The 412,454-nt window shown below is 49.5% G+C and overlaps 2 protein-coding genes and 6 long non-coding RNA genes across 41 annotated transcripts, besides 75 other annotated features; 5 read left to right on the top strand and 3 right to left on the bottom strand.

The window, feature by feature from the left end:
* Positions 4,815–5,002: a silencer, noted in NCBI's record as "fragment chr11:45072318-45072505 (GRCh37/hg19 assembly coordinates)". NCBI's record gives its function as "represses an EF-1alpha promoter that drives an FKBP-Casp9 reporter gene in an ReSE screen in HepG2 liver carcinoma cells {active_cell/tissue: HepG2}" and the evidence as "EXISTENCE:reporter gene assay evidence [ECO:0000049][PMID:32094911]".
* Positions 5,892–6,391: an enhancer, noted in NCBI's record as "H3K4me1 hESC enhancer chr11:45070929-45071428 (GRCh37/hg19 assembly coordinates)". NCBI's record gives its function as "activates a minimal SCP1, AML or CMV promoter by ChIP-STARR-seq in naive H9 embryonic stem cells {active_cell/tissue: H9 hESC(naive)}" and the evidence as "EXISTENCE:reporter gene assay evidence [ECO:0000049][PMID:30033119]".
* On the bottom strand, positions 11,716–47,694 carry LOC105376650 (uncharacterized). The gene is made up of 3 exons (XR_931237.3): positions 47,215–47,694; positions 14,023–14,232; positions 11,716–12,074 (listed from the first exon to the last, which is right to left on the bottom strand). It is a non-coding gene; the product is annotated as an uncharacterized LOC105376650 (long non-coding RNA).
* Positions 13,936–14,437: an enhancer, noted in NCBI's record as "H3K4me1 hESC enhancer chr11:45062883-45063384 (GRCh37/hg19 assembly coordinates)". NCBI's record gives its function as "activates a minimal SCP1, AML or CMV promoter by ChIP-STARR-seq in naive H9 embryonic stem cells {active_cell/tissue: H9 hESC(naive)}" and the evidence as "EXISTENCE:reporter gene assay evidence [ECO:0000049][PMID:30033119]".
* Positions 65,250–66,139: an enhancer, noted in NCBI's record as "H3K4me1 hESC enhancer chr11:45011181-45012070 (GRCh37/hg19 assembly coordinates)". NCBI's record gives its function as "activates a minimal SCP1, AML or CMV promoter by ChIP-STARR-seq in naive H9 embryonic stem cells {active_cell/tissue: H9 hESC(naive)}" and the evidence as "EXISTENCE:reporter gene assay evidence [ECO:0000049][PMID:30033119]".
* On the bottom strand, positions 77,741–81,867 carry LINC02685 (long intergenic non-protein coding RNA 2685). Its single transcript, NR_026681.1, has 4 exons — positions 81,362–81,867; positions 80,876–80,973; positions 78,367–78,460; positions 77,741–78,281 (listed from the first exon to the last, which is right to left on the bottom strand). It is a non-coding gene; the product is annotated as a long intergenic non-protein coding RNA 2685 (long non-coding RNA).
* Positions 78,462–79,419: an enhancer, noted in NCBI's record as "H3K4me1 hESC enhancer chr11:44997901-44998858 (GRCh37/hg19 assembly coordinates)". NCBI's record gives its function as "activates a minimal SCP1, AML or CMV promoter by ChIP-STARR-seq in naive H9 embryonic stem cells {active_cell/tissue: H9 hESC(naive)}" and the evidence as "EXISTENCE:reporter gene assay evidence [ECO:0000049][PMID:30033119]".
* Positions 80,648–81,293: an enhancer, noted in NCBI's record as "H3K27ac-H3K4me1 hESC enhancer chr11:44996027-44996672 (GRCh37/hg19 assembly coordinates)". NCBI's record gives its function as "activates a minimal SCP1, AML or CMV promoter by ChIP-STARR-seq in primed H9 embryonic stem cells {active_cell/tissue: H9 hESC(primed)}" and the evidence as "EXISTENCE:reporter gene assay evidence [ECO:0000049][PMID:30033119]".
* On the top strand, positions 81,369–83,000 carry LOC105376649 (uncharacterized). Its single transcript, XR_931236.3, has 2 exons — positions 81,369–82,197; positions 82,417–83,000. It is a non-coding gene; the product is annotated as an uncharacterized LOC105376649 (long non-coding RNA).
* Positions 90,332–91,003: an enhancer, noted in NCBI's record as "H3K4me1 hESC enhancer chr11:44986317-44986988 (GRCh37/hg19 assembly coordinates)". NCBI's record gives its function as "activates a minimal SCP1, AML or CMV promoter by ChIP-STARR-seq in naive H9 embryonic stem cells {active_cell/tissue: H9 hESC(naive)}" and the evidence as "EXISTENCE:reporter gene assay evidence [ECO:0000049][PMID:30033119]".
* Positions 91,004–91,676: an enhancer, noted in NCBI's record as "H3K27ac-H3K4me1 hESC enhancer chr11:44985644-44986316 (GRCh37/hg19 assembly coordinates)". NCBI's record gives its function as "activates a minimal SCP1, AML or CMV promoter by ChIP-STARR-seq in primed H9 embryonic stem cells {active_cell/tissue: H9 hESC(primed)}" and the evidence as "EXISTENCE:reporter gene assay evidence [ECO:0000049][PMID:30033119]".
* Positions 104,463–123,421, top strand: TP53I11 (tumor protein p53 inducible protein 11). Of its 26 annotated transcripts, NM_001258320.2 has the most exons (10): positions 105,609–105,796; positions 114,692–114,766; positions 115,022–115,255; positions 116,579–116,655; positions 117,403–117,562; positions 118,156–118,214; positions 118,417–118,465; positions 118,870–118,966; positions 120,107–120,208; positions 120,752–123,421. In NM_001258320.2, the coding sequence occupies exons 5-10, from the start codon at positions 117,434–117,436 to the stop codon at positions 120,883–120,885; spliced, it is 570 nt and encodes a 189-aa protein (NP_001245249.1). In that variant the 5' UTR covers positions 105,609–105,796; positions 114,692–114,766; positions 115,022–115,255; positions 116,579–116,655; positions 117,403–117,433; the 3' UTR covers positions 120,886–123,421.
* Positions 104,697–104,956: a silencer, noted in NCBI's record as "silent region_3282". NCBI's record gives its function as "represses an Ori minimal core promoter by ATAC-STARR-seq in GM12878 lymphoblastoid cells {active_cell/tissue: GM12878}" and the evidence as "EXISTENCE:reporter gene assay evidence [ECO:0000049][PMID:35858748]".
* Positions 104,987–105,116: a silencer, noted in NCBI's record as "silent region_3281". NCBI's record gives its function as "represses an Ori minimal core promoter by ATAC-STARR-seq in GM12878 lymphoblastoid cells {active_cell/tissue: GM12878}" and the evidence as "EXISTENCE:reporter gene assay evidence [ECO:0000049][PMID:35858748]".
* Positions 109,994–110,597: an enhancer, noted in NCBI's record as "H3K4me1 hESC enhancer chr11:44966723-44967326 (GRCh37/hg19 assembly coordinates)". NCBI's record gives its function as "activates a minimal SCP1, AML or CMV promoter by ChIP-STARR-seq in naive H9 embryonic stem cells {active_cell/tissue: H9 hESC(naive)}" and the evidence as "EXISTENCE:reporter gene assay evidence [ECO:0000049][PMID:30033119]".
* Positions 111,807–112,455: an enhancer, noted in NCBI's record as "H3K4me1 hESC enhancer chr11:44964865-44965513 (GRCh37/hg19 assembly coordinates)". NCBI's record gives its function as "activates a minimal SCP1, AML or CMV promoter by ChIP-STARR-seq in primed H9 embryonic stem cells {active_cell/tissue: H9 hESC(primed)}" and the evidence as "EXISTENCE:reporter gene assay evidence [ECO:0000049][PMID:30033119]".
* Positions 116,562–117,275: an enhancer, noted in NCBI's record as "H3K4me1 hESC enhancer chr11:44960045-44960758 (GRCh37/hg19 assembly coordinates)". NCBI's record gives its function as "activates a minimal SCP1, AML or CMV promoter by ChIP-STARR-seq in naive H9 embryonic stem cells {active_cell/tissue: H9 hESC(naive)}" and the evidence as "EXISTENCE:reporter gene assay evidence [ECO:0000049][PMID:30033119]".
* Positions 118,846–119,446: an enhancer, noted in NCBI's record as "H3K4me1 hESC enhancer chr11:44957874-44958474 (GRCh37/hg19 assembly coordinates)". NCBI's record gives its function as "activates a minimal SCP1, AML or CMV promoter by ChIP-STARR-seq in naive H9 embryonic stem cells {active_cell/tissue: H9 hESC(naive)}" and the evidence as "EXISTENCE:reporter gene assay evidence [ECO:0000049][PMID:30033119]".
* Positions 118,992–119,081: a silencer, noted in NCBI's record as "silent region_3280". NCBI's record gives its function as "represses an Ori minimal core promoter by ATAC-STARR-seq in GM12878 lymphoblastoid cells {active_cell/tissue: GM12878}" and the evidence as "EXISTENCE:reporter gene assay evidence [ECO:0000049][PMID:35858748]".
* TSPAN18 (tetraspanin 18) lies at positions 123,346–329,459 on the bottom strand. 8 transcript variants are annotated; one of them, XM_047427846.1, is made up of 13 exons: positions 328,482–328,807; positions 291,257–291,343; positions 195,300–195,441; positions 179,528–179,587; positions 179,186–179,320; positions 157,941–158,017; positions 149,290–149,362; positions 145,870–146,064; positions 137,723–137,797; positions 136,457–136,555; positions 135,770–135,952; positions 129,012–129,095; positions 123,346–126,638 (listed from the first exon to the last, which is right to left on the bottom strand). In XM_047427846.1, exons 6-13 carry the CDS (start codon positions 157,958–157,960, stop codon positions 126,591–126,593), a joined length of 777 nt encoding a protein of 258 aa, XP_047283802.1. In that variant the 5' UTR covers positions 157,961–158,017; positions 179,186–179,320; positions 179,528–179,587; positions 195,300–195,441; positions 291,257–291,343; positions 328,482–328,807; the 3' UTR covers positions 123,346–126,590. The 8 variants fall into 8 exon arrangements, with proteins under 8 accessions (XP_047283802.1, XP_047283805.1, XP_047283803.1 ...); XM_047427849.1 differs by lacking the exon at positions 179,528–179,587; XM_047427847.1 differs by lacking the exons at positions 179,186–179,320; positions 179,528–179,587; positions 328,482–328,807 and adding an exon at positions 329,280–329,459 and having other exon boundaries at positions 195,291–195,441.
* Positions 124,470–125,078: an enhancer, noted in NCBI's record as "H3K27ac-H3K4me1 hESC enhancer chr11:44952242-44952850 (GRCh37/hg19 assembly coordinates)". NCBI's record gives its function as "activates a minimal SCP1, AML or CMV promoter by ChIP-STARR-seq in naive H9 embryonic stem cells {active_cell/tissue: H9 hESC(naive)}" and the evidence as "EXISTENCE:reporter gene assay evidence [ECO:0000049][PMID:30033119]".
* Positions 132,470–132,971: an enhancer, noted in NCBI's record as "H3K4me1 hESC enhancer chr11:44944349-44944850 (GRCh37/hg19 assembly coordinates)". NCBI's record gives its function as "activates a minimal SCP1, AML or CMV promoter by ChIP-STARR-seq in primed H9 embryonic stem cells {active_cell/tissue: H9 hESC(primed)}" and the evidence as "EXISTENCE:reporter gene assay evidence [ECO:0000049][PMID:30033119]".
* Positions 140,094–140,193: an enhancer, noted in NCBI's record as "active region_4664". NCBI's record gives its function as "activates an Ori minimal core promoter by ATAC-STARR-seq in GM12878 lymphoblastoid cells {active_cell/tissue: GM12878}" and the evidence as "EXISTENCE:reporter gene assay evidence [ECO:0000049][PMID:35858748]".
* Positions 143,906–144,762: an enhancer, noted in NCBI's record as "H3K4me1 hESC enhancer chr11:44932558-44933414 (GRCh37/hg19 assembly coordinates)". NCBI's record gives its function as "activates a minimal SCP1, AML or CMV promoter by ChIP-STARR-seq in naive H9 embryonic stem cells {active_cell/tissue: H9 hESC(naive)}" and the evidence as "EXISTENCE:reporter gene assay evidence [ECO:0000049][PMID:30033119]".
* LOC124902664 (uncharacterized) lies at positions 151,930–154,631 on the top strand. The gene is made up of 3 exons (XR_007062659.1): positions 151,930–151,989; positions 152,110–152,413; positions 154,451–154,631. It is a non-coding gene; the product is annotated as an uncharacterized LOC124902664 (long non-coding RNA).
* Positions 162,024–162,595: an enhancer, noted in NCBI's record as "H3K4me1 hESC enhancer chr11:44914725-44915296 (GRCh37/hg19 assembly coordinates)". NCBI's record gives its function as "activates a minimal SCP1, AML or CMV promoter by ChIP-STARR-seq in primed H9 embryonic stem cells {active_cell/tissue: H9 hESC(primed)}" and the evidence as "EXISTENCE:reporter gene assay evidence [ECO:0000049][PMID:30033119]".
* Positions 169,203–169,703: an enhancer, noted in NCBI's record as "H3K4me1 hESC enhancer chr11:44907617-44908117 (GRCh37/hg19 assembly coordinates)". NCBI's record gives its function as "activates a minimal SCP1, AML or CMV promoter by ChIP-STARR-seq in naive H9 embryonic stem cells {active_cell/tissue: H9 hESC(naive)}" and the evidence as "EXISTENCE:reporter gene assay evidence [ECO:0000049][PMID:30033119]".
* Positions 169,704–170,204: an enhancer, noted in NCBI's record as "H3K4me1 hESC enhancer chr11:44907116-44907616 (GRCh37/hg19 assembly coordinates)". NCBI's record gives its function as "activates a minimal SCP1, AML or CMV promoter by ChIP-STARR-seq in naive H9 embryonic stem cells {active_cell/tissue: H9 hESC(naive)}" and the evidence as "EXISTENCE:reporter gene assay evidence [ECO:0000049][PMID:30033119]".
* Positions 192,866–192,915: an enhancer, noted in NCBI's record as "active region_4663". NCBI's record gives its function as "activates an Ori minimal core promoter by ATAC-STARR-seq in GM12878 lymphoblastoid cells {active_cell/tissue: GM12878}" and the evidence as "EXISTENCE:reporter gene assay evidence [ECO:0000049][PMID:35858748]".
* Positions 193,016–193,643: an enhancer, noted in NCBI's record as "NANOG-H3K27ac-H3K4me1 hESC enhancer chr11:44883677-44884304 (GRCh37/hg19 assembly coordinates)". NCBI's record gives its function as "activates a minimal SCP1, AML or CMV promoter by ChIP-STARR-seq in primed H9 embryonic stem cells {active_cell/tissue: H9 hESC(primed)}" and the evidence as "EXISTENCE:reporter gene assay evidence [ECO:0000049][PMID:30033119]".
* Positions 193,644–194,271: an enhancer, noted in NCBI's record as "NANOG-H3K27ac-H3K4me1 hESC enhancer chr11:44883049-44883676 (GRCh37/hg19 assembly coordinates)". NCBI's record gives its function as "activates a minimal SCP1, AML or CMV promoter by ChIP-STARR-seq in primed H9 embryonic stem cells {active_cell/tissue: H9 hESC(primed)}" and the evidence as "EXISTENCE:reporter gene assay evidence [ECO:0000049][PMID:30033119]".
* Positions 197,920–198,698: an enhancer, noted in NCBI's record as "H3K27ac-H3K4me1 hESC enhancer chr11:44878622-44879400 (GRCh37/hg19 assembly coordinates)". NCBI's record gives its function as "activates a minimal SCP1, AML or CMV promoter by ChIP-STARR-seq in naive H9 embryonic stem cells {active_cell/tissue: H9 hESC(naive)}" and the evidence as "EXISTENCE:reporter gene assay evidence [ECO:0000049][PMID:30033119]".
* Positions 202,726–202,895: an enhancer, noted in NCBI's record as "experimental_21450 CRE fragment used in MPRA reporter constructs". NCBI's record gives its function as "activates a minimal promoter by MPRAs in K562 erythroleukemia cells, with activity observed for the non-introgressed 11:44874510 or rs17784515 variant allele {active_cell/tissue: K562}" and the evidence as "EXISTENCE:reporter gene assay evidence [ECO:0000049][PMID:34662402]".
* Position 202,810: a transcriptional cis regulatory region, noted in NCBI's record as "Neanderthal adaptively introgressed variant 11:44874510 (GRCh37/hg19 assembly coordinates) or rs17784515 in the experimental_21450 CRE". NCBI's record gives its function as "modulates activity of the experimental_21450 enhancer by MPRAs in K562 erythroleukemia cells {active_cell/tissue: K562}" and the evidence as "EXISTENCE:reporter gene assay evidence [ECO:0000049][PMID:34662402]".
* Positions 205,550–206,143: an enhancer, noted in NCBI's record as "H3K4me1 hESC enhancer chr11:44871177-44871770 (GRCh37/hg19 assembly coordinates)". NCBI's record gives its function as "activates a minimal SCP1, AML or CMV promoter by ChIP-STARR-seq in naive H9 embryonic stem cells {active_cell/tissue: H9 hESC(naive)}" and the evidence as "EXISTENCE:reporter gene assay evidence [ECO:0000049][PMID:30033119]".
* Positions 206,144–206,739: an enhancer, noted in NCBI's record as "H3K4me1 hESC enhancer chr11:44870581-44871176 (GRCh37/hg19 assembly coordinates)". NCBI's record gives its function as "activates a minimal SCP1, AML or CMV promoter by ChIP-STARR-seq in naive H9 embryonic stem cells {active_cell/tissue: H9 hESC(naive)}" and the evidence as "EXISTENCE:reporter gene assay evidence [ECO:0000049][PMID:30033119]".
* Positions 207,334–207,929: an enhancer, noted in NCBI's record as "H3K27ac-H3K4me1 hESC enhancer chr11:44869391-44869986 (GRCh37/hg19 assembly coordinates)". NCBI's record gives its function as "activates a minimal SCP1, AML or CMV promoter by ChIP-STARR-seq in naive H9 embryonic stem cells {active_cell/tissue: H9 hESC(naive)}" and the evidence as "EXISTENCE:reporter gene assay evidence [ECO:0000049][PMID:30033119]".
* Positions 209,737–209,906: an enhancer, noted in NCBI's record as "experimental_21442 CRE fragment used in MPRA reporter constructs". NCBI's record gives its function as "activates a minimal promoter by MPRAs in K562 erythroleukemia cells, with activity observed for both the introgressed and non-introgressed 11:44867499 variant alleles {active_cell/tissue: K562}" and the evidence as "EXISTENCE:reporter gene assay evidence [ECO:0000049][PMID:34662402]".
* Positions 210,250–210,419: an enhancer, noted in NCBI's record as "experimental_21441 CRE fragment used in MPRA reporter constructs". NCBI's record gives its function as "activates a minimal promoter by MPRAs in K562 erythroleukemia cells, with activity observed for the non-introgressed 11:44866986 variant allele {active_cell/tissue: K562}" and the evidence as "EXISTENCE:reporter gene assay evidence [ECO:0000049][PMID:34662402]".
* Positions 219,121–219,290: an enhancer, noted in NCBI's record as "experimental_21440 CRE fragment used in MPRA reporter constructs". NCBI's record gives its function as "activates a minimal promoter by MPRAs in K562 erythroleukemia cells, with activity observed for both the introgressed and non-introgressed 11:44858115 variant alleles {active_cell/tissue: K562}" and the evidence as "EXISTENCE:reporter gene assay evidence [ECO:0000049][PMID:34662402]".
* Positions 223,545–223,714: an enhancer, noted in NCBI's record as "experimental_21436 CRE fragment used in MPRA reporter constructs". NCBI's record gives its function as "activates a minimal promoter by MPRAs in K562 erythroleukemia cells, with activity observed for both the introgressed and non-introgressed 11:44853691 or rs4755899 variant alleles {active_cell/tissue: K562}" and the evidence as "EXISTENCE:reporter gene assay evidence [ECO:0000049][PMID:34662402]".
* Position 223,629: a transcriptional cis regulatory region, noted in NCBI's record as "Neanderthal adaptively introgressed variant 11:44853691 (GRCh37/hg19 assembly coordinates) or rs4755899 in the experimental_21436 CRE". NCBI's record gives its function as "modulates activity of the experimental_21436 enhancer by MPRAs in K562 erythroleukemia cells {active_cell/tissue: K562}" and the evidence as "EXISTENCE:reporter gene assay evidence [ECO:0000049][PMID:34662402]".
* Positions 230,514–231,379: an enhancer, noted in NCBI's record as "OCT4-NANOG-H3K27ac-H3K4me1 hESC enhancer chr11:44845941-44846806 (GRCh37/hg19 assembly coordinates)". NCBI's record gives its function as "activates a minimal SCP1, AML or CMV promoter by ChIP-STARR-seq in naive H9 embryonic stem cells {active_cell/tissue: H9 hESC(naive)}" and the evidence as "EXISTENCE:reporter gene assay evidence [ECO:0000049][PMID:30033119]".
* Positions 231,380–232,244: an enhancer, noted in NCBI's record as "OCT4-NANOG-H3K27ac-H3K4me1 hESC enhancer chr11:44845076-44845940 (GRCh37/hg19 assembly coordinates)". NCBI's record gives its function as "activates a minimal SCP1, AML or CMV promoter by ChIP-STARR-seq in naive and primed H9 embryonic stem cells {active_cell/tissue: H9 hESC(naive and primed)}" and the evidence as "EXISTENCE:reporter gene assay evidence [ECO:0000049][PMID:30033119]".
* Positions 231,477–231,771: a silencer, noted in NCBI's record as "tiled region #8132; K562 Repressive non-DNase unmatched - State 22:ReprW". NCBI's record gives its function as "represses a minimal TATA promoter and a strong SV40 promoter by Sharpr-MPRA in K562 cells {active_cell/tissue: K562}" and the evidence as "EXISTENCE:reporter gene assay evidence [ECO:0000049][PMID:27701403]".
* Positions 232,245–233,110: an enhancer, noted in NCBI's record as "H3K27ac-H3K4me1 hESC enhancer chr11:44844210-44845075 (GRCh37/hg19 assembly coordinates)". NCBI's record gives its function as "activates a minimal SCP1, AML or CMV promoter by ChIP-STARR-seq in naive H9 embryonic stem cells {active_cell/tissue: H9 hESC(naive)}" and the evidence as "EXISTENCE:reporter gene assay evidence [ECO:0000049][PMID:30033119]".
* Positions 236,552–236,721: an enhancer, noted in NCBI's record as "experimental_21423 CRE fragment used in MPRA reporter constructs". NCBI's record gives its function as "activates a minimal promoter by MPRAs in K562 erythroleukemia cells, with activity observed for the introgressed 11:44840684 or rs56318887 variant allele {active_cell/tissue: K562}" and the evidence as "EXISTENCE:reporter gene assay evidence [ECO:0000049][PMID:34662402]".
* Position 236,636: a transcriptional cis regulatory region, noted in NCBI's record as "Neanderthal adaptively introgressed variant 11:44840684 (GRCh37/hg19 assembly coordinates) or rs56318887 in the experimental_21423 CRE". NCBI's record gives its function as "modulates activity of the experimental_21423 enhancer by MPRAs in K562 erythroleukemia cells {active_cell/tissue: K562}" and the evidence as "EXISTENCE:reporter gene assay evidence [ECO:0000049][PMID:34662402]".
* Positions 257,186–257,864: an enhancer, noted in NCBI's record as "OCT4-NANOG-H3K27ac hESC enhancer chr11:44819455-44820133 (GRCh37/hg19 assembly coordinates)". NCBI's record gives its function as "activates a minimal SCP1, AML or CMV promoter by ChIP-STARR-seq in naive and primed H9 embryonic stem cells {active_cell/tissue: H9 hESC(naive and primed)}" and the evidence as "EXISTENCE:reporter gene assay evidence [ECO:0000049][PMID:30033119]".
* Positions 259,551–260,467: an enhancer, noted in NCBI's record as "H3K27ac-H3K4me1 hESC enhancer chr11:44816852-44817768 (GRCh37/hg19 assembly coordinates)". NCBI's record gives its function as "activates a minimal SCP1, AML or CMV promoter by ChIP-STARR-seq in primed H9 embryonic stem cells {active_cell/tissue: H9 hESC(primed)}" and the evidence as "EXISTENCE:reporter gene assay evidence [ECO:0000049][PMID:30033119]".
* Positions 269,159–269,758: an enhancer, noted in NCBI's record as "H3K27ac-H3K4me1 hESC enhancer chr11:44807561-44808160 (GRCh37/hg19 assembly coordinates)". NCBI's record gives its function as "activates a minimal SCP1, AML or CMV promoter by ChIP-STARR-seq in naive and primed H9 embryonic stem cells {active_cell/tissue: H9 hESC(naive and primed)}" and the evidence as "EXISTENCE:reporter gene assay evidence [ECO:0000049][PMID:30033119]".
* Positions 269,759–270,360: an enhancer, noted in NCBI's record as "NANOG-H3K27ac-H3K4me1 hESC enhancer chr11:44806959-44807560 (GRCh37/hg19 assembly coordinates)". NCBI's record gives its function as "activates a minimal SCP1, AML or CMV promoter by ChIP-STARR-seq in naive H9 embryonic stem cells {active_cell/tissue: H9 hESC(naive)}" and the evidence as "EXISTENCE:reporter gene assay evidence [ECO:0000049][PMID:30033119]".
* Positions 275,201–275,370: an enhancer, noted in NCBI's record as "experimental_21411 CRE fragment used in MPRA reporter constructs". NCBI's record gives its function as "activates a minimal promoter by MPRAs in K562 erythroleukemia cells, with activity observed for both the introgressed and non-introgressed 11:44802034 variant alleles {active_cell/tissue: K562}" and the evidence as "EXISTENCE:reporter gene assay evidence [ECO:0000049][PMID:34662402]".
* Positions 277,891–278,390: an enhancer, noted in NCBI's record as "H3K4me1 hESC enhancer chr11:44798929-44799428 (GRCh37/hg19 assembly coordinates)". NCBI's record gives its function as "activates a minimal SCP1, AML or CMV promoter by ChIP-STARR-seq in primed H9 embryonic stem cells {active_cell/tissue: H9 hESC(primed)}" and the evidence as "EXISTENCE:reporter gene assay evidence [ECO:0000049][PMID:30033119]".
* Positions 278,391–278,892: an enhancer, noted in NCBI's record as "H3K4me1 hESC enhancer chr11:44798427-44798928 (GRCh37/hg19 assembly coordinates)". NCBI's record gives its function as "activates a minimal SCP1, AML or CMV promoter by ChIP-STARR-seq in primed H9 embryonic stem cells {active_cell/tissue: H9 hESC(primed)}" and the evidence as "EXISTENCE:reporter gene assay evidence [ECO:0000049][PMID:30033119]".
* Positions 280,857–281,631: an enhancer, noted in NCBI's record as "H3K27ac-H3K4me1 hESC enhancer chr11:44795688-44796462 (GRCh37/hg19 assembly coordinates)". NCBI's record gives its function as "activates a minimal SCP1, AML or CMV promoter by ChIP-STARR-seq in naive H9 embryonic stem cells {active_cell/tissue: H9 hESC(naive)}" and the evidence as "EXISTENCE:reporter gene assay evidence [ECO:0000049][PMID:30033119]".
* Positions 289,008–289,508: an enhancer, noted in NCBI's record as "H3K4me1 hESC enhancer chr11:44787811-44788311 (GRCh37/hg19 assembly coordinates)". NCBI's record gives its function as "activates a minimal SCP1, AML or CMV promoter by ChIP-STARR-seq in primed H9 embryonic stem cells {active_cell/tissue: H9 hESC(primed)}" and the evidence as "EXISTENCE:reporter gene assay evidence [ECO:0000049][PMID:30033119]".
* Positions 301,260–302,066: an enhancer, noted in NCBI's record as "OCT4-NANOG-H3K27ac-H3K4me1 hESC enhancer chr11:44775253-44776059 (GRCh37/hg19 assembly coordinates)". NCBI's record gives its function as "activates a minimal SCP1, AML or CMV promoter by ChIP-STARR-seq in primed H9 embryonic stem cells {active_cell/tissue: H9 hESC(primed)}" and the evidence as "EXISTENCE:reporter gene assay evidence [ECO:0000049][PMID:30033119]".
* Positions 302,067–302,875: an enhancer, noted in NCBI's record as "OCT4-NANOG-H3K27ac-H3K4me1 hESC enhancer chr11:44774444-44775252 (GRCh37/hg19 assembly coordinates)". NCBI's record gives its function as "activates a minimal SCP1, AML or CMV promoter by ChIP-STARR-seq in naive H9 embryonic stem cells {active_cell/tissue: H9 hESC(naive)}" and the evidence as "EXISTENCE:reporter gene assay evidence [ECO:0000049][PMID:30033119]".
* Positions 305,889–306,390: an enhancer, noted in NCBI's record as "H3K4me1 hESC enhancer chr11:44770929-44771430 (GRCh37/hg19 assembly coordinates)". NCBI's record gives its function as "activates a minimal SCP1, AML or CMV promoter by ChIP-STARR-seq in naive H9 embryonic stem cells {active_cell/tissue: H9 hESC(naive)}" and the evidence as "EXISTENCE:reporter gene assay evidence [ECO:0000049][PMID:30033119]".
* Positions 312,291–312,986: an enhancer, noted in NCBI's record as "H3K27ac-H3K4me1 hESC enhancer chr11:44764333-44765028 (GRCh37/hg19 assembly coordinates)". NCBI's record gives its function as "activates a minimal SCP1, AML or CMV promoter by ChIP-STARR-seq in naive H9 embryonic stem cells {active_cell/tissue: H9 hESC(naive)}" and the evidence as "EXISTENCE:reporter gene assay evidence [ECO:0000049][PMID:30033119]".
* Positions 312,987–313,682: an enhancer, noted in NCBI's record as "H3K27ac-H3K4me1 hESC enhancer chr11:44763637-44764332 (GRCh37/hg19 assembly coordinates)". NCBI's record gives its function as "activates a minimal SCP1, AML or CMV promoter by ChIP-STARR-seq in naive H9 embryonic stem cells {active_cell/tissue: H9 hESC(naive)}" and the evidence as "EXISTENCE:reporter gene assay evidence [ECO:0000049][PMID:30033119]".
* On the top strand, positions 319,077–336,377 carry TSPAN18-AS1 (TSPAN18 antisense RNA 1). Its single transcript, NR_189298.1, has 3 exons — positions 319,077–319,364; positions 319,480–319,594; positions 336,153–336,377. It is a non-coding gene; the product is annotated as a TSPAN18 antisense RNA 1 (long non-coding RNA).
* Positions 326,302–326,802: an enhancer, noted in NCBI's record as "NANOG-H3K27ac hESC enhancer chr11:44750517-44751017 (GRCh37/hg19 assembly coordinates)". NCBI's record gives its function as "activates a minimal SCP1, AML or CMV promoter by ChIP-STARR-seq in naive H9 embryonic stem cells {active_cell/tissue: H9 hESC(naive)}" and the evidence as "EXISTENCE:reporter gene assay evidence [ECO:0000049][PMID:30033119]".
* Positions 326,803–327,305: an enhancer, noted in NCBI's record as "NANOG-H3K27ac hESC enhancer chr11:44750014-44750516 (GRCh37/hg19 assembly coordinates)". NCBI's record gives its function as "activates a minimal SCP1, AML or CMV promoter by ChIP-STARR-seq in naive H9 embryonic stem cells {active_cell/tissue: H9 hESC(naive)}" and the evidence as "EXISTENCE:reporter gene assay evidence [ECO:0000049][PMID:30033119]".
* Positions 327,675–327,844: a silencer, noted in NCBI's record as "silent region_3279". NCBI's record gives its function as "represses an Ori minimal core promoter by ATAC-STARR-seq in GM12878 lymphoblastoid cells {active_cell/tissue: GM12878}" and the evidence as "EXISTENCE:reporter gene assay evidence [ECO:0000049][PMID:35858748]".
* Positions 328,557–329,418: an enhancer, noted in NCBI's record as "H3K27ac-H3K4me1 hESC enhancer chr11:44747901-44748762 (GRCh37/hg19 assembly coordinates)". NCBI's record gives its function as "activates a minimal SCP1, AML or CMV promoter by ChIP-STARR-seq in naive H9 embryonic stem cells {active_cell/tissue: H9 hESC(naive)}" and the evidence as "EXISTENCE:reporter gene assay evidence [ECO:0000049][PMID:30033119]".
* Positions 328,681–328,830: a silencer, noted in NCBI's record as "silent region_3278". NCBI's record gives its function as "represses an Ori minimal core promoter by ATAC-STARR-seq in GM12878 lymphoblastoid cells {active_cell/tissue: GM12878}" and the evidence as "EXISTENCE:reporter gene assay evidence [ECO:0000049][PMID:35858748]".
* Positions 329,021–329,190: an enhancer, noted in NCBI's record as "active region_4662". NCBI's record gives its function as "activates an Ori minimal core promoter by ATAC-STARR-seq in GM12878 lymphoblastoid cells {active_cell/tissue: GM12878}" and the evidence as "EXISTENCE:reporter gene assay evidence [ECO:0000049][PMID:35858748]".
* Positions 329,419–330,279: an enhancer, noted in NCBI's record as "H3K27ac-H3K4me1 hESC enhancer chr11:44747040-44747900 (GRCh37/hg19 assembly coordinates)". NCBI's record gives its function as "activates a minimal SCP1, AML or CMV promoter by ChIP-STARR-seq in naive H9 embryonic stem cells {active_cell/tissue: H9 hESC(naive)}" and the evidence as "EXISTENCE:reporter gene assay evidence [ECO:0000049][PMID:30033119]".
* Positions 343,176–343,470: a silencer, noted in NCBI's record as "tiled region #8672; K562 Repressive non-DNase unmatched - State 21:Repr". NCBI's record gives its function as "represses a minimal TATA promoter and a strong SV40 promoter by Sharpr-MPRA in K562 cells {active_cell/tissue: K562}" and the evidence as "EXISTENCE:reporter gene assay evidence [ECO:0000049][PMID:27701403]".
* Positions 346,219–347,418: an enhancer, noted in NCBI's record as "P300/CBP strongly-dependent group 1 enhancer chr11:44729901-44731100 (GRCh37/hg19 assembly coordinates)". NCBI's record gives its function as "activates an origin of replication core promoter dependent on BRD2, BRD4, P300/CBP, MED14 and CDK7 cofactors, with strong dependence on P300/CBP, by STARR-seq in HCT116 cells {active_cell/tissue: HCT116}" and the evidence as "EXISTENCE:reporter gene assay evidence [ECO:0000049][PMID:35650434]".
* Positions 346,276–346,570: a silencer, noted in NCBI's record as "tiled region #3015; K562 Repressive non-DNase unmatched - State 22:ReprW". NCBI's record gives its function as "represses a minimal TATA promoter and a strong SV40 promoter by Sharpr-MPRA in K562 cells {active_cell/tissue: K562}" and the evidence as "EXISTENCE:reporter gene assay evidence [ECO:0000049][PMID:27701403]".
* Positions 346,276–346,570: an enhancer, noted in NCBI's record as "tiled region #3015; HepG2 Activating DNase matched - State 8:EnhW". NCBI's record gives its function as "activates a minimal TATA promoter and a strong SV40 promoter by Sharpr-MPRA in HepG2 cells {active_cell/tissue: HepG2}" and the evidence as "EXISTENCE:reporter gene assay evidence [ECO:0000049][PMID:27701403]".
* LINC02704 (long intergenic non-protein coding RNA 2704) lies at positions 354,410–366,466 on the top strand. 2 transcript variants are annotated; one of them, XR_931234.3, is made up of 3 exons: positions 354,410–354,512; positions 359,456–359,548; positions 366,269–366,466. It is a non-coding gene; the product is annotated as a long intergenic non-protein coding RNA 2704 (long non-coding RNA). The 2 variants fall into 2 exon arrangements; XR_007062658.1 differs by lacking the exons at positions 354,410–354,512; positions 359,456–359,548 and adding an exon at positions 360,556–360,914.
* Positions 363,139–363,639: an enhancer, noted in NCBI's record as "H3K4me1 hESC enhancer chr11:44713680-44714180 (GRCh37/hg19 assembly coordinates)". NCBI's record gives its function as "activates a minimal SCP1, AML or CMV promoter by ChIP-STARR-seq in primed H9 embryonic stem cells {active_cell/tissue: H9 hESC(primed)}" and the evidence as "EXISTENCE:reporter gene assay evidence [ECO:0000049][PMID:30033119]".
* Positions 366,262–366,795: an enhancer, noted in NCBI's record as "OCT4-NANOG hESC enhancer chr11:44710524-44711057 (GRCh37/hg19 assembly coordinates)". NCBI's record gives its function as "activates a minimal SCP1, AML or CMV promoter by ChIP-STARR-seq in naive H9 embryonic stem cells {active_cell/tissue: H9 hESC(naive)}" and the evidence as "EXISTENCE:reporter gene assay evidence [ECO:0000049][PMID:30033119]".
* Positions 382,696–383,474: an enhancer, noted in NCBI's record as "H3K27ac-H3K4me1 hESC enhancer chr11:44693845-44694623 (GRCh37/hg19 assembly coordinates)". NCBI's record gives its function as "activates a minimal SCP1, AML or CMV promoter by ChIP-STARR-seq in naive H9 embryonic stem cells {active_cell/tissue: H9 hESC(naive)}" and the evidence as "EXISTENCE:reporter gene assay evidence [ECO:0000049][PMID:30033119]".
* Positions 383,475–384,254: an enhancer, noted in NCBI's record as "OCT4-NANOG-H3K27ac-H3K4me1 hESC enhancer chr11:44693065-44693844 (GRCh37/hg19 assembly coordinates)". NCBI's record gives its function as "activates a minimal SCP1, AML or CMV promoter by ChIP-STARR-seq in primed H9 embryonic stem cells {active_cell/tissue: H9 hESC(primed)}" and the evidence as "EXISTENCE:reporter gene assay evidence [ECO:0000049][PMID:30033119]".
* Positions 384,255–385,034: an enhancer, noted in NCBI's record as "OCT4-NANOG-H3K27ac-H3K4me1 hESC enhancer chr11:44692285-44693064 (GRCh37/hg19 assembly coordinates)". NCBI's record gives its function as "activates a minimal SCP1, AML or CMV promoter by ChIP-STARR-seq in primed H9 embryonic stem cells {active_cell/tissue: H9 hESC(primed)}" and the evidence as "EXISTENCE:reporter gene assay evidence [ECO:0000049][PMID:30033119]".
* Positions 391,079–391,596: an enhancer, noted in NCBI's record as "NANOG-H3K27ac hESC enhancer chr11:44685723-44686240 (GRCh37/hg19 assembly coordinates)". NCBI's record gives its function as "activates a minimal SCP1, AML or CMV promoter by ChIP-STARR-seq in naive H9 embryonic stem cells {active_cell/tissue: H9 hESC(naive)}" and the evidence as "EXISTENCE:reporter gene assay evidence [ECO:0000049][PMID:30033119]".
* Positions 400,406–401,021: an enhancer, noted in NCBI's record as "H3K4me1 hESC enhancer chr11:44676298-44676913 (GRCh37/hg19 assembly coordinates)". NCBI's record gives its function as "activates a minimal SCP1, AML or CMV promoter by ChIP-STARR-seq in naive H9 embryonic stem cells {active_cell/tissue: H9 hESC(naive)}" and the evidence as "EXISTENCE:reporter gene assay evidence [ECO:0000049][PMID:30033119]".
* Positions 401,639–402,254: an enhancer, noted in NCBI's record as "H3K4me1 hESC enhancer chr11:44675065-44675680 (GRCh37/hg19 assembly coordinates)". NCBI's record gives its function as "activates a minimal SCP1, AML or CMV promoter by ChIP-STARR-seq in naive and primed H9 embryonic stem cells {active_cell/tissue: H9 hESC(naive and primed)}" and the evidence as "EXISTENCE:reporter gene assay evidence [ECO:0000049][PMID:30033119]".

Below are 412,454 nucleotides of genomic sequence, written 5' to 3'. Positions count from 1 at the left end.
TTCTTTATAGCTGTGTGAGAACAGACTAATACAGGGTCTTAGAGGAGAGGGGTGGCCCACCTGTCAGTGGGGAGAGGGAGTTGGTCCAGGTGGGTCTGATTGGCTCTGGCCATGCTCTGTGACCTTGAGCCAGGCCTTGGGTCTCTGAGCCCTGCTTTCTCCATCTGTGAAAAAGGAAATGATGACAATGGCAGCAGTGACAATCACATAACTGCCGACTTCTACCATGTGGCATCCACGTGCCCCAGGCTGAGCGCCTTATCTGAGCTCTATCATTTAAGCCAAAACCCTACGAGGCAGCTTGTCCATGCTCACTGATGGTTCTTTACCAGCTATTGAGCACTCCCTGTGTTCTTGGTGTGATGATTAAAAGAAACAACACGCACAATCCCTGCACTCATGGAGCTGACATTCTAGGGTGGAAACCAGCAATAAAAGCAATAACTATGCATCACAGAGGGAGATCCAGCTAGGCAGGGGTCTACTGAGTGTCGAGGTTGGGGTGGAATTTGCAGTCGGGAGGCAGTGAGACTGGAGCCCAGGTCTGGAGGAAGATGGCAGGCCGGGGAGCTGTGTGACACGGAGTGAAGTGCCCAGTGGAGGGACAGCCCCTGCAGAGCCTGTAAGGTGGGGTGTGCCCTCCAGGGGTGTTTGAAGAGCAGCCAGGGGATCAGTGTGACGATAGGGAGGGAACAGAGTGAGCGAGCGGGAGAGAAACAGAGGATGAGTCAGAGGTCCCAGGAGGTGAGCATGGAGGGCCCTGTGGATCAGGGCAGGGACCTGCGCATTTGCCTTGAGTGCAATGGAGCACCTTGGGGTAGTGAGGAGGTCCTTGGGACAGAAAAGCTACAAGCAGGGAGGCTCTGGAAGGAGGAGGGGAGGAAAAGAGAGATGTCAGCAGATTAGGGACACATTCTGATGTGAAATGCCCATTAGAATGGAATAGAATGGATTTTTTTTTTTTTTTTTTTTTTTTTTTTTTTTGAGATAAAGTCTTGCTCTGTTACCCGGGCTGGAGTGCAGTGGCACAATCTCAGCTCACTGCAACTTCCGCCTCCCAGGTTCAAGCGATTCTCCTGCCTCAGCCTCCTGAGTAGCTGGGATTACAGGTGTGTGCCACCACCCCCGGCTAATTTTTTTTTGTATTTTTAGTACAGTCGGGGTTTCACCATGTTGGTCAGGCTGGTCTCGAACTCCTGACCTCATGATCCGCCCAACTCGGCCTCCCAAAGTGCAGATGTCTACTATGCTGAGGGACAGGAGGGGACATCAGAGGAAGAAAGTTGCCAAGAGTCACTCCAGGTGTTGGACTGAGCGGCTGAAAGTGGGGGCTATTTCTTTCCATTTGTTGAGATGGGAAACACCGAGATGATGGCTGTGGAGGCATTGGATGTTAGGTGCCCATTAGTCATGGAAGTGGAGATCTCAGTAGGCTTGTAGGTCAGAGGGAAGGTCTGGGCTCGTATCCTCCCATGCATAAGCTGTATTTGCATTTGTGATCCCCGGGGATGTGAGTGCAGACAGCAGAGAAGCCCACGGAGCCCTGGGACCTCGGCGTTAGAAGCCAGCAGGTGAGGTGGAATCAACAGAGGATGGGGTGATCTGTCAGCCAGCAGGCCAGAGGAAAACCAGGAATGTAGAGTCCCCATGACAGGAGTAGGCGGGGGCTGCAGGGGCAACCAACTGGTGATCAGAGCCAGGGAGATGAAGCCGGCGAAATGACAGTGGATTTAGCAACATGGACCACTGGTGACCCTGACGAGAGTGTTTTTGTGGAATCGTGGGGACAAAATCCTCCTGAAGTAGGTTCGAGAGGGAACAGGAGGCGAGGAAATGGAGGCCGCCTGCTTCCCAGATGCCACCTGGCAACTCTTCAAGGAATTTTCCTATAAAGGGCACAGGGAAAGATCGGTGTGTCAGGGGAGCTGACCTGAGGAAGGTTTTCTGGTTATTCCCCAGTTTTAAGATGGGCACAATTAGAACAGGTTTGTATGCTGTGGAGGGTGATCCAGGATGGAGGAAGAATTCAATGCAGGAGGAAGAATTCAATGCAGGAGGGAGAGAGGAAAAAACCCTGGAGTGGGTGTGAGGGGCTGGCATGTAAGGCTCAAATGAAGGGCTGTCCTTGAGTAGGCTACAGAAGAAGAGACTGAGGCCAGAGAGGTGAAGTGCCCAAGGTCCCACAGGTAACCAGGGCAGAACGGGGATTGAATCCAAAACTCTGACACCAGAGTGCAATTCTGTCCCCCCTGAGATGCTAAGGCCTTGCCTCCCTGCTCAGGGATGGGCCCTGAGGCTAAGCCAGGATGTCAGCAAAGGCCCCTGGGGCTCCTCAGGATGGGGGCAAGGTGTGGCTCAGAGGGCAGGGTCACTGTGGCTGTGGCAGCTGGGAGTGGGGCCCGATCCCTCACACCTGGCATAGCCCTCCCCTCTGCTACGCAGTCTCCCTTCAGCCTGCTGACATCAGCACAGGCTAAGAGAATCCCAGAATTCCAAGCTGGTGGGGCCCCAAGGGTCCCCAGTCTCCAGAAAGAAAATGCCCAGTAGGATGTTGGATTGTGTCCACCCAGCAATCTCTAACTGGGCATTTGAGTTTGTGTGGCGAGTCCCACCTGGGTCATATTGGGACACAGAAGTGAGCCAGACATGGCCCTGCTCTCAAGTTTCCTTCAGGCTCTTGATTGAAGAAAGGAGGGCACAGCATCCCAGCCTTGGGTTAGGAGTAAGGCCCACTGAGCGTCTCCTGCAAAGACAACCAGTGTGATTCAGTGGGACACGTATGGGACTGCCCAGGCTCCCCGCCTGAGGGAGAAGTCATAGGTGCATTGTAGTTTGTGTATCTATGATATGCATCTGGCATATATTTGTGGATGAACTTGCATTTATGTTGTTTGAACACACATATGTGTACTTATATCTGGTGTATTAGTCCTGCTTGCTGCACTAATACTGAAGAACAAACAGCAAAATTGCAATGGCCCACAGGAACAGATATTTACTTTTCTCACTTCTGGGTCTCACTTCTGGGGCTCAGCTGATTTCTGCTTGGTTCATTCAGGTGTGGCTCTGGGATGGGGCTGTGTTCAGAGCCATGTTTTCCTTCTTTTAGTTGGACTCGTTGCTGCTGCTCCTGGGGGTATGCTCTTCTCAGGGCAGATGGCAGAAGCACACGAGGCCAAGCCAAATTATGTAAGCACATTTAAAACCTCACAGGGTGTTTGCTGCATTCCACTGGCCCAAGCAAGGCCCACAGCCAGGCCCAACATGGCAAAGGGTGTGGACTTGTAATTCTATGACAGGGAGGCAGTGGAGAGCTGGCGACAATAATCCGACCTTCCATGGCAGGGGGTGGTGTGTCCGTCGATAATGGGGGGTGAAATGGGTAGAGGTCATGGTAGCAGGCACTTCCTAGCCTGGTCATCTTTCTCACTGACAGCAAGAATGCCATGTCCTCCCAACCCGGGTAACTCCCGAAAGCCACCAGCTTCACTTCCTAACCTGGTGGGGGAGTGATGCATTGAGTCTAATTCTGAGCATTTTTGAAGGAGGAAGAGGGTATTCCGGATGGAATCTCACAGGTAGACGGTGTCTTCAGTGCCTGCATCTGACAGACCAAACACTGACTACAGGCCCAGGGTAGTTGGTAGTGAGTCTCCCTCCCCTCCTCTCCCTGCCCTCCACGGTGTCCAGATCTGGGCCTGCTCCATCCATGCAGCTGCCCAAGAGGTGCTGGGATGAATCCAGAGAGGCAGCCCTATCTCAAAGGAGTGCTTCTGAGAAGCCAGTCTCCGGGCCCAAAACATCCGTCCTCCCTGGCATTCCTGCAAGCAGCTCTCCTCAACTGGCACTAAGTGTTTAATTTCCTTTCCCTGCAGTATTGACACCTTGCAGATCCTAGGGGGAAGTTGCAACATTGCCTTGAAACTGGGGGCTCAGCCAAGAGTTTCTGGATTGGCACTTTTCTTGCCCACCCCCCTGTCCTGCCATTCCTCTGATGAACATTTCCTTGGCATTTGGGAGGAGAGCTGGCGAGGGCTATGATGGCTCCCAGCACGCTCCTGGCTCAGAAGAGGCATACTCTGCAGATGGGAGAAGAATTGGAATCAAGAATGCCCTCTTGCTGCAGGGACACCCTATCTCCCATGGCACACCAAAGAATCCTTCTCTTTCTTTTTGTCCCTGTGGACAATTGTTTGAGAATCCTTCCCTCTCTTGTCGTCCCTGTGGACAATTGTTTGAATGGGAAGCAGCGCAGATGATGGGCCTCAACATGACCTTGCCCTCTCGTTGGCAGGAGTATGGCCCTCCCAACCGAGATGCCCTCCTCTTCATCTCTGGCCCACTCCAGGCTATAGAGAGCTGGCCATGATGCCTATACTAATGGCTAATTTTTACCATAGAGATAAATTCTAGCCTCAGTTTAGGGATCACGTGGAAGACATACAATGGAATATTATTTAGCCTTAAAGAGGAAGGAAAGTGAAACACGCTATGACATGGATAAACCTTCGTGACATTATGTTAGGTGAAATAAGTGAGTCACAAATGGACAAATACTGTATGATTCTACCTATGTGAGGTTCCTAGAGTGTTCAAATTCATAGAGACAGAAAGTGGAATGGTGGCTGCCAGGGGCTGGGACTTGGGGGAATGAGGAGTCATTGTTTCATGGGTACAAAATTTTAGTTTTGCAAGATAAAGAGTTCTGGAGCTGGGCGGTGGTGATGGTTGCATAGCAGTGTGAATGTAGTTCATGCTACTAAGCTGTACGCTTAAACATGGTTAAGACAGTAAATTTTACATTAAGTGTATTTTATTCTGATTTTTTAAAAAAGAAAGGGAAGCTCAGAGGAGTTATTTGCCCAAGGTCACACAGCTCCTGGGAAGTTGAGCTTGCATTTGAACCCAAGCAGGGTGACTCCAGAGTTTACACTCTTAAGCCCTCCACTTTTCACGTTGGTCACTGCAGTAAAAGGTGGGAGAAAGACCCTGGCAGGCAAATGAGGCCAGAGGCCAGCATGACATGGCAGGCTAGAGATGGAACTCTGCAGGCCTGATCCAGGCTCTTACCTTCGACATGAAGCATGTCTCTCAGCCTCCCTGGGTCAACGGTGCACCAGCGGGATAGAGATTGTAGAGATACTACCTCAAGGAGCAGGTGTGAAGATGAAAGGAGAACATACTTGTTAAGCTCCTGGCACAGTGCTGGGCTCAATGAAGAGAGGGTTAAATACTCACAAACATGGTGCAGCCTCAGCTCCATTGCCCCGCGCCCCATAACAAAGGTCCACTCAGTCAGCTCTGGGAGCGTCAAAGAGGAAACATCTTGAATGCAGCATCTTGGGATGTGCCTTGAAGTAGGTGACATTTGAGTGAAGGGTAGAGTAGCGTTTTAACAAGAGACTGTGAGACTGGGATGGTATTCCTGGGAGAGGTTACAGCCCGAGTAACAATCTGGAGGGGGTGGTGTTCAATCTGTTCTGAGAACCTGCAACTAGGCTCATATGGCGTGAGTGTAGGACTAAAAATAATCAAGTTTTTTTTGGTGGGGGGGTGAAAATTACAGAAATTCAGCTGAAAGGGGATTTTTTGCTCGTGTTTTCAGAAGAGTCCAAGAGATGAGCTTCAGGTGCAGCTGGATCCAGGTGCTCAAACTATGTCATTTCGATTTCTTCTTTCTTGTTTCATTTTTCTTGTTCTGCTTTCTTTGGCACTGGCTTTTTTCTGAGATAGAGCCTAGCCACATCTTAGGGGTTCCCTGCTCCCTGCTTCAGTCTCAATTGGGAAAAAATATTGATTTCCCAGTCATTCCAACCACAGTCTCAGTGCTGACACTGGTTGACCCAGCTTCTATGCCAAGCCATCCCTGAGTCAGGCCCTGCACTCAGGGCTGTACTCCAGGCTGAGGCTTGGGCCCACCTGTGAATCTGAGGGGTGGGGTCGGCCCTGCCTGGGCTACATGGGCCAAGAGTGGAGGCAGGGTATTTCCTCAAAGCCAAATCAGGATGACGTTTCCAGAAGGAAGGAAATAAATGTTAAGCAGACAAAAACACCAGATGTCCTCTACAGGTAGCAAGAGCTAAGGCTGCAAGAGAAATCAGAAGCCCTGCTCTAATTCACACCACCGCAGCCCCCGCTCCCAGCTTCTCCCACCTCCCAGCCTCCCCCTCCTTTTCTACAAGATGTACTCATTCCCACCTCCTTGGTTTCTCTTGCACACGCTCCCAACCTCCCTGGATGCTGGGCATAATCTGGTCCTCATCAGAGGTGCTAGAAATACCTTCTGTCAACACAGCATCTGCCAGCTGCCGCCCCCCACCCAGCCACAGCTACATCATTTGAGTTAGTGGGAACTGGCGGACTGGCGGCTGGAGGTGCGTGTGTCTCAGGCTGACTGGCTCCTCCCTGCCTCCACCTCCTGTCTGTGAGATCCTTGGCCATCTGGGGGAGCATGCGACTTTCCTGCCCAAACTGACCTTAATCAGGTTTGCGTGCACGAGCCCAGAAGACGCTCACTGGCTCCGCTGATATGCCAGAGCCAAATATAGGACAGGCCCAGCCCCACCCCCTTAATTCTGTAATTTGTTCGAAATCAGATGATAACGCTAGCCTGGGGAGACATAATTTGTGATAAGCCAGTCCTCCTGGGTTTCGTCCAAGATGACATCAACGTAGAGTAGCGTGCCTGTGGATCAGGCTCCTTCCCTGTGCTCATCATCTTCCCTTTTTAGTCCCTACTCCTGGTCCCAATGGCCATCTGCCACTGCTGCCTCTCTCCCTTTCCCCCAGTCCCTGACAAACTGACACGATGTGGAGGAAATGTGCTATTTACTCATTCATTCACCCTACCGCTAACCACTGAGCTCGTGCTAAGTGCAGACACTGCGCGAGCAGCTGAGGACAGAAGATGGACAGGCCCTGGCTGCCTATGGCTGTCCAGAGATTGTAGCCTCCCGGGGCAGGGGAGACCAATGTCCCTCTCAAAAGAATATGCAGTTTTCAGGGACAAGACTCACAGTAGGCAGAGCTGGGGGGGTGAGGGTCAGCATTACTTAGGGGAGTAGTAGGGCCTCAGAGGGCGGTCGAGGGCTGCCCACAGTGAACAATGGCGGGGGTGCAGAGCTGGGATGTCAGCTCTTGGCCTCCCTCACGAGCTCTGTCCCCTTGACCGTGGCCATGGGCTCCTGTCCTGCCTGGAGACAGAAGGCCAGGTCAGTGGTTTGGTAAGGATCCTGTTCTCTGGGGAAGATGTGAGGCAACCACATGGGTGCTTCAGACCTTCCTTATCTGCCTCCTCCCATTTCCTGGAATAGTTCCTGTTCATTCACACAATAAAAATGGCCAGAGTACTTGCTAACGCTGGGTCTGGGCCCAGGCACAGGGTAGCATGGGAAGCCAAAGATGTGTGGACCAAAACCAGAGGGTTTCACAGGTAAACAGAATGGTGTCTGTATGCAGCCAAAGGAAGGTTCAGGGCTGTAAGATACACTAAGAACAAGGGAACTCGTCTAGGAGGTCAAGAAGGTGAGGACTGAAGTGAGTTCTATCTGGCAGGAAAGTTAGAATTAAGTAGGGGAGACAGTGAAAGAAATGTGCTTTGGCTGGGCGTGGTGGCTTGCGCCTGTCATCCCAGCACTTTGGGAAGCTGAGGCAGGCAGATCACGAGGTCAGGACATCAAGACCATCCTGGCTAACACGGTGAAACCCGTCTTTACTAAAAATACAAAAAATTAGCCGGCATGGTGGCAGGCACCTGTAGTCCCAGCTACTCGGGAGGCTGAGGCAGGAGAATGGTGTGAACCCGGGAGGCAGAGCTTGCAGTGAACTGAGATGGCACCACTGCACTCCAGCCTGGGCAACAGAGTGAGACTCCATCTCAAAATAAAAAAAAAAAAAAAGAAAGAAAAAAGAAGAAAAAAGAAATGCGCTCCAGGCCAGAGGCATGACAAGGGTAAAGTTCTGGAGGCAGGAACATGGGGGTTGGAATAGGGGTGGTGCCAGGCGTGGTGGCTCACGCCTGTAATCCAAACACTTTGGGAGGCCAAGGTGGGTGGATCACCTGAGGTCAGGAGTTCGAGACCAGCCTGACCAACATGGAGAAAGCCCATCTCTACTAAAAATACAAAATTAGCTGGGCGTGGTGGCGTATGCCTGTAATCTCAGCTACTCAGGAGACTGAGGCAGGAGAATTGCTTGAACCTGGGAGGCAGAGGTTGCAATGAGCCAAGATCGCTCCATTGCACTTCAGCCTGGGCAACAAGAGCAAAACTCCATCTAAAAAAAAAAAAAAAGGAATGGGGGTGGTGTGATACTGGGCAAAGGTGGGAAATGGGTGGGTCTGACCTTGGCCCTTGAACCCCATTGGGGAGCAACAGGGGGCCACTTTGAGGGGTCCGGTTGGTCTCAGGCCTGGCCCAGGGTGCCCTGGTTATGAAGGCCACACTGTCAACCAAGCTCTAGGCCTGCATACAGGATGCCCAGTTATGGATAAACAATGAATACTTTTTGAGTTTCATATAAACAATAAATTTTTCGGTAGAAGTATGTCTTGGCTTCTCCACACTTATGCTAAAAAATTATTTGCTATTTATCTGAGATCCAAATTTAACTGGGCATCCTGTTTTCTGTTTGTCTGTTGTTTTTGCTAAATCTAGCAACCCTAGATGGAGAGATGTAGGATGTCCTGCCCCTCCTTGGGACTGTCCTCGTCCCCTCTTGGTAATCAGATGTGTCCGGGCTGATTAACTAGACCACAGCCTGTTCTCTCTGGCCCTTGCCACTGCCACCTGCCCGAGCCGCCAAAACCTGCCTCTCCTTCCCCCAGTGCCCTCACCCTGCTCCCTAGGACTCCCACCGAGATAGCCATTGGGAGGAGGAGGAGGAGGCAGGACAGACAGACAGCCTCCCAAAGTCATAGTTGGGAGTGGGGTGAGAATCAGGACCTGCCAGTTGTGTGGCCCAAATAAGCTCCCCCCCGTCCCACCTCTGAGCCTTTGGTCAGGCTGTTCCCTCTGCCTGGCGCTTCCTTCTCACCTTGCCTGCTCGTCCAAGGCCCAGTTTGTCACGAGCTCAGAAAAGTATTTTCTGACCTTCCTATCTTTCACAGCACCCGGAGACTTTGATGACAATAATATCATAAGCTACCATTTGCTAAGCACCGGCTATGTGCAGGGCACTTCATACACTGGTCTATTGACATTTCACATCTCCTGGGGGTGGGGGGTGGGCTTCCTTCTCTTCATTGTGCAGATGAGGAAACTGAGGCTTAGAGAAGGTGAATAAAAGATGCAGATTCACGCTGTGAAGCATCGGAACCGCGCCCGTCCTCACTCCCAGGAGATCGGGGCAACGCTGAGCTCAGCAAGGTGGACTGTCCACGTCAACAGCATTTTCAGACCACAGAGACTCCCTAGGTCCCCCTCCTTACCTTTCTCTTTCCAAATATAAACCACTCCTGCTCACACTTCCTGCCAATCGGCAGGAAACAAGTTTCCTGTTTCCTTTTACAATTCCCAGCTAGACTCTTCTTTGACCCCTGTTGCCTGAGGCTGGCCTAGCAGAAATCTGTAAAGAGTTCTTGATTTAAAAAGTAATCACTTGGTCGTCTCCTGGGCTTTAGTCTGTTTTTTGTCTGTTGTCATCTTGAGCAATATCCTGTGACTCACGCACCCCGTGGATCTCCGTCCACCCCCACTGGCTCGTGGAGGCAGCACAGACACCTATGCCTTCACCTGCAGTCTCAGCCCATGCCAGCTGCGACCTGGAGCACCACATCCCGGATTCTCCAGGGTAAATTGGCTGATTGGTTTTAATCAGTTCCCTGCTGCCAACAAGCCACCAGGGAGCAGAGTGGACAGGAGTGGAGGAGGGAAGTTATTCAGTGGGCAGGAACTCACTGTGTGTGGCTGGCTGAACACTTACCGTCTCTGGGTTCTAGTTCCCTCATTCATGTAAAAGGAAAAAAGAGAACGTAATTCTATAATAATAGAGTCACTCATTCTCCAGTCTTTTTTGAGCACCTACTTTGTGTGCTAGGGCACCGGGTGCGGTGGCTCATGCCTGTAATCCCAGCACTTTAGGAGACCAAGGCGGGCAGATCACCTGAGGTCAGGAGTTTGAGACCAGCCTGACCAACAGGGTGAAACCCATCTCTACTAAAAATACAAAAATTAGCTGGGCGTGGTGGTGGGCGCCTGTAATCCCAGCTACTTGGAAGGCTGAGGCGGGAGAATCACTTGAACCCGGGAGGCAGAGGTTGCAGTGAGCCGAGATCACGCCACTGCACTCCTGCCTGGGCAACAGAGTGAGACTCTGCCTCAATAAAAATAAAAAAGAAAAGAAAAGGAAATATGTTAGGCCCTAGACATATCTATGAACAAAAGGGATAAGAGTCATCCTCATAGCGCTAATATTCTTTTGGGGGAGACTGAGACTATAGAATTTCACTATCCTCTGTGGAAACCACTAGCCACACGGGGCAATGGAAATTCAAAGTATTTAAAATGAAACAAAACTAAAAATTCAGTTCCTCTGATACAATGGCTGCATTTCAAGTGCTCAACAGCCATATGTGGTCAGTGGCTATTGTATTGAGTAGCGTGGGTTGTGGAACATGTCTATCCTTATAGGAAGTTCCATCAGATAGACTTGCTGGAGACTAAAGTATAATATGACACCACGCAAGGGTAAGTGCTGCAAGGACAAGAGAAGAAGGGCAGGGAGTAGACAGTGGGTGGGGTGATGTTTTTTGTTTGTTTTTGGAAAGAATGGTTGGGAAGGAAATATTTGAGCAGAGACGATAGCAGTGAAGGAGTGGTCCTTTTAGAAAACCAGGGGAAGACTGTTCCAGGCAGAGGAAACAGCAGGTACAAAGGCCGTGAGGTTGGTGGGCTGAAGAAGGGAATCCAGTGTGGCTAGAGTGGATTGACCTGGGGAAATGTGACAAAAATGAGACCTGACCCGTTTGGGGCTGTATAATTTGGGGCCCTGCTCAGCATGGTAAGTTCTCAGGTGTAAAGGGAAGGTAGGTTGCAGGCTTGTAAGTTTCAAGCTGCAGAGTGACCCGCTCTGATTTACTTGTGAAAAGATCAGCCGATTGCTGGGCAGAGTGAGGGGTCAAGAGGGGAAGCAGGTGGCCAGTTAGGAGGCTGGTAATTCCGATGATTATCACCGGGGCAGGAGCACTGGATGTGATCAAAAGTAGTGAGATTCTGGAAATGTTTCAAGAGAAGAGCCAGCAGTCTTGCTGACAGATTAGATTTGAGGTGTCAGAAAGGAGAGCAAAATCAAGGATTTCTGGGCTGGGTACCAGTTCACAATGGGACCACTGAGACACACGCACAGCCTAGAAGTATGGGGGAAGTTGATGCCCGGTGGGAACCTTCCCCGTGGGGCGTTCTTAGCCTGGGGGAGATGGAACCTGTGATAAACGCTCCCTCTTTCTTCTTTGGATGAGTCCTTCTGGCAGTCCCATGGGATGGACTGACTCTGTTCAGAGCTCATCACCATCGCCAGCCTGCGACTCCTGGCACACGCTCCTAGTCCCTGCAACACGCTCTCACAGCTAAGCCTCTGTTGTTGGCTCTGCTTTCTGGAGACCCAGGCTAAGATACACCCATTATTTCCCTGCATCCATCATGGGATGTCCACTCCGCACAAAGCTAGAATCTAGGACAGAGGTTATACACCAAGCAGACACGCAGGGCACACAGTTAGTGCTCTATAAGTGTGGCTGTCATCATTATTGAGTCTTTCCACAACCCAGTGATCTAAGTGTTATCATCCAATTACACCGATGGAAACTGAGGTTCAGAGAGGTTAAGTGACTTGCTGAGGTCACACAGCAGGTCAGAAGTAAAACCCATACTTGAACATGTCTATTCTAGTCCAGAGTTCTTGGGACCAAGGGACTCATCTTAGTCAGTTCTGGCTGTCATAATAAAATACCATAGACTAGGTGGCTTAAACAACAGGAATTCTCATATTTCTAAAGTCTGGAAGTCCATGATCAAGGTTCTGGCAGATTTGGTTCCTGGTAAGAGCTCTCTTCCTGATTGTAGACAGCCATCTTCTCACTATGACCTCACATGGGAGGGGGAGAGAGAGAGAGAGAGAGAGAGTTAGTTAGTTCCAGCATCTCTTCCTCTGGTCTTACAAGGACACCAATTCCATCGTGGGGGCCCCACCCTTATTAACTCATCAAACTTAAGTACTTCCCAAAGGCCCCGTCTCCAAATATCATCACATTGGGGGTTAGAGCTTCACATAGGATGTTTGGGAAGACACAGACATGGAGTCCACAACAGGACTGTTTCCTGGTGCTCAGGGGCTGGGCTGCAGCCTTAAACCTCTCTTCCAGCTCAAGGGAGGGCTGAGCATCTCTTGAGCTCCCAGCCTGTGGATTGATTGGCTTTGATTATTTTCTGGAAGGATACTATGCAGGGGGAGTAAAGGAGCATTTTTGGGGGCCTTGGAGTGCAGATCAGCACTCACTCCCCCACACCTTGCCTCCCTTTCCCCTGGATCTGTTCACCCTTTGCCAGCAGGACACAGACCCACCCTTGGTATTAGCTTTGGCTGAGAGGCAAAGTCTGGGCTGCTGGGATGAAAGAAGGGATCTGTCTATAATGGTGTTTCCCAAGCTGCATCCCAAGGTAAACTCATGCCCTCTGAGTCCCATTAGGGCTAAACAAAGAGCAGGCTCTGTAATTAAATGTGCCTGGAAAATGTGAGGTTACATAAAATCGGAAGGCCTTTTTACCCTGGAATTTCTCAGAACCTTGAATATGCCAATCTGTGCTGTGACTGTCCTGAGGGAGTGTGGGGCATGCGGTATTTCCCAAACAGATTTACTCAAGGAACCCTCTTTGCTGAGGACAACTTTTTGGATCTGCAGAACTTGATTTGGGCACAGCTGCTGTAGTGTTTGGCACATTCTCCCCTTTTCCAGATGGACTAGATTGCCTCAGCCAGATGGGGGCTTCCCTGAGGCTGGCTGCTCCTGCCTGGGAAGTCTCTGTTCCCTCTCTTGCTTGCTCTGGGGAGACAGCATGAGTCACTCATCTTGGGCATTGGGTGCCAGCTCTGGGTGAAGGGCGGGGTGTGTTCAACAGGATGCCACTAGCAGCCTCCTTGGTTCCAGCCCTCTGGCATAGAAGCAAACGTTACCTTTAAGGGTAGACCCAATAGGAGATGAAGGTTCTTTCGACATGTGTTGGTTATTAGAGCAATGCTGGTTATTAAAAACTGAGATTCTTTTATACCAGTTGGTTAAAAGCTGCTCCCCCAAGCCCCTGAGTATTTTTACCACCACAGCTGTTCCAACCACCCCAGCCCTCTCCTGAGATCCTTCTCACAATCCAGCAACCAAGGGATTAATGCTTGCCACAACCAGGGCCCTTCAGGACCCTGCTTCAGGCCTCCAGAAGGCCTGGGTGTGTTCTAGCTGGTCATAGCCCTGCCATACCAGGTGAGGAATAATTTGAATATCATCCTTGGTGTCAACTATGAGTGCCCATCAGATGCTCTAGTGTCAGAGGATGAGAGCAGATGAAGAACATGGGGGCAGTGGTGTGCTAGAGGAGAAAGGGCTCAGACCTGGGATTGAGACCTCTTAACCTCTTTGTCTGCCACATTCTAGCTGTGTGCCCTGGAGGGGTTGAGCAGTGTTTTCCTTCCCTGAGTCTCAGTGTTCTCCTCTGCAGGATAGGATGCTATTCCTGCCCTTGGGAGGGTGTTATGAGGGTAAAGGAGCCCTGTAGCCAGCACAGAGCCTGGGCCACAAATAACGTGAATTCTTTTTTCCTTCCCCAGCCTGCCCAGGGCCAGATGCTGGTGGCGGCAGGTGCCTGAAGTGATGCTTCTCTTGCGTGTCCCTCACCCACAGCAGCCTTCTCATTAAGGGAGCTGTTCCGCATCCACATCTAATTACCCTCTAACTGCCTGCACCCCACTGAGCTCCGCCTGCTTTCTGCCTCCTGCCTGGGCAGGAGATGATGTCTAATTGGAAGCCGCTCTGCTAACCTGGCAGGACTCCACTCCTGATGGGGGAGGCAGTCTTGGGGGAGGCTGGCCCCAGCTGGCACCTGTGGGCGACTTCCAGCAGAGGGGCAGGGACAGCAAAGGCAATGGAGGCAGTTTCCAGAATCTCCAGGCTTTGGCTGAGTTACTGGCCCATGAAGGCAGAACCACAGTGAGCTGATGGTGTTGGAAGCTCTGCATTGACTTATTTTTCTGTAAAAGCAATTTAGAGTAGTGATTAGGGGTGCATGCTTGGAGCCCAACAGACCTGGTTTGAGCCTTTGCTCTCTGCTTACCAGCTGGAACCTCTCAAAGCCTCTATGATCCCCAGTTTTCTCATCTGAATGGGAATGCTATCATGGAAAGGAAATGAAAAAAGGACACAAAGGGTTTAGCATGGAGCCCAGCCTACAGCAAGCCTTTGGCCATTGGAGGCTACATTAAGCTGCAAACCCCAGGTTCCACCTCACCTTTCAGGGGAAAAGGCCCCACTGAGGACCCTTTTACATATAATATCTCATTTAATGTCCACACAACCCCATGCAGTAATTTGCTTTTTTCACAGAAAAGGAAACGGATTTAGAGAATAAAGTGACGTATCCAAGATCATCCCAATGGGAAGAAGTCTCATCCCATTGTTCCTTCTGCACCCACTCTTGGCTTTCATTCATAAACATTGATTGGGTGCCTATGATGTTCCTCACTCGATTCCAGCAAGACTAGACTCCAGAATTTTTTGCTACAGCCCGTTGTTTGGCAAGCCAGGGACCTTCACATCAGTGACACACACTGTACCTTCATTTCCCATCCCCTTTTCCCTGCATGCCTCTACTAGGGAGGTGAGAAAGCTACTCACTCAGCTTCCCAGTATATTTACAGCCAGCAACAGTCCATGATATGCACCTGACAATTTGGTAGGGGGAGTTGGAGCGAGCAGTAGGTGGAGGGGGATTGGTCTTTCAAACAAAGCTTTGAATTCCTGGTAAAGGAATCAAACTCCACGACTCCACAGATCATCTTCTACTCTCTTCCTTCCTTAAATACTCTGCCCTGACACAACCATGCCATAAAGAAATCTGGGCTGAAAGACCACGTGGAGATAGAAGGGCCCAGCATCACAGCTACTCAGTCCACAGCTGATCTTCCAGCAGAATGCAGGTAAGACCAGCAGAAGAACTGCCCGACCAGCAGAAGAACTGCCTGATCAACTACAGAATCAGGAAAATAATACATTATTGTCACTTACACTACCAAGATTTGGCAAGACTTGCTATGCGGCAAAATCTAATGAAAACAACTGTCTGCTTCGACATGCTAGCAGCCCACAGTGGATAAGCTGCAGGCCTGGCTTGTGACCCTAATGAGAGGGGAGCCTTGGGGACCTGTGGCTGCTGAAAAGAAGAATCCTGGCACACACTGAACACTCCTTCTGGTCTAATGTAAAAGGGAGAGAGACAAACACTAATTCTGGGTTTTCCATCTGGAACCAAAAAAAAATTTTTAAATAGGGCAATTTTGTAGCTTTTTGCTTGTATCCAGCCCTCTGAGACTGCTGAGACCAAATTCAGAAAATAACCATACACCTTGCCAAACTGCAGCAGCTGAATTTTTGCCATTCTTGGTTTCTATGATTGAAATTAATTCATTTAGTAAGAAAGACTGGCAGAGAGGAGGAAAATTGGGCATTAGAGGCAGAGAAAAGGCTTTGAGCAAAAGCTCAGAGATGTGGTATCAATGAAGCTTGCACTCAGATGTAAGTAAACAAGTACTAGGTTAACCAGTCACTTGTGCCAATGGGTTCCTAAACTTCAATGTGCATTAGAATCACCTGGAGGATTTGTTAAACCTCAGATAGCTCAGAGTTTGTGATGATGCACATCTGACGGGGGCTCATGAATTTGCTTTTCTGATGAGTCTCTACGTGATGCTGGTGATGTTCAAATTAGTCCCAGACTTTCAGAACCACTGGCCTGAAATTTAGGCCCTAAATCAATAAGGTGTTATTTCCTCATCTTGCAGTAGGTGATTGGGGTTATAGTTCAGGCCTCAACAATGCCATCAGAAGTCCAGAATTCCAGTCTGTCTTCTTGGAGATCCTTGTTTTTCATCTTATGCTTGAAGTCTCTTGGTCACAAGATGGCTGCTGGAGCTCCAGATCTCATGTCTGTTTCAAAAGAGCAAACTCAGTAGTCAAATGTCTCCTGGCATTTAGCCTGTAAAACTCACACAATCTCACTTCTGCCACATTCTATTAGTGAAAGCAATCCAAAGACCACCTTAGATTTGAGGGGATGGAATAGATTCTACATTGCAAAGGGGTAAACATGTGGGATTGGATTGCAGCCATTACAAGTCCTACCACATCTGCCTTCTGGCCACAAATTATTCATGTTCTTTCCACAGGAAATTATGTGTATCCTGTCTCCAAGCCCCCATAAATCTTACCCTACTTATAGCATCAGGATCATTATCCAAAGTCTCATGGTCTAGATCAGGTTTGGATGTCAGTGGGGCTCCTCTCCATCCAACATTTGTGAAATAAAAAGGCAAGTTGTTTGAACCTGCAGACACCCAACATACAATGGCAAGACATTATGGACACAATCCATAACAAGGAAGGACCATTAGGCATGTAAAAATCTCTGGTCCCTAGCAATTTTGAAATCTATCCAGGCACATCTTGTCAAGTCCACCTCCTCTGGGGATAGGAGACGCTCCTTGATTAGGGCCTAGCTTGGCTTCCTGGTGGTGGTCTCCAGTTCATTGTTCTTTTTAGCTCTTGCCTCCATTCTTTGAGCTCCTGCCTCTGCTCTCTGAGATTCTCCTATTCCATATGAATTTTTTTGCAACTAAATAGCTTTCATGGTCAGCTTTCTGCTTGTAAATTCAGAGGCCCAGAGTACTCTTTTCATTTGAAACTGTCTTAGTCCCTTTTAGTCCGAACTAGTGATACTCTTGTTAATACAATTCCCTCAAACATTGTGGGTTTTCTATGAATCTTACTGGGGGCATTCAGTGCTCCCAAAGCCACATAATTCTCTTTGAGACAGGTTTTTTTTTCCACTTTGGGCATGTCCAGCTGCTGTAGCTCAATACTCTTAAGGTTCTTAGAAGCCCTTTTGTACAGCTGTGAGGCACTGCTGGGCATCACTTGAAATCATTTTGAGGTCTTAACAAAGGGTTTTTACAGCCTTGATTCTGTCTTAACCCTAAGGTTGTTTTCACTCAGAATATTTTTCCAAGAAAGGTTAAGGGATAAAGAACAGTTTTATTTTTCAACTCCGCATATTCTGTTCTTCTGTTACCTCTAAATTTTTCTTACCAACTAAATAGTTTTGGTTCATCTCTCTTCCTGTGCCTTATCATACAACCCTAAAAGGAGCCAATTAGCTCTTTCCAGGCTCTGCTTGGAAATCTCCTTAGCCAGATCCATAAGTCCATTTGGCACATTTTCTATTTCCCAAGTTTCTTTGGTGACAGCCTTGCCAACGGTTCTGCCATGACATAACATGAGTCCCCTTTCTTCAACCTCCAATGGCAATATGCTTACAGTCCACCTACTCCAGCCTCCATGGATGGTTTCCCCAGTTCCCTTAGCCTCCACCCAATGTCTGGGTTCCAGGGCCAATGTACATCGTTCAGCTTTGCTTTATGGAAGCAGCCTACTTCCAGGTACCAATTTTTATTAACTGTTATCAATGGCAGTATAAAACCTACCCCAAAACTTGGTTTAAAACAATAATCTAGCACTTCTCATGTTGTCTGGGTGGTTCCTCTGCTGTTTCTGCTGGGCTCACTTAAATATGGCTGCATGCAGCTGGAGGACTGGCAGTTGGTGCTGGCTATTGGCTGGGGTGCCTGGGTTCTCCTCCATGTGGTCTGTCATCCTCCAGGCTAACCTGGGCTTGCTTACATGAGTAGGCTCAGGGTAGCATGCCCAGAGGGCAAAGGCAGAAACTGAATGGCCTCTTGAGGCCTGGGCTCTGAAATTCACACAACATCACTTCTGCCAGATTCTATTGCCACTGGCTAGCTTAGGTTTAAGGGGATAGAGAAAGAACTCCACCCCTGGCTGGGAGACTCAGCACAATCATGTTACAAAGAAGAGGCTGTACTGAGATGGGAGGAATTTATGGCCATTTAATCTACCACAATCCTCATTGCCTCTCTATTTTCTTTGATCCCATAGTCAGCTCATATTTCCTCCAAGAGCTTATTATTTGCAAGTCTATTCAAATTTCCTGTTAGTCAGAGATTGTTTCATTGCAAATAATAGAAGCCCTGCAAAATAGCTCAATTCAGGTTGGGGAGGGTACAAATATCACGGAAATAAAATGGGGATCTCATGAAACCTGGAATGGGGAGGGACCAAGAAAGTATCTTTCTGTCATTTGTTTCCTCTCTCTCTCCTTCTTCAGTATAGTCTTCTATGCTGCTGCTTTTTGTGTGTGTGTGTCTCTGTTCCATTCTTCTCTGAAAATCTACTTACTCTGCATCCTTGTGGCTTCTTTCCTCCTATAATTTTGGTCCAAGACATGCAAGCAAAAGTCTGCTGGTCTGTTGGGAGAGGGAGCATAAAAAAATATGCTTGCCAACATTGACCTACTGTGGGGTCCAAAGCCCCAATTCCACAGACACAGACCCAGAACCACCACCCATTAACCAGAGTCTTCATATTCCTTAGTTCATATTTTTAGTGAAAGAAAAGTAGGTCTCTGGCCCCACAGTGGACTGGCTTCTCCTGGATTAGCCATTCACCCCTGGTCCAATCAGCTACGGATGTCAGGGAAGGCATCACGTGATACAAAACGGCTTCTCCGATGTGCCCCTCCAGCTGGGCTGTGGGTGTGAAGCTCTCCAGGGACAGCTGGAATTCCCTCAGGGTTCATCCTGGCATGCTGGGGCCCCGAGTATGTCTCCTGGAGACCAAGGTAAGGGGCCCTCAAGGAGACAGTCTTGCTGATCAGTCCGTCAACCCTCCCTCTGATGACATTTTTCTTCAGGCTGCCTCAAAACTGTCTGTTTTGCTCCTAGAAGGGCGAGCCATTCTCTGTTCTTGGTGGTGATGTGATCTTCATCCAGCATGGGGAAGGGGCTTGCATCCTGGTTCTGCCTTTTGCAAGCTTCATGATCGTCCGTTCGTCTTTCCAAGCTTCCATTTCTTCATCTGCAGGATGGAGATGGGATCCCTGCCTCACATGTCGTGGCAGGGCCAAAGATAGCAAATGTCAACAGCCTAATCTGGCACTGCAAATACTAAAAGATAATGGCTAGAATAACAACAACAACAATAATAATAATTAGCAATATATACTTACATGTGTTACAGTAGTTGTTGCCCCTTGGCCTGTGAATTTTGAGGGGATAAGGAGTGGGGTCTCTTCATGCTTGGGGACCTGATTAGTGGTATTAAGGTGTGGTGTGACTCAATCAATGACACCTTGAGCCTCCTTGATGCAGGGAATAGACGGCAGGCCTCTGAGGACCCAACAACTCCCAGCGCGCCAGCTCTCACACCAGCCATGGCCTGGCAGGAGGAAGGGAAGTGTCTGCAGTAGGCATAGCTCTGTCTCTGACATGGGGCTCCCCCAAAGCTGCTCACCCTAGGGCCCAGCACCCTAGGATAAGCCATGGGATGCCCTGGCTAAATTCTGGAGATGGATAGCTCCTTGGTGGATTTTGCAGACCCCTTTGCTCTTTGTCAGCCTTCTGGGGCTGCAGCCTGCTCAGAGCACTGTGTTGGACTGGAGTCAGGACTGGGTAAGTACGTAAAATTTAAATTTGTAAGTTCAGTTCCCAGGTAGTAGCCCTGACTGAAGCTCCAGGATCTTCTGTGTGTATATGAAGGGTCTACAGGGCATGGGAGGCTGAGCCCCTTGCTTGCTGGCTTTAGAGTTTGGGTGACCGAGATGGCGGCTGTTGGCCACCCTACTTCTAAAGCCTAAATGATTGTCATCATGCCCTTTGTTCTAAGACCTAGTGAAGTTCAAAGCCTTCTTCTATATTTTTCCTAACTTCCTGCAGGGGATGGCGGGGAGGTAAGGGGAAATACTCACTTCTCAGAGTCTTTCTTCCTCCTGGTCCCCAGTTTCCTGTAGCAGCTATCTCTGAACTGTGCCTCACTGACCCTGACATGAAATCTGCTTGGTTTCCGGAATAGCAGCAACAACAAGAATTCACATAAAGCATTCGTGAAATTAACATCTTTTACGAAAAATTGTTTGGAAAGCCTGGGGCTGGGCCTCATCTCAGAATGCACAGCCATATATCTTTCCCTGGGTATTTCTTACATTTGCTAGCAGTGTAGAATAGTGGTTATAGGCACAGACTTGGAGCCAGAGTGTCTGGGTTCAAATCCCAGTTTTGCTCCTGCTTAGTAATTTTGTGATCCTGAGCAAATCCCCTTGCCATTTGGTGCTTCTATAAAATGGGGATACTAAGATGTCCTAATTGGTTGTTCTGAAGCTAAGACAAATTTTAAAAGTTAATATTTGTAATCTGCTTACAACCATGCCTAGCTCATAGGAAGCGCTACGTAAGTGAGTGACAAATGTGACTCCAGTTATGCTCCTCAATTTCTCTTGAACGCTGGGGCTTATGAAGAGATTCACCTCACTAGATGGCTGTGAGGATGAAATGGCATGTGTCATGAACATTTGCTTTTGGCTTTCAAGGGGTGGTACACATCATCAGATATCCAACTCCCATCACATTTGGGGAGCAATTCTCAGTTGCCTCTAGTGTGGGTGGGTCCCGTACCCTTTCCTTCCACGGAAGTCAGTGAGGGGTCCTGAAGTCTTTCCTCTCCACCCCCTGGCAGTTGGTACCTGGGCCTGTGACGTTGACTCCACCTGCAGAACGCTGCCCTTCTGGATCTTGTGCAAAGATGCAGGAACAGACGGGAAATCCTTCCCAGTGGCAGCAGTGGTGACATACCCCAGCCAGCCTGTCCATTAGTATGATGGGGCTGGGGTCCTGCCCTGTGGCTAGTTTGACTCCTACCAGTTTTCTAAGCCTGATTCCTCACTCTTGCCAACAATTATCTAGGCTGCCCAATCTCATCGGTGGCAGAGACTTGTGGATCCTCCCAAGAGCCATCTTCCTGCTTATGTAGTAATAGATTATTTAGCTGGGCCAATGACTGCTTAGATTACAATGGCTTTTCCAGGTTCCCTTGTTCCAAGTGTGGCCATTGACTGTGCTGTGGACAGCAGGTGTGAGCAGAAGAGAGGTGGGCACCTTCCAGGTGGTGCCTTCCAAGGAAGGAGCATTCCTTCCCCCTTGCTTTCTCCCTTCCCTCCTGGCTAGAATGTGGATATGGAGTAAGGCTTCCTGGACCACATCCTGAGGGCAATACCTAGGGTTAGGGGATCCACAAACCAGGGCCTGAAAACTTCTTGAAGCAGAACCACTGCTATGATTTCAATGGTTATACCCCTCCAAAATTCATGTTGAAACTTAATCCCCAATGCAATAGTATTAAGAGATGGGGCCTTTAGGAGGCAATTGGCCATGAGGGCTCTACCCTTACAAATGGGATTCATGCTCCTAGAAAGGGCTCAAGGGGTTCTGTTCACCCCTTCACCCCCTTTTGCCCTTCTGCCATGTGAGAATGCTTCAACAAGGCTCCATCTATGAAGCCCTCACCAGACACTGAATCTGCCAGCATCTTGATCTTGGACTTCCCAGCCTCTACAACTGTGAGTAATAAATTTCACAGCTCACCCAATCTGAGCTATTTTGTTATGGTATCCTGAACCAACTAAGACAACTACCATAACATTTTGGCTACTTACTGAGAAAGAAAGAAATCTCTGTCTAATTTAAGCCACTGTTATTTCTGGGCTCTCTCTTCTTTGCATAGCCATGTGCCTTATATTATATCTAACTCATATACCTTCTAATAGATTTCCTCCACTGCTTCAGCTAGCCACAGATGGTTCCTTTGCCTTTCTTTTTTGTTATTTTCTGTTCTTTTATTTTCCTTTTCTCCCTCTCTCTTTTTCCTTTCTGTTCTTTTTTTGTAATCCAGCACCTTGATTGCTGCAATACATTAAAGCACAAAGTACACATCTTCCTTAGTGCAAAGCAACGTATCAATAAATATGAAGTATTCTTCATCAAGCTGCAAAGTCTTCCCCCTCACAGGCAGCATCCTCCCTTGCCCCAAAGCTTTGGCTCCAGACTCATGAGTTCTTACCTTCCTCCCTAAGACTCCTCACAATATTTTTGTCCAAATTATGTTACAGTTCCTCTGAGGCCTGATGCCAGCTGTTAAGTTAATAAAAGTTTCTCCACTCTGATATGTTTGTTTTGTTTTGCCTGGGAACCTGGTGTCCAGCATTTCTGTTCCTTTGATCTCCGAATGGAAAACAAATTCCCAGGAACCCAAGCCCATGGCCCACGGAGAGAGGCATGCAGAGTAGAGCTCAGCAGCCCCTGAGCTGCAGCATCAGGTGGCGTATCAGAGAATGCTGGATCTGGATGGGCCCTAAGAGGCCAGGTGGGGAAAGTGAGGCTGTTGCTGGATGTCACATGGCCAGCCAGAGGCCACACCAGGAGTCTTGCTTCCTGGTCAACAATTCTGCTGCTGAACCAGATAGTCTTCTGGGTTGTCCCTGTGCATGTGTGTGAGAGACACAGAAGAATCAGATGTGGCTCCCTCCCTCCAGGAACTCACAGGCCCAGAGAGGAGCTGAGGCATGCTCCCTAAAGTCAATAGCATGTGATAGAAAGTGATGGTGACAAAGAGGGCTTGGGCACTCAGGCGGAGGGGGTGCTACTGGTCTCAGAGGGAGCACAGGAAGACCTCCTGGAGGAGGGGGCATTTAGTTGATCTGGAAGGATAAGGGGGTTAGGATGTGTGATTCAGGAAGAGGCAACTGTTCATGCCACAAATGTTTATTGTGCTTCCACATGTCAGGTGGATGCACATGACAGAGGTGGCCCCATCCTCAAGAGCTCATAGTCTAGCAAGAGAGACAGTGAGTGAACAACTGATCACACAACTCAATCACCAATTACAATTGCAATGGATGCTGTAACAAAGAGGGTCAGAAGGCTGTGAGACCATCTAACAGACCCTGACCCTTTGGGATATGGGAAGATTCTCTGGGGAGCTGTCATTTCATCTGAAGACCGGAGGATGAGTGGGAGGCATTGCATCCAGGATAGGTGGCTCTCAGGGAGTCACTGCCAGCAGAGGCACAGTGTGTGGGAGGCCCCCAAGGCCAGAGGAGTGTGGGGTGCCCAAAGCACAATGAATGAAGGCAAGAGTGGAGAAAAGGTCCCAGAAATGTAGGAAGAGGCCACCACATATTCTCAACAAAGGTGTGAAGCTGACATGCAAGTTCAAATGAACTATAGCAAAAGGGGGTGTGGCCAAGCCTGCCAGTTGCCCCAACTCTCAGTTCCCCTTTTTTACCTGATCTCAGATTTCCACTTTTTCTGCTGAGAATGTAGCCACTCAGAATAAAGATTACATTTCCTGGCCTTTCTTGCAGCTAGGTATAGCCATGTGTCTAAGCTGTGAACATAGGAGTACAAACAAAAATGACATGTGCAACTTTCAAGATGTAGTTTTACATACAGTGGAAGTACTCTTCTTTCTCATGGCTGGAATGCAGACATAATGGTTGGAGCTCAAGCAGCCACAGTGAACCATGAGTTAGGAGGCTGATATTAAGGGTAGTGAAGCAGCTAGATGGAAGGAGCCTGGGTCCTTGATGGTCGTGGGCCTTCTATGCCCACCCGGGACATGTCTCTGAATTTTAAGTTTCTTGATATGGACCAAAGGCAAACAAACAAAAACTTCTCTCTTATGTAAGCTGCTTAAAGCTGAATGTGATCTAAAGTGGTCATATGGATTTGTAGGATGATGCTGGGGTATTTCATACAGTCAGGAGGAATGAAGGTACTGGAGAATCTTCAGGGAGAACTCACTATGGAACGATGGAACTCATGATGATTCTAGGACATTCTATAAAGAGGCAACTAAGAAAAAGGACATCACAGGAGCCAGGAAAATGGACCACAACAATTATCAGCTCTAGGAAAAACAAAAAGTCCAAGAAAGTGAGCATCAGTAGCAAATGACTTGGTTCTACTGTTAGTAATATTTATTTGGTCACAATTATAAAACATTGACTATGAATTTAATTTAAAAAATGGAGATTTAATTCTGTTGGGAGGGGACAGCAGCAGGGAAAAGCTACCCTTAGCCCTTATAGCACCTGTGGGCAACTAGAGACACAGGCCCTCAAGAAGTTTTGCTGCCATTGAAAGGAAAATTATCTAGATCATATATGAATCTATGGTGTTTACAAGGTGAACCGATGTATCCCAAGATTACATGGTGATCCTGGGACAGGGGGTGTTCATGATCAAAAGTCCTTATCCAGTGTAAGTCAAGAGGTGGAGTCTAAAACCGATGAAACAAGAAATAATACAAGACAGATATTTTAAAGTATGGAAGTAAATACCTAAAAAAGTAGCTAAAAGAGTTGAAAGTAGTCACTTCTGAGAGCAGAGATGAGAGAAGGGTAGGAAGGAACAAGAGCTTGCTTTTTTTTTTTTTAAGCATTATTTGATCTTTCAAAACCATACTTTGAAAATATAAAATTCAGGAAAAACCTGACTTGGATGTGGTCTCTCCCTCCTTTGAATCTCCAAATCGCACAGTTTTTCTGTGATAGCACACGGGCTTTGTAGTTAGACTGGGGTTGGTTTGCAGCTGGAGCCATCACTTCTTAGTTGTTTCCTAGGGAAATGAGTGACTGTCTGAGCCTCAGTTTTCTCGTCTATGTAATGGGTATCTTCTTCATGCATTGCTGTGAAGAATCAGTGCAGGTAAAGTGCCTGGCACGCATCTAGCTCATGGTCCTGTAGGTAGCGTTTGTTGTCGTTGCTTTTTGTGTTATCAGGTTGGTGCAAAAGTAATTGCAGTTGTCACCATTAAAAGTACTTTTAATGCCATTACTTTAAATGGCAAAAAGTAATGCCATTACTTTTAATGGCAACAACTGCAATTACTCTTGCACCAACCTAATATTTGTCCTGGATGAGTCATACCCAAATTCACCTTATCCCCCTTCCAAAGTTGTTCTTAAATTTGAGCATGTATCAGACTCACCTAGAGGGCTTGTTGAAGGACAGGTTGCCGGCCCCCACACCCAGAGTTCCTGATTCAGTAAGTCTGGGGTGTGGGGCAGAGATCCAGCATTTCCAACAAGGTCCCAGGTAACGATGAAGGTAATGTTGCTGGTCCTGGGACCTCACTTTGAGAACCACTGTTTGGCTACATCAGCTGCTCTGTGGATGGACAGTTGATCTTGGGACACAGACACGAGAGAAGATAACTCTAAGAGCTCTGGCCCGGCTTCTTAGAGATTCAGGCTGCCCCTTTGGGGAAGGTTTTGCAAAATAAGTAGTACTTGAGCTGAGCCTTGCAGGACCAGGAGAAATTTGCCACGGTGGCTAGACCAAGAACATCCCAGCAGAGGGAACAGGTGGTGCCCAGGCAAGGTGGTAGGAGAAAATATGGCACATTTGAGGCACAGTGATCTTCCCTAACCTCTAAGGCATCTGTGGGGTGCACGTGAGTGAAGGGGTCACTCGGCAGCTTGCAGATTGTGTGTGCACTTTTGGAGATCTCTTTGAAGGGCTGGAGTGATGAACAATACGCCTAGTAGTGTGCATGGGGCTTAGCTCCCGGGAGAGGAAGCCAGAGCCTTGAAATGAAAAAGCTGCCATCACACCTTCCAGACGGGATGTCTTTGATGACTTGTTGCAGATTTCAGTGATATTACATAGATAAGGAGAACATTACAGAGACTCATAAGAAAATCTTTAATCCTAGTACTGCCCATTCAGGGGATACATTTTCACATCTTCCTGGGAGATGTAGCTTGGAGGCTCAAATGCTGGCATTTCCCCGATGTGCTTTGTGGGGGCAGCAAGGCGGACCATATCAAATGAGGTCTGGGCCTGAAAACACATCACAACTTCACCCAAGGACCCAGCCTTCTTCTTTGGAATTGTCATCTCTCCCCAGCCACACAAGCCCCTTCTCTTTTCCCATCTCTGTCATGCCCGTTGCCTGGCTGTTTCCTGCTCTGCTGTAAATCTGACCCTAGTGAGCATAGCTACTCGCCTGCAAGAGCAATTATGCGTTAATGGAAGACAGCGGTGACGCACGTAGGCAGTCTCTAGGCATTTAAAGGTCCTCTTGCTGAGCTCGAGATCCCAAGGGGCTGCTGAGCCCTGAACCTCTCTGGGGAAACTGCAGCCTGGTGGCCTCCAAATGTCACCACCTTCATCCGCGTTGCATGTCAGTTCAGCACCTACTGTATATAAGTCTCCAGGCTGGTTGCTGAAGGGGTGACATCCTGGCTGTCCATGATCTCCCAGCTGTCCAGTGACCTCCCTTACCAAATGCCTACTCTGCACCTCCCTGTGCCAGGGCCTGCCTGTGCAATCATGTTCTGGGTTTGTCCTCTAATTTTCCATCCGAGGTAGGCACTATTATACCCATTCATAGGGGAGAAAAGTGAGCTTCACGCAGTTCAATAAGCAAGGCAGCTGAGAGGGAGAGTATGGTGCAGGAACTGAGAGCACAGACTCTGGAACCAGCCTGCGTGAGTTCAGATCTTAGCTCTGCATGATTAGCTGTGCAGCTTTGGGGTGAGTTGCTTAATTCTCTGTGTGCCTATTACTTGTCACTAAAATAAAGAGGAAGAGTATACGGTTTCTTTGAGGGTCAAGCCAATATATGTAAAATACCTAGAACAGTGGCTGCCACACAAGGGCTATATACAATGCCACTTATTCTACTGTGAAATTAATTCATGGGCAGCAAGTGAGTAGATCCATGCTCTAGTGCCAACCTTCCATCTGCTCCATTCCCCCTGAGGCTGGTTCCCAAAAGGTGGAGAAATGAGGACGTGAGAGATCATGAAGTTGTCCCTTCCCTGTGTCCTGTACTCTATGCTTTAGAGCAACTCTGCACATCCTCCTGGGAGATGTAGCTTTACAGCAGAGCAGGAAACAGCCAGGCAATGGGCGTGATAGAGATGGGAAAAGAGAAGGGGCTTGGGAGGCTGGGGAGAGATGATGCTTCCCAAGAGGAAGGCTGGGTCCTTGGGTGAAGTTGTGATGTGTTTTCAGGCCCAGACCTCATTTGATATGGTCTGCCTTGCTGCCAAGCTGTCCAATCCACAGTCCGCGGGCCACATGCAACCCAGGAAGGCTTTGAATATGGCCCAACACAAATTCCTATGCTTTAGAGCAAGCTTGTCCAATCCACAGCCCGCGGGCCACATGCCTCCCAGGACGGTTTTGAATATGGCCCAACACGAATTCCTGAACCTTCCTTTCTTAAAACATTAAGATTTTTTTTTTTGTAATTTTTTTTTCAGCTCATCAGCTATTGTTAGTATTCATATATTTTATGTATGGCCCAAGACAATTCTTTTTCTTACAGTGTAGCCCAGGGAAGCCAAAAGATTGGACACCCCTGCTTTAGAGTCGGCCTGACCTGGGTTTGAATCCTGGCTGTGTGACCTTGGTCATGTCTCCTGACTCTCTGAGCCATGGTTCCCCATCTTTAAAATGTCGTGTCATGGAGTGGTTGTGAGATTTAATAAAACAACTGCAGCCAAGTGTTGGGATTAAGAGGCAGACTCCAGAGCCATGGTGCTTGGGTTAAATTCCCAGTTCTACAGTTTCCCAGCTGTGTGACTTTGGGTACTTTACTTCTCTGACTTACAGCCTCAGTTTCCTGGTCTGTAAAATGGGTGTGATAATAGTTCCCATATCACAGAGCTATTAGGGAGAGAGCACTGAAGGGAGGGGATTGCAAAATTCGGCCTTTTCTCTTGCTGACCAAAAAGTGTCTGGACCAAGATGTCTTAGTCCTGACTGCACATTCAAACCACATAGGGTTTTTTAAAATAATGGCAGCATGCACGACCCACATCCCAGAGATTCTTAATTAGCCTACACAATGCCCTGGCACCGTTATTTTTAAAAGCTCCCCTGGTGATTCTAACAAGCAGCCAGGGCTGAAAACCACTGAATTAAGAAAAAACTGAGGGGCGCACCTGGAGGAGAGATTTTAACTAGGTGGGTCAGGGCGGGCTTCCTAAGGAGGTGCCATTTGAGCTGAGACCTGAATGATGAGAGGAACAGGCAAAGACCTGGAAGGAAGGGAGGGTTTCAGACAGAAAACAGGGCAGGTGCAAAGGCCCTGAGGCAGGCATGAGCTTGGCGTATTGGAAGAAGAGCAGGAAGTCCAGGGTGGCTGAGAGGTGAATGTGTGAGAGAGAATGGCCAAGAACCAAGCCCAGGGTGGCAAGAAGGGGAAACTGAGTCCCATTCTGGCCAGAGGGATGGAGTTAAGCCCTTGGAATAGGCAGAGAACAGCCGAGGGCATCCATCACTCATGTCCACAGCTAACTTAGGTCCCTCAAATGTCCTCCAGTCAGAGAACTGGGAACTTTGGGAGGGTCTCTGCTGATCCAGGCCTCAAGCTTCAGGGAGGGTTTCATTCTAGCCATCTTCATAAGCAGGCCATTGGCCCAAGAGGCATCCTTTGGGAGAACAAGATGCAGAATCATTTCAGGGCCCAGAGAGGGAGGAGAGGGAGACAGGCTGGGCCGTGTGCCCCCTGGGGCTCATCACAAAGGCCACTCGGGCTGGCGGCCACCCTGGCAGCGAGGGGCAGCAGGGCTGCCAGGAAAATGCCAGCCTCCTGTGAAGGCTTAATTAGCCTGCTCCTGCCGCTGCCGGGTAATAGCTTGGTAGGGTGCAGGTGTTTCTATTTTTCAGCACAATTATCTGGGAAGTGAGGGCAGAAACATCAATGGATATGTCCTCAGCTTTGTGTGTGTGTGACTTGTGTAGAATGACATGTTTGAATGTCACATCCTCATAAGAGACAGTGTCCTGTTGGATGGCGTGTGTCTGTGTCTCTGTCCTACTCACATAACAGCATGTATGTCTGAATCTCTCATAACCATGTAGAACCATGTAAGGTTGTGTTTGTGGGTCTATGTGTGTGGACACAGGTATGCCCAGCTGGCGAGTACAACCTGGCTCTCAAAACACCAGCCTTCCAGAGCAGGCCAGCTCTGCCTTTTGCTTCTGTTTCTTCAGCTGTCGAATGGGGCTGCAGACCCGGTCCTGGGGCCACACAGCATCTTTCCACTGTGTTGCTGCTGTGACTGGTGGTGGGGTCTCCTGAGGAACACGTCTCAGGCCAGCTCCTTTGTCTAGAACAGTGGACTGGCTGCTCCCCAACTCCCCACCACCAGCGTAAGCTCTTCCTCTTGCATGAGCCCAGCTGCATCCTGGACCTGGGCTGACGTGGGCTGGAACTTTGAGGCCTGGCCTAGGGCCATCTGGGCCTGGTGTGCTGTGCGTGTGCAGAGGGTCCGCGACAGGAAGAGCTTCCATTCCCCGTGCTGTGCGTCCTCCCCGACAGCTGGGGCTCAGGGTGAGATGCAGAGGAAGAGGAAGTGAGTCCCCAGCCCAGATCAGGGCAGGACCAGAGGATGAGAGACCTCTGGGAGTCTCTCAGGTTACCAACAGGAAGCAGTGATAAGTTTCCATGGAAACATTACACAGGTTATGCCTGAAGCCCTCGCTTATCAGCTATTTGTCCAGCATGAACCGAGCACTTGCTCTGGATCAGGCCTTGAATCTGAGCTACTGTCAATAACAGCAGCAATAATAACAAAGCAGCCTCCACCTACTTAGGCCACAGCATCAGCTCCTCCAGCCTGCCCCCCGCCTCCTGCCATGTGGCAGCCCCGCTGGCCTCCCCTGGGTTCCTCAGTCTCTGCCACTTCTGTCCCTCCACAGGGCCTTTGCATATGCTGGCTCCTCTTCCTAGAGCACCTTTTCTCCTGCTTTTCTTGTGGCTGCCTACTGCTCATTAACCACCTCTTGGTTTAGATGTCACCTCCCCACAGAGGCCTTCCCTAGACCCATCCCCTGAACCATGTCATGCCTTAGTCCCATGGGCTCAGACTTTCTGTCCCATAGGCTTCAGAGCATGTGTAACCATCTGCCATCATCTTGTTTTTCAAGTGTTTATTCTGTCTTCCCTTTCTGGACTATAACCCCTGTGAGGGCAGAGCTCTCATCTGTCTTGTTCAGCCTCCTAATTCCAGGATCAGCATCAGCATGAAGTATGTGCTCAGTAAATATTTATTGGCAGATTAACAAATTTAACGAGTACTAGTTATGTGCCAGGCACTGACTAGTATCTCATTTCAAACTCGCAACCCATAAGCCAAAGGTGTGTGCATCTTACTGATGAAAGAAAATATAAGTTCAGAGAGGTTAAGAAACCTGTCTAAGGTCACACAGCGTGTAAGTAGGAAAATCAAGATTTGTATCCAAATCTTTCTGATGCAGCTGCATGCTCTTAATATTCTGCTCTGCTGTGATCAGGAGACAGGAAGAAGAATAAGAAAGTCTGGCCAAAGAGACAAATGGACACACAGACAGCTGCCTCAATTATATATTGGGGCAAAACAAGCCACCCCAGAACTGAGTGGCTTAAAACAACCATCACTGACTGCTCATGGCTCTAAGGTTTGGCTATGTGGGCAAGGTTCCGCTGGGATGAATCCTCTTTGTGTGGTGTTGGCTGGACCAGTTTTAAGGAAGAGGCAAGGTCAGCTAGGGGCTGGCTGGTCCCAGATGGCCTCACTCACAAGTCTAGCAATGGGGATGGGGCTGCCAATCAGGTGCCTCAGTTTACCTCCAGGTGGCTTCTCCAGGGAGTTAGCTTGGGCTTCCTTATGTGGCAGCTAGATTCCAAGACAGCAAGAGTGGGAGCTGTGAGACCTCTTGTAGAGGTCAAGAGGTGACAGGGACTCTTGCCCTCAATGTGAAATGCTACAAAGGATTTCATTGTTCATCCACCACAGAACCTCCATTTGACCATAATTTTTCCACGTGCAAAATATATTCACCTCCTCCCAAAACTTCCCCCAAATTCTCCCTCCATTATGGCACTGGACTCCATGATCTTGTGAGGTGAACTTGGGAGACAGATCCTCTTCTTCAAATCCCTCTCCTGTACTGCAGACTCCCATGGAGGATAACCAGAGACAGCCTTGGTTTCCAATTTTTGGATATTATGCGTGTCACCCTGTACAGCAGACCAAGGCCAGCCACTCCCCTGCAGAGGCTCAGCACTTTGCAGATGCGCTGCTGCCGTTCCTCCTCCCAGACTCTTTGGGAAACCAGAGGAGGAGCTTTCTTTCCTCATTTTATAGACGTGGGAACTTAAGAACCAGAGAGGTTTAATGACTTCCAGAATTCACTGGAAGATTCCCATAGAGCTGGGAATAGGGGCATGGGTGCTGAAGTCTTAGTCCAGGTTGCTACTTCAAATGTGGGTAGTGCCAAGAATTGCTGAAGTCAATCCAGAGCCTTGGTCCCAGGGGAAACTTGAAGTAAAGTGATAGACATTCAATCATTCATATAATCCTTCTATCACAAACTATTTATTAAGAACAATTGAGCACCTACCATGTACAAGGCATGGTACCAGGCACTAGAGACATGATCATGAACAAAGCAGAGGGTCCCTGTTTGCTAAGAACTTACAGTCTGGTGGGGCAGACACACATTAAACATATAACTGCAAGAATAAATATGGGATTTGAAGAAAAAGTATATGATTTTATAGTTGTTACAAACAAGGGCCCAAATTCAGCCTGACGGGAGCTTCCCTTGGGAAGTATCATTTAAGCTGAGGCTTAACAAATAAGTAGGAGTTTACAAGATGTAAACTAGTGGAGGGAATAATGTAGGCAGATGGAACAGCAAGTGTGAAGACTTTGAGGCTGGAGTGTGCTTGGCATATTCAAGAAACAGCACAGCAGCCAAAGTGACCCCTCTAGGCCATGGTGAGGAGGCTGGACTTTCTCCTGGTTATGATGGCAAGCGTGTGAATAGAGGGGTGGCACGATGGGTCTGTGTTTTCAAAAAGCTCATTCTCCTGATACCGTGGAGAGTAGATTGAAAGAGGGTCTGAAGTGGACACTGGGGCTGACTGATGGCAGGTAACTCACGTATCATGTCATTTAATCACCCATGCCATCAGGCCTGTTTTATAAACTTGGAAAGCAGGCCTCAGAAACTGAGTGACACAGTTCACTCAGCCATTTTCTTAGGTCCCAGTGTCTAAATGGTGACAAGAAGCCACTGCCCTCCCCCTTCCCTTGAACCTCACTGGGCTGGAGGAGCTCCAGCCCTGGCTCCTGGTTTGCGGTCCTGGCACACAAGCACCAGCTTGCCCTTGCAGACCCAAATGGTTGCCCACTGACCCCCCAGGCCTTCCTCCTTGGCCCTATGTTCTATCCACCATGCTATAATCTACAGTCACCCAGCCTCATACACTCCACCAACAGGAAGTGATCCAGAGGTGCCCCCTACGCTCTTCCTTCATAGGCATATCATGATCAGCTTCATGCCAGATACGGCTGCTTCTTTTAAGTGTCCTGTAAGCTCCATGAAGTGAGCGGCCACATCTGTGTTGTTCCTCGTTGTAACTGAGCACCAGATACATAGGGAGCATTCCAGGATGCTGAATAAAGGAATGCTTCCCCAAACGCTTGAGGGTTTGAAGATGTCAAAATGTGCAAACCAGAGCTGCCTTTCTTAAATCCAGCCCCCAAGTTGTTCAGGTGAGGACATAGAGGTTCAGAGAGGGCAAGGACTCACCCTTTGTCACACAGCAAGTGGGCAGCACAACACGGGCTAGATCCCTAGTCCAGTGCCCCTGCCTGGGCCCCTGTAGCCTCACAGGAATCAGGACCCCATGGGGCAGCTAGCCATGGGTGTCTAAGGAGTGGTGCCTGAGGCCCCTGAAGCTCTTTGGGCGTCTGGGAAGAAGAGGTGTAGGCTCATTATCCCAGTGCCCTAAGCGTGGTCAGAGACTATCTTTGAGCTAACCACTAAGACTGGCCTTTTCCACTCACATTCCAGGAGTCAGGACGCTGAAATCCACACCTCATTACTCACACCCTGCAGCCCGCATGGAGGAACTGGCTCAGGGCCCTTGATGGGACAGTATGGCACCTTCAGTGGGCAACACACATTCTCAAGGTACTCAACATACCTCGACAGCTGACCTCTCACCTGTAACATCAGGCTCATGGTGTCTCCTGTCTCTGTCTACAGTTACCTCCCCCACTGGAATGCCACTTCTTAAAGGCATGGGGCTGTGTTGCTTACTGCTGCAACTTCTGCTTCTAGAACACTGCCTGTGCATAGTAGGTGCTCAGTAAATATCTGCGAATCCCCAACTGCACACCATGGGATAGTGGCAAAGACTGGAAAGGGTTTGGTTTGGGTGGAGCCATACTCTGAACCCTTCCCAACACGGTTCCTATCCTGGCTTCCCCCCTCGCCAGCTGTGTGATCCCAGGCAAGCTGCTCAATACCTCTGGGCCACTGTTCTTCACGTGTAGATTGGCAATGTGCTGGAGTATTTTCCAATCTTCACACGGAACATCCATATTCAGGAGAAGAAAATGAGGCTCAGGAAGTGTGAGGTTCTTGCCTGAGGCCATGCAGTTTGAAGTAATTTGGGATCAGGTTGTCCTAATGTTTAAATGCAGATCAGCCTGACTCCACATCTTCAAGTTCTCTCTGGGCCTCCTTCCCACTGTTTGCTCATCTGTCCCACGAGGCTGTGGATGAAATTTCTAGGCTGGCGCCGCTCAGCTTCTTGGCCCTGGCCCACCTCCCTCCTGCCCTGCCCCCTGATGGAGGCCACCGCCCACAGCTGCAGAGCCCCGCAAGCTTCCCCTGAGAATGTGAGCAGAATGGGATGGCCAGACGCCACCCGACCGCATGATTAAGGCTCATTTTCCCCAGGCAGTGACTGGCAGGTGTTTATTTCCTTTTAAAAGGACACTGTCAGCAGCATGCTTATGGTTTAATTTTTGTTTTCTCCTCCACAGCTCTGCACAAAACTGCTGGAGAGGAATAGCTCAGCCTCTGCGCACTGCCCTCTCTAGGAGTTAGCAATGTTGGCCTTCAGCTGAGGCTTGGAGACAGACAGTTTCTTCAATTAACCCCGTCTGACCGTGTCTAGATGTACCTGGGAGGCCAGAGGCACCTGGGCCCACCACCCAGGACCTGGGCAGACGTGGCCAGCAAAGCCCTTTACTCTGTTAGGTGTGGCTTTAGGCACAGCACATTCTCCTATTGTAGTTATGCTTGTTGTGTTATTTACATAGCCTTTTAATTCAAAATCATTTAAGACTCACACAAAGTTGCAAAAATAGTTTGGAGAATTCCTACGCACCCTTTGTCAAAATCAGGAAATTGACATTGGTGCAATGTTATTAACTCAGAAACAGACCTTATTCACATTTACCAGTTTTTCATATACTTTAATTGTATTGTTTTTAATTATCCAGTTTTACCAGTTACCCAAGTGTGCCTAGTTTAGAGAGTCATCTGGTTTAGGAGGCTGGTTCATTCAAGCTGCTCTCTCCAGCCCTTCCCCCCCTCCACTTCCTCTTCTCCAGAAATAACAACTTTCAATGCCCTCAGCTGACCACTCTGCCATTTGGCTTCTATTGCTACAAAACATGCTTGCAATGCTATGTATATTTTTCAGTTTTAGGCATTATCCATTGCCTCTTTGGTATAGGAGATGCAGTTTTAAATCTCTGTCCTCCCCTACCCCTTAACCCTAAACTTCCATCCCTCCCATCCTCCCTAAATAGATGTGCCATCATTTTGATGAGATTGGTATTCAATGTTACGACTGTTATGATTTCTTCATGTGTTTACTCTTCTGTGTATGATCACTAATTTTTCTAACCTCAAACTCTTTGCCAGTTGTCCAAACCTTTTTCAGTATTTTCATTCACATCAAGATATCAATTTGATATCTTGAAGTCTCTCCTGGAAACTTCTGGCATTCCCAAACTGGCGTCCTGGGCCCTCCCTTCCCTGTCACTCAAACTTCACTTCGAGCTGGACTCTCCCATTATGGGGAAGCACATCCTCTAGTAGTTTCCTGTGAATGGGTGGGTGGGAGGCAAATTTCTCGAGACCTTGCATATCTAAGGATATTTTTATATTTTGGCTTCACATAGAACTCTAGGTTAGGAATACATTTCCTTCCAAATTTTAAGGACATTGCTCCACTGTCTTCTTGCTTCCAGGATTACTGTTGAGACGTTTAAAGCTGTTCTGATTTGTAGAAAGTTTGTAGACTTTCTCTATCCTACCAATGTCCTGAAATTTCCCTTGACCTGCCCTGATGGAAATCTGGACGTGTGGCTTATCTGCTGTGCTAGGTAAGCACTTGTGGGGTCTTTTCAATCTCGAGATTCATGTCTTTTACTTTTAGGAAGTTTTCTTCTCTTATTTTATTGACATTTCCTCCCTACCATGTTCCCTCTGTTTCTAGAATGCCTATGATTTGAGTAGTAGATTATTAGAGCTCTTGCACTAGTCCTCCAATTTTCCTGTCATTTGTCTCCTGGTTTCAGTGATTTATTGCACTGTATATTCTTGAGAGATTTCCTCAACTTTGGCTCTCAAACCTCCTACTGAATTTGTTATTTCTGCTCTTGTGTTTTTGTTCTCCAAGACCTCTTCTTGTGCTTCATGTTCCTTTTTTATGGCATTATGTTCTTTTTTCATGAATGCCTTATCTGCTGTTGTCTCTCTTTGGATAGAGGGGTTTGTTATTATTATGGTTATATGATGATGACTTTTCTCCTTGTGTAGTGTCTCTCTTCCATTCATGATCTGTGTGAATGAAAATGCTGAAAAATGTTTGGACAATTGGCAAAGAGTTTGAGGTTAGAAAAATTAGTGATCATACACAGAAGAGTAAACACATGATCTGTTTAGATCTCTACATTCACATTAGAGACTTTCAGGGATGCCTGGAGGTCCTTAGTGTTTGCTCTTGATACAGAACCAGGCCCAAGAGTGGGTGGGAGGGTTGAGCCTTTAGGGGAAATACTGGATGTTGGTATTGTTAGGTCTGTCTTCTTGAACTGTCAACTCCCCAGAGGGGACTTCTGTTCTCCTGTTTGGAGTTCAGAAGTCTGGCTGCCAGTATTCTGGCACAGAGCAGGCTGCAGTCTCAGCCTCTGAATGACCCATTGACACACTCCCCTTGTTGTCAGTGTGGTGCCGCATCCTCCCTTGTGCCTGGAGCTTTCCAATGCAGAGATTCCCTTCTTTATGGTCGCCAGACAATAAACTCAGAGTCCTCTGTTGGGTGGGATGGCACAGTCACCTTGCAGCGTGGAGCTGGGAAGGGGATCAGGGGATATCTAACTGCTTCTTCAACACCTTTTTCCGACTGCCCTTTCCTCTCCCAGGACATCCCCCTGCCGCCTGTCCCCACCACCTAGGAGCTCTGGGGGATGTGCCCATTTCTTCCTTTATTATGTTCCTAGGATAGGCTGAGGTTGGGTCCCCAAGGACAAGAAGTGGCTCCTCAGAGTTAATCAAGCCAGAGAGGAAGCCCCCGAATAGCAATAGGCTCCTTAAGTCTCATCCTTCCACGTGTCCCCAGGCCTCAGGGGCACTGCAAGATCATCAACTGTGGGATTCCACTTTGCTGTCCTGAGTCTCTATTCCCCTCATTTGGCCAAGAGGAGTGACAATGCCTACTCTCTCCACTTAATGGGTGATATGGCATCAATCCTGGTAACAGAAAGCTGTTGACCTGGAATGAGCCCATCAGACAAATGAGGGTACAAAATAATATTTGTGTTGGACGTAAATACTTACATAAAATCAGGTCTTTGCCACACCTGAGCATTGCCATTCTCAGTCTGTGTAATATAATTTACACAAATGTGATTTTAAAACAGTTTAGCATAATTTAAACCTCAGTTAGATGATCTAATTATCTGGAGCCATGGCTTGATGTGTCCTAACTGAATCCCCCTCATTTAGTGAATGCTCCACCCACCGGACCCTGATTTCCCCAGATGACTCCAGAGCAGACTAATAGTTATACAACATATATCTCCATTTTTTCTTAAAGGTCTTTTCACGTACATGGGTGGTTCTTAAACTGCCATGCATCAGGGTCAGGGGGAGGGCTTCTTACAACACAGGGGATCACATTTCAACATGAGATATAGAGGTTGTCTGCTCTAAATTTCATGTTGAAATGTGATTCCCAATGTTGGATGTGGGGCCTGGTGGGAGGTGTTAGGGTCATGGGAGTGGATCCCTCGTGGCTTGGTGCTGTCCTGGAGATAGTGAGCGAGTACTCGTGAGGTCTGTTTAAAAGTGGGCGGTACCTCCTCTGCTGCCCTTGCTCCGGCTCTCACCAAGTGATATGCCTGCTTCCGCTTCACCTTCTGCCATGACTAAAAGTTGCCTGCTGCCATGTTTGTACAGCCTGCAGAACAGTAAGCCAATCAAACCTCTTTTTATTTATTTATTTTACTTTAAGTTCTGGGATACTTGTGCAGAATGTGCAGGTTTGTTACATAGGTACACATGTGCCATGGTGGTTTGCTACACCTATCAACCTGTCATCTAGGTTTTAAGCCCCGCATGCATTAGGTATTTGTCCTAATGCTCTCCCTCCCCTTGCCCCCTACCTCCTGACAGGCCCCCACGTGTGATGTTCCCCTCCCTGTGTCCATGTGTTCTCATTGTTCAACTCCCACTTATGAGGGAGACACATGCACACGTATGTTTATTGCAGCACTATTTACAATACCAAAGACTTGGAACCAACCCAAATCCCCATCAATGATAGACTGAATAAAGGCAGGGGATGCTTCCAAGATGGCCAAATAGGAATAGCTCCGGTCTGTAGCTCCCAATAAGATCGATGCAGAAGACAGGTGATTTCTGCATTTCCAACTGAGGTACCTGGTTCATGTCATTGGGACTGGTTGGACAGTGGGTACAGCCCAAGGAGGGCAAGCTGAAGCAGGGCGGGGCATCACCTCACCTGGGAAGTGCAAGGGGTCGGGGGATTTTCCTTTCCTAGCCAAGGGAAGCCGTGACAGACTGTACCTGGAGGAATGATACACTCCTGACCAAATACTGCACTTTTCCCATGGTCTTACCAACCAGCAGACTAGGAGATCCCTTCCCATGCCTGGCTCAGCGGGTCCCAAGCCCAAGGAGCCTTGCTCACTGCTAGTGCAGCAGTCTGAGATCAACCTGCAACGCTTCAGATTGACAGGGAGGGGGCGTCTGCCATTGCTGAGGCTGGAGTAGGGGGTTTTATGCTCCTAAAGTGGCCAGGAAACTTGAACTGGGCAGAGCCCAGTGCAGCTCAGCAAGGCCTTTGCCCTCTAGGTTCCACCTCTGTGGGCAGGGCATACCTGAACAAAAGGCAGACAGCCTCTGCAGACTTAAACGTCCCCGTCTGACAGCTCTGAAGAGACCAGTGGTTCTCCCAGCATGGTGTTCGAGCTCTGAGAATGGACAGACTGCCTCCTCAAGCAGGTCCCTGACCCCCATGTAGCCTGACTGGGAGACACTTCCCAGTAGGGGCTGACAGACATACAGGCAGGTGCCCCTCTGGGATGAAGCTTCCAGAGGGAGGATCAGACAGCAATATTTGCTGTTCTGCAGCCTCCACTGGTGATACCCAGGCAAACAGGGTCTGGAGTGGGCCTCCAGCAAACTCCAACAGACCTGCAGCTGAGGGGCCTGACTGCTATAAGGAAAACTAACAAACAGAAAGGAATAGCATCAACATCAACAAAAAGGACATCCACACCAAAACCCCATCTGTAGACCACCAACATCAAACCGAAAGTAGATAAAATCACAAAAATGGGGAGAAACCAGAGCAGAAAATCAGAAAATTCCAAAAAACAGAGAACCTCTTCTCCTCCAAAGGACCACAGCTCCTCACCAGCAAGGGAACAAAACTGGATGGAGAATGAGTTTGACAAGTTGATAGAAGTAAGCTTCAGAAGGTCAGTAATAACAAACTTCCAAGCTAAAGGAGCATGTTCTAACCTATCGCAAGAAAGCTAAAAACCTTAAAAAAAAAAAAAGGTTAGACGCATGGCTAACTAGAATAAACAGTGTAGAGAAGACCTTAAATGACCTGATGGAGCTGAAAACCACAGCACGAGAACTTCGTGACTCATGCACAAGTTTCAATAGCTGATTCAATCAAGTGGAAGAAAGGATATCAGTGATTGAAGATCAGATTAATGGAATAAACTGTGAAGAGAAGATTAAAGAAAAAAAGAGCCAAAAGAAATGAACAAAGCCTCCAAGAAATATGGGACTTTGTGAAAAGAACAAATCTACGTTTGATTGGTGGACCTGAAAGTGACGGGGAGAATGGAACCAAGTTGGAAAACACTCTGCAGGATATTATCCAGGAGAACTTCCCCAACCTAGCAAGGCAGGCAGGCCAACATTCAAATTCAGGCAATACAGAGAGCACCACAAAGATACTCCTTGAGGAGAGCAACCCCAAGACACATAATTGTCAGATTCCCCAAGGTTGAAATGAAGGAAAAAATGTTAAGGACGGCCAGAGAGAAAGGTCGGGTTACCCACAAGAGGGAGCCCATCAGACTAACAGCAGATTTCTCGGCAGAAACCCTACAAGCCAGTAGAGAGTGGGGGCCGATATTCAACATTCTTAAAGAAAAGAATTTTCAACCCAGAATTTCATATCCAGCCAAACTAAGCTTCATAAGCAAAGGAGAAATAAAATCCTTTACAGATAAGCAAATGCTGAGCGATTTTGTCACCACCAGGCCTACCTTACAAGAGCTCCTGAAGGAAGCACTAAACATGGAAGGGAGCAACTGGTACCAGCCACTGCAAAAACATGCCAAGTTGTAAAGACCATCGATGTTATGAAGAAACTACATCAATTAATGGGCAAAATAACCAACTAACATCATAATGACAGGATCAAATTCAAACATAACAATATTAACCTTAAATGTAAATGGCTTAAATGCCCCAATTAAAAGACAAAGACTGACAAATTGAATAAAGAGTCAAGACCCATCGGTGTGCTGTATTCAGGAGACCCATTTCACGTGCAAAGACACACATAGGCTCAAAATAAAGGGATGGAGGAAGATGTATCAAGAAAATGGAAAGCAAAAAAAAGCAGGGGTTGCAATTCTAGTCTCTGATAAAACAGACTTTAAACCAACAAAGATCAAAGGAAACAAGGCCATTACATAATGGTAAAGGGATCAATTCAACAATAAGAGCTATTCTAAATATATATGCACCCAATACAGGAGCACCCTAGATTCATAAAGCAAGTCCTTAGAGACCTACAAAGAGACTTAAACTCCCACACAATAATAGTGGGAGACTTTAACTCCCCACTGTCAATATTAGACAGATCAACAAGACAAGGTTAACAAGGCTATCCAGGACTTGAACTCAGCTCTGGACCAAGCAGACCTAATAGACATCTACAGAACTCTCCACCACAATTCAACAGATTATACATTCTTCTCAGCACCACATTGCACTTATTCTAAAATTGACCACATAATTGGAAGTAAAACACTCCTCAGCAGATGCAAAAGAACAGAAATCACAACAAACTGTCTCTCAGACCACAGTGCAATCAAATTAGAACTCAGGATTAAGTAACTCACTCAAAACCACACAACTACATGGAAACTGAACAACCTGCTCTTGAATGACTACTGGGTAAATAACGAAATGAAGGCAGAAATAAAGATGTTCTTTGAAACCTATGAGAATAAAGACACAATGTACCAGAATCTCTGGGACACATTTAAAACAGTGTGTAGAGGGAAATTTATAGCACTAAATGCCCACAAGAGAAAGCAGGAAAGATCTAAAATCGACACCCTAATATCACAATTAAAATAACTAGACAAGCAAGAGCAAACAAATTCAAAAGCTAGCAGAAGGCAAGAAATAACTAAGATCACAGCAGAACTGAAGGAGATAGAGACACAAAAAACCCTTCAAAAAATCAATGAATCCAGTAGCTGGATTTTTAAAAGATCAACAAAATAGATAGACTGCTAGCAAGATTAATAAAGAAGAAAAGAGAGAAGACTCAAATAGATGCAATAAAAAATGATAAAGGGGATATCACCACCGATCCCACAGAAATACAAACTGCCATCAGAGAATACTATAAACACCTCTACACAAATAAACTAGAAAATCTAGAAGAAATGGATACATTCCTGGACACATACACCCTCCCAAGACTAAACCAGGAAGAAGTTGAATCTCTGACTAGACCAAAAACAGGCTCTGAAATTGAGGCAATAATTAATAGCTTACCAACCAAAAAAAGTCCAAGACCAGACTGATTCACAGCCAAATTCTACCAGGGGTACAAAGAGGAGCTGGTACCATTCCTTCCGAAACTATTCCAATCAATAGAAAAAGAGGGAATCCTTCCTAACTCATTTTATGAGGCCAGCATCATCCTGATACAAAAGCCTGGCAGAGACACAACAAAAAATGAGAATTTTAGGCCAATATCCCTGATGAACATCGATGCAAAAATCCTCAGTAAAATACTGGCAAACTGAATCCAGCAGCACATCAAAAAGCTTACCCACCATGATCAAGTCAGCTTCATCCCTGGAATGCAAGGCTGGTTCAACATATGCAAATCAATAAACAACCCATCACATAAACAGAACCAATGACAAAAACCACATGATTATCTCAATAGATGCAGAAAAAGCCTTCAACAAAATTCAACAGCCCTTCATGCTAAAAACTCTCAATTAACTAGGTACTGATGGAACGTATCTCAAAATAATAAGAGCTATTTATGAAACCCACAGCCAATATCACACTGAATGGGCAAAAACTGGAAGCATTCCCTTAGAAAACCGGCACAAGACAAGGATGCCCTCTCTCACCACTCCTATTCAACATAGTGTTGGAAGTTCTGGCCAGGGAAATCAGGCGAGAGAAAGAAATAAAGGGTATTCAATTAGGAAAAGAGGAAGTCAAATTGTTTCTGTTTGCAGATGACATGATTGTATATTTAGAAAACCCCATTGTCTCAGCCCAAAATCTCCTTAAGCTGATAAGCAACTTCAGCAAAGTCTCAGGATACAAAATCAATGTGCAAAAATCACAGGCATTCCTATACACCAATAACAGACAAACAGAGAGCCAAATCATGAGTGAACTCCCATTCACAACTGCTTCAAAGAGAATAAAATACCAGGAATCCAACTTACAAGGGATATGAAGGACCTCTTCAAGGAGAACTACAAACCACTGCTCAACGAAATAAGAGAGGACACAAACAAATGGAAGAACATTCCATGCTCATGGATAGGAAAAATCAATATTGTGAAAATGGCCATACTGCCCAAGGTAATTTATAGATTCAATACCATCCCCATCAAGCTACCAATGACTTTCTTCACAGAATTGGAAAAAAATACTTTAAAGTTCATATGGAACCAAAAGAGAGCCCGCATTGCCAAGACAATCCTAAGCCAAAAGAACAAAGCTGGAGGCATCAGGCTACCTGACTTCAAACTACACTACAAGGCTACAGTAACCAAAACAGCATGGTACTGGTACCAAAACAGAGATATAGACCAATGGAACAGAACAGAGCCCTCAGAAATAACACCTCACATCTACAACCATCTGATCTTTGACAAACCTGACAAAAACAAGAAAAGGGGAAAGTATTCCCTGTTTAGCAAATGGTGCTGGGAAAGCTGGCTAGCCCTATGGAGAAAGATGAAACTGGATCCCTTCCTTAGACTTATACAAAAATTAACTCAAGATGGATTAAAGACTTAAATGTAAGACTGAAAACCATAAAAATCCTAGAAGAAAACCTAGGCAATACCATTCAGAACATAGGCATGGGCAAGGACTTCATGTCTAAAACACCAAAAGCAATGGCAACAAAAGCCAAAATAGACAAATGGGATCTAATTAAACCAAAGAGCTTCTACACAGCAAAAGAAACTATCATCAGAGTGAAGAGGCAACATACAGAATGGGGGAAAATCTTTGCAATCTACCCATCTGACAAAGAGCTAATATACAGAATCTACAAAGAACTCAAACAAATTTACAAGAAAAAAACAACCACATCAAAAAGTGGGCAGAGGATATGAACAGACACTTCTCAGAAGAAGACATTTATGCAGCCAACAGACATATGAAAAAATGCTCATCATCACAGGTCATCAGAGAAATGCAAATCAAAACTACAATGAGATACCATCTCACACCAGTTAGAATGGCTATCATTAAAAAGTCAGGAAACAACAAATGCTGGAGAGGATGTGGAGAAATAGGAACACTTTTATGCTGTTGGTGGAAGTGTAAATTAGTTCAACCATTGTGGAAGACAGTGTGGCGATTCCTCAGGGATCTAGAACTGGAAATACCATTTGACCCAGCCATCCCATTACTGGGTATATACCCAAAGGATTATAAATCATGCTACTATAAAGACACATGCACACGTATGTTTATTGTGGCACTATTCACAATAGCAAAGTCTTGGAACCAACCCAAATTTCCATCAATGATAGACTAGATTAAGAAACTGCAGCACATATACACCATGGAATACTATGCAGCCATAAAAAGGGATGAGTTCATGTCCTTTGCAGGGGCATGGATGAAGCTGGAAACCATCATTCTCAGCAAACTATCACAAGGACAGAAAACAAAACACCACATGTTCTCACTCATAGGTGGGCATTGAACAATGAGAACACATGGACACAGGGTGGGGAACATCACACACCGGGGCCTGTCAAGGAGTGGTAGGCTGGGGGAGGGATAACATTAGGAGAAATACCTAATGTAAATGACGAGTTGATGGGTGCAGCAAACCAACATGGCCCATGTATATCTATGTAACAAACCTGCATGTTCTGCACATGTACCCTAGAACTTAAAGTATAATTTAAAAAATTTTTTTAAGTAAAAAAAGAAAATGTGGCACATATATACCATGGAATACTATGCAGCCATAAAAAAGAATGGGTTCATGTCCTTTGCAGGGATATGGATGAAACTGGAAGCCATCGTTCTAAGCAAACTAACACAAGAACAGAAAACATCTTTTCTTTATAAATATCCAACATCAGGTATTTATTTATAGCAACACACGAATGGCCTAATACAATGGGAATCTTAAAGGATGCAATGAAATCAAACCTCAAAGATTGTCATCTGCAAATATAGAACACATTAGCTGTCACCAAAGCACCCCCCCCCCATACTATGCCAGATGTTATCAATCAACCAGGATACTTTCCCACTGAGCCTCAAGGCTCTGCTCCAGCAGAATTTCTCACATTGACATTACTGACTTTTGGACAGGAGAGTTCTTGGTTGTAGGGGGCCTGTCCAGTGCACTGTTTTAGGGGAATTAGCAGCTTAGCAGCATCCCTGGCAATTATCTGCTAGATTCCATTATCCCACCCCACCTCAATCCTGACATCAAAAATCTTTCCAGAAATTATCAAATATCCCCATGTAGGGCAAAATTGTGCTTGTTGGAAAACCACTGACGCGGACTCAGCTTCAGCATCTTTTCAACACAGCTCTCCAACAGCCTCTGCCAGCCATCATTGGACCATAAAATAAAACCTATTTGGCCAACAAAGCTGGGCTACCTCAGTCAGGTTCAGAGCTTAGTAGGTCAACAATGTAATTTGGCAATTCTATGGCTCAACCTGAGAGCCTTCTATGTGAGGATGACAACAGCCCCAACCTACTATTTCCTGGGGATAAAAAAAGAGTGAGCTCTGCTCAATGAAATTAAAGAGGATACAAACAAATGGAAGAACATTCCATGCTCATGGGTAGGAAGAATCAATATCGTGAAAATGGCCATACTGCCCAAGGTAATTTATAGATTCGATGCCATCCCCATCAAGCTACCAATGACTTTCTTCACAGAATTGGAAAAAACTACTTTAAAGTTCATATGGAACCAAAAAAGAGCCCACATTGCCAAGACAATCCTAAGCCAAAAGAACAAAGCTGGAGGCATCAGGCTACCTGACTTCAAACTATACTACAAGGCTACAGTAATCAAAATAGCATGGTACTGGTGCCAAAACAGAGATGTAGACAAATGGAACAGAACAGAGCCCTCAGAAATAATGCCGCATATCTACAACTATCTGATCTTTGACAAACCTGACAAAAACAAGCAATGGGGAAAGGATTCCCTATTTAATAAATGGTGCTGGGAAAACTGGCTAGCCATATGTAGAAAGCTGAAAGTGGATCCCTTCCTTACACCTTATACAAAAATTAATTCAAGATGGATTAAAGACTTACATGTTAGACCTAAAACCATAAAAACCCTAGAAGAAAACCTAGGCAATGCCATTCAGGACATAGGCATGGGCAAGGACTTCATGTCTAAAACACCAAAAGCAATGGCAACAAAAGCCAAAATTGACAAATGGGATCTAATTAAAGTAAAAAGCTTCTGCACAGCAAAAGAAACCACCATCAGAGTGAACAGGCAACCTACAGAATGGGAGAAAATTTTTGCAATCTACTCATCTGACAAAGGGCTAATATCCAGAATCTACAATGAACTCAAACAAATTTAAAAAACAAACAACCCCATCAACAAGTGGGCAAAGGATATGAACAGACACTTCTCAAAAGAAGACATTTATGCACCCAAAAAACACATGAAAAAATGCTCATCATCACTGGCCATCAGAGAAATGCAAATCAAAACCACAATGAGATACCATCTCACACCAGTTAGAATGGTGATCATTAAAAAGTCAGGAAACAACAGGTGCTGGAGAGGATGTGGAGAAATAGGAACACTTTTACACTGTTGGTGGGACTGTAAACTAGTTCAACCATTGTGGAAGTCAGTGTGGCAATTCCTCAGAGATCTAGAATTAGAAATACCATTTGACCCAGTCATCCCATTACTGGGTGTATACCCAAAGGATTATAAATCATGCTGCTATAAAGACACATGCACACGTATGTTTATTGTGGCACTATTCAAAATAGCAAAGACTTGGAACCAACCCAAGTGTCCAACAATGATAGACTGGATTAAGAAAATGTGGCACATATACACCATGGAATACTATGCAGCCATAAAAAATGATGAGTTCATGTCCTTTGTAGAGACATGGATGAAGCTGGAAACCATCATTCTCAGCAAACTATCGCAGGGACAAAAACCCAAACACTGCGTGTTCTCACTCATAGGTGGGAATTGAACAATGAGAGCACATGGACACAGGAAGGGGAACATCACATACTGGGGACTGTTGTGGGGTGGAGGGAGGGGGGAGGGATAGCATTAGGAGATATACTTAATGCTAAATGATGAGTTAATGGGTGCAGCATACCAACATGGCACATGTATACATATGTAACAAACCTGCATGTTGTGCACATGTATCCTAAAACTTAAAGTATAATAATAATAATAGTAAAAATTTTAAATTTCCTTTTAAAAATAAAGAAAAAAACCACCTTAAAAAAAAAAGAGTGGGCTGGTTTTGGGGGCTCCAGCTTTCCTATGTTGTCTCATGCCAACAGCTGGGGATGTGGTCCCCCCATGGGACTCCCAGAACCACCTAAATGTACCAAGGAGGGCAGCTGTTCTTTGCTGTATCTGCAGAGTGCAGACAGATGATGTGCTGAGGACCAGATGTGACCAGGGTCTTCCTCCAAACCTGTATCTCTGTACAGTGCCTGGCCCCAAGCAGGGAAGTGAAAAAGCCTAGGGTGCTTGTCAAAGTATGGCCCTAGATACTGCATCTGAATCACCTGGAGTGCATATCAACATGCAGGTTCCTGAACCCCACCCTAGATCCTCTGAATCAGCATCTTTGGAGGCTAAAATCTGAAATATGTCTTGCTAACAAGCTCACTGGGTGAGAAAAGTAATACAACAGTTAAAACATATAGACTTTGATTCAAATCCTGATCCTTCTGCTGGTAATATATAATCCAAATAGCTTAATAAGAATGCTATTTTTTATTGAGTGTTTATTATGTGCCAAGCACTGTGCTAAACCAGACCATGCATTTGCCCAGTTAATCAACTACTTTATGTGGGAGGTTATATTTTTAATACCCATGTTTTAGATGGAAAACTAAGGTTCAGGGTGGTTAAGCACACTGCTCAAGACTGTACAACATGAAGTAAGTAAAGCTGGGATTTGAACTGACCTGTTTGCTGCAGCACACTTCACAATTATACTGGAGTCTAAGAGCTGACTGCAGGTTCTACCGGTGCTGGATGATCAACACCCAGTAGTTTTCTTTGCCCTCACAGGGAGGAGATCAGAGGGATGACATGGCAGGGACCTTCACTCCCTGGGGCTTGGTTTTAGTAGCAGATCAGAGTCCCTGAAGACGTAGCCTGAGGGTGAATGAACTTCAGGCACTGTCCTGAGCCTCTCAGTCTCCAGCACGTAGTGGAGATGCCACTGGGTCATCTTGGAGCCAGAAACCCAGTAAGCTTCAGGGAACATGAGGCCATTCTAGAACTTTGAGATTTCCCCTTTCTATCCCATTGTCTAATTCCCCAGAGCCACTAGCTGTCAAACCAGAGAAGGAGGAGGTAGCTGGAACAAAGACACAAAAGCAGGCTCGATGTATGTGACAGAAGATTCTGAAATCCCTTCAGATATTAGGTTCTTCTGCCAAGGCAAGTTGAGAGAGAGAGAGAGAGAGAGTGTGTGTGTGTGTGTGTGTGTGTTGTGGGGTGAAGATTCATTCCATCATTCGATAAATATTTGTTGAGAACTATCTATCCGCTGTGTTCCTGGTTGCTAACTCATAGGCAGGATATTTTTTACATAATGTCATTTATTAAATGCTTTTTATATGTCTGGAACTTCAAGTAAATTAAACATAAATTTTTGTTTTTATAGCACCATGGGTAAAAGTCAAGATTCTAGAATTGGGTGATAGTTTAAATCCTGACACTGCTCATTGCTAGTAATGTGACCTTGGGTGAAGTACTTAGTTTTTCTTAATTTCAGTTTCCTTACCTGCAAAATGGTCATTTTGCCAGAAAATATTCTCAGAGAACCATGTGCTTCTGCATAATAGCATTAATCTTCATTGCAGTTTTATTTTTTGTGTGCTTATCTTATTAATGACTGTATTCACTAATAATAATAGCTAACAATTATAGAAATGTCTACTTCTGTTTAAGATGTAGAGAAGTGTAAAAGGCCTTTGTTCCTGTGGTAACAACAAGAAAAACTCATACAAAATAAAAGTCAGACTTTTTACGGTGCTAGAGAAGAGCTGTAGGATCAAAGAAGCCTCAATGAACTGAATTCCAGAAACAAGAGCTATGGCAGCTCCGCAACTAAAGAGATGCCATTCTGCGTGGGTGGACAAAGGCACATCAACCATAGACGGAGAGACTTTGCAAGGACAAGGAAAAATTATTCCAGCTTGGACCAGAGTATGGGATGGCAGATCAAACGGGTCTGGAAGAGTCCCGAATGCAAAGAGAAGTCACTCAGGCCAGCAAGATGGATAATCTTAGATGCAAGAATGGATCATTCGGTTCAGCAATTTAGCAGCCCCACCGGTCCTGCTTATCTTTTTCTAGAAGGCAGTGGTGGTGGAAAGATACATGAGCAGGGAAAACTTGCATGGTCTCATGCATTCTCGCTGTGATTGGGTTGCAGGACCCTGAAGTAGTTGAATTAAAGTGTGAACCAAAAATAACTGAAACTGCAGCCAATCACCTCTACTCCAAACACTAACAAGATTGGAAAGACAGAGGATGCTGGTGGTTGGCTAACCACAGGTAACTCAATGTAATTAAGCTGTTTCTCATCACCAGCTCAATTACACTCTGAGAAATCTGAGTGATCAGCTTCTCAATCTAACCACCAGACAGCAGAAACGGTTTAGGTGTTCTAAAAAACAAAACTAAAAATAAAAATTACTCTCCAAACTCAATTGTTACTTTATGCACACTCTCAAGAATATAATATAATTAAACACTAGACAAGAGAAGCAATGGGAAAAATGTGACCCACAATCAAGACAATACACAAGTAATAGAAGCAGACATGTCCCAATTAGAATTAGAAAAAAAACTTTAAATATATATGAATAGATTAAGATATTTATGGGAAATAGAATGGATGAAAAGGTGGGATATTTCAGACTATCAGTGAAAGTTCTAAAAAATAAAATGGCAATTCTGGAGGTGAAAATTAAAGTATAACTGAAAATTTATTGGATAAACAGTAGAAAGGGAATCAGTAAACTTAAAGATCGGTCAAGATAAATTGAAACTGAAACATGGAGGGAAAAAAGATTTTAAAAAAATGAACAAAGCACCAACCTGTGGTGTACCATCAGGTAGTATACAGATGTAGAACTGGATCCGATAAGGAAAGGAGAACACAGTATAAACACAAAAAACATCACGATGAGGTATGTTACAGTAACATTGATACAAACCAAGGATAAATAGAAATAACCTAAAAGTGTTCCCGCAAACATGCATTACATATAGGAACAGAATAATAAGAATGAAGGCTAACTTTTTACTGGAAATAGTGCAAGTCAACAAACAATGGAAAATGTCTTCAAAGTGCTGGAAGAATCCAAAGCTGCCAACCACGAATTCTACATCCAGTGAACTATCCCTCGAAAATAAAAGTAAAATCAAGATATTTTCAAGCTGGGCACAGTGGTTCATGCCTGTGATCCCAGCACTTTGGGAGGCCGTGGTGGGCAGATCACTTGAGGCCAGGAGTTCAAGACCACCCACCCTGGGTAACATGGAGAAACCCCGTCTCTACTAAAAATACAAATATTAGCCAGGTGTGGTGGTGAGTGCCTGTAATCCCAGTGGCTTGGGAGGCTGAGGCCTGAGAATTGCTTGAACCCTGGAGGTAGAGGTTGCAGTGAGCTGAAGCCATGTCACTGCAGTCCAGTCTGGGCGACAGAATGAGACCCTGTCTCGAGAAAAAAAAGGAAAGAAAGAAAGAGAAAGAAAGAAAAAGAAAGAAAGAAAGAAAGAAGGAAGAAAGAAAGAAAGAAAGAAAGAAAGAAAGAAAGAAAGAAAGAAAGAAAGAAAGAAAAGAAAAGAAAAGAAAAGAAAGAAAGAAAAGAAAAGAAAAGAAAAAGATATTTTTGGATAAAACCAGAATTTATTGCTAGCAGATTCAGATAATAAGATGTTCAGGCTGAAGCGAAATTGTATAGATAGAAACTCAGATCTACAAGAAGGAATAAAGAGCACCATCAAAGCTAAGTATATATTTTTAAATATAAAAGATTATTTTTTCCTCTTTACTCTAAAAAGCAATTGATCATACACTGCAGGTGCGAATGTAACATGTTCTAGTCATTTTGAAAAACAGTTTAGCAGTTTCTTAAAGAGTTAAACACACATTTGTAATATAACCCAGCAATTTCACTCCTAAGGGCATTTACTCAAGAGAGATAAATCATATGTACACACAAAGATTTTTACAGGACTTTCATAACAGCATTATGCATAATGTCCAAAATGTGAAAACAACACAAATGCCCATCAACTGGTGAATTAATAAACAAAATGTAATACATCCATACAGTGGAATACCACCCAGCAATAAAAAGGAGCAGGCTAATAACACAAGCTACAATATGATGCACCTCAAAAACGTTATGCTAAATTTAAAAAGCCAAATGTGAAAGACTACTTTACATGAGCTGTTCAGAAAAGACAAACTATAGGCACATAAAATATAGCAGTGGTTGCCCAAGGCTGGGAGAGAGGACAATGACAAGTTATTGAAAATTGGCACAAGGTATCTTTTCGGGATGATAGAAATTTTCTAAAATTGTATTGTGGCAATGGTTGTACAACACCATCAATTTACTGAAAATCATTGAATTGTACACTTATACGGTGGCTGGATTTTATGCTATGTAAAGTGGACCTCAATGAAGGTGATAAAAACAGACTGTTAAAAGCAAAAATAATATAATGATATGTTTTAGGTTTTATGTCACATATACAGGTGAAATATTGGACAAAAAATTGACAAATATTTGACAATTCTCAGGCCTCAGCCTCCCAAGTTGCTGGGATTACAGGCACTCACCACCACACCTGGCTAACTTTTCAATCCAAGGATTGAAAGAGGGTAAAATGGAAGTAGAGTGTTTTAAAATTATTACATTATATGTGAAGGTATAATATTAATTCAAAGTAGAATTTGGTAATTACAGATGTATATTTTAGTTCCTAGAGACACTTCTAAAATAAACAGAGCAAAAATACATAGCTTAAAGGCCAATAATTCAAAAGAAGTAATTCAAAAGAAGGCGGGAAAAGATAAAACAAAGAGCAGATTATTACAAGTAGAAGACAAATATTAAGATGATAGACTTATGCCCAACTTATCAGAAATTACAATTATATTAAATAGTGCTCAACACCCCAGTTAAAAGCAGTGGTTGTCAGAATGTGCAAAAAAAGCAAGACGCGTGATGCGCTGTCCACAGGAAACCTATTTTAAATACAAACATAGATCAGTTAAAAATAAAAGGCTATAAAATTATGAAGTATGCAAACATTAAGCATTAGAAAGCTGGTGTGGCTATATTAAGACCTGACAAAGTAGAATATGAGGCAAGAAATATTAAGCAGGGTGTTTTTAAATGATGAAATTGTCAATTATTAAAAAGATATAATACTCTTGGCCAGGCACGGTGGCTCATGCCTGTAATCCCGTAATCCCAGCAAATCACCTGAGGGCAGGAGCTCAAGACAAGCCTGGCCAACATGGTGAAACCCCGTCTCTACTAAAAATACAAAAATTGTAGCCGAGCGTGGTGGCATGTGCCTGTAATCCCAGCTACTTGGGAGGCTGAGGCACAAGAATGGCTTGAACCTGGGAGGCAGAAGTTGCAGTGAACCGAGATCATGCAACTGCACTCCAGCCTGGGAGACAAAGCGAGACTCTGCCTTAAAAAAATAAATAAATAAGAAGATATAATACTCATAAATGTGTAGATGCTTAGTAACAGAGCTTCAAAATATGTGAACTACAGGAAGAAATAGGGAAAATCATAATTATTGTTGAAAATTTAACACTCCTTCCTCAGCCGTTGAGAGACAAAATACCAGTAAGTTTATAGAAGACTTGAGGAACACAATTACTCAATTTAAGCCAATTGACATTTGTAAAATGCTACACTCTAGAACTGCAAAATACACGTTTTTATTTTCAAGTACACGTGGAACAGTCAGCAAGACAGACTAAGAGCTGGGCCAAAAAATAAGTCTCAAGAAATTTCAAAGCACTATAGTTGAACATTGCTCATAAAGTTGAACATCTACTTACCTTATGACCAATAATTGTTTTAGGTATCCAAGAGAAATGGAAACATGCCCACAGTGAGACAGACATACACAAGAATGTTTATAGCCACATTATTCCCAATTACCCAGAAGTGTGCACAATCCAAATATCCATCAACAAGAAAATGGATAAACAAACTGCGGCATATCTACATGATGGAACAGCACTCGGCAATAACAAGGGATAAACTACTGATACACACAACAAAATGGATAAACTGCAACAACACTAGGCTGAGCAAAAGAAGCCAGACACAAAAGATTGTGTACTGTTTGATTCATTTAAATGAATCTCATGAATAGGCAACACTTAGCTAGAGTGACAGACATTAGAATGGTGCAGTAGTTGCCTGTTGGGGAGGGGAGATGGCAGGAATTGACTGGGAAGGGGTATAAAGGATCCATCTGAAGCGATAAGAATGTTCTAGGTCCTGCTTGGGGTTTGGATTATCTAGTTGGAGATTATATGTATATACCCATACATATATACATACATATAGATTTTTTTTTTTTTGAGACAGAGTTTTGCTCTTGTTGCCCAGGCTGGAGTGCCATGGCATGACCCTGGCTCACTGCAACCTCCGCCTCCCAGGTTCAAGTGATTCTCCTGCCTCAGCCTCCCGAGTAGCTGGGATTACAGGCGGCTGCCACCACATCTGGATAATTTTTTGTATTTTTGATTGAGACATGGTTTCACCATGTTGGCCAGGCTGTCTCGAACTCCTAACCTCAGGTGATCCACCTGCCTTGGCCTCCCAAAATGCTGGGATTACAGGCATGAGCCACCGCACCTAGCCTAGAATTTATACATATATATATATTTACATATACCTCACCTGTCAAAACTCTTCTTACTATATATTTAAGATTTGTATACAATTCTTACTTTATATAATATATGCAATTAAGTGTAAATTTACTGTATGTAAAATGTACATTAATTTTCAAAGAAGAAATATAAAAATAAAACCACTGAGCATTATTAGTGCCAGGCACAGATCCAAAGAGTTAACGTGCATTAACTCATGAAAGCTTTACAAATCTTACAAATGGGGAAACTGATGCACCCCAAGGTTGTGTAACTTGTTTAAGGTCACACAACTCACTCACTCCAATCGACAAGATTTGTGTCTGGCATGCTCACCATTGGATCCCAGTGCTCAAATAACAGTGAAGTGTAGCTTTTGAGATGAACATCTCTGTGAGGCAAGAATCATCCACTCTGTTGTCCAAAAGGAACTGAGGCTCAGAGAGGCTAAGTGACTTCTAGAAAGTGGTAGAGTCAGGATTTGAACTTAAGACCAGCTTCTCAAGCTTCTGGCATTCAGTCACTTATCTGCCTGCTCTTGAGAGAAGGTATGAGCCATGCACAGTCCCTCACACACCGCTGGGTAAGTTGGACTTTTTCCACTGCCCCTTTGGGAGAAGTTCAAATGCTCTGTCCAGAACCTGGTCTGTGTCATCACCACCTCAACCCAGGCAGCCATAGATACCCTGTGGGGTAAGGGTGAGTGATTTCAGTGAATATGGCTAATTTTAGGGCTAGAAAGTTTAGAATTTCCCAATTTCTCACCAATATACTCCTTAGACAAATCTTTCTAAGCACCAACCAAGAGACGGGGCTGGGGATACAGCAATGAACAAAGTAATGGAACTTACGCCCCAGTGTGATGAGGCAGGTGATAAACAAGGGAACAATGAATGTCATCTAATTTCCAATGACGTAATAAAAAATAAGTTATGGAAAGAGAAAGTGGTAGAGAGAGCATTCGGCCTGGTATTTTAGTCCATTTTTCTATTTTAGTCCATTTTCACACTGCTATAAAGATACTACCAGAGACTGGGTAATTTATAAAGGAAAGAGGTTTAATTGACTCACAGTTCCACATGGCTGGGGAGGCCTCAGGAAACTTAACGATCATGGTGGAAGGCAAAGGAGAAGCAAGTACCTTCTTTACAAGGTGGAAGGAGAGAGAGTGAGAGAGAAAGAGAGAAAGAGAATGTGTGCACAGGGGAAACTGCCATGTTTAAATCATCAGATCTCGTGAGAACTCCCTCACTGTCATGAGAACAGCATGGGGGAAATCACCCCCATGATCCAATCACCTCCCACCAGGTCCCTCCCTTGACACATGGGGATTATAATTCAAAATGAGCTTTGGGTGGGGACACAGAGCCAAGACATATCACATGCTTCTCTCAGGAGGTGACAATTGATGGGGTGACCTGCAGGAGGTCAGGGAGTGAGCTGAGCCATGGGGAGATCTGGGAGGCGGTACCGCAGAAGCTGCGGGCACCACTCAGGGAAAGTGTGTGAGACAGGGTGGGGACAGGAGGTGCACACCATGCCCAGCTGGCTGGATGTGTTACTCCTGCAGAAATCGTCCTGGCCAAGTTCACTCAAGGTCTTCAAGACAATGAGGGATAAAGGAAGATGCCACTTCTGGCCAGACCAAAATTAGGTCACAACCTAGGAAGGACTAGGGCCAGGCTTTCTGCAAGGGGAGCAGAGAAACATCCTTCCCTGGTGGCCCTGAACACCTCTGGATAAGAACAGCCCCGGTCTCCCCACTCATGCCCAAGTATGGGGCACTTGGAAAACTCATTCAGACGTGGAGCAGGCATGAAGGTCCCATGCATTCTAGGCACTAGGTCAAGGATCGTGTTCATGACCTCGATAACTCCCCACAGTAATCCGAAGGTAGAAAGTGCTGATCCATTTTCTAGCTGAAAAAAGTGAAATTAAGCTCATTGCTGGAAGGTGACAGAAAAGGAGCTGAAGCCTAAATCTATGTAGAAACCCAGGCTTTTCTCTTCCATGATGCTAAGAAGGCTGAGAGCTTTAGATGCAATGACCTTGGCTGCAAGGTTAGAAGGCCAGAATATCTAAGCCTGCGGTAAAAGTTGCCTCGGTGGATGGATGGGTGGGTGGATGGATGGATGGACAGATGGATAGATGGATAGATGGATGGGTGGCTGGCTGGCTGGCTGGCTGGATAGGTAGTTGGGTGGTTGTGTGGATGAATGGATGGATAATGACAGACATGAATAGGAAAGCAGCTCATTTTCTGTAACCTATATGTATGTTTTCAAGAAACTCATTTCCTTTTTCTGAAATTCAGGGTCTCCATCTAGAAAATTGGAGGGTTGGACTTGAATTTCAAACCATCAGATCTTGTGAGAACTCCCTCATTGTCATGAGAACAGCATGGGGGAAGCTGCCCCCATGAGCCATTCACCTCCCACCCAGATCTCTCCCTCCACACATGGGGATTACAATTCAAGATTAGATTTGGGTGGGGTCACGGAGCCAAACCATATCACATGGCTTCTTTCAATTGATGGGGTGACCTGCAGGAGGTCAGGGAGTGAGCTGAGCCAAGGGGAGATTGTTTTTGTACTATTGTTTTAGTAGTAAAATCCTTTCTTCAAATGCTATCTTATGGGAAAGTTGAGTATGATAAAAGAGGACTTTGTTCTGGATAGGGTCAGGGAAGGAGGTGGGCAGAGTACTAGAAGCTCTGCCCCTGGGCATCATCCAGTGAACTCCCCAAAACCAAGGAAAGCCTTGAACAGAGGTGATCCAAAACACCCCAGTTTCAGAAACGGGGGCAAACATGTTGAAGAGGGGTGGCAGAGAAATGGGGATCTTAGCCCAACTCCTAGCCTTTCCTGCCCACATCATATATCACTGCCTAGGCCAGGCATGTTGGCTCATGTCTGTAATCCTAGCATTTTGGGAGGCTGGAGTGGGAGGATCACTTGAGGCCAGGAGTTCGAGACCAGCCTGGGCAACACAGGTGAGACCCCATCTCTACAAAAAATTAAAAAAAAAATAGCTGGGTGTGGTGGTGCATGTCTATAGTCCTAACTACTCAGGAGACTGAGGTGGAAGGATCACTTAAGCCCAGGAGGTCGAGGTTACAGTGAGCTATGATCACGCCTGGGCAACAGAGCAAGACTCTGTCTCTAAACAAACCAAAAAAAAAAAAAAACCCCAAGAATTTCTGCCTAGTGGTTTAGCAAGGGTGCACTTAGTTAATAGTGGTAGCCCAGGGGACACAGTGATGTCTGCTTTTAGCTCCGCTGAGGATGTCCAGATGGGGAGCTGGGCATTGTCTGCAACCCTGCCACATTGCTCACTCTACCCAGAAAGCTGCAGAGAGGAGTGAGTAACTCTGGCCAACCTCTGCTACCTACTGTGCCCTATTTGTGGACCAGACCACAGGTGGGAGCTGGTCAAAGTGGTCAACCTCACCTATTGGGTGATGAGCTTCTTTGGGATCCCCCAGGAAAGAGGACTACACCAGGGTGGATATTCATTTGGTTTTCCTGAGGATGCAAAGCCTCAGTCAGGGTGGGGAATGCTGAGGGCCACTGTTGCTCGTTGGGGGAGGGGTGCGCGGGGGAGGAAGGGACATCATTTTGTGAGCTGGCCTGGGCCTGGTGCCAGGAGACAGCACTCCTGTTGGGGGCCAGTCCCAGAATATTGGAGAAGGGGCCCACATAGTCAGGAATCTCATGGAACTCTTGGGAGACGGATGTCCTTGTTTCTCTGTTGTAGAATATTCTGTTTGAAGTATAGAGCTGAGCGCTTAGGGACATGGAGGCAGGGAGCCTTGGAGTCGGGGGGAGGGTCCAACTCTGCCTTCACTGATCAAGTGACCTCCATTCAGCAAGTTACCTGTCTCCTCTGAGCCTTAGGGTACAGAGGGGCATGTCTGGGAGTGTCTGGCCTGTGTACACCCTGTTTCCTTAGGATGGAGTCCCAACTGTGCTTAGCACAGCTGAAAGAGCCCCCTGAGCTGCCTCAGTTTACCTCCAGCCTCACCTGGCATCACTCTTCCTCTGTCTCTCCCTAGGGCTTTTGCACATGTGGTTTTATCTGAAACATCCTTCTCCCTTTCCTCTCTGTCTCTTCGTGTGTGTATTCTTCAAGGAAATACTAGCTGCTGTAACAAAACTCCAAACATCCACAGCTTAAGATAATAGAAGTTTATTGATTGTTCTCAGAGCAGTACAAAGTGGGTGTTTGGAAAGAAACAGCAACTCCTCCCCTCTGCCATGCTGTTTTATACACCAGCCCTGTCTGGGGGACTGAGCCCTCACAGTAGGGAGAAGTCAAGGCCTCGCCTAAGGAGTGAGATCATTTCTGGGGCTAGTGATCAAGGCAAGTACATGGCTCCCAGACCAGGAACTGGGAGGCAGGAGCAGAGGCCGTAGGAGCTCTCTTATCTTGCTCAAGATATGAAATACTTAGGAGGCAGTGAGTGCCCAGATGGCAACTCTGTACTGAGAGCAGCCCAGCACTAGCACACAGTAAGTCTAAGAGTGGGGCTGCAGGCTCCCAAAGGGCAGATTGGAAGGGACGGGATCCAGGGCAGAGCTTACTCCATGGGGGCCAGGCTCTACCTTGCAGTGGACAGAGAGTGTGTCTTTCACTGTTGTCTTCCTGAAGGGTTTGATCTCTTTGGATATCCAGTGAGTCTCAGCTATGTCCGAGGAAGAATTTGTGTTCACCCTCGTGCCACAGCCTTAAAGAGGAACAGCAGCTGTTAGTGATAGGAATCAAAATGGGAACAATAATAAAAATAACCACAATCACAATAGTGGCTCAGATACATGGAGCAGGTGCTGTGCACCAGACCGCACTATTTTAAGCTCTTCACCGGATTAACTCCTTTAATTCATGCAAGTACCCTGTGAGGCAGGCGCTATTTCTACCCCCATTTTACAGCTGAGGAAATGGAAGCAGAAAGATTCAGCAAGTTGTCCAAGGCCACCCAGCTAGGAAGTGGCTGGGCTGGGAATTTGCCCCAAACAGCCCCATCACCAAGGGATGGGGGGTAACATAGGCCTGTCTGAGCATCTGGTCTACCACCCGTTGTCCACTAGGAGGAATTCCTCCCATGATAGCCTTGGAAGTTCCAGGGTACGTTTTACTTGTGGAAATGATTTTCTTTTCAGAGATCTGCCTTGCCTCCCTCTTTTTTTATTGTTGAGGTATAATTTATATGTAATAAAATGCACAGATCTTAAAATACAGCCCAATAACTTTTAACAAATGTTCACACTGGCATGACCAACACTCCAAGATAGAGATAGAGAACACTTTTCCATCACTCCCATGCTGCCTACCAATCAATTCCCACCACTAAAAGCTACCACTGTTTCACATTGCCCATTCTTGAACTTGACATAAACAGGATTGCACAGAGCACCTGCTTCCCTCTTTTGCCCCCTCCCTCCTCTCCCCTCTGTCTCAGGCCAGTGTCTCCCTAGTCTCAGCACCTTGGTTCACACTGAGCTGTTAGGGATTGCGTGCACAGATGGCGTGAACCTGCCCCATGCTCCCCATCCCATTCCCAGAGTCCACAGCAGGCATCACTCATTAGTGAAGGTGCTCGTTACCACTGGGCCCATATGTGGCTTCAGACTTCTTAACACTATGAATTGTGGACCAGAGAACCCCTGTCAGTTGACTACAATTGGGATGGGAGTTGAAATTCATTTGCCATCTCAGAATTAAAGTACATATCTATTGCCTCGTGGGATCTGCATTTAAAAACATTTTTATTTTGAAATAAAGACTTGCAAGAAGTTGCAACATTAGCATAGAGAGCTCCCATGTACCCTGCATCCAGCTATATCTTGCACAGCCATAGTATAGTCTCAAAATCAGGAAAATGACATTGGTACAATACTGTCAACTAAACTACAGACCTTATTTGGATTTCACCATTTTTAAAAACATATTTATTAATTTGTCTTCATAACTCTATGAGGGAGGTAATTACATAATCATCACTGCCATTTTACATTTAAGTTTCCATTCTAAGGTTCTTTTTTTTTTTTTTCTTTTTTTTGAGATGGAGTCTTGCTCTGTTGCCCAGGCTGGAGTGCAGTGGCACGATCTCAGCTCACTGCAACCTCCACCTCCTGGGTTCATGTGATTCTTCTGCCTCAGCCTCCCGAGTAGCTGGGACCACAGGGGCCTGCCACCACGCCTGGCTAATTTTTGTAATTTTAGTAGAGATGGGGTTTCACCCTATTGGCCAGGTTGGTCTCGACCTCCTGACCTCATGATCCACCCACCTCAGCCTCCCAAAGTCCTGGGATTACAGGCATGAGCCACCATGCCCAGCTGGATTTCACCATATTTTACATGCTCATTTGGAGAGAGAATATATATTTCTGTGAAGTGTAAGGATGGGCATAAGCAAAGAAACTTCCTTATGCTACCCTCCTCTTCCCCCGATAAATGAGTCTTTCATTGATCTAAGTGCCTCTCCCTCCATCAGTACCATGACGTCTTAATTAATGCAGTTATATAATTATAAAACTGTATTTTAATAGGAGTCCAAGACTTAAGCCAAAAGGAAGAAGCCATGGTAGCAAATTTTTGTGAAACCTGGATTCTATGCTTGACTCTGTGTGACCTTGAACAAGTCACTTCACAATTTTCAGTCTTAACTTTTTTATTAGTAAAGTGAGGATAATAATAATCTTTACGTTGCATAACTGAAAGAAGGATTCCAGGAAATTATAAATAGGAATACTCTTTGACCTATAAAGTGCTATCAAGGTGTTAGGGTTGGTATTTTTGAAGGGGCTCAATGAACAACTCCTCTCTTCCCTAAATTCTGAACCAATTAAGAAATAAGACAAAACTGTTACTATTATTACTGATAAAACTGATAATCGTATTGGAAAATTACCCATCAGATGTAATGTTCACTATTTGGGTAATGGGTACCCTAAAAGCTCAATCCCCACCAATATACAATATACCCATATAACAAATATGTGCATGTACCCCCTGAATCTAAAATAAAATGAAATTTTTTAAAAAAACTGATAATAGAACATGCAGCTTATTCTTTTGAGAACACAGGCTTCCTTATGCTGGACTCTGGAATGAGGTAGAGATCCCCAGCTGGGGGCTCTGGGCACTATCCTGCCCTGGGATGGCTTGGGCTAAGTTCTCAGCAACCGAGATAGAGACATGGATCTCTGAGACAGTAATTGGTGATGGCATTGGCAAGGTTTGTTGATGAATTTGATGTGGATGCTGAAGGAAAGGGAGGAAACTCTAGGAAAATATCAATGTTTGCAGCCTAAGGAATTTGGGAGATGATAGTGTCATTTACAAAGAAGGAAAAAATGGGAGTTTGAACTGGTTACTGGTAAGGGAAAAAAATCACAGAGTGATAGCCCACGACTTCTTTGATAGGCCCCAGATGGGCATTGACTCCAATCAGATGGATGCTTAGCCCTGGTCAGCGTCGAAGTCCTGTCTCCATGATATCCAGAAACTTGTGCCTACAGTGTCTATGACCAGGGATGAATGTCAGCTAGAGGGTGGGGCCATGGGAGCACCATCAGTGCCCTCTGAAAGGTCAACCGTCACATGGACTCCACTCTGCCCAGGCCCACGTGGCCCCCTGCCCTCAACCTTCTCAATGCTAGGGCACCTCCAGGACTTACACTGCACCCTAGTGGGCCTGGGGACACAAATAGGACACTGGTCTTTCCCTTCAGGAAAAGACAGCCTGGTGGGAGAAGCTCACCCGCCCTGCAGTTACCTCCTCTCCTAAGAGGCTAAGTGGCTCAAACCTGGGCTTCATGACTCCTCATCTAGTGGTCTTCCTACTCCATCTGCCTCCCCTTCAGAACAATCCCTCTCTTCCCGCACAGCCCATTCTCTAGGGGCTGCCGTCTCTCCCATCGGAGGGGACGGTTGTGATGACAGCCCCAACAGCGACCTGCATGTGGTGCCCACTGTGCTCACAGGACACTGAGCATTTCACTGTGCTCTCTGCTTATTTCCTTGCAAACTGTCCCAAGGTCACCCCAGGGAGCTTTACCCCAGATCACATACAGATTGTGTTTGGGAAAATATTGTTCTCTCCCAGCTGGGAGCCCAGTGCGTGCCAGAAGGCTTAGGGTAGGTGGGGAGGGGAGTGGAAGGGAACTCCCCACTCTGTACTGAACTCAGCCCTGTGGGATAGGGAGTGCATCGTAGGCATGGAAGGACCCATGGAAAAAATACAGTGCAGAACAGCGGCCCTTCCCCTACAGGATAAAGTTTGGACAGCTCTTGCTTGTCTAATCCTGGCTTCAGCAAGTCTGGCCTGTGAGGATGGCCAGGAGGCTGGTCTTCTGAACCACGATCAGAAAGAACAACCACAGTGAACCCACAGAACCACCTGGAAGGTGAGCTGAGGGCAGAGGAAATGAATCCAAGTTCAATACGCAGATGTTCCACCTCCCATCTGCTCAGAGCTTGCCCAGCAAGGACTCAAATTGGGAAATTGTGCCAAGATTTTATCAACCAATAACTGAAAAAATGCAACTGGCTTTTCCTTGGCCCATAAGCCAATTAACAATTTACTTATTTATTATTGTTTTTAGTGAATAAAATAATCATCTGTTGAGAGTTTACCACAGGCACCATGCTAAGTGCCACTTATACTCCGGCTCGTTTAATTCCCTCATCAACTCCAGTACTGTTATAATATCCATTTCGCTGAACAGAACCTAGAGAAGTTACATAGGTTACTTGAGGTCTCACTGCTAGGAGCCGGGGAGGTAAGAATTGAACCAGACCCCTGCAAAACAGGGTTTACACTCTACCGAGCTGAGGCTCCACCATGCCCCACAGGAAGGTCGCATCACTGAATGTCTACGAATAATCCATTGAGTCCTAAGAGCAGGAATTCTCATGCAAAACCCACACAGTTTTAATGACTGTCATTTCATCCTATGTTTTGGTTAGCAAGTTAGGTAAGATCTCTTTATCACTATTTCATTATTATTCTTGTCCCAAATTGTCTTCGCTATTCTTAAGCAAGGACTCTTCCAAATAAACTTCATGCTCCCACTGCTATTTTCCCTGGAATTACGTTATATGTATTAATTCTGTTAGGGAGAATTGACATCTTTACAATTGGGACTTCCTTTCTAGAAACTGAATGTGTCTCTATTTATTCACATATTCTTTCCCCCCTCCTGGAATGAAGTGTTAAAGATTTCTCCTTATAGCACTTGCAACACTTCTTGTTAAGTATATTTCCTAGACTTTTTCAGCTTGTTGCTGCTATTATGAGCGAGATCTTTTTTTAAATAACATCTTGAAATTAAAAATAGTAACTAAATGGGAAAACAATTAATTTTTACCTAGTTCTTCTATCCAGTTATTTTACCAAACTTTCTTACTAGAGCCGCTCATGTTTCCCCAGCAGAGTTTGAATTTTTCAAGGTAGAAAATCGTACCATCAGCAAATTGTTATTATTTTTGCCTGCCTTTTCAATGTTGATCATTCCTATCTGTGTTTTCTCATCCTTGTCACCACCTGGAGTGATGCTTTCATGTGCTGAGGCTGGGTCATGTCATGGTGAGATAAGAGCCTGATACTATTGTAGGTATCTTTTGCATTTCATATTTTGCTAAGTGCTTTCTCATTCCCCATCTCATTTGATCTTTGCAATAGTCACTTAATCAATCAAAAACTGTGTGCTGAACGGCATGACACGTGTGTTTCTAGTCCTCAGGAAATGTGCAGACCAGTGTGAACACAGGAAGTAAACAAGTGCACAATTAATTTGACAAACACAAGCAAACAACACACAGACCAGCAAAAGTGTAAATTACCACCAACCCTATTTTACAGATGAGAAATCAAGGCCCCAGATGGGGAAGTGACATCCACAAGGTCCTGTAACAAGTAGGTGCCAAGGCTGAGGTGCAAACCCTTCTTCGCATCTTGAGGCTGGGGACAGCCTCCTGGCTTGCCCCTACCTGTGAACATGCTTCTTCCTGGCCCCAGAGGGCCAGCTGTCTCCCAAAACAGTGCCAGTTTCCTTGGCAGTGCCCATTCCAGCTGGCTGAGGGCCGAAGATAGATCTCTCTGGCTTTCCTTGACAGCCAGCCAGGGAAGAGAACATTACCATTGGCAGGGCCTCCGTGGAGATCTGCAGCACAGGCTAAAGACCTTGAACCCCACAGCTGTTGCCACTCAGTAGGCACCGCTTGCCTTTGGGTTTGCTGTGTTGCTGGGTCCCACTTTCCTTGAGAAATAAGCTCTGGCCACAGGATGTGACCTAATTCTGGGTCATGTGGCTTAAGGCCCAGCTGAGAACCAAGGCCAATGCCAGACCTTCTAAAGTGGGAATGAGTATGGCCTTTGGAAATGAGGTCACATTTGTCTGTAGATGCCCAGTGGCTCCCATGGTGGCTTGGAATATGGTGGTTGGGGCTAGAGATTTCTATGGCTCTCACTTTCTATGGTTCTCACAAAACCAATCCTAAAGCTCCCAGCCTTGAGCCCTCTTTGACCTGGTCCAGCCATATTTCCTCCATTAGCGGCCTTTGTGTTCAAGGCCAAATGGTGGTATTCCCTACCATTTGGAGGCTCCCTCCAAGCTTGGTGTCAGGCAGACAGATATTCCAGTTTGGGAAACTGCTGGACCTCTCTGAGCCTCATTTTCTCTGTTTGCAAAATGAGAATGCTAATCTACCTGTCTCAGTGAATCATAGGGTCAGAGGATAAAAGAATCACAGTGGCTGATATTCACATAGTACTTGCTAGATGCCAAGTACTGTTTGAAAGGCTTTACAAATACCTAATCCTCACATCAACCCCATTAGGCTGGTGTTCTTATTTCCCATCTGTGAAGAGGGAACCAAGGTACAGGGAAGTGAAGGAACAGGCACAAGGACCTAATCAGTAGTCAAGATGGGACTGGGACTGTGTGGAGGGCAGCCTGGCTCCAGGTCCCTGCTTTTATTTCTTTTCTTTCTTTCTTTTTTTTTTTTTTCACTTGAGACAGAGTCTCACTCTGTCATCCAGGCTGGAGTGTAGTGGCATAATCTCCCATCTCGGCTCACTGCAATCTCCACCTCCCGGGTTCAAGGGATTCTCCTGCCTCAGCCTCCCGAGTAGCTGGGATTGCAGGTGCCCACCAACACGCCCGGCTAATTTTTGTATTTTTAGTAGAGACGGGGTTTTGCCTTGTTGGCTAGGCTGATCTTAAACTCCCGACCTTAAGTGATCTGCCCACCTCGACTTCCCAAAGTGTTGGGAGACTTACAGATGTGAGCCACCATGCCTGTGCCCCTGCTCTTAATCATTGTGTGATAAGTGTGTGTGTGTGTGTTGTGTGACAGCCATGTGTGTGTGTGTGTGCATTGTGTGCCTGTGTGAGACAGAGAGAGAAAGCTCACAGCACTGTGCCGGGCACCAAGTGGTCCAATCACTCAGGGGACATCAAGTTTCCATAAATCTTATCTCTGTCCCTCCCTGACTTGGCACCTTCTGCGTTGTTTTATCAATTTTGTATTCCTAACTTAATCTCCCTATGGTGTGGGGCCTGGGTTTCATCTGCATCTGAATCTCTGGTGCCTGACCCTGAGGCCCAGCCATCCCTCCGGCCCTCAGCATTTCCTCTACATCTGTCTTCAGTGCACCCATCTTGCCAGCTTGCACCATGTCTGTGTCTGAGTCCCTCGCTTGTTTGGGGGTGGCAGCTCAGTGCCCCTCCCAGGCTGTAAGCGCTCTTCCTCTGATTGTGAAGTGCTGGCCTCTCCTCTTCCCTCAGGCCTCAGTTCCAGTGTCACCAGCTCAGAGAGGCTTCCCCTGACCATTCTTCCTAAAACAGCACAGACCACCCCCAGTGCCTGACTCCTCGTGGCTCTGTTTTATCCCTTCATAGAACACGTTGCCCTCTGAGATGATCTCATATATTTGTTTCTGCCTCCCACACAGGTATGTAAGCCCCAGAAGTAACGGGTCCTTGTCCATGCGGTGGTTTAGAGTCAGCTTTGTAAGCTGTAGTGGGCTCACAAATTGCCTGGGATTTTGCTAAAATGTGAATTCTAATTGAATTCCAATTGAGAGGACCAGGGTGGGGCCTGGGAGTCTGCATTTCCGACCAGCACTGGGTGCTGCAGCTCCCCACTCTCTGAGCAGTGAGGCCCCAGCCCTATGAGTCTCAGCCCTACTGGATCCGAAGCACAGGGGGTGGGCCCCGCAGCTGGGGTTTTAACAGACAAATCCTATGAGACCTCTGATCTAGAGCAGTGTTGAGGGCCTCAACCCCCAGAGCCAGGGCTGCCTCAGTGCCAATCCTGAGGCCACTTCACTCCTCTGTGCCACTGTTTCTCTGGCCGTACAATAACGGGGATGATAACCGCCTTCCCCATGGGATCGCTGTGAGGACTGAGCGAGTTAACACATGCCAGCTGTCTACCGCTGCCCTGGCAATTTGTCCAATGAGCGATTAGGATGCCAGCCAGACGCTGTCAACAGGAGGTGATGGGAGTCAGAACCGAAGGTTGTGCCAGGCTGGGCGTCTTCCTGGCTGACGAGAAGCCATGTTTGCACCGACTCCCATACTCCAGCAAGATGACAGTGTTGACCTCAGCACCAGGCTGCTGCCGAGGCAACTGCAGTCAGCTTCACAGCCTTTGCTGAAGGCTGGGCCTCGCAGGAAAGGAGAGGCCCGGGGTTGCCGGCGTTGACCTCTCACCTGGGTCTGCTGCTCCAGGGATGCGGGCTTGAGGGTTACCTGGGAACCAAAGGAGGGCAAGAGCCTGGGTACAGGCACTTCCCCTTCCTGTGTATCATGCTCTTTCCTAGAAGAACTCACTGGGTGCACAGGTCAGCCTGTGAGCTGGGCCTTATCCCATTTTACAGATGAGAAAACCAAGGCTCCGGAGAGCTCCTGGAAGGATCTATCAGCAAAGCTACCTGTCCTTGGATGATGGGAGAAGTGAGGAGGGCTGGTCCTGACCTGGAAAGGAAGTTCAAGACCCCTGCCCTAGAGGTCATCATCCTTCATGCATTGATCTGAGGCTGAGGGAGGTCCCCTAAACAAACTCAGGGTCCCAAAGCTGACTGGTTACTTAGCACTGGGCCTCTGACCTGGGGTCCTGACAATTGGTTGCTGATAAGAATCAGTGCCATGCCCAGTCAGGCAGAAGGTGAGCCAGGTACTAACAGGAGGGTGGCAGGAGAGAGGGCTTTACTGGACACATTGCCTCTGACGATCTCATCCCTGCACCTCCCAGTTCAACCGCAGTGCTCAGAACCCATGCTCCACTCTACTCCTTTACCATCTTCTCATCAGAGTCTTAGCAGCCCTCGGGAAGGTCTGGGAAAAACGAGCCCATGGGGGGAGCCCACTCACAAGCCCACTCCTAGATTGCTTCTCCCCTGGATTTGCACAGGCTGCCCTCACTACCAAGGCTAATAAGCTAATGGCACACAGTGTGCGGGGGGTGGGGAGAGATGGCTACTGTTGATGGAGCCCCTGTGAGAGGCACCAGGCTCAGGGAAATCTGGAAGCATAATCATAACTCACTGTGGGCAAGTTCTTGCTGTTTACAGGGAGCTCCTCCTCCTGCTTCCATTTAATCCTCACTACCTTCCTATAAGTGAGTACTACCATCTCCATTTTGCAGGTGAGGCTCAGAGAGCTGGAGCATTTGCCTAAGGTCACATAGCCAGGAAGCAAAGTTGCCTCTGTAGCTTCTGTCCTTTGCTTGAGATCCCTGCTGCTTAGAGAAGTAGAAATGGGTCTCTGTCTTTAAAGTTGTGGCTGGCTGGCTGGGAAGCTGGAATTTGTATCTAGAATCTGCTTCCTTCCTTCTTTTCCCCTTCCCTTCCTTTCCCTTCCCTTCCCTTCCCTTCCCTTCCCTCCTTCCTTCTTTTTTTCTTCCTTCTTTTCTTATCCATCGTCCATCCATCCATCCAACAAACATGTGCCAGGCATTCTGCTAAAGAACCCTGAGAAAGGCAGTAAAAAGCAGACATAATCCAGCCTCCGTGGAACTTATGGTCTGTGGAGGGGGCAGAAAGAGACAGCCGTGACTCAAATAATGACACGAATAAATAAAAATGGCCACAGTGACAAGTGCTCTCTCAGTGAAAGTGTGTCTGGGACTCAGGTCAGAGAGGGCCCCCTTCCCTGCCAAGCTGAAGTCTGAAGGGTGCATGGGACACAACAGGTGAAGAGAATGGGGAGCTATACCCATGAGGGTGTGGCTGTGCAGAGATGGGGCCACCCATGCCAGCTCTGGGGTCAGGCTGGGACTCAAATCTTGGGGTTGCTGCTGACCAGTTAGGCAACTTTGATAAGCCCATCAAGCTTTTAGCCTCCATTTCCCAAAAACCAGGCTTATAAGAATACCTACTTTATAGGAATGTCATGAAGATTTAATGGGATGAAGTGAGTAAGTCTCAGCGTGGCACCTGGCCCCAGGTAAATACTCTGATCAACATGTGGCCCCTTAGTAAGCGTGGTCAATGAATAAACAAACCCATAAAAGCACTTCGCAGGAAGGTCTGACTGTGGTACAAACTGAGGGTGTGTGTGGAAAGTTCTCTTAGATCACCTAGCAGTGGTTCAACCTCGGCTGCATGTAAAGGCGCCCTCCAAGGTTGGAGATCTGGATACACAGAAAAGACCAAGAAGGGCGCTCCAGACTTGGGGAAGAGGCTGAACCCATTTTTGGAGATTGGGGTGGAGTATGGCATTTGGGAAGCGAGGCATGATGAAGACTGAACTGTGTGGGAAGGTGGCTTCCACAGCAGGCGGCTCCGACACAGGCAGCCAGGGGCAGGGGCTCAGGCGGTTTGAGGGCCGTGAGAGGCCTTTGGTCTGGTTGGACTGGAAACAACCCTGCAGGCGGGTGGGTTTGGAAACTCTCTCATCTGCAGGGCTGCCTCGGTGGAAGGAGCAGGATGGCAGGGGTGTCATCTTCCATGCCAATTCCCAGTGATTGGAGCAGCTCCTAGAGTGCCGTGTTGAGAAGACTCAGGTTGCATCTGAGTGTGATTAGCAACGGGAGCCAAGCGTTTGCAGGCCCAGGGAGTAGCACAATTGCCAGGTACTTCCCATCCTGGCTGGGTGGAGTTGGAGAGGACAGCTAGGGTGGGGAGTAGGGATTTGCTATTGGCTAAATATGTTTGTGTCCCCCCAGATTCCAATGTTGAAGCCCTCGTCCCTAATGCTATGATATTTGGGGGTGGAACCTTTGGGAGGTGATTAGGTCATGAGGGTAGAGTCTCCAGGAATGGGACTAGTGCTGTTATAAGAAAGACAGAAAAGACAGAGAGAGAGAGAGAGAGAGAGAGAGGAAGAGAGAGATCATCCACCCTGTAAGGAGAGGCAGGAAGCAACAATTTGCAAACCAGGAAGAGGGCCCTCACCCAGATGCCAAATCACTGGCATCTTGATCTTGGCCTTCCGAGCCTCCTGAACTGGGAGCAACAAAAGTCTTGTGTTTAAGCCACTCAGTTGGTAGCATTTTGTTATGGAAACCTGAACTAAGCCAGAATCGCTCTTTACTTTGGTGGTGCTTTTCCTTCAAGAAAGAGGACCTTCCCCACACTGCAGCAATTATAAAGCCAGCCATTTCGATAGCAAAGTAGGGTGAGGACAGCTAATGAAGGTATTGGATATTTCAAAATAGTTAGAAGAGAGGACTTGAAATATTCCCAATACATAGAAGTGATAAACACTCGAGATAATGGATACCCCAAATTCCCTGACTTGATCATTACACACTCTATGCCTGTAACAAAATATCACATGCACCCCATAAATATGTACAAATATTATGTAGCAGTTAAAAAAATGTTAAATGAAAGGAAAATAAATACACCCACCAGAAGAAGAGAGCTAGGTCTGTACTGGATAAGGTACAAGGCAGGAAAAAGTATAATTAGAAAAAATAAAGGGGTTGGCAAAGAGATTCCTAAGATGTCTTCTAGTTCTGATATTTGGTGGCGAGGAATTCCCCTAAATGCCTTTGAAAGGGCATGAGATTCCTGTCACTGGAGACATTCAAGGAAAAAAAGCTAGCAGAGCAGTGAACTGGACTGCACAGGGCCCATGTCTTAAAAAACAGCTAGGTGAGAGGACCTCTTGGGGTTCACAGTGCAATGATTCTGCAATTCGGCCAGCAGCTGCCCAGGAGGCTGAGAAATGACTTGCTTCTGAAGCAGGTGCAAGGACCGTGAGGGCTGGGTCTGTGCCTCAGAGGCCCAGAGATCAGAAATTAGGACCCAGAGGCATGAGTGTAGGAATTTTTACTGGACATCAAGTTCACCTGCCTGTCCCAGACAGATAACCTGATAACGACCAAAGTGCCTCTCCTGTTTTCCTTGCTGTACACCAGCTTTTACCTTGGAGTTATTTGGGGCCTGGGATGGTCTCCCTGGAGCCTCTCTTTTGAATGAGAGACTTGTAGATGTATGTCTTCTCTATCCTCTACTGTTCTGACAAACACATCCAGGAACAGCCAGTGCCTTCTGACCAGGGACAGAGGGCAGGAAAGGAAGTGCCATGCTTGGGTTCTGATGGGGTCGTGGTGACCTTCTAGGGTGCTTCTGTTCCACTATGCATTCAGGGAGGCCAGGACCACAGGATAGGCATGGCTGCTCAATGCTGTGTGCATGCTTTGAACCACGGGCTCAGCCCTCCAGCCCCAAGTTCTCCCTGCACTGCATGGAGCAGCGGTGGAGCGGCAGCCTGTGTGCATGGATATAGAGCCATCTCAAGACAGATGCCGCTACCTGCAGGAAAAGGCAAGGGGCCATGCAAAGCTGCTGTTCTCCCATTTGCGTTAAATGTAAATTTCAAATACATGTATGTTTTTACACAGATTATCTCTGGAAGGACATTCCAACAAAAATACCTGTGGTGGATACTCCCTGGGAGCGAGACTAAATTTTCATTCCATTACTTTGTGTATCTTTTGAATTTTGTGCCGTATGCACAAATTAACTTTTCAAAATTAGATCATTTTTAGAGCTCTACTCTGCAGTCAGACTCTGTGGGTTCACATGAATGGCCTTAGCCTCTCTGTACCTCAGTTTCCTCATCTATAAAAAAATAAAGGTGTGTTAGGAGAATGCATGAGGCTGGGCATGGCAGCTTATGCCTGTAATCCCAGCACTGTGGGAGACTGAGGCGGGCGGATCGCCCAAGGTCAGGAGTTCCAGACCAGCCTGACCAACATGGCAAAACCCCATCTCTACCAAAAATACAAAAATTAGCCGGGCATGGTGGTACCCTCCTGTAATCCTAGCTACTCTGGAGGCTGAAGAAGGAGAATTGCTTGAACGCATGGAAGGGGCCCTCAGTTCTTCCCAAGGAACGGGGAGGGCACCAAGGACAATAAGAGAGGGTGTGCTGCGGACTTGATGGATGGGAGAGCATTTGGCAAGGGGAGGGATGCATGTCAGGCGGAGGGCAAAGCTTGGGCAAAGGCTCAGAGTCAGTAAATGGCTGGCGGGGGAAGGGAAAGCTGGGGAGCACACCCATCCTCACACATACACGAGGCACACTGAGCCTTCATCCTTACCTCACCCAGGGTTCAAGAGACAGCCATCCATTAGCACCAATTATACTGAAGCAAATACAAGGACATCAGCACGTCAATAGATGAAACAACGAGGAGATGCTCAAAAACCAACGTCATCTTGTCTGCGAAGTTGCCCCTGACCAATCTATGTAAAATCACAGCATCCCCCTCCTCCAATGCCCTACCCTCCGCCTCTTACCATCCTCTGACCCACTCAATAATTTAGTTGGCCAGGCATGGTGGCTCATGCCTTTAATCCCAGCACTTTGGGAGGCTGAGCTGTGAGGATCACTTGAGCCCGCAAGTTCCAGACTAGCCTGAGCAACATAGTGAAACCTCATCACTATAAATAACTTTTCAAAAATTAGCTAGGTGTGGTGGCCCATGCCTGTAGTCCTAGCTATTTGGGAGGCCAAGGAAGGAGAATCACTTGAGCCTGGGAGATTCAGGCTACAGTGAGCTGTGATCAGGCCACTACACTCCAGCCTGGGCAACATAGTCTCCAAACAAAATGTAGTTATTTGTTTATTGTCTGTTTCAGGTCACCAAAATGAACATCTCATGAGGGTTGGAGTTTTGTCCATTTTATTCTCTGATTTATCCCCAGTACCTAGAACTGTGCTAGAGTTTTAGCATCTATGATAGATGCTAAAATAAGAGTGATCACCATTTATTGGGTAATTACCATGTGGTCATCATTCCTCATGTGTACTTTAATTTTCACAATGCCACCCTACAAGATGGGCATTTAAATTCCCATTTTGTGGAAGAGGAAACTGAGGGTTGAGAGTTATCAATTCAAATGCTGTTCCTTGGGTTCAGCTAAACCTTGAAAAGCACCTGGGTGTGTTTTTGAGTTCTCAGAAGCAAGAAGTGAAATGTTCATGCCCCTGAACAGCTGGGCTGCACTCGCCCCACCCAACTTGACCCTGGGCCTGTGTCCTTCGGGGTTGGGGTGCGGGTGGTTCTCACTTTCATGAGGGCTCCTTCCCTTGCTATCGGCTTCTCCTTTAACAGTGACGAGCAGCAGCCTGCCGGGTTGTGACTCAGGTCCTGGAGCCAGAGGGTTGGATGCCACCTCTTACTATGGACTGTGGGACATAAGTCCCACCTTCCCCACCAGCAACATGGGCGATGAGAGATAAATAAAATAATTGACACCATTTCTGACACATATCAGTAGTTGTATGACTCAGGTCCTGGCAGGAAATACAAAACACATTTGAGGCTTTAACTGAAGATAATTTAATTAAGAAGGTATTTACAGAAGTGCAGCGTATTAATATCCCAGTCCTGCTGTAAAAAATTACCCCAAATTTAGTGGCTTAAAACAACACAAACTTATTTCCTTACAGTTCTGGAAGTCACAAGTCCCAAATGCTAACATCAAGGTGTCAGCAGGGCTGGTTCCTTCTGGAGGCCCCGGGGAGAATTCATCGCTTGCCTCTCCTGGCTTACCTTGGTTCCTGGCCACATAACTGCCACCTCTGCTTCCATCATCAGATCACCTTGGCCCTCCTGCCTCCCTCTTATGAGGACCCTAATTACATCATCAGCCCCCCACTCCTTGGGTAATTCAGTATAATCTCTCCATCTAAAGATCAGTCAGTTAATCACATCTTTTTAAATCTTTTTTTTTTTTTTTTTTTTGAGATGGAGTCTTGCTCTGTCACCCAGGCTGGAGTGCAGTGGCATGATGTCAGCTCACTGCAACCTCCGCCTCCCAGGTTCAAGCGATTCTCCTGCCTCAGCCTCCCAAGTAGCTGGGATTACAGGCGCCCACCCCCACACCCAGCTAATTTTTGTATTTTTTAGTAGAGCCGAGGTTTTGTCATGTTGGCCAGGCTGGTCTCAAAACTCCTGACCTCAAGTGATCCGCCTGCCTCAGCCTCCCATACTTCTGGGATTACAGGTGTGAGCCACTGCACCCGGCTAATTTAATCACATCTGCAAAGTCTCATTTGCTATATAAGGTGGCAGGTTCGCAGATCCCAGGGATTAGGACATGGACAACTTGAGGGCCATGACTGCCTATCACACATGAGAAGGGATGGAGAGGCAGTGGGGGCTTAGCATCACTGGGAAGCTGTGCCCAACCCTAGGCCTGAAAGGGCAAGGATCCGGGAGGAATAAACACCAGTCTCTCCTGCCGGGGCCTTCCATTGGCTGCAGCCATCAGAGGCCAGAAGGCAGAGAGCCCATGGTCCACAGATGCAACTGGGACCTGGAGCAGAGAAAGGAAGGGATGGAGTGGGGAGAGACCGAAAATCAGCAGCACAAGACTTGAGTTGTCTTAGCTCGGACCATTGCTGTGTTGTGGCCTGGGTCTTCTGAAGGGGGTTCAGGGCATGGGGTGGCCTGCCTCTGTCTCGGCCTCCCGCTCCAGGACTAGCAGACCCCTCTCACACCATCCCAGGCAACTGGATGAACAGTCTATTCTCAAGCCAAGCTGCCAGGATTTGGGGCAAAAGAGCTGCTGCGGAAATTCAAAGCAAAACAGCCAGAAGTCTCTTCAAAGTGCACTTCCTTAACAAAGGACTTAGAAGAGGTAGGAAGAAAAAGGCTCTGGACGGCAGGTAGCCAGCTCAGCAGCACCATGACAACCCTGAGAATGGTGAGCTATGTGGGGACTGGCTCTCTGATCTTCCCCAGACCCCCTCGCTGGCCCTTAGACAAACAGGAGGGATGGGGAGCCCAGAACTGAGAATTGAGAGACTGGGGTCCAGTCCTAGCTCTGCCATTGACTCTCTGTGTAACCTTGGGCAAGATATAATCATTCTCTCTGCACCTCAGCTTCCAGGTCGGTGAAATGGGGATAATGTTACAAAGTGACATGGTCAGGTTCTCCAGAAGCAGGGAGCCTTATGCAAGTAATTTATTGTTTGCAGGGGGTGTCTGGGGTGAAACCTATAGGGGTAAAAGAAACAAGAAAGTAAGGGAAGAAGCCAGGCAAAGATGTGGGTCCAGTTGAAGTCTAGTCTCAGCCCCATCCCACAGGGAGCTCTGGAGTAGAGCTGTCCCCTTGAGACAAAGGCAGGGCTGTGTATCCATCTTGGGGGAGGCTGAGGTCCCTGTCCTTTCCCTGCTATGGTTGACTGTGTAGTGGCCCACAAAGGCGTCCACATCCTCATCCCCAGAACCTGTGAATATGTTACCTAACATGGTAGAATGGGCCTTTGCAGCTGTGATTCAGCTAAGGGTCTTCAGATGGGGAGGGTATCCTGTGCTATCAGAACAGGCCCAGTGTTATCACAAGGGGAAGGCCAGAAGATCCAGCAGGAGAGGTAATGCTGCAAGTGAAGGCTGGAGGGATGTGAGGAAGGGGCCCCAAGCCAAGGAATGCAGGCAGCTCCTAGAAACTGAAAAAGGCACGGAAACAGATTCTCCCGAGGCCTTCAGAAAGAGCTCACCCCTGCTGCCATCCTGATTTTTGACCTCTGACCTCCAGAACCATTAAGAGAATGCAATCCATGAATATCAGCTTAATCCACTGAGGGGAGTGGTCATTTGTTTCAGCAGCAACAGAAAACCGATACACCTGCCAAGGCTGAGTGGCCACACGATTTGACCCAGGCCCAAGGGTCCTTGTCCCAGCTCTGTGGGTGCCAGCAGTTACTGACCCTGTTTAATGAGCATCTGCTCTGTGTCAGGCACAGGCGACAGCATCTGTGCTGCACCCAAATCCCCTTGGATGCTGCTTACCAACTCTGAGTGCCCCGCCCCACCCCTGGCTTCTGTGTGCTTTGGCGTCTGATGGCCTTCAGGCTGCTGGAGCCACTTTGACCCTGAGTGCAGAGAACTGGAAGCCAGGGTGGGACGCTTGGCCAGTGGCAGAGGGCCTTGCTTTGAGTCTGACCAACACAGAGGCGTGATCTACATTGTGGGCACCCCTCCCCAGCCTCCTGCATGTACCCTGGCTGGGTGCCTCCCTCGCCCTCACCAGCTCCCCCAGGAGCACACCCTTGATGCATCCCTTGTACAGGAATCCTCATCTCAGACTTTACTCCTGGGGTCTGGCCAGAGCAGCACTGTACCCGGGGCCCTTTCTATCTGGTCCTCACAGTTCCTCCCCGAGGCGGGGAGGGTGACTATTCTTATCTGACAGGAAACTGAGGCTCTGATCAGCTCACAGACCGCAAAGGTTAAGCCAGAATCGGAACCCAGACCCTGGAGAGGATGCTTTTCCTTCCTGAACTTGGATTCTGCAGCCTTCCACACAGCCCCTTCCCCTGGACTCCTCCTGCAGCCCTGGGGAACGGGAATCGTCCTGGTCTGCATTTCCTGCAGCAGGAAGTGGCTGGGTGCAGTGACTTGGGCTCTGGAGGAGAAGGGTCTTTTTGGGACCCCGCCCATCTCACCCCCAGGCCTGGGGGGGATTACTGGGGCCTGAAATGTGGGTGCTGTAGCTGTGGCTCCCTGAGGGAATGAGGATCCCTGAAAACTCCACAGGCTTCATGCTGATTCTTCGATCAAATCTTGGCAAATGACTTATCCCTCCTTTCCCCGCCCCCTGTTTTCTCCTCTGTAACCTGGGGATCATAATCTCCACCTCATATAGCTGTGGCCAGAATGGAGGGAATAACATATGGGAGCGTGATTAGCACGGAGCCTGGCACAATGAGAGCGCTCCTTCCCTGCTCAGTTAATCCCTCCGAGCCTCAGTTTCTTCGTCCATAAAGTGGGGAGAATATCTACCGGGCAGTCATATCTGGAGAAGCTGTAGTTGGCAGGGGTCAGGGGGTCAGGAGTCCTGATCCTGGCTGACCTCTGACTAGCCACTTAACCTCTCTGTGGTCTGTTCCGCCCTCTGATTTGTGAGAGCCACGTGAGTGAGTGCCGTGACGTGCTCAGAATGTGCCCAGCACCTAGCAAATGCCATTGTTGTTGTGTGTGAAGGCCTGGCTATGCGCCCGGCATGCAGCAACGGCTCAGTAAACAATGGCTGTTTATTCGTCAGCATTTCCTGGCCCCTGTAATGAGGAAGCTCACCTCCACCTTCTCACTCAGCCCTGTGTCTTCCATTCCCAAACTCCCAGGGCCCTGTGCTCAGGCTGACTGGCTGCAGTTGCTGTTGTAAGGAGCACGTACCCTCCACGTCCCTCCACCTTTTCATGCCTCCAGCTCTCACCCCAAACATGCCTCTTCCACTCTTCTCTCCCAACTGGGGCCCCCATCCTGTACCTGCTCTTGTTCCACAGCTGCCATCAGCTACTTGGTGATGACTCACACTAGAACTGGGCTGATGCTGCGCAGGTGTGTTCTCCTTCCCCGAGCTCCTTAAGGCACCGGCCCGGCCGTCGTTGAGTGATGGCCAAACCCTGGCACCCCACAGGGGCGCTACCTGTCTCCTCTCCCCAAAGAAGAGTCTGACTTGGCAGCCCCTTCCAGGTGGACAACAAGTTCCCCGTGACGTCCCACAAATGCCTCTCCTGCTCTCCTGGGGTCCCTTTGTGTAGAAGCAGCCGCTCTGTATGTTCGTGTTGGTGCATCCTCACCCAGAGGGGAAAAGCAGCCCGAGTAGCTCAGCCTGATGCCTGTCGGACCGAAAGCAGCAGCCATGGGAGATTTTACCTTTCTTTTTCTGGACCACACAGGCCTGCACTGCAAGGCTCCTTTTGTTTTCTTTCCTAGGGCTCAGGATGGACAAGGTAGCCCAGAGCTGGACCAACTGCCAAGAGGAGTCCCTTCTGCCCTCTGCCCTCTCAACAATAAGACTGGCTCCGCCTCCCTCCCACTGGGCAGTCCCCATTGCTCCAACTGCCTCCTCTGTTGCACCCAGGAACTCATCTGGGCTCCAGCCTGAGGGAGTCAGGCCCATCTCATTCTCCAGGCAGGACTGAAACTGGGCAGGCAAGAATTTGGGTCTGACCCCAGGCTGCCTGCCTTGTTAAATAAGACCAACCTAGAAAACAAACAAAGAGTGAAAACCTCCAAACCCACCTGCTTGGAGCTCAGCCAGTTCAAACAATATTGATGAGTCCTGGCACTGGGCTAGGCCTGAGGCTCAGGGAGGAAGCCACACATTGCCTACCCCTGAGACAATCACAGTCTAGTGGGAAAGACAGACCAGTGGGTTCCAGTACCCAGTGAGGTCCAAGGCACTGCCAAGGATACCAAAGTCCAGGGGACACAGGCCGAGTCCTGCTGGAGATTTTCAAGCCCTCTGCTAAGAGGAGCACACCACACAGCCCATCTCCCTTCCCCTGCATGAACTCCAGCTCACATTTTCTTCTCTAGCTCCTCCTCTGACAGGCAAGCCTTTCTCTTTCTTTCCCTCTCTTCCTCCTTGAAGCAGCTCCCAGCCTCACTTGCTTCAATCTCTCTGCTCGATCTTGCACACCCTACACACACATGCATGCACACTCACACACTTTCTCACACACATACACATACTCTCTCACACACACATTCTCTCTCACATACACACACACTCTCACACACACTCACATACACACACACTGTCACACACACACATTCTCTCTCTCACTTACACACTCACACACTCTCTCACACACATTTTCTCACACACATTCTCACACACACAGTCACACACACATTCTCTCATTCATACCCACAGTCACACACACATTCTCCCTCACATACACACACACTGTCTCTGTCTCACACACACTCACACACACACATTCTCTCTCACATACACACACACTGTCTCTGTCTCACACACTCTCACACGCACACATTCTCTCACATACACACACACTCTCATACACACACACACATTCTCTCTCACATACACACACACTCTCCCCACCCCCAAACATACCCTCTTTCCTCCTCACTCCACATAATATGGAGCGATTTAGTATCACCTTTTCTCACTTAAATGTCCCCTTGGCATGCTCCCCCCACTCTCTGCCATCCCCACTGCCCCCTCTGCCGCCATCAGCCTCCTCCCTACAACCAAGAGACTCAGCTAAGTGTTGTCTCTGAAGGGAATTCCGATGACCACAGTTTTCTCAACCTCATTTCAAATTTTAAAAAGCCTGGCTTTATTAAGGGCTAAACTGCTCAGGAATTTTTAAGCACCAACATAAGACTTTAAAGACATTTCCTGCTAATGAGATTAAGTGAGATAACGTATGTGGCACGTGGCCTTCCTGCACTTCCTGCATGCCTGAGATTGCGCTCTGAGGCTGTTGCTTCAGACCGAGCCTCAGATGGCCAGAGGGTCTCCTTCACTTTGGAAGGAAAGTTTGCAAAGCCTTGCAGTGTGGTGCGACGCTGGCAGCACTGGAGAGAGTGCCAGGAAGGAGTCCTGCAGAAACCTTCGGGCCGGAGTGTGTAAGGGGTGTGTGGGTGCATATGTGTGTGTGCATGTGTGTGATCTGGAGGTGAGGAAAACGAGATGTGTAGGGAGAACTCCAACCACACACTGCCTGGCTCATCCCTCCCTTAGGGTCTCACTCAGCTGCTGTCTCTGGCTGCTACCACCATGCTGGCCTCAGGAGGTCACTGTGATCATCACAGTCCCTTCTGCTTTGGGCTGAACCCTTTTCCCTTAGTTCCCTGCAATAGAATGGAGGTTGGTTGTCATTTCCAAGAGAATTTTGCAGGAAGAACATGATGAAAACCTGATTATATTTATACTCACCTTTGCACTATAGTTATTTCTTAAAGCTCAGTTTCCAGCTCCCAGAGATCCCGTGGAAGTGGCAAAGACATCTACAAGCCTCTGATTCTCTACCCTAAGATAACCACAAAGACACAAGTGTCCACCTGGGCATTCGTCTGGGTGCGCTCTACTGACCAAGGGTCAGCCGCGGTGCCTGGGCATTGAGCAGAGAGGGGAAGGGAACCTCCATATCCTGAACACCTTCTGCCCTGTGCTGGACTGCGATAGGAACTTTATATTCCCATCCGCTAACTCACTCATGCCCCATAACAACCTCATGACACATGGTCCAGCAAGGTCAAGCTGCTTGCCTAAGGTCACAGAGTTGGAAATAAGAACCCCATTCATGGAATGTACTATTGATAAATGCAAGGATTTACAAGGGCTCAAGCTCAATCTAGGCAAGAAGCATGGGGCTTTGGTGGTGACCCAGAGCCTAGCTCTGTGGCAGCTCAGCCCGGCCATGCTTCCTTCTCAGCTGGAGCAGGAATTTTGGTTGCTAGGATCCTGGCGAGCCTCAGCCGGCTACTCCTTTCTCTCCCTCCTCCACCAGCCACTGAGTCCTTGTGCCCCGACCCAGCCCCAGCCGGGGTCTGTGGGTGGGGCAGCACTCCCTTCTGGTTCTTAGTTGCCATGGACCTTACCCTCTGGCAGGACTCCTGCTGTCCTCTCCTGCAGGGTGGATGGCAAAATGGGACCAGCACAGCTCCTGATACAATGAACCCTGGGCTCTAATCCCAGCCCTGCCATGTATAAGCTGTGTGACCTCAAGTATGTGAACTCATCTCTCTGTGCCTGTTTACTCCCTAACATGCAACTAACAGTAGTACTCTACCCTAAGAGCTGTTGTGAGGCTTTCCTCACCTTTTTAAAAGAAAAGAAAAGAAAAAAAAAGAAACACTATATAGCATTTACTTCGTGCCAGACATGACTTTAAGCACTTTATCCCTAATTTCTTCCTCATGACAACCTTATAAGGGAGGAATTGTTGCTATCTTATTTTACAGATAAGGACTCCAAGGCACAGAAAGATTAAATAACTTGCTCAAGGTCACACAGCTAGTAAGAGGCAGAGGCAGGATTCAAACCCAGGCAGGCTGGCTCCAGAGTTCAGGCGCTTAACTTCCTACTTTATAGTGAAATGATAAGTGTGAAGCATTTTAGCATAAAACTCAACAAGGAGAAAATGCTTGGTCAATGGTAGCTATAGTTGCCATGTGACCTCGGCAGGCCATTTTACTTTTTTTTTTTTTTTTTCCGGGCTGAGTCTCCCTGTCCTCTGTAGCCCAGGCTGGAGTGCAGTGGCGCGATCTTGGCTCACTGCAACCCCCGCCCCCCGGGTCCCCATTCAAGCAATTCTCCTGCCTCAGCCTCCCAAGTAGCTGGGATTACAAGGCATGTGCCACCATGCCCAGCTAATTTTTGTACTTTTAGTAGAGACGGGGTTTCACCATGTTGGCCAGGCTGGTCTTAAACTCCTGACCTCGTGATCTACCCACCTTGGCCTCCCAAAATGCTTGGATTACAGGCATGAACCACCGCGCCCGGCAGGTCATTTTACTTCTGTCTCAATTTTTTCATCCCTAAAATGGGACTAGTGATCACTCTGTGCTGGGCTTGGGGTGAGAGTTCATTAGAATAATGGGTGTGAAATGTCTGACACAGATCCTAACACAGAGCAGGGCATAGGCTCTTGGTGGCTCTCCTTTCTAGAAGAGACCTACAGAACGGGGTCGGGACTGGTGGTACCTAGACACATCCACTGAGTCAGCAAAAGCAAGGTGTAAGAACACCACCAGCCTTGAGGGGCCTGGGCAGAGCAACACATGTGTGGTGAGGGCAGCCAGAGATGCAGAGCATGGATGCAGGGCCTCTGACGTGGGAGGTGGCATCTGGGGTCCAGATGCAGGATTGGGAAGAAAGGGGTGAACACTTACGGGGCCATCTAATCCTCACAATGACCCTGAGAAAACAAGAGTCTCAGAGAGGGGACGTGACTTGCCCAAGGCCACGTCTCTAGAAAGGGGTGGCAATGAGGTTTGCCTCCCAGACGCCTCTGTGTTTCCTGTCTCCCTACACTGCCCATCAGCAGGATGAAGGGCCCAGCTATGAGGTCAAGCTGTAGGTTGGGAGTAACTGTTTCTTAAGAAAGTCCAGGCGGGACGCGGTGGCTCACGCCTGTAATCCCAGCACTTTTGGAGGCCGAGGCGGGCAGATCACTTGAGGTCAGGAGTTTGACACCAGCCTGGCCAACATGGTGAAACCCCATCTCTACTAAAAATACAAAATTAGCATGGTGTGGTGGTGGGCGCCTGTAATCCTAGCTACTCGGGAGGCTGAGGCAGGAGAATAGCTCGAACCTGGGAGACGGAGATTGCAGGGAGCCGAGATTGCACCACTGCACTCCAGCCTGGGTGACAAGAGTGAAACTCTGTCTCAAAAAACAAAAAACAAATGAAAAAATTAGCCAGATATAGTGGACACGCACCTGTAGTCTTAGCAACTAGGGAGGCTGAGGCAGGAGAATCACTTGAACCTGGGAGGCGGAGCTTGCAATGAGCCGAGATTGTGCAATTGCACTCCAGCCTGGGCAACAGAGCAAGACTCTGTCTCAAAAAAATAAAAGTCCAGCAAAAGAAAGGCGACAGTCCCTCCTGCAAAAGTGTCCCAACTAGGCAGGTAGTACAGTGGGGCCTCGAGCCGGGGAATGCAGAAGGGCTTGGCTGAGGACAGCAGCAGGCGGGCAGGCAGGCAGGGGTGAACCGGAGGCACGGGTGGCTGGAGGCTGCCTGGAGTCTGGCTCAGCCCTGGGGAAGGGGGTGGTCAGTGCCTCGCCAGAGCATGGAGGGAGGATACCCTGCGATCCAGAGAAGGGCATAGGGTGCTTCCCCCCACCTCTGCCAATCCCCCCAGAAGATTTTCCCCATACACAGTAAAAGGAAAGGCTCTCAAAGCAACCCACTGGGGGACTCACAGCAGGGGTGACAAGAGCGCTTTCTAGGGCAGTTGTGTGCTGTCTTCAGAGGCAGGAAGCCACTTCCTGTGGTCTCAATGGTGCCCTGTGAAAAACCAGGCCCTGGCCCAGCAGCCAAGAGGGCCGGGATAGGTTCACCCAGACCCATTGTCCTATGAGCAGATTTGTTTTTTCCAGAGCAACTCTTCACAGCTTCTCCCCTTCCCTTGGTGACAATGACAGCCAGCAATGGCTAGACAGCCTACTCCCAGCCTGGCCTGAGTCCGGTGGCCCCAGCGTGAGATCACCACAGTGAGGTCTGACCTCAGCATCGCCATGGGGATGCTCGGATGCCACGCTGCCTGTAAAGCACCTTTTTCCCCCAGGAGAGTGGGAGGGGACCATGGCTGATGCTGACTATGTATGATGTGGCCTGCTCCTGGCTGCTGGGGCTGTTTGTCCCCAAACATATGTTGTCAGATCTCAGCTGAATGGGGTGGGCCAGGGGGACTCACTCAGGACCTATGGGCTCTATTGCGTGTCTATGTGTTTGGGGTGTGGCGAGAGGTGTTTATTAGACCTCACGGGGAGCCTCATTTTCTTGCCTCCCTGGGCTCGCCTGGGCTGCTGTTCACTGTGCTCCTAATGGGCCTCGGACTGACATTCACAGCAACCTGGTCTCCATAGCAACCAGCTGTGACATCACAAGGAACCCACGGACCCTGTAGCTGGAGCAGAGGAAGCTTGAATGCCTGTTTGGGGAAGAAAGCCTTTGCTGCCCATCCTTAGGCCTCTCCTGTGATAGGGGAAGAGGACATAGAAACGCTGAGAGAGCCAGGGCCTCCGCTTCTCTGGAGGTTTGAGCGGGATCTACTCAAAATCCTTCCCTCCCTTTCTTTGTCCCCTTTCTCCTCATCCCTCAAAAAATATGTATCTTAGTTTCCTCAACTGTAAAATGGGGATATTAGAAGCCCCTCTTAATTGAGTATTTATTATGTGCCAGGCACTATTACAAGCATCTTGCATGAATTTTCTCATTTACTTCATAACAACCCTATAAAGTACTTTCTTCTTAGTATTCCCCCTTCTGTAAGTGGAAGGAAAGGAAGCACAGCAGAAGGATTGGAATCAAGACAGCCTGGCTCCAGAGCCTGTTTTCATAACTACGAGAGAATGCACCAGATTCCTTCTGAACGCCGCCTGCCGCGTGCACGGCTACAACTCTATTTCCAGCCATGCTGTGGCAAGCAGTTCCGGGCGGGCTTCAGCTCCCTTTGCACCACCAGCACCTCGCCTCCTGTCAGCATGAGGCAGTTTTCATTTTCTGCCCAGGGGCTTCCGCAGCGCCCCAACACAAGGTTGGCAGAAGCGGGCTCAGCCGGAGGACTTGTGGAGGGAAGTTGCTTCCACTGAGCCAGCCTCAATCTGGGGTGCACAGGCGCCACCAGGTGAATGCTTCTGCCAGGCCGTCATCTGACCCATAAGGTCCCTCTGTGCACTGCTTGGAAGGTCCTGGCAGGGCTGAGCCCCAGCCACCCACGGCAGTGACCTAATAATGCACCGTTATCTTGGCTCTTCTGCTCTCTCTTGTTTCCCACTCCTGTTCGTCCCTCATTTCTGGTCCCTAGAATGACTTCCAAAATAAACTCCCTGTACACAAGCCTTGGCATCGGGTTCTACTTTGGGGGGATCTTAAGCTAAGAGAGTCGCAGCCCTGAGAACGCCACTACAGGAGGGCATTCTGGAGCTGGGTCACTTGGTGATGTGCAATGAGGGCCCTGTTGTCGTGGGACGTGTGATGGTGGCCACCCTGGTATTACGGTGATTAAGACTGTCCCTGTGCTGGGCTGGGAAGAGGTACAGGTGTTGGTGGGGTGGGGGATCAGATGAAAGCACTAGCATCTAAACAATCCAGGGGCGATGGGCCTTACAGGGATGGTGAGGCTGGCTGGCGGCTAACTGCTCTGGAAGCCTTAAAGGAAGAAAACAGCAGGCTCAGGTTGATCCACTGTTAACTCAGGCCATGCAGTGAAGAACAAAATCCCCATAGTGCTGTTGTAAGACACTCTCTCCTTCTGCAGCCAAAGGGTATCCTGTACTGAATATCAGGCTCGGCATGGAATTGGGGGCAGGAGGGTCACAGGGTTGTGAAGGAGAAGGAGGGCATAGCTTGGCCAGATCTCAGCCAAAGCCAAGAACCCTGCTGGGCAGAGAGTGGGATGCTGAGACCTCAGGTGGGGATAATTGGGCAGATGATTCTGAGAATCTTGGGGGCCCAGACTCCCCTGGAACTTTGAGCACTGAACCCCCATAACTCAGCAAAGCACTCCTTGGCCAGTTGGGCCAGGCCAAGGCTGGGCTTCCTCTAGGGAAAGCTACCATGTCCCCCCATCCCCACCCCATCTCCTGCTTGGCTCAGTCCCCCACTGAGAAACCCCAGTCAGTAATGGGTATTGTCCAAGCAGAATACGAAGTCCCGCGCTTAATTCACATCCAGTGAGATTGGGATTAATTCAGTCTTGAGCAGAAATACAACTTGGGCAACTGGAGAGTAGACCTGGGCTTGGGTTCAGCTAGACCTGGGGACTCCTCCCATTCAGGGCCCAGGCAGAATGCCACCGTGTTGATTTCATGACTTGTTGGGATGCTTAAGGAAGTTCATGGATCCAAAATGCAGTATCGGTGACTGAACAGGTATTTACTGTACACCAGGCACTGTTCAATACAAGACAACAGCTGTAAAACAGCTCTTGTCTGTTTTCGAAGCACTCACATGAGGTAGTGAAGATAAAAGCATCTAAACAGACCATGCTACCAGTAGTAAAGCTGCTTTTGAGATGTGACTAAGTGCCTGGCTTTGTGCTGAACTCGCCGATACACAGTATCATAATATTCTTAAAATGACCCTACAAGGGAGAGATTTTCACCCCCATTTTACCAACGAGAATGGGCAATAGAGCTGGGATTTGAACCCAGCCTTATCTCGCTCTTCCCTCTGCACACAGCCTGCTTATCTTGAGAGAGCGTGACAGCCTCAGCGGAATGGTGTCCAAGACGCAGGGAAGAGAAAGATAGATCCGGCCTGGTGGGACGGTCCAGCAAGGCTTCCCAGAGGGGTGATAAGGCAATTTGTGTATTTCAAAAGCTGAATAAATGTGAACCACGTTGGGTTATGATTAAGCACCTACAGTGAGGGCTCCATCTTGGGATCAAGTTTTTAGAAATTGTTCTAATCAAAGCAAGCACAAGCTCCAGCCACTGCATAATACTTAAAGGTGGCTCCCCAGGTCACAGAGCCCACTTCTTCCCCCAGAACCTTGAGAGACCACCGCTGCTGTGCTCAGCCCTTTCTCTCTCTCAGCCTTTCTGACAAATGAGCCCTGTGGGGTGGGGGGTTTCTCATCAGGGTGTTTTCTTGGACTGGAGGGAGGTAGGGCTGTACTGATTGGACTCTGGAATTTTGAATCAGAGGAAGTCACTCAAGCTGGGTTCAGCAAAAAAGGAGGACTTATTTATGAGGCCCAGGGGTGTCTTCGGCAGGAAGGGCCAGGTCTGAGGAGACTAAAGCATGGACTAAAGCACTTTCCTTCCACTCTGGTCACCTTTACTTGCTATTCCAAGTTAACTCAATTCAACAGATGCTAGGCTTTCACACTGCAGCCAACCTTTAGGTGGGTAAGAGGGCAGGCACCAGGTTCCAGTGCACCTCACTTCCGGCCGCACCCCCGGAACCCAGCATGCTACAGAGCAGTATGGCTACCTCCAGCATCCGTTGAATTGAATTGACTTGGAATAGCAAGTGAAGGTGACCAGAGTGGGAGGAAAGTGCTTAATGTTGCAATTTAAGAAGACGAAGTCCTCCCAGAGGTGTTGCATGTGTGTCTATACATGCGGTTTCTCTCTGGGTAGACCTTTACAAGCCAGTAATGTCGACAAGGGTCACTCTTCCTCATTTCCGGATGAAGAAACCAAATTGCCCAAGCAATTTGGTTTGAAGCAGGTTGCCCAAGGTCACACAGCAAGAGGAGGCTCCGGCTCAGTATTCCTTACTGCACATTCAGAAATCCCAAGAGAAGGGGGTTTGCATCACACCTAGAGATAGGTTTCTAGGTTCTAAAATAAACCATACAATGTTAAGACACTATTTACAGATAGAAGGAAATGCTTTGGAGCCACAGGGGCCTGGGTTTTGAATTCTGCCTTTGTCATTTCCTAGGCGAACTTGGGCAAGCTATTTATCCTGTCTGTAAGGACAATGTAGCTTCAGAGTATTATTGGGATTGGAGGAGTCAGTCAATGCATTTTACCACTGCAGCGAGTAAATGCTCAATCAATGTATGCTCAATCAATGTTAACTATTGTTTATTACAGTCGTAAGTCACCTAACCTCTGAGCCTTAGTATTCTTGGCTACAAAATTGGGGTAATGATACTTCCTGAACAAAGCTGTTGGGAATGAGACAACATGAGATAAAATGAGATAACATGCCCAAGTCCTATCCTGGCACCTGGCTCCCCACATGTTCACTCCTTCCCCCTGCGATGCTCCCTCCTGTCAAATTTACGCTTCTAGCATAAATGACACGCCGGTCTAAGAAAAGCACCACTTGTGAACTTGAACGCTTATAGGCGTGAGCTGAGGAAGCATACAGCGATTTCCCTCTCCCACCTGGTGAGAGAGCCTCCACGGGCTCTAGGGTAAAATGGTCGAGTGCTGTGTGGGTGTTCTTGGTGCTGGAAGGATCCTGCTCTACTCAGTTCCAGGATTCTCTATGGGGCCTGGAGGTGGATTCTCCAGGGGGCCGGTTAGCTACCAGACAAAGGCAGCCAGACCTGGCTGTCAATCTGGGCGGGACAGTTGGGGCACTTCTACAGGGAGATGCTTTCGGCTGGGTTGACCAGAGGTAGAGCAGAATGTGCTGGGATGCAGGGCACGGACAACTTCTGAAGACTGAGCCAGACTTGAGCCTCCTTCCCTCCGTCTTTTTTAAACAAACCACATTTTTTGTTTGTTTGTTTGAGACAGAGTCTCGCTCTGTCACCCAGGCTGGAGTGCAGTGGTGCGATCTCAGCTCACTGGAACCTCCGACTCCTGGGTTCAAGCAATCTTCCTGCCACAGCCTCCTGAGTAGCTGGGATTACAGGTGCCTGCCACCATGCCCAGCTAAATTATTATTATTATTGAGACAGAGTCTTGCTCCGTCACTCAGGCTGGAGTGCTGTGGCACGATCTTGGCTCACTGCAACCTCTGCCTCCCGGGTTCAAGTAATTCTCCTGCCTCAGCCTCCCAAGTAGCTGGGATTACAGCCACGCGCCACCAGGCCCAGCTAATTTTTTTATTTTTATTTTATTTTTATTATTTTTTTATTTTTAGTAGAGATGGGGTTTTGCCCTGTTGGCCAGCCTGGTCTCAAACTCCTGAGCTCAGGCAATTCGCCTGCCTCGGCCTCCAAAAGTGCTGGAATTACAGGTGTCAGCCACTGCACTGGGCCAATTTTTGTATTTTTAGTAGAGACAGGGTTTCATCATGTTGGCCAGGCTGGTCTTGAACTCCTGACCTCAGGTGATCCACCCACTGGTCTTGAACTCTTGGTCTCAAGCAGTTCTCCCATTTCACCCTCCCAAAACGCTGGCACTATAGGAATGAGCCACTATGTCTGGCCATTAAACAAGCCACAAATTAATGAGCACTTATTATGTTCCAGGCACTGTGCCAAGCAGTTTACATGGATTCCAGCCACTACCATCTGCGTAGCCAGCCTTAGGCAAATGCTTAATGTCTCTGAGCCTCAGTCTCCTCACTTGTGAAATGGGCTTCGGGATGGTGTCTACCTCATAGGGCTGTTATGAAAATTAAATGAGCTAATGCATTAGCAGTCATACTAAATGCTAGCTAAATTTTGGTATTATATATAGATATTCATCCATTTAAGCTTCACAACAATCTCCACTTTTTTAAATAAGAAAATAAAAATTTAGAGAGGTTAAATCAGTGGTTCCTAGGTGCTGACCTGACCACATGCAAATGCACATGGAGAGCATGTGAGAAACCAGGGTCTCTGCAGAGGATGATTCCCTGAGTGAGCCTGGCACAGGCCCCAGTAATGCAGGTTTGTCATGCCTGCAGCATCCCAGGTGATTTGGAAGTGGGAAGCCCTGCTGAGTTAGGTGTTTTGGCAAAGGCCCCCCTGCCGGTAGGGACAGAGGTAGGATTTGAATGTTGAGGCAGGACCCTAAATCACCATTATTTACTACGAAGAGCATGCCCCTGGTGGGCCTGCCCTGACCTGCTCTCTGCCACTCCCTAGGGCTGGAGGATTCTGGCCTGGCTCACTCTCTGAGGAGAAGGGCTGGGTGGAGCTCTCTTGAGCAGGGTCACTCAAGCAACCATTTGCAGGCCACCCTGTCCCCATCATGGGTTCCTTTTCCAAAAGCCACCTGAGCCGAGACAGTGGGTACTCATCAGCCCTTGTGGATTGTGGAATGCCTCACCAATGGTCAGAAGCACGTCTCCCCTGGTGGCTCCCCACAGTCGTCCTCCCAGGGCCCATCTCCACCCTCTGGTGCCACTGGGCATGCGGAGAGCCTCTGGCAAGCTGCAGGAGCTGCCAAAGCATTTGGTTATTTTGCTCATTTTATTAATAAATGTGCACCTATGCCAACCACATGGCGACTGCCGCCTAGGAACAAGAGTCGGAACATGCTCTGGGGAGATTTCTGGCTGGATTTTGGTGACAAAGGAAACAGACAGGGATCTATGGGGAGAAGGGAGTCAGGCAGCTGACAGACATTTGCGGGCTTGCAAGGACCTCTGCAGTTTGTGAAGGCCTTTTTGGGAAAAGGAGAGTTGGGTGGAACTGTATGGAAGGGGCTTGGGGCCCTGACCCTTCAGCCAGAGGGACTGTAAACCGCATGGAGCTTGGACACATAGCTTGGCCTGACTGCAGGCAGCTGGACACATCTTTCTCCCAGGGTCTGTTGGCTCGTGGGTTCCTGGTGAGGGCGGAGCTGATGGCAACAGTGCCGTACCTGCAAAGGACTTTGAAAACCCCAAAGCAAAGAGAAAGACCTTCCACCAGAGGGGCTGCTGGCCCAATGCCACGCTCCATGGAGGGAGTTGGCCATCACATGTGCGGTGCTGGGTCTGGGGGCTGTACACACAAAGCTGGCATTATTGGCACCTTTCCGGGATGCTGTACAGAGAAATACCCAGGAGTGACGTGACCCATAAGGACAGGTTGGATGAGTGGGCCTTTGTGTAGAAGAAGCCAGCAGGCAAACCTCATAGGGAGCAAGCCCCAGGCCTCCAGGGCTCCAGACCCCTGTGCAGGCACCAGAATGGACTCCTCCTCCAGCCAGGAAGTGTGTTCTATTCTATTACTGGCCAGAGAATAAATAATCTGAAAGCCTCGCCAGGATCTGCCGTTTACCCTTTAAGGGAATGAACTTCTGTTCATTTGTAAAGGGGGGAAAAAAAAGCCTTCCCAGATGAAAGTCTGGGCTGAGGGAAGAGTGAGCTAGGCAGATGGCATGGATGCCAGCAGGAAGCCCTTACAGCCAGCAGGCCGGGCCCAGGGGCCCTGGCATCCCGCTGGACAGTCAGTGCCTCCCACAGCAGCCCCGGTCCTGGGCTCCTCAAATCTTAGCTCGGGCCTCTCTACTTAGTTTGCTCATGCCCTTAAAACAGCAAAAAATGTCAATCACACATACTCAATCTAGTAATTCATTTATAAATAATAATCATGCATGACTATACCAACATGAACATTGTCAAACATGCACAAAAATACAAATTTAAAAAATAAAACCAAGATAAAATATTTTAAAATTCCTTAATTACTATGGATGATTTCTTTTTTACCACTATTACCTTTATTAACAAAGCAAAAATATACAGTATAGCTAGGTTCATTAGTAATAATAGTGGATATAAATTCTTATTTCAAATTGTCTTCTCATTCATAGTATAAATCTGGGGGCCACCTTCTTGTGGGATCCAACTGGATTGTCACCGTTTTTCCTTCCTCTGTTGGCCAGAGTGGCACCATCAGGAGTGACGTGTCCACGCCACGCCATGCTTTTGATCATCCAACATTTGAGTTAGGTTCAGCATTTTTCACTTTTTTCTTTGTTCCTCCTTTGTCTGGCTTCTTTCTAAGTCATGTATCCATTTGATAAATCTATGAATCTGCATAACTGGTCTCAAATGAGTAGAAAAATTCTTCTAAATGCCAACAGCGAGAGTGAGGGCAGAGTGGCTGGCCTTTCTGTGTGGTCCAGCTCCCATTCTTTCCTCTAGTGACATTTCATATAAAGACCTAATATGGACATCAGCGTCAATCTATAAATACTAGTAATGCTGAATTCTTTTCTCTTTTTTGGATGAAATAGAAATAGAAATAAAAAAATTAATATTCCTTTCTCCTTAAATAAGTCCCTTAAACACCTCCTGCAGTGCCTGCGTGCCCCCGACTTTGGAGACCCTTGTGTCTCTAGAACTCCTCACTGTCCCTCTCCCTTCCAATCCAATCCAACTGCAAACAGAAACCAGCATTAGCTTAGGAAATTGTGAACCTGACCAAATCACTGCCCTTCACTTGCTCCCCATGGCTCATGATAGGTCTTGGGGAAAAGTAAAACTTCTTACCAGCTCTGGCCCCCGCCGCTCCTTCAGCATCACTCGTGGCCCCCCATATGACACATGGCAGGTTCCCTTTCTCATCCTTCAGGTCCCAGCTCCAAGGTCACCCTTCAGAGAAGCTTGGATCGGCCCCTCATCTAAAGAATATTACTCTCCCCCCAGTGACTGTCTCAGGGCTTCCTTTATAACTTTTAAAGTGCCCATCACATGTTGTCACTATGTAAATCTGCTCATGGACTCTGACTACTGTCTCCCCAACTAGGCAATGTGCTTGGAGTTCATCAGAGAGGATCCATGTCTGCTGTTTTCATTGCTATATGCCCAGAGACCAGCATGGTCCCGGGATATTGTAGGTGCTCAATAAATGCATGAATAATGAGATGAACGAATCAGGTCTGAGAGGATCTACAAATGTTTCCTTGGACTGGGCTTGTCACAGCTGGAAGCTGCTAGTTATGGGGAAACTCCCACCTCCCTGGCCTCAGCCCTCCCCAGCCTCCCTCCTCATACCAGGGAGCTGGAAGCCCAGCTTCAAGGAACTCAGAGAAAGCCTGAAGTAGTTTTCCAGGAGTGGAAGAGGCTATTGAGAAAGTGGTGTCCACTTTCTGCCTAGAGGGCTGAGAACTTGGAGTGTCAGGAGGGCCAGGGTCATTCCTAAAGACACCCAGCAAGTCAGGGCACGAGCACTGCCCGGAACGCAGGTGAAGGGCAGAGTCAGGGACACTCTTGGCTAAGTGGACTGAGGAATCTTGAGACATGAGTGGTTGTTGCGATTGGTGGATTCTGTCCCTGGGCTGGGCCTCTGAGAGGGCAGGGGCTGAGGCCCAACTTCTCCCCTTTGGCTACCAAACCTTGTGCAAGACCTCCCCATAGCCTGGCCAGGGAGGCACAGAGGCAGCTCAAAGTCTTTTCCCAGGCAAGAGGCCTAGTAAATGTTGGATCAGTGATTCACACCTGGGTCTCTCCCCAAAAGGGGACGCCCTTGCTCTCCCCCTCCCACATTCCCCTCAAAGCTTCTCCCTTGAGGCCCTTTTGGTTCAGGCCCAGCAGCTGTGAGGCCCTTTGCAGAGCTGATCACCCCGCGATTATCTCCAAAGCTGAGGAGCAGGTGTCTGCAGGCGTGGCTCAGCTCCTACCTCTGAAAGAAAAGGAAATCCGACCCTCTGGGAAACCTTGGAGAGAAAGCAGAAAAAATATCCCCTTTCAAGAGAAGAACTGAAAGGGACCCTTGTTTTACCAGATTCCTTGACAGCCTCTCTGGAGTGAAGCTCTTTTTAATATATTTTTAAAGAAAAATGAAGCTCAGGAGAATGGCTGGGGGAAGCAGCTGTGCGGAACATTTCTAATAGTCTTTCCGTTTGACTCTCAGGTACTGATTCTCTATCATGAAGGCATTGGCCTCAACAATCCCAAGTGGACGGTGCAGGGGTCTCGCATTCTGGTTGCTTAGGTTCGGAAGATGGGTTGGAAGACTTCCTGCAGGAGGTGGGGACTTGCATTGAGGTTTGAAGACTCTGCAGCAGCTAAAGTGGGAGAGCATTTCAGGCCAGAGGAAGAGGGTGGTAGAGACACAGAGGTGGGGAGGCCTGGCCAGGCCTCAGGAGAGGGAGGCAGAGTGGAGGGGAGGGAGGAGGGAAAGGAGGACTGTCAGGAGGGAAGCTGGAGGAGGGACAGGAGGAGCCTCAAATAGGGCATCAGGATGTCTAGGTTCCACTCCCGGCTCTGCCACTGACTTGCGGCGTGATGTGGAGCGAGGGATCTGTGCCTTCCCAGGCCTCAGTTTTCCCATCAGAAAAACTGGTGGGAGGCCAGGTGCTGTGGCTCATGCCTGTAATCCCAGGATTTTGGGAGGCCGAGGCAGGCAGATCATCTGAAGTCAGGAGTTTGAGACCAGCTTAGCCAACATGGTGAAACCCCGTCTCTACTAAAAATATAAAAATTAGCCAGGAGTGGTGGTGGGCACCTGTAATCCCAGCTACTCAGGAGGCTGAGGAAGGAGAATCGCTTGAACCCAGGAGGCGGAGGTTGCAGTGAGCCGAGATCACACCACTACCACACTCCAGCCTGGGCGTCAGAATGAGACTCCATCTCAAAAAAAAAAAAAAAAAGAAAAGAAAAGAAAAAGAGGTTGGGAGTGAGTGATGCCTAGGCTTTCCTTGGGCCTAAAGCTCTGCCGGCCCCTGCCCTCCCACACCAGGTATCCCCACTTCCCTTCTGGCTCCAGTGGAGGCTGCAGGTGCCAGGCAGCTTCCCAGCCTTCCCCCAGCAGCCTGCTGTGGGGACCTGCTAATCCCCCTTAAACTCACTTCTTCCTGGCTGCTGTCACCAAGGGTGCCTTTTGAGGGCTTTCTCACTCAGGAAGAGAGATCTCTGTGACTTATCCAGCGGGAGGGGGGAGGCCCGGCCTATGTCGCCCCCTCACCCACCAGCACCAGCGGCCCTCAGGCCATCTGTTCTTCAGGCTGGGGCCCAACAGAGAGGCCATTCAGTACTGGGCGGTCTGTGTCTGCCCCCCTTCCCCAGCCCAGGCCTGAGCAGATGGCCCACCTGAGTCTCCGGAGCCTTGGGGCCCAGCAGGAAGCTGGGGCGGTGGGGTCCACCCTCCTCTTAGAGAAGTTGTCAGCACCAGACTTCAAGTCCTGGCCCTGCCTCACAGGGCCTCTGTCCTGGGTTGCCCTCTCCACCTCCCACTGGCCAGCCAGCCCCAGCCCAGGCCATTCAGAGAGGTACCACGAAGGCTGCACCTGCAGATGCCACCCAGGTCAGTCCCCTGATTTCATGCAGGAGGCATCAGCCATTTGCCAGAGGTGGCAGCCCATTGGAGGAACCCGAATCTCTGGCTCCTGGTGAGTTCTCTCTGTGATGAGCATCAGATCACTTGAGTAGGGGAGAGAGGAGTGGCTACAAATGCAGATCTCTCAGCTCAAACCCCATGGATTTGGACCCCGGAGGTCTGGAGAGGGGCCTGTGAATCTGCATTTGTAATAAACTTTACAACTGAGTCCCTGAAGTTCTCCTGGGCACTCCCATCCGGCTGTCTCTGTTCATTTCTAGCCTGAATGACAATTAAAGGTCAGTGACATAGGTGGAGCAATAGTAACTATACCCATTTAATAGGTGAGGAAATCAAGGCCCCAAAATGCATACAGTTTCATAAAGTAAATTTGATGCTGTAAATTCATACCAGAGCTAGGCACGGTACCCAGTACTTCAGGCTCCTTAGTTAATGGCTTTTGGACACCAGTCCCCTGGGGAGATCAGGGATGGCCCTTAAACATGCCCCTCCATTCTGCCCCTGCACAGCTACAATATTTAAAGGCCCTAAGTCCTGAAAAGACTATGGTGTCTCCCCTCATCCCCAATGAATTCTAAACAAAAATAACACTAAACTGTAACTGTAAGGAAATCCCATGATGACAACAGTACTTTAATACATTTTTGTAAATAAAATTGTTTAAAAACATTTTTCCTTATCTTATGGGTGGCCCTGCTTCTGTGGTGCCCAATGCAATATCCTGGCTTCCTAGGAGATAGCTCCTTGTCTGCAATGCTCATTCCAGTGTGGAGTCTGGGTGAGGGGCAGGTTGGTCCCTCCCACCCCTGGACATTGTTCCACCTCCTTTAATCCCACCTGGTTTCCTCCCCGTGGAACTGGAATGCACTCACCAGGAGAGCCTAGCATTTCAAAGATGTGCCCTGGCAAGGCAGGCTCTTATTGATGGGGATTTTAAATGTATGCCTCCTGTCTCCTTGACAATCTGGCTTCCATTCCTGTGGGAGCTTCTTCCAGGGAAAGCCCAGGCTCCCTCCCCTCTAGGGAAGGGGCCCCTTTCCAACCCTCCTTAGAGAGGACAGAGACTAGAGGGAAGGGCAGCCCACCCACGGGTGCAGGCCAGAAGCCCCTCTCTCTGCTTAGACCCCTCCATGTTAGATCATGTTGGAGAATAGAGAAGCCAGGAGGGGCTGCAGGGCCAAGAAAGCCCTGCTATGTGTCCCTGAATAAGCCATTGAACCTCTGTGAACTTTACTAAGATATAACAGGACCTATATTCTAATCCTACCTTATAGGATTATTCCAAGAATGAAAGACAATGGTGCACATGCGCATAAGGCATTAGCACAGCGCTGGGCTCACGGTGAGCATTCCACACACTGTACTTACTGTTCCTATGAGCTAGGCTGGTATCATAAGAAAGAGCACTGGAGGCCAGGTGCGGTGGCTGACGCCTGTAATCCCAGCACTTTGGGAGGCCGAGGCGGGCAGATCAGGAGGTCAGGAGTTTGAGACCAGCCTGGCCAACATGGTGAAACCCCGTCTCTACTAAAAATACAAAAATTAGCTGGGTGTGGTGGTGGGCACCTGTAATCCCAGCTACTCGAGAGGCTGAGGCAGGAGAATCACTTGAACCCAGGAGGCAGAGACTGCAGTGAGCTGAGATCATGCCACTGCACTCCAGCCTGGGCAGCAGAGCAAGATTCCGTCTAAAAAAAGAAAGAAAGAAAGAAAGAGCACTGGAGCAGGAGTCAAGGCACCTGCTTTCTAATGTGGGCTCTGCCACTAATTTGGGCTCTGCCACTAATGACTTTGAGCAGTTCCTGAAGCCCTTCAGGCCTCAGTTTCTTCATCTGTAAAATGAGAGCATAGGGCAAGATGAGGTGTCTAGTCTCTTCCAGAGCTGACTTTCCATCACTCCATCACTTCCCATAGCTCTCATTCACCCATTCATCCTTCCCAGCTCAGTTAAACACCACAATCTCTAGAAACCTTTCCCAGAGACCCTCGAAGCTGTGAGTCTCTCAGCACCTGCCAGGCACCACATTTCTCCCATGGGTCCTGTGGTAGAAGAATGTGTCCCGTGGTGATTCCCAAGCCAACTGTGTGGACCACCTTAACCTCTGATTCCCAGCCCCAGGGAAAATCAGGAGATTAACAATCAGTTCCTTTGGGCTGATAATATTCCTTCCATTTTACAGATGGAGACACTGAGGTCCTGGATATTTAAAAAAACAAAAACAAAAACCCATATGACACTCTCAGGGAGCCTGGGAGTCCCAGAGCTTCAGTCCGATTTTCTGCAGTGACTCAGGGCTTAGACAATCATTACAGCAGCGATTACTCCTTAAATTGGTTATTTTTCACTGTTGAAGCTGTTGTGTGGGCCTTTTTTTTTTTTTTTTTTTTTCAGTTTGGATTCACCAGGCTGGGGGAGGGAGAGATTGAATGTGAGGCAAAGCAGAAGGAAGAGAAAGAAAAAGGGGAGGCGGGAAAGCCGGGCAGCAGAGAAAGGCCCAGGAGTCTTTGGGATTTCTCACCATGGGGTGGGGGAGGGGGAGGCTGCCCCGGACCCCTGGGGAGGCAGGAGAGAGGGAAGTAGGAGTGGGGGCAGGGAGACGACAGCAGGTGGTGGGGCATAGTTCCGAGGTTAGCTGCAGCCATGGGCAGTTCTAATCAGCTTCTTAGACTCCTGGGATCAGTGCCTGGGCTAAGGGTGCTGTGTGTGAGGTTGGGGGTGGGACCTTACCACCTCCACTCTCACAGTCTACCCCCAACCATCTCCCCTCCACCTTTTCTCTTCCCACACTGTTCAGATACCTGCCGTGTGCTTGGCACTGTGCTAGGCACAAAGGCATAGCAGGAAACGAGATACAGCCCTGCCCTTGAGTAGCTCACAGCCAGCCCTGGGAACCTGGAACCCAGCCGTCAAATTCACTACAGGGATTGGAGGGAGCTACTGGGGTCAGCTTGCGGGGGTCTATGGGGACCGAGGGATGTGGCCCAACTTCGGCATGAGGCTTGGGGGATGGGCGAATGGGGGAGAGTGGGTAGGGAAAAGCTGCCAGAGGAAACTTTGTTTGTTTTTTGTTTTTTGAGATGGAGTCTCGCTCTGTCGCCCAGACTGGAGTGCAATGGCAAGATCTTGGCTCACTGCAACCTCTGCCTCCCAGGTTCAAGTGATTCTCTCATCTCTGCCTCTCCAGTAGTTGGGACTACAGGCATGTGCCACCATGCCTGGCTAATTTTTGTATTTTTAGTATAGATGGGGTTTCACCATGTTGGTCAGGCTGGTCCAACTCCTGACCTCAAGTGATCCACCCGCCTTGGCCTCCCAAAGTGCTGGGATTACAGGCATGAGCCACCGCGCCTGGCCCGGAAACATTTTAGCTGAGATAAGAGAAGCATGGTGAAGAGCTGGCAGATGAAGACTGGGGTGTGATGGGTAAGAAAGGTCAAGCCGAAGGAACAGCAGGGACAAAGGCAAGGTCCTAACCCGGGACAGAGCCCGGAACAAGAGGGGAGCTAGGAGTAGCAACTGCTCAGATGTCTGTCTCTTGCACTAGATTATGAGCTTCTCTGATTCATAACTGGGGTTGCATTCATCACTCGTTTTGTGGATGTATCTATGTCTGTACGCATGCATTCATTCCTTCATTTGTTTTAGCTGGAATAATCTAAAGCTTATTATGAATCTTGCAGGATGAAGCTGTAGATCTATGATGGCCTGTCCCCTTAGGCTGCCAAGTCCTGCTGCACAGGCTGTGCACTGCACCACTCCATCTGCCATAGGTGTAGCACCCTGCAGCCTTGCTCTACATGGTCATTGATAAGTAGTAATTATTCTCTCCCTCTCTGCATATATAATCCCCATTTTCTGTTGTGTACACTGAGAGAAGGGAGGAGTCCTGCTCGAGTTCTCATGGCCTGGGGGAGACCCACAGGAACTCTCCCTATCTCAGTATCCCCACTGACACTTACTTTCTCAGTAGGCCTAGATAGTTGATCTGAGAGCTTCCGGGTCAGATGCCCTTCCTCACTCCAGGACCATGGAACTGCCAGGCAGAGTGGGCTTCTGTTTACTGCCTTGGGCTGAAAACACATATCAGCGATTGGCAAAACACAGGGAAGTTGCAGCTCAACCTGTTAGACTGGCAAATGTATGCTATGCCCTTCTCTTACTGTAAGGATATAAAACAATCACTTATTTATACTCAGGAACCAGAACACTTGGGTCCTCCTGCCTCCCCCTGCTCAGCCCCACCCTGAACAGAGGGGCTCCCAGAATGCCCTGGGGCCTGTGGCAATGGGGGAGAGAATGGAAGGGGAAAAGGAGAGCTGCCCTGGGACCTTTACGGTGGAGGGCAGAAACATTATTAAGTACCTGCTGCATGCTGACCCTTAACTGTTTTTCTTCTAATTATCAAAATAGTCCTGTGAAAGGGAGTCAGAAACCCAGGGGACAGAAGGAGCACGGTTTGAATCCAGGCTGTGTCTCTTATCAGCTGGAGACTTGGGAGAGTTGCTTATCTTTTTTTTTTTTTTTTTTTGAGAGTTACTTATCTATAAAATGGAGATAATAACAGCAACTACCTCCACAGGGCCAGTGTGCAGAGTTCACGAAGCCACCCACTGCAGGTGCTTGGCACAGTGCCCAGCATATAGTAAGTGTTCAGTAAACACTAACTAGCATCATGAGATTCGGGGTTGCTGTGAGCCCTGTTGTACAATGGAGAAACAGAGGCCCAGGGAGGCTACAGAAGTTGCCAGAGGCCACACACTTAGGAGTTGGCATAGCCAGAGGTGAGTGTGTGGAGTTTTGAAGGGAAGGTCTGAAGACTGTCACTAAGCATTAAATCCGCCTGAGGCTTCAAACCTTCACTTTAAATTCACCCAGTGCTGTGTGCCCAGCCTTGCACTGAGGGGTGAGATGGAGTGGCTGAGTGAAGAAGATGTGTTAGGCTCCTTGGAGCCACCATCCCAGAGCACGTGGCCTGATGGGGACAGACAGAAGATAGTAGTTCCCATGAAGCAGTGTGGCAGATGCTGTCACCAGCTGCTCCCAGAGCTGGAAGAGGTAGCCTCCAAGGCTTCCTAGGATGTGTGGGGGGTGTGAGTGGGGGTCGGGGAGGGCTGGGAAGGACTTCTCAGAGATGCCTGGTAGAGGGCTCAGCGTTTGCAAAGGCCAGGAGGGTTGAAGTACCACAGCATCTGGAGAAACTGTGGCAAAAACCGATCCGTGGTGGTTATAAAGACCCCTTGTGGCATCCAAGGGAAAAAAATGTGGGCTTCGAAGCTGACAAATTTGGGGATTCAAAACCCTGGTACATGAAGCCAGCCCTTTCTGGGCTTCAGTTCTCCATTTTAAAAATGGACTACCTCACAGAGGTTGCCCACAGAAGTCGCGCAAAAAGTTGGTCATTTCTCTCTCTCCCCCATCCCAGGGTGAGAGTGGGGCAAGGATGGGCGGTGGTGAGTGGCGGAGGGGAGGCCCTGGGTCAGCCCTGGGGTCCTCTGGGTCTGCAGATCTGCCTCCGGGGTCAATTCTCCCGGGTGGGCGGAGGTCTGCGCCCTGCCAAACCGGTGTTAACCCGCCCCTTGACCGCTGACCGGTGCGTGGGAGGAGGAGAGCACCAGGTGAAGGGCTGATGACTCTCCAGCAAGTGTTCCCTCCATCCGCCGCCGGCTCGGATCCCCAGAGACCCGGATCGCAGCTTCCCTGCTGGCCGAGCCCCCAGCACCCGCGGCGCGCCCCAGCCCTCTGCTCCTCCTCGGAGCAATTACATAACGACGCCTCTGGTGGGTGGCGGAGAGGCCTTCTTTGTTATTGCGATCCGCCTCGGCAGCGGCCCCGCTGTATTAATAAACCGATCACTCAAAACGCCAGCCTGGGCTTTATGTATGTAGATTTGGGTTGGGGCGCCTCCGAGGGAATTATCCACGCTGCCCGCTCCTCACCCAGGAGGGAAGGAGGTGGAATCCCTTCCCTCCCCTCCCCTCTGGTCTTTCACCCTGCCCTTCAGCTCAGAGTCCCTCGCCCACCCACCTTGCTCAGCAGCCCGGTCCCAGGAGGGCAAACAAGAATATTCCAGAATCAAAAAGTGTGGGTTCCAGGCCCATCTTCACTTCCCTGATGGGTGATAGCTGGCAAATGGAAACTCATTAGCCTTACCTGTAAAATGAGCCGAATAATAGCAAAGTGCCCATTTAAATTAGATAATCTAGGAATCTGCTTTGCAAATTCTAAAGCAATGGTTCTCAATCTTTGGCTTGTATCAGAATCACGTGGGGGGCTGTTGGACGACAGATTGTTGCCCCTGTGACTTCCTTTCCCAGAGTTTCAGTTGTCTGAGGTGGAAATGAGAATTTGTGTTTCTAACATTTTCCTGCCCCCAAGTAGGCTTTGAGACTCATACACTCTAAAGAGATTTATAAACTAGAATCTATTTGTCAGATGTTCCTGTCGGTCCGCAGGTGACTTACTGTCCCCAAACTGTATGGCTTCACTGGGGTGGGGGTGGTCCAGGAGTGGCAGGCCTTACAAGGGATCAGCAATGCCTGCCCTGGCCAGCGGCAGCACCAGAACCACCTGAGCTCTGGGCCAGACTGCCAGGGTTCCAGTCCCACCTCCCTGCTTTCTAGGGTGTGATCTTGGGTAAGTTATGTAACTCAGTGGGCCTCCGTTTTGCCATCTATAAAATGGGACTAGTAATGGTACCAACTTCGTGAGATTTGTTAGGATTAATGACATGTAAGATTCTAGACCAGCGTCTGGTACATAGTACGGGCTCAGAATGCTATTTTTTGAAATAATGATAAAGCCCCTGGGGTTTTATCATTGGACAGGAGGCAAGTGAAGCGGTGGCCATTGGCCTAGCCGGCTGCCCAGGGTCCAAGACTATGATCCCACAGCCCAGAGTGGCTGCTCTGGGCACTCACTGTGAAGAGGTCCTGGGGGTCGCCCAAGATGAGGGTCCAAAATCTGCTACTCACTTCCCTGCATAGCAATTCTTTTCTTGGCCAGGGCTCAGCACTCTGAAAATCTGGACCCAGCCTGAGGTTCTTAAGTCAGCTATGCTGACAAGGGGTACTCCATACTCCATCTGCCCTGAGTTTTGGAAGCCGTCCCTTCAGTACCAGCACAGAGCAACAGTGTCCCAGGCCTGCGATACAAGGTCCACAGACATCTCCCCGACTCTCCCAGCTGGTGGAGGGTGGATTTCTTGCAGATGGCCACATGCACACAGCTCACCGCCATTTCCACATGTCCATTCATTAATTGAGTCAATGAACATTCATTGAGAACTGACTGTGAGCTCCGGACTCACATGTACTATCTCACTTAACCCCCCAGGTACCCTATGCATCATCATGATTTTCTTCTTTCCATTTGGCAGATGAACACGCTGAGGCTCAGAGACACTGAGTTACTTGCCTAAGGCCACAGAGCCGGTTAGAAGAGGACTAGGACCTTGAACCTAAATCCAGGATGGTTCTAGTGGCTAAATCCCACTCTCATACTGCCTCCTTGAGCCCTCCCCCACAGGAAGCAGGAAAGGGCTGGCCATGGTCTTCTGGTCCCCTAGCTGTCATACACTTTCTTTGGGGAGATCTGAGCCTCATTTCTTCCACCCCCATCCTGATCAGTTCTCTCTCCCACAGATAAGAAACTGCTTGACATTTCCTGGTCCTGGTGTAGCAACAGAGGTGGTGGGGATGAGTCACTGGAGGGAAGCAGCTGGCAGTTGTGTGGGGTCGGGGAAGGAGGGCTGGTCAGTGCTCACTCTGGAGGGGTGGGGGCAGGAAGCACTGGGGAGGCCTGCCTGGGAGTTCCTGAGCTCCCAGCTGCTCCTTCCAGTCCCCAAAGCTATGTGTAACAGAGTTCTCCTCACCAGGCAGGTTCACAGAGAACGAAGCTCTGGAGGAAATGAGAGGAAACCAGGAAGGGGAACCAGAAGCAGTTGTGAAAGCCCAGCTCTCTGCCTCAGTCCTTGTGTTGTGGGATGGCGGCTCCTTCTCTCTGGGTTTTGTGCCAGCTTCAATGAACCCTGGCTAGACAACTCTCACCCCAGAGCTCCCTGTTCCAGTTGAGAATGCACCAGCACTCCTGAGGCCCTCTCCCTCCGCTCCTCCCAGGCTGCCGCATAATAACACCAGTGGCACTGATTGATAACTGTCGATGTGCCTGCCCCATGTTAAGGGCTTCACGTGCAGCCTCTCTGCTAAACCTCCAATAACTCCCACCAGGTAGGCCCTGTTATTATCACCATTTTACAGATGAGCAAACTGAGGCCTAGAGAAGTGAAATCACTGGCCCATGGTCCCATAACCAGGACTTGAACCCAGATCTGTCAGGTCCAAAATCCCTGGGCTCAACCACAACAGGTCTCTGACAACATCATGTTCCTCCACACGTGCCCATCAGTGCTGAAACCTTTCCCCTGGCCCCAACCCCAAAGACTAGGCCCAACCCCCGCTCCGCAGGCCTCTCTCCTGCAGTCCCAGGTGATAACAGTAGTCTCACTCCAAGCATCTTTGAAATCCAATTACATCCCCATTCTTCCTCGTCCATAGTGGTTTCTGGCTGCAGACACTGGCAATCCCTGTGCCCACCACACCTTCCTGCAGGGGCACAAACACAGACACACAGGCGCACTCTTAAGTGCTCACTCACACCTGGCCACCAAGGAGGTGTTGCTGCCCCTGCTTGTGGAGGGCGACCAGGGCAGATGGAGCCCCTGCTGCTCCCAGGTTCCTGTGGGAGTCTGGAGGAGTGACCCTCCCACCCCTGCAACAGCCGCTGGCTGCTTCCTGGCTCCATCCCCAACCCCACTCCCATCCCCACCCCCCTGGGGCCTTGAGAGGAACACTTCACCAAGGTAAGAATCACAATAATAATGTCAATAATAGGAATCAGCATTTCCAGTTTGCAAACCTTTTTCATCGAATCACCTCACTTGACTCTCACAAGTTCTATGAGGCAGATATTTTTATATCCGTGCAGGCGAGGGTCGTATAGCTACTTAGGAGCAGAGCCAAGGTCCTAGCCGACTTATCTCACTCTCACCTAGAATAATGATGACTCCTCATTGTTACCGTGCACCAAGCATCTATTCTTGCCTGTCGTTAGGGGCACACTTAATGAATGTCAATGTTACTCCTCACAGCAGCCCAGTGAGGTGAGTTTTTTTTTTATGCCCAGTGTAAAGATCAGGTAACTCAGAAGAGTTGAGGGCAGAATGGCTGCCTAAGGGATGTTTCTGAACTGGACACATCACTTTAGAAAAGTATATAGGGGCCGGGCGCGGTGGCTCACGCCTGTAATCCCCGCACTTTGGGAGGCCGAGGCGGGCGGATCATGAGGTCAGGAGATCGAGACTATCCTGACTAACATGGTGAAACCCCGACTCTACTAAAAATACAAAAAATTAGCCGGGTGTGGTCGTGGGTGCCTGTAGTCCCAGCTACTCGGGAGGCTGAGGCAGGAGAATGGCATGGACCCAGGAGGCGGAGCTTGCAGTGAGCCGAGATCACGCCACTGCACTCCAGCCTGGGCGACAGAACGAGACTCCATCTCAAAATAAATAAATAAGTAAATAAATAAATGAAAAGTATATAGGGAGGAAGACAATAAGAGCCTCTAATGGGTGCTTTCTGGAGAGCGGATGCAGGGGGTTATGGATAGAGCCAGCTGCTTCTCCCCTGGTCCCCCTCCAAGCACTTTGCCTGTTATCTTGAGCGGTTACTGTTGCTGCTGTTGACTATCTGTGCAGTCATCTACAAGGGGGCTGTGAACTCTCCAAGGACAGGGACACTGTCCTGTTCACCCCTGGGGCCCCAGCACATAGCACCTTGCCTGGCATAAGGGTGAGGCACTGTCAGGATGGCCTCGTTCACAAAGGATGGTGGGGCAGCCTTGGCCCAGCCTGAGCTCCCAGCCTCCCCAGCTTCCCCGTTGATAAGGAGACTGAGAGAATACAGACACCCAGAGGGCAAAGGTTATCCACTCCAAATACCACTTAAGGTGGGAATTCTTCCTCTGCTGTCCTCATCAACCCTTCCCTGGATTCTGCTTGCATGCTGCTAGTGACAGGGCACTCATTCATGACAACTAAGGCAGCCTCTTCCATGTTGGAAAACTTGGAGTGATTGTGACAAAGGCCTCCCACTGATGTATGATCAGGCTGGCTGGGATTACAAGCACAGACCCTGCTGCTAGTCTTTAGGGTTACACCAAGCAGAGCACTGGCAGGTGTCCCCAAGTCTGGGAGGACATTGCACATGAATGACGCTGGGGGCCCTCCCTTCAGCAATCCAGAGCCCTGAGTGCCAGAAAGGCAGAAGAGGGAGTGACAAATGAATTCATCAACCCAGCTTGGCCCAGCTCTGTAAAGGCAGTGAGGTGAGACTGAGTTGTTGCAGAAATTACTATAGAGCCTTGAGTCAGATGGCTCCACCCAACACACCTTAAAAATAATCCTCATCTAGAGTCACATACTTTGATTGATTGATTGATTCATTCATTATTGGCTATCACTGTCTAGGTGTTTGGCTGGGGGCAGTGTCAGTGGCACTGGGGCATCAGAGTTTATCTACCTTAGTAATCAGGACAGTTTATATTCACTGAGCACTTACTATGAACCAAGGACTGTTCTGTTTACTTCCTTGCCAAGGGCACAGACTCTCCTGCCCAATCCCAGCTCTGGTGAGGACAGTGGGAGCCTGCATGGCACAGAGTCCATGCACAGTAAACATGAGCAGCTCCTATTAACTCTAAATCTCTACAGCAACCATAGCCGGTTCTTACTATTGGTTGCTCTAGGTGACTTACTTTGTCCAAGGCCACACAGGCACTAAAAGGCAGAGTCAGGATTTGAACCTAGGTGATCTGGTTCCAGAGCCTGCTCTATTAACCGTTAAGGAACTGGTGCAGACAGAACCGAGACCTGGAGTCAGAATGCCCACCTAGCTAGATGCCTGAGGCAGCCACTCACCTCTTTCTGTCTTATTTACTTGTGAAATGGAGCATGTCATCAGCCTTGCCTTCCTTTTCCCGCAGCCCCCCACCCCGGTTCCTGGCCCACTGTGACCATCAGATCAGATGAAAGAGATCCAGGCATTTCTCTAAGGAGAGCACAGGGTGGTGGGGGTTGGGGTGGGAGAGAGCACATTATTTTCCCACCATAAGGGGTTGAAGGAGCCCAGAATTTGGGGGTGGGGCCTTGTCTGTAGGAGCCTGGTTCTCTCAGGTTGACACGCCACCAGAGAGCCTCCATGACCCCCAACCCTCATCCTCACCCCAGCCCCCCATAGGATGTGTAGAGACAAAAGGTTTGACAACTGTAGCGCCAACAAGCGTCCTAGAGCCCCAGATAAGATCCTAGCCTCCTGACAGCGCAACTGACAGCAGCATCTCTGAGGCTGGATTTTAGGGTGGAGTATGAAGAAGGTGGCCGTAGTGACAGTGGGGTCATGTTATTTGGCCAAGTCACACCAAGCAGGGAGAGAGAAGGGTGGGCCTAGGCTGGAAGCCTGAAGGCTGAGTGAACTCAAACTTTAACGACCATGGCCTGTAAAATGGGACTAAGCACAGCGCCCTTATGGGTTGCTGTGAAAATCAAATGAGTTAATACTTGTAACTCCTTTAGCATATGGTGTCTGGCATCAGAGAGTGCGCAGCAAACGGTGACTATTGTCGTGACTGTGTTATTACACACTTGGGTATCACCGCCAGCCAAAGCAGTCCCTTCCATTTCAGGCACCGGCCTGGGCCCGGGAGACACCGCAAGGCTATTTAAGATGGTGTGGTTTGCCCATCTACGTTGATCGTCCCAAGAAAGGGGCACCGTCTGCAGAACTTGCCAGGAAAGTCATCCTGGGCGGCGCGGGCCACGCCAGGGTCTCCCCGCGCGGCTTCCTCCCCCGGCGCCTTCTCTCGGGCGCGCGTGCGCCCCCTGCAGGCGGCCCCCGGGAGAGCCTCGCGGGGGAGCCGGGAGCCTGGTTTCCCCGCCAACCCCCATCCCGCCCGCCCCGGCGGCCACCCTGGGGGCGAGGCAGCCCGGCGCGTGGGAGGGGACGGCGCGCCATTGGCTTGTGCGCGGAACCGAGAGGAGGGACCAGCGCGGGCCGCCAGACTCGGTAAGCCCCGGCCGCGCAGGGCGCCGCGCGCAGTCCAGCCGGCCCGGCCCTGCCCTGCCCTGCCCTGTCCTGCCCTGCCCTGCCCTGCCCTGCCCTGCACTGCCCGGCCCGGCACGGGCGGCGCGATGTGAGGCGTCCGAGCCCGGAGCCTCCGCCTGGCATCAGCTCCACGTAGCCCAGCGCCGGCACGCGCGAGGCCCGTAAGTTCTGCTCCCCGCCGCCGCTTCCGAGCCGCGGACTTTCCCCTCCCGCCGCCCGCCGCCTGCGCAGCGCAACCCAGCGGGGCTCCTGCGGCCGACGGGACCGCAGAGGGGCGGCCGGGACCCCGCGCGCGCTAACCGGGCGCCCCGGGACATCTCGGCACCCGCTGAGCCCGCTGGGACCCCAGGGGGTCGCCTCCCCAGCTCCCCAAGGCGCCGTCCCGCAGCCCCTTCCGTCTCCCCTGCGCGCTCTCCCCTCGCCGCCCCTCCCTCTGACTCGGTTTCCCCTCTCCCCCGGCTCCGCGGTCGCCCTCCTCCTGGACTGCTTATTTCGTCCTCGGCCACTGCCTCTCGGGCTCGAGCTTTCTGCTTCAGAGCAGGAGAGAAACGGAGCGAAAGCAGTTTCTGTCTCCCCGGGGTCTGACTCGGTCCCCCGCGCTCGGTTCTCTGTCCCCTCCCCCTCCCGCCATTGTTCCCGGCAGGAGGAGTGCGCGGCGCAAACTTGCGAGTTCCCCCAGTCTTTGCCCCCGCAGGGCCGCGGACGGAGGTGGTGGCGGAGTTCCCGCTGCCCACAAGTCTGGCCCGACCTTCTGGGGTGGGGGCCTGGGGGCAGGGGCCCTGGGCCGGAGAACCCGGGGCCGCCTAACGGCTCGGAGCTCACCGCCGGGGGACACCGGCGCTGAGGCCTGGGTCTCAGAAAGTGGGTGAGTGTCTGGAGCGGGGACATCAGGGACAGATTGCAGGGGGAGGGGCGAGGCTGAGAGAGTCCCCCGTCCCCAGGCTGGAAAGGGGCGGGCAGAAACCCAGGCCGCGCCTTAGCCCAGTTAGGGGGTGGGTAGGGGACGCACAGGTGGAGACGCCCCCCACTCTCCCCAAAGTCGCGCGATCTGCAGGAAGGGTACAGTGTGGGGCCACTGGCCGGGCGCTGGGTGGGTTAGGGCCCCTGCCGTGGGCAGAACACTCGCACCTACCCGGGGGAGGCTGTGTGGAGGAAGGGCCAGAACGCCGCGCCCACCCCGGCGCGCCCCGCTGGGCGGGGCGGGGCGGGGCGCTCGCCTTGGGTCCCCTCGCTCTACCTTCCTTCGCCCTGACCCAGTCTCGGGCTTCCGCCTCTTCCTGGAGCCCGGGGGGAGTGGGTTTCTCCGCCGGAGAGATGGAGGCTGGGGCAAGAGCAGCGCGGAGGCCAAGAACCCCCAGGCTCCTCCAAAGCCCAGAGCGGCTGGCCAAGGCCCCCTCACCGCCCCACTACCCTGCACTTCCTGATTGGTTTCTTTCAAACAAACTTCTTGACGGGGCGGGCCTGCGGGGAGAAGTCACCGGGGCTGCCCACCCCAACTATGTGGTCCCTTGGACCTCCACCCCTGACGGCCTGTGGAGAGGGGACCAGGATCTGCGGCCCGCAGATCCCAGGGACGCGGGGGTCGTTTTGTTGCAGAGCCAGGAGGGGGCACTGTCCGCTCCTTAGCCTCAGCCCCAGACTTCGAGAAAGGAGAGAAAAGATTTTTCTTGTTGGGTTGTTAGGAAATAAGACTATTCTCCAGGCTTCTGTTGTCCCATCTGTAAAATGGGTCGTCTTGTTCCTGAGGCCCCCTCTGTCCCCACCATCCCAGGAGGCCCCTGCCATGGCCGCTTCTTTCCCAGTCACATGTCGTCAACTTCCTCCGTGCTTCCAAATTTGGAGTGGAGGGCTAAGGCCGAAAGCCCCTTCACCCATGTCCAGCTGTCATGACCTGCCAGTTCTAGGACTGCGACCTATTTTCTGCACAGCTCTGCCTCCAGGCCCCTTGTGGCTTCTCCAGCTCACACCCAGCCTCCCAATTTCTTTTGATAGCCCCACCTCTGTGGGAAGAAGGGCCTGCCCCTCTTGGGGTATGGGGGAGGAGGGGGCTGGATTTAACAGGAATGCCCCATAGTCACACAGTTTGGGGCTGTTCTTTACTTTTGCTTATTGAACAAAATGTTTGTGAGCATTACACCAAAAATGGCTTATGGAGCAAAGTGCCAGGGACAGTTTCAGGCACTGGGGAGACAGCTGTGGACAAAATAAAAATTTTTGTCCTCATGGAGCTGATGCTTAAAAGCAGGGGGCAGGGGGAGGCAATTCCCTAATAAAAACAATAAGCAAATTATATAGTGTACTGAGAGGTGAAGGGGAAAAGTTGTGTTGGGGGTATTGAGGCCAGGGACCGGGTTGTCATTTTAAATAGGGTGTCAGGGAGGTCTCCCTGAGGAGGTAACTTTTGAGCTACAGCCTTGAGGGAGATGAGGGAGTGAGCTGTGTAGACAGCTAGAGCACAGCCCATGCAAAGGCCCTGAGGCTGGAATGTGCCTACCCTGCAGCTAGCAGGGAGTGAGGGGCTGAGGAAGAGTGAGTGACTGAGAAGGGATGAATTCCTCCCCTTTCACAGGTGAGGGAAGTGAGGCTCAGAGACAGTATGTCAGTCACCCCAGGACACACAGGCCAGGAGAGGCAGCTGCAGGGCGGGGTGCCTGATGTTCTGACTCCTGGTCCACGATACCTCCCCGGCACCCTGTGTCTCACTGTTTATCCTGCTACACTGGCTGGACCCCTCCCAGGGCCAGCGCAGCATCGTCCTCCTGCCCCAAAGTGACCCTTGCTCTCTCTCATCCCACTTCCTTCCTATGACCAGTCCCTTCTGAGCACCCAACTCTGACCTGGCACATGATCCCTAGAAGGGGACCTGCTCTGAGGCAGATTTGGTCAAGGGGGCAACTGAGGCAAGGAAGTAGAGTCTTCTAGTCTAAAAATAATGAGCAGCATTATTATTGAACATTAACTACAAAACAGGCGCTGTTCTGGATTTTTTTGGTGCATCTTCTCACTGGTGAGAGGTTGGTGTCATTATTACACCCCATTTAACAGATGAGGAAACTGAGGCCCAGGGAGGCAGAGTCACTGGCCCAAAGGCATACAGCTCATCAGTGGTAGAGCCAGGATGGAGCACAAGCCTTTTAAGTCATGAGCTAGTCCTTTAACCACTAAGCCAGCACCCCAGGATTGGGGAGACACTCAGTCCTGGACTATGGTTGTGGCCCATCTTATCCTGCGAAAAGGGCAGGGACCCTTCCACCTGCCTCCCCCAACTCACCCAGAAGACAAATCACCGCTTGCTTTTGAAGAAACGGGCTCAAAATGTGGAGCATCCCTTCGAGGAAGCTCCTGTCCTTTCCTCTCCCTTCCTCTCCCACCCTCTTCTCCCCTCTAAGTTCCTGAACAGCCACGGGGTGGGGGAGGGGCATGGGGAGAGTGGGGTGCAGGTCGGAGAGGGAGGTGCCTGCTGCATTCTCACCAGACCCCTAGCCCGATAGGATCTGGAAGTCAGGCTGTCCTGATGACGACACCAGCTGCCCTTGAGGGCCCTGACATGGTCACTGGGCCAAGGGGCAGGCTGGCCTATTCTCAGAGTCGAAAAGGACAGGAATTCTTCATGTTCTGCCCATGTGAATGACCGTCGAGACAGGAAAAACCTCCCAGTGACTTCTGAGCGGTGATGGAGGCCATCAGAGGGCCTGATCCCCTTGCCCACAGCAGCAGCTTCAGACCCCCGGGGGAGGAGCCCAGGAATGCCTCCTTCTTGCCACCTGCTCTGCCCTGACCTCTCGCCCTCTTCAGCACAGTAAGGAATGTTCATATTTGTCCCTAAAGCTTTGGAAATGTTTCTGATGAAAGGTTGGGCTTTCCTCTGCCTTTCTGGAAATTGGGCCCCTTCAAAAAGAAAGAGTAGGAAGATAGGACCTGTGTGCCAGTCCAGGCTGAGGGGTGGCGGGTCTTGGGGATGAGGCAGCTTGAGCTGGGGCCCAGCAGGGACCTGGAGTGTGGCCGCTGTGAGGCAGGGCTGGGAGGGGCCCTAGAGACCACATTCTCATTTTCTTAGACAAAGAAACTGAGCCCCAAAGACAGGGCCTGGCTTACCAGTGATGGCAGAATCTGCCTGTGACCTCAGCTGTCCTGTCTCCGAGCCCAGTGACTCAGGACACACTGCCACCTTCCAGCTCCAGGACAAACCTTCCACTACCAGATCTCAGGGCACATGTTCCTGGAGGTTCTTGGAAATGGGGCGTGGAACCTTTCTCAACTGCAGAGCTGTGTCATGGAGACGGGGGTTGCCACTGCCACGGGACTCGCATCCTGCGCCTGCCTCTCCCGGCCAGTTCCGCTCTGTCCTCACTCTTTGCAGCAGCCTGGACACTGAGCCCAGTGGTGATGCTGAGATGATGAGGAAGACGGATGCTGCAGCTCCGCCCTCCACTGGCTCAGGATCTGCTTGAGAGACAAGACTGACTAAGGCAGCCCCAGCCTTTGGAATAATGATGCTCTCGAGGGATGGCCTGATAGCAAGCCAGCTGGAGCCAGCCAAGGCCCATCCACCGGGTAGCCTCGCCTCAGCTTCCTCCTTAGCTGTGGGCCTCCGATGAAACCTGCACCCCAGAGGCCGCTGTGAGGATGTCAGTAGTGCAGCCGCTTTCATAAAGCCTCTTTTGTGTCCCATGACTTCTAGATTATCTCTCTAGCCCCCGGACAGCCTTGTGACTCAGGGACCACCGCCCCATTTACGGTGGAAGGAAGGGAGGCTCCTTCAAAGAGGAGTTTGTCTGCCCAAAGGCACGAGCCTAGTAGTGCAGAGCCAAGATCTGAACACAAGTCCCTTAGTCCCTAAGCCTCTCCAGTACAGCCATTGACAAGTGGATTCACTGCCTGATGGCCCAGGCAATAGATTCTGGGCTAGGGGATCTCTAGACTCCATCCTGCCCAAGGGGCCGACGGCAGCCCTGGGAGGGACCGCAGCTGGAGCGGATGACGCAAGCTCTGGACCTTCTATTCCGTCCCGCCCTCCAGGGAGCAGAGATTCTTTCTCCTGCCTCCCCTTCTCTCTGGCCGGGGGCCTGAGGCTCTGGCTCTCACTGCCAGCACCCCGCCCCCCAACTCTGTGTTGCCCTGTCCCAGACCCCATTTCCAGCTATTTTGTACTAAAGCGATAACAGAACAATGGGTCTCCCTGCATCCCTCCCCAAGTCCTGCTGGAGTCGCAGGGCCTTAACCCAAGGGAGGCTGGACCCCAGAGAGGAGTCCAGATGCTGGCGACCACCAGGGACTTTCCGGGGGAGTTGCCATGGGGAAGATGGGTTAGAGCTCAGTTCACGTCCACCAAACGCCCCCCCACCCCCACCACCGCACACATTGCACACACACATCAGCTTCTCTTAGGATGTCCAGTTAAAGAACAGTTACCTTGGCTTGAATTCCAGCTCTGCCACTTACCTCAAGGGACACTCGAATAAGTCACATGAGCCTTCGTTTTCTCATGTGTAAGATGGGGGTGATAATATGGCCATTCTCATAGGGTTGTGGTGGGGATAGCAGGGGATTCATGGTCTTGAAGTACTTGCCCCGCTCCTCCCAGCCCCGGGGTAGGTGGCCCTGGGGGCAGTCTTCCTTATGAGGGGTGGAGGAACAGGTGTGCTGCCTGCCCCTATCACAGAAGCTCTTGTTTGGAAAGGCAGTGGCTCCTTGGCTGAGGTGTGCAGCAGCAGTGACTCCCCCTTGACTCACAGGGAGGCTTGGCCACTGATGGATGTTCTGGGCCCCTTCCTCTTCCCTCCCTCATCTTCCCCACTCCCCCAGCCAGTCAGGTTTCCTAAGCCAGCCCTCACGGGCATAGTCTTCATGCTGGGGACAGCTCGGCAGTCCATCTGTTTCTATAGAAACCAGGCTTCCTGGGAAAGAGACAGGGGGTTGGGGAAGTCCTCCAGGATCTGCATGGGAATGACGCCTCAGTCCCATCTGATCTGGCCAGGGCAGAGCCTGGGCAGCCACCTTATTCATGTTATTAATTGCTGTCCTTTACAGAGTACACACCAGAGGCCAGGCTCCTCAGCTGCACTTTCTTATCATCACACATCACAAACCTGTGGGCTTTGTACAGAAGTAGTAGTCTGGTTTCACAGATGAGGACATAGAGGCTCAGAGAGGTTAAGTAACTTTCCTGAGGTCACAGAGCAATAAAGAGGAGCAGGGATTTGAGCCCAAGTTTTCCCAATCGTTACAAATATGCTTACCACCTCCCTGTCTGTCATCCTCTTCTGACTCTTGTATCCCCAAAAAGCCCCTCTCTTCCTGGCTGGTTTAGTCTTGGGGACTTTGCTTGTTCCCGCCTCGCCCCTGGGAAGCATGTGGAGGTGCTCTTCCCTGGCCTCAGATTCCACAGCAGATGGGGAGGTGGGAGGGACTGCAGGGAGTCAGATCTTGGCTGAAGAGGGCCTCTTAGCTCCTCCCGACTCATTCATTCAATCACAAATGCCTGTTGAACTCCTCCTGTGCCCGGAGTTGTCCCAGGCTCAGAGAACAAGACCCAAAGAAATCCTTGCCCTGGGGCACTCCCCTGCGAGTGATGCCACAGCTTTCTGAGGAGGTGGGGCAATGTCAGAGGCCAGTGTTCTCATCCAGTCCTCTAACCTTCACGGCTGTCCAGACCCCCCACTGCCAGGTCCTCTGCCAAGAGCATTTGCACCCCATCTCCTGGAGTCTTCAGCACCCCATGAGTAAGGCAAGTAAGGCGCTGTGGTGTGATCCCCATTGTATTGAGGGCTGAGACTGCTCGCTTAAGGCCACCTGACCAACAGAGAGTGGCCACTTTTGAACCCAGTTCTGCCTAATTGGAAAGCCCTTTCCTGCCCTATGCCACCAGCTTCCATGTGGCCTGGGGCACAGCCTCCCCTCAGCCCGCCACGTCTAACCTGTGGGCTTCTGAGTGTGCTGGTTGGGCTTAGCCTGACAGCTGCTCATTCCACCTGTGTTGACAAAGTGCCTGCTGTGCACCCCAGCCTCACGGGGAGATACACGGAGGAGCACAGTACAAGCCATACCTTCAGACTGGTTGGTCTTGGGGAGTCAAACTGCCGTGAAATGACCAGGAGTAGAGGCTATAAGTGGCCAGTGGCTGCAGACACTGAGACCCGTGAGAGTCCAGAGGAGGATGAGGACCCAGTGCCCTGGGAGGGCCCTGGGAAGAGGGGCTGTGTGCAAGATAGCCTGGAGGAACAAGGAGCATGGTGGGGGGACAGAGTGTCCCAGGGACCTTCTCACTTGTGTAAAGGGTCAGCAATGAGAACCACTGTTGAAAGGTTTGCTGGCTGATCGGGAATGTGGGCGAGAGCAGCTGGCAGGGCAGAAGGGAAAGGTTCAGGATCCCAGGCCTGGGCCCTAGGAGCCATGTCCTCCCTTCTTGCCAGACAGGTGATGTGGGTGGAGGAGTGGCTGTCCTTGCTGCCCCTGCCCCCAGCCTCCTGCAGCCTGGCTCCTGGGGGAAACCCCCGGGGGCCCTTCAGAAGGCAGTGGGGCAGAGCAGGAAGCTTCACAGCACTGATGGCAGGCTTTTTCCACTGTGCACGGCTGAGTGGAGAAAGGGAAGTGGAAGGAGGGCCAGACTCCTCCCTGGGCAGGGCACTTTCCCCATGGGTGCCCACGTGCACTCCTTCTTTCTCTCTCCACCAGCACGTCTGCGAGGTGAGCGTTCTCACTACCCCCATTTCACAAGAGGGGAAACTGAGGCTAGGAGAGGTGTAGTGACTTGCACAAAGCCATGCAGCTGGCAAGAGGGCAGAGCCAAGACTCAAACCCAGGTCCCCTGCCCCCAAAGCCGGGGTTTGGCCATAGTGCACGGTGGAGTCTTCTGTCCTCACTTAGGCCTGAAATAAACACCTGGAGTGGCCCTGAAGGGGAGGAAAGGTCAAGGGGAGACCTCAGGGGTGTGTGCAGCTTGCCTCGCCAGTGGGGCAGGTGAGGGGCTGCTGGGTGGATCTGATCATTGCAGGGCCCAGTCCTGGGGGTGAAGTAGGGGTGGAGCGCCGTTCTCAGAGCAGTTATCTGTGCTGGAAGGTGGGTGTGGGGCCCTCCTCCCTGGAGGTCAAGATTCCATTTTCTCTGTGGGGCCACATGGGCCCTTTGTGAGTGATGCCCTCCCTGCTAGGGTGGGCTTGGGAGGTGGGCACAGTGGTTCCCACCAGCTCAGATGTCTGATGGCAGTGCCCGTGGATGAAGATTGTCCCACCCATGAGTAATTCTGTCCAGGACACTGTAGTGCCCACTCTTCCCAGCCCCAGCAGGTGGGCACTGACACGTCCCACAGCCGTTGATTTGCAGCAGCTGTTGTTGACTCCGTCCTGGGATGCAGAGGGGAATGCTCTGTGTGTGTATGTGTGTGTGTGTGTGTGTGTGTGTGTGTGTGTATGGTGTGTGTGTGTGGTGTGTGTGTGGTGTTTGTGGTTTGTGTGGTGTGTGTGTATGGTTGTGTGTGGTGTGTTGTGGGGGTGTGTGTGTGTGGTGTCTATGGTGTGTAATGTGTGGTGTGGGTGTGGTGTGTGGTATGTGGTGTGTGTGATGTGTGTGGTGGGTGTGTGTAGTGTGTGGGTGTGTGTGGTGTGTGGTAGGTGTGTGGTGGGTGTGTGTGCGTGGTGGGTATGTGTGGTGTGTGTGTGTTTTGTGTGTGCATTGTGTATGGTGGGTGTGTGTGATGTATGTGTGGTGGGTTTGTGTGGCGTGTGTGTGCACGTATTGTGTGGTGTGTGTAGTTTGTATGGTGTGTGTGTGGTATGTGTGTGGTGTGTGTGGTGTGTATGTGTGTGGTGTGTGGTGTGTGTGTGGCGTGAGTATGGTGTGTATATGTGGTGTGTGTGTGTGTGTACTGTGTGTGCAGTGTGCGTGTGTGTGCATGTGTTGGTGGAGAGGGGTCAGCAGGCAGAGGAAAGCAATGCATCCAATGCCTGGAAGCTTCTGCCCCTCGGAGGTGGGCCGTGGACACAGCCTGGGCCTGGTGGGCAGTGGCTGAGCGCCAGCCTTGTGCCCGGGGACTGAGATCTGGGGCTTTGCCCAGTGGGGCGGAGAAGTTAAGAAGTGTTAGTTAGATCCATTTCCTACTCCTCCATGGCCTCCATCCTGGTGCCACTGCCACATGGGAGGCCTGGGGAGGGTGGCAGTGTCTGTGTCTGATAATTGCCTGTCTTCACTGGGGACTTGCTGTGGGCCAGGCACTTCCCCATGGCTTCATGGAGATTACAGCTTTTATTCTCACAGTATCTCTATAAGATAGGACACCTTATTTTCCCAACTACACCTGGGAAGACTGAGGCACGTAGAGGTTAAGTGACTGACCTGCCCACGGGCACACAGCCAGGCAGTGATGGATCTGGGATTCAAATCCAGGGAGCGTCCTCAGCAGTTAAGCACTTACCCATTAGGCCTTCTGGCTTGAGCAGTGAGCTGGCTCTTTCTAAAGCACTGTCTGTCCATTATTTTGTTTCTCCTGAGACCAGCTGTAGGGGAAAAGTGAGGTTGGCTGTTTTCGTTTCACAGATGAGGACCCCGGAGCTCAGAGAGGAAAAGTAACTTGCTCTAATCAGTGGCTAGCAGATCAGCGCCCCCTCCCCCGGCCAAGGCTGGGAGCTCTTTCAGGATAGGGGGCCTGTCCCACCACCCATGTACCTTGCTCACAGTAGACCTCACTAAGTGCGGATTCCTCAGGCAAATGTGCAGGTGTTTTGCTGAGTGCTCTGAGCTTTTCTTTTTGCCCCGGGCTCCCTAGGAAGTGGGAATGATGGCTCCATTTCACAGATGAGGAAACCGAGACTCAGAGCACAAGGCCACACAGCAGGAAGAGGTAAGGCAGGACTGAGGGAGGCAGCACGTCTGGCCTGGGAGAGGGGTTAACCAGCCAGGAGGAGCTCGTAGAAGGGCTGAAATAAAGACCGACCTTACCGAGTGTTGGTGAGGATGTGGAGGAACTGGAACACTACTGCATTGCCAGGGACACGCAGTGGCATGGCTGCTCTGGGAAACAGTTTGATGCTTTCTCTGAAAGTCCAACAGGGATGTACCACACAGCTCAGCAATTCCACCCCTGGCATTTACATAGAGAAATGAAAACTTACGGTCCCACAGAAACGCGGGTTTGTAGCAGCTCTATTCATAATCATCAACAACTGGAAACAACCCACATGGCCTTCAGTGACCGAATGGATAAACAAGCTGTTACACGTACCCCAGGGAATACTGCTCTCCAATAAAAAGGAGCGGACTCTTGATACACACAGTGACTTGGAGGAATCTCAAAGGCATTCTGCTCAATGACAGGAGCCAGCCTCAAAAGGTTCTACGCTTTATCATTCCACTTACATGGCATATTTGAAAACACAAAAGCCATAGTGTCAGAGAATAGATCAGTGGTTGCCAGGGTGGAGGTGTGAGGGGAGGGAGTGGCCAGCGCCAGGGAGTTTTTGGGGTGATGGAACTGCTCGTTGTCTTGATCTGGAGCTGGTGGCTACAAAAATCTATACGTGTGCTAACATTCAAATAACTGCACAACTGAAGCCCGTCAATTTTGCTGTATGTATTAAAAGATAAAAGGCCATGGGGAGGCTGGAAGAGGAAGGGCGTGGGCCAGGCAACATCCTTGGCTGAGGAACAGGTGAAGGACCCGGTTCTCACCAGTGGCTTAGTGACTTTCAGGGCAGCCTCGCCTGGCCACGGGAGGGACGTGGCTAATTGTAGCTTCTATCTGGGTTCACCAGAAGGCAGTGGCTAGCAGCTGAGGTGTCAGGACGGCGTCCTGGGCCCTCCAGGAGCCGGGTGATGAAAGGTTAGGCCCTGGCTTCCCTGGCAGGGTAGGGTTGGCCTCCTGTCCTGATGGCTGGCACACACCGAAGCATTAACCGGGAGTCTCTTGTGTGCCGGGTGTGGGACTGCCGTCACAGTTACCACCCGCCGCTGTCTCCTTTCACCATGGGGCCTGTGTGTGGGGAGGAGAAAGGCGTATCCACTCCTTTTTGTGGATGAGGAACTAAAGCCAGGGGGCGTAGGAGGGTAGTTTGGCCTGGAAATGACATCACACTCACTAAAGACCGCCAATAGCAACTTTTGCAGTTTTTTTTCCCAATGCGACATGGTATACTGCCTCCCTAGTTGATCCGGTCTACAGCCACATTATTCACAGACCCCACAGTTTGAAACTGTGTTCTGATATTTGTTCGGGTGCTTTATTTTAAGACACCAGGAGGCTCAAAAATGGGAGGTGACCCGGGGACATCCCCGCACTCTGCCTCTGGCAGCCCTGGCTGGGGCAGGAGGGTGAGATTTGCCTGGGGCCACAGGGCACTGAGACAGCAGGGTCCCCTGCTAGAGGGCCCAGTGGCTTCTGACCCTGTCTGTAGATGGGGATGGCTTTTCTGCCTTGCCAGAGGGTGGGTGCAAGTGGGAATGAGATTCTGGAAGTGGTCCGAGGTAGGAAGTGGCACGACCGTTATTCACCTTGGTTGGCATTGAAACCCCGGGAGCTTGGTTTCCTCATTTGCAGCGTGGCCGTCAATAGCGCCCATCTTGCAGGGCAGCTGTGATTAGAGAAGCCAGGGCCACCCCGGAGCCAGCCTCTGAGGCTTCACCTCACCCCGTTTACACTGCTGTCTCCTCTGCATAGATTTGGCTGACTGAGGACGCGACAGGTACTCAGCTTCTTTCTGCATCTCAGTTGCCCAGCACAGGGGCTGGCACGCAGTAGGTGCTCCCAACCTGGTCCAAGATGTTGCTGGCGGTGGGGGAGTGGGGGGCTGGGGAGGATCATGGGCAGACCTGGGGTGCCGGGAGGGGCTGGTGGGGGGCTGATGGCCGGGAGGGCAAGGCCTGAGCAGGGAATCTAGACCACCTTAGTGTCCCCGTCAACACCCCTGGCAGCCTTCTCTGGCTCTGCTGGGTATGAGGGCACCCCCTCCCCTTCTTTGGTCTTGGCAGGTTTGAAGGGGGGTGGCAGGGAGACGGGAGAGGGGCTCACCGGCTTGCAGGATTGGGCAGAAGTTTGGTGGGGGCCCAAACCCCAGAACTCAGAAGCCCCTGCCCCAGGCTTGGACAGACCCTCCCCTTTTCTAAACCTCATTTGCCCCATGAATCCAGGCTCCTTTCCTCCCCATCCCCCCAGGAAGCTTGGATGTGGCCGCCATCCAGACCCAAATGCCCTCTCCTGGGCCCTATGCCTCCAGGGCTGGCTCTAAGGCACCATGCAACCTGTCAGATGGGGTGTGCTGTGTCCACCTACAGCAGACCAGCTCCCAGAGCCTCAGGGGCCTGGAGAGCATTTCCTCAACCCATTTGACAAGGAAGCCAGCTGTACTCCCCCTACTGCCCTGGGCTCGTGGGGAGGCCTCAGCAGGCCTGGTGTGGGGTGTGGCCTTCCGCTAGTCAGGCCCCTTCCCCTAGGGTCTGGAAGCTGGGTAGGAACTGTGGCCTGAGGCCGGTGTCTCCCCTCAGCCCTTCTGCAGAGGCCGGGCTGGAGGAGAAGATGGCGGCCAAGCAGCCCCCGCCTCTGATGAAGAAGCACAGCCAGACGGACCTCGTGAGCCGCCTGAAGACCCGCAAGATCCTCGGCGTGGGCGGGGAGGATGACGACGGGGAGGTGCATCGCTCCAAGGTGGGGTGCAGAGCAGGGGCCTCCGGCACCCACTGGGGAGGCCAGGCTGACCCACCATTAGGGGAGAAGGTTAGCCCAGGCCCAGGTAGCCGCAGGAGTTCTAGGACTTAGCTGATTTTCCTAGAAATGTAACAGCAATGCCAGGGGAATAACGAGATCATTAGAATTAAGTGCCTATTACGTGCCCGGTTTTCCAGCAGTTGCTTTTTAAATCTTCTTGTTGGCACTAGAAGATGCAGATACTGTAAAATCATTCACCCATTTTATAGATGAGGAAACAAAGGCTCAGAGAGGTTAGGCAACTTGCCCAAGGCCACACCGGTAAGTGGCAGGACCAGGCTTCAAGTCTGCATTTGGCAGAGCCCTGAGCTTTCATACGTCACCATCATATTTTCAGCTTCTTTTAAATCCTAGTGTCAAGGGGAAGCAGGAGAGGGGGTGGCCTCATGTGACCCTCCCCACCTGGGGGAACCTTTGGCCAAGCTGAGGTGCCCAGGCTGGTCCCTGGGTGTGCAGGGCTCTGGGAGGATGAGCGAGTGGGGGCGCTGAGAGCTGCCCTCACCCTGGTTGCCTCTGACCCCCTCTGTCCACAGATCAGCCAGGTCTTAGGCAATGAAATCAAGTTTACCATTCGGGAGCCTTTGGGGCTCAGGTGAGCATTTACCTGACTTTTTGGGGGAGGGGAAGGCCTGCGGCGGTGGGGCAGAATGCATAAGACCTCACCTCATTTGGCCTGGTCCCTGGATTTTATTTTGTCTCATTACCTTCCCCAAAGCTGCCATCCCTGGGGATCTGGGCTGGAGAGGGGAGGGTCCCCTGGGGCAGGGCTGTGATCTTCTTTCCACGCCTCCCAGGGTCTGGCAGTTCGTCTCTGCTGTGCTCTTCTCCGGCATTGCCATCATGGTGAGCCCCCACCCCCAGCCCCTGAGATCTGGCCCCGTGTGGCTCCCTCAGCCCTTCTCTGGCTCACCAGAGGTGCCTCCTCCATCCTGGCCCCTCGTGCAGGGGCCCATCTGTCAGGCTCTGGGGCTGCCTCCGAGAACCTGACTCCTACACTGCCACGCCTGTGCCTTCTCCAGGAGCACACTAGATCCCATGGTTTGTGGCCTGACTCCTTCTCCCAGGAACCCTGGAGTTTTCTGTCCTGGCATGGGGGCGGGTGGGGACAATTGGGTCCAGACCCTGGACTGCCCCCAAGGATGCTGATCCTGCTCCTGGCGGGGAAGGAAGACGTCTGTGGGAAGCATCAGCTGTCACCCCCCACCCTCTCCCAAGCGGGACCTCTGAGCCCCTCTCGCTGCCCGCAGGCGCTTGCCTTCCCTGACCAGCTCTATGATGCGGTCTTTGATGGAGCCCAGGTGACCAGCAAGACCCCCATCCGCCTCTACGGCGGTGCCCTCCTCAGTGAGTACTGCTGGGGCGGGCCCTGGGGGAGGCGACGGGCAGCTGGGAGACCCAGCGGGGCTGAGGAGAGCACGGGGGTCCGTGCCCGGGCACCCCTTCCTTTCTTCGGCCAGATGCTGCGCCCACACCCCGGCCTCTGATGAAGCTCTCTGCTGGGGATGTGCTGCCATCTTGTGGCCATTGGTGGAATACACCCAGTGGGTTGGAGCTTGCAGTCGCCACCATCTGCAAGGAGCGCTCATAAGTGTGTGCACTGCCTCTGGGCGTTGTGGTACAGAGATGGAGGAAGCCCAGGCCCAGCCTCTAGGAATTCACAGCCTAGAGGAGAGGCAGATCAATTCAGTGTCTGCAAAACCCCTCGCACCCCCCCTATTTTATCCCCAGAGCCACTTCTGTTTGAACCACTTCTGTTTCCTCTCTAACCTGAGATGCACACGTTAGGATTTGGAATTACAATTTTTAAAGCTCAGCATAGGTAATATGCCTCTATTTCTACGAAATATTCTATGGCTCCCTATTGCCTACAGAATAAAGGCTGAGCTCCTCTGGAGTTAGGGTTGCTGGAATAAAATAAATGCACACCCAGTGGCATGTCTGGTACCAGCAGACACTGGGTGGGCGGGGCCTGCTAGAGGCCAAGTCAGTGGTCTTCTGCTAAAAAGTATGGTTCATCCCCCTCCCCCAGGGGACTTCCTTAAAGCGAGTCCTTACCGGGCTCAGGTTTTCTGTCTGGGAGTCCGTGTAAAAGAAAACCCAATCATAGGACCAGGTAACCCATTAACTCATGAACTCCATGAACACAGCATCCTCCTGACAGAACCGGACATGGGCAGGGGCCAGGGGCTCAGTCCTCCCCCTTTATAAAGAGATCGAGTCTCAATGCGGGGAAGTGACTCGCCCAGTGTCACATAGGGCCTTGGAATGACAGGAGCAGGCTGAAGCAGCAGCATTGAGTCTGGAGGGGACAGGATCGGGGACAGACAGCTTTGATTTGAGAAATGTGAATAGGGGCGGAGGCGTGGAGTCCAGGACCCCAGCTGTCTTGCAGCAGTGGCCAGAGGAAGCAGGAGCAGTCCTCCTGCCCTGCTGGGAGGGAGTCAGCTGTCCCACCCCCAGCCCCCTTTTCATCCCCCGCCCCAGGCATCTCCCTGATCATGTGGAACGCTCTCTACACGGCTGAGAAGGTCATCATTCGATGGACCCTGCTCACCGAAGCTTGCTATTTCGGGGTCCAGTTCTTGGGTGAGTCCTGAGGTGGGCAGTGAGGGAGGCTGATGGGCCGCTTCGCCCCTGACCTGCCTGCTCTAGCCACCTGGGTGTGTGGGAAGTGATGAAAACCTGTCTGTGGGGGGCTAGGGAGGGGATAGAGGGATAAGGACTCACCTGGCTGTGTTTACTTGTGTGCCTGCACACCTGTGCACACATGCCTAACACACGTGCCTGTAGCTTCCCAAATCCACACACTTGTATCTATGGCCTTGCACACACATGTACCTGCGGCCCCCCCACACCCACTGCCCACTGTACCCAGCACGTGTGTAATAACACGCATTCAATTTTGCCCACCTGCTGTGCCCCAGTTCCTGCCACATGGGAGACATCAGAGCAGAAACATCTGTGGGGTTGGCAGGGGCAGGGGGCAGGTCCTGTGCTTCCCACCTGGGAGGATCCTGGGCTCAGAGCAAAGTCAGGGAGACGGCCACACCAGCGCTCCGGGCTAGGGGGGCAGCGCTGGGACACATCCCCTCCTCTGACCCTGTGGCCTTGCTGGACTCTCTCCCACAGTGGTCACTGCCACGCTAGCTGAGACGGGCCTCATGTCCCTGGGGATCCTGCTGCTCCTGGTCAGCCGCCTCCTTTTTGTCGTCATCAGCATTTACTACTATTACCAAGTCGGCCGAAGACCCAAGAAGGCCTAGTTGCCCGCTGGGCCTGGGGCCCTGCCCATGCCTGGGCCAGAGTGGCGCTGGGGCCTCGGCTTCCCTTTGGCTCCTGGAAGGCAGGAGGGTCCCCTGCCCTGCCCCAGTCCTGCCCCAGGGAGGCAGGGGGTGGGGGGCCTTCCTTTCCTCCTGGGCACCCCGTGTGCTGTGATCTCCTGGGCTTTCAGGCTTGACATGCTGGTCTGGGGAGAGACAGGGCCTCTGCTGCCCTGTTCTTCACCCTCACAGTGATACCTCCTTTCCTTGGGTCTCTTGGCCTCCAGACCCCCTCAATAGACACTGACTAAAGTCAGGCTGGAGTCATGAGGGTAGTGGGCTAAGTCGAGGGTCCAGCCTCTTCTGCCAGGAAGCCCTTCTTGCTTTTGAGAGAGGCTGTGACCACCCCCCATCCTTCTCCCTACACTCCCAGCCAACCTAGTGCCCAAGCAGCTAAACTTGGCTTCCTTCTAATCCTGGAAAACCCTGTACCCCTCCTCCTCAATCTGGCCCTCTCCACATGCACACCCTGAAAACACACACAGACACACAACACACACACATACACACCCCTGAACACACACACAGACACACATACACCCATGATGTGAGCAAACACACACACGTGCGCCTTCATAGCCCAGCCAAGGGCATGCAGGCAGGGTGTGCTGCCTGAGATGGCACCTCCCTTTCAGCCATTCTTCAAGAATGGGCCACACACAGCTAGAAGTCCTCTCCCAGCTAGAAGTCCTGTCCCCACTCTCCTGGCCTGACAAGATGAGCTCTCCTGGGACCTTGCTCTAGGGCACTCTGCCTCTACCCTAGGACACTGGAATGCCCTGGGAGCCCCCTCCCTGCAACCAGCCTGAGTTCAGCCCCACGGACAAAGGGACACACAGCCCCCAATGGAGACCATTGTAAGTGGTGGGGCTGGGAGAGGAGGAACAGAAGGAAAGCCATAGCGCTCTCTTGCCCCTTGGCATGTACCCCAAGGCCTGATGGCCACTGGGCTCAGCCTGTCCCCCACTCCTGCCTGCTTCCCGGTGAGCTGCCCCCCACACGTGCAGCCCGGGCTGCCTCCAGGGTCTGGCTGAGTGGGATCAGGTGGCCCTCCAACTCAGCACAGGAAATAAGTAGAAACATTTCAGCAGGCCACCTCCCCTCATCTTCCCCGCCCTGTCCAGCGCCCTGGCAAAGGCTGACAACTGGCTGTCTTGGGGCCGAACAGCCCCTGCCCTGCCTCTGAGGGCCCACCAGCCTGTGCTGCATACCCACCGCCCAGCTTCTCCCTGAGGGCCCACCAGCCTGTGCTGCATACCCACCGCCCAGCTTCTCCCTGAGGGCCCACCAGCCTGTGCTGTACACCCCGTTAGTCCCTGATCCCAACCTTCTCCCTCCTGCCAGCACACCGATGCACACACCGGAAGTGGCGAGCCCAAGCCCTGGGGACAGGTGTAGGGAGAAAAGCAGCCCCAGGCCTCAGACTCGCTTCCCATCCTGGCATAGAGTGGGGGATGGCTGGAGGGTGTCTATAGGTACAGCCCGCTCTGGCTGCTGCCAGGTGGGCCCCTGCCAGGGGTCCTCACCCCTGTCCACCCTGTGCCTGGCTGTCCCTGCACCCAGATACAGCAACATGGCCTGTACCCAGCAGAGTGGTGGCACCACCATGGTTACAGCGGATGCCCCGAGACTCTGCTTGGTAAACGTGGCAGAGCAGAATGGGAGGCTGGACCCTGAGGAAGGGCCCCTCTCCTGGCATCTGTCTCTTGCTACCTAAGCCTGTGCCTCTCCCTAAAGAGCTGCCTCCCTGCTGCCGAGCCCTGGTCTGGCCACGAGCCACCACTGCCTCCCGCTGCTGCCCACAGGTGGTGCCGCCAATGGGCAGTGCCCTCAGGCCGAAGCCTCAATCCCCCATCTGAGCCAGGCCTAATCCTCTAATAGTGATGGTTGGTTTGTCCTCCCATAACTGCAGGTGGATTCCACCTGGGGAATGAGGCTGCGTGTCGGGCGTCTGCTGGCCCTGAGACATCCAGTCTTCCACACTCAACTGTGGGATGGGAGGGTGGCGTGGCCTTACCCCATGAGGCTGTCCAGGCTCTGGCACACAGCTGTGCTCACAAAATACTGGGTGGCTTGGTTAGAGCTAATTGTAGTGGAGCCTGCAGGTGAGGGTGAGGGAGGGGGCTGCAGGTCAGGTAAGATCTGGAAGACAGACGTACAGCTTGGAGGGCAGGGGGACTCTAAGGCAAGGAGATTTACAGTTGGGAAGGAGGCAGTGGCAGAGGGGTGAGGGACAGGGGCCCTTAAGTCCAGCGAGGAAAGCTCGGTGTGGGCCCGCTCTACGCTCCGTTTGGGGTGACCTGGAACGCCTCTTCTCCCAGCTCCCTCCAGCCATCAGCAGCCTCTTGTCAAGCTTCTGCCTCGCCCCAGTCTATCCCCAACCCCAAATCAAGACCACCTTTCTTCACGGTCACTATTTATTCTTTGTTCCTTTTTCTTTTTGTAAGAAACATTCACAAAAACCAGTGCAAAACCATCAGTGTGGGCGTCCTGTTTTATATTACAAAACTTCCTCTGGATATATCATATAAAAGGGGGGTCTCACAGGAGAGAAACGTGATAAATTAGCTCTGCAATCTACGGCAAGGAACATAGTTTTTAAAATAGACTTTCAACATATGACCCATGGGGGAAGGAGGAGGGGGCTTCTGGGGAGACGGCGGGTGCTGGGGCCTCGGCTGGTTTGGGAAATCCTGTCCGGGCCCCTTAAGCATGGATAGAGACATAGACAAGGGAGGCTGTGGACAGGCCTGAGCACCAAGGCCAGAAATTAACAGGGACCCTGGGGAGGGGCCCTCACCCCCAGCCCATAAAGAGCTATTCCCTTTCTCTAAGAGGCAGTAGCTTCAGAGCAGGAAAGTGGCTTTCGATACAGGCAGGGTTTGTGATGAGCGGTGTAGTCTTCTTGTTCCTTGCCCTGTTAGTGGGGTCCGAGGAAGTCTCTGTTATGGGCTGTTGTATTTCGGGGTGAAAAGAAACAAAGAGGTATCCCTGCCCACCCCTCCCCCACAACCCCAGCCACCACCAGAACCTGCTGTGGGTTGTATCTGGACCAAGCCAGCTAAACCCTGTTTCTCCCTGTGCTCTGGAGGGAGGCTCAAGCCTGATTTGGGCTGAGCTTTCTTTGCCTTGCCTCCAAGGAATGGCCTCAGGCAGTCTTGCAAATAGCTACCAGCCTGAGCGAATGCCAACAGGAGCAGAAACTGCCTGTCTTCCCTTTCCAGCCTAAGAGGGTGGCCAGTGGCTGGCTGGCGAGCTGAATCAGGGCTGATTGAGGGTTCCTTGGCACATTTGTAGAAAGCTGCTGAGGGGCAGTCTTGTGTCTGCCCTTGAACCCACCTTAGCCAGATTTCCCTTCATGACCAGCCCTTTCTCTTGGGTCCTCCCTCTGACTTCTGTGGGCCCCAGAAGCCTGGGATGCCCCTGGATTAGAGCCATAAAGCTGTGCAATTTGCCTCAGTCCTGCCCAGCATGGGTTTTTTGTTTTTTGTTTTTGTTTTTGTGTGTCATCCTCAGACCAGCCATTTGCCTCTTCCAAAAAGCTGGGGCTAAGCATGTGGGTGGTTCAAGAGGGGCAGCCCCCAGGCCCCAGGCTGGGCCGCGGTACCAGTGGCAGGTCCCCCTGGGTCTCAGGAGCTTAGCTTCTACGGACCTCAGGTGTCATTTATGGGGTTGCCAGAGCAAGCTGTTAAAGGGCGAATTTGGTAACACTGAGCTCAGAGACCTGGTGGGAGGGCAAGGACTGGCGGGCACAGCAGGAGGAGATTAGAGGAGGGTCCACCTGAATCTTTGCAGCAGGCACAGAGCTTCTGGCTGCATCTCAGAAGGGGGCAGACGCACAGGCCAGGGAACACGGGGCTCTAGGCTGTGGCTCCGAGTGTCCCTGGTGACTGGAAAGCCTGAGGGGAGGCTGGAAGCTGATACAGGATGCCGGTGGCTTGTGAGACAGAATGAGCTCTTTCTTCCTGAAGAGGGACAGAGGGGAGAGAAGAGAGCAGACATCACACTGCTCCTTCCATCCCTGCCCGTGGCAGACATCACTAATCAAACTTACGGTGCCTGGCAGACATCACTCATCAGGATTGCACTGCCGTCTCCCACTGAGCCCAGACCAAACCTCAGATCCCCAGCACAGCCTCCAGCAGCCACCCCTGATCTATCAGGGTAGGAGCATCTTGCAATCCAGTTGCCAACACTCGTCTAGAGTTTGAGAACTGAATACTTGTGGGTGTGCATCTGCGAGTCTCCCTGCCCAAGCCTGGAGGGAATACTAAGAAATGTGCGGACAGTGAAGAGACAGGAAACCTTGTTGCAGCAGAAATGGCCTCGATGCCTTCGGGATTCTTTAGCCTGGAGAGAAGAGGGCTCAGGGGAGTCAATGTGTGACCTCAACACTCCAGGAAGGAGAGTGGGCAAGTGGGATGCCATGGACAGAGCCACAGAAAAACAGAAACCTCTTCTGTGTATTAAGCTGATGCTAAAGTCAGAGCAGTCCAAAGGCAGGAGGCTGCCTTGGGAGGTAGTAAGCTCTCTGTCCCTGGAGGTATGCAAGAGGGTGGAGAAGTCTTGGCAAGGATGTTGAAGAAGATATCCAAGCCTCAGTTCTGGGTGTGGAGAGGGAGACCCAGATGATCTTGGGGATTTCTTCCACTCTTGGAGCTGGGGAGTTGGGGAAGGACAGGGAAGGGGGTGGCATGTGGGAGAGGCGGGCAGTGTGGACAAGGGAATGTGATGTGCACCTCTGTGTGTTCCTGGGGACTCAGAGAGAGGTGTGGGGAGGTAGGAGCGAGGGCGCGGTGGGAAGTCATGGAATGGTGTTTTCTTAGCTGTAGAGCAGGGAGGAGGCAGTTCCTGGCTGACTTGCCCTCTCTTGTCTGGGGGAACCGGGATGCTGAGGCCAGGGGTGCATGTGGGCAGCAGAGCTGACAGAGTCCTGGATGCAGTGACAGCAGCCTGGAGACAACTCAGCTTCTTTTCAGAACTGTCACGCCTGTGCTGTGTGTCTGTGGATGGTCACTGTCCTCTCTGGGCCTTTGAGATTATTTGGTCCAACAGATGGGGAAAGCAAGGATCCTACCAGCTGGGCCATTCTTGGATGCCGTGTTAGCAGCTCACTCTTGGCCCCGGCCTGAAGGGGGGAACAGTCCATCCTCCAGTGGACCAGGGATTGCGCTGTGGGTTCCGAGTCCTCAAAGACATGGCAGCTGAATCTCCGTGCAGCCCCTGGGCTTTGATGACTTCTCTGAGATTTGCTTTTGCCTCCTTGTTGCCTAAATCCTCACTTTCTTGGCATCAGGTCCTGGTGCAGTGAGGAGAGAGGGCCCAGGGTCTGGCTGGACCAAAGAGGGCGCTGGGCCTGGTGTTCCTTTGGTCTCTAGAGCAGCCTGCATCCTGGGCCAGTTGCTGGGGTCTCTGGAGAACCCACGGCACCTGCCCTGAGTCCAGGCGAGGATACATCAGTCCATATTTTTGTCTTCATTTTGTTTTGTTAAAAAAATAGCTCTATTCCCCTGGCCCTTCTCCTGGCCATCTCTGATGGCCTCATCTTCTCCCCTGGGGCCAAGAGGACAGCGGGGAGGGGCACGGGAGGACACTGGGTGCTGGGCAGTGGTGGGTGGGGCGAGTCTTCAGGCTTCAGGCCATACCCTCTACTGGATGCCCCGGAAGAGGCACATGGCAAAGATCATGGCGAAAAGCTGCAAAAAAAGAAAAAGAGCAGGAACTGGCTTATCAGGCTGGGCCCTTTGTGGGCTGCCTGGCCCACTCCAGGGGAAGGGGAGTGAATGCCTGTCACTCTTAGCACACTCCTCCCCTAAGGATTCCTGACATTCCCCTGGGGCCAGCCCTTCTCACCAGCCCCTACCTGGCTTCCTTTATGTGGTGGAGTCATGGACCAGGAAGACTTTAGAAACGAGTGTTGGGTTCAAATCCAGCTCCCTGACATAGCAGGGTTGTCCTTAGGCAAAGCACTTCCCTACACTGGGCCTGAGTATGTATCCAGAGCTTGCCATGTGCCAGGCACAGTTTTTTTTTTCTTTTTTGAGACAGAGTCTCACTCTGTTGCCCAGGCTGGAGTGCAGTGGCACGATCTCAGCTCACTGCAACCTCTGCCTCCCAGGTTCAAGCAATTCTCCTGCCTCAGCCTCCTGAGTAGCTGGGACTACAGGCATGCGTCACCACGCCCAGCTGATTTTTATATTTTTAGTAGAGACAGGGTTTCACCATGTTGGCCAGGATGGTCTCCATCTCTTGACCTCGTGATCTGCCTGCCTCGGCCTCCCAAAGTGCTAGGATTTACAGGCGTGAGCCACAGCGCCCAGCCAAGGAACAGTTTTAAGTGCTTTATTGGGAGGTATGTAACCTACCTGAGGTCACAGAGCCACCAGCAGGGGAGCTTGGGTTTCAGTCCCAGGCATTGTGACCCCAGAGCCCATGCTTACAACCCCTGCAGGCTCGCCTCCAGCTCACAGGAAGGTGGTGAGATTTAAGTGTAATGCAATTACCTAATGATGTAATGTGCCTCTTATCTAGAAGTTGCTCAGTAAAAGGTTACCAGGACTGCTATGAATAGGCAGGCAGCTGCAGCCCTTCCCGGAGTTATGAGCTCCATCCCTGAACACCTGTCTGAGGGCCTGGGGTGGTGGGGCAGGGAGACCCTAGCTCAGGGACTCTGACCAGATTTGCTGATGTTCTCACGGCCAGAGCTCATTGCAAGTAGCTGAGGGAACAGTCCCTAGACCACAGGTCATGGCCAAATCACCAGGAGGCTCACTGGGGTGGGGAGGGGCTACCGGGACGGGGCCATGTAAAGGTCTCCGTCTTGAGCAGGATTCTGCCTCCCATGGGGCTGGCCAGCCAGGCTCATGGGCTGGGCTGGGAGTGAGGCAGCAGATCAAGTATATGAATGCTGCTTCCTGAGCCCCAGTAGCATGCTGTCCCCGTCATCTGTAATCCCTCTGTGCCCTGGGAGCAGGGTGATCAGCCCATTTTGCAGATGAAGAAACTGTGACTTAGACATCCTGCATTTGGAGAGAGGCAGAGCTGGGAGCCGGACTCTAGGGCCCATGCTATTCCTTCATGGGACACGTCCCTGAGATTTCCCTGGGCTTGCTGCGGATTTATCTTGTTCATTGTTGCCCTCCATGAGGGGACTTGTTCAACTATAACAGTGCTGGCGAAGAATAGGGCTCAGTGTGTGCTTGTTGAATACATGAATGAATAATCAATGACCCCTCCCTCTCCGCCATCTGCAGTAGCCTCCACGAAACTGCACTCCGTGGCGCTGCAGGCACAGTGGGAAACCAGGCAAGGCGAAGTTCATGGTGCCAGGTGCCCAGGCTGCTGGAGGGGGAAGCTGAGGATTGGGCTGCCTGACTTCCTTCCCCCGCAGGCCGAGGACTGACTGAGGCCCCAGAGTGCCCCTTCCTGGGTTTGGTCAGATGTGGGCAACGCTCTGTCCAGCCCCCAGGAGCAGCAAGTCGGAGATCCCAGATGATGGAGATCCCAGAGGACAGAAACGGGAGGCGGCCGCTCCTCCCTTTGGCTGAGGCGCCACCTAGTGGTGATTGCAAACGGTCTGCAGGAGCTTACCTTTCAAGGGGACTCTGGGGCCCTCAGATAAAGGAGGCTAAGGCCACCGTTGTGGATGAATAAGGCCCTGTAGGCCCTGAACACCCCACAGAGAAAAGGCCTGATCTCAAACCACGGGCTGCAGCCTGTCCTTCAAGGCAGCCGTGCTGATGCCTCTGCAAGCGTGAAATCTCTCTGGACCATGGAGCTGGGGCGGAGGTGGGGATGAGGATGGAAGAGTGAGAGGGAGTGGGGATGACACTCAGGGCCTGCCCATCCCCATTTCTGGGACACTGGCTCCCATGTTTCATCTCCAGAGTTCAAGAATGACTCTCAGGCAGCACAGACACAGCCGGGCTTACCACCCCATAGCACCCACAGTGGGGGCCCCTTGGGTCCCAGGTGAAGGAAATGAAGAGGAAAGGAGGCTGGGGGGATCTGCCTAGGCTCCACGTGAGGCTTCATCCTGGGGAGCGGCAGAAGTGGGGGCCTTTACTTACCTCGATGGCCAGTACCCCGATGGCAAGGGCTCCGGCCAAGTAGACGTAGGTCTCGAAGGTGTTGAGGATCACCGTGTAACAGCCCTGGGAGGGAGGGATGAGAGGTCAAGCTATGGCCAGGGTTGAGAGTCCTGGAGTCAGAGTCCAGCATGTGGACTAGGGTTCATGGCAGGTGTCCCCAGAGCTCTCACCCTATCACACGGCTGCTGAGACAGGACAGTGGGGAGGGGGTGCAGGGCAGGAGACCCAGAAACAGCGACTTGGCAGCATTGCACCAAAGACCCTCTTTGCCACCCGGCCCCTAAGGTGGGACAGAGAACTGACAGCGTGCAGGCCATGTCTAATGTTGCAACTACAGTGATTGGAATATTGGGAAATTTCCCATAAATATTTGGACTTCCTGCTGCTCTGGAGAAATCAGAAGAACCAGCAAGGGGAGCTATTCCTTTTCACATCAGCAGCTGCTGCCTTCGGGTGCCAACAGGTGGTCCCTGGGGATCCACAGCACTCCACCCCTCTCCCCCGCACAATTCCCTATTGTTTCACACCCACTCGCTCTACTGTTCCTCGTGACCTGCCTGGCTGCAGAAGGTGTTTTGGTTTTCGGCCACTTCCCCAAGGAAACACAGCCCAGCCTTCAAATCCCTGCTCGCATGCCACCTCCTTCGGGCAGCTTTCTGAACCAGCCCAGTCCACAGGCCCTGGACTTAATTCCCATGATCTTACTGCTTTCTTAAGCAATCCTAGAGATACATAAACTGAGACAGAGACAGAGATCGAGATCGAGATCGAGATAGATAGATAGAGATAGGAAAAAGCAAGCTAGTGCCAAGCCAGGAGCTGCCAGTCCATGGCTGCTGCCCCCTCTGACCCCAAGCACCTCACACCTCTGTCATTTTCATGTTCATAACTCTCCCCTCCCCCATGCTGACCACAGAGACTGATGCATGGTACTTGCTTTGAATGACACGTATTTTCAAAGTGGGAGAACTTTCCTTCCTTTATAGGAGCCTGCATATTCTTTGGGCCCAGGCTGAGAACCTGCAAGGGAACAAATCCCCAGATGGGGGTGGAGAGATCATGCCCAGCCCTTTTTGGGTGACGGTTGCTATTTCTGGGCTCTGTTGAGACCGGGGATTCTTGGGTGCTGACATGCTCACTTCTCTTGTCCATCGTGCAGAAGCCCAGCCCCTTTGGCCAAAAGTAGGACTGAGGCTGCACCCAGGCAGGTGGACAGCAGGGCCTGATCTGGGACTAGTGGCCAGGTGGTGTCCTAGTACCTGCCTGGAGGCTGACCAGGAGCTGGGCAGGGAAGTCCCCCAGAAGCCCTCCCTGGAGCCCCATGGAGCAAACAGGACATACCCAGATAGAAACAGACCCCACCGGCACGACGATCTGGGTCCATGATACTCTCAGGACTGAGTGTGCATGGGAATAATCGGGGAAGTGGTTGGCAATGCAGATGCCAAGACCTCGCCCCACAACACTGGATCAGTGGGTCTGGTGTGGAGCCCAGGTATCAGCATTATAGGACGATACCCAAGGTAATTTCTAGTGATCAGGCTGTGGCCAGGCTTTGAAAGACCTCAAGCCCAGAGATGACAAGGAGAAAAGGTCTTAATTGAACCTTCAGGCCTTGTCTCTGCTGTGGCACTGGGAGCCCAGTTAAGGGCTGTATGACTGGGATGGAGCCCTAAGGGCAACCCAGGGGTTCCTACCCCAGGCCAGGCCAGGCCAGGACATCAGTGTGGCTGGGGGTCCGTTCAGGGCTGGCCCTCCATTCAGTGAGGCCCAGGGTCCATCCTGGATCTGCCAGCAGACCCATGTTGGAGCCCCAAATCCTTTGTTAAGCGAGTTTTTTAAAAATTATACTTTAAGTTCTAGGGTACATGTGCACAACGTGCAGGTTTGTTACATATGTATCCATGTGCCATGTTGGTGTGCTGCACCCATTAACTCGTCATTTACATTAGGTATATCTCCTAATGCTATCCCTCCCCCCTCCCATGTGAAGCGATTTTGAAGCATTAGAACCCTAAAATGCAGAACTATAACAGCAGAAAAACTAACCTGCTCTGCGAGCAAGGAAAGAGAGGTGAGTTGTATAGTTTTGGGATCAGCCCTGGCAGGGGATGCCTCGGCCCTCCCATCATCCCCTCAGTGTTCCACGTGCCTGCCAGCCACAGGGACATAATCCCACCTCCTGCAGCCCCAACACACACACTGGGTTTGTGAACTCTTTGAGGGGTTTCCCGGACAGGGAACAGCAATGGCCCAGGAGAGTGGTATCTGGCAATGGTCCTTAGGGCCTGGTTGCCTAGGGTCCCAGCCAGCGCTGCCACTGGCTTGCTGTGCGACCTTGGGCTATTTACTTCCTCTCCCTATGCCTCAGTTGCCCCATCTGTACAATGGGGCCATGTAGATTACCTCATGGGATTGCTGTGAGGATAAAATGAGATACTGAAGGTAAGGCACTAGGAAGAGTGTTGGCAAGTAGCAAGCTCTCAATCTCAATGCCTGTTAGGATTACCAAGGATTACCGTCCGTCTCTCTGTGCCGCTCTCTTAGCATATCCTGAGTGGTGGAAAGTGTCTGAGCATAGAGTTGGGTGTCACTGCAATATAATCACACACACACACACACACACACACACACACACAACCCCAGAAGGGGACAGGAGAAGCAGCACATCTCTTCCAGAGCATGAAATTGACTTTGACATGCCTCACCCGGGGAAACTGGCAAGAAGCCGGGGACCTTGTCCAGCAGAGGGAAGCTGAGCCCTGCTGTGTGGCACCTGGGCCTTGACAGCTCATCTTCCCCTATCAGGCTTTGGCACCAAAGACCCTTCAGGCCCCTGGACTCAACCAAGCAGCCCAGGTTGCCCAATGGAAGCTTCCCAGGAACAGAGACACCCCTGGGGAGGTTGGGGCATGGACAGGATGCCACCACCCACTCTGAATGAGTGTCTGCTCTCTTGATAACTTTGCTAGGGCCTCGTGGGCTCTTTCTCACTTGATCTCATTACAGCCCTCGGGGAGGAGGGGTCTTACCTGCATTTTACCCACAAGAAAAGGGAGGGAGGAGCAGTGGCTAACTTGTTTAAGATCACACACGAGGAAGGGAAGCCAGGATTTACACTGAGGATTCCAAATTCCCGGTCTTTCCTCTGTGCTTAAGGGAAAGGGGGCTGGCATGAGCGGCTGGGTTCTCCCTCCTATGGGCCAGGCCCTGGCTGTAGCCCAGAGCTTACATCTACACACCTGGAGATTGCTTCACCACCACCCACCATCTCCACCCCGTGACGGTTTCCCCTGTCACCACCCGGTGAGACACATGGCGGGGAGCCTCTCCCCAGCCTGCCACCACAGACTATGAGTCTTCTAACCATGTGGGCTGTTGCCAGTGCCATCCTCCCTCTCTGCTGGGTGGGCACATCCCCCACCCCCTGCTGCCACCCACAGTCACCACCCACCTAATCTGATGAGGGGCAGCCAGGCCTGGTTGCCACCACAATGGGTCACCCACACGCAATGCTTCCCACACGTACATCTCCAGCACCGACCCCTCCAGCTCCACCCCATACACCCAGCTGCCCACTGGACACCTCTGCTCAGCTGTTCCAAAGGCTTCTTTTTTTCTTTTTTTTGAGATGGAGTCTCACTGTGCTGCCCAGGCTGAAGCACAGTGGCATGACCTCAGCTCACCGCAACCTCCGCCTCCCGGGTTCAAGTGATTCTCCTGCCTCAGCCTCCCAAGTAGCTGGGATTATAGGCACATGCCACCACGCCAGGCTAATTTTTGTATTTTTAGTAGAGACGGGGTTTCTCCGTGTTGGCTGGGCTGGTCTCGAACTCCTGACATCAGGTGATCCGCCCGCCTCGGCCTCCCAAAGTGTTGGGATTACAGGCGTGAGCCAACGTGCCTGGCCTCCAAAGGTTTCTTAGACGCAACATGCCCCAGACTGAATGCAAGATCGTCCCCAAACCAGAAGCCAGTCACTCAGCACCTCCTCCTGCCCCTCCTCCAATGAGGACCCATCACGAAGGCTGGTAGATTTTGCCTCCTGAACATTTCTCAGATCCACACACCTCTCTGTCTTTACCGCCATCACCCTGGTCTTACCTGCTGTCCTTTCTCACTGGCACCAGTATAAAAGCCCCCTGTCTACCCAGGTCCACCACCAATGTGGACCAGGGGGCCACAGAGCAACTAGGATGTCCCTGTGGCCACGCCATGCATCCCTGCACACCTCACCCCCACCCCAACCCCCACAGTGAACTCAACTCTTCCCAGATCCTTGCCATGGGCCTGCCAGCAAAGTCAGAAATGTATCCTAGGGCCGGACATGGTGGTTCATGCCTGTAATCCCAGCACTTGGGGAGGCCAAGAGGGTGGATCATTTGAGGTCAGGAGTTTGAGACCAGCCTGGACAACATGGTGAAATGCCGGTCTCTACCAAAAAATACAAAAATTAGCTGGGTATGGTGGCATGTGCCTGTAGTCCCAGCTACTTGAGAGGTTGAGGTGGGAGAAACACTTGAACCCTGGAGGTGGAGGTTGCAGTGAGCCAGGATTGTGCCATTGCACTCCAGCCTGAGCGACAGAGCGAGACTCAGTCTCAAAAAAAAAAAAAAAAATGCATCCTGGGCTTTAAGCAAGAGGGCTTTGGAGGAAAAGACAAATAGAGACAGTTCCACAGCAGCAGATTTTTAACGGGACGAAATGCCTAGGAGGGACATGAATGTCTCAGCAAAGAAACCCCAGGAGCCAGTCTCAGACCCTCAGGAACAACAGAGTCACTGGAAAGAATGAATGTGGCTGTGCAGGGACCTCTCTGATGAGCTCTGATTTTGAAGACATGCCCAGGAGAGGAAAGGAGACATCCTAACGGAGGATGAGTCCAGAAATGGGAAGCACATCTGATGCGGGGAATGCGGCCCATGGGAAGCCTCCTGAAAACTTACAAGTAGCATTAAAAGGTTCTAAGTTTGGCTGTTGGCAACGGGCATCTCAAACAACAGCTCCTTCACCAAGTTACAAATTCACTGGTCTTTCACATAAACCCCACGCTATGGTGGCCGCTGTATGCCATGGAACTGTACGTGGCCCAGGCTCCTTCTCTCTGGATGCTCTGCCATCCTAGGGGCCACCTCCCTCTGCCAAGTCCTAGCCAGAGAAAAAAGGAGGGGTGGGCACAGCACTTTCTCTTAAGGATGTGACTCAAGTTGCACAAATCACCTCTGCTCACCTCCCGTTAGCCAGAACTCGGTTACATGGTCTAGCTGCAAGGCAGGCTGGGAAGTGCAGCCTCTAGCTGGTGGTCATGGGGTGTGATAACCATTCCCTTCCCAAGAGAGTAGGGGTGAATGGATCGTGGGGGGCAGCCAGCAGCCTCTGCCAACATATGGAATCTGAGGTCCAGCGAGGGTGTCTTGGCGAAGGCAACACAGCAGTTAACAGCCCACCCCTGCCTGCCATGGAAGCCTGAAACTCCCCTCCCCGCCCTGCAGCTGCTCCCCACGGCAGGTCTCTCTGCCCCACGTCCACAGTGGCCTCAACTCAGGGCCCTCATTTCTCTATTGAGCCTCTTTCCCCCAATGCAGGAAGGCAGGGTGATGAGGGACAGAGAGAACGTGGCCCTCAGGGCCTCAGGAATCCATGGGGATGTGCCAGGGCCAGAGGGGCTGAGTTCCTGGGGCAGAGCTGAGGCTGGAAAGGGCCCGCCAGAGCCCCAGGACCCAGGCCTCTGCTCACTGTCACCTCCTCTGGGACTTTGCAAGTTCTGCCTTGAGCCCCCACCCAAGGCCCATTCTAGCCCCTCATCTGGTTTTATTTCTTCGCAGCAATCATGACCATGTGAAATGATTACTTCTCATTAGTTTGCTGCTTGTTCATCTTGCGCGTCCTCTAATGAGATCGTGAGCCTCGCAGGAACAGGGGCCTTGTCTCCTGTCCCCTGCTGTGTCTCTTGCATCTGGAACTCTCCATGAGACCCTCGTTAAAGTCCTACTCAAGCAAGGGGGCTGGGGCCCAGGCTTAGATCACCCTCGTCCTCTCCCTCCCTCTCCTCCTGCCTAGCCTGGTCACACACCCACACTGGCAGAGTGGGGGCTGGTCAGTGGGAAGAAGGGGATTAAGAGCAAGGGCATTGTGAACTCATAAGGGTGTGTGGGCAGGAGGCACACAAAGCCAGGCGCTTGTCTTCCCTAGAAATGGCACGTGCAGGAAGGGAAAGGGTTTCTTCCAAGGCTGCGAGGAAGTCCTCAGGTTGCAAGAGAACCTGAAGTCTAGGAGCTTCTCTGACCTTGGAGAGTCAGGTCAAGGAGACCTTGCTCCCTTAGGGTGCCCCACATGGCAAATAAGAGCTTCCTCCAAAATACAGTGCATGGCTAAGAAGGGCCCCCCACTGTGCAATTCTGGTTCTGTCCCCCTCCCTCCCTTTGGACCTGCATTATCAGAAACTCAGGAAACATCGGGAAACTCCTACTCACCCCTTAGCCCCAGCCTGAATGCCCACTCCAGCGGCAGACCATCTGCCACTGTCATCCTTCCCCATTTTGGTTGGATCTCAGGGGCTTGGACAGAGAGCCTCCATCAGCCCCTGCTCAGGTGCAGGCATCCCATATCATGGCCAACACTTCCCTGGGATTCCTGGGGTAGCTTCAGACCCTCTGGGGTGATAGCGCCTCCCACCCAGCTCTGGCCACCCAAATCCCGATAGACCCACTCCCCTGTCTGGAGAGCAGGGCCAGTACCTGCTTGTTTAGGAATAGGCTCCTTCCCAGGAGGCACTCCTCCCGGCTCAGCAGGACCCCGTCCCGACTTTGGGGTTCCCTCCGGCAGCAGGCCTCCGGCACCTCTTCACTATCCAGGGTCAGGAGTCGAAACACAGATGCAAACTTAAAGTCTTCAGGCCCGTTGACCCCGCAGCAACCAAACTAGGGGGAGATCCCAGAGAAGGTTCTGGTGGGCAGGAGGAGGACACAGGGGCGGGGACAGAGAAGGACATACAGCCTCTGCAAAGGAGTGGCATCAGAAGACTGGGTGTGGGCGGGCTCCACCTGTCACCACTGTGTGACCATGGGAAAGCCACTCAGCTTCTCTGGGCCTTCAGTGTCCTCATCTCTATAACAGAGGTGGCAGTAACAATTCCTACCTCACCAGGCGCTTAGCCATCCATAAACAGTTGCTGTGGTTATTATCATCATCATAATGACCATTGCTTGGGGACCCAAGACAGGGAGAGCAAACAGGTTTCATCCCGAGTAGGGACTGTGATCAAGTGGCATGGCTGCCTGGAATGCTGCGTGGATGGTGATTCCAAGGCCAGGTCTGTGATCAATGGGAGAGTGCCTGGATTGATTACTGATGCCTGGCGTGGGCATGTGAACACTGGGCATCGTGGCTCTGAATGTTCATAGCATCTCTGGGGCGTCACTCACTGTGATCATGACCGAGTTCCAGGTGGCAGAGAAGACGTCTGTGTCGTTATTGCCCTGGTAGTGCTTGGTGAGCTCCTTGGTGAAGAATTCTCGGGTGAGCTGGGGGCAGAGGGAGAAGATGGGCTTAGGCCTGGCAGTTGGGTGCAGCCCCCACCCTCCATCGTCTCTCCATCCACCTGCTTGGGAGTTGGGGGAATGAGAGCTAGGGGCTCTGCATCCTGGTGCCAGGTCCCCTGGGATTCTCCTAAACCACCAACTTGGGGCAGTCTTCTTATCCCCAGTGGAGAAAGGAAGTCCATACACATGCACATCTCGGTGGAGCCGAGGTCAGGGCACGCTGAGGACCTCACTCCACCTGCAGCTCTGCCCAGAGGGAGGGCTTATCTGGGTGGGGAGTTTGCACCTCACCCCACCCCTTCCACCTGAGCTGTTCCCCAGACAGAGCCAAGCAGATGCCCTGGGTCCCAGGGCCTGAAGAAGCTACAGGACCGGGCAGGAAGTCTTTGTACATCAGTTTCCAGAGGAGTCCTCCACAGTTTCTCCTACTCCCAAAATATTCTCCTTCCCTCCTGCTGCAGTCAAAGGCTAGGGCCCTGGGTGGTGCCCAGCAGAGGAGACCATCTGGGCACCATTGTCTGCTCACAGGCTGTGGTGGCCTCCTCCTCTGCTCCGTGCTGGCTACCCTCCCCGCCCGCCTCCTCTACCCCAGGGCCATTTTGTGTCTCCTGCCCCATTGCCCCTCCTCCCCTCCCATCTTTCTCCAACCCCCCGCCCCAGTCTCCCTTTGGCTATGGTGCCTGGCTCTGGTCAACTCAGGGGAGGCAGCTGGCACTCCAGCTGCCTGTGGCCTCTGGAACTTGGTGGCTTGTGGGGCCAAGGTACCCAGGAGGATACCAGCCAGGGCCTCCTCCGAGAGCAGTCTGCCCTGTGCTCCTACATTCCAGCCTCTCCGACTATTCTGACTGTCTCACTATCACTGGGCCGTTACTAGGCAAGGTTTGGAAGGGATGTTTCCAGAATAAGGTATGGGGTTGTACCAGATGCTTTGGGAGCAGAGAAAAGCCCTTGCAGGAACAGGCTTACTGGGGTCTCTCCCTGGTCTGCGGGGCCTTGCCAGGCGGGTGGGGCCATGACTTGGGCTGGAAGTGCCAGATGAGAGGCTGCCCACTCTCTGAGACCCTTCAAGGAGGGGAGGAGCCAGACCTGAATGGCCACCAACCCCTTGCTGATAGCAGGAGGCAGGAAAGCTTGGGGCCTGATACGTACATTTTCCCTGAAGATGAAGGCCAGGATGGCTGCTGAGAGCTCTGCCAGGAAGATGATCAGGATGAACAGGAAGAACTGCAGGGAGAGGAACAGCCTTGTGAGCCCAGAGGGCAGGCAGGGGATGGGGCGGCCACTGGCCAATGCATCCGTCCATCTGTCACACCAGTGACGCAGTATACTCATTTTGTAAGATTAAGGCACTCCACTGCTATCAGACATTTTTCATAACAAACACACCAGTGATTCCTCCTTGGAGTCAACAGGATTGAGATCAAAATATGAAAAGAATAAACAAATATATACCTTCCATGCAAATGGTACCCTTAGAGAGGCCCCTCGTACAGTGTGCAACCTGAACAACCCTACTCAGCCACCCTGGAAGGAGATCGCTGATGAAACCCGTTTGAGCCCACTCTGGGTAAATTTCCTTCTGGGTAGGTTGTACGGGCTGCGAGAATCCTGAGTGCCTTGGGGATCCCCAGCTGGATTTCCCCACCCTGCCAGCCCCAGGGCCACCTCTCCCTGCCCCACTGCCTCTGGTTCCCATGGGAAGTGGGGAGGTCACATAGACCTTCAGCCAAAACCCAAGGAATAAGATTGGAGGGAAGGTGGTATGACTACCAAATCTCAAAACCCATGGGCCAGGAGTTTGGTATCTAACACAGTCTTCTGCTCCACTCACTGAATTTGATGTTCCCTGAATGAACCACAGTGCCTCTCATTTCGGGGACCTCACAGGCTCTGTTACCTCTGCCAGGAAGGCACTGCCCTTCCTTGCCCACCAGTTCCTCATTTCTCCAGATCAGGTGAAGCCTCAGCCCCTCTCCTGGTGAGAAGCCTTTCCTGACTTCCCTAAGCAGGGAGAACCCTCCCTCTCCTGGGCTCCCCCGCACCACAGTGCCTAACAGAGGTGCCCGCACGGCCTTAGCACAGGGGCTGTCACTCAGCGCGCTGCCTGCTTGGATGCCTGGGTCAGCACAGGTGTTGGTGCAGGACTCTTACATGGATGAATGAGCCGGGGTGGAGCACTCGCCATGAAGGCCCTGTGATCTGCCACATCACCGGCCCTGGTCATTGTGTGGTTTCCTTTGGGCTGAGAGCTGTCAGCAGAAGAAACTGGCTTTGCCTTCATTACTCAGCATAGCTGGTGCCCTTGACAAAGTCCGTTGTCACCCTATCTGGAAACCACCAGCAGAGGACTTTATCTCTGGCACACACAGAGACTGGTTCTTCCATGCCCTCCCAGGCACCCAGGCAGCAGCCAGACCTGCTCTCTGGGGTCCCAGTCGTTAGGACCGCCTGCCTGCCTGCCTGCCCCCGATGTGCCAGGCTGGAAGGAGGCAAAGGGTGTTGGGCTTCAAGTCAGGACACCTCAGGGCCCACCTTGTCTGTCCTCGTGTGTCATGGGACAACCACTCATACAAACCCCTTCCAGCCTCAGTTTTCTTGCCAGAAAAATGGGGATGTGGAGACCCACTTCTGGGGATTCCCCGTGGGGAATCACGAGGCATGTGAAAGCATTTCCCCTGTTGGAAATGAGCCAAGCAGAGCTTGGCATTGGGCTCTCATGTGCAGAAGGGGAGTGAATGTGGGCCACGAGCAGGATCCTCTGTGGCCTCCGAGGCCCGGCTCCTGGTGATGCACTGGCCTCCTCACAGATGCTCTGTGGGCTGCTGACAATACCTTCAGGCGTCTCTCTCCTGGAATGTGCCTCTTGTGATCAGAGGAAGATTTCTGTCACTTTATCCCCACCCCAGGGAGACCCCAGTCCAATTCCCTCCCTGATTCTTCAGCATCCACAGCGGCTGCCTTCTAGAGGTCCCGAGGCCTCTCCAAACTGTGTGGGCCAGGGTCCACCTTAGTGAGCGCCTCGGGAGGAGTATAGAATCTGTCCATTCAGCACACGGACATAAAACATCTCCGAGGCCTGGCAAGTGGGTTTTAGTTTTTTAAGTGTCCAAACCTAAAGAGAGCCCCTTGCTTCAGCAAAGCAGCCCAGCCCGTGGCGGGGATGTGTCACTCCTCAATCCTGCGTTTTGCTGGCTGGTTTCTGTCCCCAGCCACCACATCAAGTCTGCTTCAGCCCTCAGATGCACCATGGGCTCCTGAGCCCCTGAGGTCTCACTGGGCTCCAGCTGCTCCGACACAGGCTTCTGCTCTCACAGGGGACCGCCGGGCACCGGACGCTGTTCTCACGGTCTCTTTTTTGTGTAGTTTCCCCTTTTCGAAGTTGAGGAAGCTGAAGCTGGAGAAGGGAAGTGACTACTCCACAGGTGCAGAGCTCTTTGGAGCTTTGCAGAAAGAACACTCCCCTCCTGGCCCAGCTGCCTTTTCAGAGCGCCAGGCTGTGTCTGCTCCCTGATGCAGGGCGAGGCTCAGGGATTGCTCTGTCACTCTCTTCTGAGCCCATGAGTCTGTCTCCACAGGTCAGCAGGTTGCCTGGCTGAGGTTTGCTGGGTGGCCTGCTGGCACATCTGGATGAGGGACACCAGGCCAGATGCTCCTGTGCTTCCTGAAGAAGGGACTGACCTCCAGCTGAGGTCAGGGAGCAGAGTTCCCCAACCAGTGCAGAGTATGATGAGGGTGGGGTGGGGGAAGCCTCCTGTGCCCCAGGTCACAATGCCCATGGTCCATTCTGCCACTCCTACAATTCTCATTTCCAGGAGGGTGGGGGGCTCTGGGCTCAGTGGCTGCTGAGTGATGTGTTTTCTGCCTCTGCAGCCTCGCCTCCCCTGTGACAGTGACGGAGGCCGCTGGCAGGGGTCCTGGCATTTCCATTTGGCTGGTGATGGATGGCCATCCGCTTCCATTACATGGGTCCTCTATGAGGAGCCCCTCCCCACCCTCTGCCCTCTCACTGGAGCCACTGGCAGGTCCCCAGGCTGGCAAGGAGCAGCCTCAGAAATGGTTTCCATCCACGGCAATGAGCTGGAGCTGGCGTGCCCACCAGCCTCGGCCTGGACAGTGATAAATAATGGACGAAGCAGATCACAGGCCTCGTGTACTCTGTGTGCCCGTCACTCTGGGATGTGTGTGTGCCATCCAGGATGACTGCGCATGGCTTCCACGAGGTAATGCAGGTGCGGTGCTTCTCGCAAGACCGGCATGACATGAGAGCTGCTCAGATGGTTACTTAGAGCCCAGAGGAAGCACATCCTTCCCGAAGACAAGTGCTGGTGTGGGCGGCTCTGGAAAAATAGCAATAGCTACCTGCTGAGTCCTTGCTACCCAGACACTGCGGATCTTACATGGATCATCTCATCAAGCCCTCTCATCTAGTGAGACAGATGCTATTATCAGCAACACCCCCATTTTACTGAGAGCGGATTGTGGCTGAGAGGAACAGTACTCGGCCCAAGCTGGCATAGCTGGTGGGCAGTACCTCTGGGACTTCACCCCAAGAACTCTGATTGCAGAACACAGCCTCTCATCACCATGTTACCCTGGAAGCCACAGGAGCCCCGAGGTCTTATGGTTTCTACATGGCCTGCAAAGCCTCCTGAGGCTCAGCACCAATTCTTCTAGTTTCCCATTTATAGAGTGCTTAGGCATCCCACAAACACAGCCAAGCAAAACATGCATTTCCCACTGGATCATGAATGCAACACTATGGCTGGGAAGGAAGTATGATTATCCTCATTTTGTATATGAGGAATCTAAGGTTTAGAGTGGTTAAGTGACCAGCCCCAGGTCATACAGCCAGGAAATGACAGAGCAGGAGTTAGAGCCCGGGCTTTTCTGACTCCAAAGTCCATGCTCTTAGCCAAACCTCTGCTACCACCTCCTCTCTGTTCCTTGGCTCCGGGGCTGTTTACTGAGCACCTGCTCTGTGCCAGGCACTGTGCTAGGTATTGGCAAATAAATGCATACAAGGCAGACTCAGTCCCCATCTTCATGGAGTTTCCATTGAGCTGAAGCATCAGGAGATGAGATATAAGAATAAACCTGGGAAGCCGTGGACTGGAGGAAGTGGGCCTCCCCAAGCCCAAGGCCTGGGCATGACTTGAGTATGTGGGAGTGTGAATCCTGTGAACCAAAGTGCAAGGCTGAGGTGCCCATGGCAGTCACAATGCCACCTCTGCCAACTCGCCCTTCTCCAGCATGAAAATGTCCTCCTGCTTAAGACAGTTTACCAGTGTTAAAGTCCTTTGGGGAATTCCCCTGGACCCAGCCATTCCTGGGGCTTCCCCTCATCAAGGCCTTTCCCAGGGTTTGCATCCCATTTGCCTAAGGACACCTTTGTCAGCCATTCCTGATCCTCTAATTTGCATCACTTTCCTTAGGATGGAAAAATTAGCAAAGGGGAGGAAACTGCTATGTTGTCTAGTTGGGAACATTTCCAGGCTTTTCTAACCCATCTGCTTATAGGCAATGTCTGCTCACAGTTCCCATTTCTAATAAATATTTACCAAATTTACATACTGCATGTACAATTCAGCTCATTTATCTTTTTTGAATATACTCATCTCTTTTTGCTGTTCTTTTTTCCAGTTGAGCTTGCCTTCATTATAAAATATTTTTAAAATTAGAATTTTTAAATAAGTTGGCTTAAAAAAATCCTTGAAATACTCAAAGGTAAGCAAATGAGAAAAAGGGATGCCACAAATTTTCAATAGGAGGCTGAAATTGTCCTATTGCATGTGAGTGCTGTAATACTGATCAACACGAGTATTTGGGAAATGGACCTTTAGATAGATAAATTGATCATTAGGTGGTCTGGTCATTAGACTGATTGTCCCCAGGTCCTGTAGGACTTCAGTCTCAGAGCAGAGGGAAGGGGACAGTCAGCCCCATCTCAAGGCCTCCTTGCTTTGTGAACCTTTGAGCCAGGTTTCCTGGGCTGACTAAAGTCACTCTTTTGGCCCCTCTCAAGACAAGCCTTCTCTCCTTTCTGACAGGCTGAGAAAGCAGTGAAAGGCTTCTAGAAGGATCCCAGAAGCTGCCAGGGGTGAGGCTCCATGCCCTCTTCGGTTGGAACCACCACACAGTTAGGTCCAGGTTCAGCCGGGAAGGGAGAAGTGGTTTTTCTTATTTTTTAGGGCATAAACCTTTTTGAAAACCTTCCAGAAACTTTGGTGCCTTTCTCTGGAAACACTCACAGAACCCCCCCAACCCCCATGCACACAACACACATGCACACACAACACACATGTGCACACACAGGCACATGTGCACATGCATATATATGTGCACCCACGCACACATGACACCCATGCACATGTAACGCCCATGCACGTATAACACCCATGCATGCATAACACCCATGCACATACAACACCCATGCACGTGTACATATGCACAAAGCAATGCACACATGTACACACAAACACACACGATAGAACACAACATACATGCACATACAACACACGTGCACATACACACTGTACCCATACACATGAGTATGCACACAATCCATGTATACACAATACACATACACAGGACCTGACATAACATAACATTTTGCATATAATTTTAGGTAAATTTTGGAGTCCATTCCAGGCTATCCAGAGCCTGTGGATAGCCCTGGTCTGGGAGCCAGAAGACCTTGATCCAAGCGTCCTTTGCCTCTGACCCACACTGTGACCTCAGGCTTGTGTGGGCGGGGCCCTAGAGAGGGGAGGGCAAGCAGGGGAAGTGGAGAGAGAGACAGGGAAACGGGGAGGGAGAGATCAGGACAGGGACAAGGAAAGGGCGTAGGAATAAAAACAGAGATCAAGAGAAAGACAAGGCCAAGTGTGTGGTGCCCGCCTGGAATCCCAACACTCTGAGAGGCCGAGGCGGTGGATCATTTGAGCCCAGGAGTTCAAGACCAGCCTGAGCAACATGGTAAAACCCTGTTTCTACAAAAAATACAAAAATTAGCTGGGCGTGACAGTACGTGCCTGTGTTCCCAGCTACTCGGGGGGCTGAGGTGGGAGGATCACTTGAGGCTAGGAGGTTGAGGCTGCAGTGAGCTGAGATCACACTGCTGCACACCAGCTTGGGCCACAGACTGAGACCCTGTCTCGAAAAAAAAAAGGACAGAGATGGGGAGGACAGAGGCAGAGAGGAAAGGGAGCTACACAGAGATAGGCAGAAAGAAGGGGGACAAAGGGAGAGAGGCGGGGGTGGGGAGGGGAAGGGGAAGGATCTGCCATCAGGCCTTGTCGAAGGGCCCCCAGCCTGGCAGCCAGGATCACCTCTCTCGGGAGGATCGTGGACACATCTCCTACCCCTGGGCCTCAGTCCTGCCTCGCATAGCACGGGAGGGAGGACGTCCTGGGGCGGCTGGCAGGTTTGCAGGCAGCCACTTACTGGAGGAGACTAGAGCCGCTCCAGCCTGCTCCCAGCCAAGAACACCAGCCTGGCTTCCTGTCTTGGCTTCAGAGCCGAGCCCATTAACAATGAATGAGTCCCTGGGGGCCGAGGTGAGGAGGGGGAAAGGGAGGCTGGGTCTGTTCTGGGACCCATATCCAAGCTCCTTTTAAAGTCCCCTCGGGCTCCCCAGCCAAGACTTCTGCGAGCACCGTGACAAGCTGTAGAGAATTGTCCACCAGGGGGCGCTCAAAGTTTTTCTTTGTTTCTCTTCAAATGAAGTCTGCAGTGTTTGCGCTGTTGAAGGACAAATAGGCCCAAGGCTCCTTGTCACTCATTTCGCAGCTGACTTCACTTCCTTTGGATGGGGAGCATCTCACCGGGACACAAATGGGGCCGTGCAGTGTGCTCTCGTCTGGGGAGGAGGTATGGTGCCAGGTCTCTCCTCCCAGCACTGCTGGTGCTGGCTTATCTACAGAACCTTGCAAGGGAGCCCCCCAGCCAACCAGCCCAGTTCTCCCTGTCATTTAACTCCGCCCACGAATTCGCCCATGAGGAGCATCCGCAAGCTTACCCAGACACACCCACGCTTCTCTAAACAGGGCTGTTTTTAACTTACCCTGTAGCGGGACTGGGCTCAGCCCAGAAGTTCTCCAAGTCCAGGACCTCTTAGAGAAGACCCATCCACCCAGCACAGGAAAGCAGGCGGAGGCCCCAAGCGCCACCACCCATGGGAATCCAGGAGACTCGAGAACGAGAAGACCCACTGCTTGTCTGGTTTGGCTGTGATCTATAGCTGAGCTGGTCGGCCCCCTCGTTTAACAAGAAGACATGGCTGCTCTGGGAGGTTGGGGAACTAGATGGGAGGCACACCCTTAGGGGATGGAGCAGGGAGTACCCTCAAACCAGGCCTGCCCACTGCCCAGCTCATCCGCACGGCTCGGCTGCCTCCCCTGTGCCTGTCTGTGAGGGAAGGGACCATCACTCCTGGTCCCCGACATATCTTCAGCACCCAGTGAACTACATGCGCATGATAGGAGTTCAAGGGCTACTTACTTGATGAATAAGAAACCTTCAGAGGCCATATCATACCGTTTCAGAATTGCATATCTACAAGGGGAAGGCCTCATCCACTAGGCATCTTAGCGATGTTACTAAGGAGTTATATATTAGAGTTTTTAATAGCAAGCAAGTGGAAAAACATCAAGGTCAATGTCAGTGCTCTCAGCTGACCATGCCTTGGAGAAACCTGGTTGTTCAGACCTGGATGCCAAGGCCCCCGCCATCTGGGCCAGCTCACCCACTGCAGGCACGGGCCCACTGCAAAAGCAGGCTCTGGAAGCTGGGGCCACCAAGGCAGATGGAAAAGGCTGGGGACCGCCCCACCCCTGGAGGTGGACCTATGTGGCACAAACCTTATTCTGAGTTTCCTGGCATGCGGACACAGACTAGGTGTGTGTTAAGCCAAGGGTCCTGGATTGACTGCAGGAAAGCAGCAAAATGAAGTGGGAGAGAGGAAGGGCTACCCCAGGGAGAAAACAGGTCCCAAAGGCATGGGAAGAGGCAGCCTGAGGCACTGCAGGGGCCCTGACCTAGCGTCTGTATCATCCCCTCTGCTGCCAACTCCATGGGACTCTGGGCAAGTTGCTGAATGTCTCAGGGTTTCAGGACCATTGACTACCAAATGAGTGGGGTCAGACGTGCTCATCTCCATGATCCCTTCTGCTTTGACAGCCCGCCCCAGTTTGGGAAGCACTGGTCTGAATGGAAGCCAGGCAGGGCCTGGGAGTCTGCAGCCAATCCCTGACACCCCTCAGAGCACCCATGGATGGGGTGGGGGCTGGGGTACTCACAAATAGCAGCAGACACTTGTTCTCACGGACGGCCCCGCAGCAGCCCAGGAAGCCGAGCAGAAAGAGCAGGCCCCCCATGGCCAGGAGGATGTAGGCGCCCGTGAGGAGCAGAGGATTGGCAGCCACGATCTCCCGGAAGCCGGTGGGGTCCACCATGACCCAGATGCCGATGGCCAGCAGGCAGGCCCCGCCCAGCTGCTCGGGCCAGTGGAGGAGTTGGGAGGAGAAACAGGCAGAAAGGGAGGTTAGGCACTTCTGACCCACCACTCCCCTGAGCCAGCCCCAGGGTCAGAGGCATCAAGCACTAGGTGAGCCAGGCAGGAATTCACCTGCGGCGAGAGCCAGTGAGTCCCAGCCGCACCTTGAATTGCTTTTAATTTTTCTAGCTGCCGTGACCTTAAGTGCAACACGCATCCTCTAAATCCAATTTCCGACCCAAGCCCCACCTCGGGCTGTATCACATAAAGGCTATTTGCCAATTTTATCTTCTCTTGAAATGTCAGACCTGTAGGATTAGGAGGTCATCTAGTCCAACCCTCTGATTCCATACAGAGGGAACCAACAACTTGCTGAAGGTCACACAGCAAGTTCATGGCAGAGTCAGAGTTTGGTCGCAGGCCCCCTGACTCCAGCCTCAACACCCTAAACAAAGGTCCATGAACATGCTCTGAGTCAGCCCTATGCTGTGTTTGCACCACCCATGCTAGGGGCTGGGAAGACACAGACCAAGTCATCGTCATTGTCCCCCATGGGACTCTCAGTGAGGTTCCAACTTGAGAGTGGGCTCCCCACTCTCAAATCCATAGCTCAAAAGATTTCTTATTTATGTCTCCATCAACATGGGCTCTCTATGCCTTATTTATCTTTGGAAAGAGGCAGCGTAGTCTAGAGAGAGAGCTGTGCCACTTATTAGTTGTGTGACCCTAGGCAAGTGTCAAAATCTGTCTGAGCCTTTTAGCTTCCTTGTGGTCAAAAGAAGACTCAAACACCTTCATCCTAAGGCAGCCCTAAGGAAGAAAGGATAGAAGGCGTTTAGCAGATTTCAATAAATATCTGCTCCATTTTTCTTTTTCTTTCTTTCTTTCTTTCTTTCTTTCTTTCTTTCTTTCTTTCTTTCTTTCTTTCTTTCTCCTTTCTCTCTCTCTCTCTCTCTCTTTCTTTCTTTTTTGAGACAGTCTTGCTCTGCTACCCAGGCTGGAGTGCAGTGGCGGGATCACATCTCACTGCAGCCTTGACCTCCTGGGCCCAAGTCATCCTCTACCTCAGCCTCCCAAGTAACTGGGACTACAGGCACATGCCACTACACCCGGCTAATTTTTGTATTTTTCTATAGAGACTGAATTTTGCCATGTTGCCCAGGCTGGTCTCAAACTCCTGGGCTCAAGTGATCCTCCTGCCTTGGCCTCCCAAAATGTTGGGATTACAGGTGTGAGCCACTGCGCCCAGCCTATTCCATTTTTCTTGGGCACAGATAAGTATTAGAAGCAGATCTGTTGTGGGAAGAACCAAAGTTTGGCACCATGGGATTTGCGGGCTGTAAAGTATTTGAAATCCCTTTGTGTGGTGGGAGGACCGGAGGCCCAAGAGGCCTGTGTGAGGGTTGACAGCTGGGCGACAGGAAAACTGCTGGGCTTTGGCTTGGCTGAGCAGGACTGCAAGCTGAAGAGAGCTGATGGCTTTGGGCAAGGGGCATTTGTAGGCGACCTTAGGGCAGGAGTCCAGTGGAGAGGCCTGAAGGACCCAGCAGGGGAAAGAGAAGGAAAGACTTAACAGGCATGGCCAGCGACAGGGTTTCCATTTTTGCCATCTGCTGTGCAGTGTCTCTCTCCTTTTTTTTTTTTTTCTGAGACGGAGTTTCACTCTGTTGCCCAGGCTGGAGTGCAGTGGCACGATCTCGGCTCACCACAACCTCTGCCTCGCAGGTACAAACGATTCTCCTGCCTCAGCCTCCCGAGTAGCTGGGATTACAGGCACCCGCTACCACGCATGGCTACTTTTTGTATTTTTAGTAGAGATGGGGTTTCAACATGTTGGCCAGGTTGGTCTCGAACTCCTGACCTCAGGTGATCCACCCGCCTCTGCCTCCCAAAGTGCTGGGATTACAGATGTGAGCCACTGCACCCAGCCTGTGTCTCTCTCGTTGGTCTCCCGCACAACCTCCAGGAAAATCTGTGCCTCCTTATTGCTGTTGGAGATTTGGGGATTCAGCAACTGCATGCTAAACACTTCAAGGAGGGCCCAGCTCCATTTCGGGTGGGAACACTGGGGCTGGAGGAAGGATGAGCTGGCTCAGGGTCACCCGGCTTGGAAGGTGGTGACCTTGGGTCTAGAATTCAAGTCTGCAAGGCTTGAGGCTTTTTAGGATTATAAGGCAGGGAAGAGAAGCTAAGAGAGTTGCTGAAGTGTATATTTTTTAAAAAGACACAAAGATATAGAGGTAGAGATAGAGAGGGAAAGATAGACACTGAGAGAGACAGACGGTCAGTCCTGGCCAGAAAGAGGACCCCTCTTTCAAGAGCCTGCCCTGAAGGACATGAGTGGAGGTTTATTCACCCAGGTCTTGGCTGTACTAAGATCAAAGCCTGAGGCTGGACCAGGAAAGCCTGTGGGGGCCCAAGAATCCAGGGCCACAGCTCTACTCCTGGGAGGGGCCATGAGTCTGAGCAGAGCCTTCAGTGGGTCACCAGCAGGTGGGTGGGCTCAGCATGTGGGTGGGCCGCCAGCAGGTGGGCCGGCCACCTGAATGTCCGGGGCTGTCCCTTCATATACAGAATCCATAGGCTAGATGGAAATGGAGCTAAGCTATTGAGGACTGCCCACATCCAGGGTACTTTGTAAACTAATCTTGCTTAATTTTCAAAAAGCCTGTTGAGGAAGGTCATTAAGAGATGAAGATACTGAGGTTCAGAGAGGTGAAATGTGTCTCAAATCACAAGCTGCTAAGATGCAGCACTGGAATTTGAATGCAGGTCTTGCATTCCCAGAGAGGTTTCTGATTATATCCGGTGGCTACATGGACTCGGCCCCTCCAGGTCTGAAGTCCGTCAACTGCTCAGGGAGATAAGGTTGGGTGGGGCTCCCTCTTGCTGCCCTCTGATCACCCCCATCCCCTCCTTTCCCACTCTCCACGAGGGGTCAGATCCCAAGACAGTGGCCGGACCTAGGTCCCCTCCACCTTTTTGAGAGGGGCTGACCCACCCCAGGGCCTGTGTAAAATGTCTCTCCTAAGAAGGTGGGCTCTTCAGAGTGGGGTGGGCACTGCTGGGGGCCCCCTTCCATGAAAGCCTGGCTGGCAGGTACCCCTGCCTCTAGCGCCGGCCCCTGTGCTCGCCCCAGGGACTCAGCCCAGTGTGACTATTTCAAAGCAGCAGCCAGTTCTGCCCACCCAGCAGAGGCCTGGGAAGACCCAGGAATACTTACAAATATGAAGAAATTGAATACAAACATCAGATACTTCATGCAGCTCAGACAGTCGCCTTCCATGGTGCTCCACCTAGAAATACAAGGCCACCTCAGTCTTCCCGATGGGGGACCCCACCCAGGAAGAACCCCAGCCCCTCCCCAGGGGTTCCCCGCAGCCAGCCCCACCCTTGCAAAGGCTGGAAGAAGATGGAGGCCGATGATAGAGATGAGCATGCTGGAGCCAGCCTGCCTGGGTTTCAGCCTTGGCTCTAGCTTTCATTCGCTATGTGACCTTGGGCAAATTACTCTACCTCTCTGAGTCTTGCTCTCTCTGACTTTAAAGCGGAGATTAGGAACAGAACCTTCCTCCTAGCAGTGTTGTGAAGATGAACTGAAATCCCACAGTAACATGCTTAGCACATCGTCGGGCACGTGGTAAGTGCTCAGCAGTCCCGCTTCACGTTGTTGCTCTACTGCAGGTGTGAGCTGGCCATTTCATAGATGAGAAAACCAAGGCCCAGAGCCTGGACCAGAAGCCAGGCCTGACAAACTTCCCACCAACCCACACACCCTCCAGCCACAGAACAGACCAGGGCGGTTGCTTGGTGCCAGCGAGATGGGGTGTTGCAGGGAAAAGGAGAGCAGCCTACCTGGGGATCTAAAACCTGCTTCTGGGGCCAAAGCCTCCCTGAGCCTTGGCTACCTCTACTCTGAGACCTCTAGCATCCCACCTCCCTGGGAGCCCTTCCTGTCTTCACCTAAAAGTATACCCATGGCAGCAAGTCATTGAACACAATTCCATTCAGCCAACATTGATTGAGCATCCGCTGCTTGCCAGGCACAGCCGGGGCTGCACTGAGATGCAAATGTCCCCCATCCCCCAGGGGAAACTGACAGCATCTGCTCTCATGAGTCAGACCTCAAGGTGCACAAGACATGTTTACATTCCATATTCGTTATTTTCACATTTTCTTCATAACGGCTCTGAGGAGAGACTCAGGGCAGGGATTAGAGATCCATGAGACAGGTGGGGAAACCGAGACTCAGAATGAAAACGACATGTCCGATGTCCCACAGCTAGTAAGGGGAAGGGCCAGAACTCAAGCCAGTCCTGAGCTGCCGGCACTGCAGGTGCTTCCAGCAGGGGGTTTGTACCTCCATGACAGGACTCAGTGCAAAGGGTTCTGGGAATATGTGTTGGGGTGTGGATGGATGTAGGGGAGATGGTGTCTGATTACTTTCTGCAGCTCCCGCTTCCTCCCACAGGACATGGCTGTACTCTATCTTCTTCTTCCACAAAATAAGGTTGCTAAGTCTGACTCAAAGGGTTTCTGGGAGGCTTATTATTAATATTAATAATAGTAAAATGTGTATCAAAGCATCACATTGGACTCCATAAACATATACAATTATTATTCATCAATTTAAAATGAAGTCAGGAAAACAGTAATAATCGTAGCCACTGTTTGGGGATCCAGCACTGTGCCCAGGGTTTTGCGCATATTATCTCGTTTAATCCTTGTAACCACCAAGGAGGTATGTACTCTGATGACCACACATCCTTCCATCAGCCCAGCCCTCAGAAGGGTTAAGGGATTTGTCCAAGGCCACACAGCTTGTAGGAAGCACTGACAAGGCCCATGGCACATAATAGGCCTCAGCAACTCTGTCCCCTCCTCGCCCTCGCCCAAAACCACAATCCAACACTCTCCTCAGCAGCCAGACCAGCACCCTCGTATCATAAGGAACAGATGGAGCAGAGCGGTGCCTGCCTCTCACCTGCTGGGCCACTCCACCCCTCTCCTAATCAGTGATGACAGCACCACTCCAGGCTGCATTTTGGTCTGAGCTAGAGGTGTTTTTGTTTGTTTGTTTGTTTGTTTTTAAGTGCATTTGAATCCATGGAGAGAGGAGCACAGACAGAGCCAGCTGGTGGGGAGTCGACACAGGAAAGGTTCCTGGTCTCAGGGGTGGTGCCTTGCGTCCCTCCTCTCGTTGTTTCTGCCAAGGTGCCAGATGTCTGTCCACCAGCTGAGCTTGGCCAGGCAGACATGGCTAAGGTGCCTGGAGCCCAAGAGGAAGGTCTGACAGGCACATCGGCTTTGGATTTGGCACTGGCCCTGGGGCCGGAGGGCTTTCCTCCCTAAAGGGACACCTCCTCCTTGCTGCTCTACTGGTCCCTATTGCAACTTGGAAAAATGCTGAGCAGGGGAGGCACAGGCGGGGCCACTCAGCATCAAAGTCAGGAGGGGAAGACACTCAGAGCCCACCTGGGACATCCTCCTTCTTCTCTTACTAGGAAGGGGAAACTGAGGCACCAAGTTACCTGGTGAGGAATGCAAGGGAAAAAATCATGGGGTGAACCTGACCCAGGGACTCCAGGCTCCAAGCCTTTGTCCTTCCAACAGTGCCCCAAGGGTTTCTCTTAAATTGTGTTGGGGTAATGGGAAATCAGGGTTTTCCTGAGATCATCCACCCAAGTCTCCACCCCTACAAATAATACTATTTATTGAGCATTTACTATGTGCCAGCTCCGTCCTGATACTTTACATTTACTAACTCATAACAACCCATGAGATTAATACTCTTATTATCCTTATTTTCCAGAGGTGGAAACTGAGTCAGACAGAGGCGAGGTGACTTGTCTGAGGTCACAGCTAGTGAGTGGTGAAGCCAAGATTGGAACCCAGGCAATCCAGCTTGGAAGGACAAAGGATGGTGTGTGTGTGATGGGGTGGGGGGCGGATTTGTCTTTACTTCAGTGAGCATGGCCTGAATTCAAGACATGCCATCTGCCTTTGGAGGTAAAATCGGATGACATCATCCTCTCTATCACAGGGGTCTCTGAAACATCTCCAGCCTCAGCCCTGCTCCTGGCCTTCTCTCTCATCCAGACATGGCTGCAGCCTCTGGGCTGGGACTGGCCTCCCTACCTCCCCTTCAATCCAGTGCTTCCCTGCTGCCAGAAGGAGCTTTCCAGAAAGCACATGTCACCACAGCCCTCTCTTGCTGGAACCCAACCTCTACAGGAGACCAAGCTGCCTCCTACAGACCACAGGACCTCCAAGACTCACCATCGCCACCTCTTGTTATTCCTGCCCTGACTTTCCTATCACCACCATCAAAGGAGAGTCCCCCAGAGGTATGTCCCTGACGCTTACTTGGTGCCTCTGCTCATGCTGATCCCTTCTGTTTGGATTGCCTTTCCAACTATGCCAGTCCCACTTAATTCCTATTCATCCTTTAAGACTCGTCACAGGCATCACCTCCGCCAGGAAGCCTTCCCTGATTCCCCCCTCCTGCCCCCATCAAGCCAAGCTCAGTGCCTTCCCCTAGTATAATATCCCACGGCTTCTGCTGACATCTACCACTGCCCCCACCAAAATATATACCATAACATCATCAGCCAGCGTTCCTGGTGAATCCCAGAGGAGCAGAGTCGTGGCTGTGCCCTCCTGGGACACAGTAGGGTTGCACTTGGTTTGGACTGAGTAAAACCCTCCACATAGGGAGTGTTAATTCAGCAGTGTGAAGGAAGCCTGGTGCTGGGCTAAGGCATGCTTCCAGTCATTCGTATCCTCCTCGCCTCCAACAGCTAGAAAGTGGAGCAACAAGGATTCAAACCCACAGTCGTGTTCTCCTGTGCTCCGTTTCCTCTCTCTGTTGTACCCTCTCCTGGGTGAGGACAGCCCAGGACAGGCCCCCCTAATGCCCCGCTTGCTCACCCTTCTCTCCTCAGGTCTTCCTGAGGCCTGAAAGCCTAGAGCTGCCTGCTTTGGTGCCTGCCTGGGATGGGAGGCACCAGGACAACCTATCCCTTCCTTTTCTCCAGGCCCTGCCCTCCCAGAGGGCAGTGGGCAGGGCTGAGATTCAGTGGGGACCCATAGGGATGGCTGTCCTGCTGTCTGGCCAGCATCTCTTCTGGTTGGTTCATGCCAGTGCATACTGGCTGTTAAGCATCTCAACCATCATCACTGACTGTGGGGCCTTTGGCTCTTCCTTCGTCACCAAGCCCAGGCTCTCTTCCTACAGAACGGTCCCCCAGGATACCATTTCCAGGCCAGCTTGCCAGCTACATCCCTCACATCATCCCTGACTTTCTAGAAGGAACATCTAACCTGCATCCAACCAGCATGGTCCTAAGCATGGGCTCTGAAGTCAGACACAACTGGGTTCGAATCCCAGCCCATCACCTTTTCTACCTCTGTGTCTTTGGGCAAGTGACTTAGCCTCTTGGAACTTCAGTTTCTTCACCTATAAAAACATCCAGTGTAAAGGGCTCCCCGCTGTACCTGCACAGAGCAGGATGGACAGCTCTTATCACGTCTACACCTAACTCTGCCTTCATAGGTTACTCATAGGCCTGCTGTTCCCTGTTAGACCATAAACCCAGGACAATGCCTTGCACCCCGGAGCTTTCTATTCTGACCCATCTCTCCTTTCAGCTCTTGGCTGACTTCAGCTCCGTGCATCTTCAGTCACCCTGTGCCCTTTGGAAAGGGAAAAGAGGATAGGAAAGAACATTTATTGAGCACTGACTCATGGCCAGTCACATGCCAACTCCGCAGAACTGACTGCCTTTAATCTCTCAACAAGCCCCTAAAGCAGGACGTACTATGCCCATTTTACAGAAGAGGACACTGAAGCTCAGAGGGGTCAAGTAACCTGGCCAGTATCACACAGCTTGTATGCACAGACTGGGCTTCAAAAACACCACTCACCCAACTCCACATCCTGTGCTCTACCTGATCCAGGAGCAGATGTTCAAGCAGAGAGTTGGGCACAAGGAGCACTGGCCTAGGAGTCTGGAGCCCAGGCTTCTGCTCTGTAAGTCACTGTTGTGTGACCTTGGGCAAATCACTTTCTGTCTCTGGCCTCAGTGCCTTCTTGTGTCAAATGGCAGAGCAGGAATCTGATGGCCTGACTGTTTCCTCTGCCAGGCCCTGACTTGGATGAATGGGCCTTTGGAGGCAGAGCAGCCACAACAGCGAGAGGCTGAGTAGTCCTGTGCAGGAGGCCAGGCTCTGCCATCCCTCCCTCTGCCCACCCAGGCAGAGCTTCTCTCCAGGGTAGGATCCAGCTTCAGCCGGCTCTGGCTCTTTAGCAATTAAGGGGTGTAATAAATATGGCAGCTCATAAACGGACTACCTGTATTTATTGTGTACCACATTCATTGCAGATTACATCTCATGGCCCGGGCTTGCGGAGTGCTGGGCTCCCAGACAAATGCAATCAAAGGAGACATGTCTCCTGGGAAGAGCCTCCCACAACCTCAAAGGTGAGTCAGGTAGGAAAATAGATGATGTGAGCCTGGGGGCCGGTGAAGAATATGGAGGCCCGGGTTCCAGTTTCAGAGCAGGGTGGATGAGTAAAAAGAGGGCTTTGGTGCCCAACAGGGGATTGTGTCCCAGCTCTGCCAAGCTTAGCTGGTGGGGCAAGTTACTAAACTGCATACAACTGAATTCCTTCTCTGTAAAGTCAGGATAAAAACAATGCCTTCCTCGGCCGGGCGCGGTGGCTCACGCTTGTAATCCCAGCACTTTGGGAGGCTGAGGCGGGCAGATCACCTGAGGTCAGGAGTTTGAGACCAACTTGGCCAACATGGCAAAACCCTGTCTCTACTAAAAATAACAAAAATTAGCTGGGGGTGGTGGCAGGAACCTGTAATCCCAGCAACTCGGGAGGCTGAGGCAGGAGAATTGCTTGAACCCAGGAGGAAGAGGTGGCAGTGAGCCGAGATCATGCCATTGCACTCAGCCTGGGCAACAAGAGTGAAATTCCATCTCAAAAAAAAAAAAAAAAAAAAAAAAAAAAAAAGCCTTCCTCAAGTTGTATGGAAAATACTGAGCACAGGGCTTGGCACATGGTAGCTAATAATAGTAACCACTGGCATACACTGAGTTCTTACTATGTGCCAGGGAACACACACAATTTCATTGAATCCTTGTAAAGCTCTGGGAAGTAGGTAATGTCATTCTATTTTTCAGAGGAGGGAACTGAGGCTCGGAGAGGTGGAATCACTTGTCTAAGGTCACACAGTACAGAAGTGCCTGAGCCAGAATTTGAACCCACGCCTGTCTTAATCTGGGGCCACAACTCCTAATCAGCATTCTCAATGAATGAGAATTCCCTTGCCCCATTCATCCATCCTCCTCCAAAGTGCAGACCTGTCTTCACACCACCTATGCCATTTGATCTCCCATTATTCTCCAGCAGGGACAGCCTCCCAGGCCATCACCCACCGCCAGGCTGAAGCCTAGAGACCAGGGCTTGCCTGCTCCATCCCCTATAGAGGCCTACTGAATGTGGGGACACACCTCCACAGCCAATTGGTCAGACTAGAGTGACAGACACATGGGACCTCCAATCCCTGCCTGGCTGTTAGCTCCACCCATCCATGGATGACTTCTAGAAGTTAACTTCACGGCACAGTTTCCTAACTTACTTCTAAAGGGAGGGAAACCATGGAGAATCTCTGGAGGGTGGGGCGAGAAGAAAATTGAGACTATGAGGTCCAAGAGCTTTGTTATTGCTCAAAAAAGCGGCACTTAGAAAGGAGATGGTGGGCCTGTCTGCTGTGGGACATGATGCCCTCCCTGGGGCCAGTGGTGGGAGGCCCATCAAAGTCTCCCAATTTCCCTGAGCTAAAGGGTCCCTGAAGGGAGAGTAGCAGTGTGGGTGGGGCCTGTAGGGTCAGGTGGGACCCGGCCTATCACTTTCTTGCCTCATGACTATGGGTGAACTACATAACCTTTCCAGGCCTTTGCTTTCATGCCTGCAAAATGGGGACAGGAATGCTGACTTCCTCTAGAAATTGTGCTGAGCATGAAATGGTATCATAGAGGTACAGTCCCTCATACAGCACTTGACACATGGTGGCTCCATCCTGGCTCTGGGCTCTGTTCCTCCCTCCTGCCCCGCCACAAGGTGGCTCCTCCCAGCTGCTCTCCTAGACACCAGGCACATCAGCTTCAGCCTCAGGAGAGGGGAGGACTCTGGGGTGGAGGATTTTGAAGCAGGGAGAGTGACTGTGTTCAATGGTGCTCAAACTGGGTTCCTGAGACTAGCAACATCCTAAAGTTATTTTCAATATTTCAAATAACATCTCAGACATCAACCTCTCACCATGGGCTGACTCAAGGGGCAAGTGTCTTGGGTTTTGGAGCAATTAGACTACCCCCAGGTGGGGACCTTGTTTATTGGGTTGTTCAGAATATCTGGCCACCATGTCTGTATGACTTTGCAGAACAAAAACGAACATGCTATTTGGTGCATAAAATTCTTTAAATCCTGGGGCTCAGAGGGATGAAATGCAGGAGTCAGCATCAGAGGCAAGCTTGACTTAGTGGGAATTCCACTCCCTGTTTGTACCCGGAAAGCACTGGAGAGCAGTTTAGGTGCTGTGGTCTCCCTGTCCTTCCATGTGACGTCTGCCTCAGGATCTGCTCTGTGGATCCTGTGGTCTGAAGGTTCATGTGCCTGTCACAGCAACCCTCATCTGGCCATGGGAAGGTCCTGTGCTTACAGATGGGTGTCTAATACAACATGACCCTCAGATGCAGCCAACTGTTTCGTGTAAAACAAAACCAGGTGTTTAAGGATGCTATGGTTTGAATGTGACACACATTCAAAAGTCATATTGAAACTTAATACCAGATGTAACATAATGAAGAGGTGGGGCCTTTAAGAGGTGATCGGATCTCAAGGGTTCTGCCCTCATGACTGGATCAATCCACTCATGGATTAATGGGTTATCACAGGAGTGGGTTGGTCATCCTGAGAGTGGGTCTGTTATAAAAGCCACTTTGGCATTCTCAGCCCCCTCGCCATGTGATGCCCTGCACCGCCTTAGAACTCTGCAAAGAGTCCCCCGGCAGCAAGATGGCCTTCATCAGGTGCAGCTGCTTGACCTTGGGCTTCCCAGCCTCCAGAACTGTAAGAAATAAATGCCTTTTCTTTATAAATTATCCAGTCTCAGGTGTTCAGTCATAGCAACAGAAAACACACTAAGACAAAGGATTTCAAGGGAACTTCAGGTAAACTTCTGACACTACTGTTTGTGTAAGTGCTGACTTAGATCCAGCTCTTGTGTAACTTACATCACCAGCATATCAATAAAAGAAGTTCTTAATCGTCAAAGGTTGGGAAGCACGATCTAGCCCAATACCCTCATTTTGGAAATGAGAAAACTGAGGCCGAGAGAGGGAAAAGGAGCTTGGCCAAGTTCCAAAACCAATTAATTAGTCATGGATATGAACTTGGAAGCCCAGCCCAGTGCCCTGTGGGTACAGCACATACGCTATGTGCTACTTATTTATTTTGGGAGCATGCATCTGCCTTTATTAGAATGCATGTTTCATAAAGGCATGGACTTGTTTTGTTCACTGGCTTATTTCTAGTGTCTGGAGCAGTGCCTGGCACATAGTGGGTCCTCAATTATATATCTGGATGAATAGATGAATGAATGTATAGTGGGAAAAGAGCAAAAAGAGACAGTGGAGTCAGCAAATCAGAGAAATACACAAAGCCAAGTCAGAAAGAGAGGGAAAGACCGAAGGAGACACAGAGGCAAACAGGCAGATTGGAAAGGATCAGAGTGGAGATGGGACCGTGTCAGGTGATGGGGCAGAGGTACACTGAGAAGGGAGAGGCTATTGCCAATGTGTCACCTGGGCAGTTCTTCGGGCATCAGCAGGACAGACTCTCCCGTCAGCGAGGCTTGTGTATATTTCTTTTATCGGCCCAGCTTGTCCAATAAGAGAAAATATTCAATTACTACAGGAAGTCAATAAAGAGCAGCCCCATGAAAGGAGCTGTTTATGAAAACCCGCCCTCCAGATACACACACTCGGGGCAACTGTCCTGCTAATCTGGGCCCATTAGAGCTCATGAAAAGCTCTCAGCACCTGAGGCCACTCCAGCGGGGGAGTGGCCTTCTGCCCAGATGGCAGCTCCTGGGTGCCTTTGCAGGTGCTGCCTTGGAAGGCACATCTTTAATAGACTTGCAGATTCTAGCATGGGCTTCATGTATGCTGACACGGCTGCACATGAGGCTGATGGCCTGGGAGGAGATGATGGGTGTGAGTAACCTGCATCCATGGATGCCACCCAGGCATCCACAATACTTCAGCAGAGAGAGTGCCAGCAGGGCCCTGTTCATCAACTTCCTCCCCCAAAACCCAGACTCCCAGGAGAGAGAGATTTGATGCTGGAAAGTGTTTCTTGGCTTTGCATAAGGATTTGTGAGAAGGTTCCTTCAGAGGGCCAGCTCCCAGCAGTGGAAATGAGGGTTCGATTTCAGAAGTCAAAACAGGCCCATATGGAGACTCCTGTTCTATCACTCCTGCGGGGAATTCCACAGCCAGCTCCTGCTCAAACTTTGGGTTAGAGGACAGTCCCAGGAAGACCTGGGACCTGGGGAAGCCTGGGCTGTGGGGGTGTTCCTAGGGAAGGAAGGGAGAGATATCCATGTCTATCCAAAATCCCTCCAAGTACGAGCCTGCCTGGGGTCAGTGAAGGGGTGGTGGGTGAAAGATTCCTCCCCATTTACCCATCCCTCCCTTCCTCCCTCAACCCACCCACTCACCCACCTACCATCCACTCAGTAGACGTACACTGAGTTGCTACTATGTGCCAGGGGCTGTGCCAGAGAGTGTGAGGTGCAAATAAGCATGGGCACACAAGTGAGTGGTGGTAGTGGTGGTGGTGGTGGTGGCAGCGTGGAGGAGACAAGGAGGCAGATAACAGCAGGGCTGGGGAACCCACAGTGGGGAGGACTAACTCCACCGGCATAACTCTGGGCAGAGGGGAGAGGAACTGTGGGGAAGGGGATGGTGAAGGCTAGTCTTGGGGGAGTGCAGAGGTAGAGATGGGAAGATGGAAAGGCAGGAGAAGAGGCCTCCCTCCTGAGACATGGCCACAGCCCCGGGAGCTGGCACCCCTATTTGGCCTAAACATACCTATGTGACAGGCCCTTCAACTGCCTGCCCCATCTGTGTGCACCAGCTTCAGGTACTCCGTGCACTTGGGGTACAGTGCTGGCATGCGTGAGCCCATGAAATGCTCAGAACAACCCTATGAAGTAGGTATCACACCATCATCCCCACAGTACAATGGGGAAACTGAGTCCAATGGGAAAAGAGAGAGAATTGACTTGTCCAACATCACACTGTTGGTAAGTGATGGGGCTGGAATCCAAACTCAGGGGTCAGAGTCAAAAGTGGCGTTTACAGAAAGTGCTTTCTCTTCCTGTGTGATCACAATGAATCCTCACAATAGCCCACGAGGCAGGCTACCACAGGTTCACTGGGGTCAGTGAAGGGGTGGTGGGTGAAAGATTCCTCCCCATTTACCCATCCCTCCCTTCCTCCCTCAATCCACCCAGTCAGCCATCTACCATCCACTGAGTAGATGTACATTGAGTTGCTACTATGTGCCGGGGAAGTGCCAGGGAGTGCAAGGTGCAAATAACCATGGGCACACAGGTGAGTGGTTTTTACAGAATGAAATTGAGGCTTGGAGATGCCAGTGACAAGGCCAAGCATCCTCGGGAGATTTCAAGCTGTTTCCAGCTTTGTAGTTCAGGGCCTGCACCCCATGCCCAGCCCCAGGGCTCAGGGAAACAAGGACGGGGTGATGGGTTTCCTGCCGCTTCTCTTCTCCTGCTGCATCCCAGTCCTGGTCCCCTGTATCACCATTCCCTGCCTCATCTCCGTCTGGACACTGAGGCTGATATGAGAAACATGGATGACATAGGCCAACCCAGAGACAAGGAGGAGATGCTGAACTCTGGGGAATGTCTGGCGGTTGCCTGCCTCCTCCCCACCAGGGAGCTCCAGCCCCTTTGAATGCTGTACCCTGGCTGGGAATGGGCTCACCCCTTGTGGTGTCCCAACTTCCCTGAACTAACTTCATTTCCCTTTTTTTCTTTGTCCTCTGTGAGCCCCCATCCTATTGACTGGCTCATTTGTCCTGGAAGAGGACAGCCCAGTGACACCTGCCATGCTCACCCCATCACTGATGCTTCTGCAGAGGCTGGGTTGGTTTCTGCCTTGGCCAGCTCCCTGGAGACCTTGGGAAAGTCACCCCCCTCTCCAAGGTGCTAGGTTCTCCTTGGAAAACTGTGATGATGAATTTGGAAGCCAAAGGTGGTTGTAAGAATTCACAGTACCATGGGAGCTATTATTATCAGCAGCATCAGATATTGGAAATAAGTGGATGCCCAGCCCACATTCACCAGTTATGAATGGAGCAGGGTATAGGGGAGAACCATGGACACATGGCTTGGGTAGCGTGGATACAAACATCTTTCCCCTAAACAGACCCAAATTCTAACAAATTGCCACAATTTTGTGGTAACTGAGCCTAATAACTACTAGGATTGAGGTTTTACCATGTACCAGACTCCACTATACCTTTCTCCTACCTGTCCTCTTATTTAATCCTTACCTAGGAGGTGGGTATTATTATTATCCCATTTTACAGATGAGGAAACTGAAGCGTGGGCAGGGTAACTAACTCGTCTGAGTTCATTTACCTGGTTAGCAAAACATGGCTATGATTTAGCCCCAAGTCAGCTGGACCCCAAACCAGAGCTCCTGATACGACACCTATCCGTGGGGTGTGGCACCAGAGACAGGAAGCGCCGTGCCCCAGTCTGCAAAGTCTCCAGCCCAGTGCTGCTCTTCCCTGAACCAGGCAGCGAGGCACAGAGGCCCAGGAAGTTGGCTAAACTTCTTCCCTGAGCCAGCTGGAGGCCCTTGGGGATGGCCCAGGCCGGCCATCCCTTGACAGATGGGAGCCCTGAGGCCCAGAAAGGCACAGAGATGGGACCGAGGTCACGCAGTGCCTCGGGGCTTTCCTCGGCGGACCCCTGCCCGGGCCAGACAGCTTTATTAATCTCGCCCCTCCTGTCGCCCAGATGGCGGCTCAGCCCCATCTGCACGGAGCAGGGGCCCAGGAGGGGCTCTCTGATTAAGAAGAACAGCTCAGTTCATAAATCACTCCTTTTACTTTCACTCCCCCCCGCCCCCAGGCATGCTTTCTAGAGAGAAGGAAAGGAGGCGGCCGGACAAGAGAGATGGAGAAGCCCCCAGTGGAGGAAGGTTTGGGCTGGTGCAGAGCCGAGAAAGGGCTTGCACGTGCCCTGGCCAGGAGAGGGCGCTGTGGCCAAGGGCAGAGCCTCAGAGGACCGTGTGTTCCCCTGCAACTGCGTTCCCACCAGTGGGGGATCTGCCTGTGCCAGCCATAAGCCTGAGCCAGACGCCTCACCTCCAGAGCCTCACCTCCGCATCTGGGAGGTGGGGATGTTCAGAACTAACTTCTAGGATCCTTTCCAGGAGGATGCAAGGGGATGATGAGGGTGAAAGGACTTGACAGGCTGCACACCCCGTTCCCTCCTTCCTGCGCTCCCGGCACCAACAGCGCCAGCCCTGGGCTTGGTCCAAGGCATAGGGACCAAGGGCTGCCCTTCCTCAAGGACTCACTCAAGTCTAGTGAGACTCAATCACCGCAGTCCCTACTTGGAGAGAAGTGTTAATGGCCACATTAACCCAGTGTCCTGGGCTTGCCAGGCAAGATACAGAAACGAAACCCTGACTGCCAGGGTGAGGCTGGGGTCGGGAGAGCCTAGAATCAGGGAGGCCATGTGGGGAGGACTGGGACAGGGTCAGCATTTACTAAGGCCTGATATTAACGCAAGGCAATGTATTATGGGCGTTCACTTAAAATGATCTCACTTGATCCTCCAAAAAGCTCTACAAAGTAGACGATATTATCATCATTCCCTTTTAGGGATGAGGAAACTAAAGCTTCATGGGGCTAGAAAGGTCCCAGAGCTGGGAAGAGATGGAGCTGGGATTTGTAGCCAGGTTTTGCTGGACTGCAAACCCACATCTTTTCCTTGGTCAGGACGCCGGCCCGAGGCCTAGAAGACTAACAATGATTCTTGCCATCAGGTTCAAGGCTGATGGGGAGGACTTATTTGCTCACTGGCTGTGCCTGCTGGGCCTCATCCCAAGACAGACGGTCTCATAAACAAGCAATTGGCCTGAGATCCTGGCGTGCCTGGTGCTGGCACCAACATGGGGACATGGTCACAGCTGAGCGGGGGATAAAATCTAATTAGGCTCCTGAGGGGCGGGTGCCTTAAGGATTAACCAGGAGCACAGCCTGCTGTGGATGCAATTGGATCCTAAATGACAGCCTCCCCTGCCCCCGCCGGCTCATGGAGCTGTGAATGTCAAGGTGGCACAGAGCATCTGCAGGCTCTGGGAAGGACCCCTCTCTAGTCTGTGAGTTGAGCCAGGATGGGCACCCTGTCCCTGCCACCAGCCCTTTCCTCTGTCCCATGTAGAACACCCACAGGGCCATCAGAGAATCGTCAAAGAAGGAAGCATCTTAGTGAAGGTTGTCTCCAACTCCTCATTTCACACTGCGGGAGCTGAGGCCCAGAGAGGGACGGGCTCTTGCCCAGAGTCACACAGCACAGCTAGAACGAGGACCTCCTGACATGAAGCCCGCTGCTCTTCCCACCAATTGAGGCAGCCTCCCAGGACTTATTACACCTGCACGTAGGTAACTCCTGAAAGTGCTTTATACACTTTATGTCATCAGACCCTCTCAACTACCCTGCGAGGTGAGCAGTCATGTTTTACAGATGAGGAAACTGCGGCTCACTAGCCTGAAGTCACACAGTAGGTTGGAGGACCTGCTGGGACAAAATAAGGTTCCTGGCTCTTCTGCCCTGGCTGTCTTCCAGAGGACTCTGAGCCCCCAATCCCCAGGGTCACCCTCAAACAATCCATGCCTCCCATCCCCCATAGACCGGGGCTGGACTTAAGCCACAGAAGGTGCCAGTCCCAGACACAGGTCGGAGGTCCCTCTGCCTGTCTTAGGCACTAGACATTGTACTGAGACCACCTGTTTGCAAAGGCCTCTGCGGACAAAGCTCTTTGCCCTCTTTCAGGGACTGTTACTTTGCCACTTTGTCAGAAGGCAAGGCAACCTGGGAAACCCACGCAGTTTGAAATTGGGGGGAGCACAGAAGCACGGAGGTCACTCCATTAGGAAGAGTGTTTGGCCTGAGGACACTAGCGTCCACCTCCAACAGCCAAGTGTAGTTGAAGCAGGCCAAGCAACCAAGTCCAGGGGCCTGGGAGGAATGGCGCGGGTCAGAGTGAAGCCACCCTCTCTGCTCAGGATGCCTACCTACACCCTGTCATGTGAGCCCAGCAGAGCCCTGCAGGAAAGGTGCCTGGCAGCCAAACTGGTGATCTGGGGAAAGGCAGGTACCAGGAGGAGAGAAGCAGACATCCAGGTGTGGCAGGGAAACCCCAGTTCTGGGAGATGGTATAAGCACCAGGGGATAGGAAGGAAGGTTGACTCAGCCTGCTGTGGGGAGAGCAGACAGCCCCGCAGCCTCCCACAGCCTTGGGGAAGGGGCTGTAGGCACAAGGGGGCAGGTGGCCTGGCTGCTTCCCTGGGGTTCAGAGAGCATCCACTCAGTGGCCTCCCTGAGTAGTCAAAGAACAAGCTTCCTCCAACCAACCACTATTCTTGTGGTAATTCACACCATAACACTCTTGATTCATTCACTCCTGCCTACGTTCGTGCTTTTGTTCATTTCCCATTTAGTGAGCATCCTTGGCCTTTGCAGGAGCCTCACTGGCCAGAAAGAATGGAAGGAGTGACCCCTAGACCTGAGGTCTGGGGGATCAGCCAGCAGCAGCCTCTGAAGTTCCTCTGGTGATGGATAGCCCTGCTCTGGCTGCTCCAAAGCGTCCCTGTGTCCTAGTCCCTCAGGAACCCCCTATACACACACATGGGCTGACGGCCACAGCAGTCCCACCAATCCTCACCGTGTCCGCTGCCCAGCCTTGCACAAGCCAGAGCTTCTGGCAACACCTGCTCTGGCTCACCTGGACTGAGTCTTGTTTCTTATCCTCCAGGTTGCCTCCCTGAAGGTTTTTGGAAATTTCATGCTAACCAGAGCCTGGGTTTCCACAGCTCTTTCTGTACACCTGGCCTTGAACTAAAGGCATACAGGTCCTTACAAGAATCTAGAGGGTGTGTCCACTCTCCGCTGACCTGTAATTGAACTGGGCTTAGAGATGGTGTGCAACCTACCTCACATCATTCAGTCAGGCTGCAAAAGCCATCTGGCCTGACTCCAAAGCCCAGCACCTAGCCCCTTAGCAAGGATCTCTCCCATCCACCCCCACCCTTCGGCAGTCTCGTGAGGCCTCTGGACCCCACCTAAATATAATACATAAGATTAAAAAGGAAACCATTTATATTGAAATAGAGCTATCAGAAACTTTATCTTGGGGGACAGGGTCTCGCCCTGTTGCCCAGGTTGGAATGCAGTGGCATGATCATGGCTCACTGCAGCCTCCAACTTCTGGACTCAAGGAATCCTCCCACCCCAGCCTCTCAAGTAGCTGGAACTCCAGATGCATGCCACTATGCGCAGCTAATTTTTTCCCTTTTTGTAGAGACAGGGTCTCCCTATGACACCCAGACTGGTCTCGAACTCTGGGGCTCAAGCAATCTCCTGCCTTGGTCTCCCAAAGTGCTGGGATTACAGACGTGAGCCACTGTGCACAACCAAAATACTTTTTTAAAAGCAAATTTGGAGTAGAATAATACAAGTGCTTTTTTTAAATAAACATGCAAAACTCAAGATCTAGTGATGGATCTAATAACTATCATCATTTTAAGAAATTCCCAGCAAATTTTTTTTTTTTTTTTTTTTTGAGTTGGAGTCTTGCTCTGTTGCCAAGGCTGGAGTGCAGTGGCGTGATCTCGGCTCACTCCTGGGTTCCGCCCAGGCTGGCAAGCTCCGCCTCCTGGGTTCACGCCATTCTCCTGCCTCAGCCTCCCGAGTAGCTGGGACTACAGGCGCCCGCCACCACGCCCAGCTAATTTTTTGTATTTTTAGCAGAGACAGGGTTTCACTGTGTTAGCCAGGATGGTCTCGATCTCCTGACCTCGTGATCCGCCTGCCTTGGCCTACCAAAGTGCTGGGATTACAGGCGTGAGCCATTGCTCCCGGCCAAGAAATTCCCAGCAATTTTTAGGTAATTTGAAAATATGTACTTAGATCTGTTGATGACAAAGTCACAAGTACTGCTAACAGTACTGTGGTTTGTTGCTTGTGTTCATAATGGAAGAAAATACCCATTTTCAGTGAAACGTTAAAGTGAAGTTATAATATGTTTCTCAAAGTTCACCAATCCCTTGAGTTCTATGGAATACATGGACCCCAGAATGAGAACTTCGTTTGGCCTTGAAGGTAATGGCTCACCTCATCTGTCTTAGCAGTCCAATCTGCCACTCAACAATTCCCGTCCTTCCCCCAGATCATCCTTCTCCTTAGCCCCAGCTCTCAGCAGAGGGACAAAAAGTTTGCAGCAGGAGCAAATGGGACCATGTGCACAGGAAAGAGGCTGGGGATCAAAACCCTAAACTCCATGGAACGAGCCTGTGGGGCAGGACCGTGGCCATCTTCCTGCCTAGGGCAGCCCCAGCCATTCTGGGTCACAGGGAGAACAGGGAGCCAGTCAGCATCGGAAAAGCCCCTGGGAGCTTGCTAACCCTCAGACCTCTGGGACCTAGCCCTAAGATTTGGATTCTGCAGGCTCAATGAAGGGCCCAAGAGTCTCTGTTTTTCTCATATCCCTGGGAGGTCTACAAAGTTAGCTTCAGAGACCACAAGATGAGAAGGCCCCTGAGGTTTATCTGGGGTCCAGGGCTCCAAGCAAGCTGAAAATTATGGCCCCCAAATCTGGGGGACATCCAAGTCATCAGCTAATGGCCCAACTGCCAGTCAAACCCACATGGAACCCTTCCAGGTCATTTCCAGCAGCCAGAGCCCAGGTTCTCTGACATCACCCCATGTGGGCTTTGGCTCTTGGCCTCTGCCCCCTCCTCTTCTAGGCAGCCCAAACTGGATGGTTGATGCCACCGGCCTCCTGCTGGGGCCAGCCAGCCTGTGTCTGGAATGGAGACTTTATTCTCTGGAAACCCTCCTGCCTCCAGAGAGAGCCTGGGGCTGGGGTGTGAGGTGGCCATGGCCTTTTCTGCTTACCCAGAGGTTTGTGGTGGGGAATGGAATGTAGGGAAAGAGATGCTGTGAGCCCTGCTGGAGCCTATGGCTGGGGTGTGTCAGGGACTCTGAGATGTCCACCTCAGCCCTGAAATCATCTTCAAGGAGAGGGGTTTACATGGGGACCAGGAGGACCTTGCAGGACTGGCCTTATCCTCTTGGGCCCACTTCCTAAGGGGGTGCCCCCAGGACCAAGGGTGGGAGAAACAGGCCATCTGTATTAATCCGTTCTCACACTGCTATAAAGAAATACATGAAACTGGGTAACTAAAAGACTCACAGTTAGGCATGGCTAGGGAGGCCTCAGGCAACTTACAATCATGGCGGAAGGCACCTCTTCACTGGGTGGCAGGAGAGAGAGGCGAGTGTGAGCACAGGAAAAACTACCATTTATAAAACCATTAGATCCCGTGAGAATTCACTCACTATCATGAGAACAACATGGCGGAAACTGCTCCCATAATCCAATTACTTTCCTCCCTCGACACATGGGGATTACAATTCAAGATGAGATTTGGGTGGGGACACAGCCAAACTATATCACCATCCTCGTGGTTTTCTGGTGCATCCATCCCACCTGGGTCTCAGAGCTGCCTTGGAATTCAAATCCTGGACAGGGAGCTGAGCCAGAAAGTAACTTAGAGGTTACCCCAATTCTACAGCTCAGGAGACTGTCCAGAGGGGAGGGGACTGGCCAAGAGGCTCATAGCAAAATCAGAGCTGAATGGTGTAGCCAAGGCTTCCAACCTAGGTACTCCTGGCCACACACCAGGCAACCTCCAAATGCAGCCCAAGCCAAGCCCAGCCCCAGGGAAAGGTGACTCTGGACTCGCTGCTGTTGAACCTTCTCTACCAGATTATAAACCCTTTGGTGATCGGGACTGTTTCTCCCACTTCCTCTGAGTCCCTTCAGAGAATACAGGGGGTACTAGATGGTGCCCCCCAATAAGGATTCAGTCATTATAATAATGTTGTCAGTGTCATAACTGCTCCTGCTTCACGTGTGCCAGGAACCATACTAAGCACTTTCCAACATCACCTGAAAAGTGGGTGAATTATTCCTGAGTTACCCAGGGGTAAACTGAGGCTCAGAGAAGGTGAGTAAGCTTCCCACGTGGCCCAGTCGGTGAGAGAAGAACAGGGTCTCAGATGCCAGAAGGCACATGGCTGCTAAAGTCCCGGGCACCTGCCGGCTGATGGGCACTCACAAGGCAGAAGCAAGTGGTGAAGAGGAGGAGTTGGCAGCCCCGAGTCCTGGGTTAGAGTCAAGACCCTGAAAACTCGGGCAAAGCCTGCCCTCTCTCTGACTCAGTTTCTGCCGCTTCTCACAGCCAAGCCTCAGAGTGGGGCAGGAGCTGCCTCACCTCCTCCCTTCCCACATTGCATCCCCACCAGGGCCTGGAGCTCTGAAAAAGACCCTTTGAAAGACAATAATCCATCCCAAAATATGCAGGGCTGTTGCTGGGACAACCTGGCCCACCACACTGCCCAGATTTAAATATTTAATGGCTTCACGGGTATTAAGGGGGCCTGGGAACTAGGAGGGAAAGGGCACAGTTCTGAGCCAGGGGAGCGCTGGGTACTCCTGCCAGCACAGCCTCATTCCCAGCCCTACCCCAGCAGAAAAGGGTGCAGGGAGCTTCCGGCTTTCCTTGGTGCATTTAGTGTCAGACAGGATAAAGCAGGTGGTATTTGGAACCCAGGGAGAGGGTGAGACACAGAATTCCACACTGGGGCTATGCAAGGGTCAGGAGAGGGGAAAGGCGGGCCCCAGGGAGAGTTTCCCTTTTGCAGGTGAACACAGGAAACTTACTTTTACCTCCTAAATGCCTACTGTGCAGTGGACACTGTGCTAAGTTCTTACATTATCTCCTTTGAACCCCACTATAGTCTATGAGTCAGGCATATTATTATTCCCAGTTGACAGCTGAGAACACTGGGGTCAGAGAGATGAAGTGACTCCCCCAAGGCTATACCACTGCTGAGGAGCTCCAAAGCCAGTGCTCTTTGAGTACAGTCAGCATGTATGAAGCACTTTCTACAGGCCAGGCACTGGGTTAAGGACGTTGCATGTTCTAATTCACTTGGCCCTTGCAATGTCCCTATCAAGTAGGCATTGCCACCCCCATCTTACAGATGTGGAAATTGAGGCCCTGAGAGGGGAAGTAGGAGCCAAGATCAGAGGTTGGGGCATGGGGCAGGGGCCCTGGATTCAGGCCTCAGCAGTCGATTCCAGAGCTGAGGCTCTTCATCTAGCTCTTATTAGCCGAAATTTAGAAAGTCAGATAATAAAAAATAAAAATCAAATCTAAAATCCTTTTTCACTCTGGTACTTTGTCCAAGTCCTCCCCAGTTGGTTAGGACAGCAAGAGTAAATTCTTCCAACAACTCCATAATGAAGATGAGTCAGCTGGAGTTCTGGCTCCAGCCTCTTGCTCTACACACAGAGACACGTGCAAACAAACCCACACAGACAATATATACCCAGGCACACAGACAAGCTGTGGATGCAGATCACACACACACACTTATGTGCACATATTGATATGGCCACTGATCACTTTCCTGCGTGAATGAACTAACTATAGTGTCATGAAAAAGACATTCAAAGTCATTTGGCCAATGCCTCTGTGAATATCAAGACTGTTTCTCAACAGCCAAACTGACCTTATTCTTACAGATCTTTAGGAAGGAAGGCAACCCCCACAACCTTATTCCCACGTCTCCTCCTTAAGTGGGGAAGTCCTTCCTGGCATCTAACCCAGATTCCTTCCTCCTTTACATGAATCACAAAACATCTCTTTGCATTGATTCTCTGCTTCACAGCCCCGAAAGCCCTCCGTGTTTATGTTCTTGCTTGATCCCCACAACCGTCCAGCAAAGCCAGCACAGCAGAGATGATTCTATTTCCCCAGGAGTGGTGCCCAGAGAAGTTAAGCAGTTTGCCTGAGATGACACAGCCGTGTTGGAGCCGTGCTTGCTTGGGATGAACTAAGTGGCGCGCATTTGATTTTACTGCTGATTTCACAGCTCCTTCAGCTACCCCAAGCTGCCATCAATGTCCCATCAATTTCACTTTGTCTGCTCCTCTCTGCAATGAGCTTTCTCAGCTCTCAGCCTGTGTTCAGTAAAGAGACGTTGCTGGTCTTGTGTCACGTCTCCTCCTGCCTGAATAATGCTCGTGTGCAGCATGAAGGAGAGGTCTCTCAGAACTCAAGGGCCTGAAGCTCCCAGAAGCTTCCAGATCCAGAGGCAACAGGTGTCTTCCGGTCCCAGGGAGGGCAAGTTTCCTGAACCTCGAAGGCAGGCAGACAGTGGAGGCCTCCCTTCCTTCTCACAGCATCCTCCAGCTCCAAGGCAGGCTTCCCCCAACCCCCAGGGCCCAGGAACTGTCATCAGAGCAGAAATCAAGCCCAGTCCCAGGCCTCACCCCACAGGGCATCTGCCCCATTGATATTTGCTTGGTAATAAATACTGGAGACAGAGGGTCTTCTCAGGGCAACTGCAATTGATTCTAGTCACCTGGCCCGAATTAGGGGCGGCCACAACCCCTTCCCATAAGAGGAATGACTACAGGTACTCAGAGCTCAAATTATGGAGGGTGAACAACCGGAAGACAGAGAGACCGTGACAGAAGCACCCTGCGTGGCTGAGAAAAGCCTGCGAGGAAATGAATCAAAGAGAGAACCTGGGGCTTGGGCCTCAGTAGATGGACAGGAGGGAGTCAGAGAGTCCTGTTTTCTTTCCTCCCCATAAAAAACATCCCAGCTGCTCCTTGGAGTCATAAAGAAAGATGTGCTTCAGGGGTTGGGGGAGGGAGAGGGCTGGGCTTGGAAAGAGACAGGCAGGGGGCTGAAACAAAGGGAAGCTGAGAAATGCCTCATCCTTCCACAGAGGACCGGTCACCAGCTCCACCAACCCGTCAGGCTCTCCAGGCCCGGAAGGACGCTGGCAATCCCACCAGGAAGCCCAGGGATAAGCAAGGAGTCACCCTTTCAGAGCACCAGGACAATATTTCTACTTTTCTTTGGGGGAAAAAAAAATAATAGTAACAATCATCATTATCTTCTCCAGGTCTTAGTTCCTCCATCTGTGGAATGGGGACAGAAATCCCCACCTGGCTCACCTCATGGGAGCTGGGCAGGATGGAAGGTAATAAATACCGGAGAAGGGCTTAGGGAAGGGACATCGATGTGATGGGGACAAGAGAGGATGTGCCAAACACTGGTCTAGAGCGGTGTTGGTAACTTTTTCCATAAGGGGCCATATAATACCTATTTTAGGATTTGGCGCCATATTGTATCCATCACAGCTACCCAGATCTCCTTTGGGTTGAGAAAACAGCCATAGAGAGCACGTGGACAACTGGGCATGACTCTGGGACAACCCCACTTTAGTTACAAATTAACACTGGGCAGGATCTGGCCCACAGGTTATAGTTTGTGGAACCCTGACTTTAAGAACTATTGAGGGAGTGACTTTGGGCTAATGCAGAGGACTCTCAGTGAATGTTTTTCCCTCTGTTGTGTGGGGACAGAGAATGGAGAGAGAACAGAACTGCCTATCCAGAAAGCTGGGTTCAAGCCCCATGTGGCTGTGCAGCTTCTGGCAAGTCTCTGCACCTCTCTGAGCCTCAGCAGCCTCATCTGGAGCATAGGAATAAAGATGGCACCCACCTCCCAGTGTCATCATGAGGGTCAAATGAGGCCCTCATGGGTCACAGGCAATGCCCTTAGCAATGAGAAACACTGGGCAAGTGGTGGCTGACTTAAACCTCTGCAGGGAGAGCTCTGGCCGTGACTCCTGGGAGCCGGTGAGGTTTAGCCAAAGCCCCGAGTGGGGAATGTGAGGGGCTGAACCGCACAGGGGGGATCTTTCCAACAGAAGAGGCTAAAGGAACTGGAGGAAGTCGAGCTGATCGCCCATCGAGGCCAGGGGCCTGACGCTGCTGCCCTGTTTGAAAACAGCAAGCCCCTCTACCCCCACCCCTGTACCACATGGGAACAGAGCTTTGCTGCATAAGGGTTGCCAGAGGACCAGGCAATGAAGGCACATGGAACGGTTGTGCTGAGATCTGTTTGGGCAGCTTCGGTCCGCCTGCCTGCTGTGGACCTTGGCCCCGTCTCTGGGGCCATAATGGATGACAAATGACCCATCCAGAGCATATGATAAGCCAAAGGTGTGCACTTTGATTAGCCTGCTGTGCCTGGGAAGGTCTCTTCCCTGCTCTGCTGAGGCCCAATAGCAATTAGAAGGGGCAGGGAGGCTGGAGGCAGTGTGGGCAGACCTGGGGCAGAGAGGAGGCTGGGCCCCTGGCACAGATGAGCCAGTCGTCTCCTGTGCATCCCTGGGGAAGAGACGGTATGGCAGTAATGGTGATGATGGCAATAAGAGTTAATACAGAGTGCTTGCTAAGTGCCAGAAACGGTTGTAAATACCTTGCATCTGTTAACTCATTTAATTTTCACAACAACCTACAAAGTAGGTACAATTATTATGCCTATTTTACAAATGAGGAACCAAGGCACAGAGATGTGAAGTCACTGGTCCTGAGTCACACAGTGATTAAGCTGGCATCCGAACCTAGGCAGTCTCTCCAGCATCCGGGCTCAGAGGTGTCCAAGTCCCAAAGCTGGTAGGGCAAAGCGTGGAGCAGAATCAGAAACCCCAGTAGAAAGAGCGTTGTAGTGGGAGTCAGAGGACCCAGGGTCTGGCCCTTGCTCTGCCACTAACCAGACTCTGATGTTGAGCAAGTTACTTGCCTGCCTTGGGCTTCTCTGGGAACACATCATGCAGAGTGGCTGAGGGACCCAGAGTGGCCTGGGTGGAGTTGTCTCTGCCACTTACTACCTGTGTGGCCTTGGCCTTTCTGAGCCTCAGCACACCCTGTAACCTCACAGGTCATTGTGAATGTTGAGTGAGACCACACCGCATGAAACACGGAAAAGAAGCACGCGCTGTTATGACTCATTTGGAAGCCACACCTTTTGCTATCTACCGAGGGCCACTGTGCCATGGTTTCACGGTTCCCAGTGCCAATGTTGCAGAAACATCTAGGTGCCACTAGCTCCATTTCTGGGAGGAAAGGATTCAGGTATTGTCCTTTTGGAAATGGAAATGGTGGTCTGAATATTTGATGAGCCAGCCTCGTCATTTAAAAATGTACATATAGCCCAATCCGTGGCTTGCAGAGCTAAGAAACGTCACTAAAATGGAAGGATCCAGGTTTTAATGAAACAGAACTCTTGGGAGCAGAGGGAAGGTGGGTCTCATCCTGTAAAAGCACTAGATTTCAGGGGCTGTTGTTCCTGCCTCATGGTGCCCAGTGCCTGAGCTTGGCAGGGGAGGTCGCAGGTACAGTCGGGCACACTCATGCTGCCCTGCTAAACACAGACAGCAATGGTGCCTCCACCCAGGAAAGTGCCCTCTGTGTGTCTGAAGTAGGGGTGCTGAAAGCAGGACTCCGACGGGGCTTCAAGCCAGGCTCAAATCAGGCAAACTGGTACCTTTTCTGCAGTTCTTGAGGATGTAAGAACAAAAGGCAGCGCCCTTGGGTCTGGGGGTCTGGGGGTCTGGGTTTAAGTTCAGGCTTCACGGCCAGCCAGCTAGCTTGGTGTCTCGGCCACACCCCACTCTCTGGCCTTGAGTCCCATGTGCCAGGCTGTCCCTCCGTCTCTCTCCATCTCAGAGTCTTGTCTCTCTGTCTCTGCTCTCTCTTCCCTCTTGGAACACACACATACATGCACGCACATGCTCTCTCTCTGTGTGTGTGTGTGTGTGTGTGTGTGTGTGTGTGTGTGTGTCTCTCTCTCTGACCATTTCCTGGTGAGGTGGAACGCTACCTGCTAACATCAGCGGCAACACATCCTCTTAAAGCACACCGCACCCGGGAGCCTGGGCATAAATCCCCTAGCCCTGCCCTGGGACTATGACCCCCAGAGGGAGGTGGCTGCCTTTAATTTAGAGGCTCTGCATGTGTGAACCACTGTACAAAGCCCTGCTTGCCCGAGGTAGCCTCAGGACTGTGGAGACCCGCTGGGAGCAGGGGCCTCAGGGAGCCTCCTCAATGGGAAAAGGAAGAACGGGTAGGTGTTTCATTTCCCCCCAGCTGCCCCTTAATTAAGGAAGAGGAAGTTCCAAGGGGCAGGGACAGGGTTTCCCAGGGACCACATGGATGCTGCGCTTCTAGGGGAATGGGAGGCGGCTTTAGGATGAGGCTGTCCAGGGTCTGATCTGACCCTATCCCTGGGTGCTGTGTGACCTTGGGCAAGTCACTTCACATCTGAGCCCTGGTTTGGTGACTCCAGGACCACCAGGGACCCTAACCACTTGGACAGAGCTGGGTCAGAGAGAGCCTAAGAAGATGGGCCACACTGTGGGAGTTGGGAAGATGATTCTGAATTTAGCCGGAAGTCATTCTTTCACCAGTGACCCCTTCCAAGGTATAATTCCAACAGCAAATGTTATTAGAGAAGAGATTCTATGGGAAACAGGTCCTTTATAGAAGGCATCATATCAGGTTTGCCAAGGTAAATGTTCTGAGAAGAGACAAACCTAAAGTAGAACCTGGATCCTATTTCCTGGGTGCCTGCAACTGGAGACAATGAGGACAGGGTCAAGAACGGTTGGCCCTGGTCTGAATTCACCAACCACCTCCTACCTGTGTGCCCTTGGGCAGGCAGTGCCTCCCCTGCCAGTTGGAAAGGATAAAGCAGGTGGAGCGTGTCTGAACAGTGCCTGGCATACAGCGGGCACTTGCATTGCTGGGCTACAGGTGGCGGAGATGTATTTTCCCATACAGTTCATTGCAGCCTTCCAACAACCTTTTGAGGGACTGATATCCTCAGTTCACAAATAGAAAACTAGGATGAAGACCCTTTTTAGGTCATGTTTCCCTCGGAAATAGGGATGTTGGAGTTCTTTGCTCAACTTCTTGAGTGATGCTCAAAGAAATCCTTCCTTCCCATGACCTGTTCTCGTCATGATATTACAGCTGCCCAGCTGCTCCTGGAGGGAACTGGTGTTCAGGGGCGGCGGCTGAGGTTCGAGGGGTCTGGGGTCTGGGAAGGAGCTCCTCCATCAGCTGTGGAACTGGCTCACCAGGACAGGACTGGCTGGGGACCTAGTTCCAGGAAAACAACCAATAACAAGAGGAGTTTGCACTTCTACAGATCTGCGAGTGCCAGACATGGTTATCCATTCCTGTAGCCCTGGGTGGTCATGCTATTATTGCCCCCATTTCTCAGCAGTGAAGACTGAGGCTCAGAGAGGTTAAGTTACTTGTTCAAGGTCACACACTAGAAAGTGGCAGAGCTGAGATTTGAACACAGGCAGTCAGGCTGCAGAGTCTGGGCTTATAACAACTGCCCAACATTACTGTTCTCCCAGGCAGGACAGCAGGAGTCCCACGCCTGCTACAGGAGGACGGACAGCCAGTCCCTCCAGCCTGCAGGCCAGGCCCTTTGCCCAGCAGCCCTCTGGAGCCACAAGGTGTCATGTTGCCCACCCCTGCAGTCTGCTGTCCTGCCCAGCATTGAGCGGTGCTGCCCTGGCAGGTGGGCTCTCACGGAGGAATCAGTCACTTTCCCATCATACACAATGTCAGGGCTGGAGGCGGCTCAGAGGTCCTTGAGTCCAACCACTTCATTATACAGAGGTCCTTGAGTCCAACCACTTCATGCACAGATGATCGCTCTGAGGACCTGGCCCTGGCCACATAACATGTTCTGAAGGTCTTTGGCAATATTACACGGTGGCTTGGTCTTAAGATTCATCTCTCAGTGGCCTACTTCTCAGCTGAGCTGTGATCAGGTGGTGTGGTTCAGAGGGGACTATCAGACCAGGCCTCCGTACCCAAGGGCTCACACTGGGTGAATATGCCCCATGTGCCAGGAGACCTTCTGTGTGCTTCACCCGCACTCTCATTTACTGCTAATAACATCACTATCATCCTCATTTTACAGATGAGGAGAGGGAGTCCCAGGGAGGTGACACCCCTTCACCAGGGTTATGCAGCTTGGGAGAGGCTAACAGAGCACGAGGGTCTCTCTATCCACAAGCACAGAACTGGCACAGCTTCCAGCCCTGCGTATGGGACCTGGCACCAAGGCTGCCTGGCTGTCCCAGTCTCCAGCATTCCTGCCGTACATCTTGGAGTTCATTGGCGGGGCTACAGCTTGGAAAACCTCACTCAGCGGCCATCCTGGCGCTCTTCTGGCACAGGCACTGTCATGGGTGCCTTTTGGGTTGGTCTTTGACTGTGCAGTTTGTCCAAGATGTGGTAATGGAGGCCCAGGATGGATGACAGGCCAGGATTCCAGAAAGGCAGGCTACTCCTTCCTCCACCGTCCAGCCTCCCCCCAGCGTCGCCTCCTTGGTGCGGTGAGGCTCAGCTGTCTGGGCTGAAACAGCTACTGTCCAGTTGGAGGAGAGAGAGCTGGGAGAGGAGCCATCTCTTGCCTACAGTGGAGGTCCCTGCATGGCAGCTGGCACTCATCCCTTGACCAAAGACAACTTGCCTTGAGTTTCCAGAGGACAACGGGACACGCTTCTTCGTCCGCTTTGCCATCTGGCCTCCAGACACTTATCCTGGGAGGCCACAGACATCCAGCTCTGGCTGAAGGAGTCCTCTACCCCCATGCTGTCATTTACTTACCCCTGCCACAAACTCACAACAGCTTACAAGGCCCTCAGTGACCTGGCCCTGCCTTGTTGGGCTTACCTCCGACCACCCTCCTCACCCTGTTCCAGCCAGCTCCAGCTGCTCTGGCCTTTTCCACCATGGCAAGCACATTCCCGCCTCAGGACCTTGGCACCTGCCGATCCTACTGCCTGGGACTCTCTTCCCCCAGATATTCCACATGGCTCATTTATTCGACTTATTCAGGTCTCTGCTCGAAGACAGAGACCTTCCCTAAGCCCCTCTCACACAAAACCCCACGCGCTCCATCACTGTCTGTCCCCTCTTTGTGGACAGGATCTCCAGCAATGTTTTCTTTCTGTTATTCATCTTCTCTCCCCTTCTCTTGAATGTAAGAGGGCAGGGGATTTCGTTCATGGCTGAATCACAGCACCCAGTATACTGAGTGCTCAATGGATGTTTAGGGAAAGAAGAAGGAGGAAGGAAGGGAGGGAGAGAGGGAGGGAGGGATAAATCTCCGTGTGGGCTTCTTTCACACATTTCTGATTTAACCCTTGCTAAAACTCTGCTGAAACGTGCAGCACCAGCTACATCATTTCTGGGGAGCAACTATATCATTTGCGGGGCTCAGTAAAAACAAGGGGGTCCCTTGTTCAAAAGTTATTAAGAATTTCAAGATGGCAAGGGCAGAGCATCGAACCAACTGTGGGGCCCTTTGAAGTTCAGGGCTCTGTGGGATTACGCAGGTCGCGTGGCTGTGAAGCCAGCCCTGGGGAGGTGCTATTAGCATTTCCATCGTGCTGCTGAGGGATGGGAGGCTCAGAGAGGTATAGGGGTTGCCCAACATCACACACAATGGGGAAGCTCTCCCTTCTCAGTTCCCGCAGAGGCAATGGAAGACAACATGTTACCACCACATTTTTGGAGATTGGGAGACCCAGCCCAGACACAAGAGTGGGAGAGCACATTTGACTATAAATCTCCTGTTTTATTTCACATATTCATGCAATTATTTTGCATTTTACTCCAAAATATACCACATATTTTAAAAATATGATGTTTAAATAAAAAAGTAGGTGTGATCTTCCAAATCTTCAAGAATTAATGTTCTATTAGGATGCACAGGGTGAACCCTGAGACTTTGTATACCCTCTGGTTCAGGAAGAAGTACCCCAGGGCCCCGTGGGTACCCACCACTCAGTTTAAAAAGCACCATCCTATGCAACATTTCCTGGCACAGGCTCAACAGCCCATACTGCATAATAAATGTTAGTTTCACTCCCTTATTCTTTCCTTTCCTCCTGCTTGTTCCAAAGGAAACCTCCCCCGGGCTGGCCCCAGACCCAGAGAGCAGGGAGCCTTCCTCAGGCCGGGATGGAGACGCTGGATCTCATTATCTCTACAGCGTCCAGAGGGGAGCCCAGCGTGGCTTGTTCCCTCCTGGGGCGGCGCCCCTCAGCCTGTTAGCGGGAAGAGGAGAGCGTTCTTACACGCCCGGCCAGCCAGGTCCGCTGCCGCTCTAATTGGAACACGTAATGGTTTGTTAACACAGTCTAATCTGGGGAGGCCTGGGAAGGAGTCCCCTGGGGTGTCTGGGGTGGAGCTGGGGGAAGGGGCATTTAATGGTATTGTCAGTGGGGCCGGAAGCATGGCTGAAATGCTGTTTGGTTTTTGGTGTTTGTTTTGCCAGATGACGTCTTAATTCAGGATGGAAAGATGCAGTCTATTGTGCTTCTGTGTGTGCGTGTGTCTGTGTGTGTGCACGTGCACACACACAGGAGATATGGTGGTGAGTGGGTATGTGCAACTATGTGCCTGTCCACAGTACAGGGTATTAGGCCAGGAGCAGTGGGGAGAGGGAGAGAAGAGAGCCAAGCTCTATTACACCTAAAGGTAGAAAGCCGTGGTCTCCTCTTAAGAATGCAAACAAAGACATCTATTTTCCCACGACTAGCTTACCCAGCCCCTATTCACACTAATTAGGAGGCCTGGGAATTTCTCCTAACTTCGTAATTACCGTTAACAGGCTTCACAGGGGCTGTGGGCGAAGTGGAACAACCCATCCTATTTTCGTAGCCAAGATGATGGTGGCTCAGGTGGTCACCATAACCTGGCTGTTTCTCCCCGTCCCCTCCCTTTCTGGCTTTCTGAGGCCCCAGATGCTTGGACACCCGGGGAGATGATCTAACAGAGGAGCAGAGGCGGGGGGTCCTCATGGGCTGCTTTCACTCCTTTATTTAGTTGAGCGGGTCCTGGCTGAGGCTTCTAGAAAACGTTCTCTGTGTTGGGGATGGGAGAACGGGGCCAGGAGCCCAAGGAATGGACCCTGAGATCCCTGCAGCCTGCACCTCTCCCCTCGAATGACCATGGACAGACCACTCCAGGTCACTCTTCCTGGGCCATACACTGCCCCTGCCCAACCCCACCCAATGTCCATTAGATGAACCACATTTTAAAGGCAGCGCTGGAGAACTGGCAAGATCACAGTAGTGACTTCACAATGTCATCGGGCTCCCGCCCCAGCCTGCCATACCCTGCAGACGTCGTAGGAAACCACAGTGAAGCCATTATGGGGACCCCTCGACTGTTTGGCAGCGGGATGGCCACTTTTGTCAGCTGACAGGCCCAGGGACTTCCAGAAGCGGCAGTGCATGGCCCTTCCCACAGGCTGCATTTGTGCACACAAAGATCCTCCCTCTGGGCCTCCTTTCCTCAGAGGCGGAGAAGTCCCTCCATCCTGGCGTCCGCTGCAGGCTCTGCAGGGGCCTGGGGGAGGAGGCACCAATGCTCCTGGTGGGCTCTTCCCAGTCCCAGCTCCGTGAAACCCTGTCTGTCTGTCTGGGACTTGTGGCCTGGCTCTGCTTCCAGAAGACAATTCTTTATTCTTTGCTGCCTGCCCAGAAGCTGAGAGTCTCCATATATCAGGGAGCTTACAAGCCACTTTCCCAATCATGTTAAAAAAAGCTGAAGCAGTACCAAAGAGTAGCTGACTGTTGGTGATTTTTATCTTATTCTTCATACTCAAATGATTTCTATTTTTTACAACAAGGAACATGTATTATTTATGTAATTAAAACAAATCATTGTAAAAGAGCCACCCACCACTTAAACCCCATACTCTGATGTTACCGTGTCTTTGATGGTGCTACAACCTGGGCCTGCAATACCTTTTCTTCCTTGGTCAGCCTGGAAAACTCCTTCTCACACTCCAAGGCCCAGCTTGATGTCTCCTCAGCCATGAAGCCTTCCCTGATTTCTCCAGCCTAAGCAGTGGTCCCTTCTGTTTACTTCCAATGCCTTTACTTTGGAGATAAGAAAACAAAGACCAGAGAGGGACAGGGATCTCCTCAGGCCACACAGCAAGGTCACATGTGGCGAAGGTCACTAAAACTCAGAGGAGTGCCTTCTACAGTGTCCAGGCTGGGGACGCTGGCACACACCCTATTTGACACATAACACCCGCCTCCCTGGAGTCAGCCCCTGTCCTCTCAGAGACAGCATTGACCCACCTTTGTTCATCTGGGGAATGAGCCAGGGTGATCTTCTCCCAGTCCCCGGGGCACAGGTCACTGAGGTATGGGATAAGGAACAGAAAACAGAAGAACTTTTGTTCCACAAAAGGGGACTGGGGACAGGAAGCACAGGGGTCCTTCCTCTCCGGAGCTCCAGGCTGTGTCTGAGTGGTACCCCCAGCCCCATGCAGGCCAGGCTAGCTCTTGCCTGGGCCTTTTCCTGACCAGTTGGTTGGAGGCCTGGCTCCCACAGGGCCCACCACCTGGGGTCTGAATCTCAGCTTTGCCACTGAATAGCTCTGTGACTCCAGCCAGGTTGTTTCACATACCTGAGGCCTATTTTACCAGAAACACTAAGATTTTATAATATCACCTACCATTCATTAAGTACTACTATGGCACCAGGGCACGGATGAGGCGTTTTATATAAATCCTAGCTCATCTTCCTAAGCACACTTTAGAAAGCTATTATCACTCCCATTTTACAGGCAAAAAACTGAGGCTCACAGGAAATGAAGCCACTTCTCTGAGGCCAAGAGCTAGAAATGACTGAGCTGGGACTTGAGTCTGGATCAATGTGGGGACAATAAGCTCGACTCCCAAGGTAGTTACAAGGATTTGATGAGATAATTTTGCACAGGGCAAGTGCTCTGCACATAATTACGTGCTGAATGCTGTAACATCTTCTCAATTCCATTTCGTAATGAGAGCAAGCACTGTGAATTGGGTTGTGCAACCAGCTAGGATGAGGGAAGGTCGGTAGGTAAGATTTCCTGGTGACCTGGAGGGAGGTGGTAAATCCCTCGGCAGCCCCTAGCCTCCGAAGCCCCAAGGCCCAGACTTGCTCCCAGCCAGAGAGTATTGTTTGAGGATAAATATTATTTTATGCTCTAGCTTAATCCAAACCAAGCTTATCTTTCCCACCGAAATGCCCACAACCCAGAGAAAGCTAAGCCCTCTGCTGCTTGCCTAATTGCAGGCTTAGAGGTCTGGTTGGGGACACCAGCTCTCTGGAAAAGCCTGGTAAATGGTCTGGTATTTGGCAGTGGCATCAGAGAAGCTGGCTGTGAGTTGGGCTGTCTGGTGTTCTAGGCCCACATGGGCTGGGAGGGCCCCACGGGGGAGAATGTACCTCTGCAAGGGGCTGGTCCAAGGCCTCTCACTCTTGCATGGAGCTGCTGCTCCAGCCCTGGGGAAGATGTAACTACGGGGGAGCAGGGGAAGTGGGTCTTGCCCCCTCTGCCCCCAATTTAATGCTGATTCTCACTTGGTTGGAAAAGCAAAATGGGTCTGTGGGCTGCGGGACCCCTCCTTCTCTCCAGTTATGTCTGTTTCCGTCCCTCCTCTTCCAGTGGAATTCTCTGAAAAAGGGTTGCTAAAGGGAGGAGCGTGGTCTCAGCAGGCTCCATGCTGTTGAGGGCTGGAAGATCCTCAAATGGATCAGGAGCCAGCCTGGGTGGAACCCAGCCCCAGCCTCTCCTCACAGCTTCCCCACTGGGAACTGCCAGGCCCGGCCAGCCATAGACCTGAGGGACAAAGATGTCCCCCTACCCAGGCACCAAGCATGCAATTAGTTCTCCGGCTGGTTCCCATCTCACCATTTTCCTCTTTCTCCCTGGGGTGTTTTTAGAAGGATACCAGGGAAGAGAGGTGATTAGTGCCAGGCTTTGCAATCAAGATAGACTCGGGCATGAATCCTTGCTCTGTGACTTGGGACAGCTGAGTTGCCTTCTCTGTGCCTCAGTTTGCTTGTCTGTAAAATGGGATTGCTATAGTACTATCTCACAGTGTTAGAGGGAGGGCTAAATGACATCGAGTGCCTGGCACAGGGAGTGATCATTCTGGCTCTTCCAAGGGTAGAAGAGGGAGGTTTTGCCCAGAGGCAAAGGCACAAAGACCATTGACTATTATGGGGCCAGATGGGCCCTCCACTTGAGACCCACCCTTTTCCCCATGCCCAGGTCACCTGGCTGCCATCTCTGAATCAGGCGGAAGAGGTGGAGGTGAAACTAACATTGGTTACTGTATGTCCCATACCGTGCTAGGCCCATCTCCTTTTTACAGATGAGGAAATTGAAGCTCAGTGGTGTGAAGGAGTTTGCCCAGGAGTGCACGGCTCCATGGTGGAGCAGGAATGTGTCCTCATGCTTTTATACAGGGGTCTTTCCCACCCCACTCAACTCCTGAAGCCCCCTAAGAAACAGATGTAGGGCCATTCCCAGGCTGCGGGTGCTGGGTCCAAGGTGGGGACAGGTGAAGCCACCCAGCTGGCCTGGAGAGGCAGAGCTGGAACAAACCTAGCTATGCCAGCCTGGGAGGGCCCAGATCATATAAGCCCCCTGAGGGGCCAATCCTCATGTCTGTAGGTCCAGGAATGCCAGCTCCCTTCACAGATAACAGCTCCCTCTGGGCTCTGCCCCATGCTCTGCTCAGAGGGCTCTGAGGACCAGTGCCTCTGTATCCAGGTAACAGGCACATCCTAAGTCCTCTTCAAGTCACATGCCTACAAGTCAGGACAGCACTCCCCACAGACCTCCTCGAGGTGGCTCATTTTCAGCTTCCCAGAAGGAAATAAACCCTAAGGAGTGCAGACCCCTCAGCTTCCCCAGGCCTTGGAGGGACTGGGCTTTCAGCCACATCTCCTTAGAATTTCCTCCTTAGACTTAAGCCCTGTAAAATGCATCACTGGGTACAGTCCCTTCCATGCTGCTTTCTTTGTCCCCAGTCAAGGGGTTTGTCTGCTATGAGTTTGCATATTGTTCTTTCTGCAGCCACAAGAATAGGGCCACAGAACCCTGGAGCTGCCATGCAATCTCTGGGGTTGTCACAGAATCCCCAGGGTCCAAAATGTCTGCAACTTCCTAAAGCTGCTGTGGCATTCCTGGGATTATCCAGAATCTCTGGGCTGTCATGGTGTGCCCAGACCACATAGGTCCCTTGAGTGCTGGAAAAAAATCTGGGCCACCATGAAATTCCCTGAACTAACATGGAACCCCCAGGTTGCCACGAAGTGCTGGGCCACCCCAGGGTCTCTAGGCTATGCAGGGCCCCTGTGCTGCCAAGGGACCACTGGAATATCTTAGAATGGAAATTTTTGGCTGAGTCCTCCAACAACCCACAACCACATACTGTCACCTCCAGCCCCTTATCCAAGCATTTCGACCATCTTCTTCCTGACTTCAGCTGAAACATTCCTACCTCCAGGAAGCCCTCCCTGGTGTCTCTCCAGGCCTGGCTAGGTGCCACAGCCCTAGGTATCCTGGGCTCCATGACAGTTCCCTGGGTCTGCCCTGTCGGAACACTCAGCATGCAGTCCTGCCACTGCCTGGTCATGGATCTATCTCCTCTGAAGCACAGGCACCCTGTGCCCAGGCTGGGCAGGTGGCACTTAATAAATATTACTTAATATTAACTATAATATTATTTAACTGTGTGCTATTAACTTACTAGGCACTTGATGGCTGTGTGACCTTGGGCAAGTTGCTTCACCTCTCTGTGCCTCAGTTCCCTTTTGTATAATAAGGATACTAAGAGTATAGATCTCATAAGGCTGCTGTGAAGCTTCAATAACTTATGTAAAGCATTAAAGCAGAGTCTGGCATATAGTAAGCACAATATAGATACCTGCTATCATTAAATAACATGTGAACTGTATTCATTAGGCTTTCACAGGGTCTAGACTTGCAGCAAGGATGGAAAGGGGATTCTCCCATAATGCTCAGTGCTCTGTTGATAGCGTACACTAGCACAGCACTTAGCATGTGCCGGGCACTGCACTTGATGTTTTACATGCATTCACTCAGTGAATCCTCGTGGCAACCCTATGAGGTTGGTGCATGCTATGGACTGAATTATGCTTCCATACACCCAAATTCATATGTTGATGCCCTAACCCCCAACGTGACTTCATTGGAGATAGGACCTTTAGGGAGGCAACTGAAGTTCAGTCAGATCATAAGAATGGGGTCTTAATCTGATAGGATTGGTATCTTTATAAGAAGAGGAAGAGGCTGGGCACAGTGGCTCATGCCTGTAATCCTAGCACTTTGGGAGGTCGAGGCAGGTGGATCACCTGAGGTCAGGAGTTCGAGACCAGCCTGGACAACATGGCGAAACCCTGTCTCTACTAAAAATACAAAAAAAAATTAGCCAGGCGTGGTGGTGGTGGGTGCCTGTAATCCCAGCTACTCGGGAGTCTGAGGCAGGAGAACTGCTTGAACCCAGGAGGCAGAGGTTGCAGTGAGCCGAGATTGTGTCACTGCACTCCAGCCTGGGTGACACAGCGAGACTCTGTCTCAAAAAAAAAGAGGAAGAGAAACTACAGAGCTCCCTCTCTTGCTTTGTCTCTGTGCATGGAGAAAAGATTGCATGAGGGCATAGTGAGTGGCTTTTAACCACTACTCTGAACCTGCCTCCAAGTCCAAGGGTATGGGCTGGGCATCCCTGAGGCAGGTGTGCAGGCATGAGCAGCATCTATAGCAAGCAATACACATTGGGAAGAATGGATGAAGGAACAGGGCACATTTTGGCCAAGACTTTCAAGCTGCTTCTGGGACCCGCCTGCCAGGCCCAGCATCCTGAAGGCTGGTGGTATGAAGAGGGACTGACTATGTTCTGCTGGTCGTGGCAGAATCAGAACTGCTCCACCATGGAACAGGTTCCCAGGTAAGGTGGTAAGCTCCCTGTCTTTGGAGGTAATCAAGCACTGCTGCTGGACCATCACTTACTGGTGATGTGTGGGGAAGAATAAATAGTACTGTGGACTGAATGTTTGTGTCCCCCCAAATTCATATATTGAAACCCTCATCCCCAATGTGATGGTATTTGGAGGTGTGAGGTAATTAGGTCATGAGGATGGAGCCCTCATGAATAAGATTAGTGCCCTTATAAGAAAAGACAGGAGAGCTTGCTTCCTCTTTCTCTGCCACATGAAGATACAAGGCGAAGATGGCCTTCACCAGGAACCCTACCATGCTAGCACTCTGATCTTAGACTTCCAGCCTCTAGCATCTTGAGAAATAAATATTTGTTGTTTAATCCACCTAGTCTATGGTATTTTGTTATAATAGCCCAAACTGCAAATGACAGACAGCAAGAGTAAATACTCTAGACAGTTCCCTCCAGTCTCAAGCAGTTGTGAAATATTTAAGAGCTGGCAGTTAAGAGTCCCTGGAAACTCTTCCCTACAAGCTCTGCCCATTAATTCCTGCTTATCTTTCAAGTCCCAACTCAGACATCACCTCCTCTAGGAAGTCCTCCTTGCTTCCTTCCTCCTCTCCAGTCTCTATGCCACTCCACTCTCAGGTTGGTGATCTGTGTGAGTCTAGTCAGCAAAACTAGAAACGATGAGTAGAAGTCATTAACATAAGACAGAGTGAACCCCAATACAAAGATGAGTAGTCCCCCAGCAGAATGGAGTGTAGTGACATCTTTAACAGCTGAAATGTGGTGCAGGTGTTAAACAATGTGTTTGAAATAAAAAAGACGTGGGGTTTAAATCCAGCCATCCTCTGTGTGACTGTGGGTAAGTGCCTCAACCTTTCTGAGCTACAATTTCCTGAGCTGTAAAATGATTCCATCTCAAAGGATGAAACCAAAGATCAAATGACACCAGCAGGCCTGGCACTCTATGTGATCAGGATCTGAGAATTTCCTGTAGTCTCTGGCAAGTAGTGAGCTGCTGACTAGGTGTATTCAAGCAGATGTCAGAGGGGTCTCAGTGTGGAGATTGGTACCGAGGATTTCTTTCTTGCACTGAAGTAAAAATTGCACTCAGGGGCCTCGATGAGCTCTTCCAACTCTTAAAAAGAAACCACACTTCTGCCTTGGCCTTAGCTGGCTGTGGGGAGACAGGCATATCATTGAGCAGACACTGCTCCACCCACCTCCACACATGATGTATGAGTACATTTACATGAAATGTCCAGAAAAGGCAAATCTATAGATACACAGAGTAGACTGGTGGTGGCCCGGGGCTGGGGTGGGAACAGGGACTGATGGCAAATGTATGCCACATTTCTTTGGGGGATGATGGAAATATTCTAAAATTAGATTGTAGTGATGGCTGCAAAACTTTGTAAATTTACTACAGACTATTGAATAATATCCTTAAAACAGGCAAATGTTAGGGTGTGTAAATTATACCTCTATAAAACTGTTTAAAAAATAAAATAGGAACAAGGGCAAAACAGGATTGCAGAAAGGTATGGTAGGGGGCAAGGCCCATGCCCTTGGGGGAAGTGTGGCACTGCGGGCTGAGGCCTGAGGTCACAAGGTCAGAAGTCACTGCCAGTTTCAGGGACCACCTCTCCACCTGAGCTGTTATACTGGTGCTTTCTCGTTATTTCCTGTGGGAGTCGAGGCAATGCTGCCTGCCCACCCACCCCAACCTCATTAAAACCCTGATACAAAGCCTGATAATGTGAGGAGGGTGGGCCTGGGAGGGGACTGTGTGAGGGACGGAGGCCTCCAGAGAGACTGAGCCTCCTAGAAGCCTTTGAACACTGGGCCCGTGTGACAGCTCAGGGCATCCTGTGGTCTGCGGCCTCTGAGTTAGGATAAAGTCATGGACGGGGCCTGGCCGTGTCTCTAAGGCACTGTGGTTCCATCAAAGGGAGGTGGGGGCAGCACCAATCACATCCTGGCATCAGCTACGTGCCAGGGAGAAGCTGACATTTATCCTGCTGATACTATTGGACGTGGGACATGTACATTTGCTGAGAAGACTGTCTGGGCCCAGCTTCTATGCACTGTGGAGAGATCTGACTTGTTCCTGGTTGTACAGTTAACTGGTTTTAACCTCTCCACGAGTGAGAAGTGGGTATTTACCAAACCCATTTTAGACTAAAGGAAACCAGAGCTCTAGAAGGTAAGTCACTTGTCTGAGGTCACACAGCAAGAGGCAGGGATAGGATTTCAACCCAAGGCCTTTGCACAGCATGGGAATGACTTTTTTCAAAGCAGTCTGAACGCTCTCTTGGTTGGTAGTGAGCTCCCCATCGCTACAGGTATGTAAGCAGAAGCTGAATGAGCACCTCTCAAGGAGTCAAAACCGATCACCTTAAAATCCCTCCCGGCCCAGTCTGCAAGGCCACACATCCTTGCTGATCACTTTCTTCGAGAGTTAAATCTATACACTAAGAGTAAAGCAGAAAAAAGGGCCTAAGCCCTCCTAAGGGAACGCCTAGTGGGCAGAACCTGGCTGGCACCCCCTCAGCCAGAACCACAGCTCCTCCAAGTGCTCACCACAAATCAGCAGTGATTGTGGGTTGGGGCTAATGTGATCCTTAAGTACACACAGACCAGGGCCAGCATCACCTGGCTCCAAGCAACTGCTCTTTAAACTAGCACCAGCAGTGGATGCATTGGAAGCAGGAGCTGCCAAACTCAAAGCACATAGAGTCCCCATCTGGCCCTCCAGCCAGCGGCCTATTTCAGACCTGCCTCACTTTCTGCCCTGGTGTGGGCGCTCCACCTTCCCCCTCTCCGGTTCTGCCCGCCCCAAGGACTCAGGACCCTGGTTGTGGTTTGCAAGTTTTCTCCTCCCGGCCAGTGGCTGGACTCACTGTAGGATGAGCTCATTGGAAGCTCCTTTCCAAGCAAGAGCCCTGATCCTGGGAGAGGCGAGTCCCCATTCCCTAAGCTGTGCCCGCCTGGCCCTAGGAAAGCAGCAAGGAAGGCTGGGGTCTCTGAGGAAGGGGCTGGGCTGGAGCTTCCTCTGCTTCCTCCTCTCCATGGGGCTCCCAACGCCAGTACTGAGGTGGGGAGGCCAGGTGCCCTCCACACCCATACCCACAGCCCAGCTCCCACCTCGGGCCCCGACAGGATCCTCTCCTGGTCTCCTCCCAGCTCCACACTCAGCTCTTGCATGTCCTGGTGCCTCCATTCCAGGCCTAGCACCCAGATGTGCAGATGGTATTTTGTTTTTCTCTATCCCCAAAAAGATAAAGGGGAGCATGCAAAGATGAATTATAGTGCCTGGCAGCAACTGAAGGCTTCCAAGGCACTCAGACAGAGAGTGACGGCAGATGGCCACCTGGGTTCCAGCCTCCAACTGCGTCCCCTGAGGGAAGGATCTAGTAACAGGGCAGGGCTCCTGCATGACCCGGGTATCCACGCTGCACCCGGCCTCCTTTTTCTCCATCTCCCCACAGGCCCAACCCTGCCCTCAGAAGCCAGCCTGTCACCAGCTGGAGGCCTTGCAATGACTGCAACTGAGTCTGTTCACCCTCAACCATTATCCCACCTCCCTGCCATCTTCTCAGGGCATCACCTGTCCTCCTCCTCTGCATAAACCCTTTTATGGCTCCCCAGTGCTCCTGGGGAAAAGCCCAAACTCAGCACAAGCAGCCTATCTCATATCCCTTCCCCTCCTCTACTTCCTCTGCTCACTCCACCCAGTGGCACCATTTGTAGCTCCTTGAATGCTTCTGCTCTGTCATGCCCCAGGGACTTTGCATGTGCTGATCCCTCTGCTGGAATCTACTCTCTCTCAACTCACACACAGACTCCTTTGTCCCCTTTTAAAACATACATAAACGAGCCGGGTGTGGTGGCTCGTACCTGTAATCCCAGCACTTTGGGAGGCTGAGGAGGGTGGATCACCTGAGGTCAGGAGTTTGAGACCACCCTGGTCAACATGGTGAAACCCCATCTCTACTAAAAATACACAAATTAGCTGGATGTGGTGGTGCATGCCTGTAGTCCCAGCTACTCAGGAGACTGAGGCAGGAGAATTACTTGAACTGGGGAGGTGGAGGTTGCAGTGAGCCGAGATCGGGCCACTCCACTCCAGCCTGGGTGACAGAGCGAGACTCTGTCTGAAAAAAAAAAAAAAAAAAAAAAAAAAAGATTCATAAACCAAGCCTTCTCCAGTACCTCCCCCTTCCCCAGCGTGCATCACCTGGTCTATGGGCTGATGCATTGCAGTGTATTAGACAGACCACTGCCTGCTGTTGCCCTCAGGGACCCTCAAACTTGAGCTTCCATCAGAATCTCCTGGAGGGCTTGTCAAAACCCAGGGTGCCGGGCCTCACCACTCTCAAGTTTCTGATTCAGTGGGTCTGGAGTGGAGGTCTGAAAATCTGCATATCCAGGTTCCCAGGAGATGCTGGTGATGCTGGTCTGAGGATCATGTTTGAGAACCACTATTTAAACCCTGAGCAACTTGAGGTTGGTCTTTTATTATTTTTTTACCTCCAGTCTCTGAAAGAATCTGATTTAAGGTTGGTGTTCAATCAATACTTGAATGAAAGGTATTGATGCATTTGTTGCAGCCAATGAGAGTGACAGGATTATGTCTTGAGACTTTTTTTCCCCAATTTGTTCACTCTGCAGTGGGCATTCTTCTCTCTTCTTTCCGAAGATGGTGGCCAAGTCTTTGGGTCCTATGCCTTGGGGGCGGCTGGTTTCCCAGGCCAGTCAGAAAATGGCTGGGTCTAGGAAGACAGCTTAGGCTGAAGCCCATGAAGGTGGCTGCAGTGTGAGCCTGCAGAGGAGGGCAGCAGAGGCAGCAGGCTTGAGGGGAGGGGTGGAGAGTGTTTCTGGAGATCAGCCAGATTGGTAGGATCCAAAAGTTACAAGCTCAGGTGCCCTGTTCCCGGAACAGCTCTTCCAAGAGGTGATCAGGCTTTAATGGAGTGATCCTGAGATGCCAGAGAATGGTTGGGAGACTGAACACCGAAGCTCATAGCTCGGAGTTGCAACCAAAGACCACAGCTGTGCCCTGGCTAGCACAGAAATAGCTGCTGCCCACCTGGCCTCATTAGACCCTGAGATTGGCAAAGAAGCCTGTCTGCGGGGCCCCTGTGTGGGCTCAAGTCCAGCAGCCTTTCCCAAATGTTTCGGATCACATAAGGCCACCAAGACTCCTATGTGATCCTAGGTGGCAAGAAATCCACTCCCCAACATAATTGGGATTGAATGTCTTTCAAATTCGTGGAGGGAGCTGAAGGCAGATTTAATCAGATTTAGAGAAGTAAAGGCAGACGGCACACCTCGTACCTGCTGCAAGTCCATTTAGCACCGATGATGTGCTGGGCCCCATGCCAGTCCTGCTGGAACCTAATGCCAATTGTGTTCACTTGGACCTGGGCCTGTGCCCGAGTGTGGCAGCAGAGGGCACAGCTGGGAGTGCAGACTGTCAGAAGGTGAGCAGGAACAATCGATTGTGCTGCCGGGGTCACAGAAGCTGGAGCTGGACTGAGCCCTGGGGCACTGTGACAGAAGAGGGGCCCCCAGCAGGTGGCCATCCACATTGTTTGTGAGGCTGGCACTCCAAGCCTGGACTGAATGTGGTTCGGCTCAGGCCACTCCCATCCCCAGGACTCTGAGACCCCATAGAGTGCTGGAGACCCCTGTGACTCAGAGCAAACAGTGCTGGGGAAGCCAGGCTGCCTAAGGGACCCGACTGCTCCTGCTCCTGTTCCTGCTCCACTGAGACCCCTTGGCACCAGCCTCAGGACTTTTAGCCTGGATGACAACTGGCTGCAACAGCCACCAGGCTACTGTCCCCTCCTGACTGCATAGCTGTCCCCTGTCCTTAAGGAGAGAAAAAAAAGAAGAAAAGTTCTAGTCTTGAAGAACCCCACATTCAAAGAGAATGTTGCTAGGAAAAGGGACTGATGGGGTTGGCAGGTGGAGGGAAGAGGAATTTGCTTTTTAATTTAAATCCTTCCAGATCATTTGAATTTTTAAGAAGCCTATATTGCTTGTGTAATAATAACTTTTCAAAGTAACTTTTTTGTCTTACAAATGCAAAGTAGTCTGGAAAAACCCGTGTGGGAGCAAGAAGATGCAACAAATAGCTTAAGGGTGTTCATTAAATACACCATCATCATCCTTTCTTGAGCATTTACCACGTGCCCAGAGCTCTGCAACTGTTTTAACACTCATTATTTAATTTAAAGCTCATCGCAGCCCTATGATGCCATTAGTGCTACCATTTTCTAGATGAGAGTTGAGAATTTGAGAGAGACTCAATAACACGCCCAAGGTCACCCAGCCTCAGAGCTGGCGTTTGCAAGCTCTGTCCTTAAATCAGGGTACACACCAGGCTGCCTCCCTGAAATCAAACTGAGAAACTTAATCAGCTCAAAAGCCATTTGTTTTGAGTCCATTCCACTACTTGAAAATTCCTTATATTCCACGGGAGCCAAAATCAAATTGTCACAGAAAAACAAGCCAAGAGATTGGTATGTCCAACCACCCCGGCTGAGGCTGGGACAACACCGATTCCAGTAAATCCACTGTGATCCTTCCACCCATCCATCCATTCACCAACCTCTGGCTGATGCCCCACATGGCAGGCTCTGCTGGCTGCCAGAGACCAGAGAGGGTGAGATACCCACAAGGAGACCGCCAGGCAAACACAGGGGCAGACTGGACCCCCAGCACCTTCCATGTACAGGCTTGGCGTCCTCCAGAAATAATCAAAACCCTTTGCAGTTCAGGATCCAAAGAAGCATCAAAGGGGGGTGAAAAATGAAACAGGACCTTGCCATTGGCACCCAGGGCAAGCCCATCTTCCCCGTGAAACACTTAGTTTTCCTGATGCTGAACTGGGACTTGGCAATCCACCCCATAAGGTCCATGTGCAACACTGGACCAGTCCATTTTAGTGGATGCTCTGGCATTTCACCCAGGCCTTAGGCCCAAGATGGCAAGGGAGGGTTGAACAAAGCTTCGGGTGCCATGGGAAGCTGGGGTGGGATTTTCCCCAAGGCCTCAGCCTGAAGACCTGAGCTGCCGAGAGCAGGGACCCTGAGCATCCTATCCAATAGGACCCCACGTGCCTCTCAGAGGCCCAGGCACACAGTAAGTGCTCAATGAAGTGTTGGTGAATGAATGAATAAATGTGATTCTGGGTAAGGCAGCCCCAACCCCAACACTTTTCGGAGATGGGAGGGGTGTGACACCCCACCCCATCACCAAGTTTTTTTTTTTTTTTTTTTTGAGACGGAGTCTCACTCAGTCACCCAGGCTGGAGTGCAGTGGTGCGGTCTTGGCTCACTGCAACCTCTGCCTTCCAGGTTCAAGCAATTCTCCCACCTCAGCCTCCCAAGTAGCTGGGACTACAGGCGAATGCCACCACACCCGGCTAATTTTTGTATTTTTAGTAGAGACGGGGTTTCACTATGTTGGCCAGGCTGCTCTCGAACTCCTGACCTTGAGATCCGCCCGCCTCAGCCTCCCAAAATGCTGGGATTATAGGCATGAACCACCGTGCCCGGTCCCCATCACCAAGTTTTTTGGGACATGGACCAACAGGCACCTATACACTGAAGACTCCCACAGAGTTATATTAATATGATTGAAATATAAATAATAACAACACCAAATAGCATCAGTACTACACTGAATGCTGATCCCTGGCAGGTGCTCTGTTAAGCACTTTCTGTCATTCAAGTATTTCCTTCCATCTTCACACAGTCTTACGAGAAGTGACTATTACTATCTCTAACTTACTTATAAGAATACTGAGGCTGTACTGCTAGCAGAGCTCAGATCCGAACCCAGGTCTGACATGGAATACAATGTTTCAAGCGGAAGGAGCTTGACAAACTATAGGCCAGGAGGCTAAGGACATCAGTAGTGCAGCAGGGACCCAAGTCTCCCAACTTCCAGCCCAGGGTATGCCACTAGGGCAGCTGCTTGCAATGCTCTAAGTGAAAATGAGCCCTAAGCTCTGTAAAGTATCTCAGGAATGAGAGGATTAAGAACTCTTGGTCTTTGTGCAGCACCATCTCTTTGAAAGGGCCCTCCAAAACTCCCCTTCCCAGGGAAGAAGAGGACAAAAGGAAAAGGGAGGCGCTACTAAACTCCGTACCCAAGCTGTAGTTGAAAGCAGCCTTGAAGACAAGATGGCCCCAGGCCCAGCACGGCCAAGCCTGGAGGCCTGCGGGAAAGAAGGCTAACCGAGTTCATCTGGCTTCCTGCCTGGCACAGTCTTTCAAGCCTCAGGGTCCCACTGCCAGGCCTTTGCTCTCACTGTGTCTTCCTCCCGAATGTCCTTTCTAACGTCCGAAACTGGCCTATATCTAGGCACAGCTCACAGGCCTTGCATCCCCTGATTTTACACCACCACTGTGCAGCAGTAACATCTCCTTCTGGCCTCTGAACCCCCAAGCCTTCCTTTATATTTCAGCTCTGGACCCTCCCATTCTTTACCTTGGATGTCTTGACTTTGATCGTCTCCCTTAAAAATCTGGCCTCTGAGGTGCCTGTTGAGTGCATCTGAATGAATGACGAATGCCTGGGAAGTGGAGCTTGTATGATTCGTTTTATTAACAGGTGCACACTCCAGGAGCAGGTCTGCATACAGATCTCTCTAACAGCTGCCCTTCCTCCTCCCCAGGGCCATGACAAGTGGCACCTTACACCCTAAGTCCTAAAGGCTGAGAACCAAGTCATTCTGCTATTTCTGCTGCATCAGGCACAGGTGGGGGCTTTACAAAATGCTGTGGAAAGTAACTGACCGACATATCTACCAAGCCAGCCCAGTTATGGTTTAGCACTGTCTGAGACATCAGGCGAGGGGTTGGGGGCAAGACACCCAGAGGAGGGTCCTGCCCTCAGGAGATCTCCCAGAGGAGAGGTCAGGGAACCCTGAGGACAGGGACCTTTGGGCTTTGCTCACCCTCAATCCCCAGCATTTAAACAGCTCCTGGCACATGATAGGCACTCAACAGCCATTGGCTGAATAAATGAATTAACACTCATTGACCCAGAGGTGCTGAGCTCACCATATAAGGCAGGGTGGTGCTGAGCGCTGAGCTGGCTGCATGGTGAGTCAGAGCTTTGGAGCCCACAGGCGAGACACAGAGCGAGAGAGACTGGGGGAGGGCCAGGAGGTTTGTGGTTGACCAAAACCAAGCAAGGGGCAGCTGCCTGGGAGGCAGCATCACAAGCTGTGGTTTTCGGTATTTTTTCTGCAGAGGAATATTTGCTCAAATGAAATCACACATCGCACCCTAAATGTAGGACAGAGCTGCCGCGGCGGAGGGCAGCAGGGCTGCCAGGCTGGCCTGGCCACGTGTACCCTCGTGCCCCCAGAGACGGAGCTTCCACTCAACCAGTGCCCGTCCCCCTCTGCTCCCCTGTCCCTCTAAGGGGCTTCAGATAAGCAAGGCTGCGGTTGGTCTTCTGGGAAGGGGCCCATTTAGCGCAAAAAACCCTAAAGAGGCTCAAGAAACTCCCCTCAGCCATGAAGGAGTGGAGGTGGGGGGAAAAAGGAACAGGCCTTCCCGGCGAGTGGAGGTCTACTCAAGGCAGCCAGGCGCTGGGGTGGCTGAAATAGTGGGGCGGCCATCAGAGAGTGCAGGGACTCTTTATGAGAAAGACCTTCTGGAACAATCTTTTTGGAACGTGAAGTACCACTCTCAGATCCATCAGAGGCATGGGGGCTGTGTGTGTGTGTGTGTGTGTGTGTGTGTGTGTGTGTGTGTGAAATTTGGGCTTTCAGATACTAGATTCACTAAAAATGAGGCACTTAGAGAGAGGCCAACCCTGGTACCATAAATCACAGGAAGAATCCCAACTGGGACACATGCGACCACCTGGGTGCTTCATCGCCCCCGACTCCCAACATGACACCAGTAGGGAGAATCTGCTGCTTTGTCTGCCCAGCATTCCTTTCTCCTTTTTCTAAAAATAATGCTTGGATTTTCCCTTGCAAGTCCATCCCCTCTCATGCATTCAGGCTGACTTCCCCAACCCACGACACCTACCGACCTCACCACACCACCCCCAACCACCGACCCCCCGCCCAGCACCGACCGCCCCCACCCCAGCACCGACCAGTCCCCACAGCCCCGACCACCTCCCTCAGCACCACCCGCACCCCACCAACCCCCGCACCGACTGCCCCCCGACCAACTGACCCAGTCTGGCCAATCAGCATATCTTATCCTCCAGGTTTCAGTGATTGGGCAGAGGTGTCATGTGACCCAAGACCATCCAATAAGCCTTGACTTTGGGATTTTTGTTGGACCGCCTGGGAAAAAGAAGCTCTCCTTCCATTGGATTTGAAATGAGCAAGGCGTCAGTCTGGATCTGCAGGTGCCTGCCCTGCGGCCACATGGAGAGTGGCTACCGAGGACTGAAGCTCACAAGGAGGGAGGCAGAGGACACGGATGTGGTGAGATACGGTCCTAACAGCATCATTTGAGCCCTGGATTCAGCCCTGCCTGCCTTGAAACCAATAAATAGGCCCCAAATATATTATTTGGAATATATATATTTGGAATATATATTATTAGAAACCAATATATTAGAAACCAATTTTAAAAAGCTAATAAATGGCCTGTCTTGCTTAATCCAGTTTGAGTGTTGGCTCCCAAATGATGCAGCATCTGACCTCAGTTCAGCCTTTGCCCTCTCACCACCCACTGCAGCCAACCTTTACTTCTGACCCACCACTGGTTCTTGCTTACCTGGGCAACAGTTCCACCCTTCCCCAGTTGAGCTTGAGGGGCATGGGCCAGCAACCTGGTGGGCTAGCCTGCACCTCAGCCTTCTCAGCTGTCTGGCCCCTCCGAGGGTTATCTTCTTGGCTAATCTAGTGAGACCCCAGCAACCTTGGCTCAGATCCACTCACACTATCTGCACCCCTTACTATCCTGCCCACGGACCTTTGGTGTGATGGGAGAGACAGACACTGATGCATGAAAGAGAATGACAGGTGCCCTGCTGATGGTTACCCTTAGCAACAACAACAGCAACAACAAAAGTAGCAGAAATCCCCTTGCTGAATGAGCCTAACCTCTGTTACCTGGAGAGCCAGCGTTGAGATGTCTGCAAAAGGATTATGCTCGCGTCTCCAGAAATCAAATTCAAGGGGTTCCAGTTGCTTTGATGGTAGTGTTAGAAGCTCAGCTCACCTGAAGCTTGAGGGTGGTCCAGGAGATGCTCACCTGTGAGAGGGAAGCAGAAGCAGCCGTGATTACCTGCCCGAGCTGCGGTCTCTTCTTTCTGTTTGAAAGGCTCTCCTGGCCCTGCAGGAGGCGAAGTGATGGAACCAAGACTGCAGGAGCCTGCAGGTGAGCATCAGGATTGGGCACTCAACATCTAGATCCGACTGAAATAGCCTGGAAATAATTCTAAGACACAAAGGTATGCATGTGCCTGTGTTTGCATGTGCTGAGTAAAAATACATAAGCGTCATAACCCCTGCATCTAGCACAGTGCCCCTTGCAGAAGGGAGAGGAGGTTCAGCAAATGTTTCATGATTTGCTTTTATGTAAAACATAATTTGTGTGTCTGAGTGCAAGGCAAGTCCATGAGTCCAAGCAGATTGGAGAGAAGTTTCTTCCTCGTGTGAAAATGCATTCCTGGGATGCTCCATGCCGCCAGACCAATGGCCTCTTTTTACCAATAAGGAGACTGATACCCAGAGAGGGGCACTGACTTGCTCAAAGTCACACAGCAAGTTGGTGGCAGAGCAAGGCCTAAACTCTGGGTCTCTCCTGACTCATGCTGAGGCCTCTCTCCAGGGCCATACCCTCTTCTGTAGCTGTCAGACTGGAGCAGCCCCAGGAGCATAGCAGGAGCCTGTTGCATGCTGTGGTGGCGGACGGGGGACGATGCTCACCACCTCTACCCAGTCTTGGGCCTCAGCAGACAAATGCTTCTTGGTTCTGCTCAAGCCCAGACAAAGAACAGGAGGTTGCCCACAGTAGCCAAGAGCACGGGCTTTGGAGGCAGGTGGACCTTGGCCACAAGCTGGTGCAACCTCTTTCCAGAAGAGGCAAGTCAGGTGTCCTCTCAGAGCTTCAGACTCTTCATTTGTAAAATGGGAATAATAATAGCATCTTTTCCTGAGGATTGCCGGGAATTAAAATGACTTTCGTAAGTCTGTGAAGCCCACAGAGGAGCATTTGGCGTCTAGAAATTGCTCAATAAATGTTAAGGAGGTGACGCAGAGGATAGTGCATGAGCATGTCAGGGGACCTGGAACACCAGACTTGGGGTTGCCTTGTGTTCTGGCAAGACTTTAGACAAACAGCATCTCTAAATTCTGCCAGACATTAGTCCCCTCTGCACCCACCTTCGCTCCCTTCTCTGCGTCTCAGAGACCTGCGTGGGCCCCCAGACCAGCAAGCCTGCCCCTCTTTCTAGGCTGGGAACCTCCCATTTGCCTAAGGATCTCCTTACCCCCCATCACCAAGCACAGCCCACATTTCACCAGCCAGCAAAATGCAAATGTCATTAGCGCTCTGCAAGCTGGTGAGCACGAATGTCACACCAGACGGTGTGAACTGGGGAGCGGGGGGAGGGTGCATTCCCCAGGAGGGGTGGCATTCCCAGCATTTTCCAAAAGGGCATGATAAAGAAATAAATAAACGGCTGCAGGAAAGAGGTGACAACAGAGATTGTTTCAATAGCAGCATACACAGCCATGCCATTCTTGCGGGCTCACCAGGGTCGCCCATGGTTCCTGCTTCAGCCAACCCTGTCCCAGTCCCCACTCTTGGCCTCTCCTCCCCAGCATCTCCCACTCCTCTCTGTACCCCACCATCACACACAAGCTCATCTGGGGACCCCCTTGGCCCCCATCTATCTCCCCCAACTTCCATGCTCCCTCAAACTGGCTGAGAGAACCAGATCACCCACCTAACTAACAGATCCATGGAGGGGGGAGTCTTCACTCTGAGAAGGAGGTGACATCTGTGGACCCACAGGCAGGAGTCCTGGGTTCCAGTCCCAACACCACACTAACTTGCTGTGAACATTCAGGCACACCCTCACCTGCGTGGGGCCTCAGTTTCTCCATCTGTGAAAGGGGATCACGGACCCTCTGTCAGTCTCTGCCATCTCTCAGGCCAGCTTTGAAGCCTGTGCTTGTAATAACTCAAAGGGAGAGGAGCTTCTCCTCCTCTAATTCCCCTGATAACACCCGTGAGCATGTGAAGGCTTCCCGGAGGAGGGGGCAGATATGGGTGTGTGGAGATGGTAGCAGGGTGCTGTGGACAATGGGCCCAGGGTGAGCATAGGCGTGGAGATACCCAGATGTGGGAGTGGGGGGCAGGCATTTGAGACCACAGGCTAAGACTGCCTGTGGGAGCTGAGTAGAAATGAGATAGAAAGGTCCCATGGTCAGTGCTTTACGTATGTCCACCCATTTCATTCTAACAGTGCTATCATCCCCGTTTTATTGATGAGAAACTGAAGACTGGAGAAGCTAGGTAACTTTCAGACACACGGCTGTGAAATAGACTGGATTTGAACCCCTATTTGCTTTATGAGCGGAAGCTCTCGATCACTGTGGGATGCTGCCACCTAGACTGTTTAAAATAGAGTGTGAACTAGAGACATTCAGGAGGGCGTGTGTCACCCATGTGTGCACATGACTGTTGGCAGCATGTGGGGGTGGGCATGCATCTGTGTGTATCGGGGGGAGGGATTCAGTGTGTGAATATGTGTCGTTGTAAATGCACGTGTGTGTCATCCTCAGATAAAGCTCCTTTCCCAAGTCCAGGCCCAGAAGTGCCAGTTGGGGAGGATACGGCTGAGTGGTGGATGGGGCTGGGAGTGGACAGTCACAAGGCCCTGGTCATCCCACAGCAGCTCAGGAAGCCCAGCTCTGAGGGCTGTGAGCCAGGCCTGGCCCACGTCACCTGTCTTCTGATCCCACACTCGTTGAGGCCAGATCCCTCTCGTGGAGGCCTGGCCTGGCATTTTCCCTGGTTCTGTCTCCTTCACTCTCTAGCTACCTGCTCCAACCAGGGGAATACATCCTGTAGATGAAGTCTGGTGTAAACACAAGGCTGCTGCCAGCAGGTAGGGAAGCCAGTGAGCATTGGCATCCACGGGGGAGGCGGGGAGAGCACAGCTGTGGCACAGCCCGACTTGCATTCTACCCCTGGCTCCACTGCTAGACACTGGCTCTGTGGTTGACACAGGCAACCCACCTCTCTGAGCCTTGGTGAAAGCTCACAGAGCAGCTGAGATGCCTGTCGTAGGTCAAGTTCATGCAAACTGTAAAGTGCAGTGACCACCAACAGAGTGGTAGTTCTAATCCCAGTGATCAAGATAACCCAGGAAACAGCAGAGAGTTCCCCAGGGAGACTTGACTGAGAATTCAGCAGATTCCTTTACCTAAGTCCCTCTTTCCCCACCTCTGGGCCTCAGTTTCCTCATCTACAAAATCCTCAGGCTCAAAAACAGAGTGTTGTGCAGCCCCTGGGTATCTCGTTTTCTTCACCATTATCCACGATGAACATCACAGCTGGAATTAATTTGCCAGAAACCAGAAGGCCATTTACGCAGCAGTAAACCAAGTAAATGGCACCCAGGACAGGTAAGTTTTATGGAAGAAGAGAGGAAAACAGTTTTGTTTGAGTCACTGATCAAGAAGAAATGTGACAATTCTAGGAAGACAGAGGGAAGTGTGTAGGGAGGGAGGGAGGGAGGAAGAGCTGTTGAAAGTAGGTAGAACTTGGACAAGTATTTCCCGAAATTTGCGTGGGGCTGGTCTTGAATTCAACAGAGAAGACAGGGAGTTCTGTTTCCTGGAGACCATGAGCAACATGAACATTCACTCATTTGGAAAGCATTAATTGAACACTTGCTATATACCTGGGATTCCAGGGGCACCAAGGATGAGAGAGGCACAGATTACACCTTCAAAGGTGCTGTTCATTATTATGGGCAACAGAAGACGATGCCTATGGCTCTGTAGTTCCAGGTGGCTAAGGAGGGGTTCCTCATATCATTATGAATTCAGAGGAGTGAGAGGCCCCAGGGAAGGCTTCCTGGAGGAAGGGGAAGATTGGAATGTATGAAGATGAGGAAGGCACTATAGGCAGAGAGACCAGGGCAAACAAAGGCACAGGGTACCTACATGTGGGCGGGTATTCAAGACCATGAGCCAAGACCATGAGCCAAGCCCGCCTGTTGGGGCAGAGTGGGAAGTGAGACAGAAACGGAAGGCAAGGGGTGTATGGTTAAGGTCCTTGAATGCCAGACCAAGGATGATGAAATTTATCCACAGGCAATGGGGAGCCACTGAAGATCAGAGGGCAGAAATGTGCTTCCAGGAGATTAAAAGCAGCAAGAAGGCTGGGCACGGTGGCTCATGCCTGTAATCCCAGTAGTTTAGGAGGCTGAGGCGGGTAGATCATGAGGTTAGGAGATCAAGACCATCCTGGCTAACATGGTGAAACCCCATCTCTACTAAAAATACAAAAAATTAGCCAGGCGTGGTGGTACACAACTGGTAGTCCCAGCTACTCGGGAGGCTGAGGCAGAAGAATCACTTGAACCTGGGAGACGGAGGTTGCAGTGAGCCGAGATCACACCACTGCACTCCAGCCTGGGTGACAGAATGAGACTCTGTCTCAACAACAACAAAAAATTAAAATAAATAAATAAAAGCAGCAAGAAGCCCAGGCAATGGAAACAGAAAATGAGAGGATGGAAGGAGGATGGGCAGGGCATGGTGGGGGGTGGGGTGGATGGGGATAAGGAGATGTCAGGGGAAGGTGGGTGGGTGGTGTGGGGGGATACTGAGTCTGACAGGCTGAGGGTAGGAAGACAGATGTGGGAGGGAAACTGTTGGCTGATTTAGATACTGTGAGGGTTAATTTGAGGTGTCAGCTTGACTCATACAGACTTGTGTTTGCATCCCAGCTCTGCCACTGTCACCAACTGTGTGGCCTCAGGCAAGTCATTTAACCTCTCTGGGCCTCAGTTCCCTCCCCTATAAAGTGGGAAAAAAAAATAAAGCCATTTCAGAAATGTGAGATTCAACCACCTTATATATCAGAACCACTTTGAATATAGTGATTGTCGAATGCTTGCTTTTTAAAATTTATTACTTTTATTAACTAGTGATACCTTTCCCCTATTACAAATAAAGACACTGAAGCTCAAGGTCAAATAACAGGCTAGAGTTGGCTGTGCTAGGCCTCAAATCACAGGAGAAGCAAGTTATGAGCAAATAAACCTGAGATGACTCAGAAAAGAGTCTTGATTTTAAAATATTGTTAAAGAAAAAGGGTATTTTATGACTTTTGCACAGTGTGCTTATTAAACCCACGCTATAAATGTGAACTAATAAGTAAAATGAGTTAAGTTAATGAAAAAAAAAACCTTCAGGATGAATCCATATTATCTAATGGCAGTCCATAAACATAAACATAAAATTTTAAAATACAACAATGAATTGCAATGCCCAGCAGTTCAAGGAATCTGCAATTTCTCTGTCTGAAAAATAAAAGCTATTGATTTTAGCTGGGTTCTCATTGCTCATGAGTGAGTCGTTGGGAAGTCATAAAGGAAGGAATTATTTCCAATTGTTTACTCACTAAGTATCATATGTATTGAATTTAAATTGTCTCCGATTCCTAATTAGTACAAACCAAATTAGAATCTGAGTACAGCAGCACTGGAAAGGCCCTTGGAGGCCTCCAAGCTCAGTTTTTCTTTGTTTTATAGACCAGGAAGCAGAGAGACAGAGAAGGGGAGTGACTTGCTCAAGATCACACAGCAACGGTAGGATCCAGGTGAGAAACAGGGCTCCTGCACACAGGTCAGCATCCTGCTTTGGTCCCCACAGTGTCCAGGATCAGGTTATTAAATCCAGTCCTAATGGGTGTGCTGTGCTGGTACCGGGGCCTCAGCCCAAGTGGTTCCTACAATAAGTAAGAACTTTCTCCCAGCTGCTGGGGAAAGGAATCTGCCCAAGAAAGGACACTCAAAGCCGAACACAGTCTAAGAGGGTGCAGGAGGGGACTGGTGGCAAAGTTTGCAGTGAGTTCTAAGACATGACAGCACATTGCCACGTATGGAGCACTTGAGCCCCGTGCCAACCTGGCTTGGCCTGGCAGCCCTGCCAGACAGGGGACACCTGGGCCTCATGTTCTGTTCTGAGAGGGACTGCAGGGTGGCACAGCCCCAGTCCTAGGTCAGTTCCTCCCGGTGTTCCAGGTGAGGCTGGGGAACAAAGTGCTCATTGTATGGTGGGGGAGGGAGAGGTCTCTAACTCAGCCAGGCTCTGTCAAACACACCCACATCACACGCACACAAACCCCCCCCCCCACCCCCTGCCCCAATGAGCAGAGACCAAGGAGCTCTGCATGTGGCACAGGCATGTGTGTATGTGTATAAATGTTCAGCCTCAGGCTGCACACGATTATCAAGCAGATGTTTAATTACTACCTGAGTGTAATTAATCAATACGATTAATACACAACCCATACCACATAATTACTTTGCAATTACACCAAAACGAAATATTTTATTGCCGAGGGTTTGCTAATTACCCGGCCTTGCCAAAGGACAGGTATAATGGGCAGCAATTTTTCTTCCTTCCTTTCCTTCCTTTCCTCCCTCCCCTGCCCTCTCATTAATCTTCTGGGCTGATGTCCCCACCACACAGAACCGGGAGGCCCAGAGGGCTGCGGCCTCCTCCCCGAGGTGCTGCTTCTGCACTCCGGTCAGTTTCCAAGTGAAGCCCTGGTCCTCTCCTCTCAGTGCTTCCTCTTGGAAATGCATGTCCACTCCAGAAATAAAGACAGGCTCCTGCAGGCCTGTGGATGGAGAGGTGCATGGGGCGGGGGTTACCAGCAGAAGCTCTGCAGGCAGCTGCCTGGAGTGGAATCCTGGCTCTACCAGTTATTGGCTGGGTAATCTCTGTCAAGGTAACTGTGCCTCAGTTTCCCCAAGTGTAAGACGGAGACGATGGCAGTTATCACCTGAGGGGATTCTTGTGAGTATTTAATACAGCAAAAGCCATAAAGCACAGTACCTGACACAGAGGAAGGCCTATATAGCAATTACAGTTATTATTGTCCCAGAAATGGCCCCTCCAGGAATGCTTCCAGTCATTCAGTCTCCCAGACTTATGGGCCTTCGAATTCCACTCTCTCTCCCTTCCCAAAACAACTCAGTCCCATCTACCTGGAAACATCTCCTCAATGAGGCCCCTCCCTTCTCCCCACCCACTCCATGGACTCTACGTCCCTAACCCAAGCTTTCATCCCCTCTCACCCAGTCCCCAGCTATAACCTCCACAGTCTCTCTGCTGCCCCTCCATTCCATCCTCCACCAGGCAGGAAGACAGATCTTCAGGAATGAAGCTTGGACCACGTCCCTCTCCTGCTCAAAAACCTTCTATAGCTCACCATTGCCTCTTCACCAAGGTCTAACTTCTCCACCTGCTGTTTTAGGCCCTGGAAGACTACCAATGCCCAAGTCCCTCCTTCATTTCTTAGGGCGTTAGTATAGCACGAACACTTGAGCTTTTGATGAAGCAGTGAGCAATTGATCACATGAATGGACGTTTTGGTAGATATTAGATGCGTCTGTGCCTTCCAAGTTGGAATGGCCAGGAGCATTTTTATAAGCTTGCATATTTCCCAAGAGTCTCCTGGGAGGTGAGGTTTATCTGTCACAGTTCATTTGCAGACCATCTTGGTTCCTTTCCCCTTCCCCTGACAAACATCCTCCCTGCATTTAGGAACAATTGATCCTTTTGGGCATAGTAACCCCCACGTCTGGCTGAGCAAAGAGACTATATAAGGACCCTCAGATGCAGGGCCAGTGGATGGTCCACTTGAGAGGCAAGAATCAGGGACAGGACAATAGACTCCAGCACAGGTGGCACACACTGGAGAGAGAGCCAAGGGGGGCACACACATGTGCATGTATGCATGGTATGTACATGTTTGCACAAAGAAGGCCCCTGAGGCCACTCCTGAGTGTGAATTAACTCAGAAGCCAACATATCAAGTAGCAACATGAGTCATTCATTCAGTCACTCAATAAACATAAGAGGCTGAGTTCTGGAGTCAGAGTGCTGGTGTTGGAGTCCTGTCTCTACTTCTGACCAGCTGTGTGACTTGGGGAAAATGCCTTAACTTCTCTGGGCCTCAATTCTTATTTGTAAAATGGGGATAATCAGAGTTCCTACTGATAGTGTTGTTACTACGTGTAACATTGCACATGTAACATTGCCATTGCCTCTTCACCAAGGCCTCTTTAATCAGGGCCTGGCACAAAAGAAGGGCCAATGTTAGCTATTTTGTTGTTGTTATAAACAAGAAGAATAAACCCTGGGAACACAGAAACTTGGTGCCTAGAGCTGAACATGGCATACAGTACTCGACCAATGGGTGGTGAAATCCCTGCAGAGACATTACAGTAGAAGGCAGTAAGTGATATTCATCATTCATTCATTCAGCCAGCAGACACTCATTAAGTGCCTACTGTATAACTCACTATGTCAGGCATTGGGGGAGGGCACAGAAATTCTGGCAATGTCTCTGCAGTGAGGCTGAGTTAGCGATGTGTTCCCAAATAGCTGAAAAGACAGAGGCTGGGGAGTGTTCTGAACCACTGTTGTATTCCCAGGGTCTGGAATGGCATGTCATACCTGGGCACTGAATGAATGGATAACAGCGCTGTTGAAGATGGAGAAAGTAGCACCTGGATGGGTGGCTTAGCTGCAATGGGTGTTGGAGATGAGGAAGAAAGGTGCTCTAAGCAGAGGACACAGCCAAGGCAACAGCGCAGGGCCTCCATTTGCACGGCAGGTGTAGAAAGCAGCAGGCGGGCTGTGCTTTGGCAGATGTATGAGAAGAGAGAGGAGGGAGGTAGACAGGGACCCAGCCGTTGGGGGGGGGAGGTGACAAGAGTACCTGGGCTAACAGAGACCCAGAGGAACTTCATGGCAGGGGCAACAGGGACCACTCTAGGTCCTGGGTTTTGTTTTTCCCCCTTGTCTGATGTTCAAACCTTGATCTTTGGAACTCTGAAGTCCACTCTCCAGAAGCTGATGGAGACATTTCCAGGGAGCATTGATCTATTTCTGTCTCCACGGATTTGTATAAAACCCCCTGTTCAGCCAGAGGCCAGACCACAAAGAAAGTACACAGGCCTTAGAGGGCAACCTCTGGGTGGTCAGGGGATGCCGGGCTAGCCCCGCTAGGAAGTGGGAAGTGTGACATCCAGGGAGCTGTAGGAAGGGGCAGGTGACGCCGGAAGCAGCTTCCACTCAGAGCCGGCCAGTCCCCAGAGATTCCCCGCTGGCCCACTGCTCAGGCTGTGTGTGATGAACGTGACCAAGGAGAGGAGCTTCCCTCTTCTCTCCACGCACTCACATCCCCACACACACGTGCAGCATGGCCAAGTCTGGGGTTGGATTAAAGCAGAAAGGTCAACAGGTTAATAACGCTGACCAAGAGGGAGGAAACCGTTGTTCTAGCCACAGCCCTGGGATGGTGTTGCTGTGTGTCCTGGAGCAGATCAAGTGCCCTCTCTGGGCTTCTACATTCTCCTTTCTGTAAGGAGACAGAGGTATTCCACCATCTTTAACCCTGGAGTGGAAGGCAGAGGGCTAAGTGCCCACAGATGGGTAAAGGTGAGGTGAGAAGGAATCTAGGGAGCCTGAGCCAGGGGAGTGAAATGACCTGTACCTGGGATAAGGCCAGCTGGCACCGACTGGGACAAGCGTCAGGGTCTCCTGCACCCCACTTCCTGGATAAGTGGGGCTGAATTTGAACCCTGGTCTCATCACTTACTATGTGACCTTAGATACCTTATGTGAACCTGAACCTCTGCCTTCTCATCTGTAAGATGGAGATATGTCTCATGTGCAGAGTTCAATGAGAAGATGCAAGGAGAAGGCCCATTGCTATTATCTGGGGCAGAGTAAGGCTCAGTAAGTGGAAACTATTATTATTATTACAATGATCATTCCATCCACATTGAAGGGTTTTTCTGGAAAAACCCAAGCCAGGCAGCTTATGCACCCCTCTGTGCCATCCTCCGGCCAGCAGGGACCTTGGGAAGTGCCTGGCCTTCACCCTTGTCCTCACTGGGATCATGCGAGTCCCTCCCAAACCCTGGCAGCCTCACCCTAAAGGAGAACTTTCCTGACCACACCCCAACCACACAAGGACACGGAATTGTCATCGGTTCTCTTGGCAAATGGTGGCAGGAGGGGTTCTAACCCCACCTGAAATGTGTCCTTTTTTCTAAGCAGAATGTATCTACATATCACTCGATATGTAGGAATAACAATAGGAATAAATCAGCCATGTCGGGGACAAGCACCCCTGGTGAAATTCCAGGACTTGGCGGGCCCTGGGGAGCAGGAGCGGCTTCAGCTGTGTTTCTCATTTCTGGAGGAAGGGAGCCGAGAACAATGGCCTTCTTCTCTGTTGGTCCTGGGGACAGGGGTTATTAGGGGTCACGTAGTCCATCTCTCACCCTTAAGGGAAGGCACTTGCTTGGGCCAGGCCAGTCAGGAGAGACCCCATCCTGGGACGGTCTCCCTATTTATGGGGAAAGCAACAAGTCGGATGCCCCCCACCCAACTGATGCTCATGGCCTACTGTGTGCTTGGCCAATGAGCTGTGGCATCTGATGTGTCCTCAAGCAAACCCTGTGGGCCCTATGTGGGAGGGGTCTTTAAACTGAGACCCAGGGAGGTCACTGATTCTGTGAAGTGGCAGAAGGGGCATCGCACCAAAGTCTGCCAGGTGCCATGGCCTGTGCTTTCCTCATCATCCTAGACTGAGGGCTTTCAGGGTGTGCAGGTGCTTTGGGTGCTGGGCCCTGGTCCCCTTTCCTGGACGGGACACCCATCCCAACTGCAGCAGTGCCACGGGCTGCAACCTTCTCCAGGGGAACTGCTGTTGGCTGTGAAGCCACCTTGCTCAGAGATCCCTGGGAGGCCACACCCCCATCTGCACCCCCAGGCCTAGCCCGTAGCCACTGACAGGCTGACATGGGGCTATAACAGTCCAGCCCCCTTGCCTCTGTTGGGGGCAATGTCTGAGAGGCCATTCATGCCCCAGAGACCAGGCTGAGGCTAGCCTGCTCTTAAACCTCACCCTTGCTTAGCTACTTCTTCTGCCTTCTGCTTCCCTTGCTGGTTTGCAGAGCTCTCCTGAGAATCCTCCTTCACTAGTTCACCTGGATAACCATCCTCACTCAGGTCCTGCTTTTAGGGACCCCCACCTAAAACACAGGGAGCTCACAAAGGAGACAGACACAGTCCCTCCTGGCACGGGACTCAACGCCCAACAGGAGTCAAACCTGAGACAGGAATCAACAAAGATCACTTTGACTGTCACCACTGCCCCCCTGCCCCCTGCTGCCACCCGTAGCCTCTAATGTAAGAGCTTACCACAAGCAGGTGCTGCACAATGCACTTTCCCTCCTGATCTCAAAACCAACAACCCAGCTAAGAGATGTGTTCTCCCATTTTAAAGATGAAGAAATGGAGGCTCAGAGAGAGAATTTGCCCAAGGTCACTTGCAACGCCTACATGGCTGCACTTGGACTTGAACTCAGTTCTGCCTGACTGCTGGGCCCCAGCACCTGCCTCCTGATCACCAAAGGGACCTGAGTACAGCTGAAGAGACAGGGCCAGGGGGGTGGGGGGAGCCCCACGGTTAGAGACCTCCCCTAGGCAAAGCTCACTGCTGTCTTCCTTTGTCACCTTGTGCCACTCATGGGCCATGTGGCGTCAAGAGAACCACAGACTCCAGGAGGCAGCTCCGAAGAAAGAGGGGGAATGGGGGTACCCCAATGATTGCTTCCCTGGGTGCCGCTGGCCTCTTCCCACATCATGAGTCTGGTGCTCTCTCTTTCTCTCAATTGAGTCCTGTTGACACTGGCTCCCTTCCCCCGCCCCCTCCTCACTCCCAATTCCTGTTATGTTGCAGACTTTGCAGCTCAGCCAGGCGAGTAACAGGCAGAGAATGGGAATTTTACCTGTTAATTTGGTTTCTGAGCCCCTGCTGCTTGCCAAGCCTGAACAGCTCTGAAGAGAGGGAAAGAAGTAGAGAGACAGCAAACAGCAAATGCAGCATCAGTGGTCGCTAAGGGCGCACTCCTTGGGGGAAGGCAGCTCAGTGGAGCCAGCAGAGCCAGCCTCCCTGGCTCCAAGAGCAGGAAGGGGCCTGGTTCCTAGGGTACCAGCCATCTGCTCACTTTGCCCCATCTTTGGTGCGCAAAGGACTGAACGCCTCGAAGAGCCAAATGGATCAGGGCAGGGGCAAGGTCAGCCAGGCACAGGAGACCCCTGCCCCTCATCCTCCTTTCCCACAACCTGTCAGCCTTCCCTAACACAGCCTCTTCAAAAGGTACTTTGAGGCTGGGTGCAGTGGCTCATCTCTGTAATCCCAGCACTTTGGGAAGCTGAGATGGGCAAATGACCTGAGGTCAGGAGTTAAAGACTAGCCTGGCCAACATGGTGAAACCCCTATCTCTACTAAAAATACTAAAAATTAGCCAGCCACAGTGGCATGTACCTGTAGTCCGAGCTACTTGGGAGGCTGAGGCAGGAAAATTGCTTGAACCCAGGAGGCAGAGGTTGCAGTGAGCTGAGATCACGCCATTGCACTCCAGCCTGGGCAACACAGTGAAACTCCATTGGGAAAAAAAAAAAAGCAACAAAAGTTACTTTGAGCCCTCACTATCCTGGGCACTTCATTTAATCTTCAAACCCCTTCCCATCCTCCCTTCATTATGAGACAGCTATTGTTATTATCTCCATTCTGCAGGTGTAGAAGTTCAAAGTGATACTCTGTTCTCAAAAAGTTCAACCTGGAGGTACCATACAACCCAGCAACCATTCCCAAGTCTACACTCAAGAGGACTGAAGTCAGGGAGTCAAACAAATACTGGTACACAAATGTTTATAGCAGCATTATTTATAGTATCCAAAAGGCCCATCAACAGATGAATGGATAAGCAGATGAATGTGGTATATCCATGAAATGGAATAGTATTCAGCCATGAAAAGTAATGAAGTTCTGATAAGTGCTACAATGTGGATGAACCTCCCAAACATTATGCAAAGTGAATTGCACACTTTAAGATGGCTAATTTTATGTTATGTAAATTTTGCCTCAATTTTCTTAAAGAAGAGGTGATGTAACTCACAGGAGGTCAATGAGCTCATAAGTGAGGGAGCCAGGTTCACACTTGTGGCTTTCTGAGCCCAGGGCCTGTACCCTTGGCCACTGTCCTGTGCTTGTCCACCTCCAGGCCTTTGCCTCTGCTTGCTGCCCCCACCAGGAAAGCCCTTCCTTCCCATTTCTGTTGTCAAAATCCTTCCCATCCTTCTAGAGCCTTGGCTAAAAGCCACTCCATCCCTGAAGCCTTCCTGGATTTCCTGGAAGTTCTCTTTGGCTTGGAGCCACACAGCCCTGCGTCTCTCCCTCTCCCACAGCAAGCGGCTCCTCTGCTTCCTGCTGAAGTTAGTGCTTCGCGAATCTTCCCACCAGCCTGAGGGAATACCACAGGCACAGGGCCCTTCCGAGAGTTAAACACTATGAATGCCCCTGGAGTTCTCCGCTCTGTGCATGGCATATAGTAGGCATTCAATAGATGATGGTTTTTAATAGGCTGGGTTCATTCCTGAAGAGCGGGGACCTGCCACTCCCAGGCACAAGTCCTGTGTTCAGCAGGATTCCTCAAATGGCTGCAAAGTAGAAGGTGGAGAAGAACTTCCCTGACAAAGGGGCACCTTCCTACCTGGAGAGGCTGTATTTCCCCTGGGCAGGAAACCTATCTTAGTTCACAGTTTATGTTATAATAAATGCAACTCCACTTCCTCTCAGCTAGGGTTGGCCCCAGCACAGGTGCACACAGACATAGACACATAGACACACACACAAACACACACACACAGACAGCCTCTTGGAAGAGCCCAGCCCAGAGCAGACTGTTTCTGTTAAATATTCGGGCCTCCTTAGACTTGACGTTTGTCGAGTGTTCTGATCCCTGAGGTGTCCCCATGACCAGGTTTCACAGGTCAGGGGAATCAGAAGCTCTGGCCTCAGGGGAGGCAGGCCCCTGCCAAGCGCCCTCCCCCATCACTGCACAGGCCTGCGCCCAACACTCCGCAAGAAGGTACAGCCACGTTCATTAAACAGATATTCATTAAACATCAGAGGTGTATGTTGAGGCGGTGGGAATGGAGTGTGAGCAGGAAGATCTCTTGGCTACAAGCCGGAATGCTAGAGTCACACAAAGCTGGTCTGGTTCGGATTCTGCCACTTCCTGGCTCTGTGAAATGCTGGACAAGTCATTTTACCCCTCTGAGCCTCAATGTCCTCACCTATAAGATGGGAATAATGAGACCCACCGCTCATAGGGCTGTTGCATAGAAGAAAAGAGATGCCACCTGCAAAGTACTCGGCACAGTGCCTGGCACACAGTAAAGAAAGGTTCCATCAGCATGGCCATTATTGTCATTTTTATTCTCCCCATCTTACAGATGCAATAACAGTGGCCCAGGAGGGGAAGCAGGAGTCTGGGAGAGTCATAAGGTCCCCAAGCTGATGCTTTGCTCTCCACTGGAAGTCCATTTTTCCCTGCTGCCTTGGGAAATGCCGTAGGTCTGGCATTGGCGATGGCTCACCCTACCAGGTGGAAATAGCACAGGTGGTGCCTACCCACCCACTTCCATGTCAACTGTGTGCCCTGGAGAGTGTCAAGGAGACGGCACAGAGGGCAGACAGAACACAGGTCTGGGATCTGGGATCAGGCAACAGGCTCACCCATTTCTAGGCCAGGTAGCCTTGGATAAGTCCCAGCTTCAGGCTTCTGTCCATGCAGTTCTCTTGGTCTGGAATGTCATTCCTCTCTTTGCCCACCTGATGAACTCCTATTCATCCTTCAAGACCCAGTTCACATGTTGCCTCCTATGTGAAGGCTCCCATCTATCCCATGGCAAAGTGGCCACTATTGTGCTGTGCTCCCATTGTGTTTTCTTCATCTCTACAAGCTCCGTGAGGGCAGGGAGTGCTTCTGGTGTATTCCCTGCAGGGCCCTCATCAACAAGCCTGGTATATACACACCATGTCAAAACTCAGTGAGGTACTCATGTGCCAGATACTGTGCTAAGCACTTTGCACGCAGTATCACCTTTCATCGATGCAACAGCTCTATAAGTTGTAGGTCTCATTAAATCCATCTTACAGATGAGGACACTGAGGCTCAGAGGGGCAAATCATGAATAAGCCTCTATGATTTCACCCCATATTGAATGTTGACTTGTATGTCTTACTCATTCGACTTTGAATGCCCAAATGCAGGACTAAATTCCACTGTGTCCCCCTGCTCTGGGTGAGTCTTCAGTAAAAGTCTATGGGACATTACCTCTCTAATAACTGTTGCCTGCCTACCTCACTGGCTTAAACTAATGATGGAATAAGACAGTCATCAGGGAAGCACTTCATAAACTAAAAGAATTACATACATCTAAAGTATTGGCATTGAGGATAATTCCAAACACCACATTCCAATCCTTTTGATACCCCTTTGGAGCCTCCTTTGAATCTGCAATGGTGATGATGACTCCTGCCTCAATGAGTGGTGATGAGCACCAGGCAAGGTGAGGTAGATGGACCAGGCCTGGTGCAAATGAAGTTCTCAATAAACATTCATTTTCTTTCTTCTCAAATGATTCCTGGGCACCATAAGAAAGTAAGAAAGCAAAACACAGACTGGGAAAAGTATTTGCAACACTTATCTACAAGAAAAGACTTATATCCGAAATATATAAAGAACTCCTACAAATCCATAAGAAAAAAAGAGAAAACAACCCAGTTTAAAATTGTGCCAAAGACTTAGGCACTTTCCAAAAGAAGCAATCCAAATAGCTGATAAGCATATAGAAAGGTGCTCAGCATCTTACTACCAGGGAAATGCAAATTAAAAGGCACAATGAGGTATCACTACAGACCCACCAGTTAGCTAAAACTGGGCAGATGATGCCAAGTGTGGATGAGGAGGTAGGGCAACTAGAACTGTTCCACACTGCTAGCAGGACTGTCCTATGACATGCCCACTCTATTTGACAGCATCTATTAAAGCTAAACACAAGACACAGCATTTCAACTCCCAGTTATACACCCAAGAGAAATGCCTGCCTAGACCCACTAAAAGACATGGACTAGATTATTAGTTGCATCTTTAATCATAAGCACCAAAAAAAAAAGGAAACGATCCAATGTCCATCCACAGAAAAAATGATAAGTTGTCATATATTCCTGTTGCGGGGAGTCAGGGACCCCAAACAGAGGGACCGGCTGAAGCCATGACAGAAGAATGTGGATTATGAAGATTTTATGGACATTTATTAGTTCCCCAAATTAATACTTTTGTAATTTCTTATGCCTGTCTTTACTGCAATCTCTAAACATAAATTGTAAAGATTTCATGGACACTTATCACTTCCCCAATCAATACCCTTGTGATTTCCTATGCCTGTCTTTGCTTTAATCTCTTAATCCTGTCAGCTGAGAAGGATGTATAACGTCTCAGGACCCTGTAATAATTGCGTTAACTACATAAATTCTACAGCATGTGTGTTTGAGCAATATGAAACGTGGGCACCCTGAAAAAAGAACAGGATAACAGCAATTGTTCAGGGAATAAGAGAGATAACCTTAAACTCTGACTGCTGGTGAGCTGGGCAGAACAGAGCCATATTTCTCTTCTTTCAAAAGCAAATGGGAGAAATATCGCTGAATTCTTTTTCTCAGCATGGGGAACGTCCCTGAGAAAGAGAATGCGCACCTAGGGGTAGGTCTCTGAACTGGCCCCCCCGGCGTGTACCTGTCTCTTATGGTGGAGATTGCAGAGGCGAAATAAACTCCAGTCTCCCATAGAGCTCCCAGGCTTATTAGGAAGAGGGAATTCCTGCCTAATAAATTTTGGTCAGACCGGTTGATCTCAAAACCCTGTCTTCTGATAAGATGGTATCAATGACAATGGTGCCCGAAACTTCATTAGCAATTTTAATTTCGCCTCATTCCTGTGGTCTTGTGATCTCGCCCTGCCTCCACTTGCCTTGTGATATTCTATTACCCTGTTAAATACTTGATGTCTGTGACCCACACCTATTTGTATACTCCCTTCCCTTTTGAAACTCCCTAATAAAAACTTGCTGGTTTTTGTGGCTTGTGGGGCATCACGGATCCCACCAATATGTGATGTCTCCCCCGGATGCCCAGCTTTAAAATTTCCCTCTTTTGTACTCTGTCCCTTTATTTCTCAAGCCAGCCGATGCTTAGGAAAATAGGAAAGAACCTATGTGATTATTGGGGCAGGTCCCCCCATATATTCCTACAATGGAATATTACATAGAAATACAGAAGAACAAACTACTGCTATATGCTATATTAGATATATATGGAAGGATCATAAAATCATGTTGAGCTAAAGAAGGCAGAGTCAGAGGAATGCACACTGTATGATTCCATTTATATAAAGTTCAAGAATAGGCACAATTGCTTGAAGGTGATAGAAGCCAGAATGGTAGTCACCTGGTTGGGGGAAGGGTGGGGGAAGGGGGAGGGAAAAGGGAAGCACTGATTGGGATGGGGCATAGGAGAGCCTTCTGGGCTGGAGGGATGGGAACATTCTATACTTTAATCTGGATGATGGTAACTTGGTGCATAAAAATTCTTGAGCTGCACACTGAAGATTTATACATTTTACTGTTTATATGTGATTCCTAAATGGAATTTTAGGATGATGGATTGAATCATGCCATTGCTAAGGCCTACCAGCTCTATCATTTTATAATTCTCAGAGCCTGGAGAATGACTCTCAGGTTCTAATGCTGGAATTCAAGGACTTCATGCTCAGTTTCTTCTTTCTCTTCCCTTTCACTGCCCCTGGCTTGCCTAGGAGGCCCTCTCTCGCTTATTATCCCTCCCTGACTTCATGGAAGTCAATCAGCCATTCTTGGCCTCATCATCCCATCTGCACAAAGTGGGTCATGCTGCCTGGACTCTGCTCCAAAAGAGAAATACACGGTCATGCATAGAAAATGCTCTGTGCATCACAGAGCAAAAATGTTAAATGCATTCCCAGAATTGCTAGCAGATGTATCTTTACATGGGGTCAAACACGTTCAGGCAGAATTGCAGTTACTACAGTGAGCGTGTGGCTTAAAAATCCCACTTGGTCCATGTGTGTTTCTTTGGCATGAAGGGACCTAATAGTGGCCATGAAGCAAAAGTCATGGGCAAGGGGCAGCCACGGTTGGACCTGAGGAGGCCTGCTTGCTGGCATGGTTCCTCATCCTTGAAGGAGACTGAGGCTGTGCCCACCTTGGGGCTTCTGCCAGCCTCTCAAAGGAAGGACCACTAGAGCTGGAGTCTGAGGATCTGGGTTCAAGGGCTGCTTTTGCCCTGATGTGTTATGTGACGCTAACAACCTGTTTCCCACCTCTGGGGCTCAGTTTCCCCGCTGCACAATGAAAAGGTGGGCTAGATCAGATTTAGAGATCCTTCCAATCATAACTGTTGATGAGCTTACAGACGGCTCACCTCTTAAAATTTAAATCATAGCATGTCCCTTCCTGTTTAAAGCCTTATCTATGACTTCATATTAGACTTAGAAGAAAAGACTAAACTTATCATTTGGACCTGATGGTGGGGTCACTGCCAACCTCTGCTGGAACCACTGCCCCATCTCTCACTGGGCCCCAGCCATATTGCTCTTCTCTCTACCCATGAACAACCCAAATCTATTCCTGTCCCAGGGCCTTTGCACATACTTCCCTCTCAGATGGAACCCTCCTCTTCCTAGCTCTGCGTGGTCAGCTTCACCTGCTTTAGGGCACCAGCCCAAGGGTCCCCTCCATAAAGGCCTTTCCTGACTACTGTAAGTAAGGCAGCCTTTCTTATTTTAAAAAAATATTTTCCCACCTTCATACTACTTATTACAACATGCAGTCTTTTTTTTTTTTTAGATGGAATTTCGTGCTCTTGCCCAGGCTGGAGTGCAGTGGTGCAATCTCAGCTCACTGCAGTCTCTGTCTCCTGGGTTCAAGTGATTTTCCCGCCTCAGCCTCCCGATAGCTTGGATTACAGGCACCCATCACCACTCTCGGCTAATTTTGTATTTTTAATAGAGATGGGGGTTTCACCATGTTGGCCAGGCTGGTCTTGAACTCCTGACCTCAAGTGATCCACCTGCCTCAGCTTCCCAAAGTGCTGGGATTAAAGGCATGAGCCACCACGCCTGGCCACATGCAGTCATTTGATGAATTCCTGGCTACCTTGTTTTCTGTCCACCTCCTATGCTGGAGTATTAAGCTCCATGTAGGCAGCCACTGTGTCTGTCACCACCAAACCCTCCGGCACATACGCAGTAGACACTCAATAAATCTTTGTGTATCTTTAATCCTGCCAGGCAATACTCCAGGGCTCCTGCTGCCCTGGGGGGTGCTGATGCAAGAGTTCCCCAAGGGATGAAAATGCTCAAGTATTGAGGTCCCAGCAGGTACTGTGATGATACCAGGCTCTTTGCATCCTTGTGTCATTTAATTCTCACTGCGCCCTTGGAGACAAGGAGGAAACTGAGGCTAAGAATAGTACAGTTGTACCCATGGTCATATAGCAGTAACCAGGAGCCCTGAGCTTGGAGGATGATGGCCCCGTGCCACCTGCTGGCTATGGAAAACAGGGATGTGATTCAATCTCTCTAGATGGTGCTTTTCTGTCTGCAAAGTGAGGTTAAGGTTTCCTGCCTGAAATGCAAGCTGTGTCATGATCAAGCAGGATAATGAACGTGGTGTGTTTTGCGCACCATCAAGCAGCATGCCGCTGCGTTTCTGTTGAAACAGAAACAGAGTCTGGGGCTTGCTTTGCCCATGGGAATCTGTGCCTCACCTCTCTGGGAGGCAGCCTGGGGCTGGAATCCTGCTCCATCCCAGCTGTGAGCTGGGCACCCTCAGACACTGATGCTACTTCACTGCTTTGAACTTCAGTTTTCTCATTTCCAAAATGAGAAGAATAATTACCTCACCTTAGGGCTATTAGGAGTATTAAGCAAGATCACCTGCCAAAACAGCTTTATCCTTTACAAAGTGCTGTGAAAATGTTGCTTCCTCTTTTGATGTCTTATGACATCTAGTTATTATATCAACTCTCCCCAATGAGGGAGAGAGGCCAGCGGAAATGGGCAAAGACCCTCAAGGCTGCCTCCCCCACTCCCTGGCTGGTGAAAACAGGCCAGGCACTGTGCCATGCCCTCGCCAAACAGTCTCCTTAAGTGCTCAGCAGTTGGTCATGCATGATCAGCCCCTTTTCATAGATTCACAAACTGAGCCCTCAAACAACATTGCTCAAGGTTCCCTGGCCTCAGGAGTTTTCTCTCTGTGGAGGACTTGGCCGAGGCAGCACATTGGTTTTGCGCAGAGCAAAGCCCAGGTTGACTTAGGATGATGCTCACTCCTGACGTAGCCATGAGTTCTGGGGAGGTCCTTGGCCATGGGTCCCATCACAATCCTGTGAGGGACTGAGGACAGCCACCCACCCTGGGTGTGGCATCTAGGATTATTTCTGCAGAACAAGCCATGTGCTTGGGAGGACTGGGCCCCAGGAGAGCCATCCTGGGGAGCACCGGGGAATCAACAAGTCACGCTCACCTCTGCCTCCCTAGGCCTACAGCCACTGGCCTTCTCTGTCCTCTGGTTGCCCCCTGGTCCCTAAATGGGCCCTGAGCTTCTGCCCCACAACACTTACCTCCCTCCCCGCTTGCATGCTCAGTTCAGTGATGGTGCCTGTCTTAACTCCAGGAAGCAATTAGCCAAGATTAGAGGGGCAGAGAGAAGGCAGGTGGTGGTGGTGTTGGAGCAGTTGGTAGAGGAACCCCTGGGGCAGACAGGGGGAGGGCAGGAGAGACAGAGGTGGGCTAGATAAGAGGGAAAGAATGGCAGAGGAGTTTGCATCCCGAGAAGCTGTTGCAGGTGGGACAGAGGAAGACAGGAGGATATACTTTCTTTCCTTGTGGGAAGGAAAGTGATGAATGCAGAGATCCAAGGAAAAGGGAAAAGAGCCCGAGGGAGAAGCTCATTAGGGAAAAACAGACAGACACATGCTCATTTATTTGGCCTAATCCCAGGAGTGTCTGAGAAATGGTTTCTCTTTTTGCAGGAGGCAAGGGAGACAGCCTGAGCAGACAGAGGACAGACTGGGGAGCCGGGGGGCCCAGAGTCCAAGCCCCTGACCCCTTCCACTGCATCAAGGTGAAATGAACAGAAACGTATTTGCATGTCCACCAAAATGTTCAGAGAGATGTACAGTCTGAAAACTGTAGGGTAAACAGTCGGGTTGGAAACTCAGGCAGGAGCTGATGCTATAGGCTTGAGACAGAATTCCTTGTTTTGTGGGAAACCCCCATTTTTGCTCTTCCTGCCTTCCAACGGATTGGATAAGGCCCTCCTACATACCTAAAGTCAACTGACTGTAGATGTTAGCCACATTGACAAAAGACCTCTCTAGCAATACCTAGATGAGGATTTGATTAAATAGCTGGGTACTCTAGGTAGTCAAGTTGACACATAAAATTAAATGATCACACCACCTAAAAGGGTCTCCTTTGGCTGCTGCAATGAATGACCACAAAGTTAGTGGCTAAAAACAACACAAATGTATTATTTTGTTAATTATTCTAGAAGTCCTTTTAAATGGTACACAGTGTCTGCAGAGTCACGTTCCTTTTGGAGGCTCCAGGGGAGAAACTTTTCCTTGCCTTTTCTAGATTCTAGAGGTTGCCATCTTCCTTGACTCATGGGTCTTTCCTTCTTCAGAGCCAGCAGCGGCCAGTCCAGTCTTTCACAGGTGGCGTCACTCCCACACTCCTCTTCTGAAGTCAAACTTCCCTTTGCCGCTTGTAAGGACCCGTGTGATTTGATTGGCTGCACCTTGACATTCCAGGACAACCTCCCCACCTCAAAAACATTAACTCAATCACATCTACAAAGTTCCTTTAGCCATGTGATATGGTTTGGCTGTGTCCCCACCCAAATCTCATCTTGAATTTTAGCTCCCATAATTCCCATGTGTCATGGGAGGAACCGGGTGGGAGATAATTGAATCATGGGGGTGGGTCTTTCCCGTGCTGTTCTCATTATAGTGATTAAGTCTCATGAGATCTGATTTATAAAGGGGAGTTCCTTTACACAAGCTCCCTTGCCTGCTGCCATGTAAGACATGCCTTGCTTTCCCTTTGCCTTCTGCCATGATTGTGAGGCCTCCCCAGCCATGTGGAACTGTGAGTCAATTAAACTTCTTTCCTCTATAAATTACCCAGTCTCGGGCATATCTTTATTAGCAGCTTGAGAATAGACTAATATGCCATGTAAGAAAATGTATTTACAGGTTCCAGCGATTGGGACATGGACATCTTTGTAAGGGATGTGGGGGCATTATTCTTGTACCCCACCACCCAAATCTCATCAATATTTGGGTGGATACAAGCATATCTCAGTGATATTCAGGTTCAGTTCTAGCTCATCCCAATAAAGCAAATATCACAATAAAATGAGTCACACAAATTTTGTGGTTTCCCACTGAAAGTAAAAGTTATGTGTACACCATACTGTTATTAAGTGTGCAATAGCATTGTTTAAAAAAAATGTAAATACCTTAACTTAAAAACACTTCATTGCTAAAAAATGCTAAATATCGTCTGAGCCTTCAGCAAGTAGTAATGTTTTTGCTGGTGGATGGTCTTGCCTCCATGTTGATGGCTGCTGACTGATCAGGGCAGTGGTTGCTGAAGGTCATAATGGCTGTGGCAATTTCTGAAAATAAGATGGTGAAGTTTGCCACACCGATCAACTCTGGTTTTCACAAAAGATTTCTCTGTAGCATATCATGCTGTTTGATAGGATTTCACCCACAGTAAAACTCCTTTCAAAATTGGAGTCCATCCTTTGAAACCCTGCCACTGCTTTAGCAACTAAGTTCATGTAATATTCTAAATCCTCTGTTGTTATTTTAACAATGTTTAAAGCAACTTTACCAGGAGTAGTTTCCATCTCTTTGCTTATCCATAGGAAGTAACTCCTCATCCACTAAGGCTTTATCATGAGATTGCGGCAATTCAGTCACAGCCTCAGCCTCCATTTCTAATTCTAGGTCCCTTGCCATTTCTACCACATCTGCAGTTACTTCCTCCACTGAAGTGAACTCCCCGAAGTCACTCATAAGGGTTGAGAATCAACTTCTTCTAAACTCCTGTTCATGTTGCTGTTTTGACTTCCTCTCAAGAATCATGAATGTTTTTAATGGCATCTGGAATGGTGAATCCTTTCCAGTAAGTTTTCAATATACTTTGCCCAGATCCATCAGAGGAATCACTATCTATGGCTGCTATAGCCTTACAAAATCTATTTCTTAAATAAGAAGACTTGAAAGTTGAAATGACTTCTTGATCCATGGGCTGCAGAATAGATGTGTCTTAGCAGGCAGGAAAACAACATGAATCTCCCTGTACATCTCCATCAGAGCTCTTGGATGACCACGTGCACTGTCAATGAGTAGTCATATTTTGAAAAGGAATCTTTTTTTCTGAGCAGTGGGTCTCAATAATGGGCTTAAAATATTCAGTAAACCATGCTGTAAACAGACGTGCTGTCATCCAGGCTTTGTTCTTCCATTTACAGAGCACAAGCAGAGTGGATTTAGCCTCATTCTTAAGGGTCTTAGAATTTTCAAAATGGTAAATGAGCACTGGCATCAGCTTAATGTTACCAATTGCATTAGCCCCTAACAAGAGTGTCAGCCTGTCCTTTGAAGCCTTGAAGCCAGACATTGACTTCTCTCTAGCTATGAAAGTCCTAGATGGTATCTTCTTCCAGTAGAAGGCTGTTTCATCTACATTGAAAATCTGTTGTTTTGTATCGCCGCCACCTGCATCCATGATCTTAGCTAGATCTTCTAGATAACTTGCTGCAGCTTCTCCATCAGCACTTCCTGCCTCACCGTGGGCTTTTATGTTATGGAAACAGCTTCTTTCCTTAAACCTCATGAACCAGCCTTGGCTAGCTCCCAATTTTCTTCTGCAGCTTCCTCACCTCTCTCAGCCTTCACAGAATTGAAGAGAGTTAGGACCTTTCTCTGGATTAGGCTTTGGCTTACGAGAATTTTGTGGCTGGTTTAATCTTCTATCCAGACAACTAAAACTTTCTCCATATCAGCATCTGTGTGTTCACTGGAGTAGCACTTTTAATTTCCTTCAAGAACTTGGCATTCACAACTTAGTTAACTAGTGCAAGAAGCCTAGCTTTCGGCCTGTCTCATTTTTCAGCATGCCTTCCTTATGAAGTTTAATCATTTCTAGCTTTTGATTTAAAATGAGAGATATGCGACTCCTCCTTTCACTTGAGCACTTAGAGGCCCTTGTAGGGTTATTCATTGGCCTCATTTCAATATTGTTATGTAGTTGGAAATAGGAAGGCCCAAGGAGAGGGAGAGAGACAGGGGAATGGCCGGTGGGTTCAGCAGTCAGAACACATATAGCATTTATTAATTAAATCCACCATCATATAAGGGTGCAGCTTGTGATGTCCCCAAACAATTACAACAGTAACATCAAAGATCAGTGATCACAGATCACAACAACAGACATATTAATAATGAAAAGTTTGAACATTACCAAAATGCAACAGAGATAGGAAGTGAGCACATGCTGTTGGAAAAATGGTGCTGATAGATTTGCTCTATGCACAGTTGCCACAAAGCTTCCATTTGCAAAAATAAACAAAAACACAATAAACTGAAGTGCAATAAAACCAGGTATGCCTGTAACATTTTGCTACCACCGCCCCCTATCCCCCCGCCCCCCACAGTAAAATACAATGTGTTTGTGAGAAGAGACAAGTTGGGGAGGGGCTTGATCCAAGCTGGGTTGCAGATCGCTGTCTCAGCAAAATCAGGTCTGGTCCAGTAATGCCTCACCCAAGCCTTCCTCCTTCCCTGGGAGCAGTCCAAACTCTCAGGGAAGGCAGGAGAAGGATTCTCAGGAAATACGAAGAAGATCTCAGCTTGAAATTCCAAAGAACTATGTATGACATTAGGAGATCTAAGCCTGTCTGAGAAGGGACTTACTAACTCCAGTCCCTATATGGATATGCTGTGCCTCTGCAGGTTCATGTCCTAACCTTTCTGTGATTCTCATTTGCATGAATTGTCCAGTGACTGACCCAGGACCATGTACTGAACACTCGCTGTATGCTAGGCTGGGGGCTGCCCATACTCCAGCAGTGCTGTCGGGGACCCTCCCCACGGCCCCCTTTTCTGTGTGTTTCTTCCTTAGAGGCCTGCCCAAGCCATTCTCATGGGAGGATGACCTTTGAGCTGCCGGAGCCCCCTGCTCCCGTGTGCAGGCAGCCAGAGGTGCCCGGAAGATTCCATCCCTCCCCCACCCTCAGGGTGGCCCTTAGCCAATGTCTGAGGGTGTGGAGGATGAAAGCTCAGTTCTCTCCTCTCAAGTTAACAGAAACTTACAGGTTTCCCTGTGGGATCAGCAAGAGCAGCCCTCTGCAGGGCCTAACCTCGCCCCCTTGCTTTCCTCCCCTTCCCTGTCCTGTTCCCTCAACCCCCTTAGGCTTCTTCTGGGAAATCATCCTTAATATATCTTCTGTTCACAAATGCTTGCCTTGGTGTCTACTTCTAGGGCATCTGACAACCATGCAAATATTATCCCATTTAACAACAGTGCTTTGAGGTGAGTGTTGTGATTATTCTCATTTTTCAGATAAAGACATCGAGGTCAGAGAAGTTTAGCAACATGACCAGGTTACAGCTGAGCAGGATCTGAACCCACATCAGCCTGGTGCTGAGCCTGCCTGCCTAACCCCCTCTCTCTATGACTTCCCCAACTCCCTAGAGAAGTGAGAAAATGGAAGAAAGGGTGCTGGGGAAATGCATTTAGCAAAGGACAATGGTGAAAACTCCTTGTGAGGCCTTGGGTTTCATCAAAGTGGAAAAAAAAATAGATTCATCATTTGCCAACTTCACAACCCAGGCACACACAGTGTGCTCTGAAACCCAACCACTCAGTCCTCTCCCTGGGGCTGTTTCTTCCTCCCTAGAAAGAACCCGTGTGGCTCTCTCCTTTTGGAGCCAACAAAAAGCCCCAGCTTAGGCAGCGATTTGTTTTCTAAGCAGAGGAGAGAGGCTCCAGGGGCCGAAAGGAACTGGCAGGTCTTTTTGCCAGAGGTGCCCGAGGTGCAGGCTGGAAAGAAGCTAATAACTCACTGTTCTGTGTCCCAAGCCCCCCACCTCGCCTCCATCTCCCTGAGGGTCCATTTGAAAGGAAAAAAAAAGAATCCTAAAAAGCCCCTTCTTTGCTCCTGGCCTCAGCAATCTCGTGGTTCCTGCCTGGGTTTAAGCCTTGGAAACAAAAGCTGATCGCTGGGACTGCTTGTAGCTGGGCAGTGAGCAGCAGTAATTAATTATCTAGGAAGCCGCCATTATAAATTCCTTTTCAAAGGGAAGCCACACCCAAGTGTTATTTACCTGCCCAGCAGGCTCTCTTTGGGCAGGCAGGTTATGGACAAAGCAGATTCCTCTACTGGGTGGGGGTGAGCATCTAATTGCAAGTGATTAGATGGGGAGGGTGTCTTTATCCCCAGCAAGTCCCAGATCCCAGAGACCCACCAGGTGACTTTTAAGAAAGAAGAATCAAGGCCCAGGTGGGGTGTCTATCAGACCTGGTGTCTACATACAGGCTGCAGTTGCCGGCATCTTCTCTGCTCGGTGGGGTGACCTGCCTGCTCCTGGGTCCCTCTCCCCTGCCCAGCCATCATTCTGGGTTAACAGTGATCCATAGTGACATTTAGCCACCGCAGATGGACTTTTTGAGATAAAATTATGTCATTCATCCTTATAAGCCTTTTCGAGCACAGAAGATAAAAATCATTCAAATAACGATTCTAAGCAGGGAAAAGTGCTTATTAATGAAGTCATTTGGTGATAACAGGAAGGAGGAATGAAGCCTGGAAATCCAGGGAGGGCTTCCTGGAGGAGGTGGAAGGTAAAGCTCTTGCAAACAAGGCAACTAGAGTCAAATGAGAAATAATTACCTAAGAGTCACCATTTGCTGCACCATTTGCTCAGAGGTAGGGGCTTTGTCTCTGATCATTAAACCAACCCAAGAAGGCAATTTTATTATTCCTCTTTACAGATGAAGGAATGGGGCTCAGAGAGGTTAAGCTACTTGCCCAAGGTTACTAAGCCGATAGGAAGGAAAGCTAGCATTTGAACCCAGGTTCACGTGTCCATCCAGGATCCTGCCCTGTCCATTGTGTCCAGGACAGCCAGGCACCGAGATAAATGATAAGGGGCAGACCACAGGCTTTGGAGCCCAGAGTGAGGAGACAGTGTTTCTATGGAGCAGTGAAGGGAGGGCTCCTGGAGGAGGTGTCTTCAAACATGGAAGCTTTAAGCAGGCAGAGAAGGGAAGAAGGGCATTCCCAGGAGAGGACAGCGTGTGGGCAAAGGCACAGAGAAGGAGTGTAGCCTTATTTGATAGACATCCAGGGAGCATTGTTGGCAAGTAAAGTCCCAAAGATATCCTAGATATTCAGACCAAGCCACTCAAGAAGGAGACCAGCAGTGGAGAGCCACCGAGGTTTCCCTGGATAAGTGAACCTGGATAAGTGAAGTCAGTGGGTGGTGAGGCTGTCGTCTGAACAAGGAGAAGGCTGCAGGCTGTGGCAAAGCTAGGCAGGAGCAGGTGCAGCAAGGATCGAAGAAGGAGGAACAAGGAAGAAGGTCAGCTTCGGAAGCCCGACTAGGACAGCTGTTCCCCAGGGTCCCCGGGACAATGAGGGTGCCGCAGAGAAATAGATCCCTCCGGGGCAGTGGCAGTTTGGGAGGAATATGACTGGCTTGTTCCGGGCTTCCGTTCCAGCTGTCAGCATGGGAAGAAGCAGCCCAGAGCTGGAAAAGCTCTTTGGGAGCTGAGGAAGGTGGAATTTGGGGGTCTAGGGTAGAGAATTGGAAACAGAAACTGGGCTGGGGAGGGATGAGAGAAGCAAAGGAGAATGAAGGAAAAAGAGGGGGAGTTGAGGATGAAAATGAGGTTTACTCTCCATCAAGTGGAGCACCAACAAGCATCATTTATTCATTAATAGCATGGACTGGGCTAGGCATGGAGCTGGATGCCACAAACATAGGCCTTGGTAAGATGCAGAATGCATACTGATGGAAAGGAGGTGGCTCGGAGGTGGGCTGCCTGGCTTCACATCCCACACACTGCCCACCTAGCACGGGCAGCCACTGGGGTCGAGCGATGTCGCCTCCTCTGATGAAGTGAGGATAATGACGCCTGGGTCATAGGTAGGGAACTGAAGGTCACTATGACATGAGTCAAGTGCTTGGACAGGTGGCCGCTATTTTCCAGTTAGGGGAGTGATGGTCTCCTTCACTCTCCTTCCCTCTCACCCTCTTTGATCAATGACCTTTTTACTGTTCCTTGAACTCTGAGCTGCTGCATTTCAGGGGCCATGGTGCTGGTTCACCCTCTGCTTAGAACCTCTTATCCTGGATCTTAGCTCAGCTCCCTCCATTTCATTCAGGTCTCTGCTCAAATATCCCCTCCTCCAAGAAGGCTTCCTGGACCAGCTGTCCCAGACAGCTTCCCACCCCACCAGCCACACCCTGCCTTCTCGGCCTAACCACTGCATGACGTCATGTTATGTATTCATCTCTTGACTTGTTACTCCCACTAGAAGCCAAGCTCCATGAAGGCAGAGACCTTGTTCCCTGTTGCCTCAGCATGTAGAATGCCAGTGCATACTGGACACTCAACCTAGATTTGTGAATAAATGAATGAGTGAGTGAGCGAGTAAATGAATGATCCAAATGCTCTGATAACCCAAGCTTCTCCAGTAGGACCTAGGAGTGGTGAAGGGGCCGTGTAAACAAGCACAGTGATGCCCAAATTTGGATCCTTGGACATGCTTTTTCCAAAGCCAAGTTCTGGGTTCCCCTGGGGCTTGTGAGGGCCTAGGTGAGGGACCTTGAAAGCCAGGGACAAAGAAATGTAACCACACTTGTCAGCTCTAGTGCACTGCAACATCTTGACATCTTTTTTGGGGCCACATCTTTTGTCTGACTCTGTAGCTCCGAGCATACATAACCTCTTCATCGGTTCCTGAGGTAGGAGACAGCCTTTCAAAAGGTCTGAAAAGGTGGAACAGATGGGGGTCCTCAGAGGACCTCTCCTGCTTTTCTGTTCCCTGGACCCTAAACCAGAGTTGAAGAAAGTGGATCTTACCTCCATTGGCATAACACAGTACTGGCATAGTGGCATTTTGTTTTGTTTGTTTGTTTTGTTGTTGTTGTTGTTTTTGAGACAGAGTCTTGCTGTGTCGCCCAGGCTGGAATGCAGTGGTGTGATCTCAGCTCACTGCAACTTCCACCTCCTAGGTTCAAGCAATTCTCCTGCCTCAGCCTCCCGAGTAGCTGGGATTACAGGCACCTGCCATTGTGCCCGGCCGGCACAGTGGCATTTTTTTTTAAGTGTGAATTAGCTTGGTAATTTTCAACAATTGGAAAACATCTCTTTAAAAAGCTGAGTTTCCAGCTTCTTTTTAAAGACTTCAGAAGACCTGAAAATACTGGAGCTAGCTGAAAAGTAAGTCTCCATTTAGACAGGGTGTGTGCTGAAGTTTACTGCAGTCCCCACCACTCTCTGGTATCTTCCAGATCCTAAAGCCATAGTTTAAATGACTGAGCCTGAGCTGCTGATTTGCTTGTTTGTTTTTCACTGAATTTGCTTACTTATTTGTGTTAGGTGCCTGGCCCTGTGGGAATTTGAATGATCCCTGCCCTAAGCCCCCTTTGCTTCACTTTCATCACCTGTAAAGTACAGATGATCTTCCCTCATAGGATCAAAGAAAATAACAAACGTGAATGTGGCCAGACTGTGGCTGGTGCCTAACCAATGCTCAATAAATATTTCCCCTTCCCTTGTCTGCCCAACTAAACTGGCCCAGCCATTCATTCTCCAGTCAGCAAATAAATATCAAGCCACACCTTTATGCCAAGTACCACGCAAGACACTGGGGTGTGATGGTGAGCAAACTGGCATGGCTTCTCCCTGCTATGGCACTTGCAAACTATAATCCAGCAAATAAATCTGTAAGTCCAGTTTGAAATATGTGCCATGAAGGCAATAGATAGAGTGGGACGAGAGAGAAGAGGAAGGTTTCTCCAAGGAGATGTATCTGCATTGAACACTGAAGAATAAGAGGGGCCAGCCAGGTGGAGAGGGCTGGACAAGAGCTCCAAGCAGAGGGAACACCCTGTGTGCCCCTGAGTTAAGAAAGAGATTGCATGGTTCTAGGAACTGAAATGAGGCCTATGTGGATGGTGTGGAGTGGGCTAGGGGAAGGAAGTGACGTAACCTTGTGAGGAGGGCAGGGGTGGATCATGCAGGCCCTTCAGACCACAGAAGGAGCGGGAATTTTATTCTCAGTGCAGTGGGAACCACAGAATGCTGGGAGAGACACAGTTGGTTCATATTGCATGTTTCAAAATGTCTGGGCTATGAAATAATCTTTTTCATACAGTATGATACCACTGTATACCTATTAACATCACTGAAATCCAAAATCCTGATAATACCAAATGCTGGCATGGATGTGACTCTTATTCATTGCTGGGGGGAGTGCAAAATGGTGCAGCCACTTTGGAAGAGAGTTTAGCAGCTTCTTATAAAACTAAACATACCCTTATTGTATAATCCAAAAATTGTACTCCTTAATATTTAACTAAATGAGGTGAAAATTTGTATCCACGCAAAAAACCGCACACTAATGTTTACAGCAGTTTTTTTCATGATTGCCAAAAAATTGGAAGCAACCAAGATGTCCTTCAACAGGTAAATGGGTAAACAAATTGCATTTGTCCAATATAATATTATTCAGGGATAAAAAGAAATGAGCTATCGTACCCAAAAAGACATGAGGGAACCTTAAATGCATATTGCTTAGTGAAAAAAGCCTGTCTAAAAAGGCTACATACTGTATAATTCCAATTATATGACATTCTGGAAAGGCAAAACTATGATGAGTGTAAAAAGACTAGTGGTTGTGGGAGGTTCAGGAGAAGGAAGGGAGGGAAGGTTAGATGGAGCACAGAGGATTTGGGGGTTAGTGAAACTACTCTGTAGGACACAGTACCGGTAGACACATGTCATTATACAGGTATCAAAACCCATAGAATGTACAATGCAAAGAGGGACCCCTAATGGAAACTATGAACTTTAGTTAATCGCAATGTATTGGTTCAACTGTAACAAATGTATCACAATAATATTAGATGTAAATATCAGGGAAACCATGTGTGTGCCTGGGTAAGGGGAGTCTCTCTGGGAACTTTGTACTTTTCGAATTGTTTGTAAACCTAAATTTTTTCTAAAAATTAAGTCAATAAATTAAAAAATAAACATTCGTTTTTAAAACTGGGTTATAGTAGAGAGATGGGATTGATGAGAGGGGCAAGAGTAGAGGTGGGGAGACCAGTTGTCCAGGCAGGAGATAGTGGTGGCTTCCACAAGGGTCGTGATGGAGAGAAGAGGGTAGATTCAAGAGCTATTTAGGAGGTAGAATGGAAAGGCCCTGGGGATGGGCTGGATATTGAGAGGGCTGGAGTGAAGCAGGGGGAGAGTCAGGGAGGATTCCCTGGTCGTGGCCTCGGGCCATGAATGGACTGAGGCTCTCCATTCACTGCAGCTGGGCTACAGAAGGGGGAAGGGAATGAAGGTCAGGGAAGCTGTTAAGTCAGTAAAGGACCCATGGGACATCCAGACACCAGGGGTCTGGAGTGTAGGAAAGAGGTCTAGCTAGAGATTCAGAAGCCTCCATCATACAATGGCAGATGAAGCCACAGAAGCGGGCTCACCTTCATGCATTCAGCTCAGACCACCTTTCCGGGGCCCCTGCCGCAGTGCTTATGGCCTTGTGGACTTACCTGTGGCAATACCAGCCCTGCAAAGGCCCTGAGCACCCCTTCATCCTCCTATAGGTAAGGAAACCATTCTAGACGAATCAGAATTGCCAAGATCCTCCAGCCAGCTCATGGAAGATCGAGGCTTCCATCTCTCTGCCAGCTTTTTTTTTGTTGTTGTTGTTTAATTAAAAAACCATTTTTAATGCAGCAATCAGTCAATAAGAGAACTGAACCGGATTCGGGATCAGAATGATGCAGTCCTCCATGAAGATTTCAAAGCTAGATTTTTCACCTCAACCTCCAGCCTTTCACATAGGTAAAGACCATACGCATCTCCAAACCCTCATTCCCCCAGCCTCTACCTTGTGGCACTCTGCACAGCCACCTGTGCAAGACACCCAATGCTTACACACAGAAGACCCTCAACATAATAATGATAACAATAAGGTCCAAAGCCCATGAACTCCCAGGAAGAGAGAAGTCTTCCCTGTGGGGAAACATGAGTAAGGTTGAAGCCAAGGCTCAAACCAAACAGCCAGGTGGGAGTCTACAGCCTGCTTTCCTAAAACTCCTGCGCCCTGGACTCTCCCAGGAGGCCTGTCCCAGCCTGCAGAGGATGAAGGCAGCCAAGTTCTCCTGTTTCAGGACCCAGCCATCCCTGCTTCCCATGTCCCTCTCCTTTCTCTGCCAACATCTTTTGCACAATTCCACACTGCCCTTTCCTCATGCACCTGTCTCCAAACGCCTCAGCATCCATTCTCGCAAATGCACACTGAGCTTCCCACATGGAAAGATATCTTTTGTAGTGGGAACAGGTCTCTTGAGAGGTATTCAAAATCACAAGTGGTTTGGGTTTCCACATTTTGAAAGGGGGATAATTTTAACCTGAGTTCAGGCTAAGGCTTTATTCCAGCCAGGTCCCTGATGACCCCAGGGTGGGATATGTCCCCCTTCAGCATAAGGAAATCACCTACCTGGAGACACCCCCATCTTCCCTACCTGCCCTGGCTATGCTGCCTCCCAGACTCCAGGCACTTCCCCAGTCTCCTTGCAGAATCACCTACCCTCCTCTAGGGCCTGGGCCTGGGCTTGGGTAGGGCACACCTGTCTGCACAGACATTCAGGGTCCAAGACTCAGCAGGGGCTGAGGGAGAAAGGGAAGCTATGGCTCAAGGTACCCAAGGCTTGCTGGTCTTGTTCCGTCTGCTGGCTTCCCATGCTGGGATCCCTGTTGTGTGGTAGGTAAGTAACATCAGGGACCTGGAAAAGCAACTCCGGGGCCTAGAGCTCCTGGGACAGGCTCAGAGGACAGATTATAGCAACCAGCCAGAAAACCATCAGGCCCCCGGAAGGGTCATGTGTAAGCAGTGACCTTGGAGGCGGGAAGGAGCGCAGTGGCAGAGTTGGCGGGATCCACCCAAGACTCCAGCCCAGCCCAGAGGGGCCAGACATCCAGTCAGGGCCCTCGTGAGCTAAAAGGCTCTTGGTTTGGCCACAACAGGAAGCACCCAAGAGTCCAAATGCCTTCACATGTAGAAGACAGAGTCCCTCCTGCCCCCAATCACATAAGACTATGGTAAGCTGGGCACAGGCACCAACAGGTCAGGGAGGGCAAAAAGTGTATAAAGGAGAAATGACATTATACAGAAAGAGAGTAAAATCCTGCCCCTACCCCAGGCTCCCCAAGGCACTCCCCACACTACGGCTGACTCAGGCTCTGTGCAGAATCCAAACCCCTGTGTGTGTCTATCCACAAGGGCACACAAACATCCAGAGGCAAGGCCTGCAGCGTAAAGAGCTTTGGCTTTAGAGTCTGACATTTCTGGTTTCAAATCCTGGCTCTACCACCTATTAGCTGTGTGACTTTGGGCAAGTGACTTAAACATGCTGTGCATCAGTTTCTTTATCTCTAAACCAGGTGAGACAAGATGAGCCAGGTAAAACCCTGAGAGCAGTGCCTGGCACACAGCAAGCTTAGGTGCTAATATCAGTGGTACCTGCCGGCGATAGACATACAGACGATGATCCAAAAATATCCACCCTTCATGTACAGGCAAATGCAAACTTTTTTCTTTTCTTTTTTGAGACAGAGTTTCTCGCTCTTGTTGCCCAGGCTGGAGTGCAATGGCGCCATCTCGACTCAGTGTAACCTCTGCCTCCTGGGTTCAAGTGATTCTCCTGCCTCAGCCTCCCAAGTAGCTGGGATTACAGGCATGCACCACAATGCCCAGCCTAATTTTTGTATTTTTAGTAGAGACGGGGTTTCTCCATGTTGGTCAGGCTGGTCTTGAACTCCTAATCTCAGGTGATCCGCCCACCTCAGCCTCCCAAAGTGCTGGGATTACAGGCGTAAGCCACCACGTCCGGCCCTTCTTTTAGCCTTGCCTGTTGCTGGAAAGCCTTCCTTTCTGCGATGGCCCCCTCACTTTGTGTGTGGTGTAAGAGTGTGGCCCCTATCTCCCACTATCTTTCCTCCAGCCTTGTAAGGTAGATCTTATCCTTGTTTCATTGTAATGATGGGAAATGCAGGCTGAGAGAGGAGAAGCTCCCAGCCTGAGGCCCACAGTCAGAAAGAGGACAGAGTGGGGACCCACACCCTGGTTTTCGAGGCTGCCTTGCCTTGCATGTCCTGTAAGGCCTGTAGACAGTAGACAGAGCGAGCATCCAACCCTAAACACACTCATGGAGAAACAAGCCCACCAGGGTCTCTGTTGTGAACTGGGGACGTCTGAGGATCCGTGAAATGGCCTTGTCTAAGAAAACAGGCCCTGGGTGTACAAAACCCAGCCAACCCCCGCTTCAACATTTCCATCAGGTTCAAATGCTGAGACGGCAACATCCCTGAAACCTGTAAGGAGATAGCTGCATGGCCCCTGACTCCTGTTTCCAGCTCGAGTCTGTCAGGAGACTTCACACAGGAGGGGTCCCGCTGGGATGCATCAAGTCAGGCAAGACCAGCCTTGTTCTAGGAGAGGTTCAGCCTCTGCTGGAGCCTGAGAGCCCACCAGTGAATCGGGGCGCACACTGCAGAAGGTGGCAGGACCCAGGGAGAAGCTTGAGAGCACTGGAGTCAGACTGACCGGGGCTCCCACCCAGGCTGCCCATTTCCTAATAATGTGAACTGAGCCATTTACTCAACCTGGTGGGGCCTCAGTCTTCTCATTTGTGAAATGGGGAAAAAGTCAGCCCTCCGTTCTTGGCTGCGCTGAGGTGATCTGCAAAAGCTCTCACACAGTTTCTGACACATGGAAGGTGCTGGATAAACATCAGGCTCTAACATGTTGCCTTCTACGTGTCCTTCAGTTTGGAGTCAAGAGAAGAGATCAAAAGGGAGCTCTGCCCTCCTTTGATATTCAGGAGTCAGCAGGAGCACTCAGGTCAGAACTCCTCCCCGAGTTCGGGGTGGTGGGGGGTGGTGGGAGGGGGCTCTGACCTAGCACCCTATAAAAGGAAGGTAAAGCTCCAGCACTGGCACAGCTTCATGCCCCTATTGTTGTCTGACCACACTGAACTGGGAGGATGGGTTTAGTGTCTGTGTCTAGGACCAGAGAAGGGTGTAGGGAGGACAAGGATGAGCTGATGTTGATTTTTACATTCTCAGCCCCAAGCGAAGCCTTTGGCTGGTGCCAGTCAACATCTGTAGCATGAGTGAATGAATGAATGAGAGCATCATCCCCGCAGAAGCATCAGACACACAGTCTCTCCTTTCTCCGGCTTCTCCCAAAATTGAACAATTATCTCAACAATAACAGCCACAATTAAAACCCAGCACTGGCCCTGTGAGCCAGGAAGCCCAGTGTGTTTACTCTGAAGGCCTCCGCGGCTGGGATGTGAGGAGCCGGCCTCTGGAATCCCAGGCACAGGCCCGTGGGCCCCTGGCTTTATCTCCCTGCTTTCTCCTTCCTCCCATTGTCCTGTCTGGCTTCCCACAGCCCTAGACAAGGCCCCAGCTTTGTTTGGAGGTCACAGGGTGGCCCTGACTGCCCCAGAGGTATTCGGTTAGGGCAGAATGGCCAATGCCCCTCCTAGGGAAGCATTCCTTTCTGAACTTTCCCAGTGACCCTCCCCCACACAGCTTGGTTTCCTCAAAGACATCAAGGCCACCACATCCCCTATCCCTGCCCCCAGCCCCAGTTGGGGGTGGGTGATCAGAGGCCCCCCAAAGAGGCCAACTGATTAGCTAAGGTAGAGGGCAGGCAAAAAATTAACAAGACAAATGAATAGCCAGGACCAATAAATTAAAATACTACATAGTGACAGCTAGGAGGGGTGTGGGGTGAGGGCAGGGTGCCAATCCATCCTTCCCTAGCGGAGGGGAAATTCAAAAGCACCAGAGGTTTCTGAAGACTGAGCTCAAGAAACAAATGATCCCTCAAAGGCCTGAACTCCAAACCCTCAATGATGGTAGCGAGGCAGGCTTTATGTTGAGGGAAGACCCCGACAGCAGGAGGTGGAGCTGGGGGCGGTCATGACCAAGCCTTGCTTTTTAGCCGATTCCCAGCGACTGGCTACAGCACGGGACTCTAGTACCTCTTTCCAGAGACAGACAAGAAATAAGCTCCATAAATCCTGGTTTTCCGGTATGAGTGGTGCCCAGTTCCGAGAGGGGGGCCTCTTTCATATTCTCTTCCTCCCTCCACCAGCTACTCGACTCAAATGAGCTTCTCTGATTGTCTCAGAGGGTGATGGGAAATGCTGATGACAAAAACATGATGATATCAGTTCTATTCATTTTGCCTTAAACCTAAGCCAGGACCTTTACTTTTGATAGCAGCAGGAGACAAATAGGGGCAGGTCCCCGGTGAAACCTCACCTCCAAGCTGAAGACAGTTTAAAGCCTGAAAGCCAAGCTACAAGTCAAATCCATGGACCAGATTGAGAACCTGTCTTCCAGTCTGGTGTGCTTTCCTCTGATTGATCCCCACCCTTAACCTATTCTACACTTACCTACCCTTTCCTAATTGGTTTTCTACACTGTTGTGCCCACCTTTGAGTGGTGTCTTTACTTTAACCTTTTTTGCATACTCCTAAATCAATTGGCATGCACTCACCATTGTGAGTCCATAAAAAGCCCTGGACCCAGCCACACTAGGAGAGAAACCACCCGACTTCGGGGGAGAGAAAGCCCCCCGCTGCATCGCCTCTCCACTAGAGCTGTTCCATTGTTCAATAAAATTCTTCTCCACCCATCCTCACCCTTTGAATTGTCAGCATATCCTCATTCTTCTTGGACACAGGACAAGAGTTCCAGAACCACCAAATGTGGGTACAAGCTATAACGCAAGCAGGCCGAGTGGGCAGGGTGCCTCTAGTGGTAGGCCTGGGGCTGAGCAAGGCCTGGGCAGTGGGGGGGCGTTGCCGGCCGTGGAGGTCCCTGATTGGCAAAGTGGCTGAGAAAAATTCTGTGTCACTTTCCAATGTTGTAATGAATGAAGTGATGACCTGGATAGTAACATCAGCAGCTCACATTCACTGGGGGCTGACTATAGGCCAGAAGTGTCTTGCTGATCCTCATTGCAAGTCAGGGAGAATTTGTACAAGGACTCAGAAAGTCTAAGAAACCTGCCCAATGTTACACAGCTGGTGGGAGAATCAACTCAGCTCCACCTACATGTGAGACCCTCAGTCCCTTTAATTCCCTTAACTTGGTTTAGCAGGACTTATATTATACAATTGGAGAAAGTGAAGCCCAGGTCAATGATTTATGTCATTTGTCCTCAGAAGCAGGGTCCTGGTCTTCATTTGGGGTCTGACATTTTCCCAGAGTTAGCCTGTGTCTCCTCAGCCTTTGGGGAAGGACAGCTGAAGGGGGTTGTAATTCCAGAAGGGTGGCTGTCCTCCAAACACTGGGATGCTCCCTTTAGGGCTGTGGCTGGGAAGGGCTAGCCAGCCAGGAACTACATTTTGCAGCCTCCTTTGCACCTATGTGGTCATGTGACTCATTCTCACCAATGATAGTGGAAGTGACGCCCAAGTCACTTCCACTATCATTGGTGAGAATGTGATGAGAAAATAAGTGAGCCCTCTTTACTCCTTCCTTCTTCCATAATGACCTTGGAAGCCACATGTTGAAAATGGAAGAAACCTGGGACCCAAAATACTGTGTGGACAGCCACCCACCACTTTCACTGGATTGTCGCTGAGTGAGAAATTAATGTGTATTGTATTAAGCCACTGAGATTCTGGGTTTACCTCTTGCAGCATCTGGCACTGCCTTAACCCATTACTAGCAGTTTTGGTTCTCAGTTATTACCAATCATCTTACCCACAACCATTCTTGAAAGTGTTAAGAAAGACCCCCATATCAAAGTTCATTTAAATTGGGAACTATTTACTGAATGCCTCCTATCCCTGGCCCTGTCTCATCAACACACAGAAGTTCTCTAATGTCCCTATCCCTGTACCCCCACCCCACCTTTCCTGCCTGTCACAGCCAGGCCTCTCGAAGGAATTGGCTACACCTCCTGTTGCCATTTCTCTATCTTCTATTCACATCTCAACTCCTCCAGTCTGGCCTTCACCCCCAGCCATCCTCAGAAGCAGACCCAGCCAAGGTCACCCTTCCTCCACGACAGTCGAGATTGCAGTTCTGATATTCTGGAACCTCAGCTCTTGTACAAATGGCCCCACCTTTCAGGAGCACAGCCAAGCTGACCACACAACCTGTCCACAGACCTGATTCCTCGTGACTCTTTCTACTACCTTGAGGGATCATTTAGTTAGTTTCTGTAAATTTATGCAGAAGCCCAGTGTGTGCTAGACAATGTTGTAGTCAGGGATATAGAAGAGGAAGAGGAGGTGAAGAAGAAACCATCCCTGACCTTGAATGGCTTTCAGTCCAAGTAGGGTCAAGTATATCCCCATTCTTCAGATGAGAAAACTCAGGCTCAGAGAAACTAAGTGTCTAAAATAACATAGCTGATGAGTGTCATCTCACCCACTGACCCCACAGAGAAATTATCTGAGAAAAATAATGAAGATGATGTACTTCAAGAGAGGCCAGAACCTTAATATGCACTTAACTAATCATCCCAATATGGGTACAAAGAAACAGAACAATCGCAGGTTCATCTTTTCTTCTTCCTGATTCTACTGTTTGTAATGTTCTAATTAAAAGTCAACCACTCTCAATAATCTCCAGTGAGACCCAAGGAAATGTCTTGGCCCTAATTTTAGCCCCGTGAGAAACAGTCCAATATCCTATTAGATAAAATTATTTGACCTTAAAAAGGACTACATCCCCTCTCTGTGCTTCAGTTTCCCATGTGTACACTGAGGAGTGTAGAGTTAAACTCGATGATCTCTCAGGCTTATTGCAATGTTCGATGTCTGTGATTTTAGCATGCTCCCACTTGTTAATCAGACACTGGCAGCCGCCTCATCTATCTTTCTGCACCCTAAAAGTTAACATTTTATTGAGTGCCTCTCTGGTGTATCACAAGCACCAACTCATTGTATTAGTCCATATGTATTGCTCTGGAGGAATACCTGAGACTGGGTAATTGATTTAAAAAAGAGGTTTACTTGGCTCATTGTTCTACAGGCTGTACAAGCATGGCACAGCATCTGGCTGGCTTCTGGTGAACCCCCAGGAAGCTTTTACTCATGGCAGAAGGTGAAGGGGGAGCAGGCATGTCACATGGCAAGAGAGGGAGCAAGAGAGAAGCTATGCTCCTTTAAACACCTGCTCTTGCATGAACTAATAAAGCAATAATTTACTCATTATTGCAGGGAGGGCACGAAACCATTCATGACATAAAGGATCCACCCCCATGAGCCAAACACCTTCCACTCCACCACACCTCCAACACTGGGGGTCAAATTTCAACACGAGATTGGGGGCGGGGGGACAAATATCCAAACCATATCACTCATGTATCTTTCATGACAACCTAGGAAAGTATCATTTTATGGATGAGGATCCCAAGGCTTAGGAAGTTTAAGGAACTTGCCCAAAAATGCACAGCAAGTGGCCAAAACAGGATTCAATCACAAACAGTCTAGCTCTCAAGTGCCACGTGGCACCTCCCACAGTCTCATCTATTGCAAAAAGCTCTGTCCATAGCTTCTGAGAAGTGGACAGTGCACCATATGACCCTGTCCACTTGCCACAGATGACTGGACCAGGGAGGACGCCTGTGCCCAGAGCAGTCCACCCCTTGACCATTAGCAACAGAAGGCATGGCTGGGTGTGGAAGGCCCCACCTAACAGCAAGAGGCATTCAGGTTTGCATAGGGAGGCTCCTAGGGCTCTGGCCAGTTGGCTATGAGAAACTTAACTGAAACCCATGAGAATGTGTGGCGCAGGCACCAGTTGGGTCAAGGTTATCATGAGTGAGTAGAACACGCTAGTCAAAGCACAGAGAGCATGGGCCACCCTGAAGGAGCCTGGCCAGAGATAGAATTCTTCCATTTGCTGGTCGCAGGGGCTCAGAGGTGTCCCAGTTTTGCCCCTTGGATTTCCTTAAGCCCTGACTAGACCTTGACAGCAACCCTCCTTGGCCGGCGCTAGTGCAGATGGTTCTCTGTGTCCTTAGTCCCAGGGAGCTTTCAGAAACCAAAACTTTTGAGCAAATCAACTCCCTTTCCCCTTGCCAGACACCTTTGCCTGGATCTGTCTGTACCTTTACAAGACCAACAGAAGGTAATAAGTAATAAGTAAGCCATTGGCTCAGGCTCTGGACTTTTCTGTGATATAGAGATTTTTGCTGTCACAATATTTATTGTAATAGGATTTGACAGAGCACTGGCATGAGAGACAGTATGCATAAAGAAAAAAAAAAGGAAAGGAAAGAGGAAAAAAAAAAAGCCTTCCAAGCTCAAGAAAATGGAAAAAGCAGAGTGCATAAGAGAGGGGAGAAAAGTCAATTAAATCATGATAATTACTTCCACTGCCGTGCCCAAGAGCAGCATGAGCGTCTATTAATTAGGAGTTCCATGTTGACTGTGCCGTTTGACTTCAACGAGGCTGCCAGTGTGCACCATAATAACATTCTCCTGGAGAGCAAATGTGTGAAAATATTTTCACCCTGACAATTAGCAGTTTTAAAGAACCCGACACACATGCACATGCGCACAGTCCACCTCCCTTCCCAACATACACACAGAGCAAGTTCCCTGGGCCCCTGCGATTAGCCTGAAATGCAGCCGTTTCTGCTGTCCCCAATATCTATTCCTCAGAAGTCAAGTTTCCCAACTCCAGTCCCTATAATTACCGGCTCCTCTCATTAGCACTCAGCAGCTTGCGTGGGTGCAAATTCCCAGCCAGGGGCACAGAGCAGGAGCCTAGAGGTGGCAGCAATCCCTGGCCAAAGGCAAGATGGGGCCAAACCACTCCAGAGAAGAGCCCGCCTGAAGGCAGCCTTGACAGAAGGGGGCTCAGAGCAGCCTGACTCCTTCCCCAGATCCAGCTCCACATCCGCACACCAGGCGCGTCCGTGGCTTAGATTCCAGGGAATGTTCTAAACAATCCATGAAACTGGGACCTGGGGAGACAGGCAAATGGCCAGGCTGTTTACTCAGGAGGGTTCTGTCTGGCCCAACCCTGGACTACCAGGGTTGGGAGGGACGTAAGAGATCACCTAGGCCATTTGGCAAATGGGGAAATAGGTTCAGGGAAGTCAGGCCACGTGCTGTTAGTGGCAGGACCAGAACTCAGGCCTAGGCCCCTTGAGCCCCAGCCAGGACTCCCCCCTTATATGACAGGCTCATCTAGGACATGTTATATCATATATTATTCTTTCAATATAATAACTATTGCTATGTAGGGCCTGGCACATGAGCGGTCAGTACATAACTGTTCACTTCTTCCTCCCTTTCCTTGCAAGGATAACAGTCAGACATTGACTACTGTGTTTCCCGGCCCTGGGGGATTGAAGATGTGGGGATAGGGCAGGCAGGCAGAGGGGAATGGGGGATGCTCTAGCTCTTCCCGGAGTGAAGTGGGCACACAGGAGAGAAGCCAGGAGCCAGGTCTCAGACAAATGCAGGACGCTGGGCCACCTGTTCATCTGCCCTGATCAGCTGGAAACAGAGAACCCAGGCAAGGACACAGGATCGGGCCCCTGCTGATGCTCTCTGGACAGCTGGGGTGCTGAGCCAGGAAATCCTCTGGCCCTCTGGCCCCAGGCTCTCCATTGCTTCAGAGCTGGGGACAGAGGAAGGTGAGGGTCAGGGCCCTGGGAGGGCTGCGTCCTGGAGGATGTATAGAAATAGCATCCCCTGCCCAGGGAGGGCTGCATGGGCAGGGCCGTGGAGGGAAATGGGCTTTCCTGCCATTCACCGTCAGTTCTGCACCAGCCAAGTTAAACAACAGGGACTTGCCCACATCACCCACCTAGCCATTTGCAAAAGTGGGATATCCTGACTTGCAGGCCAGTGCTCCCTGCTCTCCTGACTTAACACAGGCTTAAAGGCTAATGGGAACAGATATTAGCAATCAACATGGAAAAAAATCAGAACTCTGCAGATCCCTACCCCAGCCCCATTTCCTGGATAGGTGATCTCAGCTACAGGCCTCTCCTCTCCAGCCTCAGACCTCCCATTTACAAAGCAGGAATAATTTCAGTTCCCACTGAGGACTGTTGTCCAGCTGGATGAAATGAAACCACACTGGCAGAAGTGCCTGGACCACAGTGGTCAGGTGACCTGGGTGACTTCAGCTCCTGGAGCCTCATTTCCTGTCTGTGAAGTAGATGGGTTGGACACCATGTATTGTATCAAAGCCCTTCTGCACTTTGGTGGCATGTTGAATTAGGGTTCCCAAGTCTTCCCTCTCCATAAAACAATGAGTCACCCACATTCTTGCTATAGCCTCACATGGGTGGAGTGACTGTCCACCCCTTGAATTTGGCCCTGTCCACATGACTTACTTTGACCAATGGGATGTCAGAGCAGAGGCATGACTGTGCCCAAGGCTGGGAGGGTCTTCTTGGCCTCTGGTCAATTGCTGTGAGAAGAAAATCTCAGTAGCCACTGCCCCTTCAGCCTAAGTCGCAGCATAAACACACGTAGAGCTGACCACAGGGTCCAGGCAGCTGCTGGCCCAAGGAGGAAGAGAGACACAGAGAGCAGACATCAACACAACCTGCAGCCAAGCCTGGAGCCGAAAGCCTAGGGCCAGGCCAGCCCAGCCATGTGGCAGCTAGCCTACAGCCCTTGAGCTGAGAGTAAACGTTGGTTTCAGCCACTGAGCTTTGGAATCTTTTGTTATGTGGCATTACTTTGGTGATAACCAATATAAATCCCATTTTACTCTGAGAAAGAGGTTGAGTGACTTGCTCAAGCTCACAGTGAGGGCAGGCAGCAAAGCCAGAGCTGGAACCCAGGATGGCCCACCGTGCATGCCATCAGCTGCCTCTTCCGTGTGCTGATCTTGTGGTGTTCACAAGGGCATCCCTAAAGGGAAGCTAAGCAGGCCCCCAACCCTGCTCCTCGCCTCCAGCCTCACACTTCCCTGAGAGGAAGCCTTCATTCAAGTGGCCCCACCTCGCTAGCTCCAGTAGCTCACTGCACATGTGGCACCAGAGCCCAACTAGCCACAGGATTCCCTGACCAGAAAGTTGCCTCACCAGGGCCTGGCACTCTCCTGTACTGCTCTTCCTTGGCAGGGACAGAACAGAAGTGCAATGGAGGAAGAGGAGAGGCAGACAGCAGCTTGGAAAAGAAAGCTGCCAGGCTCCTCCTGCTCAGGAGGCACCATGGCCCACCTCCTTCCTGCACCCAGACAGCAGCAGCTTGGGAGCAGACTCCCCCAGGAAGTCTACACTCACTTGCATTTGGAGGCAGAACTCACTGGAGTCAGGCAGGCTCGGAGAAAGCAGGAGGACATGGGAGAAGCTACCAGTCAGCACCAGCTTCTCATCAACTCATTCCCCAAGCAATTCTCAGGGTGCAGTCTCTGAACATGTGTGGGCCCTCACCTGCCTTCAATCCCCATGTATGGAGAGAGGAGTTAAGATCCTCTCCCAGGGTTGCTGGGAGGACTGCACGGGTTATGAGCACCAGGGCCTGGTGTCAACACAGAGGCAGCATCACACATCAGCTGCTATTATTCTCTGATGTTCATCTGTGCCAGAGCACACATAGCACTCGATTCTGATGAACCAGAGGGGAAAAGACACAGATGCTGAAGCTGGTACAAGCACATGCATATCCAATGCAGTCTCTGGACAATTTCAGTTGCGGGTGACCCAGGAATGGCAAATGTGTGGCACACATGCAACTGCCTCCTGGTTCTCACCCATGGCAGACATCACTAATCGATTACAGTACTCTTTGCTGATCCACCTGGAAGGGAGCTCCGTGCACCTTTTCAGTCCAGTGCCTTGGCAGCTGCTAATCATTGGTCTACATTGGCGCTAACAATAAAAGTGATTTATCATCCCTTCTCCAGTCCAGCAGTCTTGTTTACAGACAAGAAACTAAGGCCCAGAGTGGGCAATAAACTTGCCCCAGGTCACACAGGAAGGCACGATAAGAGCTCAGGTTTTTATATTCTGGTGCTTTCCCCACTGCATTTGTGCTGCACACGGACACTGATTTTGTTTTCTGGATATATTGGGGAGAAGGCTCCGTGAGACTCCATCATCTGCTCTGCTCCCTCTGCCCAGCCACCCAGCCTCCTCTTGTGCCCACCTCATTGCCTTTACTGGTCTCTCGGCCCGGCACACTTCTCCTGATGACACATGGCTGGTGGGCTGTCAAGCTTGCTCTCAACTGCCCGCTCCTCCAAGAGAAGCTGCCCCTGCCCAGTGAGCTGAAGTCTCCCGCACCCTCCCTACTCCTCCATCATGCTCCATGAGCTCCTTTTATTTTGTGGGCACTCACCATGGCCTGAGTTTATCTAAGGCATGTATGTATTTATCATTATCACCATGGTATCCCTGGGGCCATTCTAGAGCAATCCCCAGCACAGGGTAGGTGCTCAATACATAATTGTTGAGCAAGTAACCAAATCCCATCAGCCCTCAACTCCCCAGACCCCCCTTCACACACCACACACTCCAGGGACAAAAGAACACACCTCGGCTGGGCAGGCCTCCAGACCACACACCCTAACCCTGAGGGTGCCCCCATCCGGCCCACAGTCCAGCCACCCCTGAGGAAGGGCTGATCAGCAGCAGAGCTGAAGAAGTCAGCCTTTGGCCTCTCCATTCTTAGTCATCTTCTGGGAGTGCACATGGGCTCATTTTGGTCCCTTGTTTCGACACAAGATGGATTGAGAAATGAGGAGAGAAATGCATCCAGCCCGTGGATCACTCTAGTCTGTGCCTGGATCCATATGTCAAGGTAGAAGGCAGGTCCCAGTGGGGCCTGGAAGCCCCCAGGAGTGCCTGCCCTACATTACAGGTGGGAGCCTAGCTGCCTGCCTGCTGAGCCCTTCCTAGGCCCACAGTAAAGCCTCTGACTGGCTTCACCATCTGCCACTCTAATCTTCCCACTGCCATGCTCCCACGCCAAGCACCTTTCTATCTTGCCATTTCCTCTGCCTGGAATGCTCTTCTGCCAGCTCTCTGCATAGTGAGATTCTTCTCATGGTTCAGGTCTTCTTTGCACAATATTCTCCCATCAGAGGGACACACCCAAGCAGCCCCCATTGTCACCCTTCCATCTTATCATATTTCATCATCTTTGCATCACTTTTTACTCTCTGAAATTATCTTATGTACTTGCTTTCTTTAGTTTTAGCAGCCTGCTCTATCAGACTTTAAACCCAGTAGGCAGTACCTTGTAGGCCCTGTTCATAGCTTGTACTCCTGGTTGGCTGGTCTATTGTAGTGGCCACACCATTTACCATTGATGAATGAGTGGGTGGGTGGGTGGATGGATGGATGGATGGATGGATGGATGGATGGATTCTACCACCAACTCCCTCTGGGACCCTCCTAGATGGTGTTTCTCTCTGAAGCCCCAGTATTAACTCAGGCTTGGTGCATAGCATGGCACAGACACAAAGTGTTGCTGAGTGCACTGTATTATTTTCAGGATCTCAGTTTTCACATCTGCAAAATGAGGCACTGGGACTAGTCAATGCTTTTCAAACCATGTGGCTGGAAACCTTCTGGAAGGGGTTCACACATCCTGCTCTGCTGTTGTGATTTTCAAATAAGCAAATGAGAAAACTCAAGACAAGACAGTGAGTTTTCATGGAGCCACGTGTCTTCATTGTAAAGCCCAGTCCTTCCTATCTGGGGGATGGGAAGAGGGGCAAATATTCTTTCTTCCAAGAAATAATGGTGATAAGGGATGATTGTTATCTTAAAAAAAAAATCCTTATTCTGCAACAGGAAGAGATTGGCAACCAGATGCAGATGTCAGTCCTGACTTTTTTTAAAAAATTATTGGTAAAGGAAATGAAGTCTGGGAACCTCCATTCTGGTTCTCTGCAGAGATGCCACAAACAATGAGGCATTTTCCACCAAACAATGAAGAATTAAACTGCCTGAGGACTCCTTTCTTGCTTTTGTCTGTTTTCTATTTGGGCTTTCCTTTGAAAAAGTGGCTTTGCTGCTTTATAAAGTTCAACGATCCCTGAAGGATCTATCTCCAAGGCCCCATTCCCAGGATCTCTGCACCCTTGATTTTTATTTTTACATCTTGGCCCCTGCATTATGCAGGCTTTTCTCCAGGTCTGGGCGTGGTTGGATCCCAAGTGTGCAGAGGACCCAGGAGGGCTCTGTGCTGCTCAGCTCAGCCCTCTGTGATAGTCTGCCCTCTGGTCTATGCACTCCTTCCTGGGCCTCTCCAGGCAAGGTTTTGTGCCTCTTGCAAAATAACAGCCTCTGAAGTGTATTTTTGTCATGCATGCAGCTGGGACCCTGGCATTGATAGTGGTTGTACAATTCCCGTTTCTAACCTCATTCAGAGAGACCAAGTGTCTTACTCAAGGTCACACAGCAAGGAGGGGCACAAAGCCAGTTCATAGAGGTCTTACTCCCAGCAGCGCCTGCTGAGTGGAAATTTCAAGAGCCCTTTGGCAGCCACTCCTGGACATGAGAAAGGGTAAGACTGTCTCCAATTCACTCACACTGTGCTCATAACCACCGTGTGCTGAGCACTTGAACTGTGCCAGGCACTTTATATACATCGTTTTAACCCCACAAATGCAAGAAGTATCATGATTCCCACTTTCCCCCTCTGGAAACCAAGACTCAGAGAGGTTCCCTGACTTGCCGTGATCACACAGTGAAAACTAAGCCAGGATTTGGCCCATATCCACTCAAAGCACACCCTCTCCTTTGTGTCTGTCCTCATGCCGTGGCCTGTGGCTTCCTGCGCACAGGGCATGCAGATGGTCTTCCCCTGCTCAGGGTCATCTCTCCAGAAGCAGCCTGACCGGGTGCCTGGCCTGCAGGAGACAGAAGCGCCAGGCCGCTGAGGCCAGGAATGGACTGGCAGGACTGGGAGAAATCAAGGCAGCCCTTTCCCTGGGAGAGTGAGGAAGCTGGGCACAGAGAGACGGCCAGCAGGCTGCTGCAAGGTGAGGGTTATGGGTGGCCCCAGAAAGAGCAGGCCTGGTGTCGGGGAGCCGCACACAGACACAGGGCTTTGCTCCCTCATTCAACACATGAAGCATTAATTTTTCTCAGGGCAAATAAGCAATAGTGCTCTGTGTGTTTCTGTGTGTGTGTATGTACACTGGTCTGTCTTAACATTCCTAGGAACCCTAGGGACCCCAATGGTGCCAAAGCAGCATCACAGCCTGAGGGCAGCCCGTGGCACCCCCTCTCCCTCCCTCAGATACCCGCTTTAGCTAAGAATCCTGCAGCATCTCTTTGAGCCCAGTAAAGCTATTTCATGAACCTGGTCTGTGCCTTAATGATCCCTGGCACCCTTTGGGGGTGGGGTCAGTGGATGGGCAATAGGAATGTTAGCCCCACCTTTTCCACTATTCATTCTCTAGGAACCAGACTAGGGAGTCTGTGAAGATGGGCCCCCATCAGAGTTTGCACCACCTCCCCTGGGTTCCAGCAGCACGTGGTGCCCCCTCTGTGAGTCTGTTTATGCGTCATCCCCACTGGACTGCCCTCCATGACAGCAGAGGATTCTTTTAGTTTAACTGCAACATCAGTTACACATCAGACACAAGAAGGTCCTACATCATACACACAGCAGGAAGGAAGGAGGGAAAGGGCATAGTAACAACAATCACAGATCTGAGCCCTAATATGCACCAAGCACCTCGCTGAGCACATTACAAGCTAGCACTCATGTCATCACTCCTGTAACCCTATCAGGGAACTGAGGCCCAGAGAGGCTAAGTCATTTGCCCCAGGTCACACAGCCAGGAAGTGGCCAGGCTGGGTTTGGAACCCAGGCCTGCAGATCTACAAAGTGCATGCTCTTTGCCTTGGTTAGACCTGCCTGGCTGTACAGGACGGAGGATGCCCCCAGCTTGCAGGCCCACCTGGCAGAGACCTGGGAGGTAAGCGTGTTTGATTACTCATTGAGAGTGATGAAAGAAGGAAACCACAGGGCCTGTTTCCACCGAAGTCGACCACTAGCAACATATGGCATTGCCAGCCCTGCCCACTCACAGGGCTAACTGGGACAGCTGTCATCCCGGGGAATGAGCTGACCCTTCTGTTCTCCCCCTGGGGGTTCCTAATTTTACCAATAGCAGCCATCTTCATTAAGGAACTTGTCAGCACATCAAAATAGTGCTGTGATTAACTCCTTGAACAAATATTTGCAGAGCCCTGACTTTACACTCAGGGCTAAATGTTCTTTAAAAAGCATAAAACATAGGCCGGGTGCAGTGGCTCATGCCTGTAATCTCAGCACCTTGGGAGGCCAAGGCGGGTGGATCACCTGAGGTCAGGAGTTCGTGACCAACCTGGCCAACATGGTGAAACCCTATCTCTATCAAAAATACAAAAAAATTAGCCAGGTGTGGTGGCGGGTGCCTGTAATCCCAGCTTCTCGGGAGGCTGAGGCAGGAGAATCACTTGAACCCAGGAAGTGGAGTTTGCAGTGAGCCGAGATTGTGCCATTGCACTCCAGCCTGGGCAACAAGAGCGAGACTCCATCTCAAAAAAAAAAAAAAAATCCTAAAATGTGGTACATGTCATCAAGGAGTTTATCACTAGGAGATTAATTGTGCTTACATTTCTGATTCCCTTTCCAAGGCTAATTGTAGAGTGTGCCTTTCCCTCCCTCTCTCTTATCACATCCAGATAGATGCTGACTATCTAATGAAGGCAGTTAAAAAACAAAACGAAACAAAACAAAACATCAGATTATGTGAATAAACATCAACAGAGGTGCAATCTCCCAGTTGGACAACAACTAGTGGAAAAGCTGTGGCTACAGTATGAGAAGGCACAGGCAGGGGTGTGTGTGTGTGTGTGTGTGTGTGTGTGTGTGTGTGTGTGTGTGTGTGTTAAAACTCCAGTTATTGACTAGGGATATAAAAGAGTTTCAACTGTGTTTGTAGAAAAGGAAGCCTGCTATTGTTTTGGGATGAGACGGATATCAGCCAATTCTTTAATTAGAAATGCCTACTGGTTACATCATACTACGAAATGACAGTGTAACATGCTTCTGCCTGTTCTTTTAAAATATGAGGAAACCACTATATACTCAAAAGAATTGAAAACAGGTTGGGCTTGGTGGCTCACACCTGTAATCCTAGCACTTTGAGAGGCCACGGCGGGCAGATCACTTGAGCCCAGGAGTTCGAGACTAGCCTGGGCAACATGGCAAAACCCCCTTCCTGCAAAAAAATAACAAAAAATTAGCTGGGTGTGGTGGCATGTGCCTGCAGTCCCAGCTACTTGGGAGGCTGAGGTGGGAGGATGGCTCCAGCCCAGGAGGAGGTTACAGTGAGCCATAAGCCGAGATCGAGTCACAGCACTCCAGCTTGGGTGGCACAGTGAGACCCTGTCTCAAAAAAAAAAAAAAAGAAAAAAAATTGAAAACAGGTGCTCAAACATAGCAGTGCTGTTCACAACAGCCAAAAGATAGAAATAAATATTCATCAACAGATGAATGAGTAAGCAAATTATGGTATATACATACTATGGAATATTATTCAGCCACAAAAGGGAATGGAGTTCTGATACCCACTGCAACAGAAATGAACCATGAAAGCATGCTAAGAAGCCAGACACAAAAGGCCACATAGTGTATGACTCCATTTATATGAACTACCCAGAAGAGGTAAATCCATAGAGAAGGAAGAGGAATTGGTGGTTGCGAAGGGCTGAGGAAAGAGGAGGGTGGGGAGAAACTGCTTGATGGATAAGGGGTGATGGAAATGTTTTGGAACTTGACGGAGGTGGTGGCTACAGGACACTATGAATGAGCTGAATGCCACTGAATTGCACACTTTAAAATGCCTAATTGTATGTTATGTGCATTTCACCTCAATAAATGGTTTTTGGAAAAAGAAAAAAGATGCAAGAAAAGCCTGAGTTTTCCCAATGATATGAAGGCAAACGGGTAATACGGGATGAAGGCACTGGTTTTTGAGCCAGAGCTCCAGGTCCACTCTCGCTCCATCACTTCCTAACCCTATGACCTATGGTAATCATTTTTGCGCCGTTTCCTCCTCCATCAAATGGGGCTTTGCAGGGCTGTGTGAGGACCCAGTGGGTGCTAGATAAGAAAGTAATTTTGACAATATAAGATGCATTAAGCTAACATTTACTGAGTACCTATGGCCCAATCGCTGTGCTGAACACATTTCACTGTGCATCTCACTTATTCCCCATAACAAACCCATTTTACAGAAGTGGAACCTGAGGTTTAAAGAAAATCAGTGGTAGAGCCAGATCAGAAGCGCATGCTGCTCTCAGCCATGGTGCCAGCCTGCCTTGCCCATGGCATACGCACTACCATCATTCAGAAGAGCTATCACACCTCTTGAGATACACACTCCAAGCACCCACCCCCTCAAGATTCAGCAATGCACCTCAGCTCTGTACTAATGTTCAGCATCAAGCGAGAAGCTGGGTTATTCGGGCCCATGTCCTGACAGCCAGACGCATCTATGGACCTGTGGCTCTCTGCTTCTCAAATGGCTCCTTCCCAATTCCTGGGGAGCCACTGATGTGAATTTCCCTGAAAGTGAATTTCAGATTTGAATCCTTTTGTGACAAGAACCTGATTGCATAGTCTCCATGTGCCAGGTGCCATGCCGGGTCCTGGGGATGCAGAATGAAGAAGCTTGTGCCCCAGCTTCAGAGACCTCTCGGTGGAGATAAATGGGAAAATATATGAGTGCTCCCCAGTGTTAGAAACTCAGCAATGGACATCTGCACAGTGCATGATGGGTGTGTGTAAAGGAACTCCTGGGGAACTCAGAATGGCACAGTGTTAAGAAGGCAGACTCTGGTTCTATTCCTGCTTCCACCACAGATGGGCTGTGTGGCTGTGGGAAGTCACCTAACCTCTCTGTGCCTCAGTTGTAAAACAGTGTTCATTGTACCTGCATCAGTGAACAGTGTGTGAAGATTAATAATTTAGGACATGAGAAGTGTTTAGAACAAGGTCTGTCCCATGGTAGTTGCTATAGAATCAGTGTTAGCTCCTACGATTACCATGATTTCCGAGGGGGTGTAAGCCTGGAAAGGAGTCAAGGCACAAAGTTCAAGGATGACACCTGAGAACCGCATAGACCCAAGTGCCAAACTAACACAGGCCTGTTTTCAAGCAAAGAGTCCATGTGGAAATGCAAATCTTATACGAATATGGATAATCAGCAGTTATCACAAACCACGGTGAGGGAGACGGAACCGAGATCTGTCCACAAACCCAGATTCGTTGGGAAGTGAGAATATCAATTTCCAAGAAACGTTAAATTATATCGTTTTCTCCACACAGCTGCCAGGCCCCAGAGAGTAACTTCATGTTCAAATTGCTTTCTGATCTCCTGAGATTCCATCTCCCTGTTCCACGTCCTCACCTCCCTCCCCCAAGGTCTCTGGAGGATGTATTTGTACATGTCACTCACTCCTATGCTGCAGAGAAAAGTGAGAGCCACAGATCAGGTGATGATCCCATGTTCCCACTCTAGAAACACAGGGGAAATGAGCAGAGCCTATGGATGCCTTTACCTAGGGAATCCATACGCATAAATAGGCTGTCTTTACACAGGCATAGGATTTTCTGGTCAATTTCCTGTCTCTCCCTCCTGTACTAGGTCTGTCCATCATCACAGCTGTGGTCTGAATCCAGGTTCAGAAACACCCACCCTCAAGATGCTGGAGGAAGATGGTAGAGGTTTCCAATCCTCGCACCACCTCTTCTAGCTGTGTGACCTTGGTCAAGTTACTTCACCTCTCTGAGCCTGAGTGCCTTCATCTGTAAAATGGGAATAATATCACTTTCCTGGGGGAAGTTGTTGCAGAAACAATGAATATTCATGTGAAGCTCCTGGCACATAATAGGGGTTTATACAAAAAAAATCAAACCAAAGCTTCCCGAATTACTAAAACAATATCTGCTCCTGGCCCTATTTCAGTCTTGGATCTTCAAGTGCTACCTCCTGAGACCGCACCCCAGGGTCCCACATTCTAGGGGAGATCCCCAGCTCAGAGCCTCGGAACTCAGCCACCCCTACACGGTCCTCTACTTTGAGTAACCCTTGGGCAGCTGGGGTGTGCATCTGTCTTCCCGTCCCACTGGAGGCTACATGCAGCCCATATCAGCTCTCCTTCTGAGCCCAGTGCTCCACAGGGATGTTCAGCTGGGCCACAGAGGTTTTCTTTACAGATGAGGAAACTGATGTCCAAAGGCATTAGGTGACTTGTCTGAGGGCTACCAGGCCAGCAGGCAGCGGAGCAGAGATTCAAACCCAGGTACCAATGCCAAAGTCTCTAATCCACTCAACCAGTGATTCCCAAACTTGAGTTCCCCCCAGGAATTTTGCAATACCCACACCCACTGAATACCACCTTCATTCACTCATTTTACCTTCTCTGTATCCCACCTGTGCTATTCTTTTTTCTTTTCTTTTTTTTTTTTTTTTTTTTTTTTGAGATGGAGTTTCACTCTTGTGCCTATGCTGGAGTGCAGTGGTGCAATCTCGGCTCACTGTAACCTCCGCCTCCCGGATTCAAGCAATTCTCCTGCCTCAGCCTCCCAAGTAGCTGGGACTACAGGCACGCACCACCACACCTGGCTAATTTTGTATTTTTAGTAGAGACAGGGTTTCACCATGTCAGTCAGGCTGGCCTCGAACTCCTGACCTCAAGTGATCTACTCACCTCGGGCTCCCAAAGTGCTGAGATTATAGGCATGAGCCACGGTGCCTGGCCTCTTTCCTTCTTTTTTTTTTTTTTTTTTTTTTTTTTTTTTTTTTTTTTTTTTTTAAGAGACAGGGTCTTGCTACTTAGCCAGGCTGGGTGCCAATTCCTGGCCTCAAGTGATCCTCCCACTTTGGTCTCCCAAGTAGCTGGGATTACAAGTGTGAGTGACTGTCCCTGGCTTGTACTGTCCTTTATTGAATCTGTTTCTTTCAAATGACTTAAACCCAACTCATTTTTTAAACTTTGTCTTAAGCAGCACTGTTCAGGAAACCATGGGTTTTATGTGCTAAATATACTTCATCAAATACTCACTCAGATAACTATATAACCATTGAAATAAAAAGCATTCCAGTTCATGTGAGTGCCACCTAAAATTGTCTGACATACCACATGCCTCTTATTGCTAATACACTTCCTCCCTGCTCTGGAGGTGTTGAAGGAACCAGCTCGAAAAGTTATGTTTGATTTAGATCTGCCAAAGACTTCCCAGATTATTCAACCAACGTTCCAACAATTGTTGGAGAGAGTCTCTGGAATCAGAAAATGTTCTTTCAGCCCCAAGATGAGTTAGACAGATTTTTATAGTGGAACAAGTAAAACTGAAAAAAGGGCTTTCACAATTTCCTTTAAACATCCAAGCAAGTTTGAGGTTGTATCATACAAACACTACAGGTGTTGTCCTTAAGCAGTTATATTTCTGGGGCAAAGTTTGGCTTCTTGGACCCACCCCACCCATTCTAACAGATCTAGTGCAAGTTGAGCTGAAGTTGGCTTGTTAGGAATGAGGCTGGCAAATCCGGAACAGTGTCGTCCTTATCTGTGTGCTTCTCTAGCACTACGCACCCAACAGGCACCCAACCTAATAATTGTTAGGAACTACATATGTTTGACTTCATACAGTATAACAATGCTTTAAATATTGGCCAGGCGCGGTGGCTCATGCCTGTAATCCCAGCACTTTGGGAGGCTGAGGCAGGTGGATCTCCTGAGGTCAGGAGTTTGAGAGCGGCCTGGCCAACATGGCAAAACCCTGTCTCTACTAAAAATACAAATATTAGCTGGGTGTGGTGGCAGGTGCCTGTAATCCTAGCTACTTGGGAGGCTGAGGCATGAGAATCACTTGAACCCGGGAGGCGGAGGTTGCAGTGAGCCAAGATTGCACCACTACACTCCAGCCTGGGGGATAGAGCGAGACTCCAAAAAAAAAAAAAAAAGGAAAAAATAGTGTTCCCTCAAAATGTGTGTCTACCCAAAACCTCTGCATGCGACCTTATATGGAAAGAATCTCTGCGGAGGTCATTAATGAGGTTGAGGTCATATTGGATTAGAGTAGGTACTAAATTCAATGACTGTGTCTTTTTAAGAGGAGAGGAGGCAGAGAGAGACAGACAGAGAGAGAGGGAAGATGGCCATGTCATGAGAGTGATGCGTCTACAAACCACGGAATGCCAAAGATTGCCAGCAACCCACAGAAGCTGAAGAGGTGAGGAGAGATTCTTCCCTCGAGGCCTCAGAGGGAGCACGACCCTGCCAGCACCTTGACTTTGAACTTCTAGCCTCCAGAACTGTGAGAGATTACATCTTTTGTTTTGAGCCACCCAGTTTGTGAGTGTTCACTGCAGCAGCCCTAGCAGATTAACACAGAAGGCAAACATGGATGACCAGGGAGACCGTGTGACTGAGCTGAGATCCCACTATTAGCAAAGCTCAGCACAGGACTCGAACTCAATCTCCCTGGCCCAGGGCCCCAATCTCATCTTGAGAGGAACACGGGCTTCCTGGAAACTGGAGCCAGAATATGAGGTTAGGCATCAAGACCCTTCCCACCAAACTTTCCCTGATTTACCAGCATCCAGAGAATGCCTCTGTGGAAGCAGCTTACATATGTATTTACTTCTGCATCAAAAAGAGCTGTGAAATGTGGCCAGGAATGCCACCTGTCTTTAGCCACATCCCTCTGTACGTTCTCCCTGGCTTTCCTGACAGATGCACACAGATGCACGCATCTGCCGCTCCCATTTAGAGCTGCCTTTCTTTCTGCCAAGGAGACTCACCCAGGCATTGATTTGTCTTTATGAAAATGACCAGTCTTTATGAAAAGCGATAACCAGCTCTGTTTCTGCTGGGCAGCGTCCAGTGCCGGCTGCTCCCGCCCATGGTTGGGAGGACCCCCTCCCACTAACAAGGTAGCCAGTCACTCCTGATTCCCCCAACCAAGGGCGGCCACAGCTGCCCTGCTAACAGCCGACCAGGAGAAGATCTATTATTTCTCCACAAACTGACTTCTTCTCTGCATCCTCCCCAAGCCCTCCCCAGGTGGCTGGGCTTCTTGCTTGTCCCACTTAAACAGCCTGTTCTGTTTTTCTGGCTCTACCTCCGTCGGAACTCATAATGGGGTGGGAAGTGGAGAGGTTCTCTTGCTTTCTCCTTCTTCTTCTCTCCCCACCCCCACCCTTCCTCCTCAGAAATGCAATCCAGTTGTTGTTTTAGGCTGGGGTTTGTAAAAGCCTTTGGACTTGAAAGAAAAATTTAGATCCAGACCTTAAAGATAAACACACCCCTGCAAGCACAGCAGCTACCAGAGGGGAGCTCTGAAAACCTCAGCTTGCCAAGAATCCCTCATCGCTGCTCGCCAGTCCCCAAATGTTAGTTACGGAGCTTCTGAGGGCCAGGCTCTGTGCTGAACTGAGATGAATAAGGCATCCCTCCTTTCCTCCCTCCTTCCCTCCCTCCTTTCCTTCCTTCAGTCCACAAATATTTGTTGAACTCATCCATTGCCAGGTGCTGACTGTGCTGTATCCTGGGTCCACAGAAGTCAAAAAAGAACTGATGTGGCCTCTGCCTGTGGCCCTCAAGAAACTTACTGGCTGGGCGCGGTGGCTTACGCCTGTAATCCCAGCACTTTGGGAGGCCGAGGTGGGCAGATCACAGGGTCAGGAGTTCGAGACCGGCCTGGCCAACATGGTGAAACTAAAAATACAAAAATTTGCTGGGTGTGGTGGCACATGCCTGTCATCCCAGCTACTCTGGAGACTGAGGCAGGAGAATCGCTTGAACCCGGGAGGTGGAGGTTGCAGTGAGCTGAGATCGCACCATTGCACTCCAGCTCTGGGCGACAGAGCGAGACTCTGTCTCTGGGGGGAAAAAAAAAAGAAAAAAAAGAAATTTACCATCCAGGAGCAGAAAGAGACAAAGCAGCAAAGTAATGATGAACAGCAATGTAGTCTGATAAACAGCACAGGCAGGCTCAGTGAGCTGGTGACATTTCATTCTTATTTTTCAGGTGTAATAAATGCTAGTCAAACTTCCATCCAAGTGCTGAGAGAATACTGCTGGAATGGGGTTTTCATGTTGGAAGGCTGACGGAGTAAGAATCATAACATTTTTGCCCTAAGCTGAGTTTATCATCTCTCTGGCCCCTCTCACTAGCTTTTCCTCTATCCTTTGAGTTCCCACCATTTTTCTTAGTAGCCTCAATAATCTAAGCATCTCAGCTCAAATACACAGAGACTCAGAGCATTTCTGTTCTTGCCCCATCCAATTCATTCCAAAGTCCTATAGAGTTGTCCTGCTACCTCCTGCATCAGCCCCTCGTCTCCACCCCAGTGTCCCCTGCTCCACTCCAGGGCGGCAGCTTCTACTCCTTGGATCCTTGCAGTAGACAACTTGTTCCAGTCTCTCACTTCTTCAATCCCTCCTCTACCCTCTCTCAGAGCCATATCTCCAGACCACTGGCCTGGTCCAAAACCTTCAGACTCCTAATGACAGAACAATTAAATCCAAATTCAGCATTCAAGAACTTCTGTACTCTGGCCTCAACCTCCCTCTCTGATTTAATGTTTCCCTACTCCTGTACATGTTCCCAGAATCCCCACCCGAAGGGAGGATACCTTCTTTGCTGAAAAAATGCCCCCCCAACCCATGCTTTCCCACATCTAAGCACTGGCAAATGCTGTCCCTCCACCCAAAATGTCATCTTCCCAGCCCCAGTCCTTCAAGGCCACCTCAGTAAATCCTTTCTTGGCTTCTCTGTCGACTTGTCTTCTGAAAAGCCTTATCTGCCTGTGTGAATTTTGCTCCTGCCCTGTTTACATCCACGAACACTCACTTGTGTTGTGGTCTGCATACACTCCCTTTTCTTACTAGGCTGAATTCCTAGAGGACAGAAACTTGGTTTCATAGACCAGTGAATAACTTTTAACACCTAGTAGGGACTGGAATGTGTCAGGCCCTCAATCAATGGGTAGTGAGTGAAAGACTCACTTGTGCCCCATGCCTCCGCCATGACTCTCCCCAAACATGGGTCCCTCCACTGTCCCCACCATCTTGGAGCTGGTGCACCTGTTTATCAGAGCAGCTCAATGTTAAAATCAGAGCAATACTCTGAACAACAATAATAAAAGGAATGGGTCTGAGCAGACCCCAAGGAAGGCTTCTCTAGTAAAGCCCTTTGTATTATTTTGCTTTCACTATTTCCTCTTCCATTCCAGCATTTTGGGAACCAGTTTGGACAAACTGGACCTTTCATCTAGAGGCCCTGGAGTCCCCACCCACAGCCTTTACCACCTGCAGCCCCAGCCACCTCTTCCCCAGTTCTTGAGCCCACCCTGCCAGAGGCTGTGTGTGTGTGTGTGTGTGTGTGTGTGCAGTGCTTCCCAGCCCCCCACTCCCATCTGCTCCATCCAGTGGGGGCTGGGGAGGCAGCCCTGACTTCTATCTTCTCTGGTCTCTGGCTCCTACTTTTGCTCCAATAATCCATTCTCCATGCAGCAGCCAGAGGGATTTATTTAAAATGCAAATTAGAATCTGGAGCTTCTCTGCTTAAAACTCTCTGAAGGCTTCTCATTGCACTTAGAATAAAACCCAAACTCTTCAAGGCCCTGCAGCCCCCACCACTACCCCCTCACTCCATCTCCCACAGCTCTCCCCCCACCCACCTCAACCACTTTGTGCTTCGCTTCTCTGGGTCCCAGAACCCATCTCAGAGCCTTTGTGTCTGTCTGCTGTTTCCTCTCCTGCAGGGTTCCTGACCCACCAAAGACCCCCAGGGGCTGCCGTATTCCACTGTCCATTTCCCAAACTCCCCCTCTATTGCCTTTTCCAGCTTGAGGAGAGACTCTCCAGGTCCTAATGTGCTTCCCAGTGAGGTAGGTCTAAGACCTAGCAGGGAAGTGCATGGATGATGACATTCTTGAACACTGATGGCTAGAATCTTTTTATGTTCGAGACAAGGTCTCACTCTGTCACCCAGGCTGGAGTGCAGTGACTTGACCATGGCTCACTGCAGTCTTGACCTCCCAGGCTCAAGCAATCCTCCCACCTCAGCCTTCCGAGTAGCTGGGACCACAGGTGGACACCACCACACCCAGCTGATGTTTTTTATTTTTGTAGAGACAGGGTCTCACTATGTGGCCCAGGCTTGTCTCAAACTCCTGGGTTTAATTGATCCTCCCACCTCGGAGTCCCAAAGTGCTGCGATTACAGGTGTGAGCCACTAAAGCCGGCAGCTAGAACTATTATTGCCACCATTCTACAGGTGAAGAGATAAAGGCTTGAAAAGGCTAGTAACTCCTCCAAGGTCACTGGGAAAACGGAGCTGGGATTCAAATGAGGCAGTTTCCTTCTGTCTTTGGAGCTCTTAACCACCACCCTGAGGCACTGCTAACTTATGAAGATATTTTTTTCATTTTTTCCCATGATTCCCCACCAACTCCTTGAAACTAGTGTGGTTTCTCTGGATGCTATATGGATATTATTTCCTTCCACAGGTATGTACTGGGTACCTTCTGTATGCCCAGCTCTGTGCTGGCAGATAAGGAGATACCTATAAATGAAGCAAACACAGGAAGCTCCACTCCAGAGACAGAGACAGACAGGGACAGATAAGAAAAGAACCTCACGTTAGAGTAACTTCTATGGAGGAAGCAAAGCAGGGGCTGTAGAGAATGGCAATCTAAATTTTTGTTCTGCAAAAGTCTTTCTGAAGTGGTAACATTTAGTTTATCACGTGAACTCTAACTTTTGGCAGTTTTCAAGCACACACAGAGAGAATACTATAATGAACCCCTATGTACCAATTGCTCAGCCCCAACAATCCGACAATCCTGATTTGGAAGCTATTTAAACATAAATAAATAAGCAAATGCTCTAAGGGCCTTGAGCACCTGCAGATTTTAGCATCCATACAACCAGTCATCCATAGATATGAGGGGACAACTGTACAGTTTAAAAAGCTTCAGCCTAGGGGTCAGAAGATGTGAGGCTTGGTCCTGCTTCTGCCCTTGTCAGACTGTGCAGCTCTGGGCTGTGGGTCAGGCCCCCAGCCCCTCGCAGCCCAGGCGGGCCCCTGCATGGTAAAGACTCATTGTGTCCTCTTGGCCTTTTCCCAGAAGACAGACTTTCTGGGCAGACACTGTGCCTCTGTGGAAGGAAGCTTTGCAATTAGCCCGATTTATGACCCCACTGACTGCCTGAGAAGTCCCTGCCCCCACCTGTCCCCAATCCTAGGAAGGCCCCTTCTCAGGAAGAGACTACGAGGGGGTTGGGCCAAATCTGTTCCAGGTAGGGAGACCAGAAACTTCTGCAAACAGGTGTCACCGGGCATCCTGCTGCACAGCCCAGAAAGGGGCTCTGGCAGAGAACAGCTGCAAATGAGCTTTGAGCGAAGCCTCCCATCACTGCGCAAATACAGGCCCTATGGAAGGGGAACTTCATACAGCCAGGTAAAGCCCTGAGCCAGGTGGCCCGTTCTTACCCAGACAGAGGGGCTCACCCAACCCTGGTCTCTTGCAGGTAACCAGGCTTTCATTTACGGCACAGGTATTTAGTCCTGACACTGAGCTGAGGGCTCAGTTGAGATGTAAGTGAGGCAGAAGAGGCTCCAACCCCAGATCCGCCAGATCCCCCAGCTCTGGGGCCTCTGGCAATACCTTTCACTTCTTTGAACCTCAGTTTCTCCATCATCAAAATGGGTCCTCTAATACCTGCACAGTCATCCTGAAGACTGTGGTCTGAATGTATGTTGTGAATCTTAAAGCACGTGCCCTGGGGAGAGGCTGTTCTAGTGGCAGAGAGTACCTGGCTCAATAAGTACTTGCCAGGCTGGGCGCAGTGGCTCACACCTGTAACCCCAGCAGTTTGGGAGGCCGAGGCAGGTGGATTACCTGAGGTCAGAAGTTTGAGACCAGCCTGGCCAACATGGCGAAACCCTGTCTCTACTAAAAATACAAAAAAAAAAAAAAAAAAAAAACACAAAAAATTAGCCGGGTGTGGTGGTGTGCACCTGTAATCACAGCTACTCGGGAGGCTGAGACACAAGAATCGCTTGAACCCAGGAGGCAGAGATTGCAGTGAGCCAAGATCGTGCCACTGCACTCCAGACTGGGTGACAGAACGAGACTCCGTCTCAATAAATAAATAAATACTTGCCAAGCATTCTAATAAATGCATGGGTTGTTAAGAGCAGCTCTGAAGGCAGTCTGCCTGGGTTCAAATCCTGGCTCTGCCACTTCCTGACTGTAACCCTGGGAATGGGTCATCACTCCTCATGCCTCAGTTTCCTCTTTCGTAGAAAGGGAAAATAGTAGCACCTACCTCATGGGTTGCTGTGACCACAGAAATCATCGCTGACACATAATAAACACCCAATCGATGTGCCCCACGCAATAGGCCTGGGAGGGTCATCCTTCTAGTCCCTCCACCACAGTGCCCTCTTCCACTGGGAGCTACTGCCCGCTCATTGACGTTCTCCCTTACTTGGAGGGCTAACAGATGTTTGTGGAATTGAAATGCAGTTGAATGGGGGCTGAGAAGAGCTGAGTGAAGAATGAACTTGCTAATCTAATAAAACTTTTAAATCCGAGGTTGGCATGGTGTCGTGGGTGTGTCGTTTGGACCAAGGTATAGGGTGTGCAAGGGCAGTGGCCGCTCCGAAGTTGGGGTGGGGTGCGGGACAGGCTCCTTAGGCAGACAAAAACCCTCTCCCCATGAGACCAGTTTAGTCTGGTTTTCCAAGGGGACGAGGGTTCAAGAAGGTCTCGGGCAAGGCTGAGGAATGTTGGACAGGCCCCCTGGGGAGGGGGCAGGAGAAGCCCACAGTTTCACAAGAGTTCCATTGTGTCCTCTCTGCACCGATGGCCCCCACAGTGGCCCACTCTCTGGGGAGCTCCCAGAGGAACAAAAAACAAGGGAGGGCAAGGGTGAGGAGGGGGCGGCACTGCCTGGGAGGGGGTGGGGTGCAGAGCATGACACAAAAAGTCACAAAGGCGGGGTGGGGGTGGGGATAAGTCCCATGAGATGAAGCTTCACTGCCCTGGGTCCCCTAGTTGGCCTCAGTCTCACCAGATTCAATAAAGAAGGACTTGGAAGACAAGAAAAACAAAAGACAGTCAAGCCTGGACAGGGCTGAATACAACTCCTTTATCTATCTTCATATCCCTGAAATGCACAAACTGGAAACTCTAAACCCTCCCTCTCTATTTCTTTTGGATGTGGCTGTGCCTGGCAGAGCTTCCTCACTCTAGCCTGAGCTCCTGACCAAAATTATACCAGTTTCCTGTTTAAAACTCTCCAATTCCATGGGTTTCTAATATACTCAGCATCAGTTCCAGGAAGGCCAAGGGGAGGGCAGGGGGTGAGGGCTGCCCAGGGGGGTCCAGACTGAAGCTAGCAATGCAAACACCAAATTTGGGGCCCCCAGAGTGGCTTAGCCATGGTCTGGGCCAGATGGGGGAGGCTACCAAGTCCCTCACAGGACAGGGCAGTGGTTAAGCTTGGGGGAAGGAATGCACTGGAGCTTTTCTGTGACTACATCTGGCTCTGCTACTTTCCAGCTGTGTGACCTTGGACAAGCGACTTAATCCTCCAAGTCTTGCTTTCCCCGTCTTTCCCTGTCTGTGAAATGAGGATGGTGATGACAGTACCCACATCACAGGGCTGCTGTGAGCCTTACATGAAAGACGCAGGAAAGCTGCTCACCACATTGCTCGGGAGTTTAAGGATTGAGTAAGTGAAGCTGCTATTATGATGCTAATGATGGTACCATCTTCAGAATAATCCTCAACAGCAGATAGTGATTTCCTAAGAGCTGAGTGTGGGAGGGCACGGGCCTCTCTGACCCTCTTCAGGGACGGCCAGCCACTGAGCACACAGGAGGGAGGCTGGCCTGAAGAGCCTTTCTAGAAGTGTGTTCAGATGTTAATAACCTCAGCAACAAAAAAAGGCACTGTGGTCCATGAAGTCTGGGAAATGCTGGCTTACCCCAAGTTAAACAGGCTCCTTTGTGCAGGACTTATCAGAGCCTTTATTTGACCCAACAAGCGTCTTGACTCTCTAGAAATGGAGGCAGAGTACACACTCGTTCCTAAACTTCTCTGCTGAGCAACTGTTTAGGGCCAAGCATTAGTGCTCTATGTCACCCACTTAGAGAAAGGCCAGAGGTCGCTTCACCTGAGGCAGGGGAGTGTTAATTCCTCCCAAATTTTTCACTTTCATGCCTTTAGGAGCTCCTTCCCCTCCCCCATTCACATGTGCTCTTGACAAACCAGTCCTGAGAATCTCATCCCGTCAGTGCCTTTGCTAGACACAAGGATAACAAAATGATGAATGTGGCACAGAACTGGTCCTTAAGAATCTTTGAGTCTCACCAAGGAGGCGTTCACTGTAGGTGTGTTTGCTCCCGTCCCCATTTTCATTAATGGCAGGACTTGGCTCCCAGGTGCTCAGGCACAGAATCCATTCATCAGTCTCCATACTCCTCCCCACCCCGCCATCATCCCTCACATCGCTCAGAAAGTCCCACCAGATCTATCCTATAAATAATAATGATGGGTACCGTGGCCCCCACCAAAGCCTTTCCCCTCTCATTCCCTCACCCACTCACCTGGCCTCTCAGCCTCTTCTATTCCCTAACACCCACCTCATCAGGCTACAGTGGGGGCTCAAATGTCCAGAGTCTGGTTTGTGAACTCACTGGCCACGTGACTTTTAGGGGCGTCAACTTCTTGGAACCTCTCGGTTCTCATCTGTAAAATGGGCAGAAAGAGTCTTTGCTTTGTCTGCCTCCTGGGTTGTGAGAAATCAGATAAGCCAAGGGTCCAACCTACTCAACAGACATGAGGGGTTGTTACTACGGATTTCTTGTGGCATCAATGAGTCACTCCTCCTAGGAACATCCAGAATATGGAAGGTGATGCTTATCTCCAAAGGAAAAAATCTCCACAGGTAGGATTTCAGGTCCTGTAATACCTGAAGTTGGGTGAGGATGCTACTCAGAGTCAGGACAATGTTCTCAGAACCCTCAAAGCCAATACCATAGGAAACCCACCAGCCATGGCCTTCAAGAAGCCACAGTTCTGAACATACCCTCTAAACCAGTGTCTCAACGTGGGTGATCATTTGCTTGAGAAAGTCCTTGCAGACTCAGGTCTGGGGGCTGGGAATATGCATGAGAATAGATACCTACACACCCTGCTCCAGCCAGAGCAGAAGCCTAGAGGACAGACAGAGGGTGGGTAGGCTCAGGCTGGCCCGGGCTCAGCAGGTCTGTATTTTGGTTGTTGCTGTGTGACTGAGGCTATCCTTGTCCTTCTCAGGTCATTAGTTCCCTAGTACATAAAACAAGGATAGGGGGAGACCTGTAGTCACCAACATTCTCCCTACTTTGACATGCTGGGTTCCATTCTGGGCGCTATGTGCAGGCAAAACCCGGAGAGGTGTTGCCTCTCCAAGGAGAAGAAACCCAGCTGGAAACAGGGACGATGACTCCACCAGTCCCCATGACCGACCCTGAGCTCCAGGTTCTTGCTTTTATCTCCACCGTGTGAAGGGAGAATAATTCTTCCATGGCAATGGAGGAACCCACAGGAGTGGGGCTAAGGCTGGGGCAGAGGACCCTGCCATCCATTTCCCATGAATCAGCAAAAACATCGTAAAAACTGAAAACCAATCTCCCACTGCCATGGCTTCTCCACTGCACAAAACATACACCTCAGGTCGCTTGCCAGTGAACTCTAAATAATGATCATAAATAATTAAAATGAAATTACAGTTGTCAAAATAAATTAGCAAAGAACCAGGAGCCTCCATTTTCTCCTCCTCCTTGCCATTCTGTGACATCTCAGCTTGTTGTTCTTTAAAAGCAGATGTGGGCAAAGCGTCTCCTGAACACTGGGGCAAATGAGTGAGATGCAGTCATGATGTGGCATGGAAAGGGCAACGGAGGGACCACAGGAAGGCCAGAGGGCACAAAAAAGGAATAGAAAGTGCATTCACAGCCATGGCTCACCCCTGAGGTTTGGGACAGGTAGTGACAGTGACAGGCTGTGTCTGCAGGCTACAGCTCCACATTTAGCAGGCCTGGGAGCAGGGAGCCCTGGCTAGTCCCAGATCACCCCAAAGCCTCCAAAGGTCCTTGGTGCCAGCCGGCAGTGGGCTCAGGGCACAATGCATCTCATGCCTGTACACCCCAAGGTCCCAAACCACATGGAAGCCAGTCAGGTTCTGAGAGGTCAAGACTCCAGCGGGGTCTGGTGAATGAAATGTATCCTTTCTTCCGGCTCCTGGGGCAGAAAATGGGGTCTGGGCCCCAGAAGCTTAGACAATCAGAAGCGGCAGGAGTAAGGGTGTGGCAGTGAGAGGGTGTGAACTCATCCCTGGAAGTCCAGTGCATGCCTGATCCTCACACCTGTGTGTCAGGCTGGCCACCGCCAGAACTCGCTTGGACTATTGCAGTAGCCTCCCAGCTGGTTTCCTGTACCCCCACTGCCCTACTGCTTGGATGAGTGGAGGTAGGATACCATCATGACCACTTTGCAGATGAGGAAGCTGAGCTTTAGAGAAATCATCTGGCTTACCATGACTGGGGCAGGCAGTGGGACCTTGGATCTGAACCCAGGCAGGGAAGCTCCAGGGCAGGCATCTTAAACATCGCCTCATGCCAACATCAGGACCAGGGGATGAGGCAGCAGCCCTTGGATGATGTCAAACCCTTCCATGCTGGAGTGGGCCAGTGAGGGAAGAGTGGTCCCAGGAAGAGAAGCAGCTGGCGTGAGGACCGGAACTGGCCCAGCTTGTTGAAGGAGCCCAGGTGGTAAGGATGAGGCTGGCAGGAGCCAGCCACAATAAGGAACTTAGATCTGACTCTAGGTATGATGGGAAGACCCCGGGGGTGGGGGTGGGGGTGGGGGTTCCAATGGCAGAAATGGCAGCAGGTCTTTGAGGTGGTCTTGGACAATGCCGATGTCTGCCTAAAGCCAGTGAGGACCCCCTCTTTATGCTTCAACCAAGCTGGCATCATTTTTCCCACTGATTCAGTTAATGAAAATGCATGTTAATAACTAGCATTTATTAAGCACCTACTATGGAGTAGGCACTGTGCTGAGCACTGTTAGTCACATACATTCATTCTCTCTTAAGTCCTCACACCCACTTCATCAGACAGGCGCTTTCATTATTATGCCCATTTATAGATGAAGAAGCTGAGGGCTCAGCAGGTTAAGTAGCTTATCCAATACCCCAGCTGCTGATAGGACCAGAATTTGAACTTACGTCTCGGAACAGAGACTGAGTTCTCCCTTTTTTTTTTTTCCTGAGACAGAGTCTTGCTCTGTTGCCCAGGCTGGAGTGCAGTGGTGAGATCTCAGCTCACTGCAGCCTCCGCCTTCTGGGTTCAAATGATTCCCATGCCTCAGCCTCCCAAGAAGCTGGGATTACAGGCGTGTGCCACCACAACCACCTAATTTTTGTCTTTGTAGTAGAGACGAGATTTCTCCATGTTGCCCAGGCTGGTCTTGAACTCCTGACCTCAGGTGATCCACCTGCCTCGGGCTCCCAAAGTGCTGGGATTACAGGCATGAGCTACCATGCCCGGCCAGAGCCTGAGTTCTTAATACCAAAGACCCTGGGCTCTACACACACATGCATCCACACGTGCACACACACACACACAACCACACATGTGTGAAGCTCCAGGTTCTTTTGGCCAGGTACTCTCTGGATACCAGGAAACACTTGGTAGGGGTGAACCTGGTAAAGGCTAGAGGGCTGCAGTTTCTCAGACAAAACTTGACCATGGTTCTTTCTCTGTCTTCCTCTTGCCAAGCGTCCAGAGGTAGCCCCTACTCTAGTTTATGAGACAGGATGCCAGGGGAAGGGGCCCTGCTTCTCCCTCCTCTAATGGCTGATTCCTGGATAACACAATCAGAGCTAAAGGATTAATGGACGTGGCTCTTGCTTTCAAGTCCCACCCGCTGACAGATCGCCTAACTCCCCCCACCCCCCTGTTCCTCAACCTTTCAGAAAAAAATACAGGCGGCTTGCTTATCTTAGAGTGGGGTTGCCGTGGAAACGGCATCCCTTGTGAGATGCACTGTCATAACATTTCAGTGCTGTTCGGAACACTTAAAGACACAGCCTCCTCCTCTCCAGGGCCTCAGCTCATGGGCAGTTGTCAAATGGCTGGGGAAGGGATGGGAAGGGAGCGCAGTGGAAGGTAAAGAACAGGAGGACGTTCCCCAGCTTTGGAAATGTCTGCTTTCATCATTCCAGGCCTTGGGGTCGCCCAGTGCCTGGCAAGTGGAGAGGAGGGCTTAGAGAACAAGCATTCCTGGCAATGCACCAGGGTAACGTGGTGACTCTCACCAGCATCCCCACAAGGTTGGCTCTATTATGATCCCCATTTTACAGAAAAGAAAACTGAGGTGGAAAAAGGTGAGCTCCGTGTAGCAACGCCGTTGCTGCTCTGGATGACCGACCATCCTGACTTCAGCACTCAGAATCCTACTTCCAGGAAACCCCTGGGTCACTGGCACACTGGGAGGGCTGGTCACCTTAGCTCAGCCATTTCCGTTCTGATGCCTGGTGCGTTTCTGAGTACATTTGCTCCTAACTCCTGCACCTAGGATTCTTCTTCAGCAGGTGGCCCTTGAGTCCCTGGAGTGGCTCTGTTCCACAAGCAAAAGTCAAAAGTGCTCTGAGCCTCCCCACCTCCTCAGCCAATGACCAGCAGGCGTGGGGTAGGAAAGCACAGCTCCCTTGCCACAATGTGGTACAAATAGGTGGGCGTGGTGGCACACGCCTGTCAGCCCAGCTTCTTGGGAGACTGAAGCATGAGAATCACTTTAACCCAGGAGGTGGGGTACAAACTCTGAGGCACAACAGACACCCTAGACCCCGCAGGGCTTGGCCTAGGATCTCACCCTTGTTTCACTGTCTCCCTTCCCTTCCCATTTTCCCAGCTCCCTCCCCTTCCCCCTGGGAGCATATCACATCTCAGGGTCTGTTTCTGGGACAACTTGACTTTGAGTCACACGAGACGCCTTGCAGGAGCTGGACCACTCCCCAGCCTCAGCTCCTGTGGCTTCCCCATCCTCCTGCAAACCCTGGATTTCCAGCCACGGTCACTGCCAGCCCTTGCCCCACAAGCCACACTCTCTCCCACCTCTTGGCCTTGGCAGGTACTGTTTGTCCACTCTGTTCAGTACATCCTTCCCAGGCTACTTCCCCGGGGTGGAGGTCCACTCCTTCAAGAGCTAACTGAGGTGTCACCTCTTCCGGGAGGAACCCCACTGAGTGAGGATCAGAGGGGCACAGAAACCTCTTGGTTTCTACATCACTCCACACAGCTCCACCAAAGCCCATGATGGAGAGGCCCCGGCTCCTTTCTGAATTCCCACCGCCCTGCGCAAGGTCTGCCACTGAGAAAGCTCTAATGAAACAGTGGTTGAAGGGAGGCACACTTAGGTAGCACCTACTGTGTGCCAGGCAGTCAGCAAGACAGACACCACACTCAAGTGCCCGCAAGGCCCCTCATGACCTTCCCTGGCCACCCCCGCTCACCTCCTTCCACTCAGCCCCTGTGAACTTGGCTCCAGCCCTGGGACTCACCAGCCCCTGGCTGCTCCAGGCCGTGCGTGCCTGCGGTCCCCTCTGCCTGCGACTGTCCCCGCAGATGCTCCAAGCTGTTCCCTCACTTCCTCAACACTGTTTAAATGTCACCCCTCACAGAGGTGTCCCTGACCTGCACCAAAAACAGCTTCCCCCGGCATCACTCACTGAATTTCTCAGGACTATTATGTAGATATATATAATTAATATATGAGCCAATAAGAAATATAGATTTAATTATGCACATGAAATTATATAATATTTATATAACATACAAACAAATACTGTCTATAAATAAATTGACATTGAATACCTATTCAACTGTCTGCCTCTCCTACTAGAGTGTCAGCTCTCCAAAGGAGGGGCTTCTGTCCACTGCTGCACCCCCCTATCCAGGACATTGTCTGCAGCCCACTGTAGGTGCTCAATAAGTATTTTTGAATGAACAAATAAAATGCTAGCCCCAAATTTACTGCTGGCAACCCATCATCTGCTGTGAGTGCTGTGACAAACCGAAGCTCGCTGGGTGAAATGGCTTGTCGAGGTCACATAGCCAAGAAGTGAGGGTGCCTTGAGTGCTACAGCCAGGGAGATTCACTGCTGCCCTTGGCCACGAGCCCTCCGTGAGCCCTCTCTGGCAACGCCACTGTCCACTGCACATTGCTCCCGGAGCCCATCCCCTCTTCCCAGAGCAGATGCCCAGACCTTAGAGACTGGTTCCCTGGAGCCTGGGGACACAGGGGGGACCAGGAGGAGGAGACAGTCCACAGAAGAAGTGACTAGGATGCCTCTGAGTGCCTCCCAGTGCCCAGGAGAAGGAGGCGGGGTGGGTGGCATCAGGGCGGTCATTATTCAGAATGGAAACAAATGCCCCACTCGCTCCGGAATCATTGCCAAGGCTTCTAGCCTTCACATGTCGGGGGACAGATGGATGCTCTCCAGCCTCTTCAGGGGACCTGGTGTATCCATTATTAATTAAACAGATGAGCCAATTAGTTCAAACTTGTGCATAAAGTTATTATAGATGCACTTCAGGCATATCTCCCCGGCTACCCCCCAAAGTGGGAGGAGCAGATTGGCTCCACGGCTCTCACCCTAGGTGTGTGCTGGAGTCTGCCAAGGGCTAGCACTACGTCCAGGGCACTTTCCCACTGGTGATGCCCCTGCCCCCATTCAGTGGTGTGAGGGGAGACTGAGAAAGGGAGAAAACCACCCCCAGGCCCAGTTCCCCAAACTCAGAGGGAACGGGGTCTCTCGGGAGGCCACTACTCAAACCAGACTTGAGACAGCAGCAGACTGGACACCAGGCCATGGGAACCAGGCTAGCCTTCATTTCTTGAGGGTCTGGAGAGAAGTCTCAGGATAGACTCTGCACTGATGCCCCCAGGAGAAGAGGGGACCCAGATAGAAGGAAACTCCAGCTTCAAACACAAAAATGACATCTCCTGAGGGGATCCACAAGAGGAAGCCAACTTTAGGATGACAGCCTCACCACGTCACCCTGTCCTGGCTATGATTTGTCCTCCTGGCCCTACATGGACCTGTTCTCCGACTCTGTGAATTAGCTACTAGCAGCCCCACTTTTCAGATGAGGAAGCTGAGGCTCAGAGGGAGAGGGAGGATTCTAAGCCTCATGGCATCATCTTTTTGGGTATCTCACTCTGCCTGATAAGGTTCCAGGTTTACTTAAACATCTGGCATCCCATGTTCTTTTGTGTTCTCCTATAGTTCAAGCAAGTGTACACATGCACACACACACACGAACACATGCACACACACGAACACATGCACACACATGCACACACACACGAACACATGCACACACAAACATGCACACACATGCACACACCAAAAACACATGCACACACAAACATATGCATACACACTCATGCACACACACGAACACATGCATACACACATGCACACACGAACACATGTACACACACATGCACACACATGCACACACGTACAAGCAAGAGCACATGCACACACACGCACACAAACATGCACGCACCCACACACACCAACACATGCACACATGCGTGCACAAGCATGCACAAACACATGCACACACACATGCACATACACGAACACATGCACACATACACATAAACATATGCACGCACAGGCACACACAAACACATGGACATACACAAACATGCACACACAGACACATGCACACACACATATGCGCACACACACACATGCACACACACACATGCACACACGCGGGTGGAAACATGCAGCAGTCACACCCCTTAGAGCCCAGCAGTGAAGCTGCTGCCCCGACCCACCAGGGGCAGTAAGCCCATGATGTCTGAGGTCTCAGACTCAGGGACAGTATGAGGACACCCCAGAAACCCTGAGAGACCCAGCTATCCTGTGGACTCACCAGATCATCCTTCATGCCCCTAACGCACTCAGAAAGGGGCACAGGCATTGGAGAAGAGCTCCAGGGGGCCTTCCAGCTCCTCTGAGCCTGGCACAGCCCCACAGAGACAAGAATTAGGAGGAGGGCAGGGCTGCCTTTTCCAAGGGCCCCTGGAGATACATTTTGAACAAGATTATTATTGTTTTTTCCTTTTCCAGTGCTTGTGGTGTCCTGTTGACAGTCAAGGAAAATAAAGAGTCATTTCCTACTGATCTGGGGTATTTTTTTTCTTCTCATTCCACGAATACCATCATTCTGGGTATCAGGCCCGCAATTCACCCCTGGCTTGCTCCCAGCTCAGAATCACCAATCTCGAAGCCTCCTCAAGAGCTCACCTCCCTCTGCACAATGTCATGGCTACTTTCAAGGATGAACAGAGCTTTGTTACTTGCCAAAGCCAGCCTCACTTTTTGTCTCATCAAATTTCTACAATCCCCCTTCAAGATAGGCCTTTGTCAGGTGTGGAAACTGGGGCTCAGAGACATTAAGGAACTTGTCCTAAGACACACAGCAAGTTCATAAAGGAACTGACAAATTGAAGAGCTTTTTTCTTGGCAGAAGGAAAAGCCAATAGAGCCATTTTTCTTCCAAAGGCTCCAAATTGGATAATTTAATCTCAGTTTTGGCTAAAGATGGGAAGATCCCTACAAGATTTGACGTTGGGTAGCTGTTTTATTCCCCTGCCTGTGACTTATTTCTGTTGGGAAATAAGAACCTCAGCTTCTCTGATGATCACGGCTCTGCGTCACGCAAACACTGGTAAGCTGTGAAAAGAATTCATTGATGAATTCATGCAACACTCTCTCCCTGGGTGAATGAAACCCAGAGACTGACACGAGGGTGTTATTGTCAGGTTAGCGCGAAGGGAAAATCCGCAAGTCTTCCTTCCCTTGCTGTTCCTTTTCCTGTCTGGACAACACACGTGCCTGCGTTGCTTTTTGTGGTTTTCTCCACATGCCGAGCCCAGGCACCCCACGTAGATGTGTTTGCAGAAAGGCAACACCAGCTGCATGCGTGGATTCTTCCAGTCACTTGGCCCTCTCTTCTCTCCATGAAGTGGCAGGGAGGGAATCAGTGTAAAATCAGCTCTGACATATGACCTCCTCTTAATCTTCAGGTACAGGAGAAACAAAGCCACCAGCAAGGTGCTGCCAGCTCTCACAAATACTTCCCTTTGCAGAAAACCCCTCCTCCAGGCCGGGTGCGGTGGCTCAAGTCTGTAATCCCAGCACTTTGGGAGGCCGAGGCGGGGAGATCACAAGGTCAGGAGACAGAGACCATCCTGGCCAACATGGTGAAACCCCATCTCTACAAAAATTAGTTGGGCGTGGTGGCACATGCCTGTAATCCCAGCTACTCCGGAGGCTGGAACAGGAGAATTGCTTGAACCAGGGAGTCAGAGGTTGCAGTGAGCCAAGATCACGCCATTGCACTCAAGCCTGGGAGACATAGCAAGACTCTGGCTCAAAAAAAAAAAAAAAAAAAGAGAAAAAAAGAAAACCCATCCTCCAACCTGCACTGACCAATATAGTAGCCACTAGTCACGTGTGCCTCTTGACGTTTAAACTCATTAAAATTGAAAAGCTAGTCCCTCGGTTGCACTAGTCAGTTTGATGTGCAAGTGGCTCTCGTATTGGACAGCGCACGTAGACAGCATTTCAATCCACACAGAAAGTTCCATTGAGCAGTGCAGCCCAAGAGCTGCTGAGGTTCTGCGGTGACCAATCCCGCCCATCTGGGGACTGAGGGTCCTGGGATGAGGGCTGCTCCCTGAGTCCCTGGCCCTCCAAAGCTTCAACCACCAACTGTGTACCGAAGGTTCCTGGGCCCCCGCCTGAACCATGGAGGAAAAGGCACGAGAAAAAGTTTGCCAGCCAGCTCCCATTTCCATGCTCAACCTTTTCTTCATCTGCAAAATGGGGATAATGATACTTGTCCCACAGAGAGAATGCCTGGAATGTCCCTGGGCCTGGACCAGGCTCCTAGTAGGTCCACAGTGAACAGAAGCCAGTGTGACTGTCTGCCTGTGTTGTAACGAGGGGCTTTAAGGCAAACACACAGGCTGGGAAGGGCGAGTTAAGTGAGCAGTAACATTGGGGTCTTCTGAGAACTCCAGAGAGCACCCTCGCAAAAAAGGACTGCTACAGATCCCCTCAAAAGCATCACCTGGCAGCTGGAGGACAGGTCAGCCAGATCCCTGGCTTTTGCCTGGGCACAGATGATCTTCACATCTGCCGATATCTATTCATTGCTTTGGGCCTGGCGAGTTTTAACGTTTTACATGCAGTCTCTCTTTAACCCTCGTAAGAAGCCTATTAAGTCAGATTGTTATTATTTACACTATACAGATAAAGAAACAGAGGCACAGGGAAGCCAAGAGAGCCAGGCAGTGTGGCTCTTACCCTCTAAGCCTGCTGCCTTCCCACTCTGTCTAAGAGGATGAGAATCAACCTGCACAGCCAGCAATGCCAGCACACTGAGTTGTCCACTGCAGGAATTTTTCCAGCTCTGCACCACCCATGACTGTGGAAAGATCCGAATTGCAGGTGGGGATGGGATAAGTTCAGGTTCTGGAATCCACATAAGGTGACTCTGAATTGCAACTGTGTTCCTCACTAACTACATAAGAATTAATTCTCCTCTCTGAGCCTCAGTTTCCTTATCTGTAAAATGGGAATCCTAAAAGTACATACATCACAGGGTTGATGTGAGGATTAAGTGAGTTGATGGAAGTAATAGTGGCACATAGAAAGCACTCAAATATCGGCAGCTTAGATCACTGTTTTTCAAGAGTTGAAATTTTTGCCCCAAACAATTTGCATAGATTTAGAATCCATTCTATTTATATTGTGTCTCCGTCCAAATCTTGTCCCCAGCCCACAAGCATCATATGTATGCCTTCCTAATTAGGCCCTGCCCTGGCTAATAGTCAGAGCAGTTTGCCTTCCTAAGATCACCCTAAATGGTGGCAGAGGAAAATGGAGCAAGGGTTAAAAATGCTAACTGGACAGGCCAGGAGCGGTGGCTCATGCCTGTAATCCTAGCACTTTGGGAGGCCGAGGTGGGCAGATCACTTGAGGTCAGGAGTTCAAGACCAGCCTGGCCAACATGGAGAAACCCAGTCTCTACTAAAAATACACAACTTAGCAGGGCATGGTGGTGGGTGTCTGCAATCCCAGCTACTCAGGAGGCTGAGGCAGGAGAATCGCTTGAACCCAGGGGACAGAGGTTGCAGTGAGCCGAGATCGCACCTCTGCACTACAGCCTGGGCAACAGAGTGAAACTCTGTCTTTAAAAAAAAAAAAAAAAAAAAAAAAAGTAAGTGGATAATCCTGTGCAGGTAGCAGGGAAGTGACCACATCACCCTAGATCCTGGGGCAACTTCCACTCACCAGCAGGGTCCGGGGGAGGAGAGCCCTCATGCTTGCCCCCTAGGGGTAGCAGATGCCACAAAACTGGCAGGGAACCACACTGAGGACATCACCGAGTTTCACTCTGAACCTACCCAACGCCAGCTTTCAAAGCCCAGACCCACAGAGTTTCTTTCCCTGCAGCCTCTTCTACCCTCTGTCCCCAGCCCCAGAAGCCCATCTGGCCCCTCCCCATGAGGAGGCCTGGGGCAGGCAGCCCACAGGACAGAAAGGAAGCTCCTGCTGTGCTCTGTCACTTACCAGCAGGGACCATCCTCTGAGCCTCAGTCTGCTCATCTGTCAAACAGAGATACAACACATGCCCAGCCTACTGGGCACAGCATCAGGAGCCTGAATGATCATGGTGGGTGTGCCAAGCTTTTTAAATCTCAGACTGCCAAACACCACGGGGCCCTGTGGCATCACTTGGTGCCCTCATCTCACCTGTCCTACTGACAGCTAGCTGGGTGGGGCCCTCGCTGTGCATGAGGCACAGTGCTCAGCACTTCACAGGCTCTGCCTGCCTAACCCTCAACATGGCCCAGGTAGGCACGACTGCCGTATCCACCTTGTAGAAAGGGAAACAGGAAGAGTTAAGTGACTTGCCCTGGGTCACACAAATAGCAAGTAGCAAGTGTTTGCAACCCTCTGCCAGCAAGTTTGTGGGCACCTCCCACTCTTGCCCCTCGAACCCCAGCATCGAAGCTGCCCTGGCTCCACTGCTTGGCAAGGTGGCAAGATTGAGAGACCCCAGGAGTGAAGTTATGCTAAGTCCAGTCCTGCTAAGTACAAAGTTCTACAAAGTCCCGCCAAAGACCCAAAATACATAGACTGAAAAGGAAAGGGGCAGGGGGAGGCCCCAGACAAAGGGAGCATTATCAACATTATAAAACCACCTTGCCAAAGCCACAAGTACTTTGTGGAAAAAACTCACAGGGGGCTGCAGTTTGGGCCAAAGCACAAATGAGGCATTTGAGGGGATAAAAGCCTGCTTCAGGGGGCGGTGGGGGGCAGGGGGCATGTACCATGAGGATAACTTTTTTGTACGAGGGGGGAAAAACACCTCTATTTCTTCCTTTTCAACAACTGCACAGCTACAGGGGTGGGATTCGGAAGCTCTGTAACTCTATCCGTGGTTGCAGAGCTCAACAAGCATTTGCCGAACGAATATATAAATGAATAGAAAACATTAAAGTAACGGATGTGAAAAAGCTATTAAAAAAAATCAAGAGGGAATACATGGAAAATCTGGGATGGGAAAAAGGTGACTTCAGGCAGAGCATACAGGGTTTTCCATGTCTCTGGATCTGGTTGGTGGGTACTCATGTATTCAGTGTATTGTTATAATCCATCCCCTGCATTTATTTTGTAAATATCCTTTTGCATCTCATCAACATTTAACAAAAGCATTCACAATGCAAAATATATCAGGCCCCTAGGAAACATCTGGATTTTAGCACTAGCCCTGCCCAGATTTAGAACCACGCTTTGTCTCATTACCGTGGTTAGGGATGATTAAAATCACCATAGATATTCTTAATGATACATTTTATTTATACAGCACTCCACATTTTTATAGCATTCACCACTCACATTATTAGGTTTAAACTTAGTAGTGCAGTCGCCTTAGGGTAGAAATATTCAAAACCAGATCTGCTGTTCACTCACAACCCTGCCTTTTGCCAACTGTGAGACCCTGAACAAGCCATTTAACTCCCGGAGCCTTGATTTCCCAATTGGGAAAATGGAGAGAATGTACTTGTGCTGTCTACCTTGCCGGTGGTTGCTGGGTTATCATCACTGATTGACCAAGTCATGGAGTGATTCCTGTGTACCAAGCACAGCCCCAAGGGCTGGGGACGCAGCAGAGAACAAGGTGGGGGTGGCAGCTTCCTTCACAGAGTCTTCTGTCCCGGGATGGAGACGGACAGTGAACAAAGAACACTGCCACAGTATTGCATTACACTGTGATAAATAGGGGAAGTGATAGCACAGAGTCTCCAGAGCGGTTAGAGCACGGAGTCCAACCCAGTTTGCGGGGCCGACCTAGGGGCATTCATGCCTGAATACATTCTCAACATCTATGGCCTTTGTGGAGAGGTAATGGATGGACATGACTGTGGTAAAGACAAGAGTAAAAGCAAGACCATGAGCTGAAAACAGAGGCCCTGGGAGCAGGGCTGAGAGCCTGCCTGTACACACCAGAGAAAAATGCTGACATACGCTGGTACAGGTTGGTCCTCATATGTCACTGGGAGCCCCACAGTCTAACTACAGCCTGTTCGGTCCCTCTCCATTCCCTAGAAGCTAAGGCAGGAATGTCTGCCCCAGAAGGGGACTCTGGATCTGGGACTATGGCCCCGTATCCTCTCCATTTTGTCAGTACCAGCACCCCCTTATTAATGGCATGTTGCATTTTACCCCCAAGTCAAGGGATGACTTGCATTTTTACCCCCAAGTCAAGAATCCCAAGGGATGGGATTCTAAATTGTACTACAATCTCTCCCTCAGCCAACAAAGCAGGCTGTGCTCTGACCCCTCCCTGGCTGTGCCTCTGGGGTCCCAGGAGGTTTTCCTTTGGAAGAAACATTGAAGCTGAGCCCTGAGACGAGAGGGGTGAGGGAGCTTTGTGAACAGCCAGGAAAAGTATGTTCCAGAAAATAGCCTCTGTGAAGGCAGCTGCCAGGGTGAAAGAGTTTAGAGCCTTGAGGGACTGACAGGCCATGACATAAGACACTGGCACAGACATTGATGGGCAGAGGGGCGGGATTTGTAGGACCACACAGGGTCAGGCAAGCGCCTGGCATAAGGAAGTCCTCAGAAATAGTCTTGGGAGGCCGGGCGCGGTGGCTCACGCCTGTAATCCCAGCACTCTGGGAGGCTGAGGCAGGCGGACTGCGAGGTCAGGAGATTGAGACCAGCCTGGCCAACATGGTGAAACCCCGTCTCTACTAAAAATACAAAAATTAGCCGGGCGTGGTGGTACGTGTCTATAGTCCCAGCTACTCGGGAGGCTGAGGCAGGAGAATCGCTTGAACCTAGAAGGTGGAGGTTGCAGTGAGCCGAGATCACACCACTGCACTCCAGCCTGGGCGACAGAGCGAGACTCCGTCTCACTAAAAAAAAAAAAAAGAAAAGAAAGAGTCTTGGTATATCATATTGTTGTTGTGATTATTTTCTTCCAGTCTGTAGCTTTCCTATTCATTTTCCTAACAGTGTGTTTCGATGAACAGTGGTTTTTAATTTCAGTGAAGTCAGTTTATCAAGTTTCCCTTTTATGGTTAGGTATCTAAGAAATCTTTGCCTGCCTCAAGGTCATTAAAGATATTCTCCTGTGTTTTCTTCTAGAAATTAAAGAATTCCTTTAAAAAGGACAAATTATATAATAAAAATTGGGCAAAAGAGGCCGTGTGTGATGGCTCACACCTGTAATCTCAGCACTTTGGGAGGCCAAGGCAAGCGGATCACTGGAGCCAGGAGTTCGAGACCAGCCTGGCCAACATGGTAAAACGCCATCTCTACTAAAAATACAAAAATTAGCCAGGCATGGTGGCGCACACCTGTAATCCCAGCTACTTGGGAGGCTGAGGCACAAGAATTGCTTGAACCCAGGAGGCAGAGGCTACAGTGAGCCAAGATCTTATCACTGCACTCCAGCCTGGGAGACAGAGCAAGACTGTCTAAAAAAAAGAGCAAATGACTTGAACAGATATTTTACAAAAGAAAGTGTTCAAATGACAATAAGCCCATGAAAAGATGCTTAATATCAGTAGTTAAATAGGGAAGTACAAATTAAAACCAGAATGCGATACCGTTACGCAACTATTAGAATGTCTAAAACTCAAAAGCTGACCATAGCAAGCATTGACTAGGATGTGGAGAAACTGGAACTCTAGTACACAGCTGATGGGAGTGAAAAACAATACAAGCATTTTGGAAAACAGCTTGGCAGTCAGTTTCTTTTCTTTCTTTTTTTTTTTTTTTTTGTGGAGACGGAGTCTCACTCTGTCACCCAAGCTGGAGTGCAGTGGCATGATCTCTGCTCATTGCAACCTCTACCTCCTAGGTTCAAGTGATTCTCCTGCCTCAGCCTCCCGAGTAGCTGGGATTACAGGCGCCCACTACTACGCTCAGCTAATTTTTTGTATTTTTAGTAGAGATGGGGTTTCACCATGTTGGCCAGGCTGGTCTCGAACTCCTGACCTCATGATCCTCCCTTGACCTCCCAAAGTGCTGGGATTACAGGTATGAGCCACCGCACCCAGCTGGCAGTTTCTTCTAAGTTATACATACACCTACCCTATGATGCAGTCACTATATTCCAGGATACTTCCAAAAGACAAAGTAAGGCATGTGTTCACACAAAGACTTGGACTCAAATGTCCATAGCAGCTTGATTATGTAGTAGCCAAAAATTGACAACAATACTACATCCATCAAAGGGTGAATGGATACACAAATTACTATATATACATAAGATGGACTATTATTCAGCAATAAAAAGTAATAAACTACTAAAACAGGCACCAATGTAAATGAATCTTAGAAACAGTAAGCTGAGTGAAGGGAGACTGACAGGAGAGTACCTACTGTAGGATTCCATTTATAGCAAGTTCCGGAACAGGCAAAGCTAATCTATAGTGATAGAAAGCAGACCAGTGGTTGCCTCTGGGGAAGGAACAGAGATTAACTGGGGAGGGCTAAGAGGGAACTTTCTGGGCTGATGGAAAATTTCTATCTTACGGGGACTGACATATACAAGGTCAAAATGGATGTTATTGTACAATTTATGTCTGTATATAAATGATAACCTCAGTAAAGTCTGTAGCTCTTTAGGGGGAAAAGGAAAAAAGTTGCTGGGTAAGTGTGTATGAAGGTACTCAGGCTATGTTAAAAGACTCCAGAGTCCTGGGTTGTTACCAAATGTGCCCGGGGCTGTGGGAGAAGACAGATGCCCAGCGCAGGCTGCTGGAAGATTCCAGTTATCCATCATCCAGCAAGGATGTGCTGTGTCCTACTATGTGCTGCTACTGCACCTTCTCCTGCAGCCTCTAGAGCAACACAGACACAATAGTGTCCCACAGTGTCCCAGCCATCGAGAAGGTAACAGTCCAGTTTTCCAATGACCAATTAAGGTTGTTGTAACATTTTAACAAACACAAAGCAGCCACTTAGCCACCTCATGGTTTCCCCAGGCCCTGGGCAGCCCCGGCTTCTGGACCTGCATGGAAGAGCTCCCTCCCTCCCAACAAGAGCCTCATGCTGGACACTGGGTGATGGCAGGCAGCCACCCACCATGCTCAATATGCTGACATCAGCAAGATTTTCCCAGCCTTCACCAACAGTCTTCCTATCTCTACTCTACACATGGGGAGAGACTGGCCAGGGCCCTCCAGCAAGGCTGCAGGCACATGATGAATAAGCCACCAGTTCCTGGCTGCTCCTCCGGCCCTCTGCAGAAACCTCTAGAGCATCAGATGTCCTTAATGTTTGTGATAAGCCAGTCCTTTCGCAACCGCTTTCTCTTAAAGGGACAGAAAAAATAAGCTCACCGCCGTGTCTGAAAAGCAGGTACTCCACAGATAGGCTCAAAGTCTCACCAGGAATTCAAAACTGTTTCCCAGGGTCCCCACCCTAGCCTTAGGAAGCTGGCAAGTTGTGGGGCCCTGTTTTAAGGAAGGTTTTGTTGATTAACACAGAAGTTCCCAAGTCTGTATTCACAGCTACCATTCACAGGGCTCAAGCCCCTCCCCAGGAGTGAGGAACCATGATCCCTATTTTACAGATGGGGAAATAGACAGAGGCTTGGGGGTGACATGACATAGCCAAGGTCTAGCAAGTGGATTCCAGACACAGACTGGATTCCAGGACTGGAAGTCTGGTTCCAAAAAGCAAGCATCAAAGTCCGACGTCATTTTCTCCTCAACAAATATCAGAACCATGAAGGAAATGATGAAGTTGGTGGACTGTAAGAAGAAGGGAAGCTTTGTCAGGGCAAAGGCCATATTTTTGTCTGGATCGCTGCTGTCAGTAAGTGTTGGAATGAACGGATGGTAGGTGAATGAATGAATGAATGAGCAGAGGAAGGTATGAAACAGGACTCAGAAAATGTACCCAGCCTCGGAGGGCACTTGTACTGGGCCCAGATTGTCCCTGTCTCAACCTTCCCATCCTCCCTGGAGCCCCTGCTGGGCTTGGCATCCAGGTAAATGGATAATCTGGAGTAAAGAGATAATCCTGAGTCCTGCAGGCCCACAGCAGAGAAACAATCAATTTCATCTAATAGCTTGGTTGCAGCTTGTGAACGTGTGTGTGCATGTGTGTGTGTGTTGCATACAGTGGGGGAGAGGCAGGGAGGACATATTTGAAGTGAATGAATCTGAAGGAAAATGTGTAGGGAAGGATGTGTGGGTGGGTGCGTAGGAGCTCGGGGGTGGTGAAGGAGAGGTGTGTGAAGACGTTTGCACAAATGGGTGTGTGCATGTGTAAATGTGTACAGGTGTATGCATAGATGCGCATAGGAATGCGGAGGCAGGTGTGTGCAGGTATGTGCAAAGGCAGACAGGGATGCGGGTAGGTATGTGCATAGGTATACACAGGTATGTGTGTAGTTGTGCACAGGGATGTGGGCAGATGAGTGCATAAGTATACACAGGTATGTGTGTAGGTGTCCACAGGGATGTGTGCATGTGTGTGCATAGGCAGACACAAGGATGTGGGTAGGAATGTGCAGGCACTTAGGAGTGTACATAGACATGCACAGGCATGTGGATAGGTGTGCACAGGTATGTGGGGGGTGTGCAGGTATATATGTAGATATGCACCGGTATGCAGGTATGTGTGCCAGTGTGTGTGTAAATATGCACAGGTATGTGGGTAGTTGTGTGCATGGAAGGCAGGCATTAAGGCATAGCATGCAGCAGTGTGTGTACCCATTAGCAGTAGAAGGCCATCCATGTCTTCACAAGGCCATGGTGGTATACTCCATTTTCTCCATGAGATTGATGAATTTCACCCACAACTCTAATCTCAAAGGCTCCCAGCCTAGGACGCTACTGATCCCATTAACCTTCTCCAGGGTCTAAAACCAGTTGACCATTCCTAGTCACTCCTGCCCAGAGCAGGTCAAGGAGGGGCCTTCACTGAACACAAAAAGGACACAGTGTTTTTATTGGCATCTGAAAGCATCTGGCCCCAGGGAGTGCCTAGATAGTTCAGAAATACCTGGCCTTTCCCTGGCCCTATTTCAGAATCCCGAGGGTAAAGGGCTGATCTCACTTGACATGACCTGGGGTAAACTGAGAACACAGCCATGGAGTGGGTGGGGAGGAATGGTTGAGGAGGAACATGCGCACCTAGAAGGAAACGGAGCACAATGGAGGCCTCTCCCTTGCCAAAAAGGGCTGTGGGGGTCAATCCTGGGGCAGGCTCCCAGGACAGATACATGTGGCCTGGGGCTCTTTCAGGATCCCCAGTGGCCACAGCTCCTCACTTGGCTCAGCAGGACCTGGGTCCTGGCTGTGGCTCTTACTGCATAGACCGAGCCTAATGGCATCTAACCATCCTGGGAGGATGCCCGGTGTGTGGGCCCAGAGACCAAGACTAATGTCCCCAGAGATCCCCAGGACCTCCAGCCACTGGACAGCTGGCTGCACTGGGTGCCATCTATCTGGAAGAATCAAGACAGCCCTGCCCTTGGTGTCAGCTGACCTCAACACCTGAGGTTCTAAGAACCACAGACTGCCAGGACTGTCAGCTTCAGGAGGCCAGGTCTCAGCTGCCAGGATCACCTGTGTATCCCAGGGCCCCACCTGGCACCAGCCAGAGTAAGTGCACACACGCTTAATGGAAAGACTAAATAAATGCGGGTATTAACAAATGCTGGCTGGCTAGCACTGGGAAAGTCCTCAGAGACCAAGTGAGCCATCCCTCTCCCCATTTTACAGGTAGAGAAACTGAGACACAAAGAGATTTCCTCCATTGCAAATTCATTGATGGGGCTACCCTAAGGTCCAGCCACCCACCTACTAGAAGGCCCTTCACCTTCCTTCTAGAAGGCCAGCTGGAATCAATAGATAGTGCCTGCCTAGCTTGTTTTCCAGAGGATTCTGGAACCAACAAAAGTGCTGCAATTGATTGGTGATGTCTGCGGGGAAAAAGAGAGGGAGGAGTGACAGACCAGAGACCTCCCATTTACACCTCTTGGCCCCAAGGAAAGGGGAGATGAGGGAGAAACTCCCCTCTCCCCATAAGAGGCTACTATTTGCCAACTCAGGCCCTTAAACAAGAGGTGTGCTCCTTCTGGCTAGCTACACAAGTTGCACCATCCTGGGCAATCTCTCCCCTCTCCCCACCTTCCTTCCCCACCTCAGAACTAGAAAGAACCCAGCCCAGCCCCCATTTCTAGTTCTACCTCCTTCTTCCTCCCATGGGTGCTCTAACCACACCAGAAGACTAACTGCCCCACCCCCCACCTGGAGCATAATTCCCATCTGCTCAACCTCTCCAAGGGTTCTCCTGTGCTCTACCCCCTAGGGTATCCTTTCTGTTGGGGGGAAAAATCCTTTAAGAGGCACCTTCTCTCCTGAGCCAGCTTGCCCCAGAGCCCCGCAGACAGAACCCACACATGTGGTGCCTACCTGGGTATCCCTAGTCCCTGAACCAGGGCTTGGCATACAGTTAGCGCTCAATAACTGCATGGTAAATTAAATTGGCACGTCTACCCGGACACCCTCCTGGAGCTGGCATAAAGACTACAAGGAGTTGCAAGAAAGAAAAGGGGGGGAGGTGGGAGGCAGGCTTCAGGGAACCACAGTGTGATCTATTAACAGTGGGAGAGGAGAGAGAATGAATTCATTTCCTCCCTGTAGTAATTTGCCTGTAAATATTCACAAACCATGCAATTTCTCTCAGCCTTCCCATTAAAGACAAATGCATAAATAAACCAGCCCTACCCAGGGGCTTTGCACACAGGCTGTTGTTCCTCTCCTAAAATAATAGGGTGACTATTCACTTAGCTGCAACCTCCCCATCCCCACAGAATTCCGGAGGGGTCCTGGGAAGTGGGTGAGCTGGAGAACAAGGCAGCAGCTTGGCATAAGTAGGTGCTGGTGACCGGGAGCTGAAGCAGAGTTGCTTGCAGGACCCAGGAGGTGGCTGAGCCAGCAGCCCAGAGGCCAGATGAGGTGGCCTCACCTTGGCAGGGTGTCCTCCCCACCCCCAACCCAATCCCCCATAAAGGGTTCAGAGGTCACACATAGGTCTCTTCACTCCATGGATCCCTTGATATGGAAAAAAACAAACACCTCTTGAGATGCTAGAAATGTATGACATATGGGGGAGCACAAAAGTTCCCAAATAGGGAAGCTATTTGAGGGCCAGCATCCCCCAGGCAGGGTACCCTACTTCAGGGGCCATGGCAGGGCAGAAGTCTCCCATCTAGGTCCGCTCCTAAGCTACCCTCAGGTCTCTCTTAACATCTTTCTTTAGAACCAGGCCTGGGGAAGCACCCAGAGAGGGGTAAAGTGCCAGACAGTGCAGGAAGCCAGCTTGTGAGAGGGGGTATCTTTCTCCTCCCCAGGCTGCCCATGCAGGCTCCTGGGGCACCAAAAGGGAGCTTGGGTCCCAAACCCAATCCCTTTAAAACACTCAGAATATAAGCCAAATCTAGAGAAGCATGGTGAAACTAGACACACTCAACCAGGTCCTAGGATGACAATGGCCAGCCCTGACCCAGCACTTCCTCAGCTACCTTCCCTGGAATCCTCATGGCAGCCCTAGGAGGCAGGTTTCGATCATTATCCCCACTTTATAGACGGGGAACTGAGGCCCAGACTGTAGTCACACGGAGAGTCGGGGGCAGAGACAGGGCTCAAACCCAGACATTCCAGCTGCAAGTTCTGACTGTAAAACCACCAACACTCAGAAGAAGGACGGCAGAGCAGAAAGAAGCTGGACACAGGGTCCCAGCACTGGTATGTTGATTTCTTCTTCAGGAGAGGTGCTATTTTCCCTTTAAATATATGACGGCTGTGGTCTGCAGCCCACCCACATCCTCACCCTTAACCCCAGCAGTAGCTCTGTAGGGAAAGGTTATCGTGCCCAATTCACAGATAAAGAAACCAAGGCTCGTGAAGCTTAATGGTCTCCCAGCCAGCAAGTGAGAACCAGGATTTAAATCAGGGCCAATACCACAGCTGTCTCTGCTGGCTTCAGTCCCAGCCCCTCCACCAGCCAGATGTGACTCGGGCCAATCTTTCCCCAAGTGGACCTCAGTTTCTACATCTATACAGTGGTCTTACTAGTTCCTTTCCTGAGTCCCGGCCCAGGGTGGCTGGGCAGATAGAATGAGAAGACAGCGAATGTGAAGGCCACTGCAGAGCACACCAGCCTGCACTGCAGGCTGTAAAGCCCAATAACTGGGCCACTCGGTGAAGACTGACATTTACAACAGTGTGCCCAGACGCCCCACAGGATCCTCTGCCAGCAGAGAGATTCAATTATGGTCATTATGGTGCACTTAGGAAAACCAGGGAGCAGCTAATACATTTTAGAAAGATTGGCAACAACAGAGGTTGAATCAAAACGAGTTTTCTACTTAACCCTCAGTTAAACAGAAAATCCATTTAACCACAAGGCAACACCCTGTCTTCCCAGCCTCCAATCACTTTTATAAAAAAATCGTCTGCCACTTAGCTTTATATTTTTATCACCCTGAAAGCTGCCTTGGAATGAAAAATAAATTCATTGATGGAGAGAAAGATGTCATCGACCTCTATAGGTTAGCAGCCTGGAGCAACATCCTCAAGCCCTTGCTCCCTCCAGCGTGGCAAGAACACAATCCTTGTTTCCATCCCTGCCAAAGATGCTGGCGGACGCTGGAGAAAGCAGCCCCAGAGGCCCAAGAGGAGTGCAAATGTACACCTCCCACCCCCGCCACTAGAGGGAGCAAACCAAACCTTTGCAGTCACCGGAGGCTCCCAGAAGGAGGCTGGCAATGAAACGTGCCTGGAGAGGACCTATAGGGATTCGGTGACCTCCAAGTACGCTAAGCTGCAGAGCAGTCCAGAAGTGTGGGCAGGAACAGGAGCGATTCAAGTTAGGAAGAGTGTTCCCAACAAATGGGGAGAGGAACATATTAGCCAGATAGTTCTCCCTATTATTAAGTAAAGCAGCATTGACTACACACGTGCAAAAAGATACTCCAGGTACGGGGTTCCCAGATAAAATACAGGATGCCCAGTGAAGTGTGAATTTCAGATAAACAACAAATAATCTTTCAGTGATTCTTCCTAAATAGTACATGGAACAAATATTGCTTGGGGCAGATTTATGCTAAAAATTGAGTCATTGTCTATAGGAAGTCCAGATTTAGCTGGGCATCCTTTAATTTTATTTGCTGTACCTGGCGACCCCTCCCAGGAGGTATGCAGGTGACAGCAGACACTAGACACAGCTGAGTGTCCAACAGTAGGGGCCCTCCAGCCCTGTGATGCCCAGGAAGGAATCTCACAAACTGTAAGGCCAGGAGAGATGGGGAAAAAAAGCAGGAAGCCCAACTGAACGGACTTTCTGGTGTCAACTATTGAACACATGCCTGAGTGTGAACAAAAGCAGGAAACGAAGGAGGCTCTGGTCCTAAGAGAGGAAGTGAATGATTTCTTTTCCCTTCATTTTCCAAGCTCTGAATTGTTTTATTGTCTTAACAAGAACAGCCACACACACACAACCAAAGTGCTCAACTTTTCTTATCTTTTGAGATCAACCTGGTTGTTCTATCAGGTGGTGAGTCCTTCGAACTCAGGGAGTGGGAGTTTTTCATCTCTGAACCCCAGTGGATGCCTAGTGAATGGAGGAAAGAAAAAAAGAAGAAAGGGAGGGAAATAAGGAGGGAAGAAGGGAGGATGAAGGAGGCTCTGTCCATGCAAAAGCCAAGAGCTGGGAGGTCCCCAATTGCAAGGTGACTTCTGAGGACCACAGGGACCTCCAGGCAGAAGGAGCCAACTCTGTCACCCCAGGTCTCCTTGCTACCTCTCCTGAATAGAGAGGTTTTGAGGTCAGGAGCCTGGATGCTATCTGGACAGCAGTCAGCCCAAAGCCTGGCCCCAGGCCTGTGGGCCACCTGCCATCACTTCCTCTGCATTTACTAAGAGAAGCTGCCCAGCATGGGGACACACTGTGAGATGCAGGAATGAGCCTGTCTGAGGAGCTTCCCCCAGGGACAGAAAGCAGATACCACACCCCTGGGCTCTGCCCCCTCCTTCTCCCGTGGGACATGCCTGCCTGCCTCTTGGTTCAAGTTCAGTTTAAACAGATGTTCTGTTCCTAAGAAGCCCTGTCTTTGAAGTCCAGGAGAAAAATCTCAGCTCCAAAGGGACCTTTCCTACTGAAGAGACTCTCTGGGGAGTCTCGGCAGAAATAAAAAACAAAACCCCTGGATCCTTATCTCCTGGTATTTATGAGATTTTTAATTAGAACAGCTGCCTCCATGGGCTACACTGCTGAAAGGGAAAGGGAAGGAGAGAGAGGGGCTGAGGGTGGGAGTCCGACTGAGGAGCACAGGACCGGGAGGGAGGCAGCCTCGCAGGCTCCAAACTGCCTCTGAGATGAAGCTTTTAGTGCCCAGCTCTCCATAACCCCAAGCACGGGTACACAAATGGTGCTCAGAACCCTGGTGGCTTTTACGAACTGCAACCAAATACTTATTGACCCAGGGTTCCCAGGACGCCAGGGGTTCCCAGGCTGGTCTTGTGTCCATCCATTCCACCTGGAGACTACCTGGTCCTATTGCAGGACTCAGCTACAGGGTCTCCCCAACCTTCTGACCACCGTTCCATCCCATCCCCCCACAGCAACCCTCTTGGAAGCATCTTGCTATGGGCATGCCAAGAGCGGGGCAGTGGAAGCCGTCCTTCCAGGGAGCTGGCAACAAAGGGATGAACTGCCTGTAGGGAATTTTGAAACAAACCTAAAACCCACAAAAAGCTGACAGTTCTAAACAATGTCGGTGATAAAATGCTCTGCTTTGAGAAAAAAAAAATCTTTTAGTGATCTAAGTTCTAAACAATTGCTGCAGTCACTGGTGGGTTTGTTTTTTGTTTTTTGGGTTTTTTTTTGAGATGGAGTTTCACTCTTGTTGCCCAGGCTGGAGTGCAATGGCGCAATCTCAGCTCATCACAACCTCCGCCTCCCAGGTTCAAGCAATTCTCCTGTCTCAGGCTCCCTAGTAGCTGGGATTACAGGCATGTGCCACCACGCCCGGCTAATTTTATATTTTTAGTAGAGACGGGGTTTCTCCATGTTGGTCAGGCTGGTCTCGAACTCCCGACTTCAAGTGATCCACCTGCCTTGGCCTCCCAAAGTGCTGGGATTATAGGCATGAGCCACCGCGCCTGGCCAGTGAGTTTTAATAATGTGTATGTAAGCTTCAAATGAGCATATTTTTATTACTTAGGCTTTAAAACACATTGTGTTTGCATAGGTGTGAATTCAGAGAGCACCTACTTATTCAGTCAGAAGCCAACATGTGTGGATCCTGTGATACCTGTTCATTTGGAGAATAAGAACTCAAAATCGGGCTCAGTGCAGTGGCTCACGCCTGTAATCCCAGCACTTTGGGAGGCTGAGGCAGGTGGATCGCCTAGGTCAGAAGTTCGAGACCAGCCTGACCAACACGGAGAAACCCTGTTTCTACTAAAAATACAAAATTAGCTGGGCGTGGTGGCACATGTCTGTAATCCCAGCTACTAGGGAGGCTGAGGCAGGAGAATCACTTGAACCGGGGAGGCGGAAGTTGCAGTGAGCTGAGATGGCGCCATTGCACTCCAGCCAGGCAACAATAGCAAAATTCCATCTCAAAATAAATAAATAATCAATAAATAACAATGCAAAATAATACAGAAACTCCCAATACAGTGTATTACCTATCATGAATAAACTAGAGATTATTTAAAGTATACAGTATATAAGCAAATACTACTCCATTTTATATCAGGGACTTAAGCATTAATGCATTTTGCAAGTTTCTTCATGTATTGTTTTCTCTTTTGTCAAAATATCTATTAACGTAATTAAGAACTGTTGACCCGTTACCTTTTTACATTTTCCATGTCATAACGGTTGTTTACTGGCATGGTTATACATACAAAGTTCACAAAAATTTCAGTCTGTTTCTTTTCTGGCCATTATTCTAATTGATTTTATTTCATCATTATTATTGAAAATAATTTTGTTGTATAGAGGAAGCAAGTATACAAAAATCATGTGCTCTAGGTGTCATATATCCTAGAGTGATGGATAATTTGGGTCAAACATTATTCTGGGAGTGTCTTCCAGGCTGTTTCTGGATGAAATTGACATTTAAACAGGTAGATTGAGTAAAGCAAATGGCCCTCCCCAATGTAGCTGGATCTCATCCAATCAACTGGAGACCTAAATAGACCAAAAGGCTGAGTAAGAGGAAACTTCACCAGTCTGACTTCTTGAGCTGGAACACTGGGCTTCTCCTGCCCTTGGACTGGAACTTACACCATCAACTCTCCTGAGTCACAAACTTAAAGTGCTGATCTCAGGATTTCTCGGCCTCTATACTCACATGAGCCAATTCTTCATAATAAATCTCTTTATATAAACAGTCATCTCTTAGAATCCACGGAGGTATCCATCCCTTGCTTCTAGGACCGTCTTTGATATCAAAATGTATTAATGCTCAAGTCCCTGATATAAAATGGAATAGTATTTGCTTATAACCTATGCACATCCTCCTGTACACATTAAATCATCTCTAGTTTACTCATGATAGCTAATACACTGTATTGGGAAGTTTTTGTATTATTTTGCATTTTTTTCTAGAATATTTTTGGTTCACAGTTGGTTGAATCCACAGATACAGAATCCATGGATACAGAGGGTTGTATATCCTATCAGATATATATCCTGATATCCTATCTGTATATCCAGCTGACTGTATATTCTACCAGTTGTTTCTCTGGAAAAGCTGATTAACACACCTAGGAATGCATCTGCTGCTCCTGTCACATTTTATGTCAGGCATCAACAGCTGAATGGTGGCCTCCTCCAGCTCAGGCACTACATGTCATTTACATCTGGGGCCCACAGGTAAATAGCTCTGTGCTTCCAGCACAGTTGACACTTGATAAGTGTTTTTGTTCATATGAATGAATGAATGAATGATCTGACAGAGACATTAGAAGATCCAGCCAGACCTTGCAGCAAGGCATAGAGCTTCATTTCTCCACTCATCCTCAAGCCTCTCACCTTTGCCCCTGCCTAAGGTGCACACTTCTGTTCAGCATATCCGCCCTTCCCTGGGACCAGAATTTTCTCAAATAACACATGACTGCCCTTGACAGTGGCTCAGTCCTCTGTCATCTTTTGCATCTTCACTCACTACCTGAGTGATCTCATTATGGTCAAAGGTTTGAAATACTCTCTATAAGCTGATGGCTCTCAAATTTGGAGACCAGCCCCACCCTCACCCCTGAACCCCAGGTGCATATCTCCATCCACTCCTCTCCACCTCCACTTTAGTGGCTAATAAGCATCTCAACTTAAAATGCCTGAGAAGAACTCAATATGCCCTCCCTCCACTCTCTGCCAGAACCCACCCTAGGCTCTTCCATCTTGGGCCAGAAGCTGTGGTTGGCCTTGACTCCTCTTTCTCTCATCCCCATCCTATCAGCGAGTCCTATCAACTTTGCTCTCAAAATAGATCCTGAATGTTGTGGCTTCTCAGCACCTCCACCACATTCCACCTTCCAAGCCACCTTGCCTCTCCCATGGATTCCAACATCAGTGTTTGTACTGGTCTCCCTGCCCGCTGCAGACTGCCCTCCACCCAGCAGCCAGAGTGATCTTAGTAAAATATAAATTTCATCTTGTCTCTTTCTTGCTTACTGGCTTCCTGCCAAACTTAGAGTCTTTAGATTCAAAATCCAAAGTCTTCACCCTAGCTAGCAGCACTGTGCAGGCTGGGCCTCCAATTCACTCCTGGCCTCCTCTCCATCCACACTACCCTGGGTGTAGCACCCCAGCATCCTCACTGATCCTCCAACATGCCAGCCAGCCTAATGTGCCTTACCCTTGCTGTTCCCTCAAACAGGAAGCCTCTTCCCCGAGATTATGTCAAGGCTTGTTCCTCATTGCCTTTAGGTCTCTGCTCAAATTACATCTGATTAGGAAGGCCTTCCCTGTACCTCCTATCCATAATAGCAATCCTCCCCCAACCCACCACCCGAGTCATTCCCTGCCCCTTCCTGTCATTATTGAACTTCATAGCACCTAATAGCACCTGATATTCAATGTATTTGTTTGGTTTCTGTTTCCCTCAACCAGAAGGCAAGCTCCATAAGGGCAGAGACTCTGCTATTTCATTCAAAACGATATTCCCAGCATGTAGAGCAGTGCCAGGTACATGGTAGGGGCCCAACAAATATTTGCTGAATAAATGAATGTGTACTCACATTTGACCTTTGCCCTCAAGCCAACTCAGGGCTAGGCATTGTTATCGCCACACCCATTCCGCAGATGTAAAAATTGAGATGCAGAATCAACGAGATTTACCCCTAAGCCTCAGATACTTAGTGATAGAGCCACGATTAAAACATAGCCTTCAGAAAACAGGAAATCAATTCAACAAATCCAAATGCTGGTTCTTTGAAAAGATCTATAAAATCAATAGAACTCTGGCTAGGTTAACTAAGAAAAACCAGAAAAGACACCAATTACTAATATCAGAAATGAAAAAGGGGATATCACTACAGTTCCCATGGACATGGGAATGTCCCATAGACATGAAAGGATAAAAGAAATACACAACTCTATGCCCACAAATGTGCACAACTTTATGCCTACAAATTTGATAACTTAGATAAAATGTACCAATTCCTAGAAAGACACAATCTGCCAAAGCTCACACACAAAAAAGAAATTGACAATCTTAATATTAAAGAAATCTAATCAATAAACCTTGCAAAAAAGAAAGTATCAGGCCCAGGTGAGTTCACTGGTGAAGTCTACCAAACACTTATGGGAGAAATTATACCAATTCTCAATAATCTCTTCCAGAATATAGAAGTGGAGAGAATACTTCCTAACTCATTCTGTGAGGCCATCATTATGCTGATACCTAAACCAGAAAAAATCATTACAAGAAAAGAAAACTACAGACCAATATCTCTCATGAATGTAAATGCAAAAATCCTCAACAAATATTAACAAATTAAACTCAAGAATGTATTAAAGGACTTAGATACCATGATCAGGTGAGATTTATTCCAGGTACACAAGACTGGTTCAATATTAACAAATCAAATAATAGGCCAGGTGCAGTGGCTCACGCCTGCAATCCCAGCACTTTGGGAGGCCGAGGCAGGTGGATCACGAGGTCAGGAGTTCAAGACTAGCCTGGCCAAAATGATGAAACCTCATCTCTACTAAAAATACAAAAAAATTAGCTGGGCATGGTAGCATGCGCCTGTAATCTCAGCTATTCGGGAGGCTGAGGCAGAGAATTTCTTAACCTGAAAGGCGGAGGTTGCAGTGACCAGAAATCGCACCACTGCACTCCAGCCTGGGCAACAGAGTGAGACTCTGTTTCAAAAAAAAAAAAAAAAAAAAAATCAAATAGTATAATCCATCATATCAACAATCTAATGAAGAAAAATTGCAGGATCATATCAATAAATGCAGAAAAAGCATTTGACAAAATCCAATATCTATTCATGATAAAAACTCTCAGCAAACTAGGAATTAAGGGGATCTTCCTCAAGTTGATAAAGAGCATCTACAGAACACCGATAGTTAATATCATACTCAATTATGAGAAATTTGAGGCTGTCCTGCTAAGATCAGGAATAAGGCAAGGATGTCCCTTCTCCCACATTATACTGGAAGTCCTAGCTACTGCAATAAGACAAGAAAAGAAAAGGCATACAGATTGAGAAGGAAGAAGTAAAACTGTCTTTTTTTGCAGAAGATATGATCATTTATGTAGAAAACCTGAAAGAAATTACAAAAAAAAAATCCTGGAACAAATAAGCAATTATACTAAGGTTGTAGGATAGGAAGTTAATATAGAAAAGTCATTGCTTTCCTATCTACCAGCAAGGAGCAAGTGGAATTTGAAATTTAAAAACATAAAACCATTTCTATTAACACCTAAAGAAATAAAATACTTGAGAATAAATCTAATAAAATATGTGTAAGATCTGTATGAGGAAAACTACAAAACTATATTGAAGAAATCAAAGAAGTAAATAAATGAAAACACTGATCAGTGTTCAAAAATAGGAAGACTCAATAATGTCAAGATGTCAGTTCTTCCCAACTTGATATACAGATTCAAGACGACCCCAATCAAAATCCTGCAAGTTGTTTTATGGATATCAACAAACTGATTCTAAGGTTTATTTGGAGAAGCAAAACACCCAGAATAGCCAATCAAAAATTGAAAGAGAAGAACAATGTTGGAAAACCTGACACTACCCAACTTTAAGAGTTACTATAAAGATACAGTAATAAAATGGTGTGGTATTTGTGAAAGTACAGACAAATAGATTATTGGCACAGAATTGAAAGCCCAGAAATAGAGCCGCATATATATGTCAACTGATATATGACAAAGGAGCAATGGCAATACACTGGAGAATAGACAGTCTCTTCAACAAATAGTGCCAAGGACAAGTGGATGTCCCCATACACTAGAATGACACTGAATCCCTACCTCACACTATATATGAAAATTAACTCAAAAAGAATCTATGACCTAAATATAGGAGCTAAATAAAACTCTTAGAATAAAGCACAGGAGTAAATCTCCATGATCTCGAATTTGGCAATGGATTCTTAGAATACCAAAAGCTTGAGCAACAATAACAAAAAAATAGATAAACTGAAGCCTGGGGAATCCATAGAAATTGCCTTCTCTCACTCAGCCTGCCTCAGGCCCTATGGGCAGGGGAGATAAAAACATCAGGAGACTTTCATTTCTGCCTGAGCTCCACACTCAGTGCAAGACTGGGTGGTGAATTGGAGAAGAGTGCCACCATGGGCACAGAGGGCACCTCTAGATGCAGAGAATGCCATGAGGAGCTCCCACAAACACTGTCCTTGGGCTAGGAACCCTGTGTTTGGGTCCTTAACCTTGCTGCTTTTTAGACATGAAGCCTGGAGTCATTTAAATAGCTTATTAATGCTCGCCTTCTGGGGTGTGGGTAGGATTAACAATCATCTACAGAAAGACTCCAGTAAAGATGGCTGTGAGTGAAGTGTCAGCCATCAGCTAGAGGCTTGGGATGAACTGCTCATACTTGAGGTAGCTCCAAGTGATAGCACATCAGGACAGGGAGCTGACACAACCCAGGTCCCTCTCACAGCCCTTTTTTAGACCTCACACAGAAGGAGTTATGTGTCTCCAGGGTAACCCCACTGTTTGGTTACAAACACCCAGCTCTTACATCCCAAGAGCCTGGCACTCTTCAAAGAGGTCACCTTGGGAGGCTACACTATTCCAAGGGGGCTGCCATTGTTCAAAGCAAACAGGGGCTTCCCATGGTAGTCACCTTGACCTTACAACCACCCTGTGGGGTGCATGCTCTTTGCCCATCTTACAGATGAGAAAACTGAGGCTATGGGGGATCAAGTCACTCACCCCCAAGCCAAACAGCTACTGAAGGGCAGAGCTGGGACTCAGCCCCCAATCTTCTGGCTCCAAAACCCCAGCAAAGCTTTTCCATGACAGCACATGCCTCTCTGCCTGTTGCTTTGTGGTCATCTTTATATTTTCCCTGTGATGCTATAATGTTTATCTGTTTCCTGGCTAACAAGAGGGGCAAGGCTAAATAGCTCTGCTCCCTGGGCTGTCCTCCTGAAAGTAAACCAAGAACAACAGCACCCCTGCTGCTTTGCTCTGCACTTAAAGAGATTTTTTACTCTTATACACCGAGGCTTGAGGCCCACGACTTCCCCTGATGGAGAAACGTCCCTGAGAAGAAAGGTCCTGGGGATGGGAAGGTTTTTCTGACTCACTTCAGCGCCTTCTCCAGATTAAGAATACTGGGCAGGATCCAGGCTCTGTGATAAGGCAACCGCTTCCTGTGGGGATCAGGGCAGCTGCTGCCAGGAGGTTTACAATTAAGATTATGGTCCTGGCAGCTGGCAGGGTGAGCCGTGGGACACAGACGCTGTCAGTGAGGGACAGCCTGAGTAGGCCCCAGGCCTCACTTCTCCTCCCACACTGTCCACTAAGGCCTCAGCCTGGCCCTGTTTTTATCTGCCCCTGGGAGCCGGCCACCCTGTCTTGGATTCCAGCTTAAAATAATCTAGGGCAGCCAGTGGCACACTCCAGAAGGGTGAGTGAACTATCAGATTGGTGACTAAGAAAGTGGCCAAGTGCTTTCTGACTATGGGCACAGAGGCAGCCAAAATAGAAAATGCCATTAGGCAGTGGTGCAGCACTTTACAATCTGCACACCCCAACCACCTACCAGCAACCCAGGCAGGGAAGCAGGTGGAGCGGGTGTTGAGGGCACATGTACAAGAAACAGTGCGGGGAGCTTCCTAAGTCTTCCTCGTCTTCCCCAAAGCAACCTGTGAGTAGGTGTCACTGTCCCATTTTAGAGATCAGAAAATCAAGGCCTGCAGGGATTTCATGAGATGCCCAAAATTTAAAAACAAAACAAAACAAAGTATAGGACAAGGAAACAAACCATTTTTATGTTTTTACAGGACATGGAACTTCAGAGAGATGATTTGGCTAATTATTTTTAATCTTAAGCTTCAAGTCACAGACTGAAGTAAGCAAAAGACACAAGAATTGTATGGCAGTTCAGGCAGTGGCTTCAAATCTCGATGACATTACTCAGTGCTATGTGACCTTAGACAAGTCACTTAACTTCTCTGAGGCCTGGTTTTCTCTTCTGTAATGTGGAGGTGATCATAGTGGCAAGATGACATGACAGATGAGAGGACAGAATGGGATGGTGCAGTGAGTGAGCGTCACACTGTGCCTGGCGCATGAAGCCCTCCATCATATTGCTGGTTTCTCTTCTGATAGGCAGGGACTCAAACCAAGGTTCCTCTGCACCTCGGACCCTGTGATTTACCACCAAGGGTCGGAGCCATCGTCCTTTGCCCAAGACAGGCAATCAGATCTCCTCGGAGTTTTCAGATCCCCTCTCCTCTCCATGGCCTTCCACAACCTCCCAACCCCTGACCTGTCACTTCTTCTATTTCAGCCCTGGTCTTGGAATCCCAGAAATGGAGGGCGTGAGTGCTGGAACAGAGATTCAAGTTGCAGCTGCCTCATTTTACAATGAGAAAATGAGGACCAATGAGGGAAATGACTTATAAGTCACATTGGTGGCTGAGGCTGCTCAGAGGACAGACATCCTGGCTTTTCATCCAGAAAGCTTCCATGAGGCCACCCAGCCCACCACCAGTCCCAGAATCATGGTCAGCTCAAGAAGGACTTCCCAGAGCCTCCGAAACAGACCAAGGCTTTTCTGTTCTCAGTTTCACCATGGAATGTGGTGATTGATCCTAGTACTTGTGGATTTAGACTTTGTCCAAAAGATTATCGAGGGCAGAGGGAAGGTAATCACCCTAGGAAGCGATCTCCTTATCACGGTCCCAAGACTGTGGTGGGTATGGGGGAGGCTGAGGTCAGGGAGGGGTCCTTGATACAGATTCCATGAGCCCTCATGACCCTGCCTGGAGCCCCCAGGAGCTCTACTCTTCCTTGAAGGGCTCACTCCCTGCCATCCATCAACACTCACTTCCTGCACCAAGGTGGCCCCGTTGCCCTCACCCATGAGTAAATGTCTAGGGGTGAGGACAAGAGTGAAGCCACCCTTCTCCTGCCCTGCACCCCTTGGGCAAGAGCTGAGAGCCCTCTCACATGGAAGTGGTGGTTTGGAGGGCAGGAAGAGAAGAAGAGAGAAGAGTAGACCCTCTTGTTCGAGTAAGTGAAGATGCCACCCTGCCATGTTGCCACATCATACCTCTTTCCACTGGTGTCTTTCCCTTTGGGCCCAGAGGTGCCAAGGTTCTCTTACAGTGTCCTCCTGACAGTAGCTTCTGGATACACTCTAGAGAAAGAAGAGAGAGAAACACATTTCAAAAAGGCAGGAGTCCTTGGGGACCACCTCAGTCCACATGTGGCTCCCACTCCCCAAGGTCTCCTTTCCCCACTTCCATTACTGCAAGCACAGAAGCCAGACGGGGCACCCATGACTGGTGATATGGTTTGAATGTGTCCCCATCAAATCTCAAATTGAATCATAATTCCCAGTGTCGGAGATGGGGCCTCAGATCTCCATCCAGGCAGGTGGGAGGTGATTAGATGATGGAGATAGTTTCTCATGAATGGGTTAGCACTGTCCCCTCAGTGCTGTTCTCATGATAGTGAGTGAGATACCGTGAGATCTGCTTGTTTAAAAGTGTGTAGCACCTTCCCCTCTCTCTCTCTTTCTCCTGTCCCTATCTGTCACTATGCGTGCTTCCCCTTCCACCATGATTGTAAGTTTCCTGAGGCCTCTTCAGAAGCAGATGCTGTCATGCTTCCTGTACAGCCTATAGAACTGTGAGCCAATTAAATCTTTTTTTATATATAAATTACCCAGTCTCAGGTATTTCTTTACAGCAGTGCAAGAATGGACTAATACAGCTGGAAAGGCAGGACTAAGCACCAGCCCCACAAAGCTTCCCAGGATAGCGTCCCCAGAGCCTGTGAATGGGGGCATATTTTCAATCTTCCCAAGTCAGCCCGGAGCCTATATATCCATGTGATGGCATTGAACATGCTAATCAAAACATCACACTGTGTTTCTTTGCTTCCAGCTAGAATATTATCAACTTGGTGTGGGAACTCCAGTTTCCTCAGGCTGAAAAAAAGGCTTTCTGAGTCATTTTGAAACTAGGAAAAAGAATTAATCATTGCCTAATGAATACAGGCTCTTTGGGCAGACCCAACACTTTCAAGATCTGCTATCCATGAAGAGATAAGTAATAGTAAGGAAAGTCTCCGGTGGTAAAAAAAGAATTCAGTTCCAGAATGCCAGTGGGGTTAGAAGTCCAGCCTCTCCAACCCTTCCCTTCTGTCAGTTTGATGAAGCATCCCCAGGTCACCAGAGAAGGATCAAATTCACCATGTCCAGGCCACATACCTGCCAGCAGAGACAGGCCAGTCCCAAGAGATTGGCTCAGTCACATGCACAGCTGAGAAATAAGAGCAAAACTTACAGCCTCCAGAGCACAGGGGAGAAAGCGAAGTTCCCCAATCTCTCCCCTCCCAGGCTCCTCCTGCCCTCAGAGACTAGCTGCACAGTGGAAACCCTGATCAAGTTTCAGGTCTCTCGAATGATAATGATGATCAACCTGATGCCCCTTACAACCCCAGGAGAAAGTGTCACCACTTCAGGAATGAGGACTGTGAGCTCAGAGGAGTTAAATAACTTGCCCAAGGTTACACCACTGAAATGAGTCTGAGCTGGGACTAGAACTTTGGCTGTGGGAAGTCAAGCCCGGTGCTAGTGCCATCTCCACAGTGGGAGGGATGTTGGTTTCCGTAGTGTAGTGGTTATCACGTTCGCCTCACAGTGGGAGGGATGTAAGCAGGAAGGTGATGAGTTCGAGGTCTACCCCACAGACCCCAGCATCAGGGCAGCTCAGGCATGCAAGGGAGTCTCTGAACTCCCATTAACTGATGGAAAATAGGGATTGGCTGGAGGATGGGACCTCATTTTATTTAGCTATCTGGGCCTCAAATGTCCATCCAGGCAGTGTCAGCGCAGGGGGACCTCATGCATCATGAACCAGACTAAGGCTACAATCAGAGGAATTTGTTACATTTATAAACCCATAAACACACACACACAAACACACACACACACACACACATATGTGTATATATAGGTATGACCTTGGGCAAGTTATTTATACATATATAAATTTTTCATTTTTAACTACAAAAGTACATGTGCTTCCTTACCAGCCATCCTGTTTAACAGAGAGAACCACTGCAAACGCTCTGGAGTGAGACCCTCTAGACTTTATTCTACCTAATCAAATACGTGTATGCATGTGTGTGTAAGCATGTACCTATGTGAGCACACATGCAGTGTGACTTTTTACAAAAGTGGGATCTTACCACACACATTCTGCAATATCATTTGTCAATGATATCATGTCCAAAATGGATCTTGAGTCCTTTTCATAGCTGCACAGTATCCCGTAGTACATGTGGGCCATAATTTATTTACCATTTGTTTATTTCCCACCATGGCTGTGTCGAATATTTCCATTTCTGGCCTCTATAGCCTTGCTGCAATGACCCCTTGGGTGCCCATCTTGGTGTAGAAATGTTCATGCAATTCCAAAGCCCAGAAGTTTAGAAGTTGGCAGAGGAGAGGCTGGCCACATCCCGCCTTTGGGTAGTGCTGACAAACTGCCTTCCCAAAATGCTGGATTGAGTCACCTCACAGTGCAGGGCAGAAGGAACCCCTTTTCTTTGATGTAAACTTGAACCCAGGGTTCTGCCTATGGAATGGCTTTCCTAGGCACATTCCAGTGGCCTGGTAAGCCAAGGGCCCTGGACAAAGGGAGGCGTGTGGGACTTGGCTGGCGCAGATGTCCCTGCTCTACTGTCTGCAGCATCGCAGAGGAACTCGGGCCTACCTGAGCCAGGAACTGCATTTATTGGCTCAGAACTGATAATGAGCTTTTATGAGCTCCAGGGACTGCACGGAACACGTATTAGTGTCAAGAGTGCCTGTCAGCCACGCAGCCTGGGTGAATGTCACACATTAACGGAATTAAAAGCTGCAGCCATGCCGGGAAGGAGCTGCGGGCTGCATGTCAAGAGGTGTGGGCAGCGCCTGTCAATAACAAAATTACTTTCCAGGTTTTGCGCTCCAGAGCCTTAAGCTGTCTCCCGTCTTCGGTGGAATTTTGCCTTCCTGCAGCCTCAGAGGAGATTAGTTTATTACCAGCCTGCCAGAAGAGGCAAAACCCAGCACTAATCCTAATTCCCATTTAAGCAAATCTGCATTGTGTGAGGGAAACCAGCTGGGCTGAGAATGTTTTCCCCCTTGCCCATGAGATCTCATTGCAGTCCCCTCCTCTCTGCGGGGGAGGGGAGTCACTACAGATGTTAGAGCCAGAGCTGTCCTGGGAGATGGAGAAAAGAATCCCAAGGTTTAGGGCTAAGAGCAGGAACGGGTCCTGGGTGCAAGTGGCAGAGTGTAAGCCTGGTGGGCAGGCGACAGGGGTCACCCTTGACCCGATTAGTCTTGGGCTTTGGGAAGTCCCGACAACCCTCCCAGCCCCAGACTTGATCTTGCTCTGTGCACAGTTCTCCCGAATGTTTGGGGTGGCACAGGTTGAAATCCTAAATCAAATTCTTACTAGCTGTGACCCAGAGCAAGCGACCTATCTACGTCATGCCTGGACTCCTCAGCTATGACACAGGGCTAACAACAGCTGATGACTCACAGGCTGTTGTGAGATTCGATAAGAAATGTGTAGCAGGATTTAGCAGAGAGCCTGGCACACGATATCATGGCTCTTGAATGGAAGTCTCCATGGATTATAATGACACCATAATTTTAAGTACTTCTAAGAAACAGAAAACACTACCAATTAATTAAATTAACTATGATATCACTTTTTGCACAATGCATCCTGGTTTTAGAGACATTAAGATGTTAAAAAAAAGTGTGCCTTAGAATCTGCAAAATACCAGAGCTTAATAGGTGGCAGTAACTACGATGAGTATAAGCCAATTTCACCCATTTTGCAAGGCCTGGCTCAAAAGTTAGAGCTTCTTCCTCCTCTTCTTTCTTCCAAACTAGGGGTGGAGCTCTCAATTTACAAGAAAAATTTGGTCAGCCCACTTCAGTGTCCTGGATGAGGCCCAGATGAGAAACTTTAATATGTCTCCTGATGTTTCCTACTCTACTGTTACTGTTTTAATTGAAATATAACATACATACACAATAGCACACACACCATGAATATATACCCCACTGAATTTTCACAAACAGAGCATCCCTGTGCAACCAAAACCCAGATCAAAGACTCTTGTCTATTTCCCAGCTACTGATTCTATTCACCTCATGTGTCCCAAAGCAGCCTTGACTCTCCATCCTCATAGAACCTGCCAGTCCCTGGCTGGGCTCACCCTCCTTACTGTTGTCTGCTTGCTGCACACGGCTCCTGGCTGGTCTGCCAGCCTGCAGCCTTTGTTCCCCGCTCTGCCCTCTCCTTCATTGTCAGAGTGAGCCCATAAATGGAGAGCACTGTGTCTGTCTCCTGCTTTAGTGGGTTCCCTGGCCTCCCTTTGTCTAGACACAAGGCCTTTTATCATCTGATCCCCAATTCCTTTCCAGGCCCACCTTTAAGTCTTTGCCATATGCAAAGACCCCACAGTAAAAGTGAACTCACCTGGACTCAAAGTGTGCTCAGCCCAACTTCCCTGATGTTTGCTCTTCCTGGAATTCCTCTCTTCCTTTCCTAACCCTGAGTTTCACCCCTCCCCTCACTTGGCAAACTCCTAATCATCCTTCAAAACCTTCTTTCAGTTAACTCCTTTGTGAAACCTTCCCACTCTCTCAACAGGCATAAGTCATTGTTCTCCGGGCTCACATCACAAATTGTGTGTATAGGTAATAGTATATTTTTTGCTCATGTGATTTTTCCCACCTACCAGACTATGAGTTCCTCAAAGATATGGGTGGTATCTTACTCCCTCTGAGTCTCAGTTCCTGACTCTGCAAATAATAGCTGGATGGATAGACAGTTGCTAGGAGAAATGGATGGATGGGTAGTGAATGGATTTATAAAAGAACTTGAATGGTAGAAAGAAGGAACTAGGCTATAATTGGTTGAGGGATGGGAAAATGACTGGGTGGATGGAGAGATGGATGAACACAGGGATGAATAGAAGGACAGAGGGAAGACAAGTGGATCTATAAAACAATGAGTTAAATGAATGTGGGAAGGCAGAACTAGGTTAATGGTGAGAAAGAGAGAGAGAATGAATGACCCTCAACTACTTGTATAATTTTCTCTAGACCCTGAGAAACTGAGACTCTTAGGACTCTGAAGAGCCTAGCTTTAGTCTTCCAGAGTCAGTAGGTCTGAGGAGAGACCACGTCGTCAAACACCATCACCCCCTAGCTCACCCCACTGTACCACTTGTTGTATCCATAGATCTACAGGTAAGGCCTTCGGGAAGGAATGGTCAGAGCTGCCTCTTGTCTTGGCCTTTGCTGACCCAGGTGCTGAAGAATTAAACAGTGCCACAAGGAGACCAAAGCTTTCCTGTGTCTAAGCCAAGCTCCAGTATGCAGGGCAGTTGCTTTGCCAACTGTGTTCAATAAGCCAGCTTGTGAACAGGCATGGGATAGGCAAACTGCCTGATTTACAGCAGAAGGACAGCTGCTGATGGAAGCCCTGCAAAGATGCCATTTTGGGGGAACTATAAAATCGGTAAAGGGTCAGGATAACTGAACAGCATAGCACTGTTTGGATGGTTCCTGTGAATGGGCTTTGCACAGGGACTAATTCCCCAGTATAGCCTGCTGCCTATCTTCAACAGGGGTAGGAAACACGGTAGGAGATGAGGAGCCCCCAGCATGAAATCAATGTAAAGCACTGTGGTTAAGAAGCCAGGCTTTTGTGCCCCCGCAAACCTGAGTTTAAATCTCAGTTCTGCCTCTTGCTACCAATGTGACATCAGGAAAATTCTCTATCCCAGCAAACCTCAGGATATCCACCTGCAAAGTGTGGACAACCATAGTCCCACCTCACAGGCTTGAACTAGGGATTGGATGAGCTAATAGACTGCAAATGATTCCCACAGTACCCAGCCTATCATAAACACTCGATACACAGAAGCAGCAGGAATTTTGTAAAATATAATCTGCCGCTACTTTCTGTAAAAAGGGCACTGAGCTAAGCATTACTCTTATACCAAAACCAGACAAAGACACTTACAAGAAAAGAAAACTACAGACCAATATCCCTTATGAGCACTAATGCAAAAATCCCCAACAAAATATTAGCAACCCGAATTTGGCAGCATATTAAAAGGATTATACACCATGACCAAGTGGGACTTATTTCTGGAATGCAAGGATGGTTAAGCATACAAAAATCAAGGTAATACTCCACATCAACAGAATGAAGAGGAAAATACCCCCACACAATTATATCAAATGGTGCATAAAGCATTTGACAAATTCAACACCCTTTTATAATGAAAACATTCAACTAAAAATATAAGAAAACTATCTCAAAACAGTAAAAGTCATATATGAAAAACCCATAGCAAACAGCAGACATCATATTCAATGGTGAAAGACTGAAAGCTTTTCTTCTAAGATCAAGAACAAGACAAGGATGCCCATATTTGCCACTTCTATTCAACACAGTATTAGAAGTTCTAGCCAGAGCAATTTGACATTGGATTTTGTAATGATTTCTTGGATATGACACTAAAAGCCCAGACAACAAAAGGAAAAATAGACAAACCAGACTTCATGAAAAAAATTTAAATTTGTGCATCAAAAGACAATACAAACAGAGCAAAAATGCAACCCATGGAATGGGAGAACATATTTGCAAATCATATATCTCACAAAGAATTAATATCCAGAAAATATAGAAAACTCAAACTCAGCAACAACAAAAAAACCCAATTAAAAAATGGGCAGAAAAGATTAAAAGACATTTCTCCAAAGATGATATACAAATGGTCAATAAATATATGAAAATATGCTCAACATCACTAAACATTAGGAAATGCAAATCAAAACCTGCAATGAGGCCAGGCACAGTGGCTCACACTGCCTGTAATCCTAGCACTTTGGGAGGAAGAGATGGGCAGATCTCTTGAGCCCAAGAGTCCAAGACCCACCTGGGCAACATAGCAAAACTCTGTCTCTACAAAAAATACAAAAAGTCAGCTGGGCATGGTGGCACATGCCTGTAGTCTCAGTTCCTTGGGTGGCTGAGGCAAGATGATCACTTAAGTATGAGAGAAAGAGGCTGCAGTGAGCCAAGATCACACCACTGCACTCCAACCTGGGCAACAGAATGAGACCCTGTCTCAAATAAATAAATAAATAAATAAATAATCATTTCTCAGCTTTCTGGCTAAGATCAAGTGTAAACAAATAAATAAAACTGCAGTGAGATACAACTTCACACCCACTGGCATGGCTACTATAAAAAAAAATAAAAAATAAAAAATAACAAGTGTTGGCTAGGATGTGAAGGAACTTGAACCCTGTTCCCACTGTTGGTGGGAATGTAAAATGGTACAACCACTGTAGAAAACGGTATGACAGTTCCTCAAAAAATTAAAAATAGAATTACCATGTGATCCAGCAATTCCACTTCTAGGTATATACCCAAAAGAAAAAGCATTTGACAAATTCAACATCCTTTTATAATAAAAACATTCAACTAAAAATACAAGAAAATTATCTCAAAACTGTAAAAGTCATATATGAAAAACCCACAGCAAACAGCAAACATCGTAGTCAATGGTGAAAGACCAAAAGCTTTTCTTCTAAGATCAGGAACAAGACAGTAGGAAAAGAAAGTAGGGTCTCAAAGAGATATTTGTACACTCATATTCAGAGTAGGATTATTCACAACAGCTAAAACATGCAAATAACTCAAGTGTCCATCAACAGATGAATGGATAAGCAAAATGTGGTCTATCTACACAATGGAGTATTAGTGAACCTTAAAAAAGAAGGAAATTCTGACACGCTGCAACATAGATGAACCTTGAAAATGCTATGCTAAATTTTAGAAAGCCAGTCACAAAAGACAAATACTGCATGATTCCACTTACATGAAACATGTAGAATAGTTAAAATCACAGAGACCAGAAATAGAATGGAGGTTACCAGGGGCTGGGAGGAGAGGAAAATGGGAAGAATTATTGCTTAATGGATATAGATTTTCCATTTTACAAAATAAAAAGAGTTATGGAGATGGATGGCATGGACGGTTGCACAACATTATGAATGTATTTAAAATAACTGAACTGTGTACTTAAAAATGGCCGAGATGGTAAATTTTATGTTGTATTTTATGACAACTAAAAAAAAATGGGGAAAAAAAGGGAGTAGCTATGATTCATGATTCCAAGTTATTCTCCTGGGAACCCTTCCCTCCCTCCCTCCCTCCCTCCTTTTTGTTCTCACAAAGAACAGATGGGGGCTACACCCCTCCACACACACACAACACACTTAATTCACAACAATTGGACTTCACAATAATTTATATATTAACTTTCCAGATAACATTGAAGACCACTGGTTTAGAGTCTCCTGTTGTCCTAGAATCCCAAGTCAGTCGGATTTCAGAGGAGGAAGAGAGCCAGGAAGACTTCCTGGAAGAGGCAGCAAGGAACAAAGGAAGAGAGAGAGTTGACCAACCCAGTGATAAGCCTTTCCCTGGTTAGCTTCTGTTGGCAAACTCTCTCTCCATCTCCCTCTTCCCTCCTCCATCTCTCTCTCCATCTCTCTTTCCCTCTCTCTCCATTTCTCTCTCTGTCTCCCCTTCTCCCCACCCTGGCTCTGTACTCCCAACCCTAGTCACCCTACATCTCTTCCTGGCTCCTAGGAGAAATAGCCACCCTTCTGAGTCCCGAGGCCATAAGAATTTGGCCTTATGCCCCAAGAAGGAGCAGCGTCCTCAGGGAGACCCTGGATGCCAGCTCAGCCTCAGACCTCGTCTCCCAAGCCGATGCCAGGCCACAGGATCCAGGCTGGGCCACTGCCAGCCTGATGCATTGCTTGTTGACAGATAAAAGCTCTGCAATTTATGGCTCCAAAGCAAAGCCAGGGCTTTGTTTTGCTTTGTTTTAAATTAGCTACATAGGGGGTTGGTGTGGGGGCAGGGGAGAGGGAGGAGAGCCAAGGCATGCTCAGGATGTCTTGGGGCTGCGTCCCCAGCTCAGCAAACCCCAGGGCAGCCCTTAATGAAGCCACCTGAGCGCTGAGAACCTTGCAGTGTCTGCCGGGCTCTCCACCTGCACTTGTCTGGCTGGGGGAGGGAAGCGCTTCCCACCTGCTCGTCCTGTCACTGGGCCCAGCACCCTTTGTTCCCAGAATGAGTCCCAATCAGCCTGGTTAATTGTGCCTCAGGGTCTCAGTGGGGCTGAAGTGAAACCATGACATCCTCAGAAAGATGGGGATCTATTCCTGCTCAGAAAGAGGAGGCTGTTCCTTACTGTACTTGACACAGTGCAGCAGGCTCTGGGCACTGCCAGCAAGGGGCCCCAAGGGTCTACCCAGAAGCATGGGCCTTCCGATCTGAGCCCATTAGCTCTTGGTGGGATGAGGAGGGTGGAAGGGCCAGGGAGGGAGGGAATGTCCCAATCCCCATAAATGATTGCCTGAGACTGTTTATTCTCAATGCAACTGCTGTTAAGAATCATTTCCCCTCACGCCTCCCATCTGGTCTGGGGCTTTTCTGCAGACAGCACATGCCAGCCAGGGTCTCTGTGTGCCCTCCTGTGTAGGACCTGCCATAGACAGACACAGCCGCACTGGTCAACTGAGTAGGAAAGAGCATGTGTAGCCTGTGGCAGCCCAAAACCTCTTGCCATCGGTGGGCATTGTCCCACATCTGCTCCCTCTTTGTGCTGTCTGAAAGCACTTTCTCATCACTTCAAGGAGGTAAGGACAAGGACTATCCACTGGACCTCCCTTTTCATCTAAACTGCACTCTTCTTTCTCCTACACCGCACAGCTCAGAGGAGTCAGGCATCTTAACCACAGTCACAGAGCCAAAGCTGCCCAAGCCACGGCACTCATTAACTCCAGCCTGCATTAGAGGCCAGGTGTGGCCAACACCATAGTATTAATCCTCTCAAGGATACATCTGAGATCTTACATCTTGGGTCATTGGGCTGTTTGAGCAAAGATACCAGGCTTTCAAAGGTTACAAGCACAGCCAGTGCTTTGGCACATGGTTCAAGAAGAACAGAGACTGTCTCAGTGCTGAAGTTGGCTTTGGTATGAATTGTGTCTCAACATGTTCCAGACCCTGAACTCCACGTGGATGCAATGTGCAGTATTAAACACACAGGAACGCATGCCCAAGGATAGTCTGCCTCGGAGAGAAGCAGTATTAAAAAGCCACACGCCAGTAATAGAGATGTTTCTAAACTGGCCACCCTGCAGCTAGCAAGGAAGCTGAAGGCCGCAACTGGGGCTATTAATTCAGACTTTATAACCCACAGGGCTGCAGCGGAATACTGGGAAAACTGCACCCCAACTCTTTGTAATGCTTCCCTGCTCAAGTCCATGTAAATATATTCTAATGCAGAAAAGGTCCGCAGGAGGCAAGACCACAGAGTCATTAGCATTTTGATGGCTTTTCCCAGCACATGGAACCAGAGAGCTTTAAAATTCATAGCGTGGAGATTAATCCTTCAAGTCACACTTGTCCCTCCTAAGCTTTAGGAGGCCAAGAACTTTTTACCCCTTTAAGACCTTGATTAGCAAAGAAAGTTAGAAAACCAGAGAGCTCGGTCAAGGGAGTCCTAGTGAAAAGACGCATGACTGGTTTTCTAGACTAAGTGTGTTGCGTCCAAATACAATTAAATGGCAGAATTAGAGATGGGAGTAGTGGATAGGCTGTCACCCTGCATGAGAGGTGGGAGCTGCTTTGACTCAAATACTCCAGAAGAGGAGTCCCTGCCGATCCCTAACAGCACAGCTCATCCTTTTGTAACTGACGAAAGCCAGGCTTCTTAAAATCCATGTGTATTCACTCAGCAAGCCACACTGAAGTCGATCACTATGTGCTCACATAATAGATGCTTGGGACGATGGGATCAGGAAGCCAGTTCAGCTCAGCAAATCCATGATCTCAAAAAACTCAGTTCGAATGGAGAAAGAGACAGGGAAATTGGAGATTACAATAAAATGTGAGGGTGGCAGCGGCGAGTCCAGCTACCCTGGGACCCCCAGGAAGATGCTGGGGGCACCCACAGAGGGTGAGTCAAGCTGGGTTTATGAGCAGATCAAAACTTTCTTTTGAAAATGGATGCGCTGGCTGAGTGCGGTGGCTCAAACGCCTGTAATCCCAGCACTTTGGGAGGCTGAGGCGGGCGGATCGTGAGGTCAGGAGATCAAGACCATCCTGGCCAACATGGTGAAACCCTGTCTCTACTAAAAATACAAAAATTAGCTGGGTGTGGTGGTGGTGCATGCCTGTAATCCCAGCTACTCGGGAGGTTGAGGCAGGAGAATCGCTTGAACCAGGGAGTCGGAGGTTGCAGTGAGCCGAGATGGCACCACTGCACTCCAGCCTGAGTGATAGAGTAAGACTCTGTCTCAAAAAGAAAAGAAAATGGATGCGCTATAATATCAAGTGAGAAAGGTGAGGTCCGCAGTGTTTTCTAGCATGTGATCAAAAAGAATATATGGATACTGTTAAGAAAAGTCATCTGTAATGTGGCAAAAGGCAAAGAGAGGTCTGTGTCATTTCAACCTCATATTGGAGTACTGTTTAGCAAGCCTACCCAAGAATCCTGTAATTACCCAGGGGATTCTAGAGGAATGTAACTTTGTATAAAGTTACACATGAACTTGTAGATTTTTTTGGCTAGTAAAACAGATAAACCCCAAGGTTATGGTTTTCTGCCTTATAGGGCATTAACCAGTTTTATATCCAATCCAGCCATCATATTCAGGCATTCTTTCTCCAATGCCTACATAATCACTGTTCCTTGAATTCTCCTGAGAGCTAGCTTTTCCATCTTGCTGGCCTCCTCATTAAATCAATCTTTGACTCATGTTCATTCTAGATTTATGAGAATCATGGCTTTATTGTTTAAATTATACTGACAATACATACTCATTTATATAGAGATATATGTATGCATACATGTGCACGTGCACACACACACACACACAAACTGTCAAAGAAATGAAATTTCAACAAATTGAGTTGTAAAGATCTCATTTGTTTTTATTGTGATTCATGAATTGGGCAGCATCCCATCTACAAAACAGAAAGGTGCTCTGTTGCCAAGATAGAGTCACTGCGCTTCAGCCTGGGCAACAGAGTGAGACCCTGTGTCAAAAAAAAAAGAAAGAAAGAAAGTTGTTCTGCTGAGCTGAATAGAAGGGATGGGCTTTATAGACAGGAAAAGGCTAAAGAAGGCAGAAACAAAGAACAAAATGTGGATTGGTCATTTAAAGTCACTTTCCTTGTATCGGTTAAAACAGAGAGGACTTCATCACATCAGCTAAAACTAGCCTGTTTTGGAGATTTAGCTATCATCTTCCTCCTGATTTCCTGGAAGGTCAGATCTTACAAGTAAACAATTTAGGTTTTAGTTTGATAATGTGACACTTCAGCTTGAATGACTCCATTTTGGGTTGGTGTGTTGGGGCCTAGTGCTAGAGTTCAGTCCAAAACACTGGCTTCTCATATATTTTACTTAACAACATGCAAACATACACAACACACAGGGAAAAAACTGGGAAGAAACATACGCAAAATATTAGCTTTAGGTAGCTGAGATATATATGACTTCTTTTTTTTTTTTTTGAGATGGAGTCCTGCTCTGTCACCCAGGCTGGAGTGCGGTGGTGTGATCTTGACTCATTGAAACCTCCGCCTCCCAGGTTCAAGGGATTCTCCTGCCTCAGCTTCCTGAGTAGCTGGGATTACAGGCACCTGCCATCATGTCCAAATAATTTTTGTATTTTTAGTAGAGATGGGGCTTTACCACGTTGGCCAGGCTGGTCTTGAACTCCTGACCTCAAGTGACCTCAACTCCTGACCCACCTTGGCCTCCCAAAGTGCTGGGATTACAGGTGTGAGCCACTGCACCAGCCTTATATGTGACTTTTATAATCAGAGAAAGTGATAAACATTATTATTTAAACGCAGAAACAATCGCACTCCCTTCTAAGATGCCCTAAAGTAACAGGTAATGCAAACTGCCTGCTGACTCCATCAGGCACTTCCTAAGCATGTATGCTGTGGATTGTCACATTAGGACCTCACCACCACACTGTGAGAAAGGTACTGTTACTATCCCCATTCTACAAGCACAAGCAGTTAGCCAAAGATCACAGATTCATGCAGTAAGAGCCAGCATCTGAACCCCAGGCAGCCTGGCCCTGGAGCCTGTCTGTCTCCCAAGTAGAAAAGGAAGAAATGAAATCTGCCAGGCTGCCAGGGTCAGGCTTGGAGAAGACTGTGTTCTCCACCCACTCCCAGAACACAAAGTGTGCAGGGAGCCAAGCACGAGCCTCGCCAGCCTTGAATTGAATTCACATGTGTTTCTTCCACACTTGCTGGCAGGCACCAGGTCTTCTCTGTTCCTGAACCTCCCATCACTCAGGGACAGCCGGACACACCTTGGGTGATCTCTACCTGCTCTGATAGTATTGCCCATTTACGTGCCCTAAAAGTCATCCTCTAATTAACAGCTCACTCCCTCTCTCTCTTTGGCCACACTAAAGAATTGGTTTATTACCTCCATAATAAAGCAAAGGGCAGCCTGCTTTCAGCAAAGAAATGGTTCAGTGTGTTGGAAAGGGCCCCAGCCTAGGAACCCTAGAGGATGAGGGCACTGCCTGTAAGTCACTGTGTGACCTTGGGCAAGTCACCAAGCCTCTCTGAGTCACTTCACCTTGCCCTTAAACATCCAATGTCCCAGATGTCTTGCAAGCATCCATCTTTCTTTCGCTGCTCCTCATCCTAGCTGGGATGTTTCACATGCAGCTGGCATAGAGCCCACTCCAGGGATCTCGCCTATTGATTCTCACTAAAGCTCTTCATGTAGCTGGTCACTGCTGGCTAAATCCATGTGGAAATTAGGTTTTGAAGGAGGAAGACCACGTGGTCTAGAACACCAAATTGATGTGGGGGCTGCAAAAGGGGGGATGTGGGAAGTGGAGGGAGATGTTGCATTCAAATAGGACTCTTAAGATCCCCTACATACCGCCTCATGTGGGGATTCACTCTGGTCACAATTTTTATTCATTTATTTTGTCAAATACATTTTCCTGGGTCTCCAAACACCTGCAGACTCAGGCAGGATTATTTGGGTAAATACAGTGTTTCAAAAGCTTCCAAATAAAAAGCCCCATTTTCCTTGCTTTAACAATAAATATCCATCCAGCCTTTATCTATGGCTATGAGGAAGGCAGGAGAGGGAATAATTCAGAAATGTCAGCTGCTAAGTAAGTGTCAATATTGAAAGACATATCTCTAGGTGATTAATTAAGATCGATGGCCAAAAGAAACACAGGAAAGCCCTCTTATAAAAAAGGAAAACGATGCTGCTAATGAAAATAATTCTAACTGAGTGCCTGCTTCAGGTTCCTGGGTGAGTTACTGCCCCTTTCTGGGTCTCAATTTCATCATCTGTCCCCTGATGGCCTGTGGTTTTCAAAATGGGTTCCCCAAGGATTCCCTAGGAGATATCAAAGTGAGGAGGTGAGTTGGGGAGGGTGGAGCAGCCCCCATGCCTGCTTCAACAGGGCAGCTCCATTTTGAGCAATTTCACATTTGAAAGTTCCACATGGAGCCGGGTGCAGTGGCTCACGCCTGTAATCCCAGCACTTTGGGAGGCCAAGGCGGGTGGATCACGAGGTCAGGAGATGGAGGCCACCCTGGCTAACACGGTGAAACCCCGTCTCTACTAAAAATACAAAAAATTAGCCGGGCATGGTAGCGGGCACCTGTAGTCCCAGCTACTCAGGAGGCTGAGGCAGGAGAATGGTGTGAACCCGGGAGGCAGAGTTTGCAGTGAGCCGAGATCGCGCCACTGCACTCCAGCCTGGGCAACAGAGTGAGACTCCAACTCAAAAAAAAAAAAAAAAAAAAAAGAAAGTTCCACGTTCTGTGGCTACAAGTAAAGTTGAATACCACTGCAGTAAATCATCCTTCATTCATTCCACTTTAGTGCTTGAAGTGCAATCCCCAAGACACTCTGGTGGCCAAATGGGATTTATACAAAGGCATCATGATGACCCTTGTGCAATGTCACTTGGGAATGAATCCTTCTAACTCCAGGGTGGGGCCCTGTATGCCAGGTAGCAAGCCCACATGCCTAGCAAAAAAGTTTGCCAAGGCAAATCAGAAAACCACAAAAAGAGCTGACATATGGAAGCACTCACATTGTCCCAGGCAGTTTACCTCCCTCATGCCTCCCAGCAATCTTGAGCAACAGGTTTTAGTTTTCTCTCCATTTCGCAAATGGGGAACCTGAGCATCAGAGGATAAGAGACTCGCTCAAGGCTCATAATAAATTAATAGCAGAGCAAGATTAAAACTCAAGCCTTTCATCTTGAAATCCTGTGTCTTTCCACTCCACCTTGACATAGGGCCACTCAAGACTGCAGGGTGTGGTGGTCAAAAGCTTAGCTCAAGAACCAGAGCACCCAGGTGCAGATCCAGCTCTGCCAGACATGCAGTATGATGCTGGGCCAGGTACTTACCTAGCCTCACCATGCACCAGTCTTATCATCCCAAAAATGGGAATGGATCCACACTTAACCTGTAGGGTTGTTGCAAGGATTCAACAGGGCGGTACACACAATGTGGTACGCTCTCAATACATTCTAGCTCTCTGTCCCTGGAAGTGGGTGGGAGGAGGGATACACACCAAAAGGAAGTGGATCCTTCTGGTGGATGTGGTGCAGGAAACGCAAAATCTTTGTCTTGATTTCCGCCGCCCCTCCCCCATTCACAGTGGCAACTTGACCGCTGCCTCTGTTTCCCTAAGTCATCTCTGCTGGTGCATGAGGAGGAAATGAGAAGAATAAAAGTGCGGTGCTATGACACTGTGGCTTCTCTAAAGTGAAGAGTAAATCACGATCTTGAACTTTCCATTTTCTCCTGACTTGTGTTAATTTCTAGCTTGAAATCAAGCAATGTCTCCTCAGTACCAGGAAAAGGCTAAAATACTGATATAATTCCAGGTTGGCACACGGTCTGCCTAATGAGATCCAGTCCACTCACTGGCAGAGTCATGGAATTTAAGATGTAGTAAGAATCTTATCTCAGATCATCTGAAATACTGTGGAAGAAAGTGATGGTCTCTTTTTTTTTTTTTTCTTTTGAGAAAGGGTCTCACTCTGTCACCCAGGCTGGAGTGCAGTGGTGCAATCTCAACTCATTGCAACCGCCGCCTCTGGGGTTCAGGAAATTCTTGTGCCTCAGCCTCCCAAGTAGCTGGGATTACAGGCGTGCCCAGCTAATTTCTGTATTTTTAGTAAAGATGGTGTTTCACCATGTTGGCCAGGCTGGCTTCGAACTCCTGGCCTCAAGTGATCTGTCTGCCTTGGCCTCTCAAAGTGCTGAGATTACAGGTGTGAGCCACCATGCCCGGCCAGAAAATGATGATCTCTCTAAACATAAACCAGTGGTTTGTCTCTTTTGAGAGAAAGGAAACCAGGGCCCAGAGAGGCTGAGTGACTCGGCCCATATCACACAGCCACAGAGCTGGCTAGTAAGAGACAGAGAGAGAACCGAAGTCTTCTGACCCTGCAGCTCTGCTGCAGGTGAGGGAGGGAACTGGGGGGATGAGAGACAGGGAGAGAAGTTTGAGTGTGAGAATGACCACACATACGTGTTTGTGTGTGTGTGTAGTGGAAACAGTGTGAGCCTTTGAGGTAGAAGGAAAAGTATTTGGGCCACTGGAAGTTCCACCTGCACTTTGAGTGTGGAAAGATGAGAGTGAGCAAGTGTGAAGGTAGCGTGTGAGTGTGCATGAGGAGATGAGTGCAGGAGTGAGGAAATCTGAGTGCTGAGAGAGAGACGGGAGGGGGGAGGAGAAACATTTGGGCCATTTTCAAATTCCCACAGTAGAATAAATCAAAACAGATTGTTCTGAGACACAGGCAATTTCAAACCACATCCTTTATACCAAAGTCGACCCAAATGGCTTCCCCTGATGCTGCCTCATAACCAGTCGTAATGGCAACCGTCATATTCACGATCATATTTAAGATTCCTGAGCAGCTCAGTACAAACCAGGCTCAGTACAAACAGTCCCTCCTCATAGCAGCCCTAAGAGGCCTCTATGATTCACGCCCATTTTCCAGATAAGCCTACTGAGTCTTAGAGGAGGGAAGTCCCTTGGTCCCCACATCTCCCTGCCCAAGGGATATCTGGGATTAAATAAAAAGTCGAGAAGGCAGCTGAGATCCAAGCAACGAGCTCCTTGCTGAAGTTCTGTGCCCCAGAGAGCTGCCTCTTTTAGGCAGGGCTGCTCCTGGCTGCTGCAGGCAGGATGGAGAAAAGATGCCAGGGAGCTGGCATGTTCCTAGGTGCCAGCTGCCCCACAAGGCAAAGCAGATGCTCGCCTGTGAGAGGGCCTGGCGCTGTGACCAGCAGAATTAGCTGCTGGGAGCTGCAGCCACCACCTCGCCTGGGCCTCTAGCCCTGACCAGTCAGAGAAAGGCCCCGTTTTTCAATGCCAGCTGGCTGGGGACACAGGGCTGGGCCAGCGAGGAGGGAACCGCCAGGGCCCCAAGAATGGGTTTCCCACATCTCACCCTGACATGAGCAATGGGAAGGCTGGGTCCAGGCGACTACTCCCTAAGAACTGAGTCTCCCTTCCTGATAGGCACAAGGGGTAGCACCAGGCAAGCAGTGGGGGAAGTGGGCAAATGAAGCTCTGCTGAGCATCTCTGCTGCCCAGGCACACCGTGTATTTTCTAATCATAATCTTGTCCTAACCCCAAAATAATTATTTTTTGAGAGAGGGTCTCATTCTGTTGCCCAGGCTGGAGTGCAGTAGTACAATCATAGCTCACTGCAGCTTCTAACTCCTCGGCTCAAGCAATCCTCTCGCCTCAGCCTCCCAAGTAGCTGGGACTACAGGCATGCACCACCATCTGCAGCTAATTTTTATTTTTTTATTTTTTGTAGAGAGGGCCCCCGATGTTGTCCAGGCTGCTCTTGAACTCCTGGCCTCAAACAATCCTTCTGCCTCACCTCTCAAAGTGTTAGGATTACAGGCATGAGCTACTGCTTCTTGGCAAAACAATATTTTGGTGTGGGTACTACACTCCTTGCTTTACAAGTGGGTAAATTGAGGCTCAGAGAAGCTGAATAACTCACCCCAAATCACCAAGATAGTAAATTTAGGTGGAGTCAGGATTGAACCCCAGCATGACCAGGAGACGTCTGTTCCCTTCTAACTCACCCAACACTCATCTGCAAAGACTCCCTGACAGAGGCTGGGAGTCCCAGAGAGAAGCATTTGTCTTGGGTCTCATACTCAAACCCCAACAGGAACTCTGAACCAAAACAGAAGAGAGCAACGTGCCCCACCCACGGGGGGCAGCTGCTGCTTATCCCCAGCCCATATTTGCCACCAGACCATGCCATGTGTCAAGGAAACCAGAAATCTGGAGTTTTATGCACCTTCTCTCACTTTTTCAACTGATTAGAATCAGCTTTGCTGTTTTTTGTTCTTTGTTTTTGAGATGGACTCTCGCTCTGTCGCCCAGGCTGGAGTGCAGTGGCACGATCTGGGCTCACTGCAAGCTCTGCCTCCCGGGTTCAGGCCATTCTCCTGCCTCAGCCTCCCAAGTAGCTGGGACTACAGGCGCCTGCAACCACGCCCGGCTAATTTTTTGTATTTTTAGTAGAGACGGGGTTTCACCGTGTTAGCCAGGAGGGTCTCGATCTCCTGACCTCGTGATCCACCCGCCTCGGCCTCCCAAAGTGCTGGGATTACAGGCGTGAGCCACCGCGCCCAGCCATGTTTTTTGTTTTTTAATAGAATTTTTTTCGTTGAAGTATAACAGAGAGGGAACAGTACACAGATCTGAAGTGTACTGCTCAATGAATATTCACAAACTGAGCATACCTATGTTCCCACCAGCCAGGATGAGAAGATGAACACACCAGCACCCAGAAGTACCTCGTGCCCCTTCTGGACACCCCCCAACTCATGCCCAAAGGTCATCACTGTTGTGACTTTGACTCCCTTAGATTCTCTTGCTGACTTTGAACTTTATATAAGTAGAATCATACATGCCATCATTTTGTATCCTTGGCCTGTTCACTTCATTTATTTTAGCCACTGGTCAGACCATCTTCTCTGTGAGCTCATTAGAGCCTCAGGGCTCCAGTGCTGTGCAGTGAGGAAAACCCTACTCTCTACTGATGAGTGAATTGGAGCCTGAATAGGTTGTCAGTGGTTATACTTACTGTTTCTCCACCAGGATGAAATTATATTAAAATCACTTGAATGGCCTCTTCAAAATACACATGCTCAGCAATGCACTAGCTCAACTGTACAGTACCAACCAGACTTCCTGAAGAAGAAAGATGCCCACGCATGATTATTTTATGATTATTTTGAAATCCAGCCCCATATTGGACCCTCACCTTAGGTCATATAGCAACAAAGCCAGTGACAGGGCATTCAAGTGCCCCAGTCCCTATGCTCTATACCCAGCACCCCAAAGTTCCCCACATCTATTCCCCATCTATTCTTTGCTAGCATTCCACCCTCCTCCAACCATGACAGACGTCAATAATTGATCTTGGCACTCCTTCCTGCTGAGCCTGGGTAAAACAGGCTCATCCACCCTTCAGCTGCACTCAGGCAGGCCCTACAAATCGATCAGCGTTGGCATTTGCGATGAAAAGTGTCTGCCATCCAGGTACTACCACACCATGCTACCCCTGCTCTTTGGAAGTCCTTGCTACTTTCTTAAGCAGCCCAGCCTTCTCATACCCAGGGTGACTATAAGAGAAGCAGGGAAAGAACCAAATCCACTCCTGACCCCATTCTTCGGCTTATTTGATTCTATTTCCCACACCAACCCTGCAAAGCTAGCTGTGAAGATAATTTATCCCAACCCTGGCTTGTTTCTGTTTGTGCATTAGGTTTGGGTTTTTTGCCCTGGTTTTTATAGATGGCAAACAGGCCCGGAGAGGGGTACTGCCTTGTCTAAGGTCACATGATGAGTCCTGGTCAAAGCTAGAACTTGAAGCTACCCCCCCATTTCTAAGCCAGAGCTCTCTCTCCCCACTCCATGGAGTTTCTTGCAACCAATTAGGAACCACTGGGAAGGCCAGAAACATGACGGTAACCTCATTCATCTGAAACCAATCACATCTGTTTCACTTCTTTCCAGCTAAGCAGTAAACAGTGGAGACAGAGCCCAGGCTGAGACAAGACTGCAGTCCAGAGCAGATGTTCCCCTGTTGATCTCTGGGCTAGAAGAAAGAGGTTTTCTCGAAAGCAACTGAGATTGGTGATCTGACATCCCTGAAAATTGGCCTTTTCCGAAGCGATAATACACGCAAACCCAGGGAGGAGGCCCCACTGTGGAGGTGTTTCCAGCAGCAGCCCAGGAGGCCTCTGTTGTCTCACTGCTTTCTGTCTTTATTAACATTTGCAGAAAAACTCACAGTGCATTTTGCTGCAAATGAAAACCAAGCAATCTCATTTTCTCCCCTCAACCAGGCCAGATGGCTCCTTCTTGCTCTTTTCCCCTCACTCATACTGGAAATTAAAAAACAAAAATAACTAAAATAAAATATCTAAAAATTCCCTAACAGCTGCAAATCTGCCTTTCTGAGGGCATTTTCAGCAAAATGTACCCCAAACCGGGTACTCGGATGGTGTTACAACGCCATTTCCTCCATCAGGATCAGTTTTATCTTCATCTCTGAAGTCTTTTCCTTCTATGGAGCTCTGGGCCCAAGGAAGGCACCTGGCATGCCCATCCACAACCAGGAAGTAAGGCAGGACTCCAGCAACACAGAAACTCCCGAAAGGGCTGCAAGCCTTGGGAGTCTGCGTGTTGCTCTCAGAGGTGGCAGAACAGGGGTGGCGGGAAATGCCCAAGGGCAACTTGAAAGCTGGAGATTTCCTAGCTCGGAGCACACATCTTCCCACGAGGCCTCAAACTTCCGAGGACTCGGCTGTTCCTGCAGAAGCCCCACCAGCGCCATTCTCGGCTTCTCCCCAATCACTTGCCTGCTGTTGTCCCATGTCACATGGAAGGACAAGGATGCCCCAAGACGTAATCAGCCCAAGGTCACACAAACCAGAGAGAGACAGGGCTGGAATGCATCCATGATGTCCTAAGCCTAGGCCTCGGCTCTAACCACTGCACCCCACGGCTCTTTCCATTGCCCACTGAACTGGCAGAAGCACTTGGTCTGATCCTGCTGCTCTTCACCCCAAAGACATTGTCATGCTCTGCCTTTAATGTCACACTTTTCCTGACGCAAACCTTGGTGATGGCTTAAGGCCATCACCAAGTTCAGGGCCTGACAGAACCCATCTGAGTGCATTCGTATGTGCCCAGATGCATCACCGGCTACTGCATTTTTAGGGGGAAGTGCTGCTTTTGTTGACAGCTTCCCCTAACCAACAGGAGAGGCAGGCAGGCAGAGGTGACTCAGGAAGATGGTCTGCCGGTCCCCAGGGGAGGACTCTTAGAAGGATATTTCCTAAGAAGCCTCCATGTATTGATGCATAATTCAGCCCTGGGGAATCAGGCAGCATCCAGGAGTATGAGAGCAGATGCCAGCCCCCCCATGAAGCTGTCCCTCTGCAGATCCAAGACAAGGAGGCCCTGGCCTGGTGGGTCCATCCATGTCCTCAGCCAAGGCCCCAGCCAGGGCCCATAAGAAAGGGTCTCTGTCAATGGGAGAGTGGATGGCAGGAAAGGATGAGGAGTCGGGTGCTGGAGAGGCCATCTCCTCCCACCCTCTTGCTCTCTTTGCATTAGCGGTACCAAGCCTGAGTCAGCACGCTGGGGGCAGGGGCTCCTCCAAGCGAGAACAGGGGAGCAGAAACACTCTGTGTCCTCAACTGGCCTCTGAGAGAGGGACAGAGCAGGCCCGAGACAAGGAAGAAGCTTGAGACACGAGAAGTGAACAAGAGGAGTCTGAGTCAGGGACCTGGGAGAGCTCCTATGGCGGGTATGGCCGAGCAGGTTCTAAGACAGACCAGTCCACTGTGCACTGCTGGGCTGGATGACTATGCCACTACCTTCTGGATGGATGACCCTCAGCTTCAAACCTTCGGCAAAAGTCTAGTGCACACAATGCAAGGGAGGGAGGAAGGAAGGGAGGGAAGGAACGAAGAAAAGAAAAAATGGGGGAGGGAAAGAGGTAAGGAAGGAAGGAGGGAGGGAGGAAAGGAAGGAAGAAAGGAAGAAAGGAAAAAAGGGAGGGAGGGAGGGAGGGAAGAAAGAAGGAAGGGAAAAAGGGAAGGGAAGGGGAGGGGAGGGGTGAGGCAGGCTACAAGAAGCAACACCAAGGACCCTTTCTGCATTCCACATACCTCCCAGGCAAAAATTTCCATACAACGGAAAAGGCCAGGTCTTGCTATGCTTCAGACAAATATTTCCACTTTCTCATACCCCCTCCACCTGCTGGGTGATCTACCCGATTCCATAGCTGCAGCAGGTTTCCATTCTGTAAAATGGAGATAAAAATCCCACTCCGGTTGGATTGCTGGGCATTGAATGAGCTACAACGTATATGGGTCTGGTGTGTATATGGAAAAACTCTGCTGTTTCTGGAGAGGCAAAGGAAAAAAAGGGAAGGGAGTGGGGAGAGAGCAGAGAGAGGAGAGGAAGGAGAAGGGTGCAGAGGGGAGGGGAGGGGCCAACCTGGCAGGTCGTTCCCATGCCCAGCACCAGGCTAGGCACTTGATCTTGTTTTTGCTGTCCCTTTTTTCTAGATGAGGAAACTAACGTTCAGAGGGAATAAATAACTTGCCAAAGGTCATGTGGCTGGTAGGGACCGACCCAGGATTTGAACCCAGATCCATGGGACTCCAAAACTAGAATTCACCTCTCTTGCTCACAGCACCCATTCAAATGCCAGGAGGACTCTACAGCTGCCTTCAGAACTTCCTTCTAGCAGCACGTTTCATGTTAATCCCGTATGTCTCACCAGCAGACACGCACGAACTCACACACACAACTTTAGCTACATTATCATCATCATTATTTTTTTTTCCAAAAATATTCTATCAGTAAGGTCATTTTTCTTTACACACACACACACACACACACACACACATACATGTCTGAGACAGGTTTGAATAGACCTTTGTGAGTGGCTAGACTACGAAGAAACAAAAATTGCCCATTATTTAAATTCGATTACATAGCAACCACATTTTTAAAAGAATATTTTTATTTGAGCTCATTGTGCAGCCAATCTTCAGACACTTTTCTTTCATTAAACTGCTTTGAGAAGGAAAAATTATCAAATGAAAGGGAGGAAATGTTATGCATATCATCCCAGCTCTTGAAAAGAATGCCACGGATTGTCCTCTTTGGCTCTTAATTTATTTAAACAACATCCCCATTTCCATCAACAACCACGCCTCGGCTTCCTGAGAGCTTTTCTCCAGGGGACACAAGGCTCCGAGGTCATGTTCCCCGTTCAAGACTCTCAGGGGAGACCCAGAGGCTCTGGAGTTAAAAGGAGAACAAGCAGCCCCACTCCCGTGATGCGGATGGGATATCAGAAATCCACAGGGATGGCAAAACCTCGTCTCTACTAAAAATACAAAAAAATTAGCTGGGTGTGGTGGTGCACGTTTATAGTCCCAGCTACTTGGGACAGGAGAATCGCTTGAACCTGGAAGGCAGAAGTTGCAGTGAGCCAAGATCTCAACCCTGCCCTCCAGCCTAGGTGACAGAGAGAGACTCCATCTCAAAACAGAAGTCCAGAGGGAACATGAGAGTTTGTTAGAACCAAACCAAGACTGGACTTAAAGATCAGGCTTTCCGGACTCGCAGTCCAGTGCTCCCTCCATCACTCCATTTGAGGAACAATGGAAGACAGAAATTCACAGGCTAGGATGGGGTTGTGGGGGCAGCTCCCCCAATTCTTTGCTAATTCTCTGCATTTCCAGGTGTCCCTGTCTTGCTGAGGGCCCACAGCCTCTGAGCTCGGCCACTACGTCCCCATCAGCTTCTAGGTGCAGAGTCCCCCAGGGAAATCTCCCACCTGTGGCCCAGTCCCAGCCCCTCAGCAGCACCAGGTGCCCCATGCCCCTGGCTGGCCCTGCCCTCTCACAGGACACACAGGTGGCAGCTGTTCCCCTTGGTTGTACAGCCTGCTTTCCCAGCAAGAAGGCTCTGGAAAGGAAAATAAAACAACAAAAAGCCCTTTGATCTGCCAACCGACACCCTTATCACACAATGGAGGAAGGTAGAGATGCCCTCTGTCCTGACCCACGGGTCTCCCGGTCACACATCCTCCCCAAAGGGTCCCAAGGGCTCTTTCCCAAACCCTACCTAGCCCAGGCCCCTGCACCCCACAAGATGAAAAGGAAAAGATGACATTTGCGGGGACAAAGCAGAGATAGGCAAGGGGCGGGCAGAGATCGGAGAGGGCCAGGCAACCATGACAAAGAGAATAAGCCACTGACCCGGTAGCCACCCTACCATAGGTGTCTCTGCAGATTGTCCATTTGGTGGGACATCAGGAAAGGGGCATGCATGAAACAAGCAGCTCATTCCACTAGTCGGGAATGACTGCATCACGGCTGGCCATGCAGTGGCACGCCAGGCACCCATCCCAAAAGGACATGCCTCTCCCATGTCCCATGGTCCACCCAGGAGAACCTCCATGGCTTCGGTGAATAGCTGTTCCCTCCGGTTCCTCCAACCTCAAGCACCAGCTTCAAACTCTTGGCCTGAAGGCAGGCTGGAAAAACCCATAGGAGCAGCCCAGGGCTGTCTCTGGGCCCAGAGACTGGTGTAAGATTGAGAGTGACCTTCCATTGAATATGCTTTTGTTTTATTTCCATATTCTCTTGCTATGTTACTCTTTATTTTTTCCTAAGTCTTTCACCAGGAAGACATGATTACTTTCTTTTCTTTTTGAGACGGAGTCTCGCCTGGCTCTGTGGCCCAGGCTGGAATGCATTGGCGTAATTTCAGCTCACTACAACCTCTGCCTCCCGGGTTCAAGTGATTCTCCTGCCTCAGCCTCCTGAGTAGCTGGGATTACAGGCACCCGCCACCACACTCGGCTAATTTTTTCTATTTTTAGTAGAGACAGGGTTTCACAGTGTTAACCAGCATGGTCTCGAGCTCCTAACCTCAAGTGATCTGCCCGCCTCAGCCTCCCAAAGTGCTGGGATTAACAGGCATGAGCCACCGCACCCAGCCAGACGTGATTATTTTCAAAGAGCAGTTAACTCCTGGAAAATCCAAAAAAAAGATACGGAGGGAGGGAAACCCTGGAATCAAGAAACTCCCCTCACTTCCTGGGATGTTTGACTACCTTCCCACCCTGTTGCAGCCTCCACCTCCCTCACAGCCTAGGTGCAGAAGTAAAGGTCCCCATCCCCTAGTAGTTTTGGCAGCTGCCACCAAACGAGGGATTCAAGGCTGGACGGGAGCAAAGGGCCAGGAGAGAAGTCACCAAGACCCCTGGATCCTGATTTCCTCCCAACCCTGCTGTTAAGAAACAAACCAGCTCCAAAAAGGGAAGACTGTGAGGATCTGCAGAGGAGAAGAGCCAGGAAACAGACCATCTGGCGGTGGAGTGCAGGCTCCAGGTTCGGACTACCTGGGTTTTACACTCCTATACTTGTTCAGCAGCTATGTGACCTTGGGCAAGTAACTTAACCTCTCTGTGCCCTGGTTTTCTCAACCATAAAATGGGGATAGAGTACTGAATTAGAAGATGTTACCGGCTAAATTGTGCTTCCTGCACACTCATATTTAAGCCCTAACCCCTAGCACTTTGGAATGTGAATGTTTTGGCAATTAAGTTATAATGAGGCCTTAAAGGGTCCTAATCCAATCTGACTGGTATTCTTAGAAGAGGAGCTCTGGACACATGGGAGACACCAGGGAAAGGCTGTGCGAGGACACGGTGAGAAAGTGGCCATCCGCAAGCCAAGGAGAGAGACGTCAGAAGAAACCAAACCTGCCAACACCATGGTCATGGACTTCCAGCCTCTAAAACTGGAGAAACAAATATTACATGAATTAATTTATGTAATCCTCACAACTCATAAGTTATGTGTTATATTTAGTCCCATTTTATGATGGGAAAATGAGGCACAGAGAGGTTGAGGAGCTTGTCCAAGGCTGCAGAGCAGGTACGTGATAAAGCTGGGGCTCCAGCCGGGGGGGCTCCAGCCAGGTGGGCTCCAGCGTTCCCACTGTAAAAAACTCTTCTATTGGTGGATGAGATCTGATTTGTGAGGGCCTGGCACCCTGCAAGTAATCAACACATATTAGCTGTGATCATCCACAAGCCAAAGAACACGGAGGATTACCAGTAACCACCAGAACAACCTAAAAAAGACTGGCTTGCAGAGGAGAAAATGGAGAGAAGGCAAGAGAATTTCTCAGGCACCTTCTGAGACCCTACCAGGTGCCTTGGATACAAGGAAGAACAGACAGGCACTGCCCCTGCCTTCCTGGGCTTACACCAAAGTGGAGGAAATAAATGTTAAAAAAAAAAATTACACAGAGAAGTCAACAGTCATCCAAGAGTGACAAAACACCACTAAGGAGAGGACTGTGGAGCCATCTGAGCCTACAGATGGGAAATTTGGCCCATTAGGAAGTCAAGGAGGACTTCCTGGAGGAGGTAATGCAGGGGCTGGGATCCAAAGGATGAGGAGGAGTCAGGTAACTAAAGAGGGAGGAAAAAGCAGTCCAGGGGAGGAAGATCACAAAGATTCATTCATGAAGGTAGGGGCGAGAGAAGAAAACAAGCGGCAGATGGGCTGCAGAAGAGGTAGTGAGGCTTGCGTGGGGAGGGGGCAGAGGTCACATGAAAGCCTTTTGAACACAACAGAGAATCCATCGAAGGGTTTTAAGCAAGGCGGCTAACATGACCACATTACACAACAGATGTTTTCCTAACTAAGTGTGTAAGCTGAACTTCTGTATTTCTTTTTAAGGCAGAAGGAAGCAGTGGGAACTTTAGAGTTAACTTGCCTATAAATTGAATGCAGACTTTCAAATCCAGCTGGCATTTTCATAGATCGGGCTCCCTAAAATGAGGTACGCCTATTGATTTATCACACTGGAGAAGGGTGGGCCTCTCTGGTGTGCTGGAGACGTCAGGGAGTGCCTCTGGTGGCTGCGTCATGGGAGAAACCCCACATTCTGAAAGTGATCTTCCCACTCAGCCACCACGACCTGCTTCCTGCGGTGACCACAATCTTCCCAGACCCCCTTCTCAGCTTCTCCTCATCCTCCAACCCAGCTTGTCCTTTGGGTCCATGAGGTGGCCTTTCTGTCCTGGATGCCCTGAGCATTTTCATGGCATTCTACGGCTCCCTTTGGGCTTTGGTGCTATGGCCTCCCCATGCCCCCACATAAGAGGGGCTTAGGGGCAGAGGCCTTGGTACATAGCAAGGAGGGATGGAATCCCAAAGAAGCTATAGCTAAGAATCTACCCATTCAATCATCCATTTCCTCATTCATTCAGCATGTGAGCATCTGTTCAACCCCAGGCACTGAGCTCCACGCTGCAGGCTCCATGGAAAACCAAACAGAAACATCTCCGCCCTCACTCTATGGAGGAAAACAGATGACAAATAAAATATTTAAAGTAATCCTAACATTCACTGAATACTTTTCATGTACCACATTCCATCCCAAGAGATACATTTATGCATTTTAATCAAACCCTGTGAGTTAAAATGGAGTCAGAGAGAATTTAAGTGATTTGTCAAAGATCAAACAAAGGTCATAGTGTGAAGCTGAACTGGCATTTGAACCCAGGCGCTGTGTTCAGAATGTGTCCTAACCCTCCACAGCAGGTTGCCTCCCCTGCTTCCTTGCACCCAGATGAGGCTGCATATCAGAGTCCTCCAGCCTCCACAGCTAAATCCCTAGACCCTTCAGGGCCCGGAGGGAAGGGCTCTGGAGCTGAGAGTCATCTACTGAGCCTCCCAGGGACCCCCCCTATTCAGATGCCCAGACACCCTCCTGGGGAGAGAAGCCCAAATTGCAAAAGTCACCATGACTTCTGATGCTAAAATGGAACCCAAGAAAAACATCAAGCAAGAAAAATCCATCTCAACTGATATTCTCAACTTGCGAGGAGACGGAGCTGGCAGGCAACTCCAGAAAGGCGAGTTGAAAGAATGCAAATGGTGCCTTTCATTCGGTCAACTCAAACAATTATTTCTAGAAAACATTGTAGCTCCAACTGGTTGTAATTTCTATATGCTGATGTTTCCTGGGAGACATCCCATCTAGGGAGCAAAGATGAATAACACGACTGGCAAACACTTAGCTGCGGACAGAGTGTGTTTTGACACAGACATTCACCTCCTTTGATGCTCAGGACTAGGCTATGAGGTAGGTATATAAACCTACTGTAATAGTAAGAGGAATGAAATGTATAGAGAGTAATTTACCAGTCACTTACTAGTTGTATAGGTGTATGAACTTGGGCAAATTACTTAACCTTTTTGCACTGACTTCTTTGACAGTAAATAGAGCAATGATACTACCACCTCTATGGGTTGATCTGTGTACCCCAAAACGATATGTTGACAGCCTAACCCCTAGCTGTCAGGAACTTCGCAGATATAATCAGGTTAAGAGGAGGTCATGGCTGGGCGCTGGTGGCTCACGCCTGTAATCCCAGCACTTTGGGAGGCCGAGGCGGGCAGATCATGAGGTCAGGAGATCGAGACCATCCTGGCTAACACAGTGAAACCCGTCTCTACTAAAAAATACAAAAAAATTAGCCAGGCGTGGTGGTGGGCACCTGTAGTCCCAACTACTCGGGAGGCTGAGGCAGGAGAATGGTATGAACCCAGGAGGCGGAGCTTGCAGTGAGCAGAGATCGCCACTGCGCTCCAGCCTGGGTGACAGAGCGAGACTCCGCCTAAAAAAAAAAAAAAAAGAGGAGGTCATTAGGGTGGACCCTAATCCAACATGACTGGTGTCCCTATAAGAAGAGGAGAGGCAGACACACAGGAAGAATGTCATGTGATGATGGAGGGAGGCATTTACCAGCCAAAGAACACAGAGGGTTGCCAGTAACCACCAGAAGCTAGGAAGAGGCAAAGAGGACCTTTCCCTAGAGCCCTCAGACAGAGCATGTTCCTGCCAACACCTTGTCTGCAGGCTTTTAGCTTCCAGAACTGTGAGAATAAGTTTCTGTTGTTTTAAGCCATCTAGTTTATGGTGCTGTCATGGCTGCCGCAGGAAAGCAATAAGCCGCCTCAAAGGGCTATGGAGCTGCCTCAGAGCTGCTGCCCTGCACCACAGAAGCCGAGGTCTGGATGCAGGAGTGAGTGAGGTGTCTGAGGGCCCCAAGGTGCCACAGTCACAGCCTTCCCTGGCCTCCGTGCCTGAGTCAGCATAAATCCAGCTGCAGGGGAAGGCTACACTCTTCAATGACCCCAGGAACAAGTGTTCACTATGCTCAGGAGAAGAATGCGCATCTCAGAACCCTGTCTTCAGAGACCATCCTCTTCCTAACCACAGGCCCCTCCACTCCCCGTGTCCAGCCTGCCCAGCTTTTCTCCACAGGGACCATGGAGGGCGGTGTTTCTGTTTTGACTGGAGAAATGCCTCATTCCCCAAGGGCTAAGACACCAACCAATGAGCAAGTTCCCTGGGCCTGCCCTGCTGGGGGAGCCCTAAATGTCAGGCAGCAGGTGGCCCAGTGCACTTGGCCCACTAGAGCACGCTGCAATCTGTCCCCCCAGAAGGAGAGGCAGCAACACAGGGTGGGGTGGGGGAGCCTCTCTCAGCAACACCCCCAGCCCTGAACCCACTGTGGGAGTTAGACATGAAAAGATGGGCCTAAATCCAAGACCCAGGGCTCCAAATTCTTGTCCCGTTTCAAATGGAAGCCATATTAGTTCAACACAAGAGTCCAGCCCAAGGTTGCTGGGAAGGGAAGTGGGTACCTCTCCTTCCAACGACCAGGAGTCCAAGCATGTGTGCCCACTTCTAGCATCTCCCCAGGCACTGTTCCCTTGCCAAGGGCAGCTCTTCCTCTTCCTCAAGGGGGAGAGAAGAGGTGCAAACACGACACCTACTATGTGCCAGGCACTTGACTCGCTTTTTAGCTTTCCTATATTCTTGCCATTTTGCAGAGGAGAAAACTGAGACAGGCTAAGAGAGATGAACAAGTGTTAAGTGGAGCAGTCAGGATTTTAACCTAGGTCTGGACATCTTACTATCCACAGAAAAGCAGACCTGGAAAGCCTCCTAGGGCCCCATCTTAGTCCGTGTGTGTTGCTACAAAGGAGTATACAAGGCTGGGTAATTTATAAAGGAAGAGGGTTTTTTTGGCTCATGGTTCTGCAGGTGCCAGCATGGTGCCAGTATGTGCTTCTGGAGAGGGCCTCAGGCTGCTTCCACTCAGGGCAGAAGGTGAAGGGGAGCTGGCATGTGCAGAGATCATGTGGTGAGAGGCAAAGCAAGAGAGAGGGGAGGGAGGAGCCAGGCTCTTTAACAATCAGCTCTCCTGGGAACTGACAGCATGAGAATTCACTTGAGGAAGGGCACCAGGCCACTCATGAGGGATCCGCCCCCATGACCCAAACACCACCCCCACAACCTCCAACAGTGGAGATCAAATTTCAACATGAGATTTGGAGGGTCAAACAAACCAAACTATAGCAGGACCCTCCGCTTCCCTGCCCACTCTCACAAGGACACAATGGGCCAGCATGGGGGTACACAGGTGGATGGGAGCTGCAGGTAGCAGCACCAGGTGCGCCTTGGAAGGGTACCCCGAAGCTTGGCTGCACGGCAATTCCCAAAGCGGCCCAAATGTGGGTCCCAAATTCTTATGGCTCTCCCTATGAATACCTAAGACTCTGGCTTGTCTCACCTCAAGGCCAGACCCTTCTCCGTTAGTTTCCAGATAGTTCCTGCAACCTCCCCTCCTCACCATCCATAAAATGAATACAGATACTCTACCCTATTGAGGAATGCAGGGAGGAGACAGGAGCAGAAGTGGGTTCTGAAAGATCCTGGGAGACATGCTGGAAAAAGTTCTCAGAGCAGTAAATTTCAGTAAGCCAAAGGAAGTCATGGGAGAACTGGGCTGAAGATCCAGGGCCTGGCTTATAGTGCCCTTGCCATGCGTGGACTCACCTCCCTCTGGTATGTTATAGGCACAATATGATCTGCCCAGAAATAATCTCAATAGACACAGTCTGTAATCTACAAAGAGCAATGTACATCGGGGATTATTAGGGAAAGGAAGCTTCTATGTGTTAACAACCAGCAACATACCAGCTCTATACTAGAAGCTTTAAATGCATCATCTCAATTGATCCTTAAAGCACTCTACTAGGGTAAATGTAAATGCAGAGACTTAGTGCTCATCAAATATCCATGTACTTCCTTACATTCTCAGCCTCCCTGGGGGCTGGTTTGGGGCCAGATGACAGTTCTGACCAAGGTGCTGGAGGTGAAGTGATGTGTGTCACCTCCTGGCCAAAGCAGTTGAGTATTAGTGTGGCTTTCCCTTCTCCCTCTTCCCCATCTGCAGTAACTTTGGATGCCACATGCTTTAGAAGGGGCAGTTACAAAGATGGTGGAGTCATCATCTTTGGAGCCTGGGTCCCTGAGTGACCGTGTGGAACAGAGACCCATATTAGACAAGTAATGTGATCAGGAGTTAATCATTTTGTTAAGCCACTGAGATTTTAGAGTCATCTGTGGTTGCTGTTATTCTGATTTTCACAGATAAGGAAGCCAAGGCCACACAGCCAGTAAATTGCAGAATCGGGATTCAAATTTCAGATCTGTGACTCCAATATGCATCCTCTTTCCATTACAACCTTTTGTTGCTTAATAAGATCATTCCCCGCTCTAACCCCTCCATAAGCAGCCATGTCCCAAAAAACTCTTACTCATCACTGTCCCCAAAATGCCTGAGTAATCCATGCAGGACAGAAACGGAATCTCATAAGGTGCCCTGAGCCTGCGAGATTATCAAAGGTGGGGAGGAGGGGGCTTGATTCAGTCTAAGAGATATCATTCCTGGGGCTTTTCGGCTCACAGGAGGTTTTGATACATGAGGAAATATAACACAGTGGTTTAGCACACAGGATAAGAGAATCAGATCAACCGAGGATCAAATCTCAATCCCACCACTTACTCTGAATTCTTCCTGAGCCTTCACTCTCTAATCTACAGAATGGGGGCAGTATCCAAACCATCCTTGTAGGCGGAGACAGGATGAAGTATTGTCAAGCACCTGGCGGGCGGCAGCATTCCCCAAGTGTCTGCCCCATGATAATCATCTCTGGGATATCTCAGAGCAGCAGCCTTGCTGGAACAAGATGAGGCAGAGGCCCAGCCTGGCCTGGCCCCTCCCAAGCCGCTGGAAGAGGCTGCCCCGGCCAGCATGGCCAATAAGGTCCAAAGCTTTAGACCACGGACCGGGCCCAGCCCACGTCCTTGGAGCAGACCATGGGCAGAACACAAAAAGGGATTCAGGGCCAGCCAGACATAAAGCAACACAACAGAAGAACCAGATTATTTATCTTAAAGTCGAAAGTGTCTTCTAGGAAGATGGCTTTTTATTTGGGTGACTCTGGGAGAGGCTGATCAGCTTAAACACATTATCTGCACATATGGTTTTCATACCATGGTGAAGGGTGGGAAACAAAGGGTGGAAGGGAAAGGACAGGCAAATGCTAGCTGATGAAATATCATCCCTCAACTGCCAGGAGCCAGGATATTGTCAGTGACGTCAAATTGGGCTTCTTGCCATGGGGACGGGGCTACCATGAGCCTAGTCACAACATTCAGGAGTCCCTCAATGAGGCAGAGAAAGGAAGAAAAGAACCAAAAAAGCAACTTATTCACCCTTACCTTCTACCCCAAAGACAGATTTTCTCTCTCTCTCTCTCTCTCTCACACACACACACACACACACACACACACACACACACAATCCAGGCCCCAGAAAACTAGAAAGGACCAAAGTTAATCCCTCCCATTTTACAATAATAGTAATAATGATAATCATGACAATGATGATGATAGTGAACACTTATTGAGCACTTACTATATGCCAGGCATTATGCTAAATGTTTTACTAGTTTTATCTCAAAGACTATCCACAACAATCTGATGGGGTATTACTAGTTCCATTTTACAAATCAGGAAATGGAGGCACCAGGGGTTGAATGGTCTAAGGTCACACAATTGATATGAAGTTATGATAAAGCTAACAGGCAAATCCAGGCAGTTTAACCACCACGCACTGCTGCCTCTAAAGAAATAGAGAAACCGAGGCTCAGAGAGAGGCTGTGACTCACACAAGGCCACATCGCTCCATCTGTAACAGTATCAGGGCTGGAACACCAGTCTCCTAATGCCTAGTTCAGCTACCTTTCTGCTCCATCCTGTTGCCTTTTGTACACACTTGCCCACCACCAGTGAACATGTTTTTGCTCATCTCCAAGTTGTTGAATTCACTAATTAAGCCAGCAGTCTTGGGTGCAGACCAGGGGCAAGAGCTGAATCTTAAGACAACAAGTACCCAGATGAAAGACCAGCCCTGCCAGCTGCAAACACAGGCTCACCATCTTACTCTCCCATTCTTTATAAAAAGTGTTTCAAAAGCCAAGTGCAGTGGCTCACGCCTGTAATCTCAGCACTTTGGGAGGCCGAGGCAGGTGAATCACGAGGTCAGGAGTTTGCGACCAGCCTGACCAACATGGTGAAACCCGTCTCTACTAAAAATTCAAAAAAAATTAGCCAGGTGTGGTGGCACACACCTGTAATCCCAGCTACTTGGGAGGCTGAGGCAGGAGAATCGCTTGAACTCGGGAGGCAGAGGTTGCAGTGAGCCAAGATCGCACCACTGCACTCCAGCCTGGGCGACAGAGCAAGACTGTCTCTCAAAAAAAAAAAAAAAAAGTGTTTCATGATCCACCCCCACTCCCTCAGATGGAGCACTAATGCAGGTCCAAGGTGCCAGCCCGGGTGGCAGGAGGAGCCCAAGCTGGTACATTTGCTCAATGGCATCAGGTGGTAGAAACGCCTGATCAATGGGCGTCATCTGCTCAGTGGGACCAGAGTGCTGGTTTCCAAGGCCCCCTCCCTGTGCTGCACCCCAGCTGAGCATGAACAAATGTTCCTGATTTTCCCTCTCAATGGCTGATGAAATAGACCAGAAAAGCAGCCCTCTGGAAAGGGAGAGGTCCCTAAAACCTGCACCCCAGGAACTGAAAGGGCTCTTCCCAAGAAGAGTGGGGAGCGAGCCTGCAGACTAACATGGGGCTCCCAGCAGGGACTGGTTACAGACATTCCCCTCTCTACCCAAAACTGCTGGGCACTTTGTCCTTCAGCTCTGATGGCAGGAGCTGGTTTCTGAAGCTGCTGCATTCACTCAACGCAGGATTTTGCTGTGTACAGGCGGGCAGAGAGAGGCAAGCCAGCCCGGAGAGGCACCTTCCACTGAATGGAAGGCAGAAGGAATGGAGCAGGGCTGCCCAGCCCCCTAAAAGGTTAGACTCTCCTGCTCTAAGTTGCAAGATAGCTCAGAATCTCCTCAGCCAACATATTCATTTTACAGACGGAGGAAGCAGGCTCAAGAGGGGAAATAACCTGCCCAAGGCCACACGGATGACTCAGAAGAGCTAGATTTCAAATCTGCTATTTTCCCTCTTCCTGGCACCCCCTCCCACACATCCTTGAATTAATCCTGTGTCCCTACCCAGCACCCTGCCCTCCAACACACCCCTCAGACCATTAAAATCTCATTTTTTAAAGGGCAGAGGGTTCCTTCCTGGACTCAGCCCAAGGTGTCCTAAACCCAACCCCAAGGTATCCTAAACCCAACTAACTTCGGCTTCTAGAAAGTGTCCTGGAGCTTTCAATGATGTGCTACCATTTCAGACTGGGGTTGGGTAAAAGCACCACATATACTGGCTGTTTGAATGGGTTTGGGGACAAGGGAGACAAGGAAACAGAGTGCCCAAGACTTGAAATGTTGCTAAATCAGAGATCTTGGAGTTTGCCTGGGAGAAGACTGAGCCCACACAAGATACTTTAAGCCCAAACACAGACTTTAGTAGCCCTTGGGGACCTTCAACTCCCTCTCCAATTCAGGAAAAGTGGGGTGGGGGTAGGGAGAAGAGGGGAGGGACAGAACACGGGAAACGCTGGCCTTCTAGGGGCCCCATGCTCCCAGGCAGGTTCCAAGGCAGGGCTGGTCCATGCAGGCTTCCCTCCACAGAAAAACAAGAGTCACTAAAAGCAAAACACAACAAAAAAAAACTTCTTTTGTTTTCCAGCCCCCTGGAATGTCTTAAAGACCTATCCAGACACAGCAGGCTTCTCCACCCTTTCCTTTCTCTCCTCTCTCCTCCTCCTCTTCTATTCAAAATAAAAATCATGCTGATCTGTCTTTATGGCAACTTTGTCCTGGAGCATTTCAGTAGCATCCAACAAAAACATGTGGCAGACTACATTGAACAGAGGAACCTCATCTCTTTCAGGGACCCCCATTTCCCCCACCTTTGTAAGGGACATTAAGGACATGGGAGCAGGAGGGGGGCTGCCCAAGGAGCACAGGTTACCAGCTAAGAGAAAGATGAAAACTTCTACCAACCACAATGAGGCCACGGCACAATCTATGATTTGCTCCTTTGCACTCACTTGGGGTGATGGGAGGAGGGAGGGAACTGGAGAGAAAGATGAGGCAATAGTCCCTCCAATGTCCCTTCAATGTTAGCCCCGCACATGACAAAGATGACAGTCCTCACAGATGCCAGCAGCCGTCGACTTCCCAAGGCACAGACACACAGACTCAACATACAGGGACCCTGAGGCCAGACAACTGGGACCCAGGGCAGATTTCCACCAATAATTGTGAAATGACCAGAAGAATGTGGCCTAGAGACCACAGACCCAGGGGATGAGGGTGGGGGCCAGGGCTCGTTGACTGCTGAGAAATTTAACACTTCTGCCTGGACTGCTGAAGTCTTTAAGGCCCCATCCCCCACCGCCCGCCCTGTGCCTCCCAGTTTACTTGTGCCCAGAGAGAGGATACCCCAAGACCCCCATCCTGCCTTCACCAGACAGGGATTCGACCAGATCCAGGAAACAAAGGTGCAACTTTTACAAAAAGGGTGCATGCATTTTGGGGTTTGGGTTTCTGCAACTCCAAAAACCGTCAAAAAGTTAATTCCCCAACCCACTCTCTCTGCACCAATTCGCAGTTGTAGTTTCTTACATCTTTTTCTGGGGGTAAATTTCTTACTCATCCATTTGCCCTGGCAGCCTTCCCGAGAAAAATCACATCCTGACTCCTAGCCTTTCCAGCCCACGGCGCAGTTATAACTGTGAACCTTTCGCCTCACTCTTGGTCCCGCTCCCCCGTCTGGCTAGTGTAGGGCGGGCTCCTCGGGGCGGGACCCCGCGTAAGTTGGGTGTCTGTGGTCCCTGCGTCCTGGATGTCGGCGCGGTTGCCTCGCAGGAGCCAGAACGCGCTTCCTGCTGGCGAGGGCCGGGGCAGTGCGCCCCCTGGCGGGAGCCCAGTCACCTCACTCCAGCAGGACCCGGAGCCGGCGCGATCCCACCCGAGCCGAGCACCGTCCCAACTGGCTCCCACTGCCCCCTAAATCTGGACGTGCCCGAGCCTCCCACCCACCCAGCACTCCATGGAGTCTCCACTTCCCCAAACCGCACACACCTAAGGAATAAGGGGGGTCCTGGAGGAACGAGTGGCGCCTCCGCCCCGCCCCGCCCCGCTGCCAGGGACCCCAAAGGCAGCCCGCCCTCCATGCAGCTGCCGGGCCCCACAGCCCTCCCGGCCCCGATCGCCGCTCCCAGTCCCTGGTCCCTCACTGTCTTACCGGGTGGCGTGGCGAGCAGCCCCTTTCCGGGCGCAGCCCTGGCCGAAACCCCGAACCTTGTAACCACACCTGCCACCCCGCGCCGTTCTCCAGAAGCCCCCACTCCTCCACCCGGAGCACTGGGAGCCCACCGGCTCTGCACCTGTCCTGGGCGCAGCCCCCGGCCCTCAGCGGACTCCGGGCAGGCACGGGGTGGAGACCGTCCCCGGCCCCCCAGCCCCCGCGTGCTAGTTTGAGTGGAACTTGGTTGCCGGGCTTCCGTCCTGGGATCCCTACTCCACCCCAATTCCCCGCCGCGTCCAGCAGCACCCCCGGGGCGGCGCGCGGGGGGGTCCCCAGGTCCCCGGGGGCGCGGCGGCGGCGTGCGGAGGGCACGGAGGTGCGGAGCCCCATACCTTCCAGCGGCGGCTGCCGGACCCCGCGCCAAATCCCGCCGGCGGCCGGGGGGAAACTTTCCTGGTCGGAGGGGCGCGCTCGCAACTTGCCCGGCGCCGGCTGCCTTCCCGGCGGTGGCGGCGCGTCCGGGGACCCGCAGCGCGAGGCGGCGGCGCTCGCTCGGGGCTCGGGGCCGGGACCGGGGCCGGGGCCGGGGCCGGGGCCGGGGCCGGGGCTGGGGCCGGGGCCGGGGCTGGGGCTCGGGCGGCCTCGCGCGGCTCCGCGGTGGATCGCTCGGCGCTACGTCCGCCCCGCAGCCTGGAGCCCCGCGACGCCGGCGGCAGCTGCACGCCCGCCAGCCCGCCGGCCCCACCTCCGCCGCCGTCCGTCCCTCCCCTCCCCCGCCCTCCCTCCCCCTCCCCAAACCTCCGCCCCTCCCGGCTCCAGACGCCGTTGCTGCCGAGAAGCGCGTCTCCTCTGCGGGCTGCCCCTCGCCTCCCGCCAGCCTCCGCCTCCTCCTCCAACCCCGCGTCCAGGCCTTGTCTGGGGGTCCCTGGGCCCACCCTCTGCCCATCTCCCCTTCCTCCGCCTCCGACCACCTCCCGCTCTGCTCGCGGGCCCTCTCTGCGTCTGAATTCGGAAGATCGTTGCGGGAGTGGGGAGAGGGGCATGCTGGACCCGAAGTGTTTATTCCAGGGGAACTTTCAGCTGACCCCGGGGCCCAAACGCAGGGGTTGGGGTGAGATCCTCGGTCCTGATCGGGCTCCTGGGCTTCCCGCTGCCGGGGGAAGTACCTGTTGAAAGCCTGGGGAACTCACCCTCCTCTGACTTGCAGATAAGAAAGGGGACTTCCTGCATGGAGGGGCCTGACCCCAGGTCAGATGCAAATGACTTGATTGCAAGGGGCCAGATCTGTGTCTCCGGCCTCAGGGCTGAGGTTCTTGCGGGGCTGGGGAGCTTATCTTTTCTTCTCTGTACTGCTGCCACAGCAGCACTGGCTCCCAACCCCTGACATGACTTGCCTGAGACTTTTAACCTCTGAGCCTCCTCTAAACAACTACCCGACCCTGCCCCAGACAAAACGGACAAGCAAGCAGATCAAAACTGACAGCCCAAGTGAAAGTACTGATGACAGGGGCTCGGGTCGCCCACTCCTCTTCCCTTGGCAACTCTGTTTTGAGTCCCAGCTTGAAGCTTCCACACCCCATCCCCGTGGGCCCTAGGCATTCAAGCACACATCAGCTCTGCAGGAGGCCCCTTGGCCAGCTGATTCTCACTAAGGGGTGACTGATAGGAAGGAGTTGACCCTACTCCTGTCTTGTATATGGATGTTGGTAGTCAGGCCACTGGGCAGAGTTTGGGGGGAGGGGGATCTTCTTGTTTTGTTTTTGTTTTGTTTTTGAGACAAGGTCTCGCTCTGCTGACCAGGCTGGACAAGCCTGGTCAACAAGCACAGCTCACTGTAGCCCGACCTCCTGCACGGCTTACTGTAGGCTCGACCTCCTGGGCTCAAGCAATCCAATCCTTCCAACTCAGCCCCCTCGAGTAGCTGGGACCAGAGGCATGTGCCATCATGCCTGGCTAATGTTTTCTGTTGTTTTTGGTGTGTGTGTGTGTGTGTGTGTGTGTGTGTGTGTGTGTGTGCGTGTGTGTTTTGTAGAGCTGGACTCTTACCATGTTGCCCAGGCTGGTCTCCAATTCCTGGCCTCAAGTGATCCTCCCACCTCAGTCTCCCAAAGTGCTGAGATGACAGACGTAGCCACTGCACCCAGCCACCAGCCAGAGTTTTGAGAGGCAGGAAGTGGCTGCCTTTCCTTGCCCACATTCCAGGAAATGGATTCGTCCCTGTAAGGGGATGTCCCTGTAAGGACTTCAGGGATGTCTGGTCCTTTAAAGAACTTCACCGCGTCACCGGGACTCTTAGAGTAGGCACGTGGCTGGAAGAAAAATCCCTGGATCCGCGGTTTCAAAGGGACCCAGAGTGAGCAAAGCTTCACCCAAGGGGAGGAAGTCCCTAATGGTGGAATTTCTATAAGAGGAGGACAAGGAGAAGGGCTCCACATTCACCCTTCAGCTGCCAAAACAGAATGGAGGGTGGAGGCTGAACACCCCACAGGCCCTGCACTTGTGGAATGCTGCTGGGAGAGGCCCCGTGTGAGCCTCCTTGGACACCAGGCGCCACATACATTTAAAGAGGAAAAACGGGAAGCCCACAGCAAGGGTGCTGGAGCTGGGGAAGTGGAGACCAGAGACAGGCAGAGAGAGGGATAGAGTCTCTAAGGGTCTGGGGCTTGGCAGAACGGGGCAGGCGCAGGGGAAGAGAGTGCAGACCCGCTGCACAACTTAGACAACCAGCTCGGTCCCTGACTCCAGTTCCAAGTCAGTTTCCTGGACCTCAGCCTCTCTCCAGCCTCCATGGAGGACCTGGCCCTATCTGTGCATTAGCTAAGGACATCTGCTGAATAGGCTTCTCTAAATCAACTCTTATTTTTTCATTCTTTTTTAATTTACTTAAGTGAGCTTGTTTTTAAAAAGATATGTTAAATTATTACCATAAATGGAAAGCCAGCATCACATTACTATAAATAGAAGGTAACCATCAAAATAAATACAATGAAAATAAGTGTTATTAAATTCTAACAATGTATCTTTAACCACAATAATAATAATACAGTCTAACAAGATACTGCTGCCTGAGGAGGTGTTGAAGCTGAGGTCCCACTTTCTCTTTGAAAGGAAGGTTACCAAAGGCTAGAAAGGTGTTAAAGACACATTAGCAACAAACTCTTCATCAAGAGCATTGATGAAAAGAGAATTGGGAAGGGACCCCCTCCACTCCCACTCCTCACCAGGTCAATTAGGGTATTGGAGGCCCTTGGATTACCTCCAATGACCTTAATTTCCTTGAACATCTCGAATGTCCTCTCAATTGGGAAACATAATTCTATGTATTGGTGCAAAAGTAATTGTGGGCTGGGTGCAGTGGCTCACACCTGTAATCCCAACACTTTGGGAGGCCTAGGTGGGTGGATCACGAGGTCAGGAGATTGAAACCCTCCTGGCCAACATGGTGAAACCCCGTCTCTACTAAAAATACAAAAATTAGCTGGGCATGGCAGCACGTGCCTGTAATCCTAGCTATTCGGGAGGCTGAGGCAGGAGAATTGCTTGAACCCGAGAGGCAGAGGTTGCAGTGAGCCGACATTGCGCCACTGAACTCCAGCCTGGCGACAGAGCTAGACTCTGTCTCAAAAAAAAAAAAAGAAAAAAGTAATTGTGGATCTCATCATTGAATGTAATGGCGAGAACCACAATTACTTTTGTACCAACCTTATATTAGGCCAAAAAAGTACTTTATTTTTTTAAAGTTAGGCGCCCGAAAAATTTAGTCCTGGACAAGATAAGGCTGACTCGGGTTACAGGAAGACCGCACCTCCCTCTCACAAGGTAATCTTGAGGAAATCCCTCCCTTCTCTGGCCTCGGTCCTTACATCTGTAAAATGGAGGCTTGGGCAAATGGCCCATAGAATCCCTTTGGCTGTTTGATGAAAGCAAGTAAGACACCAAGATTGTGGCTTATCAGGAAACTTAGAGGGTGAAGTCTCCACCAAGGAGAGGGGCTAAAGAGGGGAGAAGCTGGGAAGGAACGAAAGAGCAGGTGGTGGGGCTGTGGATGGATGGGCAGTCCTCAGGAGGGAGAAGGAGCAGTGAAGGCCAGAGCCGACCCACTGGAGTCTAGGTTGGCAGAAACCCGGAAGTGGCCTGGCCTGAAAGTTCTAAAAAGATTCGGGAAGGAAACTTGTGGAGAATTCACTGTAATCCAACCACTTCATTTCACCAATAGGGAAACTGAGGAAGAAACATAGACTAGATTCTCATCATGGTTAAGAGCTGGGCATTGAACCCAGACCTCCTGACTCCCAGGCCAGGGTGCTTTCAATACCTCTGGAATTGGGGCATCTAGTGGAAGTGGTTCTTCTGAAAATACTCACCTTTCCCCTAGGAAGCTCTTAGGCTTCGCTTTCTCCAGCATCTGGAGAAAAAAGTTGAATTGGCCTAAAAGCCCCAAATTCACCGAAGTGTGTCTAGTGCTGCACCACCCAGGTTCTACGCCCCAATCACTGTACACAGGATTTACAGTGATTGGGGTGAGCATTTGCAGACCTAATGCCCAGCAAAGATCCCTGAACCAGGAGTCCACAGGCCCACGTTCCAGTCTTGGCCATCTGGGCGATTCCTTCCCCTCTCTGGGCCTCAGTGTTACCATCTGTGAAATGAGGCATCTGGACAAGATCAACAGGTTTCAAGTTGGGTTGGTAGGTACTGCTCCTGGGTATCTTAAGAATGAGAATATCTTAAGAATGAGAGTGGTGAGAGAGGACGAGCAATCCCCCTCCCAGCTTTAGCCAGAAACAGGTTCCCTTTTTATCTGTTTTGCATGATGGTGTCTCACATGAGATTTCAAGGAGAAAGTGTCCTTTGCTTAAAAGGCATTTGAAATCACTAGAAGGGATGACCTCTGGCTTCTGACATTTATAACGTGATGGCTGATTAGGCTGCGCAATTCTCAAGGTCTGGGGCCCTGCTTTGTTCATCTCTGGGTCTCCAAGACCCAGTGCAGAGTTGGTACTCAGGGGAATTTTTTTTTTTTTGAGATGGAGTCTGGCTCTGTCGCCCAGGCTGGAGTGCAGTGGCGCGATCTCAGCTCACGGCAAGCTCCACCTCCCGAGTTCACACCATTCTCCTGCCTCAGCCTCCCAAGTAGCTGGGACTACAGGCACCCGCCACCACGCCTGGCTAATTTTTTGTATTTTTAGTAGAGACGGGGTTTCACCGTGTTAGCCAGGATGGTCCTGATCTCCTGACCTCGTGATCCGCCTGCCTCGGCCTCCCAAAGTGCTGGGATTACAGGCATGAGCCACCGCGCCTAGCCACTCAGGGGAATTTTTTATGCCACCTCATAACTGTGCCACCTTGAGCCAGCCACCTAAACTCTCCCATGCATTTCTAAATGGGAATCGTAACTGCAACTCTAGCATGGGGTGGCTGTGAGGGTCTCATAGAAACTCCTTGGTATAGCTCCTGGCACATGATAAATACGCAATACAGGTGAGCCCAATGCTTGAATGGCTGTTTGGATAACACTAGACTTGGCAGATTCTTTCCCCAGAGGCATGCTGACCTTACAACCTAGCTTTGCCAAGGCAGTCTGCATTTTAAATGTTTAATCATTGCCTCCCTGATTTTTTTCTGAATTGTCTCCTTTTATATGTAATTTGCAATCATTTCCAAAACATGACAGTTCATTAAATATACAACTGAGTGATTAAATTTGTTTATCTTTGCAATGACTTTCATGGAAATAAATTCACAAATCTTAGGAACACCCTGTGGAGGTTAGAAGGTTGTGGTCTTGACACTTCTGGGCCTCGACTAGCTCAGGGATTCCTCCACTTTCTCTCTTTTTCTCCCTTCAACAAGCTACACACAGGCCAGGGCCAGCCTCTCTGAGTGTTTTTAGCACAAGGTCCAAGGGTCTGCCTGCTCCTTCACCCTCAGGAATGCTTGCAATTCCCAGGGACACACGCGTGCACACACACACACACACACACACACATTATATACACCCCGCCACACACACACACACACACACACACACACACACACACACACACACACACCCTGCAGGAAAAGAGGTAGAATCTGGATGGCTTTGCTGGGAGGGGTCCAGGGTCAAGCTTCCTCTGAATGCATTGTGGCTGAGCTTTCCAAAAAGTAACTCCCTGGGAATAGCAAGGGAAGGTCCTGCTGGATAAAGAGATTGCTGAAACTTCATCCTCCACCTTCGCTTTTAAATTAACTGATAGTCAACAACACAATACCAATAACTGCCATTTATGGAGTGCTTACCTGGGTAGACGCTCGGGTTGCGAGGTTAGATAAACCCAAGTTCAAAGCCTGTCTCCTTTGTTCACCAGCTGTTTGGCTTTGGGGAAGTTACTTTGCCTCCCTGTGCTTTAGACTCCTAATATTTAACATGAGGCACTGTGATCAAGCCTTTAGAGGCCTGCAAGCCTACTTAAGCCTCCAAACAACTCCATGAGGCACAGATGGTCAGGAAGCTTGTTTTACAGAGAGGGAAGCTCAGAGACCTGCTCAAAGTCACCCAGCAAATAAAGTACTGGGATTCCAACCTTTCTCATTATATTTACATCCGGACCACATCTTCATGTGACAGGGAGAGAGGAGTGGGCAGGGAGGTCAGGTGACCTGGAACCAGTCCTGGCCTTGAACCTCTGGCTGTGCAAGCTTGGACGAGTGGCCTAACTTCTCTAAGCCTGTCTTCTCATCTATAAAGGGAGATGTTAACACCTACACAACTGTCGTAAACACTGAAGGAGATGACTTCTGCAAAGAGGCTTTGAAAACCAGCAAGCATGTAACAAATGTAAGACTTTTAAAATCACCATTATCGTCTGTGTAGAGCTGCTGAGATTACAGGTTTAGCACTCAGAGTCTCACAGGGCACCTGGTACAATTCAGTCATGCAACAAATATTTGTGAAGGTTCAACTGTGAGCCAGGAACTGGCTGTGTATGTGGGCACTCACTTTTGAGTAAGAACAAAGAATGCATATGGTCCCTGGCATAATCAATGCAATCAGTGAATTTTTAAACTTCAGCTAGGCTGGGCACGGTGGCTCACACCTGTAATCCCAGTACTTTGGGAGGCTGAGGTGGGCAGATCACCAGAGGTCAAGAGTTCGAGGCCAGCCTGGCCAACATGGTGAAACCCCGTCTCTACTAAAAATATAAAAATTAGCCGGGCGTGGTGACGGTGGGTGCCTGTAACCCCAACTACTTGGGAGGCTGAGGCAGGAAAAGCACTTGAAGCCAGGAGGCGGAGGTTGCAGTGAGCCAAGATCGCACCAGTGCACTCTAGTCTGGGTGACAGAGCGAGACTCTGTCTCAAAAAACAAAAAACTTCAGACTCATCTCATGCAAGGGCTCTCCCATTTCACTGAAGATAACACTGTCGTAAAGCTGGGGATGGGCAAGAGGGAGTTATCCAAATCTACCAGCACGTTGACTTCAGAGTTTAGGGAAGTTTGGATCCTGCCTCCCACATTACTGTTCTCTGCTTCATTTTCTGCTCTCCCAGACTCACCTGCTCACAGTTACCCTCTTCCTGCTGAACTATTAGTCCCCATGCCCCTGCTGCCTGCCTCCAGAGCCCCTATGTCCATCCACTACTCTGCACTTGGATGAAAAGAAAAGAAATGGGAAGGCAAACACATATCTGTCAACCAGGGATCTCGGGCAGTGTCCAGGATTTCCCCTTGGAAAACTCTAGAGGTGGGTGCATGGCCCAGGGCTCTCTGGTACCTGAGCAGATACCACCTCTGAGTTGCTGAAAATCCCACCATGGAAGTAATGGTGATTCAGATCAACTTCCTTGAGGTGTTGGAATGACCTGGCTCTTGGACCCTGGAGGCAAGATTAGATCAGGGCTGAAATCCGTGACCCTGGGCAATTTACTTCCTTTCCCTGAAGCTCAGTTTTCTCCTCTGCAAAATGGAGAGGATAACAATCTTGGAGTTTGGGAAGGTTAACTGAAATAACACATGTAAAAGTGCTCACCACAGGGCACACAGTAATGACTAAAGACTGTGGTATCTATTTTCCTGGCAGACCAAGTCTAATTGATGCACAAAGGGTGCGTTGAAAGCCTACTGCATGCTTAGAGGAAGCCAAAACTGTGAAGACCACAAGCCAAGAACTTTATTGAGCTCTTACTGGGTACTAGACACTTCGCTTAACACTGTATCTCTATTTATTCCTCCAAACTTATCTCTCCCGTAAGATTGTGGGCTCCTTGAAGGCAATGTCTATTTTAGTCCTCTTTGTCCCTACCATAAACCTAATCTGAAAGGAGGGATGTATTAATATTATTGTCTCCATTTTACAGATGGGAAAATTGAGGCTCTGGAAGATTAAGTTACCTGCCCACGAGCTCCTAGCTAGTGAGTGGCAGAGCTGGAATTTGAACCCAGGCAGTTATATTCCACAGCCGGTGCTCTGTATCCTGACTCACACTACTTCATGCCTGTTATCTCTTCTGTTCTTTCCAAAAACCCTGTAGTCATTAGCATTACCCCATTTTACAGATGAGTAAAGTGAGGTTCAGGGAGGTAGAGTGAGTCACTAAGAAGTGCAGTGGCCATGACTTTTGAGACAAAGGGCAGGTGGCTGGCCTACAAGTGTTCTTTAGCCAGTAAGAGCTGCCTGCTTTGGAGCCAACTGACCCCCAGCAGTTACACAAGGTGCTCGGGCCACTGGGGCATGTGCTGGGAGTGGTGATAAGGCCAGTTCACCTCCTGGTCATTGATTTTGATGTCTGCTTCATTTTCTGGGGTGCCAGTGGGCAGCAGACAGCAGAACTGAGGAAACTGGATTCCTACCGGGCCATCTCCAGGCTCAAGGACAGATCTACACCCAGCTGTCACAGTGACAGGCATGTCAGGACAGCCTGCCAGAGTGGGAAGGACCTCTCTCCTGCTCCTGTTACCTAGGCAGCACAGGCTGGCACCTGCTCCCTGCTCTCTCCAACTTTCCCTTCCTCCTTCCCCCTCCTTCCCTCTCCTTCTGTTATGAGTTGATTTGTGTCCCCTCAAAAGATGTTGAAGTCCTAACCCCCAGTCCCCCAAATGGGACTATTTGGAAAAATGATCTCTGCAGATGATCAAGTTAAGATGAGGCACTAATCCAACATGACCATGTCCTTATCAGAAGGGGAAATTTGGGCACAGAGGCCAACATACTGAAGACACAGTGGAGGATGTCATGAGAAGACGGAGGTTGAAGGATGCGGCTGCAAGCCAAGGACTGCCAAGGACTGCTGGCCACCCCCAGAAGCCAGCAAGAGGCAAGGAAGGGCTTTTCCCAGAGTCTCAGAGGGAGCATGGCCCTGCTGACACCTCGATTCCAGACTTCTTGCCTCCAGAACAGAGAGGTGATCACTTTCTCTTCTCCCATACCATCCAGTTTGTGGCACTTTGACATGGCAGCCCTAGCAAACTCTTACACCCTCTCCCTTCACCACCCTACTTAGCTTCCATATTCCAAACATATGTGTGAAGGTGACAAGTCTCAAAAGAAACGACCCCATGCCAGGTTCACATTGACAAGCATGTGCTGCACCCACGGTCCCTGGAGCAGAGGCATGAAGGAGGACTCCAGAGGCTTCTCCAGCCCCTCAGAAATGGTTGGCTCCATTAATATTACAGAGCACTTAGTATGGACTGGGTGCTCTTCTAAGTAATTTCTTAAATATTAAGTACTGTCGTTATCCATTTCATAGGTGGGGAGACTGAGGCACGGAAAGGCAAAGTAATTAGACAAATATTACCTGGCTAAGTGGCAGAGCTGGGGTCCAGGCTCAGGCAATCTGGCTTTAGGACCTGGACTCTTAGCCACTTTATCTTGCTGCCTCTAATAGCTTTATCCTGTTAGGACAGCTTCTCCATCTGTTAAATGGAAACAACTTAGGCAGGAAGAAGATCAAGCCCTCTTCCGTGCCCTGGGATTCTAATTCCCATCCGGCCCACAGAGCCCCAGAGATGGAAGGAACCCTGGTGATGGCCCACCCCCTGCTTGAGCATGTGTGTGTGTTTGTGTGTGTGTGATGGCACATGCCTATGATGTCTGTGCTTGCGTATCTGTGTATATGTTTTGTTTTGTTTTGTTTTTTTTCTGAGATGGAGTCTTGCTCTGTCGCCCAGAGCTGGAGTGCAATGGCACAATCTCGGCTCACTGCAACCTCCACCTCCCGGGTTTAAGTGATCCTCCTGCCTCAGCCTCCCGAGTAGCTGGGATTACAGGCGCCCGCCACACACCTGGCTAATTTTTGTATTTTTAGTAGAGACAAGGTTTCACCATGTTGGCCAGGCTGGTCTTGAACTCCTGACCTCCCGATCCACCTGCCTTGGCCTCCCAAAGTGCTGGGATTACAGGTGTGAGCCACTGTGCTCGGCCGTATATGTTATATATACATGTTACATATGCATGCATCCATTCTACTTAATGATATTTTTTTCTTTTTCAGAGTGAGGCTGATTCACTTACTCAAATTAATGTTCACATCTTGCCTGACTCATTTAATGGGAACAGCGAGTTCATGTGCCAATATGTGAACTGACCCTGAAGACCTTTCACCAAAAAAATATGGAGAGTCTCTTGTTCTTGAGTTAACGAGCATTGGACAACAACCAGCTTTTCTTTGACTTTCTCTGTTTTTCACAGTGATGCCTGCTGATCTCTGTCTAGCATTCTGACAAAGGGATTGGCGAGAGCCTCTTCAGGAAGACAGGGAATAAAGACTCCCAGAAAGGATGAAGAGAACACTTTACCATTTCTCAAAAGTGATTTTACCCAACCAACTTTGCAGATGAGGAGGCTCGCAGATCAGAGTGGGTAAATGGCTTGGCCAAGTTCGTCCAGGAATTTATTGCAGAACCAGGGCTGAGCCCCATTTGTCCAGATATCCACTTCTCTCCTTCTAATTTTTCTTCTTCCCAGGTTTTTCTCTGTCTCTGCTACTATCTGCCTGATTCTTTGCTTTTTATTCCAAATATGTAAACCTCCAATAAACCTAGAGACAGACTTATGCTTGATTTATCCCGTTATAGAGGAGCCAGGGACAATTACAAAGTGGATAAAAGTCCCCAGGTGCAGTTTTTAGAAATGCTTCCCCAGCATAAACAGCTTAACTCCATAAAGCGCCCCGAGAATGTTTGCTTAGTGGCTCTGATTTTTAAGAGATTGACCTTTGCTGCAAGACCTTGGGTCTATTCAGACCATTGCAACATAGCAGATCGCTGCCGCTCACATCTGAGTGTGGCGAACCAGCCACCTTGGAGAGGCCTTATCCAGAGTTTAATTCACAGTGCTTGGCACCTGGTAGGGGTTCAATAAACAGCTGGTGAATTAAAGACTGAATCAAATAATCAATAAATATTAGCTTTAGCAAAACAGAATGAGGAGGATAAATCCCCTAAAGGGAAAAAAATCAAGTAGCATATCCTGTCCACCAAAAAAAAAAAAAAAATCTTATGTTTTATCTGTGCCACTGAGCACCACACCAGGCCACATTCTGGGGCATAAGCCCTCAAATCTGAGGTTTCATTTAGACATTCAATATTTTAGAGTACTGCCCATGTGCCTACAACTATCCTAGGTAAACACTGGGCATATAGTGGCGAATACCACAGATGTTGTCCCTGGTTTGCAGAGCTCACAGATCATAAAGAAGACTCTCTGCTTTGGGATTTACTAGAAGGAGGCCAGTAATTCCCAAAGGAATCTCAGCTTTCACTCTTGGACTCAGAAGCCAAAGGGCAAGGAAGCCAGTGCTTGTCATCCAAGGTTCCAGGGCACCTGGGCTTGGGTTTGGGTCACAGAAGTGGCCCCAGCCATTCCTCACGTTGCAAGCAGATAAAGACCCCTGTGGATGGCCTGTGGGAATAGTGGGTGGCTTCTCATCCTTCCTAAGAGGCCAAGCCAAGGAGACAAACGGCACTTTATTAGAGATAAAAGCCCACTGAACAATCCATACCCCATTTTTATAGGCTGGAACCACTGACCCCCCTCTCCCCGCCAAAACAAACTAATAACAATTCAAGGGAACAGTTGAGCTCTAAGAGGGCCTTGAGTACACCCAAGACCAGGAGGCTGTGAGGGGAGGGACCACCACACTGGATGTCAGTGATCAAGTATCCAGTACCAGCTTTGCTGGTGATGTGCTGGTGGCCTGGACAAGTCTCTGCGCTTTTGAGTTGTCCAGCTTAGGTGGGATGACCTGCGAGTTCCTTCCAGTGCCGACCTTCTGATATGGTTTGGCTATGTCCCCACCCAAAATCTCATCTTGAATTATAATCTGAATTGTGATTCCCACATGTTGTGGGCAGGACCTCATGGGAGGTGATTAGATCATGGAGGCAGCTCTCCCATGCTGTTCTTATGACAGTGAGTGGGTTCTCATGAGATCTGATGGTTTTATATGGGGCTTTACTCCCCTTCGCTATGTACTTCTCTCTCCTGCTGCCATGTGAAGAAGGATGTGTTTGCTTCCCCTTCCGTCATGATTGTAAGTTTCCTAAGGCTTCCTCAGCCATGCTGAACTGCGAGTCAATTAAATCTCTTTTGTTTATAAACTACCCAGTCTCGGGTATGTCTTTATTAGCAGTGTGAGGATGGACTAATACACCCTCCATGTCTATTTCAATATTTCTCTTGTCCCTGTCTTTGACCCTCTGCCTGTCTCCCCACCCCTCCATAGGCTCCTGCTTATGCCTGGATTGTGCTGTTGTAATTAGTAGCAGTGCCTTCTCATTCTCAAAGTGTCTTGGTTTGGATGACAAATTATATAGCTACCCTACCCATCTTCCCTTCTTTCCCTCTCTTTTTCTCTGTTTTCTTGTGGGTTCCTGGAGACCTGACCAGCCCAGTAGTGTTCTTCAAGGATGCAGAGATCCAAGACCACCTACCCTATGCTGTGTCTCCTCCGTGGAGCTTCCACTTTCTCCTTATCCTTAAGCAGCTTGCCCTACCACAGGCCTAAGAAACAAGGACCTAAAACACCTCCCTCCAAGGTGGGAAAGAAGCCAGTTTTCCAGGGAACCACAGAACACTCAGCCACCCCAAAGTCTGGGAAGGAACCTCAGCTTTCACTTTGGACTCAGAAGTCAAAGGACAAACAAGCCAGTGCTGGTGGGCCCAGGGCCCAGGGAGCACCTGGGTTTACGTTTGGATGGCTAAAGAAGACACAGCTCAGGCAGACCCCTGCCTCACCACACCTAGCCATCCTGTGGCTTGCCAGAGACCTCCATCCAGGCCTTTTTTCTGTGTCATCCACAGGGGAGTTCACTTCTACTGGGCATTCCACACAGAGCACCTCCACCCCACACATACCTCTGAGAAGCAGAGTGAAATATTGATCGAGAGGACAGCCTTGCATTTGTCCCTGTTGCTTCTCAGAGTAAAAGCTGAAGTCTTGACAATGACCTACAAGGCTCAACATAATCCGTCTTCCCCTACCTCCCCGACCCCCTGCCTCAGGTCCCCTCCTTTCCTTCTCCCATCTGCTTATTCTGCTCCAGCCAGATGAGCCCCTGGCCATTCCTATAACACCAACATGCCAGACACGTTCCCACCCCAGGGCCTTTGCACCTGCTGCTCCCTCTGCCTGGAACGTTCTTCCCCCAGATAGGTACGTGACTCACAGCCTACCTCACTCAGGGCTTCCTGTAAATGTCACCTTTGGAGCCAGGATTACCCTGGCTGCCCCATTTAAAATTGCAATCCTAATACTACTTATTCGGTCCTATTTTTCATAGCACTTAGGATCTTCTAAGATTCTGCAGCATATAGTTCTTTATTGTTTTGTTTACTGCTGCACCTAGAATGAAGCCTGGTACAGTGGACACTGAATAGACAGGGAATGAATCCCTTGGGCTAGGACTCTTTGTGAGCAGAGGTCATGCTTTAATAGTTTTTGTTTCCATACAACAGGCCATGGCTGGGACCTCCCATGTGCCAGAAATAGTGCTAGGCACTGGGGACCCATCAGATTGATCAGTAGCACAGCTATTAACACAAGAGTTCACATTTATTCAGCACTCTAAACTACCAGGCACTGTTCTAGGTGCCTTGTAGGTATTGACTCATTTAATCCCTGTAACTACCCTAAATTGTAGATATTATTATCAGCCCTACTTGCAGATGGAAAAACTGAGGCATAGAGCAATTAAATAACTTTCCCAAAGTCTGTGTTGGTAAGTGACAGAACTGGGACTTAGATTCAGGGGGCCTAGCCCCAGAGCCCATACTGCCCTCAGGGAGCTCACAGACTTGTAGAGGAGACAGACATGTAAGAAGCCATGCTGTGCCACATGACTTGGGGACAATAACAAAGGCAAGGCCCAAGCATGCTTAGGAAGCAAAGTGGAGACATTAATATTAAATACAACTAGGGAGGCTGAAAAAGGCTTGTCATGAGAAGTGATATTTCACTGGGGTCTTGAAGGATGTATAGGAGTTCACCAGCTGAAGAAATGGGGAGGGTAGGAAGCAGTATGAGGGTTTCTGGGAATTATGAGGTGTCCATATGATTAAATCATGGAATGCACATGAGAGAGGGGTAAGCGGCAAAGCCAGATAAGTAGATAGGGAAGCTCACAAAATGCCAAACTGAAGAGTTTGGCCTTTATAAGGAGTTCTGGAGAGTGGGGTTTCAAGCAGGGTCGTGAATTCATTTGTTCATTCAAAGAGGAAACATTTTAAAAATGTTTACTATGGGCTAGGGAGAGTCCTGTGTTCTGGGATCTGTGTTTGGAGATCACTCCTAGCAGATAAGAAAGGTGCCTGGGTTAAATCCTGACTCCCAGCAGACTTTCTGTGGTTGTCTGTCAATGAAATGAATGAATGAATAAATTTTTTTAAATGGTTCTTATTGGTTTACCCAGCAATCTAGACATGAAACTTTGAAACATTGAGTGGAAGCTCTGACCCCCATTCCTCTACAGACCCCCACTGCATTTTTGTCTGAGCTTCCTGGCAGCCAAGGGAAAAAAGGAGATAATGGGATCTATAGCTCTCATTTGTCTTCAGGAAAAAAAAAATGTTAAGTTCTTTGAGAGAGAAATTCTACTTCCTGGCATCACCTTTTGGGAGGAATTTATCTCTTGGCGGCAAAGCAGTAGCTCTTATTTTTTCACTAAGCAGGAGCTGCAGGTTGCCTGGGAATCCCAGCCTGCCTAGATGGCAACACCACCTTGAAATGGAAAACATTGCCAGCTTCCTTTCCCAACAATAGGCCGTCACCTGCCCGGGTGTAAATACAGCTTATAGTTCAGAGGCAAGTTGCTAAGCATATGCGAGACCATATGGAGGGCCCTGGGAGGGCAGCCACCACTGATAAACACTTCCAGCAGCCAACCTGCCACTGCTGCTGCAGCCACTACTCCTCAGGGTCCCCACCGAATAGCCAGGGCCACCGCATCTGGGCCTCGGCTTGGGACAGGACACCCCACCTGGCTACTCTCCTGGGGAGACAAGGGGCCGAGTTCTGGTGACTTTCTAGGGCAGACTGGGATTTTCTCTGGGTCTTTTACATGGCAGAGGGCCCAAGGCTTGCCTGGAGTAGGGCTGGGAGCCGGTCTCTGTAGCTCAGCCCGTGCCGTCTGCCAATCTGATCATCTTTCGGCCTCAATTGCCTCCCTCTTCTTCTCCTGATTGTCTGTTTCTGACTTGTTTTCTTCCTCTCACGTTTGCTCACACTCACTCTGGCCTCTCTCTGGCTGACGCCCTCTCTGTGTCCCCACTTGTTGATTCTGTTTCTATGCCCCGTTTTTCTCCGACCCCTCCCCTTGCTCTTTGTTGCTGTTTCTCCCTCCACCTCTGCCCCATTTCTACTTCATCCTCCCCTGTGAGCTCTTCCCTTTCCCTCTGTCTCTCCACTCATCCTTGTGTGTCTCTCAGTCTCTGTGTTGCTGTTTTTCCTTCTGTCTTCTGCCAGTTCTCTTTTTCTATGTAGGTATCACGTTCTCTCTCTCTCCCTCCCCATCTCTGTGGTTTCTCCATCAAACAGCCTCTCTCTCTCTCTCGTTCTCTCTCCCTCTCCCTCCCCTGCCCTCCCTGCTCAGCTCCTGGGCCTCTGCTGTCTTTTATCACTATCAGCCCCTTTCTCTATACCTCTCACTTGTTTTTCTTTCCTGATTCTCAGAGAAGGGGGCTGGAGCCCAGGGCCCCTGTGCTGTGGGAAACACAAGGACACTTCGTGAGCTCCGAGCTCTGAGTCTATGCCTTACAGATCCCCCTTTCCTGCAGCTGGTGCTCTCCTGGCCTCTGGGACACTCACTCCCCACCTCTCCCATCCCCCACCCGATACATATACACATGGAGTGGTCCCAAAGCCCAGCCTGGCCTGCTGGCCTCTCTGTGGGCCTGGCTTCATTCCACTCGTTGCTCCTCCCACCCCCAGTGCCTGGTTTCCATGGTTACCCTGGCTCTCAGAGGCCATAGTGGATGTCTGGTCCTGGTGGCTTAGACTAACTGGGATCAGGAGCCTCCCTCCTCCTCTCTACCCTGGAGAACCCACCATAAGGCTCTAAGGGTCCACCTAGTTCTCAAAAGGATATTGCCAGTATTTGCCAGTATTTGTTTTCTAGAAAGGTTAGAATCGTGGCCAGCTCATCCCTGCTGAGGCCATGACCAAAAGGACATCGTTAGCCAAGTGTGGCTCAGACCAAGATCCAAGCTGCTGAATCCTTACTAACACTCATTCATTCAAGCAATCAAGCAAATATTGGGGGATAGAGGGCTGAATAAAGACAAGTCTCTGCCTTTGAGAAGCCCCCACAGATGATAGGAGCAGAGGGTGCTGGAAATATTGACCTCCTTGTGTCTGAGGCATCAAAAATATCCCCCAGAGGACAGGGTAACAGTTGAGCCTCAGAGGGTAAACAGGGAGAGGAGAAAGAGCTGGCTGGTATTCAAAGCAAATGACACAATTTGTGCAAAGGCACTAGGGTTGGGGACAGGGTGATGGGAAATGTGAGCTCCAAGAGGGTTGTAGCCCTGATGCCTAATTCCGTGTCTGGCAGAGTAGATGCTAAACAAATGCTGAGGGAGGGAGGGAATGAATGGATGAATGGTCTACAAGAGATGCTCAGTGATGGCTGGGAGCACAGGGGGACACGGATGGGCAGAGAGCGAAGAGCTGGGAAGATGCGTCTGGGCAGGTTTCATTAAAGACTCATCCACCCAAGCTGAAGAGTTAGAACTTCATGACTTAGCCAACTAGAGATTTGTTTGTTCCTTCCTTTGTTTTTCTTTCAGAGAAATAACACTCTGGCAGCTGTTTTGAAGATGAACATAAGTTCGAACTTGTAAATTTTACAAGTTCAGGACTAAACTCTTCATCTTCCCCACCTCCCCCCAGAACCTGCAAGAAGCAGGAAGATCCATGGCCTCATCTTTCCAGTTGATTGCAACTCCATCCTTCCAGTGCTCTGGCCAAAAGCCCTGGCGCCATCCCTGACTCATCTTTCTCTCACCCCCTACATTTGATCTGTCAGGAAATCCTGTTAGCTGCACTTGCAAAATGCGCCTGGAATCCAGCCATTTCTCGCCACCTCCTCTGCCACCATCTTCCTCCAAAACACCCTCATCTCTCCCCTGGGCTATTGCAACAGCCCCTCACTTTCAACTCTCATGCTTTCACTGCCTCCTCCTGCCTCCCCTGCTGCAGGTGTATCTCCTCTTATACACTACTCAGAGTGAGCCTGTTAAAATGTTGGTCACGTCACTTCATTCTTCAGCTTGAAACTCTGCGATGGCAGTGTCTCATGCTGAGTCAAAGTCAAAGTCTATGCAAGGTGCAAGGGCCCTGCATGATCCACCTGCTAGCTGCCCCCATCTCCTCTCTGATTTTCTCTCCTACTACACTCGGTCCCCAGGCACATGGAACAGTGAGTCCATTAAACTTCTTTTTTATTTTTTAAATAAATTACCCAGTCTCAGGTATATCTTTATCAGCAGCATGAAAACAGACTAATACAAGCAAGCCCCTAGGGTTTGGCCTACTGTTGAATGTCGAGGCAGGTTCTTGGAGGGGCCCTGAGTGCTCTCCTGGCCTCTGGGACACTCACTCCCAGGTTAAGAATCTTATTCTGTCAGAGGGAAGTTGGAAAGCTAAGCAGTCATCTTTCCCAGACTCCTTTGCAGCTAGGATCTGGGCTATGAATGAGGTTCTATAGGTAAACATGCCCCCATGAGGTGGGGAAGGAGGAAGAGAGGTGGTAGCCACCGAGCTGCAGCTGGAGCGGCCCTAGCATCTGCTCACCAGGTTCACAGGTATGTGGCAATTCCAGTGGCAGCAGCAGCTTCCGCACATCTGAGTCATATCAACAGGCATGACCTTCCAAACCAAAGTCCAGGGGCTGCCCCTGACTGCCCTTCTCCAGCCCTCCCACAGTTTTGCAACCATCTAATTTTCAGTTTTAATTCATTTGCTGCTTAAAATTCATACAGTGCTTTCCATTTCCAGCATTGAATCCTTACAGCCAGTCCTGCTGCATCCTCTGGGCTCCCTGACCCCTCTCCCTGGCCACATCCTCTCCCTTCTCCCCCTCCACAGTCTGAATAATTCCTTCTGGCTGGAGGTGTGGGTGGAGATCATTCTTTATCCATCTACCCACACGCAATCCCCAGATCTATCATCCAGGTACCTGAGTACTTCCTGCCCTTTTGAAACTTCAAGTCTGGAGTCCCTCCCTTTCTGTTCTCAGCTATCTCTGTGCCCCTCTGGGCAGGAAGTCGCATCGTCTGCATGGGTTTGTTCTGAAGGTCCTGGAAGGATTCTCCCCAGCATTCCCATTCTCTAGACTGACCTTTTTCAAAAGCATGTTCTGTGCAAGGGGTGTGAATGGGATTCTTGGAAAACAGAACTCTACCAAGCAGGAAGCTGGTAGTGACTCAACGTTAAAGGGGCTTCTTTATAGCAGGACTTCTCAGAGCCTTTACTGTGGTAAGATAAACTGTGAAACCCCAAGAGGGATATCAGAGCACAGTGCTTGGCACAGCACTTCACACGTAGTGGTCTCTAAATTAACCACAGTCTTTGGTGACCAATTCGTGATTTTGATTCTCAATTGGGTTTAGCTTGGGTGGGATGAAGTGACACTTTTCTGTGTGCTTGAGAGTGGACAAAGCACAAGCTTTCCCTCTGGACAGGTCTGAGTGCAGATCACAGTTCCGCCGCTTACTGTGGAAAACTGACCTCGCCACTCTGAACCTCAGTTTCTTCTTCAGGGACAGGATACCTACCGCTCAGGAGGACTGAGTGGGTGAATGAAATGAAGTACACAGTGGTGCTGGATACACAGTAGCTAAGAGGGTGACCGTCGTCTGGAACCACAGCTCCTCTAATCACAGTCCAGCCCTCCGAGTTCAGCCAGGCTGACACAGTGAGGAGAGCGTGGGTGGGCCTGGCAGGCTGTGCAGGGAATCCCGAGGGACCCTTCTCCTGAATTCCAGTCGTGCCGGCGGGGCTCTTGGGTTTCAATACACAACATCACAGAGCTGCTCTGCTACCCGGACAAATTCCTATAATGGAAGGACTCAGAGATTCCCAAAGCCAATTTTCCACTCATGCTGCTGCTTCAGGTGGAAGGAGGCAGGGCCCCAGCTGGGGACTGGAGGACAAAACGGAAACAGGCTGATGTCACAAAGTAATAGTACAAACTAAGACCTATGACTACTCACTATGGGCCAGATACTGCTCTAGGCATTTTGCATTTTCTCATTTAATCCTCACAGCAAGCCAAAGAGGTAGGCGCTATTATCATTTCCGATGTGTAGGGGAGGAAGTTGAGGCTCACAGCCTCCCCTGGCAGCCTCCTCTGTGGTCTGCTGCCCCTGACTCTGAGCAAGCCCTGCCTCTCCCTGAGTCCATGATTGCTCCCACTAAATGTCCACCCCTTGGCCTTGGTTCCATGCTCGGAGTCCTCCTTGCTTCCCATGGCAATGTGGGAGGCCAAGTGGTTTCAGATTCCAGGGGTCTTGTCCCATCCAAAATTTCAGGGCCAAGGCAGCTTGAAACAGCCCAGAGAACTTGAACTTTGGAGTAGAAAGATGAGGCCTGAGTCTCAGAACCCCATTCATATGCTGTATAATGTGAGACAGGTCACTCCACTTCTCAGGGCCTTGGGGTATGACTAGGGACTGCCTTTGTCACTGGGGTGCCACACTGGTGTAGAGGCAGGTAACAAAAAGCCCAACTCAAAGTGGCCTAAAAAGCAACGAATTTCCATTTTCTCATATAAATAAAAGTCCAGAACTAGGGTGGGTAATTCACAGTTCAGCAGAGGCATCGAGGACCCAGGTACCTTTCATCTTTCTGTGTATCCATGTTTGCTTGCCTCATGGTGGCAAAATGGCTGCAGCAGCTCCAGGCAGAGCATACTCAAACAACAATGTTCATAGGCCTTCAAAGAGTGGGACTCTTCCCTTTGTTTTTTTTCTTTCAGACTGGGTCTCACTTTGTCACTCAGGCTGGGGTGCAGTGGTGCCATCATAGCTCACTGCAGCCTCAGTCTCCTAGGCTCAAATGCTTCTCCCACTTCCTAGCCTCCCAAGTAGCTGGGACTACAGGCATGCGCCACCATGCTGGACTGATTTTTTTAATTTTTAGTAGAAACAGGGTCTTCCTATGTTACTCAGGCTGGCCTCAAACTCCTGAGTTCAAGAAGTCCTCCTGCCTCGGCCTCCCAAAGCATAGGGATTACAGGCATGAGTCACCACATCCAACCTGCTTCTTTATAAGAGAGAGGAAAACCTCATTAGTACTGCCTTTGTACCTCATTGGCCAGATTTGCACACGCAGCCTGGCATCATGCTTGGTGTCTGAGCTTGCTAGAGCTGCTCTGACCAAGTCCCACAGCCTGGCTGGCTTAAACAACAGACATTTCCATCGTCACAGATCTGGAGGCCAGAAGTCTGAGATCAAGGTGTGAGCAGGGTTTGTTTCTTCTGCTGCCTCTCTCCTTGGCTTGTAGACAGTTGTCTCCATGCCATGCTTTCACACAGTCTTTCCTCTGTGCGGGTCCATGTCCCAGTCTCTTCTTCTAAGAACATAAGTCATATCGGATAAGGACCCATCCTAGTGGACTCATTTTAATGTATTATCTCTTTAAAGACCTTAACTCCAAATACAGTCAAATTCAGAGGTACTGGAGGTTAAGACTTCAGCATGAATTTGGGGAGGAGAGAATTCAGCCCCTCACACCTAGTAATAGCTCAATAAACATGAGCTATTAGTATTTGTGTTGGCATTTGAATTCACATTTATGTTTTTTAATTGTTGCATTCTCTGCCACTACAATGGAAATGGACTTATTTATTTATGAGATGGAATCTCACTCTGTCACCCAGGCTGGAGTGCAGTGGCACGACCTTGGCTCACTGCAATTTCCGTCTCCCGGGTTCAAGCGATTTTCCTGCCTCAGCCTCCCAAGTAGCTGGGATTACAGGCTCGCGCCACTGTGCCTGCTAATTTTTGTATTTTTAGTAGAGATGGGGTTTTGCCATGTTGGCCAGGCTGGTCTTGAACTCCTAACCTCAGGTGATCTGCCTGCCTCAGCCTCCCAAAGTGCTGGGATTACAGGTGTGAGCCACCGTGCCCGGCTGGAAATGGACATAACTGCTCTATCTAACCAAATTGTTTAAATTCAGTGGATGGCAGCCAGGACTGATGGATGGAAGGTACCAGAGCAGTTCCTTCCCTTCAGGGCCAGGCTATATCTTTGCTCTGAGCGACAGTGGGGTAGCTTCTTTTCAGTGATTCCCAAGAACCCAGAATTCCTCCTCACCTCAGTTTCTTAGAGGGAGAAGGCAAGGAGTGGAGGAAGAGGTGCAGCCAGGCTGGACTGAAGGGTCAGAGGTGCTTTTCACGGCCTTACCCTCAATGACCAAAAGCTAGCATTCATCCAATCATTCATTCAGCAAATATTTATTGAGTGCCTTGGGGTAGGCCAGCACTATTCTGGGTACTAGTGATTCGGTGGAACAAACAATGCCTCTGTCCTTGTGTTCATAATCTATTGAGGGGGACAGACAATGAAGAAACCAAAACTGATATCATATAACGTCAGCACTGTGATGAAAAGAGAAGCGGGGTAAGGGGATAGAAAATGGGAGCGGGGGCCAGGTGCAGTGACCCATGCCTGTAATCCCAGAACTTTGGGAGGCCAAGGTGAGAGGATCACTTGGGCCCAGGAGTTCCAGACCAGCCTGGGCAACATAGCAAGACTTTGTCTCTACAGAAAATATATTTTTCTTAAAAAATTAGCCAGGCATGGTGGTGCATGCACGCCTGTAGTCCCAGCTACCCAGGAGGCTGAGATGGGAGGACCTGAGCCCAGGAGGTTGAGGCTGCAGTGAGCTGTGATTGTGCCACTGCACTCCAGCCTGGGTGACAGAGTGAGACCCTGTCTCAAAGAAAAATGAAGAAAAGAAAAGAAAAAAAGAAAAAGAAAACAGGAGGGGAAAAAACAAAGGGGGAAAATAAAGAAAATGGGAGGGGGAGTGGTATTTAAACAGGGGGACCCAGGGCCCTCTAAGAGATGACACTTGAGCAGAGGCCGCAGGAAGTGAGGAGGGAGCCCCAGCTGCAGGACTGGGCTCCAGGCTGTGGGAACTACACACACAAGAGCCCCGGGAGGACAATTCACAGCCAGAAGCCAGAGTGGCTGGAAAGGAGTGAGCAAGGAGCAAAAGACTTTGGCTTTTACTTCTAGTGGGAAGGGAAACCACTGGACAGTTTTCAAAAGGAAATGTTGGGCCAGGCGCGGTGGCTCATGCCTGTAATCCCAGCACTTTGGGATGCCAAAGCAGGTGGATCACCTGAGGTCAGGAGTTTGAGACAAGCCTGACCAACATGGGGAAACACCACCTCTGCTAAAAATACAAAAATCAGCTGGGTTTGATGGCGCATACCTGTAATCCTAGCTACTCGGGACGCTGAGGCAGGATAATCGCTTGAACCCAGGAGGCAGAGGTTGCAGTGAGCTGAGATCGTGCCATTGCACTCCAGCCTGGACAACAAGAGCAAAACTTCGTTCCCCTCCCCCCTCAAAAAAAGGAAATCTCATGGTATGATTTAGGGTGGGCAGAATGGGAGGGCTCATACTTACAGGTGCTTGTAAGAATCAAGTGAGCTCATTCATAAAAAGACTTACATGAAGAGTACCTGGCACAAAGTAAGTGCTACGTGAGATTTTCTATCATTATGATTGTTATCCTCATTTTATGGAAGAAGAAACTGAGGCTTCAAGTGGTAACTAACTAGCCCAAGATCAATCACTGGTAAGGGGTGGAGCCAGTCTGTTACCAGAGCCTGGGCTCTGCATTGCTACAGATTGGAAGTCCCACAGACCCATGTCCAAATCTTGGCCCTGCCACTCATTAGCTGTGACCTTGAATGATTAACTTCTCATGGTTCTGTTTCTGCATCTATCAAATGGAGGCATGGCTGACAACCTCTAAGATGGTCCCAGTGACCCTGCCTCCTGGTGTTCATGGCCTTTTGTAATCCTCTCCACTGAGTCACTAACTTACTTCTAATCAATAGAATACAGCAATGTTGAGGATGTTACTTTGTATCTGCTTACGTTACAAAAGATTGTGAGTTCCACCTTGCTAGCAGACTCTACCACCTTCTGCTTGTGGACTTTGAAAAAGCAAGTGTGTGTGGGGGAGAGGCCCACGTGATGAAGAGTTAACAGCAGCCTCTGGCCACAGCCCAGAGATAACTGAATTCTGCCAACAACCACTGACTAAGCTGAGAAAGAGATCTTTTCCCATTCAAGCCTTCAGATGAGACCACAGCCCTTGCAGACGACTTGATTGCAGCCTTGTGAGAGACACTGAAGTAGAGGACCCTGTTAAGTCATGCCCAGGTTTCTCACCCACAGAAGTTGTGAGACAATAAATGAGTGCTGTCTTAAGCTACTAAGCTTTGGGGTGATTTGTTACACAGCAATAGATAACTAATACAGGGGTGATACTTGTGCCTGCAACTGACAGTCACTGGGGACAAACACAGTGTTTTGTGTAAAGTACGTAGCTCCATGCCTGGCCCCAAGTGAGTTCTGAATAAATGGTAGCTGTTTTAATTTTAATAATTAAGCCCTCCCAGAGGGCAGATGACAAGTCTGCTCTACCTGGACTCTGAGCCTGAACAATGCCTAGGGTTTGCTAAGATCTAGGTCCAGAAAGGCCAGGCTCAAACAGTTTGCTCTGAGGACAGGAACATCCCTGGGCCTTTCGCTTTGCTCCCCACATTCCAGGGCCTCTTAGTCATCCTGATGTCCATGTCATGGCAGATCCCATGTTTTGCACCCCAGTTTCACCCTTAGAGGGGCCCCAAAACTGGTGCTGCACCCTCCTTCCCATTTCCTGGCCACCTCTGGAAGGCCCCAGATTACCCCTCCCAGTCCAGGAGAGGAAGAGGTTGAAGGACGGGAAGAGGACACAGCCCAGCCAGAGGCTAGGAGTTGGGCTCGGCCAGGCCTCTCCTTCAAAGGCAGCCTCTCGATGTTGGAGGCATCCAGACAGCAAGCAGGCCCCAGGCACTGGCCCTGGCTACAGAGTTTCATCCTCAAAGCCAGAGCTGTCTCCTGCATAGCTGTTGGCATGGGACCCATCCCCACCCCACCTCCCCACCCCCCCACACACTGTGAGTCATCGACTCCATTAAGGCCTATGGCCATGACCATTTCTCTTGGAGATTAGCAGCCAGGCCCCCCCAACCCCTGCCTAGGGCCTGCCACTCTCTCAAAGGCAGGACACACCATAGCCAGGCACCTGGACTGTCCTCTGGCCTCCACCAGCACACACCCTGGGCATGCGATGGGGTCTCTTGGTGTCCTGCTCTCTCTCTCTGTCACATTGCCGTGTTGTCTAGCTCTCCCTCATCTCTCTGCTGTTTCTATCTCTGTTTCTTTCTCTCTCTCCCTCCCTCCCTGCCTCACCCCCACATCTCTCTTTCCCTGCCACTACTTCGATACTGCTATTACTGCATCACTCTCACTCTGCCCCCTCTCTTCAGGGAGACTTCCTCCCTACACCTCCCACTCCCTAAAGCTGCCTGTGCTTCCCTGTGTGACTCCTGAGCCTACCCCTCAGCCATCTCCACTGCCCATCTCCACTGCCATCTCCACTGCCCAAGTGCCATCTCCCCCGAGAAGCCCACTCTCAGTTCTTCCTCCTCCCTTACCCCAAACAGAATGCAGTCTCTCTCTACCTTTGGTCATATGATTTGTGGGTAGGATATCCATCCACTCCACTGCCTCATCTACTCCCATGCTAGCTCTGCCAGCCTCAAGGGCAGTGGCAAACACCAACCTGGCTCAGGTAGGTGTTCAGGAAACCTTGAAAAGGGAAAGAGAGACAGGGAAGAGAGAAGAGACACAGATAAGAAAGTAAAGATGCCAGATGAACTTATTGAGCACCTAGTGTATGCCAGGCACTGTTCTGGGTGCTGAAGAATTATCAGCTACCTCAGGTAGCAGGGGAAATGGATGTGAGTATGAAATTGTCGTTGTCATAAGTATCATAGAAAGAGAAGACCAGGGCTGTGGGAGGCCATGGGCCATGTTCCTTACACTGGATTTTGTGGGGGTGTTTGAGAAGGCTTCCCGGAGAATGTTGTTTCTAAGCTGGGACCTGAAGAATGAGTCAGGAAGGTGAAGAGGAAAGGTAGATGCAGTGGAAAGAAGGAGAAGAGGAAAGGTAGATGTGGTGGGCAGAAGGAACAGAGAATGGAAGGCTCAGAGGCAGGGAGGCAGGAGGAGTAGATGGATGGATGAGTGGGTGGGGGAACGAAGGTTTGGATGGATTCGGGGAGGACTGATCCAATGGGCAGGTGGGTCATTGCACAACCTGCTTGGCCAACTGCAGGGTCAGAGCAGCAGGCAGAGGGGAGGGTCCTGGGTCATGTCCTTGTCCTCTGTGTGGCCCTTTGATCATCTCCCAGGCAGACACTGATGACCCCTGTCCACCCCCTCAGCCACACAGCCCAGACCCTCTGGCCTCAGCCCCTTCTGATCCTCTCCTGGGGGTCCTGGAGATAGGGTTATTTGTAGATGATAACCTCCCTGCCCCACATCCCCTACCCCCCGACTCAGACACTTGCCTTTCTCTGGCCACTTCCTTCTATTCTTCTGCCCTGTGTGTGGAGGGGGAGGCAGCAGCCCTGGCTCCAGAGAAGCCTGCCCCTCCTTTCTTTCCTCCTTATCTCTCTCCTGGCCATGTTTCCTGCCCAAGGAGACAGAAATAAAAACGCAGGCCCTCCTGCAAGTGTTAGTGATTCTGGGAGCAGGGCTGTCAGGGTCTCCAGGGCAGGGGCCCCCATTCAGCCTGTTCCCATTGCCAGTGTGAGATGCCCAGATGTGGGGCACCCAGGCCTGGGATGCCCAGGCATGGAGTATCCAGGTATGTTGAATGCCCAGGCATGGGGCATCTACATGTGGGGTATCCAGGTGTAGGGGCTCCAGGTGTAGGGCTGGGGTGGAGATGATGGCGTATGGCATGGCTAAGAGCATGAGATTTGTCTGTGCCTGGCTCTGCATCCCTGGATGAGCCACAGTCTCCCTCAGTCTTGGTTTTCCCATCTGTGAAATAGGGCCCGTGGCAATGCACATCTCCCAGGGCTAGTGTGGGAATTAAGGGAGACGCTGGAAGTCACAACATGACTGAGGAGGTTTCACTTCTTTTATTAAGGCCAGACAGTTCCTTGAGGAGCGCTGTAGGGAGAGAAAGAGGGTGCTGGCCAGGCCTGCAGGACCTCTTGCAGGGCAGGGTGGGGGTGGGCTGGAGGGTGCATCTCCAACCTGCTGAGCTCAGGTCTGGCGCTCCCTCCCCTGGGCCTGGGGATTGCTGGGGAACACATGCCTCTGGCATCCTGCCTCTGGCTTCCAGGAAGGACTCGGCTCCAGGCTGCCTCCTCCTCCCTCCACTCCCACCCCTAACAGCCCCAGCATACACACACACACACACACACACACACACACACACACACAGCAGAGATGGAAGGATCTCCCTCCTACCATCCTCTTACAGAGAGTGGGGGAAAGGTCCACGGAGACCCCCAATCTCTACCCCTGGCTTGCACTAGGAGCCTGACATACCCCTTCCTAGCTAGGTGGCTCAGAGAGGACTAATGACCTTCTCGATTACTTTACAGAAGACCAGGAAGACTGGCATCAAAGGAGAGAGACTCAAATAGGGGGTTTCAGGCAGCAGGGGCATTTCTGAGTACTCACTGAGCATTTCTCCCTTGATGTCCTTCTCTCTCAATTTATTCATTCAACAAATGTTTTCAAGCAGGTACTATGTGCCACACACAGTGTGGCTACGGAAGAGACCAAAAATAGGACAGATCCTGGCTCTATTTTAGGAAACAGAAAACTAGCAGGTCAAGTTACCAATGATGGCTGTTGCAACAGGAATAAGTAGAGAGCTTGGATGGGAAATAAGGAGGTGACAGCTACTGTAGACAGGGAGGTCAGGCAGGCTCTCTCAAGAGGGGACATTTAGCAGGAGCCCCAGCCATACTTAAAGCCGAGGGTGACTGTTCCGGGCAGACGAAGTAGCAGTGGAGATGCAGTGTTGGGGAAAGAGTTCAGATTCAAAATGTCTTCACCCAGATCCCAGGTCTGCTTGAATTTGTTTCTCCTCCAGCCGTTACCTGTTTTCCAAGGTCATTCGAGGCTCCTCCTCACCCTGGACCCACAGCCTGTTTGTTGTGAGGCTGCTAATTCTGCCTCTGAAAGGGCTCTGCTGTCTTGCTCCCACCCACATCCCTGGCCTGGATTGTGGAGACGCACGCTCACTGGAGGCACACCCTTGCCTCACCCTCCCAGTTCACTCTCCTCCCTGCTCCCAGGGATTGTTCTAAAACCAACACCTTCATGGAGCTACTCCGCTCAAAAACCTCCCATGGCTCCCCATTGCCTACCCAGCCCAACCACACTGCTTGACCGTGCCTCTCTGGTTTCACAATCACAGCACAGCCTGCTTGTCCAGACCTATGTCCCCACCACCACCCCCTGCCTCTCACAGACCCTGAACCTTTCATGCTGCCTTGTCCTCCATGCCTTTGCTCATGCAGTTCCCCCGCCTGGAATGCCATTCCCTCGCTCCTCCACCATCTCTACCCCAGGCTTAGCTGTGGTGCTCTTGCTCTCTGCTCACTCCTCTGCTGCATATCCCAGCATGCCATATGTTCCTCTGTCTGAATCTGCGCCATGCTGTATAGACAGGGGGGTCTATGCATTGGCAACCCCCAGCTGGGATGCCTTTCTCATATTTGGGTCCCCAGTGCCACTGCAGGCCCAATGGACACGCGGGAAGGAAGTATAGCAGACTGCGTGGACTTAAGACAACTTCCGGTGAGGGTCCTGGCTCAGCCATTTCACCTCATCTGTAAAAAGGGGATAATGTTAGTACCTCTTATATCAGATTGTTGAGATGATTAAACGACACATTCAGTTGAGTGGCACTGCCCCCAGGGATGATTTGGAAATGAATGGGGGGCATTTTCGATTGTCACAAAGATAAGGTCAGGTGGGGAGTACCACTAAACTGAGCAGGTGGTGGGTCTGGGAAGGCAGGTGATTAGTTAAGAGGGAGATGGTCTTTGGGAGGCCGAGGTGGGTGGATCACCTGAGGTCAGGAGTTTGAGACCAGCCTGGCCAACATGGTGAAACCCCCGTCTCTACGAAAAACACAAAAATTAGCCTGGCATGTTGGCACGCACCTGTAGTCCCAGCTACTCAGGAGGCAGAGAATCGCTTGAACCCAGGAGGCAGATCATCGCTTGAACCCAGGAGGCGGAGGTTGCAGTGAGCTGAGATCGCACCACTGCACTCCAGTCTGGGTGAGTGAGACTGTCTCAAAAAAAAAAAAAAAAGTGGGATCATGCAGCCCAGTGAGGAACTGTCCCCACAAGCCACGTGACTTTCACACGCCCTGCTGGACATTCATGTAGGGAAGAAAATATGTTTATCATTATGTGAGTCTAGACTTTAGCTCTGCTTTACATGTAAATATAAAGCATTTTTCCACACTTTGAATATATACTGAATTTTCAAGGATGCAACTAAAGACAAAAACAAGAGAAGAGAACTCTATATTTAGTTTTATTCAGAACATGCCAAGAACTGCTCACAATTTTGGAAACGTGCATCTGACAGTGACATGATTAGAACGTTGGCTTCTCGGCTCAGTGCCCCACGTTCCTGTACATCTGTAGCTGTCCCCTTGATGGTGGTCCTGCGCAGGCTGCAAGCCCCTGACTGCTTCCTATGTCTTCCAGAGCAGCTGGGCCTGAGTGCTTACTTGTTCAAGTACAGTTTTTATTTTACGGGACATTCTTTATATTTCCTATTTATGTTACAGATAGGACATTGTATATGGTTATTTTTAAAAATCGTGCCTGTAGGTAGGTTACAACATCCATGGGGTTTATTTCAGAATATTAATGGGAATGTTATGCACCATCCACATAGAAAGAAGGTGTCAGGCATGTGAGGATCTGGAAGCAGGGTTGCAGAGTATTTATGAAGTGGTGAGAATTTAGACACTATTGCTAGGGACTTAACACACATTTGATGGGTGAGTGAATGAATGGATACAGGTTGGTGAAAGAAGCTCTCTAATGCCCCTTTTATTACCACTCACAGGTGAGCTAATGCTTGGGACTGCCTGGAACTATCTGCTCCCGGTTCTAGGACCTTCTATGAAGCGAGCTAAGCACAAGCCTTTCTTGGCTCCAGCAGCCAGTTGGCTTCTTGCTGGGTTGGGAAGCTGCTCAGGGCAACTTCATCCCTGCTTTGGAGGCCCACCTGGATATGAAGGCCCAGCCAGGATTAGATCCAGGCGGCTCTGGGATTTTTGCAACATTCGATAATAGGAGTGGAATTCCCGCCCAGGCCTGGTCAGGAGTGAGAGGAAGGGACAGTGTGATTCTAGGTGTCATATTCCTGCCTGCTGGGAATCAAAATCATCACATTTGCTTCAAGTTTATTTCATTTACATATTTTCTCGTTATAAGTAATACATGCTTGCTGCCCAAAGAACTCTAATTGGAGTAGGCGTGTGGACTTCTCTGTTCCATCTCCTGTTTCTTACTAACATAGAGAGCAAGTGCTTTCTTTGAACTGTTACTGATTTATAAATGACTTACCGTCATTTATTTGTTTTCAATTTGTTAAAAACTTTTCTCATGGAACGAACCTATGCATATGGTTAAAAAATAATAAAAAGTAAGTTTCTCTGTTCTCCTAAACACTCCAAGTTTGTTTTTCATTGTTATTTATTTAAAAAAAATTTTTAAGTGACAGGGTCTTGCCATGTTGTCCAGGCTGGACTTGAATTCCTGGGCTCAAGCAGTCCTCCTCCCACCTCAGCCTCCCAGGTAGCTGGGACCTCAGGCACGCATCACTGTGCCCAGCTTGTGTGTTTTTTTTTTTTTTTTTCACACTAAATCATAGAAAATACATTTCTGGCTGAGCTTGGTGGCTCACGCCTGTAGTCCCAGCATTTTGGGAGGCCGAGGCAGGAGGATTGCCTGAGCCCAGGAGTTTGAAACCTGCCTGGGCAACATCAAAAGACCTTGTCTCTAAAAAAAAAAAATACAAAAATTAGCCAGGCATGGTAGCACTCGCCTGTAGTCCCAGCTACTCGAGAGGCTGAGATGAGAGTATTGCTTGAGCCCAGGAGGTTGAGGCTGCAGTGAGCTATGATCATGCTACTACACTCCAACCTGGGTGACAGAGAGGGACCTTGTCTCAAAATCAATCAATCAATTAATTTAAAAAATACATTTCTGTTTCTTCATTTATCCACTCTAGGCACTGTCTACTAGTGACTCTCCATAAAAGGTGAGGAAATTAACAATCAGTCCCGAATGTTTGTTGACTATGTGATTTTATTTCATATTGGGAAGATTAACAACATTTACATTCTATTTTATTTCTATAACTATGATTGGTTGTCCAAAGTGACAGCTAATAACCAGCATTTTTGGTAACAGTGAATACTTACAAAGTCCTTAGCCATATCCTGGTGTTGTTCAGAGCACTTCACTCAGAGGCTAACTTGTTTAATCTTCACAACAACTCCAGGAGACAGCAACTGTTATTAACCCCATTATGTAGATGAGGAAACTGAGACATGGAAAAGTTAAGGAATTTGCTCAAGAAAGCTCAGCTTATACATGGCAGAGTGGGGACTGGAACCTCGGCCGGTCCCAGGGTCTGCGTTCTTAATCACCACATTGTACTACCTCTCTGGGACTATTTCAATATTACATTTTTCTGAAGCATGGCCGCACCCCTTAGATGACTTGAGCCTCTCTTCTTCCCGTGTTGCAGGTGGAGAAACATGGGGCTAAATGATGATCTTGAAAAGGGCCCTCACTCGTGAGCCTTCGCCATGTGCCAGTCACTATGCTGAGCACCTTGCAGGTGAGAACGTGATTAACCTCACGGTAAGCTCCCACGTGGGGCCCATTGCCATCCTCTTTTGCGGACGAGGTCACCGAGGGACACAGACTTTAAGTAATCAGAAGGGGAGAAGCCGGGTCTCACACCTGGGTTCATCTGGCTTCATGGAGCAGGCCCTGAATTAGGAGTCAGGCTATGAGCCATCACTCACTGTAGGCCCTGGGACAGGGAATCTAACCTGTCTGGGCTCTGGGTTCCCCAACGTAAGGGTTAAGCCAGTCCCACAGGGCCACCTGGCTCTAGGACTCTACGGCTCTGCTTGACCCCGCTTTGCTGGGTAAACACATGCCAGTCTCTCACTAGCCAGCCTTGGAAGCTTCAGCTCTGAGAGGGGGATAATAATGACCCTCCACATAAAACCATGGGAAGACTAAATGAGATGACCTGGGTCATGCCCTGAGGACATGATAATAATGAGGAGGAGGAGCAGGAGGAGTCAAACAGCAGGACCCTGTCCACCCCAGCCTGCTGCCCTGCCCTCTACGAGTCCCCCAGAGACAGCCTCCTTTCCCCACTCCTTCAGCTGAGGTGGGGCTGGAGATTCCAGCCTGTGGCTCCAGACCGTGGGAGGAAGTGAGAATGTCCTTTCTCATCAACTCTTGTTCTTCCAGGAGCTTCAGGTCCAGGCCTTGGGGGTCAGCAGGGCAAGCCTGAGCCCTGTGGTGCTGTGGGAAGACTTGGTTCAAGTGACACTGAGCCTGGGACAAAGTGCGGTTGATGGCTCTTGTTTTCCCTGGCCCTTCAGATTGCCTTTGGGAAACCACCCAACCCTCACTCCCCTCCACCCACGTGCATTGCATGGGGCTAATTCTACCCCAGGCCCTGACTCCAAGTATGATCACCTGATCCAGACCTGGCCAATCAGCCTGTTCTGTCCCCCAGGCCACAGTGATTTGTTTAGGGATGATCATGTGACCTACAGAAAGCTTCAGGATAGTGGCTTCCTTGGGTAGGGGAGGCTGATGGTCAGACAGGGAAGAAGCCCACAGACAGATGCAAGTGCTGGTTAATGTTCTGATTCTTGTGTTGGATGACCAGGTCTTGGGTGTTTATTTATATAAATAAACAGAGGAGAACCGTTTATGAACCTATGGCAAGAGGATGGCGTGAATAAGGGATCATGATTAATAGAATTCAGAGACAAAGGGAGAGAAAACAAACAAAAAACACCTCTGGAACTTGTTGGAGCTCTTGGAAAAGAAAAGCTGTGAGTGGATGTTCAAGAGGGTAACCTAGGGCCTCATGCATTGGGGCATTCAGAAGTTTCGTACTGGATCAAAAACAACGAATGAAGCCTGCAGTGCAGAGAAAACATTGTGATATGAGGGTAAGTAGGAAACACATCTAGACAGCAGCCCTGGCCCTAGGTCACACTGCAACACTGTAAGCATTATATCCCAGTGGGGACAAGGACTGAGGGGTCAGGGAGAACGAGGACAGTTAATTTACAGAGAAGCCCAGCTGGTGGGGGATTGTGATTTGGTTTCGTTTTCCATTAACGTGGTTTGTGCGGCGCAGGTATGCAAAGGCGGCCCCACGTGAGTGAAGCACGCACCGTGTGCACCACTCAGCATCGTCACACATCCTGACATCCTGACAGGAGTCCTGTGGGCCTTTTGTGATGCCCAATTTATAGACAAGGAAGTCAAGGCCTAGTGCAGCAGAACATGCTGCAGTAGGGCCGGGAATTGAACTCAGATCTGCCCGCCTCTCAGCCTTCCCCTGTGGGAAGCCCTCTCAGGTTGGAGGACTGTGAGGCAACTTCTTTTGCAGGCCCAGCACATGCTGTGGAGCTGGTGCAGACACCTGGTTTCTGCATCTTGGGATCTCACACCCTCAGGCTGGGGGAAGCAGGGGAGGAGGCTGGTAGGTTGTGGGGGAAAAGATTTTAACTCTTTTATATCCCCCCACCTCAGTCTCCACTCAGGCAACCCCATCCCAACGTCTGCCCAGTCCAGGTGAGAGCTTGAGACTTGGCACTGGCTCAGAACCAAGGGCAGACCCTGAACAGGGGCATCCGGGCAGAGCCCCTACCCCCCATGCACTCCCTGCCCTCCCCAGCTCCCAACTCGGGGCCCCTTCCCTAGCCCCCAGCCCAGGGCCTGCTGCAGCTCCCCACTCATCACCTGAAGTGGGATTGACTACCCCCACCCCAAAGAGGGCAGCACGTGCGGCAGCCCTGATGGGAGAAGCAGACGGGCGGCCTGATGGAGCTCTGGAGAGGGAGGTGTTGAGTGAGGTGGGAGGGGATTGAGGCCGGCAGAACTAATGGCATTAACAGGCCCTCAGGGTGGACAGGGCTAAGCTCTCATCCTGGGGCCCTGGAAGCAGATAAAATGTGGGACTAGATGCTGGAACATATGCCCTGTGAGTCCTGCCTTCTTCACTTAAGCCACGCAGTGTCCTTGTGCAGGCAGGGGTTAGCTATGACATTAATAATCATAAAAAGACCAGTGGTCACTGCCATCTGCTGATCCTTATCAGGCACAGTTGTAAGGGCTGCTCCTGCCTGGTCTCAGGCTTTGCAAGGTCTCTCTGAGGTGGTGATTATGTTGTCCCCATTTTGTCTCAGATACAACCAGAGAGGGTAAGTCATTGGCCCAGTGCCACAAAGCATCTAACCCAGGTCAGAAAGGATCCATAGCCCACCCCTTTAATCTCAATGGCTATGTGACTCTCCAACTTCAGTGTTCATCAGATCATTTGAGGTGCTGGTAAAATGCAGGTTCCTGGGCCCCACCTTTATCCACTGAATTGGGATGCAAGGGGAATGAGACTTTGGAGACCATTTTTTTCAGGCAGAGTCTCACTTTGTCACCCAGACTGGAGCTCACCCAGAGCTCACTGCAACTTCTACCTTCTGGGCTCAAGCGATTCTCCTGCCTCAGCCACCCAAGTAGCTGGGATTACAGGCATGCACCACCATGTCTAGCTAATTTTTGTATTTTTAGTAGAGATGGGGTTTCACCATGTTGGCCAGGCTGGTCTCAAACTCCTGGCCTCAACTGACCCACCCGCCTCGGTCTCCCAAAGTCCTGGGATTACAGATGTGAGCCACCATGCCCGGTCTGGAAGCCATATTTTTGACAAGTGCCCCAGTTGATTCTAGTGATCAGGCATGTTTGGGAACTCCTGCACCAGGCTGTCGAAAGGACTAGTCAGAGAGAGGTGGAAAGCACCCAGTCTGCAGTGTCAGGCTTCTAAGGCTGTGGCTCATGAATAATGGAAGCAGGGGCCCTCCATGACGTCTCAGAAGGGGTGGACAAGAGGCTGCCCCAGGGCTGGTGGAGGTGGAGGACTGTCACCTCCCCACCTTCCCTGTGCCCCTTTTGGCTGCCTGTACAGAGCAGGAGGTCAAAGGCCTTGTCTAAGGACGTGGCAGGAGGGCCTCTCAGGGGCCCAGTCAATCAGTGGGGTATCTGTCAGCCCCTGGGGTGAGGCCGGGTCGGGGAAGATGGCAGACGGACACCCCCCACCCCAGGCCTCTCCCTGGGGCCAGGCAAGAGCTATCCAGCTCATCTTCCCGGGGGCTCCTGCTTCCCCCTTCCCACCCTGCCAGTCCTGCGTTGCCATCACCCGTGACTCCCAGCTGGTCACCTCACCACAGCAACAGTCCTGCTCCCTGGCAAAACAGGCACAGCAGGGGCAGAATCCTGACAGAGTCACCCACATCCACAGTCACAACCACGCTGATGGACAGACGGGGTGCTGTGTGACCCGCACCTAAACAAAGGGGAGACTGAGACCAGAAAGCTAGGCGGGGCCTGCATTGCAGAAGGGCACCCAACTCAAGGGTCAGGTTGAAATCCTGCCCAGCCACGCGCTCTGACATGGGGCTGTGTCTTTAGGGCTGGGGGTGGAAGGGGCCTATTTTTCAGGTGATATAAGAGCACTGGGGTGGGAGGGTCCCGTCTGCAGGAGGAGCCCAGGACTTGCCCAGGGTCCATCCCCTAGTTGCCGAGTGGTACTGGGTCTCCAGACTCCTAGACCCTTTGTTTGGATCAACCAGTCAGTTCAAACTGCTTTAACCCACAGAATGCTTATTTCAAATAATTTCTTTTTGTTTGTTTTTTTGTTTTTGAGGCAGAGTCTTGCTCTGTCACCCAGGCTGAAGTGCAGTTGCACCATCTCAGCTCACTACAACCTCTGCCTCCCAGCTTCAAGCAATTCTCATGCCTCAGCCTCCCGAGTAGGTGCGCGCCACCACAACCAGCTAATTTTTTTGTATTTTTAGTAGATACAGGGTTTCACCATATTGGCCAGGCTGGTTGAACTCCTGACCTCAGGTGATCCGCCCGCCTCGGCCTCCCAAAGTGCTGGGAATACAGGTGTGACCCACTGCACCCGGCCTCAACTAATTTCTTATACAAAGTAATAAATAATAACCCTAGCCAACAATGTTTGAGCATGTCCTATGTGCCAGGCCCTTCTCATGGATAATCTAATTTATGACTAAAAATAATCTTACGAATAGCCATGATTATTGCCATTTTATAGAAACATAAACTAAAGTGTCAATAAAACAGGCAAAAATCATGCTGCCACTGACTCCAGGGGGGCCACCCCCACATCTCCAGACTCCAGGGGTTCCTTGGAGCACAATTTGAAAACCAGTGCACAGCAATCTTCAGCATATTTGTACCAGAATCAGAAAACACGTCAGAACGATGCACCATGTGAAGTTTAATTAGGGATACTTCCTCCTGCAGTTTAAGCAGCTTCCTAGGGTCTTGCCATCCCTACCTCACCACCACCACCGTCGCTTTCCAGTCTTAGTAAAGAATGGAAATGCTCACCTATTATTTCATCTGCCTAGGCTCCAGCCGGACCAGTTTTTCTGGGCTCCTACCTTCTCCCAAGTCGATCTCATGCTTTTAGGAGGGTTGTCCTGCTCTCATATGATCCCACTCCCTAAATCACAGTTTACTGGCCTCTTCAGAATTCTTCCACAGGTTGACTGGAATGGAGGAGTCTTCCCGCCTAGTGATGGGGCTGCTAGACGGGGCTCTGGAGGGTTCACTGGCCATGTCCCCGACCTGTGGAGGACTCAGTCTGTAAGGAGAGGGTATGAGGACAGCCCACAGAAAGAGTAGAGACTCCTGAGGCATGTGATGTCCTGCTTCTGGCCCCTGAGATCCAGCAGCATCCCAATCCTTCTCACCAGCTGTTCGCTTCTTTCTTGTGCTGGCCTAGCTAAGCAAATCCAATTTCTGTTGCTTGCCACCAAAGAAAAGGAGGGGGTGGGGTGTAGGAATAGAAGAACCAAGCTGCTTCCCAGGTTGTAGCTGTGTCACTCAGTACAATTTTAGCCGACCACTCAGCAGGCATTCTTGCCTTTCTGTTTTTCCTGGCAGAACCTGCATCTCAGCCAGCCAGGTTTCCTTGCAGGTTCAGAACTGGCATGGCATGAACCTTACTTAGCCAATGAGATGTACGAGGGAGCCTGGTGGTGGGGTGGTAGTTGGGGGTTCCTGGGAAGGTTTTCCTTGTTATTCAAAGGGGACATGAGATAGGGCCTGTGAAGAGATGGATCTTTGTCCCCAGGTATCTGTTTTCCCCTTTTTGCCTCTATAAACAGTATGTATGTATGTATGTATGTATGTATGTATGTATGTATGTATGTATTTATTATTTTTGAGACAGAGTCTCACTCTGTAGTCCAGGCTGGAGTACAGTGGTATAATCTTGGCTCACTGCAACCTCTGCCTCCCAGGTTCCAGCAATTCTCCTGCCTCAGCCTCCTAAGCAGCTGGGATTACAGGCACGCACCGCCATGCCTGCCTAATTTTTGTATTATTTGTAGAGATGGGGTTTCACCCTGTTGGCCAGGCTGGTCTTGAACTCCTGACCTCAGGTGATCCACCCAGCTTGGGCTCCCAAAGTGCTGGGAATATAGGCGTGAGCCAAGGCGCCTGGCCTTAGGAATAGTTTTTAGATGGGCATGTGGCTGCCCAGCCAAAAACTGCATTTTCCAGGCTCCCTTGTAACTAGATGTGGCCATGCAGCCATGTTCTAACCAACAATATGAGTAGAAGCCATGTGTGCAACTACCGTGTGTACCCACAAAAGGAGGGGCATGTTCTCCCCTCCCTTTCCTCCTCCTCCCTGATGAATAGAGTACAGTCATGTGCCACATAAAGATGTTTCGGTCAATAACAGACCTCATGGAAGACAATGGTCCTATGAAATTACAGTACTGTATTTTTACTATACCTTTTCTATGTCTATATGTGTTTGGATACACAAATACTGTGTTACAATTGCCTGCAGTATGCAGAACAGGGACATGCTGTACAGGTTTATAGCCTAGGTGCAATAGGCTATACCATCTAGCCTAGGTGTGTAGCAGGCCGTACCATCTAGGTTTGTGTAAGTACACTCTATGATGTTCAGACAACAATGAAATCTTCTAATGACGCATTTCTTAGAACATGTTCCCATTGCTATGCAACACATGACTGTACTTACATGATGAGCCACCTCCAGCTTTGCAATAAGGGCAACAAGATATGGAAACCTAGTCCTCAATACCACTGGGCTGCCATGTTAAACCTGAACTAGCCTGGGACCGTAAAAGAACAGGAAAATACATTTCTATAGTGCTTAATCCACTGCTATTTTGTGTCTTATTATAGCAACTGGATCAGTGTCTAATCAGGGATTCTTGCCTTCCTGCTTTAGGTCTTGCTGTGATGACTGGAGCTGTGGCAGCCACCTTGTGACCATGAGGGAAAAGCCAAGAGACTAGTTGAGAAGCCAACTGAGAGTTTTACCGCCAACTGAGAGTTTTACCTCCATTGAGCTGCTGGATTTGCCAACTCTAGAACCACTCATTCTGGGTATCTCATTAGGCAAGATAATAAATTTCTCATTATTCAAGCTGTTTTCATTGGTCTTTCTGTTACTCACAGACAAAGCATGACAATTGAAGTACTCAGTGAGGAATGTGGTGAAGTTGCCTGAAGTCACACCCTTGCCAGGAATAGTGGAAGGCTATATGGGCTTTGTGAGCCCACTCCCTCACCAGGGGGCTTTGCCCTTTCCATCCAGGAGGTTCAAATCCAGCCTCAAACCTTTCTAGACAAAATATCTGTCAAAAGAGTATGATAAAACAGAGCATCTCTGTTTATTCCTCAATAAGAGATAGAGAGAGAGATGAGGACACTCTACCTAAGGTGTGTGCTGGAGGAAATGTAACTTCTGTCCTCTAAACAGAAATAAGCACGAGTCTCTCCCGTATCCCTGGCAGCCTCCACCTGGGAGCTTTTATTCCTGCCCATGTTTGCACTTCATGGAACCAGGAGTTCCTGTGGATTAGTCAGGATCTTGACTGGAAACAGAAGTCACATCAACTAGGATTTCGAGGAGGATTTAACAGAGGTATGGATGGAACTAAGGGAACTAACAAGGGATGCCGAGGCACCCAGGAACAAACAACAGCAGGAAGCCATTACTACCCCTAATCTTGAAGGCATTGGGGGAGGGAACAGCGTTAGGGAACCCGGCAAGGACTGGAGTGTGGGAGAGAGGCCATTGCAACACAGCTGCCATTATAGAAAGATGCAGCCAAAACCTTGGTGGAAATACCCCAACCCCTCTCTCCTTCTTCCCTCTGGTTTCCCGCCAGTGTCTCCCATCACCTAAGCCCGACCACAATCAAGAGAGTAAGGGAGCCTGGGGGTGCAATCCTTAGAGGTCAACCTCCTGGGGCAGGGAGGGGCAGAGCATAGATTAGGGCATAGTGAGAGAGAGGAGGGCAAGAGTGTCATATTTGTGCTAAGGTATCTGCTTGCTCCAGAACTTTGGCAGCCCTCATGTTGTGGGGAGATGTGGGTGAGGAAGAGAGAGGGACAAAGGTCCCTCAGCCCTGACAGTCCTGGCAATGGAGAGTCCAGGTTTGGAAGATGCTGCGTGGGCAGCTGGGGCCAGGCTGCCTTGCTGGAACGTGAAAGTGCCCAGAAATGAGGGAGACCAGAGCCAGCCATCCTGCCAGGCAGGCACCAGAGGGACTGTCAGGAAGAGCCCTTGCAAATCAATGGCAAATGATGAAAAATGCAGACAGATAAGTAACTTAAAAAGACCCAGGCTTGCTGGAAGTGGTCTCTGATCTCAGCTCAGCTCCTGGGCAGCCAGGCTCACATGCTCGATTTTTAATCAGGGGCTATTGGGTGAAGACAACTGGGTATTTTTTGGGTTGCTTTGAAAGGAGGCTCTGCCTCTGCCTTCCCTGCTGGGCTGCTTTTGCGCTGGCCCCAGATATGCCCTTCTCCCCAGCCTCAGCATCAGAAAGGTCACTGTCATTTGTGGACATTCTGTCCACAGGTCTGATCTCAGAAAGGTGTGTTCAAGACCCAGCTCTGCCACTTAAGTTATGTATTTTGGGGGCAAGTCACTTAAATCTCTATGAACCTCAGTGGCCTCGTCTGTGAAACGGGGGTAACAATAGTGCCTCTCTTCCTGGGATTTTGATATACAATTCTTAGCACACACAGTTCCTACAGAGAGGAAGTGCTCAGTCAATGTTAAAAGAAACTGAGCTGAAATTCTGGGGAAAACCCAATCCTGGTTCTGCTTTTCCTCTCAACTTTAGTTTCCTCCTCTGTAAAAATATGTGCATTCAACTATGTCCACCTCTCATGGTTAACATGAGGGTCAAGGGAAATGGTGCACGTAGGATGCCCAGCCTACAGTGAGCACTAGATAGTGGTAGCTGTTCTTGTTATTGCTGGTGTTGCTGTTGTTGTTTCATAAGAAGACTGGGATGAAAGAGCAAATAACGAGGTCACTACTGTAGGGTGGAGTCTGGGCTGGGGAGGGAGCTCTTGTAGGCTGGACTCCTACCTATCCCAAGGTCCTTCATCTCTCATTACTGGAGTAAGAAACGACGTGGGGAGACACCCCTCATGGTCACAAAATTGAACCTTGGGCTAGGCAGGGGGTGCTGGTCAGTTCAGCATCATGAATAGAACTGGAGCCTCGGCATCAAACAGGCTACACCTGTCGGCTGTGGAACCCGGGGCAAGTCCTTTCACCTCTCTAAGTCTCAGTTTTCTCATCTGCAGAATTCCTCCCAGCACAGCTGTTAAAGTCCAATGTAAAGGACTTAGGGTCTGGCTCACAATAAAGCCTGATTGTTTTTAAAAATTATTATTTGGACAGACTCAGGGTCCCCAGCACATTGGAGGGAAGGGAACCAAACTGTCTTTCTTGCTTGGATGAGGGAAGAAGACACAAGAGAGGTTGTGGTCAGACCCAGTGAACAGACCCCAGCAATGCCAGGCAGCATGGGCAGGGAGCAGCAGGGGAGCTGGCACCTCAGCCACCACCTTTCTGCCCACTCTCTCCCCTCCAAAGTCCTGATTTTCAAGTTGATACCATACATGTGGGGTCGTCTGAGTTGCCCAATACCTCCTCCAGCCAACTGGACTCTCCTGGGTGTCCGGAGATCATCCCTCTCATTCCCCACCCATCTCATCTGAGTCCTGGCCTGGTGTATGATCAATGCTCAATGAGGGGAGTTGCACACTTGTGCACTGTGTTTCTGTTTACAGACATATCCACGCCCATCATCAACTTTCAATCCTACAGAATGGGTCTTACCAACGCATCTCACTGTTTCAAATGGACCACAGCTGGTGGAATCTAAGAATACCCCCATCACACCTTGGGTGGTGAAGATTCTTCTAAAATTCTAGGTGAAGGCTATTAGGTGTTTGGTTTGGGGGATCTTTTTTGTGTGTACTCCTTACTGCTTTCAGACCATGTGCTGTGCGCTTTACTGCTGTCATTGCATTCAATCCTGATAACGGCTTTGTAAGGTAAGTGTTGCTATTGCCCCCATTTTGCAGGTGTAGAAGGTGAGAGTCCCCATGTAGTTACTCGCTCAGGGTCACACAGCCACGGGAATAGAGCTATGACTAGAGACCAGGTCTTTCTACCCCCAGACCCCACACTCTCAGCCACCATACTCCTCTGCCCACCATTTTCTTCCCCAGTTCTGCAAACCTCTTTCTACGAGGTATCAGTATTGCTCATCCTGGTGGCCTCCTTCCACCTCATCCCCTGTACCCAGGACAAAGTAAGGCAGAAGGGGCAAACATAGGAGGTGATGTAACATGATTGGGGCGGCGCAACTGATAAGTAACAGATCCAGGATTAGAACTGAGGCTGTCGGATCCCAGAGCCTGTGCTCCTAACCAGCACACGCTGTCGCCTCCAATCATATGTAATTAAATTAGCATTTAATGATCTAGAATTACATTTTATGACAGAATATGTACAGTTGATGAAGTTCTGTGTTCATGGTTCTCACACACTGCATTATGATGAAAGGTTCATTCATTATCGTTAAGGGGCCGACAAAACCACATATGTCCAGTGCTTGGGGGACACAGTCCCTGCAGCGTAGGGTGTCACCAAGTGGTTATTGAACTCCTATAGAGCAAGGACTGGGTCTCAGTCGCCTTTTCAGCGGCAGCACCTAACACAGTGCCTGGCACAGTGCTGGTACTTAGAGTAATAAATGAATGGAGGAGTTGGCCCTCCAACCACATTTTCTGATTTCCAGTGCTCTTTCCTTTACATCACAACCTCAAAGCTTTTGAGTTTGGGGAGCACTGATTGGTACCAGGGCACATCTCAGGAGAGGTATGAACTGCCAAGGGGTGGACTGTAGACCGCAAGTTGGCCAAGCATGTGGGCTCTGAACTCAGCTTGCCTGGGTTCAAATTCTGACTCCACTACGTATTACTTAAGGGACTTCAGGCAAGTTACTCAGCCTCCCCCTTCAGCATGAGGAGTGGCCACAGTCCAGGTTTAGGGATAGGAAGTCGCCTCCACCTGGGCAGAAGCAGCTCCATCTCAGACTCCACTGACCGACAAGGCAGACGGGGCACCAGCAGACGGGGCACCTGCAGTCAGCACCTGAATGCCTCTCCTCCCTCAGACTCCCCTTGCGGCCAGCTTTGTACTCCTGCCTGGCCAAACACATAAAGCCTTGTTAATAATGAATAGGCCCCTGTCTGCCTTACTTAACACTGAAGCTCCAGGCAGATGCACAGCCCTTTATAAATGATCCAGTCCAGCTGATTAGGCCCCGTGGGGCGCATTCCTGCAGCCAGCCTCTTGTTCCCCGTAATGGAATCATAATGTTAATGTGATTTCAATTAGGGCTATGTTACAGAACACAGGTGCTGGAGTGAGCCTGCAGGCGGGGAGGCCTCCTCAGGGACTCATTTTCCTGGGAAAGGTACGCGTCTTTCCAAGGCCTCAGGAAAAAGCAAGTCACCCCGGCTGAAGGGAAGACATGAAAGCAGGGACGAGAGGTATCAGAGCCCACACTCCCGGCTCTTCAGGGGCCCCAGACTTGTTTCTTATTCAACTTGAGTAGCAGGCCCCTTTTACAGAGTGTCTTGGGGGCCCCTGAGATCCACAGGTCCCAATTTGAGAAACAACGGCCCAAGAACCAAAATCTTATCCCAGGAAAATGTCTTTCTGTTGCGAATTATCACTGCAACAGAGATGAATAAATGATAGATGGCTTTTTTATTTTTCTTAATAAAAATAGCTCACATGTATGGAGGCTTCACTATGTCCCAGACACAACTTTTAGTACATTATGTGTATGTACAACTCATTCCTCGGATTTCATTATGAAAATGAAAGCACACAAATATTTTTTGGACAATTTTCTTTTTCTTTTTCTTTTTCTTTTCTTTTTTTTTTTTTTTTTTTGTTGAGACAGAGTCTTGTTCTGTTGCCCAGGCTGGAGTGCAGTGGCACAATCTTGGCTCACTGCAAACTCCGCCTCCCAGGTTCAAGTGATTCTCGTGCCTCAGCCTCCCGAGTAGCTGGGATTACAGGTGTGCACCACTATGCCTGGCTAATTTTTTTGTATTTTTAGTGGGGATGGGTTTTCACCATGTTGGTCAGGCTGGTCTCGAACTGCTGGCCTCAAGTGATTTGCCTGCCTTGGCCTCCCAAAGTGCTGGGATTACAGGCATGAGTCACTGTGCCCGGCCATTTTTTGGACACTTTTCATAGAATGCAAGGACCCCCTAAGGACACATTTCCAGATTGCAGTCTGAGAAACCCCAGCCTGGGGTAGCTGGGCCAGATGGGACCTTCAGGGAGCCCTGGGCCAGTTCTCATCCTACAGGTGAGGAAGCCAAGAGCCAGAGAGGGGAAGGGACTTGCCCAAGGCCTCCTTGCAAGTCAGTGGCCAATAGAACATCCAACCCAGATGCCCTGCCCCCCAGGGCCCAAGCCCTTTTTCCTTCCACCATGCTCATGATGAAGAAAGTATGGGGAGAAAATAAAAATTATCCCAAATCCCGCTACCCAGAAATCTCCATTGCTGACATCCTAGAATATCCTTCCAGCCTTTTACTCCAGACATATACAACTGGCCCTCCATATCTGCAGTTTCTGCATGTGCAGATGCAACCAACTGAGGGTCATAAATATTCAAAAAACTAAAACCAAAAAATGCAACAATAAAAATAATACAAGTTAAAAATATACTACAGCAACTATTTATGTAGCATTTACATTGTATTAAGTATTATAAGTAATCTAGAGATGATTTGAAGTATATGGGAGGATGTGCATAAGTTATATGCAAATATGACTCCATTTTATATAAGGGACTTGAGTATCTGTGGATTTTGGTATCCACAGGGGATCCTGGAACCAATCCTGTAGGGATACTGAAAGATGACTGTATGCACTTTACAGCACAAAATCGGATAATAGTGACTAGGCTATTTAGTAATCTGTTATTTTTCCCCATCTAAAGATAGCATGTCAACTGGGCAGCACTGGGTCATTTATTTCTGATACCCATGTCATTCTAATGACACCCATGGGCTCAAGGTGGCCTTTTTTGAAGGTCTCATGTTGCCCAGGTTCTCCCATGACTCCTTTATTGCAAACACTAAAAGTGATTTGCATTTCTCTGATCAGGTCTTCAATTCATGCCTCCATGCCCTTTTACTTGCTGGTTTCTACCAGCAAAGCCCTTCTCTGCTTAGCAAAATCACACTCAGCTCACATATTACTTCTGCAGTGAAGCCTTCCCTGGCTACTCTAGCATCATCCTCTCCTCTCCCCGTGCCCTTATCTTCTTGCAATGCTTCTACAGGATGTTTTATCTGGTCCTGTTTGAGCATCTGTCACTTTGTATTTCTACTGTACAGGGTGTCCATAAAATCTGGAAACAGGCAAACATACAGAATATTGTCAAAGACATCTTTCATATGTAACATATACATACATTGTTATGACTTTCTAGGCTTCTGGACTTCATGGATACCCTGTATTTTCACTGGTCAGTCCCCTTCATTCCATGGTGAGTGCTGGAAGTCAGAGAAACACTATCTTCTTCATATTTGTATCTCTAAGGGAGTATTTAGGTGATTATTGATCACAGTTTCCTCATCTGTGACATGGGACCCTTTGGATAGTGGTAGGTGAGATGAGATAATGCAAGAAAGCAATTAGCACAGTGACTGATGCAAAGTAAGCTTTCCATAAATAGTGGCTATAACTGTTTGTAGTATAATTGCTATTGTTATTAAGCCTGTGGCTTTTTGAACAAGGGATGTGCAGAGTGAGGGAGGGATGACTAAATGAACAGATGATGGATGAATGGATAATGAGTGAAAGGATGAGAATATGGATGGGTGATAAAGGGAGAAGGATGGATGATTAATAGAGGCTGGATGGATAGTCTTAGAATGGATAAATGGAAGGATGGAAGGATGGGTGGATGGGTGGATGTATGGATGGATAAATGGATAGATGGATAGATGATGGATGAATGGGTGGATGGATGGATGATGGATAGATAGGTGGGTAGGTGAATGGGTACATAATGGATAGTTGGATGTGTGAGTGATGGATTGATGAATGAAGGGTCCATCTTTTCCTTTCATAAGTAAGGATAGAAGAAAGGAGGCAAGAGGTTGACAGGAAGACCAAAGGTCTTGGTGGCTAGAGACAAGAGTCAAAGGCTACTTGTTATCCCAGCCTTCTACCATAGCCCAGATCTCAACTAGGTCTCATAACTTAGTCTCCGAGTGACTGTTCCTAGGCCGACTTGAGGTTATGCCTCTGGAATAAGAAGAGATTGGCTGTGGAATAGCTGAAGGAGCAAATGTAGGGCTATAAATCTGCCCTTGGCCGAGAGGCTTTCTTAGAATTCACTGTGAAGTTCACTGACCATGAAGTTGCTTCTTGGGGGAAGGGAAGCCCTAAGCTCTCCTCCACTGGCAAGGAAGAGTGAGTCATTATGGTGACCTGAAGGTTGCAGAAGCAAACACCACATTGCTGCCCAGCTGGCCCTAGCTGCAGGTCCTGAGGGGCCTTTTCAGACACATCCAGGAGAGGTCTCAGGGAATGATCCCCAACCAGCCACCCAAGTGGGATTATAGGGGGAGTGAAGAGCAGGGCAAGCCCCTGGGAGGGAGCTTGGAGGGGTCCCAGAATCCTGGAGCACCAGCACCAGCAGAGACTCAGGGATCCTCCAGGCCACCCCACCCATGGGGCAGATGGAGACACAGAGGCAAGAGAGGGTGGTGGCTTCCCCAGGTGCCCTGCAGGTCAATCAAGGGTGGAGTCGGCGCTTGAATGCAGGTCCCAGGCTGTGGGGTCTCTCCAGTCCTCACTGTTAGCTATTCCTTGGCTGTGGGGTGAAACCACCCAGACTCTCCAGGAAACCCTGAGGCTTCTCAGGCAGGGCGTGGCTAGAAGCAGTTTCCTGGGGGCTGGTTTATATTCCGACACTGGTGTGTCTTTCACCACAGCCCCTGTAATGTTCCAGGAGTCACTCTCCAGGATTCTTGGATGCTGAGAAACCCTCCCAGGCCCTGAGGCCGATAAAAGAGTGTTGGATCAAGTCCCTCTCTGCTGCGTGGAGCCCACGGTGATTATCTCTGGGACTCTGACTTGAAGAAGCCAGGAAGACAGAACAGTGGCTTTTCAGGAGCTGCAGGTCAGGCCCTGCCCAGTGGAAACAGCCACACCTGAGAAACCCACATCCTTTTGCTGGGGAGCCAGAGTGCCTGGGCGGGGTGTCCTGACTCCTCCCCTTACTAGCATGGCCTTCAGGGAGGTACCTCCTCTCTTTCTGCATTTCATGGCTGAAGAGAGGGGGATGGGGGCGAGGGATGCCAAGAAAGGGTGGCCTGAGAGAAAAGAGGAAACTTAGGAATGCATTTGGGCCTGTTTACTGAAGGCCTGTTTACTCTGCTCCTTGCACCCAAATCCCACTGAAAACAATAACGAATTTGGGGGGAAAAAATAGAGCAAGACCTCCTTTTTTTTTTTCTTTTTTTTTGAGAGAAGTCACCCAGGCTGGAGTGCCATGGCACGATCTTGGCTCACTGCAATCTCTACCTCCTGGGTTCAAGTGATTCTCCTGCCTCAGCCTCCCTAGTAGCTGGGACTACAGGTACCTGCCACCACACCCAGCTAATTTTTGTATTTTTAGTAGAGATGGGGTTTCACCATGTTGGCCAGGCTGGTCTCTAACTCCTGTACTCAGGTGATCTGCCCACCTAGGCCTCCCAAAGTGCTGAGATTACAGGTGCCATTTTTTATTAAACCAGAAAGTATACATGCTGCTAAATGCCACAAATATGAAGAGGGCACAGAGAGACGAGGAGGAAGCCAGTCTCCCTACAGACAGCACCACTGGGAGGCCTCCTCTGTGGATGATAGGGTCTGGGGGCAGCTCAGGCTGCAGGGTCATGAGAAACATCCTTCTGTAGACCCAGTTCAATAGCACAGGACAGTGGGGGGCGAGACGGGACGTGCTGACCGTCCATGTCTCCTGCCTGGCACCCAACTCCTCCCAGCACCAGGAGACTGCTGGGGCGAAGTAGAGGAAGGAGGACGTTTGAAGGCCTTTGCTGAGTCTTGGCAAACCTCAGTGCTGAAGTGGGAGGTGATGTATGTCCAAGGAATAACAATAAAGGATTTGGAAAGAGCATGTCTGCTGGAAACAAACCCTAGTCACTTTCTGGGTTGCATACCTCTCTCTTCAATATCATCCTGCAACAAATGACTGGCTGTGTTCTAAGGTGAATGATAATCACAAAGGAACCAAAAAGGGACTAAAGAAAACAAAAAGGCAATAGAGGTAAGGAACGTAAGCAAAGACCACAAGAACTGACGTCAGGAGAGGACTTATTAAACAAACAAAAAACACAGAGGGAGAGTCAGACACACAGTGCTCCAGGTACTCAAAGAGATTGCACACGACCCAACCTCCTTAATGAGCTAAAAGATGTCAAGGTTTCCATAAAGCACTTATGAGGCAACAGACAGAAAGACACCAGCTCTCAGGAAAGAAATAGAAGCAAAAAATAAAGACACTTTGAAATTAAAAAGACATATGGGCTGGGTGCAGTGGCTGATGCCTGTAATCCCAACAATTTGGGAGGCCAAGGTGGGCAGATTACTTGATGTCAGGAGTTCGAGATCAGCCTTGCCAACATGTCGAAACCCTGTTTCTACTAAAAATACAAAAATTAGCTGGGCGTGGTGGTGGGCACCTGTAATCCCAGCTACTCGGGAGGCTGAGGAGGAGAATCGCTTGAACCCAGGAGGCGGAGGTTGTAGTGAGCCGAGATCGTACTATTGCACTCCAGCCTGGGTGACAAGAGCAAAACTCTGCGTCAATTAAAAAAAAAAAAAAAAAGACGTATGGATACAAACAGCCAACAAACATATGAAAAAAAAATGCCCAACATCACTAATTATCAGGGAAATGCAAATGAACACCACAATGAGCTACCACAGTACTCCTGCAAGAATGGCCATAATTAAAAAGTCAAAAAATAATAGATGTTGATGTGGATGTGGTGAAAATGGAACACTTTTACTCTGCTAGTGGGAATGTAAACTAGTACAACCACTATGGAAGACAGTGTGGAAATACCTTAGAGAACTAAAAATAGAGCTACCGTTCCATCCAGCAATCCCATTGCTGGGTATCTACCCAAAGGAAAAGAAAGTCATTATACGAATAAGACACCTGCATGCATATGGGCATAGCAGCACAGCTCACAATTGCCAAAATATGGAACTAATCATATTCAACCAATCATGTTCCAAAATATGGAACCAACGATATTCAATCAACGAGCGGATAAAGAAAATGTGGTATATATACACCATGGAATACTACTCAGCCGTAAAAAAGGATGGGATAATGTCTTTTGCGGCAACTTGGATGGCGCTGGAGGCCATTATTCTAAGTGAAGTAACTCAGGAATGGAAAACCAAATACCATATGTTCTTACTTATAAGTGGGAGCTAAGCTACGGAGATGCAAAGGCATAAGAATGATATAATGGTGGCTGGGCACGGTGGCTCACACCTGTAATCCCAGAACTTTGGGAGGCTGATGCAGATGGATCACAAGGTCAAGAGATTGAGACCATCCTGGCCAATATGGTGAAACCCCATCTCTACTAAAAACACAAATTAGCTGGGCGTGGTTGTGCGCACATGTAATCCCAGCTGCTCAGGAGGCTGAGGCAGGAGAATCATTTGAACCCACAAGGTGGAGGTTGCAGTAAGCCAAGATTGCGCCACTGCACTCCAGCTGGGCGACTCCGTCTCAAAACCACCCCCCTGCCAAAAAAAAAGAATGATATAATGGACTCCGGGGACTCGAGGTGAAGGGTGAGGGGTAAATGACTACATATTGGGTATAGTGTACACAGCTCGGGTGACAGGTGCACCAAAATCTCAGAAATCACCACTAAAGAATCTACGCAGGTAACCAAAAAACACCTGCACTCCCAAAACTATTCAAATTTTTTTTAAAAAGAAGAAAGACATTATGAAAACAAGAAAAACAACTCATGGGATAAACAGAAACACAGAGTGGAGAAGGCCACATAGTGAACATCTGGGGAAAACACACGAATGTAAAGAAACAAACAAAACATATACCAATAGTTCTATTAATTTTCTAGGGCTGCTGTGGCCAAGTACCACAAGTACTGGATGGCTTAAAATAAGAGAAATGTAATCTCTCATAGTTCTGGAGGCTGGAATTCTGAAATCCTGTTGGTAGCAGCATTGGCTTCTTCTGGGGGCCCTGTGGGAGAAGCTGCTCCACAGCTCCAGCCTAACCTTCTAGGTGTGCCTGGCAACTCTTGGCGGTCTTTGGCTTCTAGCTGCAACAGCCTAATCTCTGCCTTTGATGTTCCACGCATTGTTCTCTCCATGTGTCTGCATCTCCCTCCTCTTCATATAAGGACTCTAGTCATATTGGATTTAGGGCCCCTCTAATCCAGTGTGACCTCATCTGAATTAATTACATCGACCCTATTTCTCAATAAAGTCACATTGTTGGGGACAGGGCATCAGGGCTTCAACATAGCTCTTTGAGGCCAGGCGTGGTGGCTCACACCTGTAATCCCAGCACTTTGGGAGGCCAAGGCAGGTGGATCACAAGGTCAAGAGATAGAGACCATCCTGGCCAACGTGGTGAAACCCCATCTCTACTAAAAATACAAAAATTAGCTGGGCATGGTGGTGTGTGCCTGTAATCTCAGCTCTCCTGCCTCAGGAGGCTGAGGCAGGGGAATCACTTGAACCCGGGAGGTGGAGGTTGCAGTGAGCTGGGATTACGCCACTGCACTCCAGCCTGGCAACAGAGCAAGATTCCATCTCAAAAAAACAAAACAACAACAACAAAAAAACCATAGCTTTTTGAGAGGATCCAACTCAGCCCATAACAGTTATAGGAAAGACTAAGAGACGTGGAGGACAGATCAGAGGCAGACATTTGCACAGTCAGTTCCTGAAAAGAGAAAGAGAACAAATGGAACAACGATGAAAAATAGTCTGACATAACAGGGAAAAACATTCCTAAAATAAAGATTTGAATGTGAATATAAAAGATTGATTCAAGACCATCAGCATCAAGCATTATACGCTAATGAAGGTATTGAAATACAAGGCTAAAGAATCATATGGGAGTCCAGGTAAAAAATCTCAAGTCACGTGAGTGGGGGAAATCAGGCTGGCTGCAGGCTTCTCTCTAGGAACATGCCAGAGTCTGTGGGGCAGAGTCTACAAGCTCCCAGAGGATAGAAAGTATGACCCGAGAAATTTATACCCAGACAATTTCCTTCAAATTGAAAGGCCATAGACAGACATTCTCAAGAGTTCTAGAATTTAGGGAATGAGTGCCTCTTAGTCCTTCTTGAAACAAAAAATTAGGCAATGAAATGTAGCCAACAAAGGGATTTATTAAAATAAATAGCTCAGAATGGAGAAGCCAGGGTAAACATATTGGTGACAAGCTCTGAATCAATTTAAATATAGAAATAAAAATCTTTGTGAATTTGGAGTATAGTACACAGTGCAAAGGTTATATAAACATCAACAATAAAACTAATATCATTAAGTGACTAACAATAATTGGGAGATCTAGGAGAGAAGCAGAGAGAAACTGTGAATCTGCTAATTTCCTCATTTTTCACAGCAAGAGTCAACCAGTAAGGGATAAAGTTGGAAAAATGCCATTTAAAAAAATAACATAATTGGCTGGGCATGGTGGCTCATGCCTGTAATCCCAGCACTTTGGGAGGCCAAGGTGGGCGGATCATCTGAGGTCAGGAGTTCGAGGCCAGACTGGCAACATGGTGAAACCCTGTCTCTACTAAAAACACAAAATAATTAGCCAGGTGTGGTGGCAAGCACCTGTAGTCCCAGCTACTCGGAAGGCTGAGGCAGGAGAATCTGTTGGACCTGGGAGGTGGAGGTTGCAGAGCCAAGATCTGCCACTGCACTCCAGCCTGGGCAACAGAGCAAGACTAGACTCTGTCTCAAAAAATAAAATAAAATAAAATAAAATAAAATAAAATAAAATAAAATAAAAATAAATAAATAACATAATATAATCTCATAATTAATATTTTACAGAATTATGTTTCTTAACTTTAAAAAGCCTTGTAAAAACTCATATCACTTGAGGTAAAAAAGTATTTATCTAAAATTAAGCAGTTCTTTGATTTTAATTTACTAATTTATTTTTTAAGCCTTTTATTTTAAAATTTTATTTTATTTTTAATTTTTATTTAATTTAATTAATTAATTTATTTATTTATTTTTGAGACTGGGTCTTGCTCTGTCACTTGAGTACCTTCCGGGCTCAAGTCATACTCCCATCTCAGCATCCCAAGTAGCTGGGACTACAGGCATGCACCTACCATGACTGGCTAATTTGCTAATTTGTTCATTGTTTTGTACACATAGGGGTCTTATTATGTTGCCCAGGCTGATCTCGAACTCCTGGCCTCAAGCAGTCCTCCCCGCTCAGTTTCCCAAAGTGCTAGGATTGAGCCATCGTGCCTGGCCCTATTTTTAAATTTTTTTTGAGGCAAGGTCTCACTCTGTCATCCAGGCTGGAGAGGTTCAATCACAGTTCACTGCAGCCTCAACCTCCCAGGCTCAAGCCATCCTCCCATCTCAGCCACCCAAGTAGCTGGGACTACAGGCATGCATCACCAGGCCAGGCTAATTTTCATATTTCTTGTAGAGATGGGGTTTTGCCATGTTGCCCAGGCTGGTCTTGAACTCCTGGCCTTAAGCAATCTACCTGCCTCACCCTCCCAAATTCCTGGAATTATAGGCATGAGGCACTGCACCCAGCTGAAATAATTTTAAATATACAGAAAATTTGCAAAATGCTCCCCATATGCCCTTCACTCAGCTTCCCTAATGCTAACATCTTACCTGTTTGTCCAAATTAAGATATTAACATTGGTATAAGGCTATTAACTAAATTATAGACTTTATTTCGCCAGTTTTTCCACTCATCTCCTATTTCTACCCAAGGATTTCATCCTTTAGTAATCAGCGTCTCCTTGGTCTCCAATCTCTGACAGTTTTTCTGTCTTTCCTTGTCTTTCATGACCTCGACACTTCTGAAGAGTCCTGGCCAGATGTTTTGTAGAAGATCTCTCGATTTGCATTTGCATGATGTTTTCTCATGATTACATTGAGACAGATTTGGGGGAAGAGCACCACGAAGGTAAAAATGCCTATCACGTGGTATATAGTATGGACATGACTTATTACAGGTGATGTTAACCGCGATCACTTAGTTAAGGTGGCATCTACCAGGTTTGTCTGCTGTGAAGTCACTGCTTTTCTCCTTTCATACTCTAATTCTTAGAAATGCATGACTAATCCAGCCCTTACTCAAGAGGAGGGGAATTCATCTCCTCCTCCTTGAGGGAGGAGTATCAAATAATTTGTGGACATAGATTAAAATCACCACAGTAATTAGTAAGTATTTTAGAGAGGAACTTTGGGGACTTCATCAGTGGATCTTGCCTGCAGTCATTAGCACTTGTCTCCTAATGGTGATGCTCTATTGCCCCCATCCTTCTTATTTGGAATATTATTCACATGATTACATCCCACATTTATTATCTGGAATTCTCTATAAAGATTAGTCTCCCGTCTCCCCCATTTATTTATTTAGTCAATCATTTGTCTGTACCAGTATGACCTTGTGTATCTTTATTTTATTCTTTGCATTATAATCCAACAGTATCACGATCTATTTTGTTGTTCAAATTATTCTAGCCCTGGCCACTGGGAGCTTTTTTCAGGTTGGTTCCTCTGTCCTTTTTCCTTTCTATTACCTAATGGACTTGATATTTTAGAGCAGTTTTGGGTTTATAGAAAAATTGAGCAGCAAGTGCAGAGCGTTCCCATATATTCCCTCACACCCCCACTCACACACACACGCCTTCTCCTGTTATTAGTATCTTGCCTTACTGTGGTACATATGTGACAACTGATGAGCCAATATTGATATATTATTTTTCACTAAAGTCCATAGTTTACACGAGTAGTCACTCTTTGAATTGTGCATTCTGTGGGTTTTGACACATAGGTACTGACATGGGTCCACCATCATAGTATCATACACAATAGTTTCATTGCCCTAAAAATCCTGTGCTCCACCTAGACATCTTCCCTCTTTCTCCCTGAACCCCTGGCTACCACTGATCCTTTTACTGTGTTCATATGTATTAGTCCGTTCTCACATTGCTATAAAAAACTTCCTGAAACTGGGTAATTTGTAAAGGAAAGAGGTTCAATTGACTCACAGTTCAGCATGGCTGGGGAGGCCTCAGGAAACTTACAATAATGGAAGAAGGTGAAGGGGAAGCAAGGAACCTTCCTCACAAGGTGGCAGGAAGGAGAGTGAATGCAGGAGGAACTACCAAACACTTATAAAACCAACAGATTTCCTGAGAGCTCACTCACTATCACGAGAACGGCATGGGGAAACCGCCCCCATGATTCAATTATCTCCATCTGGTCTCTCCCTTGACACGTGGGGATAATGAGGATTAAAATTCAAGATGAGATTTTGGGTGGGGTCACAGGAAAACCGTGTCACCATTGTTCCAGAATGTCATATAGTTGGGATCATACAGAAGCCTTTTCATATTGGCTTTTCGGAGAGAGAGAGTCTCTCTCTCTGTCACCTAGGCTGCAGTGCAGTGGTGTGATCCTAGCTCACTGAAGCCTTGAACTCCTGGGCTCAAGCAATCCTCCCACCTCTGCCTCCCAGGTAGCTGGGACTACAAGCACATGCCACCATGCCTGGATAGTTTTTTTATTTGTGTAGAGATGGGGTCTCATTATGTTTCCCAGCCTGGTATGGAACTCCTGGCCTGAAGCAATGCCCCTGCTGGCCTTGGCCTCCCAAAGTGCTTGGATTACAGGTGTGAGCCACTGTGCCCACCCAAGAGATTTGCTTTATTTTGTTTAGAAAGGGGGGGGTCTCACCAGATTGGCTTCTTTCAGTTTACAATATGCATTTGAGGTTCCTCCATGTCTTTTTGCAGCTTTATAGCTCATTTCTTGTTATCTCTGAATAATATTCCATTGTTTAGATGTATCACAGTTTATCTGTTCACCTATTGAAGAACATCTTGGTTGCTTCCAAGTTTTGGCTATTATGAAAAAGCTGTGTAAATATACATGTGTGGGTTTTTGTGTGGCTCTAAGTTTTCAACTCATTTGAGTGAATACCAAAGAATACAATTTCCAGACTGTATAGTAAGAGTGTGTTTAGTTTTGTAAGAAACTTCCAAATTGCCTTCCAAAGTGGCTATGTCATTTTGCATTTCCACCAGGAATGAATGAGAGTTCCTGTTGCCACACATCCTCACAGCACTTGGCACTGTCGGTGTTTTAGATTTTTAGCTATTCTAATAGGTGTGTAGTGGTATCTTGTTGTATTTTGCAATTCCCTACTGATTTATGATGTTGAGCATATTGTGTCCTTTTGACATGCCTCCATCCTCTTTGTTTCTGTAAGCACTTTCTTTCTGGCATTACAAGATGCTCCAGGTTCATCTTACCTTTTCTATGTATATTAATTCATTATTGAATTGCTATAAAGAAATACCTGAGACTAGGTTAATTTACAAAGAAAATAGGTTTAATTGGCTCATGGTTCTGTAGGCTATACAGGAAGCATGGTGCTGGCATCTGCTCAGCTTCTGGGGAGGCCTCAGGGAGCTTTTACTCATGGTGGAACGCACAGGGAGAGCAGGCGTCTCACTTGGTTGAGTGAGGGCAAGGGAGAGTGGGGCAGGGGAGGTGACACACTTTACAACAATCAGATCCCACAGAACTAACTCACCATCACAAGGATAGCACCAAGCAAAGTGGCATCTGCCCCCATGATCCACACAGCTTCCACCAGGCTCCACCCCCAACATTGGGGATTAGAATTCAACATGAGATTTGGTAGGGATATATATTGAGACCATATTATTCCACCCCTGACACCTCAAAGCCCATGTCCTTCTCATATTGCAAAATACAATCATGGCTTCCCAACAGTCCCTCAAAGTTTTAACTCATTTCAGCATCAACTCAATCAGAAGTCCCAAGTCCAAAGTCCAAAGTTGTATCTGGAAATGAGTTCCTTTCACCTATGAGCCTATAAAATCAAAACAAGTTATTTACTTCAAAGATACAATGAGGGTACCAGCATTCGGTAAACATTCCTGTTCCAAAAGTTAGAAATTAGCCAAAAGAAAGGGGCTATAGGCCCCACACAATGCTGAAACCTGGCAGGGCAGTCATTAAATCTTAAATAGTCTCCTTCGACTCCACGTCCCACATCCGAGGCACACTGGTGGAAAGGGTGGGCTCTGAAGGCCCTGGGCAGCTCTGCCCCTGTGGCTTTGCAGGGTTCAGCCCCCATGGTTCCTCTCACGGGTTGTTGAGTGCACACTGCTTTTCCAGGCAAAGGGTGCAAGCTGCCAGTGAATCTCCCATTCAGGGGACTGGAGAATTGTGGCCCCCTTCCCACAGCTCCACTAGGCAGTGTCCCAGTGTCAACTCTGTGTGGGGGTTCCAACCCCACATTGCCCCTCCACAGTGGCCTTGTAGAAGTTCTCTGTGTGGGCTCTGTCTTGCAGCAGGCTTCTGCCTGGGCACACAAACACAGTCTTTCTCATACATCCTCTGAAATTGGCATAGGCTGCCAAACCTTCACTTTTGCACCCTGTGCACCCACAGGCTTAACACCATGTGGAAGCCACCAAGGCTTACAGCTTGCATTTTCCAAAGTGGCAGCTCAAGGTGTACCTGGGCCTTTGTGAGCCCTGGCTGGTGCTGGAGCAGCTGACATGTGGGAAGCACTGTTCCAAGGCTGTGCAGGGCCGCAGGCCCTCTCCCTCCAAACCATTCTTTCCTCCTGAGTTTCAGGGCCTGTTATGGGAGAGGCTGCCTCCTAGATCTCAGAAATGCCTTTGAGGCCTTTTCCCCATTGTCTTGGCTATTAGCACTTGGCTCTTTTTTAGTTATGCAAATTTCTCTAGCAAGGAATTCAAGCCTGCTTGAATTCCTCTCCCAAAAAAGATTTTCTTTCTTTGCTACATGGCTAGGCTGCAAAATTTCCAAATTTTTATGCTTTGCTTCCTTTTTAAATATAAATTTCAACTTTAGATCATTTATTTGCTCCCATATCTGAGCATAGGTAGTTAGAAGCAGCCAGACTACATCTTGAGCACTTTGCTGCTTAGAAGTTTGTTCTTCAAGATACCCTAGGTCATCACTAGTGGAAGCAGGTACTTCGCATGCCATAGCAGGAGCAAGAGAGAGACAGTGGAATGGAGGGAGGTGCCAAACACTTAAATAACCAGATCTCACAAGAACTCACTATCATGAGCACAGCACCAAACTATGAGGAATCCACGCCCATAACCCAAACACCTTCCACCAGGCACCACCTCCAACATTGCAGTTTACATTTCAACATGACATTTGGGTGAGGACAAAATATCCAAACCATATCACTCTATTTCAACCCTAGAATCGGCCATTTCTCCAGGCAACTCAAGTTTCTTTATTGGTGAATGTTGTTTAGAATTCAAGATGTGGATGCAAGGTGGGGCATGGTGGCTCATGCCTGCAATCCTAGCACTTTGGGATGCCAAGGCAGGTGGATCACCTGAGGTCAGCAGTTCAAGACCAGCCTGGCCAACATGGTGAAACCCTGTCTCTACTAGACATAATAAAAAAAAAATTAGCTGGCCATGGTGGCGCATGCCTGTAATCCCAGCTACTTGGGAGGCTGAGGCAGGAGAATCGCTTGAACCTGGGAGATGGAGGTTGCAGTGAGCCGAGATCGCGCCATTGCACTCCAACCTGGGTGACAGAGCAAGACTCTGTCTCAAAAAAAAAAAAAAAAAAAAAAAAAAGCCAGGCACAGTGGCTCACGCCTGTAATCCCAACACTTGGGGAGGCCGAGGCAGGCAGATCACGAGGTCAGGAGTTCAAGACCAGTCTGGCCAACATAGTGAAACTCCGTCTCTACCAAAAACACAAAAAATTAGCCAGGTGTGGTGGTGTGTGCCTGTAATCCCAGCTACTCGGGAGGCTGAGGCAGGAGAATCGCGTGAACCCAGGAGGCAGAGGTTGCAGTGAGCTGAGATTGCACCACTGCCCTCCAACCTGGGTGACAGAGCGAGACTCCATCTCAAAAAAAAAAAAAAAGATGTGGATGCTAGGTGCGCTTGTTGTTACTGAAGTGTCACTACTTCTAGGCTCAGAGGCAGAGCTATGACATATATGTATCTACACATAACTATATTTCTGTCTATATCTATCTATATTTACATTAAAATAAGCCTGAATGCACACTGACTGACTCTAATGCAGCATTCTAGCCTTCATTCTAGCCTCCTCATTTCCCCATTTGTAAATTTTTTCTCCGAAAGTGAAAAACCTAGCTCTAGTATGTACAAAATGTATACTTATTTGTTCAACCTAGCAAACAAGCAAAGTAGTTTTACAATTGCTAACCTGGACTGCCCTGAGAAACAAATTAATGACAGTAGTGTTTGTGTTTTACTCTTTTCCTCTTTAATCTTACAGTATCCAGTCAAAAGATCGTTTTTCATTTACTTGGGTCAGCTCCTTTTTCCCCATTGAACTTGGCTTTTATGCTTTTAAAAAGTCAAATCATATTAAACATGATACTTTCAAGTTGGGAACAGGATATTTAATATGCCATATTATTATAGTACACTTCTTCACTTTTCCTGCTATTTATCTACCCATGCTTCTCTCTGTATGTATGTATAAAGAGATATCTGGAATTGCATGAATCCAGTGTTAAAAACATTGCTTCTAAATGATGGAATGGGGAGTGACTTTTTTACATTATTCAGATACTGTTCCATTATTAATTTTTATAATAAGCGTATATTATTTTTTACAGAAAACAATAAATTGTTGTCTAAACTAAGGGAGGAAATGGGCAACAGGTGAAATATTGCTGAGGGGGAAATTCCTACTGGATTTCGTGGAACAGAGGTCATTTCTGAGCCTGATGAGAGTCATCACTTCTGGCAGAGTTGGTTGAGGAGTAAATGGAAGGCAAGGATAAGGCAGGTGACTAAGATGAGTGCTTCTCACCCTAGTAATCATCATTCCCTGTTGCTTGACTGGGAATCACACATTCAAACCTGTTTCTGGTCCCCATCCAGCAGAGGTTCAATTCTGTAAGTCTAGGGTAGAGCAGATCACTGGCTTTTTTACCAAGCTCCCAGGCACTGCTGGTCCCTAGTCCGCACTGAGTGGCACTGGGTGGTGCGGACATGTCGCCTGGGAAGGTTAATCAGCAGTGAGAGAGGCAGGAGAGGAAGATGGCTGGGGTGGCTTGTGGGCTAAGGGAGCTTGCTTTGTTCAAATTACTTGTATTGTTGTTTATTTTTTGGGTGCATCTAATGATACATAAGCACAAAAATGAAAGAATTACCAAAAGAAATAGACAAATCAAAAACCTGAGTGGGAGATTTTAGCACTCGGTAACTTACAGAGCAAGCTGACAAAAAACAGTCACTAAGTGTATAGATGATATGAATAACATGATTCACAAACAATGCCTGGGAAATACAGAGAAATACATCAAGTAACGACAGAATTACTTTCAAGGGTACATGGAATTTGCCAGAACAATCCTACTGGGCCATAGAATAAGTGTTAACAAATTTCAAAAGATTGAAATAATAGGACGGTCTGGGTTTTGGCCACTGTGAAATCAGTAGCCATATAACTACAACATTTTTGAATGGTTAGAATTGTTGTAATACATGTCTACTTTCGTAACTTTTTACTTGGAAATAATTTTAAATTTACCAAAAAAAGTTGCAAAAATAAAAATAGCAGAAAGACCACTCATAGAGCCTTTACCCAGATTCACTTAATTGTAACATTCTATCCCCTTGGCTTTATCATTCTCTCCCTTCTCCTTCCTTTAAGTGAACCCCCTTAAAAAAGGGTCCCCCAGCCTCCAGTAGAGCTGCCCCAGTTGAAGCCTCTGCACAGAGCAGAGCTGAGCCTTACCCAAAAGTACAGATTTGTAAGCTAAATAAATGTTTCTTTCTTTGTTTTTATTTTGATTATTTTAAAATTTTTTTTGAGATAGAGTTTTGCTCTTGTCGCCCAGGCTGGAGTTCAATGGCGTGATCTCGGCTCACTGCAACCTCCGCCTCCTGGGTTCAAGTGATTCACCTGCCTCAGCCTCCCAAGTAGCTGGGATTACAGGCACCCGCCACCGTGCCTGGCTAATTTTTGTATTTTTAGTAGAGACGGGGCTTCACCATCTTGGCCAGGCTGGTTTCAAACTCCCGACCTCAGGTGAACCCCCAGCCTTGGCCTCCCAAAGTGCTGTGATTACAGGTGTGAACCACCACGCTCCCCCTTGTTTGTCTGTTTTTAGAGACAAGGTCTCACTCTATTACCCAGGCTGGAGTGCAGTGGTGCAATCGAAGTTCATTGTAACCTCAAACTTCTGGGCTCAAGTGATCCTCCAGCCTTAGCCTCTTGAGTAGCTAGGACCGTAGGCATGCGCCACTGTGTCTGGTTAAATTAAAGCCAATGAGTTTTGGGGTGTCTTGTTACACGGTAATAGAAACTAGAACAGACACTGTGGAGCAGGAGAGTGCGTGGTCCTGAGATACATTATTTCCAGGGGACCAGTCTACCCTAGGCAGTGGTTTTCTCCCTCTGCCCTGGTGCAGGTAAAGAAGCAGCTGAGAATTCACTCATTTAAAGTTGGAGTTTCATAGGTGGGTGAAAAAGATAGATGGAAGAAAGGATTCAGGAATTGGCAGGAGTTACTGAAGAGGTGAACCGCTGAGGATTCTAACTTGGATACAAAGAAAGGGAAGGTGGGAGATGGTGACCAGAAAGGAAGTAAACCAAGAGGTCAGGGCACTCAAGATCCAGTGAAGGGAAAGGATGGTTGTCATGGAAGTAGCTCAGTAGACAAGATGGAATCCAGGACCAGGATCTAGCAGAAAGCTGCATTAGCAATCCTGGCCACAGGGCATGGCAGTTTGGGGTCTTGATGGGGACTTGATGGGGACTGGCTACTGCTGATTGTCTTTCACATTTCAGCCTTCCCTGACCTCCCAGCACCCCTCTGTCAAGAGCCCTTGCCACAGTGAATTCTCATTGCCTCTTCCCTGTTTGCCTTCCCAAGAACTGGCTCTGTGCTTTGTTCATTGCTCTGTCCCCAGCACCCAGTCTGGCACATCTGGAGGCTAAATGAACCAATGCTTGGATGCAGGGATTGATAACGGACCTCCAAGTCCAAAGGGTCTTTCAGAATGAGGGGAGTCCAATGCCCTCTCAGCCTCGTTATTTCTGCCCCACCTTCCATATGGTAAAATGTGAGGCCAGAGAGGTTAGGAGACTGCCCGGGGTCACACAGCAGAACAGCCCTGGTGATTGAAGCTGCAGCGGGATTAAGGGAGAAAAGAGGGGACTGCTAGGAGGAGACCCCTGAATCCCTGTTCTGTGATATGTCAGCACTAGCTGGAAAGAGGGACTCCCTCCTCTCCTCCTACCCTCCCCACTCCACCAGCTGCAGGGGTTCAAGCCCAGCCCAGGGGCCAGAGGTGGCTGCCCTGGAACTTTTGGCAGCCCATGAACTTAAGCCTCACCCGGCTGGGCAGGGAGCCGGCTGTCACCTTATATCCTAAGCATCTCCATGTTTCTGGGGAAACATCTGGACTGACCCAGCTGTATTTTACTCCTCTCTCTTCACCCCACCACCCCACCCCCAGCAAGTAAAAGGAAGAGGACAGTTAAAAGGAAATCCAGAGGAGGGAAGGCAGTTTTACAAGACATGGCTGGGGCTGCCCTGGGAGCAAGGAGGTGCCCGGAGGAAATCCCAGTAAATGAATGTTTATTTTAATGGGAGATGAAGGGAGAGGGGCTCAGACCAATTCTTGGGGGGTGGGGAAGGGGAAGGAGAAGAAGAAGATGCAGGGTCTGGGCTCACAGATGGGCCTTTGTGAGCTTCCCGGGGCTGCCCAGAGAGTGGGGAACCAGCCAAGATGCTCAGGCAGACAGCAAGATGGGAGGCGGGGGGTAGGAATGGGGTGAGAGGCTGGGGCTGCCAGCAGAGCCGGGCCAGGGGCACTCTAGCTCACCTTAGCCCACCTTAGCAGGAGGACCAGTTTGAACACATCCCATCCTCAGCAGGAACATCTCCTCAGCCTGGCCAACTGGCTTGTCCTCTTATTCTTGCTTTCACAAACTCATTCATTCATTCGTTCATTCATTCATGCACCCATTTCTTTTCTCCTTCACTCCCCACCCATTCACTCACACTTATTCCTTTGTTCCTTCAGTCACATCTCCAGCATCCCCTGGGCTCTTATGTACCCCAACTCTAGGCTAGGGGCCAGGCAAACAACGACCAATCAGCCCTGCTCCCAACCAAGGGAAGGAGTGGGGAGACCCCCAGCTAATCAATCTATGCTAATGGGGTGGGAGCTGGGACAGCCAGGAGCACAGGTACTATGGGAGCACCGGGGAGTCTGGAGGCTGAGAAGTTACGGGGCCGGTAGCCTTCCCAAGGCTGTCTCAGCTTTTAGGACCCAGGGTCCTGAGACAGGGAACTCAGGGGCCTGTCCTCACCTCCAGGCAATGTCCTGGAGGGCAGCCACATCCTGAGTGTCTAGGAAACCTAGCCTGACACCGGAGCCCCTTCCCACAGCTTCTCTGGCCTGTCCTGATTCTGGTCCAAGTGGGTCCCTGTCATCTTTAACGGGGCTGAGGACCTTCTCAATGACCAATCAGACCCTAATATTCTTCAAGGTCAGGTTCACTTCCATTCCTTAATCAGCCCACAGCTCTGCACCAAGTCTCTAGGGAGTATTCAAACTCAAGGCAGAAATGCTATATTCAATTGCTCACTCATTCATTCAGCAGACATTCACGGAGCAACCCCACTGTGCCAGGGACTGTTCTGGATCCTGGGGGTCTACAGTGAACAAAAGCAATTAAACATCCCTGCCTTTGCCTGCTGCGGTGGTTCATACCTATAATCCCAGCACTTTGGGAGGCCGAGGAGGGAGGATTGCTTGAGCCCAGGATGTTGAGGCTACAGTGAGCCATGTTTGTGCCACTGCCCTCCAGCCTGGGTGACAAAAAAAGGCCCTGTCACAAAAAAAAATAAATCCCTGCCCTTATAGAACATCTTTCATAAACAGAGATGATAACGAAATGAGTAAAATATATAGAATGTCAGAGTGCAATGGAGAAAAACAAGGCCAGGGAGAAGGTAGGGGCAATAATGATAATAATCATGATATTTATCTTTTTTTTTTTTTTTTTTTTTTTTTTTGAGTCAGAGTCTCGCTCTGTCACCCAGGCTGGAGTGCAGTGGCGCGATCTCGGCTCACTGCAACCTCCGCCTCCTGGGTTCACGCCATTATCCCGCCTCAGCCTCCTGAGTAGCTGGGACTACAGGTGCCCGTCACCACACCTGGCTCATTTTATATATATATATATTTTTAGTAGAGACGAGGTTTTACTGTGTTAGCCAGGATGGTCTTGATCTCCTGACCTCGTGATCCTCCTACCTCAGCCTCCCAAAGTGCTGGGACTGCAGGTGTGAGCCACCGCGCCCGGCCTAATCATGATGTTTATCTTTTTTTTTTTTTTTTTTTTTTTTTTTTTAATTTATTTTTTTATTGATAATTCTTGGGTGTTTCTCATAGAGGGGGATTTGGCAGGGTCATGGGACAATAGTGGAGGGAAGGTCAGCAGATAAACAAGTGAACAAAGGTATCTGCTTTTCCTAGGCAGAGGACCCTGCGGCCTTCCGCAGTGTTTGTGTCCCTGATTACTTGAGATTAGGGATTGGTGATGACTCTTAACGAGCATGCTGCCTTCAAGCATCTGTTTAACAAAGCACATCTTGCACCGCCCTTAATCCATTTAACCCTGAGTGGACACAGCACATGTTTCAGAGAGCACAGGGTTGGGGGTAAGGTCACAGATCAACAGGATCCCAAGGCAGAGGAATTTTTCTTAGTGCAGAACAAAATGAAAAGTCTCCCATGTCTACTTCTTTCTACACAGACACGGCAACCATCCGATTTCTCAATCTTTTCCCCACCTTTCCCGCCTTTCTATTCCACAAAGCCGCCATTGTCATCCTGGCCCGTTCTCAATAAGCTGTTGGGCACACCTCCCAGACGGGGTGGTGGCCGGGCAGAGGGGCTCCTCACTTCCCAGTAGGGGCGGCCGGGCAGAGGCGCCCCTCACCTCCCGGACGGGGCGGCTGGCCGGGCAGGGGGGCTGACCCCCCCCACCTCCCTCCTGGAGGGGGCGGCTGGCCGGGCGGGGGGCTGACCCCCCCACCTCCCTCCCGGACGGGGCGGCTGGCCGGGCAGAGGGGCTCCTCACTTCCCAGTAGGGGCGGCCGGGCAGAGGCGCCCCTCACCTCCCGGACGGGGCGGCTGGCCGGACGGGGGGGCTGACCCCCCCCACCTCCCTCCCGGACGGGGCGGCTGGCCGGGCGGGGGGCTGACACCCCCACCTCCCTCCCGGACGGGGCGGCTGGCCGGGCAGAGGGGCTCCTCACTTCCCAGTAGGGGCGGCCGGGCAGAGGCGCCCCTCACCTCCCGGACGGGGCAGCTGGCCGGGCGGGGGGCTGACCCCCCCACCTCCCTCCCGGACGGGTCGGCTGGCCGGGCAGAGGGGCTCCTCACATCCCAGATGGGGCGGCGGGGCAGAGGCGCTCCCCACATCTCAGACGATGGGCGGCCGGGCAGAGACGCTCCTAACTTCCTAGATGTGATGGCGGCTGGGAAGAGGCGCTCCTCACTTCCTAGATGGGATGGCGGCCGGGCGCAGACGCTCCTCACTTTCCAGACTGGGCAGCCAGGCAGAGGGGCTCCTCACATCCCAAACGATGGGCGGCCAGGCAGAGACACTCCTCACTTCCCAGACGGGGTGGCGGCCGGGCAGAGGCTGTAATCTCGGCACTTTGGGAGGCCAAGGCAGGCGGCTGGGAGGTGTAGGTTGTAGTGAGCCGAGATCACGCCACTGCACTCCAGCCTGGGCACCATTGAGCACTGAGTGAACGAGACTCCGTCTGCAATCCCGGCACCTCGGGAGGCCGAGGTTGGCGGATCACTCGCGGTTAGGGGCTGGAGACCGGCCCGGCCAACACAGCGAAACCCCGTCTCCACCAAAACCAGTCAGGCGTGGCGGTGCGTGCCTGCAATCGCAGGCATTCGGCAGACTGAGGCAGGAGAATCAGGCAGGGAGGTTGCAGTGAGCCGAGATGGCAGCAGTACAGTCCAGCTTCGGCTCCGCATGAGAGGGAGACCGTGGGGAGGGGAGAGGGAGAGGGAGAGGGAGAGGGAGAGGGAGAGGGAGAGGGAGCCATGATGTTTATCTTAATTCCAATATTAAGAGGTGCATCAGACACTGAGAAACCTACAGGCTTTTATCTCACTTCATGCTCATCACTGGCCTACAGGTTGCTTCTGTGATTAGCTCACCGTTTGTGAATGACAACGTAGTGACAAGCCAGGTGGAACGGAGCCAGGGTTCAGTCCCCAACATCTAGGAGCCTGGTCTGAGTGGAAACAGAGAAGGAAATAAGTATCCCCCAGCCACAGGTGGCACCTCATCTGGGGGCCCCAACCATGGGCTCCCGCTTTGGCTCAGACCCTAGGAGGGCTTCATTGACTGGTGACCTTACTGTGTGTGGCTCCTGTCTGGGGAGGGCCCCAGGACTGACCATATCCCAAGGCCTCTTAGGTGGTCCCACCTGCCCCTGGTCAGCAGCCGAGAAGCAGTGTGCTTGGGAGAAAGAACGCTGGGTGGCAGGCCGAAGGTCTGGGCTCTAGCCCCATCCTACTCTCACCTGCCTTGTCAATTACACACGTCAAGGTCCAGCCACTTCTCTGCATCTCATTCTCCCACAAATCAAGTTTTAGGGGGAGCCAGTGACTCTGAAGGGAGGAAGATGAGAAGGGGAAGCTGACTTTTCATTGCTACCCTTTCAAATTACGTAAACTTTTGAAACGGTATATTACCCATTAAAAATAAAATATTTAAAAAAGTTTAAACTTAAGCCCTTCCGCATTGCCTTGCCTTCCTGAAACTGCAAGAACCTGCTTAGGAAAGTTCCTGACTTTATCCCTGGGCCTGTCTTGCCAATAATGATATCTCAGGGACTGGCAGATAGCAGGAGCCTCCCCCAACACCCTTTATATTCGCTCCTGTGAACGGCGGGTGCATCTGCCTTCCCCATGTACACGCCTGCTGAAGTCAGGCCCCTTGGAACACACAGGCTCTCCTTTGTTCACCCCAGAAACCCCTTTCCCACCCACAGATGTGCAGATAACACATACTCAAACACACAGAAATGCACAGACACACACACAGAAATGCACAGACACAGAGACATACACAGAAATGCACAGACACACTCTCACACAAACATAAACCTACACCGAGACACACACAGATACACATGCGCACACACACTCCCACCCTGCCCACTGGGTTGCTTTGCACACCCCTTAGTCAGGGATTGAGGCATATTTGCTAAATAATAAATGAATGCTGATTCTGAGATCCAGGAAGCCAGACAGCCCGGCTGGGCCCTGCCTGTCTGCAGCCTCCCTGCCTCCCCAGCTCCCTGCAGCCTGTTTGAGTGGGAAGACAGTGCAGAGCTGGGGAGCAGGGCAGGGAGAAACTGCTGAGCTGGCGGGGCTGGCTGGGGTTGGCCGTGACATTTCTCTTCCAAGTTGCTGCAACTGGGAGAGCTGGCATTGGGTGAGGGGGTATCTAAGGAGAAGGGAAGGATAAGAGGGAACTCTGGGAGCATTGCTCTGGCCTGGCCTGGGAATGTCTCCCGCCCCACGCTCCCATGGTCTCTAATGGACTCTCCACACCCTGCAAGTACTTGGGGGCCAGACCAGCTAGGCCACATGTGCTGGGGCTCCCACGCCTTGAGTCACGTCTTCTGTGGCCTGACCCACCCAGCCCAACTGGATTGCTTCTCTGCTAAACTTGAATTTGACTCTCTCCAGCTGCAACACAGTTCATAGGGAGAAGTTATCAGCCCACACTTGTCCTGTGTGGAGTTTTTCTGGGGGGCCTCTCAGGGATCTGGTCACAGGATCACTAGGGGAGTGGACAGCTCCTGTTGAGCTGCGGGTGGTTGTGGTGGGGGAATAGGATTGAGCTCAAACTGCGGGGCTGAGATGGCTTGTTGAGGGCAAGGCACTGTTCTGCCCCTCAGAGAAGTCTGCCTGCACCTGAACCTCTGCAGACACTGCTTCCTCCAGGGCACAGATGTGAGCTCAAGAGGGAAGTTGTACACATCAAGGTTCCAAATTAGAGCCCTGGTTAGAGGCAGACCTATTCCAGGGGTACATCTGTATTAGTTCATTCTCACGCTGCTAATAAAGACATATCCAAGACTGGGTAATTTATAAAGAAAAAGAGGTTTAATGGACTCACAGTTCCACATGGCTGGGGAGGCCTCACAATCATGGCAGAAGGCAAGGAGGAGCAAAGTCACATCTTACATGGCAGCAGGCAAGAAAGAGTGTGTGCAGAGGAACTCCACTTTATAAAACCATCAGGTCTCAGGAGACGTATTCACTATCACGAAAACAGCATGGGAAAAACCTACCCACATGCTTCAGTTACCACCCACTGGGTCCCTCCCTTGACAAGTGGGAATTATGGGAGCTACAATTCAAGATGAGATTTGGGTGGGGACACAGCCAAACAATATCAGCATCTAAGACAGAGAATCTACCTGGCTCTGGAAGGCCCTTCAGGAATTGTCTTGTCTAGTGGTTCACAATTTGGGGTTTTATGCACCAGTTGAAAATTACAAAAAATAAACAGGGGTGCTGTCTGACAAGATTACCATCTACTAGCCCTTATTTCATAAACAAAGTGACACTCTTTAACGTCAAAACTGTTGGAGGAAGGTGGGCGTGGTTTCACGATAATGTACAGTTCTTCACATGGAAACACTTCTCTTTTCAGAAAGCCCAATATTTGGTTTTCTCACTTGGAGATAAAATCTCACCCTCACCATCCCAATGGGCAGGATGGCATTTGGAACAACGGGGAAACTGAGGAAGGCCCAGAAAGAAGGGAGGCATGGAATCTGCACAGTGAGGGGCTGAGGGGATCAGAGGTCACATCTTTGGACTTCAAGTCCAGGGCCCTGTCCCTGTAGCTGATTCCCCAGAGCTAGAAGGGGCAGCAGAGGCCCTGTGAGGGATGGGGGCCTGGTACCTGTGGGTGGCCCCTTTCTGCTTCTCAGAAGAGGCTGGGAGGGGTGGCTGTGGCTGCAGGCTTCCTGCCATATCCACAGGGGAACTGAGCCTATCAGCTGCCCTCAGGTCCTCAGGGCCCACCCCAGAACCAGGCTCAGACTACAGCTTCAAATGCTTGCCTCCTGCGTGACTGCCAGTTCCCTCTGGGAACACTCTGTGCCCTTGGCTGCCAGCATCCCTGGCATGACGTTGCTCCAGTGCCAGGAGGGAGGGGGCCACATGTTCCCCATATGCCAACAGGGTGGGAAGTTTATACTGAACAGCTGAGTCGGCCTCTCCTCCTCCTCCCCGCAGCAGAGACTTTCCTGCCTCTCTTCTCTTTGTCCTCCTCAGAGGACCTCCCACTCCCACCCAAGGAGGAGACAGAACAGAATGTTTCAGCATTAGCAGGGCCCCATGCTGTCCAAAGCATGTCCACATGCATGGGTTTTAATTCAACAAATACGCATGCCCTGAAATCAAACAGAAATCAAACAAGGCACGTGCCCTGTTCCAGGAAGTGCAGGGAGAGGTAAAGGTAAGCTCATCAGAGAACAATGAGTCCTCCAACTCTCCATCCCATTATCCATCCGTTGATCTCTCCATTTCTCCATCCATCCTTCCCTCTGTTTCCTGTTCCTCTCCGTTCCTTCTTCAGTCTCTCCATCCCTTTATTCTTCATTCCCTCTCTACCTTTCAATCTCTTCATCCATCTCTCTCTCTATTCCTCCAGCCACTTCTCTATCCTTCCTCTGATCTTTCCCTTATGCCTCCACCTATCCCTACACCCCATTATCCCTTCATCCAGCCACCATCCATCTTTTCCTACCTCTCTCCATCCCATTATCCATCCGTTCACCTCTCCATCCCTCCCTGGATCTCTCAGTCGCTCCATTATTCCATTCACCTTCTACCCTTCCATCCCTTCATCCTTCCATCTCTCCATTTCTCCACCCACCCCTCCATGCTTCCTACCATTTCTCCATGGCTTCACCAATTCCTTTAACCTATTTATCCTTTTGTCCAGCCATCATTCCCTCCCTCCTTCCATCTCATCTCCTCTCCACCTCTCTATCCTTTCCTGAATTTCTCCATCCCTTCATTATTCTATTCACTTTCCACCCTCCCATCCTTCATCCATCCATGTCTCCATTCCTGCACCCATCCCCTCTATTCTGCCCTCCTCCCTCCCTCTGCTCAGCCCTCTGTCTTTCATCTGGCTAATCAGTCTTCTCTCCACCCTCCCTTCCATCCCTCTACCATTTATTGAGTTCTCCATGAACTAGGAAGTGCCACAGTATCTCCTCAGGGGATCAGCATGCTTCGCCTTGTGACATGTTAATAAATGTTTATTGCCTGGACCTAATGGTGCCCCCAGCCGTCAGGAGCTTGCATGACAGTGCGTTAAATCCACAGCTGACACCAATTCTGCTGGGTCTGCAGGTGGAACTGGGTCTGTGCTTGGGAAGCAGGTGGGCAGAAGAGAAACATTGGAAAGACCCAGCTTTCAAGAGTGCTTACAATGAGCAGAGTCCTCTCACACACTCTCTTTTCCTCCCAGTAGTCCTACGAGAAAGATGTGATTTGTTCCCATTTTATAACTGAGGAGCTGACCAGCAGCCCCGGCCCAGGAAGGGAATCTGAGAGTGCCTCTGCTCTACCATCTGCTCCCTTTTGGGGATCATATGTGTGGTGCCTGTTGTTTTTTTTAAATACAAATAAGAGTGGGTTGATTTATTCATTTTAGCAAACAAAAATAGTAAATTTAATGTAATCCCAATACAATTTCTCAAATGCTCGACTCAAGCAAGGAGAAAGCCTGTGGAAATTTCTAGTTTGGCAGAGTGACAATTTGTTTTTGATCCTCTTTGGGCCTTATTCTACATAACCCCCACTTTTTTCAAAGTAGATATGTGCCACTTTCCATTGTTTTTATAAGCATGTTCCTTACTTACGCTATCAAAGATAGAGGGAGTTGAGATATGGGTCTCTTCCTCTCCTAAAAGCATCTGCTGGCATCGCTGTGACAATATGCAAATGGCAGGGAATATGTTCTGCTTTCCTCAATTATCAGAAAGTCACTCCCACCTGGGTGACAGAGGGAGACTCTGTCTCTTAAAAAATTTTTTAAAAAGGAAGTCATTTTTCTGTTCCTTCAGGCACATCCATAGCAATGCTTGTACTGTGAATTTAAAACTCCCAACCCGATACATATTTTATTTTATTTCTTATTTCTTTTTTTTGAGATGCAGTCTCACTCTGTCACCCAGGCTGGAGTGCAGTGGCACAATCTCGGCTCACTGCAACCTCTGCCTCCCGGGTTCAAGCAATTCTCCTGCCTCAGCCTTTTGAGTAGCTGGGACTACAGGTGCCCGCCACCATGCCAGGCTAATTTTTGTACTTTTAGTAGTCAAATTTTCGCCATGTTGGCCAGGCTGGTCTCGAACTCCTGACCTCAAGAGATCGGCCCGCCTCGGCTGCCCAAAGTGCTGGGATTACAGGCATGAGCCACCATGCCTGGCCCTGATAGCATGTTTTAAAGAGAAGGAATGACATAAGGACAAATAACATGTTATATAACAAATAGCTTTAGCTACTTCTCTTATGCTTCAAACTTTTTGTGCTTAATTTTTTTTTTTGAGATGGAGCCTCTTTGTTGCCCAGGCTGGAGTGCAGTGGTGTAATCACAGCTCACTGCAGCCTCAGACTCCTGGGCTCAAGCGATCCTCCCACCTCGTCCTCTCAAAGTGCTGGGATTACAAGCATGAGCCACCACACCTGGCCTAAAATTTATTTTTAATAAAAAAGGATTGATTTATTATAGTTCAAATATATAAAATTAGCATTCAAACATCTTAAAATCAAACTTCAGAAACAAAAGTTTAACATCAAACAGGAGTACAATTTTCAGGGAGCATCCAGAAAGTAATTCGTTGTCTAGTCCAAAACATTGACAAAGATCATTTCATGATCAATAAAATGCATTTTACCAGTACCTTTTTTTTTTCTTTTTTCCTTTTTCTCATGTCTTCATAAAATCACCAGCAGTTCTATTCCGGCCCACATCTTATTGACTGTGGCTCCATACCTCTTTAGTGGCACTTTTGTTTCTTTGGAATTCTTCCCTTGCCCAGTCCTTCAGGTATTTGTTATCAGAATCATTTGAAACTGGCCGACTTGCTTGCAAAATCTTTTTGTAGCAGAGGAGAACTTGTTGCCACCTCATGAAGTGCTTTAGCAATTTTTTTTTTTTTTTTTTGAGATAGAGTTTTCCTCGTTGCCCAGGCTGGAGTGCAGAGGCACGATCTCAGCTCACTGCTACCTCCACCTCCCTGGTTCAAGCGATTCTCCTGCCTTAGCCTCCTGAGTAGCTGGAATTAAAGGTGCCCACAACCACACCCGGCTAATACTTGTATTTTTAGTAGAGACAGGGTTTCACCATGTTGTCCAGGCTGGTCTTGAACTCCTGACCTTAGATGATCCACCTGCCTCGGCCTCCCAAAGTGCTGGGATTACAGGCATGAGCCACCTCGCCCAGCTGAACTTCTTTAGCATTTGCGTCACCAGTGGGGAAACGGGAATCAGCTATGTCCCCCAGACAGCGTTCCCCTCAGCCCCCTTTTTGGTTTCACCATAAATCTCCCCTTCGGCAAATTCTCTGCCCCAAGCAGAGCCCACTCTCCAAGTCTCCCTGTGTTTGCTTCTACCGTTTCCTCTAGCTTGGAATACCCCAGTCTGCTTTTCCAACAGAACAAATCCTGCCCACTTTCCATACTCATCCCCGAGGACCCCTCCCTCAGGAGGCCTTCCCAGATTGCCCCACCTCCCCCAACTTTAGCAAGAGTTGATGGTTTCCTTTGTTCCCACAAAACTTCATTTACTCCCCCTGTACACACATACCATTCTCTGCCTTATCTGCAGAAGTGTTGGGTGAGGGGGTGTTGTGTCTGTCTTCTCCCTTTGAGCTCCCTAAGCGGGTTGGGGCCTGCTGTCTAAATCACATTGTTCCCCCTCTGCCCCCAACACACACACATAGCCTAACACCAGAACAAGCAGTAGGCAAGGGATAAATGCAGTTGAACCAGATTTATAACCAGGGGTGACATTAGATATTTACTGGTGGGCCAGGCGCAGTGGCTCATGCCTGTAATCCCAGCACTTTGGGAGGCCGAGGCGGGTGGATCACGAGGTCAGGAGATCAAGACCATCCTGGCTAACACGGTGAAACTCCGTCTCTACTAAAAATACAAAAAATTAGCTAGGTGTGGTGGCGGGCGCCTGTAGTCCCAGCTACTCGGGAGGCTGAGGCAGGAGAATGGCGTGAACCTGGGAGGAGGAGCTTGCAGTGAGCCGAGCTTGTGCCGCTGCACTCCAACCTGGGCGACAGAGCGAGACTCCATATCTAGAAAAAAAAAAAAAAAAAAAAAAGAATATTTACTGGCTGGGTGCATTGCGTCATGCCTAGGAGGCCGAGGTGGGCGGATCACCTGAGGTCAGGAGTTCGAGACCAGCCTGGTCAACATGGTGAAACCCCATCGCTACTAAATATACAAAAATTAGCCAGGCGTGGTGGTGCGCCCCTGTAGTTCCAGCTACTCAGGAGGCTGAGGCAGGAGAATCACTTGAACCCGGGAGGTGGAGGTGGCAGCGAGCTGAGATCACTCCACTGCACTCCAGCCTGGGCAACAGAGTGAGACTCCATCTCAAAAAAAAAAAAAAATATTTACTAGCCAGCAGAGTATGGACAGCAGCTAGTCAGAAAGGGAAGAATCAACAAAGCATGACTGCTATCTGTAATTTCCAAAGAGCTTCGGCCTTTGCTAGCCCCTCCTGACCTGACCTCCATCTGAGCATGAGCAAGAGGTTGAGAGGCATTCAGCACTGGGGGAGGTCGGGAGCAGGGGGTAGCCCTGGGCTGTGAACCTTGCCAGGACTTTCTAGCTAGCAAGCACAAGGCTAGGGCTGGAATTCAAGTAGTAGGACTCTCAGGACCCGCACTGTGGGACAGCCCACACCCCTAGCTTGGCTTTGGAGTAGGTCAAGACGTAGCCTGGGTGCAGGTGGTGGGTGGGACTTGTTAGAATAGGGGAAAGGCTGGCATTGTGGAGCCAGGCCTATGCTTGTTACTCCTGGTTGTGTCATGTGTGGGAGCTGAGCCTGCAAGGGCCATTTGGAAAAGAGGCCCCGTCGGTGCCTGCGGGGCTCCCTGCGCTGGCTCTGCAGAGGGCCCAGCTTTGCCAGCCACATGGCGAGGCTGTCTGCAAGACCGGGGAGGCATCGCTGAACTCCCGGAGCCTTGGCTTTATTCTGTAAAATGGATGCAATGGTATTTATGTTATAGGCTTGTTAAGAGCATGGCTTGTGATAAAGCTCTTGCCTGGGTCATAGAACGCTCAAAGTAACATTGGTTCCCTTCCCTTCTGCTCCCCTGCCCCTATACTTGGGCAACCAGGTGGGGAATGGAGGAAGGGGGAAGATGGATGGGGCTTCAGCCACTGCCCAGGCCCCTTCTTCAGCCCAGTTCATTCAACAAGGCAGGTGTCTTGACTACTGACATTGTGAACTTCCTTGTTGGCCCGAAGAGCGGGCCGAGAAAGCAACAGTCCTGCCTCGCCTCTCCTGGACCGTGCCACAGACAGCCCAGGGGCTTGCTCACTAGGGAGGCATTCTCATTGCCATTTGGCAGATGAGACTACTGAGGCTCAGAGAGGCCCACTGTCCCAAGTGGCCCACCTAGGGAGTGGCCATGCTGGGGCGGGGCTCCAGGAGTGTGTCCCCCCAACCAAGTCTGTCTCTTTGATAAGGATGAGAGTGAGCGATTATGCCCAGCGCCACACCAGGCACAGGGAGGTAGTCACAGGGCAAGGTCTGGGCACCAGGGCACTGGCCAGGAGGGCAGTCCTGCATCAGCAAGGAAGGAGAAGCGGAGGGCTTCCTGGGGCAAGAGGAGGATGACCAGCTCCCAGGCCTTAAAGGTCCCCAAGAGAGGCCCTGGCTCCATCAGGAGCCCCATGCCCTGAGACCTCCTTACCAAATGCCCTAAGCAGGAGTCATTGTCTCTCTCAGACCTTGGGTCCCAAGTTCCTTGATGGCAGTGACAGCCTTCTATGGCTACCTTCCTGGAAAAGCAGGAACAAGTCAGGAACCTCTGGCTTGATTACCTTCACCTGCCCAAGGCCTGCCATAAATGGGTCCCAGACAGTGTGCGCAACCCATGGCTTCCGGCTTTCATAAGTGGAAAAGCCGGAGAGGAGAGAACCAGCCAGAATGCTAGGGTGAGAGGGGGAGGGGAGCAGCAACAGGGAAAAGAGCGAAGAGCCCCCCACTTTCCAGGTTCTTCTTGGGGGCCCAGAAACCTGACCTGACCCTGGAGGCTCAGCCCCGTGTTCCTGGCCTCTCCTATTCCATAGCCTCCAGGCTGATTCTGCCCCTTAGAGCTTGCAGGTGAAAAAAGACAGAGGGGAGAACAAGGCAGGCTGCAAAGAGGCGTGTTTCTTTCCTTTCGTGCCTCCCGCACTTTGATCCAGGCAGGAGCAGAAAAGGCAAAGTCAGCAAAATCCACCCCATTTGCTGCCCCCAGCCCTGCAGCTGCCTCCTCCCACCCCCTGGCGCCCCAGGGCTGCCCACAGTTATAAGCTGGAAAGTGCTGGAAAAGCAGTGGCAAGGAGGCCACCCGCTGGGTGACAGGAAAGCCCAGCTCTTCATGGGGATTCCTGGTGTTGCTCCTCACCCACCACTGTGCTCTGCAGTGGGGTGAGGGGGTGAAGGGAGCTAGCACTGGGCAAAGCCACTGTGTGGCAAGCCTTTTATGTCTCCGTCTGTCTTCACAATAACCTGCGATAGGCGTCACTGCCCCCCTTTTACAGATGAAAAGACTGAGGCTCCATGAGTTACACAGCTGGGGAGAGGCGCGGTTGGGACCTGAGCTTAGATGTGTATTTCTTCAGGGACTGCCCACCACGTTGGGGAGGTGGGGTGCAGGTTGCTCTCTATCGTTTACTTTCCAAGTGACACCGCTATTTGTCCTTGGTTGTCTAAGAGGAGAGCTCTTTGCCCAAGAGAGTCCGAGCACATTTGCGGACCATCTTCAAGAATGTCCATTTCACACCATCAGAGTGTTCTCACTGACAGTGTCTTTGGCCACTGCCCGCAATTCTCCAGGGGCACGGTTTTGTGTGGACAACGCAAGTGGCCTCAACAGAACTTCACAGCTTCAGCTCCCCCAGGCCTTGTAATATGGGAGTGAACTCAGGGCCCACGGTCCCCGGCAGGTGGCTGCTGGGTCCCCATCCCCAGGATGCCCTGTGCTCATTAAACACCTGTGGAGGATGAGCAAGAAGATGCTGGTACTGTGAGAAGAAATGCACCAGAAGGTTGGTGTTAGAGTCAGCAGACATGGCTCATAAGAGGTTTCTGCAGCTGTCCAAGAGAATTCATGCTGCTGTTTCCTGGAGAGGTGATTGGACTTTGGGACTGGGGAGCCTTCACTTGGGGATCCCCACAATCTCCAGGCTCCATCACCACCCTCCAAACCTGTCTCCAGCAGAGACAGGGAGATGGGAGGCTCGGCTTCCCAAACATCCTCCAGCCTGGTACCCCCTGTATCCTGTGCTGAGAAAGTATCTTTGGTACCTCCCAAGTTAACTTCAGCTTCTGACAGATTTACTATTTGGCGTGTTTTGTTTGGCTGGGTCTTCAGCCCATCCTCTGTGGAACTCCAAAGCACAGTTCAGCTTGTATGCATGTGAGCCCCCTACCCACAAACCCACCCAGGAGAAAACGCAAAACACTTTCCTTCCACAGTCTGCCTGTTTGGGGACAGAAAATGCCCTCCAGTCCTAGGGCTCTATTAACGGACACTTCAACAGACAGGACCCCAGGTAGAATGGGGTGTCAAAGCCCGGAAGCAGGGGAGCGGGAGAGGGGAAAGGGGGATGGCAGCCCCTGATCCACCCCAGCTGTTCAAACATCCAGGCCCCCTTCCTTCTTCCTTGCAAAATCCCCGGTCAGCACTCAGACTTGGCTCGTGGCCACCCTGGCTCCCTGGGTCCCTGCAGTAAACACCTTGCAGAGATTTCCTCCCGCAGACAGGAGGCTTCTCTCTAAACCTCAGAGGGCAGAAGGCCACCAGCTCTAGGGGAGCCACCAGGGCTGGGCAGAGCAGGGAGTGTAATGGACGACTCCGCCGAGCTCAGAGGCAGGCACAGTAAGGAGCGTGGGAGGAGGTCAGAGGCCACGGTGTTGCCATACCCAGGTCTCCTTGCCTGGGCCCCTTCACCAGTGTGGCATCTGTGTGATGCCTGAAGTCCCGCCATTAGTGACTTCCCCTTTCACCGCACACAGTTCCGCTCCATACACGCTTGACTGCAGCCAACACCAATTCTCCTGCCCTAAACCCTCTCCATGCTTCCACTTCTAGCCATTGTCTACACTGTCCATAGAGTAGCCTTTATGTTTTTTCTGAATGCCTACATTCTGCCCACTCTCAGGCCCCCAGTAAAGTGCTTCCAGATGGGAAGCATCTCCCACCATTGTCTGCTTCTTCTGCCACCCCCCGTGTCTTTTCTCTTGTGGCACTGGCCATTTTCTGCCTTACATGGGAGATATTTGGGTGAGGATCATACCTGTCTTTCTGGAGCTCCAGAGGCCAAGGTGAGCTGAGTCCTGCCAAGTGATCTCCAGAAGGTGCCTAACCCAGTGCCCAGGGACTAAAGAGAGAAACTGACATTTGGTAACAGTAACTTTGCACTTGCTAGTTCTCGACTTACTTGTCTCACTTAATCCTCATGTAAATATGCTGAAGTAGACACTGCTCCTCACATGCCACAGATGAGGCAAATATGGTCAACACTATCATTTTCTATTATTTACATTTTCTAATTGTTTGTACTAAGACCTAGAAATATCATGGATTTTTCCATGTTGATTTTGTATCTAGCAACCTTGCTGAATTCTCCTTAATCCTAATAGTACATCCATTAATTCCTTCCCGTTGTCTATATAAACAGTTGCATCATTTGCAAGTAGGTTTTTTCCCTTTCTTTTCAATCTTTATATCATTTAATTTTTTAAAAATTTACTTTATCTTGTTTTTTCTTTTACTGTGCTGGACCGCTAATACAACCAGAAGTGGCATGAGCAGGCATCTTTGTCTTCTGCCTGATTCTATTTTTATTATTTCTAATGTTTATTTTTAAGAGATAGAGTCTCACTCTGTTACCCAGGCTGGAGTGCAGTGGTGTGACCATGGCTCACTGTAATCTTGAATTCCTGGGCTCAAGCGATCCTCCCCCGTTAGTCTCCTGAGTAACTGGGACTGCAGGTGTGCACCACCACACCCAGCTAAGTTTTTTAAAATTGTTTTTTGTAGAGACAGGGGTCTCGCTATGCTGCCCAGGCTGGTCTCAAAATTCTGGCCTCAAGCAATCCTCCCTCCTCAGCCTCCCAAAGCACTGAGATAAGAGGTGTGAGCCACTGTGCCTGGCCCTGCTTGATTTTAAAGGGAATGTTTTCAATTCTACTTCATGCTAATTGCTTGCTCTAAGCTTTCTGTTGGTACCACTTATTAGGTTAAAGAAAATTTTCTTCTCTTCCCATTTTTCTAAGAGTTTTGTCATGAATGAATGTGGAAATTTGTTGCCCTCTTTTTCTGTACCTGTTGAGACTATGTAGCATCTGTCCTTTGACTTGTCTGATGTGAATTACATTAATCTGTTTCCCAAAGTCAAACCAACTTTGAATTCTTGAGATAAATTGAACATGGACCTGATGTGTTGTGGTTTTCATTCATTAAAAGGTTCTGTTTGCTAATACTGTGTCCAAAGTTTTGTATCCATGTTCAAGGGTAAGGAAGTGTCTTTTTCCATTGAGTTGCATCTGGTTTGGGTATCAAGGTTATACTAACCTCATAAAAATAAGCTACAAGGGCTGGGCATGGTGGCTCACGCCTGCAATCCCAACACCTTGGGAGGCTGAGGTAGGCAGGTCACTTGAGCCCAGGAGTTGGAGACCAGCCTGGGCAACATGGTGAAACCCCATCATCTCTACCAAAAATACAAAAATTAGCCAGGCTTAAGGGCACATGCCTGTCATCCCAGCTACTCAGAAGGCTGAGGTTAAAAAAAAAATGAGCTGAGGGGTATCCTCTCTTTTTCTGACCTCTGGAATATTTTGTGTAGGATTAGAATTATCTGAAACTTGAACGTTTTGTAGAACTTGCCTGTAAAGCTGTCTGAGCTTGGTGTTCTCATTGAAGAAAATTTGAAACTTCGGATTCAGTTTGAGAACTATTAAGATCAGTGGTCCCACACTGAGCCATTTTAGAGGACACTGTTTTACATCACATTTCTTTTGGCATCAATTTTCAAGTTTTATTTTTCTAATTCATTCATGTTACATACTTAAAGAATGTATTTGGATTAAAGTTCATAATGTCTTCTGATTATTTTAATAACTTAATTGTGAAATAATTGACATAAATTGACTTCACATATATAAAGCATACAATGTGATGAGTTTTAACACATATAATGGGATTCAGGACACACTACCCCAAAATATGGCACCTTGCCATTTGAGAAAACATTAGAAACAAGAAGGTCTCTCTGACCTCCCACCCTTCTCCACTGAAGCAGATCATAAGACAATTCTCAAGCCATCCACTAAAGTAAGTCATGAGACCCTCGTTCTAGAGAAGCGCACCTTATATCCAGAGAAAGGTAATTTCCTTCTCCTTGAAGACACAGAGATGCCAAGAATCTGAACAAAAAGGGATCGCTAAGTTCCCCCCAGTTTGTTACCACTAGATCATGCCCCCTTTTGTCCAATCATATTTCTACATGACCATCCATAAAAATACAGTTTTCTCTGCTTCTTTGGGTCTTCATTTCTAAAGTTATTTCTGTGATTTTATTCTTCAAGTCACATAAAACTTATATTAAATAAAACTGCTTGCTTTTCTCTTGTTAATCTGTGTTTTGTTACAGGTGCCTTAGCCATGGACCTTGAGATGTGTGAGAAATCTTTTCTCCCCTACTTAAACACTAGTGAAACTGTCAATGCATTCAAGGTACTGAACATGCCCTCATGTGTCTTGATGCTTCCTCCCCGCTCCTCGCCCAGCTTCCACCCAGGTCAATATCGATCTGCTTTATGTCCCTATATATTTACTCACGTTTTCTAGAATTTTATAAAATGGAATAATACAACATGCACTCTATTTTGCCTGGCTTCTTTCACTCAGTGTCATTATTTTGAGGTTCATCTAAGTTCCCATGTGTATCAATAGTTCATTCCTTGTTAAGGCTGAGTAATATTTTATTGTATATATATATACACCATCATTTGTTTATTTTTCACCTTTCAATGGACATTTAGGTTGTTTTTGGATTTGACTACTGCCATCACTGTTGGTGTAGAAATTATTAAATGAACATATGCTTTTATTTCTACCGGGTTAAACAGAGGTTGAATGGCTGGGTCATATGGCAGATATATACTTAACTTTTCAAAAAACTGCCAAACTGTTTTTCAAAGTAGTTTTGCCATTTTACATTTCCACAAGCAGTGTATGGTAGTTCTAATAGTTCCACAAGCAGGGTATGACAGTTCTAATCCTTGCTAACATTGGGTATGGTCAGTCTTTTTAATTTTAGAGATTCTAATTTTAGAGATTCTAATGTGTAATTGTACCTCACTGTGGTTTTAATCTGCATTTGCCTATTTGGCTAGTGATGTTGAGCATCTTTTATGTGCTCAACATACTGTACTGTACATCATATTGTAATGTACATATTGACATTTGTACTGTACATCTTCCTTGGTGAAGTATTTGCTCAATATTTTTGTCCATTTCTAATTTTTTTTGTCGAATTTTAAGAGTTCTTTATGTATTTTGGATACAAGTCTTTTATCAGATATGTGATTCACAGTTTGTCACTGTTTGTGACTTACTTTTGAGTCTCTTAATAATGTCTTTTGATACATGTGGCCAACAAACATAAAAAAAGCTCAACATCACTGATAATTAGAGAAATGCAAATGAGATTTGTTTTTTTAAGAGAAAAAAACAATGTCTTTCGGAGAGCAGAAGTTTTTAATGCAACATCACTGATCATTAGAGAAATGCAAATGAGATAACACAAAAGAGGTATCTCAAACCACAATCAAATAGCAAAACCACAATGAGATACCATCTCATGCCAGTCAGAATGGCTATTATTAAGAAGTCTAAAAACAACAGATGCTGGCGAGGTTGTGGAGAAAAAGGAATGCTTTTATGCTGTTAGTGGGAATGTAAATTGGTTCAACCATTATGGAAGACAGCACGACCATTCCTCAAAGACCAAGAGGCAGAAATACCATTTGATCCAGGAATCCCATCACTGAGTATATACCCAAAGGAATTTAAATCATCCTATTATAAAGAAACATGCACATGAATGTTCATTGCAACACTTCACAATAGCAAAGACATGGAATCAACCTAAATGCCCATCAATGATACACTGGATAAAGAGTATGTGGTAAATATACGCAATGGAATACTATGCAGCCATAAAAAGGAATGAGATCATGTCGTTTGGAGGGACATGGATGGAGTTGGAAGCCATTATCCTTGGCAAACTAATGCAGGAACAGAAAACCAAACATCACATGTTCTCACTAATAAGTGGGAGCTAAATAATGAGAACACATGGACACATGGTGGGGAATGCCACACCTTGGGACCTGTTGTAGTCGGGAGTGGGAGAGCATCAGGAAGAATAGCTAATGGATGCTGGGCTTAATACCTGGATAATGGGATGATTTTTGCAGCAAACCATCATGGCACACATTTATCTATGTAGCAAACCTGTACATCTTGCACATGTACCCCTGAACTTTAAAAAGTTGAAAAAAGGAAAAAAAAGTCTTTTGAAGAGCAGAAGTTCTTAATGTTCATGAAGTCCAGTTTTTCAATTTTTTCTTAAATAGCCCAAGGTCACAAATATCTTCCCTTATGTTGTCTTCCAGAAGTTTTATAATTGTAAGTTTTACATTTAAATCTATGGCCCATTTGAGTTAATTTTTATATATGATGTGATATTTAGATTGAAGTTATTTTTTAATATGGATATCCAATTACTGCAGCACCATGTGTCCATGTGTCCACTGAATTGCCTTTGTACCTTTGTTCAAAATCAGTTAACCATATATAAGTGGGTCTAGCTACAGACCCTTATTTGTGCCATTGTCTATTTTGATGCTAATATCACACTGTTTTGATTACTGTGGCTTTGTATAAAGACTTGAAGTGAGATAGTGTAGTCCTCTGACTCTGCTTTTTTTTTTTTTTTTTTTCATCAAGATCGTTTTTGCTATTTTGGGTTCTTTGCATGTCCAAGTGAATTTTAGAATCAGCTTGTCACTTTCTACAAAAATAATTTGCCCACATTTTGATTGGGATAGAGTCGAATCTGTAGTTCAATCTGGGAAGAACTGACACTAACAATATTTGATCTTCCAATCCATTAATATGGTATATCTCTCCATTTATTTAGGTCTTCTTTAACTCCTCTCAGCAATATTTTCTAGTTTTTAATATACAGGTTTTCATGTCTTTTGTCAGGCTTATCCCTAAGTATTTTATGTTTTTGATATGTTTGTAAATGGTATTTTTTGTTTCAATTTCCTATTGTGACTGGTATATAGAAATACAACTGATTTTTACATATTGATCTTATATGCCACCACCTTGCTTAATCCACTTATTAGTTATAACAGTATGTTTACAGATTCCATAAAATTTGTTGCATAGATCATCATGTCATCTACAAAATAAAGACAATTTTACTTTTTAAAAAAATGATCTGGATGACTTTTATTTCTTTTTCTTACCTGAACGCACTGGCCAAAACTTCCAGTACTGTGCTGAATGGAAGTGGTGACAGCAGACATCCTTGCCTCGTTCCTCATCTTAGGGGGAAAGCATTCAGTCTTTCATCATTAAGTATGTTAGTTGTATGTGTTTTTTAGTTACCGTTTATCAGATTGAGGAAGTTCCTCCCCTCCTCCCTTCTCTCCTCTCCTCTCCTCTCCTCTCCTCTCCTCTCCTCTCCTCTTATTGCTGAGAGCTTTTATAAGGAATGGATTTTGGATTTGACAAATACTTGCACTGCATTCATTCAGATGACCAGATGACATTCCTTTGTTAGTCTGTTAATATAATGAATTATATTGATTGATTTTTGAATCTTAAGCCAAACTTATGTTTCTCTAGTAAAACTCCACTTGGTCATGATGTATTATGAATTTAATATATTGTGCTGCAGAAAGATGGTGTATTAAAAATTAATATATTGTTATGCTTACTTCAATAACACTTTGGCTAATAATTTTTACATTTATGTTCATGAGAGAGATTTATCTATACCAAACACATAGTCTTCTATTTTTATAATGGCTTTATTTGGCTTTGGTAACAAAGTAATGCTGGCCATATGATACAAGTTAAGAATATGTCACTTTTTAAGTTTTTGAAAGAATCTATGTAGAACTGGTATTGTTTCTTTCCATAAAAGTTTGGTCGGATTCCCCAGTGAAGCTGGGCCTGGCATTTTCCTTGTTCAAGGTTTTGAACTACATATCCAATTGCTTTGTTAGGAATACAGTTATTTAAGTTATTTTCTTCTTGAGTAAGCTTTGATAATTTGTATCTTTGCAGGAATTTTTTTAATCTAAGTTGTCAAACTTATTGACATAAAGCTCATAACATCTCTACATTTTCTTGTTAGTGTCTGTAAAACCTTTAGTATTATTACTTCTCTTATTCCTGATATTGGTAATTGAAGTTGTGTCTGTTTTTATCTCGACCAATCTGGCTGGAGGTTTATCAATTTTATCGATCTTCTCAATGAATCAACTTTTGGTTTTATTGATTTTTCCTCTATTGCTTTTCTGTTTTATCATCTTTCACTCTGATCTTCACTATTTCCTTTCTATTTTCTTGGGTTTAATTTTCTTTTCTGTTTCTAGTTTCTTAAGATGAAAGCTGAGATAATTGATTTCAGATGCTTTTTCCTAATATATATACTTAATAATATAAATATCCCTCTAAATATTGCTTTACCTGCATCCCCTAATTTTTAATATCTCATTTCCATTTTCATTTAATTCACAATAATTTCCTTTTGATTTCTTCTTTCACCAGTAGGTTATCTAGAACTTTTCAATTATTAGTTTCCAAATACTTAGAGATTTTCCAGGTGACTTTCTATTAATAATTTCTAATTTAATTTCATTATGGTCAAAAAACATACCTTGTTTGATTTGAATGCTGTAAAATGTATGGCAACTTGTTTTGTGGACAAGAATATAATCTATCTTGGTAGATAATCTATGTGTACTTTAGAAAAAGAATGTGTATTGTGGTATTGTGAGTGGAGTGTTTTACAAATATTAGATTGAGGTGATAGACTTGTTCAAGTCATCAGTATACTTATTAATTTTCTGTTTTGTCTTAGCTGTCCTTGAGAGAAGATTGCTGAAGTCTCCAACTGTAATTATGGATTTCTCTATTTCCCCTTGTAGTTCTGTCCATTTGGGCTTTGAAACTCTTTTGTTAGGAGCATAAACGTTTAGGATTGTTGTTTGTTTTTCCTTGATGAATTCACCTCTCTATCATTTTGAAATGACACTCATACTTGGGCATAGTCTTTGCTTTGAAATCTACTTTGTTTAATATTAATATGCTTACTTCAGCTTTCTTTTGATTAGTGTTAGCCAGTATAACTTTTTTCATACTTTTAACCTATTTGTGTCTTTATATTTGTAGGCAGCATATAATTAAGTCTTACTTGTCTATTCAATCTGACAATCTCTTCCTTTTAACTGGGGTGTTTAGGCCATTCATATTAATGTGATTACTAATATGGTTGAATTTAAATCTAGCATCTTGTTATTTATTTTCTCTGTGTCTCACATGTTCCTTGAAGACACCAATTTTCTCCTTTTTCTGCCTTCTTTTGAGTTGAGTATTTTTATCTTGTTTTTTATCTTATTGCCTGTAATCCTTTGTTGTGTTATTTTAGTGTTTAGATTTTATAGTATAGTATAACTATAAAACTTATAGTACATAGTTATAGTATAACTATAAAACTTATTGGTCTACTTGCAAGTGATACACCACCACTTCTTGAGTATAAAGTGTGTACAAGAATATACTTCTATTTCTCCTCTTCCTGTTTTTGTGCCATTTTTGTCATACATTTTACTTCTATGTGTATTATAAAATTCCACCACATTGCCATTTTTTTGCTTTAAATAGTAGATTATATTTTAAAGATATTTAAATAATAATAAATACATTTTATACTCATATAGTTAACATTTTTATGCCTTTTATTCCTTTGTGTACATCCAGATTTTCATCTGGTATCATTTTTGTTCTTTTGAAGGACATTATTTAACATTTTCTATAGTGCAGATTTGCTAGTCATGAAATGTGTCAGCTTTTGTATGTCAGAAAAGATTTAATTTCACTTCTGTTTTTGAAAAATATTCTTGCTGAATAAAGAATTCTAGGTTGGCAAACTTTTTAAATGCTCCTCTGCCTTCTGACTTGCATTATTTTCAATAAAAAGTCTGCTGTCATTTTTATCTTTCTTCTTCTGTTCATAATGTGTCTTTTCTTTCTGGCTGCTTTTAAGATTTTG

This window comes from Homo sapiens, chromosome 11 (genome assembly GCF_000001405.40).
Source record: "Homo sapiens chromosome 11, GRCh38.p14 Primary Assembly".
Classification (NCBI taxonomy): domain Eukaryota; kingdom Metazoa; phylum Chordata; class Mammalia; order Primates; family Hominidae; genus Homo; species Homo sapiens.
The sequence above is the reverse complement of the archived record's forward strand: the minus strand, read 5'-3'. Positions and strand labels throughout refer to the sequence as shown.

Bases quoted from the DNA above. Each gene is read 5' to 3' on its own strand.
- TP53I11 (NM_006034.5), top strand. From the start codon at position 117,434: ATGGCGGCCAAGCAGCCCCCGCCTCTGATGAAGAAGCACAGCCAGACG. The intron at 117,563-118,155 runs GTGGGGTGCAGA...CTCTGTCCACAG, and splicing joins GGGAGGTGCATCGCTCCAAG to ATCAGCCAGGTCTTAGGCAA. The intron at 120,209-120,751 runs GTGAGTCCTGAG...TCTCTCCCACAG, and splicing joins TTTCGGGGTCCAGTTCTTGG to TGGTCACTGCCACGCTAGCT.
- TSPAN18 (XM_047427847.1), bottom strand. From the start codon at position 157,960: ATGCCCGAAGAACTGCCCAG. The intron at 149,363-157,940 runs GTGACACATTGG...TTGTATTTCTAG, and splicing joins ATGCCCGAAGAACTGCCCAG to GTGGAGCACCATGGAAGGCG. The intron at 126,639-129,011 runs GTAAGTAAAGGC...CTTTTTTTGCAG, and splicing joins TCGGGGTACTGGCCATCGAG to CTTTTCGCCATGATCTTTGC.